The sequence below is a fragment of the Ammospiza nelsoni genome, chromosome 3 (genome assembly GCF_027579445.1).
Source record: "Ammospiza nelsoni isolate bAmmNel1 chromosome 3, bAmmNel1.pri, whole genome shotgun sequence".
Lineage (NCBI taxonomy): Eukaryota > Metazoa > Chordata > Aves > Passeriformes > Passerellidae > Ammospiza > Ammospiza nelsoni.
Window position 1 is genome coordinate 43874403 of NC_080635.1, and position 571812 is coordinate 44446214.

At 39.5% G+C, this 571812-nt stretch overlaps 5 protein-coding genes and 1 long non-coding RNA gene across 7 annotated transcripts; 4 read left to right on the top strand and 2 right to left on the bottom strand.

Annotated features, from left to right (window-relative positions):
- Positions 1 to 4155: 4155 nt before the first annotated feature.
- SIPA1L2 (signal induced proliferation associated 1 like 2) lies at positions 4156 to 128837 on the bottom strand. 2 transcript variants are annotated; one of them, XM_059468419.1, is made up of 23 exons: positions 128609 to 128837; positions 103202 to 103274; positions 75096 to 76804; positions 68814 to 68947; positions 67273 to 67461; positions 62342 to 62516; positions 58533 to 58636; positions 52128 to 52285; positions 50021 to 50597; positions 45530 to 45804; positions 34453 to 34710; positions 30785 to 30868; positions 29198 to 29301; positions 28876 to 28979; positions 27074 to 27462; positions 25419 to 25643; positions 23311 to 23464; positions 21135 to 21354; positions 14275 to 14406; positions 8875 to 8928; positions 7791 to 7914; positions 6076 to 6157; positions 4156 to 5386 (listed from the first exon to the last, which is right to left on the bottom strand). In XM_059468419.1, exons 3-23 carry the CDS (start codon positions 76558 to 76560, stop codon positions 5240 to 5242), a joined length of 5154 nt encoding a protein of 1717 aa, XP_059324402.1. In that variant the 5' UTR covers positions 76561 to 76804; positions 103202 to 103274; positions 128609 to 128837; the 3' UTR covers positions 4156 to 5239. The 2 variants fall into 2 exon arrangements, with proteins under 2 accessions (XP_059324402.1, XP_059324403.1); XM_059468420.1 differs by lacking the exon at positions 8875 to 8928.
- Positions 128838 to 200735: 71898 nt separating this feature from the next.
- On the top strand, positions 200736 to 203783 carry MAP10 (microtubule associated protein 10). Its single transcript, XM_059468932.1, has one exon. The coding sequence runs from the start codon at positions 200739 to 200741 to the stop codon at positions 203133 to 203135; it is 2397 nt and encodes a 798-aa protein (XP_059324915.1). The 5' UTR covers positions 200736 to 200738; the 3' UTR covers positions 203136 to 203783.
- A 23394-nt stretch (positions 203784 to 227177) lies between these two features.
- On the top strand, positions 227178 to 256433 carry LOC132071322 (uncharacterized). The gene is made up of 4 exons (XR_009418093.1): positions 227178 to 227284; positions 252949 to 253064; positions 254785 to 254884; positions 255016 to 256433. It is a non-coding gene; the product is annotated as an uncharacterized LOC132071322 (long non-coding RNA).
- Positions 256434 to 258670: 2237 nt separating this feature from the next.
- Positions 258671 to 274839, top strand: NTPCR (nucleoside-triphosphatase, cancer-related). Its single transcript, XM_059468871.1, has 5 exons — positions 258671 to 258733; positions 261183 to 261345; positions 262404 to 262506; positions 265195 to 265404; positions 269738 to 274839. The coding sequence occupies exons 1-5, from the start codon at positions 258700 to 258702 to the stop codon at positions 269804 to 269806; spliced, it is 579 nt and encodes a 192-aa protein (XP_059324854.1). The 5' UTR covers positions 258671 to 258699; the 3' UTR covers positions 269807 to 274839.
- A 716-nt stretch (positions 274840 to 275555) lies between these two features.
- Positions 275556 to 428501, bottom strand: PCNX2 (pecanex 2). Its single transcript, XM_059469294.1, has 34 exons — positions 428349 to 428501; positions 422125 to 422330; positions 419588 to 419702; positions 417288 to 417324; positions 415142 to 416431; positions 406252 to 406399; positions 405942 to 406087; positions 404669 to 404762; positions 393446 to 393581; positions 389777 to 389919; positions 388468 to 388621; positions 388337 to 388369; positions 381231 to 381402; positions 376167 to 376277; positions 375499 to 375590; positions 364870 to 364979; positions 362612 to 362708; positions 356126 to 356218; positions 355448 to 355598; positions 351191 to 351332; positions 347567 to 347744; positions 335390 to 335500; positions 330799 to 330926; positions 316841 to 316899; positions 314236 to 314451; positions 303101 to 303354; positions 298662 to 298895; positions 296391 to 296494; positions 288892 to 289036; positions 287666 to 287896; positions 287046 to 287320; positions 285861 to 286048; positions 279926 to 280374; positions 275556 to 277432 (listed from the first exon to the last, which is right to left on the bottom strand). Exons 1-34 carry the CDS (start codon positions 428499 to 428501, stop codon positions 277259 to 277261), a joined length of 6369 nt encoding a protein of 2122 aa, XP_059325277.1. The 3' UTR covers positions 275556 to 277258.
- A 5385-nt stretch (positions 428502 to 433886) lies between these two features.
- Positions 433887 to 474089, top strand: MAP3K21 (mitogen-activated protein kinase kinase kinase 21). The gene is made up of 10 exons (XM_059467661.1): positions 433887 to 434622; positions 451198 to 451378; positions 456369 to 456517; positions 457322 to 457497; positions 461508 to 461748; positions 463556 to 463678; positions 466774 to 466924; positions 467946 to 468040; positions 469474 to 470259; positions 470874 to 474089. The coding sequence occupies exons 1-10, from the start codon at positions 433887 to 433889 to the stop codon at positions 471296 to 471298; spliced, it is 3063 nt and encodes a 1020-aa protein (XP_059323644.1). The 3' UTR covers positions 471299 to 474089.
- The last annotated feature ends 97723 nt before the right edge of the window (positions 474090 to 571812 follow it).

Consider the following 571812-nt stretch of genomic DNA (forward strand, 5'->3'; position numbering starts at 1 on the left):
GCTAGAATATACTTCCTGGAGCTCTGGTCTTATACACAGGAGAAACACTGCTCGTTGGAAAGAAACACTGTGTCTTGAGTAAGGAATATCCATCATCTTGAATAGATTGTCTATGCAGAGGCAGAAACACAGCAATGACAAGAATGCAGATACCTCAGGTTTCCATAAAAAATCCTTCAGAAAATATTATCTATCAAAGTTATGCCTGAGCTGAAAGCAAGACTATAATTTAGTGGTAACAAGGATCTCAGATGATCAGACTATTATTTGTTACTGGACAGCCCTGGGGTCATTTATTTATTCTATTACTAACAGCTCTTTAGTTACTCAAATAATCATACATTTTCGTATGTTTCAAAATAAGAATCAAAGAAAAAAAAAATGAGTTTCTAACACCTTAAATTTGTGTTCAGTATTACCTCACGGCTTAAATTCAGTCATAACTATCCAAGTTTTGCAGACCTTCTCCCATGATTCTGGTCAGGACTAATACATGGGTTTTCTCAAGGCAAGCTCACAATTGTTTTCTGGGTTCCAAACAGTGGATTTAGAAAACATAAAACAGGTTGTGAAAATTTCCTATTCTTTTAAAGTTCTAGTCTTTGGACATAGAGTCATCATTCAATATATTGCCCATGATTACTGCTGCACTTCACATATGCCACTTTTTACATGGCATGGTTTTGTCTCCTTACTTTCCCATGATCACTCCTCAGAATTATTTTAAACACCTCCAGCTGATGTCTTCACACATGGGCACCTGAATCAGTATCAACAGCAATAATACAATAACAGCAAATACAATATTCAGTAAATTTTAATTTTTTAAAAATTTTTAATGACTTTGCTCAGAAAATGCTCGTCTGCTGTTTTTTGGCAGCAGCTCAAGCCGTGTCTGTGATGGTGCACTGTGAATAAATGGCTTCATGGAACAAGACATCTGGGACTCTGTCTTGGGAAAGCTGGGGTTGAACTGGTGAGGAAATCTGGTCTGTGTCAGGGGGATGTGTGGGAGCCAAGCAGGGCACCTGTCAGCTTCCTGGAGCCACCCTTTGGAAGGGGCTCTGGTGCCAGCAGTGAAAGTCTCTTGGGAGTGTGACTGCCAGAGAAACTCATGAATGGGTAGACTGGGATGTTTCCTTAACAATGACCTCTACTAGAGTAATTCTGTGATGTATAGAAAGAAGCTTTTAAATAGTCGTGGTAAGAGGAGGACAAAAAAAAATGAAACAAAGGACATAATACAATTTCCCTTGAGAAGTCAATAAAATAAATGGGATTCCAACACTAATAGGTCTGAAGCCTTCTTGTGATTTCTGAATTAGAAGGCTATGAGCAATTTGGTCTCTCATTTCATTCCCTACAACCTTTTTGTACCAGCCTTGCTCTCTGTTCTGTGGCCACTGTGGAGCTGACCCAGCAAAATACTTTGGCCCTGCCACTCTATGGCTGGCCAGACCAGGCACCTAACACAGAACTTTTCCTTCTGCCATTGGATTCTCCATGAGAGAGAATAAAGGCAATATGGTGAAAGACAGAAATAAAGGAAGCGCAAGGAACCAAAGGAAAAATAGCTGTGTGCATGGATAAAAGAGCAAAGATCAAGATTTGTATTTGCTTTTGAGTTGAAAGATATTATAGTCTTTGCTGTAGAAGAAGAAAGATGGGATGAAGAATAACTTGTTCTGGCAATAATTCATGGCTCTGATGGTTTCAAATTGTACAACACAAATTCCTGAGTTTCACTGACTTTCTTCTACATTAGAACCAGTCAGCATAGAGCTCAAGTGCTGCAACGACATAATGCACATAGCAATTCTCTTTGTTTCCATACCAAAAAATTTTTTCCTAAACATCTGTTCTACAATTAGCTAGTTTGCATTACAAATATTCTAAACATTGTCCCACATTACTGGATTTTAGGCACAAAAAAAGATGAACTATTTTGAGAATTTACATCGACTAACACGCAGAGGACTTAAATAGCTTCCATATAAAGCTTTCACATGCCTAAATCAAATACACTACCCTCTCAGAAACAAAAAAAATACTTGAAATTATCCCTTATGTTTGTAATAGTGGCCTCAGAAAAAAAACTGTACATACAGTGCACATTGTGATAAATGTCTCAATAAGGATCCCTTCAATAAAGATATGCATATAAATCTTGATATGTCACTTCTAGGGCAGAAACAGAATATTTTGTAATTTTGCCTGATTGGGGTTTTTTCCTCTTACAGAAGTAAACATCTGCATCAACTTGTATTTGATTTTGGTCCCTCAGTACTGCATAGCATGGCTTGCTGTGCTGGGAGGGCTTTGTTGATGTTTTAAATATTTCCACATTACTGTTTTAATTCAGATCACAAACACAGCTTTGAAGTCAATTTCTCAATCACCTCCACTACTTGGCTTCAGATCATACAGAATGGTCTTAAGAGCACAGAGCCTTCAGACAGAGCCAACCCAACATGATTTCAGCCACTAAAAGGCATCCAGTCAGGGAACTGGACAAGGAAGAGCCTGAAAGATCTCCAAAATCTGAGTTAGCCACACCCTGAATTTTCCTAGTGCTCCACACTTGTTGCTCATGTAAATGCAGTCTTTGCCTTCATGTGTCTAAACCAGGCTTTTTTTGTGAGTACAATGCTTCCAAGAGGATTATTCTTAAAAACCCCAGTTAATTAAAAGGTCCGATTAAACGTCCTTTACCTATGCCAAAACCGTATTATGATCTCTGATAAATATTGTATTCCCATGTCATCAAAACACTAACAGCCAGACTAAAAACTTTTCCCCATGGTGAAGGTTAATTAAAGAAGAACCATGTGCCCCAACACAACTGCTTTTGTCAGCAAAAGAAATAGGAGCTCTGTAGACAAAGCTTTCTATCACTTTTGGAAATCAAACATTTTCAGTTGGATGGGAAAAATGGAAAAATAGCTACTGAGAGTCCTTTTTGTGTGTGGTTATAACTGCTGGTTTTCAATAACTGAGATAAAGAACTAAAATGAATATTGGACCATAAACTCTTACACAAACACAAGTGTTCCTTCAGAGGCAGCTTACCCTCGAGTTCATTTCTGCTAGCACAGCTTTTCGAAGGGAACAGACCAATCCTCACAGAAACGTGTTCACAGACAAATTGCCCACGCTGTTCAGCACTGGTATTTGGCAAGGTCTCCAGCCAGATGGGTTTGCTAATGACTTCTGTAAGGTGCTTAAATCAGAAGCTACTGTAACACATGACTGCCATGTCTAATTACCCTGCTAATACAGCTTAGTGGATTTTGTTTGGTATGTAAAAGTCAGAGTTTTTGATGAAAAGTACAGTACAAAATGGTCTTTTAAATTTCAATGTAACCAAAGGCTCAACTGTTTGCCCATATACAACCTTTCCTAAGAACCGTCTCTCAGAACAATTGTTACAGCAGTGACAGACATTTCTTCAATTTATAAAATATTTCTCAGCCAATGTGCACTAACAATAGACATGGAATTTTAGTTGCAGGAGTTGAATATATTTTTTAATTATTTAATCATTTTCCATAGGTTTGCCTGAAAGCATTCAGCAGCCAAGAGGAAACTGGGATAAAACTATGGTCTTGGACTTTTTTTTCATCAGGGTAACTCAAATGTGCTCATTAGCTTCACTTCATTTTGCAAAGGTATCCTTTTTTACATGTAGACTTGAAGCTCAGTACTGTACACATACTGTTACATATTTGCACATATGCTAACACTGCAATCAAATTCTCAGTTGCTGGAACAAGAAGATGGCAAGTTATTTCCTGCTACAACTAACATATAAGGAAATATGAAGAAACTAAACCTCTTTTCAACATTTTTCTCCAGGATGTGTTTGTCAGCAAAGCAGGATTTTTTTTTTCTCCTAGGCCACTAATCAATGCCTATTTGGACCAGCCCAAACAGCTTTTGTTCAGACTGGGGAAGCCAACTCCTGGGTTCCAGGACAGGATGTACCAAAGAAATTAACTGGTAATGGTGGCAAGCCCTCCTCAATAACAAGGGATCCTGACAGCTCTGAGGGGTTGAACTGCCTCTGGATGGAGAGCCCAGCGACTGAGCTGAACAGAAATCTGAGTTGTTACTGGTAACAATGACTTCAGATAATACAAGATAAAATATTTCAGGTTTAGATTTTTAACATTTATTAAAAAAGCAGGATGTATGTTCATTTCAAATTAAACAGTTAAAAATGTTAAAGCATACAAACAAATCAATTGTGTACTAGCAGCATCCAATTGTTAGAATTTTCTAGAACTCCTCCGTACAGTCTTGGCAAGCTCAAAATATTACAACTTGCAACCAACTGACCTCACCATAGTGCAGATAAAACAAACTTTATAAAAACAACAATTTAAGGTTAAATAAGCTTAAATAAAGGTGTTAAATACAAGACACTTGATCAAAGCTTCTGTACAAAGATAAACAAATTTGGCATTGTACAACTGATTGGTTGGCTCACAGCATACATGATTTCCATAGTTAAGCAGTGTAGCTGTTTAGCTGAACATCAACTATACAAAAGTAACTGAAGTTGGGAGTGGGCTAACCCCAGTGAGCCATTTACAAGGCATGTGTATTTTTAGAAAATCAGAACACTGTTTATATTCAGGCACCATTTGTTCCTGCAAATAAATAATCTCTAATGTATCTGCATCCAAACTAGTGTTAAACACATCAGTGCTAACATTTTATAAACACAGCTCTGTGACTATTCACTATACCTCCATTCTTATTGCTATGACAATGTGGACTGTGGAAATAAAACTACTGTACATACAAAAAAATAGAGCACCTTTTAAACATTAAAGTATATGTCTGGTTATTCTTTTTATCTTACAATACTGAAGCCCAAGCTAATTTAAATTGCTTTAACATCTTCACCAGCACACCTGAAATGCAGGAACTAAAACCCCAAATATTCCTCTTCAGGCAAGCCCCAGCCAGAGCAACTTCTAAAAATGTCTAAAATGACACTAAGGATTTTTTACATTCATCTGCACACAAACAAGTATCTGCTATTCTCTGTTTTCTTCATATGAATTTAAAGACAGGTTGCCACAGTTCTCTCCTTTTCAGATGAATAAAGCTGGACAGAAAATGTAGCAGAAACACCTAAAATGGATTGTGAACACAGTGAAATTATTACCCTGCTATTTCAAAGATACAGCTGTTAGGTTGTTCAAATAAGTATTTTGCAGGGCCCCAGCCATTAGGATTTTTTGTCTATCGTATTAAAAAACCATTCTGTAAATTTCCTCAGTTGAGCAGCTGCTGTTTGAGACTCTTCCTGAAGTCTCATGTTATCTTGTCTCAGGTGCTGCACCTCTGCTTGGAGAACTGCCTTGTCCTGTTTTTCCTGGTTAACAAAGATACAAGTTGAGCAAAGTGAGTAGTTGTGATGACAACATTTATTTTTTTGTTAATATTTCTATGTGAGTCACAACTGTTATATTTTGTTGAGTTCCCTAATTCATTCTGACAACTGTTAACTGTAAGTAATAAATCATATGTGAGAGCCCAAGTTGTAAGTAATCAATTTCAAACAAGGAAGAACAATATCTAATTTCAAAATTTTCCCTTACATGATTATTTTCCTACCAAAAGCAGCCTCATTTCTATTATCCTGGCAATATCTCCAGCTCAGAATTTTGACAGCAAATGAGGCACAAATCAAGTCGTTGCTACATGAGCAAGGTAGCACAAGGCAATAAGTATGACAAAAATGGGGTGCTCACTACTTACCAATGGTGCCCTGTCCTTATCCCTATCCTATGGTAAATCCAAAGTACCATAAATAAGGATGAAGTGTTTCCTTTTTTCTGGGGTAAAGAAGTAAAGAAGTAAAGAACCATAAACTACTTTGCCTTGGGCCAATTTCCCCACATAACCATTCCCACAGGACCTTCTGCACCTCAGTGCTCCGAGCAACCACTGAGTCCTCCTGTCTAGTTTAACTGATGTACTTCTTTCAAGCCCCTGGTGATCTCTCTGCAAAAATAAAACTACTAAAACTGGGGAACAGTTATGGTGCTTGTGGTTTCTTACCTTTCTCAGGTCAGTTTGTAGCTGCCTGAGGATGACTTCCAGCTGGTTTACTTTTCCAGTCAGAGTACTTGGAGCATGCTCCCTGTAAAGTAAACCACTACCTTCACTCTGAGTTAGTGAAAAACATCTTCTTCCCAGCTTTAGCAGAGTTACACTTTTAGTAATAGCAAAGGAAACCAATCATAGTTAGGAAAATAGAGACAAAACTGGCATCAGTAAAAGACTATTACTAGAACATAAATAGAGTCCTACAATATCTGAAATACAGCACTGCTTCCCATGCAAATCAGGCAGAAGTAACAATGATTTTAAGAAGCAATGTTTAGGAATGACTAGCACATACCCTCACAGTGCAAGTCACACTCACTGCTCCATGGTGTGCAGGCACTGTGGTTAACAAGCTGCTTTCTGATAAGCACTAATCTCAAGCAAGATGCAGCAGCAATTACTGCAAACCAAAAGAGCTGTAAAAAGTTCTTTTGTCTGCTGTGCAATAGTGTCATTTGCAGCAAAGGATAAACCTATGGCTGAATGGAGACAAATATTTCGTTTAAAGGTCAAAATATAAAATATTGCCACAGGTTAATCAAATGCATGACTGAGGGAAAATGCTGACATAACTTCTGTTTTCTGAATGACAATGAGTACTGTGGGAGACAGTCCCATGTACATTATAGATGCAATTAGCCATCATGTGAGTAATTGTGTCTAAAAGAGAGCAGGTGAAGAGAGAGGCTTTACATTCAAAGCTGAACCAGCTGCTTCATGCAATTGCACAAATCTGACAGGTTTGCCATGGCTAAAAGGGAAAAATCTTTAACAGTCTTTTGCAGTCCTTACTGATCATTAGCCTCAGGAAAGATATGGACTTAAAAGTCATTACAATAAATGTGCTTTACCATATAAGCAAGCTAATTTGTGTAAAATTGGTTCAAATTAAAATGTGATAGTCTAACAAGCAAGAAGATTGTTCCCTCTATTTCCCATTCTTCCATTCCTACAATTGAAGACCAAAACTAATCAAAGATGTGTTTTTCTTTTAAAGTGTAGTGGTGGACAGATTATACTGCTGAATCTATAACAAGAATGATCTTTAAATTAACAAGTACACTCCTTAGAGCAGGATAGGTGGAGAGTCAGGGGGAAAAAAAGCAATCATTTCTCTCACAGCACTGGGAAGAATTAGGAGAATTGGGTAGTTTAGCATAAAATCTGCAATCCTCTGTTACAGATTCTCTTGATTCATTTACCTCCATATAAAAGAAAAAATACAGGTTTGCAAATAGCAAATACTTGCTAAAATAGGATAGACCCTGTTCCAAGGTTTGAGACATTTGCTACCAATTAGATTATTGCATCCTACAGAGTTGAGCTCCAGTTATTAGTTCTATGAAAAAGAAAACAGAAATAAATGTAACAAAAAATTATTATTGGAAAGGAGGAATACAGTAAGAAATTTGATTATCTGAAATTCTGCATCTAACCTTGATCTGCATTACAGACCTATTGCAGTGAGAGAGAAGTTGATTTGAAGAAACAAAATTTTTCAAAATTAAAGAAATTATAAGTCCAGGCAACAAGTCTGCCATCAAACAGCCATGCAACATGCATACAGGCAATTTGACATGCAACACTAAGATAAAATCTTTCCTTAAAATAAGAAAAATTAAATAAATCATGCATTTTGAAAGAAACATATCTCAATTCTGACATACCCCGCATCCTCAAGAAAATCTTTTCCATCTGGGGGACTCTCATCCAAAGGTAACTCCTGTGCTCCTTCCAAGCCCTGAGCTTGCGGCATATCATTCAAGGTGCAGAAAGATGCTACTCTCTGATCTGTAAAAAAGTAACATAAGGATACCTCTAAAACTGGACAAAATAAAAGTCTATATTACAGCCATTATCCTGGTTCAGTTAGCAAAAATGGATGTAGCCTTCTACATCTCAGCTTTGAAGATAACCAGCAGATGTATGCACGAACTAGTTGGCTTCCCCACACCTGCATCCAAAGGCAACCCCAAAGCAATTTTTTTTATGTCTATCAGCAGTATGACAGTTTTGTCCGGACCACTTAATGCTGATATGAACAGTAAATTGGTCTTGATGAAATATGCAGAAAACCATTACAGAATTCAGGTCCGCAACCAATGACAGTAATAATTCAGCAAAAAGGTTTGCATTTTTTCCATGGACTTAAAGGCCTCAGATTCCCCAGAAATCTTCACTTTTCATACTGCTTTACTGTCTCAAGCATTACAGAAGCTGATGGTAATCTGCATACTTGAAAACCAATAAATTCACACTATTTTTATCAATTGAGCTTTTATTATAGGTATTACTAAAGCACTCTGTTATCTGCATTGAATTTCACTAGAACATAATCTAACAAACACAGATGCAATTACCTATGGATATACAGTGTGGTTGCCAAAATACATCAGTCACCACATAATAGAAGTATGCCATGCAGATCATCAATCATCATTGCACAGAACAGGAGTAAATGATGCATTCATTAGGATTTAATTTTTCTTCTTTAAGGAAAAAAAAAAAAAACCAAAACCAAACAACCAAAATCTATATTCTGTGGAGATTGATTTAGCTTATTTCTGCCAAACAAAATCCATGTCTGTAGGCTTGTATGAATTCTGGCGACAACATGCCTGCCTTGCCCTTTCTCCCCTTGCTGTACCACCCCACCAGGCCCAAAGCTTGCATCATCATGCAAACGTGCAAACATAGGAAGTATCAAAAAAAGTTTACAAAAGGCAAAAGTCATCAATCCCAGACCATCACCTAGAAACGGCGTCTGATGACAGAACGGCCCAAATTCTTCATCTGAGTCAAAACCTGGAATAAGATTTAGAATGTTCCTATAAACAACAGAGTCCATCTCCACTGGAGCAGCTGTGGCCCTTGCAGCAGTGGGATGTTCCCGTGCAGTTCCTGCTGTGCTCACTCCCAGCCTTGCCAGGCCATTTCTACTCAACACCAACATCACAGTAAGTATGAGGCGCCACGCCCCACGTCTCTGATAGCAACACCCCGTGCTGTGACACAGCCTGGCTACTTGGCAGGCTACATAACAGGACAATCCTTCAAACTCTTAGGGACACAAACAGTGAATACAGGCCTGATCTCTGCAGACAGGAAGGACAAGTTCTACCAAACAAAAATAGGCAATCACTAAAATGCTCTTTGTTGGTTTAAAAAACCCCTTCAGCATAGCATAGATCGCCAATTCATTCTATAATACAATGAACAAAGGTTGCATTTCTGATTTTGTCCAGTTTCAAGACTGCAGCACATTTCCCCTGCTTTTAGCCTTATTTCTGACTACTGATGGATCTCAACAAATATGAACATGACTATTCCATATGTGCTGACAATAAGGTAAGACTGTAATTTTAAACACATAATCAATGACATCATTTGCAGATTTGAAACCTACTAAGATAAATAGATTTACTTTGTACAGATAAATAAAACTTGGTTTCCCAGATCAAACACAGTGTGTAGCCCAGAAACAAGACAGGTTAAACAAGTAGTCTGAAATACACAGATAATTAATTTCACCTTCATAGTATTAACATTTTCATTAAAACAACTAGTTTTTATAAAGAAAAATTAAGTGTATTTCTGGGTATGATGCTGTAGAACTAGATTTTGCTTCCTCCAAATTACAGATACCCTTCCTATTCAATTGAATCAAAATGTGCATACTAAACAGAAGATAATACATGTAAATCTCAGAGGTCTTATTTTTAAATGAGATGTCCCTGCCAAACTCCAAAGAGAGTCCACCCACAGAAAACTATTTACAAATAATATATTGGTCTTTATATCAAAAGTTTAAACAACTGACTTAGCGAGATCAAAGATGAGACAAAAATTAATGTTTAAATTTACAGTAAAAGAGTCATACAGCTGTAACCCCTAAGAGTTTGAAGCTGTATTTTCATTGTTCCAGACCACTAACAGAGGCCAGAAAAAACTCCAGGCAATTTTGATGTACTGGAAGCAGAAAAGGCCAAAATGAGTATAGTGCATGAAGCCACTCTCTCACTGTTAAGGTAAAGTCTACCCACAAACATATACTGACATATGCATTGAAGCAAAAAAAGTTACACATGCATGCCCTAGAAATCATCAAATGTCAACTAAATATTGTTATTTTTTCTTTTTCTAGCAGTTTAACACACTACTTTAGTTAAAATAATTATCTGTCATGCTAAATGATCCACTTCTTTCTCATTATATTATGTGTAGCATTACATTTAGCTATGAAGAATTTAAATCAAAGTATTAAAATAACATTAATTATAATAGCACAGATGTTTCTGCGAAGATAAATTTGCATTAAGAAACACTGCATTTTGATTGGCACCAGTAGACATTCATAAAAAATCACCTGGAAAAAAAATCAGGAGTTGAAACCGCTAATTTTAATGAACAGGGATGTCAGAAGGACTATCTTAGGCTTTTAATGTTCACAACACGACTTATCAAACACTAAATAATTATTTTAAAGCATAATAAACCCACTTTGAAATAGAACAAATAGTACAAAATTCTACTAATAACAATATTCAATATTTGTATTTGTGTCAGTTGTCTTTTATGATTACAGTAGCAGGTATGAACATCCAAAAATGCTTCTCTTTTTTGTCCCCAAAACATGGAAAAGATAAAAAAAGTCATCAACACATGTTGAAAGCCAGTCCTTCTTCCCTAACTTGAAGATCTATTGGAAGGATAATATAAAAAGAGAATTGAAAAATTAAATCTCTAATTTTCCCTTAGTCTTCTCTGGGATTTCTCCTTTTTCAAATTTGGCGTTCCAATTTATTCTCCCATATCTTTATCTTTACTCAGTTGAGCATGCTTTCTTTCTTTTTGGTTCTTTAACTTCTTATTTTTCACCCCAACTACTCTCCCTCTTTTGCTGTACCGTCACATAGAGTCAGTCCTATCTCTTTTTTATTCTTTGCTCCAGGGATGGACACAGGAACATTACAACAGAGTATTTCCATCATGTGAACTCCTCCCTGGTTATGTCTCTCTGCACTTCCCAATGAAATAAGAGACAGGAACTGGAAGTAGCCGATCCATGTACGGCAGAAATGGGAGGATTCCCCTTGCTACTGACTGGCCTGATGTTAGCGTGCATGCCAAATATAATCTCTGGAGAGACATCAGAATCAAAACCACGTCTTGCAAAGGAAGGAGTGCAGAGTGTTAAAATAATGCTCCACTGTGCTCCAGCTTATGGGCACTGACCCTCCACAGAGGCAGCTCAAGCAAAGAACCCTGCAGCTTCTGGAGCTTGTGGATTTAATGCATGCACAGCTTTCCATTACACTGTGAACACCTGTCTTAGGAATAACAGAGGATTTTCAGAAAAAGCTTGAAGTAAAATATTCAGCTTTGCACAAAGGTTTTTCTCAAGCAAATGCAGTGAAAATTAAATCCTGACAAAGAGAAAAGCATTACCACCATACTTTCAATTAAAAACAAAACAAAACAATAGTAATAGCATCTTCCATCAGGATCAAGGCTTCAGCTGAATAAAAGCTACTACTAATAAACAGCCTTGTCCACTCTTCCTCTGAGGAGAGGAACAAAGTGAAAAATGAGACTACTGCTCTTGCTACACCCACATGTAAACTCTGAGTATGGATGATGGTAGCAAAAATCTTCCTACTAATTTAGTTCTCAATCCAACTGATGGCAACAATATAAGCGCCTAAAAAGTCTACATCTAACATTAATCAAGATACAAGTGCTTTTTAAGACAGAGATGAAAGATCATAAGGCCCACACTAGGGATGTTGAACTGATCAAATTATATAAATTGTCAACACATAATCTAGAGAGATAACAAGGAAAAAACTATGACCTTGGAATCAGATTGGTAATCCTGATAAACTCATAGTAAGAAAAGACATTGTACAAAGAAAAAATTAAAGTTAAGACCAATATCTAGGTTCTAGAAGAGAACACAATTTCAAAATATCAGGCTGGCAAAGCCAAACTAGAGAAAACCTCTAATTTCACAGGTTCAGTATTAAAAAATTCTTATCATTTTAGTGATCCTTTCCATTGAAAGTGGGGACGCAGGTGTTTTGTTTACTTTTTTGGGTTTTTTAATATGGTCCTATATGAAATGTGATCCCATTTTCATCGAGTTTAAAGAAAAGATCAAAGCAGTTTTATATTCAGAAGTGGACAAACTTTAGAATCATCCACTCTCTTTTTCTCATTGATGGAATGCAGAACAGTAGTTCCAAGCTATTTTTAAAAAGAATGTTGAAGCAGCTTCTAAGCAAACAGTATTAAAATACACATGGAAACTGCACTGTTAATTCATATGCAACACATTTCTTTCCAGTGATCTTTTATGACATGCCATCAGTTATTCTTTTTTAAATTACTTTCAAATTGCAAGACATAGGATGAAGTTGAATAAGGGTTTAAAAATTCCATTCCCTGAAAATGTTTCTAGTTGCAGCACTATGAATTTAGTCAAAACATTGTATAAATCATCTACCATATACAGAGATATCTGTACTGTAGAGTCCTAAACAGAAAAGAATTATATTCCTTCATACAAAAATAGATTATTGTTTACTACTCAAAATCTTACAACAAACCAAAAAACATATAATAAATAGCTTCTATCTTACAACTCAGACCATCAGTTCTTCAGCATTATCTACAGATATATCTAAGTTATTTGCAATTGAAACCCAACAAGTTAATACCCTTCCTCCCTAGGATACAGCACTGTGGGTTAGCTGCATTGTTCTACCTCTCATTCTCAAATTCAAATGTAATTACACTTACATAACACTTATCAAAGTGAAATTATTTTAATCATGATACTATGTAGTAAAAAGAATGAAAATCTAGTTTTCAAAGAAAGCTAAAAATAGAGGAGCATAACTGGTACAGAATGATCTTTCACTCAGTTGAACTCAACATTTTTATTAGCATTTTAAAATATTCTTCAAGTACAAAGTTACAGAGCTAGTCATTTACTGATGCAAACCTTTTTTCACTAGTTGAAGATGTCAGTAACAAATAGCAGGTTGTTCCCTGAGCAATTGAACATAGGAATGCATGGGAAGAGCTGTCAAGATTCTCAGTGTCACAGTAGTTCCTGCCAGCTACCACAGCCATGTTTGAGCAGTATTGAATAGTAGTGAATGCACATCAGGTCAAGAAATAATGCAGTTCTTCAAATTCCTAATCATTGCTGTTGGTTTGGGTTTTCACAATGCCATTTAAATTAGTGCAACAAGTAGTTCTGAAGAGCTTTTGGTCAAAGTGTACTATAATCACTTTATGCTTTGGGAAGGAATCAGAAAACTGATTTCCATGGTTAAAAGAAGTTAAGAAAAGATCCAAATCACTAACTTCACAGACGGTTTTCACAAAGTTAAGACCTGTATCTTGCACAACGATGACTGTGGTAACGTCATCCCTTATTCACAGATTACATTCAGTAACGCAAGCAACACCAGTTAATGAGGACAGCACTAAACAAACACCTCTCAAACAACAAAACACCAACACTCAAATGTGTATATTCATATAAACACTCAAACCAACATCTGCTTTCTCTGCTTAGACATTAAGTGTAGGTTTAGCTCCCAGAGGCAGATGAGGTTTTTTTCCTTGGTTAATCTGGTTCCATAATTTAATAAAGCACACCTGGTCTGTATCCTGTACCCCAAATCCTGCTACTGCAAAATACACTGTACATTTCTCCTGGTCTTCAAGGGCTTATGAAAACTGACAGGGACCACAACATCATTTTGACTACACATGCCAGTTTATAAACACAACACAACAAACTCTGTGTCATTCCCAGTTTCATTTTAAACATCTAATTTAAACTGTTTTGAATCTCTCCTTCAGACAGATTCAAAGATCTGACCTTGCAATTGATTACAGAAGAAATTTAGGCACTGAAGTGGAGGAATTGCATCTAAAATGGATATAGAGAGTATCATGAAGACCCCAAATTTTCAGTGACAATCTTCCACACTGAGAATTGATATTGACAAAAGAACTAAAGGGCTACAGAGGCAAACACTAGATTTTTGCAATTCAAAATGTGGCTAAACAATATATATTTTAAAAAAAAGTTTGTGTACTGAACATTGATCTTTATTCAAATTTTCCTGTTACCTTCAAACGCTCGTGCAGCATCTACCAGGTGAGACCAGTCTAGCCCTGTGGCAGTGTCTGGCAGGGGCATCAGGCCAGGATCATTGAATTTGGCTTTATCAGATAAGGACCCATCTGAGAACCAGAATTCATCTAAACAATAAACACAATAATTAGTCTTCCTATAACAATTATGTACAATTAATTTTGAAGCTACTATAATGATCTGTAAAAAATGTATAAGCAAAAAGTGCTTATCTTCATTTCCCTTGTGTTTGTCTTTTCCTGTTCAATACTCAGTAGGGGTGGAACAATCTCTAAATGTTGGCAAAGTGAGATGGCACAGTTTTAAGGGGTATTTTTTGGTGCCACTGCACATGGTGTGTCCCTCACATTTTCATATGAACACTGTGTGAGTAGGCAACATCCATTCTAAAGCACAGCATGTTAAACCTGAATACTGAGCAGAAAAATTGCTACATACACCATTATATTTGTGAAGCAACATGAAAGATATATACATGCAGAGTTTTACTCTGAAACTGTAAATATTCCTGTTCCAGAAGCAATTAAATAAACCACGTGCTTTTCTTTTAATGTATTTGTAAATTCTAGCCTATATCCAAATCTCCCTTTCTCATTGAAAATATTACCCTACTAGTTTAACATCTGCAGCTGTATCTCTGAGGAGGTAAGAATTGGTTAGATTTCAGAGTGAGCCATAACACACTGTAAAAGGTACACAGATCATATATTAAAAGAAATGTATACACCATAAATTGTTCAAACAAACCTCTCAGTTATGCACATTCTAGAATGTACTACAAATATAAATTTTAGTATAGGAGATGCTAATTTTCATAATTTTCTTGAATATCTTTACATGTTCCTAATTTGTCCATAGCAATCTCCACTCTGATCAATGTGAATATGTTAAAAAAAAACTGAACAGACACACGGTTTCTTAAAACTGATCATAAACCAAAACTATTGTTTGCAATCACATTTCAATCTTAACCATAAAGCCAGCAATGGAATATAATAATTTCATCACATAGTATTGTCAGGCAAAGAGAATTTTTGTTTCAAACATACCCACTCCAATGAAACAAAAAGGTCAAAATAGTAATTTTTTCTCAAATATTTCAGGAGGAAATTTCCATCTAGTCATTCCAGTGATTTAAACTATAATACTGAAGATGAGTATTTTTTTCCCAGGAAAAGACCAAACACAAAAAACAATGAAGGAAGAAATGCATTCACACAAGTGGAAGATACATTAGCGTTTAAGGAAACGGCATGCTGTCATTGTCCGGATATTAATGTCCATTTGACTTAAAGATTCTGACCTAAAAATCCAAAGAGAGTAGGCTGTTACAAACCATTCCACTGCACAGAGCAATGATTCACACATATGATACGCACTATTCTTTGCAGAAACCTTGCTTAAAAAGAATACAAAATACGAGGAAAAAGAAAGTGAAGGAGGGTTACAATCCTCTGTCAAAAATTAGGAGTCCCTGCAGAAGAGGTCGCAATTCTCTTTACTGTAGAATTTACCTTGTTCTACACTTTTATGAAAGATGTAGTATTGTTACATTACATTTGGAAATGGCTTGACAAAACTCTGTAGAAATGTCCTTCTCAATATCTACTCTCAGTATGTAAAAGTGGATGTTACATGAAATGGAAAATATAATAGAGACATATATTCTACTCATGTATCTGTACTAAGATTTTATTTTCAGTTCTGTATAAACATACATAAAGCCTTACCTAAGGCTGCCTTTGTGCAAATACATTGAAAGCTGAAAGTCAGAGCAGGCTCTGAGATTCCGTATATGACTTGGGAATGGTGAGAACCTTATTTGTGCAAGTACAAATGTTTCATACATCCCTGTTGTGGCAAATAGACAGAATACCTTATTTGAAAGACTGGCAAGCCAGCTTTTGGTTCTAGACCAGCAGGCAGGCCCTAAGGGACAGCCCTTGCTTTTGTGTGATCAGCCTGAGTGGCTGATTGTGAAACCTGTCAGGAAGAAGCCTGCTCCCAGCGCGATGCTGCCAGCTCTCCAAATTAAAGTGTAGGAGTGATATATTCACCAGTAGTCATCCTTCATTATGCATTGTCTCTGTGAGAACCTCAGTTCACCTTAGGGTGGATCCTATTCAGTCCTACATAAGCCCTGACAGAGCCACTCAACTGCAGAAAGCCTGCCAGGGTAGAGATTTGAATATTGATAGCTCTGAAAATGCAAGTGCTCATGCTGATGGCTGAAAGTCTAAGTGGAATAACTGAACAGGCATAAGTATACCACTACAGAATAATTCATTTTCAAGACATAAATTGTGTTCTTCTGCAATGGGGGAGCAAAAAGAGGGGTAAGAAGAAAAAGAATAAAAATGCCAAACGTGAGCTCTAATAACATAGACCTTGGTGCCTTTGAATTTCAGAGAATATTGTTTGCATTCCAGGAGTGCTCTGGGTGAGATAAATTATTTGTGGCCTCCTGTATTTGCATTTCTTCTCTGCTCCTCTTTACCTGGCGGTTGCCTTACTCTGTCTGTGTAGGACTGCCACATGAGCAGCTGTTGCCTCTTTCACTTTTTGATTTGTGCAAAGGTGGCAAGTGATGCTTAAGCATTCCCACCTCTGTACATCCAGAAGGACATGCCTAATCTAGTAGGCCACTACTTTACTGTGTACAAGACTGACTTTTGAAGCAACACAATTTCCTTTGAGGAAACATTTTCAGTGTTATCTTCAGTTTTAAAGATTATTTTATTTGTTGTACTCCTTTTGGCATAAAATTATTAATCTTGTAGTTTCCAGTCTTTTCAGTTGTGTCACTTCCTACACTTAGGAATTCTATTGATTTTTATTACTGATGCATAAAAGTATAAAGCACTATCAAGAAATGTTTTTAAAATTTTGTGGTCAGTTCAGTTTCCAACACAGCTCCTGAAACTGGTGGATATTAGTCCCACATACATCTATATACAAAAAATAACTAGTTATGCATAAAGAAGAAGGATTCACCTGACTTAACCTATATTACTTCCAAGGCAATTATCCTGCTTCAGTTGGAATTGCTACTTTTATGCAGAGACTGTAGATAATGAAAAAACTATCATCTGCTAAGTACTCCTTGCTTCAAACTACACATGTCATTTAACAAGTAAATTCTCTCCAAAGAAGCTGCGGTTGAAGAAATATATCAAATCTCACACAAATGTAAATCTCACACTCTGTGGGACGTCTGTTTTTCTTTCCTGCAATCAGTAATTATATCTCTATAGTCCTCTTAAGCAACAAAATCTGTCTGCTGAACCCTTCCCTTCTTTAGTTTTGCCCAGGGTTGCCTTGCTTCAAGGATGCCAGCCTGCTCAAAGGCTCTCAGGCACATGTGCTCCTGATAACCGCTTTTGCCTTCCCTTCTCTTACTGAAGACAGCCTCATGTTGTAGTAAGGTGAACCATTCACTGTGTGAGAACAGGTAACACCAAACATGCTCTCCTTCAGTTGTGTGAATTAATCAACAGCCTTTATCTGCTTGCTGACAAACTGATTTCCAAACTCCTGCCACTGCACATCACCAATATACAGTGATGCTCTTTCATTTTAATACTGCTTCTTATCAACAAGTTTAATTTTGGATTGAAGTTAACATGGGCAGTAAGGCAGTTTGAAGATAAGACTTTCATCTATGAACATAGTTGCAGAGATAGTTCCTGCACTTCTGGCATCTTTTTCCCTATGCCATGTATAATCTGAGAATTTTCAGAATTTGTCAGTACAGCACTGTAAAATATTCCCTTCCTTATGACCCTCTTCACTGCAACAGTTCTGCACCTCGCTCCTTTCCTCACAGCACAGGAACATCCTGCTCTTTATCACTTAGGGCAATTTTTTCCCCCTCTCTTTTTGTGCTTCATGATAGAGTGGACCATGGTGCCTGATGTGTAAATCAGATTGTCTCCATGTGTTTCCCTAGGTTCCCCACTTCAGTTATTACACCAGTTCAGTATCAGTGGTTCTCATTGCTTTAATTCTTTCCCTGCTCATTCACCTGCCATGAATTTGCAAGAAGGGCATAGATTTGTACCTGCAACTGCATGTTAGAATCACTCAGTAGGAACAGCACTGTCTTAGTCAGGGAATTCTTAATGTCCCCAAGGTAAAATTACAGAGTTCTTACCTACACAAATTCTCCTTTCTGGTTTCATTTAAAATAAGATAGAATTAAGTGAATATTTCTACATTTGTGTACTGTTTGCAATCAAGAGCACTGGACTGTCAGACGTTTCAATTCAGGCTTTACTGAAAGTAATTTGTTTTTTCATGTCGCTTCCCCAGTGATAAAACAATAATTAAAAAGCCCTATAGCTTCACTTTTCCCATCATTTTCTTACAGTGAACATCACACACAGATGAAGTTTCTGTTTCTTTATTTGTGTGGTCATTCTGTGTCATAATTCTGATTTCCCAGTAAACTGAAAGCCTTCAGGGTCACCTATTACTCTTTGGTTTTCGTGCTGCCTTGCTTACCACCTATTAATCACACTCTTTGCCTTGCTAGAGGGCTCTCATGAGATTTGGTGCTGCCACAGTATTCCATGTGGCTAATGTGCAAGAATATACCTTTCTAAAATTGATTTCAGCCAAAACCATGCTATTTCCACTGATATCTATAAACATTAAATATCAGCAAAATTAAAATGCTTTGAGATCATACACAAAAGACATTATCATGACAGGATATGAATCCTGATATCTGAAACCACAATCTTATGTTAAAATTATAAATGAAAAAGAAACCTCTCACATCACTGCTGTAGAATGTAAATGCCTACTAGGCACTGACTACATACAGCCTTCCTAAAAAGAGCCAAATTAGTTTCTCATATGGAGATACTGACTAAGCTTATTTTTGAAACATAGGTGGGCAAGCCATGATGTGTTTTTTTTCAGAGTAATTACAGATAACCAATTAAATCATCCTTGAAACAAACACCACCACAAAAGATCCTATACAGGTGGCATTGATAAGCACTTTCAAAACACAGAACCAGAAAAACAGAGGTTGCATATGAAAACAGCATGAATTGCCTTGGATCAGTTTTTGACTGACAGGGTACTGATTTAATGGGGTTTTTTTTCCAGTTACATGTATGTGTATATATAACTTTCTGTATCTAAGAAGCAGCAAGAATGAAATATTAGATGTCTAAGACAGAACTAATACAAAACCCACTAAAATATCACTGCTGGAGGAGCAGCATAAAGCTTGGATGTACACAGTTAATTGCCTTGTGCCAATCTCCTAAAGAAAAGCAAGCTGAAGCTTTGACCTCATTGCACGTTTACACGCACAAGAAATGGCTCTAAAAAACAAGGCCTAACATAGAGGAAAACAAAAAAAGAAAATACAAGCAGGATGCCTGTGTACTATACAGCTCCTTCACAGACCAAAAAAATCCACTGAATTTATCTCCTGTGAAAGAAAATGGATCTCCATTTGCTATCCATGAAGGAAAAGGATCCTCTCAGATTAAATTTATAGTAAAGAGTTTCACTCTGATAGAAGAATATTTTTAGAATGGCAAAAGGCACACCAAGCATGCATTCTCACCTGAGGCAGGAATTTAGCACTTGTCTGAGATACCAATTTAAAATTAACCAGTGGTTAGTGACCAAAACTTGGTCTCATGGCTGAGGCCACCCTAACTAGAAAAGTGTTTTGTATATAAAGCTTATTTCTCAAAGTTTAGGAGATGACTGCTAGTTTCTGAAGGACATGATGAATGACAGAGCCCTTTTTATTGCTACTTCTTTTAAATCATCTGGCCACATTCTCCCTGGACAGGGGCCTAAAATGTCCTTAATGCTTTCAAGAAATTCACCCACAGCTTCTTAACTACGGACTTCAGAGTCCATTTTTTAAATTGCAGTCAGCTGTGATGCAAAATTAGAGTAGCTAAAGAAAAGAGGGGTTTTTTTTCAGATTGCATGTCAACTCCAGGTGTCCACTATATGTCAGCCTAAACTAACTGAAAAGCATATATATTCAGCATTTTTGAAAAAATAATTCACTCTTATTAAGTAAACAAATATAGATATTTAACCTAAATATACATATCTTTCTGTGTTGATTTGGGCTTTTCATTTGCTTTTTTTTTTAATTACTACAAACGTCATAGTTCATCCCGGAATTATTGCAAGCTAAGCATTAATAAATGTCTCACGTACAAAAGCTTCACAAGTAAAAACCACATTCATAAAATAGCTTTAACTTAGCACCTCAGACTACTCTTCTGCTGCCATTAGAAATGAAATATCATTTGTAAAGCTTTTACTAGTATGTTTAAAAAAGTACTAGCAAATTCAGTTTGGAAATAGAAGTCAAAGTAAACATTTATTGCACATTTCCTTTTAAGAAGTTATTAAAAGGATCATCTAAACAAAAGCTGTTCCATTTAGCTATTGTTACAAATATAGTTGTGAATATTTCAATAATTCAAATGCACATAAAATTTTAAAAAAAACAAAACAACAAAAAACAGGCCAACTTGGCTTAATTAGGTCACCACTGGAAAATAAAAGGATAACTAGAAATATCTTCAGACACAGTTCTTTGCATATGAGTGGTCTCATGAGAATTCTTTGGGAAGTAAAGTGACTATTGTCTCCAAACATGATAAATATGAAATAATGGCAAGATGAGCATGTATCGCTGACCAAATATTTTTTTACTAGGTTAACTAGAGCAGTGACATTTCTTAATTTCACCTTAAAAGTAAAATCTTACATAATACCTGGTGATTTGTTTGAGCATACTACAAATATTCCAAACTCAGCAATGACAGTGACAATGACTTACTTCTCAGATTTGCCATTCCAGGAGTCAGGCTCATTCTGGGAGGCAGAGTGCTGTGGTATGGTGGGGTAGTGCTGAACAAGATGTCATTTGGCAAGGCCTGGTCTATCATGGAGCTCCGAGAGCTGGCATAGGAAGATCCCCTTCGATTGCTACATATGCTTTCATCAGAGAGCGTGCGGTACAGCGTCCTCCGGGGGGAAAGGTTTCCATAACATGAAAACTAAAGATAAAAATAAGAGCATGTATTGCTGGTTGAAGTGATTCATACAATCATATCCCCATCACCAGCTCTCGGGAGTGTTTTTCTGGACAGGCACTCTGGAATTCTCGAACTAATACAGAAGATCAGAGATTTCTTCTGCCATATCAGATCTACTGGGGCCTCAAAGGAGTTACTGAATTGGATATTCAGACTTCCTCTCAATATTTTGGAATATATCACCATGAATTCATCAGATACTGTGCTGTTTTAGTAATCACAAAATGTTAAATGAAAACTTCATAGCCTTATGACAGCAATGTTTTACAGAAATGTATATAAGGTTACCAACTCTGGCAACATGTATGCAAGACTATACACAGAACTGTTTGATTTTAATTTGAAATGATTATGCTTTACTGTTAAGCATTCTCAACTGATATATGCTGCCACATTATTCATTGGATGATAACAATTACTTGAAGCACTGCATCTCTCTGGGTATCACATAACAGGCTTAGAAAAGAGGGTAACAGGGTTCAGTGAAAACTGCTTATGCATTTCAAAAAGTTACTTAGACCACAACCCAAATATCTACAGTAAAACAAGATGCTACTGTATTGTAAAGCTGGATCATGCCACTTTGTACACTTTGTAAGCAATTTCTCTGCACTGCAAACACATCTACAAAGCACAGTTAATGCTTTAATTATTCCACTGGTTTGTCCTGCACACAATTACATGTTTCCTTTGTGATTAATTGTGTGTTCCATGTTTCCTATGCAGAACAAGTACTTAAGAGGAAACAAACACTGAATATACCATAGAATCTCATATACTCATTTCTGACTTCACTGTCAAAGGTAACTGGCTCACCAATATCAAGATTATCATCCTCTATGAAGGCATAGCCACAGACTGTACACTGCCAACCTCTGTGGCTGGGGCTCTTTGTGGGTCAGGGCCCATGGTCTCACTTACTTAACTTTTGTTTAGGTGCCTTGGAGAGGAAGGGACAGCAGTAATTTATCTCAGCCACACCTCCTCTCTCTTAGTTGATTCTTATTTAGGCAGCCAGAAACACTGGCAGTTCTTGGAATCTTCACAAAACCCCTCCAATTATTGTATCAACCATAAATCATAAAAACCTCTAGGACATGACCCACAAAAGCATGTATAATGCACACATAACATACCCCATATTATAAAATATATATGATCTGAATTTTAAATTCAACTCTGCACTTACAAGATTCCCATATGTTACTTTTGTTCAGACATGATGATTATGCTATTTAGCATATTGTATAAACACAGTGGGTTAAGAGAGCATTGACTTAATATGGAAGTGTGACAATTATCTCAAGTAATTTAATTGCTTTGTTCTTTATTCCACATTAAGCACAGCATTTAGAACCATTTATTTTGGGGAGCAGCAAATTTTAAGATCACTATCCACTTACTGTGAAACTATTAAGCATTACCAACTGTCTTCATACTATAAGGATTAGATCTAGGCTCTCCAGTAGCACTGACAATTATGCCTTCAGAGCAGCTGCCACTGATACCCACATGAAACTGATTTGGATTTCTAGCAAATTGTTGGTACTATTACAGGGCACAGGAAAGTGGGCTACTTTTATTCACGTGTTTTAGTATCACACAAAATGTACAAATTTAGGTCCCCTTCCATGAAAATGTCACTTTTAACCTTTCAAATTATAATGAAGTTGCTCAACCTACACTGGTCAAGCTAAGCAAAGACAAACAAACACTGGATTTTATAAATAATCATCAAACAAACATTTCTCATCCTCGTGGGAAATGATATTTTGGGATTTATGGTCATCTCCATAGAATAAACTTAGCTTGTAGAAAACAATATTGTACTCTGTATAGCAATTTTGGACATACCAGAAAACCATTTCTAAGGTTACTGAAAGACTGAAACACATGGAGCCAAAGGAAGTAGCCAACCTTTCTCCTCCCTTCCTCCATAGAGAGGCTGTCTGGCAGCATCAACTTCAGAAAATCTTCTTTGGACAAGACTTGCTGGCTTTCAACAATAGCATTCCTGACAGAAGTTCGGAGTGGACTCGATGCAGACACAGCATCAATATCATCATACACTCTGTTGAGAAAATGGATGTTTTTAGCAAGAAATTGGATTTGGAAGACTGCAATAATTTTCCACAAAGTGAAAATTGTTAGAATATCTCCTGACACAGTACACTGTTTAGAAAATTTTTTGATCTCTTAACCTTTATGAAACTGTTTGTGGGTACAAAATGAAATTCTTTAACCACTGAGAAATGGAGTTTAGGAATTCTAAAGAACAATTTCAAAAAGCATAATCCTTGTTTCGCCTAGCTTGCCTCTCTCTTTTTTACACACCGCACTTCTCTATCAATACAAAAGTTCTATTTTTTTCAACATTTCCAAAGGTTCATTGCAAAATACTTTAACTTTTACTTCCATAGCAAATAAACAAACTGATATTTTATAGTACAATATTGCATCCAGCTTCACAACCTGGCAAAATTACTATGGTCATCACAGCAATGTTTGAAGTGTATTGGCAATCAATTGGCCAGTGTAAGTATATTTTATTAACAGCAATTTCATAAAGCTATTTAGATAAATTAAACAGGTGTCTTCTTTAACTATCAGCACATAAAAATCTAGTTACAGTCAACAAAAGACTGTCAAACTGAATTATTAGCCTTCAGCTTCTTCCAGTGAGAAAGGAGAGACAGGGCTTTAACAGGCTGAATGTAATGGAAGGAACTGGAGATTGCGACTCACAGAGAGCACACACTGCAAGCCATTGCTCTCTGCCAAGTGCAGCCTCATCAGTGACTGTCTTCAGCAGAGAGAAAATGAGCTTTGCTATGGTAAGGTGTAATTCTCACTGAATTATAACCTACAGTGGCACAACATTCAGCAATTGACCTGATATTCATCATCACTGCTAATTAGAGATGCTATTTTATTTCAACATAATTATCCTCAGAGAGATATTTCCTCTCTGTGATATAGAGAGCTTTCCTAGAAAGAAAGAGGTAAGGCAATTCTGTATGCCATGGAAAAATCTGAAAATATTTTTGATATAGGAAGTGTTGTCATATTCAATTAATAGTTCTTGAACAGAACTTTCTGTTGAAGATAATTTTTCTATTTTTAGCCTAAATACCCCAATTCACTATGCAATTTTATTTTAAGGCTGCCATTCAAAATAAGAAGACATTGTTTCAGTAGTTCATTGATTTCAAAATACAAATATTTGTGGGAAAACCCTGAAGCTAGCCCACTATAATTTAAATACTACTATGACAAAAGAATTTATGTAATTAAAACATTAATTAGTGGGAGAGAAACAAAATCATTCCTCTGTTAACACAAAGCAACACATATAACCAGAATATCTTCTCCTTTAAGAAATATGAATGTAAGAGCTTAACTTCAGATTCATATTTCATAGCATATATGTTCTAGCATATATTTTTAAATATTACTTTTGCCAAAAAGTAATGCACACATATGCAAAATTAGGCATCAGATAAAATAATCCATTCCTATTAAACATAAAATAATCCAAATTAAACATTTGAAAATGTTACATTACATCGTTTGCAAATGTTACATACATTACTGCATGTCATCTTGTCAATTTATTGAGATAGACAGTGACTGGCTATGGTTTATTGAGAAACAGCACCAAAAAAAAAGGAATCACAGACATTATCCATGAAGAATATTTTTGAAGCCAGCAGGAATTTCAAGGTCAGCTTTAACCAGCAGATTCAAACATTATTTATTACGGATGCACCACTGTGAAAGTATTATCTCTCTATATTTGAGGTACTCTATGTTTTCCTTTGAGTTCAAGACTTTTTCTTCTTCCTAAGAACAACACATTTCTCATGGACTATTCCACTGTTAAGCAGCATTAGATACATAAAGGTACAGAAAAAAAACCCTGAGCATTTAAAGGCAAAACAAAATTTGCAATTTTTTTCCCATCCTATTTTAAAATTGATTTTCACTACCCTTCTTCCCTCAATGAAGTAAAACAGAGTGCTTACTCATGACATTCTGAAACTTCAGATTCTTCAGGTGTAGGACTTCCTTCCGATTTTTTCCATCCAATGACATATTTACTCACTGCTCCTTGTCTGTGGTAAGGTTTTGAAATCGACCCAGACATCTGTTGACTGCTATTCTGTGACACTATATAAACTTTGGAGGTATCTAGGGAGCCACTCTTTTTAGAGCAGTGTGTTGATGGGCTTCCTGAATGATGAGACCCACTGGAAAAGTGAACCAAACACACAAAGGGAAAAATTAAATGTGCTATGCAACAACAAATCAGAAACGCTTTGCCTGGTATGTGGCAATAATTCCCACAGTTAAGTTTTTCTGAAGGTTAAAATCAATGAAGCAAAATTGGCACAGTAATTTTCTACACACCAACTGTGTACACATTAAAGCTCTTTGAGAACAGAATTGTGATGAGTTTCTAGAACAAACAATGCATGGAATTCAGCCTGCTCAACTGCCAATGCAAACTGATGTGAATCGAAACTAAAAGCCTCAATTCAATATATATATATATTCAATTTGTGTGTGCAATTTTAAGTAAATGTGTACACACACATTTACATAAAGAACTACATAGGGAATTACTTAAATATCTCCCTAATCATAAAATCTATGTGCTTTTCCATTTCACAATAATTTTGCCAGTTGATGCAAGATTAGGCTGTGCCCTTCAATCACACACACTAATATTAAATTACCAGCAAATTTAACAGAAGCAAATTTTAGTTCAACAAGACAATCCTCTGGATAATTTTAACAACCTCTTTTATTATGAGTATTAGCACCAGTAGGTACTAAGACATACTTTTAGTGAAGACTCTAAAACCTATTTCAAATAAACTAAATAAATACTTCCTTGAAGAATAAATTTCTTCAGAATAATCAGAGAAGACAAATTCACTCATGTCAAGCATATAAGTAAATCAGTACACAAGATATCATTTGGTTATTGTCCTGTACTGATTGACACTGAAAACAGGAAAATCAGAGGGAAAGAAGAACAAACAATTTCCTTCTATCCTTTATAGAGTAAAAACCTTAACACATAGACCAAAGCTTCAATTTCAAAGTAATCATAAAATGGGAACTGGAAGATAAAGGCAACCAGCTATAAAAGGGTACTTTCAACAGGCTTTACAACAGATGTACCATGCACATTTCATTGGTATTAAAAAGAATAGCTGAAAATCAATCATAAATGCCATTCAACAAGCAAAACTTTAAAGCATACATCAGAATAATGTAAATCTGGGGGGATGGTATGCAATGCAGTTTCTTTGTATGTAAAAATTGTCCAAATTTTTCTGATTTCCCTCAGCAAAGCAAAAGTATGTGAAATAAGTTCAAGTGCAAATGTCCATTTTACTCAAGGTTGCTTCCCAATTTTAAAAATCCTTGCAATTTGCAAGGGTCACGTATAAGGCCTCCATCAGATCTGGGAGGTTCTGGCTATGCTGTCCAGGCAGACTCACCAAAAATTGCTTGAAAACTGCTCATACAGGCATTTGAATACAACAAAAACATCAAAATCTTTTAAGTTCAGTTTCAAAGAAGGGCAAACAGAATCAAACCAACACAGAAGCGCTACCTGTATGTTAACCCCTAATCAATAACCCCTGCTTTGTAATAAAAAACACACCTGGAATGGGAGGAGATCTCGCTCAGGTCCCCCATGCTGCCCTCAGCCGCGTGGCTGGCGGAGATAGCAGAGGCGTAGCCATGGACAGCGTAGATCTTGGCTGGCTCCTCGTCGGGCCCGGGCGGCTCCGAAGGCTCCGGCCAGGGCTCCGTGTGGCAGTGCACTGCAGGCCTGCTGCCGGCCAGGTGCAGCGGGGCCAGCAGCGGCGCCGGCATGCAGGGCGCCGTGTCGATGCCGCTGTCCGTGGAAGCTCCCTTTATGTACGTCAATCCCAGCAGCTCAGGATCCATCAGGTCTCCAGAGCCAAAGTGCTTCTCATCGCTGTTGCTGGATGTATTGCTGGATAAGGTGTTGCTGCTGGAGTGGCTGGAACAGCTTTTGTCCCCAATCTTAACAACAAGAAAACAAACCAAAAGACATCCCCCTCAAATTAAATAGTAAGAGATCTATTTTCATATAAATGACGGCATTTGTGCTATTCAAAAACCATTTTATTATTTTTTTTACAGTATGCTATCATATAACTGCAAAGTATGAAAAGAGCCAATTATACCACCAGTTTCTGTGAAATGAATTGCACAGCTGGCTAGACACATTAAAGGTTGATGTCACTGCAAATAAAAAGGCTCTAGTTCCATCTTCTATCACAAATCTTAAAATCAGAATTGAGTTCTCTCATTATAGGACCTGCTTAAATGCTAAAATTGCATTTCTGAACAGTTAAAATAAGCATTTGTTAAAGCTAGAAGCCTTAGTAATTATTTGTTTAAACAAGCTCTACTGCAAATCTGAAAATCACCAAAGACTGAATTATTGTTGACTTTTTCTCAGTGTGGCTGAAATATGCAGCTCATTGGATCAAATCCAATTGGATGTGTGGCTAGTTAAATTGAAGCCAATTGTGATGTATGTGTACCAGATGAAAGTAACTCAAGTCATAAGGCCCTAAACTAAGCATGGCTATTGAAGTGGAATAATTACATCAGACTTTTGAGCCAATAAAGTCCAGGGGTTTTGTTATTTACCTTTTAAAATAAATTTTATAGAGAGTTGGATTGACTTATGTCTGTGACAGTAGCCAGAATAAAGCCAGATGGACTTCTACTAGGGCAAATGGACTTCTTTTAGGTAGGATATAAATGGGAAGGGTGACTAACTTTTTCATTAGATCCTTCCTCTAGCAGGTACTAGGAGATGCTGTTGCTCACACATAAAATCCAAGTTTACAGTATACAGACTCCTACTACATATAGCAGATTTTCCAGGTAACAAACATTATGTACTTTCCATCACTAGGCTGTTGAGGATTTTGCCATTACTGAAGACAAGCTACTAAACAAGGTAGACTGGAAAATCTGTTCAGCATTCCCAGCACACAAGTTACATTTTTATAGTGCTTATTGATAATTACACTCCATGGGTATTTCACATAAGATGAAAGCAGTATGGTAAATATAATTTTATTTTCTTTTAAAGGATAATTAAATATTCCACATCCTAACCAAGACAGTATAAATGAAGCTATAAATTCACAGTTGAGTAGAGACCATACTAGTTTTATCTACTCAATGCCCCAGATCCAAGGTCTCTTGGAATTCTGATTTTGTAAACAAAGATTAAGCGAATTAGATTCAACCCATATGAGCATAATGTTTGCCTCCCAAAACACACAGTGGTCTTTATAAATTACTAAAATGTATTTTTAAGATTTATTTCTGTAATCCAGAGTAGTTTTTTGTTGTTACTATTTTGGGGTTTGTTTGTTTTTAGAGTTCTGAATGACATCCAAGGAAAAGACTTACATGTGAAAGCTTGTTTGGCGACTCCTTGCCACTGCCTTCCTTCTGTAAAGCTCGCTCTTTGTAGGAGCTCAGGACTTTGGTTGATGGTGCATGCCACTTGGCTTCTGCCAAAAATAATGGAGAAAGGCACACCACTCAGCATCAGCTTTCAAACCTGCACACTCTGCAATCAGACACAGGTATCTTTGCAGAATGTTGTAAGTTTTACTGCCACATCACACATTCTGTGTGAGTCAAACCTCCACAAGGGGAGGTGGCTGTATTTCAACAGGCACTGCATTGCAAAGAACATGTACTTGAAAAATACAGTGGGTTTTATTACCAGAATGTCTAGTTCCTTCCAAAGTTTCCTCTCGTTCTCTGCCTCCTTCACACTCCAGCGAGCCTGAACCTTGGTGATGTTCATGGAGTAAAGGGGACTGGCATCTTTTAATGTAAGCAGAAAATTAAGCTGTTAAGGTTTTTATCCTGTAAGATTAGCTACATGATGAACTACACCACTTTTTACTCTTAAAAGCAAGTATTTTGTGACTTTTAATAATAATCATAATTCCCAAACATTTCCAAACACTGCACATAAATATTTATATGCCATTTTTTCAAAAGCACAATGCTATATCTGAAGTGTGAACATGCCAAGAAGACACTGAACTTTAAGAAGAAATGTATTCTTGGGGCTATAAACCCAAAAGCTTTTGCAGTAATGGTAATGGTAATATATGCTTAAACTCCTTGTTATCCAAGCCCCACAGAAAGTAATCGTAGTTTTGCAGGGTTTCACACTGAGAATATTTAAGTTAGTACCAGATCCACTGTTTTGTATTACACCGCAAAAGTTTAAACATTTCACAAAGCAACAAACTAAAACCTAGATTGTTATTAGAAATAACTGTGCTGGAAAAAAATTGGCACAAGATGCATTTTGATGAGCTGTCAAAAAAAAAAAAAAAAAGAGCTACGGTTTTATTTGAATTATTACCATCTATTCAGCTGCCAGAGATTTCACTGAGTTATGTGAAATTCCTTGAAGAGTCTACAAGATACTGCAAATATATCTGCTACATGGAATATCTTATCCACAATCAATCATGCCAAAGCATTAATAAGCTTCAAGGAGCGAAGCTGATGCTTTCAATATTCACATTTTTTTCTCTGAAAAGTAGCTTCTGAAAGCCACTTGGAAAGTCTGGAATGCTTTTATATTACTCTATTGTAGATACTGCCATAGCTCAATATTTTATAACAGGAGTGTTTTCAGTAGCTGTATATACACAACAAAGTCATAAATTTAAACTAGTTTAGAACAGATGTCTCACATAATATTCTTATGAGATGAGTTATATTGGGGTGGTCTTTTATATACAGACAGCTAACTTCTGAAATTTCAGTACCAAGGGATTAATAGGGATGCAAACAGACCATCTATGCACATCCTTTTAGAAAGAAAAAACCTCTAAAATTCCTACTTTTTTGAGGACATATGCTAAGGAATGGGTGTCACAAAAAAACCCCAACAACATAGCAGAAAACAAAACCTTTGAAGACCATAAAGATTTTTTTATTTAGTCAAACGCCTTCCTCCTACAGAAGGAGGAGGAAGTATTATTTTATTCTAGTTCTGAATTACTAGCTGATTTATGGCATTTTACAGGGAAAATACATCTAAGAACCAGTTCTCATTTACCTGAATTTAAAAATATGATCCTAAAGAGATAAATTAGGATGACTTTAAAATTGCAGTTGCATGCATCTTACATAAAAAATCAGTAAACCTGTACATCTTAAAAGATACTAACAGTGTTTGAAAAAAAATACATCTAGAAGACCCATACAAATTTTGCTTAAGAAAGCAAAGATGCATAGAAGTCCTTGCAAGATTTAAATAAAAGCTTTTAAAAATCACCAATACCCGTCATATCCCACTTGCTGTCTCCAGTGGCTGCTCCCGCTGGGCCCTGGGTCACTGGATGAGGACTGGTTGCTTGGAGAACTTCTGTAATGTTGATTTTAGAGTCATTAACAGTGCACTGAGGTATTTTTGGTGTTTCAGATTTGAACTGGGCTGTGCTTTTTTTATCAAATACATTCATTTTCATAAATAATACAGATGCATTATGAACAATTAGTTACATCCATTTGGGGAATTTAAAAGGCTTATCTCAGTTTCATAAAACTTTAACAAGAAATTTGAAAGTATAGTATTTATTCACAAATAAAATATTTCAAACTGAATATATAAAAAGGCACAAAAAGAGAAAGAAAGACTAAGTGCCAAATCCTATTTTCTCTAGATCTGGCTTTAGTTCTGAATAAGTGGGATTACTTAGGAGTCAGAGCAGCTGGATTAGGTCTCTAAATTCATGTGTGGGAAGCTCTCATAGTGGATCAGAAATGATTGTTAGTTCCTTGGCACTTATTCCAATTTTAAAGCTAGTAAAATTGGAAGAGGCAATTCTAATAATTTTAAAAATTTTATTTTATTAATCCTTTGGCATAGAAAAGCAACAAAATTTTTTTCTTGAAGAGTATGTTGTACTTAATTATTTAAACTTTTAAGCCTCATGTCTTAACAATGTCTCTAAGTAGTTTTGTTAGATTTCCAGACAGTTGAAATTTAATGCTTAAATTTGGATTTGATCACATCTATTCCTACACTTCAGTGCAAATCATTCCATAACTACAATACAATTTCCTTCAATTATCTTGACATTATCTTGAATTCAATTCCCTGTGTTTATCTTTTTTTTCTTTTCTCTCTCCTCTTTTCTTCTTCATGTAGAAATGAATGTATGTACTCAGGGTGGAAATGAAGAGGTGTTTTTTTCTTTATGCAAAATACTTTCCCATGAATGTGACCTTTTAATAAGCAACATTACTGCTCAGCTTGAAAATTTTAAAGACAGTAGCTATATATTTTGCTTTTTAAAGACATTAGGTGTTACATTTTGTCTAATAGCCAATGTACAATAGTGTAGTACCTTATTTTTCAGCATGTCTTTCTCTGAGAAGTATTGACAGGAGTGAACGTCTCTCAACTAAGTGAAGTAATCAATAGGCTCCAGCATAATTCAGTTCCATGAACTTGTAATTACTGCCAAGAATTATGCATTTTGTGCACAGATTAAGTGACCCAGTATTAATTAATGGATAAATTATGATCTCATGTGTTTCCATCCTCCAGGCTGATGTTTAGGACATTGTCCTCAAAGCCAGGATATTGCTTTGTGCTGTTCCAAGGCTGAACAAAACATGTCTACCTCCCATTTGCTGGGCAAGTGTGAAGCCCTTAGCCTAGTAAACAATGAGTAGCCACAAAAGGAGAACCACAGAAATCCCATCAATGACTGCCTCACACAGTTCCTTCACACAAAAATTACAACCATCTGCTCTCAGGAATGTATTCCAGACTCCAGGTGATAGGATGCATTGTCAACAAGTGTGACTCAGGGACTAAAGCACACAGAGGCTTCTTGGTGCAAAAATCGGAAGAGTGAGTTCACCTGAAGCTTCACTTAGGCACATGCTATGAGCAACTGTCACAGAATTAGCCACTTTGCGAAAACAGGAGAAGAGCTGAAGGATAACCTTGTATTTCTAAGTAGAGGAAACTCATTGAACAACACCAAAATACTTGGACTGCCTTCTCCAAGACCTTAATTCTCAGGAATTGTATTAGGAGCATAAGCATTCAGCTCTCAGTCTCTAATTTCCCTCCATATATGTCACAGTAGTTGAATTTTTGCTGCCTAAGTCTCTTACTGTATCTAGCCCACATTTCTTCTGCTTCTTCCTCTTTTTATTTCTAAACCAAACAATTTTATTGCTGACTTCACCCTTAGCTTATTTTCAGATCTGCTGTTAAATCTTCCCTGTTTTATCAACCTGCTTCTCCCTGCTTGCACTCTTAAACCAATACTGGGTCTTTAATCCTCTAAAATCTCTTCATCATTTTCCTAGCCTGAGTACACTTTCACACTTGCAGGAGTACTAATAAGTACTACTGCACCTTACTTCAAACTCTTCCGTTTTAAGCTCATCTCTCTGCCAAATCATCATATGCCTCTTCCCATGTGGAAAGACTTTGCCAATTAGGTACCTTTCTTTACATGTTTCATGACCTACAAGCCAGAATCCATAATTTTCTTCTCCTTTCATTATTTATACTCTGAATCATGTCTTCTCCAGAATAGCACTTCTGCTATTGTTTTGCTTAAAAGATACAGCAATTTCTTCATGACAAGAATAGACTCAATATAAGCATTTTTTCACATGCTTTGCTGAGTGTTGTGAGAAGCACAGCTTATGTTTGTCTTTTTGGAATTGAGTAGCACGTCAGAAAGCTTTCATTTCTTTTCTGTATCTGTATACAGTATGCTTAATAAAGTTTCATAAATTATGAAGTATTTCTAGACATTTGATACATTGTCTTCTTATGTTAGATGCTATCGAGAATTTAATTAACAAGATATTTAGGTGAAGGTTAAGTTCTATAATGGTATTTAAATGCTTACAGAAATGCCCCTCTCAATTTTTCAGGGGATAAAGATGGGGGTAGAGGAGAAGGAGAACACAAATTATCAAATAGTCATAACTGGGAGTCTTCCTTCCCCAGACAATAAATGAGACTTATTTTCAAATATATACCACTATTACTTCTGTACATTTAAATGTAAAAAGTCATTAATTCTTTTCTACTAAATAAGGTAGTCAATGTAGCCATAGTGGCATTTAACGATTTCATCTAGAATTGTTTTAAACCCATTTGAGACTAGTATTAAGTATTTCAGATTATTTTATCATTCAGATATTTTCAACATGCAATAATTATTTCCTTGGAAATTAGAATTACATCACCCCATAAAGGCATAAGCTGAAATAATTATAAACAATAAAGGACACAGTTCTGCTCAAGACATATGGTTTTCCTAAATAATTCAAAGGTCAAATGTATTTGCAAATTTTTATCTTTAAAAATGAATTTTCAGCTTACGAAGAATTATGATTAAATTAGAACAGAGCTAGCATTTAAGAACACCATCCCATCATCTATGAGGTGTTACATATTCAAATCACAAGCTCTGCTTTGTTTAATTAAAAGCAAAGCAAAGCATAAGGGCTGGTAATGAGCTACAGAACCCTTTGAAACTATGCCAATACCTTGGTAACGAGATTAAATAATTAATTTTTAAAGGAATGAGTTCATTTTATTTACACTCATTTGTTTAAATTTACACTACTTGTTTAAATAGTCTTCCAAAAGGTGGGGAACAGGACATTATTAAGATTCAAAAGTTATAAGGCAGTTTCCCACTTCACTGATTTGGGACTAAAGGGAAAGGTCAGCTGTCCTCAGCTGTAGGGTCCTCAGTACAGCCTGCTTCCAGCACAAACACCAAAAGCCACTTGTTTCAAGCAGACTGGTCCAGTGAATGCTACTTAATACAACCTCGGAATTCAAAATATGCCAAAACTCAGTAAAATAAGTTTAAAAAAGAAGACACCAAAGTTCTAGAAAGCAGAGATTTCAAAATGAATACCATTAGGAAGGTGACAGGCATTAACCAGAGAGAGCATTACCTTGCACCATCTGGCAGTTTTCTATCAAAGGAAGTGCTACGAGGAATGGCTGTCTGAGCCTGCTGGAGAAGCTGCTGGCACTGCAATCTGTCAGATGTTCCTAGGATTGGAGAGGCACGAGACAGAGGCTGCCCAGCGGGAGTCGGCACCCGATGCCAAGTGGTATTCCTTCTGAAAGGGGTTTTATACTCACATGGGGTGCCTTCACTGTCAAGTTTGTATTCCACCATGGGGATACGACAAAGTTCTGAACAACCCCTGTGGGACAAAGGAAAATGCTCATCAGACCCACAGGACGGAACAGAGAGAGGAATCTTGCATTCACGGTCACAAGTATATACAAGTATATTTTGATTTCTGGTGCCCAAAGGTGTTTATGCAGCATTGTACTTTGAACACTTCAAAACTGTCAGGCAAAGCAGGTAGAAAAGATTTCAAAATAAAATATTTGCCATCATGTGCTCAAAGATCTTTGAACTGTCTCTTCACCCTTCAAAATGGGGAACATATTAAACTTTTAAAAATTAATCTGCAGCTGGAATTTTACATAAAATAAAAAAACTTTTAGAGACAAGGCATTTGGAAGTCATAAAGCATCAAGTTCTTCTAAAAGAGCATTGATTTGTTTAAATTTCAGAAATAGGTGTGTTGCTTTGCAGCAAACTAAACATTTCTTGGTGGAGTTGCAATCTCCCCTTTAGAATCTCACCTTGTCCCCACCAAATGACAGAGTGCATAGACTACAATGCAAATGAATAATTGGCACCTAAATATTTTTCTCTGTGTTTTCAAAGTGTACTTTCTAATGTCACTTTTCCCAGGAATTGTAAGCCTGGATGATAAATGGGGAAGTGGAAGGAAGAGACAGATCAGAAACAGTCTGCCTTACCTCCTCTGCCTGAAGTTTGCAGTGTGGTTAAATACTAACAGTATTCACAGACAGTGTAAACCCAGGTAAAAGTACTGGTAGTGTTCCACAAAAGATCAGCGTGCCTTTGGGATATTTGCTGTAGACTCAGACTGCACTTAATAATTAAGTGTTACTGTTTCAGAAATTGGTTAATAGAAGCTTCACACACCCTTTAAGTCAACACTGATTATCACTGGAGGTTTTTTATAATCTCAGCATTCTATTCTCCATTTTTCTGATAGGCAGTGTGTACTAAATCAATATCTATGAAGAGAACACCCTAAATACTTCCAAAGCAATACAATGAGTTTAAGTAAGAAACAGTGGAAATTTGCTCCTCTGTCTCAACTACAATTCTGCTCCATTCCTTAGCTGAGTCTTGATCAAGCTTTGCTTGAGTTAAAAACTCAACATTTACTATTTGCAACTAAATTAAAATCACCTAGAAAAAGTGCAACGGAGTGTAAAGAGTTTACATTCTTAATCCTGAAAACATCTTGGCATAAATGATGTAACAGAAATGTGCAGTGCAAGAAAATTGTATAAATTCCCATACATTAAATCACTGTGCACTAAAGCTTCTGAATCAACCCTCCCAAAAAATATTTTTGCTATCTGTATTCTGGTAAACAGATTAGAAGAAAAAATATTAGACAAAAAAGCAAACTGCCTTATTCAAAGTTGTTGAAGGGAAGACCCATGAGCAACAGTAGAAATTCCATTCTAAATACTTCTGGATTGTCTGATCCAGCCAAATGTTTCACTCTGCTGAATTTTTTAGTAGCAAATAGGCCAGTTTATCCTGTAGCACTAAATCTCTTTTTCTGGTGGCACTCAAACACATGAAAAAGTTAAAGAACTTAAAAATATAGATGATGAAAGTATTGAGAATGGAGATCAATAGCCAATATAGGGTGGAAGAAACCTTGATGAAGATGAGCTGAAGAGCTAGAATGTTCCAAAGCAGAACTCAGAATTCTTGCTTTTTCAGTGTTACTCTTTTATCAGAAATATCATTGTAAAATGTACCAATAAAATCTGACATTTAACCTCTGCTGACAAATCATAGCTGGACACGCCAGAGGCATCACAAAATTTTGCAATGATTTTCTGGTTTGAGCTTCTCTAAGGAGGTTAAATCACTCTAATAATCTCTTCTCACAGACATGGAATGGTGCTACAGAGAAATCACTGTTATAAAACTACCACATCATTTCAAAGGGTCAATTTGGTATCTCTCCAGCCTTCCCCCCTACCCTGAAATGCCACAGTTATTCAGAACACCACTTCAAACTGCCTCAGTCCATGTATCGATTTTTAAAACTTTTTTCACACTTCTGAGAATCACACGTTGGGCTCTTAGAATGAGGAACACCATGAAAAAAGGTCAAGTTAATTGCACAGAATTATGCAAATTCTTCTACTGCTGAAGCATATACAGAATATGTTTTTCCAGTGCAATTTTCAACTGTTTATGTTCCAAGATCATGCTTCCCTTCATCCTCATTCACTGTCTGCAAGAAAAAAGGTGTAGGAGACAACAGCCTCCAGCAATGTAACCATGATCCTTTTTTTTTCTTTTTTTTTTTTTTTTTTTTTTTGTTTTTAACTAAGAAGTTTTACATACAAAACAAACCAATCACAGAATGCAGAAGTGGCACAGCTAGGTTACTATTACTTTGGTGCACTGCACAGCTTTTCATGTGGCCAAATATACACAGTTTTGCATTATTTGATGAAGGACTTGAACAATTATGTAGGCTAAAATTTCAATCTCCCTTCTGCTTATTTCTTAGTATTGTTTCACTCCCTTCTTCATTCCTTTAGACTTTAGGCATTTGAAATAAACCAACCCCTCTCCAACTTTTGTAAATAAGATATCAGTTTTACAGTTCATCTTGGTAATTGAGGAAGTTATATATAACATGTCTTGTGATATATATATATATATATATATATGTATGTGTATACTCCCCATAAAGTTCTCTAAATGCTGTAAAACAGCATTTTAAATGGGTTTTAAAAGCAGAAGGGACTGTTACTATTGTTTAGTTTGACTTAGCTTGCTGACTAATTAACAAAAGCATTTTATAAAAATAGTAAACAATAAGCTTTCCCACAATAAGAACTGAAAATTTCTTATTTTTTATGTTTGTTTATATCAGGAAAACATATTCTTCCTACAAATTTAAAAAAAAATATTGAGGACACAGTTCCTGCGGAAAAAGGCTTATAAAACAACCTCGTTTCAAATCAGTATGAAAATTCAACAGTGTTGCTTATGAATTTAAAACAGAGCCCTAGAATGCCTGTTTTAATTGGTTCAAAAAAGAATTTCCATGGTTTCAGATAGCTTCTTTTGTCACATATGGCTTTTAAACCTTAATTTAAAAGTATCAAACCAATCACTCCAACATTTATATGAAAAAATATGCTTCACTGCTTCACAAGCACTGCCTAAAGAACAGATACTGCAGCATATTGAGATAGGTAAAATTGTAATTGTAGCTGCCTCCTATATCAGGAAGACAGAGAAGGAATTACTTCATGCCTGCAATCCCCACCTCCACCCCCCACCATGGATCAAATTGTAAGTTATCTTGCATGAAATAAACCCCACAAATATAAATGCAATTCCCTCTTAAATATGTAATTTGACCTTTATCTAACTTCAACTTATTATTTTGCTACTTTTTCCACCAGTGCAAGAATACACATTGGCACTGGTATTGAATGATAGCTTTTCAATTTACATATCATATATTTCCTTTAAATTCATTTTAAAGGATACATAAGGACATATCTCTATTTTATGGTTTTAAAAAATACTTAAATTTATGTTTAAAAAGTATAGGATATCAAATGTCTTTCACATTTGATAAATGTTATATCCAATATAACATTTGAAAAACAGACTCACAAAATGTAACAAGCAAATGTGACCATATTGTAACCACACATCAGAAATTATAGCACTTCCTGCCCTTCACCATAGTTTGGCATTAATTAAATCAATGCTTCAACATAAAGCACAGATTCCTACTAATACCTTTGGTTCAAGAGCCATATTATCCTATTAAAAATTTGGTTAATAAAACATACTCTGCAATTAAAGAGAGCATGACTCTATGATACAGCTAGCGGGTCACGACAACATAATAAAATTTAAGAGTCCACTATAAAATCTGCAAAATTCAAATGTTCCTGCAAGAAGCATTATGTTCTGAAAGAATTAGCAAGCAGTCCATTAAATTTTTAAAACTACATTAGCCAAACCTTTCAATATTCGTTTCGGATTCCATATAAAGGTTCTGTAATAGGCCCTGTGAAGGGCCTACATTAGGCAGGGAGTCTAGGTAAGTAATAAAATATCCATCTCCATGGAAAAGATAGAAGCTTCCATGCACCATGATCAGCATCCTGTCACCTTGATAGCTACACAAAAACCTTCTTTTCTGCAAAATCCTAGAACTATCATCTACTCGGTACAACTTCAGTATTTGGACCCCAGGCATCTGCAGATTTCAAGCATGAAGAATTTGTTAGGGTGTCAACACAAGCAGAATACCTGGTTACAATTTAACTTCCAGTTCAATGTACTGCAAGGAGATGTAGGGATAGAGAAGGAATCATTGGTGTGCATCAGTTTATTACACTGATGAATTATCCCTTTCTATCACCCTTTCAATACCAAACATCTATTCCTGCTCTAGAAAGAGCCTTTATCCAGCAGCACAATAACTGCAGTCTGCTAACTCAAACATTGTTTTTGAAAACAATCACTTCTGTCAGAGTGCATGCTTGTTCTCACACTACAGTAGTGCCCAAAGTGACAAAACAAGCCTGAGGACTCACTGTGCAACCTATTAAATCCACATAATAAAACACAGTTTCATTTCATATAATTGTAGAGATTTAACTGAAAAGCAGAATTTAGTTGTTTAGTTTTGATGAGACTCAGAATGTAGTTAGTCAAGATATACACAGATTTTCCCTCCCCTGACACTGAGAAGTACCTCCTGCAGGTAATATTTCAACTCCACTGATCTCCTGTATCAGTCACAGCAGTCCAAGACACTGCACAATATTAAAATGGTCTAAGAGAATTTTGGTCAAAAAGTCAAGAAAAAAAAATCCAAGTTCTGACATCTCAGAAACCTATTAACAGTGTTCATACATAACTCAAAAAAATGTTAAAAATGAAATCAATTTTATATTTAAATAATTTCATACCACAACAGATGTATAAAATTGCTTACAGCAACCTCAGACAGGCCTGCTGCCCATCCTATCACTTTGGTTTAAGGGAAGTGATGACTCTGACAGTCCCTCCATGGAGCTAAAGAGTTGAAGCTGCCAATCCCTCCTTCCTGAAGATAAACTCATTATCCTTCTGATCTTTATTACTATTCAGTTTTAAAAAGAACCTTTGTGTTGGTGAACTGACAAGCAATTTAGAGGCCTCCTAAAGAGCCTCTACATCTGTACTGTTACATGAAAAAGATAAATAAAGACAAACTAGATGATCTTTAAGGTCCTTTCCAACCCACAATATTCTGATTCTAATATGATTCCATGAGTAGAGAGAAGAAAGAAGAAAAGAAAAAAGAGGAAAAAGAGTCTGGAACTTTTCTTTGCATCTCTCCATAGAGACAAACAGTGCTTTGCCAGGCATTTAGGGATTTTTTTTCTGCTTGACTGTAACAACTGTACACATAATTAACTTCAGCAATTATAATTAATCTCTACTATAAGTTCATTCATAACTCAGTCAGAAAAAAAAAATCAAAGACTTCATTTGTATGAGAAACACAGTTAAGAATTTTCGAGATTTTTTTTTGTTGGGTAGAAAGGATTAACTTTTGTAAGTAGTACAGCTTCCAGTTAGTATAATTACATTTTCATAGTGGTAGTTCTTTCAGTTACTTCTACAGAACATCAGAATCTAGACATTTCAGATATTTGCATTATTCTTAGATTAGTAGCAGGGGTGGTAATTAAAAGGTTTGGTATATCCAAATTCTACTTTTATAACCAAACATTGAGTTTCAGGTTTTGCTGCTTAAACCTGCCTCAGGTGATGTTAGACTTGGCTTCTTTCTAGCTCAGGTGGCTTAATTTATTAAATAAGTAAATAAATATTAAGAATCTGAAGGCCCTGTGAACTATCCCAGCAGCTTATGGCAAACACCCCTGTGACAATAACTGAATTCCACCACACAGCCTCTCCCCCTTCCTAAAAATACTTTCCAAACATTCTATAGTCTGTTGGCTATCTGTTACTTTTTAAAAGCCCCTGAAAGATGATTCTTTTAAAGAAATCATAATCATTTAAGGGGAACAAGCACCAGAACTAGAAAATAAGTCATTACATCTATTTCATTTGTAAGAAGGAGTCTGCAAGGTTCAAAAGAATAAAACAACCTCAGACGAATTGCAGTAGTACTTTAAAATGGCCCACAGGCAGTTTCAGTCATAGTTACTAAAGTATTTTCATTTTCAGAACTACCTACAACAGTAGAAAAAGAGTCTCTCACTTGTTCAGACCAATAGAGGAAACTACTGCTCCTACAGCTCTCCAGCTTCTGTTTATAGTCAGCCCTGGAAATTTTGCCTAAAGTTTTGTTTGCTTTCTTAATTTCCTAGAAATTGTTTCTTAATTGGCTCTCAAGCAGTTTCTTTTTTGATATAAAATGGTAGTTGAGCTAAGACAAACACATAGGTAAAATGTAAAGAAAAGAATCTAGCAAAATCTACAGTTTAAAATAGATTTACAAGTGATTGAATTCCTTGATTGGACTTGGCTGATTAAGGATATACTGTCCTTGAACACTACCATAACAACACCAGCAAAAGCAAATCAGAATGAACATCATTATTCTCTTGTTCAGAGGCACACAATCCCAAATCAACATTTCTGAAGGGACAGACCTAGCACAGAAACAAATATTACACAAGAATACTTTTTCAGATCTGAAAACAATGACCAACGTATTTGTTCTAATAACACTTTATCATTTAAAGAATCTATGTTTTAAATAGCAATTTCTTCTTTCTATCAAAATATCAGCTGGATGCCACACAAATAATTTTGATTTCTGCATTAATTTGTGCATGATTATTTAATTGCTGGAGCAAACTGAAAACAGCAGGAGCTTTGTCTCAAGTTCATTAATTTTACAGGATAGTAAATGAAAGGCCTTATTCCATGATTGCTTTTGCATATACTACTGTCAAGACTTCAGTAGAAGGATCTACATTAAGTAATGGAAGACATTTATCAGAGCAGAATTTTCCTCTGTAATTTCCTAATCACTCTGTAACATTTCTTTGTAAGCACTTTCAACATTCAAATAGTTTATTTTCATGCTGAAATGAATGCAAGACAGTTTGCAAAAAAAAAATCCTTGTTAATAGTTTATTGCTAATAGTTTCTTCTCAGTAGGTGCACAATTACATCTTGTTGGTTTCCTTTTGAAATGATGGATTGAAGATTATTTGTGGGTAAGCTAACAGACAAAAAAAATCAAGTCAAGAACTTGATTAAAGATCTCCACTTTGGCTGATTTTTTTTTTTTTCAAGGGACTGCTTTGGAAACACCCCTGCACACTTGAAACCCATTTTCATTTGAAGGATACAATTCCCAAGACACTCCATGGCACTCATGTCCAATCTGTGTAAAATCACTTCAGAATTTGATCCCAGCAAGGAACAAGTGCTAATAAGCAATTCAAAGAAAAATTCCTCATTGCTTTGTATTCATAAAACCCAGCAGACAAAGCAAAGCAGAAACTAGTCTTTCAAGAAGTGGAAATCAGCTGATTAGTTCAGAAAATGAAAGACATTATTAAAATGATACATTTGGATTTTTTCAAGAAACTCTGGAATTTTTTTTTTTTGCTTAATTTTGCTTAAATTATATTTATATTCTTGCAAATGTATCTAAATTTTTAACGCAACTGATCCTTTTTATACAAAGGTGAATGTATTTTTGTATCTATGCACTGTGGGCAAAATCTTAGTGGCTGAACTTAAAACCCTAGATTATGGCATTTAAATTAAAAAAAAAAACAAACCACCCCAAAACCAAAAGAACAAACCACCAGTACGTACTCTGAGAAAGCAGGCTGAAATACAGAGAAGAAAAGCCTACCCAACTGCCAGAAGATCATATACTCTGTAGGACAAGTCAAACTTTCAAGCGACTTACTTTAGCCTCCAAATGTACTTTCCTACATATGTCAGATAATCTGATGCGTCATTTCCTAGCAGAGAACCTCTAAAACCAGCAGTGAGCAAAAGCAATAAGTACTGGAACATACATGTAAAGCCTTTTGCTTTTTCACCATTGTTCTCCTAGATACTTCTAATGCATGGGTCAAGGATGGATGGATCCCCAAATATGACAAGAATATCTGTATGTCTGCTTTGAGTGTTATTTGATAATTATTACAGCTACTTGATACAAAAAAGTTCCCTCCTGACAAGCTGTCACAGCTGCCTTAAATGTTTATCACAGGTATGTTTGCAATCACTCACAGAGGATTGATTCTATCCATTCATGGACTCTCCACGGACAGGGACATTCCTTGTCAAGCAAAGGTGAAATAGATTTTAGTTCTCCAGATACTCCTGCTTTACATCCAAAGACACTACCTGAAAATTTCTGTGTAAACCTGATACCAGAGTACGAGAGACATGAACATATGGAGCAGGTCCAGCAAAGGATCAAAGACGATTAAGGGATAAGAGCATCTGAAACACAAGGAGAGACTGAGAGCGCTGGTATCATTCAGCCAGGGAAAGAGAAGGCTCAGGAGGGATTTTATCAATGTGTACAAAATATCTAATGGGGTGATTAGGGAAAAAAGATGACAAACTAAGAATTGAATCCAGTGAAAACACAGGAGGCAGGGTGCAAAATTGAAGTACAGGAAATTCCTTTAAAGGACACAGAAAAACTTTCTTACTGAAAGGACGACTGCATACTGAAATTGAAATACTGAATCTTTCAATCTCCTTCCTTGGAGATACACAAACCCAGTGAACCTGTCCATGAGCAGTCCGCTCTGGCTGACCTTGCTTTGAGCAATGGGGTTGCACTCAACTTGCAGAGGTCCTTTCCAACCTCAGCTATTCTCTGTTTCTGTGACAAGAACCTGCAGAAGGCTAAGAGTAGCAACTGAGCAGTAGACAGGGAGATGGATTTGCACAGGTTTTAACTAGTAAGAAGCGGTAATAGGCTATCTTTTTTTCCACAAAATTCTGATAATTTATCCCTTTCTGCCCTCTCCTCCTTTCCCTCATTCATTAATATATTTTACAAAGTCAAAGATCATATTTGTCAACTGAAATTCTCAGACCTGTCATGCAATATCTATAACTGCTTTCTGTCTGCTCTGTTTAGATTATAAACATTGCAAAAATGCAAGCTCAAAACCCTGCAGAGACTAGACAGTCGAAATCACTAATCATATTTTTGGGAATATACAAGTGAAAATGAACAGTTTTCTGTGGGAAATTGATATTTGAGAAAAAGAGACATTTTAAAAAAATTTAGAATAGACACATAGTGTTAAAAAATTCATTTCTCTTAGTAATTCGTCACAATTTTAAAGATGGTAAAAATTATAAAGAGGAGCAGCTTTTGCAGATTTTTCTCAGTGTGGTAACATTCAGTTCAAACTCCTCCTACACATACACTTGGGTGCTATGTACTACACTGATCTGGGATTTAAACATTTTATCTCTAGAAGAAGATTTATATCAAAGACAATATAAACAATTCATCCAGTATGTATTTTTCTATCAGGGCCTATAAAATTCACGTTTTTACCTTCAATAGAAAAGGATCAGCTCATTAGGCTCATATTCTGTAAACAGCTTGGAAATGTATACCAAACAAGTCACTGAAAATTCATACCCAGAAGCAGATGGTGAGAATAGCAAAGCTAAGCAAAGAGAGGCTTAATTGCAAATTTCTACCCAACTAAGCAAAATGGTGGTATTTTACATTCACAAGCATTTTGTTCAGAAAGGGAGGCATCACCATGCAGGTTGAGGCAGGGGACAGCCCTTGTGTGTCATACATCAGGCCAATGACTACTTGGAGAATTGCCACCAATTAAGCAGCATTCGTATACGGCTGGCATCGACTTCACAGCGCTGCACGCTACGTAAAATTTTATTGCTTGCTCTCTTGCCAAAAGCAACACATCTAATGTTTTTTCTGTTGAATTAAAAATCAACAAGAGATTTAAAGTTGGCCTGCTAAAAGAAGACAAGTAATTAAATTTACTCTGGTACAGTTCTCATTTAGAATGAGCCAAATTAACACTGACTAGACAAGGGGTGTGAGAAATAAAGTCACACTGTTACAAAGTTTCAATTTATTCCTACTTCTCTGCCTCATGATATTAAAAATAAGTATTCCTTTTTGTCACCAAAAAAGGAATACTGATGACAGAAAAATGCATTTAATCCCTTAAAATACTGGTACAGTGACTGTAATGATTGCTATTACACTTTCCCTAGGCATGAGCAGGTATTTCATGTTGCAATAAGATTTCGCTGCTTTAAATGACAAAATTATTGATGTAACTCTCCATTTAATGTGAATAAATTAGATATCTGTAGAAAGTGAGGAGAGCTCTAAGACTTGGTACCATGTATGTCCAGAACCCACTAATTCACTATTTTCATTAAATTTCAACATAACAGAAAAAAACCTAAAACAACCCAAATCTTTCCAATAGTCAGGAGCTGGAAAAATCTCAAAGATGAACAAGGTGCCATTTCATGAAAAGGATTCTACATTTTTAAATTCAGAATTAAAACATAAAGCTCTCCTGTGGAAGGAAACATGTAACATGTATCAGCTTCCAGGATGGCTCAGTCAGCAAACACCAAAATTTACTTCCTACCCTTTTAAAGTCATATAAAGTAAATTTCTTGTAGGATCTTATTTTATCTTCTATAACAAGTCAATATGGGTTTTGGGAAAAAGATTGCTTTAAGAGCCTCGACAATATTATCACACATGATGGACAATATCCATTTACTGAAGGCCTTCAATAGAAGAGTCATTGTTTAAGCAGGAGCAGAGGAAAAAAAACCCAGACAGACACAAATGTTGCTGAGAACTGGTGCTCACTGAGAACTGTTACCTTCTGGGCGCTCCATCCTCGTGTGGTTGAATAATGACCACTTTTACTGTCACCGACGTGCGCAAGAGGTCGATCATTTGCTCGTGGGTCAGAGTTGCCACAGCCACTTTACAGATCTCGACCAGGCGGCTCCCCTGCCGCAGGCCTGCTTTCCATGCAAATCCAAAGGGCTCCACGTCTGCCACTATCCCTTCAAAGTTCACGTGGAATCCGAGCTGGCCCAGCCCATTTCTCCTCAGGGTCATTTCCGTGGTTTCGCATCCTCTGGTCACTATCTGAGGAAGCACCGGATTGTTACACCATTGTCAGGGCACACCAACATTTTATAAAGTTATGTATGGCTTGATATTGCCTCTCTTTAATATACTAAGATTAAATTATCTTAACATTATGTTTGAATTAGGGTTTCTGCATAAAACAAAGTGAATGACACATTTCAGAAGGCTAAAAATCTTCTATCTCCAGTGACCCATGTCAAGTTCTTCCCCCTTGCCCAATGTTAACACAATGCCATTTATATCCTACTAAAAACTTTACAGCTGGTTTAGTTTCAAAACACAAAGCAAGAAAAATGTTGCCTGTCAATTACTTAGTTCTTTTTTGGCTGACTGCAGGTGTGCAGACGTTTTATATTCAGCATTAAACAGTATTAAACCTGAGATATAACATGAGTCAAATTGAGTGAAGTGCTTCAGTTCTAGCAGCTTGTTTTCCTTGAGAAAATAGCAATGAAGAAAATATTAATTTATTTTGCTTCATAGGCAGATTCCTAACTACCATTATCTCCAGATGAGGATACCACTAAAATGGGATGAGAGTTTCCATGTCACTGGGAAACTTAGAAATGAAAAAATTACTTTCCTCATATTCAGTGAAACGTAACTGTCATTATACAGAGCAGCCAAAATCCTTCAACTTCAGATTTTGCTAAGCAGGCTCATTTCTACATGCTGTGAAACAAGTTCTCAACAGTTTTGCCATGTAAATCATAATCATACAACAGCCTGTAAGCTGGGATACTGCACCACACTCAGAAGACAAAATTCTAGCCTGCATTACAAGGAAGTTTGAGAGTTACCCCAGTCTTGCCTTTTGTCAATGTCACAAAACCAGATTCTTTTTAGCTTTATTAGTTCAATTAGAACGAAAGCTTAACCACTATGAAACATTATCAAAGAACAAAGTGCCACAAACCCATGAGTTATTCTAACTTTGCTGATCTGGTGTATGCTCATGCTTTTAACCTGTAGGGTAAGTAAATACAATTAGCTCTCATTCATTAAGGGATAATCTTCTGGGAACTGTAAAATATTGGAGATATTGCAAGGATCAGATATTCTGAGTATTATTGCTTGGAAATTTTGATTCATAATCTTTCCAGTTACTTCTAAAGATGTAGGGTTTTAAGGTTAAAATGTGAAAGTCATTATTGAGATGTCAAAAATGCACTGAGGAGACTTTGTTTACGAAGTCAGGTTCTGAGTTTTCATAACAAAAACAAAACAGCTATTTCCTTTATCATTTTTCAGCTCTGAGGTTTTAGTGTAGTTTAGAAACTTTCCTTTTAAAGTAGAACTTTCTATTGTGCTTATAACTCTGCATATAGTATTAGAACTACATAGTATACTGGAAACTTTAACATACTGTTAACCTAGCTCTCTTACAATAAATTTCGGTAAGAAAAAGAACTTCCGTAATTTGCAACCTAGATACAGGAAAATGAAATTTTCAGCTCTTCATCAGCTATACTTCCATCACAAGTTTTGAAAATATAAATTTAGTCACGCAGTGAAAAGAAGAACATGCTATTACAAGCAGGAGCCCAGCTGAGGGATGGAATTTTATCCTTATTAAGCTACATAATATTATTTTTTGGGGGCTGACACCTCCTTATCATTATGCCACAATTATAGACTACTGCAAAATGAATGCACCAGCCAAAGTATATGGATTTCTCCAACTCGGAGCATTCAAAATCTCTCCTTCAAGTTAGTTAAATATTCAAAAGTTAAAAGGTAAGAAAGATAAAGATTCCTGCCAAAGACTCATCTATTCCCAAGGGGAAGTATTCCAGGAGATCTAGTCCTCCCCAAGTGTATAGTCCCTAAAAGGTAACACTGGATATTACATAGTAATGTCACATTAAACATAGTGCTGCTCCACTTCAAAACACAGCATTCTGCTGACTTGGTTGCAGCTTCACTGATCTTGTGGCCACAAATGAAATAAGAGCTGGCTTCTCTGAAAGCACTTAAAACAGATAAAAGACAGAGATCCTGTAAGTGCCATGAAGAAGATGAAGAGGGTTTTTTTTTAATATACAGGATACTAAGGAAATTTTGTCAACTCAGATTCTTATCTTAAGATCCATTCAGTGTTTCCATTTAATCTTTTATCACCCTGCCATTCTCTGTTGCTTTTCCTGCCTCCCAACATAACCCTACAAGTCAATCTATAGCTTGCTGCTTTTTCTACTCTCTATAAATAGATATTCTCCCCCACAAATACAGATTTGTCTCGACTGACAAGTCACAGCTCTTTTTTCAGTCCTAGACTGATTGTTTCAGTTAAAAATAAAACCATGGTCTCAGCCAGCTTTTTGCACCTTTTCTTAATCTGGATATTCAGTTGTCCTTTTTACCAGCATGATTTAAATCCATGCAATAATCCATCTAGTTATTTCTTTGACAATCTCATTTAGCAATTGCAATGTTCTACTCACTAGTTCTAAGAAATGCTTTAACTCATGACTGAAAAGGGTTAATCATCTGGTCATTGAAGATTGATATTACATCACAATTTGAGCTTTCATGTTTAGCATCTGCTGGCACATATGGCTGTTAACCTCAGCTGTGTTCTGAGTCACTTGAAAGGTTTTTAAAGTTTGCACATGAAGTGTGGCATCAGAGTTTTAAATACTTTTTAGTGGTTCTAATGGTTCTATACCAAATATATTTAAGGATTGTAGAAAGCGTTCAATGTGATAAATCAACCACGAAATAACATCAATAGGCAGCTTTCAAAAGAGAGGAAGAAGCAGGAGAAAACGAGAAAAAGATGAGGCAAGAAACATGGACAAAAAATGTTCTAAAACAAGTATTGATAGTTAACTCTTAATTAGTATGAAAGTTGGATAGGTAGCAGGGGAAGAAAAGGCAGGCAGAGTTCATGGAATAGACACTTGAAGTTAATATTCATGTAAACTTAGTCAGAGCTGATGCTAAATTTGAGGCTTAAAACCAATTCGTCATTATTTAACCACTTATCTGGCCATAACAAAGAGGAAGTAGTAAAGTAAACATAGACAAACATTTCATTTTGTGGTTTTAATTACCAAATCTTAAAGATCTGTCTTCAGGAACATGGGTTATTTACAGGCTTTGCAAAACTGAGTAAATGCAAAATAGCAAAAAAGAAAAATAAAACAAACAAAGTCACTGATGACAGCAGAACTTTTCACTAGAACTTTAAATCTTGTTTTTCACTTGTGTTAAGAAATTTATCCTGCTCGGTTAACAAGACCTAATGGGAGCACTATTTTCTAGAAGGGAAATACCTGTCTAAGGAAAGTGAAACTGAAGACATCAATTGGAAAAGGATAATATAATAGTGGCAAGAAGAGTCTAAAGACATTCAATTCTCAAAATAGCAATTGTACTTTGGAAGAAAGTTATTATTTAGAGCATGATATTAAGCAATGCTAAATGAGATTGCAGTACTAGAGAGGCCCTAAATCATCAGCTGCAATCCAACTATTCCAGTGTGAAAACTGTAAGCAGACTGAATACTTTTCAGTGCCGAGCCTTCCAACAGAAGAAACCCCTAAGACCATCTAAATCACTTAAATTAAGATCAAAGAGTGAAGTGCAACCACGAGATGCATCAGCACATTTACCTTGGAGTTACTGTCATTTCATTTGGACGGACTGAAATAGCTACAGTACAGTAGTACTGACATGGTCATCAAGTGTCTGAAAAACTTTATTTCCAGTCAGCTGCTAAAAGTGGAATTAGTTGGTGTAGTTTTCTTTACTTCCTGCACTTTCTCAGTACAGAGGAACAAATCAGCAGAACCACTCACATAAAATTTTCTGCTAATATTCTCACAGGTTATTACAAAAAGTATATTTTACATACTAAGATTTTATAAATTTTTTAAATTATCATACTTCTACCTACAAGGGTGTGATTTGAGAACAGGCTACAGTAAGAGGTGGCAAAAGCTTTTCAGTCCTGATTTCAACACTGGAACCATCCATGGCCTTGGGCAAATTATCAGATTAACGGTATCAGAAACCTTACCCCTGAAAAACAGGTTGATAACATTTATCTCCCATGCTGTTGTGAAGAATACTATTTGTAATGCTCTCTGAAGACCAAAACCACTCCTGAACTATAAACACAGAACATTTTTAATTATATCTCAAAGGAGATGTAGACACATAACTGTTCATTAAAAAAGTGGAATTCCAGTTTAGAAACTGTACTTACTTCAAGTCTTTGAACAATCTCTCTGATGTCTTCAGTACAATTATCTGCTGCAGACAGAAGAATACATTCTCCTCTTTCATAAAATATTTTGATGCTCATTAATCCAGATGTCCATCCAATAACATCTCTGCAGGAGCAGTTAAACACAACATTTTTTGATTCCTTTTCAATCAACATGATAAACTCATTGGAAATTCCGAGGAGACATTCAATGTCAGCAGACTGGCCAAAATCTCGGGCAATCACATTCCACATAATCGCTCCAACACTGAATAGATGTGCATCTTTCCTTGGTTTCACTTTTTCCTTCTTTTTTGCCCCTAAAGTAATAAAGCTGAACTTGGCTGAAGTATCCACTGTAGCTGTGGTAACAAAGTTTTCTGCCAGATCTTTCAAGTATTCTTGACGTGTCCTTGTGGCCATGGCTCGAAATTTTTCTGACTTATGTGCTGCATTTTCAGCATTAATAACTTTGGCTAAAAGGAAGTCCCTAAAGACTGCAGACTTGGGGAAAGTTACTCCTTTGGGAATGGGTGGACCAAATGAGGGAACATCTTTTGATCGTGAAACACCAACACTGGAAATAGAAGGAAAAAACAACCAACAAAACAATTAATTCCCTAAAAAAAATAAATCACATGATAAGCAGAACTGTGATCTCTGCAATCCATTTACACAATTAGGTACAGCTTTGACAAGCCAATTTGCAGACGTTTCAGACACATCAAAGAAAGCTGATTGTCTGTTTTAGAATGGCTTTCTTCTTTTAAAGATATAAAGGACATTATGGAGGTATCTTGCTAAAACAAACAATATCGAAGACAACTTCTTAGCGTGTCAACATCGCCTTTCCTGAATGTAATAAATATTAAAAGGAATTGTGAGAAATAAAGGAGAGAAGTATTTTTAAAAATTATTTTTATGTAAATCTGTCATTTCAGCTGTCACTCGGCTGCATCATCTTAAAACTAAGCAATGTAAAAACAGAAACAGAAAATAATTTTTATCCTCAGATCATCTTCTACAATGAAGTTTGAATTCAATGAAAAAATATTGGTGTCAAATGTGACTATAATGGAGCATTCTCCACCTGTGTAAACTGCCTACTCTATGCTCATAAAATTGGAAACACAATTCTTGATCTAGACAGTTCACATCCAAATGTAAGAAAAAATAGGAATTTTTCCTAATTGATACAATTATACCTCTAATTGATTGATACAAACATAATATATTTCAACTGAAAAATAATTTCAGAATACTGCACACAGTAGGTACAACTACTATTTGCTTGACTGAAATATAGTCAAATTTGGGATGACAGAGTTTAATAGTAAGAAAAGTATAACTTAGGAAATGTCATGTATTAATCAACACAAAGCAGTTACTGAAATGAAATCAAGTCCTAAAAGATAGTTTAAGTTCTAGTAGACTGCTAAAAGACAGTAACATGACTCACCCTCATTATGTAATTTATTTTCATTCTAAACAATGAATAAATAACGTTTATAAATACAGCTCTGTAATTATACTTCACGCCTTTATCACTACTTGCACAATTGCCAATTAATTCACAAATGTGATTTCTACCTTGGTTACCTTGCTAAAATTCATGATGCAGTGACTTAAATGTGACAGTTAAAATAATCTGAAATTTATGTTTTTTTCCCATTCTCCAAAAGTCTTTGTTTATGTGCTTAAAGGCTATGACTCATCATATTGTCATACTCAGGGATTCATACAGGTTAAAAGACCTTCTGAAATGCTTTAAATAATTTTCTTTTTAAAAAGGAAACATGCAATACAAGTTCTAAATTAATTTCTATTGGTGTGTCTGCAAATCTTATTTTCACTAACTTGTTATATCCCCATTCTGGGGCATAAATCAGCAACATGCAATTCTGCACATGCCCCTTTGAATCTACAAATTGTGCTCCATAACTCTATGTGTGTGTAAGGGACACACTGGGGTTTCAAATTCACAGAAAGTGCAGCAGAAATTTTAAAATTGAGTACATAATAGCCATAAGAAATAGAAAACATCCAGAAAACAGAGTTGCATTGCAGTCTTAGTAACAAACTTATATAGTTATAAGGTCCTACTCACCTATAACACACATTTTCAGTGCATGGATTATGCACTTTGACAATGACAAATACATGTTGAAAGTGGGAACGAATATTTTTTGGAGTAAAAGGAAGTGCTCCTGGCTCTTGGAAGACAATGGTAACTATGTCATTTCCTATATGCCTTTTCCTTAGCAGCTAGACAAGAAATATGCATTGAAAAATTAGTTATTAAAAAATAAATTTAAAAAATCATAAATTCATCAGTTTAGGAAAAAAAAACAAAAAATCAAGCCAAACCAATACAAATAAAGCATAATTTTTCAGAAATAACTTTTATTGCATCATGGAGAACAACATGTAAAGGATGTCAGAACTGCAAAAATATAGGGAAAGGAAATTAGACTAAGTTCACAAACATACTAATAAATTTTCTCACATCCCCACACTAGTTCTCCGTAATTTCTGCTCATTTATATTTTACTCTACAAGAAAAATGTATTTCTCTTATTCTTACTAATGCAGCACTTCAGTAATAAAAAAGCATTGCATCACTTGACATTTCTCACTATCCAGAAAACAGTACATCCATTCCCTCTTTACAGTGTAATATTTGTCTCTATATTAAAAATATAATATTGCTTCTATGTCTCCATAAAACTTCCTTTTCCACGTCACAACACTATTAAATATTGTCCTTAGTATTATGATCTTAATTTAGAAAAAATATTATCATGAACATCCATCAGAAACGTTAACAACTGCATACTTGAGGAACAGAACCAAGACTCATGGAGCAACGACAGCTATTAGGAACTCGTAAATTAAAAATTTGTTCTTGTAATTGGTAGCTTTTATCATCAAAATATATTTAAGAACTAATTTAAAGTACTAAATCATTGTTATAAGCTAAAATTTAATAAAAATTACAAAATATTTCCAGCAGTAAGGGACTACTAGTCTTTCTCCCCAAAAAACCCAACAAAATAACACAGTAAAATGATGCTCACTTTCTTCATGGAAGAATATTGTAACTTTCAAATTTTGTACATTAACAAACAAAAAAAGCAGTCTAGGTGCTACATTTAAAATATGAGATGCTACATTTAAAATATGAGGTGCTATATTAAAATAAAAGATCTTGCATTGTAAACTAATAGCATAAAGACACAGCTGTACCTCAGCTCATGTGTAACCAAAAGGATTTAAGAATAAAATTACTTCGAAACTTAAAGACAGAGCAAGTGAAAATTTCTCTGTGAAGGTGATTTCATGGAAAAGAATCTTTCTAATAAGAGTATTTTGTTGCATTTTTCCAGTTCCACTAAAAGTTAGTATTTCAGCTACCAACAACAAAAAGCAAAGTTGCACATGCTAAAGCCTAGAATCCATAACCCTTTCATTTTAACTCTAAAAATAACATAAAGGATGATATTCTGAAGGTAGGCAGAAGGGCCAAAGCCACAATTGTAAAGCACTAAGTACATCTATATTATTTTAAACATAATCAAAATCCCAAATACAGATAAAGAAATAAGACTTCTTATGAAACTTGAAAACAGACATAAGAACAGAAAACAATATTTGTTGTGTGGCTCAGTCAAGTTCTCAGGTTTTTAAGACTAAAATGATTATTTGAGCCATCTAAGATGCACAGACTGTTGCACACAGAAGTACACTTTGAGGAACTGATCACAAAACTTAGTGTGTCAGATATTCTTTAATTTGCTCATCTAGTGAGCCACACAATTAGATCATAGTAGGGCAGCACAAGTTAACGTTTAGAAGTTATTACTATCACACAGGTTGGAATTTACAACTCCGTTGAATTTGTAAGCAACCTTCCAATTAGGAGGTGCAAGGTGATTCATTTCTGCCCTTGTTGTATCACTAAGTGCCCAATTACTTGTTCTTGCTACAGTGGTTCATGCCTATACATTTCCATGGAGTAAATTATAAAAATGAAGATGCAATCCTCTTTAAAGGTATATTTATTTTTCAAGGTAATCACTGCTTGCAAGAATATTTTCTGCTTTTGTAGACCCCTTTAGGAGGTTCTGCTTGCCATCATACATAGCATAAGCAAGAACAGTATTCACTTAATTGAAGGTAAGTTTTAGAAACGTTTGAAATTTTACTAGCTAAGACTTTTTAAAAGTATGACAGTGCCCATATCCTACCCCTAGGATATTTTTCAAGAGTAGAAACCTCTACAAAGCACAAAAAAAGAAATAGGAAGACAGGTCATTATTTTTAAGAACCTTACCAAGACTGTAGAGATCTTAGTGACTTCTTCAGTATAAAATAAAACCAGTGTAACACTTATAAATAGTTGTCATGCACAAGTGGTCAGTCAACTTCAACACAATGCAAAAGGTAAAGCACAGTTGTGGCTGTGCACAGAGGATCATAATGCAAAGAACTTCTAAAGTGGGGAGAATTAAATTGGGGTGATCTGGAACATGGAAAGAAGTGCTCTGGATAGGATAAAGGAACAGGAAAAGAATAAAGTATTGAATGGAGAAGAAGGAGGGAACACATACCTCTCTGGGAAATGGGAGATAAGGACAGCATACTGAAAATGAAAAAGGAATTGAAGGAAACCAGAACTCAACAAAATGATCTATAAGAAACCCTTTTCTAGTTTCCATTCTATAGCCTAGATTTTTCTCCCAACTTTTGCTTCCTAGGTTGTTTGGGTGGTCTTTTCAGGTTCTCAGTTTCCCCTTCCTCTCCCATTTTGAGGTCTGCTCAGGTTTGGGGGGTTTTGGATGTTGTAAATTTTTTTTTTAATCTGCCTTTCTAACATACTCTAAAGAATCTCATGCCAGTGTTGAGCACTGATGTTGACAGGAACTCTCAACTGGATGCAGGGATTACAGAGAATTACTTGCAGTAAAGGAGCCATCATTGTCATGTTAGAATTTGAAAATAAACCTAATCAAGTATGATAGGCAGCCAAAAGGAAATCAGTGAAGTGTTATGTAAGAATATAAGACACAAAAAGGGGACTCCAGTCAGGAAAATATGTTAGAAAAGCAGAATCCATTAAAGTTATTTCCACTAAATGATAGTTATTATATTTATGCTCAGATTTTAGTGACTCAATTCTTAATTTTCAGATATGCATCTCTGGAGGAAAAAACTGTCTTAAAACTTTACATATTAACAGCTTGTGCTCGGCCTTAAAAATCTACCCACTTCAGTAGGATTAATTACTTTGTGAAACTGCAAAACAACAAGGAATTCTTGTTGAAATACCAGTGAAATGTACTCTCCATTCAATTAAATTATGAAGTGCTAAGAGTCAAATAAGAAAATCTCCAAACTTATTTTAGCACATTTCTAAAATAAGTGGTTTCAAAAGTTTTATTTTCAATTTGGTTTCTTAGCCAGTACCACAACCAGAAATGAATGGCAAAAGCTCTTTCAACAGCTCTGATCAACTGAGTTTGGTATAACCACAGGTATTGTTACCTAACTATTTTAACAGTAGTTAAATGTAACAAGCTTATTTCATAATTGCATATCTGTTTAATTTTCAAGTTTTCATAAAACCAGGTGAAAACTTATTATTTGAACAGATTTGGATTAATCAGGTCTGACCATGTGAACACAAGCAGACTGCAAATGTGTGAGTGGGAAACTTGCAAGGGAATGATTTGGAAAGGAACATAGCAAAGGTAAAGTTTAAAGGGGAAAGCCTTGAACTGCTTTGAAGAAAAGGCCAGTAAAGGAAAACGAACTGGCCATACCAGGGCTGGTTGTCTTCCCCGTCCTAGGGAAGGAGCAGCTGACTTGGAAATTCCCAGCCTACTTTGCAGCCAAAATAAAAATTACCTTGCTCTTTGGATCTCCTGCTGGTTCTAAAACTAGAGGGATGTCCTGATCAGGGACCAAGCAGGGCGTAGTTATATCCTGGAAGAAGCAACAAACAGTTCTGGTGCGGCCTATTTTTGGCTCACAGGTAATTGGAGCACAAGCAATGCTCAGTGCTTGCTCACTGAAGGTCACCATTGTGGATTAGGAGGGACTGAATACCTTGCCCAGTCATTACCAAACAAGGGACATGGGGAATGGATGCAACAACCTCAGCCAGTACATTCATAATATGCTAATAGAAAATAACTATTGACTGGGGGCTTCATTCCTAACATAACCTAATAGGAAATTTACTGCGATCTCTAACTTCCCCTTACTTGGGTATGCAGTGAGCCAAACCCTGAAGAGACTTCATTATGTAATTTGGAGCTAAACAGTAAGAGAAAAAAATAAACAGTTATTATAAATCTGTTTTGCACATTAAGGCTGGCTAAATTCTAGTAATTTGGGTGCACTTGTCACATTTCATTAAGACAGTGTACATGCTGTGCAAACACTGATAGATCTCATCACCTGAAAAATAATGTGGTGGGTCTTCAGATAGGCATACTGCTTGAACTTGGAAAACTGCCACATTATTTTGATCCCAAGAAAACCATGAATAACAACACAGTGCTTCTGCTAAATACTGAACCTTTTAAAGAGACAATGATGAGAGCTTACTAAAACACTGTGGAAAGGAGAGCTTGTTGCTAGGGAAAACCATGGAGTTAAAACTGAAAGGTTTTCCTGTACACAAGAATCAGCACCTGACTAGAAAGAAAGACATATAAGGAAATTATAAGAATGAAAGGAAGGCACAGGAAGAAGTGAAAGGACAGTAACAGGGGGTGGCTGAGCAACACAGCAGTGAAGCTGAAAGACAAACAGCAAAAAACTATGAAAGTAAGTGGATCATGGCAAGAGGATATCCTTTGTTCTCACAAACAAGGAAAATTCATGAAAGACAACAAAAGTACTAAACTCCAAGTAAGGCCATATTTACTGTCAGTGCCTGTGATTTGCTACAAAAATATTAATTTTTTTCTTTTAAGGCAAGCTCATTCAGTGTACTATATCGTCTTAGTAGGATACAGTTTTCCCTATTTAACATGCATTTCCAGTCAAAGATTGTTAGACTGATTACAGACAGAACAACTCCTGGTGTGTTTACCAAATTAACCCTGCTTGGTAATAAGAGGCAACTGGAAGTTTAGAGAAGCAGAAAAATCTGAAATCAGTAATGAAGATCCAATCCCTTGATTACTAGCTATGTCACAGTTGAGTGTCTGATGAACATTCTGTCTCCTAAAAGCCACACATTTTAGGAAGTGAGTCATCTAAACTTTGTGTTATTCATATGGTGAAAAGTTTGTCTTTTGATTCCTAATTTAGTTCCTTTAAACCACATCTAAATACTAAGTGTAATGTCTTAACTGTTCACTTGAAACAGCTTTTCAAACTGTTCAGAGCTCTATGCACAGATTATTTCAAATACATGACACGATATACTTCCTTCCATTGTTATTTTTATTTATCCCTTCTGAAGAATTTCATTACTTTTATCCTTTTCTTGCTGCCTTGACATATCTCTTTCTGTTCACACAAGACCTATTGATAGGACAGACATGAAAGATTCAACTCCCATATGGTTCAACAATCAATCAGTAAGCATCTTTTGTGAGCTGTTCAAAACCAAAGTGAGACAGCATCCTTATTTCATGACAACCTTCGACAATGGCTGAGATGATTGTACCTTGCATGGCAAGGTGAGAATATCCCAAAACTAACTGCATAAATCAACACTTACTTCTGCATACCTGGAGGAACATAGAGTAGTAGCACAGAAAGTTACAAACTACCATCAGTCTGATCTATGAGCAATTCCAGTGCTTTTCTGTTAGGCATTAATACTGATATATTATACCAAATGTGCTTGTACATTTTAATTAAGTCACAAGAAATATCTTAGACAGGCAAGACAGAGTAACCTTACTGGTGCACCGCACACTTTGGATGCTGTGCTGGTTTTTAGCCATCCTTAATGCTTTGAAAGCATTCTGAATTATTGCATAAGCAAAGGGAATTCTCTAGAAATAAGACAAATACATTGCAATTTTCTGTTTTCACAGACACCTCGAAGGATACGTTTAAAACTATTACTAAGCTCACACATTAATAAACATTACAAGATCTGTAATACAAGGATTAAGTGGAATAGTTTTAAAAATCTTATTACATGCATATTTTAACCATAAGGCTATTTTCCTGATTCATTCCATTCAATGTTTAAAACATACATAAGATGTGAATTCAGTCTAAACCAAAAAATAACATATTCACGAGAGGCAATATTGCCTTTTAATAATATAATGAAATAGGGTACATGGGATAAGTTCCTGAATTATACAGAACAAACTCTTACAAGATTTCTAACGTCTTACACTATTTCAAGAGAATAAATATAATTGATCATATTTCTTTTAAAACAATTCCATTTTCAACCAAAACTAATAAAAAAAACCCAGCACTCAATGTGAAACACTTATAATGTAAAATACGATAAAAAGCTAAAGAGACATACCTGTTGCCTGTTACTGGGCATGTAGGGAAGCATTGTTGATACATGAAACATTAATTCATAATCTTTATAGGTAGTATAGAGGGAATGAGTTCCTGTTGAATCAGCTGAAAATTAATTTAATCGCAAGAAGGTCAGTAAATTAGAATATTCATATTACTTTTTAGGACACCACTCTGCATGCTGTGATTTAAATCTATTTAAACAACTTCTATATTTTTTACAATTGAACAAAACCAGTTTCCATCACCTAAAAATCTAGTCTTTATTTCTGTATTATGACATAGAGGGGTCCTGCAGGAAAAAACCCAAAGAGTTTGCTGTCTCTGAGACCTAAATAAACTAATTTTAAATATATTGGCATTTCACAATAAAAACAAAACACTACACTACTTCAGTGTAGTTTTATATAACATGTATTTTCGTTACTTAAACAATAATAAGGACAATTGACTAAACCCATACTTTATCAAAAGTGAACTGGCTACTTCAAACCTAACATTAAGACACATGTTGCAGATCAGGCATTTTTAAAACATAAACATGTGCGTACTACATATATTTGAAAATTATTTAAATAAATGTAATATATTATATGACTTAACACTTTCTTTTATTTAGAAAGTTTATTAATAGTTAGCATTTTGTGATGTTTACAGTAAATGAGATTTATACTGTAGTCATAAGTTAATCCTTTTTATTCCTATTCTTCAATTTGTACAGACTATTTAAGTAAGTACAATGAACTTTAAAAAAGTTTAAGGTTTAACTCTACTGAACACCCTATTGAGTGAAGACAACTGCCAATTTTTCTTGTCTTTTTCCACGTTCATTTATTTTTTAGGATAATTTTATGTTATCTGTAGCAATAAATATTCTCCAGTACACTCTTTAACATGCTGTTTAAGGTTTCAGAGTTTTGATCAGTTCTGAAGAGTATAACTATATTAAAAAAAAAAAATCAAAAAATCAATTAGCCATGTTAGTTCTCCAGTTAAAAGTATATCAATATACACTTCTTTATGTGCAGCCCTAAATCTAAAAATATTTGTGTGTATACAATTAGGAGCGCATAAATTTGTGAGTGTGCTGGGTGTATCAGTTATATCTGTATGATAATTAAATTAACTTCATTTATTAAACACAGATTACAGTTGCATAAGAAATAAAAAGCATCATTTCAACTGAAGTTTGTTACTTAAGTGTTGCTAAAAGAAAGAAACCTTATTGCATTCTTTGATTTCAAAATCTTAGCTAAAAATCCAATTCCATTATAACCTTTCAGTGGCATTTTAGAGAGCCAGTTTTGAAGAGATAGAACGAGAAAATACGTTCCAACAATAAAACATTTTATCTTATTTCCAGTAGACTGGTATGTTTTAAAACACATACTAAACAAATTATATAGTATTGAATTAGTAAAATTTCATTTAATTTTCTTATTTCTTTATCTTGGGGTTTGGAACTTCATGCCACTAAAACTGCACTAAAGAAGGGCAGAAGAGAATTTATAGTTAATACATTCCATATGTTCTGAACACTTGCACTGGGCCTGGCTTGGATGCAGCTATAATTCTTCATGGCAGCCCACATGGTGCTGTCTGTGTGACCAGGGCAGAGCTGGTAACACACCGATGGTTCAGCTGTGGCTCACAGTGCCTGCACAGCGCCAGCTCTGCCCCCACACTGCCCCTGTCCCGGGAAGTGTGCTGGGCTGGCCACGGGCTTGGGAGGACACAGCCCATCAAATGGACCAAAAACATATCCCATGCCCTATAAAGTCATGTTCTGCAGGAAAAACTGTAGCAGGGAGAGTTTTTTCATGGTAGATGTGGCTCAGAGAATGGCTGGGCATCAGTCAGCTAATGGCAGGAGGCAAGTGACTGCCTTTGCATCAGTTGTATTGTTGCTTGATGGATGTAGTGGTGGGTTGTGCTCTCATTGTTGATTGGGTGTTTTTGTTGTTGTTGTTTGTTTTGGAGTTTTTGTTTGTTTGGGAGTTTTTTTTGCAGGTGTTTTTTTTCCTTTCTTCCCTTCACTCATTGAACTCAATCTCGACTCACAAACTGGAGGGTGGGTGAGCACACAAGAGGTGGGGGCTTATTTGGCAGACAGGGCAACCCATCACAACATTCTACTTTCTCTGTTACATAAGAAATGGACTAATTACTTATCCAAATATTAAATAAACAATTGTTTAAAATAAATAAATTCTAAAAAGAGAACTTTTTAGAGAAAAACCTCACAGCTCGTCAAGCATTCGAGAATATAAAAACTTAATAAATTTTACTCCTACAAGAACTAAGCAAGATTTTTTACTGAAACATTGTGTCTACCAAAAATATAGCTCCCAGAGACTACGTTATCACAACCCTCTGAACCTACAGGCAGTCAGAACAACATGTAAGTCTAAATATGACACACAGTAATACTTATTGCATTGTTAAATATAACAAAAATATGATACTTAAATGTGATACTAATGTGATACATTAAGTGATACTTAAACAATGAGGACACACTATGAGGACACACTATGACAGGACAATATAGTTAATGGCACAGAGACTTTGTAAAACATTAAAATCACGTTACTGACTGATACATACACAATGCTGATCAGCAATGTAAGTTCATACAGAAGCACAGCAAATATAGAAACTGAATTTGCTGACAGATCAGCATTTGTTTTCATACGTACAACTTACTAGGTGATATTCAGTCACATTCTGCTTGGGGGGAAAAAAAAGCAAACCCAAACATCCCTTATTCCTTTTAATTTTTCATCCCGATTTATAAATGCATTCCAGAAGTCTGATATGACAGCATATGACAGCATATACATATAACAGCATGTTAATATGTATTTCCACAAATTAATTTGAAAAAGATTTGTTATTTTTCTGTACTGAAATAGGATGCAATAGTCTCTAAATTAGGATGCAATAATCTCTAGCTCAAATTATTAAAGGGAAACAAGCACGGATTTAAGGAAAAAGGCAATAACATTATTGGAAATAAATGTGGTGCTTACACTATGTTGACACTATGTTAAAATGAAGTAGATGAATAACTAGACATCCTTAGATTACAGCTCATATGATCAGCCGTCAAAATTCTGCTAAAACATCATTAAACTAAGAATTAATTTAAGTTAAATTTAAGGGCAGCAAAAACAGTACTAATAAGGAAGAGTCTTAACATCTCATTGGCTTTTTTAAACAGCAATACTTCAGTTCCTATTTTGCTGTAAAATCCAACCAATTTGTACAATTAAATTTTTATACTACTGCACTTAAGGAACTGGAAAGACCTGGGGAAATGGCAGTACTAACTCAGCACTGAGGTAGATCAAAAATTATCAGCTGACAAATGAGGACATGCTTACTGTGCATGTGTGAGAAACCAGAAAACTTGACTGCATGTGTGTGTTGGGTAAAAGCAAGCATGTATGTTCAGCTGAAATAAGGGAAATTACTCCATATTTTGAAATACATATATTTTATTGCCTTTGAAAGAATAAGATGGTTGAAGTGTACCTGCGGAAATATTACTCATGTAGTATGATTTTAACTAAATTAAAACAAATGAAATAAACTGCTTTGATATTCAGTTCTACTAATGCCACAGAAAAAGTAAATGACCTTTCAGAAAAGATTTGATACATGTTCTTACCATATGCTCCATCTTCCTCATTTACCATATAACCCTACTATTCAAAACCCGAAGTCAAGAGCAGGAAAAGACAACATAATTTACAGAAGATCAACTGGATTTTTACCCTTTGTCCCATAGCTTGAAGCATAACTTACTTTTATTATCCAGCTGAGCCCTGTATTTACTGAATCCTTTTAGCCGTACTCTCTGGCCCAGTAGATCAAGGAACTCTTCAAAAGCTGGTCCTGCCATCTCGTTGTTATACATTTCTTCTTCTGTGCTTTGGCCTGCTTTGCAGTAAAGGATACCAATCTTATGTTGAAAACTCAGCTGAAATTAAAAATTAAATAAAATAAGGAAAATTTACAGAAGCAAAGTCAATACTAGAATAAATATTCACAATTAAAATATAACACTGTTATAACTCCCGACAGAAGGCATCTGAAAATGAAAAAATAAGTGTTCTGATTTGGGAAATTAAATCACCACAGGACGAAAACAAAAAAGAAAAAATCCACAAAAGACACCCTCCAACTCTTGAAAGAAAACTGGATTGGCACTATTCAAACACAGATAAAAGCAGTACAAAGACTTTTCACTTTGTTATCTATAAAAGCACACTCTACTTCATGCTACGGTATGAAAAATTTAATTGGCAATATTTGTATATTGGTCTTTTTTTCTCAGCTTTAAAAGAAGGTGAGTTTATCTTCCCTCATTTTTACCTTTTAAAGTTCACTGTAGTTCAGTTAAAACAGACCCTCAGAACAGTCCTTTCTACGTCATCTTTTGCCTTCCCCATAAAATCATGCACTGTTCAAAACTATATGCCATTTTTAAAAGTATACTTAAAACAAGAAATGAGATTGCAGTCAAATAGTTTTGCTAAAGAGATTCTCAGTTATGGAACATTACACAAATCACATCTATTCAAAAATAAAGTACAAAAACCATAAAACATTAGGCATAAAGAGAGACCATTACTTCTTGAGCAGACCATTTTCCTCTTAGCTTTTATGCACACTTAAGCTGACAAAGAGGAAACTCCACATGGATGGATTAGTCCTATTATTCTTAACCAACACCTTCCAGAGCTTCACAAACTGACAGGGGCCATGAGTCACACCCGATTCCCTTCAGGCGCTTATCTATATTCATGACTCAAATCAACTCTCCAGCTGTAGACCTCTCCTAATCAAACTTCAGGATTAGTGTCCAAAATGCAAGTTATGCAAAGGCTGGATGTGTTTCTGTTAGACCAAAGGTGACAACAACAGCCTGCTTCCCCTTAGTCCTAAGGGAATAAAGGCTTTGTGTAGGGGTGAGCCCTTGGGGGACCTGCTCTGGCAGAATTCCCTTGACCAGAGAGCAGTTAGGAGCGAAGGACAGGAATAAGGAATAAGGTTTCGCCTGGCCAGCCTAGAAGACAGGAGAGTCAGAAGCTGTAAGATGGATGGCCATCCAAGATAAAAGGGGATTCTGGGTTATGGATGCACTATAGGAGCTGCCTGAGTCAGACCCATGAAACTTAGAGCTACTGGTTCACTCCTGTCATTTCCTTTTGACTGGCATTAGGTGCCATCCCTACCCAAAGTGCTTCCTTGATCCCCATTTTAAAGAGAGTTAGGTATTTAACAAAAGGTTCCAGATTGCACGCTGGGGACTATTTTATTCAGCAGAAAGCTAGCATGAACAGTTCATGAAGGAAACTGCAAAATAGCTGGTCAAACAAACATTAGATGTCAGGAAGCAGGGCTGTTACTTGACATATACCAGAAGACTTTAAATGATGGTGACCACACTGTCACCTTTATACCAGCCCTGTGTCCAATAGTTTAGCTTAAACCACAGGGGATTTAAGTTGATATCCTTGACTTCACACTAGAATTGACAAGTAAAGTTAAATGCTAAATTGAGCGACCAAAAATAGAGACAAGAACTAAGAGTAAAAAGGCACCTGGGCAAAATATTTGGTCTAGTCACACTTTTTCATTCTGTGGATGCCAGTCATTCCTGCATAATATTCCAAACAGGATTGAAGTATATGCCTATCTTAAAGAACAATCCAATATCTCACAGTTTAAACACTGAGCTAAGAGACATAGAAAATTATTATCTGAGACTCACCAGCCCAAGATATGAAGTAATCCTGGGATTTGACTTTGTGGACAAACAAGTACTGTGAACACTATACAGTTCTGAACAAAGCCAATACTATAAAAAAAACCACTATTGCTAAACAAGCTGCAAGCTCTTTTACAGTAATCTCAATCTCCTGCCTCTGTGCTAAAGCCTTCACAACTATGAAATCAGAACATCTGAGTAAAAGAACTCTCAGCCAAGATCATGGTGGCTGTACAGAAGATCAAGGTACATTTAGAATGCCAGTGTCTAAAAGGGAAATAACTCAATGAGCTTTGGCAGGATCTTCTCATGTCATACATTTCACTTGCATGAAGAACTATCAGAATATTTAAAACTGATAAAGTTTGCCAGTTTTGAAACGGTACCACATGCTTGTTCAAATTTTTTTGAGAAAATAATTGCAGACATGGTTCCAATTTCATTATTTCCAACTCACAAATTTTACATTTAGTTCTATTTTACACTGAGAACAATTTAATAACATGACACCACAAAAATCCTGCTAAACCCATTTAGCTGCTTGAGTGTGTGATATGTATTGAAGGTGGACATCAGCCCTTCGTGACTCAAAATGATTGTGTTCTTATCAGAATCACTCACTACTGAATCTTGGCATCCTGTCAAATTTTTGCACAGATTTTTTACCATGTAACAAGAACTTGTTGACTTCCATCATTTGAAGATTTTAGATTCTTTTCTATCAAGGAACATCAAGAGATTAGATGCACAATTGCCACTAAATATCACTGCAACCAATCTTAATTTCTTTGGTCCTTTTTAAACTTTATCCTACAGCTCAGAGAGAAGTGAACATCCCTAGAGGGATATTAGGGGAACCAAAAACCATATACAATAAACAACCATTAGCAGAAATTGAAAAGGAAACTATGGGGAAATTGGATAAAGCTTAAAAAAAAACAACAGTAGCAGATAAAATGTTGACTTTTCTTGTAAATATACAGCTGAATTTAATGATGAGCATCATATGGCAGAATAAATTGGGAAAAGGCAATTTCTTAATGTATTCAAATTAGGTCAACCATCCAATTTACAACTGGTTTCTACTGCCATTTTTAGAGACAAAATTTAGCCACATATTTCCTTCATAATCCATATTAGATGTCACAGAAAAATTATCTAACAGGTAGAGAATGAAATCAAAACATAAAAGTAGTCTTCAGTTGGCTAAGGAAATATGACAACATTTAATACCCCATTAGACAAAATTCATATCACTCTGATGACAGTACTAATCTTCCAGATCATAATTCATCTTTTTAAATTCATGATATTTCCACCAGTCATCACCTTCACTTGCCAAGCATAACTCTTTTTGTATTTACTCGATTAATAAACTGAATGCATTAAGGACCTAAGAGGATTAAAACCAAAAATGGATCTCATGCCAGCTCTTTGCACAGCTTTCTGTCTATGTTCAAGTAATTACCTTGTAGTAAGTGGCACATAAGGTATATTAATATTACATATTTTCAGCTGACAGCCCATTTAATAATAGGACTGAACTTCAGAACTGATCATGCAAAATAAAAGTGTTATATACTGCTGCTTCTCCAAATGAGGAGATGATGATTAAAGAATCACTTTGGTCATTTCAACAGACAATCTCAATTTCCATTTTTTGGGAAATATTGTTAGTGAGTTTGAGAAATACTCAAATCAGATCACAGTCATACTCAATACTGCCTTGAAGATATTGCCCCTCTGAAGTGAATATTATTTACTAGATTAACCTAAACTCACTCGGAAGCTCAAACAGCAGAGAGCAAGAGCACATCAGGAATTCTTGGATTCAGAATTCAGTGCCTCTGATTTCCCTGTATTGTTTTACCAGAAAAACTGACAAATACAGAAGAAAACAACAACATTCAGCAAAATCAACACCATCCTCAGACATCAATGTGAACAAAAGTACTAAAATTAGCTTAAGTAAACAGTACTAAAGATAGCTTAACAATCCATCCAAAAAAAGCCAATTCTGTTCCTCTGACTACACATGCTTTGTTTCGAGCAATTGTTACAGGCACAAGGAATTCTGGTAGACACCACTAGTGATTAGATGCAACCACTACATTTGAAACTGAGTCAGCAATAAAAAATTCACCATAGCACCATCATATTCAACTGGTTCAATCATTGGATTGGACTTCAATTGGTAGATACTAACTTTCACCTAGAAAGTAAAATCTTCAATTTAAATGACATTTTTTAAAAACCATCACAAGTGTGTCCTTCACAAAATATTCAGAAACCATAAATTTAACTACTAGCTTTGAATGAAGCATATTCACTTTTATTGAACCTAATAGACCTTACCATTTTCTCTCAAAATTTAATCCATTCAAATAATATTTTATTGCCATGCATTTAATTCAGTAGTCTCAATCATAATTTCAGTTCTGCGAATATAGAAGTATTCTATCCTAGTTAGAATACAGCAAATTCATAAAATACAAATACATATTATAAAATTGTATTGTAAAAAATAACCATCAATTTTAGATGCAGAGACTTAAGACACAACATGCTTTGCCTCCTTACCCCACAAAATACTACTAGTGTTAGATGCATTTTCATGTGCATTCATGTGTTAGATGTATTTTCATATTTAAGTGCAAATACAGATTGTGAAAATCCCTTCTTACTGATGTTAAAACTTAACAACCTTTCACTCAGCCATTGAAAGACAATCTCCATAGACCAATATTTATTTCCTTCAGCTGAAATGTATTTTAAGAACTATTTGCTTAGAAAAGCAAACTTCATTTTGTCAGCGAAAAATAGGCAAGTTTCTCTAAAACCAAGAAACGGAATGGTTTGCATTACAGATCCATGTTAATTAGCATTCTCTGCAAAATATTTAATTTTTTTTTTCTATTTATCAAAGGAATAGTCTTTAAAAGGAAGGCCATGTGCTACATACCCCTTGTTCATCCAGTTTAAGCAGCTGCTCAGGTACTTTGGGTGAGCTGGAAGCCTGTCTCAGGCACTGGATGCTCAGCTCTGGTATTACATACTCCAGCACCTCTTTGAGAGGCAGACCTCTTGCCGTGCCATGACGAGCAGTGGATGGTATAGCATCTTCTAAAATTGCTCCTCTAAGTGTAGTAAGCTGCAGTAAAGGTACAACACACAAAACATTTTTAGCTATAATACTCTAAACCCTAGAGATAAAAACTTCAAGGTTTAGCAAAAGCATGGGAAAAAGAAATGGAAAGAAAAATATCCTCATTTTATTTTTTTAGCCAGTAAAAAAAAATATTAAATAACTTTAAAGAGCAGATAAGCTATCAATTTCTAAGTGACAAATACAATTTTGCTTAAAGAAATTAATGAAGCATGTTAACAATTCATTACAATTGCTAAGAATATTCCCTTTCTGTGGGAGGGGAAAGTATTAAAGACACCAGTAAACTAAAACCAGTTAATTCTGCCATACTACCCTAGCAAACACAGTAGTCAAGTGTGAGGCTGGACATGTGAGCTAAGCTACAGCCCATTCACCTTTTATCTATGCTGTTCTATCTTCATTGGATTTGACAAAAAGAGAGTAATTTCTTAGAACTGGGTCATCTGGACCACCTTTCCACATAAAGATACATGGACACCCCATTTTTGGCTATAAAAAAAAACAAACCTAAACTGTAAACAAAAATTATATCTACTTCTATGTCTGTTTTTACATCTGTTTGCAAAAGCACAAGAGCCCAGTAATATCAGGAGGTCTGGCTAACACTTCTCTATATCCTAGGCAAAATGAAAATCAGTAGTTCTAAGGATTCCAAAAAATTTACAGATGTTTGCTACAATAATACCATTGTATGTTTTCATACAAATCTAAGGTAGTTGCTGTGATAAAGAAATTTTTTACCAAGAGATATTAAATTGCTTGAAATCGAAGTTATGAGACTTCGCACACAACAACCACAAGCAAATTCTTCTTTCAAGTAATACCATTATTTTATAAATATATTAATACTCCTTCTGCAAATCATCCATATAGAAGTACATAGAAACATGTCACAAAAAACTTCTAAGAAAGTATTTTTAAACAAAATGAAAAGGTACAAATAAGTCATTATACTAGTTCTCCTATTTTACAGCTCCCTTTATCCCTACATTTCCTAATCTTTCATTTCCATCATTAGAAACATAACATAAAGCAGCCTGATCCACACTTATCTTTAGCTGTGTTAACATCTGTTCCCTTGCTTGCACCTTGCAGTTCTCTTCAGCCAACTTACCTCCTTTTTGGGTGCTCAGCCAAAAAGACAAAAAATTTATGTGGTGCAGAAAAGGAAAACTTTGCTCAGGAGCAGCTACATTTACTAACGTACAGGAATCTTTCCCACTAAGAGATTTACTTTCAAAGTTAGTAATGTACTCCCAGACAAAAAAAAACTAGTATCCTAAGCTCTAAGTCAACTTTTCCATTGCTTTGCAGAATTATGGAATGAACATTACCTCACTTGTCCTGAAAACTATACGATAGTTGAACTGAGATCCTTCTTTCTCCTTAGCATCTTCAACCTTTTCCCTTCGGATGCTGACTGCTACAGGTCCAAGATTTTCGTCTATTCCAAAGTAGTTCTGATGCTCTTTTACACAGGAATGAATGAAGAGATAAGAGTAAAGTATGAATCCCCTAGAAAATTTTCATCAAATCCCAAAAACATTTTTGCAGCAAGAAAAAGAGATCATTTTTAATTGAACCATGAGGTCTGTGAATACACCAGCTGGTGATTTTCTGAACTGTACAATAAGTCCATAAATCACAAATGCTAAGTTTGATGAGCAAAATGGTCACTCACATCATATAAATTACTGCAACAGCTGCTATTATGAAATATTTTTCCCCTTTTTTCCTGCAAAATTAATATTTTTGTTTCATGCCATAGGAAACTAGTTTGGAGAAACTATATCTACATATAATCTTGAATAAAAGCTAGGAGTCTTCAAACAAATAAGATTTATTCTTATTTACAACTTTATATTCCAAGCAGCAAACTCGGTCTCAACAAGGGAAAACTGAGTCTAGTAACTCTTAAGTGTTTGATGAATAGTTAAATTCATCCTTGAGGCAACTGGTCCAGTCTGGCAGAGTAAAGCACTATGAGCTGAAGAGAAAGATCACATTAGAGACCATTTAAGGAGAACAGACACACTCAACTCCATGTGACCAATCAGGACCTGTGCTGAGGCTCCTTCTTAACACCTTTGAAAGGTCATAGTGAGTAGCTACAGTCACCTGTAAAAAAGGGCAAGAGGGTCTGGGAAGCCATAGAACAGCCACGGCAAATTTTAGTTCCCAGGGAGATTAAGGAACAAATTCTCAGGGAAGACATTTCCAGGCAAATGAAGGACAAAAAGATACTTGGAAACAGCCTGCATAGATTTAAAGAATGCAAATCATGCATGACCAATCCAGTTGTATTCTGCAGTGATGTGACTGGCTTTATGGATGAGGAAGGAGCAATGAATGTCACCCACTTGTGCTTTAGCAATGCTTTTCACACAGTCTCCCACAGTATATCTGTGTAGCTAAATTGAAAAGACATGGTCTGGACATGCAAATTATAAGGTGGGCAGAAACAGCTGGACAGTTGACCTTAAAGGACTGCGGTCAGTAATACAAATTTCCATTAGTGGCCAATTACTAAAATGTTTATCAGAATTTGATGGTGGAGGTGTTATTGTTTAATAGAGTTTTACATTATCTAAATGATGGGATGGAGTTCATCCTCAACAAGTTGCTGTCCATGACCAACTCTAAAAGAAGAGTTCATGTATTGGAGGTTAGGACTGCAGATGGGTACAACAGATGAAGGGGAACAACCAGCAGGCTTTTAACATATCAGGAATATGTGCACAGCATAGACATGGAAATGCATAATCCTTGCAGTTCTAACCAAAGCAGGTAAGGGCAAAGCCACACGAATCCTGCAGCTGTAGGGTGTCTGTATTTCACTTCCCACTCTCCTCTTCTCCTGGAGGCAGCTACTGCTGAGCTGTGACAGCTGAGCTGCATGTGAAGCAACTCTTAAACCACTTAAAGTTTTTCAACCTCACAGTTTAAAACAAGCTCTCATTTTGACAATCCAAGAAAACAGACTGGAAAGGCCTTATGAAGACCAACACAGAAATGCATGTAGAACAGAACAAGCTCATACAACAGGCCCCTGCCTCAGGAGCCTCTGTGGAAGAGGACTGTGAGCACAGGCTGCAGCAGCCAGCAGGACTTCCCAGCAGAGATGGAGGGCAACCACACTCTGGGCAATAGCCTTGCAGCAGCTCAGGAGAACATTGTGCCTTTCTGTTTGGCACATTTGAGGGCACATGAGAAGCTGTGTCCAGTTTTGGACAGAGTGGGCCTGGCCAACAGACAACTATGAAGACAATTAGAGGGCTGGAGAATACAACAGATGAGGAAAGGCTAAAAGAAATGGGCTTGTGGAGCTGAAGAAGAACAGATTAACAGCGGAAATAACTGCTGGATCCCACGAGCTGCTGGGAGCTTGTAGAGAAAGGAGAATCAGACTCTTCTAGAAGGTACAAAGTGAAAGAACAAGATGCAACCATCACAACATGCAGCCTCTGAGAGGGGGAATCCAACACAAACAGGTCTCCAAGAGAGATTGTGAAGTCTCCATCCTCAGATAGTATAAAAAACCTAAAGGCACAGCTAAAGGGAAATAGGTTTTGAGCAACTTATTCAGAACTACATCTAAAGGGAACTTTAAAGAGGGAATTAGACTAGATGGCCTGCAGAAATGTCTTCCAATCCAATTTATACTATAATCCCATATTTTAGATAACAATTAATTTACTAATTTCTCCTTAAAGATTGTCCAGATTTAAAAAAAAAAAGCATTTTGCTAGCATTTTTTAGTTAGTTTAGTATTTTTTTTAAAGTAATGTATTTATAGAAATGTGAAAAGAAGTTTTTTCCAAAATGTCTTTCAATAAGAAGTTACCCATACTCTCGGAACTATTGCAAAAGAATGAAATAATCTCTACATAAAGGACAGTCTTATTTCTCAAATCAAGTTTAAATTAAGTTTCCAGTAGTCTTTCAAAAATCTATCTATGATGTATGTAGGTGGTTCCAATCCATCTCCTAGTGGAAGGAAAAGGAGCATCAGCACATTACAACTTTTTTTGGAAGGAACACCTGGAATCAAAGAGGTGCAGACATTAAATTATCTGCTCCTGCTCTCCAACTACATTCCTTTCCCAGTCTGAGAATTCTACCTGCATGGATAAATAATGTACACCTTATGGACTTCCCAGTGTTAAATTAAAACTGTGAGTCTAAATGGGCAATTTTATTAAATGGAACAGGACTTTACAGAGAACACAAAGAAAGGGAGAGAGAGAAATTCCGACATCAAACATTTCCAATAACATAAAAGCTCCCCACAGCTGCGAAATTCAGGCTTTGACATAAGGTAAACTCCTCAGTTAGAAGTCTAGAGCTTTCCATTTTGATGTAAATCTAGAAAATTGTTGCACACAGTTGCTAGATTTCTTGGCTCCAGTATTACTGAGCAAAAAAATACAAGTGTGTGCAGATACCTACAAATTTCTTGTACAACATGAAAGACACAAACCCAAACACACCATTTATATTCATTAAAAATAAAATAGATAAAACAGAGAAGAAAAGTAAGGAAGCTGAATTAAATTGAATAGCATGGCTACTGATATACTGGGATTTGGGGAAAACATTTTCAATTCAAGACATCTTTTTTTTAATTTCAAAAAGTACAAACTCATTAAACTCATTTAAATGTGTTTATGTTGGTTTAAAAGAATCAGTAGGGGAGAAAAGAAGAAAATAAGTGCTATTTTTTAGCTGAGATCTAGAGAGATGCTAAAATATTTGTCATTTTTTACTTTTTCATTTAGAGGAATAGTTGTCAATTTTTCTCCTAACACAAAAGTCTTAGTTGTACAAAACTGAGTTAGTATCAATACCTTGCTAAGCCTGCACATTTCTTTTAGGACATTTTTTCAATCCCCTATCAGCAGATAGCATCAGTAACATTAAATAGTTGCAAGCATCCCTCAAATAAAAAGCATGATAATAATAAAGGAATTACTATAAAGTCTCAAGGAATTATGAGGATAATTGTACAAGGGGAAATGGACAAAGCAATGATAATCAAAACAATGAGATAAAAAATATATTCTAGCTTTTCCAATTCTCAACTGAAAACTGAGACAATATATTCAATATATATAACATATTTTATATCAGTTGCAATGCATTTGATTTTAACAATAGTTACAAAGCTTATAAATATGCAGTATAAAGCTACAACTCATTTCAGAAAACACTGAATCCCAAATCTCACATTTCTTGAAAGGGAATGGAATAATTAGTGCTACACATGCCAGGGTGTTTCTTCCATGCATCTTAAAACAGAAATAAAACTAGTATTCTGACAAGTGCCAATTATAAAACTGGGAACAAAATGAAATGTTCAAGAAGTAATTTCTTTTTCATATATATTTTCCTAAAGGCAACAGAAATCAGTGATAGTATGTAAAAGTAACTATTGTTTGCTTAATTGTTGTTTCATCCTAGCACAATGATTTTAACAAAATTAAACTGCACAACTAAATCCAAAAATCAGCTGGGAGAGCACACTGTCATGGAAGAGCATCACATAGACCCAGTATGACCATAAATGTCGATTTTTCTTTTCCATACATAAGTTCAGGCCAGCAGCAAGACATCTTGGTGCCCAGTGGAAAATGTCTGGATTATTTCCTCTGTCCACCCTAAGTTTTGCTTAAGTGAGAACTGTATTCAATTAGAATTAATGAGACGATTCCCTATGTGCTTCATCCCTTAATAGAGCAGATATTAAAAATTAAGATTTTAGTTTCATCAGCTTGTTCGCCCTGACTTATTGCATCATAAAAGCCATTCAATACAGATTTCTCTCATTTAGCCTCTGTTACTGCTTTATAAAAAGATAATGCAGAACAGGCCATGGCTTTCATATCATTGTAAAGGTGAGAAGGTAACAATTCATTACTGGATATTAAATGAGTCATACCATATTTACTTTTGAAGAACTCTGCCTAGAGAGCAATTAGTAACCATTCAAGTTTCTGAGTGTTACACTATGTGGGACAAAACTCTGAGAAACTGATACTATTTCAGAACAGAAGTTAATAAAAACTAATTACATGCACATCAATTTTCCAGAAAGGTCATTAGGTTTGTTCATAATATAGTATGTAAAGTGGCTTTGAGTATGCATCTGCATTTTCTTTTTATAATTTCTGTGACAAGATTTTTCTTCACAGAAGTGTTCCGCACTTCAGCACTTGTAACTCATCCAAGATAAAAGCACTTCACAAACAAGTCCTCTTTCATCTGGCTTAATTCTTGTCTCCCCCTTCCCCCTGCCCATCCTGCCACCACCTTTGTCTACTGACAGTCTCCCTTTCATTTTTGTGAATGCCAATCTTTTCTTCTCTCTGCCCCTCAAAAAATGTGCCACCCTTTTGTCAAAAGCTTCACTTCATTGTCTTGCACTCTGACTCCCTCAACACTTTTTAAATCATTTACAACCTGTCTAGCTTGGAATCCATTTTGAACCTGTGAATTTACTGCCCATTCCTTGCTTAGTTGTGGGTCATTTTTTTCCTCTTCCATCACAGATCCAGATTCTTCTCTTCCTTGCCTTTTAAGCAGTTTTTTTACAGCTAATATACAGCTAATATATTCTCAGTTTCTATTGTATTGTGACCAGCACTGTACTGGATCCTCTTTTGAGTCCCTTTTAAAGGGTTACAGGAGGAAGGAGCAGCAGCACCGTGCTTATTTCCTGATGTTCAAATATAGTTAGAAAGCAGAGGAAGTATGATTTCAAGAACAAGAATTGAGCTGTAACAGTTTTTTAAACAAAGAAGCAGACTTTTTCTTTTCTTTTAGTAAAAGCAAGAAGATCTAGCTGTAATTCATAATACAGAAAGGACAGAGACAGATATTTTGGAGTTCTCCCACAAAACCAGGGATTTCATCCACGTTGCACAAGCCAGTACTAAATGCAGACTATCTTAGTTGATCACAAAGTAGAAACAGTTTATCTGAATAATGGTTAAAGCCAAGATAATTACTATGCTGACAAGAGTATCCTGGCAGTTTGCAGACTGAACATATCCTAAAAGAAAGGGCTATAAGGCTAGGAGAAGGGCATAAGACATCCTTCTTTATGCTGAAAAACTAAACATCAGGTCTCTATTTAAGAAGTAAATAAATGTGCATACAATAAGAAAGGCCTCAAGACACACTTGAAGACAGTTGAATCTAGAAGAGAATCAGAAGCCTCAATAATAAAACTTTCTCTTTTGGAGTCGTCTTTTAGGAAATAATTATTTCCACTCTGAGTATCAGTATTTCCAGTGCATTCACTGGATATAAATGACATCTTTTCCTCCTGCTTATTAAGAAAGTTTGGGTTGGAGAAGTTAACTTACATGCTATTTTATATGACCATTCATTAAATTACTTAATGAACTCACACAGTTATTGTACAACCATACATAACCCACTGCTTTGCCCTGAGAGAGCAAAAATAACAGGCTTGATTTCAATAAGGACTTTCAAGATTCTCTGGAATACCTAGGTCTCTCCATAAAGAAGAAGGAGAACAAACTATAATCTTTAATAAACAACTTAAATCTGATGCATGGATACGTCAGAACAGTTGCATTAGAAAAATTTACCTTTTCCATAGAAGAACTTGCGGTAATAATATGCTCCAAGATCGATGTGTTCTATGATGTAACGCTTCACTTTCTCTCTGTGAATGGACTGGTTTTCCCTTGGTACTTCCAGTACTGAAACACCAGCATTTGTGCAATGGGAACTCAGAGAAGATTCAAAAGAACAACTTTCACCTGAAGAAAAAGATGCTGAATTTGCCCTAGAAAGTGCGATCCGTCTATCTCCTTCCCCACCAGTTTCATTCCTGAAGTAAGGGCAACTCAATACTAAATCATTGCTTTTCCCATCGCCCTCATCAGCATCTAAGTTCTCTTTTGAATTGAGGTCCTCTTTGCTTCCCAAAGGAGATTCACAGTTTCCAGTCTGGCCTGCTGGCATCTGAGTCTGTGACGCAGCTGAGGCTCCAGTGGTGATATTTTTTCTTTTTCCTACATTTACTCTGGTAGCCATTGCTTCATTTATGTTAAACAAAACGCTCTGAACATCATAATGTGCAAAACATTTCTGACAGTTCCAAGAACGAACATTTCTGTCAAGTCTATCATCCAGGTCTGATGAAAACTTAAAAGTTTCGTGCTCACTTTTAACTGTTCGCAATTTTCTAAACAAAGATGTTTCTACTGCTTCTGATTTAAGTCTCCTCTTGAAAGATTTCTCCCTGTCTCGACCAATAAGTAGGGCACTATCCATATAATCCAACCCAGAAATCCTTACAAATTCTCCCCTGGAAATCTGTGCAGCAGCATGTAGACTTGGAGAAACCGTAGGATCACAGTGGAAAAACTCAGAAAATCCAAAAGGAGCAAGGGTTTTATGTTCAAAATTTTCCACTCTGTATCCTCTCAGCATTGCAAAAAAATTTTCTCCAGACAAGCCTTGTCTATCAATTGAAGAAGTACTGCCATATTCTCTGTGAAGAGCTGCTCCAGTATTTGGGTTAACAGCATTTTGGTCTAACACATCTTCAGCATCAATATCACTTATTGTCACATCACTGTTGCTCCTTTGCCTTATGGGATGAAGACCCCTTTGAGGTGAATGAACAAAAAGATCTCCAATTGAATATTTTCCCTCTGTAAATTCCAGTTCTAGCTCTTCTTGCTGTTCATCACTTTGGTCATTTTGTCCATTTGGAAGTACGGAGCCAACACCTTCATAACTGGCTGGAGGTCTGTTTTCCCAAGCAGCTTTACTCAGCTCCTTAGAACAATCCTTTTTGGGAGGCCATTCAGATACCCTTGCTCGAACACCCATTTTAGGCACGGCTGGTGTACCATTTGTTTGATTATTTTCAGCTTTGCTAGAGGCATTTGAAGGAACAGGAGGACCCATGCTACCGTTCAAGGCTTTAAGTTTCCTAGCGAAATAATCATCAGATTGCATGCTTCTTGAAGACTCCCTGAACTTGGAGGAAGTTCTGCTAACCTTGTGCTTATCTTCTTGCAAAGACCTTTGATCACTCATGTCCAGTCAGTGGGAGGGGAACCACTACTATTGCATAAATTTACTGTTACATTTGTTATTACATATCATGTTTTATGGGCCAATAAACTGTGATATAAAAATACTGTTACAGTCTTCCCACAGGTGCAGGCAGGGACCTCAGTGTACCATTTTTGCACAATTTCTATCAGAAGAGCAATCTGAAAACATTTCCTTCAGTTCAGATGCATTCAGTTCAGTATTAGTCCAGAAAAATTTCTTAAATCTGTTCATAAGGAAAAGGAAAAAAAAGTGTTAAAATGTTTATACTCAATAACAGTAAGTTTTCACTGTTTCTTGTATACCCATAACACCCCAAGAAACTGGATGGACCTAAAGTGACTTGCTTTGTATTATTTTGTATCCTTGGACTCCTTAAAACCCAGCAAATGTAGTAATTCCAAGTTTTTCACACAATTCCACAGGATGTGAGCAGCTTGAACCTGCATCTCCCATGGGCTCTCCAGTACATGCACAAGCAGAATAGTCACAGACAATTCTCTCTGCACTCCCTGCAATGCTGACAGCAACTCAGATGCCTACTCTCCATCTGATCACTGGGGTTTGTTTACATAATATCTAAGATGCTCTTTTCCAAACTTTCCTGAAAATGGTTAATGCACACAGGAGTGATGGGGCAAGACTGGTAGAAAACGTAAGTAAAATACATGGAGCAGATAGGACCTTATAAAGAGAGATGTGTTTTGCCCCATTTAAAAGAACATTTAAAGAAAAGTAATTGTACCACTATGATTAAGTCAGTGAATTAATGTATTTCGTTTCCTTCCCCTTCTCTCTTCCCAAAGGGGAGGTTTACTTACATTCCTTTCTTTGGAGTGCAAAACATTATTTAGCTGTGTAAAAAAGTTACAGTTGTTTCTGTTATATTATATTCCTCTGGTTGGAAACCCAGACTATTAACCCCGTTATTGTGATAAAGAACATGTCTCTTTTCTTCTGTAAATAAGAAAAGATATCAGCTCTATTGATAAGCCCCAATTTGATTACAAAATTGGAACTGTCAGGATATAAAAATACTCTTCAACAGTCCATGACTCATGCTGTGAAGATTCATATGCAGGCACAGTCCATCCATTAATCCATTGCATAAAAGCAGATTAAAGCAACAGACAAGACAGAATGCTGTGTACTTCTTCAGATTTTATTCCTTGAACAAAAATGCCAACACAACAATCTTTTAAGATGCTGCAAATAAGGACAATATGCATTTACCAGAGACTAAAAAGAAGTCAGGTTAAATTAGCTTGGAATATGAATTCTCCCTTGATTTCAATTACGAGATGAGGTAGCAAGAGGAGTTCAGAAGATGAGTGGTTTTTCTCCTATATTTAATTCCTATTAAAATTCCTTGGAGGATGGGGAGGAAGGATGAGACGAGGGACAAGGGAATAATATAAATTAAAATGTGACACCTTACTTTTTCCTGCTTGTCAGAAATCAACTGAAATTGTGTTTGATATAGCAAACTTTAGAAGACTTCTGCAGTATTGAGGTAACAAACACAAGATATCTTTCAGCACTCCCATAATGGCTATGGTTTCTATGTGACCAGTCGTAGAAATTGCTGACAGTTTCAATGACAACGTATCTCTGCAGCCTACTTTCACTCCATAGAAATTCCTTGCTGGCCAATGAAGACAATTAAATTCGTTCCTTACAGAAGTCCAAAAGATTACTTAAACAACTGATATATTCAGAGAAACAGCACTTGAAAAAAAAAAAAGTGGTAAGTAAGATTTTTAAACACTGACTTATGAAAATACTGTACAAAAAGAAAAATAGTGGTCAAAGAATCATAGAATGGTTTGGGTTTCAAGGGACCTTAAATATCATCTAGTCCCAACTCCCTGGCACGTACAGGGACACTTTCCACTAGACCAGGTTGCTCAGAGCCCCATTCAACCTGGCCTTGAACACTTCCAGGGATGGGAGATCCACAGCTTCCCTGGACAACCTGTTGCAGTGCCTCACCACCCTCATAATGAAGAATTTCCTCCTAATATCTGATCTCTTTCAGTTTAAGACAGTTAATCATCATCCAGCCACTACATGCCCTGTAGAAGTCCCTTTCTAGCTCTCTTGTAGGCCCTTTTTAGGTACTGGAAGGCCAGAATTAGGCCTCCTTGGAGCCGTCTCTTCTCCAGGCTGAACAACCCCAACTCCCTGACAGTCTTTCCTCACAAGAGATGTTCCACTCCCCTGATCATCTTCATGGCCTCCTCTGGACTCACTTCAACAGGTCCATGTCCTTCCTATGCCAGGTATCCCAGACCTGGATGCAGGGTTCCAGGTGGGCTCTCACCAGAGCACAGCAGAGGGGCAGAATCCCCTCCCTCACCTGCTGCCCACGCTGCTTTGAATGCAGCCCAGGACGTGTTTGGCTTTCTGAGCTGCAAGCACACACTGCTGGGTCATGTCCAGCTTTTCCTTCACCAATAACCCACAGAGTTCTTTGCAGGACTGCTCTCAGATATGTCAATATGCTCAACATTTTTGGAGCACAAGTAATACTGCAAAGTTAAAATAAAAGAAAGTTCCTTGCAAATTAACATGAACAGCTGACAGCTTTTTAATCACTTCTTAGACTGTTCTTTATACCATCATAGAAGTGGAAGAAACCTTTCCTCTGAAGGAAAACTAAACTATTCCAGAATGATCTTTTCTATTTCTGCCAGAATACAGAAGAGTGAGAACACACAGTAAGTTTAATTTCACACACTGGGAAAGATATTTAACTTCTTATTAAAGGTTAATACAATTTTCTTTGAAATGATGGTGAATTATACCTTGTAGCCTCCCTGCCCTTTTCTACATAAAAACCATTCATACAAGTCATTAGTTTATGCATTTTAAAATTTTAAAAAATCTCTGAATAATAGGAAAAAAGACATATAAGGTAAGAAAAGGCTGTCTTGCAAAAAGTCCATTCTTTTCTTCTCTTGTGTTAGCCTTTTTCCTATCATAAGCATTTGCAGTGTAGCAGTTTTCTATCAATCATAAGCATTTGCAAAAGTAGTGAATTGGACCAGGAGTATAAGGAAGGTTGAATTGAAACTGGAGATGAGGTGGTGGGAGGCAGAAGGAAAGAGCTATAGATGGACACTACCAGCTCACTTATTTTAAATCCAAATCCACAATGTGATTTAATGTTTGACCTCACAAACATCTGCATTTGTGAAAGGCATCAGAGCCTGAAGGCCACAGGGAAGCAAGAATTTTTTTGTTTGTTCTGTGGTAGTGGTGGTAGCTTAAATACTTGATGAAGTATGGCCTGAATATTTTAACACAGGTACATTGCAAAAGACAGTACTTTAATAGAGAATTCATTTTCTTTACAGTGCAAAGCTGGTGTGACAGAAGACTAAAGAAATGCCTCTTTGGAAATGAAGGTTGATATTTTATTGTAAAAAATGAAGTAATTGAAAAAAAAAAAGTCTGCCTGTTTTTTAACATGACAGACCCTTTCTGTAAATTCCTATAACTCAGCACAGTAGCATGTTGTGTAGCTGACAGCTGACTTAGAGTACTCTTCTCTTCAGACCTGTACAGCTCTTTTGGTCAAGTTTTTCACTTCCCTCTTTTCATCTCACCCTAGCACTGAAGAATGGAATCAGTGACAGATAAGGTCAAAAAAGAAAAGCTGGATGCCTACCCTGCTGTTGTGCTCCTGCCAACCCTTCCCACTAAGACTGCTGGATGTTATGCAAATAACTTAAGTTCCTTCCACACAGCTACAAAGACTTCCTTCTGAGCTCAATACAGCAGCTGGTTTGTTAGCTACAGTTACAGTTCTTTAACATGGAACAATTCCAAGTTTCCTGGGGACCTGGATACGTGCCCACAAATGTTCCTGTGCCAGTAGCAGAGCAATGAATGAGAACTGTGCTATTGGACTATCCTGTCAAAAGGAGGTTGTTTGGTAACGCTGCCTCATGTCAGCCTTGATAGATGGAAATGAATTATTTAAAAAGTCTTTCTGTGATCATTTTGTTGATCAAGACTTTGGAAATCTGCCCCTATTATTATGTAATGCTATCATCCTAAAAAAGAATGCATAATTTGGATGAAAGCATTAATCTCTACTATTTATCAAGATGACAATTCTATACACCATGACTCTCAAGCTCTACTATCTTAAAAAAAATGGGAAGTGCAATTTGATAAAACTGGAGTACAGGCAGTAATAACATGCCAAAAGCTGAAGACCTGACATTTAATTTGCATTCAATTGGTTCTACACAGCATTTTCTGTGTCTCCCTCCAGTTAGTTTCCAGTCTTCAGAGAAACACAGAGTGGTGCAATATTTGGCCAGTACAGCAGAGCAGCAGCTACACAATTGCCACTTCATGGGAATCTGAAGTTTGCAAGAAAATTCTGCACATGCTTTCAAGTGCAATGAAAAAGAAGACTTCAAGGGACAAATGAACATGGTTCCTAAGATGCCTGTATTTCCACAAGTTCTAGAAAAGAGAACTCACTGAACAAATGTGTCTCAAGATCTGTCACAAAGATCTGTCACAAAACTAAGATCACCACTGAAAAAAGTAAATAATTTTTGAAAAATTACAAAATAGAAGAAGAAGCTTTTAAAATTCAAGTTCCAACTTGTGGGGTTTTTTAAAACAGACTACGTTAGCAAGTATTCTTAGATTTACGTACTTTAATATATCTGTTAACAGCATCCATTTCTTAATGATTTCCTTAATATTCATAATAGTTCCTAAAAGAACTATGCAATTTTCAGAAGCAAAGTGACAGCCATGTCTGGTTTCCAAGCAATGTTATTTGTGTGTTCAATTCAGAGAACTCTGATCACACTGAACTGTGATATCATATCACATGACAGTTGATTATGATGTCACACAGGAGACTTATTACTGCAGATAGTAGTACAAAAAAGAAAAATGAAAAATTAGTTCTTCATGTTTTTTCCTTTTTTATGCAAATGTCTTTAGAAGACGATGATATTTAAGCATAATTGTCTTTAAATAGAATATTTCTTTCAAAGTTTTCCATAGGGCTCAGTGAATATTAAACAATAACACTAAACTATAATTGAGCTACTTATTCAGATTGCAGCTGTGGAAAATGGATTGGAAATAATACAATGATCAAATTATGAGCAGAGTTCATGAAAAAAAATGGTTCAAATTATTTTACATCAAATTTACAACTAAAGCAATAACTACTACAGTATAAATGGTTACCTCAGCTATGCATATTTCAGATACTTGATTAATATGCAGACATGGAAAAGAGGCAGAAGAACGATGGGAGGACCCTCATTTGGCAAATAGAAATACAGATGAGCTGCTCTGTAGTGAATATTTGTTGCACACTTCCTTAGCTATGCCGTATTTCTTTACATTTATAGTCTCTGTGAGTGAAATTTCAAAGTAGAAAACTGAAAAAATGCCGTTGTTGAAATAACATAGTTACAAAAATGTATCCACAAACAATCACGAGAAGTGGGAGGGAGGGAAGGAGCTATAGCTAAGAGTGACAACAGCCTACATGATTCTCAGTGCTGGTGTAAGACCCTCACTTTTCTTAGCAAACAGTGGAATTGCACTAGTTTTGGACTGGTACAATATTTTGGGTAAAAAAGAAATAAAAAAACATACTCTGTTCTTCAAACATAGTTCCCTCCTCAAACAAAGAAAATGGCAGATGAACATGAATACTGAGAAAGAGATGCAACAGAACTTTGAATTCCACATCTGTTTGGTGCTGTTCAGTGAAAGGTATTTTACTTTTAAGGGAGAGACCTCTCCAGCCATAACTTTCTCCTTCACCAACAGGCTGAGAAAAATCTGATGACCATGTGTAGAGATAATTGTGTAAGGGGTAATAGCAAATAGACCCTTTGAAATGCTAGACTTGTTCACCCTATGGTCAAGATCCCCCAACTGTCATCCTGGCATTTTCGGAGAAAATACTTTAATAAATCTCTCCTTCCAACTGCTAAATACAAAACTCAATACTATGCATCAGTTTGGTTATTTTTAAATATACTGCATCCATTCAGTTAAAAAAAAAAAAAAACAAAAAAACAAAAAAAAACAAAAAAAAAACATCAAAAAAGGCCATTACAAAAGATGCACTTTCTTCAGTGTAACTCATTATACCAAAGAATATCTATCACAAAGTTCCCACAGCTTCCCTTTAGCTTATCTTCTATTACTTTTCCTGAATATGTGGTCCTACATATTTTATCTCAGTTCATGCTTTGTTTAGTTAAAAAACACTGCTTAAGTTTTTCATCCAGCAACCTAGGTTATCTTTCAGTGAACATCAGTGTTTTATACAGAGCTGTTACTGACTATAGCCTTACTGTCACTTATTTTAAACCTTGTTAGAAATCACCTTCTGTTATTAAAAACTGCATTTAGATAAATTTGTGACTGTTTCAGCACTGAAATTTCTTAGACTATTAATACCAGTGTTCTGTTTTCCAATTAACACAAGACTTGACAGAGATACATTAAGGCTAATTTGATTTCCAGAACCAATTGGATATCATCCTATTCTTACAGCTCTTATGCAGAGCTCATCTATAAAACTGGAACTGAAGCTGTATCTTATTCAGGTTGAACCATGTAAAGTAGCAGAGTTTAAACAATAGCAAAACTGCCACTGAAAAATACACTGAGAATATTTCATTTGCATTCTTCCAACTCAGTTCAGTTATTTTTAACTGAAATTATGAAACCTAAAATACAGTAAAGCCTACAATATAAAATAATTAATGAAGTAAAAAGGAAACTTTTAACCAGGAAGTCTTAGACCAAAGAATTGTTCCAGGAAAAGGTTGAAAATATATACATACATCTTTTATATATATGTGATTGACCACCTATTTTTCCAGGGGGAGGGGACATGCACCAAACTCCTCACAGGTTATTATTATTAACTGATACTATTTTTTACAATCTTTAATAATTGCAAATAGAAGTTATTCAACTTATCAGTCAAATTCTGGTATCAGTGAATTTTTTTTACAATCTCACATATTCTAAACTCTCTTTGTTTTCTTTCATTCTTTCCATACAAGAATCTAGATATCAAAGGGCAGGAATAAGAAAAAAGTACCCAACTTATTGTTTATTAAATAATCTGGCTTCTTTAGAGAGACTAAAAAGACATCCAGAATGTAATTTACATAGAATCATCAAGTCTGACATACTAAGACACTGCCCTACTTTAAAGAATTTAGAGATACTTATGCCTGTTCCTCCAACATTTCACAATAATTGCAATTTCCTCATAAATAGAGTCATCCTTAAAATAGTAGTAAAGCAGAATTTTAATTCTAGTTTCATCTTTGAAAATGAAGAGTCTTCAACACATAATGATACAGATGCCTTATAAACAAGATTCACACAAAAAATAGAAGTCAGCAGATAAATACAAATAAATTTTGCATAATACTTGATATGTTCAGTGTAGTTCAAGATTTTAGAAAGAAGGAAGCAAAATCTGTTTGCATTACGTGTTCTTTTCCTCAGCCATAGATCCAATTCAGTAAGGGAGTTCACATTAGACAAAGTAGGAATTATTCTGAAAGGGTAAGGATGACTCATGTTCAGTTATAATACAGAAACACTGCATTGAAGCAAGTTCCAAAAAAAGCAAGAACAAAAAAAAGCAAGAACAAAAAAAAGTAGTCTTCTCAAACAAGCTGGACAACATCTGAAACTTCAGTGGAAAGAGAATTGTCTATAGGCTCAGAAATTGTCAAAAGTCAAACTGTCAGAGGATTGTTGAATTAGCCCTTCCTGCATGAATGTATGCATTCTCATTTAAATTGCGTAATCCACAAGGCAGGGACCATTCCTTTGTCCACTGTACAGGACGCCAAACATCATGATAACCCACATGGCAAACAACAAGTGGACCAAGTCACTGTCAGAGGCAAAGCTCAGAAAGATAAAGACAGGACTCATGCAGCTTGTTCACATTATTGAAGGACAAAGAAAAGGACAACCAATTGTATGAGCACCTGGATAACAACACCACAAGAGAAATACAGCCCCTGTAAATCACCTAGTAGAAGAGTATACAGAAAGGACCATATTCATATTGTATGTTGAGAAAGAAACATACATGTGCTCCATTTCAAAACAAACTTTTTACCTTTGAGTTGTTAAGAAACATTTGCAAGTACTACAAATGGTGTATTTTATGCAGTTCTTATCGAATACTGGCAGAAACAAAAAGCAACTCAGCGATTTAGAAGGGTACTGCATTATTTTAAAACAAAGAAAAGAACCTACTGTACACCTTTTCCCATAATTAGTCACATCAGAAATTATTTCTTCTAATTCTAGCTCAGTGCACAGAATTGAAATTCCAATTGAAAAGCACTCTGCCTAAGAGCAGGCATAGAGAAAACTAGATGAAAAACCCACAAGAAGCAACCCACTTAACATTAAGAAATGTCCATTTCATAAAAAAAAGTCACACTGTAAGAATTTTTAACAAATTGCTACAGAAAGAATGATGGGATTGAAAAATTAGTAGTTAAATAATATCATTATCTGAGTTTTCAATCTTCAACATTTAAGGCTTCATGAATGGAGACAGATTTCCAACTGAAAAATACGCTCAAATAAATTTCTGACAATGCACTAGCACTGTATTTTCTACAGTTTTTTTCTGCAGCTTTTGGGACATATCTGTCAGGCTGTTCCCACATAGTGCATACAATTGCTTTTGATTATTCTGAAAAAAATAGGAATTCTGGAGTTGGCAGCTCTTTAGCTATCTGAAGAAATGGGTTTTAATTATAAGTTGATAGGAAAGTAGAAACGTCCTAACATTTTGACTGTTGTTTCACATTCTGAGGTAGAAATTTGGAAGCAGGTTCAGAAGCTGCACTGAAGTTGAACAAGGAGTCTAGTACTGCAAAAGGAGATATTGTTCAGAAAGAGAGAACAAGATTGCAAGCTTTGGCTTTTCAGAGTCAGTATGTCACAAAAATTTGTGAGCCAATTCCACTTTTCATAACTCTAGAACAGTGAGGCCCAAAATAAAGCTTTTTCATCCACTCAGTGAAAAGATAAAACAATGCATCTATTAAACAGCTGAGGCTGCCTATTCCACGAAAGAGGTTTCAGATGCTGACACTACTCAAGAAAGCTTTTGAAATGTACAAAGCCATTTTTAGCCAGAACAAGAAAGCTCTTTTACATATTTCCATTATAACTGCATTCACAGTAAAAATGCTGCTCAGGCAGGAGCACTGATCAAGCCTGCCACGCTCACGCCAGTGATGTCAGACCTAAGCACTCACTTGGATTCCATGGTATGATCTTACAGACCCAAACACTGGGCTTGGCTCCAGAGATCACCAAACCCCTCCAAACAGCAAACCACTTACAACATCAATGCTACTTCTACCAGAAATACTCGCTCCAATGGGTACAGCTTTTAAAAGAATCTAATTTTTTTAAGCAGAAAGGAAGAGCCTCCCTAAAGCAAAGACACACCCAGTACATCGGTCAATGAATGAGACAGTCAGAGACCTTGCATGAATTTTAGTCATGGCTACACAACAGCTTGAAAACTCATTATTTCAGCCCAAAAACTTCTGCTTTGACACACTACCATCAGTAAGAATTCTATTATCCAATGGGAGCCAGCATTTCAAAAGGATTTTAGAGGTATAAAATGAAAGGACCAAGTGATAAGTGAAAAAAGGTTAAACTGTCATTCTCCTCATGTTCATGAGAAATATGTATGCCATCCAGCAGATTTCCATACACTTACAGCAGACCTTGATGGCTTAAAATAACCAGATTTTTGCATTTAAACCATATGTAAAAAACATATATATTACAGATAACCTTTCAAACATCCATCAACTGTATAAAACTTTTGGTACCAGGGAATATATGGATATGGTACTTATACTCAGTGCCTAGAAAATTACAATATTTTGCTACTTATACTATTTTATCCAATCTCCTGTTGTACACAGAAATTTGAGAGAAAACTGCAGTGATTAAAATAAGATGTGAGAAACTTTGCTAAACACACATTTTGGTTATATATCTCCTCATATTTCACCCCCAATATTAAAGATATGTCCATGTACTTCTTGAGTTTTCCTGTAGTAACACTTATGATGATACTTGAGTTTTTCTACTAAAGGACTTCAATTTCTATTGGAGTCTATCTATTAGAAAGGGTCACACAAAGCTAACACTGGTCTTTCCAACACATTGCAACACCTGGACTAAGAGGAAATCAGAAAGTGTATAAATACAGTTTTAGAAGTTCAAGTTAGTTCATTTGTAAGGGAAAAAAACTGCTTGAGTCCACTTCACTTCTAAAGCAAAGGAGAATTTGAATAACCTCTCTCATTGCAAAAGTTCACAGCAATGAAAAACACCCAAAACCACTGTCTATGACAGCAGAGAAACACTGCCTGTGACAACTCAAAACATTCCAATGTTCTAGCTAAGAGGTCTTAACTGTTCACTAAGAAGTACAGAAGCACATGCTAAGGAAAAAAGAGAAACAAAGCTAAGATTTCTCTTATGTTTTCAAGAAAGTAAAACAGGAAGTAGGTTTCCTGTCATGTCATTTGGCAGTAGAGTGGATCTGATACCACAGTTCTGAATTATTTTTAGTCTTAATGCAGGAAGTGGTTGATTAAAATAAAATAAGTTTTTAAAAAAAGGAAATGTGAACATGAGACATTGCTTCTTATGGAAACCAGTTTAGTTTGACCCTGATTCTTTATCAACTGGCAGGAATTGTGAGGTAGTACAAACTGATAATAATACTGGCCAGTTTTTCAAACTTTAGCTTCAAGCTGACTGAGGATCTGCAGTTTCAAAAGCCATCACGTAATTTCTCTGGTACTTCTGCATCACTGTAGAGCTCTAAACTGTCCCTTCACATCACTGTGCATCAAGACCTTTTTAAAAAATTTATGTTATGAGAAGAGAGGTTTCACTTTTTTCTATCCTTCCTCTCAGAAACAAAAGAACAGGAGTTCCATACAGAAAGCTATGATGGCCATAATGCACTTGATTCATACAGTCTTACTACATTTAAACAATTTTTTTCTTAATTTACACTGCAAATTTGGAAAGCAGGCTTAATAATATTAATATACACTAAATATTTTGGCAGTTACCAAATAATTTGGTAACTTGTGTCCACATGACCTTTCCAAGCACATGCAATTGGACCTGGAGCACCTGGCACTGAACAATTCAGCTTGGGCAAACAAGTGCCTCTCTGAGACAGCCACCCTCCAGGCTGGTTGGTTCCACAGCTTTGTACAATAACAGCTCTTTTTCTGATGAATAGAATCTTTTTCCATAATTCCAGATATAAACAGAAGAACAGTAGCTGGAGTGAGGGAGTTGTTAGCAGAATATTGTTCTTCATTTTTCATCAGTCCACTCAAATTTGGCACACCCTGATAGCAATAAAATGTCACTGCCATCTGTTCAGTGATCATTTGAAATCCATCTAGAAACAAATTGCTATTAAGCTAAAAAACTCGTTCTCAATGAGACTAAAGAGGGCTATAATTGAAAATAATGTTGTTAAAGCTTTATATCAACTTTATGGACTCCTTCTGCTTCCCCCTCAAATTAAAAAAAAAAAAAAAAAAAACAAAACAAAACAAAAACAAACAAACAAAAATTAAAAACCAAAGAAAAAATACAAAAATAGCCAAACCCACCCCAAACAATAAGATTGCATTATCATTGCTCTACAGATTTACTTCAGTTTACTAAGTTATAGCACATGTCTGAGAACTTTCTGGAGTTGTCCTGCTGAGAATATATGCTATATATTTTCATTTTAAACACGAAAAAAAACCCCTGTCTTTATAAATACAGTGTGGAAACACATCTTTCAAATATTCTGAGTCAGAGAGGTAAGATCTCAATTTTTCTAGATTGGAAAGAAGACACCTTGTTGTATATATGTATTTTCCAGACAAAGTCATCGTCCTGACTGAGGTTAAGGAATGCAGATTCAGAGTTGTATTCTTTTATGCTAGAGACTCATTAGAGAAAATGGCTATAAGCCTTTCTTGATTCTTAGCTGCAAGCCACCATAAGCATGCTGATATCTTCTAAATTTACTGCTTTATGAAAAGGTAAAAATGCTTGAAAATGAAGTCTTGCTTTAAGGTGACTTACTGACATGTTCAATAATCAATAATTTGTCTTTAAACAGATCTCCAAGCACACTAAGAAACAGCACTATTTGGAACCATGAAAAACATAACTGTGGGAAGCATGGGGAATGCTAGTTTTAAATTCATATTCATCTGGAATGGTTTGCTTTTATAGGGCCAATTTTGTTTTAACTTTTGCTTTTAAAATTCTGGTTACATAACACCCCATCCAATAAATCAGACACTGAATTTTATATTTGATTTATCAAGTTCTGCTCCTTATGTAAATGAAAACGTTCAAATAGGAGGGTATAATTAACTGATCCAAAGTGTTCACACACAGGCATAGTAATGCAGTGTAGGCATTGTAAAAAATCTGCCTCTGAATTTCATTATTGGCTTTGATTTAGCACAAAGTTTCGGGTCAGCCAACAAACTGTATATCATTTATACAGACCACACATTTCTGGAGCTGTGTTTTTACTTGCTGTCAGTGCATATCTCCCTCATTTTGAAACATATTTGCATTATAGAAACTACAGATCTATTTCAAAATCCAAATTTAGAAAGGAACAATCACATTTGCCATGTTTCTGACTGTTAGAAAGCTCATATTAAATTACAAAAGAAACTGCACATTTGACATATAAACTACCTGAATGGCATTCTCTCTCCTTCCCCACACATACTCAACTACTTACCAGTAAAATCCATAGATTCTTTTTCCCCAAAATACACATCATTATCAAATAAATAGTATTATCTTTATAACCTAAATAACCTTTATAACTGACTGAATATCTGTCAACAAATTATGAATTGCTTACAAAGGATCTCAGCTATTCATGTCAACATTATGTATGATCCTTTACGAAAAATATCCTTACCTAGGGCAATTTGTAACGTGAGTGATTTTAAATATTATTCCAGGATCTGCCCAGCTAGTTTTTCTAAACTCAATAAATGTACATGAAGAAAAAAAAAAAAAAGCGAAATCTTGAGCAAAAAAACCCAATGCTAATGTCTCATGAGTGGCTATTTCAGCACTTTTAACCAGGGGTTGTCCCTATTTCACTGGGAAGGTTTTTTGATGCATATTTATATTTCAAAAACAAATAGCTTGGGTATAGCTTTCTTTCCATTCAAGGATTGTGTACATCTGCATGCCATGTTTGGTGTACAACACCAGCAATTCTTTGCCTCTCATGATGTGGTTCCCATCCATATTTATTCCAGTGTGCTTCTTCACTTCTTCTATTCTCTGTTTCCATATACTTGGCACCATGCATCCACCAAATCATACCCAATTAATGCAATATTTTCCACCTCAATCCACATGTCCATCATCCTCCATTCAAGGAGCACAAACCAGACAAGTGAATATATGTTAGGCCCATGACATCCTTTGGTTTGGAATGGGAGTGCTCACAGATAACCCTTACTCAGGCACAGCTAGGCAGAATGAAAGCAGGCTAATAAGGTAAACTATGATGCTAGGCAAAGTTGGGATGGCAATGGTTGTCATCAACCATTTATTTAATTTGTAGGCACTCAGAAGCCATCAGCTTTGCTGATTACTAGTCAAAAGGTCTCACTCCATCTTCTTTGTGTTTTCCAAGCAGAAGCCACAGAGTGGCTTCTGCTCACTGACTGCTAAAGCCATCCCTAATCCAAACCCTTGTCCAAAATAGTCTCTTATCAAGGAGTGATCTGCTTGGTCCTGGCAAGTTCAGTCACCTAAACCATCATGAAAGGAAAAGAAGCATCCTCTATCATTGTCTTAATCCAAGACCATTTCTTCCTCTTTTATAAATATCCTTTTCCTTGTCCTTTAGACAGTTTACTAGTCTGACAAAAGTCCAGCTTTCCAACACAGCATTTCAGTTCATCAGAATCTAAAAGCATGTCTTTGCTGTAGCCTTATCTAGAAATATTCACTTTGGGTTCTATTTAATTCTGCCATTTAACTATTCATTCCCTCTCTGAATGTTTGGTCCTCTTTGGTATCACTGTTACTCCTCTACTGTCACTTCCTTTATTTCAATATGTTTTTTCTCTTTAGTATCTTTCTAAAGTTTCATAAATCCTTTCTTTTCTCCCAGGACACATCTTTTTGCTATCCACGTCAGTCAGTTGAGACACTGTACAACAGCAGTTGTATCAGTTACCTCAGTTTCCTTTATCCTTCCCAGCAGACTAGGAAAGCTATGGGATTTCTTTTTAAATGCTGTATGACTATTTAAATGCTTCTTTTCCTCTGAATAAGAAGGGTCTGTACCTACACTCAACAGTTAATACAATGTGTTGCTCTTAGGTGATAATCCATTCCTCCACCTCTTGTCAAAACCAAGGCAAAACAAATATGTACTTCAATATGTTCTTAAAGTCAGCAAATTATCTAGTTCAAACAATAGTCTAGAAAAGATTCCAATGAACAAAACCTTTCAGAGAATACTCTGTCATCAACACTGTCAATTACAAAAATAAGCAAACAAATAAGGTCCTAAAGATCAAAAATTATGTATTTTTAGTATAGATAAAGTAAGACAAAACCATAAAAAGGAAAACAGAATATATAATAGTCTTTGTGGTACTATATAATACTTTTTAAAATTGGAATTATTTTTTATAATGTTTTTTCATTTTTCAGCTATTATTTTTAGAGGAAATATAGCAGAAATATATAGCCTTTGCTTTAAAAAATGATTATTAAATACCCTCACAAACTCCTTAAAGCTGCTTGAAAGTGTTAAATTAATATTTGAGTTTAAACACAGGTTGCTACTTAAAAACATCAAAGATATATATCAAAGTCATCAAATAACTCAAACAAAGGGAACATGTATGAGGAAAAAACCCAAAACCATTTGTATCCAGGATAACAAATACCTGTTCTTCAAAGTATTTAATGAATGCCAGAACTTACCTCGAAGCTAAAATGAAAATGCCTAATTATTTTGCCACATCTTCCTACAAAACTTATTTTCCCTTGGATTACTGGGGCCTCATTTTGTTCCCCTTTTATGTCTTCAAGATTCACCCTGTTCTTCAGGGTACCCAAAGAATATCTGGTCCAGCTGTTAAAGACTGAGGCAAAGAAGGCATGGAGTACCTCAGCTTTTTCCTCATCCTTTGTCACTATGTTTTCCCCTACTTGTAACAAAGGCTGGAGAAAAAACCTCAGTGTAAGAGTTATTTTCACATTTGGTTCTCAAACCAGTTGTAAGGAGTATTTGCCAAACCTCTTAATTTTAAATAAATTTTAATAAACCTAGTTTTCCAAGCAGATATCAGCAACATTTGTAACTGAGTTAGAAAAAAGCACATTATTAAACAAACACACGAAAATTGAATTCAATTTGCTGATATACAATTAATTGTTCCTACACACACAATGACTCCACTTTTGAATGAGACAGAATTCAATGCATGATGCAAACTTCTTTGCACATAAAAAAGTTGGGTGAAACTACTATAGTAGGATATTGTGCTTAAGCTAAACAAGACAAGCATTATTTCCATTGAACTCCACAGAACCCCAGTGACAGTGTGAAGTAACTGGGGAAAGAGTACACATTAACATAAAAATTCTGAGTCCACTGGAGAAAAGCAGCTTTGTGGAAACTGTAGAACCAAACTACAAATACAGAAAGAATTATCTAATAGTGCTGTACAGTACAACACAGCAAACATCCTCCTACCCTGAAATACTCAGAGAAGGATATAAATTTGAGTTTGACTTGTTTTGATACTGTTAGGCTAGGGGTTTATGTTGGGTCTCTTTGTTTGTGGGTTAGTTGGTTTGCTTTTTTGGGGGGAGGGCTATTTTATTTTTGTTTTAAGAAAAAAAGTTTATTTTATTAATTAGAAAAGAGTACAGTCTGTTCAATATACAGCTTGCCTTCCAAGAAATATCCTAAGCTATGCATTCCTGTTTTGTCGCAATATCGTTTAGATTCCAGTAAGAAATAAGCTCTCATGTCTCTATGTAATACCAGAAAGGAAATTAAATCTTAGTGGATTTACAAAATGGAACTTCAGCAATCAATGTGCCAGTGAAATACTGAAACTACCAGGCAACTGGCTACTATGAAGTGGGAAGGCACCGAGAGGAAAGTTTGCCTCCTCACCCTCACCAAATACAGAAACACTTGGAAACTAAATTGTTCACATAATAGGAAAACCAAAATCTTCACAGTTGTAGCTATAATCAACATCTAAAAACTACAGACAAGACAACAGAAGCAGATCCTGGGCAATGGACATGTAGGAGGCACTTTACTGGAAATGTTTGCTTCCAGAGAAGGAATGACTACTACTCGACAGACCACATATGTGGTCAACCAAATGGTTTTTTTTAAACATGAATCAGTATCAAAACCAGATGTCTTCTGATTCAATTAATAAGCAGATTTCATAACAACTGAATAAAGAAAGTACCACTTACAGAATAAAGCAAGTATGAATGATATACTACAAAGACTCATCCACAGAACACATGCAGACTCTTCTGTCCTGCTTTTGTAGAAATTTTTTATAAGGTGATGCAAACTAAAAGCACTTTAAAAACCCAACAACTCAGCCCCAATCCATCATATAGACAGACTTCAAACAGGGTATGGGATACCACTAAAGCCTTTTTCCAGAGCCTCTGTCTTTCCAGTGCTATGGAACAAGGTAATTTGACAATATTCTTAATTTAAACATAAATAGAGAAACATCTGTTTACACCAGGCTTAGCTCTGCTTCTGCTACCTAGAGAAGATGAGTGAAAAAGCATTTCAGTAAAATCTTCACCAAGCAGTATACCCAACATAGCTGGGCAGTTTCTGGGCTGAACACTTCAAGGAAATACACCATGTCAAAAGGACAAGGTGGTAACAACTGAATCTAAGAAATGGGGGTTGCTGTCTGCATGCAAACGAGCAGGGTTATCAAGGGTTGAAAAGAGACAGGAAGTATATTCTAGTCCAAGCTGACACTTAGAAGTCAGTAACAGTAATTTAAAAAACTAAATCTGTTAGTTAGAAAACCTAATCTGTATGTTAACATTTGAGACACAGAGCTGGAAGAAGGTGGGGAAAACCTTTTGTCCCCCTCATAACCCATCCATTGATCTTATGGCCAGTACTGAGGGGTTAGTATGAGAAACTGTCTTTTCTTGCAAAAGAAAGCTAAACAAATAAATAAATAACCCAACCTAGTTTAGTTTTTTTCACTCCGCACTACAGTAAAAGACGGAAAAGGAAAAAATGCTAAAATAATTTCAAATCAACCAGAGGAGTAAAGCATTAATACTACATCATCCACTTCCCCTTGATATTCACAAAGAAAAGAGATGAGAGACCAGGAAACCCAAAGCTTCCAACAATGAAATAATTGCTTTAGTACACAGTTCTAGAAGCTCTGCACACAACCTCATAGTACACACACACCTAAAACAATGGAGAACTCTATTTTAGTTTCCTGTGTGAACTTAATAACAAAAAAATACAAGGGCAACAGAAATACAAACATGGAAGGTTCAAGGCAAAAGCAATCCTAATTAAATACACTTGTCAACTATAACATAATTTCAGTACGCAGTTTGTCAATTTTTATATTTTCACAATTACTTCTTTACAGTGACGCTCTGCTAACACATAAACACACACAAAAAATCACTTTAAAAATACCCTTAATTTTAACTCTCTAGCTACACAAAACATCAATCCCAACAACTCATTCTAGTGGTAATAGGTATATGATAGAGCAAATTTCCTTCCTACTTCATCCAGTAATACCATATTACATCAACTTGAGATCTATCATGGTTACAAACACTAACCCATTTGAGAAAAACAAAGTATTTCAATTGCTTTTTTCTAGTTTAGGAACAGTGTTTCTAAGTCAAACTATATGAAATGCAAAGTAGGAGAGAACCTAAGTTTAAATTACTAAAAATACTGTAAATTCTGGCTGCCCTGGAGACAAAGTTAGCTGAAACAAGTTCAGCTGCCATATAATCCACACTCTTCCTCCTGCTCAGACAAAGCTACCAACTGCCAAATGTTATCTAATAATTACCACTTGTAAAGTAAAACGGCTGGACTATGCCCTCAGTTTACCTGTCTTTAGACAATAGTTTTGAATTAAACCTGCAGCCCACTCCAACCTTCCAAGTTCTAAAAAGGCTTGCCAAAGAGAACAGAACAGGCAAGAAAACCCCAAAGAAATCTATTTACAGGTGTATTCTAAATTCCAAAAATGTGCAGGAAGAAATTTCTAAACATTCTGCTCTTTTAAAAAAAAATAAAAATCCTACTTTAAGGAAAGATGAAAATAGAGACAAAAATCAAAGTCACATTCTTTGTATCTGGTTTCTAAATGTGATACAGCAATAACATCAATCCCCAAGTAAGAGAAGTTAAGTAAATATCTGTGAATGGTGATTTGGAGCCAACTGAAAAATAAAGAAAGGCAAAGTAGAAATGGTCTATCTAATCTGTCATTCACCCAAACATAATTAACTGTTATCATTATTAACAATAACAAAGATCACTTTTCTGTAATCTGCAAGAGACAAATGACAAAAGGAAGGATGTCGCATACAGAAATGTCTCAACTTCTCTTTTCTTTTAAGCCGTTAGTATATATACTTAACAAACAGTACATGAAATGGAAATGTGTGCTCCCATCCCTCTTGGAAATAACCCCTTCAAAAAATGTTTACAAATTTAGTTCATATTTTTGAGAAAATTTTGCTGCAGTGGACTTTGATCTTCAGCATTTGGTGGCATGTAGCCCTGCCCTTCCTGAAGCTGTCCAAAGCAGTTAATGTCACTGATCTTAACTATGACCAAAAAAAACTTAAGAAATTTCAGGAATAATGTTTTTCTTTTTTATTTGTTTTTCAACTATTATTTCTTTCTATCCATTTCATTTTCTCCTATTTGCAGTAAGATAAAACAAGAAACTGTACACAAGCAGACACTTGATGAAGTGGAGGACCTGGGAAAAGTTTGTATTCCTCCTTCCCTCTCCTCACAGGTTGCCATGCAAGACAAAGTACACACTCCATTCACAGGGAAGAATTTGACAAGGCAACAAATCAGGTTACTAGGCTAAATGGCTGAAATGAGATGGCAAAACAAAAGAAAAAACTTGCAAAAAGAAAAAAGCCTAACAGCTAAGAACTACAAAGTATTTGAATGATATTCACAGCAAATGAATAGCTTTTTAGAGGACCATAAAAGATAACTGAGAGTACTTGTGGGGTTTCTATTTTTGAAACTAGATGCTTCCTCGCCTCTTGCCCCCTCCTCCCCCCTCACTTTGCAAACAGACAGGGCTCAGAGTGTGCTGGTTAATAACCAGACCAGGTCAGCCTGCAAGAGATTATTTTAAGCTGTCTGCATTTTTTTTAGATAGGAGTGGATGTGACAGGCTACCCAAGAGAAGATCAAATATAACAAGAGGTCATCTGTATCATATTATCAATATTTTAAGACTAAAATTTACTGAAAACAAAAGCTTAGGCCTTGCATAGACAGGGTAAAAAATATTACAGCACAGCCAATTTCACAAAATTCAAAGCTCTCATAGATTTCTTAGCCAATCAATTTTGACCCTGAATAATGCTTATAAAACCTCATTAAATCTTCTCCCCTCTTAATTAACTGAGCCTGAAAAATATTCTGAGTCTATTGCCCTGCTACCTAAGCTCACTAACCAAGGAATGAACAACCTGAGCATTTTCCCTACAACTTGATTAAGAAATAGCTGCAGGTGACCTTGACTTCATCTTTTAATTAATGGAATTTATCAATGTGTTCCAGCATTTTTTCTGCTCACAAAATATACATCAGCTTCTTCCCTTCGCCCATGTTCCCAGAATCACACAGAGGTAGGAAGAGACCGCTGGAGATTTTCGACCCCAACCCCCTGCTCACACTGGGTCAGATAGATTAGCTAGAAACCATTAGATAGAAACCATGTCCAGCCAGGTTTTAAATATCTTCAAGGATGAAGATACAACCTCCCCTGTAAAACAGTTCCACAGCCCAACTACTCTCAGAAGCCTTTCCTTATGTTCAGATAGAATTTCATGTATTTCAAATTACACTCAGGGCCTCTTATCCTGCCACTGGGCACCACTGAAAAGAGCCTGGCCCCATCCTCTATTCACTCTCCTCCAAGAATTTATACACTGATGAGATCCCCCTGAGCCTTCTCTAGGCCAAACTGTTCCAGCTCACTCAGCATCTCACTGTATGAAAAACGCTCTTAAGTCTTTTAACCTTCTCTGTGGCCTGCACTGGATGCTCTCCAAAATGTCCTTATCTCTCGTGTACCAGGAAACCCAGAACTGCACACAGTATTCCAGGTGTGGCCTCACCAGCGCTGCCACAAGGACACTTTGCTGGCTCGTGTCCTGCTCGCGGTCCTCCCAGACCTCCAGGTCCTTTTCTGCAGGGCTGTTTGCAGGTGGCTGACCTCCAGTACGTGCTGGCTTTTGGGGTCATTTCTCTGCAGGAACTGGCATTGTCCTTTTTTGAATTAGGAATGTTCTTCTCTGCCCACTCTTCATCTTGTTGAGGTCCCTCTGGATGGCAGCCCAGCAACCTGGGCTATCAAACACTCCTGGTTTTGCACCATCAGGAAACTTGCAGAGGGTGTGCTCAGTCCCAGCACAGGGTCACTGAACAAAGACATTAAACAGTGTTGAACCCAGTACCAGTCCCCAGGGTACACCACTGGCCTCCCACTGGAGCTAGTGCTGCTGATCAAAATCATGTAAATCTGGCAGTTCAGCCAGCTTTCAGTCTATTTCACTGTCCCTCTATCAAGGCCATCTCCCCTCATCCACCAAGCCAGTCATTTCATCATAGAAGGGTATCAGGTGGGTTAAGTAGGATTTTCCATGCTTCAATTCATGCTCACTACTCCCAGCCATTCATGCATCTGGAAATACCTTCCAAGATGACTTGTCCTCTCACCCTCACAGACACAAGCAAGGCTCATTTGTCTGTACTTCCCCAGACTCTCTGTATACTTTTCTCCAGTCCTCAGTAACCTCTCCAAATTGCATGACCTTTTGAAGAAATCGAGTGCTCTCACACTGCTATCAGTCAGCTCCATAAGGGCATTCTACCAAGTCCCATAGGCTTCTTTATGCTCAGTTTGTTTAAATATCCCTTAATTTAATAACTCTCCACTGAGGGTAAGTCCTCCTTGCTCCACACTGTCTGGGATTTCAGAAGGCCAGTCTTACCAGGGAAGACTGAAATGGAAACTGTGTTTAACACTTCAGTCTTTTCTGTGTCTGTTGTAGATCCCCTACCCCAGTACCAGGGGGCTCACATCTTCCCTAGCATCCTTCCACTCCTTATGTACTTGCTATAGGTTTTTTATTGCCTTTCACATCCTTCACCAATTTTAATTCCAGAATGGTTTTGGCTGTCCCTGAACCATTTTCAAGTTCTTGAATTTTTTCATTTTTTGTTTTCCTATGTTCTTCCATGTTCTATTTCTCCAATTTTCTCTGAGAATTCTCTCCTTCACATATGCATAACTCTTTTTTCCAACTTTATCACTTATCCTGCACAGTTCTAGTAGTAACCAAAAACAAGCTCATAGGATATGTTTTTGACCCATTTTGCAGTTTATCTTCAAAAGTATTTGCATTAATTCTTAATTATTTCAAATATTTTATTAGAAGTCTTTTTCTGCATGAGCCAGAAACAAAGGATTTCAATTAAGATAATTTACTATTAAGCTTTCACTTTTTATAAAACAATAATACCACAGCATTTTACTGAAATAAATTATATTACATTATTTAAGGCATCAGGATGGTTTGCATCCTTTCCTCCCTCCCTCCCTCCCTCCCGCCCAACAACTTCCTTTCAACTCTTTTTATTTGTTTATTAAGCCATTTTTTCGGGTTTTATACATCTGTTTAGTTAGAACTAGTGGCACATCAGCCTCTTCCTCAAAGAAAAAATAAATACTACTTTTGCTGAGGGCTAAGGAAAGAAAGATTACCACTAGCTTCTCCCATTTTTTTTAATTAGCCATCTCTTTCCCTTCTAAGACTCATCACTCTTCAGTCAGTTCTTGATGCTAACTATCCTAACCAACCTGCCAACTGTCCTTCTTTTTTCCCCCTATTCTCTCTCCAAAACAGCTAACCCAAAATGCCTGTTAGTAAGCTCTTCCATTTTATTAACACGCATGTTATTTTACCTTGACTTTTATGTTGGAGGACCACACTAATGCTTTTTCTTACTGCTATCTCTTTATTATTTAGAGTGATACAGCATTTGAAGAGGTGAGAGAGTCGTACTTCTTTCCAAGCTCCAGTAAGCTAAATGGGAAGATCCAAACAAACTAATAAATCTTTCCAGAACCACAAACTTTGTGTAGCACAGGGCACAGAGACATAACATAGCACAGATATTTTTTGGCTCACTGCCTTTAGGAACAAAACAGCCCTCTCCTTGAACTGATCAGTCCTGCCAGATTTGTGGCAGTCAGAAGGGAACCAGACTGGGAAAACCAATTCTGTGGATTAGTATTATTTTACCAACACAAACAAACAACTCATAGAATTACTAGTATTTTGTACTCTATGACCCAATAACTTTTAAGCAAAACATTGGTTCACTTACCCTACAACCTTTCCACTCAGGTGGCAGAACTATTAAGACTATGAGCCATTCCAAAACTGAAGCACACACACCTTGTAAGATAAAGCAGCATGATATTTTATTTATACCTAAGTATATTTTAATTCTTCTTACAGAGGAAATAAAGAATAAAAATTTGGAGATTGAAAAGATGTATTTGAGACATCAAACACCATACAAAATTACTGAATATATTATACTGCTATTGACAAAAATGCTACGTGCCTATCAGCATTCCTAGCTAGTTATTTTTCACTTACTTGTTAGAGCTAAAATTCCATCATCAGTCCCTCATCCCATCTGGAGTATTGTGTTCTGTACTCCCCCAGTACAAGAATGACACAGAAATATAGGGACAAATCCAGAGAAGTGTTACTAAAATGACTGAGGGATTGAAGCATCTTTCGCGTGAGGAATGGCTGAGGGGGCTGGGGCTGCTCATCCTGAAGAAGAGAAAGCTCAGAGGGGATTTCCCCAATGCCTAACTGGGGCCATGAAAGGCAGAGAGATTCTCCTCATGCCAGGATAAAGGGAAATAAGACAGGAAATACGTGAAACTCCACCTACACACAGGAAAATGCCCTTTGACTGTGAAAGTCAAAGGTTGCCCAGACAGGTTGTGGAGTTTCCACACTTGAAGATATTTAAAATCCAGCTGGTCTTGACCTGTAAGCAGGGATGGTTGACTATGTGATCTCAAGAGGTGCCTCTACGTTTCAGCAATTCTCTGAATTTTCTAATATAGTTTAGCTTCTGAAAACAATTTGCACCAAATGCACACCATGTTTTCTGTGAAAAAGTTACATCATGCCATATATATTATCAGGCCAAATTTACTGCTACACATTTTTTGTTTGCATTAGTTTCTGAATATATGGTATGTTTATGCCCAAACTACATTGTCCTATCTATGCCCATATCACAACTACCAACACACACAAACTGTCGATAGATGATGTTTTTATTAACTCACATAAACATGTAAGCCTTTAGATGCCAGTTCATGCCCATATCACAAAAATACTTCCAAAATACCAAACCATAAGATTGGATTGGTTGCCTCATGTACACATGTCCCTATGAAATAACTATAAAAATTATTACAGAAATAGTACCTCAGTAGCTAGTAGAGTTCAGTCTATCAGTAACTGGAGGCAAAGAGGAGTGGGTTTAGCTTTAAATTTATTTATTATTATGAAAAGGAAACATGCTACTGGATGCAAAACTAAGACTAAATGCTGCATTTAGGTTTCCTGATTATATCTACGTCATATGTTTGGACACATCCTCCCAATGAAAACATATCCCACAAAGCTGATAATGACTTAGGCAAATGTAATAAGGTTATCACTTGAATCTGACATGTGTATATTCTGCATGGATGCACACCCTTCAATTTTATTATCTGTTCCTCTGCCTTAAAAGTACCTCTACAGTGCAACGTAGGCAGCTGCGCAGTTGCAACAGCTTAACAATGTCATGTAAGTAATTCAGATTCCTTTTTAAATTACTGAAATTGTAAGCACTTTTCAAACATTTAGTTTTGTGTAACCAATTTTAGAATGCCTCTTAAAGAGAAACTTCAAACATGTTTTACTTTTTAGTGTTACCATGTTTTACTTTTTAGTGTTACCATTCTTTAATAAATCATTAACTATTTAACTTGGGAAATAAAACCACTATCAGTTTTCTACAACTAAAATAATTTCCAATCTATCTTCCTATGCCTGTACTTATGATGATAAGAAAGAGCGAATAAATTTTTATGGTCTACAAAATCACATAATTCAAAGTCTGGATTATCAAACCTGATAATCAGTACCACTGCTACCATAATTGCAAAATACATCAAAAGAACTATTTTGGCATAAAGGTTTTGTCTGGATTATATGGAACAAAAAAAAAAAAAAAAAACAAAACAACCACACACAAAAAAAAAAAACCAAAAAAAAACCAAAAAAAAACCCCAAAAAAACTGATGTGTATTTATTTCAGGGGTGAGCAAATCACAAATTTCTTCTCCTAGCTTAAACAGCAATATTCCTTAACGTTAAATACTTTTCAAATTATGAAAGAAAAGCAATGGACCTTATTAGACATCAGAAACCATCATTCTTTTTCCAGCATTATTATATTATACCTACTACTGCCCTAAACCACAAAAAGAGGGCCAAATATACAAATTATATTTTTCAGGTTCTTCCAGATTTCTTTAAACATCTGCTATGCATTGGTCAACTTTACAGCCAAAAGATAAAGCAAAGGCAATACAAAAGTGGTTAGCACACAATTCTAGACTAGAAATACTAGTGTTCTCTTTCACTAAATTAGCATTATTCAGATGAAGATATTATTGACAACACACAATGCAAAATATGCTACAATATTGTCCTCTAAAGTCTGACTATTTTCAAACAACTTGTTTATATGAAAAGTAGTAGGTAAGATTTTCAGAGATATGTTCTACTCTGCCATTAATAAAGCAGAGCTTCATCAGGCTCAGGAACACAGGAGTCTTGTGATATTATTGTGTATTACAGAACTGACCATTTATAGAAAAAATGGAGTCTCAGATGAGAAGAGGAAAAAAAACTATTAACCTGATGTGAGCAAAGGGAGCCACTTAAAATCTCATAAACAACAACACAGATATTGAGCATCCACCTAGTTTAACAGCTGCAGCACACGGAGGGCTGAGGGGCTCAGGTGGCTGAACACAAAGTTCAATCTTTTCTCCTGCATCAAAGCATGTGGCAAGCATTGCAAGGAAGATCAATTATTCAGACTCTCCTAAATCCATGATTCTTTGAATAGGTTGACAAAAAACAATTATCTTACTTCATACAAATGTCTGAATGCATAATGAATTTAAGATAAAATTTTTTAAAATTCTTGTTTCAGAATTTTTTCCTCCCTGAAACAATATGTAGTTGGAAATGAAAGTTAAAAGTTTTACTGGTGTCAGAAATATGATAGAAACAAAACTACTACACTGAATGTCTTCAGATGATAGACTGTGTTCAGCCAACATGAAGTATTTCTAAGCCTGAGCCATATCCTAGAACTAAAACCAATCCAGTTGAGCTAGATCAAGGAGTTTGTAGAGATAGGAATTTGGCTTCTCTGATACATTACAGAACACAATAGTCCTTCTGTATAGTAACAGCTGTATAGTATTGATTGTACCCTACACTTCAATATTAATGAGAGGCAATCTGCCAAGTTACAGATTTCAAAAAAAAGGTTGAACTTTCTCTAGGGACAGGTTTTGTTCAGCCTGAAGACAGGGGACACCTTACAGCAGCCTTCCAGTAGGCAAAGGGGCTTACAAGAGTGCCAGAGAGGGACGTTATACAAGGGCATGCAGTGATAGGACAAAGGGGAATGGCTTCAAACTGAAAGAGGGTGGGTTTAGATTGGATATTAAGGAGAAATCCTTTACTGTGAGGGTGGTGAAACACTGGAACAGGTCATACTGAGAAGCTGTGAAAGACCAGGTTGAATGGAGGCAGTGGAAAGTGTCCTGCCTATGACAGGGATTTTGGAATGAGATTATCTTAAAGTCCCTTCCAACCCAAAGCATTCTGTGATTCTTTATTCACTTGTACACCCAGCCACATAAATTATCATCTTAGGGGTTTTTAGGGTGCTTTAGGTATCCCTAGGAAATACCATTTGTGAGATGTCAAAAATCAAGAAAACAGCACAACTGCATTTTTACTTAAAAGTACTACAAGCATAGTAAAAACATATCTGCCATCAGCTAGAAATTTGGCTTACCTTTGGCTAGAAGGGTTCACAAAGGATGCCAACTTCAGTCACTCTTTTTCTGATATCACCAAAATGGAGATACCTGCAAGTCAAATGAGAAAGATTTATTGGTTTTGGTTTTGGGTGAACATGTCCCCTTATGATATTAAGGGATAAGTTAAAAAACCCCTTCAATAAACACTAGTGTAAAATTAAAATCTACTAATTGCTACATGGAAATAAAATATCAAGAACAATTCACTGGCTTTAAAAATCAGCTTAGTTTCATATGTATGTGTTGCAACAAAGAATTTAAAGGTGTTATCTGTGCAAGTTCCTGGCAATAACTGGAAAAAAACTGTTGCTAGGGCAAAGGGTCATGAGCCAGTAGGTGCTGAACCATCAGACCGTTTCATTATGGCTCTGCTTCAAAGGTTATGATAAAGGGCCCACAGCTATTCCTGTAAAATGCAAGTAGCCTAATGATATTTTCAATTACAGGGATGAGGAAAAGTCATGAAGTTCCATAAAATGTTTTGAGAGAAAAGAGTAGTGAGTTGATCCAGAAGGTTTAGAAACATGCTCTGAGATTCTGTGGGACGACTTACAGCCAAGAAATTATCTAACACTGCAAAATTTACATTTGACAATTTTATATTTGCTTCTGAATAAAGGAAAATAAAAGCATATGTAAAATAAAAATATTTTAGCTAGGTCTGTCTGATCGACATTAGAGAAAGAAATGACAAAACTATCAGCAAGGTGATTTGTCTATTTTATATCAGAGCCAACAAAGTTTCAAAAGGAGTTAATTTTACCATGATCTCAGACAGTAAAATCTGGCTTGAAAATACACAATGTTATATTCATACTGAAAGAAAGGAAAAAGAACACACACACAGCAGGAACAGATGTTATTTCCTGTACTAAATCACCACCATAGGGACAAAAATAATTCTAATAGGTATTTTACAGAATAGTGCATACAATGGAAAAGAACACAAAGCCTCAAAATCCTACGTCAGCTGCATATCTAGGTATTATAGACACCAGTAACACAAACAAACAAAAAGCCCATACAGATGGAATGCAGGACAGTTTACTGTTATCCTCATTCTAGGTCTAGTCAAAACTATGCAACCCCTTAAGTCTACTTTCACCAGTATGCTCACACTAGCAAAAACAAAACCCCCAACTCCTGGTGCAGTTACAACTTAAAACTGCACCAACCAGTGCAGTTCTCATAGTAAAGCTAAAAAAATCCCTAAACTCTATCAGTAGCAGTGTTGACCAACATCATCAGGTCTTCTGTTTGCCAACAGAAGACACAATTAAAACCCCCAAGATATTAAACAGAAATTTCTCATTCCAAACCTAAAATTACACCTGAAGAAAACAAATTTCTCAGATAAACCTCAGTCTAGTAAAATCTGAAACTAAAGTCATAGTAAATACTGAAAGTCAAAAGTAAAAACATGAGAAGAAAGCAACTGCAAAATTAAAACCAATGGGTTTTTTTTTAGAATGACTTAGGAATCTGGTCCATTTTCCAATAGAAACTGCTTCCAGTTTTCTTTAAATAAGGTTATAAGAATATTATAATTATTAGCATTGTTTTTCTCACAAAAATAAAAAAGTAATCATATATTCAAATCACTGGGAAAAAGCAAGCTTCAAAACGTCTGTCTCAAAGACAATTTTTAAATTGTCCATTTATCAGAGGAGAAAGTGGAATCAATTGATCCTCAGAGTAAAGTAGGATTTAGAGGATTATGTTGCTCTTTTGTGAGGCAGCCAAATGGGAAAACATTAGGCCTTGTCCACATACTAATTTTTTTCTTTAATCCAAAGTTCTTATACAGAACACTGAATCAGGAAAAGAATTTAAGAATTGAGAAGAAAAATGTTATACATTCCAAAAATAACTTATTATTTCACCAGCATTCAAAAGTTTTCTTTATAACATCATGTCCCCACATTCATTAAGGTCTACAAATGGAAAATAACCTCAAAATTTCAAGTCATGTAGGTTCCTTTAAACTCACATAAAGTAACAAATTACAAATCAGAAATTATGATATGCCTATTTTCTTTCATGTACTTCAAAACTTATTTGTAGTATTGGGCATCATATAAAGCTGCTGGGCAGTTATATGTGGGTTGCTTTATTTTCCAGGATGCAATAATGGATTTCATTTGTTGGTTTCTTAATCTTTATCTGAATGTCCACTGGAATTGAAAACCAGTACCTTGTTTCTACAGGAATTGTCACCAAGGAAGTCAAGTTGGCCAAAGAGAAGGCAAAGAAGAGTTCACACTGAAAGATACTGAAATGCAGGCAGAAATAATTTCTGCATAGGAAAGTCAATCCTTGTTAGTAGTCCTGTTTGGCAAAAAGTCAGACATTCCTAACTGTGGTTTGCCATATACTGTACCTAATTTTCAACTGCAAAAAAAGTATTTTTCTGCATGAATATGTAGTATTATTTATGTCCCAATCTTTAAATATTTTCTATTCCTATTTTTTTTCTGTTATATGAAAAGCAGAAAAATATCAGTACAAGCTCTCTAATTTTCCCTGGGCAAGTTTTCTTTCTCCACCCAAAAAGTTATGTCTATTTAGAAGAAATTGATTCCAGAAAGAATGGGCAAAGAGGCAGGATCCTCAGTAGAAAGCCTAGTTCCAAGCGGCTTCTTAGTGCTCCAAAACACTGTACAAATGGTCACTGCTGAGATAAGCTCCACAGCATGTTCATTATGTCCAGAATATCAACCTGACACAGTCAATCTACCCAGCAAGTCCAATGTACCTTGGACACACTCAATTTACATTGTAGGAGCTGCATTTTTGGTGGGACATCCAATTAAAAATAAATTCCATGAAGGACCACAAAGGCTAGCTAATGCCTTGTCAAGTCACTTGTTCTCAACTGTGTGATATAGTGACATCGGTGTCTTCAGCACCCCAAACTTTCAAGAAGAAGAAACTTTACCCTTCCCTCTACACCTAGACCTCATACATGACTGCAGGAGTCCTTTTGGTAATAAGAGGCTTTGTTTGTTCAAGCCCCTGCCTTGAACAAAGAATTAGAAAACTACAGAGACAAAGCAAACAAGCAGACTGACAATTCTGGACCAGAAGAACAGAAATCCAAATACAGGCAGCAAAGGATTCCTTTTCTTCTGTTGGGACAAAGACAGGGCACATTCTCCTTTCACCAAGACATGCCAGAAGATACACAACTCTCGGCTGCCTTTGACAAACACAAATGCACATACTGCAGCCTTATTTGCCAACCTAGGCTGAAATACCCAGACATCAGGATTTCTGTGAGAGGAACTGGACCCATCACACAAGAAAAAAACCATAATTTCTTTAACAACTAATACTGCTATTAAAGCGTTTTGTATTTAAGTAACCCTTTTGAAAAAAATGGAGTTCAGCATCTATTAAGCAAACAAGATTTTTTACTTTCTTCTTTCCCATACTTACAACTGCCTTTTCATGATATTCAAGTACTAAGAATCTTGAACTTAATATATAGAGCAAAAGAAATGACAAAAACTGCTATAATACATTTCCATTTTCAAGTATGACTTAAGTACAAGAACAGCAGATAAAAGTGATACAATCAATGACAAGATTTTCCGCTATCTACTCAATTTTATTGGCAAATCTATTGTCAGTCCTATCATCTTATACACCCAAGATTTCAAGAAAGCTATATTATTCCATAATACTTAGGCAGAGTTTAGAGTTAAATACCTCATCCACAATTCTTACTGGTGATAAAGACTCTTGCTGGTGCTACACAAGATAAATGAAAATCAAATAGCTATTCAGAGAAATTAATTTTTTAACACAGGCCAGGCAATCTTTTATAAGATTGCCAGGTTCACACCAGAATTTAGTGAATATATTTCATATGTGAAGCAGAACTTTGAAAATATATACTCTCTACAAGTACATTGGAAACCATTACTTCCATGAAAAATCCAATTATGACACTTGTCCAGCAAAGACAACCATACTTCAAAGAGATCAAAAACAGATGTGCAAAAGTAATTTGAACATCTATCTAAAAGTACAAGTATCAAAACTGCTTGTTTATAAATAAAAGCCATACTGCATCAGCTCTTAGTGTAGTCTCTCTCTGATCTAGTTCTTACAGTGATCACAGGTTACACAAAGGATTTGGGATCAAACCACAGCACTCCATGTCCTACCTCCTGCTTTGATTTCAGCAACTAATGGGAGCACCTAGCACTTTAAAGGGGCAAGACTGAAGTGATTGCATGTATTTCGCCATGTATTTCCTCTCCAAGTACTAAACTCAATTTAACTACATATAACTTTCTGTATTCCCAACACAATAGACTGATCTCTGTAAAGGCCTTTTCCTTCCTTTCATACATAAAATATTCTGTAAGTAGCTTATTTCCCACTCTCTAAGTGACTCCTGTTGTTTACAGGAAGGAAAAGGAACAGAAATCTTGCCATAAAACAGTGAGAGCTAAAAAGTTCTGTTTCACTTCCTCCTGTGCAGGTGTTTCATACAAAAAATCTATTTTAATTCTTCATTTCAGGGAGAAAACATGCTGCTTCTTTTTGAAATACAGGCTGAGAAATAGAAAGCAATAAGGTTAAGGAAGTAGTAGCACGCTTTACTGTGAAACAAAGCAAAGATATACAATCACCATTGCCAAAAAACTTGTGAAATCCCTGGCTTTGCAGACAGCAATTATTTTACATGTTGATTTGTAAACTGGGCTTTCCTTCTAAATCCATAAGTTCATTCTTAATTTTTTGCTGCCCAGATAAATGTGTAGAGGTCAATGTTCCAGATATCTTTGACAAAAAAAAAAAAAAAAATCCAACTCCAAAACAACACAAAAAACATTACCAAACTCCTCCCTTTTCTGACAAGGTAGTTGATTTTAATACCAAGGCTGCCCACAATGCTACAATGTCCATTTAACACCCAGAATGGAATTCCCTAGCAACAGATCCTACTTGAACTCTATATTCTAAACTAAAGGGACAAGGACAATGAAAAATAACTTGTGTTCGTTCAAGATGTATGGCATCTCTGTTTGTACACTTGTTTTTCAGTTTCAGAAATACCAACATCCACCATAGTAAGAATTACATTCATCTCTCTAAGAGCTGTAATTCTCTATTTCCCACTGGTGTGTGGAAAACTCAAATTCTAAAAGAAGTCAAGCACGTGAGGGCACTAATCTTCTTACAGGCCACACATATCACCCAGTTCAAAAGGAAATTGAGAACTTTATTACATAATATCACAACACACCTATCACAGATGCTGTCACAATATAAAATTATATAAAATATAAAAATATTATCACAAGCTTATATTTGCCTCTCTGAGGAAGGGACACCTTATTTGATCCAGGCTGGCTGAACCTCACCAGCTACAGGTCAGATTACAGATATTTCCCCATCACAGTAAATGCTGTTCCTAGTTCTACGTACCAGTCCCTGTACAGGCAGCAAAGGAGGGATGCCTTCCCAGTGGATGCACTTCCAAACTGTTCTAGCTGAGCTGCACAGGGAACAAAATTAATTTACCAGTGAGCACACTGCCCAAACACCCATTTCCTATCTTAAAGCAACAGTAAGCCAGCTGGAAGGATTGGAGGGGCCCAAGACAGACTGAGGGTCATCAGATAAATCACCACTGTTTCAATCAAAGCACTTCCACTGAAACATGCAATTACTTGGAGTTTGTTAAAAACAGCTTTCCATATTTTGTGATCAGTTACCTGGGAAAACAAATTACATCACTGCACTGTGGATACTTAAAGAAAGATTTGCTAATTAAGCACAATTAATTACACAGCAGCACTAATTTGAAAAGCAATCTCCATTCATCTTTTGTCTGCTTAAGTCTCAGATTGACTGCTGAGAATAATTATTTATAGAACCTGCAATTTTGGATGATCCTTTCTCTGAGAAAGATAACAAAGAGCACTGGCTAAGAAACACATAAGGTGAACAGCAAATGTACACAACTGACACACTCCCTAATATAAGTGCCAGCATAAATAGATCTATCCTTAGGCTATCAGAATTTTCTTACATACACTCAAATGCAACTATAGCTTCATCCTGAACATGACAAAAAATCCACTAACCCTGCTCTGACCTGAAAGAGCTCTACCACATTTAGAATATAACCCCAGGTAAAGAACATTCCTTATTACAAAAACAGAAAAGGTAATCTTGAGATAGGTTTACCTTCTGAACTGACTTTTTAACTGGGAAAGGATCTGTGCTTTACATCAAAGTTATTTTGTCAGAAATGAACAGAACACCCCACAATGCCCATCATTTCCACAGATGTCTTTTTATTTGCAATAAATCTGCAATTAATATGGAATATATATTTAATGAAAGTTAATAAGCATAGAGCTTGATCTTTCTCATTTGTACTTTGAACATGACACTCCACACACTGCTATCCCCATACATAATTTTAACATCATCTTCATTCCCACCTTTATTTTTCTCCTATGAAACAATGTTCAGCTCCAGGCATCCTTTTCTCCCTTTGCAATACCTCATTTTGACAGCACAGCAAAAGCATGTAATAAGCAAGATCACAAAGAGAGCACGAAACAATATCCATTCTGGCACCACCAATTATCAGGTTTGGACCACTAATTATAGAAAATACAATAGATGAGAGAGATTAAATAGTATAGCTATTTTCAGGAATAGCTCAACATTTAGCTCTAATAGTCTTTTGTTCGTTGTTTGGTTGGGGGTTTTTTTAGGGTTTTTTTGGTGTGTTTTTTTGGGTTTTTTATTTTGGTTTTTTTGTTGTTGTTGGTGTCGTTTGTCCGTTTGGTCTGGGTTTTTTTGTTTGATTTGTTTTATTTTCAACTTTGTATTATTCCAAACTTAATCACAGAAGAGATAAAGGGCTTAAATGTGAGTAGTCTGGTATAGCCACAGCAAAGCTGAGGACCACACCTCACAATGGAAGAGACAGGGGCTCTTGAATTCCGTGCATTTTCAGAGTACAGCAGTAAGACATGTGCAGTGCTTTTGATACCTCCTGAATACAAAAAAATAGAAATATCATAAACGTAAGTATGCTAAAAATATTAACGATAAAGGAGAATTATCAGCCTGGAACTGAAATTACTAAACAAGGCAGAAGTTATTGGCTTCATCCACAGAAAAGCAGATTTAAAAAAAATCAGCTGGATGATGAGGTAGCACCTGACTATTTCAATTAAAGATAACTGAAACATGGCAGCTGACTTGGAGCTTAAAAGCAGGAAAGACACAAAAATTACTCACAAGTCATAAAATGGGTCTGAAAAAACCCCATAACTATATCACAGTGTTGTGAATGCTATTCACAGAAATAGCATGAATACTTTTCTATATTGCTTCCATAGGTCTGGTTAATACTTTATTTATCATTGGCATTTCTCTGAGGTGGAAAAATACTTTTTTGCCATTTTTGAGTAGAAAGTAACATATTAAGTACTATGCAAAAACCCAAAGCATTTCTTTATCAGCTCTGTTTTCATCAAGCATGAAAAGTAAGATGATTTTCAAATACAATCAGTGGAGAGGAATTTTTTTTATTATTACTGTCTCTCAAAAACAAGAGTAGAGTTTTGTGCATATCATTTGTAAATGACTTCATGTTTGTAGCATATGCTTTTTGACAGTGTCGCTTGCTTTTTCAAATAGACACATGAGCCAGTCATTTCAGAATGAGGTAATAAAAGGGCTAAAGGACAAAAATCTAATCATCTTAAGTTTTGGAGTGGCTGAGAGGCACTTCTGGAAGTCATGCAGTCCAATCTTCTGCTCATCAGAATGGAAATGGTAAGGCATGGCCAGGTCTTGCTGAGTGCTCAAGATCTCCAGGGATGGAAAAAGCAGCCATGTCTCCAGGCAGTCTGTCCTGGGCCTGTACTGGCCTCCTGGCAGTGTGCTTCCTCCCTCGGACCCCAACAAACCATACCAGAGTTTGGGGCCGGTCTGGGGACAGCGGAAAAAATTCACTTCTATCCTTTTGTGGAACTACCCTCAAGCATCTATGGGAGACCCTTAGGTTACTCAGGAGCTGCTGCTTTGTCAGAGTGAGCAAGCCTAGCTCTGTCAGCTTCTCCTGCCATCTCATTTTCTCCAAGCAAGGCCCTTTGACCCCTTCTTGGTGCTCTTCAGTTTCTCAACATCCCTCTTGAAATGCAGGGACTAAAATTAGATATTTAGCATAAATCAAGATCTTTAGCATTTCATCCAGCTCTCCTACTGAAATACCCAGCACTGTAAACAAAGTAGTTTGCAGAATTTGGAAATTAATTCTTCATTCAATTATAGCCTCATAGTGTATTCTTTACACACTGAACCCACGCATTTGATTGAAAATCCTATTCAAAATTCTGGAAACCTCTTCCAGCCTTAACTCTGAAACAGCACTGAAAAGATTGACAATGCCCAGAACTGCATTTGAATGTCTCCCATTTCCCTCAGAATATCAGAGGTAAAAATAGCATAATTGGTCATCAAATTCATTCCAAGAATATGAGTCTTAGAGTTTACTACCATTGCTTTTTATAGTCAACACTCATTACATGGTGTTTATGGCCAGATTAAACACAAACAACACAAAATGAAGAGGAACAGACAAGGCAAATACACAACAGAAGAGAAAGATTTAACAGAGATTCTTTCAATCTATACTAAGACCTGAGCTGGTATGTACACTACAATATTCTGTAAAAAGAACATTACCCCTCTTAGGTCAAGAGGGGCTAATCTGGAAGCAGTCCAAAACCTTCAGCATCCCAAATAACTTTCATCTATATCCAGAGATGAGCAAAATTTGGTGACCGATTTTTGGGTACATGTTTATTCTAGTTACACAGAGGTCAAAGAATGTTTGACATAGACTAAAATCATTTCACCCATTAAGTGAACTGGAAAGAACACCTCTTTTGAAGGTTGTAATACCAGATGTTTCAGGATATGGTAGCTGCCTCATATTAAAAAAAAGATTGAAGCTCAATAAAGTGTGAATTTTATATAACAACTTTGATTTGAGTAAACATTTTTGGGAAGTTGGAATGAGACTTGGATCTTTACATGCTCTAAAAAATTACAAATTAATTCTTTGATTACTTTTGACTAAGGAAACATTTTCACTACATTTTGGATTCCCATCGCAACTAGAGCCCAATATACTTACACTACAGGCCAGGTAGGGTATACTCTGTTTGCATGACCAAAAAAAGAAAAGTTCACTCATCCAAAGTTCCTGACCTGTTACTAAATAAATAATTGATATAACCTGTTGGGGGGCAGGGGAAGCTGTTGGTTTTGTTTGGGGTTTTTTGTTTCGTTGAGTTTCTCTCCTACTCTATCCTCAACCCCCAGGCATTGGTGCAGTGAAGTCTCCTTCACAAAGCATTTCAAATGTGGGCAATTACAATTACCACCTCTACTGCTATTTCCCAGAACTTTTTTCTTTACTGAATGGCAAAACCAAAGTTAAGTAAAAACTTTAGCTTAGTCTCTGGTCAAGATTACCTCATTTTGATTCCTTTTCCATTTATGTTTGACAGATACTTTTTCTCTTCTATTACAAAAAACCACCAGAGAATTTTGATTGTACAGGTTTTCCAGTTTAAATTTGTAAGGTCATTGTTCTTGCAGATGAGACTTCAGTAACTTATTTCAAATATGGCACAGTTTGTACAGTTCTGAACAAAAAACACAGTGTGTATTTCAGACATGCCTAAATATGCCAGCCTGCCAATCAAACCAGAAGCCTCCCAAAGGCATTATTGCACAAGAAGAGAGATGTAGAGAGGCATGGATAATAGCATGGTTCCTGTAAAAAAATTGCTAAGAGCCAGGTTTGTTTGCTGTACCAGAAATATGTGAAAGCAGTGTTTTTCAGGAATTTTTTTCAGATTTTACTGCCTGGGGAAAAAAAATACAACATATCTAAATTATTGAATAATTAGCAGGGATGAAATTTTCACTTCTCCATGTGCCACATACAGTAGTTTTTTCTCCTTCAGTAGGATAGACCCTGGGTTTGTGTATTTAAAATGGCCATCTGCTTCTGAACTTAGACAAATGCACTTAACTGTGGAGTAGTTACAGATATTCAGTATTTGACAAACAGGAGTAATAGCCACCTATGACAGCAGTGAACAAAACAAAGTTGGCCAGAAGACAAATCCTCTCCCCATAATTCTACACACAATTACATGGTTTAGATACCAGCACACATCAAAGCAATAAAAACAGTGTTAAAAAAGGCATTTACACTCTTAAACTTAAAATTCACCAGTTAAGATTTTACAAATTTCAGCACAATTCACATACGACCTAATCTACATCTAAATAAACCAAGATTAAGCAGATTTTGGACACATTTACTTAAGAAAATCAAAATAAAATACAAAACTAGGAGCCTCATTTGGATAATATCAATATATTAAATTAATTTTTCTGTAATAGAAAATTAATTACCACTTTTACACAAAGAGAACAACACATTCTCTCAATGTGTGTTTTTTAAATTTTTTTTTTTTAATTTTTAATTTAAATTTAAATTTTTTTTCCCCCAAACATTAATTACAGGCATTCTGCCACCTAGTAAAGGCTGAGCAGGGCTTTGGCACCAGGCCATGCCACATCTGCCTCAAAACCAAGTCTCACTCATTCACCCAGCACATTGGCCTGCCATGCTGTTGTGGGCACAGGCTTTCGGTCCTGTTAAAAAATTCAGTAAATCAGAGGAATTTAACCTAACTTGAAACAAACTTGCAAGGCTGTTGAAGTTCTAGAAACACATCCTTTATCTCAGCCATTGAATCAAAACTAAACAAAGACAAAGCTTTCTATGATGAAGCTTCAATTGCTCCTAGGAAGAAGACAGGAGTAATATATTGATTTACAAATATTTCAAAACTGTGTTTGCCACCACATAATTTTATGTCAATAAAAATTATATATTTGTATAACAATTTATACTCATTAAGGTTGTATGATTTATTTCGTGCTGAAAACGGCAATAAAATGAAAGAGTAATAAAAATCTGCAGCCAAACAGTATAACATTTCTACCAGGAATAGACATCTAGAAATAAAAAAAAATAAATTCTGAATTATAAACATCAGAGACAAGGATCAACTGTCTCTTTCTGCTGACTTATAAACCCAAGACCAACAACAGAAGTCTCACCAGTGCCGTGTTTCAGACCTGAGAGTTTTGATTCTTTTACCCACTTGGAACAGACAATGAAAGAGTCACTCATAGTTATGCCTTATTTCTCTTTCTGCATTTCAGAGGTGTGCACAGGCACCCAAGCATACACACCCAAGCCACTCACCCCTCTCACATGCAGCAAAGATTTCCCTACTCCCCAGCCTAAGATCATTACTGTTGTTTTATTTCTTTCCATGCTCAAGACAACTGTTCAATTGCAGTATACACACTTTGCCTGTATCACAAATATCCTAAATATCACCCACCACATCCTCTCCCTTCCCACTAAGGGACAGGATTTCTTGTTTCAATCATGATTATCACCTGTAAGGTTTTTAAGCAGCTCACACTTTTAAGAAAAATCAGGTACACAACTGCTTTCTGCAGAAAACCAAAGTCTTTACAAGTTAACCTACATTTAGAAGTATAGATAAAAAGAAACAAAGAAACAAAAGGAACATAAAATACTATCTAATATACTCTGGATAAGAAGAGAGCAGAATATTTTTGCTTGAAAATTTTTTTATCCCCTGCCACATGAGAAAAATAGCATCTAGTGTTAATTACTGAAACAAACAGACTTTGAAAACTGACCATGAACTTAGAAAACACAGAAAGGTCAGAATTCTAGACCTTGGCATTCCAACGGGACAAATGGTCAATAATCTTGCAGGCCTCAGACTCTGCTTTAGATAAAAATCAGACTAAGACAGTGGGAGTAAGTCCAGGCACAGGCTTTGTCCCCTTTGTACTGAAAGTGACAGCTGAAAAGAATCTGTACCAGCCAAGCAGGGCAGTGACAGTTCTGTACAAAGAGAGACTCACTTTGCAAGTTTTTCGTTTTTTCTCGTATATCCCTCTACCACAAAAGACAGTGTTAAGTTTCAGACACGTTTTTTTGTTCTGTGAAGGCTGCAAGGTTCAGGCATGCAGAGTAGTTACTCACTTGTGGACTACAAGACAAACAGACCATCATTTTGTTACAAACTGCTCAGAATATAATAATGGAAAATTATTCTTGGAAAAAAATATAGGAAAATGACATACAAAGCAAGCTTGCAGTGTGCTTGGTATAAATCCCTAATTCTGAAATATTTTACTCAAAATATCAATGATCATAAAATACAGAGCTGCACTTTCATCTGTAATTATCACAGAGCAGTCAGGAAATAACTGAATGGCATTATTTTAATACAAGGGAAAAAAATGCAAACCCACCACCTAAATTTATCTAATCTAGTGCTTAATGTATAACAATGAAACTTGAAGTGATTTATTTTCTTTCAGATGAACAATTATTTTAATCTAGCAAAAACTGAGAGCATTTTGTATAAATTATTAACATTTTCATATTTCCCATGTGTTTTTATTCACTTGGTCTTCTCACCCCCCTCAAGAGCACCTTGAAAGCACAAATATCCACTTATTCCACACCCATCAGTTTGTGGAGAGAAACTGTTGTTAATATATTAACTTCTCAGAAAACATTGCCATATACCTTATTGCCTCTTAAACATTACTGTCATCAACTCTTCTAATAAAATAATGGCATCTTTATTAACTTTGTTACTCTGTGTACTTGCAGAGTGGAAGTTCTACAAATCGTTCATCTTTGATTACAAACATAATATTAAAACATACCAGAGGCTATGGTAGTCACATAAAAGAGAAGAAAAAAGAAAATTGAAGCTATTTCTGTCAAGTATATCAGAGTTATCATTAAATTTATGAACAACTACCAGAGTATATATACTAAATGTATGTTTCAGGCAAGATGTTAAAAAAAAAACCCTGATTCTACATGAGACAAAATCTTTCTGTCAAAGTATTTAAAATATTGATGACATAGAAGCTCAAGAGGTTTTCATTGCCACCATACTCAAACATCACATAGTTGTTTCATTTGATTACTTCATCTGTATGATAAAAGGTGCTAGTCCTATAGGTATTAAAGAGGGGGGAAAAATGAAAATGACAAGATTTGTATCCTGAAAAGTATTCAGGCATTTGAAGTCCATTAAATAAACAATCCCTCTCCAGCCCCCTCCTCCACCACCACCTTTGTGAACCATATACAGACTTTCTAGTCTTTGGAACCTCCTGCAGAGTTTTTATTTCCTCTAACTGCTGAGATAGAAAATTGTTTAAAGCCCAAGTTGTTTGAAAGGACAGAACACTCTCTATGTCTAAAAAACACTTTCCATCTACTCCTCTACGTCATGCTCCATTATTTTAAAATGCACAGCTGGAAAAGGAACTTCACCAATTTGCCAGTGGTCAAGGGACAACCTGTGGTGTTGGACTACTCAGGGGCTGAGAGCACATCCTCTTGGCAGCAATAAATGGGAAACCTTATGGGTAGGATGCAAATCTGAGCATACACTTCCCAGCCAGAAGGTGCCCAGGAGCTGACAGCCAGCTGTCTTTCACCAGGAGGTGTGCTCTGCCCCCAGCCTCCACAGGGATAAACCACACACTGGGCCCCTTTGGGGACAGTAAACCACCCAGGGTTTCAGTGAGCTGTGCAGCTGTACCACACAGGCCTACGCTTTCTAAGCAAAGAAAAGTCATTTTTTGTTCCACAAGGGGGTAATGGCAAGTCAGTAGAGGGGTGTGGGAGACAGAATAGAGCACAAGTGAAGGGCATGAAAACTTTTACTGCAGAATGAAAGACTCCATGTGGGAGGCGAAAAGTATTAGAGTAGAAATTATGTCATTACAGTTTAAGGAAAAAATGCATTCTAAACAGATTTCTTGGGTTTTAATTTATTGCCAAAAAGGTTGAAGGCCATAAACATTTTATTAGAAGCTCAGATTTTAGGTTTCAAAATATCTCATAACTGCAAGGTTTTATTGTGGTCAGCTTGACTATGACAATTTTTATGTTGTTGCTATAAATCAGCTGGGCTACTGGCAATTAGTTGCAATTTTGCTGAAAGCTACTTTAAAAGAACAAAAAAAGCCAGTGCAGAAATAGAAAAATACAAAGCAGATATAGCGAGCTGTGTTTTTATTTTGTGCAAGTAACCAAAACACTGGTATGTGATCAAATCTGTAAGTCAAACTACTATAGCAAGCAAAAGCCATAAAAATTAAACATTGAAAAAGTCACCATTACAAGATAGCGTTCTGTGATCATTCCATTAAGATTTTATGTAACAGCCATGCTGCCTTCATGAGGAGAAAAGGGAGGATAGAAGAGGGGACAGCCCAAGGAATATGCACTTTTTCCACCTCAAGCTGAACATGAAAAAAATCCTGAAAAAAACACCTAAAGAGCAAAGTAGGTGCAGCTAATGTAATGCTTTTAAACCTGCAGAACAACAATTCTCAATCACTTTTCTAAATAGTGTGGGGGATTTGATGGGTTCTGTTTGTTTAAGTACCCTTCCCATTGAGTAATCATGTGTCAGATTACTCAACTCCATTTGAGTGAGCTTGAAAAAATGAAGACACAGTATTTTTATAATTCTGTCCAAGTCATAACAAGTTAGAGAAAATATTTACTTCCTGAATACTGAGAAATAAGTGTTTACTCCAAAAACTTTGTTTCATCTTACTATTTGCTTTCTTCTCAAATATTCACCTTAAAATTTTGTAAAGCACATCAGCTTCAGCAGTGTTCTTTTTAGCTTCCATTTCTCAATTGTTCTGTCACACTGTGTAGCATTCAGAGCTAGAAACACAGTTTATGTTAAGGTCAAAATTTTGAGTTAGCTTCATGAAAAATATATTTTAAATTCTCTAAAATTTCTCCATCATGCAAACAAAATATTGTTGAGTGAAAAGATCAGGAGATAACCCTCAAAAGCTTAGTCCTGCTCCAAAAATAAAATGCCAATAAACACACTTTTTAAATTCACTAATGAGTTAGTTCTGAGGGTTTTAGTTTCTGAAGATACTGATCTGTACCTATCATCAGTCTTAATGCAACAGTTTTGGAGATTCATAAGTTTAATAGAATTAATGTTTGAATTCATTTTTTTGCTGAAAGTATGGTTTAAAAAGCTGACTGAGCTTTTCCATGTTCTTCCATTTTCAGCAAAATAAAACCTTCAGAAGGCAAGTCCCAGCTTTCCTTGCCAATTGACAAGCACTATCTATCATGGTTATTTTCACTTAAAGGAATTTTACCCTAAAGGAAATTCTTTCCATTCCCTTTCCTGTTTGTTTTGATTATCTCAGTATGTATTTGCAACCTTGTTCATACTGAAGCTGAATATTATACAAACACCTGAAATTTTAAACACTTAATAAAATGGATTCCAAAAACCAAAACAGGGATCTGAAGGTCTGGCTCATGCTTTGGTAAACACAGAAATATTTAAAAGTGTAACCACTGTGAAGCTGGATGAGAAAAAGCAGGAATCATCTCAAGCTTCCGGGGTTCTGCTGGGTCTTGTTTATAGCTAATGAAACTAAGAGGTTAAGGGTGAACATTTTAAAAGTGCAAACAGAAGATGTTTCCAGAACTGAACCATTTTAATTTGTACTTTAAAATACTCAAACAAATCACAGATTTTTTTTCCCCCAGCCACATGGGTACCTTTAGCATGGGTTATCACAATTTTCATTGTACTAAAATTAGTAGCCAAAGCAAAAGAACAAAATACAAATCTAAGTTTGACTTGCTGAGAGCCAATTTCAAATTCATATCCTGTTCCTTAACATTAAAACAATCTTTTGGAAGGGATCCAATGGAATTGCTCAATAGAAATTCACACATACAAATTCTAGTATTGCTAAACATGTTTTAATCAGTGACAAAGTCAGCAAAGTGTATCTGAAGCCAAACCTGAGAGGACATGCTATTGTCTTCAAGCATTTATTTTATTGTTAAGTTCTAGAGTTGTAAAGTATTTAACTGCCAATAATTTATTTGGGAATTCTAAACGAAGAATATACAATATGAGCCTATAATGCAAGACCGTAAGGAGTCTTGTAGAAAGATCTTCACAATATTGTAATAGAGAAATATTCTGTACAAATTCTGAAATATGATAAAGTGAAATCACAGTGTGCTGGAATAGCAACTAAAATTCTCAATTATCAGAGCAACTGATAACCCCAAAAAATGTTGTGATATTTCATAGATTAACTCACACTGGAAGCCACAACAGCTCTGTATTCAGACTGACTTGCTTATGGCTTTGCCCAGTTTAGTCTTAAAAAATATGGAAAGGATGTGGATTTTACAACCTGTGCTACCTATTCCAGCTCCTCAATGTCCTTAGGGTGAATTTTATTTGCAGGTGCCAAATCAGAACCTCACCTGTTTTAGGCTGTGACCACTGTCTCTGTTCCTCCTGCCATGTACCCCTGTGAAGGGCCTGACATGTGTTCTTGATAACCTCTCAGGTATCACCTTGTGCGGTATGCATCCCCTGAGCTTTCTGATGTCCAGGCTGTGAAAAGCCATTTCTCTCAGCCTCTCCTTACATGCTCTAAACCCCTCATTTTCCTGGCTTTCCAACAAATTAGATTCCATTTACTCAATCTATTTGGGGAACCAAAACTGGATGGGTGTATCCAAAGTGGTGGCCTAAAGAATACTGAGTTTTGGCAACCCACTGGCTCTGCTTCTGCTCATCCAGCCTAGCATGCTGCTGGCATTTGTCACTGGCAGTGAAGCCTGACATGCTGGCTCATGTGTCACAATGTGCAGGTCTCTTCCCAGGAAGTCACTCCCCAGCCCATCCTGTGCCAAGGGGTACGAAGACGCATTTATCCTTGTGGAATGTCATGGGGTCCATTCCACCAGCCTCTCTCAGCTGCAGAGCACTGTCCTCACATGTGTCAATTACTCCCACAACGTGATGTCACATGCAAATTTGATGAGAATACACTTCATCTCTTCCTCCAGATCAAGGTACTAAACAAAACAGGTCCCAGTACAGTACTCCTCATGTAACTCGTCTCCAGGTGGAATACAAACCACTAAGTGCGATGTTTTGAGCCTGACAATCATGCTTAAAGCCTGGATAAACTGAAGATAAATGATGGTCCAACTGCCGTATGCAACATTAAATCTGATCTGATGGCATTTACAGTTTCAGGAGTATACAAAAAGGTCCCATGACTAAAAATAAGTATATAAAAGATGCTCAGAAACTTCACACAAGGCTATTTTAATTACTGCTTAAGGAAAAAAAAGAAAACAAAACTGAACACAAAACCAACTTCAGTAGATTTCTTCCTAATAAGGAAGAAAACATATGACTAAAGAAAAATACGTTTACATATGAAACATACATGATGAATGTGCTTAAGTTTCAAAATCTGTAAATACAGTCCATGAAAATAAAAATTAATTTCATCACCCAACCAAGGAAACCTAAAGTCATTATCCACCTTATACATGAGTCATGAAATAGGAAAGTCTTCACACTGTAACAAACAAATCAAAACAAATAATTTCTTAAAACGAAGTTTAAAGTTATTTATCAATTTAATTGATTCAGTTATATTACACCTATACCACAGATACATTGACCCCTACTTATGGGATTTCTAGTTGAGCAAATCTCTACCCACAGAAAACAACACTTGCTGAGAATGGGTTATACTGTGGAGTATTTTTTCATTCTTATAACTGTGGAGTTTTTTCATTCTTATAACTGGTTGTTAAGTCACAGAGACAAATACCTAACAGATTTTTAGATATTTCTTACTATTACCTTTCCCTGCAGTGATTACTGTAGCTGCCATAAAGAATACATACAACTGCACTGAGAAATTCAATTGAGACAGCTGACATAGAAAAAAATAAAATCTCTAACTTGCAACTTTAAACACCTCTGACCTACAGGCATACTGAACACTGGAAAATGGATGTATAGGAATATTGATACTGTTGGGTATTGCCTACATAAGAAAGAGAAAATCATTACTATTAAGCATCTATTTTCCCAGGAGAAAGAATTATTATAATGTATATATGTAAATACTCTATTTTAACACTCAGCCCCACAAAGCAAGGGTAGATACTCAATTAGCAACTTGTGCATACAAAGACACAGTTTGTACACCCATTACCAGGCAGAGGTACACTCTGTACATCGATAGTTATAATGTAATCTTATATATGTAACAATACTTTAAAAAAAAAAGCAATAAAATACAAAGTAAAACCAAAACACTTTCCAAATGTGGTATCTATTTGCGGCAGATCAGTATAACAGAAAGAATGATCACCAATTTTTATTTCCTAAGGAAACAAGGCAGTTATACAGTGCAATACCTCCCTCCACCTCCAGATTTGTTGAGCCTATTTGACTCAGCATCTGATAAAGTTTCAAGGGTAGCTATGCTCCTAGAAACTTCATTTCAAAGATCAAACAACCACAGAGAAAAAGCACAAAGCATTCCAAGTGTGAGAGAAGCAGACATTAGCAAAATTACCAAATCTGACAAGCACACAGACTAATGAAACTTCACTCAGCAATCTCCACCAGAGGCAATGATTTCCAGGGGTCCAGGTTAAGCAGCCTGGCTCAGAATGTCAGTAAAACCCTCTGCTCTATCAGTAGAAACTTCATCTTATACAAAAAATATTTGAGCTCAATTTGTATTTGAGGTTTTTCAGTGTAGCACTCTGAGCAACCACCTGTACAGTTCTTGGCCAGTTTAGATAAGCTCATCTATTCTGATCACTTCTTGTAACAAACTGCTCAAATCCTACATTTAAAGAAGTGTAACTGAGCAAACATGCTCACACACTGTTATGGATTACACCAATCACTGTATTTACTCCGCCTCATCTCAACAACTCTAAAAATAACCTTTTTGAAATGGCTTCCTATGCAAACAAGATTGTGTGATTCAAAGACATGTATGAAGATACCAAGAAAAGTTTGGGGTGAGGGGATGGAAACAGCAGAAGATCTGAGAGGAGGACGACACCCACCTCTGGAATACCTGTTCTCAAAAAAATGGTAGCCAGACAAGGGAGAAAATGTTTTGAACACTGACAGGTTTCTTCCAATAGTTTCTAATTCTGCCAGGCAGCTTCCAGAACTGAATGCAGATGCCTGTGTATCTTTGCCAAATTATTTTGTGAATGGACTGTTGTTTCAGCTGTCTGAAAAGGGAACTTGAAATAAAAGGTTACAGTTTTGATAAAAGGATTTTAAGTACCTGGACATCACTTAATTACTACTACACTTCAACCCAGATCAAAGAACTTGGATCAAGCTAAAAAATCCCTCTATAATAATAATATAAAGGAGGCTATGTAAGTGCTAAAATAAGTCTCATGTTTTAGCATATTAGGAAATAAAAATTTTTAAATCCTCAGCTATTTAAAAGCTTTCTTCATGTGACCTTCCCTGCTGTACATCTTAACAAGTTTCCCACACCTGAAGATCCCAAGAATCTAAAAGTTGAAAATACTTGCACCTCTTACATAAAATGACCATACTCAGAGAATGACTTTGTAGCTATTAAGCTTGCTGTATTTAACAACATACATTCTTTTTCTAATTTACCATGTAACAAGAACAGAACAGTAGCTCTTCAAAATGCCAACACCTCAACAGTTACTGTGTGGCTTATCACTGAACACCAAGTTATCTCATGTTTTTGTCAAAAACATCACAAACTCAACCTAACAGAAACCCCAGTTGATTTCACTTGTTACCTCCAGCGTCAGACTGTAGCACACTGACACAACATAGCTTTAAACTAATTCCTACCTTGTCTCAACTCTTATCACAAGTTCCATACTGCCAAATTTCAAACATTTTTCTCTGAGCCTCAGAAGGAAGAGAACAGAAGATTAATGACAATACTGTGGAGAAAATAGGACATGGGTTTGTAAATACACTGGGTTGTTTCACATTAGTCCAATGAAGAAAAATTATTCTCACACTGGGTTTGCATTCATCATCAATTAGAATTTTTCACAACAAACCCAGAGCATCCTGCTGAACCCAAATCACAGCTGGCAATCCTGCAGCCCAGTGAGGCAAGGCAGCCACTGCCTTTGAAAAAGCTCCCTTCATTGCTTTAGGGAAACACCAAAAGGAGCAAGAATAATAAGCTGTTGTCCTGACAACCTTACAAAATAAAACCAAGGCTTGCTTTACTACAGCAGAACACTACAGACAACCTGATCACTGTAAACTGCTCCTAATTCTTCAAGAGCAGCTGGCAGTGCAATAAGCAAGACCAGCACAGCAAAATACATATGCTTACTTACACACTGTTGATGATATGCACATGAGGCATGAGAATGCATAAACAGACACAGCCACACTCTTCTGGTCTTTTTTTCTCCTCACACTTATTTTTCCACTTTGTGTCACACTAGTATTACAATGGTGTTTCAAGCTAAAACATATCAGGTATTTCTTTTCAGTGCTGAGAAGCCAGAAAAACACAAGAAGCAGTGGAGTGCTCTTTTCCTTGAATGCACTTTAGGTGTCTAAAAGTAGGAAGTAATCAGTTTTGAACAGAAGGCCACAAATGAGAACAACCAGAGAAGAAGAATGATTAAATAACTTGCAACTCTCAGGTTGAAAAAATAATCAAAACAAACCTGGAAAAACCCTAACTGACTGAAATGTCCTATCTTCCACAAACACCTTCTTCACAAAATATAGGAAATGGAGCTGCTTTTTTGCAATTACTATTTTGCTAACTGTGCATTAATTTCAGTACTTCTTTTTACTCCCCCACATGAAAGGGAAAAAACTAGCAAAAAATATTTTAACACTATGTGCACTTATAACACATACTTTAGAATGTTTCACTCCACCCTTATTCACCTTAATTGCCATTTCACTGTCACATCCCTTCACAATTTATCAGATTTGACTGAAGTGACTGTAAAAATCCAAAATGGAATACAGAGTGGCGCAGAAACTCCTTTCCATCTCATATATATGGAACAAACAAGTGTAAAAAAGAAAAGGCAACTCAAAACAAAACACCAAAAAAATTCCACATCACTAGAAAAATTGTATCGAGGTATTAAAAGACATTTTATTCCATTTAAATTAACCTGCCACAGAATGCCTGATGTTCTCAGAGTACCTTTCCTAATAAAAACATTTTAAGTATTGTAATCTGCTGTTCTTGTAATTTGTAAAATGGTTCTGTCATTTCACCACAGTTTGTATCAGGTTTAAAAAAAAGTTGGTGAGGCTAAAGGAAAATGGAAGGGCAAATTGATGAGTTTTATGAGAGCTTTGTATCTTTAGTCTTTTAGGCAGTCTTTGAAGCATAGGTATTCCACAATATGACTTTTCAGGTGTAAGTTATGTGAAACCAATTTGATGGGATTTATGTTAGAGGACACATGATACACATAAATGCAGGCAGGCATTATCACAATCCACAGCCACTACGCCAGTGAGAATTCAGGCAGAGGGGGAGGAAAGAACAAACAGCAAACAATACAGGAGCATTGCACAAATATCTGCAGAGCTGGGTATGCGGCTCTGCAGGATCCAGAACAAAAAATGAAGACATTATATAAGAAAAGACTCAAAGTCAATGGCAAAACTCCAAGTCCTGCGCTCAGAATTTTACTTGAGCTGCCGAGGGGGAGGGGCAGCCAGACAACTTCAGCTACTGCCACCTTCCAGCCTCCCAGCTGAGGAAACCAATTTACTACTGCTCCTCTAGCCTCCTTCTACATTCCCTCTCTTTCAAAAAATAGCTATGGTATCTTTCTACATTGCATGTCACAGCTTAAAAAAAAAAAAAAAACAGAAAAAGTAGTTACAGGTCTTTTTCCAAAGTAACACAGAATCCCCAGTTAACAGCACTAAAATAAATGCCTACTTCATTTCAAACATCTACAATTCTTAAAATGTTTTACAAGCATCAAATCCAATGAAGCTGTTTGCCTGCATGTCCAAAAAGATGGGACAGCAGCTGCTTACATTTATTACATGTTCAGAACACTAACTCCATAAGGATCCAAGACATTTTTTAAACAAAAACTTTAATTATGTATGCACTGCTCATTATTTAAGAAATTCCAGAAAACCAGAAGAATCCACTTATAAATCCTGAGTAGCTAACTGCTGATGTAATTACAGTTTCATGATCCAAACAAGAGCATACATATCTTCTAGCAAGAACTATGGTGCAAACTAATCACAGTGACATTTCTGCCTACTGCTGTCCTGTCTAACTAAAAACTAGAAGAGTATCACCAATTATAATAATCCTTTTCAATCTTCTGCTCGTTCAATTATGCCTCAAAGTGGCTTCAAATCTGGGGTCAGTGCTTTACTACAAAGGAAGGCAGGTTCTCTCTCATTTACTTCTGTCAGGATAAATCAGATGTTTAAGTTTGCTCTTTCACAACAAACTAAAAAAAAAGAAAAATAAAAGACAGCTATTCATGTGAAATCCTCACAATTCTTAAAAATCTAACCAGTCGTATGACACCATCACTGAACGTCATCAGGAATTAATGTTATCCTTAATGAAATTTATGTAAACAACCAGTGTTTAACAAACAAACAAACAACTGTGAAACATACTTTTCAATCTACTAAATACAAATTCCCTTATAAATTCTTCCTATTGGATTATTTGATTTGGTAGACAGTCCTCACACTCTTCTCTCAAAATTCAGGTAGAAAAACCAGGGTTGAAAAGGACTATGAGGGGCAGCCTCAAACTTCATTAACTGTCCAGATTCACAAAAGGATGAAAATTGTGCTGAAAATAAAGAAATAAACTGAAGCTGATCTTAACTTTGCAAGAGGCAACATCTTCAAGAATCAGATACAAATTATGTTACCTAATACAAAAAAAATTCTACTCTGAGGACAATATTTTGCCATCTGTTTGACCACTGCTTTGCTTAGTTCCTCATTTGACTCTCTTCATTTGCAAGAATATTTCACAATGCACTTGAGTAATGGCATGTCATAAATGCCTACAAAAAGAAGACCATATTATCTTTCTTTCAGGAAAATGAAATATGAACCTTTAAAAATACTCTGATATGTACAGTAAGCAAATACCAGCTACAAAGAACTGAGGTTTTGTTTAGTTCTAAGCTCCACATTATATCCTTGGCATATATGAATGAAATGATCTTTAATTGATCCAACAGGATTGGTGAAACAGTCTGGCATCCTTACAAGCATTCCTTCTGGTTCCATCTAAGTGCTACATGACCTGCTAAGGTAACCCACTGGGCATGCAAAACCAAGACAATACATTCAGAGATCTCTCTAAATCTAGCTTTATATGAATGCTACATGAATTATAAATCAACTGTTGTGGACCCTAAGTGATGTTTAAATATCTATAATGCATTAGAGCTCTTGATGATTTAAACATGTTTGCATTAATAATACAAGATATTTCAAAGATCAAATTTGAAGATTTAAGAATTTCAGAGCCACCACTGAAGAAGCGAATGGAGGGCAAATAATACATTCCCACTGACAAAAGGCACAGTTTTGTAAAAACACAAGAAACACAGTAATAAGGCATCAAGTCTAGGCATTTCTATATCCAGCAGGCTGTGAAGCACTATGTTTCTGAATCCAATTCCAAAACGTTTCAGTCTAAGGTATCTAGGTTCAGAATCTAGGGGGAAAATAGCTGAACAGACAATATTAATGCACTACGGTCCCATTTAAAATAAATCCATCAAACTAAATAACAACTGAGACTGAATTATGTGTTTTTCCCCATTTTCAAACATCCTGCGTTATCCAGCTGCTTTCCTTTATAGCAATGTAAATATTATGCAGAGTTACCTTCCAACTAAACAAACTTTCTTTAGATATTAGTAACACACATGTAAAATAAAGTCTAAAGAGGCAACATAAGCTAATCAAAACAACAAATTCTGTCAGCTAGTAGGCAAGTTTCAGATCTGCTCGTGTCTCATCGGTGCAGAACTGACCAGAAGATAGTTTACTATTCACGTGAAAAAAAAAAAATAAAATAGACAAACACAGAAATAGCAGGCTGCAGAGACAGATTACATGCTTTCCTTCCCTGCAGGATAGCTGATATAAGAAAGCCATCTAGTGTTAACTTTCAGAAGTGAAAACTGCGCACAAAAGAGCTCGGGAAAATTTACATGTGCAATTCTCTAACTTTGCATGTCTTTTGCATCATAAAAAAAAATAAAACTCGTTTCCTCTAGAAACGAGGCTGAAAGCAAGTATTCAAACTACCGATGTATTAAAATAATGCAGCACCAAGCACTAAGGTAGTTTACTGACCTACTTCGTGAACCTTAACAGCCATATCTGAGATTTGTCAGCTTCGGAGTTGCCTTTGTCAAGGCTGTGTAACGCTACTTCCCCATTCGCAGGGGCTCGCACAGCGCAGCCGAGCCCTGCCGCCCAGCACACAAGGGCTGCGAAGCCACCAGCATCAAATCCGAGGCAAAGTTGAGCCGAGCTCGCTGCTATTTAACAAACCGAACGTCAACTTTGGAGAACGGACCCCTGAACAGCTCTGGGAGATAGCAAGATAACAAAGAGTGCAAAAGGATGCAGCCTGCGCCCTGCATCCAGCAAGCAAAAAAAAAAGGGGGGGGGGGGGCGGATTTAAATCATTTAAGGAAACTGCACGGGCTGGAGAGGCTTTTCCTCTGCTACCCCAAGCGCTGGGCGGTCCCCGCTGCACCGTGCCCGCTCTGAGCAGCAGCTCTCCCCAAAGATGTCCGATCCGGGCAAACTTACTCCGCGATTGCCATTATTCTTGGAGTGAGACTCGGAGAGAGGAGCGGGAGGCTCGGGCTGCCTCACTCGGCGGCAGAAGCGCCCCGCAGGTGACTGCGACCCGGCGGACGCCCCCGCGGCCATTCTCCACGGGGCGGATCGCATCGCTATGTATAAAGGCGACGTGCGGGAGCGAGTCGCCCCGGCCGCCACACGGAGCCCGCCGGGGCGGGGTGGCTGCGGCCGGGGCGAGGCCGGGGTGCCGCTGGGGACGGGGGGCCGCCAGGGAAGTGGGGCCCGCGCCTCCCCGCTGCTTTCCCACCCCCCTCAGCCCTCCGTCCTGCAGCGCAGACCGGAGAAGCCGAGCCTCCTTCCCAAAGGCACCTGAGGGAAGAAGAGATGGGTCTGCCCTCACAGCACCCCCTTCCCTGAAGTGCTCCCGAGCCCTTCCCGGGAGGGAAGGCACTCGCACGCCCGCGGGGCACGGACGCGGTGGCGGGCGCCGCTCCTTACCTGGTGCTGCCGCGGCCGCCGCTGCTGCCCGCGCTCCGGCTGCTCCGGCCGCGGGACCCCCATGCCCCCCGCGCACACGGGCTGCGCTCCGCTCCGCTCCCTCCCGCGGGACCCGCCACCCACGGCGGCCCGGAGCCCTGCACACAACCGGGGGCCGTGCGCTGGGGTGCTGCGGGGTACTGCGGGCTGGCGTGAACGCCGCTGCTCCTCCTCTCGTTCCCCCGCCACCCCTTCCCGGCGCTCCCCCGCGCTCCGCCCGGCGCTGGGTCTGGAGTGCGGCTCCGCCGCCGGACGGGAGGGCGGGGCGGCGGCGGGAGGGCGGGGGCAGCAGCGACACTCACACCCGCGCTGCCGCCCCGCACGCCGCGGCCCCGCCCGCCCGCCCCGCCTCCAGCGGCTCCGCCGGCGCGGCCCCGGGGACCGCCAGCTCCGCAGCGGGCACTCGCGCTGTCGCGCATCCCGAACCCCGGGCCCCGCCTGACACCGCCTCCCCCGCCGCGGCGGGGTGCGGGAGGGATCCCCGGGGCTTCCCGGGGACGGGCGGCCAGCTTGGGATCGGAAGCGAGCAACAGGTGGGGTGCGGGATGTAGCGAGGCAGAGCACGGGGACCCGGGAAGGGCCCTCCCGTCAGCGAGCCGGGGAGCGCCCCGTCCTTCAGCCCGCCCGGGCCTCCCAGCCGAGTGCGGCGGAGCAGCGCCGAGGCAGAGCGGCCCGGCACCTGCCCCTGCCCCGCACGGGCACTCCGCTTTCAAGACCCTGGACAACGCCGCCCGGCCCGGGCGCTCTCAGCCCCTGCCCTTGTCCCTCTGCCGCCCTCGGGCCCCTGAGACCCCCGGCTCCTTCCCGCGGGAGCTCCCCGAGTGGCGAGCAGCGGGGTGACCGGGACTCTGTGTCATCCTACAGGCTCTGCATTGCCTCCGCGAAAGTCCGTCTGAGAGCCCCTGGGCTGGCGGCGGGGCTGCTGTGTCCGCACCCCTTTAGTGTGTGCTCTTACCCACACCTTGAAACCGGAGATACCTATAGAGAAGAAACACATAGCAGTGGAGTTCTCAGAATTGCCCTCTGTGCTCTTAAGTCTCCTGTGCACACTCTTAAGTTTCACGTGCGTCAGGAGTATGGAGCTTTCCCTCTGTCTTGTGCAGCCCTGAACAGGTTAGTTTGCCTGCCAAATAAGCCATGGCTAGATATCCACATTTCCTCCACCTCCCCCACATGTTCTGGTAAGCAAACCAAAAGCTGTTTTCAGAATTTAAATTTCCCTATTTCTGCTCTGCAGGCTAGTTCTGCAAAGAGCTGTATCTGTAATCATAGGACCCACTTCTACATAGAAGTTGCAAAATAGAAGATGTTATCAGGACTAATGTGGCTGCTCCCATCTGCTACCCCAGATGACGAGGCCTGCAATACTATTGGAATAAAGTCTACTCCTACAGAACCCTACAGAAACAATCCAGGATTCTTTTATGTTTTTCCAGTCCTCTCTTGCTTTCTTTCCCCTCCGCCCATACCCACATCTCATGGGTAAGTAACTTTCTGGTTGTACCAGTTCACTCAGCTCTGGCAAGCAGGCTGGATGTTGACATTTACAAGTATTCCACTGCCTAGTAAACTTCTTCTCGTTGCCTGCCTTTTGCTGGAAGCAGAGCAGAAGCCTACAGTGGAAAGGAACTGCCACGTGTATACTAAAGATCCAAAGGCCAAGTTTTGGGTTATTGCATCTAACGGTTCCTTTAATGCACATTTTACATCAAGAAACACAGTCCACAATCATAAATGCAGGCTTAGGTTCATAGGTTCATGCAGGCTTACTAGAACAAACTTTGAGGTGTCAAGATTAAAAGCACTGGCAAGCATTACATTCATTAGTTAGGGTTTGGATGCCTGCTTGAGTGTTATTGTTTTGGTTAAAATGTTATTTTAGAATGTTACCATTTCTACCCAAAATCACTAGTCTAGTTAGGCAGCAGACTGCCTCTGTACTGACAGGACCACAGAAATAATATTATTATTGTCCTAACAAAAAGCCTCAGAAAAATGCACCACAAGTGAAAGGAACGGTGTATTTTTCACTTTGTCCTGTTATAGGCAGTGTCTTTCCTGGAAGGTTCACTCCTTTAAAACGGAATGAAACCACAAAATGACAGAAAATATAAGTGGAAACAGAGGGAAACGGGAGAGGTGTAAGTGGGCACAGAGTATGGCAGGCAGTGCTTGTCTCTGATTTCCGTGCTGACCAAGTCCTCAGTGCTAGAGGGCTCTGGCTGCTTGTTCCGATGAGTCCCCCTCACTCCGAGGACGGGCTCCGCAGCAACTGCTCAATTTTCTCTCCTTGTTGTCATTCCTCTCGCTCGCCGCATCTCTTGCGCCGAAGGGAAGCTGGGGGAGCAGAGCATGGAGGGAAGCTGGGGGAGCAGAGCTGGGGGAGCAGAGCACGGAGGGAAGCTGGGGAGCAGAGCCGGGGGAGCAGAGCACGGAGGGAAGCTGGGGGAGCAGAGCTGGGGGAGCAGAGCACGGAGGGAAGCTGGGGGAGCAGAGCTGGGGGAGCAGAGCACGGAGGGAAGCTGGGGGAGCAGAGCACGGAGGGAAGCTGGGGAGCAGAGCTGGGGGAGTAGAGCTGGGGGAGCAGAGCACGGAGGGAAGCTGGGGAGCAGAGCTGGGGGAGCAGCGCACGGAGGGAAGCTGGGGGAGCAGAGCACGGAGGGAAGCTGGGGGAGCAGCGCACGGAGGGAAGCTGGGGGAGCAGAGCTGGGGGAGCAGCGCACGGAGGGAAGCTGGGGGAGCAGAGCACGGAGGGAAGCTGGGGAGCAGAGCTGGGGGAGCAGCGCACGGAGGGAAGCTGGGGGAGCAGAGCACGGAGGGAAGCTGGGGGAGCAGAGCACGGAGGGAAGCTGGGGGAGCAGAGCACGGAGGGAAGCTGGGGAGCAGAGCTGGGGGAGCAGAGCACGGAGGGAAGCTGGGGGAGCAGAGCACGGAGGGAAGCTGGGGGAGCAGCGCCGTGGCTCCCCATCCCCCGTGGGGCCGGCGCTCGGCCCCGGGAGCGCCGCCCGGCGAGAGCCGCCCTCGGCCGCCAGGTGTCCTCTGGCAGCCGCCCGGGGCCGCGCTCTGGCTCCGCTGTGCTCAACTCGCCCGTGCAGTGCCTGACCCACCTCGCAGGCTGATTCTCTCCCGCCTGCACCCTCAGTGCAGCTAAATGGTTCTTTCATAAGCTTGGCTACATTTCACGTGCAAACTTAGGAAGGCGGTAGCGCACTGTACTAATAGCAGCAATATTTTGTATGCTAAGAACAATATTTGCATATACTTACTCTGTTTTCTTTTAAAGGATCGTTTTAGAAAGCACTTTGGATGCAAATCAGCTTCCTCCAAGAATATTTCAGTGTTTCACCTACTATCCTAAAAAGCACTATGCTTAAAAAAACCTGACATCTTATCTGTAAGTCATGGCATTTCCTTATCCTCTGAAAAAATGCCACTCAGTCCTTACCGACTGCAGTGGTGAGATTAACTCCTTCCTGCACATAGCGTGCATTCACCCCTCTGCATACTGTCCTGTCTAAAAGGACTTCATCTGGATGTGAGAAATGCTTAGGCGTTCTGCTGTGGGGTGCCTCCAAGGCTGACATCCACCATTAAAGAACAGACAAACTGTGGTAATGCCTGTGAATAAAAAAAAAAAAAAAAGATTTCTCAGCTAACAGAATGTACTTCATGATGGAACTGTGATAACTGACTTACTTAACAGGTCTAACATTTACAGCCAACACACTAAATGGTATTTAGGTTGCATTCCCAAAAATAATCATTACCTGTGTCTTGACAAGATCCAGCACACTGATACGTATTAGGGTTTTGCTGTTAGGACAGTCTGGAATATTGATGTGATCACTGCTTTGCTATTTTGTTCCCCCTTTATTTATTTTTTTACTTTTTCCCCCCTCTCTGACTCGTTTTCCTTCTCTCTCACTCTCCTCTCACTCCTCCAGTATCATTCCTTTTGGCTTCCAGGCTACCATCTGTGTACCCTCAGGGAGTCAACAAGAGAGGAACAAGGGCCAGAAACCAGAACACAGGTGAAAAGAGGTAAACAGAAGCTTCTTGCAATAGTTAAGGAATGTTCAAGCCTCAAAAGCACAAGAGCAAATGGGGCAAGAGGAATCTCTTGCCCAAATTAAAAAACTGATAAACCTACAATTGAAATTGGTGGGGGAAAAAAAGAGGACTCTGACTTTCCATTCAGGTTCTAATTCTTGCAGGATGCATGTATTTATTTGAATCACCTAAGTGAAGGACACTTACTTGCTGCAGATTTGGGATAAATCACAGCAGGACAGTTCAGCCTTTGACAATATGGATCCAGAAGCAGCTCAGCTACACAAATAACATGCAAGCAGAAATCAGACAGAAGACATCCCACAGGCTACAGGTTGGGCAGCTCCTATTAAGACAGGTGCCAACTTTTTCCTGCAGTACATTTTCTTCACTTCTCCTGTTCATATTTAACTTCAAAGTGCCCAGCTCAGCCACATGTAAAGCTAGTCTTCAGGCACTGTTAACACACAAGGAATTGTTCCAACATCACCTACTAACTGTTTGTTTCCAGTGACATAAAGACAACTCTAACAACAAAAGTGGACATTTTCATTCGTTCCTAGGGAAGTGGGTCCAACTGGGATCCTTGGAAGTGGTATGGGAGGGGGAAAAGACATCCGGTAGCCACATGACGAGGCTTGTTTTGCTGACACAAGGTAAACAGAAATAGGCAAGCTGAAGAAAGTTTAGGTTTGTTTCCTCAGCCTCGGGCATAAGCCTAGAATCCAGATGAAGTAAGCGCGTGCTGAGCACAAGATTTCACTGATGCATAAAGATGTCATCTCACTCACAAATCTTTTTGCTGAGGTTGCTCAGTATTTCCTGATGCAGTTAACAAGGTGAGGTGCTCTGTTTGGGAATTCTGGCTAGGTCTTTGGAGCAACTTCAACTCTCTCTGGTAAACTAGAGGAAAGCTGTGAGCAGTAGCAGCAAGGCAGTTCTGGCTTCACAGGCTCCCAGTGAATCACCATGCCATCTGCAGGCAAATCCCCAGACTCCATGTTTCCACAGATCCAGCAACCCTGGAGCCACACTTGTATAGCCTGGTGAACACAAGAGCTCCTGTTCCAATAACCACTATGATTTGGCAGTTTCTTCTTGTACCTTAGAGTAGGCTGAGTAGATTTTTTTCTTCTAACCCCAAACTGCCCTTTCATTTGGACATTATATGGATGAAACCATGTACTCACACTCTGTAAAGTGCTTATTTTACATGCTGCTGTCAAAGTGCAAGCAGAGTTTACCACAATACTAATATTTCATCCCAGTGGCTTCCCTAAGATACGAGCAATTCAGTGAAACAAAACATCCTCTGTATCCTCTGAAACTAGTTTTGAAAGCCCAGATGGCAGAAAATACCATTGGTTTTAATTAGCAATATCCTTCACGTGAATCCCCTATTAACCAAAAGAGCATACTATATTTCATCTCACTTCCTCTAGTTTACTTACTTCTGCCTCTCTTCTCTGTGGTTTACCAGCAGGAAACCACTGGAGGGGACATACCCAGATAAGATTAAACATAATATTATCATCTTTACTATAACCAGGCTGACAGCTTTTTTTGCTAGATGCTGAAATGAGATTCACAGCCATTTTGGCTTCCATTCACTGTGGAAAGAAATCATTCTTAAAAGTCCACAATACTTCAATAATTCCTGAACTATTTCACTTGTGACAGACCATTTTATTTTATTTCTTTGTTTTTGTTTTTTTTTTTCACTGAAATGCACTTCAGACAGTAATTCAGGTTCACCCTAGTTGAATGTAATAGGAAGTGGAAGCAGGGTGTCCTGGAAGCAGATGTATCTCCAAGGGTAAGACTGTCACAGAGCAAGGTTGCTGTGAGTGCTGCTCTGCTGAGGAACTATTGGAAAGTCACCAAGTGGCTTCTTTTAGTGGCAGTGGGACAAGAGTATGCCTGGCTCCATACATTTCTACCTCAGCTTTCCCCGGGGCTCTTTTAATGGATACAAAACCTCAAGAGTACATTTGAGAAAAAAGAGAAGCAGACAGCAGAGGAAACAAAGATTTTTTTTTTTTTTGCCCCATGCTAATCTCATTCTGCCTTGGATATTCTCAGTCCAAATTCTTTATGCCTTGTCATGCTGGTTAACATATAAACTCCCTGCAGCAGCGTGAGTAGAGCTGCATAAAGCCTGTGACATTTCCTGCCATTGTGTATATCACTTTTCACTGAAACTGGAGCAATATTAACCAATAGCTAACATGGATAGTCACTTTCTACTTGCAAAATCTCCCACAGTTTTTTATGGGATCAGTATTGTTCTGCAGCTCTGGCAGAATGCTGCTGTGGTCTTTATCAGAAACCTTCAGCGTCTTGAAAAGACATCTCTAATCCCTTAGCTGTTCCACAGATACCGAGACCACATTAATTCCTAAGGAATTTCTCCTGCCAGGTAACAGAAAGTTCACCCAGTAAGGGAATCTCCTCACAGTAAATAGGTTGCAACATCCAACTGCTGAGGAGGGAGGGGAAAAAATTGGATTAAACTGGCATGACAAGGCGTGTGAATGAAGTCAGCCAGGGAAAAAAGACAGTCTAGGCATCAAAAGACAGGCTGCTTCAGCACATCTCCAGGGCAACTTCTGCTAGCAACTCTCTTCGTGTCTGCATCTTAGGTCAGGCAAACTGATAATATGCACTAAAATTCCATTATAATTATCATTGAGTTCAGTTCTTAACATGACCACTCCTCTTCTTTTTTGGGTTTTTTGTTGTTGTTTTTTTTGTCCTGGTTGCTATTAATTTGACAAGCATGTCTTCTGGGACTGACATTTTCCAGACATGGTATTAGCACATGACAAGTTTTGAAAGATGAAAGAAAATCAGCAGAGCAATTTAAGCATGTAAAGATTATTTTCCACATGGCCTGGGCAAAACTTTTGCACTTGATGTAGCTCCAAAAAATCTGAAGTTAGAAATGAAACAAAATTATCTTTTAAATATACTTAGTTCTTAATGGAAAAATGTTCAGAGCTAATTTTTTAAGACGTTTGAAGGTTTTGGCATTTCTTAGTTGGCAGTTTTACTATGTTTGTTAAATTTTCAATTTAAGATGCTGTAATGAGATATAATTGGATGAGTTGTTTATCAAATATCATATTTAGACTAGTTCTTTCAATAACTGAGGTAGGGTGAAGAAGAGAAAGCACTATGAAATCACTATTGATCTCAACACACCAAACTAATTTATTTGGGAAAGACTTAGGACAGTACTGAGAAGTATGGAAAATCAATTGATAGATAGAGAAATTGATCTTTGTTAGGGATTTTCTACTAGAAGAAAATTAGTTAATACCTTTTCAATGTTCCATAAAGTCCAAGACTTTAAAGCTCCAAAGGCCCATTTTTGATAATCTACTCGGACCTCCTCTATATGACATGTCATTGAACTTCTATGAATTAATTTTTGTTTCAACTACGTGTCTCATAGAAAAATTTCCAGTCATTATATACATATTCTCATTAAAGAAAAATTCACTGGAGTCCTTGGTACATTGTTTCAATTACTTTCAGTGTTAAAAATGTGTGCCTTATTCCTAGTTTGAACTGTCTACTTTTCAGTTAATGTATCTTGTTATACTTTTGTCCACTATACTGAAAAGTTCATTCACGCTGTGCGCTCAGTGCTGGTACTTACTGACAGTAACTGTGTTACTCCTCAGTCCCTTCTTTTATAAAGGAAATAGATACAGCAATTTAGAGTTTTGTGCTATGATCTGTTTCTCATTTCCCATAATAAATTTCGTGGTTTTTCTCTGAATTGTTTTCCCTCTGAGCTCGTTCTAAATTCCTGAAATGTAGGAGAATGTAGATGCCATACTGTCAAGAACCCCGGGGAGATGCCTTCTGCAAGCAAGGATCTTTGTTAAGTTGCTATTGAACCATTTCTGTTACTTTCAAATTGTGCCATTAGAATCTAAGCTCCTATTCCATCTCACATCTCTCAATTCTCATTTTAAAGTATTCCATTTGAAACAGCAGAAAGGAAACAATCATTACTTATTTTGTGGGCCTGTTATATAGCATTGTTCTGCTGACCACCATTTGGAGTGGAAATACAGAATATTTTAATTCACAGAAGGAATCACAAATCTCAGAGAAGTCATTTGTTTTAGCTCACCAAACTATTTCTAGTGTAATCAAAATGCAAATTCACTTACTTTTGATGGTTCTCACATGGCCCAAAGCTGTATTTAACTCTTTATCTTTGGTGTTATGTAGGTAGGTGATGAAGCCTTTCTTGGATCACGTACACATGAAACACATTTCACTGGTTAATCTGGCCCACATGAGAGAAGCAAATATTCTGTGAATATTCTTGAACCTGGGCCTCCTAATAACCTCAGAACTTTTACTTTTGTTCAGTGCTACAACATCCACTGATAGCAGTATTTTATACAGTTTTCTAGACACACACTTTCTGCTCCTAGAATTCACAAAGGATGCAAACTGAGTATCACAAGATAATCCATGTCTGCTTTTAATTTGGTGCCAGACACTGCTAGTATCTAATGTACCTGCTGGTGGTCTTTGGAGAAGGCACCTCCTTCTGCTCACAGCAGAAAACAGCTGGAAAGAATGATAACTTGGATTTAATTGTTCAAATGCTTGAAGAACCAGGACACACCCTGTACCCACATAGTGTGTCTCCTGGTATTTTTAATTGATGTATCTTGTCTTTCATCTACCCCACAAGCTGCGGGCATTTTTCACAAATTATCTCTTCTTTGTCATCCACAGCTCCATTTTCTCGTTTTGCAGCCTGTTAAATTGGTAACAGTGTAGCAGGAAAGAAAGAGTTTCTGACTCATCTATCATGAGTCATCTAACAGTTTGGTGAGGTTTTGTTTTTCTGCTATGACTCTGCACCTGGCACTGGGAGTAGTATAACATTACCTTTATGTTTCTCCTGACACTGCATTAAAACTTGTGAATTCATTGAGCATTCTGCTCAGAAATGAACAGGACGCAGAAGAAACCTTGCTAATACCTTCCAGCTTCTTTAAGTTGTGATTCAGACCTGATTTTCTTGTGCACCAATGGGCTGTTTGCACTACTCTGGCAGCAAGGCTGGGCACCCCAGGAGAGCCAGGGCTTTGCTCAGATGTGTGTCTGTTCTGGGCAGACTCTCTTTGCCGGGGCAACAACAAACTTGAGCAGTAAAAGTCTGGGGTAGTCAGCCCAAGAGGGAACATGACAGCAGAGGCTTTCTTGCTCAGTTTGCTGTGTCACTTTGAGCAGCTCTGCTACCCACAGCTACTCACGTGGCCACAATGTGCAAAATGATCCAGCCACTAGGAGACACACACCCTCTGCCAGGCCTGGAAAAGAGGTTTTCTGGGCTGTTTGATCCTACTAGTGGGGCACCACAGGGAAATTGTGACAGACACACAAGGCCTTAGATGAGTCTTGATATTGTCAGTTGTAGCAACTTAATCATTAACTACCTGGGTAATTGAGAAACTTAAGAACAAATCAACTGGTTTGGTTTTTTTTTTTTTTCTTTTTCCCCTTGGTTCTATCATTTGTTGCCTTTGCTTTTTCCATTTTTTGTTAGAAGCTTATTTAATGTGGATTACTGGACTTGACAGCCTGCCACTGTGGACATTGGATAACTGCAACAGACAGACAACCACATAACCTTGCTCTTTTGGTGTGATTGAAAGCTCATTGATGTTGTAGAAATATTTTCATTTTCCTCAGTGCATTTTCTACTGAAGTCTTACAGCAAAATTCTGATAGATAGAAAAGGAAAGAGAGGTAAGGTACACAGCTTTCACAGCTTTTCCTCTTTGCATAAAAAATGTCACACTAGTTCAGAGCTTGGGTACATTTACAAATCACCATGGATTTGATGTAGAGCTGGGCAGGCTGCCTGAGTGCCAGCACAGGAGCTGTGCCAGCCAGGCAGTGCAGGACAGTACCTACCTGAGGGGTAGGTCTGTGCAGTCTGGTAGAGCAACAAACACAGGGCGTGGGGCTTTCAGGGCACAAAGATCCATGCTGGGCTGTATTTAGTCAAATACATTTCTCAGTGCAAACTTGGTCAAAAGCATGTCTTTGCACGGTGCCTCAGGACAAAGCAAACATCTCCATCCCCTTTTTTTCATGGTTTTTCTCCTTTTACTTCATTTTACAAGTCCAATGCTGAGAAAATGAAAAGGTCATTCATCCATTAAATAGATCTGTGAAATGGTAGCACTCACCATGGGTTTTTGCCTGTTTGACTGGTTGGTTGATAATGAAATTACTTTCAGCATAATAGCCAAAAATGAGCAGGCATGTGGATTGAGTTTCCAGTTTTTCACAGACTTGGTAAATGAAGTAGTGATACTCAGGTAATCTCCTAATTATTGTTGCTTTGAAAGTTTGGTATTTTGGTAGATACTATCTTCTAAATTTTGTTGAGCAAGAGTGACTGTATTCGGAGACTTCCTCTGGCCTACTTTCCTTTTCACACACACATTACAAAGGGATATTCTGGCTACTCAGAATATCTCCCTCAGTACAGTGAGCTGTACTGCCTCCCACCTGTCAAAACAATGTCACTCCATGGTGACTTACAGAAAAGCTGTAAATTGGCTTTTGTTTTTGCACTGTGCTTTTCACTTTTCCCCAAACAGGAACTCCCACCTCATTTTGTATCTGCTCTTACTGTGGATGGAACCAAGCCCAGATACTGCAGGTGATCCCCCACTCTCTGCTTCAGATTACTCTAACTTGAGAAGGGTTGGGAAAACAGTTCTGAAGGACCACTGCACCACTCAGTAAAGGAACAAAGACAACTCAAAAAAGGAAAATCCATTTTTGTCTGGTTATTTATTTTGGCAGCCACAAGCTAATTTTAATTACGCCTAATGCCTCATGAAGTGCTGTCTCACAGCCAGTTGAAACAGGCCACTGTTGAAATAATGAAGACATAGTAACATGAGATAATGCTTCTGTGCATACTCCTAAATCTGACCTGAGCACATCCATCTTTTCTCATGCAAACTGAGGCTCACTCTAGTTAAGTGCTAAATATGGCAAACCAGGTTTAACTCTGTCATCTCTGGCTACCTCCATGAGCACATTTCCTTTCACTGGATGCAATGTGGCAGCTCTGGTGCCAATCTGCCTTGCACTGGTGAAGGAAAGACAGGAGTGTAGAGGAAGACAAAAGCACTTTTAGGGGAATGAAACCTTCTCGCAGAATGGCTTAGCAAACCCCAGCATAGGAGATGTTAATTCTGCAATCTGCCCCTGGCTGTGTGGACTAGTCAAAGTCTTGTGTTTTCAGACAGAAACATAAAAAACATGCTTGCCTTCCCCAGTGCTCTGAAAGCTATTACTTAGCAGGAAATGTTTCTCTTTAAATATCACAGCTAGTCCACCCCAGACCCATTCCCTGTGAAACTAGCAGCAAAGCTCCTATCACCTCTGGTGGGAACAGGATCAAGCACAGGACAGAGGTGATATTTTGAATCTTCAATGACCCCAAAATGCAACGTTTCATTTACATATTTTAGTCTTCTTTTTAATGGCTACACACATTTCTTGCATGAAGTTGAAGCATAAGAGATTCATGACCAATAGATGATACCCAGGAGCCTCACATGCATTGAGAGTGCTGTACTGTTAGGTTACAATGCACCAGCAAAAGAGAAGAGTTCTCCTTTTTGAAACTATTTAATTAGGAAACCGGAAACACTTCTAGAAAAGTAAAGAGTACTATAAAAGAAAATTGGAATAAATTTTGTCCTGTATAAAACTAGTTCCAGCCCATTCATAAATAGTATTACCAGCATTATTTTTATCATAGTATTTGAATGTTTTCTTGGATTTATTTTCACAATTATTCTGGAACATGTTCTCCCTATTTTACAGCTGGAAATAGTAACAAAAGATAAGGACATATTCCAGGTGACAGTCAATCCCTGACGCAGCTGAGAAATGAACACAGGTCTCCAGTGCCTCACCCTGCTTCCTCCCTCTCTAAGGCTGCAGTGCTGGGACTCAGCAGGGGCTGTACAGAGGGCAGGGCCAGGCCCAGAAAAGGAAGCTGCAGAAAGCTGCAGAGCCATGATGCTCTACCCAGTGATGTTTCCTATGGGTCTAGGCAGCAGACCAGCTCTGTGCTAGCTGGTTTTTTTTTTAAGTTATGTTGTTTTCAGTACCTAAAATAGTTTCTTGGCAATTGCTGTAGGCTCTGGACACTGGAAGACCAGCCAGCACTGAGGAACCTCAAGGTGATGTAAAACCAACATGTTTTGCTTCTCTAATAGTACCTAAGTTTTACACCTGATAGCAGGTTTCATTACTGTAAGATCCCATACAGAATGGTTTGAAAAGGCAAGGAGCAGTGACAGAGTTGTTCCAGAGGACGGAATGCACTGTTGAAACAGTAGACAAGACTATCAGAAAATCAAAGGGGAATGAAGAAATGAGCATGGGGAGTGAATGAAATTAAGTGCACTGAGTGAGTCTGAAATAAGTTTACGTAATGCTTGACAGTGACACACTTCTTCATACTTAATATTATGTTAGTATATGTAGGGTAAATTATTACTGACTTGGGGGCATCAAAATCACATCCATCAGGCTCTATAAGTAAGAAAGCTACTGTCTGGAAACATCACCTAAAATTAACAAGTCAGTGAAACTGCTTTAGCTTAGGCAAACAGGTCAATCTGCTTTGAATTTGTTAAGCAGCAATGCTTTGAAATGGCTGTGGTTGATGCTTTTAAGAGTGATTCAGAGATATGCTTTAGAAGCTATGCTGGAATTGAGAAAGAAAAGGGAACTGCATATTAAATGTATTCCAAAAGAGAGAGCACACCCAAATTTAGCTTCAAGTTTTCTTTTTCAGTCATCTGGCAGCAATGGGAAGCCATGGTGGGTACAATCATCTCATGTAGCTTAAGCTGCCCAAAAAAGGAAAAGAAAAGTTAAGAAAAAGCTATGCACTGTATTTTGTCTCTAAAATATTTATAGGCAAAGCACTAATATCTAGCCATCTGCTATGTTGCATCTGATAGTTCCTCCAGGTAAATAAAATATTTGTTCAATGAACTCAAAAAGTTGACTCAAACTCTTTAGCAACTGATTATGCACCTCTGAATTTCCTGAGATTAACACTGTCTCTTTTGCCAGGAGGCTGCAAGGAGTGCAGAATAATGTGTACATGCTACATTTTGTTAAATAAGCCTCACAACCAGCACTGTGGAAAGAGGAAGATGTATAAAAAAAATTTGTGGATGCAAGCTTATCAAAACTTGTTATTTCAGCAGCTCTCAGCATGAAGGAATGTACTTTACTGCAAAAGAAATTTATACTAGGACTACTAATTTATCCTCTTTTTATGGTACCTTATGCAGGTTCATAAACTGAAGTTTACCCAGAATATTTTTTCTAAATACTAATACCAATTAATAAGCATGGATGTATTTCTGTCTGTGTGTGTGTGTTGTCAATTGTTTGATTTGAAAATTTCAAGAGCAGAGACCTACTAATTAATGCAGAAACCATTTTCAAACTAGTGAAATTGGAGTTCAAAAGGACAACTCAGATGAGAGAACATTAAAAGACTTTAGCTGGGGTGCCTGTCAGAGCAGGGGAGTGAGCACCAGGATTCCTCATCTGCATCCTGGTTAAGGCATCCACTCTCCCAGACTGCACAAGGGGGAGGATGCCAGCCCACCTCGCAGCACTGGCAGCCCTCTGCTCCTTAATTGAGGCCAATGGTGGGCATCAGAGGAAAACCAAGCAACTCCAGTCTGCCAGACAAGATAACAACACAAGGGGAAGATGTGGAAGACATTGCTAAAATGGTTGGGAATGCTCAAAGTGAAGAAATTGGGTAATTATTGACATAAGGCTTAATTGTCCTGTCATGCTGGTATTGTGACAACATAACTCTGCTGACTGTGAAAGAGTTGCTTCTGATTCAGACTGAACTAAGCTGAGTGGGAATCATGATGAGAACCATGAGAAAGTCTGAGCATGATGCTGAGCTTGGTACATCTTTGTGTGTCTGAGTCATGAACTGGCATGAGAATTTGGACTTGAGGATCCTTGACTCTTCCTCACCCACTCTCCTGACTAGACAAACCAAGCCAGTACTCAAACTGCTCTCTGCAGCAGGACCAGCTGAATCCTTTCTGAGAATATTTGTGATAGAAGTCACAAATTTTCTTTTTTTATTTAAGTCTGCCAATTTTCTTCATTTTCTGTAGCGCAGAACCAAGGCCAAGGCCAGACAGTTTCCTCATCTGTCTCCTTGCTCTCGGTGCCTCCCTTGTACCAACACCAGTGTTGGGCAAGCATGTGCAAATGACCCAGCAGATAGTATTTTCAGGTGAGGCACTTTTCAGTTCCATCTGTTCTCCCATCTGACTCATCATAAATCATATCAATGTTCATGTCACCACAAAAGAGGCAGCAGCAGGCACAGGTGGTTAGTGAGGGTTACGAGATGGAACATGACCCCATGGCAGCACAAATGGCAGCACAAATGGCAGCACAGTTTATTTCGGTTTAAAGCAACATGAAAGCTTAGTGAAATGCAAACTTTTTGTGTTGTTTGGGGTTTTTTTCTAATTAGCTTTTGAGAGAATATTTGTGGGTATAGTTTTACTATTGTCCTAAAGACACGGAGAAATTCTGGCTTTTGGAAGTTCCATGGCAAGGGCATTTCTTCCTCTCCCGTCCAGGATAGCTGCTTGTGTGAAGCAATAATACATACAAAATCATAGAGCTAGTCAGCCAGAAAGTGCCAAATTCTATACCTACTGCAAAAATCTAAACTGTTATTTAAATTCTGCAGGAATTTAATATGAACTATTCTAGTCCTCTGTGTCTCTCAATCAACACCACACATTAAATAACACCTATAACAAACACAGTTTCAACTGAAAATTAGCATGCACTGAATGTGTCACATACAAAAACAACTAAGATTTTAATTTTGGCTTTAAAAAGGCAGAAATCCTATGGTTTGTTTATCTTGGCATTGCAGGCGCATCCCGAGGCAAATAACTCAACCCAAGGATTTCCAAGAGCCAGCTCTTATCTAGACAACAAGAAATGGAAGTGTTAATAGCACCAATGTACAGGTGTCAGTGCCACTACAATAATTGCACTACAAGTCAGAGACTGACACTTTCATAAAAGATAGTGTCAAAACAGTAGAAATTGGGGCTGTGAAATTTTCTTCACTCAGGAGAAAGGTCTAAAATAGGTATTCAAATGTTCAGCTGGAATTTGCAACTACATTTAAGATGACAATTAAAACTGACCTCTTTGCACTGAGAAAAAAAAAGCATGAAATTGTCATGTCATCATCAACATGACAGAAATAAAGGAAGTAAGTGCAGTAGGCTTATCCAGGTGAGAGGCACTCATAGGCTATAAGAGAGCAGTTCCAATGGAGGGAAGGCTCTTTCTCACTATGGGACAAAGATATTTCCATTGTTTCAGGTGGAGTTACTTGGAGACCAACATTTTTTGTACAAAAAAAAGTAAAATAAATGTATCAATTGCAAAAGAGAAACATTCATATATCTATGTAAAATGCAGTCTTATCAAAATGGTGTCTGTAACTCTAAGGAGATGCTCTTTGATTTTTTCCTTGTTTGCTAGTTTGTTTTCCTTTTTTAACCTTTGTTGCTCTTATTTCCTCTAATCAGAATTGACCAGAACACTTAGGACTTATGTCTGCCATCAGTAGGTCTTTCATAAAGAACTTTTAGTTTATTTTGCGTGACAACAAAGAAATTGATTACTCTCTACCTAAATTAAGTAGGTAGAAATTAGGATCTTAGCCCAATTTGAAGTCAAAAGTAATTATGTGTGATTATCTGATCTTCTCAAGGCAAAATGGACACAATGGACTAAGACAGATGATTTGTCTGATCATTTTCCTTGACCTTTGATGAAAATGTTGATTTCTTTATGAGAGTCTTTTGGATTCAACTCTTTTGTCTCTGCAAATTGGAATTCATAAGCAATGAATTTTCTTCAATATAGAGAAATAAATCATGGGGCAGATGAGATTATCATACATGAGCAAGAGATAAAAAAGTGACATGTTCTAACTCTGCAAACACAGCTGCTGAGAGCAGAGAGATTAACTTTACATTGCCTGCTTAATTCTGCTCTCTAGGGTGGCAAGCTGTGATGGCATTACAAGATATCATGGGCATGGAGTACAAGCCCAGGGAGCACTTTGTAAGGCCAAGTTTTGTGTCTTGCTCTGGTAACTGTGTTGTTCACACAGTTGCCAAGAGATGCCATGATGAGGTAAGCAGATTTTGAGCAGATGAGGAAGCAACTTGTGAGAATAAGGAGAAAGAGGGTGGGAAAAAGAGGGAAATAAAGGGGGATAGTGAGAGAGAAAGGTTGAACAGAGGCCCATTTGGGTCTCAGCACAGTAGATCATGATGAAATCAGGGAGTCCTTGGCATCAATTCAACATCCACATGGTCATGGCCCACGCCTGCCTTTCCTTCCCCCCTGCAGCTGCTGGGTGACTAAGGGCCTCTTTCTTAATGGCCTTTTATTCCACCCTTGGTTCCTTGAGTTATGAAGGCTGAAGACATATGCTAGTTACAGACCCAAGTCCTTACTTAGTGTAAAAGCACTGACTTGTGGTATGCCTGCATACTGAAGAAATTCTTCAGAGCACTTTGAAAAGTTCTTTGCAGCCAGGTGTCCACCTACAAGGTCTGTTTATACTACAAAAACTTCAGCACATTTACAAAACCCCTAAGTCACTGATGCAAGTCATTAGCGTGCCACTCTATGTACATCACCTCCCAGAAATACTATCAAAAGTATAAACTAAATATCTGAAGGGGGTTGCTTTCCTCATTAGTCAGACAGATGACTTATGTCTCTGGCTGGATGTTCAGAAAAATGCAGACAACCCTCACCACAGCACTGTTCTTTCTAGCTGAAGAGCGCCTGTGGAAAAATAGCTCTCTCATTTAAGAGTCTAAAAGACTTTAGGCACTTTCAAAGACGGAGGGAATCCTGTTGTAGGCCAATTCAGTGGGATTGGAACTAATGAGACATCCATTTGAATTCAAATTTCACCTGTACAATTAAGGGAATCCGTGCACAGAACTTTGATTAGGGCAGGAATGAGGGATCAGCAGCATTCTGGCCTCTGCAGTGGGGAACAGATTGATGCTTTGTGTGAAGGTGACACCTTCAAAAGCAGCAAGTGCAGAACTGCAAGTGTAACTCCTCATTCCCCTGACCTGGCTCTGTTACTGTACTGATGAAATAGGATTTATTTCTGGATGTATTTCTAAAATAAGAAGTTGCTCTTATATATGAATATATATTAGAAAAGAAAGTTGTGAATGGAAAAAGCTCCCGAATGTGCCCCCCACACTGCAAATGGCCACTAGATTAGCTTCCAAGCATGCAATTAACTTTCAGCTCAATCTTTCTTATAGACAAAAATTCAGTCCTGAGGTTTATTTGTATTTAACATTTTTTCCCAGCTCTGAATATTGCACTACATAATTCTGCAGATTTTAAAAAAACTGCTGCAAATACTAAGTTCAGTTTAAAAAAAAAAGAAAAACAAAACCCACAACTGGGAGGGATTTTCATAGGAGTGCAAGCAGATATTCTGTTATTCAGTATACTTATATTTGGGATTGTCTATGGATTTTACATATCTCAGCACTTCATAAGGATTAATCAATTTTTCTTTACTGAACCAGGTGATGGGCCTGTATGTTCTGATCCCTTACAGCAGTTTCTGCCTTCCTTCTTATTTGTTGTTTTCTGCACCTCAGCCAATGCACTATTTCAGCAGGTTCTATTTGCTACAAACAAGTTAAGCCTCTGTCAACACTCCCATGAGACAGGGCAGAGTTCTTATAAACAGTCACAAGACACTGCCAGCTTCAGAGGGACCATGTACGGCCAAGGCAAAAGTTACTTTGTCTCTCTTGGATCTTGGTCCAGTGTTTCATCCACAGAACTTTGGCACCCCAGTAAATGACCCGCACAGCAGCAAAGTGTGGAGAGAGAACAGTGTAAGTCAGTCTCCCTGTGCTAACCGTACCAGCACCTCTCAGTCAAAGGAGAATGGTATGGATAACCACACAGGCTTACAGATTGTTTTACCCAGAGTCACAGCCCCAAAGCAGTGAAACTCAGTGTATTTTCACTGCTGCGTGCCTACATGAAGCTCTGCCCTAAATAAACTGGTAGTGTCAAACCAATATAAAGTCGAGAAGTGGTCAAGATGCAGAAACTGCTGTCACAACTGGTGCTCCCTGTCCAAAGGATCACTTAAGAAGACAGGGGTATATAGATTATTGGAAAGTGGAGACCAAAACCAAAGTGCCAGGATGGAGCATAGAAGCCTGCACCTTTGTGGCCAGTGTCACAGCTTTCTGTGCATAAATAAAAGATCACTATTCTGGACTAGGAAGTTAAAGTATGACGTTCACCCCAGCAGAAGGAAATTTGAAGAACAAAAATAAACAAAACCAAGAAAGCAAGTCAAAGCCAGTGAGTGACAACGCTGAGTGAAGTTCCCAAGAGAACCCCATGTAATGCTACTTAGGCACTAACAATGCAAAAAACCATTAATTGCTTAAAAATCATTAGTAAACAAATATTCTTTGACTCATAGAGGGCTGCGGTCAAGACCTCTGTATAGAAAATACTCCACTGATTTGCACACAGCTGAACAGTCACCAATTTTGTCTTCCTCCAGACTATCCCTGGAGGACTAAACCTGGGCATAAATCTTGAGCCCCTCCAGCTTCAACCTCTTTTCCCTCTGAGATGCATGCTTTGATTTCTCATGCCCATGCTATTTTATGGTCTCTGCCTTTCCTTCCTTCTAAGCTTTGACTTTTTTCAAATAATGTAAAAGAGGTATCATCTACAGCAGAAAAATCTTTAGCTGTCTCATTCATTCCAAACCATTCCAAATGGTTAGTAACAGTTAGATCAGGATGAGACTCACTGACCTCAAAAAAGTTATGACTTACATCAGTTAAAAAGCAGTCCTGTTTCTAGACTATCAAATAGTTTCCAAATCAACGTGTCATTTAACATTTCTTCCCTCAGTTCAAATATTTGATCTACTCTGTCATGGCCTGAAGGATTGCAGCAGTTGAATATTTATCATGATTTTCATACAGCAATGCCCCAGGGCCTCTAGCAGAACTAGAATCCTACTTTTTTAGTGTTTTTAAATGTACAAGAAAAGGAAATGGGTCAGGAAAAGCTTACAATCAAATGAGTAGGCAATAACACTGGGCTTGTTTGAACAAGAGAACTGGGAAGCTTACCAGCAGTTCATGCTAAGTTGGAAACACCATTCCAGTTGGTAAAATGGAGTGGAGTAGGAAAACCTGCCAGCTCTTTTAAGGAATCATATGTACTTACCAAAAAGCATAACTTTACATTCCAACTCAACTTATTGAGTGGAAAACTCATGTGTAAAAAAAAAAAAAAATTAGGATCTTTGTTCTCCCTAGAATTGTCCATTAAGTTTCTTCTGAAAGATGCTATAGCAAAATAGTTGTAGCTCCAGATAGGAAGTCTTATTGATATGAAACATGAGAAACCTTTAAAAGGCAAGTATTTGGATAAGAGACACACAGGTTAAGGAACTTGGCCTATTGTCTGTCAGCTTCCCCTGGCATGGTCAAAGTACCCACTGATACGCAGGCCAGTATATCATACATTGACCTTCTTTTTAAAGGTGTAAGTTAGAAGGTGCAGACAGGATCAAGAAAATCTTGCACAAAATGGTAATTCTTTTTCAGGTACTTTTCCCTGGATTCTAGGATCATCAGATACTTCTGTAGTGTTTTCTTGTGACACAATAAAGCCAGCAGCTTATTTTCCTATACTAGATTTTGCACATATATGTAGCTTGATTTATGTACAGGGAAAGCAAGACCATTAAGAATAAAAATAATTGAGCACAAGGGTAACAAGGAGGAATGACATAAACTCACCTGATAGAGTGATTTTCCTCTCCTTACAATCACTTGCATGAGATTTATGAAATTGAGGATAAAATAAAACTAAGAGTGCAAAGAGACAGGCTTCTGAAAAGAAGAGGAAGAAGACTTAGATCTTTATCTTAGCCTTTGCCACCAAAAGGCATGGAATCAATGATCTTATTTGTTACTTTTCATTTTCAAATGGATTTGCGTTATTCCATCCTCATTATCACCTTCAGGGAAAACAATAATACAGTGTGCTTACAACAAAGGCTTTGCACAATTTGTTCCAACAGTTTCTTCATAATAGTAGATAAAACTACCTTCTACTTACTGTTTGCAACAATCTGAAATGACTCTACCTGTGATGCAGTATTTTATACATATGAGTGTTTGATAGGTTTGGGGTCAGACTGCTTTGTTCCACAGTCTGCTTAAAGGTGAGTAAGTCATGTCTAAATCAATGAGACATAGGTTCATCAGGTAATTTCAATATATGCCTATATAAGTTATGTACCTGATTTAAATTAGGGTCTCTTGAAAGAATTTTTCCTGTCACCTGCTGGCTAGAGAAGATTCAGCAGAAGGACTGGGAAATTTTTAGGGAATTTTCTGTTCATAGCAGATGAACATTGCTATCTTACTCAGTTGCAGGGATAGAGAAGTGTCTTGGGACAAGAGGTGCAGGGATAACACTCACCTCCTTAAACTATAGAGGATTGCAGTGTAGACTGGTACACCTCAACTATCCCCCAACATCTCTCTCAGTTAATGGACAAACAAGACTTTGTAAGTGCAGCTCTGAACAGTCTCATCCTAAGACAGATGGTAGGACAGAGAAGATCAGTTATGACCCTTAGGCTCCTCTTTCACTCCACTTATGCAGTAGGTTATCTCAAAGGCAGCCACCTACACTGCAACTGTCTAACATTAGGTGAGATTAGACACTCTCTTTCTCCCAGGAGGAAACTTAGACAAAGGCCTGGCATCACATTTGTATTTTCCTTGAAATAGTTTCAGATCCTACTTTTGCCTCTATTCATCCATCCAACTTAGGGTCCTCCTTCCTGATCCTGTGTGATAAAGACCCCCAAATGTGAGCATGACACTGGCCTCATGTACTGGCCCATGCTTTCTTTTATGACAGTGACACTACAGACTGCAGCACTGAGACCAGATATGTCCTCAGGGTTCAGTCAGAAATTTTGCAGCTGCAAGAAAACTTGGTAAAACATTTAGAAACAAAATTTCTGCAAAATCCAATGAAGTGCAGCATCACTTGTCCAGATCTATATTCTTCAATACCAAAAATACAACCCTGTCAATAAGTAAATAAACAAATAAATGGCCAATTGATTCCTATGTGTGACCTCTTCCTACTTAAATTCAAAGCATTTATAGAATTGTCTATTCTACTTTGAGTACCTTGTATCCTGGATATTCAATTTGCTCAATTTGGTCAAACAGCACACTTTCCTTTTGAGATGTGAGTCACATCCTAGGTGAAGTAACACTTAATCTAGAGCTGAAAGGAAACTAAAACCCAGCCTCTGTGGGGTTCAGTGCTGCTTATAAAATACACAGTTATCAACTTGGAAGCTAAAACTCTGGCTGGCCAAAGACTTCTTGACTGTAAGCTGGGCATCTGTGTCCAGAGACGTCAATAGTATTGTGCACAATGCCTGATACTAACTGGAGTATTAATCTTGTCAGATTGGTTCTTAGATACTCAACCCCACAAGGTTCTAGGCCTTCTGGTCCTAGTATAAATCAAGAGAACTATTCATGTCATCTACTCTTTTCACTTAAACAACCCATAAATAAAAGAAATCTGTTATTCAAGGTATAGAATTATATACTTAGAGCCCATCCTTTATATGGTAAATTTTCCTCCCACAGAATTAAAACTGAACTTATGAAACTCAGGTGACTTAATTAGATGAGTTGCTAGCAAAATGAACCATGTTCAACAATGGGAGTTTTTTTCCCAGAAGAAAGTATTAAGCAAGGGAATTGCATCAGGAATGCATATTTCAAAAAACACACTCTGGTATTCTTTCTGTATTGACTGAAATTACCATTCTATTCAGCACTCTGAGTGTTTCATGCCATAGCTGAACTAACTTTGTTAAAGTAAAGGCTTTTTTACAGACAACTTATTTTTCTCCTGCCTTGGTAGGAATATTAACTTGCATCCTGCCAATTTTAACATAACTCAGCAGCTTCATCATGTGCAAAATACATGATAATATACAGGTGCACAACTCTAAGGATGGTGACTGTGTTTTAAAAAAAAAGAGGTCAAATGTGGTCATGGGAATTTCCTTTAAAACTATATAAGGCATCAGCCATATGCAGTCTTTTGTGACAATTTTATGCTCTATCAGAATTTTTCCCATGTCTAAAAAAGCCTACAGAGAGCAGGAAACATCATGTTCTTTTAGTGCTGAGTGTGATGTTACTAGCAATTTGGTGAATTAAGGCTGATTTGTCAGTTGTATCTAATTTCAACAGCTATTCCCTCATTCTAAATCTGGAGCTGGCACTTCCTACAAACTGCAGGTATCCTCAGTTCCCCTTTGCATTCTTAGAGCTATCAAGAGTGGGATTCACCAGACCTTAAGGCATCTGTCAACATACATTTACAACTGAGCTAAGCTAAGCTAGGATCTCTTCATAAGCTTTGGAGAGAAATGGATAGTTTTAGGGAATGAGTCATCCAAGCACTTTTGGATCCATGAAAGGAAAACACTTCTTTGACTTTAAAGAGAAGTTAAGGTTACTAACTCAGAGATGCCTGCTCAGAGAAGCTCCTTCCTAGCATAATTTATGAACTACATCTATTGATTTCTCATAGCCCAGCAGAAGTTGAGATTGATTCCCTAGAAGATGGAATTTACTTTCCTACAGACACATGTAAAGTGACGCAGATTTAAAGATGACAAGCATTCAATCTATATGACCAGTGACAAACTAGATGAATCCCTGGCAAATCCAGGGGAAATACTGGCAAATCTAGCAAAAATAACTAAAAAAAAAAAAACAAACTATAAAAGAAGGTCAGAAAAGGCTTTCATTTTACTGCCTACTATTTCTCCCTCTCCTACTTTCAAGATCCCCCAACATGACTTTCAGGGCCTGCTTTTTCACCTTCTGATAAAATTTCCATAAGTTTCAAATGTGCTTTTGCCAAATACCCTCAGCCTCAGCAAGAAATGGCTGTCAGAAAATGGCAGCACTTGCAGAAATTAGAAATGTTCAGGTGACACCAGAAATCAAAAAGAGCACAGGAAAGGGTTTCTGCCTCCACTGCTCCCTGTGTGCATAGCTAATCTTCACTGAACAACTGTGTTGCTAAAGAAAAGTGAGATTTCAAACTGAATGTTCTTCTGGGCTTTTTGTCAGTAGGTATTTCACTTTTTCATTTCTCATTTTTGACAAGGGGAATGTCATAAATTGTATGCATAGAAAGATTCTGGAAAAAACACCCAAAGGCAACAATAGGTTTACTCCAGGATCCCAACATTGGTTGTGGAACTAATGAAAAAATATAAATTCTTTATATACGTGTCCAATGATGCAACCATCCTGCTGGGTCATGTACCATTCAGAACCACTGCCAAAAGCAATCAGGCCAAATACACTGTAAATGTATTTCACAGAAAGAAAAAGAAGATGTAAGTCTTGAAAATAGTTAATAAATCAAACAACCCAACAGCTGTGTGATGGAGACTGACCTCAGAAGACACTTGCTCTGAAGTCAAGAGGAGACTTGACAGCTAATAAGAAATAATCAATAACTAGGCAATAAAAGAGTTTCTGCACATTTCAGTGGAGGAACCCATGGACACATCCAGAAGACTGGCCCCAAACAATCAGTTGCTGTGCAAAAAATACTGATTTTCTTCTACTGAAAGGTATGGATGCATTTCCCATTTGCATTTCAATTAATTCCCCTGGGTGTTCACATATGAAACACAAAGCACAGCAACTAGTTTTGCAGATTTTTTTTCCTAAGGTCATTCTCTAAAAGCCATCTTTCTTTTCCTCCACATTTATCATCATTTGCCTGCAGGGAATCCGAGACCAAGGCAAGTACATCTCTATGTACTCAAAGTGTGGCTGGCCTTTTTGCTCTAGTGAGTGAGCAATAAGAAAAATAAAAGAAAGAAATAAAAATAACCTGAAAAGCATCCAAATTATCAAGCCAGCAAGGACTTTCAGACTGGGACAAACATACTTCTTGTTTGCACAAAGGCGTACACAAAGGAGTGCTGCCAGTGCTTTGTGGCTTTATTCCAAACTTACATCACCGTAAAATGAGAGCAAATTCTGGTGCCCAAAAAAAAGTTGAACAAAGGTGAAGCAAGCCTGAGGCTCATGTAATATGCTGGATTGATAGAGTACTGCACTTCAGAGGCAATGTACCAAAGTGTGCCAATAATAATCAACTATCAGCAGGGAATATCCATCAACTTCAAGCTTTTGAGGCCTTGAACTGTATGACTCAGTGATGCACCACAGCTCCATTTAGTTCAGTGAAATTGCATTGACTTGTGCCATCTTGCAGGTCTGGCCTTTTCTCTTTTATTGCTGATTCTTAAATCAAGGTAGTGAAATCAGCCAAATTCCTAAGGGCAAGTAGGTTTCATATTTATCACTGGTTTCTGAATATGGCTTTAAATGTTTTTTCAAACCTTCTTGCAGTTTGGTTGGCAAGAATCAGCGTGCCTTACTCCTCAGAACAGACTTGCTCTATATGTTATGGCAATTTCCATTACACACTTGTACAAGGCTTGGGATGTAAACATATACTCCTTTATCACAGCCCAGAAGAGGCAAACATGCAGGTACCAGCACCCAGTCCTCAAAGCACGGTCTGCAAGGCCTTTGGGCACAGATCAATGACTGCCACCCACAGCTCAGGCACCACAGCACACTGAACTGCTCCGACTCCTGCCACTAAAGGACAATTTGCACTGTCCCATACACCACAGTGACTACAGACAGCACAAAGAAAAAGGCAGGCATCCTTCAGAGAAGGATCTTTGCTCTTCCAGTTTAGCTCAATACACAGTCTTCCCAAGTACAAAAAGTACCTGAAAATCACCAACAGCCATTGAAAGTCAGGAGGAAATGAAGATCTAAAATATTCCTCACTATACATTAAAGTACACATTACTGCTACAGGATTGCTTAAGGAACAAATCACCAAACCATCCTGAATTCTTCTCCAGTGAAGCTTTTGAATGAGGCACAGAAATAGTTTTGAGTTTTGCCTATCCTTAAGAGAATGGGACAACAGATGATGAGTCTGCAGGTAAATCCTTTGGGGGATATCTGGGGGTGAGAACACCAAGCTGCTGTCAGGGCATCCCATTACTGGGACTGGCAGCTTCAGGACAAACACTTGTTTATACAACGAGATGTAAAAGTATGACTTTCAAGGTTAATTTTCTTAGCATGACTCTCAGCTTGCCATCTCACCCATGGGGTGGCTCTGTATGAACCCAGATTTGGAAGTGCCTACCCTGGAATTATTTCCACTAGGATAATGGGTTAGAGTAGTCATTCAGAGTCCACTGGAGACACACAGGTGCTGCTTTGACATCATGATAAGTGAAAATCTCAGGCAAGCTAAGACAGGGTAGTGACAATCCTACCAAAGTGGATTCAAAAGCAGCCTTGGGATTCCAGTTTTAGAGTCGGGTGTGACTGGAGGCATTGCACTCATAATGTGTTTCTTATCTGAGGATGAGCTGCAGTCCAGTGACTCATACTGAGAGTATCTGCACTACTATTTGTCTATCAGGGAATGCTGATAGTTTGTGGGGGGAAAATGGCCTTATTGCAAAGGAGTAAAGTAATGGTACAACAGTAATAATAACTTACTTCTGCAAAGTGCCTCTTATTGTAAAGAATCGCTCAACAGATTATATACATGCATATATGGGGATCAATCAGTCACCTTTGCAGGGTACTTGGCAACTATTCTGCACCAGCAATGCGGCACAGAAGCATTTCAGAGAAGTGAAGAACAGCTTCTCCAAATACGCACATAGAAAGAGGATGTTGTGCAGAAAAAAACAACAAGACACATTTATCAATATCTGTATCTTCAAACAGGAAGCTCTCTTATCTTCTCTCCTAATTCCAGGGCAATACCAGAACAAAGCTTTGTTAAAAAACACACAGGACATGAGAAAAAACCTGGGGCACAAAGGAAAACAATAACTACATGCCAATTAGAGAGATGAGAACCCAGCAGCCTACCCACATTGTTACATCCAGTCTCATCCCAATGGAACTGCAGCCCACAGAGCCAACAAAAAAGCCTTGCCTTGACAAAACATGAAGGTGTTGCAGTTTAGCCCCTGCTTAGAGGACCCTGTTAGATCAGACCACTAAACAAAGAGGGAACCCCATGTGTGAAAATGTGCCTTCCACCTATGCAAGGGCAGACACCATCCCTCCCTCTCACACTTGCCCCTGGTGCTCAGCAGTGCTGGGTCTCACACAGCCATGAAGGGACAGAACTTTAGCTCCTTCAGCAGGAGATAGAGCATCTCCTCTGGACTCAGTGATTTTGTCCCAGGTTAGGCCAGCTGAGAATATCATGTCTCAGCTGTCACCCACCACCAAGGCAGGAGCCCAAGCAGGCAAGGGTCTCCTCACCCCAAGCAGTCAAGGTGCAGCCTCTGGCCTGCCTAGCAGTGCTTTCTCTTCAGCTGGAGCCACTCCACTGGGCACCAGGGTCCTCTTGCACCCTCTCATGAGGTTCCCAGGCTCCTATATCCCTGAAAAAAACTTAATTGAGCTTTAGGACTGCTAAGTGAAAGGGGGTGAAGCCCACCTTCCTCCCCACCTCCAGAAACATCCCACTCCCTCTTCCTCTCTGCCGTTAGTGATCATCTGGCTGCACGACAACCAAGGGAACAAACAGATAAATAAAAAAAACCAACATATATATATATATATATATATATATATATAAAATAAAATAAAATAAAATAAAATAAAATAAAATAAAATAAAATAAAATAAAATAAAATAAAATAAAATAAATAACATTTGTCAACTCTTTTGGGTCCCGAACCCAATACCCAATTCACAGTGCAGGGGTACCTATGCTGACACAGCACAGCCTTGGTAACCACACCCTCTGCTTTGCAGCAGATGAGCAAATCCACCAACTCTTGGTTCAATTCTTAGTCACACCTGAGGAACCTGTGAGAATATCATAAGTGGGTGCAAGTCATCACTGGATAGTGGTAGGAGTGCCTTAAGGCAGGGTCATATTTTCTAGGCAAACTGCTTTCTTCTTTTCACAATAATAACTGTGCTTATTAACTCTGTGTAAGGTGTTACATGAACACTTTGCTATGCTGGCTGCCTTTCATACCACAAAAGGGGCAGGAAAAAAGTCCCATACAATTTAGAAGTTATTCTATTCCTGACCATTACAAGTAGGCTTTAATATAAGAATTGCTGCAGGTAATGTATATAAGCCACCTAAACCATAGGAAAAAAAGCCATTTGGTCTCTCAAGACAATGCCAGCCAAGCAAACAGTAGATAGCCAGTGTGGGAATTCAAAGACAACCCACAGTGACCTAATTGTTCTCCTATCAAAGTCTATGGGGGTTTTGCTATTGATTTCCAATATAGCTACCGTTTGCATAAACTGCAGTTTAACAGTGGGGAAAAGACCTTTCCTTCACCTTCAGTTTTACAGATTGCCTCTTCCTGTTTATAACTGTGGAGTGCTTTTTTCCATGTCAGCTCAAGAACTTTTTAATATAGAAAAGTAATAACTATTCAACCATATCAAATTTTCTCTTGGTTCAATTTGGAAGCTGGAAGCAAGAAGCAAGGCAGAAAAACCAGTATCATAGACTCAGAAAAAAAAAAAAATCAGCAAACTTTGCAAAATCCCTCTGCAGAAAACCACATGTACTGTCTGATATGTATTCTTTACAAAGTGCTACAAGAAATTTTAATCTGGGAAGATATGAGATGGATTATGAGATGGATTCATGAAATGTTTGACTTTTGGGACAGAAAAAATAGGTAGGAGCCTAGACTGTGCTGCTATAGCAGTCCAGGAACCACTGAGACCAAAATCCCATCAGATTACCATCACAGTTTTATGTCCAACACACTCACACTTATGTATATGAGGTATCACACTCCAAAACCTCCCAGGAAAGCACATTATATATTTGTACAGCAGTAATGGCTCAAAACTGTTTGCCATGGTGGGATTTTTAATTTGTTTCCTGCTGATAGGAATGCCATGCTGGATGGCACATGAAAGAATTCCCCCACAACAAGTAAGAGCAAAGCCAACACACCTCAGAAGGACAAGGTGAACAAATGAACAACATGTGGGTATGGTATTTTGCCACCCCTCTGCTTGTACAGTACAGCTACCCACCCAATCAGAAGATACTTCTCAGATGCTATTTAGAATACTACAATAAATGCATGTTTATGTAAAAATGTTAATTGTGACCATGTAAAGGAAATCAAGATGATATTAATGATCCCCTCTGCTCTTGCTTTGACTTTGCTTTCATTTGTTTCATTGAGTTGCCTCACTGTGAGTTCCAGGGTGGCTGAGGCTTAAAAGCACACATGATGGATCTCTCAGACTGAAGTACCCAGCAGCCTTTGTAGCGAAGGTCACGTCTTAAACCATTCCCTTGCTTGTAATCATGTCAGAGTCAATAAACACTCATATCTGAATACCAAATGTAGCAGTGCTGGTGGTTTAGATTAAGGAGGGAGGAACACAGGTCAGGCAAAGAGACTGCTCTATGGGTTTTCTCTGTCACAGAATCTTTGATCGATACAACTAGCATCTCTCATTACCTGTCCCAGCACGTGAGAATATCCTACCTATCTCAGCAGAATAGCTTGCCTAAAGTCTCTTATAAAAAGAAATAAATATGATTACTCTCTTGGTATTTTTACAGAACCTTGAAATACGATATGTTCAGGTCTTCAAGGTGAGACCTGATCTTTTCAGCCATGAATTTGCAAAGCTAACAAAACAACTCAGACATGTTCATGAGGCTGTTTCCAATGTCACCAAGACAGATCATAAATTTCATTGCTTCTGAGAAAACCAGGAGATAAGCTCTAGGCTAAATTGCAAAGTCAGCGTAGTCAGCTCAAGGCTGAGCCCAAATGCTTCTGACACTCCTGCACATATGTTGAAGTACACGTAGTTAGCCTCTGGATTTCAGAATTGGCATTTAAGTAGCTAAAATCTGTGCTCCTCTGGGTCTCAAATAAATTTTACTGAGTGGAAAATAGAGTATGTAAATTATTAGTCCCAAGATTTGGGTAATTAGAGGTTTAGCCAATTTATATCAGCAATTGCAACAACAAACAGAATGCTTCAGCATGCCTTCTGCATCTTTCTGGACCAACTGGTACTTAACAACAGTTAAATTCAAGGTTCACTGCTGACAAGCCAGTCCTCCCAACTGCCTTCTGTGATTTTTCTGCCAATGCTGTGCACAAGTTGCTTGAAATCTCACCTTTGTGGGAAATTGGGGAAAATTAGGAACTCATAACTTACTGAGTATTCTCAGACTAATTTTTTTCCAAAGAAACATCTGCTTTTAAGTGGTTCCCGTCACCCATTCAGAGCAGCCACTGGAGGAATGTGCTCACTGTGGCAAAACAATAACAATTTTGGAAACATTTTCAGTACATTTCAGTAAATTTGGAGTACTCTTCTGTGTATTTTTCCTTAGCTCAGTTTGTTAAAGCTTGGTTGTAATAATACCAAGGTTGTGAATTCGATCCCTGTATAGGCCATTTACTTAAGTGTTGGACTCAATAATCCTTGTGGGTCCCTTGCAACTCAGAATATTCTGTGATCCTGATTTTTGGAGAAAAAGAGTAAGCTGAGTCTAAACTTCCAGCACAGTGCAGTCAGCGTCTCTGTGCAAGCTGGGTGTACCAGACCTAAAGCAAATGTCGTTGTGGCAAAGCTGATCTCTTCAGTGCCATGGGCCTTACACAGATATTCATACCAAGGAATACTTGTAAAAATTATTCTCCTACTTTATAACATTATATAGGATCCCTTCTGTGCTGGTAGAAATACCAACATAAAATACAGAGCAGTAGCAATCCACACCAGTCACTGTGATACCTGTTCACCTGAACTCCAAACATAGCTCCCCTTGACCACACACATCTCTGCTATTAATTGCTATTTACTCACACGAGAGTCCATTCACCTCAAAGCTTGGGAAGCCCTGAGAACATGGACCAGTATTCACTCTTCCATGCTAGCAAAGACACCAATGACATCTGAAGTTATGTCTTCAGCTACCTTCAAAAATCACACTTCATCAGCATTTGCATCTGTCCCCTTCCATTCCTGGTGTTTTTTGATTTGTTATGCTCTTCAGAAAGTTCTACCCACCAGCACCATGAAGTTTGGTTAAGAAATTCCACCCCATGAAACAGACAATTTGAATGTCATGGAAATTTGATATTTTCTGCCATGTTTGTAAGAACCGCAATTAGGAGGAAAAAGAAAGGGAAAGAGGAGAAAAGAGAGAAATTAGAACTCCCTAATTGATTCACAAACCAAAAGGATCAAGAATGCTTTGGATTATTTATTCATAGTTAACGATTTATCCAGCCCTAATTACAGCCGCTAGAACATTTTCCTTGCTGCAATATTAATTCTATTTCTTTCATGGCTACTATTTATATAAGCAGAAGATGAAATATGCAATTAGGTGATCAGATGCTGCAGCAGTGTCACTGATAACTTTTTTCACAATAGTTATTATCCTCTTAAAAGGATGGTAAAGGTTGGGTGTAATTGCTGCCCATCATTTACCACAGAGTTCAGAGAGTTCCAGAACAGCCCTAATGGAGCTGGCAAGTGGGTCCAAGGCATCCCCTGTCCCAAGAGCAAGCTCAGGTCTCCCAAAACACAGACACGTGTGCAGAACGCTTCCTTCAATTGCAAAGGCTTGAGTATCAATTAGAGAAATGAAAAGAAATAGAGAAGCTGAGGGACAAGGCTGCCTATAAACACCAGATCAGAGTTAGGACAACACAAGGCGCACAGCCCTAAAGAAAACTAAAACAAAGAAGGTTCTGCACCTACATGTGGAGTGGAAAGGGGATCAACACCATAGGCAAAAGCGCCAACCAGCTGGAATCCCTCTGCCATCAGAAAACCAAGACTCTGGCTTCACAGAGAAGAAGAAATTAAAAGAAACCCTTGACTCCATCACCATTTTCTTTGGCTATGGGAGCAATCTATCATGACACTTTATATTTAGCTGAATGCTCGCGTCAGAAAGGATAAAAAACAGGAAGAACGCTAATATCTTGATCTTTTATACTGCTCCATGTATACTGGCTTTCATAGGAGATAACTTGCTATTTTAATTTTGTAGGCAGTAAAGCTGAAGTGCAAAAGAAAATAAAAATATGCTAAAGCATTACTGCATGATGTAACAGAAGAAATAATATTTCTATTATAGAAGCTACTATAAAATCTATTAAAGCAATAAGTTCTTAAAATTACTTTTTATGGCATGCTAAAAAAAGAAAAAAAAAAAAGGACAAAGAGACAGCATATTCCAGAAAATCTTGGAGTAAATTATCCATCTACAAAGATACGTATTAATATTCAACAGAACATATAGTGGCATTATATCTGTTTATTTTACATCTCATATGATTTCTTCCCATAAAGAAAAGAACAGAGGAGATGTGTCCCAGGGCTTCAGTTCTCTTACTTGCAAGTGGGAGAAGGAGGGGGTTGCAGACTGGTTTTTACCCCATTCTTTCATCAAAAGTCTATTTTGGTCATTTCTGTGAACCTGGCTTCTAAGGTTAGTTGACTGTTTGCATTTTCTGTGTGGAAAATGAGAACAGTACCACAGGTTCAAGGATTTCCTTTTAAAAAGAGAAGTATAAATATAAGAAGATTATCACATTTACTATTTAAAGACCCAATGAGCTGCAGGATTTTTTTCTATGAGTGCTGTTAATTGTCACACTTCTAGGAAACAGTAAAATTTAACTAACAGAAAGGAAGCTGGTTTGCTTGTGTTTTGCTCTAACACAGAGAATCAAGCCAAGCCAGACATCGAATTATTGCAAGCATGCACATTTTTGAAGGCCTGAAAAGACTGCAGAAAGTAGAATGATTTTGGTCAGAGATTTATTGCTCTGGAGGGGCAGCTGTGGGGCTGAATCTCAAACTGGTGAGAGGGTGTCTTAACACTTGTCCTTTTGTAAGAAACACCAGTTCACAGAGTAATTGTGATGAGCCAGATTTTTGGTAAGAACATGCCACTGGTGATACACACTTATCACACTAGTGTAGGTCAAAAAATATTTGGTGGCCAAATGTTCCTTTAGAACTTCTCCAAAAGTGAAACTCTGAAAGGGAATCCAGTGCTTTGGAACAAGTGTAATATAAGTGAAAGCTTAAATAAATTTCCAAAGCATTTACATTGGCTATTCCATCCAGTTAAGATGAAACTGTTCTTGTGATGCTAGAGTGTTTACACTTACCTGATTATTTTGGCTATTTAAAATAATAAGGCATTACATTTAATAAATGACATTAAACTATTGCAATATAACTAGAATGAGATGATTAAATATTTTCCAATTATTTTTAAAGCAGAGATTTCCCCTTAAATACTTCTAAAACTTTGATTCCTATTTAGAGTGTAAGTTTTCAAATACTTGAATTTCTACTTTCTAACCATTTTTTTTCAAAGTGCCTTATGGCACTACCTAATTTTCACTGGGTTTTTTGTCCATTTAACAAATAACTCCTACCACTCACTCAGAGTTCATTGCTAGAAGTGTATGTCTGTAGGGAGTTCTTTATTATGGCCATGACACTCTTCCTTCCTAAATTTCACTTATTGAATTCCTTTTGTTTTCTTAGCTGACTTGAGCTTGCCAAAGAGAAATATGTATCTTAATATATTGAGGCAATAAGAGCCCTCATGTAGCTGATGAAGCAGCAGCAGTGGCTAAGGTTGATGGGGAGCAAGAATCCCCTTAGAACATGCTCGGTGTGGTACCATGGAAATCAAAAAGATTTCTCTGAGCAAAGAAGACATTTTACTTTGAACATTGCCTCCTTCAAAGCAAACTAAACTCCAGTCCCTCTCCTCAGAACCATGCACTGCTTTCTGTGAAACAAATGATGGATGGCCCACATTGTTTGAAGACAAAGCTGTTTATAAATATCTCAGCTTCTGACAAAGGGCCTGATCTCACTTATAACAATTTTAGCCCAGCTTTACATTAACTTACGTGAAAGAAGATCTGTAACTCTGGAGAGTAAAGCTCCTTCCAGAAACGTGATCTGCTTCCTGTATTTAGAAGATATTTATGCTCCCTCTGTAGCAGGCTGGAGTCTGCAGGGACTTTTTTCCTGAAGAAAGATTGATTTATGAAGCTCTGTTCATGTTGCTATGCAGTCAGTCCCCTCTGCATTTAGGTCTTTACATTTTTACCTTCACCAGCAGGACTTATCAGCAAATACATACAGCAAAAGGGGATCACCAGGATGTGGCTGTCACCTGATGACCTCAGGGCAGACATTTGTCATGCAAATTTCTGTATCTCATAACACAGACTGTGAAAAATAGCAGGTATATTGATACAGTACAACCTGCCCTCATTTTAATAAACATAAGTAATTAATCTATCTTCCCAATTCCTGCTTCTATGCCCTTGCAGCTCATTGCCTCCTTGCCCTCCTTTCCAGGCTTGATGAGAAATATCCACAGTTTCTCAAACATGTACCAGTCAAACTGGATTCATATGTCTGAAAACCAGTGATGAAAGCGAGCTGGAAGATTAGAGAAATGCTGCAGTAGGTCATCCAGAAGAATTGGCTCTGGAGGGGAAAGCAGAGTCCATTAGTAACAGAATTGTTTCTTTCCACTTCAGAGCTCTCAAGGTGCAAAGCTTCAGATGTGCAAGACTTGACAGGCCTGCGGCACTTACAATTAGGGTGTGCAGAATGGGGCATTTGGCACCAATGCAATGGTTTGTGGAGAGAATGTGCCATTTCAGTCATCTGAAAAAGGGAGCTTTAGCCAATTGTCACAGGCAGAAATTGGAGGGAGATGGCAGCTGAATGAGGGCAAGGACACTTGTAGCCATGTCACTGAGAAGGCTGGAGTTTAGGCAGTGGGAGAGGAGTGTCTTGGTGATCAGATACCCAGAGAAGGAATGCATCCCTAGGGAATGTCCCAAGGCAGCAGCAGTGCAAGAGGGGGAAGAGGGGTCAGTAGGGCTGAGCCAAAATACAAGACTCCTGAGGAGCCAGAAAAAAAAAAAGACAGTGAAACCAAAGTTGAAAAGCAGCAAGCTCCACCAGGGCTAGATTTACAGAAGTAGGGAAATCTCATGAATTTCAAGCCAAAGTCAGGGCTCAGCTCTTCCACGAGGGAGTCTCTGAGCAGCTGCCTACAGAATGTGAAGAGCCCATGCAAAGCTTGACTTCTGCACCCACTCCTAGGGAAGCAGCACTGGGGTTCTGTGAGAGCCAAAGGCACAGGGACAATGCCTGATTGGTATGGGACTGATGGGTCTGGTTTATCCAGTCTGAAACCCATTTATGTTAAGTTAGTGTTTAGCATTTGCCAATTAAAAAAAAAAAAAAAAAAACCAACAAAAAGGGCAGAAAATTCACACCTCAAACACAAGCAACATAATATTACTCAGCTTCCCATCTAAAATACACGGTAGGACTCGAAATACTTGGGTAAAACTCACCAATACAATCCCCATAAGTAAACAGAAATGAGAACACTCATTCAAAACAAAGACTTTGAAAGGGAAATTGCTTTGTTATCACATATTATTTTCCCTTTCAGCTCATGGAGGGTTCCTTATTCCTTATTTCAGCGTGATAAGAACTTGAATTTTGGTTGTGTTACTTTGTTTGTTTGTTTTGGGTTGTTTTATCTTTATAATCTCTGCAAGGCCAGATTATGATATCACTACCTACACTAAAGTTTTGTTTGCTTTGTGGGTCTACAAGTAGTAAAGTTTACTTTACAAGGGAAATCTAACTTCATTGTGTCATTTCAGAAATATTAACAAAAGATGACTTTATCTAAGTCAGCTGTCTAGTGAAAGAGAGCAAAGGAAAATAAAATATCTGTATTTCTACCATTGTTTCTCCAAAGCCTGGAGACACTGAATAGGTATTTTCTCTATTATTTCTTCCTTTAGCAAAAGCTATCCTAGTAAAACCCACCTCTATATCTGCTTTTAAGTAAACTACACCATATCAAGATTAAAAACCCATCTCTTGAATTGTTTTGAAGCACAGACTTGACTTATATCTACTCAACAATGCTTACTTTAACACATCTTGAAAGTACTTGTAAAAATATATTCTGTCTCAGGGAAAACAAACTGCAAAAGACTAGATGTTGATTTTATCCATGCTATAAGTTAATATAATATGCATGGTAACTGTACATACAAAAGCATTTCCTGCAGAAATGTGGACTTATTTTTTTAAAAGAGGAAAATAAGTGAGCCTTATTAGAGCAGCCAATGTGAGAAACATAGACTAACAATGTGCTTGGCACTGAAATCACACTGGTGTAGAGCTGATTCACTTCTGATTTATATTAGTGAAAATTCAAACTGGTTGTGACTTTCTGGTTAATGTGATGGTAAAACTCTCTCTCTAGTCACTGATGCAAAGTGTTTCCCTCAAGGCAACTGTGACAGAGTGATGATTTCAAGAAGGCTGTTACCTTTATGGCTCTGTCACTGTCCATAGAACAAAATGAGACTCAGAAACCTGAACTATTCTTTAAACTAGTGCTATACAGAACTGGAGAAAAGCACTGTATGAAGAAAACAGGATAGAAGGCCTTGCCTCTTTACACAACTGTTTTCTGAAAATAATCGAGAATAAAAATAGGGCAGTATAAAATCAGACCTCTCCATTGGTCTATGTAATTTAGACAGTTTTCTTAACTGTCTTTCTATCTCTTCTATTGCACATTGGTGAATCACTTCCTGCACTCTTGCTACACACTCTTTAGTAATGGTGACGTAAACTACTGCTGTAAATGACAGAAAAAAAAAAATTTCCTTTCCTTTGACAAAGAAATTGAAGTCTTCATGGAAAACAAAAAACTCTGATTATGGGGCACCTGCAGCTATGGCAACCTTCCAGAATGATTATCTAATAAAGCACAGAACACTGGTAAACCTCTATTGCAGCCTGCCCAAATCAAATAGATTTTCAGCATAGAACAACACGTACCTAAAACTCTGAAAAGTGATGTGAGATTGCAGCGGTGAGCAAAATCAGAGCAATGTGTCACAAGCAATCACACATTCTAGCCAGTGTCCCAGAAGAAAAGCAGACATTTTATCTCTCAAGAGGGCAAAAGTAATGAAAGGGCTTAATCTATTCCTTCTGTTCTCAACAACAGGGCCCAATTCTAGCATAATATCACAAACAGCATCTGTTTCATGTTGGCAATCAGTCATTCATCAGCATTTAAGCCACCATAAATTCATCAACATGCAACACACCTGAGGGAAAACCCAAGACTGGAAAAGCAGGAATGTGGGTGAACCAGATAAAGACACAATGACAGCTCAAGTCAGGAAAAGTCCTGGGCCCCAGCTTCAGGACCCCTCCTTTTAAACTTGTGCTACCAGAACTCATCCAAATCCCACAGGCACACATATGCAAACCAATGTAAAAATCTTAGACCCTTCCAAAACTAAGGAAAGGACCCTTTCCTATATCCAAGGAAAATATGACCTCTTCAGGCCTTGTCCAGCCTTAATGACTCTATGACTTCATTTCCTTTGCTATCCATTGCAGCAGGATAAGCAAACCTGGGAACAAGCCATAGTCCACTGTCTGTAGGCAGCACACCGCACCTCTGGCAGGGCAAGCATCCACTGCTGCCTGCCAGATTCCCTGGAGATCTTTAACCAGAGCAGCAGGCACTGCTCTTGGTGCCAGGGTGCCATAGGTTGGCATAACTTTAGCCTTAACTTCTGCCGATATGAGGAAGCTGTCCAAATGCTGGAGATGAAAGGCAACAAACACACTGGCATGGCAGCAGTTTCTGTCCTTAATAAGCACTTATGAAGGCAGGCAGGGTGGCTGCACCATGGCTGCCTTTGGAGACAACTAGGTTTAGTGTCAGATATATAAAGCAGCCTAAATAGTACTTTACTGGGGCTAATATAAGGTACTTCCATTTGAGACTGCAGATCTTAACTCACAGCAGTCAGATTGATCACTTACATTTCAGGAATGTACTACAACTCCTACTCCAATAAATGTCCTACAATCCCTCCTTTTACAGTGACAGTTCCCAGGAATGCTTTGCTAAAATTAAGCTGTATGTGCTCAAGGAAGCAATGGTTTAAATTCATTAAAAACATTTCAATTACCCAAATTTCTGATTTCTTTCAAATGTTTCCTCTGTAGCTGGCACTAAGTGCACCATGGCTGACTCCCATCACAAACGCAGCTGTGAGGCATTTAGGACTGACCTCCACCTTCCTCTGCCTCATCCTCCCCACCCAGCAAGCAGCAGGCAGCCTGGCCGGTGCAGCACAGTGCTGAATTGCAACTCTATCCCCGAAATTTAGACCTCAATTAATCAGCAAATGGTTTTAGGAACATACTACTTATCATCTGCACTCCTCACAATTGAATTTTATAGGAAGCCAAACATGGTGCTACTGAATGAAAGTCTTTAAAGGTTTGTTTTACTTCAAAGATTTGTCTGCCCTCTTTCTCAGCCACAGAAAACCAAATATTTCCCCATATATTTGTCATTCTCAAGCAAAAATGCACATTTGGTGCACTCACAATATTTGATTAAGAATTCATATGTATAAAACTTAACTGAAACACCATTTGCTTTAACAGCTTTTTTTAGTACAAGGAAAAAATACTGCTATTAGGCAGGATGGCAAATGGTTAAAAAGAGCATTCCACAGGTGCTATAATGCCATCTCTTTGGCTCAAACAGCAAGCTTTGGATTTTTTTTGCTGAGGTGAGATATAAAGGATTTGATTTATCTAGCACCATTTCAGACCTCCTAGGACATCTAAGCCACATCTGATGCAGGACTTCTAAGAGACCATTGCTCAGTGCAGAGGGAGGTAGGAAGTTAAGCAGGATACTGTTAGAACATTTCAAAGATGGCAAATTGCTGAATTGTTTCACATATCTTGTTTCTTCCATTGAAGAAAAGTAGGCAGTCTCCTAGCTGTCAAAATCTCTGCTAGCTATCCCGGGAGACTCCATATCCAACCCCTCTCTCCCTCAGCTTCATTTTAAAGTCAATTTTACAGTAGGGACAGAAGAACATTTCCTTAGCTGCTAAGTTCATTTGTGTGTTCAAAAACCTGGAAACACCTCAGTTCATATGATTTAGTTCTGAGCTGCCACTGAGTTCTTCACCTTCAGAAGAAAATTAAAAATCCTAGCAACCTCAAATAGATAATTGATTATAAATGTACCTTCTCAGATTTATGGATGCATGTGAAAGAGCTCTGATAAGTTTTGGATGCCTCAATATAAAAGGCCACTTAGAAATTAGACATTTGCCAAAAATATTTAAGGGTGTTCCAGTATATTGAGCAGTAGCCTCATATATCCAGCTACTTTACTATTAAAAAAGCTCTGTTGAAGCTGAGGGCAAATGTTTAACTTTCATAAGCTGATGGCTCCTGGATCTGGAACTCACTTATTCACAGTAATTAACATTTCTCAGACTAAGAGTAGATTACTAAGAGTACAACAATGTCAATGTAACAATGTGTAACAACTCACAAACCAATTTCAGTGAAGCATTTATAATGATGGATTGTTACCAGTTTTAAAATACTTGTCATACTTCCTTATGTCTGGAGTTAGGAGGTATCATCTCAGGCTCCTTGACTAATTTAACAAAACACAGACCTTACTAGAGCTGCCCCTGAGTCGCTGCACAGACAGCAGAGCAAAGGAACACATGCAGGGCATGATGCTCCTGTCCTGAAATGGGTGCCAGGACCGGGCAAAAAACCTGGCAAAGAGCCATAAAAGAAACTATTTCTCCCCTCAACAATAACAGGTGGGCAGTGTGATCAGCCTAGCTCACAGAGACTGTAGACTTTCACATGCAGCAAGAACACTCCACTGGGAGCGCCTGTGCCTTCATTTTGGTAATAGCCCCAGGGGCTATGACAGATTGAAAGGGGAGATACACAAGCAGAAGGCCAAGGGCCCGGCCTAGATTATCTAAGACATGTTAAAGAATCGCCACTCTTCACATACATTTTCTTCTTTTTGAAGAGGAGAAAGTGTATCATTACTTTTTAAATGTAGGTCCTTTTCCACAGCTGACAAGGACAGCCGTGGATGAGCAGTTACACTGAAACACAGGCAGACATCCTGTAGGCAAGGCTGGGATGTTTGTAAACAGGAAAACAACTTTGATTTATGCTGTTCAGGAGAAATGCCTTTGTCTTTGTTACTAGAAATACAGCTCTTAGTAAAGTCAAAATTTCTGTGGGTACAAGTAATTTTTCACTTTTTCATTAGACACAGAAATGAAGTGCCTTTGAATCATGTCAGTCTTGATAGAAATGTCTCAGATGAATTTGTGGGGTGTCAGCTCAACACTAAGCTGTGTCCACTTGACCTGCTGCAGTGCTGCACACAAGGCTGCAGCACAACGTAAGCATTCTCTTGGGGGAACTCCCTCATGCTGCCCCTTTGGCTGAAGCACGACACACAGACAGATGGGCAGTGCATGGCTGTGGTGTGGTCAAGTAGCTTCAATTCAATCAAAACACTCAGGCTGGGAAGAAATGTTGAAAGCAGAGGAGCTAGAAGGAAGAGTCCCACAAGACTCATATTCTCAGCCTCTTGGACACATTGAAGCTAAAATACCAACCAAACAGAAGACTAAAAGAAGCATTTTATTTCAGTTAAACAAGGGGTACAACTAAATGTGAGACTGGAAAGTTTGGGACTTCCCTAAACCATCTCAACTTTTCATTTCAAGTAATGGAGAAGAAAAATTAGAAGTATCAGAGTTTTTCACAGGATGAGAACCCTGGTCCTATGCCCACCCATAAGAATGACCTGAGGTTTTCTGCATTTAAGATGGATGTGGATAGGAAGTGAAAAAAGCAACTTTTTCTTTCTCAGTATTAGTATTTCAATTTGTCAGCAGTTTAGGAAGAACAGAGTCAACTGATAGACATTCAGAGGCAGCTTTTTCAAAATAAAAATAGGCAATTTTTTTTATTAAAAATTATATTTAGCAAAAAATAAAAGTGATATCCTACATATTTCTAGGAGCTATAATTAAAGTTCATCTCTTTTCCAAATAAATTAAATCCATTACTAACTAATGCTTTTGCTAAGAACCAAAATGGTATTTAGCCCATTCTATGCCACAAACCTCCTTCTTATCTTGTGTACATTTCTAAAGATGAAACTCTTTCATACATGAAAGATCCCTTGGAAGACATGTGTTTATAACTGAAGTGACAACGAGAAGTTGATTATATTCATGTTAGTTTAACAAATAATGTAAAATCCTTTAACAGTAATTATCTTAAATTATAAAATATTATCATATTTTTTTCTTTGATTTTGAAACAGCCCAAATAGAGCTGTTACTTTAAATTGATGCTTCAGGCAGTCTCATACAGTCCCTGATCACCTTAAATATTTTATGTACAGGTGCCATGCACATTTACTTGCACTACATGCCCAAGGGTGAAAGTATGGTGCAGGCTGTCCAATTAGAGTTATCAAATATTTATGCAGATTTATAACTCTGCTGGATATGCTTTAAGTGCTCCAATGCAAGAAACAAAAGGTGTGTGGAGGAAAACAATCTGCACAAAGATGATCTATATGCAACAGTTGCTGGGAACTTTGTTCAAATAATACTACCCACCTTCGGCTTTTTTAACCCAGGCTGTTAAAGAAATGGTGTAACTGAAAAAAAATGAAAGTAGCAGATTCTGGATTTCTGACTCAATTCACTCCTTTCTAAACATTTATATTCTTAAGTGGCAATACTTTTCTTCTAATTCATATTGCTTCAACTTGATAAAGTGATTGTACATACAGAGACAAGGTATTTAAAAATGTACTGGCCTTGATCATAGGTAACTTCATATGTCTTTCCAAAGGGCAATAGGTGTCCCCCTCTGGGATCCAAAGTCAGACATAGTTATTTCCAGATAATTTACGAAATTATTTTATAGTCTCAGGTTCCCAAATTAAGGTGTAATGAGGTGGACGAGATCTATGTGCTATCATAGCTTTTTGTGATAACTAGCCTTCAAAGGAGTGTTAGATAAAATGGTCAGATCTGTACTTTACCTGCATTGGTCTCTGGGATCTATCCCCAACTCCCCAAGTCTGGAAGAAAGCAATGGGCAATTTACTTGTAAAAAGTATTCAATGGCAGAAATTAATGTCTGGCTAAGGGGCTTTCAAAGGGCACCTCATCATGTAGTGGCTGGCAGCTTGGGATCTGCAGACATGGGGCAGGCAAAGTATCTTCCTAAAGTGACCACGAGAAAAGGTTAAGGAAAACAAGACTATTAAAGAAAGAGGGTTATGTACCTCAGTACATCTACTGGAGGATGTGTCTTGGCCATTAAATCAGAATTAAGATTACTCAGACTACTCTAAGTCAGTGTGTAGAACAGTTCCATCTTATAAAGTAAAGTAGAATTATTGCCTCCAGAAAAATTAGAAAAAAAAGACATTTAATTACAGTTGTTTCTAACACATTCTCTGGAATAACATCGATCTCATCTTTCAAATTGTATACCATTCATTGCACTGTCATCTTGCTGCTGTTTTCATTCCAGAATTAACTGTGCAAATTTACTCTTTGTCATGAGAAGCAATGGATGTTTAATTTTGGTGTATGGCTGTGAAGGCCAAGATTTTCACATAAGTGAGAGCCACAGATCCTTTTGACCTTGCACAGCTGAGTTTGTAATCAGTAGCTAGAGTTCTTTGCAACTACTTCGTCTGCCATAATCTTCAATATTATGACAACCACTTTATTTTGTAAAGGGCACAGTGACTGATCACTGGCTATATTTTAAAACCTCCCAGACCCTCATCAACTGAATACATTTTCTGGGCTCTCTGCATCCATGATTGAATTCTGCATCCTCCCTTGAATTTTTGCTTACTTGTATTCAAGGTCATTGCCCACCTGGCTGTTTGCAGGCAAATGCAAAAGCCTAAATACATAGTGGCTCTGGGAGTTACCACTCCTGAGGAGCTGTGTTTGAGCAGGGTCTTTGCACCCACTAAGAGCAGGCTACTTGGTGTGATCAGGTCAGAGGGGCAAAGCTCTGCTTGGGACTTCTCACAGCCACAGCTGGATGGAGCAGGGGACTGGTATGGGATAGAAACCTTCTTCCACATCACCTCTATTTCCCTTCTCTCTCGTGGGGAGCAGAATGGGAATTGTTATCTCTATTGATAATTAACAAGCCCAAGGTGTCACTGAAAAAGTATCACACCCAGCTCTGGTGTAACCCACTTGTGATAGCTTCAGCTTGGGCTCGCACCAAAACTGGCTCTCATGTATGTCCACAGGACTTGTGCCTGAGAATCAGAACTGAAGTGCTACACATATCTTTTGGGAGAATCAACACTTGCCAGAGTATCCAGAAATGTGCTTCTCTGTCAGAAGTTATACAGCACCAGCTTGAACCAAAAATTCCTTGTTGCTATGGTTGCCACTTGTTCCAAATCTTTTTACTGCTCCTTGTTGAAAAGCAGCAAAGGAGAATAAAAACACACACAATTGTAATTGCCTGGTGTGTATTGTAACATTTCTCTTTGGTGGATGCTTTAAATTATGCAGTAATATTGCTGGCATGTTTCTCCACTCCCTCTTCCCTAAGAGGATACATTTTACAGTGGTGAAATTGGACACTGGGTGCAAGAATCACAAATTTGAATAATTTTTTCAGGACTAGACGTGTCACACGCAATGTATTAAAACTCAGGCTGTAAAAATTAAGTGGCATTTGCATTCATTAAGCATACATGAAATTTAATTCCATTAGGTCCAGCAGCATTAAGGTCTGTCTGTTGCTGCTGATGTTACAGCTTAAGGACATTATATCTTCTGGCTAGATACTATTTCATAACCTAATAAAGCCAGGAATTATATCCTGGCTTGATGCCTTTGTAAATCCAGCTCAGTGAACATACAACATGAAAGCTGTCAATGTAAATTATTTATATTCATAATTTTCCAAAATATTAACTTATAAAAAAGGTTTAACAGATTAAGAAGACTACAGGCACTGTGCCCACAGCAGAACTAATTTAAAAGACAACAGTATGATTTCCTCAAAACACACCTCGCATCTAATCTTCCCCCTTTTTTACAGATACAACACAGAAGAATTGTGAACATTTCAATGAGGCCATTTAAGGAATCAAAAGCTTACATTACATTTCAGTCTATTTCCCAGAAATTTTGATAAGCACAATCTCCCAGAAAAATCTTTAGATTTTGACATTCTTAGCTGATATAAAAACTAGGTAAAGGGAGACAAAATATGAAAATAATTGAATTGCAGCTTTTTTAATTTGTTCTGCTGAAAAAATATTTTGGATTCAGTACAAGCCTAAACATAGCAAATAAACTTATGAGGACAAATATTTTTTCTCTGCATGAAGTGCATGAAGTTTCATAGAAGACATCATGACTGGGAACACAAGACTGCCCTCTTAACTACTCCCAGATAAAATCAAACATTAAAAAGCATGAATATTAGAATATGAATAAAGGATGACATTTTTATTGGCAATTTATGTGAGATGAATACAGGTGCCAGCATAAGTTTTCATTAAGAGTCCTTAACTCCCAACTATCGAATTAGCAAGGGTTCATGAAATATAAGTTCCTACCTTCCAGTCTTTGGTTGTTACTAGCACCATCCAGCTAATCCTCCTGGTCGAAGTACCAGCAAATTGTTTATTTCTAATGATCTGAACAACAAGCCTATTTCCATGGAGATGTGAGAAACAGGAAGTGTTTACTTAATTATGCCTTATTTTCCTGTAACTTTCTAGTGGTCTAAGATGTTAATTATTTCAGAAATCATTGTAATTTCAATGTCATACAATGGCATTTCAATGGCATAAATGTTTACTATAGGCATGAGACAATATTTTTTTCCTTTTCAAGGACATTTTTGGGGGGACAAAAAAAAATAAAGCATGCGAAGTGTATAAATAGTATTTGCATATAGTTTATTAATATATATATACCAAAATTAAAATATAATACTTATATTTTATACATATACTTTTACACTTAATGTAGCTATGCTTCCATTTCAAAACTATTCTGTCATCTCTTAAAAAACATGTCTCAAGCTACTAAAATTGACTTTGAAATTCTTTAGCTCGAAGTCACTAAGCTTTCTGCATAGTCAATGGAGAGAGATAAGAACCCTCAGAAAACAAATTTTATCTTAAAATAGGTGTCTTAGATAAAGGAACTAAGCCATTTTGGAGTTTGCCCTGTAGGCAAGTATGCACTGGACAGCTTAGATCAGTAACTCTTAGAAAGCTCAGTTTAACTGAGATGCCACTTGTTATCTGCTTCAACTGGAATCCGCTTCCAGACCACAGTCTTAGCAATATGTTTTCTATTATTTTACTGCAATTTTAGGGGAAGAAGCTATGAGCAATAAATCTCTTATTTATGAGTCAACATAAACTATTTCATCCACAGGAAAAAAAACACATGGGGGATGACAGCAACAAATGGTCCAGACAGCATTGTATCCAACTCCAGGAAAAAGCCATAATGTAAAGTTTCAGTCCTACTAAGGAAGAAACTAAGTAAATAAATTTTTGTGAAGTTAAAAAAAAACAACTTTATTTCATTTTCTGTTTTCTATTTGTCATGTTTTCACATTGGTGTCTGTCTGGAACTTGACAGACCACAAAATACAGATCTATTTCTCTGACACTTAAATCTGGAGGAATGCAAAATGCTGCGATCAGAGGCTTTGCACAGAAGTGATACAAAATGTGCAGATAAAGCCCTTTAGGGAAAGCTCATTTTGCTCCTGTCTGCAGCTCCTCTGCACGGGTAATCTGCAGCAGTTCATCCTGACCTTTTCTCCACAGCAGTTTGTGTCACACCTGCGAAACAACATTCACCTCGGTGCCGTGACTCAGCTGGGAGACATTTCGGGCCAGGGCGTACTGGAGAGGAGGGTGATTCTTCCTGGGTACTCACAATTCAACTTACTTACAAAACTGCCCCTCATTTACAGAGTGCACTTACCTTTCTTCTCCTTCCCTCTCTAGCCCAGCACAGAGCTCCTACGTGTAACAAGAGAAGCATGTTTTATGTAAATCACTTCCCAGTGGAGTCACTCATTATTATTGTAGACAGCTCTAAAGAGAGAAACCCATGGCATTTACCAGCAAAAACTCTTAATGAAAATGTCATTAAATAAGTCAATCTGCAAGTCACAAAATGGCCTATTTATCTTTTCTCTTTTCCTATCTTCCACACTTCTGCATCTCTGGGTACACTTCACTCAAGTCAATCTTTTAGCACCAAGTTACAGCTTTCCCTGGAAAGGAGCACCCCTTTCTGGCAAACTAGTCATAATAGAGAGGAGGTGCTATTTAAACATTGTGGAAATGTGTCAGAAACACACTGGGTAGGTATGGGGCTAAACAGCAAGGCCAAGGAAGAGGAGACTACAATTCCTGGCTGGCTGTAGTGAGGCAATTTCCATCAGCAGTCATCTGGAAAGTACAACATAGGCTCTGCTTTGCTATGCATTTTGCAGAGTTCATGACTGAGCCTCTCATTTAGAACTTGCAAGGTCCTCAAGTTTGTAATTCATGTTGTTCACTGGAGTATCTTTCTGGTCACATGTACATCCATAGGATCTACTTTGCCGATTCAAAAAGCCTAATCCAACAATTCTGCTAAAAATTTCCATACTCCTTCAAAACATTTATATCTCATCATAATGGACTACATTAACCCAAAGCAACTGCCTCATAAACTGACTTGGATTGGCAGTAGTGCCCCTTTTTAATTTATTTCCTGAGGCCTTTCCATTTCCACATCTGAACATTGAGAGTTTTCCTTGAAAAAAGGAGCTATTGGTACCAGGGAGAGGTCAATCTTGAATGGGTGCACATGGCTACATTTCTAAGCTATAAAGGAATTCACCTTTCTCCTTAATTCTGAGAGCTATCAGGATCTGTATTGTACATATGTGTCTATATTAAGCCCAAAAAATTGTGTGGATAAAGTCAGTCTCTTTTATTAAGACATCTATCATATTTATAAAAATACCTAAGATTTTATGTGCGCAGAATGTGATGAAAGCATCTGTTCAAAGCTCTGGCCATTTTTTTCCCCTAACATAATTGGTCTAATAAAAAGTAAAACTCCTCTACTCACAAATCTTTTCTTCCTTCTGACCTGAAAGAATTATGGCTATAACAATCTGAAGTCCATAAGCACAGGATCATAGAAGGGTTGAGGCTGGAAGGTCACTTAGTTCAAACCCCCTGCTCAGGCAGGACCACCTAGAACTGATTGTCCAGGACCATGTCCAGATGGTTTTTAAATATTTTCATGCATGGAGACTCCACGGCCTCCTGGGCAACCTGTGCCAGTGCTTAGTCATTCTCACATTAAAAAGTCCTTCCTGATGTTCAGACAGAAACTCATGTTTAAATATACTGTTCAAAGGGTTCATCGACCCTTATTTGTGCTCAGTGTACATCATCCTGGTTGGACAGTACATTCCTTTTCACATCAACATGGAAACAGATTCAGACTTCTACACTTTTGTATTACAGCCCAGCCATAGCCAAAGGGAAAATTATTAACCTGTTTTTTCTCACACAGAGCAGCAAAAGAAAGAAGCATATTTTCCCCATTTTGCAAAAAAGTGGAGGCATAGAGAGACTGCTACCAGCCTAAACTTGTTCCTCCTTCCCTGTTACTTGGCAAGAAGAAGGAAAGAGTACTGAAAATATTCACACCAGGCAATAATAGACAGCCAGCGATGGGCAGGGAAGAGCAAAGCAAAGCTGTTTCTTGCTGAAGTGTTAAGAAATAAATGTAAGTCCAACAGACAGAAAAAATGTAACGGGCATTTCAGGACACTGCTCCTTTTGCCTTTGAAACTTGCACCCATTTTGGCAGCTGGTGCAGGGGAAGGCCACTAGCCCATCCTGACTGCTGTGGGACTCCCATGGGACAGAGAGCAGTGCTGTGTGATAGCCACAGGGACTTGCAATGGACTGTCCCCGTATCCAGCTGCTATTTATTGTGCAGGACACATATAACATTTCGTCTTGGCGAATGTATTTCACTGTCATGCCTAATCAAAAACGTTGCCTTGGAGCAATCTTAGCTTGAGAGAACCCCAAGCAGTTTTGTAAGCAAGGAGTCACCCCAAGGTGACACTTGAGAGGAACAGCATTAAAGTGAACTCATCTCTCTTGTGTCCCTGGCTACTTCAGAAGCTCACAAACAAAGCCTAGCTCTGCTAGCTAGTACTCAGAAGGGGAAAGAACCCTTATGCCCTCGTTCATGATGTATCAGCACTTCCTAAGTAGAAAACTAACTAAAAATGCTGACTCTAGTCATGACCACTAGAGTTTTGAAATAAGATAGCTAAGTGAAAGATTTGTTTTGAGGATATTTAAAAGTAAGGACAAAAACATGCAAACCAGCTTACATGAGCTCATTCTTTCTCAAACCCAAGAAGAAACCAACAGCACAGAAATGACACTTCACATGGGATCTCAAGGCACAAAATAGTTTAGTTGCACACAGAACAGTCATATACCCATACACATATGCAGGCAATTCCCATAAGCAATGCAAGCTGCAGTCCCCCAAGGATTTTCCTTCACCCCAAGGAAATGTCAAGGTATGAAGCAGAGATGCCTGAGCTAGCTTCAGAGCCAGCAAAAGCACAGGGAGCACAGCATCTGCTAAAACACCTGGCTGACACAAGCCAAGTGCACGTCTCCCAGATGCAGGACTGAGGCACCATCTCTGCACCACCTTGCCCAGAGACAGCCTTAGTGTGGGGAGAAGGAAATGCTCTCCCCTTGAATCTCCTGGATGAAGACAGTGCTTCTGAAATATCCTTCTGGTCAGCAGTGCTGAGACCACACTTTCCTGCTCCTTGATTCCAGCCTGCCTACATCCTCACTGTTCCACTTAAACTGATTTCCCCCCCATTGGCACAGCATCCACAAGCACACAGGCAGATTAAATTCTCTTTAAGCTTTCTCTTGCTAGGCTTATTCATAAAAGTAAGACTCAAGCAGCATCTTATAGCCCTCAGTCAGCTCTGCATCGAAATCAGGAACACAAATCCCGATAATGGGCTGCAGCCAGCAGCCAAAAATGGGTTAAGTGGGTCTCTTGGGCAAAATGAAAAATGCCACTTCTCAGTAACTGAGATAGGATTTGTCTTGAGCAAAAACACTTGGGATGTGGCTGCCAGTGTTATTTATGTCCTCAGTATGACAAAGACTTGAAGGGAAGGATTTGCTAAAGATTCATCAACCTTTCTCATTTGTTTAAGGGCTGGGAAATCATAGAAAGGAGTCCTCTAAGCAGACCTCTGCAGAAGGCAGAGGAGAACTCTTGGGGGAGAAAACAAGTGAGCCAGTTTGCTTAGGAGCAAAAACACCACAATTTTTTCAGATGGTATCAATTTTCTTCTTTCCCAACCAGGTCAGCTGAAGAATTCCTGTTATATGCTGTGCCAGAGGTCATCACAGACACTAGAACAGCCTCTCTGCTTTTACAGTTGATGGAATTTTTATATCTGCCCACATGAATCCCAGTGAAGACAACAAAATTACCCTTTGTAATCAGCCAGCCCAAATGCTTCTATGGCATCAAATACTCTATTAGATTTCTCTTAATTCTATTAGAAAGGGGAGAAAATACCTATTTCCTCTCATTTTTCATCCACATTGAAGTGTAAATCTCTCATGGAGAAATTTAGAAATTTAATTTCTTTTCACTACACAGTGCACCAGGGTTTTGTGTTCCAAAGTCCTCTGAAAAGCTAAGATATCAAAAATGCATATCAAATACCAGTAAGCCATCTAAAATTGACCACCCAGAAAATAAAAGGGTATTTGGAAATCTGCGAAAAGACTTCCATCTAAAATACAGTAAAATTAACTTCATTTTTCTGAAAACTTTAAAAGCCCAACGTTGTTAAACACCTAGAGATAGTTCATAAAGCTTTCAATTAAATGTTTTTTCATCAGAAAAAGTGGCAAGTGACTGAAACAAGTGTGCATTCTGCAGGCAAACATAGCAGCATTGCCAAAACTTTTGTCAGAAAAGATTTTTCATCTCTAGGGTGTGATTCATGATCAAAACCCAAGAGAGGCTTAGAATCAACAATAGCCTAAAGTCCTGGGCTCTCACAGACCTGAACTTAGGACCCCTGTGTACTAGGCAGGCACTATAAATTACCAAGCTATCAACTACCTACCAAAGCCAGCCTCTTACTTTCACAGGTTGGCACCATTCCATTTAGCATTAACAAAAAAAAGAAAGAAAGAAAAGGAAAAAAAAAAAGAAAGAAAAGATTATGAAGAATATCCTTAATATTTCTGTGGTCAGAGAATGTTTCTGGAATGTGGGAGGCTGGCAATGTTGAATCTTTTTCACCTAATGTGAGCTGTTTAATGAACTGTTGGCTGTGCTTACTGAGGATCTTTATTTTTTTTCCATATAAAAGGAACTTGGTTTCAGCCCCATGTGGAACAAAAAAGGGCTTGGGGATTTTTTAAACCTCAAAGTTGTGTACAACTAGAAAATCCTCTCTCACCTAGCTGTCAGAGATGACTCATCCCTCTGAGATGGCCATAATTTCCTTTTGGGAACACCTGATAACTTCCAAGTGAGCAGCAGTGCAGCACATAATGGACATGGCCTGAACTGGAGGGGCTTCTACATCAAGCCCAGACTAAATGAAACTCCTTGGAGTTTGGGAAGAGAGATACACTTTTAAGATGGACATACAGGGAGAGAGCTGTACCAGCTGAGAAGCTGCAGGGTTTTTGCTTAGTCTTTTTACCAGGGCTCTTCTGCTTCATGTGCAACCAGGATCTGGATTCAGGAACAAGGCAGGTTTTTAAGGCAGCCTGCTTTGAATATGAGAAATGAAATGCAACATTTGTTGTAGAGCAAGCACACAGTTTTGCAGTTGGGGTGAATCTAGGTTCCATTCTAGCTTTAAATCAACCTTGGGATATAATAGTTCATTCTAGTCCAATGCCCCTGCTTTCACCTTACCACAGGTTAACTGGGGGCCATCACACAACCAGTTATTGCTACATGAAACAAATGCAGTAAAACTACCTGTCTGGATCACTGCACACTTCTATATCAATGATAGGACATGATTTAGGAGTCCTTGGTTCTGCCATTTCAGATATGAAACCTAAATGAAGCATACCCACCATGTCAAAAGCTGCTCTGAGGGCCAGGATTTGGACAAAGTTGTGTTTACCCAGAAGACTTGAGCTTCACATATCCAAACCAGCTGTTTCAGAGTTGTGGCATTGCAAATACAGTCTACATACATACATACTCACATACATACACACACACATACATACATACATACATACATACATACATACACACATACATACCTACATACATACACACATACATACCTACATACATATGTGCACATCCAGCCAAGTGATATGGGAACAACTGCCTGCTGCCTGGAATTTTTACCTGTGAGCATCCCAGGATGAGCAAAAGAAGCAGGCTACCTTCCACAGGGCACCAAGGTATATGTACAGCCCAGTTTGCTGTGATTTCCCTCTAGAGCAGAGCTGGAGGATTGTGTAGCATTACACTTCTCATATCTCTTCCCAGATTATCTGAAATCTCCTCCTTCTCCTTAAGCCCAGGCAAACCTCTCCCCCCCCCAAAGGCCCTGAGCAAGATGCCTATGGTCAAGTCTCACTCCATCATCTCCACGAGGGAAATGTCACTTCTCTTGCAACCACTCGGCAGGCATAAGGGCATTTCATGCCTGGATGTATACTGTTACTCCTCTCCCTTCACTCTTTTACACCTTTTACATATTTTCTCAAGCAGTCCAAGACAGAGAAAAAAAAAAAAAAAGAAACCAGCAGCTTTATTAAAACTATATTAAAACTATCTGCTTCACCTATAGCAGGAGTATATTCTACTGAGGATGTATTCCCTTCGCAGCTGCACAATTCTATAGGATAGAATAAAACCAAGTCACCTTCAAGCAAAAATGTACCTAGGTGTCTAGGGATCTCCTGAAAATCTCCAGCTTATCACAGCACTGAAACAGGTGGAGAGCTGAGAGACAACAAAATAAAAGTAGATGCTAATCTACCTTTCCCAGTCAGCGCCCACCTACATCAGCCCCACAGAAGAGCATGCAGCTGCCCTAGCATTCCTCTAGCAATTACTTATCCTTTTCTTGAAGACTTCAAATGGCTGAAGGCACACACCATCCCTTTGAAAAGCTAGTGATAGTTGTCCTTCCCCTTTTATTCTTCCAAAATAACAGTTTTAGACTGGCTCCCACAACCACAAAATACCATTTTTCTTCTGAAAACTTCTAAATAACTCCTAAGACCTGGGCGTTGGGCAGAAATTCTCTGGGATGTAAATGGTGCTGCCTTTATTTCAAGTGTGCTGGCTGACAACTGACACATACAGACAGCAAACATGAAATAATACAACTATGATTACCTGCACATAGTATTTAGCTTGTGGCCATCATCACAGTAGATGAAGCTCTCAAGTCCTATTTGGAGAGACAGAGATTTAGCTTAAAACATGAATACCAAGCATATATAATATTTCCTGTGTGACAGATTGTATGAGGTTGTGCATATGTGCATGACAGACAGTACTGGAATATTTTAAACACTGAACTGCTGCATACAGTGATTGGTAAATTAAATAGTCATTCATTAGTTACCATAGTGATGCAGGTGCAAAGAAGGAATGGGGTGGGACAGACACAGACACACACAGAACAAATGCTGACAGAAGCACAACCCTGCACTGATTTTATTAATATACTTTTATCTACTAAATTCCCCTAGGTGCAATATCTTTTTCTATATTCATTGCTGTTTCACCTGCCTGCAAAGAGAAGTGACACATGCTCTGATACAGCCTCCTAGAGCCAAATCCTGAGCTGGAGCAAATTGATGTAGCTCTATTGACTTTGGCAGAGAGCAGTCAGTTTACAACAGCTGGTGAATCTGGCAAAAAAAGAGCACCTAATTCTCTTTAGCTTCTGCAGCAGCTAAATACTACTGCATCCTCTGCTACTTTATAACTTCTTGCAGCAGGGCTCTCCAGTAAACAGACAGAGGGAAGCTGGCATTCCCAAAGCCAGCTGGCAGGTTTAGGCGTGCAACTGTCACTGATTTCAGCTCTACAGCTCAGTCTTGAGAATCTCATCAATAATCCCTTTGCTGCTGATAAGAGACACAGCATGGGGTTAAGAATATCACAGAATCATAGAATTCTATAGCTTGGATATGACCCTAAAGATAATTTAGCTCCAACACTCCTGCATGGGCAGGGCCATCTTTCCACTAGACCAGGTTGCTCAGAGCTCCATCCATCCTGTCCCTAAACACTTCCCACGAGGGGTATCCACAGCTTCTCTGTTCCAGTGCCTGCTCAGGTTAGGTTTAAGCAGATGTGCCACCTTGCCCAGGCCCTGAGTCCTCCTGCTCCTAGGTAGCACTGCACTCATGTGTGTTTCCTGCAGCAGCCATGCAGGAAAGCTGAAGCGTCTGTATCTGCAGGAGGCTGAATGAGAGAGAAAGATGACTCTGCCTTCCTTTGGGTCACTGGCAAACATGTCCATGGTCACCGGCCCGATGACACTGCTGAGTGACCAGCCTTCTGAAAGCCCCATTAAAACTTCCCAATTTAGTATTGCACATGTATTTGGGTAGAAGAGAGTGAACCAGTAGAGCAAAACTGCTGAGGCTAATGTCAACACCTGGGCTAGAGATCTTCCCCAAACCAGGACAAACTGCTCCAGCCCTGCCCTTTGCCATAAATCCCCTTGTCCCAGCCAGTGGCAGTGGGCACTGAGCACCTGAGCAGATGAGCACCTGGCCTGCCACCCTGCACAGGAAAGCAGCAGTGAATGGCAGCTCACACTGAAACACCAACACCAGGACCTGATGTGGCTACAGATCTCTTGGTTTACTCCATCACCAGCTGTTGGTGATGCCCTGTGACAGAGGAATGGGGCTGATGACTGGGACAGTAACAGCTCAGATGAAGCAAACACAAGGACACTAGAGCACATGTGTCAGAAATGGAGTGGCCTTAGAACAAACCTCCACCACATCCTGAGTTTGTTGCTTTTTTTTGGAACAGATTGGCCCTGGTCTGGACTGAACACCCAGAAAAACACCGTGAGCTCACACCTGTGGCCCACTGGGGCCCAGGACATGGCATTTTCCAGCACAGAAGTGACTGATAAGAGACTAAGCGAGCCAAGTTACCCTACGACAAGGACTTTCTGAATTTGCCATCTCTTCAGAACAGCTAGTTTTATTGTTTAATAATATCACTAATTTTTTATGCTTGTGAATACTTTCCTTGTTAGATAAATAGGTTTTTTCCACTTTTCTCCAAGGAAATATTTTCCTGAACCAGCAGGGAGAGGGGCAGCTTGAATCTGCTTCCTGGAGTGACCCCTTTGGAAGTTTCCTCCCAAATTTGCCCTAAACCAGGAGACACAATACCCCAATATTTCTATCCCAAGTGACTGTCAGTGACTAGTACATCAGCTATCACTAACCGTAGGGCCAAATAAGCACATTGTAAGAATGAAGCTAGGCATCTTCCTCTGAGCTGCATTGTCCAGATCCCCACAGTGAGATCAGGCATTCTCCTGAATGGAAGGAGGAAGGAAGGAAGGCAGGTTGAGATACATTCTCCCAGGTATAATTCCGTGCTGTAAGGAAGGAAAGGACCACAGAGGCATAAAGGAAGCCCCAAAATATCCAGTGGCTATCCCTACTACCAATGGTGCGAGAAGCAGCTGCAAGTACCCTCATGTCCCCCTAGTAGGCACTTGCAGACAAGCCCCAGCCAGAGGTGTGAGATTTTGCACAGTTCAACAAAGCCTGTTGGAGTACAGCTGAGGAAGGGACACTATTTTCTAGTAGCATCAGCCAGACACTGAGAGCAAAGTAGTCTTGCTGCACTTTGGGTATCAATTCAATCCCTGTTCTTACTCTGTTAGCCTAAGACATTTGCTGAGTAATGTCTTAAATCCCTTAGCATCTCACAGATTTCATTTAAAGACCCAGCATTCTCCAGCCCGTTAGGTAAGATATTAAATCTGCTTAGACATCTTCAATACAGTAAAAAGTCACCATCTTTATACAGGAACTGTTTTGATGGGGTCTTATCTGGAGGTAAAATAATCAGTATTGAGCTTTTTCCCACTTCAGTGAAAAAAATAACCATTGCAACATTGTGAGCAGCAAGAAGAGAAAGTATTATTACAAATAATATTTTTTGTTACATTTTAAATGATTATAAAGACTCTACATATAGTCAGACTCTATATACAGGCAGACCTTTTGTAGCCCAGTCTAAAGTCTGCATTTTTTAATTTCTGCTATATGTGCAAGTGGCTAACAGCCTCAAAACTATCTTTTGCATTCACAGCACTCAGAAAAGCACAAACTCTGAAAACATGGTTTCTCCTCTCTCACTTCCACAGGTACTAACTGGCAGTAGCACTGCTGAATACAAGAGGCAAGAAGTATCTCCCACACACAGCTACAGCCGCTCTGCCCACACTCTGCCCTTTGGACACCAACGTTCCCTGGGGATATGGGACCTTATGGGCCTTTTACTAGGACTCACACCTCTGGCAGAAAATCCTCCTTCCCCCACAGCAGATAAAGCGGCTTCCTGTTTCCCTTTGTAGCAAAACAAGCGCCTCTCCACAGCCAGGCTCCATCCATAGGAGCTGCTGCTCTCCAATGTGCTGTGAACATTCCTCCCACTTTGCCCTGTGTCCTGTGCTCTAATCCTGCCGAGCTGGACAATGGAAGCACATCTGGGGAGCACATTGACCTTGCTATGGTTAATGACACAACCACAGAAGGCATGTTTTACACACACATGGGTTATAATAATTGTTTGAGAGAACAACACGAGCAACATATCAGAAATGGCCTTCTATGTGCTTCAGCAAGGTTGCTGTCACCATCCTGTCCAGGCAGCACACAATCTCTGATCCCGAGGGATGCAACGCTTTCCACAGACACTCTCTGTACATAACTGTTGATCACACTTAAGACCAACACACGCTCTACAGCTGACTGCAAACCCTAGGGTACTGCTTCGTCCCCTCCCTGCAGCTTTGCAGCATTCAGGGAAGGGAGTGATGTGGTTTCAGCACGGCATGTGTCTTGCCTTTGACTTCCCAGCCAAATGGTGATCTACTGACTGCAGGTGTTTGGCAGCAAGAGGCCTTCATGTGAACCAAGTGAAGCATTAACTGCTGAAGAGGCATAAAAAATAAAAAGTGACTAAAACAAGAGATTTCTCTTCCCATTCAAAACCCAAAGGAGATGGTAGGGCACTTCTTGACATGTTTACTTGTTAGTCCTGTTTCAGGATCTTTTCAGTAGCGGTCACGACTTTTTAATGGTTTTTTGTGATGAAAGCCTTTGACAAGAGCATGTGTCACAGAAACTGCAGTGGTGAGCCATGGCTTTCATATATATGTTAACCAGCCTTTATAGCATCCCAGAGCCTGGGTGACAGAAGAATAATTCAGTTAAGCTGCAGCAAAGTACATGAATTCTGTACTGTACATCAGAAGGCGGAGGAGCATGGATCTGAAAGGTGAACAGCCATGGAACAGCCAGCTCCAGGGTGTCCCACAGCACCCGGTCAATATGGAAATGCCTCTGTTGGAAATACATGGGACATGTGCTGCTGGGACCACTGTGTTGGGAAAGCATGCTGTGAAGAAAAGCCTTTCCAGCCACACAAGTGTTTATGCACAACTTAATGATGAAATGAGAATTTGGGACAGCTTGGGGCACTGAAGAATATCAAGTTTCAGACAGCCAGATTTGCCCACATGTAAAATTCACTCAGAGACAATATACAAAGTGAATTTTCCTATCCTTCTGATAACATCCTTCCCACTGCCCCCTCCTCCTCCATGTAAGAGGAATCTCTGACTGGTGTAAATCTGCCTTTGAATGAAACTCATACCTCTAAACTCTTCAGGAGTTGTTTTGAAAATCTTTCTTCAAAAGTCCTGGTTTTCACCAAGATAACAATTGTCTTATTTGAAAATGACAATAGACTCAGTATGTCGTCACATTTGCAGTCTCTAAGAGGAGCTACTGAATAAATGCAAGTATTAGTTTTTTTAGTTTAGTGCTTTCTACAGTGGTTTAAAAAGAATCATCTACTCTAACATGGAATTTTGAGATCAACAGAATAGAATAGTATAAAATCAAACATTTCTGAGCCATTTATTGGATTTCTATTTCTAGGCCTCAATTAGGGTAACATAATTTGTAAAATGGTGAACAGGTAATCAAATTGCAATCAGCAAATCTTCTTTAAAAAAAAAAAGAGAGAAAAGATTTAAACAAGAAGCATTAATGATAGGAGAAGAAAAGAAATTCACATCTACAGCCCCATGGGAAAAATGTAGATGTAATCAATTCAGGGGAAAATTTAATTTAAACATTGAGCAATGAGATGGGGGACAAAATACAGGTATATAGGAAATCTTTGAGAAAGACTTCAGCAAGAACACAGTAAGGTTATTATTATTCTGCTCATACATCTCTAAGTAATTTGTATACATGCATCATACCACTAATGGGGAGAAAAATAATTTTGTCCTGATACCCAAGCAACTCCCAGCTTAGAGGTGTTAAAAGAGCATAACAACTTCTTGATAACATTCCAAATATTTCTGTGCCTATACCCAAAATAGTAGCTGGTTTATCAGTTCTGCTTTATTTAAATCTTAACTCTTCACTGTCCCGTCACACCATTTTGTTTGAAAACAACCTAGAAATTATAAAAAAAATTACAAAAGAGGGGGAGAAAGACAATGGACGTTCGAAGTTTTCTTCAATTAAATCCTGCTACTGAGCTCCATGGAAAGAAAACCAATTAAGTAAGGCACATAATTCATTATTAAAAGCAATCTTGTAACTCATAAGGAACATTAAGTTAATGTAAAGTACAAATAGCAAGGTATGTAAAACTGCATCAACTTCTTATGTACCTATTATAATCCTAAAATTTTACAGCTCTCACAGAAAACCATGGGAAATGCCAACCACTTAAACATAGTGTGAGGAAAAGACATGAAGCACAACAAAAATGGAAAAGAGTCTGATGTCATCCAGAAACTGTTATATTTGATTCAAAAAGCATGCAAAAATCAAGCATAAAATGCCAAGAAATAAATTACTTAAACCCTTCACTGCAAAGCACAGATTACATACTGCAATTCATTTATTGGATTCTTTCTGCCAGGACACTGCAGCACATGATGATCCAGATCCTCATGTGCTCAGATCCCAGAACCAGTCATACCTGCTACAAACCTGTGGCTCAGCTCAAAAACTGGCACTGCTGACAGGAATGCTGAGAGTGGACCAAGCAACACATGAACAGCCCTACACAAAGAGCATATGCAGCAGGTACAAAAGGAACCCGCCAGGTGGGACAGATATCTCCAGACATCTGAAAAGAGCACACATCACCTTTGAGGCAATGCTCCAAGTTCAGAGGATGGCCAAGTAAAAAAAATTAAATGCTTCAAATTTTCACCCCAGCAGAGAACATTTTGTCAGGAGACTAAATGTATATTTTGTCACTTGTAGTAGGGAGAGTGAGAATGTGCAGGAAGATTTTCACAAGGCTGGCTGGTTCTGCCAACTGTGTGAGGTCACTCACAGCATGCTACTCCCTGGGGACTCTTCCAGTGCAGAAACAAGTACAGCCAGTGGTCTCAGGCCTCTACACAGTGGACTTCTGTGGTCACTGGCCAAAATATAAACACCTCCTCTCCATCACTACCACTGCTGCAGATCACTAGCTCCTCAGTATATGACTTCCCTATCCTCTCCTGGTATGTCTGTGCCTTTACAAAGGCCTCCAAATCACGCTGTAGTGTGCCGGCGCAGGAGGAGGGAATTTATGGATGAAATTCATACCCCTGCGCACATCAAACCCATTTTCAAGATAAAGAGCTGTCTAAAGAGTAGCCACCAAAATTTTCAGATAAACTAGAAAAAAACCCATCCCAATCCTAATTTCAAAACAGCTTTGCTGCTGTACAGCCCTGATTCCTGCACTGTACTGGAGTTCTGCACCGCTATGATTAAAAACTGGGCTGTGCCCTTATTGTACAAGGACAGGGAGCTTGGTGATGGGCTGGGGGCAAACCTTGAGTCTAAACAGTAAGAAAGCTGTCAGAATGAGGAAGTAAAAGTGGAAAACAAAGAGAAATCTATCTCCCTAAATTCTCAGTGAGTTCCTTGCTGTCCTTGCAATACTAAGAGGTAAAACATTTCAGGCAGAAATGCAGATTTTAGAGTTGGGAGCATTCCTTCAAAACTCTGTGTTACGATGATAATGAAGTGTCTCCTGTTTGTGCTTTCTTGGCAAAGGCTTCCAACATAGAGAAGGGAAATGAGAGACTTTGTAGAAGACAGATGAAAATGTTTCTCTTTGATAGATGCAAGGAAGGCACTGTTCTGTTTTGTTAAAATGGCCTCTATAAGACGTTCATCGCCCATCAAATGATGTATTAATTATTGATAGGGGAAAACTAGCCGGCAGCACTGCACTCAGTTTGGCTGGGGAGGGGCAAACATCCTGGCTGGTAACACCAAATGCAGAAAGTGCCTGATTCACAGGAAGATGTTCCAAAGGCAAAATCATTTTTAAGGAGAAATTTCTACATGAAAGGATTACACTTGTAAGAATAAATCCTGCTGATCTCTCACTCCCACTTTCTCTGAGTAAATGTATATGCTAAAGGGCTTTTACTTCAGCTGAAATGGTGTATCACATTTGCATGGTTTTAAAGTTTGTATTCTAATTTCTAGGAAAACACAAGTAAAAAGTTAAAAACAATAAAAAAAGAACAGCAAAAACTCTAACAGTTAACAAGAGTTATAAAGCAGAAGAAATACGTATAAAATGTAAATATATCAAATATTTGCTGGAAGCTAGCTGCAATTATGGATGTGGTGGAAACCCCACTGTCAGATTTTGCTTAAAATCAGATTACAGTTCAATGTGTTATGGGTTGTGTGTTATAGAATGGCCTAAATATAAAAAACTCATTACACCAGATATATATTGGAAATTTCACCAGCGTGGCAAGAAGTTCAGCTGAATAAAAAGCTGAGGTGTATGCTCTGTGTGTTGTGGATAACCAGTGCACATTGCCCAAACTGAGATGTGTTTTGAAGCTCACTCCCAAGACAACATTGGGGGCGGTGTTTTTTCCAACCTAGAAACTCCTTCTATCGATTTTCTTCTTCCATTTAAAGCAACCACTTACCTACCACATTTCAAAGGAAAGGGTCCCTCCTGCAAAAATTCTTGGTTTTGTGCTGTTGCTTTCCCTGGGTCTCAGTAGGGGTGCAGCTACACACTTGAATGTGTATACAGCAGGCCAGCACATTGCTCATCCACTGTAGAGACAGAATCCCTGCAGGCAGGCAGGCTGGTCTTACTGCTAACAGCCACTGTAGAATAAAAGATTCCAAAAAGCTAATGAAATCCCTGCTGAAGAAACCAAAGAACTTTTCAGACCCTATTAGAAAGTAATCTGTAATCAGATGTATAATTACACATCAGGGTTCACTTAAGAAGTCCGACCAACCTCGAGCCTTCCTGTCCTTCTCTTCACCCTAAAATCTTTCTTTTTTTTTTTCCTTTCTCTTTTCTTCTTTTCCTACACAAACTGTACTCTTGGCCCTTTGAGTAGATTTACAAGATCTACTCCTGACCTACTTTTCCATTGTTAGTCCTGCAGCTCCTGTCAAGAAACTTGGCAGAACCAAAACGCTTAGTAGCAAAGCAGCGAAGTCCCCTAATGAGCTACACCAGTGAGCAAACCTTCCCTAGCCTCACCCTGCCCTTGTTTCTGTTCCTTTGTTATTCAGGTCAGGAGCAAACTCTCAAAGAAAGAAGCCTGATCTCCCTCATGGAGTAAAGACTCCGGAACTAAGCTCTTGAATTTAACCAGAATAGTGGTCCAAAGAGGACCCTAGGAACAAGCAAGGACACTTTTAACTTTTAGGGAAGAAACCAAACTAATTTGTCTCATTTGGAGACTTACTACTTTAAGCAGAAATGTCTGATTTTGGGTACCACTCTTAGAAGCTGATAAAACGACAAAAGCTAACAATAAATGCAAAGATACAAATATAATCAAGTACAAGAAAAAAAAACCACAAAATGGGCAGTTTTGAATTTTCTTCTACTCATTTACTTTTTGCATCTGGCAGAAATTCATTGCTTTTCACTCTTTCAACTCTCAACTGTTCTCCATCCCTGCAAGACAACCCATACATCAGGTGCACACATGTGCATACAGCTCTCCTGGGGCTCTGACTGGCCTGCACACCAGCACAAAGAAGCACCCCATCAGCCAGCAGGCAGGATTTGCAGCATGATTAATATGTTTCACCCTTGATGAAAAGGTCCTTAACAAAGCTCCACTGACCTCTACCATTCCTAACTAATAAAGAGAGGAAAAAGAACTAAGAAAATGAAAGGAATTTTAACAAGAGAAGCCAGTGCATGCTCTTGTTTTACAGAGTGTTATACTAGACATGAAAATCTTTTTGCAACTTAAAAAGCAGCTAGACAGGAAGCATAACCAACACCAACACTTCTCACACTGGGGAAGCTTCAGCTCCAGATCTGGAGCTTTGCTCTCCCTCTAGCCTTTACACATCCCATTACAGCATCAGGGCTCTACAAGGTGCAACCACCGGCACAATAAAAATAAAAGTATTGGTTGACTGGGCAAAGTTGAGATTTCCAGCCTCCCTACTATTCTTGCTAGGTTACAATTTTAGGTACTGTTCAGGAAAGAGAAGCCTTTTATTATTAACTGTAGAGCACAGCTTATTTTCTTCAAGCAAACACAGAGGATGTGTAAGTGGCTGAAATTATTGCTGTAAAAGCTAAAGTATATTTTCATCCACAGTGTAAGTAGAGCCACTGACACTATAAGCAGCTCTCGGTACCTATATTATACTCTTAGGTCTCTTGATCCTTGACACAAAAGGAGAGCCTGTCAGCGACACACAAAATTTTTGGCCAGAAGAGTCTATTATGATAATTTAGCTTGGTCTCCTGAACAGTGCTGGCAATGTCCATTCATCCTTTCAAGAGTACCAGCAGAGGAGCCAATTAATTTTGTTTGTGGTAGAAGTAACTGTTTGCAGAATGGCACCTCTCAACTGTTAAGGACTTCAGCAGCCCCCTTGTCTGGGGCCAAGCCCTTCGAGCCCTTCTTTCTCTGGTACCAAAAAAAGACTTTGGATTCAAGTGATGGAACTACAGAGCCAAACACAAACCTGTGAACAACAGCTGAAATCTCTGTAGGTAATTACTGGTTCCCTGTGTGATCGAACATGTTAGTGATAAAAAAATCATAGCCAACATGTTTTCTCTTAGCTGGCTCTAAGTACCTGCAAACTGTGATTTCCTTTTCTAGTAATATCACATATTCATGGAGCTGTTAAGCTGATAGCATCTTTTATTCAAGTTAATATTGTCTCCTTTTTGCCTGTGTGATTTCAGAGGAGTTTCCAACACACCTCACCACATCTATACAAATATCCTGCCACAAATTATATTGATGATATATTATCCAGTTTGCAGATCAGATAAGATCACAGCACATTGTTTACAGATCTGCCTTTGTGTGTTTTACAGTGACTGTGCCAATCAACATTGCAAAGCAAAGCCTTTGTTTATGAAAGAAAAAATAATCTCCTACTGAAGATCTTTTGTTCACAGGAAATCATAAGAGTAAAATTAGAGCAATACAGTTTAATAATTAAGGCTGGCATTTTTCTTGAACAATACACTTTTTCCTGATCCCCTTTATCTTTTTTTCACAGAAATTTAAGACAAAGGATTTTACTTCATGTTGGGTCAATTAAGGGCATAAACACGGTCACTGAGAGATGCAAGGTTCATCACTGTGCCTTGAGGTATCAGCATCCATCAGCTGTGTGTGCTTGTTTGCATACACAGGGCTGAGCTAATCGTCAGATTTGGAACTGGGAAGCAACCCCCTTTCAGATTAGCTCAACAGGGACTGCTGGGTTTTGTTTATCTTTCTCTGCAGCACAGTGCAGGGTCCAGAAGCATCTGCAAATGTCACCCAGCAAATCTCCTGCTACTCGGGAGGACTTAGAAGTGCCCTTGATCTCTCCTGTTCTCCTCCTGTGACACAATTATTGTGGCATTTTGTCTTCTAGCACAGACTTGGAGTCTGTTGTGAGAAGCCTGGAAATGTTCAGCATCCTGGGGTGATATGAGCTACAGAGCACATGACTGCACATCTGCAGCGTGCCTTTCTGCATTTGGAGAGGCACTGACTGGACAACTTGGGTGATGCCATTCGGTCCTATGTCTTCAGTTTATCTCTGTGGCTCATCCCTTGCTCTGGAAAGACTGCCATGGAGAGAACCCTGCAGGGAATTGTGGATGCAGTCCTAGATGCACATAACTACCCCTGAGCTATTAGCTATGGGTTCATTTATAGTAAATAGTAACAAGTCAAACAGAATTTTTCAGGGTTCATCTCTATTCATCTCTATTCAGTTCCGCCTGCATTTGGCCAGGCAAGCTCCACCTGCAATAACTCTACCATTTCAGGCTCCACCTCTGACTCTCAGCATCAATGTGCTTGGTTTTGCTTTACACTCTGGTTGTGAAAAACACTCTTAAAATCTAGTGCAAGAAAAATAGAGTAACTGACTGCTCTGTTTGTCTGCCAACCTCACCAAAGATCAAAGTGTAGAGTTCAAAATCACCCCACTCAATGGCAGATATTTAACCAAGGCAGCTAAACACATCTTGGTTCCTGTACAACCAACACACAGCAGGAGACTATTCAGAGAGGCAGTCTGCTAATCTGAAGCCCTGACACTTCTGGAAGAGCCTCTCATCCCTTTCAGCAGTAGGCCAATGTGGCCAGGTTGCCTCTACTAAGTAGGATGAATGCAGGCCTTAGAGCAGAGATGAACAAACGGGGTAGACATGCAAATGAGAGAAGCAGAGAGTGAAATGAAAGCTACTGCAAAGTTGATATCTGTGTGCAGTGTTTTCCACACAAAGATTAGAGGTGCAGGGGTTTCAGTCTGCTCACCTCTTGCTAAGAATTACACACAGCCATCCCCTCTCTTCCTGTCCCACCACAGCCAGGCACTCATTACAGGTCACAGCACCACCTGCCCGGTGCACTCAGCAGAATGTGCCTTTTTCCTGATTAAGATCAGCCTACAGAAGCACAGCCGAGTTTTCAGCAAGTGTTTTATTCACTCCTGCTTGCAATGATACAGACAGCTTTCAACAGAAGTGAGAAGGTATTAGGGGGAAGGAATCTTCCTCTGAGAATTTCCAGTGTTAAGGCCTTCATGAAAGATGTCATTATAAGGAAATGAATGACTGCATTTGTCACCCTCTGGGAGGTCTCAGAATGGCTTCTATTTTTATCTCTTCTTACCCCTTGAAGGAACTGAGAACTAATATTTGTGATTCCTGACTGAGGATATTAATGTTTTAAAAAGCTGCTATTCCTTCCAAGGCAGTAAAGTGAATAACCTCTTCGGGTTTTTAACTAGTTTGCCTCTTGAAATGAAATTTTGGTGACTGTGCTTCTAGTAAGATGTGTCGGCACAACCATCCAAACCTATTTCTGTCTATTTATCTGGGATTGAATCTTAACAAATCTGAAAGATGTATGATCAGCTATTACCTGTGCAAAATATGTTTGTTTTCCATTCTTGAAGTATTTTTGATGCTATGTACTGTTTAGTCTGAACTTAGCCCAGAGAACATAGGCTCATGTAAAATCATATGTGTTTACTGAAGATAAAGGGCTGAGTGAAAAAAAATAAAGTAAAAGGATGCTTTCAGAACAGAAAAATTTCACGGGTAACTGTTACATTGGTACTAAACCCTCTGAGTGTAATGATCTGCCTGCCTGGAGCAGAAGCATTTTTATTTATAATCAGCACAGTGAGAAATCATTAGTCCAATTACCAGTACATTCATGCCTTGAACAAGTGTTCACAAATTTAAGAAGGCTTTTTGAAAAACCTTCACCCACTACTGCAAGACTGGATGAGACTTATCTAGACAACTGTGGATGTTGCATTTGATGAAGCAGATGGGTCACTGCTGAGCACACACTATTACCTTGCCAGCGGCTGGGTCTATTGTCAGAGCAACACTTTTGGCCTCCACTGGCCCAAACAGCAAAGGATCAGTGCAGAAATCGAGACTGGAGATCCCATCAAAAGGACATGGCAAGGGCCTTGCTTCATAAGGTTATATTCTATGGAGCAAAGATTTCATATATATTTTCAATCACTGCATTTCAAATTTCACTCTTCACATGAAACCATTACCAGCCCAGTCATATGTTCACTGTCTCAGGATTTAGCATGGAGGACAGGTTACTGCACCCCTGAGTGGCCTAGTACAGAAACACAGCAGGCCTGCATTTTTCTGAACTTTTTCTTCTTGATTATTTCCCCTCCAAAATTAAAATAAGCAATTTAAAAACAAATTTAAATTAGCATATTGAGGACAGTTTATTATTTATGAGATGGAAATCACAATCTTGGATGACTGAACTCATTAAAGACACTTTGGAACAGTTCCCATGTATTTCTTCCATGGTACCCGCGCAACAAATAATTCACACAGTAATTAATGCCATGTCTTCCCAAACAATACATGCTTCCGAGAGGAACTGTTGAAAAAGGAAATGCAAGAAACTGCACCAAAATAGCAAGAAGCTTAAAATACATACCAGCAAAACCAGGAAGTTTTGTGTTAGGGCAATAAGATGCTTTAGCTGAACTTACTGGGCCAAAGATATCCCTGAATAAGTTCACAAAAGGTCAGTGGAGCTAGCAAGGAGGGAGTTTGGCCAGCCAGGCCTCTGCACTGGCACAGCTTTTGTCTGACCTTGTGTCAGGGGCTTGCAACAGACAGCACTCTGTCATCCTGCCGCACAGACTACACAGCATACAGCAAGAGAAAGAAGTCTGTTTTCCTTCCTAGCTGTAGCCCACAGGGCTATTTGCATTTCAGTGAATTAAATACTTTTCCAGCATTGTGACAACCTGTAAAAAGTTCCTGGAGGCGCAGTCAAACTCTGCACCGGAGCGCAGCGCTGGGATCCCCATCCAGGGCCAGCGGAGGCAGCGGCAGGGGTGCAGCCGTGCCAGCACAGCGCCGTGCCCGGAGCAGCCCTCCCAGGAGCTGGGGAAACAATCGGCTCAGGCAGGCTGCCACATTATCAGTGCCTAAGAACTCTGCACGGCAACACGGGGAACCTCGCCGATGGCCTCTCGGTTGCTCCCCGTGTGCGGCAGGGTCCCTTCTGAAACAGGGGAGAGAGCTGGGCGGGTCCTGCAATGAGGAATTGCTCGCTTCCATCTGCTCTTCGCCGCTGGTGAAGGGCTGGTGGCCTCACCACCGTGCTGTGGTACTGCATTTCAGGGGCAAGCAAAACAATCCAGATGTTAGCCACTTGCCATCAGTGGCCAGGGAAAGGAGCCTGCGGGGTGGGCAGGGATGCTGTGTTCTCAGCAAATCACACATTTATTCCCTTATTCACTCAGCACCTCAGTGAAACACTGGTCATGTTTTCTAAGAGGAATTCAAGCACAGAGAAACTAAATCTTCCCAAGAAATCTATGTCAGAAGAGAAGATTGCAGCTAGATTTACAGATTCCCACATTTATCATCCTAAAATGCAGTTGATTTTTTTCTTTCTGATCAATAAAGCCATGTAATGGGCCAGGATTTTTCCCTGTCCATACATTTCAGTTTCACATCACAGCCACTACCATGGTGAGAAACAGCAAGTTACAGACATTAGCAGGAGACCAGAGAGAAATACTCCACACTTGCTGCCTGGCAGAGCAAGAGCAAAGACAGAAGCTAGAAGGGATGAAGCATGAGGGAGGGACAACACTGTTGATATCCTTGGAACATGTTAGCACAGAAAAGAACCTAACCTTGCCACTAGAAATCCCACTGTAGGCAAGCCGGGCATAAACTTTCAGGACAGAGCCACCTCTCTCACAATCCACCTTACTGAACCATGGGGTTTCCATCATGTCTCCCTGGAAAACAAGAAGGGAGATGAAAAATACAGGGCATATTGGCTCTTCTTTCTGAAACCTCTGAAAGCAACTTCTTAAGTCCAATTCAGTAAGTGGGATGGAATTTTTCTACTCCCTTCCCACCAGGCACAGGCAACTGGACATAACTCAGCCTCATGCACATCCAGTGAGGAGCATCTGGTCTGGCTCTGCACATGCCTGTCTCTTTTTATTTTTGTCTCTCTAAAGGAGAGCTCTCAAAACAGCCCAACTGGTTTTGAGTCATTTTTAAAGGGACAAAGGAAACATCAGAGGTTGACAATGTGCAGCAAACGAAACAGCTGTACTGTAAAAAAAAACTCTGAAAAAACATACTTTACAATGGTAATTATGACAGATTAAACAATGAGTGTCATCAGTGTGATGGTACAAAGCACACCATACTGTTTCCTACTCAAATATTTGCAGACATCTCTGATTTTTTATTTTAATGAAATCTCATCCAAGTATTGAATTGGTTTTAAGAACCATCCTGAGGCTCACAAGAGCGTTCGCTATCAAAAGCCCTGTCAGATATTTGAACTGCAATTTGTCTCCAATGGTTCCCAGCTTGAGCTAGAGAAATGCTGTAAACATATCCTTTTTAAGAGGTGACAAGTCTGAAAAATCACTGCCTGCAAAGACAATGTCTCTGAGAGGAGCTGAGGACTTCTCTGGCCATACAGTTACAACAGGAATTTTAAGGATCCCCACACCTTGACAGAAACTTTTGCTGCAGATTTTCTGTGCTTCTTAAATATATCCAGGAACTGCTCTGTTGTGTGATTAAGCTGTCCTCTTCGGATGGCTAAGCACCTGGAATCCTCTCCTCATTCACTACATATGTGCATGACAAGTATGGGCTGCAACCATGAAAACAAAGGAAATAAATCAAATCCTTCTGAAGACTTTTGAGAGCTTCACAGCTATTGGATGGGAAGTGACACAGTTTAAACAATGATACATTAATTAACTATAAATGACAGCATGTGAACCCCTGGAATTTCTGTTAATATCAAATGAGTTTGTGATGGTTTATATAAAATAAGAAACTGATAGAAAAGCCTCCATGTGCTAATAACACCCAGATATTTAAGGAAATTGGCTTTGAAGGTTGCTGGGCATAATACAAAGAATATTCAATGAACTGAATCCTGAGGTTGACCCTTCACTATTATTTTGTTTTAAGCAAAAATGTCTATTTGCTTTAATAAGAACTCTTTTCAAATAAAGGAAATCACCTTAGATGTGACCCTTGTGGATATGCCTACTGTCATGTTCAATATAGTTGTCTGAACTCCTGTATTTGTGACAACTTGCCTCCTGTTGGCTCTCACAGTCCTTGCCAGATTTTTCCTTGTTTCCTTTAGGTGGCTTCTTGGACTGAGTTTCGCTGCACCTAAGATGATGATGACTGCTCAGCACAGAAGGAGAAGCTGTGCTTTGCCGCAGTGCCATTAATCCCTGAAGAAATTTGGAATCAGAAGACAACCTGGCATGGGCTGTATTCCTAAGCTGTCTGTGAAAACCACATGCATTTCAAAGGCCAACCATTTCCCCCACCAATCCTGCGTGCCACCCCTGCTGACTTGGAAGAAGTAGCGCTGTCATAAGCCCCAAGTCTCACCGCTCTGAAAAAGTGAAATACTAAGGAAAGCGATGAAATCATTAAAAAGACGGGAAACAGACGGGTGTTTGCCAAATGGAGAAGGGCCACATGACTAGGCAAAGAATGTTTATTTTAGCACTCCCAAAGTCTGCTAAAGATAGCAGAGAGTGAAAATAAGCGTGAGAGCTATCACACTGAAGTAAGAGGAGTTCACAAGCATCTTTAGGGCAGCAACACAAGGGAGGAATTTTGGAGCTGTATGTCTGAGTAGGTTCTGTACCAGCTGCTCTGACCACCCAAACAATGGGGCACTTTGTGGACAGGCAGGTACATACTGGGAAGTGGGGCAAAACCACAGTATCCTTCATTCTGATGGATAACAAAATGCCTATGCCAATAATACCATTGCAACTGTTCCTAGAATGCTCCATACATCACTAGATCTGGGTCAGTACAAAATTAAGGATCATGAATATGGACACGGAAAAGTTCCCTGCAAGACTCTGTGCAATATACTGAAACATATGCAAATAGCAATAGAATACATTCAGCTCTCTTATTTGACCTTATTTCTTTTCAAAATTTCTTCTAGATTTTTCAAGAGAGAAACCTAAATACATTGCAAAATCCTCAAATGCTTTGCTTCATATTTTTTCTGAACTGATGAAGAGAGTTATCGAAGACTGCCATGCTAATTCCTGAATTTCTTCCTGTTTATTGCCCTTTCACAAGTGGCTGACTCAACAGACAACTGAGAAAAGACTAAATAAGTTTTCTCTGGGTGGCATTTTAAGCTGGAGTATTTTAAGAACTGCTATTATGTTGCAGCTGAATATTCCAGCAGACTGTCTGACTCCTTTCTGAATCAGAGTGCCACCAGGCCAAATATTTGCACAAATTCCATGCATTGCCCTGTACAATCTGCACAGAGAAGAGCAATTTTATATGCAGGTAAACAGTGGCTCTTTATGCCAGCATTAGATGTCAAAAAAAATGCAGTCTTTAGAACAACACCAGAATAGGCGGATTCAATTGTGAATCTAGCAAAATCCACACTTTCTCAAGAACTTTTTTTAATGTCCTATGTCTCAATCCATAGACAGACATATAATTCTATAGACAGATCTTTTTGTGAAGAGAGATCAATAAATCTGAAATTGTACAGGAATTAAAGGCAAAAAAAAATATATCTCAAAGCCTTCCAAACATAGATTTGAACCAAAGTTGCTGAGTTGCTGCTAATGACACCAATTGTCTGGGTTGGAATTTTTTGAAACAGAAAGTTGGTACTTCAAACATCCAAACAAGGTCACTGAAAGATTTCACTGAATCAGCAAAATTTCTCAGTCTTCCAGTCTTTTAGAAAAAAGCCAGAAAATTTGAAGTCTATTTATAAGAAAGGAGAACTGAGAAGAAGCAGAGCTATTCTAAAAAGATTACTAAATGTAACTAATTTAGATTTGAATATGTACCTTGGAGTGGTAGAGGTAATGAAACTTTGCTCCATAACCCTGCTTCTGCAGCGTGACTGTTTTCTAAATCACTCTTCAGTGATACGCAATCTAAAGAAGTCTTATCACAAGTCTTACCTCCTTTAAATGGTGGTTAGTAGGAACTAAGACTATTAAGAGGAAAAATGTTTTTTTTTTCCTAACTTGCAATTCAAAACCACAATGTTGTTTCCTGTTTATTTTGAATAGAAATATGCTCTCATCACCAGTGGATTGACTTAATAAAACACACTAACTGCAACAAACTCAAAATTCCTTACTCCTTTCTATTTAAACAATTGTTTCATCACCAGCTTGCTGACTGATCTTACACAGCTTATTAACACCCATAGTTTTCACAAGTATTCTGTACTTTTTATTTTTATTGTCTGTGCAGAAGAAAATATAGGAATTGTCTGATTTTCAGGGCCATGAAACTGAAAACTTCAATGTGCAGAAATTCAGCATCTTAAAAAAAGAATATGGTTCCTCCATAATTCACCCCCAAACTCCAGTTGCAGTTACCATGCAGAAAGATGCATCCTCCTCTACAAAGATGGCAAGTTTCAAATATAAGAGAATAGAAATCATGGACTAAACCTCACAGTCACAGTAACATCCATCTATAAAATAGGAAAAATGCTGATCCATTGTCTTTGTGGGCAACCTCAAGAGTGACCATTTTACCACTGTGAAATCTCTGACAATTTCAGTGTAACAGAAGTCCTCTGCCATTTCTCCTGTATGGAGAACATCTACTAAACTGGAGGAGGAGAAGGAAACACAAAAGAGCAGATGGCAGGACATGAATACAGTAGTAAAACAGACTGGCCATTTGTCTTGTCTGCCACAATGCCAGTACAGTGCCACACGTGAATGCTGGCAGCCTTAATGGCAGGAGATGTGTAGCTCTAAGATTCACGTGCTTAGAATAGTGGCAGCAGAGGAACTGAGAACTCAATTATGTAATTCTTGAGTCCTCATCACAACCCAGGAGTCAAATTCCTTAACTCTTTTCTCAGATATAACAGCAAATGAAAGGTGAAATAATAATCAAGGGATCTGACCAACAGGGAAGAGTTGGATTTTTTGACCACCTCCTGTTGGTTTCTACTTTTCTAAAGAATTATGAATTGACACCTGAAGGAAAATGGGGGAAAAATGAGGAAATAACCAGAAAGAGAGAGGGGACTGGTTTTTCTTTCAGTTACTTTGCTGCTGGTAAATGATGAGAGTGTACCCTAATTTTAATCCAACATCCTCAGTTAAGATGTTGTTTTAGAGTCAACTTACTAACTGAAGAAAAGAACACAATTTTCTTTCTATCTCAGCAGGTATTCCTTGTGCCTGCAGCAAGGAGACTGTGGTGTAAGGGAAGCTGGCCAGAGAGGGAAGGGCACTCTCTTTGCCAGGCAGAAGGCCGAGGAATGAAATTCTTCACAAGTGTGTTGACTTCAACTCCCACTTTACATGCAGACAGGAGAGAAAATATGAGTTTATCAATGCATATCCAAGATACTGTGGAAAGACTCTTCAGTACATAGCCCTTGACACAGACTCCCATGTTTCTTTTGGAGCAGGAACAGGCTGCAACTATGAATAGGACAAGAAGACATAGTCTTAAGCTGTGCCAAGAGAGGTTTAGCTGGACGTTAGAAAGAATTCCCTAAGAAAAAGTGTGATTAGATATTGGGATGGGCTGCCCAGGGAGGTGATGGAGTCACCATCCCTGGAGGTGTTTAAGGCATAACTGGACATGGCACTGAGTGCCACAGTCTGGTTGACCTGGTAGTGTTCTGTCAAAGACTGAACTTAATGATCACAGAGTTCTTTTCCAACCCAATTGATTGAGGCTGCGAATGTGAAAACAGTTTAAGGTCCCTAAACGCCCCCACAAACACCACTTCTGCTGCCTGATGGTGCACAGAGCCTATCCCACCCCGCTCCTTGTTTCTTGAGAACTCCAGTGGGGATCACACGACCAGGGTGTTCAGAGCCGAGGGCAGGACCTCGACGGCTGCCGCCACCACACACCAGGCGCTTGTGCCCAGACGCCGGAGAGCGCCTGTTTCCGTGGGCTGCGCGTGCTGCCCCCACCCAGCCACCAGGGCGGGCGGCCAGCATGTTGGCAGGAGGCACACTGGAGCCGCTGGAGGCACACACCCCTGCCGGTGGGACGCGGGGCCGAGCAGCGCTGCGGGCCCCAGGCCCGACTTCCCTCCCGGCTGGGAGCCCGCGGCCCCCGGGCTGCGCCGCACAGGCAGCAGGGCTGGGACGCGACTCTCGCGAGAGAGCGGCCGGCCTCGCCTGCACCCCGCACACACCCGGGCCTCTCGCGAGAGCGGGGCCCGCGGGCGGCATGGAGCGGCTGTTCGCGCTGGAGCTGCTGGTGGAGGCGCTGCGGGTGGCGGAGCCCCCGGGGCCCGTGGAGCTCCCGGGGCCCGCGGAACACCCGGCCGTGGCCCTGCGCCTCTTGGACTTCCCCACCCTCGTGCTGCGCCCCGCCGCCGCCGCGCCGCCTCTGCGGCCGGGGCAGCCCTTCCCCTTCGGCCGCGGCAAGCGCTGCCTGTTCCGCTGGCGGCCGGACGCGCTTTTCGCCGCGCTCCGCCGCCGCCCGCTCCGCGCCCTGCTCCTGGCTCTGCCCGCCGGGCTCGCCCCAGGACCGCCCCGCCTCCTGGGCAGCTGCGCCGTGTCCTTGGCCCCCGCCGCCGAGCTGCTGCAGCGGCCCGGGGCGCCCTCCTCCTGCGGCCGCCGCGGCCGCTTCGCGCTGCGGGACAGCGCGGGCCGGCCCGTCGGGGAGCTGCTCCTGCGCTACCGCCTCAGCAGCCTGGAGGCCGGTGGGGCGCGTCCCGCCAGCCCTCGCCCTGCCACACCGCCTGCCGCCACCCCGGAACCGCGAGACGAGGAGAAGGAGGAGGAAGAGGAGGAGGAGGGTGAGCAGCTGGAAGGCAACATCTTTTGCCCTCCGCTGCTCTATTACAGCCGTGAGCCGGCTGAACCTCAGCGGCCGCCAGCAGCAGTAGGGCAATGGAAGGATGTCGAGCCGCAGAGACCGCAGGAGAAGGACAAGGGCCACAGCCCACCGCGTCCCAGTGCTGGGCCCTCGCTGCTGCACCCCGCCAGCCCTCGAGAGCCCCAGCACGCCCCGGTGCAGCTGCCACTGCTCAGTGCCTTGCTGGCAGAGCTGTCGGTGCTCACCCGCAGCGCTGTGCCTGCTCCTGGTCTCCATCCCCATCTTGCCTGGCTCTACCAGGCCCCAGGGAGTGGGGACACGGCCTCACAGCCTCCCAGTCACTCTGCTGCCCTGAGGCCTGCAGAGACACCTGTGGGGCCTGGCAGGAGCAGTGAAGTCTCGAGCCCTCCATTTAAACAAGGCAGTCAAAAGGCCATCTCCCCAGAGTCTTCTGGGGTTGGGAGACGACCCAAGAAAGCTGTGCCTGAGGAACAGCCAGCCTGTGAAAGGAGCTGCAAAGCTAAGGAGAACAGACCTCCCAGAAAGAAATTGTTGTATGGGCTGACAAATACACTGAGGCTACGGCTACAGAAGACCAACCCAGATAAGCTGATAATTCATGAAAGGAGGGAGCAGTACAGAAAAAAGCAAATGGAGATGCTGAATGGGAGAAGCCCCTTACCCAAGAGAAAACTGGTCAGAAATACTGAAGAACAGCATGTGGTGTCTTGCAGGCGTTGTAGCACAGGAGGCAGTTCAAAGCGGAATAATCAGTTGGATAAAATTGTTCAGACTTCATTAGAAAACAGTGCTCTCTCAGAGTCAATTTCTGTGACAGGAGATAAATCCCCTGGCCTGCAAAAACAGTCTATTGCAAGTCTATCCAGGAACAATTCAATAATTACAGCCCCCTTACCAGAGGAAACTCTGTTAAAATCTGCTCATGAGGAAAAGTATGCAAAAGCTCAACTCGCAGCAGCATTCCCATCAGACACTAATGCAAAAGGAAGTTACAATGACACAATAAACTTAATCCATCATAAAACCATGGAGCATGATGATGTATCTGTTATAAGTGGTCATAAACTAAGCTCCAGCAGGAGTGTTGAAAACAACTCTGAATTCATATACTCTGATGACTTTGTTGCTAGTCCAGAGAACACAGATTGTTCAGAAGATTTCACCAATGCTGAGAGTACAGGCAGAGACTCGAAAGTTTGTGACAGCAGTCCTGAACCTCTGTGGCTTGAAAGACCAAAGCAAGATAGGTCAGATACAAAGCCAGAATCCAGCAGGTCCAGAATTTCAAAGACAAGTCAAAGAGCTCAAAGTACTTCAGATCTTGTGCCAGTTCCTTCAGCTTCATCTCCAGTCCAGTCTTTGAGGAGAAACTGTAACTTTAAAACCAGCATGGGAACTAGTGCTGAATCTGCTGATTCACTTAACCTTGCTGAGATGGAGGCATCATCATTAGAAGATGAAGAGCAGAAAGCCCAACAGATGAGTAAGGAAGAGAACAGGGGTGATCAACATATTAAAGAAATATCTTCACCGAGAAGCAAACAAGTTAAATCTGATACTGATCTGAATACAGGAAAAGGGCAGACCTCTACAGGACAAAAGCAGTCAGTAACTCAAGTTAGCTTTTACTTGCCATCTAACATGTCTGATCTTGAACTTAGTGTTCTGGAAAACAGTAGGTCAGACAAAGAAGATGATTTTCTGGAAAAACTACATGGCCCTAATCAGTACAAAGACATCAGTGAACTTGTAATAAACAAACTCCCAGGATACACAATGTAATTATAAGTTTTCACTGTCTGGATTAAGATACAATATTTGAACTTTGTAAATCCTGTTACATTTAGTTAAACTAAATTTTTTATCATGTACACTTATTACATCAGTGAATTTAGTTACAAGATTTTTAAAATAAATTACTATTTGAATCTCTAACAAATGGTGTCTATAGCCTGACTTCAGTGTCAGTATCTTAACACAAAAGTAATCCAAAGAGCACATGAAGCATAACTTACTGTCAGAGCAGAAATTGAGACAGAAGCAGCAAAAGCAGCCAGTACCAACAAAAGTAGTCCAGGGTAGATGTAATATCATCATACCAGAACAGCCAAGTACAAAATTCATTCCTAACCAAACAGAATGTTTTATTCCTCTTGAAAATTTCCAAGCTTCCTTTTCATTAGAATTAGTTACTTAGAACATACAGTCACAGCTAGTAGCATCACAGAATTTTATCAGCTAGTCAGTATAATGATGTGTTTGTTTCCCTTCTCCATCACTAAATACAGTAACCAGAACTGGATGAGTCCTTTTAGAGTTTCTTAGGTTGAAGTTTCATTTAAGTCAGATTTTCACAATTTATTATTGAATAGTGTAAGAATTATTGGTGGTAGTAAATCTGTGTAATCTGGGCAAGCTTTAGGAGGTGGATGGAAGTTACTTGACCTTGAAGACTAAGGGTATGCAAGGAGTAGGGAAGAGCATAGTAAATCTTCAATGCTTCACAACTCCCTGATTGCATTCTCTGACTCTAGGGAAAGAGGTGGGGTCAGCACCCACAGTCCAGAAACTTGGAACAAATGAGCATATTATGTCATGATGTAAAGATGTGAGGTAATGAGAAATTTGCCATGTCTCCTTTGCCATTAAAATAGTTGAACTGATGTCTGCTTTTGATTTCGAGTTTGCTTTTTATGGCTTCCAGTTTGATCATTGAACTTAATGTCTTCTGTTTAACTACAGAGGTTTTTCTAGAGTCCATGTGCTGATCCTAAATTTTAGAGGTGCTTTTTGACTTGAATTCCTGCCTTAGTTTTTAGTCTCATGTACCCCTCTTTCCCCCTCTTTGAGTATTTCATCTCCTATGTCAGCTTTACATTGCTAACTATCTCCTCAATTAGGACAGTTTCCTCAGGATTAAATGACAGATTTATCCACTCCCCTTTTCTTTATAATTTACAATCTGACTTGCACAACTCTGAACTTTACACAACTTTTTCATTTCTCACTGTAATTTTCCATGTACTTTACTACAAGGGCCAGTGTTTACACTCTAACATCTTGGAGGAGCTTTTTCCTTTCCCTCCTACTATGTGTTTATTTTGTAGGAATGACAGCACCTCTCCTATTTAAAGCATGAACATCTGTGAGGATTATTGGAGTATCTAGTGTTGACTTCCTAAAAACCACTAGTAATATTTTTAATCTAAAGGTAAGCAGCTGAAATTACCTATATATACACCAAAGGAATCTCTGGCCAAAGGAATTCCTAAATCTTATTTAGGGTTTCTTTCATCAGCTACAAATTTAGAACAAATTTTTTTTCCCCTTTTTCTTGCAATGCCATGGACTTCTTTGATAAACATGGATTCCAACTGTCATTTATACATGGCAGTTAGTCTGATTTTATTGATGGAGTAATGTCTTGCACGTCTCATGAGCAAAACTGTCATTAAAATACAATGCTGACCAACCATTTCTACAACGTGGCTATTTAAATGAGTTGCTAATGCTACAAGTGAACAATTTGAAGGACATTATTTAAGAAAATTTTATTTCAAAAGTAAAAGTTTAGTCTCAACTCCAAGCAGGTGGAAACTCAAGGGCAAATTTCCAGTCTTTTTTCTACCCCCTATTCCATCTTCAGTTTTCAATTTTCAGAAGCAAATATGGTAGGACAATATTTCTTTTGTTTAAATAATGAAACGAATCTATTTTCAGCTGATTTTATTTGGAATAAAATTTCTAATGATTACTGTGTAATAGCATTTATCATTTTATCAGGAGAACAATGAAAATTACAAAAAATGCATACTAGGAAGACAATAGAAGACATTACACTGGAACAAAACTGCAGCATCGTGCTTGCATGGCTTAGCTTGTTTTTTTCTTTTCAAATATATACTCTAGGTAGTGATTATTGCATGGAGAGATTAGCAGGTAGTTTCTGCCCCCAGGGATAGTCTTTTCAGATATTACTATCTTGTTGTGAGAGTAAATTCATTTTTACTTAAAATTCAAACAGCAACTCTCTGTCAACAAAAATGGGAAAGAACTTTGTTACTGAAAACTCATAAACCATTATCTTAGCAAGAAATAGCTGCTAATGACAAGAGGATTTTATGTCAACACAACAGAACAAAACAGATATTAATTACCAATATAAAGTATTTTTAAATGGCCACAGCAGACTCCCTTTTGTACAATTCCTATAGTAATCTACACCTACATTACACTAGCTAGCCAGTTTTGTTATTATAACTTGCAGCCTGTAGCCCTGTTATCAAGTAGTTAAGATCTGAGTTTTAATAAGAGATGTCTCTAATGGAGGTTTTACACCATTTCATCATTTTTAAACTGTAAGGGCTGAATTGCTTGGATGATGTTTGTGCAGGGGATACAACAATATGCTGGGAGAAGCAAATAATAGCATATACAGTGCAATTCTTGCACAGCTGTCCCAGAAGTAACATAAATACTTAAGGATACATGATCTCATTGACTCATTACATCTAAAAATTTCCTTGCTGCACACTTTTAAACAGGAAACTATATTTACTTCAAGTCTTATATTGTTGTAAACTTTAAACTTTACTATAGCAAAATTAAAAGGTGAGAAGTAATTATCTAAACTTATAGATCCTCACTAAACAAAGCCACCTCACTTCTTACTTTAGACTTGTTACTTTAACAAGATTGCTTTAAATCTGTATGGTATTTTAGAAATAGCTTAGATGGGTGTTCAAAAACAGCGTTTCATTGCTTAAGTTTAGGGTGGTTAAATCTGCCCAAATAAAATCAAATTTCATGTTTTACAAGACCCAAAACAAGAAATAAACACTTAGATCTACACATTAATTCAGATTTTATGACTTTTGCTGTAACTGTTTTTTAACAGTTATTTCAGCATACTATTTACTAAATCAAATCTAGATAGCCACTACTATGTAACTGATAATGTGATGGGAAGAGCAGAATACTAAATACTGATAGTTTCTGGCACTCTTCCCTTTCAGTTGTAATATTTTCCTGCTTCTAGTACTTCTTACAAATCTTATTACTTGATGGCCAAGAACAGTGCTAAGAAATCCCAGCCAGGTAGGTTTCCTCCACTCCATTTTTTTTTATTCCTCAGCACTCTGATTAGATGACACAGTTTCTTCTCTGTGATTTCTATGATGACACTTCCTACCACCTATTTTAGTACTTGTAATCCCTTCATCATTCTGGAAATCTTTTTCCTCAGTTCTCTGAAATTCCATCCAGCCTTGGTAACAGCGCAATTGAACTTTTGACTTGTTCTTACTACTTTCATTTTTCTAAGCCCCAGTATTTGTGATGCCTGGTATTGTAATAATTTTGTTTCTTTCTGTGTAAGTGCTGCTCAGTCATTATTTAGACGTTAGTCATTGTTTAGAAATCTTTATAACTTTGCTTCCTTTTTCTTAGCATTTGTCATCAGCATTTACTACTTGCTTGTCTTTGATTGTCTAAAAAGAAGTCAAATAATTGAATCTTGTATTTAGACCTTTAAAAGGTTTCATTTAAAGACTTCTACATGCAAGACCTTCATCAGTGGCTGTGTAACATCACTCATTCAGAGCTGTAGAATGTCCATTTAGGACTGTGAACATTTGCTCATAGTTATCATTTCCCATGGCAGACAGCAAGCTTCTCTGTCTCTACCAAACCCTGCCTTTTAAGCCTTTTTAAAGTTTTGATTTCCAAATTACATTTCTTTTAAGATGACTGAGGCCATCTCTGTGAGAACAGATGTTTGCTTTAATTTAGCATGCATTTAGAGCTAATGGCAATCACATCTGCTATAGCTAATGTTTGCTACCAGATAGCTGCTTGCATTTTCCATCCTCTCTTTCAGTCAGTATACTGCTGAATTTTAATTTCAGTTTTGTTCACATTGAGGTTCTTCCCTCATGTTTAATCCCTTGTAGGCATGCAGGTATGTTGAAGTCACCCAGACAAGCTGCAGCTTCACTGTCTTTTCCTTGTTTGGCATTGACATTCACCTGCATTAAACTGTTTTAGCTTTAGCTTGGCTTTTATGATTTCATTTGTCTGAATTTTATATGGCAATCATAATGTAAACCTCCCCTGACTTTACAGAATTGCTTGCATATTCCCAGAAGTGCATTCTATGTTCTCTATTGTTTTCTAGAGGATAAATTTGAGTGTCTCATGCTGAGGAAAGCAGTATTAATCTTCGGTTCTGCAGAGACTTCTGCAAATGATTCATTTACCAATTGTTTAAAATAACATGGCTTGGTAGAGGAAGTGATTAAATAACATCTGAGATACATATTACTCCTAACTAAATGAACATTTAAAGATTGATTCAGGTACAGAGAATAAAAAATCCCAAAGCCAAAAAACCCCACCTTTCCTCCTGAAACAACAAAAAACCTCTATAAAATTAAAATGTTAACTAAAACAATTTCAGATGTCTATTATATATTTTATTACAATTATAGACATTTTACAAACATTTTGGTTATTAGCCTGAAAATTTCATACCTTTATGTTCTCTATGTAGCTATTAGCAGAAGGTAACAGGTTTTTAAAAGGAAATAAAGGTATTTAAATTGTCAAATCCCCTGAAATTCCATGAGAATTAGTCACCTCAAAAATGGTTGTGGAATGGAAACCCATGCAGAGGACTAACTTTATTATCACTTGGAATGCAAAAATGTTTTTGAAAGAAGATAAGTCATGCTTCAACAAATATTTGCAGAGGCATTTGGAAAGTTTAGCGGTATCATGATTGAAAGAAACTCCCTTGGTGTCAAAGATATTCCAGCCCTTTTTCTTTTGTCTTCAACTGTTGGCAGATTCAGTATTTTTCCTGTCCCTTATGTTTATGTAGAGAGTACTTAACCTTTGACTCCTCCCTAAATTTCCATGCCAACACAATATCCAGAACCTCATTTCAGAGATATCTTTTTCTGCTCTCCCATCATATCTTTCATCTTGATGCCTAGCTTGTTCCAGTTTCTCATCACATATTTCATGCCATCTTTAGAATTCATCTTGCCCTACTTGTCATAAAGAAAAACTCCTAACACTTCTCAGACACTTTCACTGATTTGTTCTCATCCTTGATATCAAACTAAAGTTCTGACCATTGTCTGCTGGACTCTGCATGGTTTATCCCCTTCCTTCCTCTATGAACTTGTTTCCTTCTCTGTATCCATTTCCATGTAACTCTACCTTCATTCAATAAAAAAAAAAAATATGGAAATTGCTGTACATCCTTCCTTCCTTCCTTCCTTCCTTCCTTCCTTCCTTCCTTCCTTCCTTCCTTCCTTCCTTCCTTCCTTCCTTCCTTCCTTCCTTCCTTCCTTCCTTCCTTCCTTCCTTCCTTCCTTCCTTCCTTCCTTCCTTCCTTCCTTCCTTCCTTCCTTCCTTCCTTCCTTCCTTCCTTCCTTCCTTCCTTCCTTCCTTCCTTCCTTCCTTCCTTCCTTCCTTCCTTCCTTCCTTCCTTCCTTCCTTCCTTCCTTCCTTCCTTCCTTCCTTCCTATCACCCCTGATCATCCTCTCTGTGGGTACCTGCATTGCCTAGAGTTCTTGTCCACAGGAACATGCCAGACATAAAAGTTTAGACAGAAGCCATCAGATCATGTCTGATCTTCTCTACATTGCAGTTCTTAACATTTTGTCTGCTTACTCCTGACAGCTGATGTCAACACTAGGATAAGACTAATGTAACAATCAAAATTTAATGGCATATGTAGGGAAGGAAACTCTTCAGGATGTATTGTCAAACCTGGCTAACATCAAACACAGTATGAGGGAAACTCTGATGTACCATGGCATGCAGTTTTGATTTTTTTATCCATAACTCTAATGAGACTCAGCAATAGAATTACTGTATGTATGAAAATCTGTTTGTTAACAGCCTTTTGATTGTTGCTGGTCTCTCATCTCCTGCTGCCTCTAGGGTGTGACTCTACAGCCCTCCAAACATTGTGTGGCTTTATTTGTAAAGTGGAATCCATATATAGGGTTTCTTCAAAACAACCTTCAAAACAGCCTTCACAGGGCTCAATGAAAAGACAAGAACACAAATTCAAGGTACTTCAGTTCATTTCCTACCTACGCATTTTTAATAACAAAATATTGGAGCACATTCATCGTTATCAAAAGCTTTTATCAACAGGGGATTTGGTTCATTTTCAATGAGAGCAGCAGATTTGGTAACCTGATGTTTCCCTGGTATTCATCACTGTTAAAACACCACTTTTTAATTGCATCATTTTTTTCAAATTTTTAGCCGTTGATTAAATTCTGTTAAATTACACACATGCCATGTGAATTTAGTATGGCTTGATACAGTCAAGGTCTTTATCAAGGAAAGCACTAATTGCAACAAGAGTCCTAACTGAAATTTGCTTTTTGTTTATCTGATACCTTATAGCAGCACAGTAGTCAGCCAAAGAAGCATCCCTTTCCAGCTGCTGATTGTATTTTCATGTCCAGAATATATGTCCAGAACAGTGAGTCATTTACATGTCCAGAATATGTGTCCAGAACAGTGAGTCATGGCCAAACTTAGAGAAGCGTGTCAATTTGGGGGGTAAGTTCCAGATGTTCCTCTGAATTTTTCTTTGCTTCTTTTGAAGTCTTAACATGGAACTGAAATTTTGTTTCACCAGCATCTATGGGATTTCTAACAAACAAAAGGGAAGACAAAAACTATTTTTCTAGGAAGTGTCCCTATCTTCTTAAACTTTCCTAGACACAGGAAAGTTATTCAAGGAATGTTTACAGAAACCATTCAAGAAATAGTTCCAAGCACTTTCCCATTCCACTTAACATCCCAAATAATTTGAGAACAGTGTCCTTCACTGTACTTATTACTTCTACTTCTGATCTCAACAGGAAGAACTGTATAGATACACATTTTGTTTTGGTTTGAGTTTAGCAGTAGTGTAGATCCCAGCAGTCCTGCTTTTACTGGAGCCATTTCACACAGGCCTGCCAACAGTTCTGCAGCTGGAGTAAATACCAAAGTTATGGATCAATGTACACCAGAAAGCAGGCTAAAGCTGTACTGATGCAATAGTAACAAGAGTTTGATCCCTGCACTCCAGGTCAAAGAAAGTACGTGTTTCTGGAACAGCTCCATAGGCCATTTCGGCCCATGTGTTATTAAAATGAAGACAGACAATGGAAGGAAGGAGGAAGTAAGTTTTATAGGGATGAGTGCCTCTTGGATGGAGCCAGTTGCTTCTCCCTTGGCTAACTTAAACATCTCAACTGGTGTCTCAATCAGCTTCCTGATTGTACAAGGAAGAATTTGTCATTTAAGACAATCTGAATAAAAATTGCTAATATATCAAAAATGCTGTTTTGACTGTTCCTGCACAACACACCACAACTTGCTGATCTTTTTTTTTCTTTTCAGTCTGGAAGTTGTTCTGCATAACAATAAGCAGTACACACAGAAACACACATATCACCACATACCCTCTGATACCCTAATTTAAGACAAAAGGGTAAAGCAAAACAACCAAAGAAGCAAAAAGGACATCCCTGCCATTCAAAGTCTAGAAATTACTAGAAAGTCACCAGTGGTGACAGGGATTCCTTGTTCTTTCTTTTTTCATCATTTTTCTGACAGCAATGGGGAATATCAGCAAAAGTTTCAGGCACATTTAGAGGTTAAGTGCAAAAAATATCTCTTGAAGCAAATGTATCAGCTAGGAAACCTCCTATCCCCACTCAAGGAAGTGGTCAGGAAATCCATCAATCACCACATCATCTATTATTGCACTCTATTTTTCAAAATCTGTCTTTGTGATTGTCCTCAGTTCATATGTCTAAGAGGGCAGCTGGTTCTGTCTTTCAGTATCATGCTTGTTGCTTGTGAAGTGACCAAAATAATTTTGTCCATTTCTGCATGACAGCTCCCTCTTGCCATTTACTCAGAGCAGCCCAGATGTCTGCTCTTGCAAGAATCTTCTGCAACCGCTTTATCTTCTCCTCTTCCATTATTCCACATATGGTCACAGAACCAGCTACAAGAAAAAAGACCAACCTACCACTTCATGTGCACAACCAGAAGGGAAAAGAGCTCCAAGAACACAGGAAGGCAGGGAAGCAGGGTCCAATCCATGCCTGCAACTTTACCAGTGATCATCCTCTCTTTCTGCCAAGGATAGGCCTGGAGCTCATGACACACACTTCTAAGCCCAGCACAGTGAGTGTATTTCTGGGCCCAGAAGGTCCTAAGCAGGAGTTCCAGAAGTATGAAGTGTATTGATGCACATCCTCTCAATGTGTGTCCTTTCTTACCTTCCATAAACCTGCTATACTCAGCAATTTCCTTCTTTTTTTTTTTTTTTTTGTCCTGTTAACATCTACTCTAACTTCCCAGTTGGGGTATCCTATCCCCTATTGTGGAAAGCAATTGCCTCAGGATAATTGTTACTTATATTACACATACTGATATGACGAGACAGTGTGACTTGAATTACCACCCTGATTGGATTATAGCTTTTACAATCTCTGAAATTCTGATTTTTAATAAGTTTACTGAAGTTAAAAAGCTGTTTGGGTCTCGTGGAAATTTATTATTAAATTTATTATTTTACATGGATTAATACTGAAGTGGTTCTTTTCACATTATTTAAACACTAAGATATTTGTATTAAACATTTGCAAAGTACATATAGCAATTGTCTCAGCAACATTAGCACAAACATCATCTGCTGCAATCCAGCACAAAATATGTGGACATAACTATTAGGAACCATCTGGTGACCTGGCACTTGCTGGTACAGGACTGAAATTTTAATTAAGTTTTATTATCAGAAAGTGTAAGTGACAGCTCCCACTTGGAACCTCAGAGCCAGTAAACTGTCCACATAAAGAGAAGGATGTCACCCATGTAATGGGTTGGATCACACTGCTTGATGACATACTCTGTAAGTAATGTGCTCCTTCCCTATGTTCTTGGGCATAAATTGCTTGTGCAGTCAGAATTTTAAGAGGAACTGACCATATGGCAGGTAAATTGGGAATCACACTGCAAATTACTGAGAACAAGGCAATACAATAGATGAGTCACTCATTCCCCAGGTTTGGCATGCCAGGATTGCATCTTGTGCAAGACAAAAGCCCAAAGGAAAGACTGTATTGTAACAATAAGACTATTCCAGCTACCACTGCAGCTGCATTCAGGTTTACCTGGGACTGTGAAACAAAGCTCAGAAGTGTAAGAAAACTTCTCTCCTGCCCCAGCACTCACTGTCAGACAGTGATTCATTCAGGTGTTGGTCTTCAGGGTCCCAGAATAGCAGCCCATCAGCACCAGATGAAAAAGCCCTAAATTTCCTGTCTTCTCTCAGCCTTTGGTAACTATTACTGCTATCTTTAACATTTAGTATATAACACTAAGGGTCTATAAAAAAATGTCACCTCATCCAAAAATGGTTCATTTTTTCTATATTACAGTTGAGTTATAATTCTAGTTCCACTAAAGACATTGGCTCTGCAGGTACTGACCCATGAAAGTTATTAAAGATCTCAATTTTGTAGTCAATAAACCAATTTGCGATTCAATCACAAGTCCCTGGAGAAGGTCTGATCTGCTTCTACCGTCTCCAGTTGTATAAACCATAATCAGAATTTGCAAATAAGAAAATTAAATCCACATTGTGACCCTTTGCACTTTGGGCTAATCCAAGAAAATTCCAGAGATCCAGACTGCTGAAGAGTTAAAGTTTCAATCTTCGGAGAATTTCTCCAGTGCACTTCAACAAATATGCAGATACACTTGACTTTGCAACTTTAACCTTGAAGCGTCCATCAGTTCAACAACTAGAGGATTTCTCTACATTCATTTTTAAAGCTTCAGCAATTCTCTTTTAGCAAAAGTGACTGCACAGACAGAAATCACTGCCATCCTCTGCACAACCAAACAATCACAGCCTTTAGATTAGGCTTCATTGCACGAATATAATGTTGGTTAGTGTTTATATTTATGCTTTTGGGGAATTTATGTTAAATAATCTATTTTTCACTCATAAAATTATTTTTTTAGGCCCTATGTTTAGTAAGGCAGCAAGCTTTGTACAAACAGAAACTACTGTCAATGTTGAAAAACCCTAACAATAAATTGACTCTACTCCTAAATTCAAGCAAACATCAGTAGCATAATCCTTTTCTCAGAGTAAGCTCTGCTTGGAAACTAAATAGCCAAAGTGCTCTCCCAAGGGCAGCAATTAGTATTTTAGCCAGTGGATTCATTTGAGGAGACTTGTAAATTTAATGAATTCCCCAGTAGTCAATCCATCATAGTCACTAATATGCTGGCAATCTTGCTACTGATAATGCTGCCAATACATTATAAGCCCTCATTTATTGCCTTAAATTTTAATTCAATGAATTCTGCATGTGAACTCTTCTCAAACAGTGATACTTTGTGCTAATGCAATCATAAATGGGCCATTTGGGAGCATAACAACACTGAACTCAGTACACTTGGCAGGACATCGCTGGAAAGGCAAGGCATTTCTCACCCGAGATTCTTTATCTCTTACCTCCCTAATACTTGTGCCTCTAAACTAAAACATAATTAGATCTACCCCTTCTGGGCTTCATTTTATGGATTAGAGGAAAGCACAGGGGAGAGGTCTGAGCGAAAACTCAGGCTCCCTATATACTCAGCCAGCTTTTAGACATGAATATGGAAGTGCTGAATTCAGCAGTGACATAGAACTATAGGCAATAGTGCTTGAAGAAATCAAGAATTCATCTAACCAATCCCCTTGCCCTAAGGCAAAAATCAGCTTGTAACTATATCAGTCCTGACAGATTTTTCTCTAGCTCCTTTTTAGAAAAAAAAAAAAAAAAGAAAAATCAGTAAGGGAGATTATGCATCTTCCCCAGGCAGCATGTTCCTGTGCTTAATTATCTTGAATGTTGAAAGGTTTTCCCAGGGTCAAACCTCAGTGTCCTCTGATAAAAATTAAGTCCACAAATAAAATTATTTTCTCTCTTATATGCCACAGACAAAGAGAGCAATTTCTTCCCTTCCTCTTTAAGAGAGCTTTCTGCATACTTGGGACTTGTCTCTCCTTTTATTTTTTCTCTGGACCCAGCAACCACAGCTCTTTCAGTGTTCCCTCACAGGCCACTGGTCGTTCTTGTTGCTTTTCCAATAAGCACCATACACACATTCCTTGGGATACAGTATCCCAAGCTATACACTGACTCTCCAGTGGAAGTTTCTCTAGGACCTCATAGGACCTCGCACACCTTTCAGTCTCCCTGTTTAGTATTACCTGCAAGTATTACTCCCTCTTTTATCAATTAATTTCTAATTAAAAGATCGAGTATGCCCAGAGTCATAGTAGACCCTTGCAATGCCTCAGTACTGCTTACCACCATTTGATCAGTGACCCATGGAGAACTGTGCACTAAGAACACAAAACCAGCCATGTGAGAAATTTCATATCCACAGCATGTTTCCCCAGCTTAGCTGCAGGAATGTGAGAGCATTCTAATGTTAGGGCTTGTGACATCTATTGATTCTCCCCAACAAAACAGCCTGTCAATATGGTCACAGAAAAAAATAGATATTAAAAAAAATAGAAAAAAATCTGATATAATTTCTTCTTGACAAATCCATGCTGACTATTATTTCTTTCCTTGTCAACTTCCAAGCATTACTACGACGTTTATGTGATTATTTGTTAAGGCATTTTCCCTCGTAGATTTCGAAAGGGAAACAGGCAACATGCATGTAATTGGTAGTAAGGACATACTGTCCAGAAAAACAAATGATCAGTAAGGGAACAAAACATACATCAGAGGCTTACGTCTATAAGAAGCCAAAACTCTACTAGAAGTAAGTGCAGTTGAATGGAAAAAAAAGCCCAAAACCTTTAAGTGAGACTAAAGAAATAATTTATGCTTTTTACTCATCTTTAGTCATTGTCAAAGTAGACCCACCAGAACACACAAAAACTTAATAATGATAACATTAAACCATAGCAGTATGATCAGACCCCTTCAAATCCCTGAACAACTTTGCCTTGACAGGATAACTTAACTGCTATCAAACTACACACTAAAAAGACACACAGTTCAAGAGGCTCTAAAGAGAAGTAAATAAAGCTGCATTTCCAGTAAATAAAGAATGCATTTCTATGTAGGCTGGAAATGATTTACAGTACAGATTTCTTACCATCAATGTTTGGAAAGAAATTTCTTTCCAGGTGTAATCAGGAAGAGCATCAAGCACCCGCTCTTGCTGGGAACAGAGGAACTCAAACCAGAAAGCAATTCAAATGCTTATGGTGACATAGCACCTGAGATATGTCAAAAATAAGAAACTAATCAGGCCCAGAGCATAGACCTGTGCAGCTGTGCTGTTTAACAGCTGGCAGCTCACCAGCTGGGCTTTAGTTGCACCCAGCAGCTCTATCCCACATCTGCAGGCTTGGGCTGGGGGACAGCATGGGCTGGGGCCAGCTCCCAGGAAACAGACCACATAAGACTGTCCCTGTCTAGAAGAAAAAGAATGTGAAGATATTGAAATTATTGTGACTCTTTCACTTGACGATGGGCTGCAAGGTAAACACAGCCTGCTGTATTTACTATTAGATATGTAGCCTTGGAGACCAGACTGGAAACAGAAAAGGTTTCCCAAAGTGATGTAAAGCACCCTACTGAGAATTTGGGACAAGCTCAGAGCATCTATCTCCCCAGTCCCTCAGTGCAATCTCAATGCTGCATTTTTGGTTCAGGATGGAAGTAGCTTGCTCTCTGCTCACCACACCAAAAGGCCAGGCTAGACACCCAATGGCTCATGTAGAAAGGGCAGGGAAAAGGACTCAAATCCCTACAGGCCTTGCCCACAGATCCAAGTGCATGCCTGTGTACAGCAGTATACCTCCCTTTTTTTCCCCATTCAAGAACTGCATTTTCCTGTTATGTCAGGTTCCAAGCCACAACCTAGGAGAGACTGGTATAAGCCTGTTTTCCCTACAGAAGGGCATAATCTCAAATTTACTTTTCTCCTCAAATGGCTGGGCCCCTCCAAATCCCATCTTTCATGATAGAGAGTCTTGAATGTAGCTGGAAGGGCAGACATTGCAGCTCTTCACATGAACTTCAAAAATAAAGCAGAAATTTTCATGCTTATGGATCCCACTGTCTCCACTCTTTACCTCTTTTTGGATCTGAGACCTCCAGAATTCCTCTTCATTCAATCCAATAGAACCAATTCACTTAATCATTGATTGAACCTCCCTCAACTATTTATTTTCACTTGTGTATTCCTTGATTATCTTTTACCCTCTTACCAACATTTAAGCATTCTCTTTTCAAAACTGTACAAGTTCTTTCACAGCTGGACTCAGATTATATTTTCCCCAAATAAAAAAGCTCCAACATCCTTCTTTAATTTTTAAAACTGTTTTGATTCGAGACACCACTGTGTCCCACACTTCATGCAAAAGACAGATAGCTTTGCAGAACTTTTGAGTTTTCTATTCATTCATTTTGACCATTCAGTTGGCACTTTCATGCCTAGAAAATAATTCTTAAGGAGGATATTTTCAATTTATTGTTACCTGAAAACCAACTATGTATTAAGCACCAGTATGAATAAAGCTGAATGACAGCTTGATCAAAGTCAAAAGCTAGTTTTTATGTCTCTGCAAACACTGGTGTAATCTATAAAACTAAAATAAGATTCCTTAGAGGGCAAGAAAAGAGTATTTCAAGATTTTTAAAAAATAAATGAACATTTAAATAATAATAATATTGTTAAGAAAAGCATATGGCAAACAACAGATGGACTGACATCTGCATTTCAGTAAAGAAAGAGAGCTTTAAAAGTTAGGAACTTTAAAGCCAGCAGCAGAATTTGCAAAGCTAAAACAAAGCTACAGCATGCCTTCCTTCATTGCTTATGCATGACTCCAGCTTTAGTGGGCTTAATAAATCATTCTGAGCCTTGTATTCATAGTGAATTTTTAAAAATATCTGTCAAATAGATACTTAACTTCTGTGTTTAGAATTAATTTTGCTTTAAGCATCCAAAATATATTCTTTAAACACACACTTAAACATGTAATGATTGGAATAGGAACTGCAATTTTTAACTTTAAATTTGCCCCACAACAATTGCAGCCCATTCCTACTTCACAGGGGAAAAAGATAGCACCACCTGTAAATGTATTTTGCATTTTGTGATTCAGTTTGAGTTCATGGATAATCCTTAGATGTGATACAAGAGCTTCTTATGTTTTTCTTAATACTTTCCCTATAGATAGCTATTCCATAGTGACTGGGTTAGCATAGAATACATTTGTGTAATATGCTCTTTTTTCTATGGCACATCATAAGAAATTAACTTTTGACTCTAAACTTTGTTTCTGTTCTCAAAAGAAGTACAATGAGCCAAATCTGAAGATTTGCTCAGATGGTTTGGGATTTCAGTAACTATTGCTTTAAGCATGGATATAGAGCTTATAATACAGCTCCTATTGCATTATTCAGGCTTGAATCTACTATAGAAAAAATGAATTTTTAACTTGTAAACAAAAGATAAAAAAATTCTTTACTAAGGCAGATTTCTCCAGCTCTTGGACTGGAGGCTTATTGGCAACAACAAGAGCTTTGCCTTCTGTGTTACTCTCCCTTAGGCAAAAAGAGATGGGTTGCCTGCTTTTACAGAATGGAGATACATTCATTTGATGTCAACTCTTAGCTGGAACCTATCAGATTTAACAACAGAAGCAACTTGGAATTCCAGGAGCAAGTCCTTATTTAGTACAAGCAAGGAGGTGGGGAGATACAGATTGGCAACAAGATGGAGAATCCGTCAACTCACTAATGCATTTAATAGCTATATTTTTTGAGTCAGCTATTCTTAGATTAATTTCCTTTGGGTTCACCACATTTAAAGGTGTTAGCCCTCAGAGCATACAAGTTCAAGAGTAAGAAGCTGTAAATTATGGAACAGATTTCCCTTCAACAGAGGACAAACTGGAGAAGTTATCACAGAGCCAGAGCACAATTAAGCCTGTCTTTCAAAGATAAGCTGAAAAGACCTTTCCACTGGGAACTAACTAACTTGGTTAAATAATGATAAGCCAAGTTTTAGAAGCTGTTTCAGCTAGGACTTTATAAAGTAGGCTGTACTGGGTATAACTAAAGGTCCAGTAAAAACTCTAAGAAAAGGTCACATGTCCAACAGCCCTTCCTCAGAGTACTTGCAGCCATTGCTGCATGCATTGGCCCAGTGACACAACCTTGACAACATGCGGATGATCCCTGCAGTGCTAAAGGAATCATTTCAGCCAGCTGCACCCAGACACCCTTGCTCCATCCTTTTATCCTGTGGGAAAACACTCATGGGATTCTCTCAGATCCTTCTGACTTACTTTAAGGGCCTGTGGTGGAAACACAGCCCTTCTTGCAAGAGAGATGGCAAAAGCAAAGGATAATTAACAACACACACTTTAATTTTACTTTTGGAAAATAAATTAGATCAGACTAACTACATTTGAAGCACTGGAGATATTTTCAGGCTGACCTGATGGTTGAGATATCCCAGATCAACTATGAAGGATTTTAAGTTTAAAGTAGGTTCCCAGCAATTGACACAAACCATTAGTCAGTCTTTATTTCCAGCACTACTGTGGTGAACTTTGGGTCTTGAGATAAATGCTGGATTAACACAAAGATAGGTTGGGAGCTTGTGAGTAGCATTCTTTTCTGCTTTCTGGGCTGATCAAGAATGGTGCTCTGTCCATCTCTTGGGTGCCAAAAGCATTGGGCACTCAGTTAATGTTACTGGCAATGGCAATGATCTGTAAGCCAAAGGAAAAGTTGCTTCTCCACAAGCTCAGTTGAAAATGCTCTCTTTAAAGCAAGAGGGGCTCATTTATATGGATAAGCCGAGCAAATGAAGAGATGGGGTTAGTGAGTGCAGAGTGCTGGAAGAGCTCTGGTTTTGGAATAGCTGCTGGCAACATGAAGGCTCAGTGATCAGGCACCTCCATCCCGACCTTCCCACAATGCCCTAACCTACTATTAAGTTGTGAAAGGCTATGAAACACTGCAAAACTACCTGAAAGGAAAAAAAGATCACTAGCCCTTTAAAAGCTTCTGTAGGTTAGCACTGGTTCTACAAATAGGCAGAACATGTAGTTTCTGCCAGTCTTTTTTAGTCCCCTGAGAGCCCCTTTCTATAAAAAGACATTTATTTTCTCTTAGATATCTCTGAGTTCAGAAACAATACAAGTTTTTCATCATTGTCAAGTTTTGAACTTCTTCCTCTTCACAATAGATTTTTGAATAATAAATATTCATTTTTTGACCTAGAAAATCTGACTTTTTGCAGGCTTTTTTACTCATGGCAACACACTCAAATACTGCATTTTCATCTGCATATTCTCCACCCTCAAATATCTATCCTCCTCTAAAAATACTATAGGTAACAACAGTAATAACACAAAAGTAGTCTCAAAAATAATTCAAACCCTTGAGTAACCACAACAAATCAAGGCTGAAGGGGTTTTGTAAGAAAGGCATTAGACCATGAGGGACCAAAACCAGGGTGATAAGATAAACCTCTTGGTCAACCCACATGGTTACTGTGTCACAAGGGTTTAACTCTTAATTCTTAACTTATATCTGGGGAAAAAAAGTTACCTAGATATGGAGAGAGTCCCTGTTAAGATCTATGTATTGTAAGATCTATGTGGGTCCTAGTTACTCCAAACGAGCTACAGCTGCAAAGTCCTTAGTTGGGCAGCAGCTATCGCTTGTTTGGAGTAACTAGGACCCACATAGATCTTACAATACATAGATCTTAACAGGGACTCTCTCCATACCCAGAGAATTTAGTCTTCAGGTAAGCAGAGCAGCAGAAACCAGAAACTAATAACTTTTTTCCAACCCCAAACCAGCCAAGTAGCTGTGAGAAATCAGCTCCAGTCTAATTCCCTTAATTCTCCTATAGTTCTGTAGACATACAGAAACATCCACTGAATCTCCACTCCATCATTCTATGTTCACTGAAAGCAGTGACTCATTCCCTGGACACTATCACCAAGGGACAAGCTGGGACATGGGCCTACCTCAGCAGGGTCATGGAGGCCAGCACTGCTGCAACATGACCAGAGCAAGGACTGACAACCCAGGGATTGAAAAGGGGCTCTGCATCATGGGCAGGGTGGTCCCAGGTAAGAATTATCAGGGCCATGAAGACCTGTGGGTGCCTCTGGGGCTATGCCACTCATCTTCCACCTTCCTTTATCCAGTACAACATAGATCTTCCCACTGAAGCAATAGCTGGTGTAAAATTCAGAGCTACACTTTGGTGTACATTTCCTACTGCCTTTCAAAATAAGATTGTTTAAGAGTCTCAGGTGTTTAGCCCAATCCACACAACTCTTCCCAGTAAGAGATGCCCTCAGTCATGCAATGGGAGCAGCTGTAGATACTTCTTCCCCATCCAAACCTACCTGTGGCTGCATTGACTCCTGGTCTTCCCTTGCCAGGAGACAAATCCCCCTTAATTCCTCCCCCACTGCCCAGAATAGAGGATGATGTGGCACATCAGCTACAGGTAAATGTAAATGTACAACAGGTCTGACCCTTGTAATAACCTCTCTGCAGGTTAACACTCTGCTTCATCCCCACAGCATTTGGCATACTTTATCAGCTTTTCTTTTTTCCCATAGCTTCTCACAAACCCAAGCAAGGGAACAATAGTGACAGTAGCCATTTGCCATCTCATGGCACAGGGGGGTTTCCTGCAAATACAGTTTACCTAAATGCCATCTGCTCTCCCACACAGTCAGGAATGTTTTTCTTGGGTAAGGAGTTATCCTGGATCTAGTTTATGTAACCCTCTGAAGCATGTTAAGCCCAATGCCTAATTGTTTTCAAGACGAAGATATATTGTTTAGACAATCAGGGTCTAAAATGATGTGTCCTAAAGTCTAGTTGTGGTTAATTATAAAAAGGAGTAAGAAAACAAAAAATCTCTTGTTTTCTTCTTTGCCTTCTGACTGAACTCCCCCAATTTGTTTGTGCTAGCTGTCTTGTTTATAACCAGCATGGATCTCACACTGAGCTGTCCTGAGATGCATTAATGCTTCCAAAGCACTCTTCCTCTGTGCATTCCTCACCCTTGCTACAAGAGTATTATTAATCACCTACAAGTCCCATATGTCCAAACTGAAGAGCCCATCAGTCCCTCCAGAAGCATGTTCCTAAAGTCTCACAGCCTGTCCATCCTCCCTGTGCCTTCCTCTGCTGACCCCTGAGCATGTACAAATTGTGCTGAGTTTTCAAAAGAAATGACTGCAGGTGCCTCATTCTTTGTTTATTCTGGCAAGGCTGAAAATAGCAACTGCTAACAAATATTTTGCCCTTCTCAAGGCTTCTCACAGAGATGCAGCTGTTATCTCATCTACTAAAAGTGCCAACGCTAAGGGTAAAACAGGCACTTAATTAGGTTAGGATAAGCATCAAAAAGGTGACTATCTAAAATTATTACCCATAATGCTGTGTGGGCTCAGATTCTTACACCAAATTCTCACTGGTGTGGAAGGGAAAAATTATTTTAATAATTTTGTTTCCCATACTTGTGTCTCATGGATTGATGGCTCTGTTTAATCATCAAAAGCAGCAAGTAAGGTGAAAAAGCATGGCTTTTTCCAGAGGTGGACAGATACCTGGCACAAAACATTAAGCTTTCAGAGAATACATCACCAAATATTTCTGAATTTAAAATTCTGCCAAGGCAAGATGCATTCAGGAGGAGTCCACTGCAGATTTTACAGTGAGACCATTGTGTTATGCAGAGTTCTGGGACTTTTGTCTGCATCCTGTGAAAATCCACACAACAAATGGTGGGACCTGGGACACCTTTTCTCCAGTAAACGTTAGCACCCTAAAACAAGGAACTTCCTGTAATTAGGGACATAGTGCTAAATTTGCAAGGAACTGTTTCATCTCTGATTCAATTATTAATATACATTTCCAAATATATGGGCTTTGGACAAATAGTCCCCAAAGTGAGAAAAGCAGCTTTATTTTCTGAGCCTCTACCATCCATACTAAAAGGAAAAGTTGTTCAAGCACATTGCCATTTTTATGAAATAATAATCAAAATAATTCTAATAGAGAACACAATTTGTTTTGCAAATTGAGTCCTATATGAGAGCCTTGCCAAGGAACTTCTGTCTCAGAGTTCTTCTGTAACAGAGTCTACAGGAAAAGTTCCAAGAGAGACTAAGCAAAAGGTCAAATCAGAACATTTATAATGGCTTCGTTTGAAGCATCACAAAGCTTTGGGTACAAACCTTAAATCCATTTTTGCAACATCCCATCGTTCTTTTTTATATATACTCAAGAAGAAAGTCATGTGCCTTCTGACTTCTTTTTTCCATTATGCCTGCTCTGAAGGTTTGAAAGCTTGCCTCAAAAGTTTAGGACAACCACAGCAGCCTGTCAAGATTGTTTCCCTACTCAGGTATATGAAACTGTTTTTTAAATGATGGGGTACTATGGTCTGGTTAAGAGGCAAAAGGGATTAAGCCTAATTTAAAACACTTGAGGTTAAACTGTGTTTAATATTTAAACAGAAAATGCCTTTCTGGGATTTCATACAGGCTATGTCAGTTACATCTGTAGTTTCATGCAAACACATGACACATACACAAAATAACTTACTGCAATTAAAAATAAATACACTGAATCCTTGCATCAGTCCTTAGAAAAGCAGATGTAAAGAGGACTTCAACCTGGAGTTCTGAGTTGCTAAGATTTTTTTTTAATGGCTTTGACTATTATTGCATAGATAGAGAAAAGATTAGAAAACCAAGCACTTGTATCAAATCAGAAAAGACACCTCAATGCTCATCTCTGACTTTTGACTGTCATCCTGCTTTTCTTCAAGTTTGCAGACTTTTGTGCCCCTCTGTTGCTCAGGAAAATGCTTATTGTAATAAGGATGGAAATATTCCCCTGCAACTGCCCCATGCAGAGTAAGGAAATAAAAGAAATCGCCTTCTTTTCTCTGGATAGATTCCAGCCTCCGTATGTTTTTATAGTTAAAACAACAATAAATATTCAAGTCTCTCAATAAAATGAATCATTAAAATCCCACAGTTTCTTCTCTCTCACCAGGGGAAGAAAATCAGTCTGAAAATAGGCATTATTATGGAAGATCACTGGGTAAGTATAGTAGCTTCTCACCCGGATCATTTTTTGTCAATGGCCAGGGCCATGGTTCTGCATTTTCCACAAAAAGCATGCAGTAGAAAATGTTTGGACAAGCAGCCAGGATCTAGGGCCATGTATTACAGAAGAAAAATGTGCATCCCAACTATCCTTTTTGTATCAGTCATCATCCGGGAGGGCTGGAAGAAGCTGTGGCTCAGAGTTCCCTCAGACCAAAAGCAACACCCATGGGTTGCTCTGGACTTAGCCTATACTGGATGATAGCTCATGGACAGGAGCTGTCTAACCCAGTTTCTACGCTGTTACAGATAGCAACCCACACACATTCCAGTTGCTCCAGCTTATTCTCTCTACTTTGTTTCACAAATCGTGCTGTGATTCATGACTGGATGGTATCCAGAGTTCCCTCTCGTAAGGGAGCCCAAAATAATGAGCAAGAGCTGTTTCAGGGGGTCCTGACTGAATTGGCTGGGCTCACTCAAAGTTCTGTTTCAGGGCTCCAAGCGGGTCTGTGAGCTGAGCACACAAGGAAAGATAACTCAATTGCTTCACGAAACTCCCACAGCTGCAAAGGCTTCTGCACCCCAGGACAGAAAAGACCTGATGTAACCTTTCAGAGTGCTGGCAGGACACATCTGTTTCACTTTACAAGGACGTACCCTGAAGAAATCACTGTGTCATAGAATTTGAGAATTTCAATATCAAATAACTCAAAACCACCTATATTTACTTCTGTCAAAGTTTGGGGAGCTAGAAAATAAGTAAAGAGAGCCTTTAAATGTTATTCATTACAGTAATCACTGCTAAATCTTGTCTGTAAAATATACATTGCTGAGGTCAACTGACAGCTTTGGTCACAAACCTTACTGAGACTTTTCCCAAAATCATATCAAATTTCAGACTTCTCAGTGAGAATGAGTGAATTTTGCCTGATACTTAGCTTTTGGCACATCTATTTAAGACCTATTTAGAAGAGCTCTTTATTTAGATGCAAACAATCATTCTTTCAATACAAAAGGTAACAAGTATAATCATTCCTGTTGCTAAAGTACAGAAGGGGCTGGAGTTACACTGGGGAGCAGTCTGACCTGCCATCTTCCAGCTTTAAATTAATTACATGAGGAAATTTACCATTTTCATATTTTATTTTTACAGGCCATTAAATACCAGCGTAATTGTTGCTCTGTTTCCTTTCTAGAACATGAATTCTAATTAATAGTATTGTAGTAAGTTAATGTAATATGGTAATGACTTGAGAATAGCTTAACTGCTGTCATTATAGAGTACCTGCAGATGTTCAGCCAATTGGCTCATTCATTATCTGGCCATTCTCATGCATCCATACATTGAGAAAACTTTGCCTGCAGGAAGGGTAATGAAGTTATTTCCAGCATTACTACTGGAAAAGCTTGGATTTTTCTAAAGGTAGAATGTTTAAGGGAAAAGGAGGAGGTTGTGGCTACATAGTAGAATTTCTTTTATTTTTACATCACTGACATTTTAGGAAGTTGAGCTATGTCTCAATGTCTGTAACCAGAACATCCTGTCCTGTGGTACCTTTCACCTATGGCTATTGTAATTGTTTAAATTCAACCTGACATTGCAAATGCCCACAAGCTCTGTATAAGTTAAGACTGGACCAATTCTACATCATTTCAAGCAAATTTGCATGTGGACATGTTTGAGAAAAACCAGATGCACTATTTTTGCTCCACTTAATGGTGCTTATCGAGATCTAAACAGAATTGTTTCTGGAGACCTAAAAGGGGGAAAATTGACAAATATACTTTAAAATTTCAATCCATATCATCAAGAAGCCTCTCTTTTTTTAAGGTGTTACAGCAGTGGCAGGGTATTTGAACTATCGGCCTGCCTTTTTTTTCAGTATTTGCCTTCCTAGAGATTAGCATTTTTTCATGGTTTGTATATCTTCAAGCATAGCCTAGAGCAAAAAAGTCAATAAAAATGAAAGACATAAGCTTCAGGTAAGTAAAATACTATTTCCAATATGGAGGTAAGGAAGCAGAGGGAAGTGTGAAGTGACTTTCCACAGTCATTTCAGTTAGAAATAACATAAATAGCAACCTAGAATCAAATAAAAAATTGAGGCACGGAGCTTGTCTCATGAAGCATTCCCCTCCCTGCAGGGAGACCTTCAAAGGGATAGCATGTTGCTCAGAGGCTTGTCCAGCCAAGCAAGGTTAACTAGTCTCCAAGGATGGAGACCCCTCACCTTCCCTGGACAATGCATCCCCATGCTGCATCCCCCCAGCTGTGATACTTTTGTTCCTGTATCAAGACAGTGTTTCTCTTTGGAGTGTGTGAGTGATGCCACTGCATGCCTGCCACTGTGCACCTCTGGGAAGAGCCTGGCTCCATCTCCTCACCCCTTCTAGCTGCAAGCAGATGTCCCTGAGTTTCCTCCAGGCTTAATGAAGTCCCTTCATCTCACCATGCACTGAAAATGTTTCCATTCAGAAGCGAGGGTGCTTTTATTCTTGGCTAGAGATTTACAGATTTGCCTGTCCTTGTTTCCACATCAGGGTTGGTAGCTTTTCAGGACTGGCATGCAAGACTGTACTCTGCTTTCCTAAATTAGAGACTCGGCATGCTGGTAGGAAGCCAGCAGGAGATGCTTCCTTTTTGGCAGGTGACAGTGCCAATCAACCTACAAGGAGTACCAGGCATCTGTGTGAATGTGTGGCTCCTGGCAAGTGTAGGTCCTGGGGCTCCTTCATTCCCAAATGCTGTCTTTCCCAAAATGCTGCAGGCCCCAACTCTTTTCTCTGCTTGGAAACCTGCCTGTAGTTAGTGCTGCCTGAGCTGCCTCGGTCACAAGGACTGAAATAGATGTAACCTTGTTTCCAAAGCATGCTGCAGTTATGTAAAGCATAAAAGGACTGTTCATCTCTTTGTGAAAGGCAATGGGAGTTCTTTACAATTTATTCAGGTTCTTGCTCTGCAAGTTAAAACTTACAATGTTAATAGAGGCTCTACCCTGACAGCCTTTAAATGAGAAGGAGGACAGACGACCTTTGTGGCATCTGCTCTGGGTTTCTGTAGCACAAGAAACATTACAGTACCATTTTTGGGAGAGAAGAGACGAATTTCTGGCAAAGGAGCGCAACTGAGTGAAACAAGCTGCTGGCTTGCAACATCCCCTCCTCAGTAGCAGAGATCTGATTTTGCTCTTAGATTTATTACAACACAGTAAAGTTACAGCTGAATTTCACAAAGAATGGACCCTTAATTCACAGTAAGATAAATGCGCCCTTTATTCTGCTTCAATATAGATCATTCTTATCTATATATTTGACATCCAGGTTCACTAAGTCCAGGGACCATTGTGCAGCAGAACTATAAAAGAACATTCGTTCTGATTTAGTTTTGTAATCAATCTGAGGCTGTTGGATCTAATTCAAGTCCATCTCAGTGTCTTAGTTTTTAGAAGAGTTGTTCTTATTTTATATCAGCATGTGTTAAAGAAAATATTGGCCTCTTTTCCTGGAGCTGGACTTGTGCAATGCTTACATGTAAAAATAATCCCACTGAGACCCCCCTAGCTGCTTTGATTGCAAAAAGCCAAATGTTCCTATCCACTATACAGCAAGAAAAGGAGCAGAGGGCTCTACAAACTGGAAGAAAGAACAAGACAAAAGCACAGATGAGATAGGAAAGAGCTTTGCCCCATATTCCTGGTAAGTTTGCAGAATTTCTTCCATATTTATGCTGCAATTTGAAATCTCTTCAGAGAAGCCAGCCAGCAGCCAGCCAGCCCTGGAAAAAGAATTACCTCTAACAACCAGCACGTTTTTTAGTCAAAGTTAAAGCTTCTTGCAGCAATGCCAGCAGCATGTAGTTGTAGCTGCAATTGCCCACTGCAGCCCAGAGCAGTAGCAAAGCAGCTCTGGCAGGCAGGACTTTTAAGAGCTGGGCTACCACTCCGTGGAACAGCGAGCAAGAGCAAAGCAGTGCCCCTGCCATGATGGACTGCCACAGCCTGCTGGCTGGAACAGGGCCCTGGAGCCCTTGTGTGAGGCTCCAGGGCTGTGGGGAGGGGAAGGTGAAGTCAGCTGAGCAGCTGCAATGCACTCTGCATGCCCTGGCCTTCCCTTTTTTGCTCCTGGGAAGTCTCAGGTTCGCAGCATGCACAGGCTCCATAACACTCATGCTATCACAAACCTCTTCTCACTCCAGGAAAGTGCTTTGGGTTTATGTCAGTATGCAGAGCTTTTGAGAACGCTTCTCCTTTCTACAAAAGTAGAAAGGTAGGAGGAATTTCACCAAGATGAGCAGGAACTAGCACAGAAGCAGAGAAATGACTCCTCACAGTTTCATGGGTGCTAAAGTCTGACTAGCTTTTGGCTGACAGCTAGAGAAAAAATGAGAGAGGTGTGCTTTCTTTGCCCCCTTTTGCTCTCAGGAAAGATCTTGAAAGAGATCATTCCAGTAAGAGTAGAAAACGGAAGAAAAGAGACAAGGGAGGTAGAATAGAGATGACCCCAAACTGACTGTTCACTCTCTCCTCTGTGATTCACTCCAACTCAGCCACTTGACCTGCAGACAACTCCTTCCAGCAAGGAGTGTGGGGGGGAAATCTCCTTTAGGGATGTCAGCATGGTGCTAATAATGCCAAGATTGTGGGTTCGATTCCTGTATGGGCTGTCCACTTAGGAGGGGTACTCAATGATCCTTGTGGGTCCCTCCCAGCTACAAATATCCTGTACTACTGTGATTTTTCTCTGAATAGAGAATGCTCAGTCATCTACAGTTTCCTCCCTCACTGTGAGAGAGATTACAGTCCAGAATGGAAACAGGAGACCTGTCATAGCAGTGATGGTGAATAGGGGAAGTTATTTCAGGCTACTGAAACAAATGTTGTAAAAAAAAAAAAAACACACCAAAATAAAAAAAAGAGCAACAAAAAAGAGAGAATCTGCCAGATCAGACAAACATGAGAGTCATTACTTCTCTGAGAAAAATTACCTGTGCTCTATCTGCTAGCTCAGTACCTCAGTGATGTGTGAACTTTCTCAAAAGCAAAGGAGCGATAGAATGCAAACAAGAAAAGAAGTAAGAACAAAACAATGAAGTTTTGTGTGACAGAAATTGGGGACTTTTGTGCTAACACAAAGTACTGATAGTCCTTTGCAATTTCCCTGCTTGGCATCAGCCCCTTGGTGTGGTCTCTCCTGTGTCACCAGCTGGCCATGAAGGGTTTCAGGCTGACAGCCAGCCAGAAGACCTCCACTGTAGTGGCCTTTGCAGAACGGGCTGGAGCTGGAATGCATGAAAGTGGAACTACTTTTCCTTTTTCATTTAAAAAGTAGCCCTTTCGCTTTTCTGAATCTGGGAAGAGACAAAGGTAAAATAAAATCTGGATCATAAGGATTACAAATTGTCAGCTCCAGTGAATTATCATTATCATGAATGTCATTATTTTTACTTAATGATGCATCTTAAAGAAACTACTAAATGTGCCCATTACTTTCTGTTAGAGCACATTACTGCATGGTAGAAGGTAGGATAATCTAACCAGTCTTCCTTAAATTTAGAATTCTTATATTTGGAAAACATTGCAATACTCTGAACTTCTATATGCAAGTTGTAACATTTATTGTACCTTACTATATTTTGCTCCATCTTAATACAGTTCTGCAGCAGTCAGCAAAGAGTCTATTCTGAGTTCCTCCCAGTTACAAGTTTTCCAAAGGAAATTCATTTTCCAGGGTCATTTTAAAAATATATTCCAAGCTGTTAGCGGATACTTTTCTTTGAACTGGTTTCAATCTTTGTTCTACAGCAGCCAACCCACTTGCAAAGAGTATTTCTAAGGCTTGTTATTCACATGCAAGATCCCAGCAACAGTACAGAACTCACTGAAGATGTGTGATATGGAATCACTTCCCCAGCAGACTGATCCTGCCCCTAGAAACTTGCCATTAAAGGTAATTACCTACATCCCCCATCTAGAAGTCTGCACGTAGAGGGAACACTAACTTTGAAGGTTCTCCATTTTATTCTCTGGGAATATTTGAGCAATTCCTATTTGCAGCAGCACTAAAGTGGCTATAGAAAGATGTATACCCAGTTTAAGTAATTGATCAAGAGCTAAGACTACTTTTTTTCATTCTCCAGTCAGTTCTCAGACATCTCTAGGTGATGAACATACAGTTAACCCATGGGATTTACAATTGGACCACATGCCTCAGATTCAGTTAAAAATGTTTTAGCTGCTGGACCACAATGTCATATTAAGCACATGCCAATTCCCTGAGCCACTGCCAACCCTCAGATAGGCCATTTCTCTTTCTAACCATGATAACTGACTGTGGATAGTGAGTGATTCAAGAGGGGAGCAGCAAGCACTGCATCCTGGCAGTGAGAAAAGCTAAACCTGTTCATTCCATGGCTAAATTTGTCCCTTTCTGCTATCAGCCAAGGGTGACAGATGAAACATTGTATTAACCTGATGTAATTAAAAGATAGACCTAGCAGGAGACAGTACAAGTGACAGCTGTCAAAACATAGCTCAGGCACAACATTTAAGCGTCTCTTATCAGTGTTTATTCATTCATAGGTTGGACTAATAGAGAAGAGCTTGTGTACAGCTGCAAGTGCATGTCTGTACTGGGGAAGACAAGTGGTCTTTGCAGGTTTCTCATGGAGCTGTGCAACACTGGTGCTGATTGTTAACACATCAGCTCAGTACTTTGTATCTAAGACTGGCTCTAGACAGTGTTTTATATTTAGAGTGTTATGCATGACAGAAGTGGATCCCTATGATTCTTTGCTCGGCAGTCCTGTTTCTCCATCTCAGTGATAACCAATGGACTTCACTCAGCACAAACTGACCCTTTGGATATCTTTGGCTTAGACCATTCCTAGCTGGATAGAGCTGCCTTTGTAGTTAAATACAAGTACTACAAGTGAGGAGTGTTTGGCTAGATTTTCCTCTTTGTAGCGGGGATGGTCAGGAAAACCACTCTCCTGTCTTACAGTAGTAGCTTGAGTGACTACTTGGCTGTCTTCAATTGGCAGCAGCATTCATCCCAGTTCTTCAAATTCAGTTCCTTAAGGAGAACTGTAGGATTCATTCCAAATTGAAAATGAGTCTCCCACACTTCAGTCTGAGGAACAAATTCTAGTGTCTAAGCCATTTCTCTGGCTCCAGTCACAGGGAATGCTTCCAAGTACCCTACACAGCCCAATACATGCTCCCCTTGCAGACCACACGTGACTCAGCAACACAGGCTTGCCATTCCTGTTACAGTTCCACTCTGACACAAAGAAGGCAAAGGTTACCCTTAGATGGATGAAGCTAAATGTCATACTAAACTATAGAAATATATTCAATGAAATTTCTAAAACTTCTACTTCCTGAAATGCTATTAAGGCAAGGTCTGAATTTCTGCATCCATTTTTGGTAGCCCTCTTCAAGGAAGAGATCTAGAGAATAGCAGGTTATGATCAAAGGAATGGGAGAGATTTAATCTGGAAAAGAGAAGGCAGAGGGAAAACTATAAGCTTTATGCACATAAAATGCTACTGTAAAGCAGGGAACTCTTCCCAATGCCTGTTGCAATAGAACAGAATTAATGGCTTTGATTGCACAAGGGAGATGCAAATTTAACATAATGAAAGCTTTCTAGTGGGAAAGTTTAGCACTCAAAGACTGTATGTGGGAAATGTGGACCCTCCATTAGAGCAGGTTTTTAAGAAGAGATTAGACAATTATCTGGTCAGAACAGTTAAGGGAAGTGGATTCAAGAAGCTCTCACAGTATCTATTGATCCTATATTTACAGTCCTAGAAAAGATTTTTTTGTGTTGTTTCAGTGGCAACTGTCTGGTTCAGACTCCTGCTGACAGGGATGACATTCAAGAAAAGTGATGGGTAAAACACCTTAAAATGGATGTTTCTACATTTGCTTGCATACTACTGGGATGACTGAAACTCTGCAAACTTCAGCATGTGAACCCACCAAAACAGGGCTCTTTTGATTCAAAATGTGTGAGGCTGTAAGTGGAAGAAGGTATGGATGTTAGGCATCATGAAACCTCAATCCTGGAAGCTTCTGACTGGTTTCCCTTTTGATTTTATGATCACAATAAGGTTTAGATAAACAAGCACAAATATGAAATAGAAAGAAAAAATTATATGCTTTTAAAATACAAAAACTTAATTTGAGCACACAGGACGCACTTATAATGATCTCAGATATCCACAAGCCTCACTCATGCAGGTAATCCCCTGAAACCTGAAGGTACAGAACCCACAAAGAAACAGCACAGCTCATCAACATGGGAACCAGGACTGTGAGATTTGCAAGGCCAAGGCACCAGTGCATAACAGTAAGCTACTATTCTTGCATTACATCCTGGTAACTACTGGCTGCTGGAAAAAGGAATATGCTATCTGGAATGAAAATAAGAGATTAGGCAAAATTTATTTTGCTGCTGCCAATGAAATCAGCAACACAGGAGGCCAGATGTTAAAAAAAGAACATGTGTCAATATGGGGATATGCAGGTGTTATCTTTTAGCTCTGGGTGTTCCCCACTGCTGTATGTAATTTAAAGATCTGCTGCCATCAATAACTTATCCATCCAGTCTTGTGCTATTGTTACATTTTACTGTTCTTATTTTCAAGGACAGTTTCACATTTTGAGATGTATTTTTGTAAGGGAAATCCCTGCCATACTTTTCCTGTAGTGCTTTATTTTCTTCTGAACTTTTGACCTCACTATAAATGGATTTTTGGTTACAGTATTCAATTTATGTATCAAGACAAGGTCTCATCTGAAACTTCCTTATCATTCCTTTCCCACACCTCCTCCCCTAGGCTTCACACTAGATTTCAGGATTTAATTATTTTTTTTTACCTGACAGTACAAAGTGAGCCACTCTTTGGAAACTCTTCTTGCAGGGGAAAAGGAGTTTTAGTGGTAGTCTGACATGCCTTCACAAAGCACAGACCCAAAGCATCCCTGTTTTATGACTCCCATTTGCCCATGCAGCACACATCAGATGCTCAGCAAGGGATCTTCTGGTGTCAAAGTATAATTCCCACTGTGGGCATTAAATGAGATTAGCAGGTGGCAAGAAGTTCAAAGTAAATGAGAGACTGTTGATTATACAATATGTGGTTAAACTGCAAAACATCTTGGCAGAAATAAGTGTAAAAGTGTGTATATGGTCAAAATTGGAAAATTCACAATGAAAATCTATCAAGGATTCCTGAACACAAAGTTACCACCATTGCATTTAGGGAATACCTGAACCATAAATCCCTGGATTTTGGGGGAATATTCTGTGGAGGGATCACTACAGGCTTGCTGTGCTCTTATATTCCTCTCCAGGCTTCCCCAGCTGGCTATCACCAGTTACAGGATGGTGATTAGGTGAACCTTTCTTTTGTCTTTGGGTGGCTCTTTGCATTTCTTACACAGAACTCCTTACAGGTGACAGAAGGTGGACTCTGCCCCATTTGTTCCTGTTTCATGCAAGCAGATTAGTCTCAGCTACAAAGTGGACAATACAATGCAGGCCCCAGCAAATCTCAGGTATGGAGCACAGGGCCTGCTCCTTGCTGCGAGTGCAGCCTCTCACGTGCTTGCAGCAGAGACACACCTGGCTCAGAGTGCCCCACGGCGCATCCAGCCAGCCTCAAGGGCAATGGCTGTGCTGAGTGCCTCCATCTGGCACAGAATCATAGAACCTTTGCTTTGGGGTTGGGTTGGAATGGACCTTAAAGTTTAGCTGGTTCCAACCCTCCTGTCCTCACTTTGGGGTTGGAACTGTGCAATACTGGGCATGGGGACACCCTGGAGCATTGCAGTGTGGGAAGTATCTTGGCACAGGACACTGCTCAGGAAAGGCATACAGCAGTCAAAGGCACGCTCCCAGCTGCAGCCTAGCACGTGTCCCCACCTCTTCAGATCAGCAGTGTGACTGTTCAGAAACCCCTTAGGTCCAGAACCTGTGCCTCAGTTTCTCCTGAAAGTAATGTAGGCACAAATAATTCATGATATCACATCTTGAGCTTGACATACTTTCAAAACCACTCAAAACCAAATAAAAACCCCCTTGCCATAGCAACTACCCTACTGTTAACCCAAAGCTGAGGCTTTTAAAATCTGTGGTCCTGGGTATTTAGATGCACTGTCATTCCTACTGATACCAGCCACATCCCTTAATTGAAAGTCATGCACAGCCCATACATGGTGGGTAGAAAGAACCAAGAGAAGAAGGTCTCCACTAAGGAAACCACCAAACCATTCCTTCATGAGCTGCAATGAGCCTGCCTCACACAGCGTAACTGTAGGCAGAGAGACAGCTCTCTCCAGACCTGTTTAAAACACAGTGCAGAGATTAAACAACTGCCTACCCTTTTTTTTTCTTTTTTTGGCTCTCCTGCCTTCTCTCTTATACAATGAACACCATGGAACAAAGAGTGCAGCCAAAACAAACATCACTTAGACCAAGAACTTGATGTCAGAGAGTTGAAAGTGAAGCTCCCAAATTCAGAAGAAAACACCTACTAGAGTTCTCTTCAAGAGCACTATTGGGATGATGACTTTTGCTTCAGCCTACAACAAAGGAACAACCACACACCATCAGTTACAAGCCCAGTCTTGAGATGAGGAACCTGGTCCCTGTCAGGAGGTCTATGCTGCATCACTTCCTCAGGAGATCAGCAGTGAGAGCAGCACCCACCCCACGAGCATCTGATGGCTCTTGTTAGAGAATACATGAGCCCCAAATTACTAACTTGAGAGATGGAAATCAGTGGAAACAGTTTATGCAAGCCTCTGTGATCTAAGTTGCCATTATTGCATTAGGAGAATTCATTAGTCATATCATTCTGGGGATGCTGTGCCAGCTTGTGTTCAGCCTCAGAGCCCTCATCAAAATATGCTATTTGGAAAAGCCAATTTCAACCGTTTCCTAAAGAACAAACCCTTATTTGTGCATATTTACCCAAACAGACTTAAAATGAATTCCCAAGTCTTTGCAGACTTCACACAATTCATCAATTTCTCATGATCAGTCTGGGGAGGTGCAGAGGAGGCTCATGGTACTTTCATGTTTTCTCATTAAAAAACACCCATTGGTACATTAATAAGACAAGAGCATCTCAGCAGGACATCTAGCTATGTGACATTTCAAGCCTTTTGAAGAAAATGCACAGAAAGGAAATGAACCCCAGCAGTTACAGCCAGCAAGACAACAAGTAAATGAGCTTTTCGTGTGGAGAACAAAGAGAGAGGGTGTCAGGAATGGATGAAGTGAAGATATGACAGAAGAGGGGAGATCATTCTGCCTGAGAGCCTCATTAGTATCAACAGACTGGAAAGAATGAAAGACTTCAGAGGTCAAGCTGTCCTGATGTGTCCATCTCACTTAGGCTAGGATAAAAGCCACCAAAAAACCACTGTTTCATTCTTTCCTGTGTATCACACCCACTACTGAGCCCCATTCCGAAAGAGCTAAACAAACTGTTTACATTTTTTGAGTGTATGTATTACACTGTGTTTATTTTTAAAGTTTTAGTTTCAGAGTAGCCTTGCAGGGTAGGACAAAGGTGGAGTAAACCCTGCCTCATGGAGTAAACTCTAAAAAAAGTATTCCTTAAATTTGTTACATATCTCAATTTTTTTTTTTTTGCAGAGATGCCTCTTTATTTGGGTGTACCATCTACGTGTGGTAGATGTGGTAGATTATCTTTCCCTTCTTTCAAACAAACTTTGTCTGAAACCACACAAGCTATGCCTACAACAGCTACCAGCACTTAATACCCCCTTTGATGCCACTGCCATATTGACCAGCACTTCTCCACTGGGAGCAGCTATTAAGCTCCACCAGACTGTGAGAGTGAAAAGCATCTGCAAATATTGGCTACAAGTCTAAATCCTGACCCACCTGCTCTAGAGCATGAGCAGCTGCTGGCAGTAAAAGCAAATAAATGCATGCTTTCCAGAAATATGTCCTAATAGTGAAAAATTGTCTTTAAAACATGGATTCAGCTCTTCAAGGCTGCCTTTCTATATAAGCCCCTGAGTTTGAGAAATACAGGTTTAGTGTGTACCTGGGTGAGTGCATTCCCCACCTTGCTGAACCTCCTTCACCTTTATTCAAAAGGGTTTCTCCCTCTGGCAAAAGGAGAGCAGAAGTCTTTCATGTATTCACTTCAATAGTTCCCATTTATTCCCGTGTGCTTGGCAGCCATCCTTCCAAGTAGCCTCCATAGTTTGTTAACATACTGGATTTATTCATCCCATTTTACAGTTTGTTGAACTTTCCCTTAAACTCTTCTCTTCAACCAAGAAATTCAACTTTTAAAGTCAAAGGTAGAGAAACATCTTAATGCCATATATTTTCCACCACCTGCCCCCAGGCCTTTTACATATATTTGCATATTTTTGGCATAAAACTTTTTTGGGTAGTGCCCATAAAACACATCATATTCTTGTGGGTTTTTTTAAACTTTGGGTTCTTTCCATGTAGGAATAAAATACTCTCACAGAATGCCACATAGCATAACCAAACCTTCCAATTTATTGTGCTGTTTGGGAAATTTCCACTCAACAAACTGGACAGTGCCTTTTTTAGGAGTCATAGAAAGGCTGAAGTACACCAGTACAACACACATTTCCAAAGTATTTTTATCACAATCTTAAAACATCCACATTTCATTTCTATCAAGGGAAAGGGTATTTTACTTGCATGACTTGTCAAATTGCCTTCAGATTTTTTTTAAAAAGTTTAAAAATGCTTCAGTACTATAATCTTTTAAAACATATCTCCAAAAACAAATTTCAATCCATATGGATACATTTTTTTTTCAAACAAAGGAAACCAGAAACTGACATTGCTGGAACTTGCCATAAAAACAAAATCAACCCCAAAACAAACAAAAACCAACCATCCAACACAAACCAACAATAACAAAAATAACCCACAAAACCAACCTGCATTGTAAAAGGTAAAAATTCAGAAATTTTCATTAAAAGATCTGGTTTTCATCTCAAAAAAGTTTCCTACATAGTTTTGGGACTTGTGACTTTTTATGGTTGTATGCTTTCCATAAAAATCAAGCATTTTCATGGGGAAAAAGCAGTTCCCTGACCAGTTCTTTAGAGCACCTTGTATTATCTGTCCATATTTGTCACACATAAGACAAGAATAAAGATATCCCATAGGTGGATTCTTACATACTGACTATAATATTAGGAAGCAGGGGCAAATAACTAATTTATGAGCTGATATTTATTATCTTTTCAAAGTGATTAGGAATGTGTTTGTGAAGTAATGGAACTCACTAGCGTTAAGGAACCTTTTAGCACACCCAGCCCAAAGCACAGAATTCACATCCAGAAAACCCAAAGACAACTAACAGAAAAAAGTATGTGGATGGGAGACATTTGGAAACAGTATTCCTATATCAAAGCTAAGTTGGAAGAAAATAAATACTTGGCTTTTATTTTGGTCTGACATTAAGAAACAAATGGGATTTTTAACAAAGTACTTCAAGTTGACCCTTTGGTATTAAACTGCAAATAAACTTTCAGTAAGAACTCCCACAAATCCAATATTATATCTGCACTAGTGCTGACAGTCACCAGAACAGCAGTTTATAGTACATTGGGCTGGCATACAAGACCTACAGATAATAAAGGAAATGTATTTCCAAAAACCTATAACCTGCAAAAAGAATTGTTTAAGTCATATCTAAGCTTGTTTTCCTTAGATGCAGAATCAGAAAATACTATTTCCTGTGTCAGCTCCTAGAGAAGCAGTATTCACATTTTTCTTCCTCAGTTATATTAATGAGGTAATAAGTATGTTAATAATAATGTTCTTCTTACAAAATTCTGATTTGCTGCATTGTCACCAAAAATTCTCTACAGATACCAAATATGCCGTTGGTTTTGATGCGTAATCAAACTAAAAAGTCCACTGAATTATTTAACTTCCATTAAAAAATAAACTACTTTTGGGGTAGTTTAAGGAAGGTGACAGTTCATTACTACTCTAAGGTGCAATTTGAGCAGCCTCCACACCTCTGGTTAAGGGCAACAAGTGCTTCTACTCCTAAGCAGAGAGACTGAATGAAGAAATTGCCTACTAGGGTGCCAGGCTGTGGAGGAACTTCTGGTGTACCTGACATTTAAACTAACACTTCCAAATTGTTTCCCATCTAGAACTGAATGGCACTATTTGGATACTAAATTGGAATCCAAACCACACCTATTGTTCTTCCAGTAGTCTGAACTGTTTATAATAACCCCCTTCAGATCCTGAAAGCAGACATCACTTCCTATGAAGGCACAAACACACATTTTTCAAATACCCGCAAATTATCCTTGTAGCAATTGGAAATGGCTGCAGGAACAAGTCCAGAGAAGAGATATTATGAAGCTGGTTAAAAACAAGGAAGACAAACACTGCACAGCAGCACACAACCTGCTCTAGAGAGCAGCACCTCTGGGAGGAGCTCTATCATGCTGAAAATTGTAGTATGGTGCTGTCCCAGAGAGTTAACACATCAAACAGCAAGAAGAAAAACATGGCACCAAATTATACTGGTCTCATCTGCTGTATGCTGAGAGTACTACCTCCCTCTAAACCACACTCTTCTGAAGAAATGTTTTATGACTATTTTCCTACTTTTCACTCTTTATTCTTTAATTGCTGATGTATGGGAAGTTTGAACTATCCACTGCCAGTTTCAAGAGGCATCTAGTTTACATTTGAGTCAGGCTATGTGTATCCTACATATGTCCTCTACATACCTTTTCAAAATCTTGGACAATTTAAATAAATTTAAATTTTTAAATAATGATGCCAGATGCCACTGGGTAAGTGAAGAAGACCTTCAAGATATGTCATTATACAGTTTTTCTCCTAAGTGTACTCCTGTTGTCTAAAATGGCACAAGTCTGTCCCACAGTTTTATTTTTCTTGTGGAGACACTAATAAGGGGTGTCTCTCCATCCTCCTTGGCTTCTTCCTGAAGCCTGTATGATTATTATGCCCCTGAGATCAGTGCCCTCCTGCCAATCTGCCTAAATGCATTGGTCCACTTCAAAAGTTGTTCACAGAGCAAGCAGACATGATCCCAAAAACCTGTTTGACTTAGGAAACAATGCTGTAAGAAGACAAGAGAGCTGTGTAGAGGTAAAAGATACTCTAGTACCCCTTCACACTGCACTGAGAGAGATGTTAAAAAAATCCAGTGCCAGAAACACTTTCAAAATCCAGTCTGAGAAAGCAGCATGACACAGCACTTGCGTCCCCAAATAAAGAACCTCCTGAAGATTTTTCTACAGCCACACCCCTCCACAGGATTTGTGGCTGCTGTGATATCTGGCAAGGAGCCAGAACCAGCAAGCCCCCTCACAGAGTCACCCCCAACCTAAACCAAATAGACTTTTACAGCAGGACTGAATTGTTATTTCTCAATTAGGAACAGGACTTGCAATTTCTATAATTTGTCTGCCTTTTCCTTGTTATGTACAGGCATTCATCTTTGCTTTTACTTAAATAGTATCTTCCCTGGATGAAGGGGCAGGAAATATTTCTTAACAATCTACACCACACTGTTCTTCAAAGCTTGCAATAAAATAGCAATAAAACTGGACCCTAAATGGTCAGTATTAAATGAATTCACAGGAGGTCTCTAAAGCCCAATACAGTAAATCCGTATGTACTGTGTGACAGAGACCCCACAATTGTGGAAAGCTCAGAAAGTATTGATGGAAATTTCTGACAACTGCTGGCATAGGCAAGGACTTTTTGTCTACAGAGACAGAAAAGCAAGATAAAATTTCACTTCCTTCACAGACTTAAGACAGTGAGAACTAAACGTAAATCCTCTGTACCAGAACAGAGAAGAAAAGTTGTTGGGTTTTTTTCATATCCTCACCCCACAAGAAAAAGCATGGAATATTTTAACTAGATGTGTAGGCCTCTGTGGATAACACATACTGGTTTGAGGACAGTCAGTCTCTGTTAATGGGAGTGAACTCACAGCCAAGCAGAGCTGGCTGTGTGTAGTGCTCTGTAGTGTTGGCCTTTGAGGAACACTGATGAAAGGCTGGGGACAAACCATTTAGCCATGGATGCTTAAAAGAACAGGGGAGGGAGAGTTCTGAAGAGCTGCTGTTTTCATTTACAAGCCCTGACAGGTCATAAGCAATACTGTTGCTTTAACTTGTGGTTTCTGTAACAAAATCAGACTGCTCAAGGTAGTCAGACCATTTGTCCACAACACACACTGGGAGCCAAGGACAAGCCCCACATGCAGTGCAAGTAAGGTTAGCACTGCAAGATACCTTTCTGTAACTTGGAGCCTTGTTGCAATACAAAGACTGTGCTGTTTCTCTCTTCTGGAACTGCAATTTGCACATTAAACACAAACCTAGAGCAGATAATACCAAGTCAGGTCATTTATAGCTTTGGCATCTCTATTGCAACTGTAGAGATGCATTCCCTGTGAACTGCTCAGCTCTCAGACAGGATCAGCCCAGGACTGAACAGTGGGGAGAGAAGAGCAGCACTATCAAGCACAGGAGACACCATCCTTTCACTGCAGCTAGGACCATGGGAAACCAGAGACACAAGTAACTTAGAAACTACAACATAAGCCACTACATCCATGAAGCTGAATGGATGATTTTCTCCTCTTCTGCATCACAGAATACTCTGAGTTGGAAGGGACCCAAAAGGAACATCAACCCCTGCAAACCTGGCATTATTAGCACCATGCTCTAATCATCTGAGCTGATCTCAGGGTCTGCATGATCACCTTAGCCTTGAAACATGACTAACATGTGAACTGAACACAACACTGAACAGGACTGTATTAAAAAGAAGGACAAGAGTCTCTTGGAGACTTTCTCAGAGCCCACTCATTCAAAATGTTCAAAGGGAAAATGGCTTTTACTGCACCACTCTCTTGTATGATTCTGGGCAGCCTGGGGAAGCTACTCACACAGCTTTGAGAATTAATACATTTTCCCACATTGAGGACTTTACTACAGAAACCATTTCATCCAAACCAAACTGATTGAAAAAACACTGGTTTTACAACCCAAACAAACAAAAACCTTGCTGTGATGAGCCATCAGCAAGTTAGTCCAGAAAAAATATTAAAAGATTTATGCTACAATAGTGACTCATAAAAGTAGGAGAGATTACTCTGACAGGGAGTAAAGTGTTTAGCTAAAATTACAGATAATAAAATAATTCCCTTCAGAGTTATTTTTCTATGAGCTAGAACAGATGCAACTAAAGTTGCTACAATAATGGATGATTTGGTATCTTTAGATTATTGTTTCAGCTAGGTCAGGCTCAAGCTGCTTCTGGATCCTACCAGAACTTTTTCTGTGCCCAGTGCATTGATGAGATGTTTTCTTGTGGATGGCATCTTTTCAGCACAGCAGGCAGAAATAAAGCAGAGAGTATAAGTCAGAACAAAGCAGTGGGGAGAGAAGGGAGAAGACAAGAAAGGAGAAGTGGGGAAGAAAGCAGTAGCCCCGATGAGACACATTCCATCTTGCAAAATTAAACATGATTTTTATTCTCCTGGAGCTCCCTCTTGCATTGTTGAGAACTCAGTATAACAGAATATTCTGAGTTAGAAGGGACCCACAAGAATCACTGAGTCCAACTCCTGGTCCTGCACAGGACAGCCCCAAGAGCAACACTATGTGACCACGTGTACTGTCCAAACACTTCCTGAACTTTGTCAGGCTTGGGGCTGTGACCCCTTCCTTGGGGAGCCTGTTCCAGTGCCCAAGCACCCTCTCAGTATAGAACCTTTTTCTAATATCCAAAACTTGGATGGCTTCAGGCCATTCCCTTGTGTCCTGTCACTGGTCACCACAGAGAAGAGATCAGTGCTTGCCTTTCCACTTCCCCTTACAAGGAAGTTGTAGACTGCAGTGAGGTCTCCCCTCCAGGCTGAACAGACCAAGTGACCTCAGCTGCTCCTCAAATGCCTTCCCCTCAAGGCCCTTCACCATCTTCATTGCCCTCCTTTGGGCACTCCCTAACAGTTCACTTTCTTTCTTATATTGTGGCAGCCAGATCTGCCCCCAGCACTCGAGGTGAGGCTGCCCCAGTGCAGAGCAGAGCAGGACAATCCCTCTCATGCCTGGCTGGTGATGCTGAGCCTGATGCCCCCAGAACAGGGTTGGCCCTCCTGGCTGCCAGGACACTGCTGGCTCTTGTTCAACTTGTCATCAACCAGGGTCCCCATGGCCTTTCTGTGGCGCTGCTTTCCAGCATCTCTCATTCCCCAGTCTGTCCATACATCCGGGGCTGCCCCATTCCAGGTGCAGAGTCCAGCACTGTCCCTGGTTGAACTTCATATGGCTGATGATTGCCTGGCCCTCTGCAGGGCCTCCCAGCCTTCAAGGGAGTCAGCAGCTCCTCCCAGCTTCACATTGTTTGTGAACTTGCTCAGTATCCCTTCCAGTCCAGCATCCAGGTCATTTATGAAGATGTTGAAGAGTGCACGGCTGAGGATGGAGCCCTGTGGACTCCCACCAGTGACAGGTCACCAGTCTGATGTCACCTCATTCACTGTAACCCTTTGTGCTTGACCCTTTGCACCAGCTCACCCATCTCATTATGTGTTTCTCCAGCTGTGTGCTGGACATTTTGTCCAGAAGGATCCTGTGAGAGAATCAAAATCTTTACTGAAATCAAAAAAGATTACATATATTGGCTTCCCTTGATCAATTTGGTGGGTTACCCTGTCATACAAGGAAATTAGGTTTGACAAGCAGGACTTCCCTCTCTCAGGAAACCATAGTGGCTGTGAGACATGTCACTCTTATCAAATACAAGCCTATCTGTGGGAAGAACACCAGAGAATATATTGTCCCCTCACACCAGTAGAACCCCATGTAAGTAACAAAGTCATCATAGAGCAGAATGTGTCCCACAGACATCCATCTCTTTGGGGAGAAGAGGGGTTACTTCCCCTTACCACCGCAAGTTACATTGCTGAAGCAACTGCAGCCCTTGCTTTCAGTTTGTTATTGCCAGATTTGAAAGTACTATACTCTTACACTGAACAAAATCAGCTTGAAAACTACAGCTACAGAAGATCTGAAGAATGAGAAGAATCATAACAACCTCTGAGTAGTCCAGAAATGCTGAACAACCTTTCCCAAATTAGCAGTATCAAATTCTTTCACAAACTTTGTACACACAGTTTAAGAGGTTTGGATTTCATCTCCAATCTGTTACATTACAAGTAACATGTCAGCATTCACTGGAATTTGCAGGACTCTCCACAAGGGCTAAGAAACAGTCCAGGGAATCACTCAAGTGTTGCTGAAAAACAGTAGCAAGAACTTGGTGATCTGCCAGGTCTCACTGGAGATCCAGTGAGGACACAGGTGATCAGGATGAGCAGAGACCAATCTAAAAAAAGTAATACTGCTTTGAGAGATGAACCACAGTGAGGGAGAGTGTTTCTATTCCTTCCAACACAGTGGAAGTATTCCAGGGATCTGCACTTTTAAAAGTAGTTTTTTACTTTCAGTAAAATTGAACCTTGGAATTTTCTGTAGAGTAGGAATGCACATCAACTACAAGTAAGTTTAAAACAGAAAACACTCTTCTAGTCCGAGCAGACACACTCACACAACAATTCCCAAGTCACTTTAATAAGCTGCAGTCAAAACTAATTGTATGGAGAAGTGCACAATCAGATTTAAGGTCTTGGAAGTGATGGAAAATCCAGCATGACTGCTACGACCCAGGAGCTAATTACCATCCCATTAGAAAATCTAGCACTCTATTTCTAGTATGAGTTCGTCCAATTCCCCTATTACAGCTCATTAAAACTGCCATACTACAAATCTTCCTGTGTGTATTAAGATTGATATGTCACCTCAAGTCACCTCAATGGGTAAATCTGAGAGCTTACCTTTTATTTTGGGGGACGTAATGAGTTTTCTATACCACTTTTCTCTCATCTCTTCCTTCCTAAGCGTATTAACACCAGCACAGATGACCCAGTAACAGGCAGAATAATAATGGCAGAATAAGAATGTGCTTTTCTATCCCTGCTCTGGATTCCTTATGCTACACAGCCTATAAGGACTGTGATAGCTACTCAGTCTCTAGGAGTATGTGTTCAACCAACTACCCCTCAACCCCTGGCCCTTCCCTGCTATTTCTGAAGCTTTCTTTCTCAAGATGCAGCCCCCACTGTGCAAGTGGGATCAACATCTTTGTGCTTCTGAAACACACAAGCTTTTATTTTTCATGTGCAAATGCTCTTAGTTTATAATGCAATACCTTCTTCATTTGTTTTATCCTACCAATTTTATTGTCTCCAAACTTCCATGCAATGCCTTATATTTTCTTCATGCGACAGAGGGGAACTAATTCTATAGATGAGAGAATTACTTAATCTTCCTTAATCTTAAAAAACTGTAAGCAAGACTGGTAGATTTTCTGTACAAAAGATGGCCAGCAGCATAAAGGACACCAGTGTTATTGACAAACGTGCCTCAGTTCCACCAAGATATCAGACACAGGCAAAAGCCTATTCCTCCATTCACTCCTCATAGCTCATTTTGATTTATTTTGTTTTTAAAAACAACTCAAGCCTCACAGTTCTTCTTTAACTGAAAATCTACCAATAGTGATATTTGGTGGCTACAATGTGCGATAAGCATATAAAATTCATAGCTAATGCTAATTATAAAGAGCTTAATTTGGGAGCTATGTATGCTCTGGACCATAGGATATCTAGGAAAGAAGTAAGGAGAAAAATTACTATCACCTTTATTATGAACTATGCCCCCAAACAGCTTTTTTTATAAATACAGACTTTTCAAAATCACATAAGCTTTTACAAAAAGAGGAAAGTTACTATTTCTGATGAGCTTTTGTTGTGGTTGGGTTTTGCTTGTTTCATTTAATGCCATTTAGCAAATCCTTTTGACAGAAAGCTCCTCAGGAAAGTCAGAATTGGTCTTCTACCACATCTGTATTTTTATGATAGGAAAATACTAAGAAATGTATAAAATTTATTGTCTGTCTGCCACTATTTTAAGTGTAGCTTGCCACCAGTTCTTTCTTTCAAATTATGTTCTGCAACACATGAAGAATACTGGAGGAGTAGAATGAAAGAAACGGATTACCCTGAACAAAAAGTTTCACTGATTTGCATTTCCCTCAATTTGAATGTTTCAAGCTGATTATTTTTCTAAAGTCTGTTTTTCTCCAGATAATTATTTTCCTCATATGCCTCTTAAATAATTCTTTTCCATACTCAAGGACAACACTCTTTAGACATTTTATTAGCAACTCATCCAGTCTGTCATCAGGATCCCCCAAAACTGGACCAATACTGTAGTTCCTGGTGACTCACTGCTTTCCAGTTTTCCTGGGCACTCCAGTGTATGTTCATGTTCAATGCACTCCTACACTGGTGCAGCTTCAGTGCAGAGCAAGAGAGAGCACAACAGCTGGGATGATCCCTACTGTATGAGCCTAAGTGCCCAATGTGTCAGACTGGCAAAGGCAAAGAGAGACAGAAGTTGGGATACAATCTTGGAGGTCCTCTGTTAGCCTAAATCTGCCCCTCCATCACACAGGACACAATATTCAGAAGAGATGTTCTTACAATCCTACATGAATTAAAGGCAGGGAATAGAAGATGATTTTCTGTCATCACACAGCCAAACTTCCTGCTCAGAGGCCACATTCTGTCTCTTATTTTGGTTTTAGTGATGCTGTAAAATGCATAGTCTATTACCAGGCAAAGGAGAAGGAAGCAATTTTAAAACTGATTCTGTGTGAAAAGAAGAACAAAGAGAAAGCAAAGAAACCAACTTTTCACACAGTATAATTATTCCAGAATTCCACATACATCTAGTGCACCATAAACTGTAATTGTGGGATAAACTATAATTCATGGTTTTTTAAATTTCTAAGCACAGGAAATTCTCTCTCCTTGTACCCTATTCTCTCCTTGCCTTGCTTCTACTCTTGGCAGGGAGAAGCAATTCAACATAAGAAGCATCAAAGGAATAAGAAGTCAGAGTTCAATGGTTTCTACAAGATAATCAGTGCCTCACACTTGCTAGAAACTAAGATGAGAGGATTAAAAAAAAACCCAAATCCATAGTTTTGAAGCAGTAAGTAGTTCATAAAAAGTTGCTTTGTGGAGACAGAAAATCATTTGGAAAAACTTCTTCCCATGGGTTTTATTGCATCTTAATGAGAAGCCTTTATGACGAGCAAGTCAATACCTACAACAAAGAGGAAGATACATCTAAAACTTCAGGTACAAAACTAGATTGCACTTTTCAGTAAGAATAATATAGCAATCCAGCAAGTTTTAACAGTGCAAATGGGGAAAGACTGCTTACATTAAGTGGCATTGTGCTTGTGCACTACTTATAAACTCTAACTGTTTAAGTATGTGCAATACTTAGGGATTATTCTGGCAAAACAGAAAAAGCCTCAGTAACACCTACAGACTCCTTTTTAATTCCTCTAGGTGTCCATAAAAGTAAATTGAATAATGAGTAGTGTTTGCCACACTATGATCTCTGCTGGATTCAGTCCTATTTATATGCCATTGTGAATTACTGACACACTGTAGCAGTATTTTTCTGTGTATGATAAAGATAAAACACAACATGTAATTTGTTGACTCATCCTCCAAAATCAATTAATCTTCCTTAAATGCTGTTTGCTTTGGAGAAAAAGTAACAAGGAAAAAGAATAACATCATGATGAAGTTATTCAAGTATTAAGGTCACCATTATGGAAAAAAATGATCCAAATATATTGCGTAATGCTCACATCTCCATGAAAGTGTACTTAGAGCTATGAAACTTGACAGGCTAGAGACACTGTTACAAGGTTAAAAAATTCTATACATTCAAGGAAATCATTTAGAATCTGCACTCATGGCTCCATCCTGACCTGCAAACCTCTGACTCTGTACACTGAATATCTCAGCTGAAAAAATAAAACTCCTCATTAGAAGATGAACTTTCCTAATACTGACCTGACTAGCCAAGAAAGGTTTAAAATAACTTGTCATCCCAGGGAAAAGAAAGAACTGACTTTAATAGGACTTGAGTGAGGAGAGACAAATGGAAGAGTGGCCTATGGATGTTGTGTGCAGTTTGTTCATTGTTTTGAGTGTTGGTGTTACATTGCTTACATTGGGATGATAGGAAGCGAGGTAGATCCAAGATGACCCAAGGTATACATGATGAGAACTGCTAGGAATATGACATATGGAGTGGAGAGCACTGAAGTTGTTTCCACTTTATTTCACTTGATTATACGATACAGCTATCTGTATTTCCCTTAAATGTTCCTTTTCCACTCCAAGGAATACCCTCCAGAATTTTGAACTGTAATACTCCTATGCAGATAAATATATTCAGCATATTAGGAAAGTCTTCTTCTACTGACAAGATAATCCTCATCAAATCAAACTGTTTTTATGAATTCCACAAGCCAAATCTGATGTCACCCTGAAGTCAGACTTCTTAAGGGCAGCAAAAAACATTTCAATCAACCATTATTTTCATCATGCCTCACCACAGAAAAGCAACTTGAGCCACATGCTGCAAACAAGAGTTAAATTAATTTGGGGATTTATTTAGACTGGTAAAGAATATTTTTTAAACTGCCAACAGACATCTGTTTTGATACTGACAACCATTCATTAGCCTTGGTGTTTGCCAGCATAGTGCAGCAGCTGTTATTTTCTTGTTATATATTTTCATAAAATGTGGTCATTGTTTAAGCCACATTCTAACAAGGACTCAGAATTAAACTGAACTAGGTAAATTAAATTTGAATGTTATTCTCCAATGTGAATTAATTACAATGACACATTGAAGTGAGAAGAAATAATTAATGTTCTGCAAATAGTTGCAAAATGGTTGCAATGTTAACCTTTGGCTGATGGTTATGCACAAGTGGAAATAAGAATATACTGAAAATGCTTGTTATTGTGTCTCTGAGCATTCTCTTATAACATAGATGGGTGGATAAATAATGTATATATGACAGAAGCACACACATCTCTACACATATAAACACAGTCAGGGATTCAAATTTTGAGTTTTTATCCAAGCCAACATATTTAGTGGGAAAGAACAAAATAATTCAAATAAACAGGAAATCTCTGTCTTTTCTCTGTCTCTCTAAACTGACATGCAGTCAAGATTCAGACAGCTTCCTATTTCTCTTCTGATACAACAAATGGTGAGATGTAATTAAGAAATTTATCCTTATGTTATTTCATTGTAACAGCACAGAATGGTAAACCTATCTAAGATCTCTCTAGATTTGACTGGCTCATCTGATAACAATCTGAAGTGCTAGATGCTCATTTAGACTGAATTTTAAATCCCTAAATGTTCACCTATCACCAGCTTACAGACTGCAGAGAGAAGAAGACTATTTACTTTTTATTTTGTTTTTCTTGTATTTCTTTTTTCCCCTTGAATTTTCTACTTGTGAAAGGTCCGAAGTTACTGTAACTTAGCTTAGTATTGATCATGATAACTTGAGACATCAGTGACTAGTGTTCTTAGAAAACATTTAGTATCACTGCTCACTAGGCATGATGCTTAAATGTCCTGCCATCCCTTGAGGAATTATATGCCAAACTTAAGATGTAAATTACTTTAAATAGTGATATATTCTTTGAATGCTGCTTTGATTGATACAGTTATTATAACAACTAATAGCACCTCCTGTAAAAGGTGCTGGGACCAGTTTGTGCTGACGAATGGTTAGTTGTGGGAGCCAGGATTCTCAGTTTATTCACTTTAAATAAAACTCCAGAACATTAGGATTAAAGAGCAGGAAAAGCACAGAATGATGAGCACTACCAGCAAGGAAAGAGTGTCAGAAGTATATTTAAGACTCTCCAAGCAGCATTCAGGTTTTTATAGCAGTCGTGATAATGATCTTACACTTAGGGAGAATCTTTCATCCAGAAGGATTCATTTATGGGCTTTGTGCCTACCATGGGAATAAGTGTCCTTTCTTCTGCCAACTTACACTGGGAAAAGCTGTTTACACTTCTGGAGGAAAATGTTGTGCTATGAGAATTGCTGCATCCCAAACAAAATGGATTAGGACAGGCAATGCCAAGTGCTACCACAGTTAAGTATAAAACATAGTGGGGAACTTGAAGAAACAGAACATAAATAATCAAAACCATGTTCTAGTCAGGATGCTCAGACTAACAGTATCTTCCAACATGTATCGTGGTATCAGTCATCCAATTTGTTTTTAAATCCCCATTTGAGCTTTTGGCTCTCCCTTAGTTTTTCTCAATGTATACTCATACAGGCTGCTCTCTAAAACATTAGCAACCATTAAGTTGAACTTGACAGTGGTATTTCCAGCTAAGTTACATTAAAAAGTTGGTAACTGCTAGATTTTTAATGCCACCCAATGTAAAACAAGAAGGATTTAAAATCAAATAACATGAACAAAAAGCATTTTTAGAATAACATTTGTATTTTAAATGCATTTGGATAATTCTCACTAGGTTCAGCTACCCTCTTTAATTCAGTTTGTGTCTTGTCCCATCATCTTTACTTATATAAGCTGGTTTTTCCCATAAAGGTGGAAAAGAACAGGACTGTCTATAGAGATAACAGGAGCAAAGTCAGGACTTCTACTGAGTCCTGAAAATTAGGAAGAAAAAAAGAAAGGTAATATGAAAATTATGCACCACAACACCAACCAACCAACAAAGGTGATGCCCCTCAGTTCAGGTTGGAAACTCAGGAAAAGAGCACAGAAAAAATAGTTCTTGCTATTCATTCAGCACAACACTAGTCTGATGTTTTCATTTGTTGATAAAGAGACTTATGACTGAGGGAAAAAGAGTATCTTAATGAGCCTTAACTGTTTCCCTCACTTCCACGTTTTCTTCCTCTCATGGTCTCCCTAATTAAGAAAGGTACTTTGTCACATAATCTCCCATTAACTCAAGTCAGAGCAGCCAGCTCTCCTTTCCTAAAGATTGCTGAGGCAATCTTTAGATGCTACTTTCCAAAATTTAATTTCCAACAATTAGACTTAATTCAAGGTTAACACTGATTTCCCCCACAATGGAATAGGAAAAATAATAAATGGGGAGAAGTTTCCTAGCACAAAAGTAGGTATTTTCAAATTAAATAAAAGGAAGGAGGCTTCCACCACCCCTAGGAACAAACCATGACATCACTGGTTCATGAACACGTAACACTGGCAAGGCTGAACACAAACCTAAGTGCTTGCAGGATAATGGCCAACCTCTGACACAAGGTCATGAGGCAGAGATCCACCCTTTATTACATTTTAAATGCATTGCCTTGCTAAACCTACCCACTTGGTGTTGATCCACTTGCTTCACTCATGGAAGATTTTTACTTGAAAAACACCTAAGCTACTAATGGACTCCAAATATCATGCAGGCAGACAAAGTACATATTATGAACCAGTAAATAACAAGCTTTTCTTCTGGGAAGAAAACAAATCATCAGTTCCTGGCAAGGAGGAAAATCACTGTTTCCAGCAACCAAGACTTCAGAACAACAATCTAAACTGATGAATCAGAATTTGTAATGACACAAACAGAATTATACACAGCCCTCTACAAGGGTTTATAGAAGAAATTAAACTTAACTTCATTACCAGTAACATGACAAATGCAGCTACCCTAAAAAACACATGATAAAAAAGGTAGCTAAAAAAATGCTAACCATGAAGATGGTTTTATCATTTAAAAAATGAATTTCATCCACCTGATCGCTCAAATTACATTTTTCCCAGCAATATTGAGTTGAATTGGCTATTCAGCAATGTCAATAGCATTAACTGCTCATGCTGAAATAGGGTTTTGTTTTTTACATCAAGCAATACATGACTGACTGCCATGCCAGAGATTGTATAGATTTTAGCACAGGAGAGACTGTTTGTTTACTCTCTGTGACTTTCCTCTTTGTGGCAGGGCAAAAACATAGGTGGCACTAGGAGGAATTTATTCAGCAGGCAAATTTCTTTCCCTTGTTTTTTTCTTGGTAGAAAGAGAAGAAATAGAAAAATAACTACTTGAGACCTAATTTTCTCGGGAAAATGTTATAACAAGTGCAGAGGTACAGGATGTCCCTTTAACATCACAGGTGAGGAAGAGGATGCAACAAAAGAAATGTACAAGCATATTTTTGATAGTGACACAAATGTACGTACACATAGTACCAGATTAGTAGAACAGTGTCCAGTTTCTACAACAAAGACATAACAAGATTCACTGGCTGAAATCCAAAGCTAGAAAAATCTGACAAGAAAGAGAAATGCAAATTTTAAATGAAGGTAATGAACTATTGTGCTATTTTATTGAAATGTGTTGGTAGATTCCTCAGCATCCCCCTGGATCCTGAAATGACCACAATGCCTTAGACTTCACACAGAATAAATGGGCACTATCTCCTGGCATCTGATATAACACAGATATGAGTACATATGCATAATGGTCTCTGTTGCCCCTGAATGATCAAAAGCTTTAATCCAAACTGAATATACAAAAGAACAAGAGAACTATTTATGGCAGGTTTTTTTAATGTAGCTTTCTGACAGCTTCATTTATGCTGATTAGTATTTTACTGCATAATAAAATCTAACTTGAAGCAATTTCAAGGTATCACTAGTGTGAATAAGGCTGGAAAAATTGGAACCTTCCTGTTTTAGGGAAATTAGATTTTGTAGCTATGCTGTCTCTCCATTCCCTCAGACTTAATAACTTTTGAAAGTAATAACTAATTTAAAAAACAAATGGGATACTAAGTGTCTAAGAGATTACATTCTTGAAGCTGATATAACCAGGCATATAACTTACTTTTCCTCATTGTCTGCAAGAATTAATCTATTGACATATCCATGTCTGGAGACTCACTGCAAGAATGTGGTGTCTGATCCTGGCAAGAAACCAGTCATGTTTCACAGATCTCCTAGATTTTATTAGAGCATATGGAAATAGATAATCTGAATGAAAAAGTTCATTTGGGTTTCCACCAGGCCTTTGAAAGGCCACCCACCTAAGGCCTTTGAAGAACCAGACTGCCATGGAATAATCTTACTATGGATAAATAACTACATAAAATACAAGAAAGAAAATGTAGGGGCAAATGGACATTTTTCATAATGATGAAGTTCATACCCAGATGTCCATCTGCATCCACACTAAGGGCTATTTTATTCAACTTCATCACAAATTACATAAAGAGTAGACAGCAAAGTGACAAAGATTGCAACTGCTGCTAAATTATTCAGAATAGTAGAAAAGCTGAATAGCAAATTTCAGATTCATAGAATTGTTAAGGTTGCAACAGGCCTTTAAGATCAAGCCCAATCACCAACCAAGCAATTAGAACTTTAATGTTCACCATTAAAACATGTCCTCAAATGCCATAACCACAGTTTTTGAACGTGATGACTCCACCACTTCCCTGAGTAGTCTGTTCCAATGCCTGACAACTCTTTCTGTGAAGAAATTTTTCCTAATATCCAACCTAAACTTCCCTTAGTGCAACTTGAGGCCATTTCCTCCTGTTCTATCACTTGTTACCTGGGAGAAGAGACCAACCCCTACCTGGCCATCCAGCCAGTCTTCTACCCAAAGAGCTAAGAGTACACTCAGTGGGAAGCCAGTTTCTCCATGAGAATGCTGTGGAAGACAGTATCAAAGGCTTTACTAAAGTCTAGGTGGACAACATACACAGCCTTTCCCTCATCCAATAAGTGGGTCATCTGGTCACAGGAATAGATCAGGTTGGTCAAGTAGGACCTGCCTTTCATAACCCATGCTGGCTGGGCCTGATCCTCTGGCTGTCGTGTTCATGTTGCATGAAACCAATTTAAATGAATCCATATTGCATGTATATATATGTGTATATATATATATATATATATATATATATTGCTAGGTTTGGGCAGCACATGGTTAAATTTTGCAGTAGCCAGGAGGTATGTGGCTGAGGGGGCATGGCCAGGACCCTGATGTTATTCTGTACCACCTCATCTCATTGCCAGCCACAGAAAAGGAACTCTCTTGCCCTTCTGGGGACAGGAGGATCCTTCCTGTTGAAAAAATGTGGCAGGGAAGCTCTCCCATATTGTTCATTGTCCCAGGGCCTCTGGTAAACATTCCTGAATGAGAATCATTCTCTCTTTCTGTATATTTTTGCTATTGTTGCTGTTTTCTTATCTCACTGCTGTTTCCAGTCAAGTATTCTTACCTCAAGCCATGACCTTTCTCTTTTGCGCCTCCAATTCTCACCTTCATCCTGCTGCAGCAAGAAGCTGGGGGGAACATGGGAAGTGAGAAAGACCAGCAGTGTGGTTTGGAGAGCCTCAGTGGGTGCACTGAAGTGGGGACAACCATTCCTAAGCCATGACAATACGCATACAGGTATGCACATTTTCTGTTAAAAGGCTTTCACGCTGATCAGCCAGGGAGGGAACAGGGTGAATCCATTGCTATTGTTTATGCTGTGTTTTCTGTTGCGCTGATCTGCACAGCCAATCACTCATGTATGTAACAGGTACACTGGGAACATGTGCTCAGTCTCACTACTGGCTGGACGAGGAAGCATGGAGCTAGAGCAGACTTCCCTCTCACAAGCCACCAGACTCAGCAACTACTAACAGCCTACATGATCACTCCATATCTACCCTCTTCCATGTAGGTGCTAAAGACATGAAGGCCTTCCTGAAACATCCTTACACTTGTCTGTCAATGTGCTGCATGGCTCACCACTGCATCCTTTAGTTATAAAAGCTGCTACCCAAAAAAGGAACATCTCTAAGGAGAGGAAATCTGCAAATTATATTCTTCTAAATACATTTATATCTTGTCAAACTGGCTTAGCTTTCCCTTGTATTCTCTCAGCTCCAATAGATTATTTGCTTCACTTTCTTCTGATATTTGAATTCACTTCATCCTGTGGTTTCTCTGAACTGTCTTAAAGGAACTACTGCCTAACGCACTACTTAGTAAAGCAGTTTGTACTCTGCCAACTGTCACTCAAAGTAGTATAGAAATTCACTTATGTTCCTGCCTATTTAAATCAACAACCACAAGAATGACATTTGCTTGACAAAACTGTTACACCTTAAAAAGCAGCAATGAAAAATTTAGCAATACAATTAAATTTGTTATCTTTTGCAATGTTCCTCCTCAACTACAGAGTATTCCATTGACATCTGACAAAATTCAGCTGAAATCTGAAATTTTCAGGTCACTGTCCCCATCAAAATAACAGTAAATCTGGTTTTATCATCCCATAACAAACTAAGCTGCATTTTTTTTTCCAAGTGAATGCATCTTGCTATTTCTAGTAAAACTGTAAGGGTACCATACAAAATGTCATGCAGTTTCAGGGAGACTCTTTATCTTTTTCAAGAAGAAGGAGGTGGTAGTCTAGAAGAGCAAACCAGCAAGGTATTTCATTGAGAATAGAAACAATGAAACTGGCTTCCTATGGATCTGTGCTATGGATTAAGCTCTATTGGCATTATATTGCAAAGGTTCCATATTGCTAGAGTTTTGTACCTCCTTGATGTTTCTCGTAGGCAGCTCCTCTAGGCACTGCCTCTTCCATCTTCTCACAGAAGCCAACTGACTCCAGCTCCCCTCAGCCAACCAATCCACTCTTTTATAACATTCTTCCATTTGCTACAGCTGTGGCCTGCTAAAATCAGGCCTGCTCCTAATCTTTAATAATTAACGCAGCTGCAACTCTTTAGGGGATAAGATTACTTTCTATACTGCCTTTATTTACTTATATTCTATCCCCCTACAGAGCTCTATGTGACTTCTCTCCTGCCTAATAAGGATTCTGTTTATGCTGCATAACTCATTAAAAGGGTCTTCCTCTTACATTCAGACATGTACATTTTAAAAAGTACAGCAGCTTATTGGATTTTTTTTTACTTTTTTTCCCACTGTCTGTAATTGCCCAGAAGGTTCAACATGCTGTACTGGGAGAGACAGAGGACTACATTCTTTGAATGTTGGTTGCTCTCTGTTGCTTACAATAGTAAATTCAATTTCACAAATACTCACCAACTATGATATATTTATTTATAACATTTGATATATTTATTTCTATTATTATCTCTATTTTCAGGAAATACTTTCAGGATTTTTTTCTGTTTGGAGGGACACAACCACTGATGGAACAAACATAAAGGATTTCTACTGCATGACCCACACAAAAAGCTCTATAGGTAAATCTCTGATAGAAAGAGAACCATAGTTTTCATCTAGAGGAAGCTCTGCATGTAGCTAACGGCTTATCTCTCTGGGAAGTTTAACATTAAAGATGGTCAGGCTGTAGATGCTCAATGCTTTCTTTCAGACACCTGCTGATGCCATGATTGCTCCACAGGCCAAAAGGAAGTCAACTCTGAAATACAATCACTAATATGATTAGATGGCCAGTGGTATACAGCCAGACCCGCTATCTGCGAGCAGGAGAACTCTCTGCAGGGGAGAACAAGGACAAAATATGGAACTCTCTAATACAAAGTGTTATTTTTTTTTAAAAGCATACCTCCCTATCCTGATGCAAGCAAAATGCTGTACAGACTTGAGGTACTGTGAATTAAGAAGCAAGTTCTATTGGAGACAAAGAAAAGAGTTCCAACTTGACCATTCTGTCTTCCATCGGGGGAAGAACTCCAAAACCTAACAGGATAAACCAAGGGCTGAAACTGTAACGAGGTACTGTGCCTACCTCAAGGCAGAGTGCTGAAATGTAAACTCCTGCCTACTGAGGCAGGTCAGAGATGGTAGATTACACTCTCATTCCTTCCAGCTTCTACTCTAGGGAATACCATAAATATCATAAATGGCCTCTTTTCTTAGTCACTGGTCTGGAAATTTGCAGTTAATTAATTTTACCCCATTCAACATAAAGGTCTAGGACTCTATCCAATTTTTTTTAGTCAACATCCAGCAATAAATGCAAGCTTCCCCAGGCTTAGCTAACAGTTCATAAAAATGATTGACAGCTCCTTCCAAGGTCTCCACAGATCACCCAGAATCACAGCCTGCCCCTGGAGCGGCCAAGGGGGTCTTTTTGTAAATACTTCTTTCATGGCCTTGACCAATCACACAATTCAATTCATCATGAATTGAATTTTACTCACCCTCACCTAGCAAAAAGAAAGTATACTTGGTCAGGAAAATATTCTGAACTGGAAACTTTTTAGGAATAAATTACTACTAATTAAGCTACCCATACTGGAAGAGGAAAAGCTGTGTCCTTCACTCCTCATCCTGGAAGGAATAAAACCCATTTACCTATTTTCTTTTAGAGTTATTTACACTGATAGGGTATGTGCTCTTTCTACTTATTTTAGCTAAACATCTCCATCCAAGAATGCAAATATCCCAGGATCAGGAAAGCACACAGGCTGACTCCAAACACTACTGGTTCCAGCATACAGCTACAGAGAAGACAACTTTGCCCTGCGACTCGTACTTCTTGAACAACCTGCATCTTCTATGCAGTCACTGATTATAGAATAAATATATCAAAGGGAACAAACTTAAATAGTAAATATTTGACAAAATATGCATAACTATTCCAGTTAATATAGCAAACATAAGGTCCTCTTAACATCAAAACTCCACAAAAGCACAACTAATGTAACTACTTCTTGGCTTTCATGCTTTTAAATTACTTCCAACTAGACAGAGCTGAAGTTGAGAAACAGAAAGACATTTTATAGTAGAAATTACAATGGAAACCAAATTGAAATGCTAACTAATTTAAGCCCTGGTGCTGCAACTACTTTGCTTACACATCTGTTTGCAAGAGAAAGGTCTTAACCACACAGTGAAATAACTCTGAGATTCCTGTTTTGGAAAATGGGATGAAAGAGTTCTTAGAATACCAGAAAACAAGGGGTCTGTCAAACAGTAGTGATAGCCTTAAAATTCTCCACATGCACTTCTGAAAAAGAAAGGGTTGATTTGTAAAACCTAGTAAAACTCAACATCGAACAAAACAACATTGTCTGGGTCTCTTTATGTGGCCTGCCTGGGAGAGCAGCCAACAGACTGATTTAGTTTAATATTATACAGAAAACCTACCTGTAAAATCAATCATGGTAAGCTCTGCGCAGGAAGTTCAGGGCAAGGGTGAAGTAGCCAGTTGTCAAGTGTTGTTCTTGTGTTAATAGTCCTTTCAAATATGCAGTTCTTCTCGGTAGTTCTCTCTTTAGATTGAAGATGCCTGACAAACAAGAAGCTGTAAGTTAACATCATAATTTCACTGATCCTAAAAAGCCACCAGAACAAAGCACTGGAATGTAAACTATGAAAATGCAGTTTTCATTGAAGATGACAAGGGAAGCTCTCTTTGTTACTTTTCGACCCTCCGACCTCCCAAGAGTCATGCCAGAGTTGTCACGTTTTTCTAATTAAGTATTTAAGCATGAAACATGTTCCACATGCAGTCATTCCTTCTAAGAATATGAAAGAATACAAGGAAGAGTGGCCAAAAATATTTTGTGCAATTTATGGAAGTACCCATCTACAGTGAGGTGCACTCTACCTGCTGATGTGCACATTTCATCTGGCTGACAAGGATACTCATTATCTTTGTGAAAATGATGAATAACCTTTAACTCCTTGAGAAATTACTGCAAATGAAAGCCTGACAATGATGGGCTGAACCTTAAGTGATCCATTCTAGTGAGGTGAACAGAAATTGGAATGTATCCCTTCCATAGCACAGTATTTTTGGGTAACCACTTTGGTGCTTATGGCCAGGCAGGAATCTGTATTTCTTGGTGTCCAGGCATTACCTCACCCAGACAGAAGCCTGTGCACCACAGTCCTCCACACAAAAATCCTTTTCCCTGCTCCCTTTAGGCTTCCCATCAGGAAAGCCTAAACAAATATGGAGGCCACATACATATGGCATTTGGGGATGCAGATGTCTATCAGCATCTTTGTTAAACCTGCCAGACCTTCTTAATTTGCTTAGCTTTGTAACAATCCCCTGGTTGTATATCAACCCCCCCAGTTACATTTGCTGTCTGCATTGAGGTATCAGACAAAACTGTACATCTTTTAATTTGCAGGTTTGCTACACACTGGAGCAATGTGTTTACTTGAAACAGGTAAAAAGCTCTAGAGGGTGTTTATTATTATAGTAACTCTGCATTTGGGAGACCCTATCTGGAGGGGTCTCCACTGGTGCAGTTCTGGTGTCCCCACCATAAGAAGAACATAGAAGTAGTGGAGCAAGTCCAGAAGAGGCCACAAAGTTGGTAAAATGACTGGAGCACCTTCCCTACCAAGGCCGGCTGAAAAAGTTGTGTCTGTTCAGCTTGGAAAAGGTTGTGTGGAGACCTACAGCAACCTTCCAGTGTCTGAAGGGGCAAACAGTGATGCCAGAGATAGACTCTTTGGCAGGAACGTAGTGATAGGACAAGGAGTAATGGGTAAAAATTGAAAGAGGGAAAATTTAGGTTAGATATTAAAAAGGTTTTTTTCACTGTGAGGGTGGTGAGGCACTAGAACAGGTTGCCCAGGGTGGCTGTGGATGCCCCAACCCTGGCAGTGTCCAAGGCTGGCCTGGATGAGGCCTTGAGCAACCTAGTGTAGAGGGAGGTGTCCCTGCCCATGGCAGGGAGAACTGCGACCGATCTTTAAGGTCTATTCCCACACCTTAACATTCTGTTACTGTACTAAAATACTCAGATATGTGACAGCTTAAGCTAACTGGAAAAAGAAAACGCTGGCCCTCAACTAGGAAACGAATTGCCTTTTTCCTCCTCTTCCCTAACCTTAAGTTGCAACTATCCTGTGGTAAACACCACAGCGGCAGCCTCTGCCTGGCCCCGCCTCCGAGCCGGCCTCAGGCCGGGCAGGGCCCGTCGTGCCCGAGGCCTCGGGAGGCACCGCCCGCCCGGGGCGGAGCGGACAGGGGGCGAGCGGGGCTGGGGGCGGAGCGGGGCCGGGCTGAGGTGGGCTGGGGGCGGAGCGGAGCACGGGGCGGGGGTGAGGGCGGAGTGGGGACCGAGTTATGTCCAAGCACGTGTTTCTCACGGGACCCCCAGGTAATGAGGGCGGGAGGAGCCCGGGGAGCCGGGCAGGGGCGGTGGCGCGGCCGAGGGGATGGCCTGGGATACGGCCTGGCCTGGCCCTGACTGGCTTGGCTCGGCCCGGCCCGGCCCTCCGCGGCACCGGCGGGGCTGTGAGGCGCTTAGAGCCGGGGGAAGGCAGCTGCTGCCGGGCCCCGGGCTCCGAGGATGCCCCGGGAGCGCCTCCAGCTGCAGCTGGGCCCGGCACCGCCCGAGGTTCCGCGGCTGCGGGCCCGGAACTCCCCGCCCCGCTCCCCCCCCCTTCCATGTGTTGATGTCAGAGCTGTTGCACTAGTTCGTTTGTTCGCAGTAAAATGCCACTTTACCTCCATCCAGTCCTCCAAGGCATGCACTTTTCCAGGTGCTGTTGCTGCTTTGTTCCTGGCTTCTGCCCTGGAGTTAAGTGTTGGGGGAAAAAAAGAAACACCTCCTGGACAAGTAATCCTGCTTCAGTATAAACTGCAGCGATTAATAATTTTGGAGAGCTCATCTTTCCTGTAATTTAACTGTAGTGATTTAGCACTTCCAGCCTCAGTGAAGTGCAGGTGTAGGTAATAACTGGTGTCCCGGATGGGCAGGCCTTGACTGAAGCAGTGAAGTAGTTTGTCACGGTAAGGGAATCTGATTATTGTGGAGACTGAGTGGGACATTGTATGAGGGTCAAACTTTACGGTTGATAAAGAAATTAGCCAGTTATTATGATTGCAGAACGTTGCTTTGTGCTGTGAGAGTAAAGCAGTGGGCCTAATTCTCCTTTTTGTGAACATCTTGGAGATGCCTGTCTCTTTTAAATGCTGCTGTTGGTCTGAGATAGGAATACATTCCACCCACTTCACATGGGCTTTCCAACTACTTGAATAAAGACAGTCTTTCAGGAGATGCAGAGGTTAGGGCTGCTTAGGTCTTGTCTCTTTTCATTTACCTGAAATTGGATGTAGTGTTTTGATTAGCCAAATGCCTAACTTCAAGCTTCCTTAAACTTAGTTTGAATGACTCTAGCTTGTTTGGCAGTTTACTGAATGAATGTTAAAAAATTTGAGCTAGCAAATTCACTTAGCAAATTTAGTATAAATTCACTTACAAGAGGCAAGGCCTTGAAAATATGTAAGATAACTGAGGATGCCGCATTTGTCATTATTTTGTTGTTCAACTGCCAGGAAGCCCTTTTCAAATTTGAAAAGTTTGCTTAGGCATTTGACTACGTGGCTTTGAAGCCACAGAATATTTTGTCATTGGTATTGACTGTTAGGAAAGCAGTTCCTAAATCTGCTTAAAGTCTAAATTAGAAATTTGGTGTGTGCATGTTGAAATGATTTCTGTTGTCATCTTTAGGCATCTCATGTTTGGTCTGTGTTCCTTATCTCCAGGAATTCGAAGGTTTATTCTGCAGGATTATTTTCTATCATCTGAACTTTTTAAAGCAGTGGTTAAAAATGAAGTGATAGCACTAAATTTTGTGAGAGGCAATAAAGATGAGTTTAAAAGGAGATCACTGAGGGATGTACTTGTACTATGGCAGAGGAGAAAAACTGAAAGGATGTCTGGAACATGGCCAGTGTTCACATTGTAAAAGGTGCATCAGACTGTGCAAGGAGATATCAGGTGGCAAGAGTTTTAAGGACCTGTCTTAGGGTAAGAAAATTAAATTATAGGGTCAGAAGATAATGTCAAAAGAGACTTGAGGAAGTTTAAAGGAGTATCAGCTATCAGGCCTGGCCAGGTTGCTTTAGGTTTTATCCAGTCATGTCTTGAATACATTAAACTATGTGAAGATTGCACCGCCTCTCTGGGCAGCCTCATTCATGGCTTTATTGGCCTCACTATAAACAAGCTTTTCTCTCTATCCAGTCAAAATGTCTCTTGATTCTGTTACCAGAAGGAAAAGTTTTCTGTTGTTGGGACTTTGTAAGGATTTGGTATCTCAGGGACATTGAGTGCTTCTGATTTCTAGGACATCAGTGGAAGAAGTGTGTCCTTTGTGCCAGTTAGGCATCTGGTAATAGCAGTCAGCTTTGACCTTCTGATCTAAAAAGGGGGTGAACTTAGCTCTGATCTTAAAAGTAGTGAATATCAGTGGTAGAAAGGGAGATTCATCAGTCAGTCTTCCAGCAAGCTTGGCTATCAGTTTTGTGCCACCTACCTCGTGGTAAGTTTGTGGCCTGCTCATGCATCATCTAAGCTAACAAATTCGTTGTTAGCCTGGGATATTTGTACCATTCTGTGGTGAGACTTTACAGCGTCAGTACAGTGTGAATGTTAAAAGATACTTCTGTTTTTTCCTACTATGTAGAAAAAGTAATTTGCAACCTTCAAAAGTAATCAATGTTCCTGCTGAACTGAATCATTACTGTGGCATTTAAAAAAATGGGCTTTTAGTGTAGAAGAAGATTAATGCTGTGTGCTTTTTTCCATTCATTATTTTTAGGGGTTGGAAAAACTACTTTGATCCAGAAAGTCACTCAAGCTCTAAAATCCTCAGGCGTTCCTATTGATGGATTTTACACACAGGAAGTTAGAGAAGGTGGCAGGAGAACAGGATTTGATGTTGTCACTCTGTCTGGAAACCGAGGACCTTTATCAAGAGTCAGGTATTGAAGTTTTAATAATTGTAAGCAGCTTATTGTTTTATGTGTCTGCTCCAGTCCAAAAGACTGGAGCACGTTAAATGCTCCTCCAGAAGGTGATTTCCAGCACACACATGGCTTTCAGGGTCAAGTTGCTTGGTTTTTGTGTCCTGGCTGATGCCTATATTGTATATATAGGCAGTGTCTGTTGCACAGAAATATTGAAAATGTGCTGGGCAGGGGTGTTCTCCCTTACTGGCTATTTTGCATCAGATAGAGGAAACACTGCTGAGGCCAGGTCCCTTTGGGATGCAGTGAAGTAGCTTATTGTGGGCAGGGAGAAAGATTTTTGTGTTTCCACTAGCTGATTTATGGAAACAGAAGTGGAAAATGAAAAGGGAAATTGCATATAGCATTGTTTTAAAGAACATTTGACTGGTCCACGAAAGTCGTCTGAATTGTAAGAAAAAAAGGATTTCAGAGCCCCAGGGGGGGGCCTCTGAAGTGCAGAGTGCCTCCAACTCTCTCCTGATTCACTAGACTTAGATTTTCATACTTAGTGCAAAACTTGGTCTATGTCCAGTGTGACCTTAGCATCTCATTCACACAGAGTTGATGTGAAAATAATTTGCACTCTGCTAATAATGGAGGTGCACCTAGCACAGTGTGGTACAGCACATGCAAAGTGAGTATTTTTCCAAGATTAAGGGTTTTTCAGCCCATACTGAGATGATGCTGCTGTGATGCTGTCTGTAATGTCACATAACAAAATTCAAAGATCTGAACTGCAGACACGAGTTTTGATTTCAGTGTAAATGTACCTGCTGACTTCTAAATGCCATTGTCCTTCTATACACTGTTGAAATTTGAGCTTGCATAGTTGTGAAGGATGCATGTGGTGTATTTATTTTCTGACAGCAAGCTATCTGCAGTGACTTACTGCATGGCTTAGAATTTCTTTCCCTTTCTTCTTAGGAAGAATTAAGGGGATTTGATTTATTTGGATAACTTCCTATAAATTCACTTGAAGTGAGTTTAGTGAATTCTGGCTAAACTCAGTACTTTGTATATCTCTTTTTCAGTCCCAGTTCTGATTCTTCTGCTTCAAGACGCGAGTACCGGGTTGGACAATATGTTGTAGACCTTGTTTCATTTGAGCAGCTGGTTCTACCTATGCTGAGAAATGTGAGTATTCTATGAAAGCTGCTGATAAATGTATGCTTTATGATAGTCAGTGTTACTGGAAGGCCCTTTTACACAGCTAATTTTTGATACTAATTAATGGCCTGTTTCTTGGGTATATCTAGTTCTGATGTAAGTCAGGGTCAGGAAGCTGGAGGGACAAATCTGGCTGGTTCTCTTGTCATTGTTGTGGTGTTGGAGAGATTGCAGTCCTTGGACCTCCTTGACCTGAAGAGGCAGCGGTAGGAAATTTCTTCCTATGTCACTGTCCCATACTGGAAAGCAAACAAAATGCACAAGTGGCTTACCACAGAGAACTGGATGGAATCAGTGGGTCTAAGAAAAAGGCTTTTACTGCTGCTCTTCTTCACAGACTTTTTTTCCCCCTCTTCCTGATTCCTGTCTTCCAAGAGTAGAAGCATTTGTTTCTTGAATCCAGTGAGTATTTTTGATTACCATTGTATAAGTACCTGCAGACTGATAATACCAGCTAGATTATTTGGGATTTAGCCTGCTGCACAAGGAGTGCTCTGGCTGTGACAAGACTTCCCACACAGTCTTTTTGCTATCCTTTTGCTAATATTGTGTTACTTCTTTTTTCTTCTCCTTCCTCTCTCTCAGTCCAACCTTTCCCCTCTCCAAAATTAAACAAGAACAGATTTGATTTTGGCAATAACATACCACAAACAGTGTGCAGCAGCTGCTGAACTGTACTCCTAAAAAAATCCTGTTGTGATTTTTCTACACTGCCAAAGCTCAAGGGGACAAGGAAGAAGGGATTTTTTGGTGGACTTAAAACAAAAAGCCCAAAATGGTGCAAGGAGCAAAAATGAGATTGAGGATCTGATTCTTGTTTTCGTCAAAGAACATTGAAGTCTGAAAGTAGGAATGCAAGGATGTTGGGGTAAGGGAGAAGGGAGGTAATAAAAAAATGGGACAACTTTTATATGTTAAATTTCACTGTAACCATATTTATTATGTGAGTAAAGAGAAGGATAGTTTATTTAAAAATACTTCATTAGGCCAGTGCTGTACTTGGAATCCTTTTACCACTGAAATCCAGGAGAGACCTTCCTAGAAAAGTGTTAGCAGTGTTGAATTTTTGCATTACTTATATGGCTTTCTGTAAGTACAAGAAAGTGAAGAGAAGAACTGGGGCCAGCACAGTCATACAGTGCATGTGCCCATCCTCATAGAAAGTGCTGCTCATCAGTTTTGTGGGAATGTGGTCACACATGAAGATGGCCCAAAAGGAAAGAGGAGAGTGAGGAAGATGATAGAACTGAAACAAGGAGAGACTAATGAGGAATGAGGGTAGCAGCATCATAGGTATGTTCTGGTTTGATGAGAGAGTAGCACAGAATGGACACATGCCCATTTAGGCTTGAGGATAAATTCAACTCTGAAGGCTTTTTTCATTTCTGTGAGAATAGGCTAGATCCTACAATGGAAGATCTCTCTAGTTCTGCAAACTTTATCAGGCAGGACAGATAGTTTTTTCAGGTTTTTTTTTCAAAGCAAAATACTCTCTTCCTCAATGTGTGACCTAGTGACTAGTATTGGCTTTTTGGCTCATTGATCTATGAAAGGATTTTTAGATAAAACAGCTACTCAGGAGGGACTTGGCTTGAAATGATTTTAGGATGCATGTTATACAGTTCTTTCACTTTCCCAGAAGCAAATACTTTGCCTTCACAAGGGGATATGTTTCGATCTTTTTTTCTTTTTTTTTTTAGTTTCTGTACTATATGTTTTATATTGGTACATATTCATGGATCTATAATGGTTTGAATTGAGTTGATTTTCTCCTCACTTCTACAAATAATGGAGTGCAGTTCTCAGTCACTTTTACCAAAATAGGGTAGGCAGTGCAGTTGAAGAGTTCCTCTGCTTTGTGAGCTGCCTTTTCCTCAGTAGCAATCACCCTTGTTTTCTCCTGGGCTTCCCTGCTGCTCCAGCTGCCTGCAGCACGGCACTGCTTGGCACAGCATTCACTTCATGGCAAAAACAAGCCTCTAATTTGGTTAAAACTGTGTCTCTCCTGCTATCCAGTGGCTAGGACTACAGAATAAGGTGTATCTCAATATGTGTCTGCTCTAGTGTGAGAGAGGCTTGCAAATGACTTGGTTATTATCCAGACAGCTTTGAAGACAGCCAGGAGCTCAGAGTGAAATGCTCCATCATCCCAACTACAAGAGGAGAAACTTCCAAATCTAGATTTAATGGAAGTCTTCTTTTTAGATACCTGTTTTGTGTGACTACTGATCACATAATTAAATGTAATCACTACATGCATAATTTAGTGGGAAGAGTAAAGTTTTTAAAAATTGCTGACCCTTCGAATGATTGAGAGCTGCTGTAGGCAAAGTGCAGTTCTTAATTGTCAAGTAGCTCATATGTGACCATTGTGAGATTCTGCTTTACAGAAAATCTGATGTTAAGGATATTTCCTATTGTAGTTGGTATTTATACTGTATGGTTGTTTCCATCCTTCCAAAAATCTGTCCTAAAGAAGAAATTACTGATTTATAAGTCTGTCATTTACCAGCAGTAGCTTTGACTTCCTGCTTTCCCCTGTATTACAGTTGAATTTGTTTCTTTTGGAGGTATTTGTTTTTTCAGCATAGAGAGTATGTCTGTTGCTTGTTCTAAGTTTTGCTGTTTACAGTCTCTTGGTGCACTTTTCCACAGGTAAACCATGGTGGTGACACAGAGAAAAGAATTTGTGTCATAGATGAGATTGGTAAAATGGAGCTCTTCAGCCAGGCTTTTATTCAAGCTGTTCGTCAAACGCTGGCTGGCTCGGGGACTGTGGTGCTTGGAACTATTCCAATACCTAAGGGAAAGCCACTGGATCTTGTTGAAGAAATAAGAAGTAGGAAAGATGTTAAAGTGTTCAATGTGAGTAATATTTAATATCCTTAAAGAGCTTTCTGCTCTAGGTTACTGGTTTATATTTGGCTCTGTTTAAAAACTGTTACTGCCAGTTGATAGCTGTGGGTAGCTTGCATGAAATAAGTTTTTTAGTTTCCATTTTATTCTTAATGGGCAGGTGTTCACCTTATTAAAAAAAAAATCCCATTTGGCACTCACTGTAGCTGTCTCACACAGCTGGCTTTGCTTGTGTGGGGCTGCAGAAGTAATGCTACAGTTGTTTTAAAAGGTTTCTTTGCTGTAGTATTATTGCTGTATAGGTATTCATTATTCCTAAGAGTTAAATCTTCTAAAGTACAGTCAGATTTTTAAGCTTTTTTTGTTTTTTTTCCATTCTGGCTTGCAGAAATATTACCAGTAGTCATATTCAAGGAAAAAAATAAAAGGAAAAAAGCAGCAGTGGAGTTTCCAGGAATGATTTATAGAAGAAAGACAGTTGTAAATGGAGTGTATTTTCTCTGGAGTCAGTGAACCAATTTTGGAATTCATTATGTTACTTTTACAGGCATAATTTTCAGAATATTACGGCCTCAGAGTACATTTCTGATCAATTACAGGGCAGTTCTCAAAAACTTACCACAGCAAAACTTAGCCTGTTCTTAGGAGTGCATGTGTGAGGTTTCCTTAACATCAGTAAGTGTCCTTGATGCTTCACAAAAACAGGGGTACCTCTCACTCCTTTGATTTATGTTGTTTCCTATTGAAAGCTGGCTTAAAAACCTGCAGTGCTCAAAGTTCCTTGGCTTTACTTTAATTGAGGGTCCCATCATCATCTTCAGTTTCTGTTTGTATATTAAATGCTGATGTAATTAAATGCTAAAGCTACAGTAGGAGCAAAGATGAGAGATTATTCCTTTCCTTGCATAAGCATTCAACTCCCTTCATTCCTTTCAGAGATAAACCCCCAGGTTTTTCCACTACTGAGCTGATGTGTGTTTGTAGTCAGACTGTTGAACAGAAATAGACATAAATGTGAATTTTGTATGAGTGGCTTTGCAGGGGTAGGACTGGGGAAGAGGGGATGGAAAAGCCTTGCTGAAAATACCAGTCATTCCGTGCTGGGGCTGCAGTCATGGCAGGACATGGTGCATGCATTTGGTCCTCTTGTGAGAGGAAACGGGGCTGGAAGACAGCATTTGGCTTTTCAAGGAAGCTTTTGAGGCTTCTACTGTCTTGTTTTATCAGGTGATATTCAGAGGGCAGGGGCTACTCAGCCCTTGGTTTTCAGCTGTTATCAGTCTGCTGATAAATCTTTCTCTCAAGTACTGACTCCAGCCAGCAAAAATCTTTGTGTAAATTTCAATGGAGTGGTCTTTTCTCTAGCTAAAAGATCCTCACTAAAACAATGACCCATCCTGTTCATGCTGCTGAGATTAGGACATGTATGTTTCTTTAGTGAAACAGACATCTCTGGTGAATCCATTAACCAAAAGCATGGATGTGAAATGTGTGACAGACTGCAGCCAATCCCAGGTGTCACAGACCTGCTGAGCTGAAGTCTCGTGCAGGAGAGCACCTGTCTCTCTTGCTCCAGTGACACACTGCATGCTCTTTCCCAGCTGGTTCCAGTGTGTGCATGAGCGGGAGCAGAACCTGCCCGGGGGGAGTCAGAGGTGTCAGCAGCTGAAGGGGATACTGGGTCACCAGCTGCTTTCTTCAGCATGGCATAGGGAAACCTGGAGTGCCCAAATAGCTCACAATCAGTAATTTCCTACTAACTTGGATGGTGCCTGCAAGTGTACAGAAGTAGGTGGCTAACTTCCAAAAACATTCTGCCTGCTTTGTCACTCAATATGGAGTTAAGCTGCATTCAAATAGCTCATCTCAGTTTTTCATCCTGCTCCTAATGTCACCAGGACAGTTCTGAGGAGAGAACAGCTGTTTGGTGTTTTACAGTCCCTTCTGTCTTGAAAGCATATTTTGTTGGTGTAAGTGGGCCCAGATGCCCTAAAAGCAATTCAGCATTTGGTCCCAAATGTTTAATTTATTATGTTTAGGGCACTTAACGATAGGAGCTCTGATATTTAACACATTTGTTTCTATTCTTACCCAGTTCCATTTTGCTGAGAACTAAACTTTGCAGTGAAACTACAGAGGCTCTTTTTGCACTGCCTGTGTCTGTGTAGATTTGCAGACATGGTGGCATGAATAGGATCAGGTTATCCTTAGCAGCTGGCAGACACTAATTTTCTCCCATTTTCTCATCTATTAATTTTGCTTGCTTGAAACCCATTAGTGAAGTATGGTTGCATATGCCTATTAAGAAAGAAAATAGTTAAATGGATAGGGAGAAGAAAAGGTTCCATTTGAACAGATTGTACATGAGTGGTTTCCTTGACGGTATTTTTAACAGTTAGAGGAAGAAAGCTTTTGTCCTCTATAGTTGCCTGCTTGGAGTCTAGGTGGCAATTTCCTCCAAATTACATAAATGCTTAATAAAAGCAGCATCTACAGTTATTTTCAACTCCTTTCTAAAAACATACCCATCTGTTTGTACATTCAGTACAGATACTGGGAGGTTTGTTCTCTCTGGGAAAGCTGCCTGCACAGAATGTCTCCAGATCTTAAGAGGGGACTTATATCTATCAAACAGCCGTTGTAAAAATTTCCTAGCACTTGGTGCTTTCTCTCTGCTGCTCTCGCTGGACTTCTGGCATATAGGTATGGAAAAAGGACAGATAAAATGTAGTATTGTTTCTGTTGGCTGTGAGGGAGTGGGAAAAGCTATTAAATTGTACAGAAGGTCCTTTGAAAGACAGGATATCAGTACACTTGCTGTGAGATTTAGTTTGGCTCATCCAGTGCTGTGTATTGTTTACCTCAGGGTCCCAATAGCCTTACTGAAGAGCATTCTTTGTTGTCTTGCTCTCTTTGTTTTTGTGGGGTTTTTTGTTTATCTTATAAAGCTTGGACTGATTCTCAGTAAAAACAGTGACATTTTCAGACAGATCTTCCTTTTCATTATTCTTCTCTCCTGCCCTTTTTTTTTCAGTGTCACTTTTTCATTAGTCCCATGTTGATCTGCTGCCTTGAATTCGGTGGTAGGTGAGACCACTGTCTGTAGATTTTCCAGTGTTGGTTTACAGCACTTGGCTAGGATGTGGGTGACTGTAAATAGTGGTAGCTCCTTGGGCCATATTACTCAGCTAGAACTGTCACCTATTTAACAACAACAGTAATAATAATAGTAAAACTTTGTCTTGTCATTATTGACTGTAGTACTGGAAGGGATACAAACTCTTGTGCTCACATCCTAAATGCAGATACAGGGAGTGCAGTGGAGCCTTGCTGGTAGAGAGTTTTATGCTGTGCATGGTGTTTTGTCTGTTTCCTCATCAAACAGCTTTTTTACAACTTTGTATGAGGCCTTACTTATTTTTTCTGCTCACGTGTCTTTGTCGGATTTCTTCCTGCCCTCTCTGCAGGGATCTGAACAATGGGGAAAATTTCTTAGACTTTTTAAAACGAAGCTTTTGCTGATGCTTCACAGTTGCTTGTTACCCCTTTGCAACTGCAGTCACCTCCCCAGTTTTGTTTGAGTGAGTAATGCATGGCACAGTGGGTCACAGGGCTCTGGATCAGGACCCAGTCTGTCAGGAAGGGATAATTTACACACACACAGCCCCCAACTCTGTGTCCCTGGGAGCTGAGCTGACTAGCAAGCACCAGCACAGCTGGCAGTTTACACTCATCTGTATTCACATCTGCTGGACTTGAAGCCCAGCATTCCCATGGATGGTCAGCCAAAGGCATCTCTCAGTGTGCTACAGAACACTCCAGCTTGCTCAAATAGTTTCATTTATTTTCCAAGGTGTTTCTTTCCTGTAGCAATAAGGTTCCTCAGAGTACAGAGTTATGCTAAGACTGTTTTAATTTTTTTCTTTACAGATGTTTTTGACTAGATCTGTCATCTTAATAAATACAACCCTTTGAAGTAATGAAGGGATAAGAGCTCTACTTTCTATTAGGAAAGTTAAATTTGGTAGTTGAAAAGGATTTCTAGTAATGACAAAAGTACATGCTGGTTCTTTGAGTGATTCTTGTTAGTTACTCAAGTCCTGAATAATACTGCAAAATACCACAGGCAATTAAATCACAAGATCACTAAATATTCAATTGCAGCTTTGGTGGGTTTAGCATACTGTGTTCGCAGTAGCAGAAGAAGGCAGGTGTTTGACACTCAACATTCCTGCACTGAAAAGAAATGCATTGGAATTTCTGCTTTGATATTTTTTTGAAGTAAACATTTGTATAGAAGCTATTCATGAAATGACATCAGTTTTAATTTCTCTTTCCCTAGGTTAGTAAGGAAAACAGAAACAGCATTTTGCAAGACATCTTGGCAGCTGTGGAATCCTGCAGAAAATGAAGACCTTTTCTGTCCTGTAAACACTAAAGCTTTCATTTCAACAAAACATTACAACATTTACTGGATGGTTTAGAGTCTGTCCTTCCTGGTTTTGCCCCCTTGAGGCTTCACTGGAGCCTTCAGGCTAAGCAGAGTAAAGCTGGTAATACTCTAAAATGGGATGGCAGGATTGTAATGTATTCAGTTCACTGAATTGAAAAAAAATTGAACAGATGTGTAGCTAACATCCAGTTTTAATCTGGGTGTTTGGAAGTTAGATGGTCAGCTCTGATCCAAGTTACATGTGAAAAGAACTAACTGTAAAATCTGTTTAAGATCTGAGTGTGTTCAGATCGCTTCAATATCTGCAACATAGCCCTGGTGCAACAGAACAGAACCCTTTCCAAATGTAGATGAGTCCTGCCTGGTTTATGTATGAGTGTAGCTCTTGGTGACCCAGCTTGGGTGTATTCAGGTGTGTTTTAGCATGGGTGCTGACAAATCAGCAGGTAGAGGGAATAAGCAGATGTGCTCTCTCCTCCTACCCCTAGGCACCCCTGTCTGCAGTTGCAGTATAAGGAGGGTTATCCAGAGCTTCAAGGAAACATCCTGTAGTCATGAGTGACATTTACAGAATTCCATTTTGGGAGGAAAAATAGCCAAGTCTACCCTCTCTTACATGGCCCAGACACTAACTGATACGAGGTCTGCATTTTGAATTAATTTTCAGTTTTCTGGTGGCAATCCTGTCCTACACCCCCTTACAAATAATGTATATAAAAATCTTCAAGTCCATGAAGTTAATGAAATCTTGTGTTTTCAAGTTGAGTTTAAGTCATGATTGACTTAATACTGTATTTGTCTATATTAATTTTACAATCTGTTATGTTTATTGATACTTACGTTTGTTTGGGCTTTTTTGCCTCATTCAATTCTGTACATGCTTAATGGTGAAATAAGAAGTGTTTGAGAGTATTAGACAATGTGTTTCCCTGTGAGGACTGCAAATGTGTTCAGCAAAAGTGCTGCCAGTTAATCAGTTTTGCATGTTTGAAAACAGAATTCCCTCCTAGGTTCACACTATTCATTGTAAAATTTATGGTCATCTCTGGCTGAAGAAAGTTGTTAAAAATTTAGTTGTTTCTTAACTCTTTCTGTTCAGTTCAATGACTGTTAATTTGAGCAAACTATTTAAAGGCATCTTCAAGTACTATTTTATTGATTTATTTCTGTAAAACTGACACCCAGAGTTGTATAGGGCTGGATGGGGACAGGTATTTTTACAGATGGCCTGCAGACACCTCCTAGGAGCATAGAGGGAATGTCCTTTTGCTTTCATGTATGCAGAACAAGGGTCTGGTACAAGCATTGCACCTCCACAGGTGGTAGGAAGTGCATGCCATGTTAAATGATGCCATGGGCTCATTGCCTCACTGCCTTGTTAGGACTGCCTGTCTGCCCAAATCCATTTAGATGGTAGTACTTACTGTCTTCATCATGCTTGGGGAAAAAGAAAACTCCTGTTAGGGTCTCCACTTGGCAGTGTACAGCTTGTGGCTGCTGTTTGCAAAATAAGGTTGTGCTCTAAAGGCACACTAATCCCTTAATTACTTCAGGCATTCTACTCAGCCAAAACACCTTTTTAGATGTGGAGGACTTGGGACCAAAGTAAACTCTGTCAGGGCTGTGTGCCATAGGTTTTTGAACAGAAACCTCTCTGCACCTAAGTGTTGGATGCCCTCCTGTTTCAATGTTAAGTCTCTTAAGCTGTAAGATATGCTGCAAAAGAATAGTTCTTTCAATGATTAAAGAGTTGTCCAAAATCTAGCACGGTTTTAGTGGGACTGCTGTTGAGTCTTAAATGAGGAGTGACCTTTAAAGCTAATTTAAAAATGGAGAGATTTGACATTGCTCTGGTAGAGGCCGAAGAGGGGAGTTCTGTTAGGAGTCAGTTTTCTGAATTCTGGTTCAGCCAGTATTGCTGAGAAATCACTTAAAGTGGTTTTTATTCCCCATAAAAGTAGATATATTGCCCTGCATGTAGTGCCATGATGCCTGCTGTAGTCCCATCCTTTAGTACAGTGGGAAGAAAAAAAACACCAAACAATTACAACAAGAAGTTTGGGGAAGTTTTGCTCAGTGCCTATAGTACTTTTAATCCATTGTCTCATGGTTTTGTACTGAGGCTAGACAGTCCCTAGAAAATGCAGGTGGATTTTTCCTTCTCTGGAACTCTGAGTGAAATATCAGCCCTTTTAAACTAATGCATATTTTTGCTACTGACATCAGTGTATCTTGTTTTCTGCTACCTATCTCAAGATTGGTGAGTGTCATTACTTTGTTGTCCTTTTTTTAAGCCTGTTTTCTCTCTGAGTTAGAGTGCTTTTCAAGAGAAATAAAGAGAGGTTCTGTGATCTGTGTTCAGCAGAAGGATGCAGATGACCTTAACAGTCATGTCTGGCCTTTAAATCTCAAGATTTAAATTGTATCTGAAGATACAATTTGCCTGTTTCAAATAAACATAGAGTGAGTGAAAAAGTTGTATTTCCAACTGCATGTAAGTTTTTATGACAACCTGTGCTTACTTTAAAGGTAAAATTTTATTGTCTGGTCTTGGCACTAGTAAAATACTTTGAAGGCCTTGAGAGCACTGTAACAGCAAATGGAGCATTCACAATTCCCCTGATGGGCTGATTTTATTAATAGCACACATTTGGTGAAAAGCACCTCTGATGTACCAGCTAGATTCCAGATGACAACATTAGTGCACCTGCAGGTTTTAATTGGTGCAAAAAAGGGGTGAATGTGAGGTACCAATTACTGTCTCAGAGCCTGAGAATCAAGGACGTTTTTGGCACAAGTCTTGTAATTCCAGCATAAAATTGCACACAGCATGGGATAAACAGGGCCTGCATTATTTATCATGCATTAGGCAATTTTTGACTTGTAAAACTGAGAGAGAGAGGTGAATCTTTGATACTGGACCTACTGCAAAGTTAATTATAAGTAATATGTCTGTGTTGCAGATTTAAGGATGTACAAGCACTAGTGAAACATGGTAATTAAGTACTGGCTCCTAATCCAGGGAGTAATCTAAATATGGCAATAATTGGGTATTTTAAAAAATGCATTGAAGAGAAGATGGTTATCACATGTTGGAGAATCTCACTGGTATTTCTAATCTTCTATAATGAGCTGCACAAAATTCAGCTAATCTTTAACTTAAATTTTCTAGTAAGAGAAGAGCTATCAGTTGGTGGGCTGGAGGCAAATACTGGTGACATTTCTTCCCTTATTCTAATAAGCAGTTTCTTAAAAAAGCTGTGAATGACATCACAGTGTCCTAAGAACTTAATAGTGTCAGAAAGTCATTCATAGATATTATCTAGTCATCATGTCAAGGGAAAAAGATTGACATTGGTAAGTATTTTTCATTGAGATTTGTTTTCAGTGAAGTGAGTACCAAGATTTGGGAATGGGGTGAGACTTTGCAGCAAGAACTTCAGTTCCTCACAGAGAAGTTGCATGGCACTTCAAAATGGAGGGAACAGCCAGCACCTCTGGTTTTTAGTTTTGGATGAACAGAAATGTACTTTGCAGACTATATCCATCACAAGTTCCTATTTGCTTGCTGTGGTGGGAAACAGCTGAAGGTCAGGCTGGGGCTTGCCAGTGTTCCTGGTGGATGTGAGCAGTTCAGCACCCTGTGCTTGGCTTTAGTGAAAAGTTACTGAAAGTCTTTTTGCCAGATCTTCAGGCCATCTTTCACCATTACAAGTGTAGCAACTGGCTCTTCCTATATGATGTAAACAAGAGTCTGTTTGGGAAAGGAAATTTTAGGAGAACAAAATGTGACGAAGGTGAGAATCCGTGCTTAGTGGGAAGGCTGAAGTACAGTGTTTGTTTGTTTTACCATATACTCATTATCCTCCCTCCTGCAACCTGTTGTGTTGTTCATGTTCCTCTCTGGTTGCTGAGGCAGTGTGAATAAAATCACGCTTAGTGTTTCTTTCCAGCAGTGATGTTATCTGAGGGTAAGCTGGGGGGAGGGAGAAAAAGCCTCCATCTCTTCATCCCTTCTGACTTGTCTATGAAAAAAACTGCATGTACAAATGGTCTTGTGGATTAAGCACTAGATTTCCTCAAAGGATGCATTCAGCTTGCTAACAAGATAGGAACATCACTATTTTCATGTTGTAGAAACAAAAACATTCTGGACTAGCTGAGTGAGGTAAGTGGCCTCCGCAGCTCTGGAAAAATCAAGCATAGCACCTGATGCAAAAAAACCCTGATGGAACTCTTGGTAAATGGTCCTTACATGGTGGTAGCAGCATCCTTCCTGCATCACAGCTGTAGCAAGAGATCAGACATGTAGACAAACTGTTAAGCCTGAGCAACTTTAGGGCCAAGTTTTAACAATATTCAGATCACAGATGACATGAAAGCAATGAAAATTGTATTTGCTTTTCATTTAAAGGCCAAAACCTGCTCCAAAAATGGTGTATTTCCATCTTGAAACTCTGAGGCACCTTGTGTGTGAGGTTAAGTATTGAGCTGTTTTTCAGGAGTAAAGGTGTCACTCAAAGCCTTCACGTGTATATGCCTTTTGGTGTTATGCAGAGCTGTTTGGAGCAGCTTATTGTTCAAATTAGGCTTTGTGTAAAGGTTAGGTTGCTGTTTATTAGCTTGGTGTCCATCAGAGCCCTTAAATGCACTTTCTGTCCCAAGCAGAGTTCACTGGGTGTATCTCTACCTTAAACCCTAGTTTAAGATGTGTTTAATCAATACAACCTCATGCCTAGTTGCAGGTTTCATTTCTGGCCATTATGTCAGTTTATTCTGTAGGACTGTCTCATATTTAACACTGATGCATACAGCAGTAATCTTATTACTATAACAGCAGACTGTCTCCAAAAATATGGAGAAAAGTAACATGGAGAGTTTGTGCTCATTTTGATTCTTTTTTCCTATGTTACTCTTGGGTTTTCTCAACCTGCTAGCTACAATAGCAACTTTAAGGCAAAATAAAAACTCTAAGACATGGTTACAAAAAAGGAACTGATTTTTGAATTTTACCTTGACTCCTGTTTTTCCATGCTTGCTTGCTGACTCCATAAAGGTGTTAGAACCTGCCCTTTCTGGCAGCCACCCTGTGCAGGAGGAGTCTGCACTTCATGGCATAACTGCTGTCCCCAGGGAGTTGTGCTCCAGGGGACAGTGGGAAGTCAGGAACTGTGAGGCAGCTGCATTAGTTTAGGATGCAGTACCAGAGGCTGTGGGGATGGTGGAGCCTTGCAGAAGATGTGGTGCAGGGGGAAGGCTGTCACTGGGCCTCGATCCATGCTAAGCAAGTACAGTGGTTGCTGCTGAAGGAATTTGTGCAGTCATTCCCCAATCTGGTTTATTACACTTGAGTTGGATACACAGAATAATTTAGGTTGATTTGGACTACTAGAATTACTTATTTTTGATGGAAATTAATTCAAACTTAAAGATGTGAAAATTGGAGGCCTAAGTGATGCTAGGTGAATATGGGAAAGTTCTTGGTGCTTTCCAGAGCCACCTGTTTGCCCTGCTTCCATGCAGGAAGACAAAGCAGTGATGTTTTATCCTGTGGACTGCCATGCAAAAGCCCCCAAAGCAGAACTGGGACTGGTGGCTGTTAGTAGGAGTCTACCTCTATAACCTCCATCCTTCATTTGTAATGAAGCACTTAATGAACAGTGTAGTGGGACAAGAGTCATCATCAGCCATAATTGGCCAGAAGGGAGCAGCTGAATTCAATTTCCTCTTCCACATCTCACCTGGATGTTAGTGGAGACATTAGTAGGGCCTAACTGCACTGATGACCATGTGTCTAGAGGGCTGTATATGAATACTCTGCTTTAGTGTTTGTGAACATGAGCAGAATTTTCCTAGATTGTGCTAAGCTTTATTAATCAACTTATCAAGATCTGAAGTGAAGTAAAAAAGAATGGGTTTCTTAATCTTGTAAGGCAGAAAGCAAGTGAGAACAATTGCAAACAGAAGACCCAGAAACAGCTGCCGCACAAAACATACTTGGATCATTTTATTTTCACTCAGTCTTACTTAGTTCTACTGCTCAGATCTGAAGTGTGGCACAGTAGGAAGCTCAGAATGCAACTGAGTATTGCCTAACAGTAATGAGACTTAGCTACAGCATCTCTTGTTAAATCTTGTTAATTGGGACAAGACAGCCTGGCTGCACATCATTGTGTTGAGATTTAGAAACACTCTATGGTAGTTACAGTAAAGAGGAACAGCAAGACACTGATAGCTGCAATTTTTTTTAATTGAAAAAAACACACGCGTGTTTGTTTAGACTCTGTAGTAGAGGAAGGATTTGTTGTAGCCTTTTGGGTTTCAAAGTAGTCATGCATTCCTGTAAATTGGTGTTTCTCAAACCATGTGAAGGCATGGCCTCCCTTTTTGTATCATCTGTCTTTATTGGCAGCAGCTCAGTTTTCTCTGGAGGAGGGAAATCAGAAGGCTTTGTAATTACTGGCTACAAGTGTTTATGGACAGTGAGCTGTGTCCAGCAATTAAGAGTATTTAGCTGTTCCCTTCCCAACACAAACACTTCCAGACAGTAATTACAGCCTGCTTTGCACTTTTCCGTCCTTGAGGAGGATTCCCCATGGCCCTTTTGCGACTCCTAAGGGTACTGTTGCTTAGAATTTGAGAAACACTGCTGTAAACCAAACAGGAGCACGAGATAATACCTAATTTATGCAAAGCTGCTTTGCAAATAAGGTGCACCATATGCTCTGAAGACTTTCCATGCACTGGATACTTTCTCTTCTTACACTTTTGTTAATTGGTGTAGCGTGGCTCGTTCACACAGTATTTCAGTATGGCTGCATGCAGTATATCAGTCTGAGATGCTGTGTTGCTATTCAGCATTAGCACCTGCATAACACATCAAATAAAAATGAGACTTGCTGTTCGAAAAAAAAATCAGATTTAGCTCTAATGTTACAGGACACTGTACTGTCCTTTTATGTATTCATTGCTTCTGCTCTTAGTTGCCTCTTGCTATATGTTATATACCAAATTTCAATTAGTTTGCATGCAATCAGCTGTTTAGTTATGGCAGGAAAGAGATGTCTTTTGTGTGCTTTTCACTGAGTTATATTATTTCCTACTGTATTCGTTTGTGATTCTAACCATTCCAGGGGAAGGAACGTTAAACAGGTTGTATTCATTGTTCTAGGATTTACAAGAACCTGAGATGAAGTGGCACTGTGTGTTTTTTAGGATATTTTCCAACCCTACCCATGCCAAGGCCATTAGCTGAAGAACATCTGCCCTGTAATATTCTTGTGTGGAAGTTAGAAAAATAAACATTTGGAGGTTACTATTACATCGGAAAGAACCTAAACCTATGTGCAGTCCCTGACCTAACTGTATTTAATGCTAAGAAGCGCGTGGCCCCTGTGCCAGGAAGGCTCCTCACTGCTCCTCAGACAGGCTCTGCTGGGAAGCCGTGTCTTCCAGGGCCATATCTTCTTGGCTGGCCCTCCTGCACTCCACGTTCCGACTCAGGAACAGCGCATGGGCCGGACCCGCCTCCCGCTGGGCTCTTGGCTCTGTGGTATCTGCTACTTCACAGGTCTCGGTGGCTTGCTGGAAAGTAAGAAAGATAAAAGTCAACTAGTTTAGGAAATTTCTAAGTAACACTTCAGCTATTTTTTGAAGTGATGGGTGAAAAAAGTTTAAAAATTGACATAGGGATGTCATTCTGTGAAACTCCATGGGATTCTTAACATGCATTATTCACAAGGGAGTTCTGAAGAGGTACTTGTCACACTTTGTGTAACGCATAAATTTGGAAGGAAAAGCAGACCAGGAGCTGGAGGTTTAGTACCACAGATGTACATGTATAGAGAACTGTAAAGGAATTTGGATTGAAAAGGACTTCTGGAGGTCATCCAGTCCAAACTGCTGCTTCAAGCAGGGCTGACTTCTAAGTTGTTAAATCGGGTTGCTCTGGAGCTTGCTTTATACACCGAATTTTAAATCCAACTTACAAAGAAACCTTTTCATCAAAACTGGAATGCAATTATCAGTCTGCAAACGTTAAGCACAGTGCCGCCCCACTGTAAGGAGTCCATTAGGATAAAAGCATTCCAGAACTTTGCTGTGTGAACGTTGAAATGAAACACTTCCTCTTTACTGCTTTCAATCAAATGGGCACCTGGACTCTGAGCACTTTGGCCAGGATTCACCTCATCTAAATTTCACCATGTGGTCTTGCTGTGTCATTTAGGCTACCAATGGCTGGCAGAGAGATACAAATCTCCCAGGGGAGATTTTCCTCCTAATAGCTCCAAGGATGAAGGGGATGGAGGCCTCTTCACTGAAAACAGAAGCCTCAACAACAACCTACTGAGACATCATGCCCAAATTTTAGATAGCCAGAAGCTTGACAAGGTGAATCCTACCATTACTACTCACTTTCACAGACTGGCTGAGTTCTTGAAAATTAGGCCATAAACTCCTAAGAGCTGGAATTGTGCCTTCTCATTGGATATATTCAGCTGTATGTGTAGAAATATTAATATTTATTACTGTAATTAAGCAGGATTGGACCCAGGTGAGTAACATTCAGCTGACTCCTGCTGAAGTTCATGCAAAACTCTAGGGAACCACACCACACATGGTATTTTTGGGTTGAGAGCAAAATACACTCAGGCCAAGGGGCTTTTCACACTTGAGGTTTGGAGAACTCTTTGGAAATTAGGCAAGTTATACACGGTTCAGGAGCATGGTAACAGAAAAGTGCTTGGGACTAATATCTGCAGACACCTCCTGTCACCAGTCTGGTTTCCATTTCGATAGGCCAAATGCAAAACTCTGCCTAATTATGTTGTCTAATTGCAGTCACCCTTTATTTCTAGTCCATCTTCTCATGTTTCTGCTTTCTGGTGCTGAGGTCAATTTTCAAAATTCAGGGCAGCAATGGATAGCAACCAAAGTTAAATAAATACACTTAAATAAACAATAAAACAGTAACTACAATGTGAATTGAATTTTTCATGGAAGATAGGAATAAAGCTGTGAGTATATTGGGAAGAAGGCTGGAAGTTTTTTGTGTGTAGTGTTTTGCTCTTTGAAAATGCTTAATCACAGGGCATACCGGTTTCCTTTGGTAAATATTTCATACAGGATTCCTTTGACTGACTTTCAGCAGCAAGGTTTCAGGTCTTAGATTGAATTTCTGGTCAGATGGAGGGACAGAACAAGTGCACTGTTCAGGGTAAACCATTCCTTTTCCGACAGATAAAATAATTTTAAGTCCTGCTGATGCCTCAAGTTTTAGCTTTCCTGTTTTTGAGATTCTGTGCTGCCTACAAGTGTAGCTCTGAGCTTCGTATATAAGTGCTAGTAAGTCCTCTTTGCAGGGTAGGCAGAAAAAACAATCCTTTTCCAGCTTGAGACCAAGGACAACTCTTACAAGCCTCAGGCCCAAAAAGTGGGGAACTGAAGAGAGCAGACAAGAGGATGGGGCTTCATAACCCAAGGCTGTAACTGGACAATTATCCCAATACTCAAATGGACCAAAAACTTATAAAAGTGTGAAACATGTGACCAGTCATCCATTTTGGGTCCATCTTGGTGTAGCCCTGGCCAGGCTCTTGTACTGGCCAAGGTGTATCCTTTAAGGCCTTTTAATAAATACCTACTTTGTTGTTTTAGCTCTGTCTAGTCTCTCTTCTAGGTCAGCCTCTCAAGGCATCACTGTATAACACTTAAAGCAGGCAAGGAAGGAGCTATTTAGTCTGCTGTGATGGTACTCATCACCTGGGCTGCAGAAACTGGAGAAGTAAGTCCCTGTTTTGAGTGAAAGGAAAAGCAACTTTGCCCCAGTTTGCAATTTCAGGTGTATGTGTAACAGCCCCCCCCATCAGTTACTCACAAACAATCTCACAGACACACTAATACTATACAGTCTCATTGTGATGCAGCAAAATCCCCCAGAAATACCAAAATCCCAGCACTGGTTTGAAAAAACCTGTTCTCTGACCACTGAGAAGGAAGAAAGAGGACAGTTAAGAAGCAGACAGGTGAGCAGAGCAGGACTCCCACTCAGTAGTGCTGTTTCAGCTTCAGCCTTACCCGAGCTGCCTGGCTCGCTGCTCTGGCAGATGGCCCCATGGCAATGTTCATGCTGCTGGAGGACTGCGTGTCGCTCGTGTTGCCTCCGTCCGCAGCCGAGAGCCCAGAAATCACTAAAGCACTCGAAAAACTTCTCTTGCCAAACAGCAGGCTCAGAGTTGAGCTGGTGGAGGAGGCCAGGCTGGACCTGAGCATTGCTGCAGCTCGGTCCTGCACAGTCAGCTGGCCAGCAACAGGAACAGCAGGGGACTGAGAAAACACAGATGTTGCAGAGTTGTGGAATGATAGCTGACTACTAGAAAGCCTTTGGGCAATTTCATGGGCAGATGTAGACGTCTGGATGAAAGGCTGCCGGCTTTCTGCAATTGGTCCAGAGTGACTTGAAGCAGGGGGCCTTTGGTTTAAAGCAGTGTGTGCCTGGACAGACTGACTCCTGGGTTTTCTCCTGCCTTCAAAAGAAAGATTAATATATTTAAGTAAGTGGCATTCTGATGAACTCCATGGCATTGACAGTGTCCCACGTGTACATATTACTGTTGGCATATTACCACTGGTTTTATTAGCATAAGAGCTCCAAGAACAGCAAAAGTAACAAACGCCTATACCTATGAATCTTTCTGTGTTTTCCACTACAGGTGTTCTGAGTTTTGGTCAAAATAGCTCTAGAGGTTGTGTACTGAGTCAAAAGACAGGGAAATGAGAAGAGACCCCAAGCAAAGCACTCTAATCACAGGCTCACAGCTGTTCTGCTACATACAGTTTAATCAGCCTAGTGAATGACTGAGCATAGTGTTGCTGTAACTCTGCTCCCCTTTGACAACCACACTAATGGAATGTTGAATATCCACCTTATATTGGCTTGGTGTAATTAAATGCAACAATAAAACAAAAATCCTCTATGTTAAAACAATGGCACATTTAAAAGAATTATTCCTGCATATGGGGAGAGAGAATGCGAAAATTCAGCCAAGTGGAAGAATACAGCATTCAAGTCACAAGACAGTTTTTAAGACTTACAGTAAACTCTGAGTTTCAAGAGAGACATTTACAATACACCACAGACCTGAAAAGATGTGAATGCTTTTAGGTAGGATACACTATTAGAGGTCTGAATGTGACCCACATAAGACTCTTGTCCCTTTCTGGGAAGCATCTCTATGCAGCCACCACTGGAAGTAGATTAGATAAGCTCTTCTGACATGCCTAGACAAATCCTTCCTGTACAAATACATCCCCATATTTAACATTTATACCAACACCTTCTGTCATTCAAGCAAACAATTTCTGTATTTCTTATGCTTGTCAATTTGAATAGGCATAAAATGAAAAATCAAATATAAAATCTGGTGGCCAGTGAACCCACCAGAGGCCAGCTTGTACTCCTCAGGCATTCTGCCATGGGTTGGTGTGTGCCACAGGCCCCAGCAGAGTTCACTGTTTCTGTAGACAGGCTCTAACCCAGGCACACACAGCAAACACCCAGTCACAAAAGTACCTGCTTGTTTTTTTTTGCTCTCCAGGAAACTCCAAACATTAACACAAGCTGGCATTTTGGTTTCCTAGCTGTAGCTGTAGGGTGAGGAGTTGATGCCAGGAAATCTGTTGAGAACCATCAACACAGAAACAAGTTTTTCTGGCAGGCATTCCCAGGCTGTTGGTAATTTTTTTTTTCTTTTTGCTTTGGTTTCCCTCAATACCTGAACTCCTCCAAATACTGAAATTTTGCTGGCATAAAGGAATATAAATCTCACACTATAGTCTAAAAACATGACTGCTGAATTCATGCAGCTTCCAGCAATGCAGAATTTCATATCCAAGCCATTTACATCATATGGCTGAAACATGATGTTTACATCCACAGACGTGCTTTTCAGAGGCTGGCATCATTATCCCCATTTTTCAAATGCTGAAGCAAAGAGAATTTAGGTAACTTGGCACAGAGTCAGTTGAGCAGAGCTGGGCTACACCTCATTTACAATGTACCTTTAGCTGTACTTTTATATTCCAAACAATAAAAAAATTTTTCCTAAGTAATACGAGCCCCAATATCTCTGCTGGAGAATGATGGGACAGAAATGGCTCTTGGAAGCTCCTGGACAACACTCAGGCACAGGATGTGATTCTTAGGGTGGTCCTTGCAGAGCTAAGAGTCAGACTGCGATGGTCCTTGCAGAATATCCACAGAATATCCCCTCCACCTCAGAATATTCTGTGATTCCATGGCCCCTGCACTGCTCTGCCAGTGCTCCCTCTCCTTCACGTGCAGTGAGGGGCACCAGCCTGGCCGCCGTGTCCGCGGCTGCGCGCGCGTTTGGCCTCCGCAGGGATTCGGGCTCTTCAAACCCTGGGGTTTGCTCAAGTGCTTTGGTTTCTACACCTGATGGTTATTTCAAGAGGTTGCCTTTCTTAAATAAAAAGAAAGGACTGGATTTAAGAACAGAGGGGCTGCGGTGTGTTACTGTGCACCGTGGCTAACGTGGCCAAACATCTGTGATATAAATTGGGAAGCTGACCCCTGGCCAAAAGTATTCTATATTCATCCCAAATGCAGTGGTTGGAGCATTGGGCAGGAGACCACCCACATCTACACCTAAAAAACTCTGTCCCTGAAAATACTCAGAAAAGCAAAGGCTGGTCTATAAACTGCATCATGAAATAAGGAAACTTTGGGGGAGAACCCCACATGTTTCCTTTGCTCCTGATTTTGGCTGAATTTTTATATAGGGCTTTGCATTTTGCAATTTTGCAGACTCAATGATACCAGGTTGCAAAACACAATATGAAATATAAAGAAGTTAAATGCACTTGATGCACAGATTATGAATTTAGAAGGCATTGCTATGATTATCTAGTCTGCTGTCCTACATAGCATGGGCCATAGGATTTCCCAGAATTATTCCTGTGTGGTTTTATTAATTGTTACTGTCATTTTTAAAAATGCATCCTGCATCTCCAGTTACGGAGAATCCACATTAACCCTTAGTCTCTTGTTTCACTATTTATTCACTCTCTTAATATTAAAAATTTGTTCTTGATTTTAAATCTGAATTTGTTTAGTTTTGTTACATCCAAGTCTGCTGAGACCAATGGTCTCTGGTCACCTTTTGTTGCCCAGGTAAACACTTACAGACTACAATCAAGGCATCTCCTACAATACCAATTGCTGGAAAGCATTTTATCTTTCAATACAGGACGTATTTCCCAGAACTTTGGTCATGTTTTGGCTCTTCTTTGAAGTGCTTCCAAACTAAAAATGTCCTTAAATTAGGGCACTGGGAGTGTGCATGGCAGGACAACAATATTATGATTTTTAACAGGCATAGATAAGTTCTTTTCCAGTGCTGTGGTATTGCCTTGATGTCCTGATACTTACTGAAGATCGAACAGAGCTTGTTTTTTAACCAGGTCTCTTAAAACCTTTCTTGAATGAGTCGTTTGATTTTGCTCAGTTAAGCATATACCTTTGATAGCCACTCTTTCATGTTCTTTGTAGCTGTTAGGAGGGAAGGAACTGTTTCATGATCAGATCATAGAAATATATTATCTGTGTTTTTTCCCCAGATAAATCAGACATTTATTTTCTCATTTCTACATACTGCTTATTGGCAACTCTGCCTTTCTATACAGTGACAGATCAAGACCACTGCTAGGATTTCTGTTGCTTCTAAATACTCCTTAAAAATAAACAGCCACAAGCTCACTTTCCTCTTTTTGTCCCTAATGGTCCTAGGCAAATAATTCTTCTTGTTTCATTCTCTACAGTATCTGAGGAGTGAATATGGATTTCCATTTGCTACCATTTCCTTGGATTTGTTGTGCATGTCTTAACAAAAGCCAGGTTGCTTTTCTTATCTAAGAGTGACTTTGTCTCTTGATTATGTTTTTCTGGGCATCCAATCAATATGTTCTTTTAAACAACTCACAATTAACTTACTTTATTGTATGGTATGCTCAGGATCATTATATCACAATTAAGCTCGCTACTCTGATTACTGTTGTGTCAAGTTATGAGTATGCACATGGGGATTCCTCTAACACAAGACACAATTAAAAGCTGCAGTTATTTTATTCTTGCAATGTGATTTATATTCAGGGCAAAATTTATTCCAGTCCTGCCCATTATCTTTAATGATAGGTCAAAAGATCTAACAGGAAACAAACAAGTGTCAAACCCCTCAAGTTCTCTGCTTTAATTTATACAATAATGCTACAAACTTACTGAAATGTAGAGATGATTTGATTTGCATTACAAGTCCTGATCCCACAGTGGTAGATCTCACAGTCACCCACTGGCAAACTTAGAATTCTAGAATGGTTTGGGTTGGAAGGGACCTTAGAGCTTGTCTCGTTCCAGCCTCCCTGCTGTGGACAAGGACACCTGTTACTAATTAGGTTGCTCAAAGCCCCATCTAACCCAGCCTTGCATACTTGCAGGAATGGGGCATCCACAATTTCTCCGGACAACATGATCCAGTGCCTCACTGCCCTCACAGTACAGATTTTGTTCCTAATATCCAATTAAACACCTAAACCTCTTTCAGTTTGAAGCCATTCCCCCTTGTTCACTCCATGTTCTTGTAAAAAGTCGCTTCCCATCTTGTGAACTCCCTGCAGGTACTGGAAAGTCACAATTAGGTCACCCCAAGGTGGGGTGTACAAACCCAATTCTCTTTGCCTTTCCTCACACATAATCATCCTAGTGTTCCTTCCCCAGACCTGCTCCAATGAGTTTATGTCCTTCCTGTGCTGGGCACCCCAGTGCTGGATGCAGGGTTCCAGGTGGGCTCTCACCAGAGCAGAGGGGCAGAATTCCCTCCCTGGCCCTGCTGCCCATGCTGCTTTGGATGCAGCCCAGGACACGTTTGGCTTCTGGGCTGGGTCATGTCTAGCCTCTTACCCACCACCAACCCCAGGTCCTTCTCACAGGGCTGCTCTCCATCTTTTCATCCCCAGCCTGTGTTGATACCGGGGATTCCCCTGACCCAAGTGCAGCACCTTGCACTGTTAAACTGCATGAGATTCCCCTGGGCCCACTTCTTGAGCTTGTGCAGGTCCCTCTGGATGGCATCCCATCCTTCAGCTGTGTCAACTGCACCACTCAGCTCAATGTCATCTGCAAATTTGATGAGGGTGCACTGGATCCCTTTGTCTATGTCATTAATGAAGATATTAAATAACAGTGGTCCCAGCATGGACCCCCGAGGGACACCACTTGTCACTGATGTCCATCAGGACTCTAGACCATTGACCACTACCTTCTGTGACTGTCCAAAAAACTGCTTATCTTTATTACTTAACATGCATTTCCAATGTAAAGGCCACTACTTCCACCTTGCGAATATGTCTGAAGCACTTTTGAATCCATAATTTGAGAAGGGCTCAGCTGTTAGTTGACAGAATGATTGGCAACATTTAATTTTCTCTTAGTAACTGCTATATAGACATAAGAAGCTATTTTCCATTTGTTTGTTCTCCACATACGCTGATGAGCAGCCAAACCAATTCCTCAAATAAATTGCCATGGTCCTTCCAAGCTAATTAAGATTTTTGCATGCTTGCTTTCTGCTGTTCCCAGACAACAATAAGCAGAGGTTCACTGTGGTACAGGCTCCCTGCATGGTGTGTGTACACTCCCTCCCATCTGCATTTCTCATTCTGGCATTCTTAGTGGCACCTGCTAGGCCAAAAATTACCCATAATGGACTTTGACAGTGGAACCTTTGGTGAATCACTTTTGTGTTACACTCTCCCAGTAAATACCTGGAACAATATCAGGAAGCCATCTCCTACATGTTCTTGGTCATTAGAAGAGACAAAATGCACTCTCTTTCTAAAATTACTTTTCCACTGGATTTGAGGACTCCCCAAAGGCACCTGCCCATGTGACTCCCCCAGGAGAAGACTCCAGAGAAAGGCAAGTAAATTGTGCACATACCTGCCCGCTGGTGGACCTCTTGAGATGAAGTTTGCAGCTGAGGGGTTCCATCCCTGGTGGGCTGTGAGCTACTGCTCTGGCTTGAATTCCCTGTGGAATTGTTGCTAGATGAAGACCCCCCTGCACTATCCACCTCTTCAACATTGCCTCTCTCGTGGTGAGCTGCTGCATGGCAGTCCTTCCGCATTCTGTTTGCAGGAACACACACAGGGTCAGCCTCTTGTTGCACATGAAAATTTGTTGCACCACTGTTAGGTGCTCTCAAAGACTGTTCTCTCTCACACCACTGCAGGTCTTCTGAGATTTTATGAGATGGCAAAGACAAGCCTTCTTGGAACAAAATTGTATATGACACAAGCCAATTGCCTGTGTTTATTGGCTTTGGAATACTGAAATACCATAGGGATCTTTATCTAATGTTACAGTGGTCTTCCAAGATTAACTTCTGCATGAGGTAACCAAGTAGCAAAGAGGAATGTGCTGAAGAGAGCTCAGAGGGATGGGCTGCGTGGTGGGAAACTAGCATGTTAAGCCTTTAGATAAAATATTGACCTTTTAACACAGGTCTTGCTATGCAAGCTGGCTCCCATCGTGTCTCCATGGTGCCCTGCCTTTCCTCATCTACAGTAGCTACAGTGGCAACAGGGCAGGGAATGAGGCAAGGGAGCTGTTGTTGTGTGAAGAGTGCAAGTAGGAATGGGAGATGCAGTGTCAGGTACTGATCATGCACAGCCAGGGGAAGTCAGGCAGTTTTGGTGAATAGCAAGTACATTTTTAGGTGTGCTTTGGTCAAGAACAATAACTAAGGGGTGGATATCTAACTGCCAAAGCTTCGGAGCATAGCTCACCAAAATCCACCAGCAAATTTACTCATGGTCAGAGTTACAGAAAAAATACCCTTATTTAGATGGCATAAACAGTAAAATTCCATGGAATGAGGGAAGTGTCTGTAGTGCAGTGTGATTTGAATCACTCTTGTTGAACATGTAGAAAGCTTTGTCATGAATGAGTTAATGGATTTTCTTTCTGTTCTATTTGCAACACTGTTTTGTTATATTCTAAGTTACTTCCAATTAATTTTTTTACTCATAGATAACAATACAGAATTACTCTCCTTTAACAGAAAATACAATGAAACCGAGACGGCAGGGTCTCTTATCAGCATAGCCAAAATTTAACACCTACCTTAACCACTTGGATTTGAACCACTTTTTAATGTTGTCCAAACTGACAGGTCCCCCCCAAATGTTCCTCAGTTGGCTGTGTGTCCCAAGGTACGAGGTGGTTAAGGGGGAAACGTACATTGGATATCCCAGTGGCTGATCACATGAAGAATTAATTAAGTTCCGCAACACCTGTTTATTGTTCTGGATGCTTCCTCTCTCCGGGTTACGATTGCGTAAGAAAATCAGTTCCTGCTGCTGGCCAGCCCAAAGCCCTCTGACACACTCCTTGTTGACCTGCAGGTGGGTTAAAACATGCAGATCATGCAAAAACACTTGCTGCTCAAATGCAGAAATACAGGACCCAAGTAGAAGAGCAGTGCCTGAGTATGCAAACATGATGTCTTTGCACCAACAGCTTTTTATTAACTTCTGCAGCTACTCCCTGGTGAAGCCTGAAATGTTATTTTAGAGACGCAAACGTGGGTGGTAAAATGGAAGTCAACTGAAGAGAACTCTTTTGGCCTCCAGTCCCTACTTTAAAAAACACTATTAACTTCTCCTTTCAGCCACATTACCCAGAAATAGTGCTAATTACCACAGCCCTAAATTACTGCAATATTAGAAAGATGGCACATGTACCTTGATCACCTTGAAGCTCAGGTAGCTTTTGTGGAGCATAATAACTTTATATTCATCTGCTCCTTCATCTACCACGTGTCTGAGAGTCAGCAGCTCCTCCCGGTTGGACAGGACTGCGCTGCGCCAGGCCGGGTCCCCTTCGTGACAAATCACAACCTTTTCTTCAAAGGATTGGATGGCTTCGTACAAAACTGCTGGGTCCTCATACTCATCTGGGCACGTGAACTGGTCCTGCTCGTACAGGAAAAAGTATTGAACAGGTCAGGTACATTCGTGAAAACACAGAAACTATTGACAGCAAACAAAATACTGGCTTCCAAACAGTTGCCAGCTGGCCCCCTCCAAGTGACTTGACACTTGCTAAAGAGTGTCTTTTGGGATCTTCATTTAACAGCGACAGAGAAAGGTACAATTTCAGTTTTATTGTAACCTGTTCTGTTCCCATGACTACACTGGACAAAGGCACTTGGAGAATACCAGCTTATCCTTTTTTTTTTTTTAATGGAGTGTGAAACTGGGAGGCTGAGCTTTTGGCTAAGCTGGAGAGAGATATCACCTAGGACAGTCCACAGTTCTTGTGGAAAATCTTATTTTTATACACAAAACAACACCAACAATAGCACAGTCTGGGAATCATCAGCAAATACCACAATACTGAAATTTCATCCAGCAGCACCACGGCCAGCGATAACATCATAAAGTTGTTGTGTCAAAGAAGCAGATACAAATTCACAGCAGTTCAGTAAGTAACATCCAGAACAATTATAAATATCACTAATGATAAAAGCATATGATACTAAATCATAATGTGCCAGAACAGGGACTAAATCAACTCCAAGCTATACCGAGCCTGACCTGAAATTAGCAGTGAAATCAGCATAATCAATGGATTTCCCTTCAATCTAGAAACCATCTTTATAGTATCCACACAAGTAAAATATGACATTTTCTGCTTTCTTTTGATGAAAAATGCAGGGTCAAGCTCTGCAAAGTGGTTTCAAATGGGCAGCTAGGGGGGCTCAGAAAAGAACATCAAGTGAATGCAAAATAAATAAATGCCAAACTCTTCCATCTTGGTGAAAGACATTTCTTAAAATAAGGTGGCAAGTACTCCATTTCGCTTTTTTTTTTCTCCTTTTAGACAGTTGCTAAGGTATCCCACATTTTCCTTAGTAAACAGACACAATAGTAAATGTTAAAAATAAATACATAAATAAATACCCTACCTGGTGCAGCTTCAGAGACATTCGGATTGCTGGGGCAACAACCTTATGCAGCAGATCCATGTCAGCAAAGACCCACTCATCTTTGGCTGCTATCCGGAAGTCTCCTTTAAACAGTGCATGGAGCCCATAAAGAAAAGAGTCCAGGCTGGAAGAGAAAGGCAGCAGTCACTCCCAGAAGCCATTCCCATCTCTCCAAGGCAGATCCTACAGTCACAAGGCTGGTGACCCTCTGGCCCAGGGTGAGTGCCTGCCCTGGATGTAAAGCAAGGGTCACATCACATTTCTCTGACACAAAAGCATTCCTTGGGGGAGGCAGTTTCTCTCTGTGTGCTCTGTAAATGACTGGCCATGAGATGAATGGAATGAAGGATGTCCTCAGGATGGGTGACAGAGTCACAGAGTGCCTCAGGGCGCTGCTTCTCTGCAGCTGTGCCAAAGGGACCAGGTCAGAGTGCCAGCTGCACTCCCTGTGCAGCCAGCAGAAGCTGATTCCCTATTTGAAAGTTTATTGATCAGTCCTGTTAGCACTACTCCTTGTAAGTGAAAAATAATAATAGAAAAAATACTTTCAGGAAATTTAGGACCTTTCTCATGACATTCAAACCTAAATGTGAACATTAAAGCAGATGTACTGAGAATACTAAATTTCAGAACTGTTCAGCAAACCAGGTGAGAGCAGGAATCAACCAACAGGTGCTTCCTACTCAAACAATGAGCCCTAAAGCAAACACACAATGGGTTTCTTTTTTGTAACGTAGGAAACCAGATGTAGGCAGTTCTGCCTGGCCTTGCATGATGGCTTACCAGGAACTGAGATACAAGCACCAGGTAAAAGCTACAAAAATAAGGTAGTTGTTAGAAGATGGTTGTGCAAGGGCTTTGTGAAGGGAAACCATCAGCCTTCAGCTCTGATCTGCACCCTGAATTACAGGACTCCCATGCCACTGTCACTTGTATAATGCTTGTAGGTTACTGCTGTGCCAATGTTGCTCTGAAGAAGTGATCTAAAAATTGAGGAAAACAGAACCATCTATTAAAAACAGGCATATCTTGCAAACCCACAGGACATGGTTTCATCTATCTGCTAAGATTTCACTCACTTTTACAACAGTTGATCTTTTAGATTGTAAAGACTCTGGGGAGAAGCCATATTAAGATGTTAGTAGTTTTCATTACTGCTCAGCCTTTCTCTAGAGGACATATAATCTTTCCACATAATAGACCTTTCTTAATTATTTTATAAAAAAGAAAAAAAAGAAAAAATATATTCTCTTCTCAGAGAGAGGAAGAAGAGACTGGGAGAAGGCCTGGCCAGCTTCATCTGAAAGGCATTCTAATTTTGCTCTTGGTGGGTAGCATGTCTTAGAAATTAAAGTGGAAATACATATGTGGTTATCAGAGAAACAACTGGATACTGATTTTCTCCATGAAAGCATCATGTAATACAAATCAACTAAGCAGTGGGACCAAAACTAGCCAGAAAGGCAGGGCTGCTGTCACTGCTGGGAACATAAGGAGTACAGAGAAACTTTTATGAATTCTTAACTGATTTCCATTTATTAGCACTAAGTTATGTATTAAAACATGTCTGTGTGAGACAGGCATACTCAGATCTTCAAAACATTCAAGCATTGATTTCAGTGGGAGTTATTATGTGTCCTCAAGGACTGTGTCCTGGTCCCCACTGACCTTCAATCCATCATCCCCACAGTTCAGAGAATGATAATATACTCAAACCCTGCTTAATAGTTGGGAAAGCCCTATGATGAGCCAGCTGGGAGGTTGGGGGGAGAATGGTGAGTGCAGCCAGCATGGTGAAATGTGACTTTTGCCCCCTTTGAAAAGGCTACACATCAGGAAGGCTCCTTTCACTTGCCCACACACCAGAAAACACCAGCATACACAGCTGAATCCTTGCCTGGAAAAAAAACCCCTTCTGTAGCTAAATATTCTTCCTAGGATGAAATTTTAAAAGTTACCTTGAACTCTGCATCTAATGATGATCTGTAGTGGAGTTTCTCCCCACATTACACCCCCTGTATTTGCTCTGAAAAGTTGGCTGGGATGAAGGGAGGAGTAGGCAGGAGAGAGAACTGGTTTTTACATCTTGGGAGGCTCTCAGAGTCAAATCTGAACACCAGAGCAGACACAGAGCTTGCATCCACATTGATGTGCCTTAGAGGCATCAGCAGCAGCCAAACAGGCTGGTGTGCAGAGCAGGATGTGCTGAAGGCATGGCCAGGACTGGGACAGCCATGCAAACTGCAGCCCAGCATCAGCAGAGGGAGCAGGGGGAAGCTCGCACAGCTCTCCCGGGGCTGAGGGGAGGCTCATCCATTTGTCATCCCTCTGCATAATAAGTTCTCTAACTCAGGGGATTTTTAAGAACAAACATGACTGCTACAAGGAGCAAATCAGTGGTGGCAGTAGTTGTGAGAGGCTGAGAGTCAATTATTTTATGAATTGTATTTTCGACCAGAGTGGTCTGGAGGAGATTGCTGTATTCACAAAACTATGGGCATCTTTTATTCTCCTGACAATTGTAATGAGGCTTTTGGGTACATTCTGCCTATAATGTGACACTATCTCAAGCCATTACTGCTGTAACATGCAGCCTCCTTAATCCACATAAGATACAGCTCTCGTTATTCTTCCCATTGTTATGCTCTCTCCTGAAGACACTAATGAGATTATTAGGAAGCTGTAAAAGTCAACCACTTTGATCTCAGGCCTGACTCTCAACCACTTTGATCTCAGGCCTCACTCAAGGTTGTTGCTGTTTTCTTGGCCCACTTTTAACATACCTCAATTAGTAATCTGCTGTAGTTACAGGCTGGTTCAAAATATTTTGAAAACAAGTTAAAGTAAAATTACACGTCAAAGAAACAACATTAATCTGTAAGAGACATAACTACAGTATCAGGCAACATTTCCAACCCTCTGAGCTAACAACCTGAACAGCTGCTGTCACAACTGCAAGCTGTCTTAGAACAAGGCTGGTAGGTGCATGGGAACTGTCAGCTCCTTGGAGGTGCAGAAAAGAGGGGATTAAGTAGCACCACAAACACCAGAGGGAGGGCAACAGTGCCAAAGCAAATACTCCCTCCTACTGCACTCCTCCTGCTGCTCCAACAGCTGAAACTAAAAGCATTTAGTGCCAGCCTGAAAGCAGTATGGATACAGACTAATGAGCTGGTGAATATCTCTGTGTGGATTTTGCATCTGCAGACCTTCTCCAGTGTTAACTGTAGGTTTATTTAAGGAATAAAGGGACAGGCATGCCTGTGAGCTAGTAATGACCTGAATGTCATAGTTCACCTGAAATATTTTCAGTGGTAGCCCTTCTAATTGGATATTTTAGATGGCAGTGGTTGTGAGCTAAGAGTCAAACTTTCCTGCCCTGCTCAGCTCTGGCAGACATCAAGCTGCAGTGTCTGCTTGAGCTCCCACCAGCAGAGCAGCACCAGAGCAGCTGTGGTGCCATGGCTCTGTGTCTTCCCCTTCCCCCAGATGCTGGGCAGTGCAGTGGGGTGGCCAGGTGGGAAGGGGCAAGTGGGGCCAACTGCTTCCCTGGGTTTCCAAGTGAGCAGCAGCTCCTCCAGGCAGAGGCATTCCTTGGAATGACCCTTTGTCCAAAGTGAGCTTGGGGAACCTGAGCAGCCAATCTTGGTAGTGTTGGAAGTATCTGATGAGACATGCTTTATCGAAACACTTCTGTATTTTTCCAAATTTGAAATTTTTACTAAATATTTCTTTACTGGTAGCTTTAGTGGCTGAATAGAATTATTCTATAATTTTAAACAAATACACAACTAAACATATCACCCATATTTCAATAAATTAATGATAATGTCATGTCATTCTTCAAATTGCATTTTGTGCAGGATGCCTCCTAATGACAGTTTAAAAGAGCAAGTGATTTGCATTGCAATGTTCTGCCTCCTTAATGAATGCACTTATTGTGTAATCTACTGTTAATGTTAGGTTTCTACTGACATTTACATGAACAGGTACAGTGAATAATTATTTACATACATTACATAAGAGCATTTAAAATCTTGGTTTACACAGTGACATTTGCTGATTAATAGATTAGACAATCATGTGTAAATGAGTGCAAATTGATAGTTTGCATACACAATGTAAACCTGACTCAACTCTGTAGCCCACAGTTACATTACCTTTGCTCCACTGCACAGCAGTTGGATGACTGTCACTTCTCCAAGACACAGCAAGGACTAGATTTAGTCCAGAGAAAGTTTCCAACTACCTGCATAGTCACCTCTGAGAACGAAACATGAACTGCAGAGCACCCCCGATTCTTGCTGGTTTGCTTTCCCTGAACATCTGAAATGCTTCATACAGTGTGATGCCTACCTGGCCCTCACACCTCAAACTCATCCCCAAAGCTCTAGCAATGCTGTACACAAGATGCTCCACAGAGAGAATTAATAGAAAGTCCTGAGATGATGCCCAAGGTAAATTCTTAGGGCTTACCACAGTAACCTAAATCTGTATTTTTGTATCCAGCATTTGAGCACGACAAAACGTGTTAGGAGCCCAGACCTCTGACAAAATGAGCCACACCCCAACACCCAGAGTCATGGAATGGCCTGGGTTAGAAGGGACCTTAAAGATCATCTAGTTCCAATCTCATACATGTGGTACCTCTCCCTCTCATTCACAAATCTGGCTGTGGGACCACCTGCTCTGACCACTCCTAAGAAAACTAAAACCCTCTTCAGCACCAGTAGGCTCTGAAAGGTCCCCAAAATATCATGGTATCTTTTCAAAGAAAAGGATTGTGAAGCATCACTCAAGGAAATGTTCCTCTGGCTCCTGAGGACCTAAAGTACCTCTGGCCCATGTTACTGACTGCAGACCTGCAGCAGTGTGAGAGCTGGGGGCAAGGACCAGCAGAACACTCAAGATCTCTCCTTGGTGAGAGCTGCTGTGCTCTGCCAAACACAGAGGGAGGAGTGCCTGAGGACAATTATCATGAGCATGTCCTTCTGGCCTCATCAGCATTGCACACTTTGGACAAAGTCTCCTTCCCCTGGCATGCTTGCTGTGTAACTCTATTCCTATTGGAGTCTCACTGACTGACTGACTGCTAATTTGTGTTTAAACAAGTTGTGCAGACCTGTCTGAAGCAATAAACACCTTAAGTAGGGTGTCCTTCATGCTCAAGTGAATGTATTTGGGGGATTTCTGTTGATAAAGGTCTTGATGTCAGGGGGGTAGGATATCCACCTCCCTACTCAGTTAATAATTTCTACTAAATTGGTTTAGTCCCTTAAGATACGTACGTTCTGAAAGACAAGAAGAAATGTATTTTACACCAAGCTAAAGTCGTGTTTTGTAGCTGCAGCAATTTATAACTTCAACTGTGCTACTCAGATTCCTTTTCTATTTCTCCAGATCCTTCTGACAGTGGAAATGCATTAAAGGTAATTTAACCAGGTGGGGAAGTGACACAGTTTTTCCACAGTGAAACTTTTCCAGGGAAAGCTTTTGTGAAGTAGCATTGGAAAAGATACCGACAGGAGCTTCCACTTAGTCCCTTTCATGTCACAAAATACATTTTAAAAATACAATGATTTGATACTGCCCTGGAGCACTTGCTTAATAAAAAGAAAACCAGGGCTTAATTGAAGATTATATAGAACAGATTAAAAAAAAGGGACAGAGCTGTGCACCTCAGATGACTACCCCAGTTTTTGCCTTTCTGCAGACCTTCCCTCTCTAAGAAAAGTATTTTTAAATATGGAGAGTCCGCTTATCAAAAGAGAGGAAGTAATCCAGTTCATTGGTATTTGTCAGATTTTGAAAAGACATGGTTTAGCTGACTCCTGAAAGTATTATTAAAATCTTTACAGAACACTATACAAATAATTATCCTCAATATTCATACTTTCCATGTTAAGCTTGGGAAAGTCTCTGATAATATTATCACTCTGTATTAGCTACTAACCATGTAAGCCAGTACAAATAGGGGACATTGTTATTGTATCTGTACTAGAGCCAAAGCATTGTGATGAAGATTTTAAGATCCAGTGGAAAGTATGTGGAATGTCATGACAGTTTTAGGAACCTTTTGTGTTATTTTCAGATGAATTCCTAATATCGCTGTGACCTATCTGTTGCAGGCACAGATCAAAAATCACTTTAATCTTTTATCAAACAAATATCATAAATGCACATAAACTTTCCCATCATGTCCCCAGACTCTAAAATTTGGATCATCAAAAACCCAGGACAATTTAAAAAATACCAATGACTTACCTAACATCACACTAATTTGAGTGAATAGAAATGAAGGGAGAAGAAATGCAGCCCAGAGGAAAACTACTACAGGAAGGGAATGTACAAAGGCTAGTAGAAAAGAGATGACAAAAGGCACTTTAGAAAGCAGAAATCAGCAGCACAACAAAAAAATAAGCCACATGAGCCACAAGCATTTTGCATGGAAGACATAAAGCAAAATGTTATAAATGTCTCAACAGATAACAAAGCTAGAATGAATATTTAAATAGACTGTTTTAACAAAATTCATTCAAAATCACACACGCTGTCTCTGTTTGCTTGTTAGTAAGAAAAATCCTCTCTAAGGAGCATGTTGATAGAGGTCTAGGTAGCTTTGCTCACCATTCTGTGCTAACACAGCAAGGTCACTTAGAAGCTGTATTTATTCAGCTTCTCCATTGTTACTAAACTCCTGTGCACACAGAGGGTTCAAATAAACCTAATAAACCCCTAAAATTATGTGGGAAGTTAAACTCCATTAAAATAATCATCATTTCATTAATAAAATGCCTCATGTATAGCACATAGTAAATTATACTGTATAAAACTCAAACAACTCATAACTCCCAGTGAAAATGGAAGAATCCCTAATGAAAATATAAGATGAAGAGCATATTTAGAACCAATCTCAAATGAAGCATATTTTAATTAACCAGATTTCCTACGAAGAAGTGCTTAGAATGAATGAACAAATGAGCTAGGTAGACTGAGAACAGACAAAGCTGCAGCCTCAGGAGATGAGAGGTTCTCCCTTCCTTAGTTGCCAGAATGAAGTGGCACAATGAACAGGAATACAACCCTGAGGAATATAGAGGAGAACTCTTATACATTTATTATTATTTAGCTAACTACAACTCAGATGACAGCAGTTTCTTTCCCTTCTGTAGATTTCTTCCTTCTACTGGGATGCCAGAGGAAGGACAGCATTCCAGTAACCAGGCATGAGTGAAAACAAGCCATAACCATTGGTACCCATTCTTTCAATCGAAAATTCTGCTCTGCCCTCCAAAGTAAAGACTGGTATTAGTTATTTAGCCAACCACAAAGAAAAAGATGACCAGGAATGACAGAAAAGATTTTATGGAGGAATGAGATTTTACCTTGATCTAATCTTCTCTTGAGATCCCACATCATGTGAAAAAAGACAACAGGTCTTTGTTTTAACATGAGGAAAAAGGGATTCCTAAGATTACCTGATGGCCATGTTGTGAGATGCAGTTCCCAAAGCTCTCCGACCCAGTATACACAAGGCAAAGGAAAGTGTCACCAGAGGAGAATCCTCATCGCTGTCCAGGTGCTACAAAGTTTGAAATTAGCATGTTACTCTAAGTGCAAACATCACATTTAAAAGCACCACAAATAGTGACATTCGTAACATTTGCATGTAGCCAGACCTGCACACCAAAACATTCTTTGCAATTAAACAGACCAAGAAGGAAGACCACCCCCATCAGAGGATTTTTGCAAAATGCAAGCTTGTTTTGCCCACTGGCTGGAAACAGAACTTTCCATTCTCAGGTAGTGAGATCCCAAGAGCTTTGGTGGTGGTGATGTTTTATTGTGGGGTTTTTGTTTGTTTCCACTCCTCCCAGATGTGACATTCTAAACTGGAGGAGGTTCCCTGCTGTTGGGAGACACTGCAATTAGAGACAGCCAAAGCCCTTTTCATGGACCACAGTTCCTCAGTTCCTATGAAACATTACCACAGATTTCAGAAGTACAATATTTTTGAAGAAGTTCAGAAGCATACACTTTCAGTGAATAACAATATCTATCTAAATGGTTGATGACACTGACTGCCCATTTTAACAAGCACTCAGAATATTGCATTTATGTTTACTAGCTCAGGAGAAGTCTTTTAATGAAATTTTCACAAATAAACTTTGCTACCAAGCAGGAGGAAAAAACTGGAACAACCCCTCATGCATGTAAATCTTCAGGAGGATACATATTATTATTTCAGTCCATGTAATCAGTGATTTCTTAGAGCTTTCTTTGACTCTAAAACTGAAGTCAATTATAATGGAGAATGTAGCTCCTTCTATAAAATATATTGATTTTCTGGATTATGTGCACAGTGAACTTGGGTTTTTTTATACCACCTCCTACATGAAGTGTGCTTCTCTACAGTCAGTGAATTAAAAAACAAAGGTAAAACATGTAACAAAAAGAGAAACGTGTGTGTGTGTGTGTGTGTGTGTACGTGGCACCAGTGCAGGCATTATTTGCCTTTTGAAGTCTAACTTACTTGTTTCAAGTCTATTGACATCTCTAAATCTATAACTGAATTTGAAATTCTAGGGCAGAGCACAAGTGGAAAGGCATCAATTAACAGTGGATTTCCCCACACCATGCAATTCTTTGTGTGTCAGATCTTGGGAGCTGAGACATGGAGACGAGAAAGAAAAGAAGTGAAGTATTCCTAGTAGGAGGAGATGGTGTTTTGGAAATGTCTCAGAAGACAATTCAATGAAAACATTATCAATATAATGATATACAGGGGAACTGGTGGAATGGTACTCAGCATCAGAGACATGAGAAGGAACCAAAGTGGAGCAGAAATATTTGGTGATATTTCAAGAAAGATTCAGTGATGTCACACCAGCTAAGGTCAGCAATGGGATGCGCATTCTGTGACCCTGAGTTGAAAAATGCACAAATAGCACATTGTGGCCAGGAAAGAGACACTTCTCCACTTTTGCCACTATCAGCAATAATCAGAAAATTATATGGAGACAATATGCTTGTTTGAAACTGTACTCTCCCTCTGGGCTATTCTGAGTATTCCATGGAAATACAGTAGTGCATTTCTGACAAACAACTGCTGACCATCAGTAATCTCAGTGGCTCAGAGCATGCAAATGCGCAGCTGCACATCTGCCCTTGACCTTCTAGAGCTGCAGTGGCGGCACACATTTCTGTGGTGTGGCTCATGTTTGAGTCACGAGCTGTCAGAGGTGACCTGTGCCAGCAGGGAGTGTGCCATGCACTCCCCTGCCATCCTGCAACTGTACACAAATATAGGCAAACTTCTGAAAGGGATACACAGATATCATAGACATTTGGCAGATGTACCAATCACTGGCAACACTGAAGGAACTGCAATGCTCTGATGACATTCTATGAATGGAGCCTGCTCTAGCAGTACTTCTGTGAGCACGTGATACATCTGTGCTTTCTAGAGCTGACAAAATTAACATTATTGGAAATTCGCACAATAAAGAACTGGTTCTGTATTCAAAGACTGATGCTTCTTAAGACTCCTTAAGGTAGTTTCCAAAATACATTTTTTTCCATTCCACAAAACCTGTTTTCCTTTTACATTAAAGCTAAAAGCTTATGTGAAATAAATTTTATTCTACTAATCCTGAGCAAGTAGAAGAGTAGCCATGCACCATTTCACTCATATCCCAAGAACTAAAACTAATACTATTAAAAAAAAAAAAAAAGAAATTGACACATACCTCCACCCTTTTCCTGGCACAGAACTGAATCCAGTCCAGGTAAACACTGCAGAAGCTAGCTCTTGTTATTCCCTGGAGACACGGAACATAATCTTCATCTATGTTAACGTTAAACATTGCAAGGTCACGCTCAATATAATGCCACTTTGCATAAGGCTGCAGTATCTTCTGGATGGATTCATCTTTTATCCACTCCTGGATTTTGGGAGAACTTGCTGTAAAGTATATTATACTCTGTTGGCAAAATGTGCAAATGTTAGTCACTTGGAACTCTGATTAAAGCAGACATATTTTACACAGAAGAGAATAAGCCAACTAGGAGCCCATTAAGCATTGTAATAGTATATCGATTTCTTACATTTTACTGCTTAGCATCATTATTGCTTCACAAAGTGTTCAAGTTAAAAATATGACAATAATCAATATTGATAGCAGACAACAGAAAAAACCCCAGTATTTTTAATATCCTTGTGCCTTCCATAAAAATCCATACAATGACAGGAATAGAGAGTTCCAGCAGTCAAATATGTCAGTATTGGTGGGATTCTAGAGTCTATCACTGAGCAGGTGATATCAATAATAGCTTAGGCATGTTTTGAAAAAACAGTAGTAAACAGTCCCATCCTCAAAACAGGGCACGTGTCTTCCCTCAGCAGACTTATTGTTTTCTGGGGATGATGCTTCCCTAATTCTTGATTAGCCACAAGGTGAGACATGACCACAGTGAATGACACAAGTCTTTTATTTGTCAATGCAGCAGGTAAAGAATAATAGAATTTTTTTTGTTGGGTTAAAAAGCTGATAAATGTAACTGAGTTTGCTTTTAAAGGACTGAAGGGGGAGGAGCATTCAGCAGGGGCTCTTTAACCAAATACATAAATGTTAGAAAGCAGCAACACCTATATCTCATTTTTGTGCCTGAGTTTCTAAGTTTTTCTAACCACTCTGTCCGGACACATTAAAATAATAATAAATAAAAAGCAATACAAAATTCCATATAAACACAACTTAGAGCATATTTTCAAAAGAATATGAAACTTAAGAAGTTCCAGTGTGTTCTATCAGCAGGAAAGTCCCATTATAATGTTCTATAATACTAATTTAGAGTTGGATACCAAAGCAAATGAGGAGCAAGTATACATGGCTGAAGATGATGCAGTCCTAGTTTACCCAGTCAATGGAAATAGTACTAAGCAAATAAATGTATAAAATTAATATATGATGGATTACAGAGGACAGAAGCACTACCAGCCCTTTGAAAAACCCCAGATGCTCTCCATAGTATATTTTTCAAATTGCACAAGAGTAAGAGGAGAATCAAGCTTCAGAGGAAAAAGACAAGTCAGACAGATATGGACAGGATGGACCCTTAATTTCTTGGCATGTGGAGAACAATACAGTCCTTAAAAAAGATTCATGCAGAAACAATAGGAGCTGAAAACACAGCACTCAGCAAATACACAGACTTCTTGAATACTAAAAGATGTTTAAATAAGAATATATTGAGAAGAGATGGAAGAGGCACAAGGGAAAAATATCATAGTAGTTGGGCAGGAAATTATTTCAAAATATATGCAGAAGGGCTACAGAAGCTGACCCATTTTGTTTGTGGGGAATAAAAATCCTTCCATAATAAGAAATGTATGCATATCCAGGCTGTCAATGAAACTGCAAATGAAATAAATATGATTTAGGAATAAGATTCTCAGTGCAACTCATTGTTTAAAAGACCAATACAGTAATTATTCTTGAAGGATAGAAGAACTAAAACAAAGCACACATTCTCTTTGTTGATTTTTGAGATAGAGTTTGCTTTTTATATTATCCTCATCTGTGTCTACAAATAAGCTGATTCAGCTTGGAAAAAAATCAGACTTGCAATCAGACACAAAAACAACAAAATCTTCCGTCACCTAATTAAATTCTGCTCTTGGTAACTCTTACAAGGTATGTTTTATGCACAAGTACATCCTCAGCTATATGGCATTTCTGAAACAATATGGTAAATATTTACAACCTTATAAGCTACAGAGAATAAACCAGAAACACTCCAAATGCTCAATGCAATGGAAGTGCAGTTCCTGCAGAAACTCCAGCCTAAGTGATTTTTTGAGTTTGTGTTTTATGTGACCTGAATACTGCCTTATCTATAGTTCTTCTTACAATTACTTTGACACTGTTAAAAAGTAAGTGTGAAGGACTTTTAGAATGTTCACAGTGAAACTGCACAGGGTCTTGATCTGCATTCCCCCAGAAGAAACAGCTGGGGAAGGAATGAATTCTCACCTCTGTGTCTGATACTGTTTATTTGGAGGCAAGCATTAAATAAACAGGAAAAAAGCTGATCTAATACATATTATAATCTTCTCACTTTCCAAGGCTGTATTAAAGATTTTACCAAATCTTTTTAAAGCCCCTGTTTAAAAATACAAGGAGAAAATATCCAGGACACTTTCTTTTGGAAGTGACATTCTAGAGAAGGGATTTCCTGAGTGCACCCTCCCTTCACTAAAGGGAGCCCCAGCCCAGGCTAATACTGAAGGTGCCAACAGGTTATTATTATCTTCTGTTTGTCCTTCTCTAAAAGAGAAGTAGATTAAAAAGACGGACAGCCTGAGAATGAAGACTGACCTTTCTGAGAATGAAGCTCTGTCAGTGCAATATAATAACACTGACTCAACTAAACCCAACAAGAAGAGATTTGATTTTCATGCTTTCAGAGCCATCAGGAGTGCACATGAACTCTGCCCAGAGCAGAGATGGAGCCACAGCACACCTCAAGTGATGTGGAGAGCATTTAACCCACTCCCTTCTACTCAAAACAGGATCAACTAACCACACCTCTATCCCATGGGATGGAAGTTTGTCTAAGACATCTTACCTATGTCAGCTGCTTCTCAGGTATGTCCAGGACCAGAAGCTCTAAATTATCTTCCAGTTAAGTTTTTACATCCCATGTGGGGAACTTCACACTTCCCACAAATCCTCCATATATTGGAGGATTTTAAGACACAAAACCAGTTCCAGTATATAAAGCAAAATTATTCAATGTTTTAAACTAACAAGATGCTGATTTGATTGCAGCTTAGACTAGGATTTTTTCAATCTCATTCCCCATCAAAAGCTGAGTCATTTGCCAGCTTGCACCAGTTTATGTTTCAGTTATTCAGGTTACCTTTTAAAGTAAAGCAAACCAATTGTAGTAAAATACTCATTAAAGAAGAGTTGGTTTTTTGTTTTGGTTTTTTTTTTTCGCTTATTCACATTGCTTTAAAACAATTTATAGCCACAAACACCACTTCTAAAATGAAAAAATCATGCTCACATGCAGTTTTATTTCTAACTAGTTTATTGAACAAAGCAGGTTGGTTACCAGGCTGTACTGCCTATGAAATTATTTATGAAATCCCAGAAGTAATCAACTGCATGATCAAAGCAGCTTTGTAAGGCAATGAGCTTGTTTTTACTACATTGCTTCATTTGCAAAAAATGGTGATTAATTTATTTACAACAGGTCTCTCTCTGAAGCTGACAGAGTTTTACAGTTGTGGAGATGTAAGTAAAAAGGAGTTGTCAGGGGTGGTTTGGAGCTTTAGCAATTGGCTTCGTGGCAGTTCCAGTGGCACAGCAAGCAGCACTTGGCTGCTGCTGTTTCAGTAGAAGACTATAAAGCACAACAAATCATTCATTTTCTGGATTGGGAATTGTTTTGGCAGAGGATGAAGATGTCTTGGTAGAATATAAGGTTCAATTATTTTGACAAATTAGCATCTGTGTGGTAATTGTGATCTTAATAACAATGCAATAATAGAAGTGGTGTAAATGAACTGATGTGTCAGCAATGTAATAAACCAATGTCAAATGTGTTGTGATGTATGTGTAAAACAGAAGGTAAGTAGGGAGTTTGTACTACTGAAAAAGTACGTTTGGGAAACAGCTCTTCAGAAGTTTCCCAAGAACTTTATGCTTGTTAACACCTTTCTTTTCTTTTCCGGAAAAAAAAAAAAGGAAACAGTGGAAAGGCCAAGGCAAGAAGAAATAACAAACTGTTACTGAAGTGTTGTAAAAACTTAAGAACATAAGTAAGAACACTTTGTCTGATTTTATCTCTACAGGATGGTAACTCACCTTCTTGATCTCCACTGAAGCATACCTGCCATTTTCTGTACTAACTGTAAGTATAAGTGATCAGAATTGAATTTAGCAAAGGGACACATGAATTAATTATCCCTATTCCAGTGGAAGGTGTCCCTGCCATAGGAGGAGGGCTGGAACCAGATGATCCTAAGATCAAACCAAATGATTCTATGGTTCTATGATCTAACATCAAGCCTGCAGAGCAGATGGATAAACTTCAAATGCTCTTTCTTCCATAGACAAACAGCATTCTGTTTGACCAGCCTGCCCAGCAACAAAGTGCACTTGAGCAGAGAGTTTACCTTGATGTAGTATCTGATAAGGATCCTGCGCAGGTCGAACACCTGCAGCATGGTGGCGGCGTTGTTGTCGATGATGCTGTATCCCTCCAGGATGTACTGGCTCCGCGTGATCTCCCACGTCAGCCAGCGCAGGTTGAAGGCTGCATTGCACGACAGCAGGTGCGGCAAGTGCCCGGGCTTGCAACAGCAGCAGCCCTCATTGTCTTCATCTCCTTCTGTTATAGCTTCCACCTCTCTCTGCTGGCAGTATGTCCCTTGGCACAGAGAAAGAGAGAGGGTGCTGCTAGTTATTGGGGGAGGAGGAAACAAAGGAGGCCTTGCAAGCTCACATCCAAAGTATGTCTGAAGGTTGTATGCACTTACAAAGATCTGAGAGAACGAGCTATGGCAACAAACTCGATGTGAGCCATGTGCAGCAGCAAATAAAGGGCTGTACATTACTCACTCACTAAAATCACCTATAAGGCCAAAAGGGCCTGATCTAATGTTCTGGTTCTAATGGGTTCTGAGCTGAGCTAAACTACAGACCACAGTTTCTGCCTCCATAAAAACTCACCAAGAAGCAATTCTAAAGAGTCTTGCTCCATAAGGCACATTAAGCAAGTTGATCCAAGTCTCAGTCTGTAGCAGGCTCCAGGCCTGCTACGGCCCCATGGAGAGAAGAGGCTTAAAGGCAGGAAATGCCATGTCACGGTGAAATAGCAAGAAGCCTCTCTCTTCCTGCTTTTGGACCCCAGCTTATCTCTCTGTAACCCCATAGGTCACTTTCCCTTAACCCCAGCTATTGCTATTAGACAATTTTGGATCCCCCTATACCCTATATGAAGGGCTGTTTTAGCCCATTCTGGTAAGAAGAGCCATCGCTGGAACCCTTCACAGACCCTCAATAAAGCCATTGCTGTGGAACTCCAGAGCAGCCTTCTCCTCTCTGTGTCTGCCGGCCAGCCTGCAGCGCCTTAGCAAGCAAAAGAGCTGAACCCAAAAGAGCTGATAATCACTAAAGAGCTGATATCCCTTAAGCTTGCTAAGGTAGCCAGTGGCTGGGAGCTGCTTGGGTTTTGGGCAGTCTGTCCCTGCAAGAAGACTGAGCTATCCGGCCCACGCAGCCTGCTCAGGGGCAAACCTGCTCTCAGCAGGAGCCTGGAACATCAGTCTGGTTATTCAACTTACATACTGGACCCAAAGAAAGATTTTAGTGTGTCAGAGCACTTGTAAAATCTGGGGTTTAGCAAACTATCTTGGAAAGCATGTTCCAAAAATAACATCTACTGGCTTGTTCTCTCTCCCACTGGAGTAAAAGCTACTCTGGATCAAACATCTCTAATGAACAGCACTAGTGGCAGTACATCACAAGAACAGAACAGCTTTCTAATTAGTCTATTACACAGGCTTTAGATCAAAGTAGAGCAAATTTTTACTAAAAAGGATATGTTACCTCAAAAAGAAGTCATGAGGCAGATGTAGAAGCAATAATGCAGACTCTGCATTTTAGCCTGTGCTGTGCTCACTAGATGGTCAAGCTGAGCCCTTGTGGATTTGAACTCCATCAATGCAGTTTCCATACTATGTAGGGCACTACTAATAAAAACCAAGGCAGATGCTCATGTGCTCACCCCAGTACTCTCAAAATAGATGTTTTATGTTCTTGATGTATGCTTCTTTTTGAAATTTACTCTCCACAGGCTGCTGCAGAACTTAGTCCCCACTGAGTTTGTACATAAACCATCTTTCAAGGGCATCTCCTGTGATGCAAGTTACACATCTTGCACAGGCCTTCTGCCAGGGGTTCAGTATCACCCCACAGATTGCTGACTCCATCAACTGCTAAACAGACTCAACAGGAGAGGAAGATGTGAGACTGCAGTGCAGTTCAACAGCTCCCTCCCCACCAGGACCAACAGACCTGGTGTGTCACTGTAAATAGGAGAAGAATTTGGCTGTGTTCATACCTGAACATTCAGCCAGGAAAGAACACAGTGCCAGCTTCAATTCCCTGCAGTCTGCCAGCACCCCAAAAGAGAGCCTGGAGCAGGGCAGCATCCCAAAGGCCTTTCTGTGGAGCATGATGACAACTGCCCCCAAGTGTCTGCTCCAGTCCCATCACAACCCTCTGGTCAACAACCTGTGACCTTCAGTTTGTATCAACAGAAGTAGCATCTAGAATATTCCTTTCTCCTCACTAACAAAAACCTTTCAAAACACAACAAAATATGCTGAAGTATGGGTTATCATTTCTTTTTTTGCCTGTGCATCTGCTAAAATGTGTGCAGCAAGCAAAACATACAAGTAAAAAAGAACAGAAAAATCCAAAGGAAAAAAAACCAGAATCATAGCCCTCAGAGATGGAGGGAAAAGATTCAGGATATTCCAGTGTTTTCTGTTCAGTTTGCCACGAATGAAAATTTGCACTGTGAACCCAGTGTTGCTCACACACTGATATGCATTCCTCCTTAGACTTCAGGGACAGAAAATATGAACAATTATTAAAAGTTTTCAAGTCATCCAGATATAAACATCTTGCCTTTCAATACTGCCAAGTACAAAACATGACCTATTAGATTGACATTTCCAGCTGGACTGGACATGAACTGGACTGCTTCTGCTTCATATTTCACAGATTTCTACATGAATTAACACTTACTGCTCAACAACAAAAAACCAAGAACTGCCCTGGGTTAGCAGATGCTTCTGTGAAATCAAGTCAGAAGACATAGTACTCAAACTGAAGTAGGGAAAGCATTCCTTTGTACATTGCTTGAAAAGAGTAAAACAAATGCTCCATGCTGTTATGTTTATTTTTGAAAGTTTAAAGGTCTTTCAGTATTACACTGATTTTAGGAGAAGATCCATCTTCATCCCAGGTGCAAAATTAAGTGTTGCCAAATGTTTGCAAGTGATGGAGAATGAAAAACACAATAAACAATTGTCCCTGATCCCTCTACAACAATGGGATTTAAAGATGCCTTTTCCCAGTCTTTGTAACTATTTATATATTTTTTTTTCTTTTGGTATGGAAATATCAAATTTTATTTCTATGGAAGGCTTTACTCTCTCTACTGCCTCTTTCAACAAATGCTGAATATTATTACTGCAGTTTCTGTAATTACTAGTTTTATTAGGAGACATTGTGTAAAATACAGGGCCAAGGAGGCTGGCAAGGCAAAGAAAAGGTGAATTCAAGAGACCCTCAATGTTTAAAGGAAACTGTCATCACATGCATAGAAAATAGAAGATGATGCCAGAACATTATTTGCATTCTTAGCTAATTCTACAGGTTAAAATGCCTCCAAGTTGTCTTTGCTAGGTAATTTTAATCAGCCAGAGTTAAAATTATACTACAGGGGGTGCAATCGATGTTGAACTTGAGGAGCAAGAGTCATTCAAAGAGGAACTGTGTCATTACAAAAGCTATGGGAAACAACCAAAGGAGCTCATGTGGTGGTTTTATGGATTTATTCCAAAGAATGAAATCAGGGGTGTGCTCTTCAACATCTGGCAAACAAGCCCTTGATTAACAAAACCTGATTGATGGACTTGGGCATTACCACCTTGGGGATTTGGTGTCCTCACTGCTTGTGGAGCATCTGGGGTGTCCCTCTTCATTTTAAAGGTGTAACCTGAGCCACGGCCAGTGCTCTGACAAAACACCAAATCCTCATTCCTGCTGATTAGTATTTCCAAATAACATCTAGAAAAAGAACTCAAGCCCACAAAGACAACATTCAGGCTTGATGCTCAAATACATGTTGGTTTCCTCCTAATTCCTGCAGTCAGTTCTGGAACAGCTGCCAGTAATTTCCTCTCATCTTTAATGGAGCCCTGCTTTAGTCCTCAATGCACTGGCTGGACTTCAATGCCAGATTGGCATTTTACTGTAAAATTTCATTTACCAGTGCATACATCAATCCTTTTTGATTCATTACTCCAGACACTGGTACCACAGAGACTGAGAACACGTGCTCAGCTTTACAGCAGTTGAGCCAGAAGGGACAGGACACGGTCAATGAAGTCAAGCATTTGTGTCTGTCTTTTACAGAAGCCTAGCCCTGGACTTTTTTCTATGTGCTATAAGCTGATGATTTAAATGACAATTTTTATATTGCTTCTCAAAAAATTAGCAAGTTCAAGCAACTCTGAGAGAATTATTCATAAAACCAAAGAGCAGGGAACAGAACATGCACTTCACTTCTGCAATATAATTAAGTGTAGTACCATTAAATATTAAAATACAGGAAAATGTTTTCAGTAGTAATTAGTAATTTCAAAATCTGAGGGAAAACATTTTTTTACACTTCTTTCTGCAGTAGAAGGAAAATAATCTCATGCACTTCACTCAAGTTTAGTTATTCACTCTGTCCCTTGCTAGTATATATGTGACCAATTCATTTGTAAGATATCTAATGTTGGAGGGTTGCCACAAGTCCATCAATGTAAAAAAATGTGCCAGCTGAACAAAGCAAGGTCAGCCTGTGTGAGCTCAGGAGAAAGCCAGGGTGAGAACTTGGAGCTCTTTGTATTTTCCTGACACATCAGGATTTGAGGACAGACTTGTGCTCTGCCAGAACGATTTGACCTAAATGGAAATGAGAAAACTGAAACTGAAGACTAATCTTGCTTCTAAAGGATAAAATACACCTAACTGAATGATCACCCAGCCTTCTAGAATTAAAGGCTGAAACCACAGTGTGCTTTTGAATTCAATTTTGAAAACTCAGGGAATGAAAAGCATTTTCCAAGATCTGAGAGGCCAGAAAGAAAAATCCATTACACAGCCACATATTAGAAGTATCCTAGGATCAGTTTTAATTTCCATAAAACACTTCAGTTTTACAACATATCCAAAACAGGGACTAATTATTGTGGCTGAAGGTAGCAACAGCTTGAGCACTGAAGGTTGCTGACAAATAAGCAAGCAAAGTGCAGATCTACACAGAAAGGGCTCATGCCCCAGGTAACTCCTTTCCTAAGCCATGCAGAGGTCTCCTCACAGATGACTCCAGAAAAACACCTGGTTGCCCACCATTTGTTTGGCAAAACCAAGCACAAGAATGTCTTACCAATAAATGCATTACAGTGGAATTATCTGGCCCTGCTTCAACAAGCTTATGCTGCAAATCCGAATATTCCCAAATTCTGATGGATAAGGCTCCTTCTCAACCAGCATTTCTTTTCTGCTCAGGATAGCAGCATAACAAGCAGTAAGCTATCACACAATAAAAGCAGAGTGAGCATAATTATGGCCATTGGAAGGCCATCCTCTACTGAAACACACATCAGATATGGCCCTAGAAACACAAAAAACCAAACACATCAAAGAGGAGTGAACCGAGCTCACAAATGGAAGATCATGAACCTCTGATTTAGACACATTCTGGAAACCTGCAACTTTTTGGCTCCTTCCTGCTCTTTTGCTTGTGGAACTGGGATAAAGAACAGTAATTTATAGGTTCTGATAGTCTCTGCTTGTTTCAAATAAAAAATTCAGGACTTAAAAACAGTATCAATTCCTCAAACATCAAAGCTGTTAGGTATAAAACTGTGGTTTGGCTTTCAGCTGCATCAGGTGCTTGTATGTCTGAAAAACAATCTGGTTTTCAAACCAGGTCAGTTGCTACAATAACAGGCATCCCCTCTCCTCAGAAACCTTTCCTTTTCTTGGCCCACAGAGGCACACTAAGGAAGGCCACATGGAGGTAGAATTCTCCAAAGATGTTTGTTGTTAAACTTGCAGCTATGAAATACCACAAAAACCTCTCGTGTCACATCTTCTGCAGTGCAATGCAAGAGGCAATATTTTGGTTTTGGCAAAGACATTTTCTCAGTAAAAAGGCTGCACTGCATTTAACATTTTCCTTCTTTCCAGAAGTCTTCTCCTGTGCACCCATAAATACACATAAAATTGTAAAAGGAAGAAAAAGGAAAAAAGACATCAAATATTTATTTTAGTACATGCTACAGAAACTGTTCCAAGCCTATTTGAAATGTATAGACAGCTTCCATTGTTAGAGCATGACTGCACACCTAGAAAGGCTTATATATCACAGATTTTGTGCATTTAACATAAAGTATCCTCTTCCCTGTTTCATGCTATTCTTCCCAATTAAATCACCAAGATTAAAGAAACCCCTTTGCATCCTTTCTGTCCAGGTTTCTAGTATTTCCAAGAATTGTGTCTCTCAGTTTTTGTTCTTTCCCCACAAACACTGCACTTTTGGTTTTTAACCTTTTCTCCCAAGTGATGTGTCAAAAATGCTGTTTTTCTCTGAACTCTTTGTAATTTATCAATACCTTTAATGTTCTGGTACGTACATTGAACATGTCCTCAAGTGTGGTCTCAGGAAAAACATGAACATGAGCACTTTTATTTCCCAACAGTAGGAAGTGATTTGTAAAAAAATAAAAGTTGCAACCACTCTTTAAATAAAGAATGATTCTTCCCAGTGCTACAGAGCCTTCAGAAACAAAAATCAAACACAAATAAATATTCCTTACACTGGTAATGCACTTGCTACTGTAATAAAACTATGCACACATGCTGCAGAAATGAGGACCTGTCCTTATTAGACATCAGTACCATGCCTAGAGCACACAGCCTGCACTGGGTGCTCTCCTACACAATTTTGTGTGGGAAATAAGCACAGAGAGCCCCATGGGCAATCCCATCCTGCTGCCACAGCTGCCTGCCACTGTGTACAACTACATCTGTGTCTGCTCTGTGCTTCTTGCCTTGATCCATCTAATGAAGCTCCAAGTGAAGCATGAATATTGCACATGCAACATGCAGTAACAAAAAATATCACAGCAGAGATTTAGAAGTTCATTAAATGACTGAAGAATACTGTGCAGGAGTTAGAAAACAGCTCTTGAAGACTTCAGCAACACCATCAGTAAGTGGTTTCTACACATGAAATGCTAAATGAATATTCCCCAAAAGACACTCTGTAGACACACAGACTAAACAGGAAAATATTTTAAACCTCCCTTGTTCTACAGGGAACTAGTGAGAGGGAGATATTCTGACATTGTTTCTGCTTGTTCCCTGACTGCAGGTTTTCCCATCTCTTCCTTTCAAATGAAATGATATGTTATGTATTTCTTCTGGCAGGCTGCTTTTAGCATTCTGCTGTGGTCTAACACACCCAGGAGAGTTAAGTTACTGAAGGGCTCAATTCCCCCACAGCACTGTGCAGCTCCTTGGAAGTGTTCCCCTAGTTTCAGCTCATTTCTACCTTCCCCTTGCTGTCCACAAGGGAGGAGCTGGGCATTTCCCATCAATGCCTGGAGGTCTCCAGCCTCCCCTCTGCTTCATGCTCAGGATGAATGACACCAAGGAGGCACACTCCCTCTCTGTCCACAGAATGGGAGAGTGAAAAGCTAATCCATCCAAGGTGTTTAATACAAACAGGACTAACAACAGATGAAAGGAATCCCAGATTTGCCGACTCTCCTCTTTCAGTCTGCTCAGTCTGTACCTTCTTAGGCTGCCTGCAGGCGTTTGGTTGGGTTTGTTTTCTCATTTAAAAGCTGAGACAAATGCTTCTATTACAAACAGTTAGAAAGGCATCTGGATCAGTCACTTACAATGCCAAGCCTCAATTAGGATGGACTGCAAACTGGGGGGGCAGCAAGTACCTCCTCCTACATTTAAATTCAGAAGGTTCTGTGACCCCTTCTTAGGGCACTACCACTACTGCCAGCACAGCCTTTCAGCTACCTCAACGAGAAACACACATAGGAAAATCCAGAGCTCCACAATGCAAATATTGCTTTTAGTTTAGTCATAAACGTAAAACAGGCACAGAAAACACTGTTGTGATTCACTCATTTCCAAAGCAAACACAGATTTCCTATTTAAGGAACAGCAGATTTCTGGGGCCCTCAATTAAAATTACTTGTTTGAAATTGAAATGAAGCAGCCAAAGCTCAGAAATTACAGATTACAAGTTCCTCCTCTAGCCCTTTTCTCCCCCTTGTGGGAAACCATTCAGTACAATGAAAGGAATTAGGGTCCCCTGTAAAAAACAGTGCATGACCAGACAACTAAAAATAGGAATGCAGGGTGCCCAAAGCAGAGTCTGGTGCTTAATAGCTGCCACTTGACTTTGTAAACCATCAGCTTCTTCCAGGGCAGTTCCATACACTTTCTCACTTCTGCAGAAAAAAATCCTACTGTATTCAGTATTCAGGCTGTATTCATCAGCCCTTTGCAAGATTTGAAATGGGGAAGAACATGCCCAGTCCACACAGATGTCTCTTGGTGCTGCTTGATGGAAGCCTGCTCTACCTTCCTGCCCCTGCTGGCAGCAATCTGTTCAAGGGAAGGAGCAAAGAATGCCCTCCAAGGCAGAATTTCAGTCTCAGCTTTCACACAACTTCCTTTCAACAGCCTTGGATCATCCCCTTATGAACTTCTGCACTCAGGTCAGCCTCTCTGGGTCCTTTTACTCAGACTAGTGCCTGAGTGTCCAGGCATCACTGTGGCCTGCAGCCCCACCAGAGCAGCCCAGCTCCTTGCTGGCAGAAGGACCAAACCACGGACAGGAAGGGCACAGTTCTGCAGCACAGTTTATCTGAAGCACACCAGACCTCATGGGTTACCTGGAGACACAAACAACCCCTCTGGTGGCAGCACATCACCCCAGGAAGTCTCCACTGGGCACACAGCAGATTACCTGCTCATACTTTGGTGTCCATGAGGCTTTTGTTACAGTTTCCATCAGATCCAGGCATCCTTATCTGGCTTGTGCTTGGTTCCCCTCTGGGCTCCTTTGCTTCTCGCACTCCATTCTTAAGCAGGCTTGTAATTTGTGTGATTTCTCTGGCACTCATTCCCCACAGTCCAGTGGAGTTCAGCTCTCACAGGCACAACACATGCTACATGTTTGAGCAGGTTTTATCTCAGGTAAGTTCCTTTATTCAACCCTACGCAGCTTCTCTGTTCCAGGCCAAACAATGGAATAGCAACACACACTCCTAGTTTCTGTTCCCATAATAACTCCTCTAACCACACACTCTGAAGACCAGAGAAAACTTCCTTACATACCATGTCTGTGAGGACACAAAATAACCACACATTTTGTCTTATTCTTGAAATAGGATTATCCAGTGGGTTCAGAGAAGAGGGAGAGTCCATTTTTCTCCTATTTCCTACTACTTCCTCTTGTAGTATTGACCAGTCTCTTCCCCTAGTGATACTTTGAGGGTAAGGAGGCACAGATTTTTACTGAGGATGAGATAATCTAGGTGAAACCATCATTTCCCCACCCCTCTCCACCTCCAGTAACTGTTCGCTGGTGCTTTCTTTGTCCAGACCCATCCAAGACTCAGGTAAGTAAGAGGTGCTGCTTTGCAGGATGCCAGCCTCCCCCTGAGGAGTGCAAGGAAGACTGGGAAAAAGGATTTTCCTCTTGAGAACTCAGCTGGCTCTCAACAGCAGTCTGTGAAAGACATGAGAGGTTGTGGGGCTCAGCCCCAGCTGAATTTAAAGACCTGTTGCAGCTGGCAGACATGCTGGATCTATTCACAAAGTAAAACAGTATTAACTACAGTTAATTAATACTGAACAGCATTAGGCAATCTGCATGGAAAGGTCAATTTTCAGACATATTTAATTACTTAAACTGTGATTTTAGGGAATACAGAGATACCTCGACAGGTGGCACACTGCAATTTTTGAGTTCTGCTCTCAGAACCAAGTGCCAAATGGCACTTGCTGGCTGTGAATGATCCTGGCTCAGCGTCAAAGAAAGTCTTCCCAAACCACTTTGCAACTATCCAGTTGTTCCCCACTCAACTTCCAGTTCATTATGCCTGCCTGCTAGGCCCTGATCTTTTTATCCAGCTAGCACATGGCTTGAGCATCCTCTCATATGCTTTCATCTGTTTCCAACATTGACGTTACTTCTATTGCCTGGTGACGGTGATGATAGACAGGGACCCCCAGTAAGGGACAACTGCACAAGGAAAAAGAAAAACCACCTCACAAAACTCCTGCAATTTAACTGGGAAGGAGATTTCTTTCTTCTGTTTGTTTCAAGTCTCACACTGAACTATTTTAACACAAAAGGATGATCAGCAAAGATAAATTCTGGAAGTTAGACTGCAAGTACTTATCCCTGACACAGCAGCACCACTGCTCACCTGGGGGACACCAAAGGAGATGAATACAAGAATACTTGCACAGATCTCTTGTAAGTTGAAGTAAGCCTAAGAACCACATGTGCATGACCATGTATTCCTCAACAATCATCATAAACAACAAGAAATTATAAGGTGATAAACAAATGATCTTTCTTCCTTTGCAGTAGTTTTTCCTCACAATTTGCACTTGTTCTGAATAGGCATCTCATGAGGTACTACAATACCAAGCTGTTTCAGGCATTTACTGTTTTCTTTCCATATAACTTTGCTGAGGACACAAGAGTGTTATCTTCATTCCCACTACACAGGAAGGAAAGTGAACATAAAGCATTCACCACAACCTGTTCAACATCCTACATGGAGTCTGTCACAGAGTCAAGACTTGAGCCCACACATGTTATTTCCTAGTCTAATCCTCCCACACTTAAGTGCATTCAAAGAGCCAGTCTGTCGCTTATTTTCTCACACTTAACCTTGTTGAAAAGTCACCTTGATTATACTCTGCTGTTCTAGTGTGACAGAGACCATCCCAGCACTGGCTTCTTGCATAGCTTGACACAGAATATTTTCCATGGAAGGAGTCTTATTTTGGTTTTGGCTCTTTTGTTTGTTTGTTTCCCAAAGACAAGGTGTTTCAGGTTGAAAAATTTTAAGAATAACTCCAATTTTCATAGTTATGGAGGAAAATAAATAATCTGAGAAAGTAACTAAGCATTACTCAAAAGATCTGTGAACCAAGCAAACCACTCAACAAGCCTTCCTTCTGGAAGTCTTATGATGCTGCAGAACATGGCTCCAAATTTCTTAACATCTACATTTCAAAACAATATTCATATAATGGCACAAAGAAGTACCAAGCTTTCAGCTAGACAAGCATCTGTAAAAAGAGAAAGGTCCTCAAACTCTAGGTCCTACTGTAGAATTGTGATAGATTAAAAAGACAGACAGGATTTATTGCTGGTTTTGTTGCTATTTAAATCATCACGGATCCTTACCTCGAAATTCGAGCCCTCTGAGCTGAAAGGTGACAAGGCCATTTCCAATTTCAATCAAATGCACAAAGGCATTTAAATAATCTGATGCCAGAATAAAACAGTCTCCTGTGTTGTAGTTTCCCCAGCGGCCCAGGATCAAATCTCCACAAAGAGACTCCTGCAGAGATCTTGTCAGATGCTCGTAAAAAATGGAGTTGAGATTATTGTCATCATTTCCTACAACCAGAGCAGCATACATTTGTAAAAAAAAAATAAAATTATACAAAGCCATTATAAAAGCATTACATTTTATGTTCTTTTTCATTCCTACTTAAATCTGCTTCCTCTAGCTAGGTGATATTTTCCTGATATTTTACACAATCTACATTTCTTAGGTAGTCCTTCAAAAAATCAGGTTTAAATGAACAATATTGTAGATAGAAGATCAAATTAGTGATAACACATATTTCAGACTCAATCAAAAAACCTCCATGATTTACAAAAGTAAGAATTTCTTCGCTCCACTAAAAATCTCTGCAATGCTAAGTTAATGTCTATATACTATTCTTAATGTAAAGAAACAAAAAAATCATTATTACTTTACATCATTATAACTACTTTACATGTAGTTAAATTTGAATGTTTTTTCAGAGATTTTCAAATACTTTGGTCATACAGACACCAATAATTTTGTTGGGATTTTTTTCCTTCTAGTCCTCTGGGAATATTTCAAGGCTTTGTCCAGGAATAATCTATTAGTACTCAAGATGAGGATACTCATTTTAAAAGATTTTACTGAGTATACTGAGTAAGCATCAAACATGCATCACCAGAATTGCTACCAATTTAAAACATATGGCTTGGACCAAATGCCCAGGTGAACAACACCCCATCATCATCTAGAAGTGTAATCTCTTAAAGGTCTATGGCCTTTAACTGGATTAAAAGGAGCACTTTATGATGGTGATTTGTGAAAAGGACTGAACCCTTCACAAATGCTACCATGGTGCCACACAATCCAACATGGTATTGCCCTGTCCTTGTACTCTTTAATCCAATATATGCTTGACAATAGAACTGCTTTTCTCTTCTGTAGTGCATCAGTGTCCCACCTTCAATACTCTTAAAAATGCTGGTGCACAAATACATGTACAAACCAACATTTTGTAGGTGTATTTGTATGCATGGGAGTGTATGTGGATACTGACATACAGGCAGTCATGCATTTTTTTGTTTGCACAAATTTAGGAGGAGATCTTACATGGAGAAGAAAAAACCCACAAGATGAGGCTTGCAGAGGCTATGGCTTCCCCTACAAATTGCTCCTTGAAACCAGAGGAGGGGAGGGCCTGCAACTACACTGCTTTTTGAGCCCATAGCCATTACACACCCAGCCCTGGTATGGCTGTCTGTGTGTGCCCATGTCCATGCAGACACACTCGCCTGTGCACCTTCAGGAGTGTACTTGGTCAAAATTTAAGCAAGTCATAAAATGAGTCTTTTAAGCACATACACAAAAGAAATGTGTTTCTTGCGCTACAGGGTTTAAAACATAATTCACTTATTAGCATATATAATAATGCTAAAGGTCAGTGCTATCAGATGACAAAATGGCCTTAGGAAAAATCTTAGCTCCCTGCATTAAATGAGAAATAATTAAAAACCACCATTTGTGCTTCAAACTATTAATACCCCTCTTGCCTTCTTGGACACCCTGGATTACATAAATTTCTGCTTGAAGACATGTATTTCTTCATGTTACTGATGTAATGGATAAAGACAAAAAGGATGGGGGGTAAACCAGCAATAATTAATTAAAATGCAAATGTCCAACTTCACAATACAACCCCTGCCATCTCAGTGGCAAGATAAAATTGGCCACAGAACACATATATGGAACCTTGGAAGAACACAGATATGAAACCTTGGTCTGTCTCATTGGGATGGGATTTCAGCACAAGACACTGGGATCAGTTCCCCCCAAAAAGGGCTCTGTCCCACCAGGCATTGAAGAGTGCCAGCTGAGGTACCACACGTTCTCTGTGTCCACTGATGTGCCAAAAACTGCTCTCACTTCCCAGTCTCACTGGCCTGGGAAGTTGCTTTGCATGGCCATGGATTGGTGCTCTTTTACTACACTGATACCCAGCAGAGCAGCCCACCATCTTTCCTACTTCTTCCTCTTGCAAGTTTTCCAACTTCTCTTCTCCCCCCTCTCAGAAAGATTTCTCTCCAGGCAAGAGGAGATACCTGTCGGCCCAAACTGCTCAGTGGTAGGGCCACCACTAACTTGCTGCTTTTTTCCCAAAAAACAGCTGCCTGCCCACAGCTGACCTCTGAGTCTAGCTAGGGTGCCTGATGCATATTCCAGACAAACATCAATATTATAATTAAACAGGCAATTGGCAGCCCAGCAGCTCTCTGTCTGATCAGCTACACAAAACTGAGCAGTAAATTTACTCATCACATGACTCAAACTGGTGCTCTGCTACATTTAAAGTGCTCTGGTTTGTACACACAACATTCAAACCCTTTGCATCTCTTCAGCTTTCCCAGCAAAGCCTCACCAATGTAAATACATCACATTTTGCAAATAAAGCAAGACACACAAACTCCCAAGCCATACCTGCATCCTTTTCGATCTGAATTGCCAGTCTGGTGTTGGAATGGTCTGATCTTTTGGTGCTGGAAATAAAGACATGTTTACAGCTAGTTCTTTTTTTTTTTTTAAATAAACAAGTCTCACAATAAACACTTTTTTCCTTTAAAACATCTCTTCATTTTGTCTTGATATAATTAGGCAGTTCACAGTAATCCATTCATCAGGCATATACAGTTAGGTCTGTTACAATACAATACATATACAGTTAGTACTGCTATTGATATTGTAGCTTATCAGCACACTCTTTCTGCCCATCTTCCTTCTTGTGGGGCACAGTCCATTCAGAATTTGGCATCTGACACAACACTATGTACTTCAATAATTGAACTGGCTCCAGAAATAGATCAGCCAGGTGCCACCAAAACAGTGACTAGAGAGAATATTTAATCAGATTTTCTTTCCTTCTAAGCCTTAAGGTAAACAGCTGGACTCAAGAAGTTTTCTTTGGGTGAAAACATTTCTGTGGGTGTTCACCATCTATAGAAAAATAACAATACCAAAATACTTTACTTAGTTTCATATTTAGCTCAGCAGCAACAGGAGAGTCCCTGGTCATTCTTATTGCTTGAAAAAGGGTAAATTAGAGTGCCTTAGTTCATACAGGCACTAACCCTGTCACCCTTATGAATGGCACATTCCCTATTCAGTATTTTCACTGCAGCAGTGGAATATAAACAACAGAGGAAAATGATTACAAAAGAGAAAGCAACTAAAAAGGCAGATTGGATTGAGCTTTTACTACTAACTGTAACAAAAGACAGCATTAAAGTCAGAAAATAAGGAATGAGTAAATCAATGTGGGCAGTCATGTGTTAAACAGAAGAGAATGATTGTTGTGGTGAGTAGGGATATTCAACACCAAGTGCAAAGCATCTCCCAAGTACCCAGGGGTACTTGGGATAAAAGTGGAACTCTGGCTAATAAAAATGTTATAGTAAACATCAATTTCCCTGAAATACTGCTTTGACATGGGTATATAAGGATTTCAGGACACTTCATTGAAAATATTGCCTCAGAAGTTTTGCCCTCAATCACTAGCCTTAACAGAAGACCTATCTATCAAATATGATAAATGATCAAATATGTAAATATGATCTCTGATTCCTTGGAAAATGAGATTAGAGCAAAACCAGGAAAAGGCCCAAACAGCAGTCATCATTTGGTCACGTGTGACAGTGGCAAGGGCCTCGTGTGCCAAAGCCTGCAAGCACAGGGGAGGAGAGCCACAAGACCACTTTCCCTGGCATGGGATCCAAGGGAGACACCCAGGGGTGTCCCTCATGGTGTCCTTGGTGGAGCTGCAGTGAGATTGGCATGGCTGGGTGGCACTGGCTGGGGTCTGGCTCAGGTGTGGGGAGCATGGGGCCCAGAGGAGATTTTGAACAGGCTGGAGATTGGCCAGTCAGCCTCCACAGCCTGAATTTAACTACTCACTGTGGAAATTGCCAATGTGCACCAAGGAAGATGGCACCAAAGAGGGATCACTTCTAAGGGAGGTTTACAAACAACTTAAATAACACTGGAAAAGGATGGTGTAAAGATAACAGTGTCTTTGAAACACAGAAGAGACTCAGTAGTGGTTTCCAGGATTTTGTGTGTAAGTTCATGTTGAATCCAACTGGGAGAAGGATGACACTGTCATGTTACAAACGCTTTTCATCCTCTCCCCACAGCCTCCCCAAAAATGTTGTGGAAAACTGACCAACAGAAAAGTTACACACAAGTTTCCATGCAGGAGACAGAAGAGGAGCAGATTTGCTTTATTTCTACTTCCTACCAAAAGCAAGTGTTTTTTTTTTCTTAAAAAGGCACATTCTCTACTTTGCAAAAAGTATGATTGAGAAAATAAGACTGTTAATTAAAATGATTTGTAATTAATATTAGTTTATTATCTACATAGATTAACATTTTATTTGAGGTATTATTTTTCTTCCTGTTTCTGGTTGGCCCAGCTCATTGCAACTGCAATTATCATTTCCTATTCAACAGAAAATGACACTGGGGGAAGTGCCTTCGAAGCAGTTCAGAATATAAAGAATCATTTTGCTTTAAAAAGGTTGTCAAAATTCTTTCACCCTGATATATATCCACCTGCATATGCAAGAGTAAGCATAAACATTAGGTTGTGGAATTCAATCAATTTTCTATTCTCAGCAGAGAAGCACTGCTGATTTCCAAATGCATATGTTTTAAGATTATGAGATACTTTATTAACTTTCAGTGCCTCTGAAATCAGTGTGGTAGTGTAAGGTAAAAGTTAATACTCTTCTTTACCCCAGTTTCTTACCATTTCTGGTGTGGGGGCATTTTGAGACCCATAAAATCAACCAATACTTCAGAAAATTCTAATCTATAATAAACAGGAATCCTTTTGCCCAACATGCAGCTCTGCATCTATTTCTTTCCCCTCCCCCTCTTATTTTTTCTTTTGACATAAAGATGCATGAAACAATCAGGGAAAATCACAAGTGCTTTGGGACACAACAATTCAAATGATGCAGCCTGACTGGGAAAAAGGGAAGGAAATAGAACAGCTCTCACAAACCAAAAGCCCAAACAAAACAAAATAAAACCAGGCCCCATTAAGGCTTTGTTTGAGCAGCTAAAATATGAGCCCTGGGACATGAGACAAGAATTTACCTTTTCAGACACAACTAGAACCCAAATCTTTATACAGCTATTTTGAGGCATAATTTTATTTCATTTTTTAAGACCAAAAATAATATAGACAGTTTATAAAGCAAACTTCAGTGCTGAAATTCACCTTAGTTGAATAAATGCTGTCCAGTAATCAATTCTGGGTTTTAAAAGTCTTCTACAATTATTAGTAACCAAAGCTGTGTTAGTATCTTCATGAAAGCAATGGGAATTCGCACTGGATTAAACTATAATCCACTACACCTAACAATCAAATCAGCAACACCTTTACTTCTCAACCAGGACCTCTCCCTGTGAACTTTTGGGATTAGTAGGTGATTTGGGCTTTCCTCCAGTGGCCTCTTACTTTATATTTGGTTGTTACCACTCATCCAATGTGATAATTATCTCAGTAATTGAATTTCTTCCTGAATTGCATTATTCTATGCAAACCAAGCAGAGTTCCTCCAGCAATTACCCTAGAGAAAAAGGGATTGTGTTGGACTGTCTTCAGCTGAGTCTTCAGCAATTTCAAAGTCAACATCCTTCTTAGTTCCTGAAATATCTATCTCATGCTCTTTTAATTCCACATTTACATGGACACTGAGATAACCCACTGGTTTGTGCAGCACTGCTCATGTCATTAAAACTATTGCTTCCTTTTGCAAAAAAATTAGGTCACTTCCTATACTCCCAAACATATTGCCCGGAAAGAATTTCTTCTCCCACTTAGTTTCCCTATTTCCTTAGAAAGATAGAAAAAAGGCTGAGGGGGATCAAGGAAGTCTGCATATGCAGAGTATATTGAGAATCAGGTAAATTGAGGAAAATAAATAAATCATTGCTGATTTGATGATGCTAAATAAATCATGATTTCTAGAAGATCAAAATGAAATTCCAGCTGTTCTATCTGCCCTGCTGCTGCTGAGTTTTCCCCCAAAACACGAATTCAAGATTTCCAGGATTCCTGCTGTGTAGAAGATCTCTACTTTAAAAGAGAATAAAACAAAGAAAAGCAGTTTCCCTCTGGGAGATGCAGAGATGCCTTTCTAGGGTTGATCCAAAGTTTTTCTTTGTTTGTGTCCAATGAATTTTAATCCACACTTCGATGACATCTAACAGGCAAATTTAAAAGAGAGAAACTACAAGCTGCAGCCCTATGATTATTCATGGGAATCTGGGAAAAAAACCTTCGGTATTTTCATGTGCATGCCTAATGCTGCTGGCTCTATAAACAAAGGCTTAGCATTAAAAACACAGTAGCAGTTGTCTACAATGTGAGGCAGGAGGAGAGTGGCATGGCAGAATAAGCAGGCACCCATCAGTATTTGAAGGACACCAGAGGTAAAAAACAACGGTATTAATTGGAAGGGAAAGGATACTGAAGTAGTTTTAAATCAATTTCATCTAAAGGACAGAATGATTTCAGTGTGGTTTTAACAGCAAGGGCTGACAGCCCCTTTGTGCGTGACCCTGCCCATATTTTCTGGGCAGCTGCATGGAACATACACTTGGGTTTAACTCACATTAAGAAAGAGGGATCTCTTAAAAATGAAAGCAATTTTTCCTTCCTGATCACTCACTCTGATTTTTATTTTTATGCTTTCTTCCTTCTCTCCTTCCCTGACTGGGTCATTGTTTCATCTAACAACAATAAAAATAACAACAATAAAAAGTGGCTGTGATTGCACGCAAGGAAACCGGGGGAGGTATGAATAGTCCCAGTTGTTAAAGGGAGCTCTGTTGAAGCATCCTTCTAAGACACAGAAAGTTCTTATTATCAATAACACTTCCTGTTCTTAGTTTCTTTACTTTCTTAAAAAGGTTTGTATAACTGATTTTGAGGCTTCTTGGGTTTGTTTGGGTTTTTTGTTTGTTTGTTTTAATTTTTTCTGATGTTTTGGTTTGGTTTTGTTGTTGTTGTTGTTGTTTGTTTAAGTGGGTGTTAAAACCAGAGTCATCTGCTGAGATGACTCAGTTTATTTGGCATATTCCAACACCTGTCTGGAAGATTCTGTACTTCTACAGGAAGGGGGATGAAAAAGTGAGGTGTAAACTCGAGATCAAAGCTGAGTGCCCAAACATAGGTTAAACAGCCCACCTTAGTGCTCTGACATTCAAAGGCTTAGCTGGGGAATTCACCTCTTATTTGTAAGCCAGGTGATTTAAGCATCTGTGTACTTTAAAATACTCACTAATGCTTTACTAAAATGTCATCAATATTCCTGCTTTTGTCTTATTTAATTTCATTCCCCTTGTCTAAGTGTGCTTTTTATTTTAAAAAACATTCAATTACTGTCTTCAGATTATTTTTTACTATGCAATAGAAGAAGCTTTATAAGTGAAATGATAATGCAACTGTGCAGAGGCTTTTTGTGTGCACTCCTGAGGATGTAAAAAAGGTCAGGATCCTAACATTCCTCTAAGGATGGGGTTTAACCCAGGACTCTGCTTCACAGCCTGACCTGGCTGTCTGCAGCTGAAAGAAGTGCTTTTCATTTAAAAGCAAATGTGTTAATGACATTACACAAACACAGGTATCTGAAATTTTACATATGGGTGTCATTCTGTTGTTCCCATCGTGTGCCAGCACAAACTTTATAGGAAAGGCACTACACTGAGCCCAGCCCTGGGCAAAGAGCTCCACAGCACTGATCCACTTGGGCTCTGCACTGATGGGCCCATGAGTGAAGCAGCAAAACCCTGAGAAACTGCCAGGAGCTGGAGAGCAGAAAGGAGGTGATGAGAAATACCCTGGTGAAGTTTTCAACAGAGAGAGTGAGAACAGACAAGGGAAAAATAAAAAAACAAAACTAAAACAAATGTTGGGAGCTGCTTGAGCAAATGAGGCCGAGATGTTTTTCTCCTTTACTCCACACAAAGAGAGGAACATTGTTTAAATATCATAAAAGGAAGAAAGGATAACAAGGTATTTCAGAATTCATTCTTGATATTTTTTTATTGCTGATAACCGTGTTTTCATGCTCTTTCAGTGTGCAATATTAAAATAGCATATATTTCAGATATTTTTCTCACTTTCAGAGTCAATGTGAATGATTAATAATAAAATTAGAAAGAAGAGATGGCAAGAAAGTATGAGGAAATACAAGACTTTGACAAAGATTGGTCTTCCAAAGAAAGCCTGTATCAAAAATACTAGTTTAGTTCACTACAGGGTTTTCCATATCCGTATTTCTCACCAAAAGATGCAAGAAGGCAAAAATAGAAGCTAACCAAGCCATTCCAATGCTGCAAACATGCAAATGCAGCACCAGTGACACTATGCTGAAGAACAACAAAAGTCTTACTGCTACTGTGCAGTTGTACAATATCCAATCTAATAGAGGGATAACTTTCAATACCTATGTTTTTTTTTTTACTGCAAGAACTGTTGAGAATGTTAATAATTTACAGCATTCATCTTGGTATCCTTATCCTCTACAGTACTCTTCAGGCTGAAAACATCTCTGATATTTTGAGAGCAAACACTGTTAGTCAAAGGACTTAAAAAGAAAAAAAAAAATCCCACTAGCTTTCATCCAGTATTTACCTAGTCCCAACTAGCACAAAGTTTCAGAGGCAATTCTCAGTGGCAATGGTGACACAATTCTGCATTTTGCACTATCTCAGAAAGAAGATATGGTTTACATTTTGCTCTTACAAGCCCTAAGGCAATCTAGGTCCAGTGCATACCTTTGTGTATCAGGAGACAACCAAGACCCAAGCATGCTGCAGCATGAACTGCTCCCTGCCACTGCCTGTGTACAACATTTCACCTCGGTTAGAATGGTTACACTTGCTGAACATCTCCTCCTGCATCTAAGCTTTACCAGCTTTCACATTTTGACAGAAGTGGCTTGAAAAAGTATTTCCTTGAACGTACAGCTTAGGTTTTGTACTCTGCACCTCAGCTTGCCCCTAAATGTTTGATTCAGTTAAATCCAACACAGGACGTGATCTACATTATCCAAGTGAATGGATGAACACTTGCTGAGAACACTTATTCTTATAGAAATTCAGACAACCCATTTCAAGGGGTTTCCAATATTTGACATGACAGAAAATTCATGAGTGAACTTGATTTCATTAGATTTACATAATTTGGAAGCTAATGATTAGATGAACAGCATTATAAATCTTTAGTGCTACACACGCCTTTAAAACATTAGATGGACCCTATTTCTGATGGGAGTCCATTATTGTCTATTATATCCTGTTGTTGCCTTCCTTTCTATATATATATTTAAAAATCCTTCTCTATCATGCTCATGATTTCTTCTCCTGTGTAGGTCTGAGTTCCTGCTTACCCATGTCTGTTGGATTACCCCCTCAGATTTTTTATTGAATGCCTTTTCCTTTCTGCCCACCCACTCTTTTCCCTTTTCATTTATGCCACTTACAGTTTTGATCTCTACTTGTGTTACTCCTGATCTCAGCATGCATTCCCTTTCTGATGTCTCCCTTCTGTCTTTACTCTGTCCTCTTAGAAAGATTCAGTGAACTGGAGTTGTGGCTGCATCTTTAACTCGGCAGGGAACTACAGAGCACTGAATCAGAACACATTCCCAATTAATTATCACACATATGGCTCCTATTCAATTAGCCTCAATTTGTTTTATTGACTGCCAGGGGCAAAAATTTGAGAAAAAGAGATGTTACCAGTTAAAGAGAGACTGCCAAACAGTTAAACTACATCTCTGAATTTCGTATAGCCTCCCTTGAGTGTGAAACTCCAGGCAACTCAGAAAACACTTATTTTAATATCAAACCTACTTGATTAAAGGTGCCTAGTTTCTCTTGCCCATCCTTTCTCACATTTTCCCAGCTTGGTGTGACTCTACAGCTGGAGTCAAGCGATGAGGTGAGGGCTGGGCTGGAGAGGAGGTGTGCACAGCTCTGTGCCACAGCAGGCAGCCAAAGGGCACTCATGGCCACTTGCTCTAGGGGAGATCACAGCTCAAGACACTGAAGGGAAGGGAGTTTCTAGCAGGGCTTCTTTAAGCTTGAGGCTGTACCTGAAGCAACACCCTCCAAACCTGAATGCTGTGATGACAAAGCTGTGGGCTTTGTCACTCTGCAAAGCTCTACACTGAAAGAAAGACTCCCAAACCTGCCAAGTGTTGCAGGAACAGGCCCATGGGCAGTACTGGTGGCATGCAAGACAGAGTGGTTACACACGACAGCAGGGAGCAGACAGGGAAGGGTCTTGAGAAGACAGTCAGATGAATAAGCCTAATGAGTAACATGTAATTTCAGAGAGCTCATGAAGAACTAAGGCTGAAGTACACACAAAGATGTTCTTTGTTCTTCAAACGTTTTGCTTTTCTCTGTTCTCTCCTCCAGTGCCAGAACCATGGCCACAAATGCCCCTGGAGAACAGGGCATAACTTCCCAAAGATCAGTTTATACTCATTGTTTAAAGAGAGGAGCATGTTTTTCAAAAAAAAAAAAAAAAAAAAAAAAATCACCTCTATTGGGAACTCTGCCAACCTTAAGAGAAGAGAAACGAAGGAAGAATGGCAGCAGCTTGCTAATATTTCAGCTTTTTGTACCACTGCCAGCCAGGGACTGACATTTACAACTGCATCAATGCTGTACTCAAGGATACCAAGGGAGGCCTAAGCAAACCTCAGTATAGGCTGTAGTATATCAGTACAGGCTGGGCTCTCACAGAACTAAGCACCTTTGAAATTTCCAGAAGACTGGAAAGTTTACAAATTCACCAAATTCTATATGCTTTGTTAATAGGATTGATAAGCTCTTCTGATTTGGAGGCAGCACCCAAAACTTAAGGCCAAACACAGCTCATTTATTGGTCCTATTTGTTTGGACTTGTAAGTCCCATGCACTAATAAGCACCCATTTCAGGTTTATCTGCATGCTGGTATTTATTTATACTATTTTGAAGAGTTCTAAATTAACTCAACTCTCAATAAAAGCCTGGAGGAGCCCTGAGGCCAACTCAGTGAAGACCTCTCGTAGAAGAACCACAGTCACCAAAGGGACCAGCATTCATCAGTGAGTAATAGCTGTGAACAAAGGCACTGGAACATCAGTTCATTTTAGAGCAAACAGAAATACAGTGCTTCTTTCTGGTCAGTTCATAAAAACAGGATAGAAATAGAGGCAGTCAGAGAGAAACACAAAAATTTGCAGAGAAAGCAGTTTGGAGGAAACTAAAATAATTGCAATGAACAGTAACACTCAAGGCAACAACGTGCCTTTCAGACCAGGTAGCTAGAAATATTCAAGGAAGTTTGAACCCTAAGTAAGTTTGAACTCTAAGTAGGGCGGTGGCAGTAGTTAGAACATAACACATGAGATGATATTTATGAAATAAGGCAAATATTATCTCCTGTCATTTAGGGGGGGAAAAGCTGAAGTTATCCTATTCACTATAAATTAAAATCCAAACCATTACTGAGTTACAAACATCTGCTGCAGTTGTTCCTCTGTAAACATCACTACTATGGAGGTCTAAAAACATGTGAAAATCAAACAAGATAGAAGGAAAAAGACTAAGAAAAAAAGAAATCCAGTCTTAAAAAGAACAGCTTGAAAGGTCTGAGTGTGCAGATCCCAAACAAGGCCCATGGACAGTTACGGGTGAATGACATTTTGTGTTTGGAGCAGGGGTTTTAACAGCTGTAACACATGAGCAGGCTCACAGGGAAACCAGAGGCACCAGCATGTGTTAAAAACAAGCATTTGAAAGTGGAAGGCCTGTTATTTTATGGGGAAAAAGGGGGGGAGCAGACAGGTACTTTTCACAGCTCCTTTTCCCACACATGTGCATAATGTGGGGTCAACCAGAATTATGTGTACACTGGGAAAACTCTTCCCATTCCACCTGCAGGCTGTCTGTGATGGGCAGGTTAAGTGAGCTGGCAGGAAAAAAAGAAGAAAAAGCCATCTGCACTACATCTGAAGCAGGGCAGGTTTTCCTTGCCCTCCATTCCCAGCTGCGTTAACCCTACAGGTGGTTATTTTCCAGACCACAATGACTGGAACAATAACACAGTGATACACTTTTTAAAGAGACGGAGGAAAGAAATGCTTGCTCACACAGTCCCAAACACAGAGAGGCATCCTGTAATGCCAGTCTGAGATAACTGGCAATTTAATCACAGCCTCTTTAGAGACACCTAATTAATTCAGTTACACCGCACTGTAATTCATTCAAGGCGCTTCAAAGCAAATGCAAGCTGTGCCTTACCCAAAAATAGGCACTGAACCAGAAGAATAGGAACAGGAAGGTACAGGAGAGACAAGCAGCTTGTAAACAGCAAAATCTCCAGATTCCTGGTGGCAGTTTGCTGTTTGTGGGGACAAGTCACAGCTGCAGCAGAGAACAAACAGGCTGCTCCATGTGATCCAGCTGTTAGACCCACTGGGGAATAAAAGTAAACTTCCTCCTCTGTTCTGTCATTGTCATATCCAAGATACAAAGGAAGATAAGAGGAAGGGAGGAGAAGGACAGTCAGGCCACAATGTGACAAAGTATCAGAGAAAAAAAGCAAAAGCAGAGGAATTGAACAATAGTGTTTGGACAAACACTTCATGCTTTAGTGTCTATACATTAAACAAGATTTACTGCTATTTCCTTTTCTCTCTCTGACATCTACAGCCTAATCATTCCAACAGCTGTGAAAATAGGGACTAAAAGAGCAGTCTTCAAACTGGGAAGCGGGACCAAGGCCAATGGCTGGACAAAACCAGTGTCACAGCAAACCTTCCTTTGTAAAAACACAAACCCAAAAATAACAGAGAGACAGAAAGAAAAATTCTCATAGTTGAACTCCCACAAGGTAACCAGCTCATAAGCAGCAGCCCAGCTTCTCATTTTACACCCCTCTCTTTTCAACAACAAAGGCAACAAAAGCTGCAAAACTGTGATTGCAAGAGTTCTTCTTTCTCATTAACTTTCCTTATTTTTTCTTCTTCTTTCTCATCCTTCCCTTCCCCTCTGAAGGATCCCTGACCTCAGTGATGTATTGGTGTGGTAGACTCTGCCTGCAGTGAATACCAAAGGGCACACTCAAAACAAACAGCATCTGCTGACTGCAGGGAAGAACACCCATGCTCTGTGCACACACCACAAGAGCCCAAACAGGCACAGCATGAGCCCTGAATTTTGAAGAGCCTGTTAGGAATTTCACAGTTTGCTTACTATCAAAATGAATCCCTTTTTTTTTTTACCCACTTGAGTCCTTCAGCTCCTTGAAAAAACAAACAACACCATTTTAATTCTCCAAGACTTCCAGCTCCAGCTTGAATCATCTAAAATAGAAGAAGCTCAGTCAGAGAAACCTGAGGATTCAAGCTCCTTTTTAGCCAGCAGCAAAAGTGGAGCTAAAAGACACCTAGAAAAACAAGATACATGTATGTGCACTCAGAAAACACCAGGTAAGGACAACCAAACCAGCATTTTAAGGAACAGATGGATCAGTTGCTCAGCACTCACACTGCTGGCCTAGTAGTCCTGTTCTATTAATAAACATGGTACTCTGTACTTGCTAAAGTTCAAAATTTCAACTTTGGGTTCACTCTACCAAAAATGAACTGGATCTTTTTTCCCTCATCTAATTTCAGGCTGTTGGCCCAAAGGAGATGCAAAAAAATTTCTTCCTGAAGAGAAACAGCAGTGAAGTTTGCTTGACAACAGAAAAGTGTGCAAATACTGATTATAATCAGTACAGAAATGACAACCTAAGAAAGCAATCTAATTTATGACTTGAAAGAAAAACAATTTTGATACTTAGACTGCTTGTCAAACTTGCTTTCAGTTATTTCAATTATTATTATGCCATTTTTTATTATATATTAAAAAAACAACCTTGGAACTGACAATACCTGACTGCATGTAAGTGTAAATGAATTATTTGTAGCTAATATGTGATAATTTAACATAGCCATCAATACAACAAAAAATTGTTTGAAAACGAGTATGTGAAGCAGGCTGTAAAAAAAAGCTGTATAAAGTACATTGAAGGCAGCTTTCCCCTGGGCAAGGCTCCTGTCAACAAGCAGTGAGTATAGAAACAGCCAAAAAAATCTCCAAGAGCTCCTGCTTTGTATGCACACAGAGAACACTGCAGAGAACCTGTGACTTTCTACAAATACCCTGAGCTAAACTTGGAGAAACCATCAATGCACTCCAAAAAAGAAATCTGTACAGCAACATCTGTTTGTTCTGTTTTCTTATACAACCTTAAAATTTAGTGCACATCTGGCTGTAAGAACTGCAGCCCAAAGACAGGCAGATGTGCAGGAGCCAGAACAACTTTCCATTCTAGCTCAAGCTCCTGATCCTTTCTAACTCCACAGCTCAAAAAGAAAGCAATTATGCTGCCCCTTGAAATTTTTACATATTGAAAGGGCAAAATTTTAAGCAATAAGGCAAGGCCCATTCAGTTCATTCAACTATTTGAAGTATTTAATAGAAAATTTCCTTATTCCTAATATAAAATTGCTCCCCTTTGTTGCCTTTTTCTGTCTTTTCAAAGTGTATTTTTAATAAATCAGGAGTTTTTCAGTCCAACTCTCACTCATTCTGGTTAGTTCCTCATGTGAAATGGAAGTAAGGAAAAGGAGAATTAGAGGTCCTAGAGACAAAATGAATACAATTTTAGGAGGAGTCATTCCATGTACATATTCTGAGATGCCACGGGTTCAGGCAAAGACTTACTTTACTTCGATGACAAACCTGAACCTTCTACAAGGCTGTTTTCTACTTCTGAAAGGCTTTCAAGAGGCAAGGTTGTGTTATTTGTTTTAAGTGAGGTCACAGAAGGTACATCAGAATTTCTAACAAGTACCAAAACACAATTTTTTACAAAGAATAATGTAAGCCTTCTGGTTGAAGACAAAGTTGTAGTTGCTGCTTATTTTGAAAGGACAAGCAGTGGTGAATTAAAGTATTAAAAGGGTTTAGTTTTCTGCACTTGAGGTTTTACAGTTTATGGATAAAATAATTACCTTGCTTTGCAAAACTATTAGCATCAAGTTCTTTGCTTCCCTTAGTGGGAATCACAGATGGTCACTACTGATGAAAACAAGTCACACACATCCCCTTTTTAAAGTATTGAGTATCAATCATTTTTAGTTACTTCCTGTGAATATCTCCTGTTCATTTTGTATGAAAAGATTAGACAAACCAAAAGCAAATATAAATGACCCCCTCTTTTTCCCTTGACAATAACCTAAAGACTTGACACACCCTAACTACATGGCAGTGATGTGCCTTCAAGAGAGGTTGGTTCTCTTAAAGAGTTGAAAGAAAGGGAAAAGTTCGTTCTCTAGAGTTGCAAGAAGAGCTGAAAGAGTCCCTAGAAAGGGAACTGCATGCCTTCAAAATGCTCTGGTTGAGGTAAAATGCAGCAGATGGTAAAATACTAACTTCCTACTTAGTATTGTTCAAAGTTTCTGTCCAGAAATGTATAGCTGTCTGTGGGATTAGTGGTAGCTTCCTGCCTTTCCATAACTGCCCTCCACTTCACTCTCTTGAAAGAATTAAACTGCTGACCCAGTAAAAAAGATGTGAGAGAGAATTCTGTTAAGATCTAGTCCCAGTGTACAAAACTCAGTTCCCCTCGAAAGGTTTCCACAAATCTCATCACATTCAGAAACGAATACAAAGCCTCCTTATATAACTTGGCTTTGTCTGACTAATTTCTTTATAGATGAGTACATATTCATGCACTGACACAAGTCAAAATGCAACAAAAGAAAACTCTTCAAACTAAGATACACCAAGACAAGAGGTGTGGTTAGTGTGTGGCCCTTCTCACTGGCGAGGCCAAGCCCAGACTCAGCCAATGCAATTTTCCCTTTCTATCACAGTTGTGCAGCTGCAGAGTTACCTGCTGCATCCCAGAGGGTAGCATTTAATCAGCCGAGTTAGTACAAAATGTATTTATGCAGTCTGACTGCTAGTGCCAAAGGCTTCACAGATTTATTTGCTAGCACTAGCTAGCAAGACAAAAAAGGCTGACAACTGGGAGTTTTACTGCTTTTTTCGTTTTCACAGCTTCGTTACTGTGTGTCTGTACAACAAATGCAACATGACGCCTCATCTGTAACACACTGATAATTGCTTAAATACATTTTCAGAAATAGCCAAATAACCATGGGAAAGTAAAACACCAGAAACAAGATTCAAAGATTAACCTCTCATGCTCTAATTTAAGGATTATCTTTGGAAACAAAAAACACCACCAGAAATGAAACTAATGAGAGCAAAACCTTTACAAATAACAAAGGTAGACATTTGTGAATAATCTTACTTGTAGTTTTTTTCCCAGAACTTGACTGGTCGTGCGTACGATGCGATGAAGATGACACTGCCCAGAAATGGACTGAGTGGTGTAGAAAAGACTGAAGCGGCCAGAGTTTGAAAAAAAAGCATAGCAGAGTCTGAAAACTGCAAGTTAAGGTAACATGGAAAGGGAGGAAGGCAGGCAGTGCCAAATCAGCCATTACCAGCATGTAGTAAGTGGCTCTTCAATGCTACAGTTTCATTATGGGGGTGACCCTGCCTAATCCCTGCCCGAGGACAGATGCTAGGCATAGGCAGTGCAGCAAACACCCTTTTCCAGCTACCTAAGCTACCTTCTGTAACATAAAAGTGCCTTTCCAGAGTCTGACACAGAGTTTAAAACACACACACACATGAGGAAAAAACCAATCTCTTGAAAATTATTTGTTCTCCACACTGGAGTTTTGCTTTCACTGTGTCCAGTGTTCCATTCTGTGAGCTTCTGCTTGTTTTGGAACGACCCTGTATGTGGAGAAACTATGCCTCTTTGATCCAACCTGCTGGTTCAAAGTCATGTTTTCACATTGATTCTTACTAAGAATTTACTATTCCAAAGCTAAAAAATGTTCAGCATTTCAGACTTTTTGAAATAGATAAGAAATGAGAAGGTGAGGACAGGGGAGTAGTAAGTATCACACATAAACATCATAATGAATGCCTGAATCCATAGTTTACTTCAAATGTAAAGTCATATTTCAGGTTGCTGGAAAGCAAGTTAGGAGATGGATAAGGATACTGAAAAAGATGCAAGTTAAAAGGAACATAAATAAATGCAACCAAATAAAATGTTAGGCTTAAATTCTTCATTAATTCATACCACATCCATGAAATTTTAGGAAAAATACTTTCAAACTGGCATAAGAGACCAGCTGTCATTCTTTACATCTCTCTTGGGAGGGAGGTGCAAAGTAAAGAAGCCATGAACTAAAGGAATCACTATAAATGGACAGTGATCAAGCACATCTCAATCTAAATTTCAGGTAAAATCACCCAATAACCAGAATTTTTTAGCTTACTCTCTTATAGCAAAATACTGTACATGTGTCCCACAATCCCTGAGACTTCACAAAAAGCCCACTTAAACAAAAGTAGCATCATTCTTGGTACAGCATTTCCATAAAACTGTGAGTTAGCCAGGCTTTAAAAGCCATTTGCAAAATTTAGAAACAAATATTTGCCAAAAAATACCTTTCAAATCTCTCAAACTTACTAAAAGACAGTGATTTGGAACAGTGTCTTTGTGCTTTCAGAGAGACTGAAAAATGAGCTGCCCTGAGAGTATAAAGTTTTAAAAAGTGACACAGAGCACAGAGCAAAAAGCAAGTGCATCAGAAAAGTTGAACTGTCACATTACAGTGCAGTCATAACCAAGCACTGGCTGTGAAAGATGAACAAGTATTTACAAGTGTCAGATAAGGGAAGGAGGCATGGGAGCTGAAGAGAGGAAGAGAGAACAAAGAGGACAGATAAGGGCAGCAAACCGAGTTTTTTAAAGCTGGTACTAATGTAATGATTGATTTAAAAATTGCCACCATCATGAGCTGAGACATTTCGCACACCACTGTGAACTGTTTGTGTCTTAGACATAATCAGAAGCAACGGGGGTTTTTTATCAGGAGACATAATGCTCTACTAAATGGACAGTAGAAGACACTACCCATTGGATTTGTGAAAAGTGATTTTAACTGTTTCACATCTCTAAGCATGTCATGAGAGGAAGCGACAGCATCTGACTCTTACATATATGTAACGAGTGCAGTGGGCAATTATCTGTCACAGGGGTATTTTTATTTGAGGACATCCAATTTGTCTGTATTATGTCATTATTTATTTACTTTAAATACCAATGCTTTATTTATGTCTAAATAAAAAAGAAGTGTCAAAAACTTACAGGCATACTTTATTACACTGACCTTTAACCTGACCCAAGCTAGGTTTCCTGTGTACCATCTTTGTTAGGCTACATTGTCTAGAAGCAGAACTTGTTTCTTTGTGAATAATGGATTTTCTTTCTAACATGGCCAAAATCAAATTTTGAGATCAAAACCCCCAAAGCTAAAAACTCTTCAGCATTAAATAAAACATTGCCTTTGAGGATTAATTCTTGCAATTTAAAACTCTGTTTAAATTCAAACCAGCTTCAAAACAAGTAAGTGAAAGACTGACATTTTGAAAATCTTCCATCCTCTTCTTTTAACACAAAACTATGTAGTAAGGCCAGCTCAAATCCTCTGTTTCTCAAAATCCATATTTTTACCTGCAAGCAGGCACACAACCACTTAGAGGATGGGAAAACTGACTGTCACAGGGCTCTGCTTTCTGATGTTAGAGCATTAACCCTGAAACAACCAAAGCAGAAATTCTCCTAAACAGGATAATCTCAACTAAAAACTCTTTTTCTTCCCCTCAAATTTCACTATTCCCTTTTTAGGTTAAATCTGCCTTTGAACCACAAACTACACTGACTTTCTCAGCATGCTGATATTTATAGATGCATAACCTCATCTTACCCACTTAAAGGCTAGGAAGGGAAGTTGCAGATCTATCCTCAAGTCTGAAGCCCATTCCTGTTCCTGGTATTTTAGAATTAAGAGGGACTTTGAAGGGTCACCTATTCCGTCTAGCAGCCACAAGCAGGATCAGCTAAACCTATATGACTCCTGATAGACATTCACTAAAAATCCTGAAGATTTCTAATGGTGGAGACTCTACAACCTCCACCAGGCAAAGCTCCACACGTGTTCCCTTCATGCTGCACTCCAAGGCATTAAAGTGCGCTGAACTACTCATATCACTGAGCTCTGCAGCAAAAGTTCACCCAGACACTTCGAAATTTAAAAAATTTACATCCTGTTTGCAGAACTGATTGAAGCAATTAAGAGTCACAAATAATTAACTCTGTAAAGAAATGGCAGGTTTAGTACCTCTGTAAACTGCAACATGCCTTCATCATTACTGTTTGCAGGGTTATGATAACAACAAATAAAATTACCATGTAAAGAGGCAGAGTTATTGCTGTTGTGGGAATATTAACTTCAGCATTTAACCAGTATCTTAATTGCAGCACTGCCTTAGAAGACAGATTTGCATTTACAAAGCATACTATAAATACAAATAATAAAAAGCTAGGCTAGATCACTTTAGCAATAACTCTGTAAACAAACAAAACTCTGGTTTAACTACTTTCCAGTTTGCAAAATTTAATTGGTAATTTTATGAAGAGCAAAGTTACCACTGCAGAAAATATTTGTGACCAAAGGGAAATTAGTTATAATGCAATCTTAGTTCTTAAATGTTTTGCTAAATAAATTCATATACATTTCCCCAACAGAAATGAAAATATTTTTTTATTGTGAAATTCTGGAAGGATTTGCTATGAATAAACTAAACCTCTTAGGACAGATCACTCTTTTATAATGCTTTCCTTCTATAAGACGACAATCTAAAACTTTCCCTCTGGGACTTATTCTCTGTGCACTTCCCTCTCTCTGAGGCTTCCATTTATTCCTCCCATCTAGAAACATAAGCATTGTTACTCAACATAGCTTATGCTTCACAGCAAAGGGCAGACGGAAGAAATCGCTCAAGGGAAAAATCCCCAGCCCTGTGGGATGAAAGGGACAAAGACTTAAATGCATATATGTAACAAACAGTACAAAGGGAACTTATCAGTAGGTCTGAATTAGAACCACTTCTTCCACAACTTTGGTTAGCAGGGAAGTTAGAAATAAAAGTTAGTATCTGGTAACGACTTAGATGCCAATATAGTTACATTTGTTCAGTTAAAATGTTTTTCACGGTTTTTTTTTTCTGTATCCAATCAAGTTTCTAACTGAATTTGAATATAAATTGAGTCATTTTGGACTAAAAATTCAATATACAGTTTTTAACCGTACAGACAGGTCATTGAACTCTGTGTTTTACTCCCCATATCCATGAACCTGGAGATCACCCTGGAAGAGGCACTAAAACAGACTGCTTCTGAAGGACTGCCTTGATGCTGACAAACATATATAGTTATTCATAAAACAGAGTTGAAAGGTTAAAAAGGAGAATATTCCGCAGCACCCCAATGAAAAAAATTTACATTAAAATGTAAAAATCTAGCTGCATCTCAAATTGAAAAAAAAATCAGGACAGTTGTAGCAGAAATTGGCTCACTGAAATGAATTTATATCTGACATACCAACTAGAAACAAGTGAGAAAGAAACTAATATTTGAGATCTCAGTCAGCCATAAGCCCTGCAATATGTCTGTCACAACATTTCTTTCTGGATGCATCAAAACTCAGTGCTGAGGACTGGGGAAGTAAGTAATCTGCAGAATGTGGCTGGATGGGAATAAACACACCAGGTTGAGTCACAGTTCCAGTTTCCCAGTTTCAGATCCTGTGCAGCCAAAAAAAAAAAAAAAAAAGAAACTGTATTTCTCAGATGTTCTACGATTTTCAAATTTTCAACTAAATTACCTAAGAATTTCAAATCTCATTCAAACACTGTATATAAATTGCATACATGAAGAGGAACTTAAAATAAAGCAAAACAAATTTATAAAGGATATGAGGTATTGCAAAGAGCTGAGCGAAAACATGGAACGATGACCCCCAGGCAATCTGCCAGGGAGCAATGTATGTCATGATGAACTGCAACTTCTGCAATAGGTCCCACAGCTGAAAAATAAAGGAAAAAAAGAAAAACATTGTCACTTTTTAGGCACTGAGATAATTTCAGAACTAGTATCTGAAAGAGACACTTAAAAACTGTGCCCTGGAATAAACATGAGATAAGTTATATTGTTTTATTAGCTTTCATAGATATTAAGGTCTAAATTCAGTAAGGCATTAGAATATATTCTTCATTCAAAATTTAAACTTGCAATGAGGTACATTTTTGACCACCATACTGAGGCAGTTCCCAGATTACCTTTCAGAAGTATGTCTGCTCTAATTAGAAAGTGGGAGAACAGGTTCTGATATTCACTGACTATATATGACCACAAGTCAGACGGATACAGGAGAGGAGACTCCGGGAGAAACTGGATACAGTGAACAGAGAAAGTTCAATGTGTGACATGTGGCTGTGCTCATGGAAATCAGGCTTACTTCTCAAGAGCACAACATTCCCAGTTTTTGACTCAATGGGAGAAGTTATCATGATGTAAGCATATGCACGGCATTAATAATGAATTGTAGTTGCAGTTTCAAGACCACTGTATTATAAAAAAGTTGCATAAATATGAGCTTGTATTGTTGTGCAGTGCAAACTGCAAACCACAACGAATTTACTTTTGCTTCCAGTAAATTATGCTTGGTGCTTCAACAGTTTCTGATTCAAGAATGATGTGTACTTTTTCCCTGGAATACATTTCTCCCCCTCTGTCATTTCTCTTGGCATCAGGCCAAAGCAGATCTTGTGTCTCATCTATTGCAGAGTGGGTTCCTGACAAACTGTCAGGAAAGATTTGGCCATCAATAGACATTAGTGCTCAACACACAGGGAAGTTGACAGTAAAACAGGAGTATATGCAATATTTCATGCTCATATAGCAAATATATGCTGAATTTCTTAGAGTATTTTTTTTTGAGTTAGTGAAAAACTAGACTTTGCCAACATCCTGAAAGACACTGAACTGTATCAACACTTGTACATTAAAATGCTTCCAGGGAATGTTCTCAAGCACTGATATTGTGCATATTTTTAAACTGCTAGAAAGGCATCTGGGAAGGTTCTGGTCTGACTCTTCCAAACAATCTCCAGGAATCCTTTTGAATGAAAACCCTCCATGGTTCATTTCTAGGTGGCAATTCCATATCTGCACCTTGCATACAGACTGAGAGAGTTCATCAGCACAGATATAAGCTCCTTAAGTCACCAGCCCCAAAGTCCCACTTGACCATCTGTATCCACAGTGGCAATGCACTTACAGGATGTTTCACTGAGCTTCCCCACAGACTGCAGTAAATAATTACATATCAAATGTGAGGGAAGCAAGAATCACTTGTAGCATTGACCTGCTTTGGTCTTCGTGCTACAAAACCATCAGAGAGCAGCTGCTGACTCAGTATAACCAGCGTCACCCTAGCTCCAGCTACAACTAATAAACATTCCAGGTGAGATGCAAGCAGTGATTCACCCACTTTCTTTGTTTTGGCATGACTCAAATTAGGAGCAATACACAAAGTATAGATTACACTCACTTTGCACAGATATACTATTTAAAACCACCAAAGCCCTGATAAAAACAAGCTGTTCCAACCCTTCAGTGCACAGCCTGATTTCCCCTACTTAGAGAAACTCATATCTTGCTAACTTTGTTTTCTGTCAAAAATACTGCATGGGACTCGCAGACTGCAGCATTAAAGTAAGCAAGTAAAACTGAACTGAAACTCAAATGGACATTCATGTATTTGAATGTTATTTAGCAGGTTGTGGGGTTGCTTTGTTTCACTTCAGTTTTATTTATCTGAAACATCACAATGAACAGCTGGGAGAAAACTTTTATCTGCAAAAAGATTTAAGTGAAGGGCTGGAAAAAGCTGATGACTTGCATTTGAAACTTCAAAAATTTAAAACTGCAGCACAGCCCAGCAAAGTTCTGCCAGTTACAGATTGACATCACAGAGTCATAAATCACCCTAGCTGTGCTCAAAGCACAGAATTCATCAAAAGGTTCTCAAATCTCAAATAAAACTCAGGTTTTCCATTTGCTAGGAAACCAAATCCAGGAGGACACTCTTCTGGCTCTTTGTTCCAATATATAATTTTCAGTTGTTCTTTAATATTTACACCCTGCAAAAGTTGGCCAATGGAGCCCAGGTTCCCTATTGTATCTAACAAGTCCTACTGCTTCTGCACTCCTCACTGCTTGAACTTGCTGCTGTTTCTTCCAACACTTTCCTCTCAGCTAACACTTCCACAAGACAGGCAAAGGAGCTCATTTCCATTCGAGAACATGAAGCAAGAATGCTTTAGTGAACCTCTCTTGGTTTTTGAAAGCCTTACAACACTGCACTTAAAAGCCTGGAAATGTGTGATTTTCAAGCTACTGCTTTCATTAAGAGTTGTCAAGTGCCTCTATTACCTCTTAAATCCCTGCTTCCAGAGCATGTTCTGCAAAATGCCTTCAGGGTAATATGCCATTAGCATTTTACATCTCTAACTATAATTGCTAAAGCTGATGTCATCCACCAACTACAACCCTGAGATTTAAAAAGGAGGACTTGGCTTTACATTTTCTCTTTTTTATTTTACTAGAACAATCTAAGAAACTGTTTCGCCTTATCAGTTTCATCCAATTTGCAATATGCTTCCTCCTATATCTGATGGGGGAACTCACAGAGCTTTTCCCACAGAAAGAAACTGAAGCTGCTAAAAATCACCTTTATAAATAGGGGAGACTGAGCTATTCTCTTATTTCAACTGCAACTAGCTGCATTTCAACCTTCAGTAATTTGAAGACATGAGCTAAAGAGAAAAACCTTCATCTCTTTTACATTGTCAGAAACAATACAGAATGAATTTGAAAGAGAGAGAAAAGGCAAAGCCCATCTGGGGCTGAATCTGTTGAGGAAAGTAAAAGGCCACAGAAAGAACTTTTACAGGTGTATTGACAGCAACACACAAACTGGAAAAAATCACATGGACCTGCTGAGGGATTGGGCACGGCACTTGGTGACAAAGAGCACAGGGAAGGGAGAAGTGCTCAATGCCTTCCTTGGCTTGGCTTTACTAGTGACCCTTCAAGCCAGAGGCCCCTGAGAGCTGTGAGGAAGCACGGAGAAATTGAGACACGCTACATAGCAAAGGATTAGTTAAAGGCACATCAAACCACACTAGAAAAAAACCACTTCCATGGAACCTGATGGCACACCTCAGCCCTTCCGTGGTTCTGTGAAACACACAAATTATCCCCAGTAGAGTTCTGTTTGAATAAGGGTGAGGTGAACAGTGCTAGATACAAAGAGGGAACCTTCTAAAGACAAGGTGAAAAAAAAATAGTCTCTGGTCAATTTTAACTCTCTTTTATAACCACTTCCTTAAACATATATAAAAGATTAATTTTTATTTGAGACCTCTACATCCCAGTTTAGAATTTTTATAAAATAATATTTTTATTAAGCCTTATTACATCTTCAGTGTTTTCTACAGTTCAATAAGCAGAAACTATTATATGTTTATATACTATTTATAATATATAATTATATATTATGTAGGGGGCATAAAAGTTCTAATATTCCAAGATATATTTATGCGTGTGACAGTTTTACACAGTAAACAGTTTTTCAAAGTCTTTGATAAGACCTTAAATTATCAGCATGTCTGGTGAATTTAAACCAGCACTACCATCAAGTAAAAGTGCAGAACATGCATCCATCTTTCATGTTTATTTTAGGTGGACACACATTTTACCTTAATCATCTTTAAGCCTTCTATGAGTTCTGAAGCCTCTACAGATTTCTGGTGCCCCAGTGAGTAATAAACAAAGCAAAGGCAAAGACTCATCTTCCCAGGATTTTCTTTAAATCTGGTTATTCTTACTTAAACAAATTTTATGGAAATTAGATAACATACATAAAAAAATAAAGATTTGTGGAGTCTGAAACATCACTAAAATTTTGCATTCTTTTCTCAGTTTGGTAGATTTTAATAAACTAGGCAGAGGTTAACACCTGAATTTAAATGACTCAGTGTGAGATGGAGACTATGCAATGCTCTCAGCTTCTGGTGGCCCTTCTATGTGTTTGGCATCTGCTGGGATTTTGTGTGGGCAGGCTTCTTGGCAACTCTGGGACTAAATAATGCATAAACATTAACATTTCCTGCTAAGTTTAAATTTTTCTAGGTTTTAAAAAACTGTGTATATATAGACACATAGGTTTTAAACTAAAATAATGGTCATATATATAAATATATAAATATATATAGCTACATGCTCTACATGCAAAACAAATTGAGATTAAAAAAATTAAGTGCAGAAAGAAATTATTTCGTTTGAACAGGTATTCTTTATATTCCTCTTTAGATTCTGTGACCTTGAGATGATTTGAATTAAGACTCTGAGAGGAGTATTTACTTCTTCATGTTAAGCTAATTCTGATCAAGTGGAAACTCCAGCTTTCAGAATTAAATTCTAATAACTACTGGTATATTTTTATTTTCTTTTTGGTATGTCAATAAAAATGAATATACATCAAGAGTGAAAAGCTGTAAGTACGCATGTGTTTAAGGACAGAAAATTAAACTTGGTAGAATAATTTTACTCTTGTTCATTGCTTTGCTTTGCAAATCATTGACTTTTGGGTTTTTATTTAACATCATTCAAAACAAACTTCACCTTTGAAATCCTGCAAAACAAGATTTACTGGAAATACTAAATGTTTTTACTGCTTATGTCTTAAGTCATTGTGATATTCTATGGTGTATTTGGACAGCTGTGTTTGAGCCTACAACAAATACTTTGCAGGATGTCTTTACCTGCACATGCTTACAGACACTTGAAGCCTTCACATTGTGGGCTTCAAAATCATTGTCTAATGCAATACATACAAGAAAGAGAATCAAAATATAATCAGTCCAAGTCTCTGATATCAAACCTTGGAGGAAAGAATATATTCCTCAAGCACAACATTCAGCACTTAAGAGCGACACTGCAAAAAACAGACATGTGTTAAGCAGTTTGAGCAGCAAGCCTTGAAAGCCTTACAATTAAAGTTAAATGTTAGCCAGATGTAATTATGGTAAGGATTATGACAATAAGATGATGATAAAGCCTAACAGAGCCCTGGATCTGCTCATGGCAGATCCTGCTTCTTCCTTCATTGTCAGCTGATAGCAAGAGCCCAGGGAAGGAACCTGTGGCATTGTAAAGAAACAGACTCACGTATTGGCCCAAGGTGGGCAAAAGGTGATAGGGCATGCCAGCTCAATATGAAGAGGGCCAGACAGGCAAAACAAATCAATGCAGCTGGGAGTGCACTCATCAGCTGCACTGATTCAGGCATTTTCAGCAAAGCCTTCACAGGTATGGATTCTGCCAACACTGTATCTTCCCAGAAATTTCCTTTTTGAAAGGACTGGGCACAGGCGAACCTCACGTAGTTGAACAAAGGCAAGTGAAAGGTCCTGCATCTGGGCTGGGCAAACCCAGGCACAAACACAGGCTGCTCAGAATGGATAAAATGGCAGCCCTGTGAGAAGGACTTGGGGATGGGGGTGGATGAGAGGCTGACATGACCCAGCCATGAAACCAAACGTGTCCTGGGCTGCATCCAAAGCAACGTGGGCAGCAGGGCCAGGGAGGGGATTCTGCCCCTCTGTTCTGCTCTGATGAGACCCCACCTGGAACCCTGCATCCACCTCTGGGGTGCCCAGCCCAAGAAAGACCTGAACCCATTAGAGTAGGTCCAGAGGATGGTCAGAGGAATGGAGTGCCTCTCCTATGAAGAAAAGGCTGAGAGAGCTGGGGCTGTTCTGCCTGGTGAAGAGAAGGCTCCAGGGAGACTTTAAAGCAGCCTTCCAGTACCGAAAGGAAGAGAGCTGGAAAGAGGGGCTTTTTATAGGGGCCTGGAGTGATAGGAGAAGGGGGAATGGTTTTTAACTAAAGGAGATTTAGATAAAGTATTAGGAAGAAATTCCTCACTAGGAGGGTGGTAAGGCACTGGAACAATGCCCAGAGAAGCTGTGGATGGAAACTGATCCATGGAAGTGTTCAAGGCCAGGCTGGATGGGGCTTTGAGCAACCTGATCCGGTAGAATGTGTCCCTGCCCATAGCAGGGGAGTTGGAACTTGATGATATTTAAAGTCCCTTCCAACCCAAGCCATTCTAACATTCTGTGGTAAAGGTGGACATAAGAAAAAATACCAAGTTTGCACTGAAGTACTCCATATTTCTCTTTCAGTGCCTGCATCAGCACAGGCCTCTATCAGCATGAATGCACATGGACATAGACCTCAGTGCACACTGAGCCATACTGACCCAGGGAGTGGGTGTACATCTCCCTGAAGCCCCAAATGCACTTGCCCCATTCTAGAGAAAATTAAAAAAAAAAAAAAAAAAACACAAAAAAAGAGAAAGAAAATGTAAATTGTAATGTGTAATGAAAGAAGTCTGACAAAGAGGTCAGTGACAGAAGGCTGAATGAAAAATCAATTAAACTATTCTTCCAATATTAAGAGGAAACATGAACTGTACAGTGCCCAAGAGAGTTAAGGAGTCTATGGAAAATACCACTGGGATTATCCTGTCAAATATCAGACGTAGCCTTCGGTATTTTACTCAGCAGAAAGTGTCTTAAAAGGTTTTATATGCCAGATATCAAAAATTGAGGGAACAGCTGTGAGCCAAGAGGCTAGAGATGATTAAGACATTGGATTTCAGTATGCACAAATGGCAAGGAATGGATTAAAATATGAATTAACGACTTAGACCCAGAAGCTTTGAAGTGAAACATCAGATTTAGAAAAGGGTGAAAAATCAGAAGAGGAAAGGAAAAAGAGTGAGGCTTTTGAATTATAAGTCTCACCTAAATCAACGAGACATGCCAACTAACCAAGAGTTTTATTGCCTTTGTGGCAATAAAAAGATCCAATAGGTTAATTACTTGACTTCAACAAAGCACCAAGAAGGTCAATGCACTTGGCAGCACTTTCTCATAAAATGAAGGAAAACAAGATGACACACAATTTCTTTCCTGTCCAAAGGATTGTGTTGCAGATGTTGAAAGTTAAGCCTGATCAGCAAAGGTCTGCAAGATTGCTACAAACTGGCTGCATTAGCTGGATCTACTTTGACAAAGATCATCTTTCATAAACATGTGGTCTTGGATACTATATGAGCAAGAAGTATACAGAAAGAGAAAAGATTCTTATAAAAATGTGTATTCCTTTTTAGCTGGAAAATGTATTCTGGGAAAGAGGAAAAAATATCAAACAGGGAAATTGTATATTTAAGTGAGCTCAGCAGGAATAAGAGTACTTAGGCAAATAAATTCAGTGTTAATGAAGGCAAATTTAACAAGCTCTGCTTCTTTGATTATTTTTCCTTATGCATGAAGACAAATTCAGAACCCTCAGAAGACTTGATGATAAGAAAATATAAGGTGATTTCATATTTTTGTGTTGCTAATTAGTTCATACACACACACAAATTAGGAGGCCATTAAAGTACCTGACAGTAACATATAAGACAGTGAAAGAGTACTCCTATACATTTGAAGGTTAATGGCACTTGGGCTTATAATTCCCATTCAGATCTGTGTGGTAGATGAGTGTGTAGGCTAGGGGTGGCTCACTCTTTAAGGCTTAAAGGAAGCTGCACAGATTTGTGAAAAATCCATATTCCAAAGTACAAGTATAATTTCCTAGTTGTGCTGTAGAGATGAAAAAGTTGCTGGTAAGAGCCAGTTTAGCAGAATGCTCCCAGGAGTGAAGGGACTGGCAAGAACCTCCCGCTAGGCTTTTGTAGTAGCCAAGAGCACACTACAGCCAGGAGCATCCACAGCACAGGACAGAGGTTTTTGCTGTCTTTGCTCCTTCAGCTCAACATCAGTTCTGCTTGAGGTTCCAAAAACAGTTCAGGGAGATACTATGACTCCTTTCGACCAGCAAAATTTAGAGGATGCCTGTGGCACTGGATGAAATGGAAAACCACATTTTTAAAAGAGCACAGCAAAATAGCTGGGGACAAGTCCTGCCCTGAGCATCCTTGTTAACATTCAGTCAGTTCCAAACTGATATCCCTGCTGTTTGACTGATTTGCATTCACTTCTACTTCATGCTTAAATACTGGTTTATTCTTGAGCAGCTAGTCCAGACACCCTTCAAAGCATCTCACACATCTGCCACAGAAGGCAGTGCTGGGTACATTACTGTTTTACTTTTTGTTTGCTTGTTTTTATCACACTGAAGAAAAATGGACTGGATGAGCTATAATATCACTTAACCATCCATATGCTCCTCCTCTGATAGCTTTTGCATATGTTAGAGCTTTTCCTCAGGTAAATATTATGTCAATAGACAGCAAAAGAATTGAAGAAATGTCCATCTTTTCATCAGTTCCAAATAAACTATTCAAACCATTTAATATTTCCATTTTTTTGGGGGTATTTTTTCTTTTTTTTTTTTTTTTTTTTTACTCTATTACAGGAAAGAGTCTCAGAGTTTTTCCTAGTGTTAAAAGTCTAGGAAGAAATCTCCTAAATCCTACTATATATTCCATCTTTGCTATGCCTACGAAGAATATATTCTCCGTTTTTTGTGGGTTTCCATTTTCACTTAATATGAACATTCTTATTAATCTTTGCACTGACATTATCTCCTAAAACAGCCAGGGAGAACAACTGGCTCATTTGAAAAGTTTACATGGAGTCATGTAGACCAAGACTGTCTTGATATTCTGGTTTGACTTCCTGCAGAATATACATCAGAGCATTACACCCACACATGCTGAATGAGCAACCACAAACTTTTAAAAGGCCATTCAGCTCTGATTTAAAGATTATAGACAAGAGGAGTTTTGGACAGAAGATCCCCTGGTTGTAGTCAAGGACACAACCTGATCTTGCTACATGGAAAGTCTCAGTTTAAGAAAGATGGAGAAGTCCTGTTTCGCTTGAATTAAAAGCTGCAATCATTCTCAAAAACAAGTAAGAAAATATTTCCTAAATGTTTATCTTGCTGCCTTCCCAAGGCAATTTGAAATACAAAATAGCACACTCTGCATATGCCTAAATCAACATTTAGTGTTTTCACATTCTGTGAATTGTCAAAATGTAAACAGCTAATCATTTTTTTAAAATAATTGAATTAACTGTGTCACATTAGTAAGTCTTATAAAGTTAAAAAGACAAAAAAAAAATCACAGGAATAGAAGTGAGTAGACTCTCTTGTTCTCTGTGTTACCTCAGTGTGGGTGTTTTGGCTAAGAGAGATAAAAATCTGTGAGCAGCAATTTGGACTTCTGTGTCCCAGCTTGCTCAGGGAGCAGTATGCTCATTTGGAGTTTCTGATTTGACTAAATTACATTAAATTAACAGCACAATTGGGAAAACAAGGGAAGCACAATCAGTGATCTATTTAGAAATACTTTACCAAACACTATTAGTAAAGTTTTATTCCATATAATCTGCATCAAGAGTGACTAGTGCAGTTGTGAATGTCTGTTGAATTTAGATTCTTTCTTCCCCAGTGCCTAGTAGAAAAAAAAAATATTATCACCATGTTTTGAAAGCATGCAAAGCTTTTTGTGGGGTAAACTTGCTTAAAAACTGCCATCACTATGACTAAGACAGTGCTTCTACTGTTCCCTAATTAAGAGAGTGGCAAACTGACATTTTGAACGTGCAAACAGAAATCAGTGATGGCTGTGTAATAAACGCTGCATAGCTAAAGGTGACAGTAAAAGACAGTATTTCAGATTTTGTCTTTATTTTAAAAAATAAGTGCAAACATAAAAATGACTGAAATACAGACAGAATCTATGAAGACCCATAAAGCTTTTAGGAACAAAGGTGGATGCAGCTTGCTTAGAGGCTATAGTATGAAATAAACACACATCATCTTTATCCTCAAGTGATCATATCCTTTACTGAAGTTCCACAATGCTGAGCTAATTAAAGCTCAAATCTTAATTAGGGTAAAGAAAAGTTATGCCCTTTATGATTTGAAATTAAAAGGAATTTAATTGCTATCATCTGCAATGCTATTTTTCATATTGGATCTAATGATCATTGTGAAACTGTGCATGTGCTTTTATAATATAAATAATTCAACCATTTGACTTAGAACTTCTAAATGGAACAAGGACAATTCCACTTGCTGAACTAATGACCTGCAAAATTTCAAATATTGTTAGATATGAAGATGGAAGATTAATGCTAAAACCACATTTTCAAAACATGTCTGCAGTACAGCCTTCAGTCTAGTAGAGCAGTAGTTATTCTAGCAAACATCTCTACTTAATTTAATAAGCATTCTTTGTTATCTCATTCTCACTGCTAACACTAGTCTTTCTACTATAAACAGTAGGTTCAATCTACCCAAGTAATTCTGCAAAAATTGTACTGAAAAGACTTTATATCTCTTTCTTTCAAAAGCATGTAATAATTCACAGCAGTATTTTGTGATATGCTCATGAGGTCATTTTCAAAAGACTTAATAGTGGAACTTTCAATTCTGGGATGATAATTTTTTGATCCTGTAAAGAGGTTTTTAGAGAATGAGCTTTAGAACTAAGAAAGTCATCATTCAGACATGGGACTTAGCGGTGATAAACTTCTCTGGAGACAAAAATTAACCCCTTTCTCTAGGGAACATGGTAAATGGCATAATGGGAGCAATCTCTGCATCGCCTTCGCTGGTTATCTTTCACTTTAAGCTTAGAAGCTTAAAAAATTACTCTAGTCTTGTTTTAGGATCAGAGTGTGGTGGAGGGGGATCTTGTTAAAGCAGAGTTTTGTCTGATCTCTTCTACTCCTCTTCTGCCCTTTCTCCCCAGCCCTTGCTCTCACCCCAGCAGAGAGAAAGCAGAACAGCAGTTCTGAGGGTGAAGGCTTGGAGCAGGTGAAGCTTCTGCTGGAGTGTGAGCCAAGAATTCAGCAAGAAATGTGAGCTCAAGTTAACTCACCAAGCTGTGACACCTTCTTTCTCATCCTCCCTTACAGCAGCACAAACATAAACCAGGAAAAGCATGTAATTTCTCCTTCACTCTTTTCCCTAAATGACTAGGAACTCCCAACGTAACACCAATTAACTGGAGGTTTTCATAAGAAGCCTGAAATTTCCAGGTGGGCACAGACAGCAGTATGAGCTGGTGCTACTAGCGAAGAAGGGCTAAATATCTCCACAGCACATGCAGCAATCAATATGGAACCATGTCTCTCTTCTCTCACCAACTAAGGGATGCTAGCTGGGTCATACTCACACATATAAGTAGGAATATTTTAGAAAAAGAAACCAAGCAAAGAAGTCTGAGAAAAAAACCCAATAAAACAAAGAACAAAACCAAACACCTCACTAGAATTACCCCTGGACGAATACTTTCAAATCTTCAGTACTTTGTCATGTTTTCTCAAGGTATCAGTTAAGCCTAATTCTTTCAGTGAAACAGCTTAGATTCCAAATAAAGACAGGGTATGACTGATGCAGAAAGGGTTTGGTAGTTTTTAAATGAACTCAACTGGAGCACACTTCAAGAGTTAACTATGTAATAGAGAGGAAGGGGCACTGAGGTTAAGGTTAAGGGCAGCATCACAAGGATAAGAGACTGAAAATAGGAAAAGAAAAATGTTAAGGCTGACATTAGGAAAACATTTATTATCATGAGGGTGATTAGATAATGGAATAATTTCCCAAAGGAAGTTGTTGACTCAACCACTAGAGGCATTCAAAGGAAACCGAGATAAAAACACCAGGCGATTGATCTGGAGGGCAGTCCTGCACTAATGACCCAAGAGGCTCTTTCAAACTCATTGAGGATTCTCCTCTGGAAAACAACAATTCTGAACTTTATACAGCAGCACGTGAACAAAAAGTAGATGAAAAACATTGCACAAAGCCAGAAAAAACACTTGATCAAAGCCTTTTTTTCAATTTAACAGATTTTTTTCCTCTACAATACCAATAATTTGAGTCTATGTATGCATTCATTATTTCTAAAAAGTCCTAACGCATATTGATCAGTCAGGTGAAATTGAAATTTTTTTTTTTCCAACAAAATTATAGGAGCTCTAAAACTTGCCTTATGAAACACGATGGACATCATGAAGAAATCCAGCAAGAAATTTTCCGAAATGTCTCTGTAGTCAAATCGGAAGAAGATCACAGTAAAGCTCAAAGTAACAAACTGATTAATAGGATTACAGAATGAGGAGCGGAGGAGTTTCATCCCAGCAACTGTTATCAGGATAATGTCACAGCTGTAAGAAAAGCAGAGGAGAAAAACCTAATCAAGTCATAAGGCATTAAATTAAGAAGCTCCTAAATACAAATATCTGTACCAGATGTATTTTAGATTGCTAAATCTACAAATCTTCTTTACTAAAAGTATACAGAAGTAATACCAGAAATCATCACATTTATTTTACTTATGTGAATTTTGTATTTTTCCCTTATCATTATGACACATTTTTAAGTTGTAAAAAAGAACAAACTCTGTACTAAAACGAGTAGTAATGACTACTAAAATCCAAAAATCTAGACCAGACATTTTTATATCCCTCATAAAGTAAAACTTTAGTCCAGGAAATACCTTGGCACTTTCATTAATACATTACTGTAATTTGAAAAAAAAAAACCAAAACCCTCGAACTATTTTTTTTTTTATTACAAGAAATTTCATGTGATTACAGAATTTATAATTTTACTTGTAATTTCATTATGTGCTGCCAAAATTCTGGATAGAATTACACATAGATGTGAAGTGTTTGAAATTCCTACCACAGTTCTTGATCAGAAAGTTGACTATTCTACATAGTAGTTCATTAGATCACAAGAACTTGTGTTGCACCTGTGTCTTCCAAAATGTGGGGATTTCAATGTATAATGAGTGAGAAAGTAGGCCAGGTATTTGCAAAATGCATGGAAGGTTCTCCTTCATCCTGCTGCTAACCAGGAGAATACCTGCTGCCATGACTGACATTTGGCAGGCTAGAAAGCTCTCAACAGTTTTCACCATCCTAGCAAGATTACTATTTTCCAGGTTGATTTTATTTCATGTGGCATTTATTCATTTTTGTGCATCTCCCATAATGCAGATGCAACTTTATTTTGAGTGCGGGTCCTTCTAAAGGATCAGCAGGGCATTACTGTTGGAATGAAACACCAAGCTGACCTTATTTTCCACCTTGTCAAGGCTGTTCTTTTCAATTTGCCCCACTCTTCTGAATTATGTAAAACCTAATGACTAAGCTAAATAGATTCTGAAGCCAACAGAAGCCGTCCCATTGTATCCTATATGAACCAGTTGTGTATTTCGTTTATCAGAAAGAAGAAAATTCTTGCATCATGGAGAAATTTTCACATGGAAACTTATAGATTATAGAGCAAAAGGAAGACTTTTTAGTCAATGTGCCTGGTACCATGATGAAACTTCCACCAAAAAATGACACTTTACAAAATAACGCATTCAGAGGTAACAGAAAATAATTTGCTCATTATTCCTTCTTCTTTAAAAATACTGCCACACCAGGTGCTTTTCCTGGGGCCTTAACTCCTGGGAAAAGATGTAAGGGAACGTGAGCAGGGGGTGATTTCCAGTGCCTCTTTGGCAGGAATGGGGCAGGCACTGTCAGCATGGGTGCTATTAATAACCAGCACACCAGGGTCTGGAAAGCTCAAGCAAACTCCTGACTATAAAGGAGCTGCTCTGTCTCCTCAAGAAGCAAACTGCTGCAGTCCTTTAAATCACAAAGCAAGGTAAAGCTTCTTTAAAAGACAAATTCAATTTCAGGAAAACTTTGACATCAAACCACACAAAATGTACCACCTCTGACACTTCCAGACACAGAGTGGGAGGGTGTCTTCTCTTCCCTACAGCATCATGCAGTCTGATCCTTAGGTGGTCAATAACTAAGGAATGTTCCAGCAACAGAAAACAGGTATTTATGCATTAAAACCCTCATTAACACTGTATCTGGAAGTAGCAAGGAGAATCCAGGATGCCTCATGGGTTTACAGAGTTCAGAAAGAGGTGGGATCTGAAGCTGAATGCTTTATGTGTGGCATTTGGATGGCAGCTGTAGGGAGAATGTATTAAAGAGGATAGCCAGAGGAAAAGGCATACTGGGAGTTTCATGGATAGAGCAGAGTTACAAGGAAAAGGAGAGAGCAGGTTTCACACAGGTGATCACACAGACACAAGGGGAATGGGGAAGGAAAGGACTGCTGTGGTATACCCCCACAGGCCAAACAATCAGAGGCAGACAAATGTAATTACTTTCTTTAATCTCAAGACTTCTGGGGGTCTGACTCATTTCTTCTGAACACTTGAGGGAGGTGATACTTTAAAGTGCAATCTAGCTTGGAGGAATGACTATGTAAAAATAGCACCTTCCTAACCCTACATATTTGCTCCGTGCATGCATTCAGTCACGTCTGCTAGCTAGTAACAAATAGCATTCTGACTGCTTTTAATTCTCCCAGCCTTGCAGAACTAAACAGAGGAATAACTGTGGATTCAGTGTCACCTTAGACAATACACCTGAACTCCTGAAGCACCTTGGCTGTAGCACCTTCCAAGTGCCTGGGGGAAAAAAGGTCAGTGGGAACTACAGGGGTTATCAATGAGTGACTGGTGAGAGTCTCTCTGCAAAGGAAGTTGTCTGGGAAAAATATGCAGAAAATTTGACTAATGCCCTAGTCCAAATTTCAAACTAAAGGGGCTGCCTAAAAGCAGGGGCTGCCTTTTCCTTATAATTGTGTAGTTCCTAATGCTGTGTTACTCCTCAAGAGAGAGAAATAATTAAATCAACATGCAATTTTTACATCAAAGTTCATTTATGTAATATTTGAAATTAAGAATCTGCTTTATTATGGATATTGAGGAACTCTCCCCCACCTCCCAGCAGTTTTTCTTGCTACTGGAACATTCCAAGGCTGTGTCTTTGTTTTATCATCTGCATCACTGTCATTCTGATAAAAAGACTGCAGAAACTCTGCTCACTGGGGATACTGCAGTCACCAAGCCTGCTGAATAACTGCAGTAGGCAAGTCACTGACTAAAATACTTACCATAAAAGGCTGTCTGCAAGGATCATACTGCGAGACCATGGATCAGCACCACCAGTTCTGCTTAATACCTAAGACATCAGACTTTGTCAAAACCTGTACCCCCACCTTTTTCAAACCACTCTTAATGCAGGACTACCCACCTTTCTACACTGTTTAATATTTCATTCAGCCTTAAAAGACTTGTGTGGTGAAGCTTCTGATAATTCCTTTGGGAGACCACGGCATAGTGTTAAAAATCCTCAGTTAGGAAATGTTTCCTGATATCCAGCCTAGATTTCTCATTTTCATCTGATTAATTCTAGTTACCCCACTGAGTTTATGCCCATCAAACACCTGCAGCCTGATATGGTGTGTCTTGCTTTTAATTGACATTTAGACCTTCCATATATATCTATATATAGCTCTTTAATCTTTTAATTTCACTCTCTCTCACTGGAGACACATTTTAGTGTGCTAAGGTAGTTTTGCATTTTTCTTGCAGCAAAGCCAATGATTACTGTATTTTGAACTAAAATGCGTAAAAGCAAACTGTGACAAGATTACAGGATTATTTAAAAACAAATTCCATTTCTCAGTCTTCAGTCTAAAACCAAATATTCTACTAATCACGTGCCTTGAGTTATAATCTACTTACTGTGTACCAAGCTTCTTGTATTTACTAATTGAGAAAGCATCAATGGTGAGTGCATTCAGTATTATGGCTGGATATAAAATGTATTTCTCAAAGCACTGTAGCCACACATAAAGCCTTTCAAACCACATCAAATGAGCAGCATCTGAAATGGAAATTCAGATAACAGATTGTGTCATCAAATCATCAGCATTTTTTGCACTGGAGTACCATAGAAGACACGAGTTAGCTCACATTAATAAATATAATCAATCAACTAATTTGTGAAACAATAGAATTCATAATTCTTTGGCAACAGAGAAATAATTTTGTTCTCTGAGTTTAGAAAGTATCTGTTTCGCTGCTTATAATTGCACTCCTGAGACACATTCAGAAACAATAAAAGATAGTACATGCTAGATGGTAATTTTTACATCATCCAATTATTTAGTCAGTATATTAAATAGTACTCTCAGTGGATGTAATGACCCCAGAGAGGTCCTCTCCAGCTCTGGCACTGACCTGCTGAATCACCTAGGAAACCTCATTTGAACTCCGTGCCTTTACTTCCCCATCTTACAGTAGAAAAACATTGTTCCTTAAAATGTAAATCATCGTTGACCTCACTGATAAATGAAACACCCCTTGAGATCTAAATACTGAAGAAATATCAGGAGGTAGAAATTGTCATAGATGTTTCCCAAAACACTTAAACAGACACTCTAAGAAGTATCTGCCAGGATCACATCTCACATCATTCCTCTCTAAGGAATAGCTTTTTTCTTTTTGCAGTAGACTTTTCTAACAATACCACAGTGCTTAATATGAGTATTAAACAAGAACTGAATGCTCCATGCAATTCAGCTGCTATGAGAGCTTAGGTGAACTGAGTGCAGAATCCTTGTGCACAGACAAAAACAATGCCTTTCTCCTCAAAGCTCAGCTAGACAAGGTTATTGGAAAAACAGTGAACACAAAAAGGCAGAACTTGTTATTAACTCAGAAATAAAAATGCCAGCTACTGAATCTCCAATAATCATTCCTGCAAAATTAAAACAATTCTATGTAGAGACCCTCCTCTTCCATACACACCTTTTCAATGACAGACACAGAAGTCATGCTAAATCAATGGATTTCTACATTCTACAGGCACAGTTGTATATTGCATAGACTAAGAGAAAGATTTAAACCCAATTCTTCTAATTTAGGTTGAAGTCATGCTTTGCCAGTACCTTAAGCTAAGACAATGTTCTTGCAAATAATCCCCCTTCAGAAAATATAAACAACTTCTGTTTCTTGCTATAACAAAAAATATTTTCTCTTCACTACCTAAGGGCCACCTCCTAAAAGTTCATACACACAGCAAAATGTCCATTTTGGAACCGAGCTGATCTTCCCTATTCCCCTCTCCTCCTCCTGAGCTCAAGCACTTCAGCCATGTCCAAAGCTGAGCTCTGTATAAGAACTCAGGCTTCACTAGAGATAAGCATATCACACAAACCAAACAGAAGGTGGGTGCAGGAGCACAGAGAGGTCTGTTCAGACAATGGAGACAGAAAAAAGAGCTCACATTCAGAAGGGGCCCCAGGGAAAGACATGGATTGAAAATGGCTTACATAAACCTGTGGGGTATAAAAGCAGTAGTGGGGAGGAAGTAGAAGACAAAATAGCCTAGTATATCAGGGTTTCTTTCTCATTTATTCCTCCTGCATATCACTAATTTCTACACATCTATATACCATAAACTCATACATCTTGACCTAATCTTTTCATCCTGCAGCCAGCCAAGACAATGACAAGCAATAACTGAGTTATCTCACAGGGGCAGCACAAGAATTGGTCTGATAATTGCTATTCCATGGAACACCTTAAAGGCTGAGAAGCTCATCCAAAGTCTGTGCAACAAAGCTCACAATAAACTTGTGGAATTTCACTGCCAGTTGTTTGTCTAATTGCAAGCAGTCATTTGTCTTTCAATAGCACTCCTCTTGTAAAAAAAAAAAAAAAAGAAAATTAGAATTAAAATCTATGTAGTAAAAACTCCTCACAGACGTCTTATTTTCTGTACTTGTCTTTTCATTGTCTGCATCGGACAACTATGGGGTACTACTGTCCTTCTGTCCTTTTTACAAGTTTCTCTCTCTATACAAAGAGGGAACATTTTAAAGTTTAGTTCCTACATTTTATTACAGGTCAAAAGAAAGAAGACAGCCCGTCAGACATATCTATCAAAGGGATTACCTTTTCCACAGTCTGTCTCATCTCAGACATGATAAAAAACCTCTGCAGCAGCCTAAGGGACTAAAACAATTATTTTTTTTTTAAACTCTTGTTTTCTAACACACAACACCAGCTACATTGCAATCATATTTAGACCCCAAAGTACAGCAATGTGCCATATATAAATGAGGACTGCAAAAGAAGCAAAAAAAAGCCTGTTTCCCACAGTAGGCAGCATGAGAAATGCAGCTGGATCTCCAAACAGAAGGAAACCCATCTGTAGAAATCAATGCAGCAGGTCTCTACCTTCAACCTTTTCAAATGCTGAGTCACTGCATTTAGGAAAACAATGGTTTTCAACAAATGAAGACAGACGTAATCAGAACAAGGCAAAGAAATCCTATAGTGGTCTTTTATGATTAAGTGGTGAAACAAAGAGAAGAGTGCAAGTTGGGTATTTATCAGAATTACTGGTTATCAGGGACAGGAAGTCTTGGACAATCTTTTCAGCTGGGCATGGCTGTTAATAATATTTATATTTCTATTATACCTTCCTTGGCATATTGCAGAAAAAGTTAAAAGGCAACCTTCAATCAAGTCTCTTGGGTACTTTTTTCATACCCAACCCTTGTTTGGAAAGTAATTGTTTTGAAACACATAACTTTTTTTTTAAATAAAAAATATTTAAATCCTTAATGTATGGTTTTCCAGAGAGTGATCTGAACTTTTTTGCAGTCTAGTTGAAGACAGACTGAAGTCCCTCAACAGACTGTTCTGCAAATGCTGTCTTCAAACACTTCAGAAACATATACTGAGAATTATTAAGGCGTGGGATCCATCAAGAAATGACAAGCAAGCTTTTGGCTGGTAGCAAAGGCAAAAAGAGAGCTGGGGTGGAGGGAGGAAGTTTTACCTCTCAAAGCACACTGCCTGCTTCAGAAATAACTCTATCAGAGCAGGAAATCAGATCTGCACATACTAAAATATTGACTGATAGTCACATGCATCAAGGCACCACTGCTGAAGCCAGCAGACATCAGCAAGAACAGATCTTACAGAAAATTTAGGTTCTTTTCAATTGTAATGTTTCTCTAAAAGTGTCACAATTGAAATTACAACACTTAAACTTCACTGTCTTTGCTGATATGTCGGAAAGTGGAAAAAATTCTGCCTCAATTTCATCAATCTTTTAAGTTTTTAAATTATGTAGAATGCCAATGTATTAGGCATGAACTATACCACATCAAGCAACACAAAAGTAACAGTACTGTAATGTAAAACAAAAGGCAGATCAGACAGTGGCTCATGAAAGATCACACAGAGGCTGTGAAATTATTAAGGAATGGGAACATTCAACATATGAGGAGAAACAGAGAGCTGGGATTGCTTAACTTCGAGAAGAAAAAGCCTTGGGGGGCGTCTTATGAATGCCAGATTGGCAGCATTTTTGGGGTATTAATACGTGATGGGGGAGAGTAGAGTTGATGGAGCCACTCTGTTCTCAGTAGTGGCCAGAGACAGGAAAAAAGAAATGGGCACAAACTGAAAATCTATTTTCAGAAAAAAGTAGTACCAAAACAAATAAACCACCAAAAACCACAAAACAAAAAAAAAAAGCAGAAAAAAGGGGGAAAAAAACCCACTAAAATCCACCCAAGTACCACAGTTTGAAGCAACCTTTCTTACTGTAAGGATGACTGAATGCTATATCCAGAATGTTTTAAGAGTCTCGATGCTTGAAAATATTAAAAACTGGACACAGCCCTGAGTAACCTCTTCTAGCTGACCCTGCTCTGAGCAGGGCCATCAGACTAGACAATCTCCAGACTGGCCTCAGCCCATCTGGGCAGTGGCCTGAGAAGACTATTCCTACAGGTTCACAGATTTGCTGGTGGTACAATGGAAAAACTAAAATGATCAGATATGTCTGCTGCTCAAAAGTAAAAGGATAATTTATTCTCCCAGCTCTGTTACTTCTGGATTTTTTTTATTTTTTTGTTCTTCAAACCAAGGCAAGCTGGAAGTCATTGCATCCACTGTTTAGAAAAGACTCTTACAAACCTCTCACTTCCCGCTGCTGGTGCTCTTTGCTTTTGAGTATGGGGTGGGAGATCCACAGCCAGGGGTGATGCTTGCGGAGCTGAGGAAGGATGTAATGTGTCACAAATCCCACTGTCCACGCTAAAGCAAACAGCACAATGCTGAGAAATGGCTGCGCCAAAGAAGAAAAAAGGAAACATAGTTATAATTTACATACAACATTGTTTTATAAATATATATATATATGTATGTATGTATGTATGTATATGTATATTTTAAACATTTTTAACAGTTTCTGCAATTGTATTTTTTTGCAATTGATTTTTATTCCTATGTTCAAATTCTTGATGCTAGGTGAATATGGACTTTGACATATGTGTTTTGCACACACAATCAGCCAATTTTTTCCTCCATGATTGGAGGAAAAAAGGCAAAATGTCAGACTTATTCATTCTGTCCTCTGGGTTCCACATCATAAGAGCTGTTTAAGAAAAAAGATATCAAACAAGTAATACTGAAATTAGTACAAATATCCAGAAACTAAGTGCTTTGCAGATAGAACAGTGTTATCATGAGCAGTAAATGCATTTTCACTGACTTCTCTTCCCACAGCATCTATTCTTTCCAGTTAAAGCTCCCTGTGGTTTTGCATAAGAGACATAATACCTTAGGGGGAGGAAAAAAAAGATAGATACACACCCTTAGTGACAGAAACACAGTACTGGCACTGACAGCAAATGACAGAACAGCAGCTGCTGTGCAGACAATGAGATCCGATTTCAAGATTTCTTTCTGTGAAAATAATTATTTTATACACAATTAGTAAGGCAGCACTATTTTAACCAAAGTAATTACTCTGTTCTCAATTACTTACACTCTGCATTGCAATAAGGATAATCGGCATTCCCTAATACAAAAGTATTTTCTCCACTCTGCTTTGGGAAATTATTTCTCCACACTCCAGGTCTGTTGAAGTAATCACATTTAAATTCTTCATGCCTAATTTTGAATTATATTTTTAAATAACAAAGTTATAATATTGGAGAAATGAAAGCAATACATTTTAATACTGAATCTGATTCTGCTTGAGTAATAGAACTCTTTTCCATTATGACCTTCTTATTTTTGGGAATCAAAATTCTGGTTCTATTTTCTATTTTCAAGAACTAATATTTCTTATTCCCTTTCTCTTGCATTAATGAAAAAAGCCATGCTTTTCCATGTCTTCTAAGACACAACATTAATACATTTATTATGTTCTAAAGTGACATCTCCCATTCCCTGATTTTCTTTATTGGAAGTCAAATTGCAGCAAGATTTTGTGGATTTTAGACAAGGCTTTTTTCCAGTATCATTGAATGATAATGAAATGACATGTCTGCCTTTATGTAAAGATCTGTAACCATGGTAGGAGTAACTTTGTTTCTAAAGATTGGAAATATCACTGTCTTTACAGCACATTTTTCTTGCGATTAAAATGTCATTCTCAGTAAACAAATAAACAAGATAGTTTGTGATCTGTGAGGTCTTCTGAATTGTACTTCAGAGGTCACCCAAATGCTTTTGTGAGTAAATGAAAATCTTGTCTTAGATTTATGAGAAGGGCATTTAGGTTCAGCACTCAATTCTGCTGCTAAGTTACCAAATGAGAAACTATTTGTAGTTCTTGGTTTAGAAGCTGACTTATGCTTTAATTCAAAGATACCTAGAAACAACACATGAAAAGCAACACTTTTGATAGAACCAGAGATTCATCTGACTTTCTGGTGATGGTATCTAGGTAATCTTAATGAATCTCATCAGAGAAAAAAGAAAGAAAACTAAAATGATGATGGTAGGGCAAACCTAGGAATAAAGGAGATAAAAAAGAAAGCAAGCAGAACAAGCGAAGAACAGAAGGGTTGCGAATTACCAGGGAAGCTGGTAGCAACCTCTATATTTAGGCTGCCTATCACTCCCTGTTATGAAAGATGCTTCTCAGGAAAAGGTCACCTGCATCAGCACTTCCACTTACTGCAGCAGCCCTTTGAAATGCAGCAGGACTAAAAAGCCTTCAGGCTCTGAAAGTATTTTTGCTTTGTCCCAGGAAACTCCAAGACAGCTTAGCTGAAATCTCAATAACCAGCACGGTCTTTGCCCTTCCTGGGATGCTCAGGAGTATGTGCACAACTCCAGAAGAGTGGTGCTCCCTCCTCTCTGAGAGCCATCCTTCTCTGGAGAGCCCTGCACTCTGCATGGGCTACATGTACTGGGAAGGTGGGAGCAGGGTCAGGTCTTTGGAACTCCTCCTGACCATCTTTTCAAAGCACAGCGCTGCTGGCCTTGCTCCTTGGCTGTCACATTCAGCAAGAGAACCACAACATGAGGGAGCTCACAGGAAAAGCCTTCTCTTCCCTGACTAAACCTTGGCTCCCTGCCTTTCCCACAGCTCTTCCCTGTTCAGTTCTCTCACAGCTTCCTCTCACTAGCAAGCAGCAGTACTGAAAAAACACAGTCTAATAAAAATGAATAACTGAGTTATTACCAATCTATGCAATGGAAATTATTTTTTAAGCTTTCCAGATATTTTTAAAGATGCTGCATACAAAATCTATGTAAAACAGCAGTATCTGAGAAAATTAGGCAGTGTCAAATTTATATAGCACTATTTCAGTCCCTTTGTGAATGCACAGCATGAAAAGTCTTGATCAAGTATCATTTTCTGCACAGCTGAATTCAACTACTCAGTAATCTAAAACAAGCTTCTAAGAACAACAAACACACTCCAATCACACTCACAAGCTCTTCTGTACAGCCCAAAAGGCTTACTATTAAAATGGCTGATTTGTCTCACAATCAGATGGCTGAAAGAGCTGACACTTTAAAAACCATGTGAAATATTAAAAATTTAGCCACAAAATCAGCAGAAGTTATAAGAATGCATATTTTTGGGGAAAGGTAGCATCCTAACTTTCCATTCCAGGCCAGATCACCAAAGAGAATCTTTTCAAACATTACATTCAGAAGAGAACATATTACACAAATTATATTGCACAGGACTTCTATTTCCCATCTTTCCTTTTGCAACTGTCCTTTTAACAGTGCTCTAATAACTTTTGACAATCCTATACAAAAAAGGCCTATTTTTAAGGAAATTATTATTATTCAGATATTTAACCCCAAATTTGACAATTGCTTTCCATTTCTGGCAATACTGTGCGTGTTTAAAGTATCATATATGCCCAGGCTTGTCCTTCTATCCTTGCACTGAACTGTTTCAAAATGTAAAAATACTGCACAGCTGTGTGGCACAATGGTCCACACAGCAGCTCCCTCTTGATGTGGCCAATGCTTTCAAGCTTCTCACAAAATTCAGGCTTTTTTCTGTCTAAAACAAAGATGAGCAGTGCTTGGGACCCCCAGGAAATGGCAGTGATCTCTCTGTCTGAGAGGGAGTCACAGCTGCCCTCCAGGAGAAAACCTTAGGCATCTACCTGCTGGGGCTCCCGGCCTTCCTGTGGAAGGCAGCTAGCTCCTGGAAACCATGTGCCCACTTTAGACCCAACTAAAGCAAGATTTTGGATACCATTCCTAAGACAAGGAACTTCTGAGCTGAGTACTGAATATCTCTATAGCATAATGCTTGAGCCCTTCACTGCAATTGGTCCAAAAATGTAAAAGTTAAGCTCTCTTCACAGCTCAAATCTCTCCAGTGAGAGACCCTCACTATAGTGGGTTTGGGCTGAAAGCCATTCTACACTCTCCATTTTACACTCAAGGGGGAAAAACAAAGTAACCCTAAACCAGCATTGCCACCTTTGATGCCTTGGGGACTTCACAAGCAGAATATGTTAGAGGGGCACTTTTTTGTTTTAATTACTATCACAGAATCATAGAATTGTTTATGTGGAAAAGATCTTTAAAATTATCAAGTCCAACCATTATTTTCAATTAAATTTTTGGAGCTTTGTACAAATCCTTTTATTAGCTATCTAAATGTTTGTACTAAAGACCAGGAAGGAACCTGAGTTTGAATGTAACACATTATCACCCTCAGGCCACTGCGTAATCTAGTAATCAGCCATGTGGATGCCCACAGAAATTAATTATAATGGTAGGAAGCTCCATTCTCAAAGTTGAATGGTCAATTATCAATCACAGCTGCTTCATAATTCAGGCTTCCATAGCTGGCAATTCTTACACAGCTATTCAAGGAAAGGAAAAGGGTAGAAAGTCATGTAATCAAACATTAGAGATGCTGTATTTATTACCCCTAACATCAATGCAAAGCCATCCAGAAAACAACACATTAATTTTCAATATTAACCTTGTTTGCTTTCAGCTGCTTGAGAAGGTGATTTGGTTCTGTATGCCTCTGGCTTTCTGATTAAAATGGGTCTTATTTAAATGGTGTTTTGTAGACCACATGTCACCAAGGCAAGGCTGGCTTGGGCTGCATCCTGCCATCTCTTGCCACTGACAGGGGTTAGGAGTACTCTCCTCGCAGGGAAGCACTTCAAGAAAAAATGAGCTGCCATCATGCAACCTCTTCTGAATACTGATATATTGTTTCACCCGGCTACTGAACAGTTTGAAGATCCCCTTACAAAACTTATGAAAATTATTTTAAATTGGCGTTGAAGAGTCAGCCGAGTCCTACATCCTGAACATGACTGCTATTGCTGAAGCAAGTCAGCAGGGACTATGGCTTGATTGTGCTCCTTGGATTCGATGCACATGCATTTTCTCCTGCCTCAGTTCTTCCCTACCTGCCCTATTAGCACTACACTGGTGAGATAGCAGTGGGAGTCTCCTTGGTGTTTAACTGAGACAGAGGTACCAGGTAACACAGGGGTTAGACAAAGAGCCCACATTCATCAGAAATTGCTCTCTCTCTCTTCAGCTAATTTCTTCCAAATTAGCACTGCTAATCATAAGCAAACACTTTGGCTTACAATTTTTATACAGATTGAAGGAAGCTCAGATAGAGGGAAAAAATGAAGGCAAAGAACTAGCAAGCTCCAGCAACACTGAAGGAAAGCAGCCTCTGCCTCGCAGCAGCAGCAGCATGGAGTATCAAATGTACAGAGCAGAAAAGTGCCAATTCTCAAATCCAGGTATCTCCTGGAGAGCAAAGGTGCCAGGAAGCCCACTTAATTAATCCTAAAAGTGTCACAAAATGAAAAAGTGCAACAGGAATGAAACATTGTGAAGAGAAGAACTGAAGTCCCGTGTCAGGCAAATCCCAGTGCAGTTATCCCCATATTTCTGCACCTTCCACCCCATTGGCTCAAGGGCCCAAGTGCAGCTGTGCAGTGTTAGTGTAAGACAGCAGATCCCTGTCCATGTCACTGATAGAAAAATTGTCAGAGTCTGCAGAATTACTTCATTTTGAAAATACAGCCAGGATCTTAGATGCAGATTTTTCCCACTATTTTTGGGGTTTCTTTTCAATATTTTAAAGCCTTGCTCAAGGTTTCCCTCTGCAATGTGAAATAAAACCAGTTAAGTGGACAGCTGCAGTAACTGCTTCAGTCCCTGGGCTGGGCTCCATCTGCAGAACAGATTACATCAGACTCTGTATTCCTCCAAGAAAGGCACTATCAGCAAAAGACAGAACTACAGGAGCATGAGAAGCTTTCCATTACATCTGCCATACAGTCCTTGTGTACAAGAACAGAATGTCAATGAACCACAGCAATAACCTACACACCACAAATACCACAGAATACAGCAAAATTCTAACAAAAATACTTCATGTTTTTTTACTCTGTTTCTAGATGCACACTCATAGTCCAGTATCAATTGTTGCAAACAGTTTAGTTTGCAAGAAACTGTAGCTCAATACAAGCAACAAGAAATCTCTAATAGGGCCTACATAAGAAATTAATCTTATGTAGGCTCTATTAGAGGAAGCAATTTAAAATAAGATTATACATGGCAAAAATGACAATCTAAGCAGCAGCTTAGAAAAGTGGAAAACATTGGTAGTGTAGAATCAATGCATATGCTGAATGTAGGCTGTGCAACACCTTATAAAATGCCTAAGAAATGATTCAAGACGCACACGAGAGATGCATCCCTTTGAAGGGACATCTGGAGGCCAGTAGGAACTACGGACTCCCAGGTCATGCCTAAGGGTCAAAAAACTCACTCTATCTTCCAGAGACTCTTTGATTGCTGCTGGATTTCAGAGAGCACTCAGAAGTTTAGGAATAGCTGCCTAGGTTGCAAATGCTCAGATGTGCAGGCACTGGGGATGTGGTCAGGAGGAAGAGCTGTCTGACAGCCAGGAAGCAGGACAGCTCACATGACTAATAAATGTCAAACACCCCTTAGCATTTCTGGAAACCTGATGATCTTCCCACATGAATGCCTTAGCAGATCAACCTCCCCTGGGTAACAGCAAACATTTTTTAATATAAAAAGACACAAAAAGGAAGATGGGTCACTTCACGATGTTTATGCTGAAGTGAGAAATAAGCTGACACAAACTTACAGCTTCCTGCCAGACAGTAGTAAATAAACAGCCTGCCAAGCAAAGAAGAGATGATGAGATGGCAATGCTTGGCACCAGGCATGTACCTCCCTCTCCCATACTATCCCAGTTTCATGTGCTTCTTCCACCTCTAGGTGCCAAGTCTGACAGTGTGCTCCACTTGGCTCAGCTGGGGTGGACGGCACACAGTCAAGAGTATATCCTGGCACAGAAAAGGCATTCCTGAAAAACTGGTAGCCCTACCCATAGAAAAATAAAGAATAAGGGCTGTTTTAAACACATGTAATTTTGTGGACCAAATCCTGCTCCTCTGCAGCACACACAGAGAGTCTGGCAGGACTGCTCATCTTTCTGAGTTGAACAATCCGGCCTACCTTGGACACACCAGATTTGCAGACTTCAACTCAGTGCACAGAACCTGCAGTAGTTCTCTGTGTACTAGGATGAGAGATGCACCAGTTCCCAAGCTCTAGGAGTGCACTTCCCATGGACTATATTAAAGAATCAATGTGGCAGAGACCTTCAAAGGAGCCCTTCAGAAAATAAAATGGCATGTACCCCCTTCTCACTGCTGGCCGCACTGTAAAGATGATCTATGTGTGCTTTTAGTTATTTAAATTACTAGATTACAATATTTACAAGGTTCCCCAGTGGGCAAAATGAATGAGAGAGCTTTAAACAGAAATTAATGAAAGAAAAAGCCTTACCACTGATTCTCTCATTTTTTCTGGGAGTGGATCTTCTGATGAATCTTCAAATCGCTGGCGTAGATAGTGAGGGACGTATTTACACTGAATAAGGGACCTGTTTTTAAAAAAAAATCCTAGTTAGGATACTTTGGAACATGTGAGGCAGATGTAAATATTCCTGAAGGACAGAAGAAGAACAACAGCCTCAGATTTCCTTTTTCATATATACATTGGCATTCTTATCTCTGTTCAGCTGGAGATTGACACAAACCAGCTCTACCTGTGATCAGGGCAGAAATTCCTCATCAGAATCCTGAGGAGTCTCAGCAGCCCAATCAACGCTGACATTTAGAGGAATGAGCAGAGAGTACTGTTGAATTTATGACTCTTAGTTCTGTTTCAGCTAAGCTGAAACCAATACGAGAGCTCTTTAGACCCATGTTAAAATGGCTAAGGAGGCCAGTTTTGTAGAAACTGTATATTAATTCTCTCTTTGAGATTTATGTCCTACCTCCTCATCCATCTTGAATTTTATGCCATAGGCCATACCTTAAATACTTTTTCCAATCTCCTTAACTTATTTAAAAGAGGTTCAGAGCTGTTTAGAGAAAAAAATCTTAAATCTCTTTTTTTAAGGATGATGCATTTTTACAATTGCACAATAAACATTTGAAGTTGTTGAACATGTATTCTTAATTTTAGATTTTTAGGAACCATTTCAGTTCCTGAAGATTTTATTGCAAATGTTATGAAATTGCTAGCTAGATGTAAAAGTTAAAATGCATTTAATAGTTTAAGATTACTTCCTTAAAACAAAAGTTAGAAAGAAGAAAAGTTTCTGTTTTATTAAAGAGGTTCATGAACTGGTGTGTCCTTTCTGGAAAGTGGGAGAAAAGGATACATTGAAATTACTTCAAAATTGAAAGAACTCACAATTTCATGCTGATTTGCAATTTACCTGTGTACATTTTACTCCAAGGCTAAGAACTGTCCCTAATACATAGCTTTACTTCCTTCCATACATAATTTCCATACTGTAATGACCTAAAAACTATACACCATCCACACAAAGCTTGATCCAGGTCTGCCTGACACCCATGTCTCACTCAGTAGGCTGTGGGTAAAGTTCATGGCAAGTCATGCAAGCAGTTCTTGCTGCTTTGCCACATCAGAACCTAGTAACGTATAAATGTCAGATTCCCTGAATTTTTTGGATGGTAAAGTATTTCTTGACTCTTCAGTAAGATTTACTGGGATGACAATTTCCTACTAGTGCTTTATATCTTTTCCTTCCTCATCAAGGTTGTTCTGCTTTTTCCAAGTTTCTCTGCTAAACCAGAATCCTGAGTGGCCTAAAAAGCTCTCCACTTCCCCCTTCTCTCTTCTGCATTGCAGAATTGTGCATAATGAGCCTTGAGCCTCACCTCATGAATCAAAGGAGAGAACTCTCTGTGAGAGAACTTCCCACAGGTCCTCTGCACTCTCCTAGGACAAAACTGAGCTGCCTGTGAAGAAGAATTCCAAATGGCATGGTGATACTGGTGGCACAAAACCCACTTGCTTGCTTAGCCCCACAGCCATAGATGTAATAGCCCAGCTGCCTGCTGACCCCCACAGCCCCTATAACACCCATATATCACAGTTTCCTCACTGGGAAATTCACATTTGCTGCCCCTGAGCTAAGGATCTATTGGGTGTCTCTCACACATCACCTCAACATGCAGATCACAATGTTGGGACTTCTCCTCTTAATCTCCCTTGTTTGCAGCGTCAGCTCTTAGCATACACTTCCTCTCCTCAGTTACCTCTAGCAGACTGTGTCAGGGAACAAAAGGAAGGATGGAACCTCAAACTGAGAGGCATAGCCTACTGAAGTAATCCTCAGCAAGAGCTGAAATTCAGCCATCTTCCCAGCACATTAAATGTTCCTTCTACTGGTCCCAGTGCTAATCAATGCACATTCTGCAAATCCAGTTGCCTGAACCTCCCTCAACTAAATCACTGTCCTCCAACCTGGCAAGCATACAACCTCCTAGAGGGGAAAAATCTGCTTCAGAGATTTTGGATAGCGCTGCTTAAAGAACACCAGCCCTACTGGTGATCTGACTGCAGCACATTCATATACAGGACTGATACCAACCATGCAGACATGGTGAGGAATTTCACCTCACCACAGTACTTTCAGGAAGCAAGCCCTGTGGTTCTGAAACCCAGGCATCACTCTGGCTGTGTGCTGTAAGGAGTAATCAGCAAAAAAACATTTACAGGCAACTTACATCAGCACAGATGGGTCACTGCTTTGTCTGCTGAGGTGATAAGAAAGTGCAACTAGCAGACCACAGAAAGCAGAGAACAGTGCTGGAATGTGCTGTGCATCCCAGGGTTCCTGAGAGGATGACAGAAAGCAAAGTTAGGAATGCAGAACTTAAAAAGCCAAAATAAGTAGGTTAAGCCATACATCATACACACAATGTTACTGGCACAACATCTACATTTGTACACCATCTACCACAGACTGAAAACATTTTTCATATCAAAGATTATTACTGTGAAAAACACCTTGCAATTAACGGCATGTCTTATGGTCCTATTGTGCAACTCTCCTATAATCAGCAATTAGCTAGGAAACCACATGAAAGGCAGGTTTTCTTTCCTCTTCAATGAAACATTAGAGGAAAATTCTCACTAAAATGAGATCTGAATGAAATCAACTGCAGTGCATTTATCTATACACTAAATTGATACACTGATACTTGACCTGTAGCCAGACTGCACCTAACAAATGACAATATCATGTAGATCAGGCAGTGGGGTTTCTTTCAGACATCTTTCTGCTGCCTTGTGCATTTCAGCCAGGCCCTGCCTGGATGCTAACACAGCAGAGAGGGAGAGCACTGGCCCCCATGTGTGACATCCCCAGGAGACAATTGGCACACCCGCCAGCACACCCTGGATATAACCGAGATGAGAAAATCTCTCCAGGTGACTCTAACAGCTAAAACTGGCTAGAAGAGAAAGAATATGAAGCTTAAGGAACACTTATAAAGATTATCTGTGACATCCTCAGGTACAAATGAGGGATCCTAAGACATACTTTTTGTGAAGAAAAGAAATTTCATCTGTGAAGGACAAAGAAACGTGGAACAAATCCATTTCACTTACTAATCGCATTCCTTGCCTCCACAGAAATTCTGCCTGATCAACCAAATGTGAACTCACGAGATCCTGCACCAGAGCACTTTCACAACAGGTTTTGAGAAGAAATGCTTTCAGGATCTGTGAAATTTCAGGCTAGTGTGAACAAGACTTCTGCACGGTTATCTCTTGCTTTGGAAACTTTAAAGTCAGTACAGCACCAATATTTTGAGAGGATGAAGTAGGTTTATTAGTCTTATTTTGCCCAGTTTTATGCATGCTTTCTCAGCATGTTAGGAAGCACTCTATTTCTTTCAGGTGCAATGAATATCTAAGAAAAACTAATTTTAAATGTCACACATGTAACTCATTGCAGGATGGAATTCTGCAATTTAACTCTGAAATTCCTTGTTACCCTAAGAGTAGTACCAAAAAAATTGAAATTTTAATTCCAAGAGTCATCTTCCCCTCATCATACTACTGAAAATCACAAAGATAAAAGACAGAAGAGCCTGATTCTATCAAACAATCCTACCCAAAATAGTAATTACAAACAAAAGAGAGATTCACATGCTATTACTGAAAGAATCCAGCACCGTTTATTTAACAATTTAAACTTTACCATACAACCCTACTCTTCATTTCACTGTTTCCAGTTTTGGTGCCAAATACATTTTCAGTTAGCTTTTCCCATGCTTAGTCTCCTGTCACGATCAATTCATATTCTTTAAAACACTGAAGAAAATGGCTGAATCACAGCCTATCCAAACATCCTCTGCATTTTTAGGGCAACACAACTTTGTACAGATCCGCCAGCAGCTTCTAGTATATGACTGGCCCTTTGCTCTGCAACGTCTTTTGAAAGCAAAACACTATCAAGAATTGAGCAATATTCCTGATACTGAAATTTATCAGAAGCCAGTATGAAAAATTATTCCACCCTTTTTCTCCTACAAAGCTGTACACAGCTGAATCCCCACATTAATGTCTCAGGAATTCTATTTCCATATTTTCTGCATATTACACATAGCTTCTGCATTTGTCTGGTCTGTGCTCCATTTCCAAACTGTCACTGTCCCCTCAAAACTCAGACATCAGGGAGCCAGGAAAGCAGGTAGGACAGGCATCAATATCACTATGTGCCTAAAGAACAGGATTTTCTAGAAAGATGCTACACAATGTTGTGGAAAAGATGAGAATGAACAAAGGTGTCATTTCTCCAGTATCAGTGTGACGTACCCTCTTCCATTTTGTCATTTTCCTCCCCCACAAATGATGCCTGATAGCTTTAAATTTAAAAAATGAAAACCAAATAATATAGTTGATAATTGAACAATGATTCTTCTCAGTGGGAAAACAGGGCTGACAGGTTTTACTCTTGGAAGCTGGTATTATCTGTCATATGAGACAGGGACTTTCACTTCCTAGGCTACCTCATTGGGTTGAGGTGACACGCAGTCCTTTCATATAGGGTTTTGGTTCCAATGCAGACACTCACACAGTCATTTTTAAAACAAGTGAAACAGACTTACAGGGTTAAGGATGAAAGCCATGAGTTACAACAGACCAGTGGTGGGAGTGGGGTGTTCCATTCCAACCACAGAATTGCCTAATCCCAAAACAATCCCCTAGAAGGGGAGATAAAGGTGTCTTTGAACTTATGAGCCTTTTAGCACTGCTAGAGGTGGGTAGGCAAATGTATTTTTAAAAAGTAGTGCTAGTAGTTTTCTGTCCTACATTATTTATTCTTTCTACTTCTTTCTTCTCCTAAAAAACCCGCATGAAACACACTTATCTTTCAAAGATATGCTCAAATAAATCATATGTTCTACTCCAGAGACAAAAAGTGCTCTGAGCAGAGAACCAAGTAGAAATTCTTGTTACTTTTTCAGTTGTTTTTTTTTTTAATTTCAGAGTATTCCTCTCAGCTCAACAGTGACTTTGCAGATTGCTGGAGTGACAGCATCACTGAAGGTGAAAGCATTGGCATAGTGGCTGGGGTTTTAAACATGGAGACAAACTCCAGTTGGTCTTCACACACCTGGTTTTCCACTCTCATGATTTCATCACTATTTACAGAGTCAGAGAACAGCTTGGGTTGGAATGGACCTTTAAAAGTCACGTAGCCCCTTGTGCAATTCAATCAAACTTTCTTGGCTCTTTCTTCTTACCCCCACACTGCGGCCTCATCACAGATCTGTGCCATTGCTCACACATCAAGGAATAAGCAGGAAGGGCTGATGGCCAACCATTCCAGACGTGTGATGGTAGAGATGGAAATAAATACTATCACCCTATTTCTGAAGATCTAAACCACTGATTTTCTGAAAGAGATCGTTAAAGGGAGCCCCCTTCACCCCCCAAAATATGGGAAAATAGTTAGGACTTTTTCTCTACAAGGCTGACTGTAGGCTTAACACCATATTACCATGGATACTCCTTTTCAGTAAACACTAATATAACAACCAAAATATGTGAATTTGTGTATAACTGAGCTTCATGTTATACAGAACTAAGGCAAGTTCTAGGAAGAGATGCCCACCAACCTTATCTTCCCATCATCCATGGAAAACAAAGCATTACTTACCCATATGATCTCCAAAAACACAACATGTGATAAGTTATCAGAATACAGGTATCACTGCCCACTCCAAGTAACATTGGCCCTCTTCCTCTAAAATTGCCACTATCTTGGACTGTATTTTCATTGCTGAAGTTTAAAATCCATAAAGACTGGACTGATGCAGGGGTGTCCATGTGTGTCCACACACAGCACCTGACACAACAGATCCCAGTCTGTGACTGGAATGCCTTGGCTAAAAAGCAAGATGAGCAGCAGCTTCAGGCAGGAAGCATGGATACTCATGTTTCACATAATGTTGAGTTTATCCTAAAGAAACAGTGCAGATTTCTACATTCCTGTACAGTGACTGACAGTGAGAGCTATCCTGGGCCATGTTAGATTCTACAGGCATAATTCCTTTTTTTCTGGAAAATAAGTTATTATACACAGAAACCTAAGACCATAACTATTGAAGTTATGTCTACAGTGCAAGACTTGACTACGGCTGCAAACTTCACTTACTGAAAGGCATGGTATCTAGGAATACTCTCCAAAATTAACACCCCTAACAGCTCTTGCTTGAACCTAAGGAGTTTCTAAATCAGAAAAAAAAAAAAAAAAACAACCTCCAAAAGGACTGCGAGTATTCTTTGCAGCTGAAATAAAGCTGTCCAATAATATACTTCTATTTTTGGTCAGGAATTCTGTCTATACACATAAGCCCATTCACTGCTATCTAGAAATTTATTTGGGCAATCTTAGCAGATTGAAGGAGATGTATTCTTGCAACTCTTTCCCACCATAAACCCCTAAGACAAATATTTCAAAATTATTAGTACACAGATGAAGACTACATCACTGAAGACGGGAAGCAAGGAGCACTGTTATTCTGATTAAGGAGTTTCAAACTCATTTAACAAATCAAACTACATCAATGTGAGCTGAGAACAGTTTAAAATCCACACAGGATTTTTAGTAACTGTCCATTGAAGCAATAAACAAGCCACCAGAAAGTTTCTTCAGGTAAGAGGTAATGGAAACTATCTAACTTTTATTTCAAAAATATACATTTACACAGAGCTGGAAAAAGCTGGTTTGCCACATATGAATACATTCACATCAGTTCAATTTTTCTGGTCCAAGTCCAAAAATCTGATTTTCTTTTCAGACTGATTAAGACAAATTGCAAGTTCCATACAAAAGAAAGAAAAAAAGAAAAAAAAAAGAAATTATCCGAATGACAAGTACTTAACTGGTTCTGGATACATTTCAAATCCAAACTAACTGATATGAACAGAAGGCAGAAGACAAGGACTGACTGATTCCAGAAACATTCAGGGATGTGCTCTTCTGCCCCATGGCAAAACCCTGGAACACTGGAATGCTAAAGACTGATATCAGGATGGCTGAATTCCAGACCAAATATTTGTAAAAAAAGTCAAGGGCATACCTGACTTTTTTTTAAAACATCTCTTAAATATTTGGGCACAGACCACGAAACAGATGGAGCAGGAGACAAAAATCAGTACATCATGAAATTCTAGTCAAGTGAAAAAGATGGCACAGAAATTCCCATGTCTCCAATCTGATGGATGTAATATCTGAAAAGTAAAAACACCTCCTCCTAGAAAAAGAAAAAACCCCCTTTCGTATATCAAAGCTAAGGTAGCTATTAGAGCTGCCAATTTCTGTTCAAGACTACAGGATTTAAGATGAGATAAAAAATAAAGCCTGGCTGAAGTGAACTCAGGTTATGTTAAACTAAGCTCAGTTACCCCAAGAGCTTGAAAAAATAGTGAGCTGAAAAATTGCTGCTGTTGGATGCAAGAATCCAAGGAATGAACAAAAGAGCTGATAAAACCATGCTTAGGATTTAGAGCTTTGTATTACACAAAAGTAAATGAAAGTTCATAGAGGACCTGGAAAGAACTGGATAAGAAGTGATGATATCATTAAACAGAGGTCTAGGAGATAAAGAAATTTCTAAGCAAGCAGGAGAAACTCAGGTTTTTGCATGTCAGAATCTAAGGCATTCACCTACATCCTTGCCTGAAACCAGGTTTACAGTATTGTTATATGCAAGGCCGGATAAGCAGCTGCTGTTCTATCGCTCATGATACAAATGTGTCGTGGCTAATGTTTATGAAGAGATGCTCGGCAGCACCTCAAAGCTGTAACCAAATCACCTTGGCATCACTGGGACAGCACTACAGAAATCTATCCATGTGACTTCACCACCATCATCACCACCACAGGGAACAACTTCTGCACCAGCCAGGGCAGACGGACTTGTAAACCTGCTCCACTCACAATACGCTGCTTTCACTGACAGCAGTGACAAATAGTGCCCTGCCCATCAGTCCTCAAGGCCTCAAATACACAGACAGAGACCTGCTATTTTGTGCTCATGGTTTTTATGGAGAAATTATCTGTTCTAATTTCAGATGCATTACTCTGTACTTCCTACTGTGAACAATTTTGAGTTTCTTTTTTATGTGACAGCTTTACAGAAAATGAAAACTGATCATCCCAGCAGTAGCAGCATGAGAGGAGGTCCTGACAAGCTGCAGACTCACAGCTCCTCCACACCAATATCAAGCAAGGGCAAAGCTGCTCAGGAGCACTATGAGGAAGGGAGCCATTGCCTGGCCACAGCAGCTGGGACCCATTTGCTTCCCAGTCACCTCTGAAGAACACATTCCTTTTTCGTCTCCAAGTGTCCAAGTCACACAGCACACACAGGTATCATCGTCTTGCAAAGAGTTTGTGCCTGCCCTGGTGACAGTCTGTCATTTATTTTAGTTGTGTGAAAGTGCACATTTGGCCACGTAAAAAACACCCCAGGTTGCCAGGTGAGCAGTGTGCAGCCACTCCCCAGAACATGTCATGTGCTTCTGAGCAAGGTCTGTGATGGGACATGACAGCAGCCTGACACCTGACCCAACCCACACCCTCACTGTTCACACAGAACTACAGATGTGTCCATCCTCTTTTTGGTGCTATGTGCATTTTAGCCAGGAGAGAGAAATATTTCTGGTCATGTGATGGCAAAGGCACTGCAAGATCACTCAGAAAGAGTGACGGGACCAGATGAACCTGTTGGACATGCCAGACATTGTCTGCAGGTCACAGGATGAACTCTCAACTGAGAATACTGTATAATAATTTTCCTCTGGCAACTTACCTGAATGAAAACCCATGAGAATTATTAAATTAAACTGGAAAGTTAAACTTATGTTAAATAATGCATTTATACCACAGCTGCTTTTCCATACAGGGTCTCAGTTGGTTTTGTACAACATAATTCGACAAAATCAGCAAAAATCAGTCTGGACACAGAAGGCACAGGCTTCAGCACAGGCCTGTTAGTCTCAGTTTTCAGAGCTTATATTCACAGGCTGAAAGGTACCTTGAGTACTTACACTGTTCTGTGGACATACCCCAAAACAATTCCTACTTCCTATTTTTCTAAAACTGAAGTTCTAGAGCAAACAATTAATCACTATGAATTTGCTATTCAAAATGAATTTCAAAATCTGAGCACAACTAAATCAAACTATTGTATGTATATATAGCTTATGGTCTAAAAAAGAACAAGAAAAACTCACTTAAGAACACAGGTTAATTATAAAATAAAAATTGGTTTTATTTTAATAAACAAGGACACTAATAGGGTAAATTAATTATTCTTCCAATTAACTTCTTCAGGAGTAATATATTTCCTCTCAGAATAATTAATGCACAGAGAGAAAGTGGGTTAGACTATTTCACCCTGCAAGAATATAACTGGAACACAAGAACCACTTAGGGAAGGAGAGAATCAAGCCTGATACCACTGGAATGTTCTTCAGGCTGGGCATTTGATGTGAGCAATTGTTCACCAGTAAATAGCACAAAATCACTTAGAGATCCATTCTCCTCTGCAATATATTTCAGGAAATAGAACTCTTGGTAGTTACACCTGCTGAGCTATAAGATGTTCTGCCAATAAATAGAGTTGACATTTGAGGATGCTACATTTCAGCCAAAACAACACGCTTTGCAACCCAGAAGTCCTCTGCCAAATAGAATCTATCATGTTTCCCTGCCCTGAAAAATTTTGATTATGGTGATTTTTATTTTTTTATGACCTCCATAAATATTGAAAATTTTTCACTGTTGGTTTTGGCAAACTGATCAAAATGAATAGAGTAAAATAAGAATAAAAAAAAAAAGAGCTATGAAGTGCAAGTATGGAAGAGATATTCCTTCTAGCTTAAAGAAAAACATGTTACCAACTGTTGTGCAAACACCTCAGTGAAACATACTACAACATTTGCTCAGTTTTGAGTTAAACTTTACAATTTCTAGCACACCAAAAGTTAAAATCTTCACATTGATTAAGACCATAAATTGCTGCTCACTACTTATCAAAACAGCTTGAGTTACTTACAGGGGTATTAGACCACCTTTCACAGTGTGCCCTATTCAGGATCAGATTAAGCCCATTCCTACTCTTCCTCCATCAACCAAATAATCATTCTCTTGCAACATTAAAGAAATCAGCTCAAAATAGAAATCTCTGGACCTGACTGAAGAACAAGGAGGTTCAACACAAGTGTTTATTTCATAACTTCTAGAAGAAAAAATGTATGAAATTTCAAGCACCCCAGTAGACTGAGATTATGAGCTGAAGCAAGAGGAATCATCTTTACATGCTTTAAATTAACCTTCTCAGAAGTGCCTTTACTGGAACAGTGCCATTAAAATTCAAATTAACTCTAACTTCTGTGTGAACAGAAAGTCTGAACTTAATATTAGTAATTTACAACAGATATCTTGTAAATCTTTCACAGCACTCGACTTCAGGGTAGCATTAAAAGCATATTTCTAAGCAGTTTGAAGCCTAATCCACAAGGAGATTGCTTATCTACAAAGCCACCTGCATGCTGTAATTTAAAGAATTATGCTGAGAAAAGAGTATGTAGACTATTTTAAGTGGCTTTTTTCCCTACTGTTTACAAAAACCATTTTTGAAGTATCCATAACACAACTTCCCTACCCTCAACTAGTGAATTGCCATCTGCTAATCTTAGGAAGAAAAAAGAAAAAAAAAAAGAAAAAAGAAAAAAGAAAAAAAATATAATTCCCCAGGTATTAGCCTATATAACAGTAATTTAACTCCTGCCTTCCATGCAGCTCTTTTCATTTTTATCATTGTTTCTCATCCCCATTATCCATTTTCTCCTTCTGTCCATCCTTAAGAAAAGTCTCCTTCTCCAGCTGCCAGTTTCTGAATTGTTAATACAGCCAGAAAACAGCAGTATGGGGACTGGCTACTTTTGCAGGAAACTGCACAAGCAGCAGTTAAACTTCTAGCATCAATCACACAGCTGGGTCAGCTCTGACCAACACAACTGATGAAGTGGGGGAGCCAGGTGACAGGAGATTCCCTGGGAGAACACCACAGGTTCAAAGACATTTAATTTCAAGTGTCTTAACACAGCAGCTGAGTTGCTGTAATTTATTTTGTAAGGACTCAAGCTGCCAAATGTGTTTAACACATTTTACCTTACTGTTGGGAGTGGTCAAGAACACACAGCCAGCTCTGATCATCTGCAGGAAATCATTAAGGCATTATAATTGTCCTTTGATTTAAGGCTTCTATTGAAAATTTCAAGTAAAAATTATTGAAAGCTAGTATAGAAATGGTGATGTTCCTAAAAGAATTCCCTTAAAGGAACAACTGACTGCCCCTCTCATCTGTGTAAATTGCCAGCCTGGGTGCTGGCATGATACAGCCTTGGCAGCTGCAGAAGCTCATATTGGGTTCTCTGTGTGTGCTGTGCATGTGCCACCACAAAACTTCCTCTGACATGTGCACACAAGATGTCAAGGGCAGCCTGTCAGCCACAGCACATCCTGCTGCACCCCTGCATGGACACTGACAGCATCCTGCTCTCCATGAAACACTGCCAAAAGGCTGGCCCCTTACAGGATAAATTTTCTTACAAGTCTAACATGAAATACTGGTCTTGCTGTGTTCACCGGGAATTTTACAGCTGACTTGAAGGCAGAAAAAATTTCATTGCCATTTTTAAATGTCCCATGCAGAGGACATAGGCACTACACATTAAAATAAAAAATAACAATAATTCTAAAAATGCTTTAGATTGAATATTGCCCAAAACTGGGCACCACTGGCAAGGGACCCAGTTCTATGCCAGCACAGAAAGCTGTGGCACGCCTGCATCTTGAGCACCATACACAACTGACCCTCCACATGTGAAGTTAACAGCAGAGCAAGGGAAGGCACAGAGCAGGGTGAGTAACTTGGCTGCCTCTGAGAAAGCAGCTGCTTTACAGGGAGACACAAGAAAGGCTGGGACTCTTCAGTTTAAAGACATGGCTGAGGGGCATATATCTGATGCCTGCAAAACTATAATGGCAGCAGATGAAAAGAATGCAGACCAGGTTTTCCACAAATCCTACAATACAAGGCATCAGGACGACCTGGTGAAATTAGCATATCAGCTTAAAACCAATGAAGGACAGCATTGCTTGGCACAGAGTCTAGAATTTCACAGTGAACATCTAGAATTTGCTGGCACAAAGCTGTGGACTCAGAGAGGACCAATATATTCAGGAAGGGACTTGACAAATTCACAGACACCAAATTATTAGCACACTCTCCAGCATCCCTAGTGTAACAATTGTGGGATATTAGGGAAAAAAGTGGCAAAATCAGTGATCTGGCTAGAATTAAATTCCTAAATTGCATTTCCCTGTAGATGCAGACACATTACTTACTTAGATGGTCCACTGGTTGCTCAACATTTAAGTTCTTAGGCATATTGTTATGAAGCAACAGCAAAAACCTTACCGGGAATTATGAGCAAATTTGGTCTGGCTATGTAGGTCAACAGAGACTGCAGCTTTTTAAGTCAAGGCTGCTGTTTATGTTTGCAGAGAAAATTCAGTGGATCATTTCACACTGATACATATAAGAGGCAAATAATCACAGGTACTAGATACAAATTTACTTTAAAATTTCTGCTACAGTTTTGGTCCATTTCAGTGTAACTAACATGCAGAAATTGAAGCATGGCTTGCAAAGCTTCTTTTGGTAAGTAACGACAATGTAGGACCAAACAATACTAGTCTCCCTAGATTACATCAATTTCCAGCTTGAAATTTGAATTGTTCCAGTGCTGTTTTTCTGGCTTACCTTCACTGCACTGAAGCAGAAGGCATAGAGGACAATCAGAACAACAAAGCTCCGGGAAATGCTGTACAATGCAGACACAAACCCAGCAGCAGCTGAAATAGAGACATGTGGTAAGTGGGAAGAAAGAGGAACTTTATTTCTGACCCAAACTAAGATGACAGTGTAGATGCATCTCAGTCTTCCCAGCTACTTAAGCTATAATGAAAAACAAACAAAAAAAAAACCACTACCACCAAAAAATCTCGATGCTTCATCTCTCAAGGGCCTTCTTTAATCTGACTGAAATAACACAAAAAATTTATCACACATCAAGATTTTTGTCAATATGCCTTTCTGTGGAAAATGCAAACTTTTTTTCTAGATGTTAACAGAAAAAAAAAGTTAAATATTTTCTTTTTTAATAAATATAGTAAAGATTCACATCACATATGGCAGGGAAGAGTTCTTTGATATCAACCATAATGTGCAACCTATAGTTTTAAAAACTTGTATACAACTTTTCAAAAGCAAAAAGAAATCTTATCGAGTGGGCCTTATAAGTGTTCACCTCACTGTGAGATGAATTGTATTAGCTGTTTGAACTTTAAAATGCACTGTGCTATGTAACATGCAATAATATATTCTAGTTTTAGGTTGTAAGTACAGAAAGATGGCAGATGGCTACTTACCAGAACCACCAAAAAGCAACATATCTATTTGTTCCAAAAGATATATGCAGAAGGTATTGATTTGAGGGAAAAGTCCAAGAAGAGAAATTGCAGGAAAGCAATATAAAAACACTAAGGAAAAAAAAAAGAAGTATTTTAGAACACAGCCATACATCCAATGTATGGAAAATAAAGAAATATGCATGACAGCAGAATAAGAAATTGTTGCAATAAATTCTGAGGATTATTCAAGTGAGCATACCTTAACCTTACCAGCAATGATTACACTTTCCTCCTCATGTATTCAAAATAAATAATGCCATTTTACATGTAAGAAACTAAAACTCAGAGTTAGCCTTAAGATTGATTTTGGATAAAAACAGTGGCAGAAAAAAGAGCCTTGCATAGCCTCCTTACTGTTTCTCAAATACTTTCAAGCTTAATATTTGTTCCTTTCAAAGTAGAGAAATTTTAATTAGCAGACTTTGGAACTTCTTCCTTGAATCTGAGATAGCTCAAGAACAGCTACAACAATTAAATAAAAACAAACAAAAAAAATTAATGGCTAAGATCTGAAATGTCTTGGCTATCACAGTATTCTTCCTCTCCCAGCAATCAAGAGCAGACACTTATAGCAGCCCCTAAAAATGGGAGAAACCTATAGTGAAGCTTCCCCCAGTATTCCACCTGCTTCCAGCAGAATGGACTTTAACTTCACAGTAGTGAAAGAACATTAAAAACAGGAAAGAAACTCAGGGGTAAGATCCAGTCTTATAGCTTTACATACTTTCTTTCTGAACAGAAATGCTAATTTTAATGCTACTTTTAATGGCAAGGAAAAGCAAGAGTCATAATTCAGGTAATCATGCTGCTAGTCTTAAGTCCTGGTTACTTCCAGCAGTCCTCCTCCCCATTAATTCACTCTCAGCTCCACCACAGAAAATGCTAAGCAAGGCTGCCTAGCAATGCATCTAAACAGATACGTGACCCCAGTATAAATGTTCAAGAATACACACACATAATCACATTAATCAACGTTTCTCATATTGTTAATCATATTCTTACTGCTTCATTGTACTAGTACCACAATGCTCTGCACGGCAGAGGGTGTGTCAGCCACTCTTCCTTGTAAACAAGTCTGTCTTTGTTACTTTAGATCCTAGGAAGACTGCAGTTTCCTCCTATGCATTATCATAAAAAGCAAATTAAACAAAGCACTAGTATTATTATATTCCCCATTCCTCCAGTCAGATTTTTGAGAAGAGAACAAAAGGATTTGTGTTCTTTGCTGAATGCTAATTTCACATCTGCCAGCTCATCTTACTAAGGCATCTTGCACTAAAAGGAAACAACACACCAAGTTTGATCTGACAGCTTTTATCTTCACCATATTATACACTGCTGCTACCTAATACTGTAAATCTTGCTGAGAAAGCCCAACACAGGAGAGAAAAAGACATGTTCAAGTGCTAAACACAGACAGCACTCACTTAAGTATACTTGGATTCACAATCCACCTTCAGCACTACTTCCCACTACTGGCACACATCATCCATCAGTAAGAAAATGAGGAAATGCTGTTTTCTCAGTGTTTTACGTAAAAACGCCAATATTAAATTATTCTTCTTCTATTACTCTGCACATTTTTAGATATTCTACCAAGTCATGCAAAGCCAAGGAAGGACCACTCTTGAAGACAGGCAATGGCACAAAAGAAAACTGTTCAGCAGGCCATGTGGACCCAAAACCACACTGCTGAAAGTGTTTTAACTATCCCCAAAACACACTGCTGAAACTCGCATGAGATATTGTTTCTTGGGCAAAGGACCTGCAAAACTGCCAGAACTCATACTCCAGACTTACAGCCCAAATGACTGCCTCTGCTGTAGCAACCTCAGAAAAAATGGAATAAGAGCAATGGAAGGAAGGATGAGATTAAAGAGTTGACAGTACACCAAGATATACAGAGACAAATGTAAACAAGGAGGGAAAGTTAGTTGACTATAAAACTGTCCTCACCTCACCCACTCTCTATTAATACCTTGAACAACTCTAGCAACTTCTTTAGCTAAGGCAGCTTAGTTTATCTCATCTTGCACCAAGGAGCACACAGGACAGGAAAATAAACAGTTGTCACCTACAAAAAGATTGCACTTAGAAGTAGCAGATTCCCTTTTGGGAAGCAGACAATAAAAGTAACTGATTCATGTTTTGGAATTGCATTAGGAATTCCAGAAAGAATTTCTTTAAGCATCATACATTTTCATAGAGACTCACAGCCACTTTAAAAGCTGGACCACTAAGAGATCATTGTGCAAGCTGCTGCTTTTAACACTGCAGTTTTCCTCTAAACAAGCACATATCACATAATGAGAATGAGGGAAATAGTGAGAGGGAAACACAAATTATGACTTTGGAAAAATTGTGTCATTGGAGCAATGCAGAACAGCAATATCACATTGCAAACATTTTAGACATTTAGAAAAAAAGATTATTTAAAAAAAAAAAGTATATATCTGAGTAGTAAAACATGGGTTTTTTCACAAGGAAAAATAAAAGGCATTATTTCAGTGAGAAATAGTCTTTCTTTTCTCCCCCTCTTGAACATGGGAGAGCATAACATCCACAGGCTTTCTTCTCTTGACAGAAGCTCAGTCACTGTTAAAAGGAGCCGGCAGAGGACTCACTTTCAAAAAATTATGCCACCTTCTGATTCTTAAGTCTTCTGAGATGTCTGTGAAATAGTTTCATTTACCTGTGGAATGTTTAAATCATTTCATCACAAGAACTATCCTATATAAAATGCATAACTACTTTTGTCACTAACCACACCTGTAGGTCCCAGTGACTGAGGTTGGTTGTCTGTGCCCTTACTTGCACTTCATACATCAAGCTAGCAAAAATGTTAACTGAAATAAGGAATTCAAGATGAAAACCACAGTCAGAATTAAAGTAATGAGCCTCCAACTAATAGAAATTTAAATCAATAGCAGAATCATCACCAATTTAAAATAAAACAGAAGCAGATCATAAGCAGACTGAAAATAAATGAACGTGTTAAAAACCATGTCTCATAAGTAATTAGGTTACACATCTAACAAATCTGCAATTATTTCTTTTATGACCTTGCTTCAAGACTTGTATCAGAATATGATATGCAGCATCACACTAGCTCTTTGGTACATTCTATGATTTACGTGGCTTTTGCTTTCTACGATAATAAGCACCTGAAAGGCTTTTCCTTTCCTTGGTACTTAAAACACAGAGTCAAAAGTTCTTTGATTTCCAAACATATCAACTCCAAATATCATAATAAATTCTGATTAAAATATAAACTAAAGAGTCACCTTATGATGATAGAACAATAAAAAGTTATAAAAAATACCTAGCAAATAGGCAGAACTACAAGACAGCAGTAAGACTTTATTGGTATTCGGAGTCACCAACTTCCCTCATTATTTTATAGCCCAAACAAAATACTTCTATACCTTCATTACCTACGAGAATCTACACTAAAAGTGCAGCAAGATGCCATAGGATGCCAGACTGCCATGGCTTACAGAGGTCACTGCACTGTGAACAAGAGCGAGGGTTCACAGCAGCCAGAAGTTAGGGCTCCCATAGAGAAAAAGCAAGGAATAGCCAAAGCACATCACCAAGACACCATGGCAAAACAAGAACAGGGATAAGCAAAGGGAAAGGGTTTCTTCTCTCTTTCTCATTTAACACATGCCAGCTAGGGAGATGAGCCTGTATTTCCTCTCTCCCCCACCCCCTCCTGCTTCAAGAACATGTTCTGCCATCTCTTTTGAGACCAGCCAAAATTAACACATTTATAACCACACTTTGTTTTCTTATGCTGGTTGCTATAGTTTTTCATTTATCTCTATCCCAAGTGTCATCTAGAATTCTTGTTGAATTATTTATCAGCATTTTTACTGCTCACCTTTGACAGACAGAGAAAATAAGATGTAAGGAGAAACTTAAATGAGACCAAAGGAAAGTAATGAAAGAAGCTAATTAAAATAAGTGAGATGCATGCAGTTCTTCACATTCCCCTGTTTCTGGTGAGAAGAATTGGGAGCCATAGTACCCTTGTTAAGGACCAGGAAGTTTTCCTAAAAATAGTATACCTTTCAGGCAGTAAGTCTGACCTGAGTATGGCAAAAAGCAAGTACAATAGTCACAGGTGAACAAAGACCTCGAAGGTTACACACTATACCACAAAAATGGTTTTCTTCTGCTACACTATGGTCTCCTGGTTCTAAGTTCACAAACCACCAGACCATCTTTGGTACACTACAACACAGCTTTCTGGGACATTTTCACAACTTTTATAGTAAACCTCATATTCCCTATTTTGTCCCTTAACAGTGTTGCACTATACATGGGAGTGCAGTCCAGCACTTGTATCTGTGGCTCAGCTGGTGGAACATCACACTTATAGACTGTAAGTGTGGTGTGCAACAGGAAGAAGTGTCCTGACAGAATAGGGTAATGTCAGCTGTGGCCACTCCAAATCAGTGCCAATGGATCACCACACCTGTCTTGGGGCAATATCTGAATGCCCTCAGCAACCTCAGAACATGATTCTAGAAGGAAACAGGTTGAAAGAGCTACTGCAGAGTGGCTGCTCCACACTAACTGGTCATACGGACAGTATGATTAAACTAAACCAAGATAAAGCACTTCCTTGGTGATCAGAAGATTAATGTCCATCTGAGGAATTGGCATGGATTAGCTTCCAGGCATTAAATTTAAAACTCAAGTTATTCTGCAGTAACTGCTCCACACAGACAAGCCATTACACAGATGAACAGCATTTCACAGATGATGATTTTTGCTAATAACATCAGCGACTTTTAGTTTTCTATGGAGACATTTCTATGAGCCTCATTTCATTAAGAACTCCTTTTACATGAGGGAAGGTTGCCAGCTGCCCCTGCCTCATCTTAAGTCATTCCAAATGTTTCTATCAATTTGATTTCAGGTTGTGCCTCATAACTTGCATTTGATTGTCAGCATGGGAAAACAAAGACTCACACTTAATTCCTTTTTGCAGTCCTAGGAAAAACATTGACTCACCTATTACATGGTCTCTGGCTGACTGGAGAGACCTGGGTGAGAAGAGCTTCAGGCCATACATTGTATAAACAGGAGGATTTGTGTCTTTAGATCCAGCATCTAGCAGCAAAATAAGGCCACACAATATACAAAAATATACAGGTCTGCTGTAGATTATGATTTTATTGTGTCCCTGGAAGAAAAACCAAAAAGTTAGACTTTTATATTCATTCTTCTACTGCATGCACTGCATTAACTTGGAGAGAGGGTCAGGAGTCAGACAAAATATTTTAATTACTTATACATAATAATTAGTAATAAAAATGTGACAAAGTATTTAATCTTCTTCCAGAGGAGACTTTCAAAAGACACAATGAGCAGTTAAGATTGACTCCAGCAACCATTTATGCTTTTGAAAAACTTACCCTTCTGGACCTTTTAAAACTTACTAATTCCAGGAGTTGCCATTTTTTGTGGAGAAAGAAACCTCAATCTGTCTGCATCTTTCTTCTCAGTAGAAAAAGAACTTTTCTCTGTATTTCTTTTACTTCAATGAACATCTGCTTCAGGTGGTTTGACTTTTTTTTTTTTACTTTATGAAATTTAAAATTAATTTAATTTTTAATTGACTCCTGGGAATAAAAACTATAATAGAGCATATGCCTGGTACAGTGGGGATGGATTTTTCTTCATGAATTTAATTTTTTTGTTTCTTTGAACCACTTGACAATAAATCAGCATGCCTTCTGAAAGGGATGACACTCATCAGCAGTTTCTGGTCTGCTTCTTATGAAGCACTTTGAAATTATGATCCAAAGGAAATAAGATGTGGAAGGACCCTCGTCTGATGCCTTTCATACAAATCTCTCACACAATTGATTCCCACTAATCCTACAAAACACTTTTGTGGGGCTGCAGGCCTGGGAACCCAACAGACACTTAGGAAGAACCTTAATAGCTCTCCTGGTAGCAAGCTTAAGGGTAACTAAGACATTTTAAACACTCATGAGTCAAAAGTTTCCTAGAGTGTGAAAAGCCAGAATCAAAGTGACAAGAATCCAAGTTTGACTCGCTTAAAGCTGCCATGCAACTGTTCTTATTTGAAAAATGTAATTTAAGTGAGTATAATAAAAGATCATGTCTTTTTTTGAGTCTACTTACTGACTTGAAACTGTGGCTGAGTTTGTTTGGCTGCCAGCCAAGCTTGCATGTTAGTTTGCTATTAACTGATCTGTACTCTCTTTTGGGATCAATCAGTTAACAAGGTGGCAGATTACAGGGAACTGGTGGGCTTACATCGTGCCTCACATCCATGGAATATGAATCAAGTTAGGGACATAAATCCTTGCTCTTTAATCAATTTCAATTTTACTACTTCTTTTTTTATTTTTTAATTGGACACATGTCCACAAAAGAATCCGAGGAGAATTACAAAGATAATGATACGACTTTAAAAAATAAAAATAATTTAAGCTATTATTTTCTGGCCTTTTTTAAACTTCAGTTCATTTATGTAAAATATGAGCTGCGCCTTAGGAAAAGAGACCAATAAATATGAACCTAAACAATTGCTTTATGTTTTATATGCTGACATTCACTCTAGGCTGTTTTATGGTGATTACACTCTGTTACATTCTTGTCTTACCTCCTGACCTACGCAAGCCAGTTTTATCTTTGCACAGTGATTATTTGAAGGCAGCTGGATAAGACAGAGTTGATGACTACAAGCCCAGAGGTTTAACTCCACACACCTTGCAGTCACATGCAGAACACTGACATACTCAATTAGGATTACAGTGCATATTTAACTCTTACTTCTAAACAAGTCTATGGTGTGCTAGGTGAAGAGCTGGCTGAAGGGTGGGCACAGCTCAAAGAGCTGCACTGAAAGAGGCCACATCTGGCAGGACCCATCATCAGTGAAGTTCTTCAGGACTGAGTTCTTGCACCATTTAGCAAGTTTGTAAAGATACCAACCCCAGAGGTGCTGCTGACTCTGTTGAGGGTCAGGCAGTTTTGTAGAGGAAACTAGAGAGACTGGAATGCTGGGCAGTGATTAATGAGATGCAATGCTAGGTCCTGCTCCTAGGATGAAGGAATACTGGGCACAAGTGTAAATTGTGAGATGAGTGGCTGGAAAGCAGCCCTGCAGAAAGGGGCCAAGGGGTGCTGCTCACCAGCAGGTTCAATGTGAGTCTGCTGTGAGTGCCACCAGCCAGGAGGGAAAAGTGCATCTGGAGTGCATCAAACACAGCCACATGAGCTGGTCAAGAGATGATTATCCTGCTGTACTCAGCACTGGTACAGCCCCACCTTGAGTGCTGTGTGTTTTGGGCCTCACCATTTAAAAAGGATTTGAAGGTCCCTGAAGGCATCCACAGGAGAGCAACAAAGCTGGTGAAATCGTTGGAAGGAATGTCCTATAAGGAGCAGTTAAGGATTTTGGACTTCTGGAGTTTGGAGAGGACAAGGCTGAGGAGCAACTTCATTGCTCCCTACAGGTTCCTGAGGAGAGGAAGTGAAGAAGGTGCTGCTGGCTCCTGTCCCATCCAGTGACAGGATATGTGGGAATGGCTCTAAGCTGCATCAGGCAGGAGTATTCCTTTTGAAAAGGTGTCAAACACAGGAACAGGCTTCCTAGAGAGGTGGTTGATGCCCCAAGCCTGTCAGTGTTTAGAGGAAGCATTTGGACAATGCTCTTAACAACTTGTTCTGACTTTTGGTCAGCCCTGAAGTGGTCAGGCAGTGGCACTGGATGATCACTGTAGGTCACTTCTATCTTAGTTAGAATAGAACAGACTAATACAATCACTCTTACCATGCTAACTATAGTAATGCCACTTATGATTAAGGAAGCAGATTCCAGAGGCTTTCTGAAAGCTGCAAAATGTGAACAAATACTACCTTCCCTGTTTTTCAGGTGGTGCTGGTGGGTAATGAGACAGAACTTGAAATCTTTCTAGAACCTTATCAACAGAAGCAAAGCAATGCAGCAGCAATGCACTCAGAAGGGCAGGGCCTGCACAGCTCCTGCACTACTTGGGCTGTGCTCAAGCTGAATGAGCTTCCTAGAGCACAGCAAATACTCCAGTCCCCACATCTGGGGAACATGCAACACAACACAAGAAAGAGGAACTGCTGCAAGTGTTAATGTGGTATTTCACTGTCATTTACATGCTCCACGTGAGGGGCATTATTTGGGACAGGACTGGTTTGAGGGGCAACAGTTGACACCTTCTGGGAAAGAGAAGATCACTTCCCAAAAGTCACAGCCAGGGAATAGACATGAAACTTAATTTTTTAAGGTTTTAGAAAGAAACAAACAGAAAAATAGGAGCAAAGCTCACCTGTACCTGCCACTGACAGACAAAGCTAAGCAGCCCTTCACCAAAATGGGCAGCACAACTTGTTTAACAAGCTCTTTTAGATATTAAGGGCTCATTTTGTTTTACTAAGCAAGTTCACCAGATTTTGACAAGCAAAACTGATTTAATCTTGGTGAAATGACTCCACTCTGCATTCTTGTTTAGAAAAATTTAAATAATGAAGCAGAATTCCTTTTATATTTCACATCTCATTTGTTAAACAATCTTGTTTTTTCTTCACTGATAAAAATGTCAGTGAAAGCTTTTCCCTTCCCACAGTCTGCTAAAAAAGTAACTTTTTTCATGTCCATGTTTCTCATTAATATGTTTCAGATACACATTCACATCTTACCAACTTAGCAGTGATGCATTTCACATTTCTAAAACAATGTTAAGACTTTCAACAAGGAGTATTTTCACAAACACTTCAATTTACTACAACAGTAGTTTTGACTGCAAAGCAGTTTGATAGAAAAATTTTAGAAATATCTAATGGATTTTTTTTGTTTGTGGGTGCACATATGTAAAAGGAGAAAGACAGAAGGCTTTTTTATATAAAGAAGTGTGCATGTGCTCAGTTCTACAGAAAAGCTTACAGGGACAAATTACAAATACTTTATAAGTGCCTTATGGGATTTAGGAAACTGCCTGTGGTAGCTACACAACTGAGTTAGCTATCTGCTTTGGGACATAACAGGACTGAGACAATGAATATATGTAAGAGATTCCCTAAATCTTGTTAAGAGCATGACTGCAATCTTTCAAGCTCAAATACCTTTGTAAGCCTGAGCTAGATGCTGAGCTTTGCAGGTGTCTTATGAGGTGCTTAGAGACAAGCTCTCCTGATCCTTCTATACAGCCATTTACTAAATGTAAAACCTTGCCTAAGGTTTTTCTAAAATCTTTGAGTGCCCATGACAAGGATCTCTTGGATCTCTGAATTTTAATACCCTGCAGTCACCAGCAGGTTGCTTGTATCAGGTCACTAACAGCAAAATATAACACACTTTGGAATGGACTTGATTTTCTTCTCTTCACCACTCCAGTGAGGAGGCTGCTCCCAAATTTCACCATCCCAGAACCACATACCTCTGTGTAAACAGCACTTAAAGGCCACCAGCTCCCAGTGGACCAGAACTGGAAAGGCTAAAACTCCAGCTGACAGGAAAATTGGACTCCCATCTTATAGCAGACACCAGTACTAAACCTGCAGCAACAATAATAGCTCTTTCCTCAACAGCAGCAAGTGAATACATTGACACTCAGGGGGAGTTTGGAACAAAAGCTTATGGCATCTCTAGGCACTGTGTTTTCTGAACTCACTGGATGCTATTTTAAAGCAGTCTTTCAAAATGCTACAGGCTAGATATGACAAAGTCACCTTAAACAGAAACAAACTCTGCACATGATAGAGGGAAGAAGTTTGGAACCTCCTTGGCAGCCGTGGATAACATAAGGCATAGTGGCTACTCATGGATCCATGAACAGAACTTAATGCACTGTGCAGATCTGAGGCTCATAATGGTTTGTTTCAAACTCAAAAAAATCTCATCTGCATTTTCATTCATGGGTGTGATACTGATCATTCTTCAATCACTCTGCTGTATATTTTGCTGTTAGTGACCTGATACAAGCAACCTGCTGGTGACTGCAGGGTATTAAAATTCAGAGATCCAAGAGATCCTTGTCATGGGCACTCAAAGATTTTAGAAAAACCTTAGGCAAGGTTTTACATTTAGTAAATGGCTGTATAGAAGGATCAGGAGAGCTTGTCTCTAAGCACCTCATAAGACACCTGCAAAGCTCAGCATCTAGCTCAGGCTTACAAAGGTATTTGAGCTTGAAAGATTGCAGTCATGCTCTTAACAAGATTTAGGGAATCTCTTACATATATTCATTGTCTCAGTCCTGTATGCAGTCCCATGAATTATGAAACAGTACATGGTATTTCTTCTTGCCTACTCATTCTCCTGTTTCTGAGGTGCTTAGTAGCTCAAGCAAGCCTTTACAAATACCTGTTGTGTTAAAAAGTTATAATGTAGAAATTGCTAATCTATTTTAGCATGACAACATCTCTACCTTTAAAACCCTTAGTGGAAAAGCTTTCTAAATTTTATTTCTATTGTAGTTTGTATGGTGCACAAAAAGTTTGCAAGAGGGTATCCCTAATAAAGTTTTAGGAAAGAAAAGGAATATGGGAATACACCTATTGTTACTTTGTTCCATTGCTGCATGACTTACAGTATACAATACAGCAAATAACACTTGTAATAGTACTGTGAGAACCTGAAATTCAGACCTGGATTCTGCACCAAAAAAAAAGTTCTGTTTAAACCCTACATTATGTTTAACATTACAAAACATATGGGCTGGATAGGTTCATAATGAAGTTTTGACTAAACTGTTTGCCGCCCACTTTAAACAAACGTACACACACAATGTCTGATTAAGTGCAAACTACTTGATTACAGTTCACATTATTATATCTAGACAGATGCCAGTTGGGCTGACAAATTACATTATTTTACTCACAACATCTCCCAGCTTTTCACTATGATTGGACTATTTCTTTAATGTATTGAAAATATTACCCTACATTGCTGTTTATTACCTTTCTCTACTTTTTATGCAGACAGGTATTTCCTATGAATGCATTATAACCAAAACCACCATAATTTCACCCCTAAATAGTTGCCATGAAAGAGAAACTGAGAATCTTCTGAAATCCAGTTAGTGAAGTGTACAGTATACATATATAAAAAACATCAATTTCAAGTTCAGCCTGTACTTCTAGCCTCTAAACTGACAAAAATAATTGCACCCTGCCAAAGGGAGCTGATCTAACAGACCTGAAGTTTTCAACATGTCATTTTTGAAATTTGAGGGAAGAGAGGGCAACCTCAAAAATATTCAAAGAGCTAAATAAGAAACATAAGCAACTAGCACCCAGTGTAAAAGAAAGGAAAAGGCATTATGGCCACTGAAATGTCTTCCAAGATCCACAAATCAAAAATGCTGAGACACCATGATAGGTTGAGTGATAAGATTGAAGTTGTAGGATGATGCCTCTAGAGGAGTCCTATAATAAGGACAGACTTGTGTAAAGAACTGGTTCTCTGCAAGGTGGTTGGCACCATCAGAGTTCAATTTCTTAGACATATCTAATAAGAAAATCCATAGCAATCAGCAAGGATCCTTACATCCTGCATTCACCCAAAGATTCAGCAATTTCTTCAGGACCCAAGCACAGAAACTCTGACCATATTGTAACAAAGGGAAAACACCTGTGCCATTCAATGAGCTAATAATACTTTTAATAAATAATTTTTCAGTAGCAGATTTAAAAAATAAAAAGATCAATCCCCAGTCTCAAAGAAAAAAAATACAAAAAAATCCCAACTGAGCAACGACTGAGCTGCTAGTCTGGAAGTTCTGCTCTTTTCTGCCTGTTTCTAAAGGAAAGCAAAGAAAAGGTTTGTGCGATGTCACAGGATCAAACATCAGTAAGATAGTCCAGATGAATATTCACTACACATATTAACTTAAAGAAAAAGCACTTTTTAAATAGCAGTGATGAATTCAAATAGCTTAAAAGTAATTAAACGTAGTACAAAGTCTTGAAATCAGAGATGTATTTTTCTTTTTCATAAATCAGCTAGAACAGCAAACAGCTAATACCTGTGTTTCACTGAACAGCCAGCTGTTTCACAGTACACAAGAGATAACAGAGGAGAAAGACTTGTTTTACTGACTGAGACTTACATGTATGGGTGAAGCAGGATCAGGCTGAACACTCTAAAAACAAAACAGAAAAAAACATGTTTGCTTACAGGATGTTTTCTTTGTAGAAGTTAGAAGAGAATTCAGCAATTGGCTATGAACTTGAGTCCTACCTTGAGGAGAGAATACTGGCAGCTGGCCATTACAAGACAGAACAACAGAACCCAAATGTCTTTACAGAAGCCTTGGTTCAGAGTCAGGAATCCAAGAAGTGAAACAAGAACTACTAGAAGGACAGCAAACACATTTTCCTTTATATCTTCTGTCCTATGTGAATAAAAGTGTTGGAGAAGTACAAATATTTGTAGATTCATTAGAGCAAGGCAGGTGCATTTGTAGCTGGTATGAGCAGTGAGTGCTACAACCATCAGAGTTCACTGGATCCCATAACTACATTTCCATATTCAACAGTATTTGATCCCCATGCCAAAAACCTTTCCCAAAATGATAGCTAAAACGTTACAGGGAAAAAAAGCCATATGCACTGAAGTCTAACATCCTTTCCCATCTCACTTTCCAATTAGAATCCCACAATGGAGATGATTTTAGTGTAGAAAAGTGTATGCTTATAAAAGCATAAACAAACAAAACAAAAAAACCCCAACACATGAACAACTACAAATAACATCAAATACCCAAACACTTTTAAATGAGGAAATAAGGCATTCCATTAATGAAAAATATACATCTGACAGCAAAGAACTGGATGAAAGACCAAATTTGTCATCTGATGCTTTATTTGTTTTATCTATTCTGTTAGAACACGGAAGCTGAGATAAAAAACAGTGTCAATATTCAGGCTGCAACAAAAGAGCTTATCAGCAGAAAAGATTTCCATGCAATTGAAACATAGAGATAAAACACTACAGATAAATAAATATCTGCTCTGGACTTGAAACTCCCTGACATGTAGCCTGATTTCTGCATCAGGTAAAACTGCCATCTGAAATTTCTGCTGTGGAGTCCATGCTAACCCATATGGCACAGCACCACCAACAGAAGCAGAGACAAATAAAGTAGAACTGGAACAGATGCAGCAGCTCAAAAAAAAAAGTCTTCACCTGAATACCATTCTATAAATAATTTTCTTTTTTTAAACATTGGAGTACTTGGTTTACAATACCCTGGGACCCTTGTACTACTGATTTTCTCATCAAAAATCATTGGATCTGTGAGTCAAATTACAGACTAGTCTACAAGCCCGGCACTCACATGAATCAAAGTCTCTACCTGAAGACAAAGGGTAGCAAGAATCACTGAAACCAATCCTGAACTTCAACTTAAAGCAAAAACACATCCATCTACTCAACATCTATCTGTTCAACCTGAATTTTCTTTCTCTAGTGATCAGCACCGCTCTCTGGACAGGAGGATCCACCCACATTAACACTACCTAGATCAGTTTAAAAAAAACAAGCTTACCTGTCCAACAGTGCCAACAAGGTGAGACGGTCATACCAGACTTTAATCCACCTGCCAGGGAATATAACAAATCTGTAAAACTGCCTGTTCAGCTTCCTTTGTGCTGAAGAGCATGAAGAATCCTCAGGGTCCTGGCTGGGCTGCTATAAAAACAAACAAGAAATACACAAAACTCTCTCACACAGTTGCCAGCAAAACAGGAGTCCAAAAGGCCAAATTTACATGAAGTATCAGATTTTTTTTATTTTTTTTATTAAAAGCAGTAGTGGGAGCATATTGGCATATTTATTTTCTTAATTTTAAATTGGAAACAAAAATACCACATCAGCTTAATTGTTGCAGATGAAACAGAAGATAGATTAATTATGGAGCTCAATAGTGACAATATGCTTTAAAAAGTAATACTAAATATTAATTTAAAAAGTAATCATTTTCTAGTCCAGATCCAGTACATGTCTAAAGTTTCTTTTAGAAGATTTTCCCATGTATCAGGCTAATTACAGCACAACACAAAAACATGACAGGACAAATCCTTCTTTTTAAATTTTAAAAAAAAAATGAAGCCCTAAAGTCTAGAGGTGTGACTTATCAAGTTTTCTTCCAGACCACAGCTTTGTTTATCTTTCCAGAGATGCTTTGAATACCACATCAGGTGTGTCTCCTCAAGAACAGCAAGAGGAGGAAAAAAAAATTGCAGACAAGCACAAATAGCATAAACAGCACTAATTTAAGTGTCTCTAATCATACCATCATAATCATAAATCCACCCTTTTGAATATTGCTTTTGCCAGATTCTAAGGCTTTTTCCAACTCTTCTCTACAACTCCCCTCCAACTATCTGCAGACCATCAGCCAAGCCTGCAAAGCTAGACAACAGATGAAAAAAATCTCTGCAAAGCAGTGATTGTTTTTTACAAAGTATATTATTACTGATATTATGGAGGGGAAATAATCAATCATTTTTCTTCCAAGAAGAAGAAATTGAGGTTTCAAATTACTGTGAACTCCAGTGGTTTTCTATCTCCTCCTAGGCAACCTTTTACCCACCCCTCCTTAAAGATAATTAATCAACAAATATACTTATTATGGAACTCTAGGCAATGTCTACATTAGAGTTATCTATGTTAGATTAACATTCCTAGTCAGGGAAGGGGATTTCTGTGTGAAGCAATTCATTTTAGAATCATAACTGTTAGCAAAGCAAAGTTTTTTAAACAACCTGTCCACCTGCAAAAAGGAATTCTTACTTTTTTTTCTCAGAATATTGGAAAAATTTCTAATCTTCCTGTCGGGAGTTTAGTTCAAGCATGGCTTAAAGAAAAAGGCCATGAAGCCATGCAATTGAGAGAAAAGTAAAAGGTAGTTGCAAAGCAGTCCCAAAAGCAGTTCCCAGCCTGATTTCTATAAACAATTAGACTCTCTCAGGCATCACTCTATAAACAATAAGGTTCTCAGGCAGTCTTCCCATAACAAGTGTAACACCCTCTCTGGGAAAAGATGGCACCCTGGGAACAGATATGGAAGTTTTGGGAACCTTTCATATCACAGTGGGAACACTGGTTTTATTTTGTGTAAACAATCAACGGTATTGTAAAACAAAAGGTGTGGTTAGAGTTTTCTCTGTTAGCCTATCATAAACCTGGATTTTGGAATATGCATGAAGTTCGTTAACACTATTATTTAAACTGGCTGATCGATCAATAAACTTGAGTTCGATGCATCAAAGGATGGTCGTTCTCCCCTCACTTCAACATCTTCCCTTTCCAGGAAAAGGAATTTTACATAGAGTTTACACATGACAATGTATTACTGTGCATCAGCTGGAAAACAGTTCAGATACCCTCAATCTGCTGGCAAACATGAGGTGAAACAGGCTAGCATAAGCCTTGAGAAAGAAATTCAAGTTGAGGCATTTTATCTCATGCCTCCAATTGACTAAAAGTGTACAGCCATGCAGAGCCAGGGAGTTCAATTGCTAGTAGTGCAGGACAATCCCTTATGCTTCTGAGCATTGAGATGTGCAAGGGGTTGCTGGGCTTTTTGGCATTCTTTCCTTTATTAACAATTCTGAGTGAATAAAAAGCCATGAGACCAACTGCAATCCTTTCACTATGCTGACTTTAAAATCCAAAAGTTTATGTAGTCCAAATTTTAATATTTTTATTACTACTTTAAAAAGTAACTTAAACATGGGGTCAGGCCATTTTTAAAGAAAAAAAACACGTTTTAAAATATTACAGTTGCTAATACTGGCACAGTTTTGTTTCTCTTGGGTCCTGTTACCCAACAGAAAGTAAAGCAAAACTCAGACTGCTGCAGTCATTAACATCACACATCTAATGTAGATTGCTCACCATAACTAGATAAAAAAATCAAAACAGTGGCAGAGAGTTCATTAAAAACACTCGAGGATTTGATCATTGAGTCCCCAGTACAGCCTAACGTGCCTTTAGCTGAGTGCACAACTGAACATTTTGGCTCCTGAGGAACTGCAACCTTTGGATGAAATCCTCTGTGTGAGTACTGCACTGCTTAGGTGGGAGTCAGATTTTTGAGCTGGATTTAGGAAACTGTCTGACTAGCCCTGAGCAAGTCACTCAAGTCTAACTGTTTCTCCTCTCAAAAAGGGCTTACAAAAATTCATTTCATAAATTTATATGGTGTCAGCGACAGCCTGAAGCCCTAGCTTCACTGAAATCAATGACAATGCTTTTCCTGACTTATGTAGGCTCAGGATTTCATGTTTAAGAAAAAAAATTCAGAAACCAGGAAACCAGGACATTCTGAAATTACTGCCTGGCCTGGCTACAAATTTGCTAATGCGACCTTGAGGAGCAGTCTCCCTAAAAGAGAAAGAAGAAATGACAATTGTTCTCTAATTTACAAGACTATAAATATCTGGAAAACATCAGAGCCTTTAGATGGAAGACACTGTCCATGTATGAAATACACTATTTGGGACCACTTACTGATTTTTAGTTTAAAATAGTTCCTTTATACAAGTTGCTACTGGCTTAACGTTCCACTGTGAACTCTGAGATGAAAGGCAATTAACTGTCATTTTACTTTTATTCATAAATACCAAAGTACAATTTGCCATGGCAGAGAGAAAGTCAAAGGTATTATAAAAGGAATTGTAAAAACAGATTATATAAGTCACAGACCCAAACACTGTTAAGTTCATGTCCACATAAGACCATGCAAACTGAAGTCTGAGGGCCTTTTTCTTTTACTAGCTGCATTGAGGAGGTGGCTTCAACATTCCACAAGCCAACAGTCAGAGGTCTGGTTGCCCAATTCAGAAAAGTGAAACCAGACATGAGGTTTTATGGCAGCAATGAATCTGGAATAAACACTTCATACTATTAAAATCTGGTGGTGTGCCTAAAATCCTAACAGCTGTGCCCTTTTCCAAATGAAACATGGTTGAAGATAGAAGATGAACTTTTTCAGTGACTGAGTCTTTAAACAGTCCCCTAGGACACTACTCAGTGTCAGCAGAAAACAGCTGAGTTGCATCCATCAACATAAAACACATCTTCTCCCACATGAGCAATACCAGGAAAAGCAGTATAGCAAAAACAACAAAATTGTCTCAGGAACAAGCCTGCAGCATTTGTTTATTGAGCACTTGATCAAGATGCTAGAAACTCAGATATCGCAGTGTACCCGTGGGTTTTCTGAAAGGGTCCTTCTGGCCACCATCAGCAGGAGCTGCTGCTGAAGCGCACTGGCTGCTTGGTCCCCAGAAGATGGCTCTTGGCTCTCTGAAGTGGTAGTACTGGAGGAGCTGAACTGTATTTCACTGTGCACAGAGGACAGGAAACAAAGACATTGTTTTAAGCAGCAATATTTTCTTAACAATTCTGAGATATCACAGGACAAAGTCTGTAATTACACTACTGGTTGTCTCACAGGATTTGGGAATCTTCCACTTTCGTATCTGAAATCTAGTACAGATCCACAAAGCAGTCAACACCCAAATTCAGATACACTTGATTTACTACATCCACCACAGAGAACAGATACTTCTGTATCACAGCTTTTCTCATTTTGAGATGAACACCCTCAAGGAATCACACTTCACAAGTGCCTTTTTCTGTCCATTGACAATTTAAGTTTAGAGATGCACATCTACAGAGCAAAACTGCAAAGTAAATACTGCAAAGATCCCACAATATCTTCCAATGAGCTCACTTAGGTACCAAGCTGGTCTGGTTTCACCTGCACTGAATTCACTGAGTACTGATTTACCCTGCTGAGAATTCAGGCTATGAGAACTTCCCTCTGCCCTACCAGGATAATAATACATGAGCTAATTCACATAAGGCTAATTCAGGATATCCCCCATGTACTGAGTGTAAACTCGCCCTGGGAGGGCCCTGAGCAAGATACTATTTATTGTTTTTCCTCACATTTCCTGTTTTGTGTTGTAGTACAGCACCTAAACACTTGTGAAAATCTGCACTTAGAGCAGCAGTGCCTGTTGGGTTGCAGAAATCGTGTTACCATGACATGACTGACTGGGTTACAGAGACAACTTTATTGAAATGAAATAATTGTTACTTGGGAAAGAGATCTATTTTGAATACATCTTTCTAATTCTCTTCCAAATGGGATTTGCACATCAAGCACTCTGGTCCAAGCTCATTGTCCCACTGCCCCTGGATACCTGCCTTGGGCTCTTACTTATGTATGTATCTTATGTAGATACTTTTGTATCTACATGAGGTGAAAGCATCTAAGTGCTCCTGTAAGGTAGTCAATATCTGTTGTTCTCATTTTGCATAAAGACAAGCAGGAAGAAACTAGAGAAATCTGCCTACAGTCAGCCCCGAAGCCTTTGGCAGTCCAAAGATTAAAACCCTCCTCTTGCATACCCTACATTTGCCCCAAAGGCACCTTATTAATTTTAGTTAACTTAACTTACCTTGCCTTTGGTTGCCAGTTCCCAAAGGCTTGTTAAAGCATTAACAAGCTTAACCCTTGTTAAAGCATTAAAATTGTAATTGTCCTGCACATGACTGGCTGTTAACTTCAGCTGCAGTAGTTAGCCTTGTTCTGGAACACAGCTCAGTGTCTGGATTACTTAAAAGAAGGGCTGAAGTGTCACACCAACAGGTTGAAATGCACACCCTCTTTCCTCCCGTCCAGGATTTGATAGCTCTGCCTGGACCAGCAGGAACACGATCAGCCTTGGGATGTCCGCAGAGGAGACATCCTGCCTTGGGTTTCTCAGCCAGGTAGTTTATGTTTTCAAAGCCTTGATTGCTATCAGGCTTGAATTCCAGATCCGATATTCACCATGTGCCACTCCATCAGAACTCTCAGCTGAGCAGAACTGAGAGCACCCATGCTCCTGACCCTCATGGCCTCCTCTGCACACCACACTCCTCCTGCTACAGACAGAAGCACGATCCACTCCCCAGCGTCAGGAAGGCTGTCATGTTCCCTTTGGACAGCACTAGCAATGAGAACATGTCCACAACCCCCTTGATATCCCAGCCACAAGGCATCCCTCTGTAAGAATCATCTCCTTTGTCAGCAGTTATTAACAAAACAGTACAGAAGGGATGGCACTCATCCAAGATCCTGGATCACAACCAGAAGATTTAAGCAGGAGGAAAATGGAGGAAGCCTTGAGGAATGTCTCCCAGGAGTAAGATTCCCACAGATAGGGACTACAGAGCAACCTTGCCCAGTCAGAAGGAAGGCAAGGGATTGTTTGTTTGTTTCCTCAGGATGAGCTGTCCCATTCCTTATCATCATGGGTGCAACCCTGAGTCTCCCTGTTCACAGCAGGAAGAAGGCAAATTTAGCCCAGTCGATGCAGGAACACTAGCCTGGGAATTCCTGCCCAAAAGGTGACTCAACAAAAGAGCAGGGGAATAAAACAGTGGTTGCTCATTCCTTCCTAAATGAAGAGTCAATCTTCACTAAATTGTTGCATCTTTAGCTGTCATTCTACAAAAGCCAAAAGTATGTTGAGATTGGACCACATCTTTAATCCCACATTCACAAAAATGGAAATGGCAAAAGGACAGATGGATGGAACAGAATACCAGAGGAGTCTACCAGCTCTCAGAAATCAAAAATCTTTTATTAATAAGCTTTCTTCCAGGAATAAACCTAGAAGATCAAATCATCTTCCACCAGACTTGAAGCTACCCAAAAAGCCAAGAGTGCCCATAGTCTGTTTTGGATTCGCATCAAAAATCCATAGCTCCGTCTCTCAGCAAGTGGCAGAGGAGACCACAAGCAGCAAGGACACTGACTGTGGGGAACAGTCAGAAACTTTATAAGCCTGAAAAAGCAATTAGGACAGAGAAGTTGGGAAGGCAGAGCTAGTAAAGCGATAGTTCCAAAATCAAAATCTGTCATCTGGCAGTCATCAGCCTCATTTCTCTGTATCTTCTTATTCTCTCCTCATCTTCCATTTCCTTCAGCTCCTGTCTGCTGCTTTTGTCTTCCTTATCCCTATTTTCCACACAACCTCCTTCTGACATTCACTTGCTACCCCCAAAGATGAATTGCTTGCACAGCTATTTAGAAACTGTACATCTCATCTGATGACATTGCTATCACACTGACAGCAAACACCAGTAAGAAATGCAATGATGGTGTTTGTGTTTTTGTAAGCCTATAAACTAGATTCTATAAATTTATTACCATATATAAATAGGAGCAAACACTCTCTAATCATAAAATCATTATAACGGAGCTGATCACAGTATAACACGGAATCTTGCTAAATAGAAAATCTGTTCATTTGCAGAATTAAATTAATATTATCAAGATCTATCACAGTAAACTGCACTGCTAATGTAAGCAAAGGTATAATTGAACTAAATTTTGAGTAATAAATTATTAACTAAAAATATCTTTGATAAACATATAACCTACGCAGATCAAATTCAAAAGCAACATAGCACCCTCTACTGATTATTGGGTATAAAACCAGGATTTTTTTTCTGGCTCATAATTCCATTTTGTAAGAACACTCAGTAAGCACAAGATAGGGGAGCAATCATATTAACACATAGAATGTTTCAGTATAACCACTCAGTGCTGGAAAAATAAAAATCTTCCTTCTCCCCCTCTGTTTAGCCTGTTGCCTTATACCATCGACAACTTGGCCTGAGCCATTCAAACATAATCCAGCCTAAGTCATTCCCTTTGTTAGTATTAGCTTGCCTTGGGTCTGATCCCTCCATGAGTTCATTATACAGGCAGACCACAAAGAATTCCTTGTTAACAAAGCTGTTTTGCAGGTCTTGGTTAAATTTCATTTTAACCTGCATATTGGAAAAAAGACAGGTCTGCACATGCTAAAAACCAGAAAGATCTCACTGGACTGCCTAAGACAGCTGTCTGGGTCACTACAGAGTTACAGTGTATAATAAATATCATAGTGATAATAAATAATACAGCTGAAAGCTGTGTGTAATACTCCCTAAAATACTGCCCTTAGGTGATGGTAAGCAACTATGGGTGGGAAGAGCCAGAAGGACGCTCAGAGTTGGAAATGTCTCCTCCTGCACATCTAACAAGCAACTGCTTCTGGAGTACTGGTCTGAGGGGCACCCAAAAGCACTGAACTGAGACCTGAGGGACATGGTTTTGCAAAACCCAGCCAGTGCTGACAACACAGCAAGAACTCAGCACACCCATACCCTTGTGCACTTTCAAAACAGTCTGTGGCTCAAATGCAGCTGTCTGAACTGATGCTGCTCATTAGGCCTCCACTAGAGAGCTGCCAGCACCAATCTGACCAGAGTACTGCACACTTCAAGACTGACACTAAAAGCCACTAAAGTTGTGGATGTTGCTTCTTTTAAGAAAATTATGGCTTACAGTTCTCAACTAACAGGACTCACACTAAAAAGCAACTCAGCATGTAAGAAGACTGAAATATGCCAGTGATAGCTGCATTAGCAGTGGATAATTATGTGACAAATCCAATCACAGGAAAAAGAAAAAACAGAGGAAGCACACTTCACTTTTTTGTTTTAAGACTTAGCAGCTTCATAAAGTGTAAAATTATTTCAGAATGTGCATATTAACTTTCTTCAGTGCTTACATCTAATGACAGCTCAAGCTAAAGATTAAATTTCTCTTAAATGTTATTGATATTTTGCTAGTTGTACAAATGTGTATTTAAACACATTTTACTACAGGATTTGGGGATAATTTTTGGCATTTGTTTTAACTAGCAAAAATAACACCTTTAATAACAATAAGGCAGAGTATCTGAGTTTACAGAATGTGAAAGCTAGATGCAGTGATATATTGAAACAATAGGCAGAAAATAGATCACTGTTGCAGTGTTGCAATAGACTGCAAAACAAGCAGTGGTACATATTAAGTCAACTATTGCAGATGGACAGAAAGGCCTTGTAAAGCACATTCCCGAAGACACTGTTGACAGTATGAAGGCAGGAAGTGATGAATGCCTTCTTACTCAAATGTTAAGAATGGGGTCCATTCAGTATACTCTTATTTTCCAGTATTCAGATACTTTTATGTTGTTAATAAGCATGTAAAATGATAATTTGCAAGCCTATTACATTTCAAAGCAAAGACAAATGTACTAAAAACTTTAAAAACAAACAGTATGTGTTAGCTAATAAATTAGAGGATGCATTTTGAGAAGATGCAGCCTTATTGGCATTAGTGTATTAATAGCTTCCACAGTTGTGTTATCTCCAATACTTTAAAACATTCCTTTTTGCTCTCGTTATGGGAGGGCAGGGTATGGGAGAGAAACCAGTCCCAACACATGAAGCACTCCATAAACTCCTAGTACTGAGCAGGATTTTGCTGCCATCATGTGGCAGCACGGTCCCCTCTCACCTCTGAGTCTCATTCTGTTGAAAACACTCGTGTCCCTGCCCAGTGTTCAATGAAAGCAGGTCTAAAATCCCTACACAAATAAAGGAAAGGATTTTAACTGGCCAAGCTTAACAAAAGGGTTTCCTCCTGCCCCTTGCAAGCCATCAGGAAAATGCTACTGAGTTTGTAAAGAGTGCCTTTCAGAAAAATCCATGGCTTCTTTACAACACAAACATTACCATTTTCAGCGCACACCCCTGCTCATTTCTGTGTTCAAGCAGCTCTATGCCCAGGGGAGCAGCTCATCTGAAACCACTGAATCCCAAAGAGGACTCTGTAATATTTGTCACATCCATTTCAAAACGTGCTCAGCTGCAGAACTGCACAACCTGACAAGCAGCATTAAGAAATCTTTAAGATTCAGCAGCTTATTACAAGAGCAGTGGGGGATTGTTTTGTTTGGGTCACCTTGCTGAGAAATACAAAAATGCTTTAATGACACACTTTTTGGTCACATTCTAAAACATTTTGAAACACCAAAAAAACCCAAAAAACTACTTTCTCCTATGAGAAATAATCTCAAAGGTTTAGGGAATTTTCCAGCAGTGAACATACTAATATTAGTAGATTTATGAAGGAGATGTACAGTACCATTAAGGCATTCAGACAGACTTTCATATAGTATAAAACACTCAAACAGCTTATTCTGGGGTGAGAACATAAATCAAATAAGTTAGCTCACTGATCTGACATTCTCTTTTGCCCAGGGCCAGAAGCACCAGCACTCTGCAGCTGTACTGACAGGTACCTTAAATTATTTTTTTAGTACTTGTTAACCACTACTTTGCTGCAAATACTTTTTTAAACTTTTGGCCCCAATGATACCAAAAATACAATTATTCTCAAAACAAGCAAAAAAATCTAAGCAATTGTTTTAAATGGAGGTGTCTATCTGTATTGCAAAACATTTTAGCTATAATACAGCTTTTTACAAGCCTGGTTTCAGTGTCAGAGCCTCATCTGAAAAAGGTGAGGAGTTCAGAGGATCAACTGCTCAGAAAATGTCTGGAAAGTGCAATGTGAATACATGATTGTACTGGTGGGGTTAAGCCATGTGTAGTAATGAAACACACATGAATATAATTTTATCTGACAAAAACTGGTATTTTAATACTCTTACAGGTAAATTAAAAGATACATGACCAAGAAAGTAGGATAAAGCTCAAACTGGAATAGTTTTTTTGAAGGTATAGAGCAAGTTGAATTTTATATATCATCTATTCCTAATGAAAGCTGAAGTGTCACACAGCAAGGACAATTTGCACCTAAGATAAAGGTGCTTTTTGCTAAGAGCTGGGTAATCCTTCTTTCTGTTTGTACTGGTTTTGGTTGGAGTAGAGTTACTTCTCCCACAGTAGCTGGTATGGAGCTATGTTTTGGATTTGTGTTGGAAATGGTGTTGATAACACAGGTGTGTTTTAGCTATCACCCATCAGTGGGGAGGCTGGGGGTGCAGAAGCAGCTGAGAGGAGACAAAGCCAGGACAGCTGACCCCAATTGACCAGAGGGACATTCCCTACAATATGGCACTCAGCATATAAATCTAGGTGAAAGAGGAGGAAGGGAGAATGTTTGGAGTGATGGCTTTGTCTCCCCGTGTCACCAAGACTCAGGGCAAGCAGGTGTCCTGTTCAGCCATGAGCCAGGAAAGCCAGGCTCCACCACATGTTCTGGTGACTCACTTCAGAATAGATTCAAATGGTCTTTTTGTTTTAATTTCTAGCATAATCTATGAGCTGGGAATAGAGTTTATACTTTTGTCAAAGCCTGTCACAAAGCAATTTATGGCTAGAGGTGAATTTGGCAGAGCAATGGGAGCATCAAATTTAGATGTAATTAGCTCAGCAGGGAACCCATTCCATTGGGACTGCTGGCAAGAGGTGTTGCTGGCAAGCCAACAAACAAAAGTGGGGTCAGGGTAATTACACTGACAGTAACTGGGGACTTGATTAGTCCTGCCAATGTTTAAATATTTTACCAAACTCAGTGACAAGAATCACCCACCAAAGTGGGGATTATGATGGAAAAGGAATTACCTACTTTTGGTGATAATTACAACATAAAAACCTCCTCAAGATTTAACTTGGCTACATCTTCAAATATTTTAAAAGCTGCACTGTTAGACAAGTGAGAGACAATTTGGCAAGAGCCAAGCACAAAAACAAACTGAAAAAATTCTAATTTTCAGTAACCTTTAACAGAATTAAGGGATAATTTTGGGAATTATTAATAAGAAAGTATTTATACTACATTTAAGTGTGGAAAGATAGAATGTAAGAAAATAAAGATAGTGCAGAAGGCAGTCTCACACCTGAGGAGTTGCAGCTGTACTAATCACCAAAGATTAGGAACAGCCCTGCCCTTAATAGGCCGCAGCTGTGTCCAATAAGAAGACGAGTGCTACAAAAGAGTGGGTTAGCTGGGTGAGGAGAGTTGGAGTTTGTTGGGTGTGCTGTGAAGAGGGATGGAATTTGTTCGCTGTACAATGAAGGAGTCAGAACTGTGAGGAGCTGCACATGAGAAATCACCAAGAAGGTATGGGAGCTTTGCAATAAGATGACAACATTTAAGAAGCTCAGTAAATTTCCCAGGACAAGGACTGCAGGTACAGGTAATATCAGGAACAACTACTACAGTTGAAAAAGCCAACAATTAAGCTAAAGAACCAAAAACACACAAAGACAAAAAGTAGAAACTGATGGAATATATAGTAATATTGATAAACTGCAGAATACTTCAAAGATCATCTCACAGCACTGCAGAACCAGAAAGACGTAACAAGACTAAGTCTATTCCCTTTAACAGTATTGTCTGAAATGTCAAGGAGTGTCTGAAGGAAGAAATCACAGAATCCTTCAGATTTGGACATCTGCTTTCTCTGGCACATTGCAATCCATTGTTGTCTATCCACCCCTTCCTAAGCAAATGAAAAGCAGGAAGCACACAAAAACAAAGAAGAAAAATAAAACCATAACACATCCTCATGTCTGTGACAGTGAATTTTTGTGAGAAAAATAATTTCAGGTGTTATGACAAGAAGATAAAATGGGCCATAGTGATACTACTTTAATTTCAGTTCCTAATAATCTGATGTGAAATGCTTAAGCCTACAAATGGAGAAGACAATATTAAGACTCAATAGACAGAAATAGAAAGTTAGAATTTGAATTGAAGATCATAAAATGTTAATTCCTTTGCCTCAAGGCTTTCTTTAAGAACTCTTCTTGAGTAATATTTAAGCATCTTTGTCAGTTTTGCATAACATTGTTAAAAAATAGTTACCTATGGCCAATTCATAAGGCAATTACTTTACTCTTGACAAACCAGCCACTGTTTACACCTTCTCCAGTCAAAATTCCTTCCCCTTTCACAGCTGCAGCATCCCAGAAGCATCATAGCTCCTGGACACCAGCAACAAGTCTGCTGCCTCTCCCAACAACACCCACAGGGCAAGAGGCCTCTTGTCATCCTCTGTCCTGAGTCAATTTTCCTCATAAAGAAGCACATCAGGACACAGTCCATTCAAATCCACGTGGTTATTCCACTTGCTCAACTCAGTTTGACATTTTCCCCTTAAGAGCTGCTTAGTCTTAACAGTATAAAGCAAGCGTGATTGGTGATAAGTGTTTTAAGAGCTCATACACATGTACTGCAAACCTTTGTATTGCTCTCCCTGCTTATTCTAAATTCTGAAATCTGGGCTCCATGAGACCAAAAACCCACCCTCTCCCATGAAAGGAGGATGACACCTTTTTTGGCTCGGCATTAATTTTCTCCTACATCTCTTGACTCATGAAATCTAATTTGGATGTCTTTTTACTGAATTCAGACAACAGGCCTAAAGCTATTGGTTGTTTATGCACCATTTCAATTGCTCATGAAGCTGTACTGTCAATATAATTGTCTTCTCCTTAGTTAACTTTTTCATGGGCTGGTAGATAAGTCATGTTCATCTCAGAGGTACTTTTCATGTCTCTTTTCTAATATCCTTCCATAACAGCAGCATGTCCTGTTGGTATGGACTACTCTTATGATGAACATCTCCACCAGAGAGGGCACATCCTCAAGGGAAGAGTTTTTGTCAAGGACCCTCTCCAGACAGACACACAGAAGAGATTAAGTGAAGCGCTCATTGATTATACCTCGTGCTTCATTTTATCCTATTTGCCTTTTTCTTCACTAATAACCTTTCCTTCACTGATCATTTGGTTTATCTTTAGCAAAAGAAAGTAACCTGACACAACTGATGAGCAAGCCTGCAGGTGGGGACAAGGGAAGATGCATCATTCCTGCATTGTCCCTCAAAGCAGGTTTGCTCTTTCATTTTCTATATGCTGCAAGTGCTCCATATTGTCTAAATACGAAACTACTTGATGTTGAACACCTGAAGAAAAAACAAAAACCCCTTCCTTCCTGTGCTACCCTTCAAGCTACTCACAGATGGTAGAAACTTCCCACTGAACAAACAGCTCTCACTAATCTCTCTGGCCTAGACATTACAAACTGCCCCTGCAAAAACCAGCTCAAGCATACTGCAAGCTTCCTTGTCCCCTTTGCTCATTTTTCATATTAACTACTGCTTTGAACTTTCCTTCATGCTGCTCTCTTCTTGGAAAAGCTCATGTTCTGGCTTCCCACTGACTCCCACAAAGAAAGTCCTGGGAAGCCACTCCTCTTTTCTGATCTGTTCCATTCCCTGAACTATCACTTTACTCTGAAACTTCCAGCAAAGGTGCTCATCTTAAGAAATTACAAGCATGTAAATGCCTGTAAAGAATATCTGGACTTGCTTTTGTTAACATGGTTGAGCGGACTCCTTAAAAACAAACCTCATCCCTTAAGGCCTGCAAACCAAGACAGAGGTGTCACATAAACATCTGGCAAAGGCAGATTCAGCATGACTTCTTACATGAGAAGGAAGATGGTCCTTCCTTTGATTAAAAAAAAGTCAAGGGACAGAAAACTATTTCTGAATTTAGGACAGATTCAAATTCACAGTTAGAGGAAGGGGGAGCAGAAGAGTGCTCTCTGCAAGGTGAAACAAACAGAGTTGCAAGAAATAAAGAGAACCCAAGTAAAATGTTTGATTTTTAAGGTCAAAACTGAACTCCACCAGGATGGCAGAAAGGGGCTATTTTGCTAAAGACAGACAGAACATTTCTACTAGACAATTTTTTCTTATTTTTTTACTCTTTGCCCACTGACAAATGAAAGCATTATTCTCATCTCATACTAGCATTCTATCTAAAATGCTAATGCTGTTTTTAACATGGTCCCAAGTTTTTCAAAAGCCTCCACTAAAGCCAAACACTTGAAGAACAATATTTGCTATTTAAAAAAAGACCATTCTCACTCCCTCACTCAACTTCTCTAAATGCTGTAAAACAGTATGGAAACCAAAATTATTTCATTAAAATACTTATGAATAGCTACAACAATTCTTTTTACAGATATGCAAACAACAGATCACATGGAAGAGTGTGGAAGCCACAGTAATAAATACAGGATTTATATGGATCACTCCAAAAAGAACTATCAAAAAAAGAAAATTGTTTCAAACAGCAAATTATCATTAGAGATTTAATGCAAGGAGAAAGGCCCTACTGCCAGAATCCACAGGTCAATTACCAATACAGACACAGCACTAAAAATCTGTAAAGAATACAATAGGTAAATGAAGCAAACAAGACAAGGTTGATAGAATGGTCCCACTTACTTTGTTTACAATTTCATTTATAATAGCTACATTTGACTTTGGCTATTCCCAGAAAATAAATAAAGCCAAGTGCATAGTTCCAATTTTCACTTTCACTTTTTCTTTTCTATATTCTTATAAAGCCGTCAGTGTTTTAGCAGAAAGCAAAAAAAAAATTTCCTGCTTTGACTTGTCTAGAAAAGGTTAGCACATTTATTCACTACTACTCCCCTTCATATGCATCTTTCACAGGTACAGTTTCATAGTTTCCAGCAATGAAAACTTTCAAATAAGGGCTTACTTACTGAGCATTTGACATACAATCACAATTTGATAGCTGATGTCTAAAATTTCCTTCCTTCTGACAGCCAGCTTTTAAATAGCAGGATCTGATTTCCCCTTTAGAAAATACAGAGGGAAAAAAGTCAGTTCAGTGATACAATTATTTGTGTACACAAAAATTTATAAAATACACATTCTGTGTCAAGGACATTTATAAATATATATTTTTCAGTCTATGCATTAGGCCCATTTTAGATTTCAGAAAGCAAATTAACATTTGAACAACTGAAAACCTTGGAAAATTGAACCACAGAAGTCACAGTGAATATTTAAAGGGCATGTAAATTAAACACAAAGCACATCGATTAATGTAAGTTCGCCACAAAATGTGAAATCAGATTTCCCTCTTTCCATTCACAAAGGTGAGGTCAGGAGATACAAAGCAGCAAAAAGTTCTGCTAGAAGTGCAGCCACAGCTCCTCCCTGTTTGCAGAGGAGCACAAAGCCAAGGGTGGGTGCTGGCTGACCCAGAGGCTGCATCACCTGCCCCACTGGCAGCTGCTGCCCTTCTGGCCACAGAAGAGCCAGGAGGAACAGGAGAAAACCAAAGTATCCCCAGGGTCACAGACCCAGTACCATGAGCACTCACTCCATGCTGGTTTTGAAGGTAACTTTAAAGGAAACAGGGCTTTTGGGACAGCTGTCTTTCAGAGGTATGAGCCAGTATCTCACAGGGCACTAAACAGGGCTCAAACCCATCCTGCAGCTTCAGACTCCAAGAACAGCTTCAGAGCAGTGGCATCCCCACTATATGCATGGGGCAAGACTAGGTCACTCATTAATTTTCTTTAAAGGAGTAGCAGATCACAACTCCAAATACAAAAGCAGCACCACCACACCAAGAGGTCAGTCTGAGCCAGCTGAAGAACAAAACTGTAAAAAGGAGACATATTTTGCCCAGCCAGGTCAGTGCAAAACTTCTAGTCAGGCAGACAATGCCAGGGGTTCTTCTGACGAGACAGAAGTTGTCTTCTGGCCTAGCCAGCATCTTTTGAGGATGATGTTTGGAAGATAAACTTCAAGCACTGTGTAAGGCTCAGGTCTGTGATGGTCACTGGTGGATTTGGAAAACTCTATTTATTGCTCATCTGACTTTAAAATACCAAGCCCTTTTTTTTTCCACACACACAGAAAAACATGCAACTGGTAACAGACAAGAGAAATATCCTTCCAGGATATCTGAAGTGTTCAGAAATTTCCTCATGCATTGCAATTATCCCAACTAGATAAACTCACCATTTTCATCTATGAACACGTGCATGGCATCCACGGAGAGCTCATCTTGCACAGACGCCTCAGGTCCACTTATTACTTGCAAGACAGAACTGTCTTGCTGAGAAGTTACCCGGTAGATTATCTGCCTTTGCCTGCTGCCCTGGTAACTTGACACAAAAATGTTTCAAAACTACTATGAGGAACTTTTTTCTTGTTCTCAATAAAAGAAAAAGAAAGGTTAATTAAAAGTTTATGTCATTTCTACTCAGTGAAACAAAACAGCTTACATCATATCTTTGAAGTACAAAATTGTAAAGTAAACTGGCCTTACAGTGCTGCAAATTTGGCAGACTCTGGTAGCACCGGACTAGTACTAGCACGATCTTGGCTTTGTACATCTGATCTTTCCTGTTTAGGAAGTTGCTCACAGTGCTTTTCTGTTCCCACCATTTCTTCTTTTCTCTCCGTCATCTGGCTATCTGGAAAACAGGGCAGTGAAGTGGAGCCACTCTCCACAGATGACTTTCAAGAGTTTCGTTCATTAACTACTGAACAAGAGCATCTAAAAATGGAAATCTAAAACACTGCAGTATTTGCTAGTTTTATGGAAAGCACTACCATTACTTAAAACAATACAACCACAAATCTGGATGAGAAGGTACTCTGACCCTTATGCTTGGGCTGTTTCAAGAAGACACTGTGTGAAGTAGAGGACAAACGAGAGAATTTCTGCTTTGCTTCTCCTGTTGTTTCAGAGGGAAGCAATCTGTTCCTAATCTAGAATGGTAAGAGGCTGCTTCCCTGGGGGCTGTAATTGTTTCCCAAACTGTGTATGCTGGCAGTGGAAAAGCAGAAGCACTGGCCCATTCCCCTTTCACAGAAGGGAAAGCAGCACCTTCAAAGGAAACAGAGCTCTTGGACAGGAAAGCAGATAGCTGCCTAATCTCTCTTCCTCACTGGCCACACACCTGGTGCAGGACAAAGGGCAAACTGGCAAAACAATTTCAGAACAGATTATCCTATGCTTGGAAAATACAGAACTATAGGTTTAAAAATACACATGAAGTATTTGTCCAATTTCTACTACTTTGAGTACCAATTATATTTATATTGCCTCTCTACACATGCATGTCATTTTTTCATATATGTATATGTGTACAACATATTCATGGTGAATAGTGAAACATTTTTCAACTGTGCTTTGTTTATGAAACAAAACAATTACCTGTTAGGGTTCTGAAGTGCAACTAAGACAGTGATTTCATCACCACCCTGCGCAGTTGTGCAATTAAATGCTTTAAATGGAAAAAAGGGGTGATTGTTGGAGATGCTTCAGTAAATCCTGTAGCCTCCTGCCCCAAGCAAAGTGTACTGAAACTTACTTACCCAGATTTATTGCAATACCTGCTGTTTAAACACCTCAGATCAAGGAAAAAAACAAGGAAAAAAAATTTCAGCCCACTGAAAATTCCGTATCTTAAGCCATATTTCTCATATGTATAATTAGCCATAATTTCTCATATGTATAATAAACCATATTTCTCTCAGTATAATTACCATCCTAACCTGTAAGAATCACCAGTCAAGAAACAGTGGTGTCATATCTAAGTTGGTCTAAGGATTAAAAAGAAAGAAGGCTTATAAAAAGATGTTTTACCTTTCATAAGGTCAGCTGATAAAACTGAAAAAAGTAAACAAGCTTTTGCATATGCAGACCTTTCAGATCATCTGTCTTGTTTTCCTCACACTGTATCAGCTGATCTACCAATACATTATTTCTATAAACAAACCTGCCTTCATGAGCTAAAACATCTCTACAGCTGTTTCAATTCATAGGAAAAAGGCCCCTCACACCCTAAAGCCTGTGCTATAAAAACTATAAATACAATGAAAGAAGCACAAGTTTGGTAAAGAAAATACTTTGTTGTGCATGGAGGCAAAATTCAATAAGTCTTCCAGGTCTACTTTATTCTATCTTGGGAAAAAAAGAAAAAAAGCAGTTAGGGGAAGAGATAACGATTTTTTCCTCTCCTAGTTAAAGATTTAAACTCCAGTTTCTGCTTAAACTGTGTCATTACTGAAGCACCCCTTTAATGATGTAACCATACCTGTGGGCGGTGATGGAGCCACAGATACCTAATCAAAATGACCTTCCTAAAGGCTTGGGCTGTTCAAACTGTAAGAATAATTGATAGAGATCAGAAACTGTGGTGTAAATAACCTAATTGGTCCCAGAGTGCCCCAAACCAGCTTTAGGGCTGGAACAATTAAAAAGATTTTTTAAAATCTGATTATCTAGTGGTTTTGGAATATGCTTCTCTCTTTTTCATTCCAAACCACAAGCCTTGCAGACTTCTTTTTCCTGCTGTGGTAAAGAGTCATAATAACAAAAACCTAAACATACTGCTTCTTACAGGCTTTATATGCCAATCAGACAATCCCATGGTGATGAGGACTTCCAGCACTGGAAGAGTGGGCCATGATGGCTTTGTGACTGTTTTCAACATTATTACTCTTCCTCTTCCAGGTGACTTACACCTTCAGTATTTAAATGAAGATGGAGGTGTCTAGACTAGGAGTGCCCTGTCAGAGTACGCAATCAGCTCTACATCACCAAACGCTCCCTGCACAGAAATTGTGCTGGCAAAGCTCAAACATCAGGAAAAACCTTTCCCAAGTGCAAGAGCAGACTAAAGAGGACAACATGGCAGTGTACTTGCACTTTTCCCTGTGCCATTTACCCTTATCCACTGCTCCACACGTCTCCAGCTCATGCACAGCTGGGCTCACAGTAGTATCAAGATCAGACCTAGGCTCTGCAATAACCACATAATTTATCTGGAAATTATATGCCACATGACTCAGACATGTGAGGTATAGCTATCAGGACTTATGGCCAAATCAGTCTTCTGGCAAGGTGATTCAGAAGAGTCCTGCATAAACAGCCAAGTTTTGGTCTGTACACCATTTTCATATTTTGACAGAACACAAGACACAAGCTTAAGTTACTGTGGTAAAGTACTTATGAAAAGGAACAATTCTTACAGGTCTCATACATAAGATACTTTCAGTAAACATTTTTTCTGCACTAACAACTTTTATCAGCCTACCAACATTACTTACAAGTATGCCATCCCAGTGCTGACAAATGAACTCCTAATCTAAGAGAGGTTACAGCACCATACTTTCTTTTGCTATGTAAGTTTTTCACTGGTAGAACAGATTTTAAGTATCCTAGAGACAAACCCTTGTTCTACTCAAGAAGGAGGCTGTGAACAATTTTACAGCTGAAATGAAACAGCCTTGTACATATGTTAATACAGTGAGTCCAGAGGAGGGCCATCAAGATGATCAGAGGGATGGAACCTCTCTCCTGCAAGGAAAGGGTGGGAGAATTGGCTGAGATTTCAGCCTAGAGAAAGCTCCAGGCAGACCTAATTGCAGCCTTTCAGTACCTGAAGAGAGACTACAAGAAATCTGAAGAGGAACTTTTTACAAGAATGGGTAATGATAGAACAAGGAAGAATGTCTTTCAACTGGAAGAGGGCTGGTTTAGACTGGATATTTGAAAGGAATTCTTCACTGTGAGGGTGGTGAGGAACTGGTACAGCTTGCCCTGAGAAGCTACAGACACCTCATTCCTGGAAGTGTTCAAGGCCAGGTTGGATGGGGCTCTGAGCAACCTGGTTTAGTGAAAGGCATCCCTGCCCAAGGAGAAGGGTGGGGGGTGTTGGAACTAGATGATATTTATTAAGGTCCCTTCCAACCTAAAACATTCTTTAATTCTGTGATACAGTAATCACAACAACCAACTATCAGTGTATCTCAACCTTAAAGTTGCCTTAGTATTAGGTAATTAGAATTAAATTTTATTACTCTGTAACTTTACTCCAAAACATTTTTTCTATTTGTAGCCCCTTACTGAAGTCTTCCAAACCTTCTTCCTCATCTTTTACTTACATATCCCTATCCCAACCTTCATAGCTCACTCCTGTAAAACAAAATGCCACTGCTGTCATAATTTCAAACACCATCTGGTTTGAAACTTGGGCAAGCAGAATTAAACTAATTAAGCCTGTCTCTCCTCTGTTCATTAATTGCTTTGCTACAGAATCCACTTCCTTCAACAACATTATGCTCTGAAAGAAAAATTTTCACTTTCAAATACATTTGCTGCCTGTTCAGCCACAAATAAATAATTTCAAATCGCTCTATGCTTTTGTTAGTACCAGCATGAAACCAAAGTTCTACAAGCTGTGAACTTTGCCATTCATATATGTGGATTATAAATCCTAAGAACATCCTTAATCCTTTCTTCACCAACTAGCAGTTTCTTCTCAACTCAAATTTGCCTATTATGCCACAAATACATTAAAAGGAAAAACTGCCATTTAAGCTGGTCATCCACCAAACAATGGGAGTGTCTAGGGAATACCACACCGTCCAATAATTGCTACAAGAGTCCAGCATGGACACTGAAGCAGCACATGGCATTAGCCATTAATGAGGATTGCCACATTAATCCTGAAGCAACAGGAAAAACTAGCAATAGGCATTGTACCTGCTACAGGAAGTGACTTGCTTGAAACAATCTCCTGTGTCAGCAGCAGAGCTAGGAATTAGTAGCCTAATCACAACACCTACCAAATACATCAGAACACAGACCTCTGAAATAACCTTCTTTTTTTTTTTTTTTTTGCAAATGTCAGACTGGCATCATACATACTACTACTTCTTCAACTTAAAGACTTAAAGACTGAAATTTTAAAATTTTAACCTGTCAAGCCTTACACATTGACTATCAGATTCAGAGCTCTGCATATCAGTTCCTCCACATCCAAAGATGTGCATCAGAAGCCATGTGGCCCCTCTCTGGAACAAGAGTCAGGGGTGATACACAACTGCTCCAATAGATGAACTAGCACCAGGCAGGGCTTTATTTCCTAGGTGCCACCCACCTGCCAGCAAAATCACCTGCTGTCACTTCCCACCTCAACTGTCAACTGCACCAGTGACTCAATGCACAAGATCCCTATTGCTCCTAACTACATGGCATGTGACAGTCCTCATTCCCACATGCAAAGAGAAAAAAAAAAAGTCTAAAAATACCCAGGAGTATGGTTTAGTTTTTTATAAGAGAATGGTAATTGCTTGGGATCCAGAACAACTCACTCGAGGTTGTGGTTTGTGCACTGCCCAGAACGATGAGTACCTTTTCTAAAAAGAGCCTGCAAAACACCTAAATTCGGGCCATGCAGCCCTGGTTTAGTTTCTCCTGTGCCAGTCCCCACCACTCCCACAGTAGGCTTTGCTCCCTGGGTGATAATACTGCCTGTCCTAGATTACAAGCCAGCTGTGCCAAAGGGGACCTACAGGAGGTTTTGCCCTAAGTTTGATGCACAATTGCTCTTACTTGGTTCAGAACACATCAGAGGGACCCAAAGCAGCCAATAAACCCAGGTTTTCTTACACCTCTCAAAGACTGAAAAAATTCTGCAGTTGCCCTACAACACACTTTCATCATGTGGGTGGTATAAGTGTGATTCAAAACTGAAAGGACTCTGGTCTGAAAGTCAGTTTTAGCAACAGTGTCAGTGGTATTTTCTCACAATCTAGAAGAGGTGGAGTGGCTATAGAACAGCTCTGAGAGCTTTATATCCTGTATTTTAACAGGTTAAATCTGGCACCCTTAGAAGTGTAAAGAAAGGCTTTCATTTTCTCATACTGCACTTTACCAAGCTGTCTGCTGGCAAAGGCTTATGTGGTTGGGATGGTAGCTCTTCTATTTCCACAGAACACCCAAGTTCTGTGAGGGACCACCCATAACAAAGACCCATCCATGACATTCACTCACTTGCCAGACAGTTCTGATGAGCACATTTCCCCATCTTCCACAAATTATGCAAAATATCAGCTTTCTTTCGCACAGCTCTGAATATCCAGCTTTCCAGGTATTTGCCAAGTTTTTCACACTGCCTATTAAAAATCTTTCTGGGGTGCATTTCATGTTCCTTTGGACCAGACATCTATTGCTAACTTTTGCCAATTAGACAGTATGCAAGGTTAAAAGAAAAAAAACCAAACAGAACCAACCTCCTCCCTCAAAACAACTGGTGCATAGCTTGACTGTGTATTCCTGCAAACACACACTTCTCTTAATAACCCCTCTAATGTGGGAATAATGTTTATTCAGATCCGTTCCAAGATACTATATTATTAAAGCATATTTGCAATTGCAAGGCTATAAACAAATTAAAGGCTTTCTCATTCCTAAAATTCAGTCTTGCAAAGGGGAAGCTCCCAGTAATGACAGTAATTTATTTTAACAAACAGCACGTTCTGACTAGGCTGGAAAACAAAGCCTACTTGCTCTTAAATATAACTGCCTTTGAACTACCTCTCCCAAGCTCATGGAGTTCAGATTGAATCTCCTTTTTCCCACAGCACCAGTTCAAGGTGCAGAATCCACAGCTGCCATCCCTGCTCATGCAGGGCACCCCCTTTCCAGTCCCTCTTCTGTTTCTGGATGACACTTGCTGAGCCCACACTGCAAACAGACAATTACACAGGTATGCAGCTCAACTTCACTATCTCACAGAAGTACAGACTTCAGAAACTAGAAATAGGAAGACTTAGAATAGATTTTAGGAAGAAATTTTTTACTGTGAGGGTGGTGAGGCACCAAAAGAGGTTGCCCAGACCAGCTGTGGACATCCCTAGAAGTGTTCAAGGCCAGACTGGATGGGGCTTAGAACATCCTGGCCTAGTGGAAGGTGTCCTTGTCCATGGCAAGGGTTTGGAACTAGAAGATGTTTAAGGTTTCTTCCAAACAAAAACATTCTGTGATTCTTTGAGATTCAGTTCAAGTTGCTAAATGAGAGCTTGGTATGAGGGAAGAACAGAATTCTTCTGTTCCCTCATTATCTTGTATAGGAATCTTGTTCACCAGATCTAAAGCACAACAACTACACACAGATGCATAAGTTTTGGGGTTGGGGTTTGGGTTTTGTTTTTACTGTGGAATCTGAGTCTGACTTATCCTGATCATCCATTACTTTCTTTCATGCAGCAACCTTACCTGTTCATATTATCTGAGGGTACTTGTCTGAAAGGCCTTTTTAGGCAGTTTCTCTTTTTGAATTTTCATTTAAAATTCTCTTTACAAGTCACATCAGTCAGAAGTACAATTATTGGGTAAACACTCCTTGTTATGGCTGAGGATCAGAGAAAAAAAAAAAATCCCAATCTGCTTGCTGCACCCCTCATGTTGCTGTGTGCATTGTGCAGGCAGGTGACTCCGCACCCCAGGAATCCAGCAGGGCTCAGCAGGCTCAGGTGACAAGCAGGGCTTGCTCAGCACTTGTCTTGGGCAACCAGAGCACGACTGGAGCCAGCAGGGCAGGCTGATAAACTTGATAGAGAAGGACAGAAACTGCAGTGAAGAATAAACAGCCTGAGAAGGTGGGAGAGATGGGTAAGATACAACAGAAGAGAGGCAGCAAGTCTAAGAAAAGCAAAATTAATTTCTCCTGCACTTACCCTTCTCTCAATTCCTCAGAAGGAATTGAGAGGAGGGTAAGTGCAGGAGAAGTGAATGCAAGCTGTGGGGAGGCAACAGCTTTAGGTGGGCTCAACAGAATGGAAAAGCCTAAACCAGCAACAGGGTGATTGCTAGTAAGAATAGAAAGAAAAGAAAAGGAAGAGAAATAAGGAGGTGGCACAGAAGAGGAGTGCCTAAACTGAGATGGGATGATTGAGGGAGGAAAGGCACAGAACTAGAGAAAGTGGAAGAAAAAATAAACTCAGGTGAAAGATGGAATGAGATGAGGGTGTAATACATTGGATAGGGCAGATTTAGAGAAAGAGTGAAAGGTAAATGGAATCTAAAAGAAAATGACACATTGAGAAGATAAATATATGTATTTTTTTAACGAGATAAAAGCACACATTTCACAATAGTTTTAAAGACCTTTTAAGTCAGTTGGGCATTTTTCATGCAATGGAAGGTTCTTCCAGGAGCAAGCTGGTAGAATACGAGGGAGCAGACAAATAGCAGGGCCAAGCTGTTCTTGTAGGGTACCATGAAGTTTCTTACCTTCCATGCAAACTAAGTATTGGGACTGCATCCTCTTAGGCTTTCTTAAAACAGCTTGTTATAGGATCTAAGGTAAACCAAACATTTTGGAGAAGGGAAAGATACAGGTTGCCGTATTTCATTTTGACTCAGATCTTCTAAATTGATCGTGCTGATCACTTGGGGAAGTACCCCGAGATTGCATCTGCCTGCACTGCACTGTATCTATCTCACATCCTCATTACATGGCCCTACTAATTTTGCTGGAGGGTGGCTAGAGACACTACCAACAACAGTCCTTCCCAACAGAAAAGGGTCACAGAGTCCAGTGACAGCAATGACAATGCTGATTAAAACCAGACATTTCTATACAAGATCTATAAATTATACTGCATGTAGGTTTTTAAATTAGCTGATTGATTTTGTTATAAACAAATGTGCTCTTGATTAAATGGAAATTTGCATGGCAATATACTATTTTTAATTAAAACACTGAGGGCTTTCGCTGAAAACAGCCACCAAACTTTCATCCTTAAAATGCAAATATTTTAACTTTAAGCAACGGAAAATCAAAACTCTTCCTCAATGAGAACTCTTACCTTTTTTTTTTTTTTTTTAATTATAATCCAACCCACAACCATTCAGGAAATTTAGAAATATATGTATGTGTGCACACATGTGTTAGCTAAAAGTTGAACCACCTCCAGTGACAATTCCAGCTTTCATACTTAGAGGCACACAGACAACTCCTCAACATGCACCTGGTAAGATGTGCAAGGGCAGGTGTAATGCTATAGTTATACACATTTTTGCATACTTCTGGTATTCCAACAATCCAGGCACACTATTTTAGTAAAGAATACTAAATAAATAATGGATACCTACTAAGCTTATCACTAGTTTCCTAGAGGAAGAAAAACAGTTTTCTTCAAGAAAATAAAAATATTTTAAAACCACAGCGGACACCATCACACACTTTCACTAAACCACTTTGTCCCACCAAGTCCAGCCCTACCCTGGCCCTATGAGCAAAACCAGTCTCCCTCTGGGAATTTGCCTTACTGCAGATATCCAGCTAAGCTGCTCTAAGTAATCAAAACCTTCACAACATCTTCATTCCAAAAGAATTGTAATCAGTGCACAATACCTCCAACAAGCCCATTTTCCTTTGTTGTCTCCGTTTTGACAGTGGATTGATTAGATGTCTTCATCTTTGAGGTATTAATGGATTCCAAGAGGGAGACAAACTCTAGAAAGTTAGATTCGTTGGGCATCTGACCTTCTTTAGCTTCTAGATCTGATTTAGAGGTTGGTAAGGTCTTTTCTTTGTCAGATACCTCCACAAAATTCTTACTTAAAAGCACATCTGTCCCACTGTCTACACTCAACACCCGCATGTGCCTCTTTTCATGAGCAGTTCTGCAGGACTGCGGGTCTAGGTTATGCAAGTCTTCTTTAGAACTTAAATCCACAGTCTGGACATTTTCCAAAGCATTCTCCTGATTTGGATCTGAACAAGTGTTAGTTTCTAGAGGTGTATTTGCTGGGTTGCTGAGCTCCTTTACTGCATCACCCGATTCATAGCCAGAGCATTGGTTGGATGACAGCTCTGCCCTCAACATTTCTGGAGTTCTGTCACTTTCACTAACTTCTGAGCAAGGCTTAGCTTTACTGTCATCAGACAGGTCAAACGTGATAACAGGGATTCTGAGCTGTTCATTAGTTTGCTGACTTGACCAGCCTGCTCTAACTACACCAGAGTCAAGGGCTGAGCTTGTTCTCTCACTTTCCAGGGCCTGCAAGTGGACAGAGCCTGGTAGGTCACTAAGGGTGGTGTTTGGTGTAGTACTCATTGTGATGACAATTTTAATGGGCTCACACAGCTGGTCTCCAGGAAGAGAATTGTCCACAAGTGCAATGGCAGTCTCACTGTCTGAGCAATCAAGGTCCTCATGGCTATTACCATCATTGCAAGAGCTTTCCATCTGCTCATGCTCTTTGGTTGCAATAGCATTGCACTGTGGGCAGTTATTGGTAAAGCCTGTCTGTGGTGATCCATCTGGCAATTTCTCTCTTTTGTAGCTTTTAGGATTACTTAAATGGTCTGAAATAACTGAATTTTCACTGTCCCATGGCTCTGAAGAAACTCCAGTCCTTAAAATATCACCTTGTGATGAAGAAATATTGGAGAAGTTTTTAGCTACGTCTCTGTCCACAGGAATATCTTGGGATCCATGGTGGCCACAAGGCTGTCCATTCAATCCTTTTGCATTTATTCTATCACCAGGAAATGTTTCCATGGCAGCTGGTTTTGTTGCTATTGCCGATGTGGTGGCACCTGAACCGGAGGTTGTAGAAACAGGTAATACATCTGCTTTGATACAGGGTGAGGTAGATGAAACTGGTGGTGTAGCCTGATCTTCTAGTACCATAACACCTAAGAAAAAACATTTGGGCATTAGGTCTCACATGAACACTAAGCATTATTAAAGTATGATCTTTAACCAATAAAACCCAATCCAGAGCAGAGCAAAGGAAGCACAGATGATGCAGCTGATTAAACCAGTTCTAAAGCAACAAGGGCTTTTTTTTGATAGCTACATATGAAATACTACAAAAGCAAGATAGACTCCATCCAAGTCAGGACAACCATAGCAGCATGTCCAAATAGTCAAAATAGCTGAAGAAACACCTAGTTTCAAAATCAAAATGTTTTACAGAACTATCCCCACTTAGAGAGAGGTGAAAGAAAGAATAAGCCAATGCTGCAGGTTTGCTACATCACTTTCTGCAATTCCTAAATGGTCACACAGGATATGGTGATCAGCCTTAACAAAAACAAAACAAGATTTAAAATATTAAGACATCTCAAGTGAGATGGAAGTGTAGGCAAAGTAAGGTGTGCTGGAATAGACAACACAGCTAAAGGTTGACAATCACAACAGAAGTTTACAGCACATGTTCAAGTATGCAATACAAGTGTTAACTTCCTAGTTTGATGCTTTACAGAGCTCAGAGCTTCCTAAGAATGTGGAGCAAGGCTCTTTCATCTTCCTGTATCAAAATGGGGAGGGATATTTGCACACCCCTTGAAGAGTTGCATCCCAAACAGCTTGGCTGATGGTTGAGAAAGCTTAGTCTGTTAGAATACCCTTGAAATTTAGTTCTAGCTCCTCAACTTGATCCTAAGAGGAGGCACAACAGAACCTGCCATGGAGTCCTCTGGGCCATTACTTCTTGTGCCAAGCAATGATTAAACAACAGCTTAAGGACTTATAAAGCCTTTAAAATACCTCTAAGATCTTCAATCGTTTCCCGTGTTGGCAGGTCCTAAAAAATGAAAATAAACACACAAGATTAACATGGTCATTTATTAAATTCTGTTGGGTGAAAAAAATCTATCAATGTAGCTATAAATAGCTATCTAATCAAAGGTTAATTACAGCATTGGTAAGGTGCTTAAAATCACTGAAATTTGAACATGTACCTTGCACAAAATGCAAGGGGTGGGTGAGGGAGATGGTTATAGAACAGTCATGCTCCAAATTGCATCACTGAAATTGTGTGTGATGTTTGGGGAGGGGAAAGAAAAGCAACATGTTCTTTAAAAAAATTTTTGCAGTGCCTAATCCAGATAAACTTTTCTAAATCATTAAGGAATAGACTGTGTTAATCTGTTCCATTTATCCACCTGTGTGTTTCCAAAGAACTAGAATGAAAAGTTTGGCCTCTAGCATTGGTAAGTATTTCTCAATGGAAAACTAGAGGACAGAGACATTAAATTAATATAGAATCATTTAGATTCCAAGAAAGCTTTGAAGGTCATTTAGCCCAAATCCCCTCTGCAATACACACACACTTGAAGGAGATACAGTTTGAGCAGGTTGCTCAGGGTCATCTCCAACAGAGCTTTGAAAATCTCCAAAGAAGGAGATTTCACAACTTCTCTGGAAAACCTCTTCCAGTATTTGACCACTCACTTGGTAGGGGAAAAAGAAACAACACACAAATTACCGAAAACCAAAACAACTCCACAAAAAAGACATTAAATGTAATTATTTGATCTAACTGTAGCTTTCCATGGCTGCAACTGTTTCTTATCCTGCCACTGGGCACCTCTCTCAACCTGCTGTGTAACTTACTATTGGAAAACTGAAGTCAGCTGTAAGCTCTACTTGTATGGTTACAAAAGAGTTTAGCCTTACAAAGGCTGAAACATCCCATCTGCCTGTCCTCACACATCATGTTCCTCAATCACCTTGTTTGTCTCTGTTGGATTCTCATCAGTAGGTCAATGTGCATGGGAACTAACCGGGGAGCTCAAAACTAAACACAACACTCCATTAGGAATACTTCAGGAGTTTAAAGTCAGCAGACTAAGTGCATAATTAGAAACAAGACATTGAAAAAAATGACTGTGGCTCTCTTCTGACTGACAGGCACCAAAACTAAGAGGAAATTATTATTATTTTCTAAAATTTCATGGTGGTAGCCTGGCAGCAAGAACAGGAGACTTGATTTGACAAGATCCAACCTACATGTTTGGAAGTGGGAGATTAGGATGAGATCCCAGGAAGGCATAGGTTTGCAGAATGGACAAATACCAGAATACTGGAGAGTAAGACAGAAACAAGGTGAAAAATATTTTACCTCATAAAAAAAAAAAACCTCAACAAAAAGAACTATTAATGTCTCTGAATCACACAGATGCTACAAAAAGGTAAAAACACTCCAGGAAATGAAGAAATAGTTCTGATTCAGATCAGGATTTAAATAATTTGTAGTAAATAGGGATAAAGGGTGGGTGTGGGGGAATATGAAGACAGAATGAAGTATCAAATAGCCACTTATTCAGAAATCACTAACCATCCTCTGCACTGACTGAGGCAGGAGGCCTGTAGAAAAAAATAGCATGGTATCACATAATTAAAGATGTTATCACAGTATGCAAGGGGAGTAGCTTAAGATTACACAGTGTTATTCTGTTTCTTAATTTTCTTGAAAATTTCTTCAACTTATCATGAGTGTTTCCTATTTTTTTCTTTAATAATATTTACACACATCATTTTCATCACTTCATATGTTTGATTTATTAAGCACAGCCATTGGCGTTGAGTGCACATATAGGTACTTTTAACCTCCTCTAGATATCTCCTAGATTTAAAGGAATTTAAATACTGAAGAGATGTTTCTGGTTCATTTTATAAGCATAAGTCTAGTTACACAAAACCAAATTATTAATGGTCAAGGAGCAGATCCTTTCAGAGGCAACAAAATAATGCTGACTGCATTAGCCTCTCCCTCCTCTCAAAGCAGCCCCAAAAAACTAGTTGCTCTTGGCAAGATTTACAAAGGCCACTTGCTATCTGTAGAGCAGAGAGAGCCCTCCTAAGAAGTGCAGCATTATGTATGACAGTTTCAGCTCTGCAAAGGCAAACCTTTAGGACAAGGCTGACTGGCATACCCAGTAGATGCACGCCAAGGGAATGACCCTTCCTGCTTGGAGCAGGCCTGTGTTACAAGCAATGAGCACCTGGCAACACAAAAGCGTGTGTGGTGAGCTGTGGGCTGCTGGAGGAGTGCACATACTGACCGTGGCTCCAGGGGAGTCCTGCGAGGGCGGGGCCTGCACTCTGGAACTGTCAGGAATTGTCTGGGTGGAGCCGTTTGGGCTGCTCTCACCAGCGGCGCCATCCCCCGAGTTATTGCTGAAGGGGAAGCACACAAAAGATAAGGCAACACTTATCACCACAGGGCATCACTGCGAGCTCTGGGAAGCGGCTCACGAATCAGAACACAATGGGAACAAGTAGCACAGCACAATGAAGTAAGGGCACTTCTCTCCCCTCCAATGATAAAAGTACAGGGCTGTAAAAAAACGTAACACCTTTCTGCACTTCCTTCCTCACCAAGACAACTTGATAAAACTTAAAGAATAAAAACCCCTCAATGTAAAATGATTATGGTGTCTTCAGAAGTGGAGCTATGAGAAATAAAATAACATCTCTTCAACCTCCCTATGCCGATATAATGCCATTCAGCCCGTCTGACACACAAACAGATTTATTGGCATAAAAAGCAATCTGGGGCTTTTCCTTACACACATGACAATCAAGAGCTACTCCTTTCACAATTTTTGCTTTTTAAGTCCTGGAGTATGTAAGCCTTATCTAACTGCCTGTTTTCTGCAAACCTCACATAGCCTACTCGAAATGCAACACAGAGAGCACTAATATAATCATCAGACCAGAATATAAAGTTTTTGCTCTGGTCTAGGCAAAGTGAATTTACAGCCATTACTAATTTCACATATTCTAAGGCAATTTATAGATCAGTTCCTTTGTGGATACACTAAACTATGCACTAACTCCTTTTACACAAATGTTCTACTAGCTTTTCCATGGATATAAGCAGGCATTTTCAGACAAGGTTTACTATCAATAACCTAAAAATATTCTCTTTCTCAGGTATAACAAACAGAAATTCAGTTTAACAAAAAAACACCAAAAAAACCAAAAAAAACCCCAGAAAAACACCACAGTGAAATGCTGAAAAGCATGAGGTTGGGCTTTTCTATTTGTACATGGGGCTGTTTTTTTCACCAAAAATTTATTTTTAAAATTCTTAAGTTGTATATAAGCAATAACATTATTTATCTGGGTTGTCTCTTTCTGCCATATTTTTTAGTTAACTGGCTTCAAAAACTGCTCAACCAACCTTGCCAACTATGAAGGTCTGTTTAAAAAATTCTGTCATCCATCCAGTCAAAATAATATTAAGATCTTTATTTTCTGACCAAGTACTAATTAATGGATTGTTGTGCATACACAAATCAACCTGGGAGAAACAGTCACATGATTTAGCAAGCAACTTTTAAGTTATTCTACCTTTACTTCTCAGCCAAAACAGCCTGAAAGGCATAACTCCATCTAAAATAAAAATGTTGTATGGGTAGTGACACACAGAGGCATTTCTCAGAAGAGTCTCAATGCAGCAGACCTTGACTGTCCCAGAAACATCACTGCCAGGAGTGTAGCACAGATGTGCATGTGTAAAGACACAGAAGAGCAGAAGCACAGAGGAACACAAACTATCTTGATACTACTTAGCTGGCACAAAGCTAGCAGTACCAACTGCAAATGCATCCAAAAAATACCCTAAGTTCTTTTATACACTGCTCTCTGTTGAATACTGACTGGTAGTTTCAACAAAGCTACTCAATTTAAGCTTGCTTTGGACATTTCTATGCTTCTGTCTCTTTTAAATGTACCTTATTTCAGCATTTTTCACATCTGCCATAACACTTGCTATCACTGAAAGCCACTTGCCTTCATTTGTTTGTATGACTCAAGCTTGAAAAACTAGCAGGAAGGGTTTATTTATTTATTCTGAAGAGTGTATAGCAGAACATTCTACCAATACACAAATCTGGAAAATGTCTAATCGCACTACTGTTTTTACCTTCAATACTAGCACAGTCTAGAAGCAGCCCTTTTAATTCTATGCAAAGACTAATAGTACTTGGCTTCTCAGTAGAGAAGCTGCAACTGAACTGCCTACCCAATGCCCCTGAGAAATAAAAGCAGTACTAGCTTTCCTCATGAACAGGACCACAGAAGCACCATAATTAACACAATAAAACATAAGGGGAAAAAGCAACTTATGCACCTAGGTGTGATCTGAGAGGGAACTTACTAAAAGCACACAAAGGCAGCATGAGGTCGCCTTGTCTTCCAAAGTCATGATATTAAAGCATTCTCTTTACCAACAGGTGCCTGCCACTTCCTTGCCACTTCCCAGTAGGTAGGAGCAAGCATTTTAAGGCTTCCCCAGAAAACTTCTTGCAGGTTTTCTTCAGGATCTCTTAGCACATCCAGTACATATCTCCTCTACCACTTTCATGGTGCCCAGCTGCTGCCCAACCTGTGAATCAGGTGCAGCTCTGCCTGCTGCACCACAAGAACACCTCAGCTACCCAGCTGAAAAGCACTAAGCAAGTTTTTGAAAGTGTCATTCTTTATACACTTGTAAGGAGTTTTCTTGCTTTCAACAGACATTACTGCTGTGCAGGACCATAGCGCAAACTCACCCATTTTACATAATGTGCCAACGATGCAAAGAAAACCTTACCTACAATTTGAGGACTCAACCACTTCTCCTTTTTGAACCTCTGTATCTTTACATTGCCTTCCATTTTTTCTTGAGAGCTTCTGTTGAATAACTTCGCCTTTATCAAACATAAGGTGTAAACGGTAGCTGATCACCTTTATTACAGTGAAGAAAACTGTCACCGAGCTGCAGTACACAAAAACTGTCACTGCATTTGCTGGAAAAGCCTACAGAAAGAAATAATGAGGACACAGTGATAACAGTTTCCTTTGAAAAAATGCTGTTAAAACTTTTAAATACAATATATGTATTGAGTTCTGCTCCCAGAAAAGGTTTAAGGGTTTCTTCAAGTTTCAAACCATTTCACAAGATCTATTCTTTTTATTAGCTGTGGATATTATTTATTATCAAAATCCGCAGAATCTCACAATTGACAAACACTATAAAGCTTTTAAAAATACTGCAATCTCATGTTAATGCAGCTGCAGCCTTTCCCAAACTATGAATTCATAAAACTACAGACACAAAATGAAACATTAGTTATCTACAAACACAAAACCTTTAGAAAATTCTGTCCTCTTACTCTATATATCAGTTATGACTCAATAGCAGAACACTGTCATTTGATGTCTGTTTTCTAATGCCTCACAACATGTTCCCAAATACCTTAACCACTGAGGAATTTTAAATAATTAGTCAGGACTAGTCAAAACAAATGAATAAAAACACAGTTAGAGAAGCATCCTGTCCCCACTGACATTCAAGGAGTGAGTGATTGGCTATGTGGTGCTTAGTTGCCAGCTGGGGTTAAACTATGACACAACTTCTTTGAATTCTTTTTCTAAAGTACATAATTGTTAATTTGCAGCTGTCTGTGATCTGTTTGATGATCTGTGATGAGCACCACAGCTCTTCGTCATTAAAATTAATTACAGTTCAACTATAATCTGTAAAGTTCTTTCACAGACATGACAGACTAACAACTTTTTTATATACAAATACTTCCTTACAGTAAAGGGCAAATCATAGCAATGGACAGTTGCAATCATAATTGAAGTACCAAAGTCTTTACCAGTATAGTCATGGAATATGTTTATGTATTGTTACTACAAAGCTGCAGTCTCACAGTGAATTTAATTTCTCGAAGTTTCAGGGGTTTTATTTAAACAGAGATTTACTACATTCTCACACAAGAACAACAATAAAAAACCCCAAGCAACACACAAAAACAAAAAAGGTTTTCAATACTCAGGACTTGCTAAAAGTCTGCTGAAAGTAATTTTTAAGAATGGTCTTTACTTTGGTACTAAACCAATCATTTTTTCAAATTCATAAATAAATCACACCAACCACACAGATAAAGTGAAGGGAACAAGGCATGCTTATTTCATCTTTAGAACAAGTCACCACATTTATCTTGATGTTGAAATTAATATGTTGAATCATTTCTGTGTTGTGACAAGCAAGTGGGATGCAATTCTGATGCTGCTTTTGGCTCATTGGGACTTCATACCATCAAGATGCACACATGAAAATTTTCAGGCAAATCCTTTTTAATGACTATTCTGATTCAGATACACAGAATATGTTGCACAATAGTGGAGGAGCTATTTAGGACATACTTACTACCAATGATCCCTAATAGACAGACATGACTTTCTACAAGTTGAGGCTTAAGTCTGGTAAGAGTACATCATGGTACTGTGTAAATACCAACTCCCAGCACACCCTTCAGTTATTTAGAACTCAGGCCAGGAAAGGATCCATTTGCAAGGTCATGTTCTCAGGGTATAAGGCTTAGTAGATGAGGTTGAAGAACTTGAGGTTAAAGAATTTGTGGTTTATGACTAATGTTTTTACAAAACGAGTAAGAAATTGTTTGGTTTCACAAAGAGCGGCAGCCAATTATCTGTAATGACTGCTTAAGAGAGATTTGTTCACCTTCCAAGGAATCTCTTCAACTGTACACTAAAAGGCACAGATCAACCACTCATTATTAAATAACAACTCAGAATGGCCCACTAAGAAAAGAAGTGCTTTATAGGTGACATTCATAAAGCTTAATAAATATTATATGAAAAATGTCAAGAGGACACAACAAAAATAGATTTCCAGTAGCGCAGCCTGTGCGTGCAGAGAGCACGCCACAAGAGACTCAAAGGAAGCTCCTAGATTTTTGAGCAGAAAACAGGGCCAGTTATAGCAAATGCTGAGTGCAGCATGTGCTCATCCCTGCCTTGTGACCAGACCTACCGGAGCTGTGCCCCGAGCCAGCCCGTGGTCCCTGTGCCCATCTGTCTAGGACACGCTGTGTTTCAGAGTGCTCACCACACCAGACACCAATGGCATCTTGTGCATCTTTAGAACTCTCAATCTTGGGGCAGGCTGAGTATACAAGCCAGCAGATTGCTCTCTGTGCACATGAGGAATTAGGAGACAGATGATAATGGAAAGCCCTCCATTCTCTGAATCAGGCCTCTTGCATAAGGTACCAGTGTCATATGACTGCAGCTGGTGTTCCCAGGGACAGACAAGTGAAAGCTATCAAATCCATGCTAAGGAGGAACTAAGTTACAGACCACTGAGGAATTAGATGATAGAGTCACTTTTGATGCACTATAGTTATAATTAGTCTGGTTTTCTACGAAAATGAGGTTTTATAATCACACCATGTGTCTGTGTATTCATCATCTCCCTCCATCCCCTCAGATGAAAGGTAGCCAAAGAATTAAAAAGTTATTCAGCAAACTTTAAGAGAATACACCCCACTGGGCAAGGTCACAGCAGCACACCTCCTCCATTAATGAGAGGAGCCCACACAGTTCTCTGACCTTTTGATGCCACCCCAGTGACAGGAAAAGCTTCAATTGAGTTGACATCTTATTAGAAGCTATGAAAAAAAAAAATCCACAAATACAAATTCATTAGAAAGCGGGCTTCATGACTTCCCACAGGTTTCTATGGAAGCTGTAGCCCTAGTTTTCTTCATTCTTTCATGCCATTAAAAACTCTACCATAATGTACTTTTTGTTCTCCAGTAGCTTCTGTTGTTGTACCCTGCACCAGAATAGCGTGGGGTCACAGCCAGAAATGCAGGCTGGTGTGCCCCAAATGTGGCCCAACTTACTGCTGAAAATGCAACAGGGTTGACATCACCACCTAAGGAGCACCTTTGCTTGGGGCTTCTGCCTGCCCAGAGATTGCTCTCAGAAGAACAGCCACAGGCTCCTCTCCTTCACGTGTCTACTGGCATTATTTGAGTAGCACAAAGGTGGAGATGACTGAGATAGGCACATAAAGGTATGTAACCTTTGAACAAAATACCACACCTTGCCAATTGGGCTGAATGATAAAGGGTGCTTAGACCCTGATGCATCCCAGCCACTGCTTGAGCCCCTGAGGCATCTAGAGCAAGGCAGTGCTGCACCTGGGCCTTGCTGTCTGGGTGTGCTACAGAACACAAATGAGGGAACAACCAAACAAATGTTCAGTCAGCCACTACCATCAGAGATATGCTTGGGAGATACGACACTGGGGCCAAAGATCCGTGTTTATCTGTAAATTAAGGCAAATCAATACTAAGAGATGTCCATCACACAATATAAAATATGGGAAAGCAGGTAGCAAATAAAATTCCAGGGGTGTACATTGACTTCTCAGTGTGTCCTCCCACACAGTAAATACAGTACATAACAGGGTAGCCTATCTCTCTGCTGCAGAGATATTCGTATCCTTAACTTTTACAGAGATAGAGTGGGGTAAAAGGCAGCCAAGTGGGACTGGAAGCAGCTGACACACTACTAGTTTTATCACGGTTTACCTCTGAGTAATTTATGTGCCCACACCCTTATACAGCCATGTTGTACTTCTCCTACCACAGCATGATCTGAAGATCTAGTGCATGAGAAGTAGCAACCCTGTCAGTTCAAGGGTTCCCTGTCCAACAAAAGGCAGGAGAAACATTGAGCAGGTTGTTCTGGGGAGTCACCCAAACACAATGCAAGTTCTCTTGTAGCTTGTAAAATAAGCTATAGTACAGTATTTCCCAAAGTTGCATCTCTAGGTCACTGGTGTTTTACTGGGGCTGAATACTAAAGAGTTATCACTATTTTCATGTGCAAAACACCTAGGGATCCTCAACTGTTTGGTGGGAAAAGATAACTTTAATTCCTAATATATTATGAAAGTTGATGTGGCACAGAAGAGATCTCATAATTTTGAAAGTTGATTTGAACAGCAATGATACTTGAAATATCCAATGTACATTTTTAATGTTTAAATTATAAAGAAAATAAAGTAATGGAAACACAGAGCTGCATTTTCAGGGGCAGAGAAAGCTAATAAAGGAATCCTTAGTACCAAAGTAAGCTATGCTGAATAAGCTAGAGAAAGAAATTCTCCATCCACACAACAGAAATAACTTGATACTTTAAGCTTCTCAATGCTACCGTCAGCACGCCTCTGCTGAGCCACTGTGAAAAAACCAAAAACAGATGGATGAGTTTTGCCATTTGATTCAAATCACACTGCTTCAGAGAGACTTCCTGACTTCAACAAAAGACTATCCCAAGCAAACGAAAAATTTAAAAAGCAGTACTCTGATCTGTTTTCATTTTGCCATTTCAAGAAACATCACTGACTGCTTTAGCTGAATCCAAAATATTGGTGTCAAGTGTGTAACATATCACCCCAAACATTACTGAATATTATAACAAAATTTCTTATAAACCAGAAAAAAACCTTTCTCTGAAAAGCAAGTTCAAGTTTCTAAGTGGCAAGAATAGATGTCTTCAATAAAGTTTACAAAGCCTTAGAAACAAGCCACTTGAAAACAAGAAAATGTGTAAGAACATAATTACTGTCATGCAGCCATCATAATAAACCCTTTATTCTTATCAAGGACAAAGGATTCCCACAGCAATGTGTTAGCTCAAGAACACAAGTCCTGCATTTAACCAGATGATTCATCAGAAAGTCAGTCTGCAGAAAAAGCAAGTCCATCTAGGTAAGCAAAGATGATGCCCAAGAGATTTCACTAGATAAGTTACATTTCTCCCCTTTAAAAAATGACTTCTAGCTTAGCTGAGTCCAGTGTTCTTTTGTGCAACCCCCACACTTTCTTCAGTTCAGAAGTTTCCCACAAGGAATCCTTCCAGATACATACTTTTTTCAACTAAAAAAAGTTAGCCTTCAATCCTTTTTCCTTTTTAATCACACTTATGACTTGGACAGCAAATCCTACGATGCAAGACAATCCTACAACTTGCTAGTTTGCATAGGAAATATGCAATCAATCAGAAGAAAGCACATTGTTATTCTGGTTCATTAACTCCATGAGCCATTCTTACAGGAATTCACTGCAATCCATGCCACAAAACCCAATACCAATTCACGTTTAAAAATACAAGATTTGCTTTCCACTGGGATTGCAGGGGAATTCATAAATGCTCTTTGCTTTTGATAATCAGGCCCATATCTGACCATGTAGGGTGAAGAAATCCATTTAGAAGTAGAGAATTTAGTTGAGTCACTCCAGGAACCAAATGGATGGAAAGTGCTTTTAACGGAAGCAATATTACCCTATAATCACTGAAGGACACACCAAAATAGATTCGATGATCCAGCACACTTTAAGGTTTTCTCACACAGTAGGAAAGCACACAAAAACAAGAGCAAAAGTTTCAAGCTTTTCAGGAAAATAAATCTTAAACTCCAGCAAACAAACTCTAATCATTATTCACTTGCAAAGTTTAAATTTCAGCACAAAGGGAGCTGCATGTCACAAAAAGCCATGTGATTCACCAGCGACATTCAGCAAAGCGTATTAATTACATGGTATCTAGATTTTTCCATTTATTTAACCTTCTCAGCAGGTAAGACTGGATCAAACTTTAAAAAAACAAAACCAAAACACCTGTCTCCAAAAGAGAATTTTGAACAAACGTCCCCACGGTCATTCAGCCCTCGCAGAGACCAGCACTGCACCCCTGCCCAACTCCTTCGGCAGGGCTAAGTAAGGGGCCGGCCCCTGCCTAGCGCAGCCGGCCGCCTCACCCCGTTAACCTTTAGACGCAAACCCCCAGGTAAAGCCCAGAACCCCAATATTTAAGCCCCCAAGGGTAGTTTACAGCCGGCTGAGCGCACACGCCCTCGCCGCTGCCGCCTGTGGGCCGGGGCCCGCGGCTCCCGCCCCGGTGCCTCCCTCCCGCCCGCCCGCCCGCCCGCCCTCAGGCAGCCCCTCTCACCAGGTGCAGGGCCATGGGCAGCGTCAGCAGGAACAGCCACAGATAGAGGTGGCAGCTGTTGGTGAAGGCGCCCTGCTCCGGGTCGTGGTACCAGCCCCCGGTCAGCGCCGCCCACACGCCCTGCCCCACCAGCCGCGCCGCCGGCGACACCATGGCCGCCCCCCGCCGCCGCCACCGCCGCCCCTCAGCCGCCCGCCGCCGCCGCCGCCATGCCGGGCGCCCGCGGATTCTCCCATGGTGCCCCGCGACGCCGAGCATCCCGCCCGCCCCACCCCGGCCGCCGCCGCCGCCGCCGCCGCCGCCGGGAGGGCGCCGTCACGGGCCGCCCCCCGCCGGGCACCGCGCCCGCTCTGCCCCGCCGCGGGGCCGCGGCCGCCGCCACTCCGGGGTCCGCGCCCGGCTGCCGGGAGCGGCGGCAGCGCTCGGAGGCCGCGGGGCGGAGCGGGGCCGGGCCGAGCCGCGGCGGAGGGGGGGCGGTTCTGGCGCGGGGGTGTCCGTCACGGCCGCGTCCCGCCCCGGGCACCGCGAGGTGCGCTCGCAGGTGCAGGAAAAGCGCGGCTCGGGGGCAGCCCCGGCGGCCGCCAGCTGGGCTGCGCGCCTCGGCGGCCACTCCCCCACCGCCGGGTTCTCAGTGATCCTGCCCGATACATCACGAGTTTCCGATCTGAGAGCTCTGCCCAACTTCGGTGTCACCCGTTCTGCGTAGACTTGAGATGTGTTTTGGGCGGGATGGGGGGAAATTCCTCAAAAAAAATATTCGGATTTTTTCAATAATGGGTTTAGGGAAAAATTCAAACTGCCTTCGTAAAGCGTTTCATGCAGCTGACCTCAAATCAGCGGAGTGAGGAGGTAGGGGCGGGCTGGAGGAAGCTCAGGCGAAGTGCGGGACATGGGGGCTGAAAAGGCGATAGAGCGGAGTGGAAGCCTTAGGCAGGAGAGACTAAAGTCGGTGAAGAATGAGACATAAGGATATCAGGTATATTCTTATGGGACGCCCCCAAAGGAAGGGGGTGTGGAAAATGCATGTACTTTATGATTGGCTTTTCGCAAATATTAAAATGAATATTATATGTGTTGTTTTAGAAAGTAATGCTGTATTAATTCTCTTAAGTACTGTGTTAAAATATAGTTTTAGGTTATAAAAATTGTTAAAATAGAAACGATGCTATGTAAGATGCTTTGTTTAAAAGAAAGGACTCGCAGCGAGAGAGCAGCCACAGGACACCTAAATCTTTCTGAGAAAAAGAATTTACTGCGCTGTTATCAGAAGAAACGAACTTCTTCCTGTCTCAAAGGCGCTGTTAGGATTCGGAGGAAGAAGTTGACGATGACCAGACAGAATCCTGTGTTTGAATGGAATTTATGCATCATGTATGAAGTGTATGACTATGCAACAGGCTATTGTTTTTAATCCTTTGTTAACAGGTGTCCTTTTTCGGGCTCATGCTGCCCAGAAAAAGGTACCCAGATGTCCATAACTCTTTGTATTTATTGTCTCATATTTGTCCTAATTCAAATTGTCCAAATTATTATTACTCTAATTGTATTACTATTTTTATATAACAATTTTATTACTAATAAACTTTTAAATTTTTAAAAACAAGTGATTGGCGTTTTTCACAGGGGTGTAAGGTGGGTTGTGAACACCAGGGCTGAACTCACACGATGCTCACCACCTCCCACCCCCGACCATCAGAAAATAGCGGTGAAATTCAATTTTAAGGGTCTCACCAGCCCCTTCTAGGGACTGTTCCACATGTATAGACTTTTATTACAGTCAATTTTGTGAAGGATGAATGTATGAAATGGATACATCATCTTGCACATCACAAAATTTACTCTACTTCAATTTTTCCTGACTGTGGCTACAGTTTCACCAACCAAACGCCATTTTGCTGTGCTTTGTGTGGATTTTTTTTTTTTGACAAAGGTAAGAGACCACAGGTGCTATTATAGCTATGACACATACCTGAGCTTTCTTCCTGATGTCTCAGGTGATGTGGCCATGCTAGTTTTGGCCTGATGAGAGGGATGATACAGCACTGTGAACAAGTGGTTGGGAGCAGGGGAGGAATGGCATCGTTTCCCTCAGCAGCACTGCCACCATTAGATGCCTAAGGATCTACAGCCTTGGCGCTTGAGTACTTCTTCAGTGTGACCTTGGGATGTTTCCTGAGCTGTATGAAGGAGGCACAGTCCTGGCCGTGCCTCATGTGCTATTCCTATAAACACACCTTGCCCAAACTTCTGCCTTGTTGAGTGAACTTTTTTTTTATCCTTTGCAAGTTCTTTTCAAAGATGATAAAGTTTATTGAACCAATTGTAATGATTGAATCAAGTGCAATATGCAGCTATGAATGTTTTTGGTGTATGATAACTAAAAGTGTTAAGTTTCAGAAAATGCTGAAGTCATTTTCCCACAGGCAGGCCAGCAAATAATTTTGTTTACATGCACAGCTCCAATACAGAAAGGTGGGTAAACTATGGTGCAAAGAGAAAGCTTCTTCAAAACCTCCTCTCTTCTGTTTTTTGAGACCTCTAACTCATGTAGGTTAAAAAGTGGAAGGCCTAGATAATGCAGACTGCAATTGATATTATTTTGACTTGTTGTCCTGGTTTTGACTGGGATAGCGTGGATTTCATTCTTAGTAGGGGGTACAGTGCCATGTTTTGGATTCCATATGAAAATACTGTTAGTGACACAATGGTTGCTGCTATGTCACATTTGTCTTAAATCTTTTTGTGTCTCATGTCCTGCCAGTGAGGTGGCACAAAAAAGAAGAACTGGGAGGAAGCATAGACAGGACAGGTGACTGAAACTGCCCAAAGGGATATTCTGGACCATCATGCTCAGTATAAAGTGGCGGGGAAAAGGAGGAAGAGGGCGACATTTGGAGTATCTTAGTTACTTTTCTTCCCAAGTAACTATTACACGTGATGGGACCCTGGTCTCCTGGAGGTGGCTGAACACCTGCCTGCCCACGGAAAGTGGTGAATTAATTCCTTGTTGCTTTGCTTGTGAGTGTGGCTTCCCTTTTCCTATTATCTCAACCCACAAGTTTTCTCATTTTTACTCTTCTGATTCTCTCCTCGATCCTGCTGGTGGGGGAGTGAGTGAGTGCCTGCGTGAGGCATGGCTGCTAACTGGGGTTAAACCATGTCCACACATCACTCAAATCTTTCAACTCTTCCTCATCTTTGGATAATGCTTTCACCAAGTTGGTTTTTTTGGGGGGGGGCAAGGATACTTGCAGTTATGAAAGGTTCCTGTAATTTCCAGGTCAGGATATGTGTCCTGGACACAAGGCAGATGCACAGTATTGGAGCTACACAGTTGCAGGAGTGCCAAAGATGAAAAAAGGGACCTCTTTTCTCAACAAAGAGGCCAGTGAGGGTCTGAGCCATCTGTACGCCGCTCTTTTAGCCCCTAACTCCACTAGGTGGTGCCGTCAGGAAAGTTAAGGGCACTTCACGCTGTTTTGGGTCACAATATTTCCATTATTTGAACTAGGAACAGCAACTATACAGCAAGATCCTGGAGCACTGGGTGCTGAAGAAACACTGAACAAAGTCTAACCTGAGTGCAGCGATTGCTAGTGGATAGTGGCACTTCAAAAACAAATTTTGGAATAATATCTCTAGATAAATATTTAAACATTTCACTGTACTGCAACCAATACCTTGTCTGACCCAAAACATTCCACACTTAATTAGTTCCTGCAGATTCTTTTAGATAACAAAGTACAAGGTGGAATTTGTGTGGCAGAACGCTTGTATTACAACATACTTTATGGCTTTTATAATAAGGCAAATATGCAGATAAGGGAAAGGCTTGTAATTACCTCTCTGAATAGCTGCAAGGCAATGTTATATTAAAGGAAATGGGAGAAGACTTGATAGACATGCTAGTTCTGCATTCTTTCTTTTTGGTTAATGTGGTTCAGTAAGTCACTTTAGCATAATTGTATTTTTGCAGTGTGTATAACTATAAATACAGTGAGGTAAACATGAATTTATGATTTTTGAATACTGTAATTTTAATTTTTTTTTTACTGTAACAATTTTTTATGTTCAAACCTTAGTTCTGTGGTATCCAGCTGCAAATTTTGCATTTATGTAGAGATGTACAGTGCTCTGAATTAAGTTTTTGTGCAAAACATTGAGTGTTCATCACACCAGGTTATTCAACCAAGCACTGCTTTTTTTTGCACCTTTCCCAAGCCTTTACTGTCTTCCTCAGGGCCTCTGCTGGCAGCAGCCACATCCATAACCACAGGTTCCACAGCACAGTGATTGGCTCCTGGCATGAAAACTCATTTCCTTCCACTTTGAACCACTGCTTCCCACCACGCTGGCGAGACAAGAGGGCGTCCCCAGCCCACACACTTCCCTCCAACTTCCAAGGAAACGACAACTCTAGTTTAGAAAGTGATACGATTTTTCCACTTAAAACCAGGAGAATCTTTACCCAGAAATAGCACATACACAGCATTTGCTATTTTCAGGCAGCCTCTTAATGGAAAGGATTGTGTGATCACACCACACAGGGCTGGGACTCTCTCAGCCCCTGCATGGACAGGGTGGTGAGCAGGGGAGAGTTGGAGTGGGTCCAGAGGAGGGCAACAAAGGTAATTACGGGCCTGGAACATCTCTCACAAGGACAGGCTGTGGGAGCTGGGCCTGTTCAGCCTCGAGCAGAGATGACTGAGAAGGGACCTCATCCATGCCTGTCAGTATCTAAAGGGAGGGTGCCAAGAGCCAGGCTCTTCTCAGTGGGGCTGAGCAAGGGCAGAAACTGATGCACAGGAAATTCCAACTGAATATGAGGAAGAAACGTGAGGCTGACTGGACACTGGAACAGATTGTCCAGAGTTCTCCCTCAATGGAGATGTTCAAGAACTACTTGGCCTCAATCCTGTGCAATATGCTCTAGGATGACACTGCTTGAGCTTGGAACAGATATACCACTGCGGCCCCTTCCAACCCGACCCACGGGTTCTGTGAGAGCCCACGAGCGGCGGAGGCAGGTGGCGGAGTAAGCACGAACCGAGGAAGCTCGATTTCTTCAAAACCCGCTTGGGGTTCGCTCCAAAGGAGGCCCAAAGCCGCACAAGGAAGGAGAGGGCAAGCTGCGGCGGAGGCACAAGCCCCCGGCCCGGTCTGCAGCCCCCGAGGGACAAAAGGGGGCTCACGGCCCCCTCAACCCCAGCCCCGTCCCTGTCCCCCGGACGGCACCGGCCCCTCCGCGCCCCGCGCCACGTGACTGCGGGCGGCCAATGGGCGGGCGCGGGCGGGCGGGCGCGGGGCACCGGCGCTGCCCTCCCCGCCTTTCCCGCGCGCGCCTGCGCTCTCCCCACTGGAGCCCCGCGGCGGCGGCGGCGGCGACCGGGCCGGGCGGCCCCGCCCCTGCCCACGCCCCGCCCTCCCCTCCCGCGGCTCCCGCTCGGCGGCGGCGGCGGCAGGTGAGGATGCGGCCGGGCGGGCGCTCCCGCGTCGGCGGCGCTGCTGCTGGTGGCCGCCGGCGCTGAGGTCGCTGCCATGGCTCTGCCGGGCGCCGGGGCGGCGCCGTCCGCCGGTGGCAGCGGCGCTCCGTGCCCGCTGTGGACGGCGCTGTACGACTACGAGGCGAGCGGCGAGGACGAGCTGAGCCTGCGGCGAGGGGACGTGGTGGAGGTGCTGTCGCAGGACGCGGCGGTGTCCGGCGACGACGGCTGGTGGGCGGGGAAGATCCGCCACCGCCTCGGCATCTTCCCGGCCAACTACGTGACCCGCCAGCCCCGCGGTGGAGCGGCGACGGGGGGCGGCGGGCTGGGGGACCCCGCGGGGAGCCTAACGGAGATCGACTTCCAGCACCTGGAGCTGCAGGAGATCATCGGCGTGGGGGGCTTCGGGAAGGTGTACCGGGCCACCTGGCGGGGCCGCGAGGTGGCCGTGAAGGCGGCACGGCAGGACCCCGACGAGGACATCACGGCCACGGCGGAGAGCGTGCGGCAGGAGGCCAAGCTCTTCTCCATGCTACGGCACCCCAACATCATCGCCCTGCACGGGGTCTGCCTGCGGGAGCCCAACCTCTGCCTCGTCATGGAGTTCGCCCGCGGCGGATCCCTCAATAGGGCCCTGGCCGCCGCTCCCGGGGCCGCGGCCGCCCGGGGGGGCCGCCGCATCCCCCCGCACATCTTGGTGAACTGGGCGGTGCAGATCGCCCGCGGCATGCTCTACCTGCACGACGAGGCCATCGTCCCCATCCTGCACCGGGATCTCAAGTCGAGCAACAGTGAGTCCCGGGCGGGGCGGGGGGGAGATGACGAGGGACCTTCGGACGGCGGCGGGATGTCCCCGCCTTAGGCCGCGGGGCCCGGGGGTCCCGGACTGGCGGCGTTGGCCGCGGTGCGGGGGCGGTGGCCAGGCCTGGACAGGCTCCGTCCGAGAGCCCTGTTCCACCGGGGGATGGGTGTCGCAACTCGGGCACCCGCTGCCAGAAGCTTGGGCAAGCGGCAGGTTGGTTTGCCGGGCTGAGAGCTGGCTGCGAACTCGTGGAAAGGTCGGGAGGAACCGGGGGTACCTGCAGCGCACGCACAGTCCAGCCCCCTCGGAGGGAAGCTCACTGAGAGCGGGATAAAATTCTGTGCGCAGCCACCACAATGGCAAATCTACAAGGCTGTATTTACTCTGATGTTGTGTGGTCCTGGCTTTTAAAACTAACCCAAGGAACCAAGCGCCTTGTAAAGAAAAGATTTAATAAGTGTATCACTTCTATTTCACTGCCGTACAATCGTATGTGTTTCTGGTTTTCACTGCATGCATTTAACATCGATAAAATTTGTCCACTTAGCCAACATTGAGATGGAAAAGACAAGTATCTTAAAACCAGTAGAAGCATTGTTGTTCAGATGCCAGATTCGCTTTCATCCCTTGGCATGGGCAAATGCACCTGCAGGAATGGGGGAGTTGCTCATTTCGTGCTTAATGGCTCCTTGGTCCATCTGACAATGCAGAAGCATCTAAGATTTTTGCCACTGTGCGTTTGGAAAGCTGGATTACTAGAATAGAGTGTTTATGGCTTGCGGTTGTAGTTGTGTTTAGAAATGATGACCTGAAAGTGGAAATGTGTGCGTTTCCACAAATATCTGAAACTATCTCAACTCTTTACTTTTTGTTCTGAATGTTCCAAAAGTGCAGCAATGTGTTAGTCTTTTTTTTCCAGTTAGGAGACCTTAAGTAGTCCAGCAGAAACAAAAAAGCTTCATTCAAGTTTGAAGCACTTTGTTTAAGAGGCTGTGTGTCTTGAAGGTCACCATGCATGGCCTGTTAAGACAAGGCTCAGTCATGGGACTGACTGTTCTGAGAATACTTTCACTATTTGTTTGATAAAGAAAGAACCTAGCTCAGCTGTGTTTGTGGCTCTGTTTGTAGCACGGGTGGTGAACTCTTGGACGTTTAGCGTCATGGCCAACACCTTTATTTCTAGCAAGTGGTCTGTAGCCAGCTTGTGCCCTTTTAGTTTGCTGCTGTGTAAGGAATGAGCTGCTTCACCTGGAGTGCTTAGTGGCTCTCCTTAGAGTGGGCTGCTGCGTGCTAGCAGCATGTTAAATGACAGTGTCAAAGTTCGTGTCTGAAATAAATTCATAGCCCTGTGGTTTAGCATAACACTGGGAGCTGAGTACTGCTGAGAACTGATTACCATTGTCATCTTATAGGGGTAATGGCAGAGCATTTAAAAAATATCGTTCTGATTATAACCTCAGCTTAGGTGCCTATTCACTGCTTCCATTACTAACTCCTGTTGCAGATGAACTTAACTTGAGCTAGTTAGATCTCTCACCTGTATTTCTTAATCTTAGCAAGATACTTCAAACAAACTTCTTAGTTTGAAGAAGTATTGAATATGCTAAATAGAATTATGTCTCTTGATCATCCACCTAAATTATAGTGTAGGAAGACAGTGGTGCACTGCTGGTACCATATACTGTTCAACAACATGAATTTAAAATGACTGCAAGTCATGGCAGTATCCCATTCTGGTAACTCATCCATTCATCAAAGATTTCCCTTCATCCTATTTCTGTAGTCTTTTGCAGTCTTGCACAGTGGGAGTGGAATGCTGCCAGGGTTGAGTGAGCGACTTGCTTGACATGGACAGGAGCAGTTCTGCAGTGGCTGCAGCCCCAGACGGGTCTGGCAGCGCCCATTCCTCTCCTGCTCCTCGCTGCTTTCCAGGCACAGCTGCTGATGGTGCTTCAGTGCTTGCCCTTAAGCAGCTCTAGGTAGTGTATGAGTGAATCAGTTTTGTGCTAACCTTGTTATTTTTGTTAAGAAGGATGGTTTTTCTTCCTCAGACAATAAATTGGAAAAATTACTGTCCTTGTTATGATGTGGTAAGGAATGCTTCCCAAACTATTTCCCCAGCAAGTAGGCGGGAGCTAATTTTTCCAGCTGGGAAAGGGAGCCCCTTCTACCAGTGTATTTGATCCAGAAAAGGTATGTGTCTGGGCTTGTGGTTGGCAGGCAATAGCAAGCATCTCAAAGGCAAGCATGTTACTTCTCTCTGTGCAGTTTTATGGAGCTGGGATCTCTGTAGCATATCTGTTCTGGCTTCACTGATGCCAGATTGACAGGACTGGAGAAGAAGTGCCACAAACAGAAGAGCCGTGAGAGCAGCCAGCTTTTATTAACAGCAGTGACTGTCTGGGTTTGAATGCTCTTGTTTCATGGGCTCTTTCTGGGAGGTGGGAAAAGGTTTGTGTTTCTGCCAGAGTAAGGGAAATTAATAAGTAAACAAAGGTTTTTCATATCAGAAAGGAAAACTAACAAACTTGGTTTTGAGGGCTGAACAGGGAAGTGAAGTGTAACTCATGAGTTTTATTAACAGCAGAGAGAGTTTCTTCAGTTCTGGAGTCCACGTAAAATAAATTTTCAAAAGCAGACAAAACAAAAGTGTTAAGAACACTTAGCTTTAGATATGTGTGCTTAAATGAAACATAGTAACCATGATGTCTAATGTTGCCCTACCAGTCGTGGGTGCTTTATAAAACTTTGTATGACTGAAGTACTGAGAGGTTTCACTGACAAATATCATGGCCTGTTTTGAGGATAACTTCTCATAAGCAGTTCTTACATTCCTCAATATACTTTATAGATTAAAGACATAATCTAAAATAAAAGATTAACAGGTGAACTTTACCTAATCTAAAATATGAATAAAAATCATGGAAGAAAATTCTATTTTGTTGAAGCCATCATTGTTACTAAAGGAATTCTGAATTAATTGATGCTTTAACCAAAAAGGAGATGTCTTAAAAACTGTGAAAATACTTGAATATTCCTAACTCTGTCTTCTGGGTAGGAAGTTATTCTTGATTTAGCATGCCTGCTGATTATGAAAAAAAATTAGGTTTTACTGGAAATAGAAGACAGGAATTCATCTACAAGACCAGACACTATAAGTTATGTGTGTCTTTTTACCACATCTCAGCTTTTTTTCTGACTCTTTGGAAGGGCAGCTTCTTTCTCTGAGGGGATGAAATTTCTTGCTTCTGATCAAGGACACTTTATTAGTTATAAGACCTGTGGTTGTGTAAGGGATCAGCACAGCCTTCCCTGATTATTCTGTCCTGAAAAAAGCTAGTGGTATGTTCAGCTAGAGTATGCCACATTTTCACTTTCTGAAGTCAAGGCTAGAGAAAACAGAGGTTTGTGATTCTGGGGTTGATTTCAGACTGTGCACTGCTTCTGCCTTTAAAAAATGCACTTTATCTCTAGTGCAGCAGCCTTATGTACTTGTAGGAACCATTGCAGTAAGTTCAGAATATCTTGCTTATGGCGTAGACATATCCATGATTACAGAGCTGGTTATGTGTAGATTAAGTGTACTAACACAGTACTGATAAAGGGCTCTGTACTCACTTGTCATAGATGGATATGCCAGAAGGGTTTGGTTTGCTGTGGCTTTCACCAGCTCCTCCAGCAGTCCAGGGTCCTTTGCAGCCCTCAGCTCTGTGAAGAGCATTGAGTTTATATTGCTGTTTGAAATTGTTGAGGTCAGCTTGAATTTCAAGGATTGTTGAATAAGGCCATGGAAGTGACAGTGCTAATGAGAACTACTAGAATCTGAAGGAATCAAACATAGGAGAGGGCAACTCACTGTAATGTCATGTTCTTCAATCTAGTATAATGAGTAGCAGTTAGAGAATAGAAACCATTTGATTTTAAAACCTTAAAAGGAAGTGTGATGTGTTTTGACAGAACTGTTGAATCAGTTGCTTTTGATGAGGCAGGGTGTCCTGGAGTTTGAGAAAAGCAAGAACAAATTCTCATAATTTGCACCAGAATTGCTCAAGTTATGCACCTTTTATTATTTTTTATTAAACACCTTTTAAAATAAGATGGAAATGTTTTCCAGAATTTGTAAAAGCTGCTTTCTCTCAAATGTGTCTGTATAGCAGCTTTAGGCTAGCTGTTCAGGGAGAATAGTGGGCCAGAATAGAATATCAGTCAGGTAGAATAGTGGGCCAGAAGTTACTTAGCATTTTAAAATCTGTATGCTGTAGTTTTCCATGCTGTCTTCATATAGGAAGTCATGGTACTTAAATGTTCTACATTGTTCTAAATTATTTAAAAATCACATAAAGTTAGAAATTATGCCAGGTGTACCAGATTTCTATCCCATGTCTGAGAGGCAGTAGCCCTGCCTTGTGCTTTGCTGTGAAAGTAATGCTGCTGCATTGCAGCATTAAGAACATACATCCTGAAGCATCTGGAAGTGGATACGCAGGAAGGAGCACTGATTTTTATAACCTTATTAGTTAAGTATTCTTTAAAAAAAACACAAAACCAAAATAAAACCACCTTCATGCAAATATCAGTAGGATTGCAAAATTTCATTTATTTGGGAAACACTACCTGTTTTGAAGGTTGTGATCTACTTAAACTTAGCGTGCCATTGACTTCCAGTAAGTTTTTCTTTTGAATATCCTTATGTCACATGAAAGAGTTCTAAGTCTCATGAAACATTGCTCCCAGTATTTTTTTTTCATTATTTCATGTGTGCTCAGACTATGTAAATAGGGATTCTATTTTTTGAAAGGCCCTGAAGGTTAGCTGGATTCTGTGGGAGTATCAAATGCTTAGCAGCCTTGAGCTAGTAGTATCTTTTTCCAGTTCATCAAAGGCAATGCTATGTTTTGCACTTGTTTTAATATTCACTTGATATATATGCTTGTTGCATATAAATATATTGTGTAGTTTGTGTCCAGGAAGATACTGGAATTCAAGAAAGAACAGTTTTGAGTAGCTGATTGCTGTGATTGTCTCATTCCACCATAGAAATAACTATAGTGTTAAAATGTTGTAGAGGCCTAATTTCCAGATGAAGGATGTGTTTCAGCATTTAAAAATAATATTCAGAAACATTATGATTTTAACACAATATCCATGAAATGAAATTTTGTGAACTGCTCCTCTGTAACACTATATTTGTCCTGTGTAAGCTTTCAGAGGAGGAATAATATCCAGCAGTTATTCTATTTGGAGATGAAGACTTAACTGCAGTAGCCATTTATTTCGCCTCAGTTACCATCTTCTAAATTTGCTTCTGTTTGATGTTTTTCTATGTCTCAAGTCTGGACATTAACAGGTGGAAAAAATTGCTCATTAATTTAGAACAAAGTCCCTCAAACTTAACATGGCCGAAGTAAATTTACATGTAGTGCTTAATGCTGAAAACAAGACTCTAGGCTGAAACACTAGCTATATGTAATTTGATTAATTAAAAGCTCATGAACTTTAATACCCCTATTTATAATTCATTTTTAATTCAGACTTTCGTTTTAATGTTTTCCCAACTATGTCCATCTGACAGCTGTAGAGAGTTGTTTCTTATTTGGTGTTGAGACTGCATCTCTAACAGGTCAGAATATTTAGTCCAGAATAATATTGCTTTGATCTTTCTCTGGATCTAACTTGGTTTTTCATGTCTTTCTTCTCTGTCTTTGTTCTGTCATTGTCTAACACCAAGTGATCTGGTTTACAACTTTTGGAAGATCATTTTTTCTTTTTTTTTTTTTTCCTGCTTTGTGTTATGCCCATGCCTAGCAGGTTTCTTCAGAACTTTCATTTGCACCAGGGTTTCTGGTGACCTCTTCATGGAGAATGTGGGAGTCACATTCTAGTCTGTATGTTGTGTTTTCTCACTGTTTTTGATGGTAAAGAGTTCTGTTTTGGGGCAGCATTATAAATTGAAGTGTAGGGCTTTGGATTATAGTGTTTTTAGTATTTGTGTATTAAAGAAGACTTCAAGCATTATTTGGCTCATTTTTTTTTTTTAAAGCTGGTACGCTAAAATAGGCTCATATACTTTTTTGCGTCTGAAATTTGTACTGAGCAAGCAACCTAATTTCACCCAGGTTAATAGAAAAACAGACAGCTAAACACCTCTCATTAGTTGTTAAAATACTTATACAATTTTGTTCATTCCTCTAAACAGCGAAAAATAATTTTAACTGCTGACCATAACACTTCGTAAATGAGGTATTGTACTTAAATAAGCAAACTGCAAAGTGTGGTTGAAATTGAGACATTGTTGGTGTTATCCAAGCATGAGAAGAAATTGAGCTATAACTGAGTTTTTAGTTACAGATTATTCTCCCATCCCCATGAGAGCTACAGGGACAGGGCATGTCTTTGGACCCTCTTAGCAAATATTAAAAGTTCCACAAAAATGTTCTGCAACCTCAAAAGAATAGAGAAGTAACACATCACTGAACTGTATTTGGATGTTGAATGCTGTTTTGTGGGTTTTTTTGACCTTAGAAGAGAATGGCTTTTTGTTTGCAATCTGTAAGTTTTCTTACCACTGAGTATGAGCTTTCTTCTAAACTTGCTTCAGTGTTGCAAGTTCTGAAACAGAATGACCTTGTATGATAAACATTTGCAAGGAGTGGGTGCAGCATAGGGTAATTTCTGACTTTGAAATTTATTTCTGATTATTTGTTAAAATTTAAGGCATTAAAATTTGTTTCAATAACTTTCAGTAACAATGCTTCTAAAAATGCAGATTTTTGTTTTTTTTTTTGAGCTTTGGGGTTGTTTTGTTTATTAGAAGCAAAATTAGGACATTGAAGTAAACATAAATACACATGATGCATAGATAAAAACAGATAAATACCAAATTACTTGGCTGTCTATATTCATGAGCAGTACAAAAATAACAACTGATGTAACTTACATTCCTGGATTGACAGCTTTAAACTACATTTCATCACTTTTACCTTGCTTGACCATGTTACTAAGAGCCTACCTCAATCCAGTCACTGAAAATAAATGCATGTTTAAATTTTAACCCTCTTACTGCATGTAAAATTCATGGATTAAATATGGTAAATTGGGAAAATTCCATATATATATAATGTCACCACAGAAGTATTCTTCCTCCTTGGAGCTTCCTGCCAGCTTTAACCTTTTTTGTGTGGGGTGGGGGTCATAGCTCCAGTTAAATCAGTCCTAGACATGCCAGTGTTGGCTACATAATCATTCTTTGTTCTCTTCACAGTGACTAAAATCTGTGTTTTGGCAGGTGTACTATTAACTCGGAGCTGATAAGTCGGCCCTCCCTCTCAAAAATGTAGGAGTAAATGCTTCATTGCTGTGGTTCATTATGGGACAAGTTAACCCTTGGAACTGGTTATATTTTAGTTCTCACTGTTCAGGCAGTTTTGTGATTTTCTCACCTATTAGGATTAGATGCCACTGTTCTTCCTGAAGTTAATTGCTTTTATTTCCTCCTGTATTATGTAGAAAGGAAAAATATTGTACTTTTAAACTCATTGCTAAATGTTACACTATTGAGACAAACAATCAGCTTTCCCTTTCATTTTCTCTTCTGAAGAGAAGGACAGCACTGTCAAATTTGCAGAGTTCTCATTTCAAAATAAGTTTTTTTTTTACTTTGCTGTTCTTGAAAATGCATTTAAATGTATTTTTAAAAAAGTGGATTTAAAAATTGTCTAGTTTTTTCTGCTTTGTTTGCTAGGTAACAGGTTGTTTGGCTTTTTTATTTTTTGTTAAAACAGCAAGACTCTTTCAAATATTCTTTAAAAAATAAACAACCTAAAAATTCTTTATAAAGTGTAACCTATTAAGATTCCTCATACAAATTGTTGTACAGGGTTTCATGTTAACTGGTGAGATTCTAACTCAATGACTAAACCTAACCAAGTATCTATGACCAGAATTTGGATTCATAGAAGTTGGCATCTTCAAAGAGGATGCAGGAGTTTTTTCTGGTTTTGGTTTATTCAATGGGTTCTTTCCAATAGTAGATTTCGTCAAAGGTGATTTTATAATGGAAAAAACATAGCAAAGCTGGATTCTATCTTTAAATCTCTGACTAAAACTGGATGTAAAAGGGTTGACCTGTTTGTGTTGCTTGACTTCCCACTGTTGCAACAGGTGCCACAGGGATTCCTGGGGCAGCTGTAGCTGCATGAGGAGGCTTCCCCACCCACCTCCCACCCATCAGCCAAATCTACACATCTCAGTCTCGGCCTGTGTGGTCAGTAGGTCAGGTTAAAATGTTGTAGAGATTCAGCAGGAAACTACTCTGAGCTGGTTTATTTGCAGGCTTTATTTCCTGCTGGGCTATCTGGCTGGTTGAGTCTCCCAAGACTACCCAGCTGCTAGACTCAGCCTGGGGGGAAAAGTTGTAGATGGTGAGGGGCTGTCAATGAAGAGGAGGTTAAAGTATTTCAGTAGCAGCAGGTTCCTTCTGTCTTGGTTGTGACATCAGACTCCACCTCTTTACTTCAGCTTTGCTAGTAAGTCGCCTTTAAAAGTAGAATGTCTTTTTAATTTTTTAGGTATGTATTTATCTATTTCTATTAAACTTTATTTTATTTTTATGTGACTCTTTTTTTGTATTAAATATTCTAATTTCAACACATCAAATGCGCCTTGAGATAAGTCACAAGAAATAAAGCAACAAGGAAGTTCATAATTGCGGAGTGTAATGTGTTATGATCAGGAAAAGTATGCCAACTATGTAAATACTTCCGTGTACTCAGAAGCTGTGTATTCTTCTGATTAGCTTGAAATATCAAACTACATCCAGTCATGCTCTATTGACTTCAAAAAAATAACTGTAAATCCGAGCCAAATTTGAATGAAGTATTCATAGCTTCAAAACAAAATATTGAAAAGATGATTTGACTGATGAAAGATAACTTAAATTGTTAGTTCTGAAGGAAGGTAACATGTGTCAGCTCTTGCCCCTGGATGTCATTTGTGAGATTAAAAACCTCATCTGCCTTGCCTGGTAAATTCTGTATGTTGTGTGACATATATTGATTTAGGGAATGGCCAGGTCTTAAATTTGGGTTAGGCAGGAAATTAATGTTTTCTCCGAGTTTCTCTTGGTGGAAGCTGTACCTGATGTATTATATATTGACAAAGACTTTTTATGCAGTTTGAACATAATAGCTTTAGTTTGCCTTATATTTTGTGGGTTTTTTAAGACTAGGATGAAGTTCCTTAAAAAAATAAATCACTTCCATAAAAAAGATTGTGTACTTTAAGGAATGGATTCAGAGCCACTTTATTCTGCTGAGTTTGAAACTAGAACATTATCTAACTCAGGAATTCACAATCTAGCTGTTGTCCTTCTCATCTGCCTCCATTTTGGTCACTTTTTTTTTGTTTCTATTTTTGGGGTTTTTTTGCTTCAGAGTTGCCTTTTAAAAACAGCAAGCAAAGAAAGTAATTGCTGTTTTAAATAACTGAGGAAGTTCCTGGTAGATAGAACACAACTGAGTTTTGAGTTTTAAAGCTAAGTTTCAGTATTGACTGATTTCCATGCAATTGTAAAATTATGGAGGACTTGCTTTAATGAGGTTGTTTTTTCTTAAATTTAGTTTTTAAATAGAGTTAAGTGTAACATTTTATTAAAGACAACTTGAGAATGTTTGGTGTCCAGTCTGCTTTTGAGTTTTTGCTGATGTAGTATCCAAGTCCTACATTTTTCAGAATTTACTGCTGATCTAGTGTTTAAATTATGATTATTTGAATGTCTAATTATAAATGCTTGTTACCTCTGGTACTTCCTCTTACAGCACAATAGAAAATTCTGTTTTGCATTACAGACATATCTGAAGAGCAAGTGAAGCACAAATGGCATGCAGTAAACTAACTTGCAGCATCTGTAGTCTGTGCCAATAACTTGTTAAAACTGCTTCTTTCTCTCAAGTTTCCATTTGCCTAAAGTTGCATTAATAATAGTTATTAAAGAAGTAAAGGGGAAGCAAAAAGTGGTGATGCAAGGTGTGTTGGAGCTGTTGAAATCTCTTGTCCATTTTCCTCTCTTTCCTTTTATTTCCCTCCATTTTCTTCAGAAAGGCAGGTGAGGCAGGTGACTCCTAGTCATTCTCATCCTTTGGTGCTTTTCTTTTGCCATATATCCTACTGTGGGCTGGGCTTTTCTTATGAGGTTCATGTGTATTTGTCAGTTCATGATGTCAAGGACTTTTTCTGTCAAGTCGTGTCTTGTTTTGGCTTTCCAATGGGGAACACTTTGTTCAGGATAATTTTATTTATTTATTTTTTTTAGTATCTGTTGGCTCCTTTGAGGTACATTTTTTGGGTTGTTGGTTTTGGTTTTTTTTAAGCTGGGTATTTTTAGAGAAATGCATTTAAGAACAAACTGCTCCTTTCAGTTGTGTGAAAATTAAGAACTGGTTATATGCCTGCTGTAAAGGGACATAGATAATAGAGGAGCACAGTATTCATAGAATAAAAAAGTCTCCTGCATATGTAATCACTGTTCAAAGGATAAAATTCCCTTGCTGATGGTGACCTCTGAACTTAATCCAGTGAGACAATCACAATCTGACAGATATTAGCTGCAGAGATAGCAGAACTCATCCTGAGAGCCCACGGGAGAAAAGGAAGGTATTTAAGGAGTAGTGTTTCATGGGCAAAAGTATCAACTTTTTTATGGACAGAAGAGTTTCTGATCAGTTAATGTTTTCACTGACATATTTAAGTTGTGGTTTGCACAACTAATTTTTTTACTATGGTGATTAATCTGCAGTTTAAAACCTGGATATGGCTTCTACAAGCAATGTTGAAATTTTAATATCCAGTTATGTTTGGAGCCAAATAACAATTCCAAATAATGGAGGTGGGTCTCTTAATATGGACAAGGTATTGTGTTTCATTAATTGAATATGCAACATTTAATAAGGTTTTTTTCTGCCTGTTAGTCCCCAGATAAAGATGCAAGGTCACCCTGCTGGTTTTGTTGCATGTTGATTTAGTGAACCAACAGGAACCAGATTTGCTTGCAAACAGCTGGAGAGGGAACTGACTGGGTGCAGGGGGAACAGAGACAGTAGCAGCATTGTCTGGACAATCTCTATTTGCAAGTAGAGTTGTACAGCATAACAACTTTCCTTTCTGGTATTCTCTAAGAATTACTTTATCATGGGTGGTAAACGTAGTGGATATGTAGGCATTTGTACCTATAATCATAGTAACTTAAATTGCTGTAGTATTAAATAGCTTAGATTTGCAAATCTATTTGCCCATGATAGTCACCTGTTTAGCAAACTGCAGATCAAGTAGCAAGAAATGGTTGGTAGCAATTGACTAACTTGGGAAAATAAGATTGCTTAATGTTTTATTTTTAGTACTAACAAAATAGGTAATATAAAGGGGGTGTAATAGAAAGTACAAAGATGATAGGAGGGATAGAATGGACTTCAGGATGTTTCTTTTTTAAGTTCAAGTATTAGAAGGTAGTTTGAATTCAGTACATTTAAACTACTGAAAAGGTGTTCCATCCTTTGCCTTGGCTTCTCTCAGAATACCTTTTTCACTTATTTCATATGTATGGTAACTGAGAAAAGTCACCTGAAAACACTGGAATGCATTGTTCATGCAATGAAACTGACTTTAACTGTATGAAGTCTTAGGATTTAAAAAAAAAATTCAACTGAAGTGTTGTCTTAAATGGAAACTTTGGCTAGATTAGTTGGAGAAATACAATCTATATGTACTTAGAAGCAAAAAGAAAACACCACAGGAAATAACCTGCATTAAAAGAGTAGCATTGAAGAGCTTAGTTCTTGGTATAAGTTTCCTAGATGTCTTGCCTTAAATGTCTGTCCAGGCCTCCCTCATGCTTACTGTAAATACTGCTTCTTAAACTATATTAACAAATAAAAAAAGAGAGAAGCTGAGGCAGGAATGTAAGCCTTTTATTCAGAATTATGCTTTAAACAAAGTTGGTGCAATTTCAGTTAGTACTTCTGGTTCTTCTCTAGGCTTTCAGCTTAGTCTTGAAAGTAGCACTGCAGGTGCTACTGTACCTGCATTCTGTACCTGAGTTTGGCAGATGTGCACCCCCACGAATCTGGTTTGTCTAAATGTGCTCTGTTCTGCTGGCTTATCGGTCTGTATGTAGGCTCTTGCTTATTTTTTCCTTTTCCCCAATAAAATTTCAACCCAAGCTCAAACAAACAGAGAATGCAGTTGCTGTTCAACTCTGGCTAGACATGGTTTTGCTACTTTATGTATATCTCACCTTTTGCTCACCTCAAAAAGGGCTTTACTGCCTGTGTGGAGAGTTTGGAGATGGGACTGATGGAATGGGAATGGCATAGGAAAAGGAGTGGCAAATGGGAGCATTTGAGGGGCATTTTCCTGGGACCTGTGTGTCCTTTTCAAGCTTAAATTCTGTGCCTTTCTTGACTAAGATCACCTTGTATGGAAGCAGTAGTGGTGTGGCAAAGAATTGTTGCTGGGTCTGTTTTAATTAGAGGAGCACTGACTTGGGAAGTACTGGCTGGCTCCATGGCAAAGTGTTAGATTTTGGTTTCTAAGAGTGTGCAAAACATCTTACATGCATACTGTTACACCATGAAATATTTGCATTGTGCCATAAGATCAGTAGAAAAATATTCCAGCTATAACAATGATAGTGCAGAAAGCAAGAAAGATTAATGGCAGTACTGCTTCAGGGACCATTAGGTTTAACAGGAATGTGTGTTTGATCTTGCTTCTTTTTTGAGGAGTGAACTCTGCTTTACACTGCAGAGGTCTGAAATGGGGATAGGAGAAAATAGGCAATAAAATTCCTTACCCCAATAGCTCCAGATCTAGAACTGAGTTTAATCAGAAGTGTACCTGTAAGATGGACCAGCCAGAGCACCTAGGAAAATATTTTGTTGTTAAGAGCACCAGTGCTGTAGGTCTGCATTCTGTTGTTAGGTACAGGTAACTTCTGTTCTCATAACTTCTCTAAACCTTTGTTTAGTGTAGCAAAAAGGACAAGCTCTTCTGATTTTATCTATATAAAAGACATTTACTAGATCCTAACTATTCTATTTTCTATGTCTGCTTCAGTTCCTGGTATTGGACATGCATGTGCAGGTTTAGTCATTCAATATTTCATATGAGGTGTTACACTTTGTAAAATTCTATTTATTGCTCCCTGTTTCTACTGAACTAAGCCTTCTTCAGTGATTTTTAGAATTGAACTACTTGCACAGCTTCATATAGCTTGCTAGTTTTCCAGAACAGCCAGGCATTTCTTCTTCCTTCATCTCTTTCTTATAGCTATAGATTTTATGATCTTATGCAAACTTGCATATATTTTAGTATGATGGTCAGTTCTTTCTTAGAGTGGGCACTACCTTCTGACTGTGCTGCCCAGGGAGGTGGTGGAGTCACCATCTCTGCAGATGTTCTAGAAATGAGTGGATGTACTTAGTGCTGTGGTGTAGTTGACATGGTGCTGTTTGGTCAAAGGTTGGACTTGATGATCTTGAAGTTTTTTTCCAACCTTTATGATTCTAAATATCTTATCTACCACTTTTAATACCAGTTTACTGCACAGCACTTCATTTTTCTCTCTGACTTGCCTGGCTTTTATCTTTAACTCATTAATTTATATTTCAGGAATTATTGAAAATAACATCTCTTTGTTGCCCTGCTGTAAATATTTCTGGGCATGCAGTGTCTCATATATTCAAGGAGTGCCTGTTATATGTCACCCAAGACTTTGCTCTGTGGTGTTAATAAATTTGCTTTCCCTTTGATCTCATTGCTGAAAGGTAGAGTCACAAAGAGAGATGTAGTAACTCAGAATTTAGTTGAAAATGGTGTTGCTGGCAGAAATCATATGCAGCCTTAGACTACTTGGTAATTTTTTAATTTCTGGCTGAAATGTTTGGGATTAGGATCTGGGTAGAGGATTTGGCCCAAACTTTATCTCCTTCGATTTTGAAGCATTCAGAAACATAGTATCGGGTTTTGCTTATGTAAAAATGAACAGGGTGTTAGATAAATATCCTTGTCCTATGTCCTACTTACATGTAAATAAGTGAGCACATAAGATTTTCCTGCATTTCTGCATACCTGATCTGATCTGTGGGTGTTGGTGGGTTTTGTTTTCAAATAGTCTTTGCACATCTAAATATTTTGGGCTGTGCGTGCCAGGAGCAAAGCTAGAATGTAAGTGTGAACTTCATTCTTCGTGGAAAATAAAAAGTCTGAAAAACATTGAAGTAAACCCAAAAGTGTTAAACCGTCTCTTGCCCAACTTAACATTGGAGCAAGAAAAGACAATTTAAAGGTTTGGAAAAGGAAGCAAGGAAGATGCTGAGTTAACAGGGCAAACTGGTGATCACAAAATAGTTTCTCCCAGTTTAGCAACCAGCAAGGGCCAGGAAGCTCTGGAAGAGGCAGAAGGATGCTATAGTGAAGGTTGCTAGGCTACTCCAAGGTAAGCTCTTACAGAGTGCTACTCAGCTATGCTGAGCATTTTTACTGCCCAGCTGCTAAGCAATGTGTGTGTGGTATTGTTTGCCTGGCTACCAGCCGGAAAGGGAAGTTTGAACTGCTAAGAAATGTTGTCCCTTTGTAGGATGAAACTTGGTCACGTGCCAGTTACTACCTTTTGCAAGACTGACTGTTTTTGGTTTCGGTCACATTGACTGACAAGGAATGTCAGGAATTCTGCTGAACATGTTTGAAATAGAACAGCAAACAATAGGTCTTTGATTCAAGTATAAAAGTATAAAAACTTGCATGAATTTAACCTGTTCTGGTGGGTCTCATTGGTGAGTTCTTGGTTTGTCTGTACCATTTTGGCCTTCATTTTTCTTGCTCTGTTAAGAAGCTTATTGAAAAAGGAATGTGGGTTCTTTTCCTTTTATCTGGATTTGATGTAATTTTTGAAATATTTGTAAGAGTTAATCTCTACTAGTAAGAATTATTTCTTTCAATTGCAAGTGCGAGGTCATTAGTTTTTCTTCTGTAAGGGAGGGTAAGTCTTTGTCTGCTTTTTTGTTAATGGGTTTCCTGTACTGTGTTTTGCTCTACATACAGGTAGAAACCACACATTTATGCTTCTTACATATGGTTTAATTTTTGGTCTTTGTCCCAGGAGATCATTTTAAGAGAAAGTTAAAACTGACAGTTGCTCTCTCTCTCAAACAGTGACAGAGGAACTGAATATGGAATTTAAATTATGGTGTGTTAAAATTTTGATTCCTTTCCATCAGTTATCTCTCTGCTTGTGAGCTCCAACACAATTACCTACTTCTTTTCTTGTAACACTGTTTCCTGAAGAGGTGCTACAACTCTGCCAATAATGTTGTCTCATGAACAAGTCAGGCACTGTAGGATGCAACAGCAAAAACAGGATAACTTACTCCTTAACATTCATGAAGGTGCAGTGTGTATAATGTAAAAGGGACTGGGTCCAAGTCCAGTGGCCTGTTGCCAGCAGGGAACTCCTAAGGCAAACTAATTTCCCTGGCATAGTTTCCCAACTTTATTCTGATTTGTGGCCCAGGGATTTCATGAAACTAAACGAACTTTTTTTGATATAAATTCCCTATATCAAGTTGACTTGTGTGAATTTGTGGAGATGCTTTTTAAATCTATGATAAATAATAATATTCACATACCATGCCAAGAATTCCAAAGTTCAGAATCTTGTTGCAAAGTTCACCTGTGTGTTGTGTGAATGACTGACACGTGTTTGATTCTCATCTGCCAGTTTTACCCAGTGGTGTCCATTTCATGTAGTGAGAAACTTTGAACAATTATTATGTCTAGTTTTCTTCATTAACAAGGCATTGTTATATAGATTTTTGCTTGTAAATGTTTCTTTTCCTAGAGGATGGCTAGGAAAAGGCTTCTTGTCTGTTAACCATTCCTTGTAGCTGTGGTTCTGTTGTTTTGAGTACCCTGCTCGTGTCCATCCCCTCGCCTCTTTCAGTTGTTACAGGCTTTCAGAGATGAGTAGGGGTCAGGATGGAATGCCCTATTAAGGATGGATTTTATACTGTGACATAATACTGCTTTGTTTTATCATTCTTTTATAAGAATTCTTAACATTTGGTTTTTGTTTAGTACTGCTTCTGGTTTTATTATTCCAGAATCTTGTTGCAAAGTGGATTATTTTCTGACAGTCTGTCATCATCTGGGATTATTAGGATTCTGGGTTTACTTAAATTATCTGATTTACTTTCCATCTCCAGTGTATTCTTGTGCTAATTTAATATATGCTCGTACATAAAAATAATTATTTATTTTAATATATATTTTTAGCATAATAATATATGCTCCTGCATAAAAAGCTCATGGCACTGTAGATGTTTCTTGCTTCTGTAGCTTGGAATAGCTTAAAATTATCAAAAAACATTTTCATGCTAATAAAAATTGCAATAATATTTTCTCAACACTAAAAGTAGACAATTATCTGTGCAATACAAGTTGTAAGTGAAATTAATAACAGAAATGTATTTTTTTTATTGCCATTGCATTAATTTGCAAACTCAATCTTTTGCAGTTTTATTGCTGGAGAAGATGGAGCATGATGACATCTGTAATAAAACTCTGAAGATTACAGACTTTGGTCTGGCTAGAGAGTGGCACAGAACAACCAAAATGAGTGCAGCAGGAACTTATGCATGGATGGCTCCAGAAGTTATCAAGTCCTCCATGTTTTCTAAAGGAAGTGATATTTGGAGGTAAGAAGTTTTTCTGCTGAAGACTATGTTCAATGGAACTGTGTTGAGGGTTTTGACAGAATTTTTTTGGTGGTTTGCTAGGTTAGTGCCTCAACATATGGCTAGTATAGCTCTTCTAATAAACAAACACATTTTAAAGTATCTATTTCAGTTGTTATACCTTATATTATCCATTATTTACAAACTGGGGGCAGAAGAGGGAAAACAAAGAATATTTTTTTTTTTTTAGCAAGTTCTTAAAATATTTGCTAGTTAATATACCCAAGTGTTTCTCTGGAGTCTTAATATAAATAACTGTATGCTCTTGATACATTATTGTATGATTGATCTCATTTTGTAGGTTTATTTTAGATTAGATGTCTGAAAACTCTCAATCTGCTTAAAAATGGGACCAACCAATTATTGCCTTAAATGACTGATTAATAAGGTTCAAACCAGAACTTTGCCAAGTGTTAATTTGAATTAATGCTGTTTTTAGGAATCTGGAATGTGGTTGTGTGTAAAAGTTAATACTAGGTTGAAGCTTCTATGTTTACAGAGATTTTGCTTCCAGTAGCTGGATTAAGGAAAGTATATTCAGCACAAATTTGTTTTAACTTGCTCTCTAATTTTAAAGGTGGGAAATGCCCTGTGTTAAATTTGTGAATTTCTCATTTAAGATGTTATTGTGGCTAATATAAATAATATGGCTCTCACTAGTGATTCTGTTTTTGAGTGGTGTAGTGTGGGGTACATGTAGTGTAGAAAGGCAATTTAAGCTTTAATTTAGTTCTGGTTTGTGAGTGTAGAAAAGCAGTGATTGCACAATAGGCTCTAAAAGCTGCTGTGCCCCACCTTGAAAAATCTGCATTTCCTTTCTTTTTGCTACCTTTGCTCTGAAGGGTCCAAGATAGCTGTTCGGGGAAGGAAAGGAGGACTTTAATCTGTTTGCTCCTGCTGCTTTATGCATGTTCTGGATTGTATAATTCTTAAATAGGGTCCTGTTTTGCTTAAATGCATGATATTATACAGCATGAAGTAATACTTTTGGTATTCTTGTGATGATTCTGTATCTGCACTGCTATTTTGTGACACTCATTTGTCTTGGGTTGTCTTGTCTCTAAACCAATTCTGTTTGCATTAGTCTCAGTTGATGCCCAGTTGGGAAACATCTTTGGCCTCATTCTTTTTTTTGTTTTTTTCCATTCTTTCTTACTTTTTTCTTTTTTTTTTTTTTTCTTTTGCGGGATGGAGGTTGGGTGTAGGCGTTTCCCTAATCAGCTGTATTCCATGCTTAATTACAGGTCCTGTCCAGTCTTGTTGCTGTGATTTTAGGTATCTGAGGGGGTATGCTTTGGTGCAATTATTTTATATTCTGCTGCAACATTAGTTTACATTTTTGGAACCTACAGTATTTCTCTTCTTCGCCTTCTCTTCTGCACGCCTCTCTTGTAAAAATGTAAGTATTTAGTTCAATGATGGAAGTCTAACAGGAGAGGTTTTTAAGTAGAAAGGCTGTGTTTTGCAGTATAGTTTAGACCTTCTTAGCTTCTAAACATTTTCTGCTCACTGCACCTTGATCTGTTCTGTTGCTTATCTTTACTCTTTCTTTAAAAGAAAAGCAAATAAATATCGTGGTTACAGGAGAGGTTTTTGTTTTAAAAACCCTTCAGGTTACCAATTTAAGTATATGGGTCTCTCTAAGACAGGAACACAAAATGTTTTATCAAATTTCTAAATCTCAGTTAGAGATACTGAGTGCTGAGGCTCTGAATGAAATCTGCAGACCTCCTATTAGGAAAAAAGAGAGCAATTGAGGCTGCTCAAGTTGAGGCAACTTACGCTTCCAGTTAGTCTTCCAGAATCTGCCAGTGCTTGGAAATGTTGTGGGAGTATTTTCATGCAGAGCCTTCCAGGCTGTATGTTCTCAGGTGTCATCCTAGATAGCAGAACTAGTGCTTTCCAGGCCCTGCACGTGTACCCTTTTGCTTTCCAGACCAGAGCTTCAGCTACTCTATTTATTTTACTCTGGCACATGCTTCCAAATTCCCAAACAAGAATTCTACTCTTCCAACCCTACCCTTCCATGAATCATCACACATTTCTGAGTGGTGTGTCAGTATTGGTTTTTTGTGGAGCCTGAAAGTGCAAATATGCCCATGGATTTCCAAGTGCTGATGGTGTGCTTCAGCAATGGTCTTTAGAGTAATGTGTGTCCTGGTAGTACAAGCCCTTGGCAAAGCCAGGAAGCATCTACTGTAAAGCACTATTAGCAGTTGCTTTTGCCTGGAACATTTGTATAAATGTGAAGTGATTCACATAGCAGTGCTTAGTGCTTAGTAACCTCTGCTCTAGAGGATGGATCGTAGAGTAAAATAAACTTTGAGAACCTTACCTTAAGATTTTCAGCTCCTAAAGTGTGTAAAATCAGTAAGTTTTCACTGAAGCGAGATATAGTAAGGCTTAAATCACATTTGATTGAAGGAAAAATTATTTTAATAATGAAAATACTTAACATAGTTTTGGAGGTGTATTCATTTCTGTGGTTTGAAAATATGTATTTCAATTACACGGTTGTGGCTTTGCCTTTTGCTGATTATGGAAAGGGACATGGCTTTTGCTCTTTAAAAAACAGCTGTTTCTTAGAAGCTCAGGCTGTATGTGTAAGACAATTGTATGTGAGCTGGTGAAATTTAATACACTAAGTAGCTACTTGTGTAGCTGAGAGACTTAAAAAGTAGTTGTTTTCCTAGATAATGGCAGATTAGTACCTCCCTAGTAGTAGTTAAAAGCTACTATGCTGAAGTAGTTAAAAACTCCAGTGTATCAAGACCATAATGTCTTTAGGTTTCCTCCTTGCAATTTTTCCCCCATAATGCTGGCTCTTGGTACTTGACTGCTTTCATTAAAAGGCTGTTAATGTGTTGGTCTGTTTAAAACTTTGCAACCACCTTCTTGGCACTGTTGAGAGCTCTTTAAAGTTAAAGGCTTGAATTGTAAATACAACTAAAGCTAATAGTGTGACAACTTTTTTATAACTTCTTTTTAGTTAATGTTTTGCTTATCTTCAGAGTTCATGCTAAAATATCTATGGAATAGTCTGAACAAGGAAATTAATTTAGAACAGTCTGTACTTGCTGAGAGATTTTTTTTAATGCTTTCTCCAAAGACACAGATGAGCTGTAGTTCAAGAAAATTACTCCATCAGGCATAAAATGCATATGTACCACAGGAAGTGTTTTATTCATTATGGTCAGAATACCACTGTTTTAAAGCAATTTGGAATTCATTATTTTAGCCTTCTTTGAGTATACAAGCAAATGCAGAAATTAGACTAGAAAAATCAAGAACAAATTGTTCAGAGGCCTACGACTTTTTTAATTCCTTTTCTTCTGGCTGCAGGTGCAGGCTGTTTTCTTCAACTTTTGATGAAGTGTTAGCCCTATAAATTTGTTAGTTTTTAAGATTTTACGAGATGCAAAAATTCTCAGACAAACAGACCATAGATAACAAAGGACTGCTGATATTTGTGCTGCTATTGTGTAGTTTTCTGTTTTATTATTTATTCTTTCACTTTATTATTTATTCAAATCACTTTATTATTTATTAAAGTGATGTTGTAAGGTGTTGAATAATAGACTGACTAACTTCTCATTAAGCAGACAGTGATAGAAAACCTTGACTGGTGTGTGTTCTTCTCTCTGTTTCATCTGACACCTCCCCTTGAGGTGTCATTTCTAGTCCTAAGGAGTGCATAGCCCTCACTGCCTTAGTGCAGAATGCTTTTCTTCTCATGTTGGAGAGTTCAGTCTAGTCCTGCAAAACTTGCAGGTGGTTTCTTTGCACACTTGGAGAGAAAGGCAAGAGCAATAGTTTGTATTCTGTTTTTTCCTTTGCCTGCTCACTTTACTATTCAAAAGCAGCAATAGGTTGTCCTTTGTATCCTTGTTCTACTGGTAGTCGTTCCCTGGCAGGAAGAGAAGTGGAGGGGGAATGGGGGATGAAGAAAGGAACAAAAACCAAATCCAGTCCACTTTGGGCTAACATGCTGAAAGGAGTAATTCCCACTTCCACAAAAATGACTGTGAAAGCTGTCATTTCAGTGGTGGTAGAATAGGAGCTCTAGAGCCACAGCAACCAGGGTGCTGTCCCTGCCCTTTGTAGGGGCTTGAATAATTTGAATAAGCCAAGCACTGGGCATACAAACCCAAAGAAGGTAAAAGCAACACCCAGCTCTTCTTTGAATGGAAAGCATTGCAGAAGTTCTTATGGTTGTTTTCACTGTAATAGGAATTCCCGTGATTCTTGATTTCTGTACCTGACACTGAGAAAAGATCTCTTCATGCCACCACCTTTTGCTGACAACAATGTTGTTTTGCTTGGATTTTGTGGGTGGAATTTTTTCTAGTATGGAGAAATCCCATGTGTGTGCATGAAATAATTTCTCAGTCTTGTTGTATCTTCAGTGGGTCATGACAAGTTCACTGGCCTTCATATATACATAATGGGATTAGAAATTCAAACTTCCAGATAAAGATGGGAGTTTTCTATAATTTTTACTACCACTTTTTAAAAAAGAAAAAAATATGTCCCTCTAGGTAAATTACTGTGAAATATTTGGAAAGGGGAATGGCCTGAATGCTCTGCTGAGGATTTCTTTTTATTGTTTTTTGTTTTTTTTTGTGGGGAGAAGGTTGCTTGTGTTCCTGTCATTCAGACTTCGTATTGTAAGTCAGATTTATGTGAAACTAGAATTTCTGTAGAAGTGGCTTCAGGCTTCTATTTTGAATAAGAGTGTGAGCCAGTCTTAAAGTTGCACCCAATTTGCTTAATCACTATAACTGGAAAGGTGCACAGTGACAAAAGTAGAGCTGACTTGAAGGCATTCACCTTTGACTGGGAAATCCTCATGAATTTGAGTACCTGGTTGGACAGATACTTGTTTGTGTTTTCATGTGTTCTTGTTGTTTCTTTCTCAGAAAATAACTGTTTAAAAAATTACCTTTTGTAGCTACGGAGTGTTGCTGTGGGAACTGCTTACAGGAGAGGTTCCTTACCGTGGCATTGATGGCCTCGCTGTGGCTTATGGAGTAGCTGTCAATAAGCTCACTTTGCCCATCCCATCCACCTGCCCTGAACCATTTGCAAAACTAATGAAAGGTATCCACATTGTTTCTTCTTATGTTTTTAAATAGTTATGTTTTGGGGGTATAAAATAATCACGGGTTGCCAAATATGTACCTCCTTTGATAGTGTGCTGTGTACCAGGTATTTTGTTTTTCTTTACACAGCAATCTGGTGTCACAGAGAGTTGGTGTGTTTCTGAGGGAGGCATACAGTGTTAATGTTGCATATAAGTTTTTCAATAGCAACAGTATGGTTTGTGCTCTGATTTCACAGATTTTTCTCTACTCTGAAATTGCATTAAATTTCATAAATTATGGGATACTACTATGGATTAATACAAGATAGATTAAAATCCCAAGAGGAAAAATTGCAAATACTTTTTTTTTTTCATTGTTTCTTCATGAGTGTCTAAAACGTTTTGGAAAAATTTTAGAGAGAAATAAACATTACTTGCTAATGTCTATTTCCTTGTGTTCAGTGAATTTTTCTACCTTTTTATTTATTTCTTCCATTCAATATTGCTAGTTTTGCCAATTCATTTAATTATTGGCATTCATTAGCAATTAAGCTGTTGAATAATTGTTCATTCATTAGCAAATTAGCAAATTGCTAAATTGCTAAAAATAGACCAAAAAATTACTATTAATACAAAACCAATCCTCTGAATACAGGTAGGCGGATGTCACCTCTGTAAATTGAGACAGAGCTGGGGATGTCTTGCAGGTAAAGAGAACACATTAGAATTTGAAATGCAGTTGCAAGTAACTTGAAATTCACGTAGCTCTTCAAAAAGTTCTATGTGCTCTTACAAACTGACGGGATTTTGATAAATTCTAGAATGCTGGGAACAGGACCCTCATATCCGACCATCGTTTGCCTTAATTCTTGAACAGCTTACTGCCATTGAAGGGGCAGTTATGACTGAAATGCCTCAAGAGTCCTTCCACTCTATGCAAGATGACTGGAAATTGGAAATTCAGCAGATATTTAATGAACTGAGGACCAAGGAAAAAGTAAGTTGGTTTTTCCAATTGCATGGAAGTAAAGAAGGGTGGAAGGGTGCATGGAAGGAAAGAAGGGTATGTCTGTATTTATGTTTATGTGATACAGCAGTTTTGAACTTTTGAATTGTTGCTTACCAATGTACTCATGCAAATATACACACAATTGAAAAAAAAAAGATATCCACACCTTTCTCCCCAAAGAAAAGAGGTTGTAGATCTGTAAATGTCACATTCTAGGCTCTTTTTTAAAATGTGTTATTTTTTTCTTGTATCACTTTAATTGGATTTATCCCTTAAGCTAATCTTTATGACTGCAAATGTTCAGCTGCTGTTGAACATTCTCCTCAGCTGTGAGAATGGAAAGCTTTTCATCCTGTTATGCGACTGTACCCCATGGCTTCTTTTCCAAAAATGGAATTGTGCTTTTATCTCTCTTCTTGCTGAACAGACTGATCATATGGATGCCTTTCAATGTTGCAGTTTGGGACATATTCTTGCCCAAGATATTAGGAAGGTTAAACTCACACATATGAATCAGAAAATCTAGTTTCTTTTGTTTATTACTCAGATTTGTCACTGATCTTCTTTCCATACTCTTACATCACAATATGTTTGTACTAAATGAGTACTCATTGTCAATTCTCTTTGTTTTCTCTTCTACTCACTTCAACTTGGTTTTGACCACCCTGAGTTTTATGTTTTCCTTTAGACAACTTGATGAAGGTAACGGGTGGAATAGGCCAGATGTGCTCAAACCCCTGTTAGAAATGCTTCTGGAAGAATCAAATCCTTTCTTTGCAGGTGTTTCTTGCAGTATAATCCCAGTATATATTTGCTGTTATTTTTCATGAAGTGATTGTAGACAAGGAAGATAGTAAATTGAGGTGCAGTGACTCGTGATGAAACTTTATAGAAGATATAGTTGCTAAGTTTGACAAAAGCAAAAACTAAACTCTTGTCTTTCAAGTCACTGTTTGTAGCCTTTGTCCTTCAGTTGTTCTCATCAAATGTCACAAATGGCAGTGTGTGGACTTCTGGCTAGTGTTGGGTGTGGCATTATGTTCTGTACTATCAGCATAGTGATATTAGGATTTACTGATCACCCATAAGATTGCAGTATCATTATTTATTTCCTATGTACCATTTCTTCTACCCTCTGCATTTCCCTCTTCTTTTGGGTTCACAGAAGTAGGTAAGTATGTGGTGTGCTCTGCTCTGCCTGCAGTAGGCATAGAGAGTGCCAGAGCTGTGTGCCTCAGGAGCTGTCAGGCCTCTTCCTTTGCAGTTGAGTTATAGTCCCTCTACAGAGAGTAGAGGCTTCCTTTTTTTACTTGCCGTGGGGTCACGAGCTACTGTGTTCGCTTGCCTCAACCTGCCATAGAACATAACTCTGTTTTTGGCCCCTCCAGCAACTGCTTAACCAACCATTTTCCTCCTTTTACTCTGAGAGCAATTGTAACAGGCCTTCCTGTTCAGGTTTTTGTTTATTCTTTGTTTTTCTGGAGGCATAAGTCTAGAATGAGATTTCCTATCCAAGACAAATCTGACTAAATTAAGTCTAGAATTAAATAAGCAGGTGAAAAAGTTTTCAAGAAGAGTCAAATTTTGGGTGTAAAAGTAAGTTAAGCTCAGTTAGGTAGGGAAAATAATAAAATGAAATTTACTTTTAACATGCTAAAGTAAGTGCATCTCCAGAGGCATCTACTCTAATGAGGTGCACTTCTCTAAGGTTGAAAACATGTAACTTTGACTTAGACAAGATTTTCATATATATGCAGGGTTTTTAAATTTGTCATAGTATCAATTTTGCTATGAGCTACTAGAGTGAAAGTCACGTCTATAAAGTAATTATATAATAATAATAATACTACAAAAATCCTCTGCATGGTCCTATTCCTCCTGTAAAAGAGGAACTTCTGTAGCTAGAGGAATTTCCTCAAGGGCTTTCTGCAAATGAGTGATGGTGATGCCTACTCGAAAAGAAGATCACAATCTTATTTTGACAAATGTTCTTGAGCAACTGAAATACAGAATTCTTTCCAAGCTTCCTTACAATGGGTGTTTTAATTGTAGAGTGATGTGGAAACATTGCCTAACTAATTGCAGTAAGTCTGGTTTTAATTAGTTTATTTGGAAAAGAGTAAATACTTAATCTCTCATTGACGAAGCACTTTTACTTCCTCTAGACTGTGTACTGAAATGTACTCTGTACATTTCAGTGCAGGCCCTCAGTTTCTGCCTGGGTGCTGAGCTTTATTATGGAACATGGGTTTAAGGGCTGTGAAAAGTGGAAAATGAACAGTCTCCTAATGTACCTTTATTACTGTACTAATGCAGTAATAAAGATCTTCTCTCTTTAAACTTTTAAGTGTCTCTTTTCTAAATCTGAATTAATGTAGTTTCTGTTTCAACCTTGTTTTAGGTTATCCTGTTTTGAGTGGACAGAGGAGGAGGAAAGTGAGGATTTTCAGGAGTCACTAAATTACTTAATATCTTTTTTAAAAATTTGGTTTCTAGTATTAGGTTGAAACAAGCTCACTCAAAATTAGTGTACCATATGAAATTTTTCAGTCATATCACTTAAATTTTAAACCCATGATAAGCAGAGTGTGTGTGCTATAGCTGTAAAAAAACCCAGAAAGTGTCTCAAGAACAGACACTTGTCATTGAACCAGTTTGCTTCAGTGCCAGCCTGTCTTTTGACATCTATAGTCTTTTTGGAAAGAATATTTGAACATTTTCATTTGAAAACACTGAAATAATACAGTTCATGAAGTAATTTTTTGCTTTAATGATATGAAATAAGGAATTCTTCTGGCGTACAACTTCGCTGGATACCAATGAGCAGAATTAGACAGTTCTGAAATAAAAACTAAACGAAGACAAAACTAAGCAACACCCCAATTGTAAAATCATTTAGTGTAAAAATTAATTTTAAATAGAAATAAATTTCTTAGATATCCTGAACTTTTAGCATAGCTTTGTTTCAAAGGATAGTTTTCTGAGTTGAATTAAGTGGAATTTACACAATCATGTAAAAAAAAGTGATGAGAAACATATAGTATGAGTCACATCTAGTTCTATTTTTTCTATACTTTCAGTACAGTGTTATTAGCAATATAGACTGTAAGTGTTCTAAGTCTGTTTCCTGTGTAATATGCCCCATGCTATGAAGGAAAGTCTGAAATTAGGGAGGTCTTAAGTTTCAGATGTATTTTAACAGACTTTGGAAACTGAAGATCAAGATAATTTTAAGATGCTAGGTTTACAGCTATTTAGCCTTGGCTATTCATTTACCCTGAAAAATTACCTAGCTTCCTTATGAAGGCTTTTCCTTTTGCAAAATTAAAAAAAATAAATGTAGAGCTACTTTTCTTAGAATGGTGGCTTGGGAGTCTGTGTGCTGTAATTCAGTGGTTAGTAGCTGTTTGATGTTACAGATACTTGCTGGATTTAATTAAGAAACAGCTGTCTTATGACTTAGTTTATCCTATTGCACTAATCCCCATTCAGTGTAATACTGATTGCTTTTCTAGATAGAAAAGTGCTACTTAATACGTGGCTGAAAAACAGGAAAGGTTAGAGAATTTAAGATAAAGGCAATAATTTGTGTATTCATCAGGTCATTGGCCCTCTGTTAAAGTGTAGGAGCTGTCCAATAGCAGCGCTCATGCTGTGCAAGAGCTTCTCATCATGTGAAATACTTGAAGCGCATTTTCTGCTGGGCTGTTAGCTGATAATCTTGGATTGCATGTGTTGTCCCCATTGCTACTGCTTACCTGCTTTAAGTGGAGTGACTCAAGTTAATTGGTTTAAAGGAAATCTGTGTAATGCTTGATTCTGAATACAGAATTTTTGTTTGTTCAGAATGGAGGACTTGCTGAAGATTGTGCATGTTGCATGTATATAGTGTATCATAAAAATAAATCAGGAAATACAACCTATTGTGCACTTCATATATCCTTTAATACTACCTTCCCATTATTACTAAGTTTTATTTTTGTGAATCTTGTCTTCAGGAGCTTCGATCCCGAGAAGAGGAGTTGACAAGAGCAGCTCTTCAGCAAAAGTCTCAAGAAGAATTACTGAAGCGCCGCGAGCAGCAGTTGGCGGAACGCGAGATTGATGTCCTGGAGCGCGAGCTGAACATCATGATATTCCAGTTAAACCAAGAGAAACCCAATGTCAAGAAGAGGAAGGGCAAGTTTAAAAGAAGCCGGTTAAAACTCAAAGATGGGCACAGAATTAGTTTGCCTTCAGGTTTGCAATTTTTTTTAAGTTCACTGTATAGGTAATGATTAAATATGCAAGCTTCTTTAGTTCCATGGTTCATGTTTTCAGTAGTAGCTCCTATTTTATTTTGTTGTCAGGTTCTTCTACTGTAATGCACAGAAGGGTTTGGTAAGAATTGTACAGCTCCTTTCCCTCAAGGAAAATCTTTCACATGCCATGTTCTCATGAAGTCGTCCTCATTTCATCTGGAAGAATGATTCAGCTAGAAGTCCATCCCATTTGGAGGGAAAGGTCACCAGCATGAGAGCCACATGATTTAATACTAGTTCAAAGTTCAGATTTTTGTTATCATTGTTTCTGTACAGACAGGAAAGTACTTTTTTACTACATGCCAGAACTTTCTAACATGATCAAATATTAGTGCTGTTTGCCCTAAAATTGCCAATACCGAGCAGAAAAACAGTGCTGAGAGAGGGCTGAGGATGTACGGGTGCAGTAGGTCCAAACTGCACACTTACTGCAGTTGCAAGTACAACACAGCAGTTACAATCTTCAGTGCCTTATTTCTTGCAAGAAAACACATTAACAGCAGCAGCAGATGATTTCAGAATACAAATATGGTATAATTTGAATGTTAGAGCATTTCATTCCACATATGAATGCATTAAAATGTCCCAATTACAAAGGAGGCATGTTTGTAGACAGTGAGGGTCTTTAGTTCTGAGGGGCTGGTTTAGAGGTGCCTTTTTAATGTTACCACCAGATAGCACTTCACAAACTCATGGTCTCACCAATGGTTGGAAAGCCTTCATCCTGGGGTTGGTGGGCTTCCTTTCAGTAGCTTCCAGGTCAAGACTGACAATTTATTACAAATGCATTAAGAACTTGATGTTGTGTTAACACAAGTCTGACCAAATTGTAGCTATCTGGCAGCTGGAAAGACACCAAGAGGGCAGTAATATTTAGAGTACTATTTCAGCACTAGTGAAATATTTTTCCTTACTTTAAAAATAAGAGCAAATAAGATAAAAGCCACCCTACAGCCTCCCAGGCAAACATGGTACATTTATGGGTTTTAGTGATATTTTTGCTGGATTGCAAGCTTCAATTGAATATTTGATCCTTTGTTTCCAGTTCTGCTTGTATTTAAATTGAAGCAGTGATAAAATAAATATTTTCATTCAGAATAGCAGTTAGTTCCTTGTTACCAAGAGCATCCAGATGAACTTGTCCTTGAGACAATTGTATTCTATGAATAGTGTACAATATAATTGCATTGATGATGGATATTAGAGTGGCATGTTAAGGTTAATTTCATAAATTTTTTCCTTCTCAATATTTGTTGTTCTTTTTTTACTGCTTTGCTATAAATATTTGTAATTCTGTAGTTTACTGTCATGATTTTCTGACATGAATAAATGTGACTTTTTGTTACTGCTTTTTTATGATGTATATGAATTACATGCTAAAAAAATAAGGCAAATCTCATTGGAATGAGTATTGATTAATTTGTGATTAAATATTGATGGGCATTTTTTGCCCCTCTTGTGACAACCTAAAAGATTGAATAACTTGGACCTACTTGGTGTGGTTCATGTTCTTGCAAGACTCTCACATGAAGATGTGAAGTGTTGCCTGTTTGACTCAAAATCTAAATTGTTACATTTAGAGTTTTCAATGTTTTTAATATGTATATCTCTTACCTGTATAAATAAATTACATATAATGAAGTCTAAATCATTATATAACTTTGCTTTAAGAAGTATAGCAGCATGGTCTTCTGAGAAGTGTTTTATTCAGAACATTAAAACTGATTTGTTTTGCTCTCTTACAGATTTCCAGCACAAAATAACAGTGCAGGCATCCCCCAATCTGGATAAGAGGAGGAGTTTAAACAGTAACAGCTCTAGTCCATCAAGTAGCCCCACAATAATTCCTCGTCTTCGAGCTATACAATGTAAGTCTCCACTAATTTGATCAACAGAGAGTGTTCCATATACATACTGAAATGCTGGAGTAGTATCAGATTCCTGGCAGATTTCTGTCTGATTTCCACATCCCTTGATTGGTTCTAACAGTTGCAACTTCTTTGAAAGGAGGGATAATCTTGCTAAAACGCTAAATAATTTTCAGTAATTCAAAATGATTGTGAATGCTTTAAATTGTATCTTTACTTAATTACTTTGGCAATCAATTTGTAAAGTGGGATAAAACAATGACAAATCAAAAATTATGACAAAAGGCAAAGCATTACATTTAGAACCCAAGTAAGATGGAAAACAAAAGATTCAGAGAGTAAGGGAGTCTTGTAAGATGGAAAGATCAAAGAATGAGCCAATAACCCAACTTTCTTATGTCAAAAAGAGAATCAAGCTTTAAACAGGTATAATCCAGAAGAAATCTTGCTTTAGGTTTTCTGAAGATAGGAAAAAGACACAAAAAAAATTGTGGGTACATTTGTAGGTCTACATTATTGTGTATACTGATAACAGAAAGTAAGGTATGTTCATGCTCACATAGTGGAGGTACCAGAAATGTCATCATGTTTTTACAGGGAAGCATATTTGGGAATGACATATACACAGATAAAACAGTTCCTACAGGATTCACTGATTGGATTTGTACTGTCTGATCTATTGTGCAATGTAGATTGTCTAAATATCCATATTCAGAGGAATGCCTTAAGCTTCTCTCTCTATGAAATCAGTGGAACCTGTTCCAGCTGATTGCTTATGGATGTTGGCTATCTTCTTTGGCAAGCACGGTCACCTGTGAGGGAGATTACTTCAGAATCTGCTTTGAGGAGAAGGGGAAATCAGAATGCATGAGGATTTTTTCCATATGTTCTGTAGCTACTCTGTAAAGATTGATTGAATTTTAGACCAGCTTGGCACTTTGTTTTAAGTTTGGATAGAAATCAGATCTCTCATCTGCTTTGCAACACCTCTGCCTTACGACATCCCTTAATGTCTAAAGGGGAGCAGTGATGTCTTCTCTGGCACTTCAGTATTTGTTTGAGCTGCAGTGGATACAGTTGGCAACGCTGTGGATAAAGGAGAGAGATGGACAAACCCTGTCTTGCTTTTTATAATGAAAATCTGAGATGGAGGGAAAATCAACTGGAGTCTTTTTCTGATATTAGCTGACAGAGTGTTGTCAATAGTTTCCTGTGCTCAAAATGTGAAGAGTTTTTCTGGTTGTTGGTTGGCTGGCTTTGGTTTTTGCCAAAAGGTAAAGAAAGCTTATATAAAATTATGACATTTTACTAAGAAAAGCCTATCTCATTTTATCTTTGATTCTTCTTGCTCTGTGAGGACATGCTTGGAAATGAAGCAAATGTCAGGTATTGGCATGGTTCTGAAAACCTGAGTTTTCTGTGTTTGTTTTCTTAATTGCATAGCCTTGTGTAAGCTATTGCAGTGCCACTCCTTGCATGTGTGCTAAGTACCACTGAGGGTTTTTTTTTCTTTTTTATTTGAGCAGGCATTTGTATTCATAGGGCTTGAACACGCAGGACAACATAAAGGCTCTCATTCAAAAGAAGTACCTGTATGCTTCTGGGTTTGGATCCTTAGGTTTTTATCTAAAAGCTTATCAGATATCTCAGGAGGATCTAGCTGAAAAAATTTAGCTTCCACACCCATCTGCACCTGTGCAAAATAAATTCCCTTTCCCACAATCATGTTTTATCTTGATTTAACTTCAAAGTGTCTTTGTTTCAAGATGACTTGCTCAAATACAGGTGATTTGAACAGGCATATGTAAGAACTGGTTACTTGACTGCTGTGCTTTGTCTTGAGCAAGTCTAGCTTTCAAATCTAAACATTGGGTTAAAAGAAGAATCCAGTTAATTTCTTATTAAAACAAATTCTGGTGATTTTGAAAGGAATTTTGGAGGGAGAAGGAAAACCACTAAGGTACATATTCCAAAGGAACGTGGTTGAAAATGAGAATGTAAGGTAGGCAAGTGTAGTGCCACTCTACAGTGTGAGCTTTGCTGGCAAGGTGCATGGTGAGGAAGGAGCAGAATCTGTACAGTGAAGTAACAGCAGAACCATGGGCATGTAAATGCCCCCTCATTTATCATGCTGTTGTAACTGGCCATGTTGTTTTTCTGCTAGGTCTCTCCATCATATCTGTTAGCATGCCATCATGATTCCAAGCTAATGCTTCAGTTAGTCAGGGGCACGTGAAAATCTACCCTCGCAGGTGGGGAGCTAGAAAGGGGAGCCTTTAAACCCTACCATGAAAACCCATCATTGGAAGATGCTTAATGCCTTTATAGATCCAGGCTTTATGACCCAAAGATAAAAATATGAGGGAAACAGTTCTGTTGCTGAAATCAATTTCACTAAGATCTCTACTACATTCTCTTAATTTTTCCTCAGTGATTCCAAAAACAGATACACACACAGCTAATGGCCGAAGAAACAGTGTATATGTGTACCAGCAAGATGTAGATATCACAAGTGAATATGAACTTCCCTGTGGGGTTATGAAAAAAGGCAAGATTTTGTTGTTTTCCAAGGTGCTGGTTATGTTTAATTTATCAGCTGAGACAGTGACAGACTAAGCATTTAATGGAGGTTAGACACTTTAAAGTATAATTTGTTTTGGTGTAGGGAGAAAGAAAATGTTAATCATAGTCACAACTGGAATATTTGTTTCTTTTGATACCAGTTGTCCACAGAATATATTTTATTCATTGAACTTAAGTGCTCAGTCTAATTCACTTGTCTGAATTACCTAAATATAAGGTTCTCAGTTAAGGGAAGCATGGAAAATGTGATTGCTTTGCTGCTTTATCTTTGATCTGGGTCTCTCATAAGCTCATATGTTACTTTTCTTTCTTGCTTGCTCCTCTTTTTGGATCAGTGAAGTTTGTGTGGTGCTTTTAGTAACAAAAAAAAAATCACATTTTTTTTTCTACTTCTGTGTTACTGTGTCAAAATGGTTTTGCAGTGCAGAAGATACCTTGTTCTGTCAAAATATTTTGGGTTTAGAGATAGTATTTATGTGTGTGGGTTTTCTGTTTTTAAATCCAATCTCCAGTAACTTCAGATGAAAGCAACAGAACTTGGGGAAGGAGCACAACATATCACCAAGAAGAGTTTGAAGATGTGAAGAGAAATTTTAAAAAGAAAGGTTGTACATGGGGACCAAGTTCAGTTCAAACAAAGGATCGTGCAGATTGTAAGGACAAGTATGTCTACTACATTTTGGTATTTTGATAATACTAAAGCCTTCTTGGAGGCATAGGTAGTGAGTGGAAAAAAGTTCTGCTGTGTCTAGTTACAGCAAGAATTCTTGCCTTTTATATAATTCAGAAATTACACTACTGATGAGTAGCTCCCCCACATAACTTCGAGAATAAAGCACCTACTTATGTTAAAGTTTTATTGATTCTTGTCTATTACCCTTTATCTCTGTTTTTTTGAGATTTTGAACATACTGGGATGCTGAGCTACCAGTGCATACCAGACATTCATGGCCCGTCTTTTTTGCCCTTCCTCACATTATTTTGAGGAATTGCAAGCATGGCCCCCACTGGGTACTTCCAGCATGATTAAGTAAGACTGACTGATTTGGCATATGTGAGGCACAGTTCACACCAGCAAAATCCTTTGTGCTGACAAGCAGAGGGTGAAAAGGTTATGAAAATCAGCTGGACAGCTTTACTAACAGATTATGTTTTACAATGGCTCAAAACCAGAGATAATAAGAATACTTTTCTTTATTTCTCTAGTATAGTGCCATTATTTATAGTGCCATTCTTTATTTTTCTTGGTAGGGATATCCAGTCAGTTACCTGTGTCAGGAGTTGGTTCCAGATGGTCAGTTGGAACTGGCTTTATATTATTTTTGTTTGTTTAAAAGTTACTATAGTTTATTAAACTTCCAATATTCACATCATTTCTTTGAGACAATGAAACTATTGTTTCACACAGGTTTTCACAAACCCCTGTTGTTCAATAGGTAACAAAGTCCCATTTTTCATTTGCTTTCTTTTTAGAAATGAATTTTTTATCATTGAAAGAATGCCTGACATTAGGACTTGTTTACATTTATAATCATATGATTCAGTGCTACTCCATCTTCTTTTACCATTGGAAAGGTTTTCCAGTTATGTACTGCAGGTTTATAATTTGAATAGAAAGTAATTTTCTCCCAAAGTTTATGTGAGCATGGTATCTGTAATCTCAAAGTGACTATTGTTATTGCAGAGTAAGACCCCTTTCAGATGGCAGCAACCCTTGGTCAACTGTTTTAATGAAAAATCAGAAGGGTGTGCCCTTAGCTTCACTATTTGTGGACCAAGGTAAGAGCTGTTTTTGAAAAAGTGAAAGTAGCCATATAATACTATTAAGATCACATTCAATGTTATAAATTGTATTGTTTGAATTCCTTAAAGGATTATGCAGAATATTACAGGAAAAATCATGCTGCCAACCATTTTCCTCTGCAAAGAAACCCTGTATTTACATCAATAGCAACTAAGAAATACACATAGTCTGTGAACAGAACCATACAGAGATTTTTTCCATGTTTTTGAGTTGCAGGCTACTCTGTATATGAGGTCTGCAGTCACCACTTTTTTGTTTCTTTTAAAAAGAACCTAAATCAGTAATTGTCTTGACATTTAAATAATCATTGATGACATTGTTGTTGCAAAAATGCATCATTTTTTAAAAACCTATAAGCCCTGATATATTCCCACATATTAGTTCCCTGGTTTTTTAAATGAGACCTGTTACCTAAATTTTCAAGACAGAAATGTAGATTTTAAATCTTAAAGTGTTTTAAACAACATGATGCTACTTACAGGTAAAATCACAAGGAAAAATATACTTGATCCCTTTAGGATCAGGAGCATAATAGCTGCATGTTGCTTTTTATGACCATTGCTATAATGGGCCATGATGAAAAATATTCATAATAATTTTAACGTTTGCACACCCTTTTTCTATACTATGGATTCTCTTATCTGAGAAAATTAAGTTACCAGTATCAGCAAAAAAGCCTGTGATATAACTTGGTGTCCATACCAGTAGCTGGATTCATGCCATCTGCAAGAGGAAATAGTAAGCTGCTTGGACACTGCTGGAAAAAGGCACTTTAGTCTTCATGTATAGTGGTAGGGGTATAAATCAAGGCTTCACAAATACTAATTTTATAGATTTATTAGGTTACCACTGTAACCCTGCACACAAAGTTATCATACTTCAATTTCAAATACTTTTGTGTTTATTCTCTAGCATTCAGTTGTTTATAGTAGAATAACACATGCGAGTCAAATGACACCTCCTTTTTATATGTCATTAGGTGTAAGATGTCAAATTTACTTTTTACTCCAGACCACCATGACCTAATGAATTAATTGGAAAAATTTCTAATAACTGACTGGATTTTGGAACTCAGCTGAGTTGAAAGAACTGTAAAGAATATGTTCCAGATCTTATCTGCCAGTTTGTGTATAGTAAATTACTTCTCTGTAATCCATACACCCAAATATTTTCTGTGTTGTTTAAAAAGCATTATCAAAGTGTTGCAAACACCAAGAGGTATAGGCGTAGGATGTGTTTCTGAAACTCAAAAGGTGAGTCTGAGCTTCTGACAACATCTAAATGGATTGTAGAGTATCCTTCAAGGTTAATATTGTGCATTTTAAAGGAAATAATGATGTACATATGTAGGCACGCAATAGCTAAACAGTTGAATTGCTGTCTTAAAGAATACTGTGGTGTTTTCCAGGTTCCTGTACTGATAAGAAACTTACCCCTGAAGGTTTGGACAGTAAAAGACCAAAGCCAATTAAGTTGCCCAATCAGGCCTATATTAATCTACCTCTTTGGAAAGATGATCAGGGAGAGAACACAGTAGAACACGAGAGCTTTGAAGAAGGAACCTCAGCTAGTTCTACCAACAGTACTCCTCAAATGACACCTACCAACAGTCTGAGCAGGACACTGCACAAAAAGAAGACTGATTCAGTGCTGTATGGGTGCGCTGTCCTCCTTGCATCTGTTGCTCTGGGCTTAGATATCAGAGAGCTGAACAAATCACAAGGTCCAGATGAACTCTTGCCTAAAGATGAGAGGAAGAAGCGTGATGGAATATTTCAGCGTGCTTCAAAATTCCGCAGGAGTGCCAGCCCTACACGACTGCAGTACAAGAAAGAGGAAACAAGTGTTCCATCCCTAAATCCAGCCTCAGATACTGTGAATCTTCTCTCTATGCCCTCCATTTCTACGAAATGCCTGCTTCAGCCTGATAGTGAAGATGCTTTTGTAAGCACTGTGCTTGGTGATTGTGGTCAATGTAGTTCCATGGACAGCTTTTCATCCCAAACTTCTGAAAGTAAGAGAGAACAAAGGATACAGCTGGCTCCTAACATAGTTTCAACACAATTGAAAAATCAGCCTTTTAGTCTTGGTCTGAAACAAGAGTCTCAAATTGTGCCAAAAGATTCCTCCACAAAGTTAAGTATGTTTGGTCACAGACGAACCTTATCAGATGGGAGCCATTTTCAGACCACAGGTAGGTAATTAAGAACTTTCAAGAATCTTTAAGTTGAGATGATGATAAAAATTTAAGCATAAAATAATATCTTTAAATCTGGTTTACATTGAAATGGATCAGCTTATGATCAATGAGTTTTTGAAAGGAAGTTTTACATTTCAATACTGATATTCTGGAGTAGCTTAAATGTTATTCTTCATGATAATATATCAATAAATGAAGAATATCAATATTGAAGAATATCAATAAATGAATAAAAGAATATTGATAAATTATATTCTTCATGATATTCTGTGCATGTGTATTTTTTTTCAGAATAACTGGAGAAGTTCATGAGACTTTATTCCAGTATGAATATTCATCCAGTTATTGGGGATTTAGTGCTTTTTGTCTACATCTCTTTTGTAGCAATAAAAAATAAATTTGATTGCCGGTTGCAGTGAGTCTAGATGCAAACACATTACTTGAGCGCCACTTGTCTAGTCTTAGGAGATTCTCTACAAAGTACAAACCTCACTAGCGGAAGAAAAGCCACTAGTGTTTATGGCAACCCAGTTTTACAAATGGCAAGGAATTCAAGAAGTCACGTTGTTTAAATGTGCATTTCTTTGTTTGGGCTTTCTTTCCCCTAGCTAATGGAGTTGCTTCAACCAATGATGTCTCCAGACTCCCTATCCTGTCAGTTCCTGGAACTCTGCCCTCCCCATCTTTTCAACAAAGAAGCAATCACTGTGGTGTTTCAAATGAAAAGCAAAGTGCTGTCAATACTATCTCAAGGCCTAGACCTTCTTCTCTAAGAAGTAAAATCGATGCATGGCAGATTATTCCACGTATTATTAAACCAAACTCTAAAGACTCTGAATGTTCAGAGGGCAATGTACATCCAGATGTTAACTTCTTGCCAAATACTGAGGAAAGAACTAACTGCCACATGCCCTCATTACTTGATATTGATGTGGAAGGTCAAAACAGAGACTGCACTGTGCCTTTATGCAGAATGAAGAGCAAAACTTGTCGACCATCGATATATGAACTGGAGAGAGAGTTTCTGTCCTGAGTGCCTTTCATTTTAAAAATGTTTTCTTCATAAAGGGGAACAAATGAAATGAAAAATTAAGTCCTTGTCTAACACTTTGTGCTGCTGTTTTCTGATGTACTGTGACAAATAGTACCAAAATTATTAAAATGGGCAGCTAATTAAGTGTAGTAGGTGCCTTTTTCAAATGTTGTTAGGAATCCAAGCTAGTAACTCTAAAAGCACAATGCTGCAAAATCATGTTTTAGGTGAACTTCATAAGTATATTTTCAATGATTAAAATAAAATGCCCATCTCCCTCTGCCATGTCACGGAAGTTTTCTTTAGGTTTGAGAGGTTTTGCTAGAAATTTAACTTTCACACATTAAAAGAACGAATGACGCACAGAGCAAAGTTGTGTTCTGTCAAGAAGAGTTTCACCTAAGAAGTGGTGGTCTGCAGCTTGCCTCTGTGGTTTGTAGGTACAGGGAGAGGGACAAGGGGTTTGAGGTGCAGGTATAGGAGGTTCTGTTCACTCCTCATTAAGGAAGTGGTTGCTTGCAGGCATTTGATACTGAAATTGGTTAAGAACCAGGAGCTGAATTTGGAGTTTTTACCCTTGGTTTTTGTGAGAACTTTCTTAGTTTCTCCAGAAAGTTACACTGCTTGTATAAACATTTCAGTTTCAGCCACCATATCGATTTGAGAGGGTAAACTTCAGTATTGCTATTGGAGTAAAGATATTTGACATACTTTGTAATGTGAACAACATTCCTTGTAGGTAAGGATACACTGGAACGTAAATATTTGTACTCTTAACCTTTTGAAGACTACAGTGTTTGCACTGAAAGCAATATTCTTGAGTTTGAATTTTTTGTTTGTGGTGAAGGGGTTTGCCCCCCTTGTTGTTTTTTAAACTGCTGCACCTTGTATTGAAGAAAGTTGGTGGGTTTTAAAGATAATTGGTTTTAAGTGAGCCAATGGTGCATTTTATTGCACTTAATTTTAAAACTGCTATATTTTAATATGAAATTTTTCAGTATAATCTCTGTAGCTTTTCTTCCTAAGGTACTACTGAGTGCCTGCTTACTGGAATCAAAGGACAGAAACAGATGTGCTTGACTGGTTTTCAGTGATAGAAAGTTTCCAGAAAATTGCCAGTAGTTAATTGTGGGGGGAGGAACATTTAGCTTTGATAACACTTGTAGTTTAATTTTTTACAGTATCACTAAGTGAATGATTAAATAAAACCAAATATACGGTATACTTTCTCTGAGGAAAGCATTTTTTAGAATTAAAGGAACATCCCTCATTTTCCAGTATTCGAAGTCTTAATTTTGCAGCTCATTTGACATTTAAATAGTTTTCATAAATAAAATTAGATAATGTTAGACTAAGTACACAGTGTTCCCATCTGAATGCTGTTTGTTAAGATTTGTGTTTAAATCTTTTCTTCTCCTTTACTCTGGGTTCTGGGAGTTTAGATAGAAGACACAGTTGCTTAAAGTTTCAAATCCAAGGGATTAAAAAAGAAAGTTTCTGTTCTAAGACTGTATGCACTGCAGTGTCCACCTTGAAGATGACATACAATTATACAAACAAAATCATGAAGGCATTATCACATGGAGCAGAACCCAGAAAATGTAATCTCCCACCTCTCAAAATGAAAACAGAAAATAATTTCCTTAAAGTGTTAGTTTACCAGAAGTAATAAAGACAGAACCACTAGTTGTCTTTTAATCTAAATGTTTGCAAAGCAGATTGTTACTGCATTTTCTTCAAACCTGTTTCTGTCACAGTATTCCTAGTTTTCTGTCAACATGATTCAAGTCACATACTGTTCTGTCTTCTGTTTCAACTCTAATTTCATCAGAACACCTTAATAGATTGTCTGTTCCAGTTTTAATACAAAATGTTTTTGTAAAATAAATTCAATAATCAAATATTAACTATAGATTAACAGCACGTTTACCTTCAAGGCTTAATTAGAATTTTTGAGCATTATGTATATTTCAACTCTTTCTTGATCAATTATTCCTGTGTGTAATACTGAGAGAAAAGGAGCTGATTGTATTACATGTTTCTGAAGAAAGTATCTCTATTTGGCTTTCTACAGGAAAATCTCAGGTGCTGAAGTATTTTGACTTGTAAACTTCTGTTAAGTTCTGTATTTTTAAGGTTTATATAATTTCAAGTGTTGAATTTTGCACCCTGTGTTTTTTAATCAATAGTATCAGCATAAAGAGCTCTTTGACCTATATTGTTTTCATTTATTATTGACTCATCTCTCTTGTAATTAAACAGATTTTTATTCCTGTTCAATGAACAATTTCCCGTAAGATTGGGACATATGATATGGCCAGCCCAGTGCATTCTAAGTAATTTAGGAGTTTGTATTCCATCTCTTATTCTTAGACAGTTTAGGCAAGCCATCTCAAATATTTCTCTGATGCAATGCAGTTTTTTTAAGCTATAGTCTGTAGTGCTTTATAATTGTCTTTATAGTTTAAAATTATAGGCCAGTCTTCAGTGTAATTAAAAAGAAAAAACAATTCTTTCAATCGTGGTTTCAGTCTGTAATTCACGTGTCACTAGAGAAATTTTCTGTAAAGGTACAGAAATCTGATATGCATTAAGTGACCTGTCTTGGTTAAAAGGATATTTATTTCAATGTAGGTTGATAGCCTGACCAAATAATAATTTATGTTGATTGTTTTAGCATAAAACTGAAGGTGCTTACACTACAAAGATTGAGATAAACACTTGATATACTGTTTTACAAAACCTGATGATTTAAATGTTTTTATTTAAAAAATAAATGTTTTGTAGCTACTGTATTGCAAAGTGACCTGAATTTTGTTGAAAAATACCTTTTAATGTTTTCTTAACATGTACAGACTTCTCTGGTGAGTAACCAGGAGCTATAGACTATGGCCAGCCTGTTCTTGGAAGATTGTAAGGTAATTGTTACTCTTAAGAATAAGAGTCCAGTACAGTAACATGAGCATTCCTGTAATATCTTGCACTTGATGTGGGCAGAAACATTTAGCATAAGTTTGTATTTTCCTTTGATGTGACCATAATATTCTTTTGATGCTTTTTACAATGTTGGCTGAGTGTCTTAGAGGAGATCAAGTAGTGGATATAAATAAACTCAGCATCAAGAATACAGGTAAGTAATAACATCCTTCTGTTGTGGGGTTTTTGTTGGGAGGGTCCATTAGTTCTTTGGGGGGTTTGGTACTTTGAGGTTTTTTGTTAGGTTTGTGGCGAAGGGGGGGTTTCAGGCAAATGAAGCCAGTATTTTCCTTATAATATTTTAAGATCTTTTCTGAACTTCACTCTTCCTTGATCATGTCATGGATGCATTAGGCCATTTTTCAGTCAGGAAAAGGAAGTATCTATTTGCACAGTGACATCAGGCAAGATACAGCGAAATTCAAATAGAAATATGTTGAATTGTATATTGAATTTGTTAGGTTGCAAGCCAAATCTTATAAAGACATGCCTGCACTCAGCTTGTAGTGAGACTGGCTGCGTAACAAGTATTTATGTGGCCTGTGAGTGTCAGTATGGAGCTCAGATTGTAAGCCAAGCTGCAGAGGCAATTTATTTTATACACAGAGTTACAATGGTAATACTAAGATTTGTATACAAGTGTGAGGTAATGGAAAAGTGTAACCAGCCACTTTCTTTTTTAATGTAACTATTCACATCACTATGGTGTATGCACTATGAGGAGCTAAAGAGAGACTAATACATTTTTTTATGCAGTTGGTGGTGCTTAAGATTGCAGTATTAGGTATTCTAAATAAGGTCCTGAGTCCTTGCCAGGATGTAGTGGCATTCTTCCTGAACAAACCAAATATGAGTCATTTATCCCAATGCTAACATTGGGATAAATCCAACATACTTGATATAGATAGTCTGATAACATAGTTTCTTTAACCAAAATAAGTGCTTTTTCATCTAGTAAGTTGGAGAATGGAATACAGAGCTATGCAGGTAGGATGTTTTTACTTTTTATTTCACAGAATCACAGGGTCATTTAGGTTGGAAAAGAGCTCTGGAGATGAAAGAGTCTAAGTCCCTCTGATAGAGCAGGCTGTCCAAGACCATGTCCATTGAAGGTCTAGGTATCTCCATGGATGGAGACTCCACAGCTTCTCTGGGCAATCTCTTCCAGTGTTTGACCATCCTTACAGTAAAAACATTTGCTCATATTCAGATTGAATTTCCTGTTAATTGAGATTTTTGGGTTGTTTTCGTTTTTTTTTTCTTGTTCATTGATTGCTGTTGGTTTTGCTTGTTTGCTTTTTGTTTTGTTTTTTTTTTTTTTTTTTGTTTGTGCCCATTGCCTCTCATCCTGTTGCTGGACACTGCTGAGAAGGGCTATCATCTCTCTTTACCCCACTGTCAGGTATTTATAAACAGTGATAATAAGATCCTCCTGGACTCTTCTCCAGACCCAGCTCTCTCAGCCTTTTTACAGATGCATATCCTTTGCCAGTCTTTGTGGTGCTGCACTGGATTTGTTTTACTAAGTCTGTATCTTTCTTGTCCTGGGGAGCCCAGAACTGGACACAGCATTCCAGGTGTGGCCTCACCAGTGCTGGGTAGGATGACCTCCATCAGTCTGCTGGCACCATAACTAATGCAGACAGCTGTTGGCTGCCTGCTGTGAGGACACACTGCTGGCTTCTGCTCAGCTTCTTGTCCATCAGGATTCTCAGGTCATTTTCTGCAAAGCCAGTTCCCTGATGGTCCCCAGTGTGTACTGCTGTGTGGGCTTGTTCCTCCCCAAGTGCATTTCGGCTTCATGAGATTTCTCTGAGCACAGTTTTCCAGCCTGTTCAGGTCTCTCTGAATGGCAGCACAACTATCTGGTGCATCAGCCACTCCTGCTGTTTTAAATTGTCTGTGTATTGCTAAGAAAACACTCTGTCCCAACAACAGGGTTGGTAATGGAGGTGTTAAACCTTATCAGCTCTTGTATCAACCCCTGGGGTACTCCACCACTGACATTTAAGCAAGTTATAATTAAAACCATCTTATATTTTATTCGTACAATCTAAAATATTTTTCCTAAGTGATTTTGGTAATTGCAATTATTCAAATACTTTTTTTTCTTTCCTTTTCAAAAGTAAAGACGTAATGGCCATTCTCAACTCTAGGCCTTATTGAATTGCTTCAGTAGTTGAGATTTGGCATCATTATGGCTTGAGTTCAATGCTGCTTGAACAGCTCAAATCTGTTCAAAATATTTGCAATTTGCTTTAGAAGCAAAGTTACCAATTCACCCCAGGTGACCAAACTAGTCAAATTTCAGTCAGGTGTCACATTTGGTGTTACTTCTTTGAGCAGTCATTAATATGAAGTCTCATTCTCTGTACCACTGCTAAGTGGACTTTTAAAAAACATTTGTGTTACATTTGAGAACGTCAGTCTTCCCTCCCACCACACAAAGTGTGCAGTTACAGGATCTGACAACTTCAATCTCTTACAGCTGCTGAAGACATTGATGAGTACTCTGGTCTCTGAAGGGGAGGCAGAGAGGCCACAGATGAGAACTCCTCGGAAGCAGAACACTGCTAGTGCTTCTCCAAAGAAAGGTGCCCAGGGCAGCCATTCCTACTGTAGGTGCTGAGTTCTTCCCATTCCAGAAAATTTGCACACGTGCTGTTGGGTTCCTGCCAGCTTCAGATACACCTAGATAAGATCTTTGGTGTAACACTAGTCACCATGAACGGACTAGTCATCTGAGGGCTTGCCAGTCCTTATGAAAGCAGGTGGAAGTCTGCAAATTTGGGCTAAAGGAGAAGATAAACAATAGGACTGTTCATTCTGCTCACTGTTTTGCAAATCACTTGCATAATTCAAAAGTTTCTAAACTCACTTTTACGGCAGAGGGAATTAGGCAATAATATTTTACAAAGCCTTTATACTCTCTGCTGCCTTCCAGACCAAATGTAACATTTGTGCCTTGTGCTAGATGCCATTTATTCTGCCTGGTAAATGCTGTCAGTGGTTGGGAGGATTTTATTTCCAAGCCCAATAGAGGTAGTTGTGCTAAGAAGCAAGTGAATCAAACATCAGGTGTATCTGCCAGCAGTCTAGGTAAGGGAAAGACACATACTAGACACATATTGTCCAGTCACTTAAGTTGTATTGAGCTCCTGGGAGTGCTGGAGAGCTTGCAGGCTATTTCCAGGGACAGGGTATTCACCCAGAGGGAATCCACTGCTGTTCCAGAAGTGGCCTTCACATGGTTGTATGCCTTTTTGACTCTGTCATTAGGGATATGAGTGTGTCTGCTTCAGTGCATGTGCCACATGAAATAGTTAAGACAGAAGTAACAGTGATTCTATCATTCCTTTATCACACTTTGATCAAAATATTCATTTTTCTCACTGTAGAACCCCAGAAATTATTGACATTGATGGCTCCACTCTTGATAGTCAAAATTCTCACCACCAAGGCCCTGATTCCTTCTTATTTGTGATGCAGCTGCTTGATGGCTGGCTTCTGGGCTAAGATACCAGCATCTGAGCTTACCCACCAGAAATACTTGTTGGACAGATACTTGTGAGCAAGGGAGTACCCTTGTCTCACTTATTGTACCTCAAATTTAACCCACCAAAAGCATATCTTCTAGGTGCCTTTTCAGGTTTGGATGGTTTTTACTGTGCTGGTTCTCTGGTTAAGGAAATTCTATTGGTGTATTATGAAGAAAACCTGTACTGTCACCATCTACAGCTAGAAGGTGCAAAGAACAGATACTATCTAAAGCATATTAAGAGTGTCATAGTATGGAGTTATCAAGCTTGATCACTTTACCAAGTTAGGGAAACTCTACAGAATGAATATGTATATTCTGCAGGCCTGCAGAGCTACCATGAGGTTCTCTTTCCACAGCTGTGCAGTATATTTAGAGGAAAAGTGTGCCTATCACCAATTTGTATTTTTTAAACAGAGTTCTGAATCCCTTAGAGAAGGTCAGGGGCACTCATAGTGTTTGCATATTGTGTGCTTGTAGATACTGAAAGCAAAGAGAGATACTCTTAGAGCTGCAAATATGCTCCTAGAGCAGTTTTTCTCCCTTTACTTTAAAACCTTTTAACACTTTGAGGGTTTACAAGGAAGAAGAATGGCAATGCTGTGTGTCAGGGAAGTCGAGGGGGTCTGGCTTATGTGTGCTCCAACAGATATACTGGAGGTAATTCTATGGTAAAAGTTTAGTATGAATATACATACAGCAAGTACTTTTCAAAAAGAGAAAATTACCCCAGCTTTTGTGTACAATGATTGTAGTACTTTTTTTGAAAAATGTTAATTTTTGTGGTACCTAATGAATTTTTTTGAATACCTGTGGAAGTCAGGAAAGAATGAGGCTGGGTTACAGTTGAAAAGAAGCTCAAGTATAGAAGTTTCATCTTTATTTCAGCCTTTTCCATATAGTCCTATTTAAGTTTATCTTACTGTTAACACTGAAAAAAATCCCAGAGATCCTGTAGTCTACAAAAGCCTTCATGTGAAATAAAGTACTTAAAAATAGCAGTTCAGGCCTGACCATGTGAAGCAGTGAGATGCAGGTACTATAAGCATCTAATTCTTGTAATTCAAGCCAGTTAGCTTTTTCTCACTGGAAAGGAAGTCGGAGGATCAAAAGTGAAGAGTGTTGGTTCAGCATGGTGTAAGAGATGGCAACAAGTTGGGTGTTAGTGTTGATGATGGGAGGGAAGGAAGACTGTGGAGGGATCTGGACAGGGCCAAGGACAATTGTATGAAGTTCCTCAACACCAGGTGCTGCGTCCTGCCCTTGAAGCACATTTCTCTCACACTGGATTTTTTGAAGTCATACTTTGGGTCCAAAGTTTCTAATTTATTTTCCCCATTTATTTCTCAGCCTATATTCAAGTCCTTCAGGCACTGAAATCTAGTTTTTTCAGTTTGGGGAAGGGAGATTGAGGAGTGTCCCCATTTCAGATAAGTTCACAGATTTTGTTCAAAACCTGTAGTTCTTGTATTTTGGACTACTGAGCAAGCACATGAATCTCTGATAAGAAAAGCAACATTTCCATCAGTTTCCCATATTTAATAAGCCTTGGCCTTTATGATTTGTATCCTGATCATGATACTTCTCATATAATATAATAATTTACTTACAGTCTTGTTCAGTGTATTAAGACTTTTTGTTCTTCCTCATTTTTACTGTGGTTTTATACAAACACGTAAAACTAGTCTAATTCACTTCTCACTCATTGCTTTGTTGTTACCATATTTATAAATACATCTGTCCTCATTTTAGGCCAATGTCCAGGTTGCCTTATTATTTTCCTGTGTGCCTTTCTCAACTGCCCCATTCAATCCTTATATAAAATCATCCTCATTAGGGTAAGAAATCCATTTGCTACATTGAATCTTTGTCCAATAGCTTGTCTAGGTTGGTTTGTCCTCAGAGGTGTCCAATATCAAAGAGTTAAAACCACTATATCTATGTGTTATCAGTTCAGTGACCTTTCCCATGCCACTTTCAACAATAATTAACAGTGGTTTTTCAAGGAAGATTTTTAAAAGTTTGCCTATGTAATTGTATTGAATCGATGCAGCTAGTTTAGCTCATGTTTGAGGTTGTAAAAGTCAAGTACTTTAGGAGTTCTACAAATTGTTTAAAGTCCAGTTAGATCTAAGCTTCTGAAAACTTTTGCTTACCTTTGAATGAAGTAAATACTATCTTATTACTTTGGGATGTTTTAGTATTTCATCTTGAAAATGCAACACTGAACAGCATCTTCTAAAATGGTTTTACTTTTCTGCAGTTTTCAGTGCAATGAGTTCAGCAGGAAAATTTTAGCTGCAGGCAGTACAAACTGGAGATCACACCCTGGTTCCAGGGCAAGTTTGGCTTTTGATCTTGGACAAGTCACTGAATTTCTCTTTGCTTACACTGTGGCACTGGTCTGTAAGATGAGCACAAGGACTTCATCCTTTTTTGTAAAGCACTTTCAGAGCTGTGATCAAAGGCACCACGTTTCAGCAGTAAACAACAGCTGCAGCGGTAAATGCCTTGACTTCACACACAAAGGGGAGCTCTAACTCAGCTTGGGAACTGAATACACCACAGCTGTACATACTTTTCTTTCACAGCACAGGTTTCTCACAAGTTAAACTTTAACTTTGGCAAGGAAAAATTCCAGTCACAACTGGTTGCGATGATTTAGCCAGTAAGTGCCACATTAGGGAAATAATTACACAAAGTTTAGTGTTTGTTTTTGGTTGGGTTGGTTGGGGTTTTTTTTAAGATTCTCATGATTGGTCAAAGCTATTACAGCTTAGGATTGATTTCCTGGTTCATGCAACAAATTTTGTCTCATTGTTCTCTCCCACCCTGAATTCATTAGGATACTAGGTATTTTCCTTTGTCTGGCTGAAAGGATCCTATTTCAACCACTTTTGATTAATACTACTCTTACAAAACTGCATTAATTGGTTGCTCCCCATTTATGGGAGTGGGCAGCAAATGTGCAAATGATGTTACAGTTTATTGCCTCAAATGTCAGGATAAGTTCACCTTTTTCACTGAAGCATTATCTCTTGGAACAGCTCCATCTTTACCCTGGAGAAGGGATTTAATAAATTAATGTGAAGCATAAGGATGAGAGAGGAGAAGTGTTACTTCATCATCTAGATTTAGGTTATGCAGAAATAAGTACCTGCTGTGAACTGGAAGAGCAAGGTCTGAATGGATCTCTGGAGGCTCAGGCAATGGTACAGAAAGCCTTGGCTCACAACTGAGCTGCGGAAGTCGAGTGCCTGGAGCTGCACCGTAAATCTCATCTCCCAAAAGCACAGATCCTGCAGCAGCACACTGCAGAGGGAGAGAGTCTGTTACTGCCAGCATTCATCACCACAGTATCTCTGTGCTTTAAGGGTATAAATATGAGATAAGTCAATAAGCTTGAAAGAATGTATGGTTTGAAGCCTCCAGCTTCAAATTCCAGAGGTAAGCAGTTGGTGGAAGAACAGCGCGGTAGCACCGTGCCGTGCCAAGTTTCGGCTCATTAAACAAGCAGAAATGCAATTCTCTGCCCTTAAAGCTAACCACCTATAGGAGCTGACTTTTCTACAAAGTCTCTACTGATTAATAGTCAGCCTTTTGTTTACCTTTACTTTTTTGATCATGCAGCCTATTGTGTTGCTGTGGCTGTAACCTGCTGCTGTGTTTGTACACAAATGGTGGGGCAGTCACAGCCAGTCCCTTTTGTGTCACTGATACATTGTTTGCATTTAGAAGGGACTAAATTGCTGGTCCACAATACTTTTTTGACAAAAGAAAAGCAAAACTGCCAAAGCCCAAATTGTTGTCAAAGTATGTGTTTGATAGCCAGTTTATCCTTGGTTCATCTCTGACATCCCAACAATTTCCTATCACTGAGAAATTATAAGCCTATTTATACAGGAAGGGGAGTCTTAAAGGTACACCTTGTGTTTACCTGAGTTTCATGTGTCTCCTTGGAGTTTTTACATTTAAAGTGATTTTCCTGTTTTTGGAGTATTTTGAAGTTATAGATGGCAAAAACTCTGAGTCTTTTTACCTGGGACGGTGTAATTCCAAAGAGGAATCCACTTCAAGAGAACATATTTAGGGTAGAATGCTGAAAAACAATTTCTTAACCTCACCCTTTTCTTAAGGCTAGAAGCAAGCACTCAAATCATGGCCAGACTTCAACATATTTTTAGCTCTGTACTGGTTACAGAAAAAGACACTTCTTGTTTCTCTGAATTACTTCAGAGAGTTGATAGCTGAGCCATTGTACACATTGCAGTGTACAACCAATTACATTTCAGCAATAACTGCTGTTGTTCCTCGGTACCCTCTCCCTTGTGTTTGTCGTAGGATTTTAAACATTGTCGTAAATGCCTTTGGAGGGAGTTCTGGAAGCCTAAGATTTTCTGTGTTTAATGATGTTTCAGTTGATTATTCCTTGGTATGCTAGATATGCTCATTTTGGTAGATGAGGATGCTGGTTTTCTTAGGACCTACTGTAAGGAACTTTCATATGTAATTTGAATCATGTGGTTGAGAAATAATAAGTGAAAAGTGATATCTTACAAAGCCATGAACTTAAAATTGACTACTAACAGATACAACATTTGCCCACTGGTACTTCGTGCAATAGATTAACTTGCTGGGAGATTAAAAGGGAAATCAAGATGAATCTGCTCTACTTGGTGAACCTTGGAGACTGTCCAAATTATGACAACTGCAGTTGCTGGGATGCGGAAGTGCTAGGGGTTTGCTGTGGGGAAGAAAGGCAGCAGTCATCTTTTGGTACCCAAGGCAACAAATAGAAGCAATTTCTGCCTCCTCCCCCCGCCCCATACCAATAGTGAGTATAGCAACAGAATTTGCTTTTTATTCAAATATAAATATTCAAGACCTGTTTGCCCCTGCTGATTAGAGGCAAAATTGAACTTTAACCCATTCAATTCTCAGAGCCAGTTAAACTCCTTATTCGTTCAGTAATCATGGCATGTGCCCAATGCCAAATTCCTCTGCTGCTTACAGTGATGAAATTGGGAACAGCAACATCAGCTGAGGAAAAAAGTTGTCTTTGCACCTGGAAAAGTAAGGATTGTAGAAAGCTGAACCTTATGCTCCAGTTAATTACTGGAGCATTGGACTGTCAGGTAGAAATCCTGACAGGAAAGTAATCTATTTAGAATTGCGTGCAATGATGTAGCAAAACCAAAAGCAGATAAAGAAAATCAGTGTTCCTTCACCGAGCATGATTAATAGGCATGATTATGTGTATGCAGCAATCCAGCAGAATTATTAATTAACTCACATTTGCAAGTGGCATAATTAAGGAGGATAAAATTCCATTACAAACATAGGAGAACTCATTGGAGTTCTCCTTTGAGAAAAAAATGGTTTTTTTCATTTGTCATTTAAAACACATAATGGTATCTACCTGCTTCTTCAGTATGGTATGATAGGATTACCTGGGGGGCTCTATATTTGAGTGTCCTTCACTGCAATCACAGCTGACTGAACTAGTAAGCTTGTGGTTTGGGGGGCAGTTGAAGGATGACCAAAGCCCTGGAATTATACAGGGTGTGGAGGTTGCAAACAAATTGGCTGGGCAAGAATTGCCAAGAATTGAATGGATGGAGATCCCACATGAGGGGGTGAGACCCTACCAATCCAGAGCAGAAGCTGGAAGGCCCCATGCTCACTGTACAGAAGGGGATGGCGCATGGGGTGGTGCTGCCCCAAGGGACCTGGGAGTCTGTCTCTGGAGCAGAGGGAAAAAGGGGTCACACATGAGCCTGGGTCAAGGGTCCAGCTTCTTTCCCTGACTAAGGGAACTGTGCTGTGTCAGCATGGTGGATATATATTACTACTAACCTTGTTTTTCAGCTATATGTCTAAGGCTCCAGGAAGAAGGAGAGGCCAAATTTTCCTGTTGTGCTGCTTTAATTCCCTTTTTAAGCTTTGTCAAAGCATAAATAATTTTGTTGAGAAGTTCACTAAAGTGTAAGATACCAGACCCTAAATGCATGTTGCATAAATGTTTCTGGGGATGAATTGGTGTGGAAGCTCTTATTTATAATATCTTTAAACTCCATCTTAAGGAAGAGATGGAGTCTCTATTTTAGTTTTTTTTAAATAAAAAAAAATTAATAAAAAAATAGAATTGCTACAGATGTAGCCTTGCAGCTCTAAAAAAGGGCCTTTTAGTGGCTTTTATAGCTGCATAAAAATCTCTAGTTTCCTTGAAGCTCCAGTGCTGTGCTTGAGCTTTTGAGGGGAAATGAAACAAATAATTAAGGTGAAAAGCTTGGCAGTTTTGCTGGAGCTGTGTATATATAAAAAAAGTTGGGACTTGAATCCTGAGAAATTATTATAAACCATTTACCAAACCTCCATGTCTCTTGTCAAAGCTAATGAGACACTTTTCCTTGCAGCATCTGGCTGTTTTGTTTTAGTCTGCCAGTTTGGTTGGGGGGGCCGGAGGTCTCTCTTCTCTGAAAGAAAGCAAGTGGGGAAAGACTGGAAGATAAAGGATTTCAGAGCAAGTAAACTGTGTAGATTCCTTCCTCAGATGTTAAGTCGAAATATATGAAAGAAAAAGAAAAAAAAACCAAACCAAAACAAAACACTCCTGGGACCCATTCAAATGATCAGGTAAGTAGCTTGCACTTACTATTTCTCATCAGAAGAGGCTTGGCTCACTTAAATCTGTTCCTATAGGCAAAAGCTGGAAGTACCTGCAAGTAGCATGGTTTCATGCCGAAAAAAAAAATGCTTTTTGACAATGTTGCAGACTATTTTCCCTATTTTAAGAATACCTGTGATACAGTCAATTGCTTGTACTTTTCTAAGATTGTCAGCAGCAAGTCCTGGTACAGAAAAAGAGAGAAAGCAAGGAATTGCAGTGTGTTGCTGGACAAGCTTAACACTGCGAGATGTGAGGTTTGGGCTCGAATTTGCGGTGTTTGCGGCAGAAGTTACGCTCAATAGAATGACGGCAAATTCTTTTCGAACGGGAGGTCAGACGGCGCCCTCGGGAGCCCTGCGGCCCGCATGTGCCACCACATGTGCCACCAAATGTGCCACCAGATGTCACCAGCGCCCGCCGGCCCGGCGACACCGGGGCACTCGGCCTGGCTGGGAAACGTGGAGGGAAAACGTGTGGGCCGGGGAGGGGGCTTGGTGTTTATCTACATGTTATAAATAAAGTTGGCTTTCGTAGGCAGAGTTATGAATTGTTAATAATGTAATTTTATTCTGAATTGTTAATAATGTTATTTTATTCTGAATTGTTAATTAATGTACAAGATTGTTATGCCTAATTTATGTAATAAATTATGGCGTTCAATGTACTGTAATATGAGTGTGTGCCCACTGAGGGGGGGAGGGCGCGGTGAAGTCTGAGTGAGGGAATTTTCTAGAAAAGTTACCTCATGAGATGATAACATTAATATAGACTGGGATTGAAAGACTTGCCAGCCAATGGGGCCTCAGAATTCCAGAATGATTGGCCAGGAATTGTCACAGACATGTTTTATGAAAAATTCTTTCCTTAGGATTTTTTCTCCTGAGAAGCTGAGAGGCCTCAGGAACAAAATGTAAACAATGGTTATCTGTTGCTGTGGAATGCAACAGGTGCATCTGTGATTGGTCTCATGTGGTTGTTTCCAATTAATGGCCAATCACAGCCCAGCTGGCTTGGACTGTCTTGGTCAGTCACAAGCTTTTGTTATCATTCTTTTTCTATTCTTAGCTAACCTTCTGATGAAATCCTTTCTTCTATTCTTTTAGTATAGTTTAATATCATATATATCATAAAATAATAAATCAAGCCTTCTGAAACGTGGAGTCAACATTCTCGTCTCTTCCCTCATCCTGGGATCCCAGTGAACACCACCACAAGGAATCCCTCATCTTATGAACCAGCCAGCAACCAGAAAAGGGACCAGTCAACAAGTGGATTGAAAATGCCTCAATCCTGCACCTTTAAGAGACTTTAAAACCCCCGGTGCCAAGTACCTGACATCTTTCTACGGTACTTTGTGTCTGGAGAAGCATCTTGTTGCACAGAACTGTCAGTGTTACCTCTGGCTTGGTGCATAGGCCTTAAGCTTAGCTTGGGGCCTTGTCTTCTGTTGTTCTTGGTTTTAATAAGCAGGCACTTTTTCAAAATCATCAGCCTCCTTTAATTTGTTTTTGCCTGTTTACTACACACAAGTAGGCAGGTAATGGATAAAAACCATGGCATTGCATGGAGTGAAAGCAACACACTTGTTTTGAGCGTTGCTCTGCGGTCAGACTCTGCCACGTGCTTTGTCGGCTCTTATGTTTCTTCGCTAAATCTTCCTCAGGACATTCACCAATTAAAAGTGGGATTGCCTGCATGCTTCTTGTGGGGATCCCAGTCGTCGGTTTTTCTGGGTCTGAGTTGAAGGCTCTTGAGATGGTATTTCATGTTCAGACTCAAGTGTTTATAATTTCTTATCAGTAAAACAGTCTCACTACTGTGAGTTCAGCAGCTTTTCATTAGAGAGCATAAAATGGCTAAAAATCTCTTGTTATAGGGTCTTTTAAGACTAAACTATCCAATTAAGAACTGACACCTAGATTATTTTCCCTTTTAACCCAATAACTGATCCCAAAGAGCCTGCAATGGAGATTCTTCTGCCCAATTACAAAATGCCACCCAAACCCAAGAAGAAGAAGGAAGAAAAAGCATGAAGAAGAAACCCCGGACAACACCCTGTGCCCTCCATCTTGCTTCCATCCACAACATACTAAAAATCCCAAAACCTAAATTTCTCACAAAGTGATACACCTACACTACTGTCTATAATCTATTTCACACTTTTATCGATTCTAGTCTATCTTGAAGTCTAGGAAACTTTCTCCATGAATGAGGGTCAAAGTCAGTGCTCCCCTGGGGGCCAGGACACCCCAGAGCAGACAGAGAAATATTCCCAGTGCTCTGGATTTCCACAGTTCTCATCATCCTTAATTGCACAGGTTCAAAAAACATTCACCCACTTTGCTGCTGCTGGTTTTTACTGCTGCTGTACTGCTGGCACTGATGGTGACACAGCCAGGGCAGGGAGCAAGAGTCAAAGCTCAGCAGAGAAGGGGAGGTCTCCTAAACAAGTTCATTTAGCCTTAGGTCCACATATTAACAGTGACTTGAGGAGATGCCATGAGATGTAATGATCTCAGTTTTGCAATTAGCTTCCCTTTGATTTAAAGAGAAGCAGTCTTAGGCTTAAGGGTAGTAAAGGGAGTTTAAATATGGACAGGAATATTAAATAAAAAAAATTTTTTTTGGAGTACCAAAAAGAGAGATGAAAATGGCAGGATTATTCTCTTTCAAAAATTTCATCATTTTCCTAAATTTTTTTTGTGAAAGTTTTTCTCTTCAGTCAAGGAGAAACGTGTCATTTTGCTGAAGCCCCCTTTTGGAACACAAGAGATATGCATTTATTTCAACTTCTTTTATGTTATTTTGTGAGCAAGGATCAAGGAGGAGACTTAAATAGAGTATACAGGAGAGAAGAAACTTAACAAGGGTCTGTTGGAAGACAGTGCTGAGACCCCTTTCCCCCTTTTTTTAATGCCTTCATCTCCCAGCATAACTGGTTTGGATCACTGGTTTGTCTTCTAATATTTAGCTTCTCTTGAAGCAACAGGTGCTATTCTTTACTTCTTTTCCACTCTACCCACAGAAAATTATCCAAAATTATCCAATGTTACTATTGTGTTGCAAAACCAAGCTATGTGAGCTGCTTATCAGCACTTGTTACACCTTGCAGGTACCCTGTATGCCCTGGCTGTTCTCAAAGGGACATTCTTTTCTCTCTTTTGACTGTTGCTGATTTTCAGTCCTTTTCTAAGACTTTCACATTTGTTTCATTTTGTGGAGGCATTAGAAAAAGATATTCTTCTTCTGCATCCTAATTTCTAGAAGGAAGACAACACAGGTACTTCATGTAGATCATGACCCTAGCCTTGCTTTTTTTTTCCAGTGCTGAAGTTTCCCATGGGTTGACAGAGAAAACAGAGTACTGGCCAGTGCAGTAGATGACATGATTTTTCCTTTGTTTTTGCCTACCACTGTGACCTTCTTGTGTTTTTTGAAGCAGGTCAGCCTGTAGTGCCTCTGGCAGCACTTTTCTCTCACCCTTAAATTCACGCCAGCAATTAAAGAAAGCCATGGTGATATATTTGATAATATAGCCAAAATTCCACAGCCACCCAATAAAATAAGTTTTAATTACTTTCTGCAACCATCTCATCTTTTATTATTGCTTCTGTAAATACATTCTATGTCATTTCTCATGCGTTAATTCTCATACACAGACAGTGCATGCCTTATGTTGTTTTTCCTGTGGTTCTTGAGGGCTTGAGATTGATCAGGTGCTCTTAGGAGCACGTCTGCCATCAGCAGCTAATGTTGCAGTTTGCACAGAGCAGACAAACCACACAGCTAAAGCTGAAAAAGACCAGTTTTATCAAGGTGTAATCCTTCTCTATGCAGCAGAATTGTCACTGTCAGTTTTTGCCAGAGCTGGTCTCCACTGAATGTGCCTGGGTGCAGCAACACTCGATTTCAGCAAGAATTCTGAGGGCATATGTTGCTCACACCCAAAGTTCATCATTTTCTTGCACACATACTGTGCCTTATGTTGCCTTCTGAGGTGTTTGTAGAAAACTTGCTGTGTCTTTTGGTGTAAATGTATGATGCAAGGATGAAAACTTCATTTTTAGGCTTTTAGAGCAAGAAAATCCCTTCTTTGGATGACATTCCAGCTCCTTCTCTCTGTATAAGGACATGGAGATGAGCAGAGGATGACAATTCCAGAGTGAATGTTCCTCCAGAGTTCACTGTGCCTGGATGCCTCTGTGTTTGTTGTATTGTTTTCAGTCTTTCTCCTAGCAATTTCATTTAGGTGACCTTCAAGTTATCTCTTTAATTTCAGCTCTGTTTGTTGAGCTCCTTTGTGGAATCCTTTCTGTAGCCTTTCATTCTGATCTGCTCTTGTGCTCCCAGGATGCTGTCAAAAGATACTTTGCCCTGTATTCCTTTAGGAAGCTGTTTTAGGAAGCTGTGGTACCACGTTCTAGGGGGGAAAAAACGTACCAGGAAGAAATTTTAAGTCACAGAGTACTCTGTAACAGTATTTTCTCCCATGAGGCATATTGGAAGTGCATACTGAACTCTCCCTATTTAAGGAAATAGGCCAGAACCATTAAAAATTATTTTAAAATATTGAGCTTAACCATAATGATAAGAATGTCCTACTAGTGGGATGCAATTGTATTACCAAATATTTAAATATTTACATCAATTGCTTGCTACACTTCTCCCTGCTACAGCTGATAAATTCAGTTTGTTTTTTAATTCAGTCAGTAGACTACTTCATAAAAACATTTGTACAGTTATTAACAATGGGTATTTGTGGTAGCTGGGCAGTGGAACATTAAAAATCTGCCTGTCCCATTAAAGATATCTGAGAATCAATTTTGTGTATAGATTTTTTATTCCTTTATTGTATGCATTCTCTAAATGAAATCCAGAACCAAGCACCCTTAAAAAATTAGATAAGATCTAATCTTATCTAATTTCTTAATTTCCAGATTTTACAGACTCTTAGCTGTGTTTTGTTTTCTCAGTTCAAAATCAAATCCTTCCCATAAAAGAAAATGGGATCCTTCATATCCAGTCTCATTTTTTTCTGATTTTGCCTCTAAATTCTATTTTTCTTAGAACAGGGTCATGTTTGGATGTAATTTGCTTCTTGTGAAATAGTTTGGATGTTTCAGCTCTTGCAGACAGGGTCCCCTCATAGAAGTCTGCCCTGCCACCTGTGCTGCCTCCTGCTGTACAGACTTACAGCATTTGCTGGATGGTCCTCACTGCAGGTGGTTCCAAGATGTAAAAAGTTTTTAATTTCTTTCCATTATTTTCCAAATGCTGGAGACAGGCACTCTCCCATGTCTTCCATGCATTTTTATGTCCCAATTCGAAGCAATTTGCTTTGTGAGGTATCTTCTGAAGTTCTTTGCTGTGTCGTAGCTCTGTTTTTCAGTTTCCTTTATCACAGGTGCTCCTCATTGAGTGTTTTCATTCTCTGCTGAAGGAGCCAACAGCCTGACAACCTTTCCCATAAGAAAGCTTATCCCTTCAGCCACCTGCTCCCACTGTGCATCTGTGATACCCAGCTAAGGACTCTGTCACATCTGACTGAACGTAGACACAAACACACTGCAGTGAAACATCAAGAGAGCTTTTCCTTCACTGCACTTGCAGCAATTCCTTTTCTTTTGGAAGGGAGTATTTCCGAGCTTGTTTCTGCAGGAGCCATGGTGCTGCTGGCACCGGCCCGCTGGGTGGGCTGGGATGCTCCTGTTGCAGGGATGTGCCCGTGCAGGGATGTACCTGTTACAGGGATGCTCCTGTTGCAGAGATGTGCCCGTTGCAGGGATGCTCCTGTTGCAGGGATGGGTTGCTCCACGCTCCTTGAGCCCCTCTCCTCCCGCAGCTCCCCTGGCCCAGGTGTCCCCTCCCTGCCACCCCCTGCCCACAGCCCCACCCTTCAGGTCACTTCGGGCTATCCCTACCGCTATGGGAAGAGAAGTGAGAAATCAGACGTGGCCTTTTCATGATCTCAGTGTGCAGAAGCTGTTTACCTTCCCAATTCTGATGAGTGTAAAAATAATTATTGTACTGTTTAGTTAAAAGCTGGTGGTGTTCAGAATAGTTGTATGAGTGCAGTGTGTGTGCAGCAGAGGAAAATGCTTTAATAGCTTACAGAGCTGTACAATGAGCACAATGAGTTCAGCAGCATTTAATTAACTGCATAAGTTGCAGCCTATAAAAAGAAATACAGCTGGTCTACAAAGCTTCTTTGTAAGTTACAGCACTTTATGTGTTGTAATAGGGAAGTCTTTTAGAAAGCTAATTAAAAATTAATCTTCAACAGCATTTTTTGGAAGGGCTTGGAAATGTTTGAGTGCTATGATTATTGAAGATGTACTGGAAGAAGAAAATCATTTTAAGGAAGTGATTTCTTTCGGGCATTCCTCATGGACTGCTCTGTTGAAATGTTGAAGCCCTGTAGTGTGGTTTTCCTGAGCACGGTGTAATAGATTTACATGGCATCACAGCACAGTCTTAATCTGAGAAATTAATATGCACAATAAAAAAAGTGAAAAATATTTATTGTGTAAGTCTTACATGGTTTTGTTGAAGAAACACTTTGTATTTTTTTTCTCTGAAGACATTTTTCTTCCTACTTCCACCACTACTGATATTCTCTGTGAATACAGTGACATACACATAGCTGGAGCTGCCGGAGACACACAGAGGAAGAGCAGCATGTTATTTTCCATGTTTGCAGAGAAATGCACAGTCTCTGATAAGAACTCTCTGCTGGAGTGAGATAATTAGCTGCAGCAAAGGTGAAGGTTTGATGGAGCACTTGCTGGGGATTTGCAGAATAGTCTGTCTCTCCTTGTCCCTGATAAAAGACAAAACATTTCTCAAGGAGAGCAAACTGAGGGAAAAGGTTAGTGGATTTTTTTTCAGTCAAAAACTTGACAGTCTCTTCTCTGAGCCCAGCTGTTCTTTTGTTCTCCACAATATTCTGGAAATTTTAGGTTATATAAACATGTATCCCTATCTAATAAGTGAAGACCTGAAGTCTGATACCATGTTTTGCCAGTGAGGAGGGTCAGAGACACAGACCCACACACCAGCCTAAGGAATAGCATAATTTACTATAATGTAAAATTGCAAAGAATCACAAAAGGATAAGCTAAGCAATGCACCTAATCATTGCTACAAAAGAATGCCTATAATGATTAAGAAAGGTGCATCACCAGTTGCCCTGATACTTTAGCATCATCCAAATCTGCACATCAGCTGTGGGGGGGAAGCTGTCACAGCAAAGGACTGAAGAACCACACCCAGGAACTGGGAAATCCACCTGGCAGAATACAGGTCTCCCCCATTTGCTGTGACAGTAGCTCAGCTTTTATACTGTAAAACAAGCTGACGTAATTTCTAATTTCCTTCTTCTGTTGGCATTCTTGCAAACCCTGGCCAGGGCTCAAGGAGGAGCCAAGGGACTTGTCTGTGATTCTATACTCTCCTAAAACCAGCCTTATCTGGTTTCTAGATATGGAGTGGTAAATAGATGTTTTGCCAATAAATGAATGCATATAACAATACTTTGTTCATGAGTGAATGTAGGTATACAACATGTGGTTGGAAGGTTCACCTAGAGATCAGCTTTTCCTCAGGGCCTGTTGTTCAGACCTTAGTACTTCATACCATCACTAGGTTTTCCATAATTTGGTACTCTGATCATAGCAAAGCAGTCCTTCCTTGCTTTTATGACCTTCAGGAAGTTCAGGCCACTCTACAGTCCAACTCCACCGTGCATTTTCAAAATGAAGAGCTGCAATGCTGCAGAGGCTGAAAGATGATGCAGAGTCAAGTGCAGCTGGATAAGAGCAACAGCACAACTTTTTTTATATTTGTTAAACTATGTGGCCATAAAACCAGCCAGAAAAATGAACTAGCCACCTCTGCCTTCCAGCACTGGGCTGTAGGAGCCACAGTGGGGACAGCCCATGCCATGCAGCAGCTGCACAGCTGTCTTGTCCTGCATCTATGTCAGGTACAGAGGGATGGAGACCTGGAAATACCATGAAACTCCAGCTATGGCCATTCAGTGGGCAGTGCAGGGCTGGAGTCCTTAATATGGGCCTTTGGAGGGCAGCAGGCAGCTAACATGAGAAGATGTGGAAGGATGGGCTGTCACCACAGGTATGACAGGAGGAAAAACTGACATGAAGAAGGAATGCTCATTACCTGAGAAATGCTGTTGGCTTGTCAAATGAGCAAAATCAATACTGTAGGGGTTTCATTAAGTTTGTTTTTGACAACAATCTTTGTTCAGATGAAACTTGTATTCCTACTGGCTGCTTCACAATAATATTCATGACTGCTTCAAAGGCCTGTGTCTGGAGATGCATGGAATTGAAATATTAGTGGTGCATTTTCAAACTGGCGAATCACTAGATTTTAATGGAATTAATTTGTTTATGGACTACTAGGGCTGGCAGCTGTCACTGTGATCAGCATTTGATTGTCATCTCTGGGGAAAACACAGTTTATTCATCTCAGAGCAAGGGAGAAAATTATAGAATTGAATTTTCTTCAGGTGCAAATAAATAAAGAGATCAAATTAAACTCCATGGCTGACAGGAACATTAAAGAGTCTTGCACCTTTATCTCTGTGGCTGTCAACATGATGGGAAACGTTATTTATATGAACATGGGATTTGGATTATCATTGCAGTGAGCCTACAGTATGTTTATTGCTAGTTTCTAAAATGTTTCCTATAGAATGATTTCAGACATGGTGCTTTTTTACTGACTACTTAACAGCTTTAAAGAATCACCACTTTTTACAAAGAGGCTTAAAGGTGAAGATTCCCAAAACAAGTTAGTCTAGATGTCCTCACCAGACATCTCTTCTGTTCCCTTGAAAAAAGACCTGGCACTAAACAAACCAAGAACAGTTCTTGCCAAGCCTCCTCTGCCAGAGGCCAGCTGGAGCTCCACAGGGAGAGAGGGAGTGTTGCTAAATGGAACAGGCTGACCAGCTAATGCAAATGTGGTGACTCATGTATTGAAGGTTTTATTTTGTTAAAATGGGTATGTCATGTCTAATGATACAAAGTGTGCCTTCTTCCACCCAAAGCTAATTTAAATGAGGCCAAGAAGCAAAATCAAGATTTTCCCTGCTCAAAGTAAAACTCTAGCTTTAAAAAGGGTTCGAAGAAGAGGCAGATATTTCATTGATTTCTGTGGTGCATGATGAAAGTTGTGGGTGTTTTTCTATTGGAAAAAAAACCCAACTAAATCTGGGTACATTTTATTTTCTAAATTATTTTGTTGTCTACACAACTTGCTAGTAATATTTTAACACAAAGAATCAGAAGAGTGTAAAGGCACCCCTTTATTTTAAGGAAAGTGATTTTAAGGACTCAGGCAGAGGTGAGAGGTGTTGTTAGAAATGCTGCAGTCAAGCTGGAGGGGGAGAGATTGACTTCATTATTTTTTCAAGTCTCTGGATGAAACAAACTTCTGGACTCATGGGTTTATGCCACATCAAGCCTGCAGGAGCCTGTGCTGCTCTGGCTGCCAGCACTGACCACTGTGCTGAGCTTGCAATTGATAGAGCAGTGGGTGGGGAAATTGGAAATGGGGCTGACAACGGGGTTGTCATTCCAGGTACCAAGTGGGGAGCTGAGAGCAGCCCAGCTCCTCCTGACTTGCCTGTGGCAGTTTGCAGAGAAGGGAGAAGAGATTTTGGGGCTCAGATGTCTGGATGCCTGCCCCCCTTTCACCCCTTGCAAACCCACCCAAACTCTTAGATCACCAAACCTGCTGCAGAGCCAGGGTGGGCTCAGGTCTGTGCTGATGGAGAACAATTTTGCCTTTTTGACACCAGAGACAGCCCATGGCTTGCAAAACCACTGCTGCCACTGCTCACAGCCCATCTCAGTTAATTGAGTTTTCCAAGGCTCAGATTTCATCACTAGCTGAAGCTTGAAAGGTCTTGCTGAATATGGCAGGAACTAATAGAAGCATTAAATGCAGAGGAAGGTTGTGGTTCCTGAAACAGGCTGGTGTTTCTATCCTGTGATTCTAGCTGGGCAGAATGGTACAAGAGCACACCTATATAATGCTGTGCAGCTCTTCAGCTGCCAGAAGGGTGATTTTTCATTTGTTGTACTGTTGCTATTCTGTGTAAATGCTTTCTATCTGGTTTCTTCACAGCACAAAATTTCCTTCTAGCGTGTATGAATTAATATGGCAACAGTGGGGTCTGGCTAAGAGGAAAGTGCTACAAAGTAGTAGGTAATTAGTCCAATTGAAACAAGGTGGGGCTTAATGGCTTGCAGATCTGCTAATGGTGTGCAGAGTTGACACAGCTGATGATTGACTTGAGAGTCAAGGTGTGCCAGACTTGCTGGCCTCTGTATTGGGATGCTTGTCTCTGCTACCCTGCAAGTCCTTGGGAGTGAATATTGAGATGTCTCTGGGTTTCCTGTGCTTTATTGAAGCTGGTGGGATTTACTGAGAGGTAGCACTTTTGGTCCATCCAGGACCATCCCATGCATCCCAGGAGAAGGTATGAGGGTATTTAGGCAACTCCTCCATTGTTCCCTGTCTGAGAATTTTTGTGACTGGTCTCTTCTCTTTGTTTTATGCTGTCAAAACTTAAACTTGATTCTTTGGGTATAAGGAGGGTATCAAGGGGATATTTGTGTGCACACAGAGGTATCTATTTATGCATGCACACAAAGCTGTGTGTCAGTATGTGTAAATACACAGAATTTCCACAGATTTTTGATCACCTGAAGTTCTGAAAGGTCTTCTGGCACAACAGCGCAATGAATGAAAAATCCTGCTTTGCCTGTGAGCTACCTAACTCACTTACAAGCACAGGGGTAGGTGGTGTGCTTAGCCAAAAGGATTGTGCTTGTATTCTCTTGAGTGGGCTTTGGGAATGTGCCTGGATCAATGTGTGCTCCATAATGAACTATATTCTCTTCAGCTGCAGAATTTGCATTGTGAGTGAGCACAATAGAAAAACATGATAAAGTGCTTGCTCCTGCTCATTTCACCTTTTCCTAGCTCAGGAGCTTGTGCTAGCAGCAAATGTACAAGTCTTGTCAAAATCATTGTAAACTCAGCCTTTAAATCCAGCATGTGCCTGCAAGGTGGGACTGGCAGCCATCCAGCCCTTTTGGGGGTCATGTCAACATGTTTGTACATTGCATAGGAGAATGAATCTCAGTGGGATTGCTTAAGCATTATTGTAATGAAAATATTGAATTATAATTACAGTAACAAGCATAAAAATACATAGATATTCTTTCACATGAAATTAGAGCTCCTGTCTTCAGTAAGCACATCATGCAACTGCTACAGCAGTACCAGTCTTTCTGTGGAGATGGGAGGGAAAATGAATATTCAACAATTGTCTTAATTAAGCTGATATTACTGTGGAATCTCTGCTTTCTCTTTGAAATGCAAATTTTTAGAAAGCAGAGAAATCAAGTGATGACAGTCAATTTTTTCTCTAGGACAGGAGAACTTTTTAAAAAATAATTTTTTTAATCCCTGTTCCCTTTATATTTTTTCTTGTCTGTGGAAATATTAATAATATTTTTGGGGGAATGGTGTGCAGAAGGGTGCATGTGTCTGAAAGTAAAGCTATTGAAGCAGGATTAGAGTATTGCCAACTATAGGAAGACATCTAATCTTTCTTCTCTCACCTTGCTGAATGCTTAAAGTTACTTTTCCTCTCAGGATCTCCTGAGGCTTCACCTTGTTTTCAGCCTCAGTAAATGCACTTGCAGTGCTGTGTTTAGTCCCTCTGCTATTTTCTCCCTCTGTGTTGCTGGTGCTACGAGGGGGACAAATCCCTAGTGACACCTGGGGCTTCCTGCTCAGGGCCACCTTTCCCTGAGGCCTGTAAGGAGGAGCAGGGAAGCCCAGATAAAAGGGAAACCAGCAGATATCTGAAAAGGAAAGTTTGCTGGACTCGGACTTGTCGTTCATACTGAGAAGAAATGGATATAAAATCTTGGATCTTTGTCTCCTCCTGTCTGATTAGTTTCCTGTTATCAGTGAATGTTGTTTAAATCTGAATTATACTTGGTCTTACCTAATAAGCTTATACTAAAGAAGATTAAATTGATTTTTTTGCTGTCCCAGAGATTTCAGGAGATGTCCATCCACAATATAAACATATTAATTGAAGTTATTAATACTAAGCTAATCAGCATTTGAACTAATCAATCAATTTCAGTAATGTATTATACAAAGGGACTCCAATTTGCCACAATCTGTTTTCCTGAAAGACAGAAAAATGTATGGGACTTTTTTTTTCATAATATACATAGAAAATATGGTCCAAAATGGTGGTTAAAAGGGTCTTTTATGTCATTATACTATCATTGCCTGGAGTATTGTGATACGGAATATAGATTTATATGGCACTAGTAATGCCTTGAGAAGGCACTCTCTGATCATGAGAAAAAAATGGCCATTTTAAGAAGGAAATATTTCACAGAAAGAGTGGTCAGATACTGGAATCATTTACCCAGTGAGGTGGTGGAGTCATCATCCCTTGAAGAATTCAAAAAAAGACTGGATGTGGCACTTGCTGCCATGATCTAGTTGAACAGTTAGAACATCGGCTGGACTTGATGATCTTATAGGTCTCTTCCAGTCTTGAACTTCTGTGATTCTGTGATTCTGTGATTTTGGATGGTCCATGTGCGGAGGTTGCATTTGTAAGAGTTATTACTGAGTTTAGGTGTTGGGGAACAAATTATCTTTTAATTTAAGCCTGTTGTAAATCAAGATGTTCCTTAAAAAGAAGGATGTCACAGTACCTTCTCAGTGTGATAGCACTGGTACTGGAAAACAAATATATGGGTGTTGCATGGCCTGTTGTCTGAGTTAAGGAGAGAGCAGGAGTGTGAGGAGGGACGTGCATTTTCAGGTGGTCTGTGGTTTAGGCCCTGGAGATCCAAGGGAATATCATGAGTGGTGTTAGCATCTTGGATTTTAAGCTTCTTAAGACAGCCACACTTCATTGCAGGAGAATACAGACCCCCTGGGCTCTGAATCTTTTCACAAAAAATATGTTAGTGAGGGAGAAGAAAGGAAAGTAGGGAATTAGATGGCTATTTTATGGTGTGCATACAAATCCACAAGTTTTGTTTATCCAATGTGAACTGAACTATACTGTTCTGCTAGGACATAAACTTTGTGACCTTGATCAGGTTATATACTACTTACTGTTCCTTCAAGGAACAGCTTTATAGAAAGGAAAGAATTTGGAAAAGCAGATAGAGACTTTGCTCTTGTGAAGAAGATTCTGTTTCCAAAATGTTCCTTTCCACAACATCCAGAACAAACCCTGTAGCAGACAGCTGGAGTGCCCATCCTTCTGTTGAGTGTGCAGACATTTTGAGCGGGGGCAAAGTACTGAGGGGATTTGATATTGGCTCTAGCTGCAGTCATTCATCCACTCTGCCACCAAAAGGACATTTTTGCCTCTGGATTTGACAGAGCCTGTATCTGTCTCTTGCTCCCCAGAAGTGGGGGACTGAAGGGGTTTTCCTGCCTGTCATTTCCCCCTCTCCACTTTCCCTGGACAGGGGAATTTTCTGGAACATCACAAAAAGAACATGGAGTTTCTTTCTTCTCTCTGTGTTTTTTGTTGTGCCTATGGCTTCTTCACCTTAACTAGGGCAGGGTCTGTTTAGGCATGGGCATGGCCTGGGTATTGCACCACAGAACTCAAACCAAGAGCCATCTCCAAACCTGGTAGGCAAAAGCCAGCACAGAACTGGTGACCTGATACATGATCTCCTTGAGGCAGATCTTATAAGCTCTTGGAGATTTATATCACACCCAAGATAGCTCAGCTACATTAGAAGGCATCAAATCAGCAGGATGGCTTCTGTAGTAGTGTTGGAAACAGAAAAATTTTAATAAAAGGCAAAATAAAAAAAACTGTTTACAGAGAAAACCCAAGCCTGATGCGAGAGGTTCTTGCTCCTGGTAAAACACCTCACAGATTAAGTGATTAGTGATTAGGTGAAAAGTGATTAGTTTCTTTGTTCTCTTCTTTTTTCTAGTAAATTGCTTAGGCAGGACTTTTTGGCTTCTGTCCAGTTGGCTATCCTTAAGTTTGAGGTGAAGTCCCTCAGGTCCTATGAGGTGTCTTCTTTGCTAATTGAGGAAAGAAACTTCTGGGCTTTGTTTCCTTTTTAAGGAGACAAAGGATAGTTTGGTCACTCTGTCAATGGGGGGCACATTCCTACAGTGACCCAATAATGACAGAAGGAGGAATTCTTGTTTTGCCACTAAAACAGCAGTTAAAGATTTCAGTCCAAATCTGTTTAGGCAATTACCCAGAAATTTCCTTCATTCAGTCAATCACCCAGGACCTCCAGGCACACACCAACAGCCAATTTGTACTTTGTGACAATTAGCAAGCTGAAGTTTATCCTGTTAGAGATGCTGCCTGACCCCAGAGGTACACTGTGCCTCTCCAAATCTGTTTAACAGTGACACAAATATTGGGTTCATCTGCTATCCATCATTTGTCTTGAATTGCTTGACAGATCAATATGTTTCATTACGCATGCTGTGGGGGAACTGTAGTGATTTAAGCCTCTTAAAAGTATATTTTTAAAAAAAGTAAAAAAGAAATAATACCAGGAATCACAGAATCAGGCTGGAAAAGAGCTCTGAAATCGAGTCCAACCTATGACCTAAGACCACCATGTCAACCAGAGCATGGCTCCAAATGCTGTCAGGAAGTAAGCAGGAAGACAACTCTTTCTGCATAAAAGCAAAAAGGTGTAGGACTGAATACTAAGCTGGGAGTGTGTGATCTCAGTTAGTCTCCCATGGATTACAGGTTCTCTCAGCTAAAGCTGCTGCATGGGGCTGCTGGAAAGACTGATGGGGCTTGAGCAGAGGGGGCCATTTCTGGGCCTCCAGAGCCAATTCCTGTAAGCATCAATTTTGTGTCTGGGCATGGGGAAATTTAGGAAATGGCTGAACTTTAATGAAACCTACGCCTCTAAGTTTTTGGAACTTTGAGATGAGGCCTTTCTTTTGCATGTTTCTTTGCTAGACTGGGAGGGTGCCTTGCATTACAGCCAGCATCTTTCTGTCAATGTTGGAAGGGTGGGAGCTCCCTTGCTTAAGAAAACTCTGTTGTTCTTTGTATGGTAACAACCTAGAAGAAAGGAACTTTTCCCAAAAATTCATTTCTGCCCTGACGTACACAGAACCAGTGGGAACATTTTTTCCCAAGGAACCAAAGTGAGTTCAGTCTCAAGCACAATGAGGCTGTGCTCTGAAAAGCTCTGAAGGTTGTTATGGTGCTGTACAGCTGTAATTGTACTAATGCAGCTGCTACAGAGCTGTATTCAATGCCAAATCATGTAAGGTGTAACTGAACATTTCAACCCCCTATGAAGTTCCTACAGCACTTCTAAACTCCCCAAACCTTACAATTGCTCTTAAAATTTTTGAGAACTAGTATGCTGGAATTTGCAGTGTGTTGGTGTTTTGGCTGGTGGGTTTTGCTGTGGCTTTTTAAAATGAGCTATAAAATGGCTGAAGTTAGTTTAATGGGAGATGGCCTCCTGTGAATTTCTACTCCTATAACAGGAGAGAAGGAATCCCAAGTTTCTCATTAGTACTTTGAAATGCCATTAGTTTCCCCTTCAGACTTTAGGAAGGCACTTAAAGCCTGCAGGCATTCTAGCATCAGTTGTACAAAGCTGGTAGCAGAAGTCACCCAAGACTAGAGCACACAGTAAGCAGCATCTAGAAGGTGTTATTCTATTTGTGTTGGTAAGCCTGAAAATGTGCCCTGAATTATTTTGCTCTTGTTGCCTATCATTCATTTGCCATGGTTTTTTGTGATGCAAGACAGCAAAGCTTCTCCTGAGCCTTTCAAATTCAGCTGTGCAGACAATAAAGACTTGCCCAGGGTTTGACCCAGAATTGAGGTTCAGCTTAGTGCTCACCCATTCTTTCAAGGTCTGTCTGGTGCTATGGCTGCAAAACAAGGAATCAAGGGAAAAACCAGCACTATGTGGCTTCTTATGTAAATCATCTAATTTCTCCAGATGTTTGAACAATGTTTGATTTCTAAAATTTTGTATCAGAACCTAATTGCTAAAGTGCTCAAAAAACCTTTTTAATGACATTGGAGCAAAATTATTTCTTCTTGTGGAAATTTCCAAGATATTTTCTTCTTAGTCTCTTTTTAGAATGAAAACACACTTTGAAGTCCATGGATTTCCTCAGGGAGAAGGAAGCTCCTTTTCCATCAGTTCTACAGAGAATGATCCTCTTGGAGAATTCCAGTTCCTTCTTGTGATAGATTCAGACATAAAAGCAAAATCCCTAGAGATAAATTCATTACTTTGGGCTCCTCTAATGCTTAAAGAGAATCTCCTCTGTCCCTTCCATCCACTTCCCTAACCTTACTGAAATTAAAGCTCTTTGTAAGTAAAGTCTTTAGCTTGCTGACCTTTTCCTCTGTGCTGGAGGACAGGTTGAAGCATCTTTAGGCTGCAGTTCTGAACTCTGCTCACTTGTTTCTGTCTGGAAAGCTCTTTGCAGGTTTGTAAATGACTAGTCATGAGCCAAAAGCACAAATACACTTGACCAAGATAGAGAGGGTCTTGAAAGTAATGTTCTGGAAAAAATGATTTGCTGCAATCCTAACACTCATCAAATCCCAAGTAATAGTATGCCATCATGATTCCCCCTTCTTAACACCTTTCCAAGAGAATCCCCAAGCTAATCCTTCAGAGATAATGAGCAGAATGATGGTAGTCATAGAAACTGTGCTTAAATATCTGTTTTGCACAAACTCCTGGGTACGGCTAATTACTCAAGTGATGGAAATCTGTTTCAGCCCTGTATGAAGTACTGCTATTTCATTATCTTTAAGCAACTCTGTTCTTTAGCTGGGCTTTTTGGTAATGAAGCTAAGGGGAAATTCTGAATGTAGTGCTTGCTGTCCATTGGCAAAGGGCCCCTTGAATAAAGCAAGGTTAGTTTCAGTAATACCAGGCTGTGCAGGCCCTGGTGTATTTGAGTTTTGAGGCTTCCCAGCAAGAATTCCTGAGAGCCCTCTGAACACTCATTCCTGTGCTCAAGAAGTTCATCACAACACAAGTGGTTACCTTGAGGTTTCCCCTTCTGCAATTTGTGACAATTTCTTCTTGTCCTTTTGTTCTGCACCTTGACCAATCGAAACTAGTCTTGCTTTGAATAAGAGGTTGAACTGCAAGGTATCCAAAGGACTACCACACATTTTTCTGTGATTCTGTAAAAATGAGGCAAGGAACAAGTTACTTCAGATCATGCAACAAGCACGTGTTCAAGTCATGCATCCTCTAAATTCAATTTATTGTTGCACCGGGTAGCCCATATAGCTCTTCTGGCAGAACAGAATTTCCCTGATGAGCCTTGTTTAAGAATAGTCATGATCTAATAATAAAAATCTTTTTGTTCTCACTTGCAAAACACCATAAGATAGGGAAGAATATTTAAACCTTAATACTTCCAGAGTATCCTAAAGAAGTTATGCTTTTATGCCCTGTGATTTGCCATATGGCTTTTGTTGTAGAATTGTGTCTCTGAAGAGTAGGAGCCTCACACTGTGTTCTAAGAGGAGCTTTATTTTTTCCAAAGATATTTTTCTTCAGAAAGAGTAATGGTTAAGGTGTATCTGTATTTCTGGAAGCTTTTTTTCAAAAGAGAAATAGTAAGTATATTCAAATGCTAATATTTTCTGTCATGATCCATATCTTGGTTACCTCTAATGGAAGTTTTTATTAGCAGGAAGGATTCATTTTTATTTCCTGTGGTTCATGATGTAGCTGTTATCTCAATTGCTTTTGCTTAATTCTAGTCTGAATGGATTCTTCTTGCTGTCAATGCAAATGCTACAAAGTGTTAGAGGGGATGTTGGGTTATTTTTTGCTGTATTAAGATATTTCATGAAATATAGCTCCACGAGTCTGGCTTGGTAATTAAGGATATTATTAAAATTTATTAAGATGTCTGGTAATAAAACTGCAGCAACTCCAAGACTTGGAGGAATGGAGAGGAACCCAACAAAACCTCACCTGTATTGACTTAATTAACAAATTCCTATTATCACATTCCTGCAGATGTTTCTCATAAACTACATTTGCTGATTTCCCCTTCCCTTGTAGTACAAAATGTGTGTGTTTACACTGCCCAACCCTTTTTAGCTGGTATAATAATTCTCACACCACCATCTGTGTTGTGCTGATCAAGCCCAAGAAATATAAAACAGGTTTTCTTTTTCCATCTTGGCAGAGCCCTTGGCTGCACTACCATGTACCTTAAAATAAAAAAAAAAAAAAAAAGTAAATCAGCAGTTATGCAGATTAAAAGAAACTAAAAGAAGAAATAAATCACTTATTGGCTACAGCTCTGTGATCAGGCTGCAATCCTTGGAGCATTTTCTTGCCTCTAGGAAAGGTCTTGGTCCTGGAAAGAGAGGGATGCCATGCACAGGAGTAAGGCTGTTGGCAGGGGAGGGGGTGGCAAATCTGGCTCTATCTTTTGTGTGCAGATGCCAGCACACTTGTTTTACTGCAGGGCTTTGAGCTTGCTGCTGTGTTTATAAATCTAACTGGCTCAGGCTCTCTGAAGGCATCTGCTGCATCTTCAGCCACATCCTCCTGCAAGCACTTTTGACCTGATTAGCTCTTTAGTTAGGAATATCCACGCCTTAAAATCTTTGAACAGTTGTAGCTTGCAAGAATGCTAAATTTCTCCCCTGGGTCACCATACTAGCAGCTGGAAGGCACTGAAACACCTGCAGGCAGGAGGGCTATGTTCTGCAGAGAGCATAAAATTTGGGCTGAGACACAGACAGCTAATCTGGATGAAATCATGGAGTATGAACAGTTAAAAGTTATTCAAGATCTTTTTTTCTGCTTCATCTTGACAGAAATTGTTTAGGTTAAAGCCTTCTGTGGATCCAAGTGCTATGAGGTGACCTGGACCTTTCAGCCCTTATGCTTTCACTGTAGGGTAAATGCTAAACAAATGTCAGATATAAGCTGTGAAGCTGAAAAGGCTAGATACAGCTGCACTGTTGCTAAAGTAAGCTTTACTCTTGGTGTCAAGGCCTGTGGTTTTGGTGTTTTTCTTTTCCTATTTATTTCTTTTTTAAATCCCTGACAGTTTGCTTCTCTAGAATTGAATCCAGGGGGCAGAGAAAGGAAGTAGGGTGTTGCTGTTGGTTGGGGCAATGGTGGTGTTTGTGGGTTTTTAATTTTTTTTTTATTGCTTGAAAGGTGATCTGTGTGTGTTTTCAGTTATCTGAACTTACTGGGAGGTGCTGAACTATGGCAGCCATGTTCTATGAAATGGCATGGCATCTATGAAATTCTAATGCTGAGTTATTTTAATGCTGGTTCTAAGCATCAAAATGATTATGCAAATATGAGTTAGGGGGAGCAGGTTTACGTCTGCTTTTCAAGGGGAATAACCCTTCATTATGGAATAAGCTCCTTCAGGATCAACTTAATAAAACTGAGATAGGATGTACAGGGACAGCCATAATAGAAAAATAACCTTCTAATAGACCTTATCCACAGCTGAGCTTTCATTGAGAGAGAGCCTGCTTCTCCTGAGGGGGCAGGGAATGGGGGAGAAAACCCAGTGTTCCTCTGCTGATTGTGGGGACTCTCAGCTCAGTGAGGACACTGACTCTCATCTCTTCCACAGAGCTGTTTAGGTTTGGCCAAACCTGTCTGTAAAATAAACTTGTCTTCTCAGTTGATGACATCAGCCCCATTCACCACCCCCAGCTCTGCTGGTGACAATGGTCCTTCTGCAATCTCTTCAGTTTCAGACAGTCAAAGAGTGAGCAGCTCTGAGGCTGTGGAGGGGCATCCTCTGGAGCTACCTGTATGTGTGCCTTGCTCCAGATGTTGACCACACTGCATCTCTGTCTGTCCTCTGCTGCTAGAGGTTACTGACTGCTTTGCTCCCCAGCACTGTCTCATAATGTGAAATTACACCTGACAAAATCACCTGGGTTAATCTCAGCTCCCCTGGTGTGCTTAAATGCCTTGGATACACAACCGTCTCATTTGGTATTTGCTCTCCATCAATAAGCTCCCTGGCTTCCACCCAGTCTGCTGCTGCTGAGCACCCCTAGAGCCACCCTTGACGTGGTTGTCAGCAGTTTTGGCAAGGGCACAATCTCTGAAGACCTCGGATGGGGTTTTAAAACCATCCCACTCCACCCATCAGATTATCCCACTGGTGTCTCCAGAGGAAATGAAAACACAAGGTGGTCAGCTAAACCCCTAGCTTCTCTTGGGAGGTTCACAGGAAGGGTAATGTCCAAACCACCATGATGACTAGGGTGGGATTCTTCTGCTGGATCCCCCTGTGCACGTGGGTGCCCTAATCCCATGTCTACCAGCGACCTGCACAAAACAACTTCTGACCAGCACTCAGACACCTTTCTCTGCTCATTAGAGGAATCAAAGCTAGGTTTAGGCTCTTTGCTGTACACAAAGATGGCCTTAAGAAGGAAAAGATCAAAACAATGTTGCTGCCTTATCTGCTGGAAAGCACAGTGTGCAGTTCACATCCATTGAAAAACAATATGTATTAGTGATCCGGTTCCATTGATGAAGGTCATGAGAGGAGTTCAGGTACAAAACTTGATTCTTTGAATCCTCATCATCTCTTCTTAAATGTTTTGATAAGAAATATAAAGTTGGAAAAAGGAACAAAAGAAAGACAGACTTTTTGAAGTCTCTTTGGCAACTTGTCTATTATTTGATGCACAACTGACAAGTGAGGTGACTTTTGATCTGCACTTCATTAGTTATGTGACAGGAAACCTATTAATTTATATCTTGCCTCTTCCAGGAAACATTTCCCAGTGTTGGAAGGAACGGCACATTTTCCCCTCAGCCTTTCATCATCCTGTGTGTGACCACCTAGCACTGGAATAATCCTCAATTACAATTCACAGAAAGTTTTTGTAATTAAACTCACTGGTTGGAAGGGAGGATTTGGTTGGGATTTTGTTTATTTTTAGTCAGTTTGAGACAACACCAAGTCCTGGTTTACTACTTTTCCTTTTAAAAAATCCCAAACCAAACAGGATATTGGACTGGAAGAATTCATTTTAATGGTGGTCTTTTTAATAATTCATAGTATCTGTAATATAATATAATATAATATAATATAATATAATATAATATAATATAATATAATATAATATAATATAATATAATATAATATAATATAATAATCATCTGCTGTTAATACCGACATGTCTGATGATGTAGCAGTAGTCTCAGGATTTCCTAGACACTCATAAAGTGCCCATTGTGCCAGACATTCTTACTGGGGATTAATCTAAACAATAGGCACAGATTAGAGGAAATTCAGGAAACCAAATCATGGGCCTTGAACTGACTTCTGCTGATGGTTGCTTCCCTGTGTAGCCAGGGAATATTTATGATTGCAGGATGCTTGTAAAGAAAATCAGCTAGCTGTAAGTTGCACTGTCTATACCATTAAAAAGAAAAAACCCCTCTTTTTCTCACAGTTTGACAAGCAGGGCAGACCTCTGCATTCGGAAATGGGATGTACCCAAAGTCTGAGGTGGAACACCAGGATCTTTGAAATGTTTGCAGCTTGGCTTGTTTGCAAGGTTTACACAGGACTGTTGGTCTTTGGTATATTTAATAAGTTTTGGAAAACCAGACTGTGTAAGAGCAGCCTGGAAAGGTTAGGCAGCTGACATTTTGGGAGGCAGCAAATAACACAAATTGATAATGCCAAGGAGCTGGTGCAAACAGTCTTTTGAGAGCTACAGGTGGGTCCCAGGTAATGCTGCAGCAACTGGCACCTTCAATTTAAGAATCATGTTTTGGGTAGCAGTATTATTTCCTGTTTGCCTGTGAGACTCACCTGAAATGTCAGACAGGGATGGTGATATTTCACATGACATTTTGCTTCCTAGATATTCCCCAAGGACAGCCTGCATTCCCTCCCTTCCCGTGTTTGTGAGCAGGAGATACTTGCAGAATACAGACTGGGTCTTTGGGCTCCTAACCTATCCTCCAACACTTGTGCTGATCCCATGTTGTTCCTTGCTCACACTGTGAAATGAACAAGGAGCCGTGGCATCCAAAATACCCCATCTCACTGAGCATTTGTGCTGCCGTGCTCATACAATTAAATATGGTCAAGCTGGCTCGAAAAGATAGCTTTGATAAGGATCCAGTGCTATCAAAGTCAGACAGACACCCCTTCCTTAAGCTATGCTGTAAGCTATGCTGTACAGTTCTGTAATGTAATTTTGGTCTTGGAAAGTGGTAGCTGAAAACTTGCAGTCTTTGACACAACTGAATTCAAAGACTTGGGGATAATTCTGTCAGTGAGACGTGAATTCCTGTCTGTCCATTCAAATATATTTCCTAGAAGCTGCTAGAGACAGGATGGGGCAGGAGACTAAGTAATGTTAAATGATGGATGGAAGTTGTGTTAAAAAAAAAGTGATCTCACTGAAGTGAGCCAGATTCATGCCCCTTGGAGCCAGACAAAAGTATTTCTGAATACCTTTAGCACAGAGGCAATTCTGCTGCACATCATGGGGCACCCACTGAGGGCTGGCACCTCCAAAGGCCTGCAGGCATTGGGTCCTTGTGGCAAATGTCACGTGAGCTTTCATCAGAAAAGGCCCTCATGCTTTCAGATTCCAGGGTTGCTGATTGTTCTCCAAGCTGCAGTTGATATGGCCTGTCTGACCAGTACCTTACTTTGGTTCTGGGGTTAAGGTTGCTGTTGAGTTTTAAAGGTTATGGCTCAGTAAGTGAAGCCACCAGTTTCTGTAATTGACTTAAGGTGCAGCAGATGATAGAGATTATTATGTGTGTCAGTGGTTGTAATTGCAAATTTTGCCAGTTAATGTATTCAAATGGCTATGGCCAAATGTACCTCCACAGCAGAGCCAAGTTGCTGGGCTTGCACTTTTAATCCACCTTGCCAGTTAAGCTCAGTGGATCATATGGACTGCCTGCATATGTGAATGTCAGAAATAGGGACACATCCCCTTTTTGTATTAAAGAAAAAATATAAATTTTATCTTTATGTCTTTATAAACAACTTTCTCTCTGATAGCTGCATACCCGTGTAACTACCATGTAAATGCTGTTATGTGCTGCTGGGATGTCAATAAATTGGATTTTCCCCTGGCTTTCTATGGGAAATTCTATCCAGAATTCTATTCTGGATTTGTGAAAAAACCTGAGCTTTGATTATGAACTTAAAAAACGAGTTCAATTGCTGCTTGTGGCATTGCAAAATATTAGTTTTGATTTAGATGGCTGCAATCATTTTGTTTACAAGCCATTACAAACTTGTGACTATTTGAATATCAGTTAAAAATACAATGGAAAGACTTAAAGCTCTCCAACAGGTGTTTAAATCAGATTCATTACTTCCCTTCTCTGATAGAGAACAGCAATCTCTTGTGTATCTGATATTTGTTTGCCACAGCATTTGTTTATAGCTGGTGCAGGGGAGGAAAGATGAGCAGCAGAACCCCAATTGAAGATCCATGTATTAGTGTAGGATGTTTACAAATTTTGTGTCTGTTAGCTCCTTTGGAAAGTATTTCCTTGATTCTACCAGTGATGTGTGAAACCCAAACGAGATATCGTCACAGCAAGCAGGCAGGCTAAGCAGGGAGCTCCACATCAGGAGGAGTTCCTTGGCTTGTGCTCATGGCCCCACAAGTAATTAAATAACATGATAGAGTGTGACCTTTTCCCTTTCTGGATCTGTAGTCAGTCCCCTCCATCTGAGCCATACTGATAAGTCACCCTACTCGTGATTTTGAAATCTCCTTTTGTCCTGGCACTATAAGGTTTTAGAAACACACACAAGGTATACCAATATGTGGCATTCACATTCTCTAAACAGAGAGATGCAGTTCTCTCTCTCAGGGTTTTTTCCTGGAGAAACACAGAGAGAAGAAGAGAAAAACAATTCCTATCCTTACTTGCTGCTTCTGTTGTTTTTTGCACATGTGGAATGTATTAGGGAGACTGTTTACCTGAAGTGATTTGTCAATTGGATTCTGTTGAGGATTGCTTTGTTTCCTTGGCCAATCCCTCAAAGCTGTGTCCTGCCTGTCTCAAGACAGTCATGGGTTTTCTTTAGTATTCTTTGTGGCATAATATTCTCTTTAATATAATGTAGTATTAATGTAATATAATATAGTTTTAATAAAGCAGTTGTTCAGCTTTATGAATCAATGGAGTCAGATGCCAATCACTCCCTGCTTTTTGATATCAAGGTACATATTATATGAGTTACTTTCCATTTTCTGAAGTTCAAAAACTTTTTCCCAGTGAAAGGATGGACTGTCATGTAAGAACTATATTACTTCTTTTAAAAGGAAAAAGTTCCTTGTTCCTGGCTCATACAAGGAGACTCTTTGATGCTCTTGTAAACAACTTCTTTTTCCTTATTATAGGCAAGACATGATAGTGACTCACCTAGCACCTAGGCTGAAATATGATATAGTAATGAATTAAATAGATTGTCAAAAAAAAATAATACAACTTTTGTGACAAGACAAAGGGGTCTTTTGTTTGCTTGTTTATTTTTGCTATCTTAAGTGCTGGGAATACTCAGAAATTGTATCATCTCTGCAGCATCTTTATGTACTCTGGGATTGAAGTTGGGGTACTGGATAACACTCTGTGATGCTCTGCAATTCCCTAGCAAAGGCAAATGCACCAGCTTCTCCTGAAGGTCAGCTTGTTTACTTGTGTCCTGGTTTCAGCCAAGACAGAGTTAATATCTTACAGTAGCTGGGAAGGGGATGTGGCTAGACCCAAAAATTATTCGATCTCACATCACTTGCAAGGGGCAGGAGTGAGGAACTCACACTCCTGTTTTCCTGCATGGGAAATCATCGTGTGGTGGCCAAGAGCTAATCAGTATCTTGTTGTGATCTTCTGCCTTCTGGTTGGCTTTGGTGAAAACAAGTTCTCCTCTATCTAGTTATGTTTTGAGTCAGGATGATGGAATACCAGATGTGCTCAAACACCTTTTAAAATAAAATGTAATGATAGGACTCCTTTAATGTGAGAAAATGAAAAATCACCCTCTTTTACAGTCACCCTTTATATAAAGTACATGCACACCTCATGCAAGATGTTTTTGACTCTTTTGTGACAAAAAAATTGCAAGTTGTAAAGAAAACAAAAGGTTGTAAATGTAGGAGCACTTTGAAACAGTCTATTGCTGACTTGACAAGTGTAAGATGGGACATTTGACATCTGAGGTTTCAGTGCAGCTCTTTTTACATTTCCCAGATTCCATTTACCTGCTTCCAGAAGAGGCACATGACACAAACATGAAATGCAGCACTTTGGTCCAAACTGTCTCAATGCCTATTTCAGCACCAAGCTGAAAAAAAACCACTTTGGTCCCACAGTCCTGGTACTTGGTAACCTGCCACATTCACACTATGCAATTCAAGCCACTGCTCTGCATTGTAACCATTTAGGAGAGCCCTTTTAGAGTGCTCTTGTCAGTGCTCAGAGAAGCCACAGCTGCCTCCAGAGTCAAGGGTGCTGAAGTGCTCCTGGTAGGGGATCAGTGTCAGCAGCCAGTGCAGAGCTGGGCTGGGAGCATTTCAAAGGGAAGCACCACAAGACACTTGATTTCTGACCACTGCTAGATGCCTCTGTATCCTGACCTTCAGGTCAAATATGACTGTGTCTCCTGGTTTAGATCATCTGGGTCAGATTTGGGATGGCAGTAGGAGGGGCTTTTCTCTATGGCATCATTGACAGCATGAAATTGGACTCCTGACTATGCAGGCTTCATACCAAATCCACTGTAACTTATTCTTAATGTCAGATGCCTGGTGAGGGGCAAAGACAGCTCTCTTTCCCACCCTGACCTCCTCACTCCATCAAGGGAAACAGGATGTATTGTAAGTGCAGGTCTACTGACGAGGGGAGAGAATGATGCATCTGACTCCATGTTGTCAGAAGGCTAATTTATTACTTTATTATACTATATTATATTAAAGAATACTGTACTATACTAAAGAATACAGAAAGGATACTTACTGAATGCTGAAAAGATAATAATGAAAACTCATGACTCTTTCCAGAGTCCCAACACAGCTTGGCCCTAATTGGCCAATGAGTCAAAACAACTCACACTGGAGTCCAATGAAATCACCTTTGGGTAAACAATTTCCAAACACATTCCACATGAGCACAACACAGCAGAAGCAAATGAGATAAGAAATTATTTCCTTTTCTCTGAGGCCTCTCTCGCTGTCTTTCAGCTTCCCAGGAGAAAAACCCTGGGCAAAGGGAGTTTTTTTTAGAGAACGTGAATGCCACAAGGGTGTTTTTAGGGGGATAAACTGAGACAGTCTGCTACCCATCAGTAATCCCTCATTGCTTGGTGCCACAATACATGGCAGAGTGGACTCAGTCCTGCTGACCTACCTTGCTCTCATCTGGCTCACCATTCTCATAGTAGCTCCCTTCCTCCTTCGAGCCTATCATCCTCTCCTTAGAACTCCTTAACAGAATCATTTCAAAACCTTGTCCAAAGCACTCTCAACAACATGCCTTTTCTTCAATGGTAGAGCATCATTAAACCTGTTTTTTAACAGCTCAGAACAGCCTAGGTTTGGTGTTTCCCTACTTTGTTCCCAAGAACATGAGGTTTCCTCTATCCAAGGGCAAAAATTTTTGGAGGGGAATAAATAATTTCATTTAGAGGGTATCTGTTGGTGAGCAAGGGCAGAGGAAGCACAAAAATTGTGCAAGATTCTCTGAGCTGCAAGAATTGGTCAAGGATTGTTCTGTGTTATAGTGACTGTAACTTGATTAGGTTAAAATAGTTTTGACATAGATTCATGGAAGTATCAAGAAAATATGAATATGTATTTCATATGAAGAAGCTAAAATAGCTAATAGCTAAATTCATGATAGACAGTATCCTGAATTTCAGAGAAACAAATATCTCTTGGTGAGCTACTGAATTTCTCTGGAGTGGTTGTCACTCTGGGTTGCTAAGGAACTTTGGTTTTCTACATTTCTTTCTTTAACATTTGCTTTTATCCTCACACTTCATGTGGAGCATTTTCCTTCTTTATTGATCCTGACCTTTTTCTTCTGCCTCATTAGCAGAATCAACAGTTATGCTGCATTTTTCCTCTCTGAGTCTGTTGCTTCAGTGCTTGGAAACAAAAATACAGAAAACCTTTAGTCCTGCTGACACTTAATGATATGGTCATTATGCACAATAATACAGTGGAGCAAAGTGGTTTCAAAGGGAAGGGAGCTCTGCTTTTGTTATTAGCAGTTGTAATGTGGGCACTTAAAAGAAATGACTGAGGACAGATAAAATAATGTAATCAAAAGAAATCAGTCTCCAAAGGAGATGTCAAGGGGCCTGCTGCCCTGCTTTGACATGCCATTAGCTTCACCTGTATAATCCCTGACAGATGTCCACCCTTTTTTAACTGAAATAATGGTGTTTTATAATGAGAAATTCAACTAAATTCCTTTCTTTACCACGTGGACAGAGAGTATAATCTGTTGATTGCTGTCTCTCTTGATAAAATCCCTTTTTATGTTTGAAGACTGTTGTTCTGCTCCCCTCTTCTTTTCCTCTGGACATCAAACAAGTTCATCTTCTCTTTCATCTTTTCCTTACAAATCATATTTCTGAACCAACTAATGTTGCTCCAATTTGGACTGTGACTTTTCCCCACATTTTTTAAGTGCAATTTCTCCAAGAGTAGATATTTTATTTATTGTGATCCCCTAGTGCTGAGCAGAGGAATAATTACCTCCCTTATTTTGTGAATTACTTTTTCTTCTCATGTACCTGAAGCAAATCTAACCCTGCAGGCCTGAGGAGCCCTCCCCTTCCATCTGAGCACAGCTCATCCCTTTTCTCTCTCACTCTGTGGTGTTGTTATTCTGCACTTCCCAAAATCAGTTCCAGTTTGTTGCCTTGAGACTGAGCTTGATAAATGGGAGAAACACTCTGAATTTTAACCCTGCCCCAAAACAGGATAAAATTTTGGGTTGGACCCTTTGGAAGGGGATTTCCTAGTCCATCACTCAAGTCAGTAGCATATAGTAGTTTCAATAGATCCAAACTTGGCCTTTCTCCTGTCACAATTAAGATGGCTGAAGTATAATTTTACAGGAGCTTCTATTTTTCTATTTATTCATTGCATCTTGGTGGGAAGAGCAAGCAGCATAGCCATTACTGTAGGACCTTTCCCATCCTCCAAAGTTCTTCAAGACTGTTCAGAGTGTTAGGTGCCTTCACTCCTGGATGAATGCCATTGCCATTAGATAATTAGAGGAGGAAATACAGGCCAGCTGGAGAAAAGAGATGTTAAACAGTGCATAGGTGTCTAGCTAGTGCTCCCCTTCCTTGCAAAGGATGAAGCAAAGAGCCTGTTATAAATTCAGCCTTTTCTGGACCTAATTCCACTTCTTCCTTCTTCCACCCACTAGTCATGGCAGCAGCCCTTTACAGAAAACTTCTCCATACAAAGAGATAACCAAATCTTTCCTACTCTAGCAAAAAGCAGAGATTTTACACTCCCTAAATTTTCTTTTCTGATGTAGTATAAACAAAATATGTTGTCATTATATTACAAGGGTTCCATATTGCTAGAGTTTCATACCTCCTTGATGTTTGTCATAGACAGCTCCTCCAGGCACTGACTCCAGTTCCCCTCAACCAACCAATCCACTCTTTTATAACACTCTTCTTATTGGCTAGAGCTGTGGCCTGTTAACATCAGGCCTACTCCTAATCTTAAGTAATTAACCCATCTGCAACTCTTTAGAGGATAAGATTACATTCTATACCACCTTAATTTACCCACACTGTATCCCCCTACAAAAATATAGTGGTAACACTGGAAAAACTGAACATTCAGGGCTAAAACTGGCTGAAGAACAGAAATTGTTCTGATACATCCCAAGTTAAAAAAAAAAAAATCGTGCCAGGTGCTTCTTCCTCGAACACTTGTGGAAAATGGCCCTTTGGGATGGACAAATACAGCAGCCCAAGAAACTACCAGGGTCATTTAGATGCAAGGTGTGCATCTTCTGTTTCTCATCAAGCACACAGGAGTGCTTGGAAGTCCTCACGTGAGATTTCACATCAACCTGGACACAGTGCCTGCAAGCGCTGCACAGACCTGGGAACTGAAGGTGTTGCTGATCTTGTGACTTTCTTGGTCCCAACTCTGCCTTAAGGGGCTTTGACACAGCTTTGTGCTCCTGGATCATTCACAAATCTGACATTCTCTTGTGAGGATTCAAGCACCTTAAATCCTAGTCCTGAGCCCTGGGAGCCTGAAAGATCTGTAGCCTTTGGGGAGCAGTGAAGTACAAGCTGTAAGAGCAAAGATTAAAGTCACTTTTTAAAGCTGTTGTTTTGCCATGAAAAATAGATCAAGCTACTGGAGCTGTCAAAAATGCATTTTGGAAATATGTTATCAGTCCTAACTTGCTCCTTCCGGAATTATTGCTGCTCACTGTGGAGGATTTTTCAGAGGCATGTTCCTGTGGCTTGTAATGTTTGATATTTTTTAAATGGCTCCTGGGAAACCTCTTTCCATGGAGATGCAAGGAGAACCTGAAAGAGTATATCAAATTGGGACAGTAGCACTGTTTTTAGGAGTATGACTGGAACACAGATCAGCTGTACATAATGTTATGTCTTTTAAACTGATATGTCTTTCTTGCTCAGTAGAAATTATAATTTATCATATGTGTTTAAACTCAAACCATGCTTTCTAATTTATCATATGTCTAGTTTATAATATCGTATCTAGTTTATAATATCATTAGATATATGATATGGTAAACTAGGTATGTTTATCGTATGTCTTCAAGCTCAAACCATGCTTTCCAATTTGAATGGGGGAGAGATGGATTTACAGACTGAATTCAAAGTCCCATTGAAATCTGTGGGAATTTTTGTTGACCTCAAAAGGGGTGAGGTTTGGTATTTAGCTGAAAGCAGAGGTCCTCCTAAACATTAGCAAGCCGTGTGCTCTGAATCTGTCTGTGCCCATCTGAAATGCACAGCAGCATCCAGATGCCCACTGAGAACTGATGGAGCACAAGGCAGTCTCCAGGGTGGAGGGGAAGAGCGATGGTTCTGCTGCAGGCTCCCTCTGATCCTGGGCACAACATTGGTTTTGCTGTAGCACTGGGCTTTGAGGAGAAAAGAAGCCTCCCTTTTGCAAGGTTTCTTGTTCCAGGCCAGTCCTAAGGAGAGCTTGTCTCTGTTACTCTGGTGTCCATCTGCACACCCTCATTCCCACCACTGAGTTACTGTCACAGAGCTGGTCAGGGCTGCAGCTGCTGTGCATCTCTGCTGCCCCTGGCACTCACATTGCAGCTGTGCCATTGCCCTTTGCTAACTCCTGGACACAGCTTCTGCCTCCTGGCAGGAAGATCCTGTTTGTAACTGGCTATGCCATGGTTTGGCTGAATTTTCAAAAAAAAAGGAACATTTTCCACAATGTCTTTCATTGAAGGTGTTTTCACAGTAGGTGAGAACATTTCATTCAATGACATAAAAGCTGTTTTCTAAACAAGACAAGTAGTTTCTGAAGATTTTAACAATACTGCGTGCTTCGTCCTCTGCCTAGTCTCCTTGTATGTTACCCTTAAAATAAGCTTCTCCAAATGTATCTTCAATAAATAAATAAACACCCAGACATGCTTTCTACTTTCTTCTCTCAGAAAGTGGAAGTTTCTGGGAAGTTGGAGTAAGAAACTGAAATAACAGCAGGATGGAAACAGATTTAGTTTAAACTCCAGGAGCTGCTGTATCTGATGAAAGCTGAATGCTAAGTGAATCATCGTGACTCAGTAAATAGGATAATGGTCTCCCCCTCTGGGATTTCTATTCCTGCCTGAAGAAACAGAAGCTTTGCTAAGCCTGCAGACAAGTGAACTCCAGCCTGCTCAATCCTGCCTTGCAGGAGGGCAGAACATGCCCCTTTTCACCTGCTGCCATGTACAGTAAATCTATCCTGATCTAACATCCTCCCAGTTTAATCTGGATGGGTCAAGCAGATACTGCACAAGCCCCCCTCCTACAGCACTCTTTGTTTTAATGTGTGAGGAGTCTGAAATCCCTGCCCCTGAAGCAGCCAGAGCACCATGTTTCGCATAAAGGATTATAGGGATCCTGTGGTCTTGGGGTTTCCTTAGAGCAAACAATTTTAGTCTGAAGCATATCTTCTGCTCCCCTACTGTCCCATTTTCTAGACACCAAATCTCCCTGGTGAAAACTGCAGAAAACAGCAGCCTACTTCTGTACATATTTGTGTTGCACTTTTTTAAAGCGTGTCAAATCACAGATTTGGAAGAGAGGCAGAAAGTGGAGTGGATGAGACGTGAGCTGGAATAAGGGACTGAGGGACAGAGAGAGCACTCACGCAGTGGGGAGAAACAAAAAATCCATTTTGGTCAGCCAGAGCTGCAAAAAGACAGCTGACAGCATGCCCTGTGGGGCAGAGAAAAGAGCAGGGGATGTTCACCTGGAGCAGTGGTGACAAGCCTGCCTGGACCAGTAACAGTGCTTGAGTCACCTCAGAAGGCTGGGACTACTCCAGAATGGACCAGTTGGTGTGGTGCTGCACCTCATCTGCACTTCTGCTCCATTTGCTGTAGGAAGATCCATCTTCATTTGCCCTACAAAAGCATGTAAATGTCAGTCATTTATGTCTAAGAAATATTCCTTATCCCTTGATTTCCCTGGGTGGTCAGGTACACAAATAAAGCAGCATCTGTAGGAGGTGAGAAACCTACCATCAAGAGAGCTTGAAACTCACCTCCAGTGGTGGTGTTGGTGTTTATTTTCTTATTTATATTAGGTAAAATCTTGCTTGCCCTCTGGATGTCACTGTTGTGCTCACTTAGATTTCTCTTCTTCATAGGCCTGGCTTATCTTTCCCTCAGTATCTGACTAAGCTTGCAAGAAGTTAGTTTCCCTTCTTTGTTGGTCTATCAGGATATCTAATCTGGAAAATGGGAAAAAGTATTTGTCCAGATCATGTTGTGCAAATCATTTGAAAGGGTGATTGCCCTTGCAGGATTGCCTTAAAGGCACCAAAGGCAAGCACAGCACCATCTGCTCCAGTCAGAACTTCCTTGGGTTTTCAGAGTCAGTCCTCTTGCAAGTGTTACCCCAAGGTTCCCTGCTCTGGGTCTTCTCTGCACAGCTCCTTGCTCCTTCCAGACAAAGAGATGATGTTATGAGAGAGAACAGTGCTTGCAATATCTCTCTGTGGCTTCAATTTTACTTTGTTTTTGGCCCCTCCTCAGAAGTGTCCAAGCTGTACATCTACAGAATTGTGTGCAGTGCCAAAACCCTGGACTGCAGTATTTTCTACAGTGGGCAGAAAAAATCTCACCTTGATGCAAGTCTCTAAGAGCAGATAGGGAAAAAGGTCAAAATCCTGCTCCTCCAAGCAACTAAAGCTTACTGCAGCAGAGCACTTCACATTTTGCTTTTATGCTGAATAAACCAAGCCCCAAGGATAGGTTTGATGTTGCAGCTGGGGACTCAAAGACCAGGCAAAGTGGGAGACAGTGATGGTTGACACTTTGATGGGACAGTGACCAACACAAAAGGAGATTTAGTGTCTAGAAAGCTAGACAGCAGTGGAGCAGAAAATACATTTCGAATCTGTGATTAAAAGTCAAGACCTGTCAGGGCAGGGGGTTCATTCAATTTCTTTTTTCTTTCTCTCTCTTTATAAAGCACTTCATAACCTAAATCTTTCCCTGGCCAGACTTTCTGCACTGTTGGAGGAGGCTGTGTTTGTAGGAGCCTTTAGTTTGATTCCTGCTTCTCTGTTTGTGATTTACCATTTTATCCACAGAAAATTGTGGTTTCTTTGAGATTTTTCTTATTGATCTTTCTCACTCTTCCTGCTAAACCTTTCAGGACTTATGCTCACAGGAATTGGCATCTTCATATGTGCAAATTCTGGGGTGATGAAGCAGGACAGTAAAAACTTTAAGGAAAGTAGAAGGTTCTCACAGAATGTGCACATTTGCACCACTTCTTTTTGTCGTTACTTTGAAGTATGTGAAGTGCAGTGATGTGAAAGGAACTTATGATCAAGTGCTCTAAAGTCTACTTTGTAGGAGAGCTGTCTCTCTCCCTAGGCAGGTGCTTTGCATGGCAGCCTGCAAGGGATGTGCCTGCATCCTAAGGGAAAACATGCCAAAGGATGATCCTCCCGTCAGGGCAGGTTTGGTGCCTCCATGGGAGCTGTAAGGGACAGTTCTCATGATGCCAGTAATAACTGGAAGCAGTAGCTGGTTTTTCCATGTTTTCCACCTGGCCTTGTCCTAGCTTTGGGTCTCCTTTCACAGTAGAATCCAGTCATATTTTTGTTCTGGTGAGAGCAGCCTCAGAGAGAGATGGGGGCAGCTGCTTATGGCAGCTGGACAAATGTTGCCTTGCAAGGAGAAAAAAACCGAGAAGTTCGTCCATACACTGTCTCAAAGGTTATTCTTTCACTGAAACATTTGCTAGCAGGCTCTGTGTGATATGATGTTATTTTTTACTTTTGAGTTCCTGGAAGAAGAACTCCGTGAAAAGTGTTGCTTAACTTGCAAGTGTGGAGCTGCTGCCTGTCCATGGACACAGCCTCAGCAGTGGCAGTGTGGAAGAAAAGTCACGTCCCAGACAGACTCTGCTGGTCCCTCCTGGTGTAGTCTTTCCATCTGACCCTTAAAATGCACTGCTGGAATTCCAGGTACCATACTAATATGAAAGAAATAATATTGGGAAGTATGACTGATAATCAAACACAGCCTTATAAAGGCTGTTATAATTTAGAATAGACACCTAGGAATAAATCCATTGTGTTTTAATGTTGTTCCATATGCAGAGATGTTTACCATTGTAAGTAGTCCATGTTAGGTGGGGTTTGTTTGTTCTTTCTTGATTATTTAACATGCTGGCAATCATCTCAGATTTACACAATTTCTGTTGCTTGTACAAAGTAACATTTAATTGCTCTCTAGTGTATTGCTGTGTTGTCGTTTTGTTTTACTGAGCTTTAAACTTCTGCATTCCTCAGAGCTTATATCTCCAGTTTCTTCTTCTTTGTCACACTATCCTTGACCTGCTCCTTTCACTCAGTATATCTGAAATATTTCAATTTTGCATTCTCCAAATCCTCACTGCTAGGCTCAAAGGAAATATCAGCCAATTAGCCCTTCCCACCAGCTGATCAATAAATGTGTGAGATTGTCTTGGAGCTGTGTTTGTTCCACTCAAGTCCTTTTATGTTGAGACCAAGAGGTTTCAGGTTTTTGTGTGTTGTTTTGCATCCTTCTCTTCTCCTGCTTTTGTTTTCTTGCTTGACTCAATGTCAGCCTGACATGTGCTTTTTTCTTTTTGTCTGCTCAGGAGCATATTTAAGGGTTATTTAAAGGCTCAAAATAAGAAAGGTTCGAATGAGGCAACAGAAAAAGAACATATTGCAAATAAAGGCCATAGATGTGCTTCTCCTCCTTTGCAAATACATATTCATTTTATGCAGGGGGCAGGATCTTGCAGTTTCACTAACTGTGACTGCACTCAAAAATAATGATAAATTACATATAATGGTTCTGTGACCATTTTTTACTTTGTATCCAAGTGGATTCTAATTAAATGTTTTCTGAGCCCTAAAACTTGGCTTTTCTTTGCCCAGCCTCTATCACAGGTATTGTTATAGGATTAGAAACCCTATAAAGGTCAAAAATTCTCTTTTTCAAATGACTAGCCAGTCCTGATACAATTATTAATTACACTGTGTGATATTCTGGTCATTAGCTGCAATGATCAATGATTTCCTCAGAGACAGTTGCTCTATTAAAAATACATCAGTGATAAATTATCTTCTCCAAGGTTCCTGCTGTAGGAGGTACCTAGCAGCTCTGAGAAGAACCATTTAATTAGCAAATGTGAGCTGTTCTATTTGCACTTTGAGAAGAAGACTTTATCTTCACATGAATACCAGGGCTAGTGATGAGCTGCAGCCACTGAATTTGAGAGTGCACCTTGAGCCCTGTGCTCTGCTCCAGGAACACCTCCTGCTCACAAGGCCATCCTTCAGGACAAGGGCCATTTGCCATTCTCCATCTCTGGGGATGTTCTCTCTGGAGTCCAAGGATGATTCAAGCAGTAAAAGCACATCCTATAGTCAGGTGGTCAGGTGCAAGATGTGTGAAGATGACTATCCTTCCTGCACACAAAAAGTTTGCAGTCTTCATCTCACTCTCCAAAAATAATGATGTGATACTGGGGTTTTGACTGGCATGAAACCTGCAGCATCATTCAGCACTTCCCTTCCCTCCCCTCTGACCAATTACTTATTCTTGACAGACTCTGCCCACTAAGGGAAAAAAGGAAGCTCTGTGACTGGATGATACATGGATTATAAACTGTTGACAGCTTTGGCATTCTTTGCTCTGAGAGGTGGATAATTGTACAAAAATTTCCAAAGTTGTATTTTATTAAAACAAAAAAGTAAGGACCTTTTTTTTGTGGGAAAATGTTTAGATAATTGGTGATTTCATGAAAGACCCCAAAAGGGAAAACAGTGAAAAAGTTGGGATAAATAGACTTCCAGTGCAGATATTTTCAAAATACCTCTATCCTCTACTGAGCAGTGTAAGATTGCCTTCTCACTCCTGGAACTTAAGTACAATGGAAAATTATAATCTTTTAAAGTATTTCTTGCATTAGAGAAATCACAATTTAAAAGTTATACATATTTTTATCTGTTGGTACATATACGGAGAGAAGTACAGAGAGGATGTTAATTGTACTTTGAGATATTTAATGGTTTCTTCATGCTAATTCAGCCGTGAGATGTGGTTCTCCATCATGAATCACCTCTTAGAACAAAAGATCAGTGAATAGCACACAGAAAACAGAAAGCTTGTGGTCAAAGATGGTGCTTTGCTGAGCATACATCTAGCAGAGCAGAGAGAGATTCTTCACGGCTGTCCTGTGATTGAAATGATTTATTCATCAGGACAGTGCTGCCATGATGAGGTTACTGCCTTAAGACTGCAGGGGAGAGTTTGTAGAGCACAATATCGCAATCATTACATTTCATTGTTTACCCTGGGTGCAGGAAATACTTTGTGACCAATCCATTCTTACAATACACACCTTAGACCTGTATTTTTTCCTGGCGATCTGCAGTGAGACTGAACCTTGCACTTCAGGAACGTGACTTTTCCAGAGGCATGACTGGCTCCTGATCTAATTTTCTAACTCATAGCTGATTGGTCCCAACTGGACAAGGCATACAGATTTTTTTGGCAGAACACTCACCTCTGTTGCATTGCAGTGCCCATGAGGGTAGGAAAAGAGTGGATTGTGCATTAAAATCCTTTGTGATATTGTTTACTGGAAGGGAAGACTTTGAACTACAATAATTATGTTTAAGGAGAAAGATACAAGAGCTCCTAGATGGATAATAAGTTTCTTATTTATATGCTCACCCACTAAAATGCAATCAGCAATAAAAAGCTGTTCCTTTAAAAGACACTCAAGTACTTGCTGCAACATAAAAATTTGTTCACTTATTTCAACACTTACTAAAGAAGCAATTAGTTATGGTTAAATCTGATAAAGCAAATCTTCACAGATGAGAGTTTATTTATTTATTGTTAACTCCTTCATAATTAATGGAGTTTCATTTAGTTGAACCAGTGACTCAGTCACCCAGGAGAGCAAGAGCCATCATTCCTGCTGTGTTCTTAGCCTCTGGAAAGCACAAAGCTGAGAGGGGAAAACTCATGCTGGCTAATGCTGATGCCAGTAGATGAGAATGCTTAAATATGTGAATATTTGTGAGCAGAGCAGCCCCTGTGAGGAGGAAGGAATTTTTTTTTAAATGTGAAAAGCAAAAGCCCAGTGGCAATCAATCAGAATAGGTAATCAAAAGCAGAGACTTTGTGACCAGGTTCAAATGAGGAAAAAGGAGGTGTAATTCCCTCCCCAGTTAAACCTCAGGACATACTTATTCAGCAAAGAACTGCCACTGCATTAGGTTTTTTAAAGAGTCACACCTTTCCCTCACAATGAGATAATGATTCATCCATCATGGGTAGAAGAGAAGGATGTTACACGAAATCTGTTTCTTGACAATTAATGTGGAGCAGATGATACTTTTGGAAAGGCTAATTTTGACATTCTTCCTAAATGTTCCAACCTACAAATATTAATCATGGAATAATTTAGTCTGAAAGTGACATCTGAAGGTCATCTGGTCAAACTCTCTGCTCAAAGGAGGCTTTTTACACTAGAACAAATTGCTCAGGGTCTTGCTCGGTCAAATTATTATTATTTCCATGGATGGAGTTCCCATTTTCCCTACAATGATTCAGTTTAGTGAACACAAAGCTCAGGAGAGTGAGGGAAGAAATGAACAACCAAAAGGGAGTAAATTATTTGCATATACCAAGATAAGGATGGGATCAATTTATGATTGGTGTGCTAAAGAGAGCAAGGAGATAGAAAGCTCTTTTTCTTTCCCATAACCTCACAGCAGTCAGAATATGTCTTGGACCAGTGACTGGAACTTGAGATGCATGGAAATGGCTGTCAAACACTTAGCTGGAATAGAGAAAGGAGCAGACTTTTCTGTGGGTACACTACGGATGTAACCAATGAGCACGTGAGGAGCATGCTGACTTTTGTGGAAAATCTATCTGATAGTACAGACATTAAAACTGGACTTGTCCTAGTGTAGCTTCTCCATCATGGGTGTTTTCAAATGCCAATCTGTCAGGAGGTCTTATGCACAGCTAATTTGGCCTTGCACTTGGAGGACAGATACAGTGATTTGCCATTTCAGCTCCATTTTCCTCAGTCTGTGATGGAAGAAGAATTTTGAACCTCTTCTAAGGTCTTCAGGTCTTCTTGTGAGCTGTGAGTCAAGGATTAGAAAGCAGTACATGAGTTCAGCCCTGCAGATGTAAATGCATAAGATGAATGCTTGTAAACCAAGCCCTGGGGAAATTATATACCTTAGTTAAATTGACAGTTTTAAGAGTAGAGAAAGTTCCATTTATATATTTAGCAATGGCTGAGAAACCAAAAAAGGAGTTTTCAAATGATGTTCCCTTAAAAAAGGTGCACTCAACAATACAAGATTATTTTTGAGGGGTAGAAAGCTCTGATCATTACCTGACCCTTGATTTCAAAAATTTTGTGTCTTGGATCTTATTTATAAAGCCAATATTCTTCAGCAGAGAAACATCCTGGGACTTCACAGCAGTGTCTGAGTGAAAGAACTGGTAAAACGATATGGAACATTGTTGTTCAAATCACTGCACCAAATCCTACCTTTATAATGAGTTATAGCGATTTTTTTGTCTCTGTTGAGCACAGTAATGATGTTATTTGCAGTTCTAGTGAAGAAGCACCCAGATAACACAACAGCCCACTAATCAGTGCCTTTGGCAGTCCCCAGAGAGAGACTGAGGACTGAATGGCCATGTAGACTGAATATGTGCAGCAGTTTCCATATGGATGCATCTGGTGTAGCTGCAGTCTCTTTTTAGCAGAGGATCCAACACACAGTATTCTGCAGAAATGGGATTATGAGAGTTCATGCTTCCACTGTGTGTTCCCTGGAGATCTATCCAAATGCTTCAGTTGTTAACAACCATTTTTTCTTAAACTGCTGTGATTAAACCAGACCTACTGCAATCATAATATTATGCAAGTGTCAGCAATGAGTGGAGAAGTGCAAATTAAATCCAGTCTTATCCCTGTAGTCAATGAAGCAGGTTCTTGAAAACTGTCACATTCACTGCAGGTGGAAAAGATTCTTTGAATACCTTCACTGTCCAACTAAGGATTAAAAAGCACTTTCCTATGAAAGTGAAAATGTGTGAAAGCCAAATTTGTATCCTGTGCTCAATAAAAATGTATCAGCACCAAAACCTCTGTATTGTTCAGCAATGTTTCAGTCCTGCACCTTCACTTAGAAACCAAATGTCCATAGGTACAAGTATTCACATAACAGCATAAATCAGATTTACTCAAATTGCCATGTTTCTAGGAAATAGCATATGACTTTGGAGGATCTCTATGTTGAACTGCATGAAGACGACCAAGGATTTGCTTTGCAATTAGACAGCAATGTAAGTTGTACTTTCTGTTTCACCAGAGTTCAAATGTGTATAAGTGAAGTTTGTAAGGATGGGAATGGGGTCCATGAGTGTATGAATGAATGAAATATGTTACTCTTGACATAAAGTGTAGGTATTCAGAGGTAAGATTGAATTCCAAAAATTTTGTATTGGTAAGTTTTGCACTAAATTTCGTGTTATGGTTATATATAGAATAGTGAGAAGGCATTGTGAAGGTAGGTCAGAACTGTATGAACTGTTTGCATTATTTGTTTATTTTTTAAAATGTAAATGCTTAGAGTAGTGATATACAAGAATATCTCTAATTGTTAAGAAATTCATTGCAACTAGCCAGGCTGGATACTGCAGGACCCCACTTCTATCTTTAGCACAGTTTTGATCACAGTAATATAATCTTTGACAAATGCCACAAATATACAGAATATATGGAATTTCCTATTTCTGAAAAAGAAGAGGCAGGCAACTGCTCATTGTAACAATGTTTATAATATTTATTGCAACAAGAGAAGGAGTTTTATTGCAGAAGTAGACTTGGCAGTGGTACCCTGCAAGAGAGAATGCACTAAACATGTTTCTGTTGGCTTTCCTGGTCTTTGCCACCTCACTTTACCAGTCAGCATAAAAACATTCCTAGGAATAGAAGGCTCCTTTTGTTAGGTCTAATAAATTTCACTTGTTTATGGAAAGAGATTGATAGACAAGAAAAAAGGGTATGTATGTATCTTTTGGGAGAAACTTGAACCAGAACATTCTTTTTAATAAAATGTGCATTGAAACTCAAATCACACACTTATTACAGCGGCCTGAGTGGGTCGCTGCTGGTGAGAGAGAGACGGTGAATCTTGTATCTTGATCAGAAGGCTGAATTTATTAATATATGATATAATACATTATAATTATACTAAAAAGAATATAGAGAGAGGTTTGCAGAGCTGCTAGCTAAGCTAAGAATAGATAGAAAGGAATCCCCAACAAAGTTGTGTCCAGGGACTCAGTCCCCTGGCTTGCACTGATGATTGGCCCTTAATTATAAACATAGAAAATGAGCCAATCAAGGTGAATCCTATTGCATTCCACAGCAGCTGATAATAATTGTTTACCTTCTCTTCGGGGGCCTCTGGCTCCCGAAGACACAGAAATATGAAAGAAAAGGATTTCTGTGGAGAAATGTCTGCGACATCTCACCTTTCTAAATTGTATAAAAATAAAAGAAAAATGCTGATGTGGAATGAACAGGAAATTCCTTCACCTATAAAATATAGAATACTAATAATTCACTAAAACAATCCTACAATATAAGAAAAATTGCAAGAAACAATGCAAAGAGAATTCAAGTCCATGCAGCTGAGTTTCAGGAACAGTCCATCAGCTGAAGTTGTTTCTTTTGGACATCTGAGAGTCCTTTTTGGTCCTGAAACAGCATAACACAATTTTAAACAATTTGAAACAATTTGAACAATTTTTAGAATGTCCTTTTCTGGCCCTTCAGTGCTTCAGCACTTCAGAGCTGCTGCCCGCCTATTTTCAATCTTTTTTATTTAATTTTTTTTTTTTTTTTTTTTTTTTTTTTTTTTTTTTTTTTTTTTTTGATCGAAAAGCAAAAGAGCAGCAACCGAGCAGAGCAATGCCAGAGAAGGAAAGGCCCTGGGGGCCCTGGCCCATACTGGACCAGGAACCCCAAAACTGGCTCACACAGGGGGACCCGGACCAGTAGGACAAACCAGAATCCCCAAAAACATCAAGAGGCCTCGCAGTGGGCCCGGCCCAGGAATTTCCTGAGCCCAGCATCCCAGGCCAAACCCATGAGGAAGGCTCTGCATTCCTACGGGCCTGAGCCTTGCTGCCAGCACAATGGCAGCACGGGTAGTGAGACGCTTCCTTTCCCCTAAACCACTGAGGCATGCCAGCAGCAGGGAAATAGAAGCTGCCCCGAGAATCTTCATCTCGGGTCTGGGAATGTTTGTTTCCCACAGCATCACGGCACCACCCCCACTGGGCTGGGGACCAAAGGCAAAACTTTCGGGAGCCCCCTCCCCCTCGCCGCTAGGGCACAAGAGAGGCGGCGGCCTCCATGGGACAATCTCCGAAAAACCACCCCCCAAACCGCCGAGCTTGAAAGCCGGCAGCTGGACTGCCACAACAGTGAGCTGGCGGGCAGCCCCAGCTCCACGGAAGGAGAGACCCCCCGCCGGAGCGACTGCTGGGACGTCCGGTGGAAGCATCGGGGAGGGAGCCGGAACCGGGGGGGGGAACCGCGCTGAGCGTGGGACCCGCCGCGGGCTGCTCCGAGGGTCCCGCGGGCTCAACTCCGTTTTCTGCTGCTGACTCTGGGGTCTGCTGTGGAGGCGGCGGGGACACGCGGGAACACGCTGGTGCTGCGTCCTTGGGCTCTGAAAACGGCGGCGGGCACGGCACGGGCACCAGCGGAGCTGGGAGGAGCGGCGAAGCGTCGCTGTTGCTTAGCAACAGGTCAATCGGCGGAAGTGCTGTCTCTTCGGCCTTCTCCGACACAGGCTCTGGCGGGGGCAGGGAGACGGGTGCCACCGCGGGCGGGACCTCCTGGAGAGGCGGAGACGGGATCTCCTGGAGTGACGGCTCTAGCAGGGCCGTGGAGGACCTCGGAGACCGGTGCCGCCCCCGTTTCTGAAGGCGGAGTCTGAGAGGCCGGCGCTGGCTTGAGCGGCCGCTCCCATCCCCCCGGAGAGAGAGAAGGGGGGGAAGGAGGAGGCTCCATCTGAGCATGCTCCGGAGCAAGAGTAAAAAAAACTTCTTCGCGCCGCGAAGTTTCAGCCCCCCCCCGCCGCGAAGCAGGGGGGGGGAAAAAGCCCAAAGTCCTCCCCCACCGGGTCTTCTGCCAAGGGTGGTGGAAACGGAGCTTGGCCATAACAGTTAGAAATCCATTGAAAACAAGCTGCTCTGCGTTTCAGGACAGGGAAAAGCTTTATAAATGCTGGGTAGATGGAAGGCAACACGCGTCCCTTACTGAAGACGCGCTGGATAATCGAGTCCATGCACTCCCAGACAAAAGCATCTAAAGCATATAAGACATCAGCAAAGAACCCAAAAAGCTTTGCCCATCGAAAGAATTCATAGATATCTGTTTTTGACAAAAAGAAACCGTCTTCCCTGCACCAATGTTTCCAGAGGGCTATTATTTTCTCCTCTGAAGGGGAGAATTGAATCTCTTCTGGCAAGGCATGGGTCTGCCATACAAACAGCCACAAGCTACGAAGGGCTGGTTCATCAGGGATAGAAAAGTGAACAGTACCTTTTGAAAGAGTCCAGCTTGCTCTGGCCAGCTCCACAGGTCTGCTGCTCTTTTCCATCATCTTTCCTGATGGTTTTCCAGAAGAAAGATTCTCTTTGTGGTCAGCCTTGGCTGTGAACTCTGTCCAAATCAGGATCTTCGGTTCTTCAGCTCCTGGCTTGAATCCACTTTCTGAGGTCACTTCAAAGCAACCCTCAAATGCTACACATACAGGATTTTTACCCAGTGCAGCAATTTTGCTTCTCTGGTCTTATCAGATTAATTTTTGCTCTGACACGAGGGGTCACCAGATATTACAGCGGCCTGAGTGGGTCGCTGCTGGTGAGAGAGAGACGGTGAATCTTGTATCTTGATCAGAAGGCTGAATTTATTAATATATGATATAATACATTATAATTATACTAAAAAGAATATAGAGAGAGGTTTGCAGAGCTGCTAGCTAAGCTAAGAATAGATAGAAAGGAATCCCCAACAAAGTTGTGTCCAGGGACTCAGTCCCCTGGCTTGCACTGATGATTGGCCCTTAATTATAAACATAGAAAATGAGCCAATCAAGGTGAATCCTATTGCATTCCACAGCAGCTGATAATAATTGTTTACCTTCTCTTCGGGGGCCTCTGGCTCCCGAAGACACAGAAATATGAAAGAAAAGGATTTCTGTGGAGAAATGTCTGCGACATCTCACCTTTCTAAATTGTATAAAAATAAAAGAAAAATGCTGATGTGGAATGAACAGGAAATTCCTTCACCTATAAAATATAGAATACTAATAATTCACTAAAACAATCCTACAATATAAGAAAAATTGCAAGAAACAATGCAAAGAGAATTCAAGTCCATGCAGCTGAGTTTCAGGAACAGTCCATCAGCTGAAGTTGTTTCTTTTGGACATCTGAGAGTCCTTTTTGGTCCTGAAACAGCATAACACAATTTTAAACAATTTGAAACAATTTGAACAATTTTTAGAATGTCCTTTTCTGGCCCTTCAGTGCTTCAGCACTTCAGAGCTGCTGCCCGCCTATTTTCAATCTTTTTTATTTAATTTTTTTTTTTTTTTTTTTTTTTTTTTTTTTTTTTTTTTTTTTTTTTGATCGAAAAGCAAAAGAGCAGCAACCGAGCAGAGCAATGCCAGAGAAGGAAAGGCCCTGGGGGCCCTGGCCCATACTGGACCAGGAACCCCAAAACTGGCTCACACAGGGGGACCCGGACCAGTAGGACAAACCAGAATCCCCAAAAACATCAAGAGGCCTCGCAGTGGGCCCGGCCCAGGAATTTCCTGAGCCCAGCATCCCAGGCCAAACCCATGAGGAAGGCTCTGCATTCCTACGGGCCTGAGCCTTGCTGCCAGCACAATGGCAGCACGGGTAGTGAGACGCTTCCTTTCCCCTAAACCACTGAGGCATGCCAGCAGCAGGGAAATAGAAGCTGCCCCGAGAATCTTCATCTCGGGTCTGGGAATGTTTGTTTCCCACAGCATCACGGCACCACCCCCACTGGGCTGGGGACCAAAGGCAAAACTTTCGGGAGCCCCCTCCCCCTCGCCGCTAGGGCACAAGAGAGGCGGCGGCCTCCATGGGACAATCTCCGAAAAACCACCCCCCAAACCGCCGAGCTTGAAAGCCGGCAGCTGGACTGCCACAACAGTGAGCTGGCGGGCAGCCCCAGCTCCACGGAAGGAGAGACCCCCCGCCGGAGCGACTGCTGGGACGTCTGGTGGAAGCATCGGGGAGGGAGCCGGAACCGGGGGGGGAACCGCGCTGAGCGTGGGACCCGCCGCGGGCTGCTCCGAGGGTCCCGCGGGCTCAACTCCGTTTTCTGCTGCTGACTCTGGGGTCTGCTGTGGAGGCGGCGGGGACACGCGGGAACACGCTGGTGCTGCGTCCTTGGGCTCTGAAAACGGCGGCGGGCACGGCACGGGCACCAGCGGAGCTGGGAGGAGCGGCGAAGCGTCGCTGTTGCTTAGCAACAGGTCAATCGGCGGAAGTGCTGTCTCTTCGGCCTTCTCCGACACAGGCTCTGGCGGGGGCAGGGAGACGGGTGCCACCGCGGGCGGGACCTCCTGGAGAGGCGGAGACGGGATCTCCTGGAGTGACGGCTCTAGCAGGGCCGTGGAGGACCTCGGAGACCGGTGCCGCCCCCGTTTCTGAAGGCGGAGTCTGAGAGGCCGGCGCTGGCTTGAGCGGCCGCTCCCATCCCCCCGGAGAGAGAGAAGGGGGGGAAGGAGGAGGCTCCATCTGAGCATGCTCCGGAGCAAGAGTAAAAAAAAACTTCTTCGCGCCGCGAAGTTTCAGCCCCCCCCGCCGCGAAGCGGGGGGGGGAAAAAGCCCAAAGTCCTCCCCCACCGGGTCTTCTGCCAAGGGTGGTGGAAACGGAGCTTGGCCATAACAGTTAGAAATCCATTGAAAACAAGCTGCTCTGCGTTTCAGGACAGGGAAAAGCTTTATAAATGCTGGGTAGATGGAAGGCAACACGCGTCCCTTACTGAAGACGCGCTGGATAATCGAGTCCATGCACTCCCAGACAAAAGCATCTAAAGCATATAAGACATCAGCAAAGAACCCAAAAAGCTTTGCCCATCGAAAGAATTCATAGATATCTGTTTTTGACAAAAAGAAACCGTCTTCCCTGCACCAATGTTTCCAGAGGGCTATTATTTTCTCCTCTGAAGGGGAGAATTGAATCTCTTCTGGCAAGGCATGGGTCTGCCATACAAACAGCCACAAGCTACGAAGGGCTGGTTCATCAGGGATAGAAAAGTGAACAGTACCTTTTGAAAGAGTCCAGCTTGCTCTGGCCAGCTCCACAGGTCTGCTGCTCTTTTCCATCATCTTTCCTGATGGTTTTCCAGAAGAAAGATTCTCTTTGTGGTCAGCCTTGGCTGTGAACTCTGTCCAAATCAGGATCTTCGGTTCTTCAGCTCCTGGCTTGAATCCACTTTCTGAGGTCACTTCAAAGCAACCCTCAAATGCTACACATACAGGATTTTTACCCAGTGCAGCAATTTTGCTTCTCTGGTCTTATCAGATTAATTTTTGCTCTGACACGAGGGGTCACCAGATATTACAGCGGCCTGAGTGGGTCGCTGCTGGTGAGAGAGAGACGGTGAATCTTGTATCTTGATCAGAAGGCTGAATTTATTAATATATGATATAATACATTATAATTATACTAAAAAGAATATAGAGAGAGGTTTGCAGAGCTGCTAGCTAAGCTAAGAATAGATAGAAAGGAATCCCCAACAAAGTTGTGTCCAGGGACTCAGTCCCCTGGCTTGCACTGATGATTGGCCCTTAATTATAAACATAGAAAATGAGCCAATCAAGGTGAATCCTATTGCATTCCACAGCAGCTGATAATAATTGTTTACCTTCTCTTCGGGGGCCTCTGGCTCCCGAAGACACAGAAATATGAAAGAAAAGGATTTCTGTGGAGAAATGTCTGCGACACACACTAACATTGTTGTCCCATAAGCAAATAAAGCACATGGGGGAATTGTGTTCCTGCTGAGTCTCCCATCTCAAAGGAAAAGGATGGATGGAAGTTTTCCCCATCTTACATTTTTGCCTATTCTTGGCCCCTGAAAATGCTTTACTGTTGTTACTGTGCTATGGCATGGTGGCAGCTCAGTCAGAGTTGCAGGACACCTTGTAAACAGAAAGACAAAAAAAAAAAAGTGATTCCTCTCCCAAAGAGCAGAAAAATAAAGGCAGACAGAAGACAGCAGAAAGATGTGATTAGATGAGAGGCTAAAATGAAACAGTAAGAAAATGTGACATGCTGTGACAACCAGCAATCCCAGCAGACCTGCATCATAATTGCTGTTAAATTTCTCAGTTGTTGCTGTTAAAGTAGAAAAACAGCAAAAGAAGGCTTTAAAGGTGACAATCAGTTGGCTTTGCTTGTTTTTTGACCTTTTGTTCCTTCTAAGGGGAACACAAAGGTCCTAAGAATGTGACTCCTTCAGAACGTTACAAGGGAGTGAAGGTGTGGGTTGACCTCGGGTGGAAATCAGTATTTATTTTACACTGTTCATCAATAAGTCTGCATGTACGTGAGGTAGAAATGGTGCTTTCTTTTAGGTTTATCTTGCAGTAACCTAAACCTCTGGTTTGTTCTGCCCAGAACCTCTCCTCCTGTACCTGGGACGAGTTTTGGATCCAGCTGGAGGGTACTCAGTCAGCTCTAAGCAGTATATTATGCCAGCTGTTCTGTAGAAAGTGTTACGTACATTTGGGAAACTGCTATATTTTTCTTCTGAGAGTTAAAGTTTAAAGCGGTTAACCTCAAAGTCTTCCTTTTAAAATTCATATGATCTGCAAATTCTTTTCCACTGGCACTTCTAGCAAATGTGGAATGTTTCTACCACACAATTCTTCAACCATTTCCGCAATTTTGCTGTTATCAGTTCCCTAAGGGGACTTGATTTGTTTGTTTATTTCAAAAGAATCCTATTTTTCTAGCATCCCTTACACCTCCAGCAACCTTTAGAATTTCTTATCTACCATTGCAGTTTTCCCTCTGCTGGTGACAGTAATCTTATTATAATCTATTCCAGCCTGCAGAGAATTCTAATGAAATCTCTTCAGTGTGCCTCAGCGCACTTGTAATAAAGGCAGGGTGACTCACACACTGAAGTTTCCAAGCAGTGTTTGAGGAGGGAGAGAACTGGATAATTCAGAGAACTGGGAAGGTTATCATGACAACTATTTCAGTTTCAAACCTGTTGAGAAGGAATCAGACTGCTGTGGGTTGCTCACTATTTGTTGGATAACGTGAGATTCTATCCCTGCATTTGCGGAGTATTTTCATCCAAGAATTTCAAAACTTAATATGCGTGTTCCGCCACAGGGAACAGAAAGAAACACACCAGAACTGAGAGGAAAATATACTGAGAAGGTCTTTGTAACAGGCTGAAATCAAGGACTGTGATGTGGTGTTGTGTCAAGCCAGCAACAAATTTGTATTTCTTGATCTTACACTGCTGACTAATGAGGCTTAATATGTCCAGTGTGCTTTGAATGAGGTATTAAGTGCACTGCAGAATATGTTTCAGCTCTAATAACCAGTAGGAATAATCCTGTTAAGGTGATTGGGCCAATTCCCTGGGTGGCATGCATAATGCTGGCAGTAATTCCAGTATGCTGAATTACATTTCCTTCATACACAGGCATGGCCTTATTTTTGTAAACCTAATGTGGAACAAAATGAGCAAGGCATCACCTAGAAGAAGATCCTGCTTGTTTCATATTACTATATTTTCATAATTGAAATAATATCTACTAAACTATATTAATAAATTAAATCAAGCTTAGTAATGTTCCTAAGGGGAATAACATTTAGCTAATATTCACCAGACACTTATTTAGCCAATTTGTTGGCTTATGTCCCTGTGTCTTCTAACATTCAGAGTATTAGTAATTTCTTTTGCTGTTTAAATTTGATTACCTTATTCTATTTTAAATTTCTGTAATAAAATAAAATACCCGTAGCTCAAAACTATCAAGTTGCAGAAAATACTTTTTACTTTCTCAAGTCTTATCAATGCTGAATGAGGAGCATTTGTCCTAACTAATTAGGTGCTTCGGAATATAAAAACAGGGATTATATTTTCTTAGAGAGAAATACAGCCACATCTATCTAGCTGTCTAATCTATCTTATTTTATATAAAGCTATATTTACAGATCTATAGAGATCTTCTGTAGCAGAACAAGCTGTTCTCCCCATGCCCCAAACCAGTGAGGACAGTACAGAAATCTACAATAGACGTGACACCAAGCAGGTTCTTGCTAAGTTAAAAAAATTTCTTCATTAAATGTTGGCAAGGAATGAGCTGATTTAACTTCAATAATACAGCTAACTTAACCTTCTTTTCCCATTTCCTAGTCCCACTACTGCATTGATGATACTGGTTCCATGCCAAAACCTTCCCAGTCATCTACTGGTCTCAATCACTATCCTTTCACTGACCTACAGGTAACTTTAAAACCTCCCATTGACCCAGGATTGTCTCCAAATCATTTTACATTACTTCTGAAACAACGGGTTTGCATAAATTGAGATATGGGCAATAAAATTTTTTTTTGCGGTGGTTGGGTGAATGAGAGGCAGCTTTTCATTTTTCTGGAGGGAAAAGTCAGCTTGGATGACCCTGAGAGCAAGTACATTCTCAGCATCCCAGCATGCTTGTAATGGTTAATCCCCGCTCATAGGACTTATAAAAATATCAATAAAGTGTAGGTATTTCCTCCTCCAGCACTTCTGTGGCAGTGTGTATGGCATGAGCTTATAATTTCAAAAGCCTCTTAAGCCTATTGCCCATTGGGAATCTGTTAGTAACTTTAGGAGTAACCAGGGCACATTCTTGCCCCAAGTTACCATCAAATATTATTAAAGTTGGGAGTTTTTCCAGCCAGCCCTTTTCTCCTCATACCACATCTGACTTCATCCCAGGTCAATCAAGTTATCAGATCAATGTCTTTGGTAGAGACTTCTAGCACCTTTCTTGTTTTCTCTTAGTTTACTCTTGTTTCTTTCTGTGGAGGTAATTTCTAATTTTTGTCATTACCCATCTATAAAAATGTCTCACGTTTTACTGACCTGATTGCACACTTGTAAAATGAAGACTGCATAATCACCATAAAAGACTAGAACCAACTTAACTGGAGATATTAATGTCGGTCTTAGGGGCCTGATTACAAGCTTGCTTAGATCTAAAGCTATTTAATTGCTTCACTTCTGCAAAACATCTTTATGTTCTAAATACGTTTTGTGCTGCTGTAGCTTATGGTTGCAGAACATCCCTCACTCTTTTGACAGTGACATGTGGGCAAAATTGGATCCATTTCCAGATCCAAATCTTGCTAATTTCTAAACTGAACTTCCTAATAGTTTTGCATGTAGATACGGAGTTTGAAGTTTCATCCTTAAACTACAAACTATTCAGAGTATGGGACAGCTACTCCCAGTTTAACAAAATACTAAGAGCTGCCATTTACAAATAATTCAGGCTTAACCAGATGTTTGGCATGAAGGACATTACCAGGAGTCTGGATAGCAGGAACAAAGCAATTGTTCCTGATGGCACCACTTGCCTTTGTAGTAACTGGCAAACTTATGATAGTTTTAAAATAGAGAGATAACATTAGAATCACATTTTCAGCACAGAGAAGGGCCTCCAAAATATTCTTGGTAGCTCAGTGAGAGACCATGTCTTGCAGTTGTGCTCTGCACTCAACTATCCTCACAGATGACTGTATTTTGCCTTGTAAGTCTTGATTATGATGTGGTTAAGTCTAATACAAAGCAGGGACTTTACGGAACAAAAGTATTTTTGTATTTTTCATTCCAGTCAGAGGACCCTATGTTCTCTCAAGAAAGGCTCTCACTGCTGGTGACCAGCATTTGAAATGCAGTAACTAATTTTGGTACATTTCTTCAGTGTTTCTTTTTTCTTTTTTTTCTTTTTTAACTCAGTGGAAAAAATTCCCATGTCACCATAAAGCTCCAGTCCCTGCAGTTCAGATCACAGAAACAGTCAATGTTCCCTGTTTTTGCAAATGGAAGGGATTGAATTTTGATTGTCCTCACAGCCTTGTCTCTTCTGCTCATGCCATCATAAATCTTCTCTTTAGAAGTATTTCATTATGTATTGTGACAGTTGTGCTTCTAGAAATGTTTTAACTCATCTTTACAACCATTCTGCAAAGCAGACTGGAGATAAGTTTTTCCCCTTACCTTTTGTTGCACCTTTTCTTCTACCTACAAGAAATTGGAAATGTTTTACTGCTATTGTTCATTTAGAGATCTCCTTGGGTACTGTCTTCTTTATTTAAAAGACCCTTTCTTGTTCTCTGCTTTATTTTTAGTTTAGTTAGTCCTATTTTTAGCTGTCCTTTATAAAACAAAGATCAGCCTCTTCATTTTTAATATTGAGGCTTAAATAGTCTGATTATAGTTAAAAATTACAATAGCTGGTTTTTGACTATATAGATTTTACTTCTGGTCCTGTCAGTATCTGTCATTTTCATGAGATTCTTTTAGACTATGGGAGGCTTCCTTGCAAATCTGAATCTGGGTCTGACTTTTCCCTTCACAGTGATGCAGTCTTTGAAGCTAAAGGCACCACACAGGACTGCCTGAGGTTTAGTGTAGCACAGCTGGGTTTCCCTCCTTTCCTTGCTTGTTACTGTTTCAAATTAGGTAAGTTTAGTTGAACTTTATGCCAAGTGTCTGGTGGGTGAATGAGAAGAAGAGAAGTACTTTCTACACTGATCTGTTCCTTGAAATTTTTAAAATGCAACCTATCTAAGTCTTGAATAGCAGAAGTGACATTATTGTGGATCAGAGTTTAAGCAATTGATCATACAAAATTCCTTCATGAAAAAAAGGGAAACACTTATACATCATATTTTCACTTTGGGTGGTATCTCTGGCAGTGTCTGTATCACAAATCATATGGATGGCATGTTTTTCCACCTGTTGTAATAGATGTAACACTACAGCCTTACAAACATACCAGGTGCTTAGTGTGATTTTTTTCTCCATTTTGTTCAGATCATCTACTCTTTTGGTTTGTTTTTTTTTTAATGATTTTCTTTTAGGAGATGGTAATTGCAGCAATTTCGGAGCCCTTCATTCTATAGTTCATTACAAAGCTAGGTGTGGAATTATACATTATTTTACATTGACTGGTAATTGTTTTAAAACCCTCTATCAAAAAAAGAAGCAAAAGCAGTTGTTGACATGTTAGATGCTGTAGGCTCTGCTGTACAGAACATGTCAGATCTATGAGGAAAAATAGAGTGGAAAATACAAAGTGCTGCAATTGGTAGAAGAAGTTAAATTACAATACATAACATCAATTGAGATATCTTTGAATATCACTGGTAATCATCCACCATTAACTGTTGTTTCTCAAACTCTACAGTGTATTTTATGAGGTATTTTTACCAATTCAAGCACATATGAATAACCTTTTGTGTTATTTCTTCCTCCAGACTTGTGCTTTTTAATCATTCACCCAACAGACAAGCACTGTAAATCATTTCAGTCATTCAGCCCTGCCAACCTTTCTGCAGTAGCTTTCAAAGAATGAAGAAGTCACAGCAGGAGACTTCCTCAAGTGCACTTTAAATCATGTGTGGCAGGCACCAGTAAAGATACCCTCCTAAATGTAAACATGGTGTGCCTAGGCCAGCAAACAGACCATTATTTTAGACTGTATAAGCATCACTGGGCCTCATGGTTTGCCCTTGAGTGCCAGAAGTTTCTATGTGTTTATCAAAGGTTATAAAGTATTGAAGAAATAGCATATGTTCACACAAAGTTTCTCCTAAAACATAAAATGCCCTCATGGTCCCAGTAAAAATTTTTGCTTACAGAAAGACTTTTCATTTGATCCTTATGTCTCCTTGCTTATCAAGGTCTTGATATCCTTAATTTTTAGCAATAAAATCTGGTGTTGGACAAAGTGACTCTTTTGGGGTTCTTGGGCACCAAGCACTGGATTGTGCTGCCTCTGACTGTTTGGTCCCTTGAGTTGCACCAACGCTTCCAGGGCTGAATCAAGGCATTGTTCAAGGTTTAAAGGATGAGAAGAATAGGCATTCTCCCAAATATCAAACCATTATTGCATTCAATAATGGTTGAATTCATTCAATAATATTTTGTGCCTTTTAAGTAAGATGGTGCTGTTCAAGACAGTTGTCTTACAGTGCATGTCTTTAAAACTATTACATCAGCTTGTCCAACTACAACAACAATTCTGACTGAAAGATGAGGATCTAATTAAAGCAAGTTAAGTTTTTCCTGGCTTGTAAAGATTCAATCTTAAAGGCACTGAACCATCTGGTACCAGATGGCACCATTTCCTTCACTGTCCAACTCAGTAGGTGCAGGAAGGCATGAACCAGCCTCTGAGTGGCTCTGCTCTGTGGCAACACCAGTTTGCTTTCTTCAAGCTGATCTTTCCAATACCTGAAGCTTTTGGGAGGAAAGGGGATTCAGACACTCCCTTAGAATCAGGCAAGTCCCATTTCTTCCACAGGCCCCAAACCTGACCCTTGGCTGTTAGTGAAGGGACCAAGACAGACTCCTGCTGAGATTTAACTGTCAGCGCTAGGGACCATAGAGGCTGGTGATAGCAGTCTGTTTGGAGGGAGACAGTGGAGGGAGGGACCATTTCATGATGGTTGCTGCCCCTGGGTTTGCTGTCTGGCACACTCCTGAGCAGGAGGCAGTGGTGCTTTCACTACTCTGAGCTCCTCCAGTACCTGCTCACAAGAGTCGAGATGTGGTGGCCTCACCCATCCCTCCTGACATCAGCACCAACGAAAAGCAGGGCTTCTCCTCATCACAAGCAAAGGTTTGATGAAACATTCTGCGTTTCATGACTCATGCTACATTTGCCTCAGCAGGAACCCCATCACCTCCAAAAAAGGGGCTTTTTCCTGGGTGAGGCACAGCTTTGAGCCTCCAGTTCCTGCTGAGCTTGCTTTTCAAGTGAGTCTCCAGTGCTGCTTCTCCTGCATTCAAAATCCTACTGAGAATTGCATAAGAAAATGCCTTTTCATGAGAAAAAACCTTTTTGTTCTTTTTTCAAGATCCAATCTCCATTGAAAGCATTCAATTATGTTTTTTTCTTAGGCAATTTATTTAACTACAACAAAAAAGATTTAATACTTGATGACTCATTACAGGATTTAGGGATATATCCAGAGCTCATCCAGCTTCCACTCTTGAATGTCTTCAGTGCAAGGTGCTGCCTGTGCTCCTCAGTCCTGGAGCTGCCTGTGCTCCTCAGAATTTATATTTTTTTGTTCATCTCTGCTCTTCAAAATTATTTAGATGGGAATAAAGATGAAAACTGAGTAGATAGCCAGAGTCACATACTATGGTCCAGGGATTCTCTTTGATGCAAGAAGCTTTCTCTCTGCAAGATCTTTTCTAGCAAAAGATGTGTGGATTGTGACCTTGATATCTGATCTCTACTAGAAGAATGAACTTCTTTTCTTATCCTATTTTTTGCAATATCTTTTGGCACTAGTTTTGTATATTATGTTCCATTCACCTTAGATTCTCTCTTAGAAGGGAGACATTTTGAGATCTCCAGAAGTTTCATTTCAGTTTGAAAATGCACAAAATTTGTTTTTTAGAATGAAAACATGAAGTATTAATAGAACTCCAAATGAAGTCTCAGGAGATCACTCTCCTTTTGATACTGAGATTCAAAGTCACCACCACATGCTCCCACAAGCACATCAGTTCATAAAAGCTGATTTCTTATTTTTATGGGGCCTGAGCTCCCAAGTGTGTGCATGAGTATTCTGAAGACAAGACTTCAGACTAGCAGATACAAAGGGGCAAGGAGGGATTATTACAATTTCAAGACAAGAGAAACAGGATGTAAGGGGAAAGAAGAATAGGGATGCTTTCAGTTTAAGTGAATGTAACTAATACATGCAGATTTTCTAGTGGGAGATGAACACATTGGGCCAGGTGCTGCCAGGAGCCCAGGAGGAAATGAGATGGAATCCCATTCCTTCTCTCCTTAGCACTGTGTACCTGTTCCACACCTGCATCCAGACAGGAGAGGGTAGTGAGGGGTGCTGCCGTGGGTTAGGGCTTTGTGAGGGACATGTATCCAACAAGAATTGTAATATTGCTAAGTTAGTCCTCTGAGCCTCCCCAGGGTCCTTCCACAGGAACATCTCAGTGACTCAGACTCTGCTTTGTGTGCTGAGAAATCTGATCAAAGGCTTCATAAATCTTGTCACCAGGGATAGGACATAAGACACAGTGTTCCTGCTCTCCTATTCTGGAGCAAGAAAGACAAGAAATTAATTTCAAAAGTAGAGCTGAAGCTAGTAATTCTCCAGTGAGAGTTTACTCTTCTGTCCTTATTTACCCTGGATCTCCATTCCTAACATACATGGAAATAAGAGAGAAAATATGTCAAAAATGTGACCAATATTTTTAAATTAAATTACAGTTTCATTAAAAACACTGAGCTTTCCAGCCTTCATTCAAAACCTCTCAGACTCTTAATGACTCATGAGCAAGGATGTTTACATCTGCACTTCAAAGAGATGTCAGAGGAGCAGATCCAGGAGCAGACTTCAACCCACACTGCGGGCGCTCAGACATCACTTTGCTGCCCTGCAACACTTCACATACACAAGTGGAAAATGATAGGTAACTCCAATTTATTTTTTTCTAGTAGGCTAATGGTTAGAAAGGGACATAGATAAAAAGGAAAGAGAAAGACAGAGAATAGATAATGGAATCATAGAATCCTTACAGTTGGAAAAGACCTCCAACATCATGGGGTCCAACCTTTGACAGAACAGCACCATGTCAACAAAACCATAGTACCAAGTGCCTCATCCAGTCATTTCTGGAACTCCTCCAGGGACAGTGACTCCCCACCTCCCCGGCCAGCCCTTACCGATGGCTGACCACACTTTCAGTGAAAAATTCCTTTCTGATGTTCAACCTAAACCTCTTCTGGTGGTGCAGCTTGAGATTATGTCCTCTTGTCCTGTTACTTGTTGCCTGGGAGAAGGGACTGACTCCCACTTGGCTACACCCTCCTTTCAGACAGCTGTTAGAGAATGTTAAGGGCTCTCCTTCTGCAGGCTAAACAACCCCAGTTCCCTCAGCTGTTCCTCATGGCTTATCCTCTAGAACCTTTGTTGGCCTCCAATGTCTTTCTTGAAGTGAGGGGCCAACAACTGGACACAGAATTTGAGGTGTGTCCTCACCAGTGAGAGTACAGAGGGACAGTCATGATGACTGATTATCATGACAGACACTGAAAGGGTAGGGTAAATAAGGGCTGATTTCTCCTTCCCCCCATTTGCTTTCCCACTGCTGTGTGTTCCACAGGTGGCTTAGTGGAGGTGGACCTGTGTTTGCATCCTGATGATGCAGGACTAATGACACACACACAGTTCTTTGACTGGAAATGCATCACAAAAAACCATCTTGGCCAAGTACAAATGTTACCTGAAAATGGCAGCGTCCTGTTGCCTGCTTCTGAAGTACTGGAGGTGTAAACAGCTCTGCTGTCTCACCCTGGGCTCTTTGCAGATGCCCTCTCACATGAAAACTCTTTGATTTCGGCTCAAGGCTCATTCCCAGACTTGTACAGCAGAGAGGCTCCAAAGGTCACCATCTGCCTTTAAAAAATGAACACATCTAATAAACTCCCAAAGCTACACAAGAGATGTCTCTTGACTTTATATTATTTGGTTGTATGTAATATTCTACTAATTAGCCAGATGCTTTCTCCAGGGTTTTGACAGTGCTTCTGCTGCAGTAAAAATCAGCACTGCTTCTTGGATCTGATTGCCTAATTCGGCACTGTCCTATGGAAAACTATCTCACACCATTAAACAGTTTAATTTACTGAAAGCCTTCCAAACAAATTCATTTACCAAGCAGTCAAGGTCATGGAATATACATATATTTTAAGGTTTTCAAATAAAAATACCCAAAAAAAGGCCAAACAAACTGATGTACTAAGACCTAGGAGTGAATAAGGGATGATATATAGCATTTGAAAGTTGTAAAGATGGGTGAGGCTAGTAGAGAAAGAGATGGGAAGCTGTCACTGTCTTTCCCTGGGTCCTGGGCTGCTGTCATTTAGGTCCCAGCTGAGTTATGTAGCTCCAGACTACATTATTTGATTTTTTTTCTTAGCTGCTCAGGACCTTAGCCAAGGGCTGGTTTCCCCAACGTGTAATTCATTATGCCCACAGTACAACCTGCAGTCTTTTAATCTTCCTTGAGTTTTCCATATCTGTTGGTCATGATGTTTTGACTTCATCTACTCTTGTACAATTGAAATTTTACTGAAAGATGAGCTCTTTGGACTACTATGAAAATCCACCAAATCCATCAAAAATATCTTATTCAAACATAAAAAGACCCAATTTAGGCTCAGTGACATCTGACACTGGACTTCTGTAATAGCATTTGCAGCTTCAACTTCTGTCCTTGACTACCTCTTCCTATTTTGTAATTTTTACTATCCTTTGCCCATTCCTCAAGTACATTTTCTCTTTGATCAACTTCTTAGTTTATTTCTGATCCTCCCTATTCCATGTGTGAAAACCTGTCTTTTTTTTGTTCTTTCTCTTAGGCCTTACACTTTCCCTTCCTCTACTTTTCATAATTTTCCTGGCATCTTCTTCTTTCCTCCTATCCCTCCTTCCGCTCCTGGGGCTCAGCTGTGGCCATTGGTGACTCTACACAATTTCCACAAGGGTCTCACAGTCGTTCAGGGAAGGGAGGTGACCCTGTGCTCCCCCCAGCTCACCTGAGGGCACAAAACACTCATGTTCCCATCTCTCCATATCCCTTCTCCTTGGGGAAAGCTGAGCAGAGGCTGGACTAGATAGCCCTGGAGCCCCCTTCCAGCCTGAACAACTCCTGTTGAAGAAACCCTCATGGCTTTTTCCCTGGATTTAGAGCACAGCAGTAACTTGCTGAGTGTGGGGCTGCAATTATTGCACATGAGCAACCAGAGCCCAAGCTGGTACTTAGACCTCTAGTGACTTGATTTCAGTGTTGCTCATTGGGACTGTTGAGTCTCTGGGGAGAGTATCTGTACTGGGAGGGCTGATTTAAAACTTTTCTTCCCTGCAGTCAAGATCAAATACAACAGGGAACATTTATTTCCTGCCTAAGGGGCTTGGCATTGTCCTGCTAATAACAATATTACCTGAATAGATTTTAACTTCTTTTCTTGTTAATTTGAAATTTGTATTTGAAAGTTTCCCTTAAATGCATTTAGACATCTCCCTGGATGACCAATTATCTCAATTCATATAAACCTCTCATGCGTGAGCATTTCCTATGATAGCAATAAATGAAATTTAGTAATAAACTCTCATAAATTTATTAAGGTCCCACAGCCACAGATCACCATTGTCAGTTCACATAATGCTTCCCTAGTTACTTAAAAGCTGTATTATATGCCATTACACTTATAATCCCACTTAATATTAGTCCACTTAACAACCTCTCAAACATTTGGAACTGAATTTACAGTCTCTCATCAGTGCCTCTCTGAGGTTTATTGCAACATTTCCTCTCTAAATGTTTTTGTGGTCTGAGAAAGGATTATTCTCATTGAAATGTCATAAGCTCAACAACTCACTTGTTACTCCCCTCTCTATTCTTTATGCCTTATAGTTTTTTCCTACTGGCTCATTTATTCTGCATTCCACTCAAGCTAACCCCTCCCAATGCAGATGACAGCTTTAGGTCCTGGTTGTAAATCTTCAGTGCAAATAGCCCTAGATCCTGCACGTTACCTGCAGCAATGGCAAACAATAACTTCTGGGGATGTCATTGCCTTTGCAGCCTTCGCTGCTGTTATCTTGTAGAATAAGCTTTACATCTCTGCTTTCCCCTGATTATACACAAAAACACACAGCAGTCTGAGTCTGTGTCATGCCAACATCTCTCCCTGACTAACAACCTCCCTTTCAGGTGGGTCAGGTAGGTGACATACCCAGGCATGAGTTTCCAGCCTGAAATATACAACCAGTTCTCATCTAGTGCTGCTGGCTACGTAAAGTTCAAATAGGTTTTGCTATTAGAAAAGCCTCTGGAGCATGCAAACCACAGTGAACTGGAACTACTGGTTTATGTTGTCACCCTCAGACTTGGATCAGAGGGCTTTTGAATTTGCCAGGTGAGGCATGACATGGGTTTTACCTTTTTGTCACACTTTCTGCAGGCAGCTTCTACAGGAAATGTCTGATGAAGTTCCCCCTGTCTGAAGAGTTTCCTGGGCAAGTACAGAACTCCTCACATTTACAGTGACTTTTCTCTCTGTGATGAAGTATGTCAGGATCACGCGTCAAAGCAGCCATCCATAAACACTACAGCATCCTGCTTTTGCAAGGACTTTTGTGGAAAACTGTCATGAACCATGAGTTTGCCAAGAATCTGAATGCAGATCCAGGATGTACTTGCCAGAGCCAAGAAAGGTGGACCAGGCTGGCTGCTGATCTTGTCTCTATTCTTCTGCTTTTCCTGCCAGCAGCTTTTTTCCCAGTAACACTGCACTGCCCTGGCTTCCTGTCCTTCACAGCCCTTGCTGCTGCATCAGCCCCATGGATGGACATGGCTCAGCCTCTCCCACGCTGCTACAAAGATCTGCCTTTTCTTGTTGTACAGCTGACTTTGTCATGGAATAAGGCTTTTCTGACAAAATGCTCCAGCTTTTGTGGAAATACAGGAGCACACTGTACATGATGTATGGATTGGAAAACAGCTTCTGCCCAGCAGGCTGGCAGACAACACGAGCACTGCTGTGTGATCCATACTGTCCTGAGCTTTTTGCAGCTCTGCTCAGCAAGGGGCAGCCAGAAAGCTTCCAAAAGAACCAGGCTAAAGCTTTTCCCAGATAACACTGATAAGATCAAAACATGTCTCTATTCCTGTCTCTGTGTAGAGGTTTAATTAGGACTTTTTGGCAGGGGGTGGTTTTCCTCCCTCACTTGATGCTGTGGGCACCAAGACAGTATTTTCATATTCCTTGGTGATAGGAAATGAAATGAAATAATGAAATGAAATTAAATGAAATGGTGCCTCAACAAGAGAAAACAAAAGGGAAAGGACACCTTTTTCAGCAGAAGGAAAGCAGCCTGGTGATTAATCTCTGCCACCAGCAGACAGGAGGCACAGACACAGACACGGTGTGGGTGCTGGTTCATGGCCACCCAGCAGCTCCTGCCAGGCTTCTCATCTGGGATTGGCCCTCCAGCCCCGAGGGGACTGCCTGCTACTGCAGGACAGCAATGGGGAATTGAAGGCATTTGCCTCTCTATTGCTTCCATAAAACATCTGGATCTTTAGCTAAACAATTATAATAAAGGAAAGTTTGTTTAGGACTTCTGGGAGGTTTGGGATATGCCTTGCTCTCCCAGCTCCTCTGGCAAAGAGGCCAAACATTGCACTGAAGGTGGAATCTCAGCCAGCCCTCTGCAGCCTGCTGCAGAGAGTGCTCCTGCAGCCTCACCTGCTCCTGAGGAGATGCCTCCATTCCCACCTGGCTTGGGCCATTTCCACAAGCAGCAAGCTGGGCTGGAGCTTCTCCAGGGAAGCAAATGGCAGAAGGTGGGCAGAGACAGCACAATCTGGATCTCTAAACTGCGTTTTTGTTTAGTTTTTGGTGGGCAATCTGGATTGTCACACAGAAGGTTGTATCACCTGCAACCAATATATAGATAGAATTAGACTGGATCAAAAGATAAACCTTTTCTGTATGTTTGAGCTGTAGCATTAGTGATTTTGAAATTTCCCGAAATCCCCTTGCATGCTTTCTTCACATCAGTTTAAATTAGGTGGATAATGATATAATTGTTATCTCTTTGTTTTGTCTTTATGGATGCTACAGAAGGCATTATTTTCTCTTTTGCAAGTTTTTTTTGTTTTGTTTTGTTCTTGCTATTATTGTGCTGGGGCTTCAAATAGCTGAGCTGTCTGCAAATTCATATCTCCTCAGAAGAAGCATTTGGCTCACCTGCTGATGGCAGAGAGCACAAGTTGGAACACTTTCAAAAGAAAGATCTTATTTTACCAGCAGCAACTGTGCCTTTCATTCAACCTGGACCAGCAGATAGGAAGCCAAGGGACTGTTCAAGAAGCAATTCCAGGCAGATTACAATCTAAAATCAGCTTTGAAAGAACTATGATGAAAGGGAACGATATTATTTCTTTGAGTTTTTTGTCTTATTTTCCCCCCTTGTGTATTTTTTTTTCAAGAGAAAACAAGAGTGAAAGCAATTTTCATTCAGGAGGAAAGTAAAAAGTATCATGCCCAATATTTGAAATTTGTATATAATGATTCCTCAGTGATTTCCTTGGCTTAGGAATTTTTTGGGTTATTACTGTATGATATCTGAAATAGGTTTTTGTTTTATCTAGACAGACTCTTTCATCCCTTTAATGAAATATATTTTATTTTCAAGAGAGATCATAATCTTGATTCTCTCACAACTTTAATTCTACTGAATGGAGGACTGTGCCCTGTGGCTGCACTTCTCAGAAGGGGAAAAGGTCACAAACAGCAAAAGGCACAAAGCAGTAACACTGGGTAAAGAGTTCCTGTTTCCTCCCAGCTGGTGCTCTTGGAGAAGAAAGCAGACGTGCTGCATGTGCTGCATGCTGTGCCTCTGTGTGAGTACAGGTGCCTTTCCCAGTTTACAGCATGCCACAACTCGGAGCAGCAGCAAACTGTACAAGGGTTTGAAAATCAAGGACTGAGGCAGTAACTGCCCTACACCTAAGGTCTAGGTCATATTATTGTCCACCAAGAGATCAACTCTCTAATTTGCTTTTGCGGTCTCTTACTGTAATACAAGTCCTGAAGAGGACTGTTATTACAATAAGAGATGGATTCTACAGAAGGGATTCTTTCCATGTGCATGTGGTTCTCCACATTATGGTGCTGCCTGAGGCCCCAGAACCCACCCTGCTCGTGGCCTGCAGGAGGTTGTGGTGACTCCTGCACCATGGTGACCATCCTATCATGGTGGACACTGGAATCCATGCTCTAGTGCAGTGACTTTGCTGTGCAAAAGTAGTGCAGGACTCAGATGTACTGTCCTAGGGCCACAGACTGAGCACCCTGGTACCCACCTCAGGCTAGTTGCACTGCTGAAGGCGTGATGGACTTGTTCTCTTTCTCCTCATCATCCCATGGAGCTCAGCATCTCTCACAGCTCCTCTGTTGCTGTATTTCCCATGATATGGATACCTGAAATAATGCTATGGCAGCCCAGTGACGACTGTAATGGGAATACAGAACATCTATACTGTGTAAGTTGAAAGGCCCACCCAGCATCTGGCCTCCAGCTGTGGCAAGAAACAGATTCTTATGAGGGAGCATAAAGCATGACAAATGCAAAGTAGTACCTTCCCAGCTACTGGTTTCTTTCAAGGGGCTTCCTGAGCCAAAGGTTGCATCCAGACTGTCACATTCCCTCACCACTGGTGGACATTCATGCTTAGGTGAATTTGTCTGATCCCTTTTTAAATTCACTTATAAGTTTAGACTCTGCAACCTCCATGAGCACTTAGTTTCACAGTTTAATTGGATGTTAGGGGAAAAGCCATTTCTTTCTCATTGTTTTAATCCTGCTGCTGATAATTGGGGTGCCTTCTAATTCTCATAGTGGGTGGAAGATTGAGTAATTGTTCTGTGTTTACTTCAGTTATCATTATAAACCTCTATTATCTCCCTTCTCAGCTGTCTCTTCTTTTCAGCTAAAGAGTCCAAGTCTAATTAGTCTGTCCTCATTTCTGCAAGGCTGAAACCAGCTCAAAATAATTGCCAAGCACGATCTCAGCACACTATCCAAATCATACCTACAATACTCTGGAGGTTATTGGGCTGCTTATAAAACCAATGCACATCTTTCCAAGGCCTGCTGTGAATGCAAAGACCATGTCCAGGGTACTTGGAGCAGAAGGCTAACACAATAAATAGGTGACATTTTTGTTCATAGTGTCACTTTTGATCAGCTATAAGGTGTAATTGAATATACTGGTAAAGACCACGTGCTTTTATGTACACAGGAAACTTGCACCTGGCAACAGAAATACCTGAGAAGATGCCAAATAAACTGTGCTTCAATTCTGATTTCTACAGAAGGGGAAAAATTAGGACAGACCTTTAACTGGCAAGGTTCAACAGTGTGAGTTCTGTAGTGGTCTGCTGTTTTCTGACGTGGTTAAATCCAGCTGCCAGGAAATGGATTGGGTCATCAGGCACCAAGAGCTAAGATGTTTTGAAAGTACATAAATACAACTTAAAGGTGTCAAGATTATACAAAATCATATTAGTAAATGAACCACAGGTACAAGAATTAACATCTTAAGTACGCTTCATTTGAACTAGATGAATATCAGATTCAAAAACTTGTCTTTAGCCAAACCACAAGGAGGGGTGTTCTGTCCTTTGATTATAGTTTTCTCCATGTTACAGAATGTACTCTTTGCAAACTAATCTTTAAGTGCACATCCATTACAGGATGTAAAAATGAGACAGACAACTTCATCTGTAAGCACTTTGAAATCAATCTGATTTCACAAACCAAATTAAGAATGAGATTGTACAGAGTATAAAAGGACTCTGCAGCCATGAAGTTCCAAATCTGCTGAAATAATCTGTATGAATTTCAAGTGAAGGGAATTTCTTTTAGATGTCACATGGCATGGCAATGCCATATATATGCCATATATGTTCAAAATAATCCCAGCAGTCATAGCAGCTCTTTGGTTAGTATCATGTACAAATTTCTGTGCACAACCTGACAAGAGTCTGAATTTCTCTTTAGAAGCCACTATTCCCTCTGGCAGTAGTTGTCTCCCCCCTGTCATACACACAAATTGTATTTCCTCTTCCCGTGTGGCTGTCAGAGATCCAGGGGTTTGGGTTCCTCCAGGCACTGGCAGGACAGGAGGCACTTTTGCCTCCTGGGCTCCTGGTCCCCCTCAGTGTAGATTGTTCCCTTCCAGTTTACACAAATTTTTGAAATACAAAATTTTGAAATCTAGAATACTATTCTAGAAATTTGGGAGTTTCTAGAACACTAGAAATACTGGAACTAGAGGACAAACAGATTTTAAAACATCTAAATCCTCTGTGAGATAAAACTGACCATCTCTTTCTCACTCAGCTCTAATTCTGAGGCATCAACCAAGCATCCTATCATGTGGAGAAATTCAATAACCTGTATAAACCAGAGATTTAAGTTCTGTGATGAGGCTCAGATTTTCAGATGACATTTAGACTTAGAGTGTGGCTGTTGTCTGGGCTGCTTAAAGGGAAATAGAGGGAAGCTCCTGAATAGATGTGAGGTCATTCTGCCTTGCCTTGTTTGTCCTTCATCACTCCTCACAAATCAAGTGCAGCTCCATCCACCTGAGTGTGAATTATCTCCCTGGTAGTCAGCAGCACTTGCAAAAATCTTGCTAGGGCCAGCATCTTTAAAACTGCTTGGTATTTTACACATTTTGAAGGTTATTTGTCCAGTGACTGCCACCTGCCTCCTCCTTATCCTTCTTCCAAGCTAATAAAAAAACATAGCTATTAATACATTCAAGAAACCTGGAATAGTGATTCCTAGATCTTTGAGATATCATGCTACCTGGTTATGGAAAATCAATTTTCAGACTCTTGAAATGGAAAGAAAACTCCCTGGTGCAGCAAAATCAAGTATCAAAATGTTCCTCCAGCAACAAACTAAAAATTAATTCAGACTTTGGGACAGAGTGACACATCACTGTTTTCTGCTTTGCTTTTCTAAAAGTGATGTAATGTCCTCATTTATGTTCAACGAACTGTAGTAACCTTCTTGGTCTGGAATTAGAATATATTTTAAGGCATACATTTAAGGAAATGTAAATCCTGATATCTCATGGATGGTGGGCTCTTTCAGTTTCCTTTAGGATTCAGAAGGCAGGCACAGGTGACACTGGTCCTTTTGAGTAACCCATAGCTGAACATAAAAGCTGCATCTTGCTGGTAGCTGAAAAGAAAAATCCCGAGTTTTCTGAAGCATGGGGCTACTCAAGGATGACACAGGGAAGCAGGTAGAAATGCATTGGTCCTGAGCTTTCATCTGGTCTCTCCTTATGAGTGCAAAATGAATTTGGAGGGCAATCTGGGGAGAGTTGCACAAACACTGGACATGGGTGTAAATGATTACCTAGGCTGGGTGTCAGCAGATACTGACATGGCAGCAACTGCTTAACTCCTTCTTTCCTTTTTGCTTACCTGGGTATCAAGGAATGAATTGGGACACATCAGTGGCTCACCCCAAGCCCTGTGGAAGTGTTCTCTCTCATACATGTGCTGCTGTCTTAGAAAGGTGGTGACATCCCCCCTTGATCTTTATTTTGTTTTGGGTTTCATGTTTGGAGCATTGCAGATGTGTTGCACAGTATAACTGCATGGTGTGGTTCATGCTTTGACTACTGAGTAAAGCAATAAGGAAGGAAAGAACCAGAGCCCAGACAGAAGCAGGAAAAGCATCTGCCAGAGAGTACAGCCCCAATCTCCAGTGACTTGTGCTTGCATTGACGTCAGTCAGCACAAAGTGTATGTTCTTTTATGCACCCTTGTGATTCCTGGTTGCTTTTATTTTACGTGTGTACTGCATTGTTTTCCCAGCAGCAGTGTGCCCTGGGTAGGTCTGATCCTCTGTCAAGGAGCAGAACTAGAGACAGTGGGGCTATGTCAGCACAGCAGAAGCCATGCTGGGGTGGTGGGATTGTCATCAGCAGCTGCTCTCAGTGCAGCCGGGTAGCTCTCAGGAACGCAAAACAAGGTGTATTTTGGTCAGTCTGTAGCTCTTTGAATTACAGATGATTCTGTAATCTTGGGAATCATCTCTCCTCTTTATTAAAAACCTAAAACTCAACTGTTCACCACGTATACAGAGTGGTGGAGAAATGGTGATGTGGAACACAGAGTGCTGGAACATATAGCTTTGATATCTGTTTTGTGTGTTAAAATCATGAACATCCATGGTCTGACAGGCTGGTTTTTCTTGCTGTGCTTAGTGCAGATCTAGTACAAGGAGAAGCATCTACTGATTCACTGATCTGGTAAGTAGTAGATTTTTCAAGCAATATCCCGAAAGAGTAAAAGAAAAAAAGAAGAATGTCAGTTTCATGTCTCATGCTAGAGACACAGCGCAGGGACAGTAGGTCCAGCAGACATTCTGTGCTCTGCTCCTTATTTCTAAGAGCTACACACCTTGTAGTGTAGCTTAGTAGTTTTAAATTCAAGCATAGAATTCATTTCTATTTACATTATTTCAAACAAATGTCACAGGATAACTCAGCCACTGAACAGAATCAGATGTGTCTTACTAAGAAATGCCAAAAACCTGCCGTGTACCATGCCACAGGTGTGACAGGGGAAACTGGGAAATCAGCCTCATATCCATTTTAAAGGCTCTGCTTAAAGATCCCCAGTCCTGCTCCATGCCACCAGCACTGCACAGCAGTGCTCCTACCTGGAGCCTGTGACCCAGCTCTCCCAGCTCAGGCTTTTCTGGCTCATGCAGATCACATTAATGTGCTTAAGGGAACTGAGGCATCCTTCCCTTGCAGCTGAACTGATGCTTCCATTCCTCACGGGATGCTGAAGGTCCTTCATGTATGGCTGGGGCTCCTCTGCAGGCAGAGCACGCCCACACACAGCCCTGAACCCAGCAGGGCAGAATCTCTGAGGGCTTCAGCCTTTCAGCAGCTGTGGCCACTGCTCAGCACTGAGGGGGCACTGTGCAATGCCCAGCAGCCTCTCCTCCCCTGCCTTCCCACCTCAGCTCACCCTCCCTGTGACCAGCTCAGCAAAGACCCACCTTAGGAAGAAAACAGAATTCAATCACCAGTTTTACAAAGGATTTCCCTATGAAAATGGCTTTGTTTAGATAGAACTGCTCCTTATGCTCAAAATGTGTAAGCTGAAGAGCAGCAAGCTCTTCTCTGCAGCAGGCTCTGGCTGAGTATTTGCTTTTTTCCTTTGCAGATCCCCCTGGATCTCCTCCATTCCATCCTGCTCATTGTGCAATTAAGAACTGAAATGGGAATGTGATCGTTCAGCCCAGTACTGAGGCCCCCGTGGACAGGCACTTCATTTCTCTCCTATCTGCTCTAATGGCAGTCCCCACATTTATTCCCCCGGTGCTTTGCTGTGCTGCTCTGGTGAGAAAGTCATTACCCTTTCCAGGGAAAAACTCCATGGCATGCCAAAGGCCTGGGAAGTCAAAAAGCTGTTACTTTTGAAACAAGGAAAAAAAAAAAGAAAAAAGGAAGAAAAAAAAAGAGGAAGAAATGGAAAACCAGGTTTTGGAAGCTGCAGCAGTTTTCTCAAGGACAGCTGTAAATGGCATTTACTGCATACAAATAAGAGCCAGCAACGATGAAAAGAAAGCAACAAATAAACAAATCAATGACAATGCCAACAAAAAAGTGTTCAGCTGCCAAGAACATACTTTATCTCTCATTAGCATAATTATTGCTTAGAGTTTCAACTCCAAATGCCACAAACCATTAAAAAGTTATGTTATGCTTAAATATTTTGTAATTTTTTGGCAAGAAGGCAGGCTTAGGGAGAGGAGGGTGTGAATGGCATCACTGCCTTGTTCCATGAAGTTATCTCACTCTTTTGAGGAATTGCCCTCTTGCACTGGTAAGCCAATGGCAGCCAAACCTGACAGAAGCCAATGTGGCCCCAGTGCAGCAGAGAGAGTGGAGGGAGCTGCTGCCAAACTGCAGCAGCCTGTAGATTTTTAAGATGCTGAAAACAAAACCAAGGATTTTCACCAAAGAAAATTTCACACTAAACCTTTTACTCCTAGGGAAAGGTTGGGAGAGGCAAAAAGCTAAAGTCTGGTCAAGGAAAGTTGTTTAGATTAATTTTTCTGGGTTTTGCTTCAGCTGCCTCTTTCCCCAAACCTTGCAGCATACATAGTGAGAGCCTAGGGACCCAGAGAGGCAGAGAGCAGAAGTTGGTGTCAGCTGGGCAGGAAGCAAAAGAGCAAGCAGTTGGGACTCCCTCAAGCCAGAGAAAGGAGAGAGGATGGCATTTCCTAATCCTCCTCAAAGCAGTATTTTAAACTGTGTATAAAATTATCACATATCCCTCCAAATGTGGCCTTATGTTTAGGCAGTGAAAAATCTGCATGAAGACAATTTTTACCCAGACTGATCCATCCCATTTAACTTGGAAAACAGTTGCTGGCTTTTTAGGAAGCAATGACATTATTGAGTCTTTTATAAATGGATAAATTTGAACTGCATATTTCTGCCTGCACTTTCTCATCTCAAGGATGGTCCATATCATTTCCAAAAAAAAATTAAGGGAGCTTTGTTAGTAACCTCTCTGGGATTAAAGTCCTGAAGCTGACTGAGTCATGCATAATGGATCCAACTCTGAGAAGTCCCATCAATTAAAACCAGGTGTGCTGCAGGAAAGTGCTCTGGCAGCAAATCACCATCAGAAGGACCTTTCAGAGTCAAGTCCACCCTCATTTTATTGCAGGGGCCTGCTGGGTCATTACCTTTGGAAATCAATTCTAAAGTCTGACAGATGCTTTCAGCTGGCAGAGCTGTGCACTGTGGCAGGCACCAAATAGCTGCAGTGGCTTTTGTGGGGTCTGTTGATAGCTGGTGGCTATAATTAGCAGAGCCCTTTATGCAACTGTTGTGTCCCTGAGAGAAATCAATGCTGCAGCATTGCTTTACCTTCCTGGCCTTACCTAGACTGCTCTAAATTGAAATTTAAAAAAAAATTGCTGCAAATGCAGCCATGAACTGCAGGCTTTGAACCATATTTTACAGAGCTTCTCTAATGTATTACAAAGTTTCAGCTGTAGCATTAGGTAATGCAGAATAAAGCTATTTGCTCATACAGTTGCCTGGGGAGACCTCAGGGCTGGGAATCTTCAACAGGTTAGACAGATGTTTAGCAGGTATGAGACAGTATCATTTATGCAGTTGGTTGGTTTAGAAGCCTCCCAGAGGTCCCTGTTTCCCTTGTTTTGCAATGGTTCTGTACATGTGGGATGATCGGGTTACTTACAAATTGTTTTGCAGACTGGAGGACTAATAAAGCTTAATTGGGCTTCTGAGTGGATTCCCTTACATCAAATAACGTGGATGGTATTTACATTTCTTTCAGGAAAAGCAGAAAATTCTCCCTCCACGGAATTTTCTGTTGTTGTAAATCTTACAAGACCAGAATACCTCTGAGACCCCCAAAGCTTTGACTGAAATTGGCTGTTTAGTGCAGTAGTGATTAGACAAGTGCTGACACACCTACCTGCAAACAAGCAAGCACAGAGAGTGATTGTGAGAGCCCCATTACACCATGAAATCAGGCTGAAATGTGAAGCTGATGCAGGAGCCTTATGAGGCAATTTAACAAATGACCACTCTGTGGGGGAAACAGGAGGAGGTACATAAGGTTTTAATTACACTGATTATAGAGTGGGTTTTTAGTGCATTGCAGCCATAATTTTGTGCTAATCAGGCAATTCAAAGCCATCAGAAGCTCTTCTTAAAAATTTCTCATTTATTTTGTGTCACTTGTAAAGGAACCTGAGTGTACCAGTACTAGTAGCTGTCACTAGTAAAACACCACGGACTACAATATGCACTAAGGGTTTATTAAGTGGGGCTAAAGCAAAACAGATTAATGGCACGAATTTAATGTGGAATTTTATTTTTGTATGCTTCAATGGCACCTACTCCTGAAGGCAGAATGAGAGCTGCAGGTGATGAACTCATGCATGAGTTTAGTGCTGATGATTTTTACTTACAGAAAGTAGAAGTCTTGGGGATATATTTGATCCCCTGTGTAACAGTGCAGGAGTATATCCACTCTAACATCTCTCATAAAACCAAAGGGGGACATGCCAAGTAATGTTAGTCAGCTGTGTTTTTTCATCAAACTCTCAATAGTGACAAACAAGTGGGGAAAGTTGAGTGGGGAATTCATTTGAACCTCAGAGGTTGGTGCAGATGATCACTAAAAGAGCAGATCTGAACAGAAAAGACGTGGAAGAGGGAGCACATCAAGGAAGAGCATCATCATTAGGGCAGAGAGTGATGCATTCCACACCCAGTGGAGGTAGGCCTTTTTTCCCCATATCTTCTGCTGACAGAAGAGGGAATAAGTAAAGTCAAAGGAATAACACTGAGACCAGGTCAGAGGAGCTGATGAAACACGGTGTGGATCTATCTAAAGAAGTACAAGGTATTAAAACAAATCTGACCAAGAGATTCAAGTTGATCTTTCTGCTGTGGTCCTTGCTTTTCCCAATTTGTGCACTGCTTGTTTTCTCAGTGTGCATTTTTACAGTTCCATGCAAATTTATTATCAGGGTTCCTGAACAAGAAATGCGTGGGTGACCAGCCAGTGCTCATGGCAGAATTGTGTGGGAATATTTTGCTCACCTTTCATTTGCCTGCAGTAGGTCTTCCCTTTGGACTAAATATCAAAATGCTGCCTGAAAAATACCAAATGGGATGCGCTGCTGTTCAAGACTGCAAACAGGCTCAGGAAAAAATTTGTCATAAAATTCCACATAAAATTCATGCTGTTAATCTCTGCTTTCCTTTGCCCCCTCTTAATAAGCCCTTAGTGCATACTACAGAGAGTTTTACCAGTGATGGCTGCTATGAAGGAATTAGATACACTGGCACGCTCAGGTTCCTTTACCAGTGACACATTTATGTGCAGGCTAGAGCTGTTAAAAATGTCATTTAAGCTTCTTCTGCCTTCCTCTGCACACATGCATTAAGAGGAATCATCCAGGGGAAGCCAATGGAATTTGATGAACCTAGCCTTATTCCAGATGATTAGATGGGCAGGGTGGAGGCCACTGGGAATGAGCCCTGGAAGCACAAGTTAAAATAGATTATTTGTTCATTTAGAGGCTTCGGATCTTCTGCTGTCATGTCTTACCCACTGAGGGCTTTTGCTTTTGCTGGTCTCTGAGATAGAGTGTGATGAGGTTCTATGCTTATTTCCAGACTGAATTGGGAATTTCAGACCTCTACCCTTATTCCAGCTCAAAATGATGAGTGAAACATGCTGCCAGTGAGCTGTCATCCCTCTGTCCTCTTTGGGATGTTTAGGTGGAGCTGGAATGGTGGACACAATGTCTTGCTGGGAATGGCAGCATTCAGACAGCCCTGTCCCTGTCAGACTGCTCAGGAAGGGCAGGGCAGCAAAGAAAATACTTTGTTTTGTGGGGCTGGGTTTTTGTTTATTGGTTTTTGTTTTTTTTTAATATGTCTGTTTTTAATTAGTAGCTTACAGGGGAAAAAAAACCCAATATGCAAAATAGTTTTTCCCTTGCTTTCCTAAACTCCCTGGTGCCACCTGTTTGTAGCACACGGTGTACTAATGCTGGATACAGGACCCCAGCAGCCAGGGTAGGTAGCATTTTAATAATTCAGACACGGTCTGCTTGTCAGAGCTGTTTTCTCTCTTTTCACACCAGCACAGCAGCGCTTTCCGTATGTGACAACTGGAATGTTCCCTCCAGACTACCCCGTGCACAGTCACTCCACACTGCTTTCAGAGCCCAGGCAGCAGATCAAATGATCAAGGATGCATAAATCTTCAGCAGAAGGCAAGGCTGGTACGCAAAGGAAAGATGAACCACTGATCTCTGGATATCTTCCTGTCTTGTCCTGCTGTTGGCTATTCTCACAATTTCAGCAGCTTTTTGATGTATACCACCTCTACAGTTCACTGCAGGTTCTTATTAACAAAGATTCTTGCCAGGGATCATTTCTGATTAAAGGATTAAAGCACAAGGATGAAATTGAGAGGGAATCAATTTTGATTTCCAAGTCTTTAGATGCATGAAAGATGTTTTCTTAGCTCTGGATTCAGAAAAAAACTCTGTCTGTGTTTATATGTGTCATACTTGCTTCATCCAGCTGCTGGAGAAAAGAGGCTTCACTCCCTTTGAAGTTTACCCTTCTGAGCTTAGTGCTGGTACAGTAACTGAAGTAGCAACTTTGCCCTTTGAAGATACCTCATTTCTGTCTCAGTGTTTCCTTCATTTTTTCATTTGGAAGCTGATGGAGTTAAGGGAATACAGAGCCAGTGTGAACTCAATATCAGTAAGGCTCCAAAGTCCTGGTAACAAGAACACTGTAATAAGCTGAGTGAAGCAGTAGCGTTAACATCATTAGGTTTCATCATATCTATCCCTGACGAAAAGCACTTGTTCTGGTCTCTCCATGGACTCCTGAGGTGTTGGAAATTACTCCCTCACCCTGACTACACAGGGGTGAGTCTTGTAAGTCAGCACTGCCTTTAGGCACATAAACCCAGATGAAGCAAACACCCTACAGCCCCCCATCAAATTCATTCACACACCACAATTCCTCTAGCTCCTTAGAGATATGCATAACTGGAGCCATTTCATCATAAATTTTATATTTTTCATTTACTTTATCTGTGTTGTTAATTAGCAATTAATTTTACAGCATCATTCTGACTTCTTGATTATTCAAACTTCTTTATTTAATATACTATAGACAGATTAAAAAAAAAAGTTTAAAAGTTCAGCCTCTCCCAGCCATTTTCATCATTAATTTCCTCCATTTCTCATTTTTAATTGCTGTGTTATCTCTCTAGCTCCATTCCCACTCCAGTACATTAGAGGGGAAAAAACCCATCCAGACCAACCTTCTGGTTTCTCCTAGCCCCTTTGGCTAACAGTAATTCATTCCAGGGTTTTAATTGCATTTTTAAGTAAGGCTGCTACAGCTATTGGCTTGAGCCTTTCCTCATGCACAGTATTTTGTTAGCATGCAAAGCAGTGCACACTGTTCAACAGGGACAGCCTCTCACAGAGGCAGAGATAAAAAGTAGAGCACGTAATGCTGTCTGCTCTAAGAACCTGGGCAAGGAATATGGAGATGTTTGTTAGTTAATTTCTTGGCTGTCTCCCATGTTTGGGTTTGATTTAGTCACCTCATCACTGTCTTGGTTCTCTGCCTGTAAAATATCCTCTCTCTTACCAGCTAGTGGCACAACTATTCAAAAATACTTAGACTTCTGCCTCAATCATCCTGCCATTAGCCAGCAGGCTCTTTGGCACACACCCTCACCCAGGTACCAAACAGACCCTGCCTCAGCACCAACACTTCTGGCATTGCAGGGTGCCAGGATGGCTGCCTTCTCCCACGTGTGACAAACCCCTGCATCGGCTATTTTCCCATATCCAAAACCCTTATTGACTGCACAGAGCCCAACAATGAGCACAGTGATGTGACTGCCTGTCCCTACCTAAACCTTGCCCTTCCTCTGCGTGTTTGCCCATCCTTTGTGTGACCCAGGATGGGAGTGCATGCTCTCTGCTGTGGACAGAGAGAAAATCCATGCTGTCCCTGCTGAGTGCTGCAGTTGTGCCACCTTAAGCAGAGCAGTCACACACCATTAATGCCCAGCTAATATAGAGGACACTCACCCGGGCGTGGGTTCAGTGATCTGCTATAACTGTACTGTGCATGACTCATCTCTCTGACCTTGTGTTAACATAAAATCCAGTGCTAATATTAACTGCTATTAACTGGTGCTAATAGGAGTTGTGTTTAAACAGTTGTAAGAGCACACCCTTGACACCACAGTCATTAAAAACAGCATTATTTCATTTCCAAGAGTACGCAGATTTTAGCTTCCATATCCTAGGCCAAATTCTGTGTATTTACTTTTTGTATCTCTGAGTGGTTTCTGTCCTTTTCTCTAGCAACCATAGTTTTGCTTCTTACCCTAAACCCTATTAGATTTATCATAAACTCTGTACAGTGCCACAGAGAATGAAGCTGTTAGTGTACTTGTATATTGGAAAACATTCTGAGAAGAAAAGACAGCATATAATGTTCAAACATAAGAATGTATCTTATTAATAATTGATATATTCTTCCAACTGTTCTGAGTGTTCATAAAATGCTCTGAGTTTCTCTGATGCAATGTGAGCTGTGAGAACAGTCACTGCTTACACAGTGACAAACTGTAATCAGAAATGAACCTGAGGTGTCATAATTGCTCTGCCTCCAGATTCAGCAGATTTCACAAAGCATTAGAAAAGCATAACCAGCAATAAGATTGCAGGGCAATTAGCTCATTGAAAGCAGGATGGACTTCTTGTAAAACAAGCTAACATACCTCATTTATTTCAGCTTCTTCAGGAAAATCTCTTCAGGCTTCCGATAACCACTGAGCCAGGAGCTGACTCAAGCACAACATTTAGGGAACTGGTATCAGATCAGCCCTTCCCATGATGAATGCCCTGGCCAGGTTCTGAGGAGCAACTGATCAAGTTGGAGCTCACAGGTTCCCCTGGCCCAGTGAGGACAACCCCAAAAGAAATGCGAAATGGAGCAGCTGCACAGAATAATTATAGGAATAATTAATAAATAACTTTTTAAAAATTACTAGCATTTTAAAGTTAGGTTCTAGAGAGAAGCTGCTGACTCTAAAATGGCACCCAGAAAGGTTTATTCCTATGGATCCAGATGTCAAGAGATGTTTGTCCAACTAAAGTGTCACTTTAAGAAGCTTTTAAGGTATAATTATTTATAGATCCCTGCTAGTGCTTCATTAATGTCATTAATTTCTTTATGAATTCTTGAGTTTCATTATATTCACATATACTAAATTTTTTCCAGCTGTCTCCACTTTTTCTTGATAGCCAAAACCTTGTTTTCTAATTGCTTTTTATTTGTTTGCTTTTCATTACTTTTTCTTTTGAAAGAGAGTCTTAAAAGAAATGTTTGATACAATGATATTTACTAGAAAATTATAACCCTTGCAGACTTTTGAAGTACCCTGTGGAGTTTAAAGGAAAACTGCATCTTCTCTAGAATGTTAGAGGAAGCCTCAAGAGTATCACCAGAAGATGCTTGTAAAAGTTCAGAGGTTTGATAGCAATATTTAGTAGAACCTTTTGAATGTGTTCATAGTTCTCCTGCAAATTTAATAAGCCCTCTTGAGACAATCTCAGCTCACTGTTTGTTGATGGATTTGCTGTTTGCCATTTCCTTGAAAGTTCATGGCCTGAAGGCTGAATTGTTACATGTCCAAGACCCTTCCCTTTGCTTTATTTGGGCTCTATCAATGGGCCATATATGGGCCATTATGGGAGCATATAAGTAAAAAAGGAAATTAGCTACTATCTCTTTGTGTTTGGGAAGACACAAATGATGTGTTTGAGAAGATTTTCAAAGTCATGGGAACAAGGCACTTCTCAGATTTCATATGGTGTTGAGCTAGGCTGTTTCTGGAAGGGGAGTTTGCTTGCAATTTTTTAGCCTTTGAGTAATCTCTGTAAACCCTTCTTGGCTGCTTCATGTGCTTTGCATTTTCTTTGTTCATCTATTTTTAAATACCCAGACAGACACACTATTATAGTTCAATTTATTCCCCAATATTGATTTTTTAGGCTGGCATGTGATTTGCTCCCATGACTGTTTGCAGTGACAGATCTTTGGAGCCAGGAGTTTTTGATAAAAGAAATTTCATTGTTTCACCAGCCACATGGTTGGTAAGCAAGGAGAGCCAGGCAGGCTGGGTCACCTGAGCTGGAAATCCTGGTTCTACTTACTCATATCACAACTTTGTGGAAGTCCATGTATATGCCCTAATTAGATTTGAAATGTCTAAACTCAACGTTGTGTAGTACAAAGGCCACCAAAATGGGAGATGTTACATACATAATGTAAGAATTGTTCCTGTTTTTCTTTTTATGCTAGAGTTTAAAGTTAATGGTTCAATTAGGTTAAAGTTTCAAGTACAGTCAGAATTCATGTGGGCTGAGGTGTGATTTTTTTACAGTTCATTTCTGGCTAACAAGGGGAACTATATATTCTGAAAACCAGAGGTCCCAAAGGGAAAATATTTCCACTGCATTATACTTCAATTGATTTGAACACAAATCCAGCAGTGGTTGAACACCTGAGAACAAGGTGTACTTGGTAGAAGAGAGGGTCAGTTCTGCTATTTCCAAAGAGGAAGGCATCCACATCAGAACTGCAGGTGTGACAAACCATCTACACTGGTCTTGTTTACCCTGCTCAGTGCTGGCTGATGATCTGGCCTTGTGCACCTTCATTCCCCATTCCCTCCCCTCCCTGTCACTGCTCAGAGACTGATTTGGGGACCCTGTCTGAGCTGGTCAAAGGTTAGAAGTGGACTGCAAGACAAGGAGGAAAGGGTAGTGGAGGCAGCAGCTACTCACACACCACCAGGACACATGGCAGAGCTGCAAGGTGGCAGGGGACACCACAAGGTCCTGGTGTGTCCCCTTCCTCTCTCCATCTCTCCACCCTATACGTATCCCATATACTGTAGGTGTACCCAGAAGACACTAAAGCATAGCAATGTCTTGATAACTTGAACTAGCAATATGGTGTCAACAGTTTCTTTAGGAGTCACTTTTTACTCTTCAGTATAGTTTTCAGAAACAAGTCTCAATTTGGAAACAGCCACCACAGGTGGATGAATAAAAAACCTAACCTCATAAGCGATGGCACTATTGCAGGCAATAAAAAACTCAACAAGAGCTGGTCAGGTGGCATTTTTTCTGCAAAAGGACAGCTATATAAATATCTTTCATACTAATAACTGTTTATTTATACAGTAAGATTGCAGAATGAGAAACAATACTACAATTGTTGAAATTCCACTGCTCTTTATGTAGAGTAAATAGTACCTCATATACACAAGCATCATTTGTAAAATACAAAATAGAGACATTTACAGTAAAATTCTGTATTATCCTTAGATACAGATGAATAATTTTCCTCACGATCTTACAACACACAATACATAGAGAAAAGCAAATGAAAACAAATTATGCCACAGGAGTGAGACTGCATCAACTATTAGATTATCTTTTAGAGATGATATAAAGACATCATCTCCTGAAAGCATGCCACAGGGTCACGATTTTCAAAAGAGGAAGGCTATACTCTGGAACTATATACTTCATAAGGACTACGGTCTGCAGAAATGCTAAAATGCACTGAGAGGAGCGACATTTATATCTAATTATAGACAGATTTTCTAACTCAGCAGACAATATAATTTCCTCTATAGTTTAGTGAAGCTATTTTAAAAACAGCTTTTTGATTATTCCATTTTCATAACCAGAACCATTATAATATAAAATGATGAGCTGGAAATGCAGTTTTCTGCTTTAACATGAAGCAAAAGAAATATATCTTAGGGAGTTCATTTGGGGGGCTGGAGGAGACATCTTTTCTTGCTGCAAAGCATCACACCATTTTTCATCAATTTAATATCTAAAAGAAGTGCCTTGGGAGCAAAGTCATGAAAGTATATTGCACAATTGTATGTAAGATGCTGTGATATATATTTTTCATAAATGTTTAATGTTTCAGGATAGTTACATCCAGATTGTCTTTCAGTCTGAACTTCCCAGAAGACAGGGAGAATTTATATGATCCTGTGGTAATAGCTAATTTTGTTCTCCCAAAATAATGTCTGTCTATCACAGAATATGAATGGAAATGTCTAAGCAGAAAGAAGCCTGTGGCTAAAAATTTTGGAGTGTCTATCTTCAAGTTTCAGAATTGGCATTTGGGGAATTAACCACAAGACTCTTGGCTTTCCTGAGCTGTTACAGGTTCTTTTGTGCAATGGTCCTTCAGGTCTGTTGTGCCCTTTGCCTGTGGAAAACCATACATGAGCAACATAAAGCCACATGAGGAGAAGGCAGCAAGCCAGCAGCCAGCTGGAAATGTCCAGCATTTCCACCACAGCCTGGACACCATGGGAAGTCACACAGGCCAGCTCTGCTGAGGTGCTGTGCTGGAAGGTAAGGACTGCACACCAACGGGATTCTTCATCCATTTAAACTGGAAACAACTGTGGTTCTTTAGTGGGGGTTATGTTTGTTGAATCATGAGCAGGGGAGGGTGTCAAGTAGAAAGGGTTGATGGTGACTGGCACCAGAGCACAACTGCTTGCTCTGATGCCACTCACTATTGCCGGGCTTGCAAGGGTTCCTCAGGGGTGAAGAGATAGACAAGAATCTTGACTCCATGATCAGAAGGCTGATTTATTAATTTATGATCTATAATACATTAAGACTATACTATAAGGAATAGAGAGAAAAGTTCAGAAGGTGCTATGCTAAGGATAGAAAAAGGAATGAATCAACAAAGGAGCTTTCTCTGATGATTTCCCAGAGAGAGCTTGGCCCCTGATTGGCCCTTAATTGTAAACATGGAACACGGGCCAATCACAGGTGCACCTGCTGCATTCCACAGCAGCAGATAACCATTGTTTACATTCTTTCTCTGGGGCCTCAGCTACCCAGAAGAGGGAAAAATCCTAAAGAAAGGATTTTTCACAAAAGATGTCTGTGACAACTCACCATCAGCCCTTTCTTCTTGGATGAGTTTTGGACACGGCTGCATGCATACAAGCACTCAGAAAATCCTGCAGGAATTACTGACCGATAAAGAGTGTGGCCCAGAGAAGGAGCCAGGAAAGACCCTGCCAGGGAATGAAACTTTCTGGCAGAGGCCACGTGGGAAATCAGACATCCTTTCCACACATTGTAGAAAAATCCGCCCTCCCTGTTCTTCGCACATAGATTTCATTTCAAGGCAGCAGGCAACTGATTCCATCATTGCTTTCTTCTCCATGCAGGGACTTCAGTCACTGGGGATTAGAGGTTTAGGAGGCAGGCAAGTCCTTCATGGGATTGCAAAAAATGTACTGCTATCAACTGCACATGTCAACTCCTAATGATGTCAGTAGGGGTTTGCTGGCACTCCCTGACTATGTTATTAAATGCCTCTCTCAGTCTCATGGGGACTGGCTTTCAGAAAGTGATCTTCTCTTTCTATTACTCCATTTTTCAGAAAGAAAATCAGAAAACCAGAATTTCCTCACTTGCAAGCTGTCAGGAGATTTAAAACACTGAAACTTGCTCTATTTTCAGTGCTCAAAATTATTAAGTTGTTCAGTAATTATAGCACAGTAATATAATATGTTAGATAAATTTTGTGGCTAAAGAGATTTGATAATATCATGAAGATATAAATATTCAATAATATTGAGGTTCTTTGTAACCCTGAACCAAATTGCTATGGTTTTGGATAGCAGGAATAACCATAATCATTTTCTTCATCAATATAATCCCATACAACCTCACCCATTGTGTGATTCTTGTAACTATTTTTGCTTGACATAGTATTTCACTTCTAGTTGCCCTAAGCATTGGAGGCAACTCCACAAGATCCTTTCACTGATCTTGGCTAGGGGAGATTTGTCCTTACTGAAATTCTGACAGGAGATCCTTTAGCCTCTAGCTGCTTGCTGCATATTCTCCTTGACTTCTCATGCTTGTTTCCCCTGTGGAACAGGACTGAGAATCCTTTGAGGACTAAAGGGTCTACTCAGCTTAGTATCCCTACTAAATGCTTAGTATCAGTGAAGCTTAATGTTAAATATGTATCACCATGCACTATTCTCACAAAAATCTTACTCAAACATTCTTTTATTCCAGTCTGATTCTTCTGGTTTTGCTTCCTGGAATGTACTATGTTTTATACTCCATTATTGTAATCAAAGCTCAGATTAACTGAAGAAGAGTATACAGCCCAGAAGATGCTTCTCTATACACAATACTACTTTCCTTTTCAATTCAGTAATAGGTTTTAGATGTACTGAATTTCATCAGCAGATTTATCTTTGTTTACCAACAGTGTTTTGTGCTGGTGCAGGTAAATTGCACTCTATAAATAATGCTTTTCCAAAAAGAAACATTTAACGTGGTATGGTAGGCAGACAGCATATGAAAGCCTTTATATTTTATAGTCAAACTCCCCATGGTTAGAATTTAACTGCAGTGAAACAGAAGACATCAGTACAATGTGAAAACTATTCATTTGTCCCTTTGATTGGTGATATTAAAATTAACTCCAACAACCAATAATATTAGGGTTTCTCTTTCATCTTTCACTCTTTGCACACTGCCTAGAAAAAACTTCAATTTACTTAATGAACACAAAATAAAAGTAATTGTCATTGTGGCAATACATCTGATTACTATTAGTTATAACTTCATACAAATCATTAATATTTTGATTGGTTTCATGTTGATGAGGTGTATGATGAGGTGGCTGACGTGGAAACAGAGGATCATCCAAAGCATAAAACCTGGTAGCAAGATTGTTCCTAATTCTAATCTGTGTATCCACTGTCCCAAAATTAATTTAACACCAATTCAGTTTCATTGGAAAACCTATGCTGAGGGTCAATTCTGCAGCCTGGTTTAGGATTTGATCATTGGTTGTTTGCACAGAGGTAATGCTTAGGACTTAATTTATGAAAGGATAGCTTGAAAAATATACATGGTGTTAATTTTTTTTCATTTTTCTGTTTATGAAAATATAGTCCTAAATTTACTTTGTGAGATGTGTAGGAGAAGAGGACTTTAACTAGGAGCAAGAAGAGGCACAGGTAAGACTAATTTAAACAAAGAAGTGGGGGAGGTAGAGACAATCACAACGCAGCAGAAAAAGAAAACCCACAGTTGGCAATGTTCGAAAGGGCTGCGAATTTTGGGTCCCAACCTAACATATTTTCAATTTTTTGCAGATCTGTCTTAAAATCAGGTGTGAGACATCAGAAGACAAATGGCACAGTGAGAAATGTGGGTTGTTTACCTTGGAAACTGGGATATTTCAGTCTTTTACTTTTTACTCCTGGCCAGGCTGAAGACATTTTGAAGGATCGCAGGCTGGATTCTGGGAAAGAGTTTCTAAGAAGAAGGAAGGAATGATCTTCTAGCATGTGTTTTAATTGTTTCCTATATATGTCTCATGAGTCAGACAGAATAGGATCAGGTCACTGACACTTTTTTTGCCTTAACAACAAGAAAAACAGATTTTGGTGGTAGGGGTGATGGTGATGTGTTATTTTTAAACTGCTTCATGCATTTTCTAAAGTACAGGGGGAAAACCTGTCACATTTTTAACAGAGGTTCTTCTGGATAGACCTACATTTTCAGCCATTTCTTTAACAGCCTGTAGGCCAAATATCTTTTCTATTTCTGTATCTGGTAAATGTTATAAGAGTGTACAGTGGACTCTGATGGAAGTGGATAAAACAATACTACTATTGTGTTATATTTAAAATGAAGCAACCCAATAGTACAGAAACTGACCTGTGATGTTCTTTCTATCTAATCATACCTTTCCAAGGTAAACTTACCTACACTTCCAAGAGTGTAGGATTTGGCCTTGTTGAAATTGTATTTTCTGTAAACTTTATAATATCTCACATGACTCAAGATTTGCAAAGGTATAGGGCTGAGTGACAAAACATTTCCTTTGTACTTCTGATCAATTTGTTAGGTTGATTGAAAGTCAGTGGGTGATAAGAAGATTCAGCCTCAATTTTGATTGATGAGTCAGATGACACAGTTGAGGAAAAGTAGGACACTAGCTTGTGCTCCCTCTAAGTGGATAAAAATAAAGGACTAAATTTTCAAAAGATTCAGGTCACTGAAATAGGCTTTGGTGTTCATTACAGCAGGTGCATGTGGCAATAGTACCCATGGGCCGTTCCAGGCATTGCTTCAGTGAGGCAATGAACAGCACATGTTAAAACTTAACACTGCTGAGGGAGAAGGGATGCCTGGAAAATGGACCTGACTAAATAGCATGGCTAGGTGGGAGTATCCCAAATTAGATGGTTTGCCTGTGTTTCCTCATTGGTGAGTAGTAATTCCTGCTGACTTCATTGTGGCAATGAGGGCCTTCAGCTACCAGGAATAAATGCCATGGCTGAGGGCATCTGGTACAGTGTGCTGGTTTGGGCTGCACTTGCAGAGAATTATTAGGCCTCTGAGCTGTCAGGACCAACCATGGAAACACATAGATTTGCCCTGCAGGAAGAGAAGGATACCTGAAGATATATAAGATGCAGAAGAGAGAAGAAGATACAGAAGAGAGAAGGATACCTGCTTCAGTTCTCCCCTTCACCATGTGCTGGCTGTAAAACCTGTGCCCAGGGAAGAGGTTGCCTGGGTCCTCCATCCTGCTGGGACATTTTCAGGGAAGCATTGGAACTTACGCCATCCTACAGTTAAACATTAAGCTCCTTTACACAGTAGGATCCAAACAGCACAGGAAATACACAAGGTCACACACAAGTGCTGTTTTCAGGTATGCCTGAGTATCTGGGTTAGAACATATTTTACATATTAGACACTGCAAAGATGGACCTCTCACTAGCATTGCTCTCTAGGAGCCTAGAGCCCTGAAAAGCCAAGCTGCAGTAGATCCTAGCTATCAGCTATGGATGCAGCAGGAAAGACATCCTTTCCCAGATTTTCAACCCTACTTCTTCCACAGCTGATTACTTATTAGGCAACATCTAGGCAGCATCTGAAACTCATCCTAAGAACCTGACCTGTATGATCCACATGCAGGCAGCTACACCCAGCACCAGACCTCCCTACTTTAGCAAAGAATCTTGGCCTGGAGATGATGTGCACTATCCACTGGGTCTCCTACGGGCTGGAACCATTGCGCTGCCGGCATGAAGACATTCACTGCTAAAAAGGATAACAGCCTCAGAAACATCTCCAGTTGCTGGAGCCCAGCTGCCCAAGGCAGAGCCAAAGAGCAGCCAGTGTCCAGACCAGGCTCCAGCACACTGGCCCCAGTACATCCAGTCCAAGCATGCACATATTGTTCCATCCAAACTCATAGCCCAGGGCAAGGAGGCCTCAGAGAGCAGTGCTGTGCTGTGTACACGTGCAGTGGCCCAGGAACACAGAGTCAAATGGAGCTGAAGCTGAAAGCTGTTTTGACAAGTTAATGTGACCTTTCTGTGAATGGGTAAGAGGGTGTGTGAGCTGTGAGTGAGAATGTCACCACTGCTGGGTCCAAGTTTTTGTCTGCCACTGTAACCCAAGTTCAACAGCCTGTTGCATAAAACTGATTTTACAACAAGTACACAAAATCTACAGCGATGCAAACTGAATTAAAAGAGGTAAAAGGATGTACAATATAGCTCAACAGGACCACTTAACTGAGACTGGGACTGCACTCTAGTTAACCAGAATCAGAAACCATGGAAATAGAGCCCAACTACTCTAAAAAGTAATTACAGACAGACCATTTAGTGTGTAGTCCATTCTAAGTCTGTATGTTTTGAAACTGGCCCAGAGCAAGCTAGTGGGCTTTGCTGACCCCATAATTTCCTGGGTGCCCAAGAACTGGCACAACACGTTCAACAAAACCAAAACTGGTCTCAGAACTGATAAGGTCAGGATGGAGGCTTGGACACCCACAGTTGTGTGAGCCCACTTTAGCTACAGCATTCTTTTATTTCCTACCATGACCACCTTTAAGAGCAGACTGCCAATCTGGGGAAAAAGGACAAAAAATTCTACAGAGTAGCTGGAAGAGATATAAAATATTTTGTGACTTGAACCCTTATTTTTCAGTACAAAGTATTAAGTATATCGACCATTTGTCTTTTCAACATATTAAACAAGATATTAAAAAGACCAGTTCTGGTGGGTGACTGTTACAGGACTGAGGAGGGCAAGGTCACTTTATTGAAAACGTTGAATTTTATTTAAGGTAATTCACTAATAAGGTCATGTTGACATCCTGAATTCTCTGAGCTAGTACATTTCTTTAGTGTTAACACAATTCTACAAATAACAGGTAATTGCCTTCCTACAAAGATATGGCACAGCTTGGAATATAAAAGGAGTGAGGAATTTGAAGAAGCATGCTATATATGTAATTATATTTATATAAGACCATATATGTGTATACATGGGTGTGTGTATTTATGTACATATATGCAGCTCTCATCCCCATTGGACCTATACCTCTTAGAGAAACCAAGCTGCTTTCTGGATAATGTCACTGGTAAACCTGATGTAAATATATGTGACATTACTTTTTCCATTACATAAAGTGCTTATCTTGATAAAACAATTATCTATCAGTTATTCTACCTGGACACCAAGATCATTGGTTAGATATGAATACTTATTGCAAGTCTAAGGAAAATTATATTTACACTGAACAAGGATGACTCACTCAAGAAAGAAATTGTGCCTGACCAAGCATATAAACTTCCTTGATTCTAAACACTACTACTTCATGATGCAAACCTTCCCCTAAATATAGGTCCAAACTAGGCACATTAATTCCTTTGCTATCACACAGCAGTGGTCTTAACCTTTGTGAACAGTGTTGCACCATTAAGTAAATAGCATAAAATGTGGGTTTTTTGAGGAAATCACTGAATCTCAAGCCTTCTCCCTTCCTTCTCAAGTAGAATTTAGCCAGGCAGGTTTTGTTGGAACTGGCATGAACACGGACACAGAATTCGCTGACTCTTTTTCTTCCATAGCAATGTATCTACTGTCACCAGTATGCTGCTGATAAATTTTAAAGACCTAAATACATCTGTACACTCTTATTCTATCTCCATCCACCTGCCAAATTAAGAGAGGAATGCATCCCCTCTTCACAGATTACTTTTTTCCCCTGAGAAGTCAGGCTCTGTTGCTTCAACTTTTGTAAGTTTTACTTTATTTAACCCAAATCTATATGATTCCATTTAGCCAAAATAGAACACCTTACCCATTGGAAAAAGAACACATGGCAACCCATCTGACTACTTCTCAACTTAACTACATTTGTGTTAGTGCCTGTGAGGATGTGATTCTTATAAATTCACATCCTGTCTGCCCACAGGGCCATGGCATTCAATCACAGCCACTAGCCAACCTTGTACTAACTTCTGTAAAAGCTGGCAAATGGAGTATTTAGAAACAATTGATCAGAAAAGTTTTCTTCTATAAAAGGAAATGTATTATGTTCCAGCCTTCACTTAACAGATAAACCAAATCATGAAGGATTCCATTTCTTATCAGTGTCATTAAAAAATATTCTAGGGACAGAATCATTAATAGAAGTGAATTCAGAGAATCTCACATTTATGGGCAATCTTTCTTCATGTATACATAATTTAGGACTGATCAGACTTCAAACATGTCATATCCACTGAATTTATATCCATGCCAAATTTGAAGAAAGGTTCTGAAGGACAAATCAGTTCCCTGCTGCTATTCAATATTCAGCTGTCAGGGTAACACAGCTTTGATACTGCCTCATATTTTCCCCACTTAAGTTTCTATTGCCTCCCACACTGTCCTGGTTCATCCCACCGTTCCTCACCACCACCTCCTCTGTTCCCTGTACTGTGAGTTCCTGCTGTACCTATGCCAGAGCAGAACAGGTTTGGCAGGATAAGTATTGCCTGGTAACTAATTTTATTTACCCAGCTTCTGGGACTTAAGGTTCTACAACATAATGAGAGGAAGGGCTTTTTCTTCCAAGACTGATGGGAAAAGTTTTATGATCTGGCAAAGAGACTACTCTTTTGGAGAAAAAAAAAAAAAAGGAAAAGAAATAATCTTTTCAGTCAACTTGAAGTTTCTTGAAGTGCATATGAGTAATTTTCACTTTCCTTTCTGGTGCTGAAAATATTTTATAGTCTTGATAGAAGTAGTAGCGCCAAACATGGGTGTTTCCCTTTCCCCAGACTCATTCCTGCTCACTGACTAGAGCTCAGTGATTACAGCAGCAGAGTCTCCATGTCAAATCTTCTCTTTGGCCTATGCCACCCCGCACAGACCAGGCTCTGTGTTGGGTGAGCCCTGCTGGGAGCTATTCTTGCTTTTCACTGAAGCTACTATTGTTATCCATTGTCATTTTCAGTCACTGGACAAAAGTCCAGTGATCCCCCTCTCTGGTTGCTGTCTGCCACCAGGCTGTCCTCTTCCTCTAGCCACCATCTCCTTATCTTCTGATGTCTCAATCCTTCAGCATTTCATTGGAAATATTTCTGTAATTAAAGATTATTCCAGTTAACCAAAAACCTCAGAGAAGAACAGACTGCCATTAACACAAAGCTTCTTTACTGCAATTCACTTCTCCCAACAGAAAATGTCAGTGATTCATACAGCTCTGAAAGAGACTTACACTTACATACAAGAGAGGGTTTTCTCAGCCTCTGGACTATGCCACAGAAGCTGCTAGCCCAGTGATGTGATACGGGAGTTGTCCTACGTCCCCAGGCAGCAGAGTTGGAGACTACTAATTTTCTCTGTGGTTTTCTAGCACCCCAGGACACAACTGTGGTTTCTGTCTCAGTTCTATGGTGGATTAGAATGTCTGCCTTCTTTTCTGCCCCTGCAGACAGGCAGCTGGTATTTGCATTTTCTGTAGCTCAGAGGGAGTTATGTGCAATGGAGAGCACCAGTACCTACCAAGAGTGGGTTCTTCATTCTGCTTGCAGCTGGACTTCTCCAACAGTAAGGAGCCCAGTCACCACAGAGCATCGCTGGTGGACAAGCAATGCAATGATGTTTATTAACTGGATAATCCACTTATTAACTGGATAATCCACTTTATTAACTGGATTCATGTTTTACTAAGAGGGATGATCACCATAGAATGAAACTTCTGCGGGGGAAAGGCTGCTCTGTAACATCCTGCTCCCCAATTCCAGTGACTCCCTGCTAAAGCATGTTGTGACATCCTGTTATACAGGACATAACACGGAGTTCAGTACACTGAATCCTTGACTAGCCTAATCTTTGACTAGCAGAACAGTTAGGAACGAGTTAGGAGAGTATTGCAGGCTCTGTTCAGCAGAGAGTCCTCCTTTTCTCTTCAGCCCAACAAACCTCAAAGTGTGAGAGGCTTCTAAAAATGGAGAGTGACTGATTCATAAAAATGGAAAACTGAAGGAGGCTGGCTCAGCTTACCCAGCCACAGTTTCCTATAACTGAAGAGAGGCGTGTTCTTAGGCAAACATTTTCTAACCTTTAAACAAATATTTGGCTTGAAGGTTGGGGAAATTCTGTTTCAGAGCAAAGACATGACCACTGCCTGTCATGAATACCACACGTGTTCTCCCACCACATCACAGAGAGTCTGCAGTCTGCCTGCTCAGCCTGTCCCTGTGTACCTCCCACATCCCCCCAGTGCTCTACTGACCAACCATTCAAGCAGCCGCTGTTTGCATGCAAGAGCACATTTACATTTTAATGAAACACGGGGGTGGGGGATGTGTTCAAGGCCCTGGAATGACCCAGCTGTGGCAGGCAGTGGGGAATAGACCAGGAACTGGATGAGCTGTTCTGTCAGGCCAGATTTATCCCATAGCTTCATGTAGCTGTTGCATAAAAGAAAATGTTGACATATAATTTTAAGTTTTTAGCCTGAAATTTTTTTTGCCTTTCATTTTTCTATTCTTTTCCCACAGTAGTCCTTAAAGCTTAGACGGGTATGTCACAGCTTAAAATAGGTTGCTGGATTTTATTTACTCTGTCCAAACTTCCTGGCTCAACCCTAGTAAATTTCTAATCTGCAAGTTACTCCTTTGTGTCTGTAAAAAATTGCCATTAGCTGAGAGGTGGAAGGGCCATGGCAGAACTTTGTGACCAGGGAACCCTTTCTCCCTCCTTTACTAGAAGCTGTCTTTATTCACCCTAAGGGATAGTTTGGGAAGCTGTAATTTTTACTGCTCCTTTTCATCTGGTGGGGAGCCTCATCTGGCAAGTTTACTGTGCTGGTTGGAGTTTGAGATGGATGAAGAAAGAAGCATTCACAGTGAAACTTGTGAAGATCTCTGGCTGGGGCTACACAGAGGGCTGGCTGCACAGCACATTTGTATTCACCGTGGATGCTGCTCTGAGCACTAGCCAGGCGCTCCACACTATTAAAAAGAAAGCGTCTCACAAGAGCAAAGACTCCTTTAGCTTGTTTGGGGAGCTGCTGGAGGTCACCTGGTTCAAACTGCACCCCCAAACAGGCCCCATTTCGAAGTTGGAGACCTGAGGGAGGACTTCAACACCTGACATCTGGGTTTCTCCTTGAACTCATCACATCCTGCGCTGAATGAAAGTCAGCCTCCCGCTTCACACTGCGTCACCTTATGCTGCGCTGAAATGTGAATGAATGAATAAAGAAGTAAATAATAACAACAAATAGTGGAAGGAATTGCTGTTTTGGGGGTTTCTCACCGCAAGGGGCGGGGAGCAGCGGGGCCAGGAAATCTCCAGAGACTTTTGCGCGGAAAGGGGAATAAAGCTCCGCCGCAGCGCGGGGCGGGGGGAGGCTCTCGGGTGGCTTCTGGGAGCGCCAGGGGGGATTCCACGCGTTACTCGGAGACAAGGAACAGCAGCGAG

Bases quoted from the DNA above. Each gene is read 5' to 3' on its own strand.
- MAP10 (XM_059468932.1), top strand. From the start codon at position 200,739: ATGGAGCGGCTGTTCGCGCTGGAGCTGCTGGTGGAGGCGCTGCGGGTG.
- SIPA1L2 (XM_059468419.1), bottom strand. From the start codon at position 76,560: ATGAGTGATCAAAGGTCTTTGCAAGAAGATAAGCACAAGGTTAGCAGA. The intron at 62,517-67,272 runs GTATGTAGCACA...TTTTAATTTCAG, and splicing joins TTAAACTGGATGAACAAGGG to CTGAGTTTTCAACATAAGAT. The intron at 25,644-27,073 runs GTGTGTTTTTTA...TCACTTTTCCAG, and splicing joins GAGATCTCCTCCCATTCCAG to TGGGTCTCATCATTCAGGAA.
- MAP3K21 (XM_059467661.1), top strand. From the start codon at position 433,887: ATGGCTCTGCCGGGCGCCGGGGCGGCGCCGTCCGCCGGTGGCAGCGGC. The intron at 434,623-451,197 runs GTGAGTCCCGGG...AATCTTTTGCAG, and splicing joins GGATCTCAAGTCGAGCAACA to TTTTATTGCTGGAGAAGATG. The intron at 463,679-466,773 runs GTAAGTCTCCAC...TCCAATCTCCAG, and splicing joins TCGTCTTCGAGCTATACAAT to TAACTTCAGATGAAAGCAAC.
- NTPCR (XM_059468871.1), top strand. From the start codon at position 258,700: ATGTCCAAGCACGTGTTTCTCACGGGACCCCCAG. The intron at 258,734-261,182 runs GTAATGAGGGCG...CATTATTTTTAG, and splicing joins GTTTCTCACGGGACCCCCAG to GGGTTGGAAAAACTACTTTG. The intron at 265,405-269,737 runs GTGAGTAATATT...CTCTTTCCCTAG, and splicing joins AAGATGTTAAAGTGTTCAAT to GTTAGTAAGGAAAACAGAAA.
- PCNX2 (XM_059469294.1), bottom strand. From the start codon at position 428,501: ATGGTGTCGCCGGCGGCGCGGCTGGTGGGGCAGGGCGTGTGGGCGGCG. The intron at 406,400-415,141 runs GTATTGTGCACT...CCTGTTTTCCAG, and splicing joins GGAAAATGGGCTTGTTGGAG to ATAGCCAGATGACGGAGAGA. The intron at 277,433-279,925 runs GTAAGGCTGAAG...CTTACTTTCCAG, and splicing joins CAGCGAGCCAGGCAGCTCGG to CAAGCCACCGAGACCTGTGA.